The sequence below is a fragment of the Ambystoma mexicanum genome, chromosome 7p (assembly GCF_040938575.1).
Source record: "Ambystoma mexicanum isolate Mex_15411 chromosome 7p, UKY_AmexF1_1, whole genome shotgun sequence".
NCBI lineage: Eukaryota > Metazoa > Chordata > Amphibia > Caudata > Ambystomatidae > Ambystoma > Ambystoma mexicanum.
The window spans coordinates 479,484,021-480,009,917 of record NC_090939.1 but is presented as its reverse complement, the minus strand read 5'-3'; the positions used below and the strand labels follow the sequence as shown (position 1 = coordinate 480,009,917).

Sequence of the window (525,897 nt, the reverse complement as noted above, 5' to 3'; positions counted from 1 at the left end):
CCATTAGGTGAAAAGGGATTCGGTGAAATGCATTGATAAGCTGGTGCTACATACATGATTTGGTTTTCAAATATTGTAAAAATATTTTTACTTTTCATAAAATTTGGAATAGTTTTAATTCCCATTAATCAACATGGAAGTGTATTGGTCTCTGACTAGTCGTTTAACATTATCAAATGCTGCCCTGTAAAAACGTAACATCAGTAGCAATTTAAAAATGTATGCCTTTGGCTCATGATAGTTAAAAATGATTGGTGTGTAAGTGCTAATAAAAGAAATTGAACAATATAAGTTTAACAAGAGCAACGTTACAAATCTTTGCAATTCCTTGCTCTAACACCACAATTTACAAGGCATACAGTAATATGTATAAGACAAAAACATGAAGTGCTTTTAACCACATTCTGTAGTCAAGGTACGCTTCTTTGACCTTCTCACCACAATCAAAACTTGAACCTTCTCCAAACCTGAGAAGGGCAGCAGCTCCTGCACAGTGGAGAATCATTCTTGTAAGTCATACATGTAACACCCACTATAGGGAGTTCAATTGCCAATGTCAGGAGGTTTAAAAAATGATGAGTAATAATTCAATACCACATCATAAGTGGACAGCTTTCATTACCATCTGATCAGACTTTTGATTTCAGTAGAGACCTGGATTTTTCTCTCGAGTGATCTTCATGAGTTGTTGGGGCTCAAGAGTCAGATGATTGCAATGGTGTATTACGTTTCTCTTTACTTTGGTGTTCATGTCTAAAGGGTTCCAGTGTATCTTCTACTGGTTTGGGAGATTGTGCACTCCCTCGATAATTTGGATCTTTGATTGACCTTGATGCATCCATTGCCTCTTGTTCTTGCTGTTCTAAAAATAATTTTAAATCATCTGGCTCTAAATATTCCTCAGTCTTTCTGTCCAGAAAGCCATATTTCAAAGCCAATTATTTCAGCAAACAGTATAAGTTTCAAGATTGTGGAGCATTTTCCCTGGCTCTTATGTTCAACCTGGGCTGAGGTGCTCACCATTCAAACAGCCATCTTGGCAGTTGTTACCTCCCATTCACCACCCACACCCACCAGTCAAGACCTCAATGCTCATGGGATGATTCCTTGTTTTGTTCTAAGAGGAAATTCATTAGGAGTGTTCTAGAAAAGAGGTAGTCTTGTTACGGTTTGATAGCAGCAGTCATTTGGTTGCAGGAGTAGACTACTAGATAACTGGGGCTCTATAACTGTCTGAAACACACAAAAGGTGCACCTTCCACTGATGTATATTAAATATATATTTTTTAAATCTGCATTGACCCTTCTTGTATATTTCCACATGTACCTGTAATATTTCCTTCCTTCCTTCTTTCCTTCCTTCCTTCCTTCCTTCCTTCCTTCCTTCCTTCCTTCCTTCCTTCCTTCCTTCCTTCCTTCCTTCCTTCCTTCCTTCCTTCCTTCCTTCCTTCCTTCCTTCCTTCCTTCCTTCCTTCCTTCCTTCCTTCCCTCCCTCCCTCCCTCCCTTCCTTGCTTTCTTCCTTCCTTCCTTTCTCTCTTCTTTTTCCTTTTTTGTTCTTGTCATTAATATTCTTGTTTTTATTGTCATTTCCCTGTTTTAATCTGTTACTCCCCATCAGCCTCCACAATGAGACCCCCTTAACCCAGTCATTGATGTTTTATTTCTGCCACTGTGTTTAGAGGCCTGCATGTGTGATCAAAGTTGAGTGTGACAGAGAAGAACTCAAATTTGGTTAGGCGTGAGCCCTCTGAAGCCAATGAGCAACTAAGCACAAAGCTATAATAATATGTGGTGGGGCCGGAGGGTGTGTTGGTATGAATATGGCAGCCTTTTAGTTCATGATGCTTCCAATTTGCTGTGGTATCAAGTCCAAGTACTTGTGAGTACAAACATTTAGGACCCTAAAGCCATGCTTTTTACCTGCCTAGAAAAGAGGAATTTCAATCATTTCCTATAACAAACAAATTGTGTTTTTCTGTGTTTTTCAGTTGGGGCATGTTTGTAGTGTTTTGCAGTATGGAAAAAGACACCAGACATAAAAATATAGCGAATACTGAGCTCTCCATGGTTCTTGACTGACACTATTTGGGAAAGACAGTGCGGTTTTGCAGATCTACAACTGCCATGTGAATGTATATTTTACTAATTTGTTTCACTTGCACATCCATGTAGTCCAATGTTTCTAAATTGTAAGCTTGTATCTTCTTGTCTTTATTACTCAAAACTCCATATTTACTAACTCTCTAATGCTGTCATAGACTGGGGCATTTTGCTTAAAATAATATTTTTTTGTAAAACTCTCAATCTATCGGATAGCCATTTTCTTTAGTACAATCTGTTAGTGTTACCCAATTTAAAGGGATCCGTTTTGGCAACACGAGAAAGGTGAAAATTGGCAGGCAGGAACTGTAACCAATGTTTCAATGTTACAAACACATCCCTGATGCAGGCACGCCTCCCACTGAGCCATCGCTCTTGCCTTGGGACCTTTGGCCTACAGGCTGAATTCAGTTCTTTGCTGCTTCTTCCTGAGCTATTTTACAGAGGGATTTGGATCTCTGCAGCAGTTGTATTCAACATCTTAATGTATAATACTTGCATTGGGAATTGGCTGGATTGGAAACCTGTAATTTGCAGAATTGAGTAGGGAATAGTTTAGTCGGGGGGGGGAGAAGACGGGGTTGACATGCAGGGGTATGATTAGTGATGAACTAAAGCAATATCTGCAATCTTAGAGCGAGTTAGTTGCCACCATCCAGGGAATTTATTATGGCTGTCTTATAGCAGTTTGTGGGAGTATTGATAAGTAGAGATATGCATAGTGGCGGGGGACAAAGCAATGTGTGCAATCTGGGAGCGAGTTAGTTGGCTCCATCCAGGGAATTTATTATGGCTGTTTTACAGCAGTTTGTGGTAGTATTGATCAGAAGAGCTATGCATAGTGGGGGCATAAAGCAATGTGCATGATCTGGGAGTGAGTTAGTTGGCTCCATCCAGGGAATTTATTATGGCTGTTTTACAGCAGTTTGTGGTAGTATTGATTAGAAGAGCTATGCATAGTGGGGGCATAAAGCAATGTGCATGATCTGGGAGTGAGTTAGTTGGCTCCCTCCAGGGAATTTATTATGGCTGTCTTATAGCAGTTTGTGGGAGTATTGATAAGTAGAGATATGCATAGTGGCGGGGGACAAAGCAATGTGTGCAATCTGGGAGCGCGTTAGTTGGCTCCATCCAGGGAATTTATTATGGCTGTTTTACAGCAGTTTGTGGTAGTATTGATTAGAAGAGCTATGCATAGTGGGGGCATAAAGCAATGTTCATGATCTGGGAGTGAGTTAGTTGGCACCATCCAGGGAATTGATTATGGCTGTTTTACAGCAGTTTGTGGTGGTATAATCCAGTTCCACCTCGGTGGCGTGGACTCTGGCCCAAATGAATCAAAGAGTTGCAAGTGAGTTCTTGCTAAGTCTGTATAACTTTAGGGGCACCTTCCCTTGGGTAGAAATTACCAAGGGCAGGAGTATCGTTTTTGGAGGTTTTAGTGGTGGTCTCATGCTGGTGTTAATGGAATGGCCAATATGTTAGCTGTTTTCTGAATGTGAGGTGGACTTCTGTGTTAAGGTGTATGGCAAAGTGTAGCAGAATTTGGATGAGAGGAAGAAGAAGGACGTTACTCTGTGCCATTTGCAGTTGAAGCTAGGCACCTTTACAAAGCCATTGTTGCTGAATAAAAACCTTCTCGATGGTTGGTAATGGGTAGTGTAACGTATTTGTTAGTCTTATGTATTTGTTTCTTTTCAGCCACATTTTGGACTCTCTGTTGAGAAGGTGCTGCAGAAGTCCAAATCAGCAGTTGTTGATGTTGTCCAGTCTTGTAAATACAAATGCGATAACTTCAATAACTGTCACAGTGCTTACGTGAAGTTCAAGTAAGGCATGATGCATCAGATAGTATGAAGTTGGAAGAAACATCTTTTTACTATGGCTTTAAACCGTGATTACAGTGTGAGGTTGCTGTCCATATTAATTGTGAGGTTTCTGACAGTTGACATGGGACGGAGGCAAACAACCAATTCATCTTTCCAGGGGATTGGTGTGGGGTTTGGTGGTATAATGCCCCAGATCATAGGCTGTCTCTTTGTAGTCATCCGAGATGTTATGTGTGCAAGTCATGCACTGAGGTCAGGAGTGTTTGTTGTAGAGTAATGTGTCTATTTTTAAGTTATTTGAGTGACATCTAAATATTTGAACCATGTGAGTGTTGAGCTGTTAATAAGTTCCAGAAGCTGAGTCATATAGATGTTGGACAGTAGTGGCAAGAGACAGGACAGGGCAAGAGACAGGATTCCTGGGGTATGTCAATCTGCAGCAAAGTGACATGAAAGATGTGATGTACATTGTTCGGTCCTCTCAGTGAGGAATGATGTGACCCATTACTGGGTGATTTTATTTTCTCCAATGGCATCTCATGGTTTTAGTAGGATCTCGTGGCTCATAGTGTTGAAAGTGGAGAACATACCTCTCAGGATGAGTGCACTGTGTGAGTTGGTAATCACATTGATGTTTTCGGACATAGCATAGAATAGATTCTGTTACTCACTTTGCCCTGAATCCCTATTGTGACTCATGTTGTAGGATGTTGTTTTTGATGGTTTACAGAGGTTTTATTTTATGGAGCTTGGAATTGACACATTGGAGATTGGTCGATAGGATGTAGTGTCATTTGGGTCGGCTGCCTGGATTTTTTAGTAGAAGCTTAACAAAGGTTGTGTTGATGGTGTGAGGGACAACTCATGCTTAATGGTGTTTTTTGGGATGGCCAAAAAGCAGATTCTAGCTGGGACTGCTAGGTTATTTCTTTGGAGAGTTTGCAGGGGGTTGGGTTTTCAGTGAACCTATGGATTTCTAGTCACAAAATCCTGGATGGAGAAGGGAGAGACAGACTGTAAGTGCCAGGGTGTATGGTTGCTCTGGCGCTGTTTCCCTATTTGGCCAAGGTAGAGTTGGTCCTTTCCTAGCCATGTGGTGGTGGATTTGAAGTATTTGTTACACATTTGTATTACAATGGTGCTCGTGTTTTGTTGCAGGCTGATCAATTGTTTTAATGCAATTCATAGTTGATTTTAGAGACTTCGTTCCAGGCGTGTTGTGCAGATTCTATTTGATGTGATTAATGGTCTTATTTTGCCTTGATAGTTTCTGCTCTGTAGAACTGAAGCTGTCCATGAAAGGCCAATTGGTGGAAGGAAAACCTTTTTTCCACATAATTTCTCAGGGTCTTCAGTTTTCTTTTTTGATGATATTGAGTTTGGAAATAAATAATTTTGACAATTGATTAGTCTTTGAGGATTTGAAGGGCCTTTATGATGCGTGATTTGGAATACAAGATGTTGTCTGCTTGTGGTGTTTTAAATGTGATAGCATCTCTATGTACATGTGCAAGTCCTCCTCCAGTCTTGGCCGTTCTGTTGGTAAACCTGAGCTTGTAGCCTATGGGGATATAAAAACTGCTGAATGATACTCTTAGTGGAAGGTTTCAGTGATGACAAGTAAATCTGTTTTATCCTTGCATAGAAGACTATACATTTCAGAAGGATATTTAACAGCAGAGTTGGCATTGATTAGGAGTCAACTGATTCTGAGCTTTTATTTGAGGCTCCTTTGCATGGAAGGAAACATGCCAGGTTGGTGTTAGTTTAGGGGTGACATCTAAAGACTCTTGGTTATTGCATAACTTTTCAAAAATGCTCAAATGCTCTTGAGGTACTTCATGGGGTCAGCTTGGTTGTTCTGGGTCCATCAAGAATTGGTGATGATTGGTGGTGATACACTATTTGGGATGAAAGGTGTAATCAGTGATGACCTTTTTAGTGCAATGCCTCTGGTAGTTAGTCTGTTTAGAGGTGTAGGTCCAGTGGTCAAATATTAGGTCATTTGAAAGTTGATACAGCTTCCTTTGTTTTGTGGTAGTAATCTCTGCGTTGAGGTGGTGGCTTGTGGCAGGATTGCACTGTGCACAACAGTATACCAGACATGTGACAGAACAGCTAATTTTAAGTCCTTGACTGAATGATATCTGGGATGAGAAATACAGGTCCCCTTTGTTTGAGTTGGTGAGGTCATGTTTTTTCAAGAGTCATGGCGAGAGAGGATGAAGTACAGTCGGGGAAACAAAGGGAGGAGAGGTGAAAAAAGGGAGAGGAAGAGAAGAACGTCTGGGCAAGGATTACAAGAGCATTCATGGAAGGACCAAGTGATGCCTGGTGTTTGGAAACCACCTCTTCTTGTAGTATATTATTGTGGAACCTAAACTAGGATTGACCTATATTGTTCCCAGAGGCTGTCATAACCAGCCAATCAGTTGTTATACAGTAGGGATTACCAATCTCTAGTGACCATCCTGGGGTTTAGGGATGCCTGGTCTAGGGAGGGTACAACCCACATGAAGAGAAAGAGAGAGAGAGAGAGAAAGAGAGAGGGAGAGGGAGAGAGAGAGAGAGAGAGAGAGAGAGAGAGAGAGAGAGAGAGAGAGAGAGAGAGAGAGAGAGATACAATAATATAAATACAAATACCTTTGATAGTTGGTGAGTTCTTGAAGCAGTCTTTTTACTTCACACTAGGTAGTCAAGAGTGGACCGCTCAGGTTTGAGTTACACTGTTGTCTTTTGACCTGATTGAAACTGGGCTCACAGTTAAGATCGTGCTTTCTAGAAATCAATGTTTGTGGGTGATTCACCACTTACAAATAAGATTAATTTCTAATTGGGAATTGGGGATGTTTTTCTACGGTTTAAACCAAACTGTGGAAGGGGAGGGGTCTTTTTGTCTCCTCATATAAATAATTCCACACGCTAATTTCGCCATTTCGTGATATAGTTCTGTTGATGCACAAGGAGCTTTAAAATCCTGAGAATGTTTCTCCAATTACCCCATTTGGGTGCCCAATGCAAAAGGAAGTTGTTAGAATTTAGCTCTAACAGCCTGTCTTTGCATTAGGAACCCAAATGGTGTCTTATGTAGTAGTATTATGGCATTAGAATTTCTGGTTGCGTATGCACCAACAAAACAGTTGTGAAGCTGTGTGCAACCCAGACTCCTCTAGTACCAGTGATGTCACTAGGTGCCTTTGGTACCCTGTGTTCCCGCTCTGCACCCCTGCCCTCTGGTCCCTATCCATCTCAGACTGTCCCTGTGTTATCAATGTGTGCACCCATGCCCTCTCTGTCACCCTGTTTTATCGCTGTGTACGCCTCTGATCACTGTGCTATCGCCATAGGCCTAGCAGCCTCTAGTATGCGCGATGTTGCTATGTGTTCCTTTAGTACCCCACTTTCTCACTCTATACCCCCTCCCTCTGGTTCCCTGTGCTGTCACTGTAAACCAAGACCCCTCTAGTGCCCGTAATGTTGCTATGTCACCCTTTGGTACCCGTGTTCTCGCTCTATACCCCTTCCCCCTGGTCCCTATCCCTCTCAGTCTGTCCCTGTGTTACCAATGTGTGCACCCATACCCTCTCTGTCACCTGTTTTGTTGCTTGCTGTGTAACCCTCTGACCACCCGTGCTGCCGCTGTAGATGCAGCGCTGACTCTATTGCCCGTAATGTCGCTATGCACCCTCATGGTACCCCGTATTCTCTCTCTATACCCCTGCCTTCTGATTCCCATAATGTCACTTTATGCCCAGTCCCCCTAGTCCCTGTTATGTCAGTCTGTACCTCTGTTATTAATATGTGTACCCACGCCCTCGCTGGCTCCCATGATGCTGCTGTGTCCATCAGCCCTTTGGCCCCTTGTATTGTCACTGTCTACCAGCTCCCCTCTGACCCCCCATGATGCCACTTTTTACCCCTCTGGTGCCCTGTGCTGTCTCCACATGCCCAGTCCCACTAGTTCCTGTGATTTCACTGCATGCCCTGCGTGCCCCACTTCCACTTCTAGCCAGTCCCCCATGTTGTCACTCCGTACCCACCTACCCTCTGGCTCCCTGTGTCATCTGTGTGTACACCTCCGGTTCCCTGTGCTGTTGCTGTAGGCCCTTCTGCTCCCCTGTGATGTTGCTGTTTACCCCTGCCCTCTAGTCCCCGGTACTGTCACTATATGCCCAGCCCTGGATGATCCTACCCATCCAATTCTCTGTGCGATCGCTGCATACCCGGCTCACTGGTCCCTCGTAATGTCACTTTGCCGCCAGCACCTCATTTTTCCCTTAATGTCGCTGAGTATCCGCAACCCCTCAGGTCCCCATGTTTCGCCTGCACCCAGACCCTCTAGTTCCTGTCTCATCACTGCGCCCTTTCCCCTCTCATATCCCATGCTGTCGTTGTGTGCGCCCTTCCCCCTGGTCAACTTGATGTCACAGTGTACCCAGTCCCCTGGTTCCATGATGTCTCTGCCTGCCACCAGAACCCTCATAGTCCCTCATTGCTTTGGCTTACACCATAACCCCCGGTTCCTGCAATGTTGCTATGAGTCCCAACCCCTCTGGTCCTCGTATACCCTTCCCCACTACATATGTCTTAGCACATGCACAGGCTGGGTGTCGCTAGGCCGAGTGCAGTGGCAACCCTTCACATTCCAGCTGTTCGTGGCCATTAAGAGTGTCTTTGTTTAGTCCCTTTTCCTGTCGCTGATCGCTTTGAAGTGCATCGTGTGTTGGCGCTGCGTGGGTGAACCATCACATATCATATCACTATGCCTACTCTCTACTCTACACCATCACACATTAGAGTACAGCTATACCCCTCGATCAATTCGTCCTAGCTGCTCACATACGAATACTATCCCACGAACACCTCATCATTCTATTAAAACACAGCTATAGCCCGCGAAAAACCAGCCTAGCTGCACACATAAGCGTCCCACAGGCCTAACGCAGCCAGAACCCAGTCTTGGTGTCCACCCGCCAAACTGCACACTTTGAACTGATCCCACTACCACCACACCTAATGCTAGAATGCACCTACCATCTAGCAACTACATCAGCTGCACACTTAACTGGTGCACCCAAGCACCCTTCGACACCCTATTCTTTCTACTGACCTGGCAACGGTCCCGAGGGCGTTCAACCTACCAGTGCTTTGAGGTCATACCAATGATATATAGAGCGCTATATAAATGCAAAATAACATAACATAAGTGTGATTGCACTGAGTATGAGAATCCCATTTTACAGAATGAAGGGGGTAACACCAGGAGTCAGGTCTGACCATGCATCTACCTACTTTATACAACTGCTCCTGCTGGGAGCAAGAGATATGATATGATATGGCATTTATAACACACCTATACACAAGTGTTCCATATGGGTCACTCAGATAGTGTGTCGTGGACCCAAGTGGATATGCATGCTCTCCACCCATCCACCTTGATAATACTGCTTGACTTAAGGCTTAAGCAGTGGCTAACTTTGCCATCTTGGACCTGCATTCCAGCAGTGGCTCGTTCTTTGGCCTCACTTGTCACACAAGCAGAATCATTTGCTTTCACCTAGGTCATGATCGTTGACTAGAAATATCAACCTCATAAGGCCCAACAAAATCCTCTGGGAGTGCTGTTATTTTACAACCACGGAAATGCACAGCGAGCCATCTTCCAACAGTGCACCCATGGCAATTTTTTGTGTTCTCCCTATTGATTAAGAACTGCAAACATGTTCATATTTTAGGTACTCCAGTTGATGCTTTACAACAGCTGGAAACATGTGAGTTAGTGCTCCTGCTGAAGTTCAACCAGCACTAAAGCACATGCAACATTTAGTTGATGCATCTTTAAGGCTTAATTTACATACAGGAGTCAGTGATATATTTTCAAGCTGCATTATCCAGTTCTATAATTCACCTAGATGCAACTGCACTGATGTGCAGTGGTGCATTTTCACATCATACCCCATTAACTGCTTTCCCGAACACTTCCAAAATTGCTGATGTTGAGTCCTACAATTCTATCTGGTGTAGGAGAATTGGCACTCGACATTATTTTTAAACTCTTATACATTTAGCTTTATTTTTATTCAGCACAGAATAAAGACATTGGATTCAGCGGAGGCTTGATGCATTTTCCAGAGGTCTTCACCATTTGAAATACATATTGTGCTTTCTTGCATCCATGACAAAAGATTGCATAATGAATGCAAAGGACGCATTCCCCTGTGGCAATGCATGCTTGGGTATAACACTGTAAAAGTGTAAGAACAATTGTCAGATTTCTGCCGTCAGACAAGATTTAAAAAGTATTACATGTGGCAAGTTTGCAACCATGTGCTATCATGGGACAACAATAGGAGTCAGTAACCTGTGCTCCATTAACTTGATTCTGGATTAGCTCCCTTAACTTGGATTAACTCATTAATGTATGTTTCACCTTTATACTAATTATTCAGATCTGAAGACAATGGTGCAACTTCCAGCCTTGAGTACAGTTTTATTTTTTCCCATGAAACAAAGGGCTGATAACGAGGCTTCTGCAACTGGTTCACATTCTCACCCTCTTATACAAAGAAGAGCCACACCCACAATATTTGGGGATTAGCTCTCCAAGTCTAAAGTCAGTCACTCCACCATGTCTGTCCTTTCCCTTTTCCCTTGTCCAATGCCCAGTCACCTATAAAAGGGTAGGATAGTGATGGATCATGTGTTTCTCCAAAGTAATCTGCACTGGTGAGGGGTTCATCTCCCCCCAAATGATGGTCATCTGGCAATGCAAGCAATATATGCTTGTGCCAGTTGTACTGATGGTGAATGGGTGGGTCTTTCGGTGAAGAGCATGTGAGAACACACTCATTGACTTCCCCACCACAGGAGAGTGTGTGGAAGAGATGTCACTGAAAGCTGACATATGTGTCCCAGGACTAGTCAGACAATACCACTGATTCATGCGCCTAACCCCTACTATACTTGACAAGCACCTGAGCATTATAGTTTATGGCGCAATGGAAATATAGAAATAAGGTTTTCTAAACTATACTTATTCTAAATCTGACCACATTAATCCTGACGTGGAGGGGCGTGGCTTGGGCAGCCATGGAGTAGGACGCGCTTTCCGTGCAGCTCCGGAGGATCCGACAGATGATCCGTGAAAACGACCCTAAAAAATGCGCCACTGGTTCCAGAATTGATCACACATGCATGAGAACGTGTGTTCTGCTCACTGTATAAAGACCGAGAGAATCGTAAGTGGGATTCTGGAGGAATTGCTCGGCGAACGACGGCGGCTGTTCAGTCCATTGTCACACAAGATGGCTGACGACAAAGGAAACAAAACTATAGCACCCGAAGAGGACGAATAGAGGCGGTGGCCACGGGGAAAGAATGACGATGGCAAAGTGGAGATGGAGCGAAACCCCCGTGGTGGTGAGCCTCGGGTCGCAAAGGCTTGGGTGCTGACCTGGACGGCAGGAGCCCAAGGGCAGCGGAGGTGTGAAAAGATAGGCCGCACCACGACAGGCACGAGAAGCGCTCGCTCGGCATTGATGAGCAACAAGCTGCGGCGAGAGGTGGCGGATGGCGCGACTGCTTGAAGATCATCACAACAGCCGAAAAGAGAGGAAAAGACGGTCGGGGGACACGCGGACACTGAATCGCGATAGAGAGGCCCAACGAAGGCCGGAAAATGTCGGCGCAAGGGGCCGTGGGCAAGAATAAGAACAAACAACCCACAATGGATATTTTTGTCACAACACAACAGTCTCCTGCGGCCATCGCACCCAAAGGCCCGATGGCACCAGCTGAGGGCACCACAGCGGCTGATAATCATCAGATTTTAGAGGCCATTACAGAGCTGAAAGACTCTTGGGGGGTTGCGATGTTGGACCTGCGCACTTCCCTGGAGGCTAAAATTGAAGCAGTGGGCATTGAAGTCTCCCTGCTGAGACAAGATGTCAGGGGGCTGGCGGAACATACAAGCAGCCTGGAAGGTGCGGTGAAAACTAACACGGACACCAGCACCAACAATGCAAAGGAGATCCATGTCCTTAAGCAACAGGTGGCTAACTTGGAGACTCGTGCAGAAGAAGCGGAAGGGAGAGCGAGGAGAAACAATATCCGCGTGGTGGGTTTGCCGGAGGGTGAAGAGGGCCAGGACCCGACTAACTACATCGAGAACTTATTCCTACAAGAAATTGGGGCTGCCAAACTCTCGCAGGGATTTGCAGTGGAGCGCGCACACAGAGCCCTTATGAGGAAGCCGAGACCAGGGGCCCCTCCACGAGCGATAATCGACAAAATATTGAACTACAAAGACCGCGAGAAAATACTGGAGTACTTCCGAAAAGGCGGAAAAATCGAAAGGGCCTCGGGCACCATCACGGCGTACCCAGATTATGCTATGTTGGTCCAGAGGCAACGGTACAGCTATGTAAACATCAAAAGGAGGCCGCGGGCGGCTGGGATAAAATATATGCTTCTGTACCCTGCGAAATTGATGGTGGTGCACAAGAGCAAAATTTACTTTTTTGACACTCCGGAGGAAGCAACGACATGGGTGGATCTGCAGGGCTGCCCGGAACAAGACACGGAAGAGACCCAAGATGGACGCGATAAGTGACTGGGATACGGAATGCATACTTTTAAGGCAGCATGTGAACATCCCAGGGGCGCCTAGGCGAAGGCTAAGAACAATGGGTGCGGCTGTAGGAGGCCGATATTCGATAAAATATCACTGATTGTAATGGACTTGATGGACTGAAATATAGTGGCGGGTACATATATTTAAATTGTATAGCAATGTGTAGTTATCCGATGTGCTATAGGAGCGGCGGGGCGAAAGCACCCTACCCCCCGAATTATAGTTGTAGTTATATTAGGTTGGCCACTAGGGTGGCCCACCCTGTGGAGCTTCGAGTACAGGCGAGAGCCAGAAAGAGCTAGATGCGGGGGAGCCTGAGATCCAGGGATGGAGCTGGGCAACAGTTGGGGAGTGTGATGTTGGGGAAGGGACGGGAGGTGGGAGGGGGGACGGAGCGGGAAGTTTGGTGTGTTTTTGGTTGAAGGGAATTTAGAATGGGATGCGAGCCTATACAGATTGGATTGGAAGTCAAACTGCACCCGGGGGAGAGGAAATGGGACTATAACAGGCCATGGGGGACTTTAAAATACTTACATGGAATGTGCGGGGGCTTAATAGCTACTTAAAAAGGAACAAGGTTATGTTGTACCTGCGCAGGCAGAAAATAGATATTGCATTGCTGCAGGAAACCCACCTTACACGAGAGAGGATGGACATGATCGCGGAAAGGTGGAAGGGGGTGTTGGTTGGCTCATCGTACTCTGCCTACGCAAGAGGAGTACTTATATGGGTGGCGCCACATGTCCCGTTTCAGCGATTGCAAGTGGTGGCTGAGACAGACGGGAGGATGGTAATGCTGAGGGGACTGGTGGAGAACAGGGAGATAAGTATTGTTAACACGTATGCCCCGAACCAGAACACAGCGGCGTACATTAGGACATTGAGTGCGAACCTGAGCGCATGTGTAGGAAGCGCGGTGATCTGGGGAGGGGACTTCAACTCCGTATTGAACCCGAGGGTGGACAGATCGGATGGGAAATTGGATAGACCGGCCCCTGCAGCCAGGGCGCTACAGACATTGCTGGATGACTTTGGGTTGGAAGATGCATGGAGAGTGTGGCACCCCCAGGAAAGGCAATACTCACATTATTCTGCCCCACAGCAGTTATCAACGGGGCTGGATTATGTCTTCGCATCACCTGAAATGATAGCGGAGATTGCACACATAGAGTACAGGGCCAGGGTCCTCTTGGACCACTCGCCCCTGATTCTTGTGTGGCAATACTGCCCCCCGAGAGCGAGGATCCAGACATGGCGCCTACGAGCGGAGGCGTTGCGGGACCCCTTCTTTAGAGGGGATTTGAGGGAGGAGATCGTAAATTATTTTGAAACGAATACTGGGAGCGTGGACTCTGCAGGTACACTATGGGAGGCCTTCAAAGTTGTCATGAGGGGTGCGGCCATAGCGAAATCCAAGGGCCTACAAGGTGGGGTTTCGACTGAACTGCGGGAGACGGAAGTAAAGTTAGAAGAGGCCTTAAAGGCCGGAGACGACACAGCGGAGAAGCTAGAATTGATACTTAAGCTACAGCAAAAATGTGGAGAATATTGTCATGATGCATACCCCGGGCATCCAGACCACGTCCATCAGCCCCGGGAGCAGGCATCATGTTGCCTTGAGAAAACCCTGCAACCCCTGCTAGGGGCTGTCTGGGTTCAGTCCTGGCGCCAATGGTGCCAGGCTCATATGGGATATCAGTCCTGGCGCCATAGGCGCCAGGCTCATAAGTGCACACTTACCTTATGCAGACCATGCTGCAAGAAGATCCAAGCCCATGTGAGGCCTGGAAGGGACTACTTTACCTTAGGGACTATTTTGTTACTCGAGTGTGGTCCGGGAGGAATACCTACCTGGGACTACTTTGGAGGCTATTTAAACCATGCCCGAAGAGCAGCACACGCTTCGCGTTATTCTGCATCCAGCAGCGTAACGTTCACCGTGCCAGCAGCAGCATCCAGCCTTCTGCCACGCCCGCCTCGAACCTGGAGAACCTAGAAAGAAGGGAGCAAAGGTTAGAACAAGAGTATTACCTGATTTCCTACCTGATCCCGGATTCATCGCATCTTCAAACCTGAGGAAAGACTTTGTTTTAAACACGTCGCATCGCCAGCAGCAGCGCTGCGCCATACTCACCGTTCCACGCAGCATCTCTTCGATCCCGCGCTGTCTCCATCTTTACATCGCCGAATTCCGGCACCTAAGGGGGACAAGAAACAACAAGGTGAGCAGAGAGAACAGACAGAGACAATCTCTATAGCCGCCATATGCTTACCTGATTTTACCGCCGGAGGTATTATTCATCAGCACGCCACATCTTCTTATGCCGCACCTGTGAGAAAAGGAGAAAGCAGCAAGTTGAACCCTTGGCATTATTTACCGGACAGTGTTGGGTAACACAGACTTTTACCGGAGCGCTTTCAGCTGTCAATCTTCTTATTTGGTCAAAGCTGCAAAATAAAAGCGGAATTGGACAGGAGTGAATTCCAGACATTTTGAACTCTTACGAACTATATACTTACGGCTCTTTGCCAGGACCTTTTGGAGTCAGGATTCGTCTACAACTCTTCCAATATCTTCAGGCCAGTGAAGTAACTGGTCATCAACGCGCCCCTGCGTACTTCGCAGGATGGAGGGCTCATCCTTCAAGAATGTAAGGTGAGATTGCTGAGAGGGCACTTCAGAGGTGATTAGAGGGGAGGACAGTGGGGGTGCTATCAGTTGAATCCACAAGTGGCTAAATCCATCTCTCCACTTGTAGGAGAATATTTCTACGGGTCAAGCAGACAAGAATTGGAGGGCAAATCCACATAGTCATTGCTGCACTACGCATCACGTGGGTGGAGGCCGCAACAGTCCGGGTCCGACCGATGCCCCTGTGGGAACCAGGTGAGCGTAACAAATATTGGGAGAGATTGTGTAACCTTAATTATAAAAAATACATAGAGAGACAGCATGTGGGAGGTGATAAACCGGGGAGACCTTTGGCGTGGTTATATAAGAGTTAGACCCCCAGAGCCACAATCAGAACTATAGAGAGAGAAGACAGTAGCGTAGAGGACACCCAGGAGGGAGTTAATCAAGCGTTTGTGGATTATTATAAAGTATTAAACGGAGAAGATGGGGAAAGTAGCCGTGCTATGCTGGAAGAAACGCTTGAGGATATGGGGTTACCCAAGATAAGCGAGGAGGAAAGAGAGGAATTGGACACCCCGATCACCCTGGAAGAATTGGGGGAGGTGGTGAGGCACCTGTCTACTAGTAAAACCCCAGGGACAGATGGGCTCCCAAGCGAATTTTACAAAGTATACATAGAAGAGGACATCCCCCCGCTGCTAGAGATGATAAACAAAGCGTTCGAGATGGGACGCTTACCGGAGTCACTGAGAGAGGCTGTCATAGTACCTCTCCCCAAACCTAATAAACCTGGGCGCAGCTGTGGTTCCTTTAGACCCGTGTCAATGCCGAATCAAGACAGCAAGATATTAACTGCTGTCCTAGCGAATAGACTGAAGAGGGTCATTAGCAAATTAATACATCCGGATCAAACGGGTTATGTCCCCCATAGAAACATTACCGATAATCATAGGCAACTTAGAGAATCATTGAGTTTGGCAGAGAAAGTGATGAGGAAATGGCAATCGTGTCCTTGGATGTGTTCAAGGCCTTCGACTCCGTCAAGTGGCCATGGCTGCTGGTGGCCCTAAAGCACTACGGGTTAGGGCCTGGATATGTAAGGTGGGCAGAAATTTTATATAGCGAACCGCTGTGATATCAGAGAGGTGGCAGCTCAGCAGGGGTACTAGACAGGGATGCCCGTGGTCTCCTATGCTCTACATACTGGCCCTGGAACCTCTGGCAATATATCTGAGGCAGCAATATGACACCATAGGCATCGAGGTGAAAGGGGAGCGGCATTTGATCTCCCTATATGCAGATGACATGCTGCTGTATGTGCGATTCCCAGAAGAAAACCTCCAGTACATTCTGGAAGTGCTCAGGAGATACGCTGTGCTGTCCGGCATAGCGGTGAACCCCCAGAAGTCTTGCTTGTTCCCATTGGGGATGTACATAGGGATTCCAGCAGAGGGGTTACCAGTATTGCAGGTACCGTGGGTGGTTAGTACATTTCGGTACCTGGGGATAGACATATATCACACCGTGGAGGAAGAGCATAGGTGTAATACAGAAGTAGCCATCAAGAAAATTGAGAAGTGCATGCAGTTTTGGGCAAAGCTGCCTTTGGCGATGATGGGGCGGGGAGCAATGCTAAAGATGGTGGTCCTGCCGAGGCTCCTACACTACTTCGGGAACATACCATACCTGATTCCTAAGAAGTTCTTCACCAAAGTGAATAGCATGTGTAGGGACTTTCTGTGGCATTGCACGCGAAACAGAGTGGCGTTAGGGAAGCTTCAGAACTTCCATGACAAAGGAGGAATAAAGCTGCCCAACTATGAGGCGTACTATGTGGCAAGCCAGTTGCAGTATGTTGCCAACTGGCTCTCTGATGAAGAGACCTCTGAACTTAGGCTGTTTGGGCGTGATTTTGCACCTTTCTATTTGAAAGAGATGATGTGGGTACTCAGGGCGGAAATGGTGGGGCGCCCTAAAATGATGCTACTGGGGTGGAAGGTGTGGCGCAGGGCATGCCAAATGATGGAGGACCCGTCCCCATGCTCACCGCAGATACCATTGGTTGTTTGGTTGTATTGACGGGGGCAGATGCTCAGCTGCGAATGATACTCCCGACCCACTGGGAACCGGCTTGGGTGGCAACGATGGGTCATATTTGGCAGGAGGGCTCAAGTATTAATTTTGAGGGGCTGCGGGAAGAAACTGGGTTGCACGAAGGCCAGTACATCACATATCATAGAGTGGTACAGAGGATTAAGAGAATATGGCCTGAAACTGTGTTGGAGGAAGAATTAGACGCCACCATGGATGTGATATATGACATAGCTGAGGGGGGCCACGAGATTTCCAGACTGTATGAGATGTTGATGTCTAAAGTGGTGAAGGAGGTCACGCAGTTGAGACTAGACTGGGAAATGGAGGTTGAGGCCCCAATGGGAGATGGGATGTGGGAACGGGTGCAAGGGTATCATAAGAAGGTGTCTAAAAACGCGAGGCTGAAACAGATACAGCTGTACATAACACACAGAGCCTATATGATGCCTTGGAGGATATCGAGGTTTGAAAATGCAGGACGGCAAGCATGCCCCAAGTGTGATGAGGAGAACGCGGGCATGGTGCATATGTTCTGGTCATGCCCGATCATAGAGAGATTCTGGAGGGGAGTGAAAGAGAAACTGGGAGACAGAGGGGTCAAGATAGTAGTGGATACGGTGTTGGCACGTCTGCTGGGGGGGTTCCCCAGACCACAGAAGCTCAGGCATGTAAGTAAGCTGAGGGACCTGGCTTATGTGCTCGCAAAAAGAAGGATTGCCATGGTATGGAAGTCATGCCATGTGCCGAAGATAGAGGTGTGGTGGAAAGACTTGCAAAAATGGGTGGAGGCCGAAACCATGGCATGGCAAGAAGCGTGTGGCACTGGGGGGAGGAGGAGAATGAGTCTCTGATGGCCTGGAAATCACTGATAGCCGAACTGTTTGGGTCATTAGCTGACCCGGCTGAGCCTATAGAGGAGGAGACCGAACCACAGGATGTGGAAACTGAAGGTTTAATGCAATAGACTCGCAAGGGGGGTGGGTTAGAGGAAGTAGTGGTTAGAAATTAAGAAAAGTGTAATGAAACTGTTGGAACACATGCACTGTTGTTTGGTTTATATTGTTTGATTGTTTGTAAAATTCAATTAAATATTTTTTTTATAAAAATTTATCCTGACATGGGAGGATCATGACACCTCACCACTGTCACTCTCATTCTTTTATTGACCTTCTTACTCACCACTTCATGGACAATGTCTGTGTACAAGCAAGTCTGTGTAAGCAAGTATTGCCAAAGCAGGTTCTCCCCTGCCCATCCAGAACCATCAAGGACCACACCGACATCCTTGCTGCAGCCTTGGTAGATTTCTGCAATCACTCCTTTGCCACTAGAACCTTCCCCTCCCCCTCAAGCACTCCTTTGTGCACCCCCTTCTTAAGAAGCCCTGTGCCAAGCCTTCCTCTCCAGCTAAATATCACCCGATCTCCATCACTCTTTTCCTGGGCAACCTCCTGGAAAAGCTGGCCTTCTCCCAACTTAATCTACATACTGAATCTGTTGGTTGTCTACAGAAGCAAGGAAACTGCTCTCCTGAACACCCGTGAAGACCTGCTCTCTAATCTTGACTCTAATGTTCCTTCTTTCCTCATTCTCCTTGATCTATCCTCTGCTTTTGATACAGTCAACCATGCCATCCTGCTCAATCACCTCCATGGTATTCTTCCTTTTTTTACTTTCCCCAAGAAACTCACTGGGCCTCATTACGACCTTGGGGGTAGCCATGCCGCTATTGGCGGCATGGCTGCTGCCGAAATCACGTCCGGGTCCGGGTCCTCCCTCCAAGGACCCGGACCCGGTCCTTCCCCATTCCCATTTCAGCCCCCATAGGTTACCATGATTTTGTTTGGCAGTGCACATAACAGCATTGAACCTGAGTGTTCATTGGACTGTGAGATTGTGAAGTGCTGAAAAGGATCTCTATTGGTACATCGGTCCATGAGAACTATGTCGACTGAGATACATAGTCTAAACTAAATTAAGTATTTTCAAATAACCAGCATTCCATATTGGACCCTTTGCTAGAGGCTAGCTGACATCTGTGGAACAAGTGTTAATTTACTAGTTGGTACTGTTATGAAATCACAAATATTCCCATCATCAGATCTTAACTCCATTGAGATGAATTGGCATGTATCGAGACCACTTTATACTCAGAAAATGGGATGCCTTGCACTTTCATTTCCTTAGATCTGATTCTATCTTGCGAAAAGGATATACATAAAAGGACACACCCATCGGATTGATTACACCTTTGGGCCTGATGAAGGTGCATTACCCTGTGGCACATGTTCACCTATTAAATATATGGTAGAATTAAAATTATATAAATTGTAAAATAGGATGTCAAACTTTCCTTGAATAAAAATGGTAGATACTGGGTGATATATGACAGATGAATTGTGATAGAATATCGCACGAAAAACTATATATGTTTGACATAATTTGTATGAGAGTATGAGGGTCTGAATCAAGGTATATATCAGTAAGTGATTATGTGTTCCCCACTTTTGTGAGTGTGTCTGGGGTATGTAAGTTGATCTGTTGCAAATCTGTCTCTTGTTTGTGATAGACGAAGCATTTTCATGTATATTGGTGAATTGCTATAATTTGTGATGTGCATGTTATTTTTATTATTTATAATGAATGCTCAATGTTCTGATATTTTGTTGTTTTATTTAATAGAGGTGCATTAAAGTTTAAATAAAATAAGAGTATCCAAATTGCAACTCTTTTTGTTATTTAAATAATGTTATTAGTACAGAGTGAACTATATAAAGGTACTTGATTTTCCCTCCTTTCCTGTAAGGCTTTTTTGGGGTGGGTTCCCCTCCATCTATGAGATGTCTTGTCCTACTGGCCATCGATGTAAATGCTAGAATGTTGAGAACGAAGAGTGCGTGAGGAGAATGTTGAGGGCCTGGTTTGATTGCGTGAATGCCTTCGCTGCATCTGAGCTGTGCCTTCACCAGGATTGCCACATGGCGTCTCCGTGTGTGCCATCATAGCTAAGTGTAACTGGAGCCAAGAAATGTAACTGTAAGCAAAGAAGAATTATTTTGTACCTATGGCTTGTGCATGATGTCTGTGATGGCCTATATTGTGGTGCAACAGATATCTCATGTGTCACCAAGGTTTGGGCCAGCCTACACCTCACAGGCATGACGCCCAGCAGGGTTGACTCAGCTCTTCATCCATGTGAAATGTTGTAAATTCAGGACATTGAAATTGGGAAGTAATAATACCAGCAATTATCAGCGATTATCAATAGTAGCCATCCACAATAAGGAGCTGTATAACAACATTTTTAATCACTGGGGCCTTTAAGACAGTGGGCCTCATTCCGAGGTTGGCAATAAGGGGTTAACGGTGCTGGTAAGGGTGCTGGTGCTGTTACACCCTTACTGCCGCATTACGAGGTCTTTTAGCGGGTCTCGTTAAGGCCGGCTGGTTTTACCAGGCGACCTTAGTGGGAGCCGCTAAAGGACCAGGGAGCTAATAACGGCTAATAAAGGTCCAGAACGAGGGTTCCATTCTGAGGCTGAGGGGTATGGCATTCCACTGTTTGGCGTCTAACACAGGGAAGCTCACTCCACCAGCTCTTTGTCCCTGTGCCACTGCCTGAAACATCACTTGCTCCTTCCCAGTACTTCCCTCCAGTCTGGGGCACAATCCACAGGAACATTAAGATAATGGAGGTCATTACGAGTTAGGGGGTAACCATGCTGCTATTAGAGGCATGGTTACCCCCTTTCCGGGTACCGGGTCCGGGTTCCTTGAATGAGGAATTACTGTCCCATTCCGACCTTGGAGGGCCCAGTAATTCCTCATGCAAGGAACCCATCCCCATTCCCATTCAAGCCCCCATAGGGCTCAATGGGAATGGGGAGAGTGCTAACAATGGGCCCGTTAATAACAGGCCCGTTGTTAGCACCCTGGTCTGTTCGCGGGACCCGCTAAGGGTACTTGGTAAAACCAGGGGTCCTTAGCGGGTTCCCACAAGCAGACTCGTAATGAGGCGCTAAGGGGTTAACGGCTCGGCACCATTACCGGCGCCGTTAACCCCTTACCGCCTCACTCATAATGACCCCAATATCTCAATGGAATATCATGTGGTGCCGCTTCCTCTAGCAGTGTGAATTTTATTGGTGCAGAAAGTTAGATATGCCACTATCATCAAAGACATTTAATCTAAAAAAACACATATCATCTTCACCCTAAACGAATGCCTTTTTAAGTATTTGGTGGAATATCTCTTTACTGCCGTGGTTCATATTGTTAATACATCACACCACTGTACATCACACCACTGCTGCCTTCCTTTTGTCCCCAGACATCAAAATGACAGACATCAGCTAAACTGTCTAGGCCTCATGGTACCATGCTTTTTCTTTTTCCCAATGCATAAAGCTTCTTTGGCATTCCCTGATTGACTAGCAGTGTATGCCTTGTTGCATAGCTTGCAATTCACAGTGCCTTCTCTCCTTTTGACTGTCTTCTTCTCAGGCAAGCTAGAATAGCCCCAGACCAATTGCGAGGTGGGCAATGTTATGGGTGGGGAAGATGTTGCCTGTGCCTTCTGGAACTTGACAAGAGATGACTATGCATTCCTTGTCCCCTCTGCAAAGGCCAGCACAGGTGCACACATCATGGTCTCTTCCTTCTCATGAACCATCTGCTGGGGAGCTCCTCTGTCTCCTGCATCTGTTGCTCATTTGTCTCCAGCAGCAACACCACCTACACAAACTCCTTGTCCTTCTGTGAGATGTCACTCCTCCAACACTTCAGTTGAACAATGTCCCTGCTCAGTTAGCACCACCTTGTCTGCAGCTACAATGTTAAACCACCCATAAACTTTATTCAAAAGGTCTTGTAGGATATTCGCAGCTGCAATCTCCACCAGCATTGCCATTAGCTGTAGCTAGTCTAACTGTCCAGACACATGATAGCATCTTCAACCACCTCTGTCACAAGTACGTTGGTGGCTCTGCCTCCTTCACTTCCATCTCCGTCTCTTTTGGTGGCAGTGGCAAACCATGATTTGCCAGCCCTTACTCCTCTCCACTTCTTGGGCCCTCCCCAAATGGCTCTACCACCTCAGGCAACACCGGCTGTGGCACTGGGAAAAAAGCACCTTTCCCCGTAAACCCAACAGACACACCTTTCTCTTCCAAGAAATTCAGCAGCCTTGTCCTCCAAGATGTGAACCTCCAATTTCTAGTCCAACTCTACCTCGGCAAACAATGGCTCGTCCTACTTTACAGTGGAGCAAAATGGCAGTGTAACACATGGCAGCAAATCCCACCAGGAAGTTTGCACCTGGGAAGCATAATAGTAAATCTACAGAAGAATGGTGATCAGGTTTGTGAGTGGTGCAAACAATCAACCAACATATATGTGTAATGGAGTAGCAAGGCACAATAAGAGCATACCAAGTCATGAAAGTGATGAAGGTATTTTCTCAACTTTACCTCCAAACTCAAAGTATTGTTGTGTGGTAAAAGTGCAGTACTTCTGTCAACACTATATTTTACCACACTGCCTCGCTCTTAGTGAGGCCCATTGTACGCTGTATGTTTGTAGAAGAGTTCTTCACTAAAGCAGAACTAGAGAAGTTGATATTCAAGAAAGAGGTGTGTTTTGAATGGAACCCCCAAATGTGAGGAGTCTTTTGAAAACACAAAACATTTACATTTGTAACGCACCTTATTTGGATAGAATTGTGACTAAAATTAAGACATATGTAACTGCGAATGCAAGGGGCAGTGGCTTTGGAGAAGGTGCCATCACAAGCGGTTAAGGGTAACAAAAAAATAGCCAGATTTCATTTGCATAGACTCAAGTGAGCGGAATGGAATTACTAAGTGGTAAAGATGGAGAACTTGGCTATACGGTGATATTAATCATTTCACACATTTCAACTGGGGTCTCCTTTGCCTTTTGAGAAACTATCACAACTATCTGACCCTCTTAATGTACAATTCTGAGGAGGTGTCAGATGCTTTATCAAAACTGACCAGCCATTTCAGAGTGCATTGGTCAGAGCTACAGTGACATGCAGAGAATCTTTTGGCCGTGGTGGAATATGCCATTTCAAAAAAGTGTCATTAGAGTTAAATAAAAGAATGAGGTTTTCAAGAGTTAAGGCATTGGATTATTGAATGATGGCTGTAAAAACATGGATTTGATATGGGGAAAGTGATTAGAAGTAGTTGAAGCATGGTAGGAGATATTTTGGGAAATGGCAAGATTGTGTAAGGCACCCCTTAGGGATATAATGGCTTTATTGGCACTTCAGGGACATTAAGAAAACTTTACCAGAAACGGAATATGCCACACTTATTGGTGGCCTCTGAAGGGCAAGTAGTATTACATTATCTACAGCAGTTTTAAACAGTGTTAAAATTAGTTTGTTCACACAATTTATTAGCCAAATTCTCCCATTAGAAAAATCTTAAATTCCAGGCTCTCCACATAGTTATACAAACAACAATCACAGACTGCATGATAAAAATGATAAATATAGTACTCACAATATTACATTCTTACCATACACTTGTAAACTCAGATAGACACATTCCAAATTAAATATACAAAGTGGTTAGTACATCTGCTTGCTGCAGTGGAGACATTAAAAAAACTAAAGGAAAAAGGGAAAGAGTAATTATTATTAACCAAAATGTCACTTTGAATAGCTCTAATGTTCCATTTCACCCAAGTGACTTTGAAATAACTGTCCAGCCTCTAGAGTGAAGTTCAAGAATTCAACTAAAAGAAATTTCACTAAAAATAACGCTATTAACTTTCATCCTGTAAACGGGGCAGTACACAAAATCAGCAATAAAGTACCATGTGACATTACAAGCCATAATTAAACACAGAAGGATAATCGTTAGGTAAGCAACTTGGAATTTTTATTCTAGAATGCTTAGAGGCTGCATAGGAGGCATTGTAACAGAAACATATCTATACCTTTATGCTTTTGTATGTAGACAGTGTAGAGAAACCAGACTCTTGTGAACCTTAGGTAGAATATTTTAAAATAGATGTAACAGGAAAATATTGTTTCAAGAAAAAGTATTAATCGTGGTTTAAAAGATCTTTTTCTGACAACTCTTTCAATAACAGATCATAAGGCAATTTAGTTTCCAACAGAATATCTTCTTGAACAATCTAATAAAAGTTAGGGTCCTGAAACTGCATGAAAGCCTCAGCTAAATAAAGCCATTTGTCCGAGAGGACGATTCCTCCCCCTTTATCTGCTACACAAATAATAATATCAGTATCCTCTTGTAAACTTTTTATAGCTTCATGTTGTTGATATGAAAGGTTAAATTGGTTATGTCGAATCATATGGGTTAACTTTTTCAACTCTTTAATAATCATTTCTTCAAGCACATTAGCATAACTGTTTTGCACATTCGGCAGAATTTAGATTTTAATTTTAAACCAATGTTGGTGCTAGAATCTGTGAATATGCCAAACTTCTCTAGCAATAATTCAAAACTCAAGTTCTCATCTAGTGTGTCCACATGTTCTATATTCTCCTCTAAATGCGCAAGACAAGTCAGTTTAGTGAGGTCTTTAACAGAGAGAGGATTCATTTCTCTGTCATCATGGTCAAGGGTGGTGCAAGATCCACAAGGTTTTGTGGCATATATTTAATCAACCTCAATTTGCAGGTAAACTTGAATAGGTATATCCTAGTTTCTGCAAAATTCATAAGCTTGTGCATGACAAAAAGATCATCCCAATTCCAGAAATGATTTTGCACCTATTTTATATTTTCTACCTAAGATTCACAAGAGTCTGGTTTCTCCACTGGGTAGACCTATTGTGTTTTCCATTAATAGTCTCCTGAAATCGACCTTGAAATGTGTAGATCTCTGTTTACAATCTTTTGTTTGGAGTCTTAATTCATACATTTGAAACACTTCAGATTTCCTGAACAAACTACAGAATCTTAATTGGGAATCCAGCTATTTAGTGGTTTCTCTCTATGTGGTCTCGTTATATACTAACATTAAACAAACATTCGGTTTGGAAGCCTGTAAATATTGTTTAGACTCCCGGTTGATTAGATACAAACAACAAAAGTGGATGCTTCTCACCATGATTACATTTGGCCTTCAAAAATGCAGAACAGCAATGTGTTTGTGCGTGGTACCCTCCTATGCCAACTTATATATGGGCTGGTGGTAACAGACGGTAGCATGGGGTGACTAGTATGACCAATTTTTAGAGAACATTGTAGTGTGTTATTGATTTATTGATGATTTATTTTTAAACTGGAAGGATCTGCTGAATTGCTGCATACTTGTATTGATGGTTTAAATGATAGTCTGGTGAAATAGAAATTAACCATTTGCAGCTGCACTGTGGAACTGATCTTTCTAGAGGTTACATTTAATATCATTGTGATATTTTGGTGTCATTCTTGTATAGCAAACCTCCAGCTTCTAATTCGTTGCTTCATGCAGAAAACCATCTCCCCAGACATTTTATAAATAGCATTCCATATGGTGAATTGTTGCGGGCCAAACGGAATTGCTTGAGAGAACAAGAATATAATGAAAAGGCAAGAAAAATAGGAAGCAGTTTTTTTTTTTAACTAGAGGGGATTCCTATGGATTTGTGAGTACAGCATTTCAAAAGACAAAAAGTAGGAATATAACTCACAATAAAAGTTTAATCACAAGGTTTAATAACCAAAAAAATATTGGCCTATCTTACATAATAATAGTCATTCAAAGGATATTTTTGGGTCCACCCCACAGATTACACTTTCTAAAGCCCCCTCTTTGAAAGTTTTGCTAGCTCCAAGTTCCCCGGGTAGTTATACAGGCAAGAAGAAATGGCTTATGCAAGCACATAAGATCAATGGTTTCTATACATGCAAAAACGTTAAGTTATGCAAACATGCTCTTGTAGGTAATGAATTTGAATTTGATGATAGGAAAGCCTGGAAGCCTGGAAGGTCAGAAAATTACATGTAGCACTAAATTTGTAGTCTATTTTATACGATGTACATGTGGACTCAATTATATGGGTTCCACTAGTGGACCACTGAAGTTGCGCATTTTGCAACATTATAGAGATGTTGCACATTTTAGCAAGAAACTGAGAATAATGTCAAATTCATGAAATTTGCTGCTATCGCACATGTTGAAGAACATTTTAGAATGGGAAACAGATAACTAAAACTGCGTCAACTGGAGTCTAAGTTGATAGTTAAGTTGGAAACTTTGCAATCCACTGGATTAAATGGTGATAAAGAAGTATATGTATTCTTAAATTGACCCAATGAAAGACTGAAGCATGACTTTAACGTTTGGCCACTTGGCCATACTCTCTTAATGAAGATGGTATTAGCTGAATGCATGGCAGCCCCTCTCTATATTTTCACCAACAGACACGTGTGTTATTGTTACTGGATTTTGTTACAAGATGTATTTACATGTACCCAGCATGTTGTGCAGTTTTTTATGCACTTGCAATTTAGCTTTGTCATTTGTAGGTACTGTATTAATATTGATCACTATTTTGCTAATGAATTGCAATTTGCATTCTTTCACAGTATTTTGCACTTAGCTTTGTATGCTTTTTAATTGAAGATCATGCTGCTATAGCCACTCCAATATGGTGGTGGTTGCAATCAAAAACAAATGGAGAATGTATTATAGTTATGTATATATTGAGCCAGTCAGATATTTGGCATCCATGCAGAGCATGCCAACGCAGGTTCGATTACCCGAAGGGCCAAAACCAGCCTTTCATCCTTCCGAGGTCGATAAATGAGCACCACACACTACAAGCAGCGTTGAGATGCCTGAGGGTTTGTAGCACTATATAAATGCACATTATTATTATTATTATTATTATTATTATTATTATTATTATTATTATTATTATTATTGTCACATGACATGGATTGTAAATGGGAAGTGATGTAATCTAACTGCTGATAAAGGAACAAAGCAAATTAGAACATGTCATACTAGCCTGCGGACGTCCAGGATAGGAACGGGACACGTGGCATATTTACACCCTCATGGGTTATTTTCTTGTTCTTTCCCACTATGACTGAACTTAGATGGATTTAGTGAGAATGTTTTTAACCATTTATTAAATAAATAGTGTGTGAATCACACATAGCACTTTCCTAATGCCAGCGAGTGCCTGGGTCATTTCTATGTCTTTAAAAACATAGAATCTTCGAATTGATTGTACATGGTTGCTGGAACTTTGTGTTTGGCGCTATATGTATATTACATGGCCACGCTAGTGGCCATGTAGTTATGGTTAAGTTGCTGTTTCCATAGGAAGAGCACTTTTTGCGCGGCTTATAACTTCGCTTCCCTAGACGAATCCTCACCAAACTTTGCAAAAAAGGTATATGGCCCACTCTGAATTTTTTTGCAAAGTTTGGTGAGGATTTGCCCAGGGGGAGAAAAGTTATAGGGGGGTCCCAAAACTTTTTTTTCCCATAGACTGAATGGGAAAAAAAATTAGCTCGCGCCTACAGCCCAAACCGCTGGACGGATTTTCACCACATTTGGACCAGGAGCAGCGGCTTGGTCCCGAAAGCGTGCTTTTGCAAATTTGGTGGAAATCCGTCCAGTACTTTTTTTTAAAATGACCAAAAAGTAGGTAAAAAAAAAATAGTGATATCTGTGTTCGCTTCGAGGACACACTTCCCTGTTCTCTCCGCGGACAGGACAGGGATTGGGCAAGCGGATTGCGTGATGTCCGCGGACATCTGACATGCTCTCTCATTGGATGCAGTGAAAGCGTGCAGTGCGTCGTGGCTTCAGAGACGCCCACCATCTTTCTTTCTTGCATGAGAGGCTTTAGGCTTTGTCAGGTCAGCAGGAGCGGGATCTGCCGCCTGCACACAAACTCATGTCCGTGTTTTTGTCTGTCTCCCCTTCACCCACACCCCCCGCTCATGCCCCGTGTGTCTCTGCCCTTCCCCCCAACCCCCGCTCATGCCCCGTGTGTCGCTCCCCTTCCCCCATCCCCGCTCATGCCCTGTGTCTCCCTCCTTTCCCCCCACCCACCGCTCATGCCCTGTGTGTCTCTCCCCTTCCCCCACCCCATGCTCATGCCCCGTGTGTCTTTCCCCTTCCCCCACCACCCGCTCATGCTCCGTGTCTCTCTCCGCTTCCCCCTCATGCCCCGTGTGTCTCTCCCCTTCCCCCCACCCCCTGCTCATGCCCCGTGTGTCTCTCCCCTTCCCCCACCCCCTGCTCATGCCCTGTGTGTCTCTCCCCTTCCCCCCACCCCCCGCTCATGCCCCGTGTGTCTCTCCCCTTCCCCCCACCCCCGCTCATGCCCCGTGTGTCTCTCCCCTTCCCCCCACCCCCTGCTCATGCCCCGAGTGTCTCGCCCCTCCCCCCACCCCCCGCTCATGCCCCATGTGTCTCTCCCCTCCCCCAATCCCCACTCATGCCCCGTGTGTCTCTCCCCTCCCCCCCACCCCCGCTCATGCCCCGTGTCTCTCCCCTTCCCCCCCGCTCCCGCTCATGCCCTGTGTCTCTCCCCTTCCCCCCACCCCCCGCTCATGCCCCGTGTGTCTCTCCCCTTTCCCCCCACCCCCGCTCATGCCTGTGTGTCTCTCCCCTTCCCCCCACCCCCACTCATGCCTGTGTGTCTCTCCCCTTCCCCCCACCCCGCTCATGCCCCATGTGTCTCTCCCCTCCCCCCAACCCCCACTCATGCCCCGTGTGTCTCTCCCCCCCACCCCCCGCTCATGCCCCGTGTCTCTCCCCCTCCCCCCTACCCCCGCTCATGCCCCGTGTGTCTCTCCCCTTTCCCCCAACCCCCACTCATGCCCCGTGTGTCTCTCCCCTCTCCCCCAACTCCCACTCATGCCCCGTGTGTCTCTCCCCTCCCCCCACCCCCGCTCATGTCCCGTGTCTCTCCCCCTCCCCCAACCCCCGCTCATGCCCCGTGTGTCTCTCCCCTTTCCCCTCACCCCCGCTCATGCCTGTGTCTCCTCCTTTCCCCCCACCCCCTGCTCATGTCCCGTGTCTCCCTCCTTTCCCACCCCCACCCCCCGCTCATGCCCCGTGTGTGCCCTGTTCCCCCCCACCCCCCTCATGCCCCATGTGTGCCCTGTTTCCCCCCACACTTCCGCTCATGCCCTGTGTCTCCCCTGTGCCCCCCCACCCCCCGCTGATGCTTCGTGTGTTCCTCCCATTCCCCCCACCCCCGCTCATGCCCTGTGTGTGCCCTGTTCCTCCCCCCACCCCCGCTCATGCCCCGTGTGTGCCCTGTTTGCCTCCCACCCCCCGCTCATGCCCCATGTCTCCCATCTTTCCCCCTACCCCCCGCTCATGCCCCGTGTCTCCCTTCTTCCCCCCCAACCCCGCTCATGCCCTGTGTCTCCCTTCTTCCCCCCCACCCCCCGCTCATGCCCCGTGTCTTCCTTCTTCCCCCTCACCCCCGCTCATGCCCCGTGTCTCCCTTCTTCCCCCCCACCCCCTGCTCATGCCCCGTGTCTTCCTTCTCCCCCCCACCCCCGCTCATGCCCTGTGTCTCCCTTCTTTCCCCCCACCCCCCGCTCATGCCCCGTGTCTAACTTCTTCCCCCCAACTCCCCGCTCATGCCCAGTGTCTCCCTTCTTCCACCCCCACCCCCTCACCCCCGTTCATGCCCCGTGTCTCCCTTCTTCCCCCCACCCCCCGCTCATGCCCTGTGTCTCCCTTCTTTCCTCTCCCACCCCCCGCTCATGCCCCGTGTCTCCCTTCTCCCCCCACCCCTTGCTCATGCCCTGTGTCTCCCTTCTTCCCCCACCCCCCCGCTCATGCTCCGTGTCTCCCCTGTTCCTCCAGCCCCCGCTCACGCCATCGGCACACGGTGGCCAGCGGAGGCCTTAGGAGCAGGATCTGCCGCCTGCACACAAACTCATGTCCGTGTTTTTGTCTGTCTCCCTTCTCCCCCAGCCCCCGCTCATGCCCGTGTGTCTCTCCCCTTCCCCCACCCCCCGCTCATGCCCCGTGTGTCTCTCCCCTTCCCCCCGCTCATGCCCCGTGTGTCTCTCCCCTTCCTCCCCACCCCCTGCTCATGCCCGTGTCTCTCCCCTTCCCCCCTCCCCCGCTCATGCCCTGTGTGTCTCTCCCCTCCCACCCACCCCCTGCTCAGGCCCCGTGTGTCTCTCCCCTCCCCCCAACCCCACATATGCCCCGTGTGTCTCTCCCCTCCCCCCACCCCCCGCTCATGGCCCGTGTGTCTCTCCCCTTCCCCCCACCACCCGCTCATGCCCCGTGTGTCTCTCCCCTTCCTCCCCACCCCCTGCTCATGCCCCGTGTGTCTCTCCCCTTCCCCCCTCCCCCCGCTCATGCCCTGTGTGTCTCTCCCCTCCCGCCCACCCCCCGCTCATGCCCCGTGTGTCTCTCCCCTCCCCCCCAACCCCACTCATGCCCCGTGTGTCTCTCCCCTCCCCCCACCCCCCGCTCATGGCCCGTGTGTCTCTCCCCTCCCACCCACCCCCCGCTCATGCCCCGTGTGTCTCTCCCCCTCCCCCACCCCCGTTCATGCCCCGTGTGTCTCTCCCCCTCCCCCCACCCCGCTCATGCCCCGTGTGTCTCTCCCCTTCCCCCCCACCCCCGCTCATGCCCTGTGTCTCCCTCCTTTCCCCCCCACCCCCGCTCATGTCCCATGTCTCCCTCCTTTCCCACCCCCACCCCCGCTCATGGTGTCTAGTCAAAAGAATCGAAAAAAAGGGTCGACAGGACAAAGGATCGACACCAAAGGGTCGACAGGACAAAGGATCTAATTTTTTTTTTTTAATTCTATATTTTTTTTTTAGGTTTTCATTTTGGAAACAAATTGATTTTTAGCAAAAAAAGGGGATTGGGGGGACCCCCCCACAAAAAAAAGTAAAAAAACAAAAAATAAATAAATTCGATCCTTTGTTCTGTCGACCCTTTTTTTTCGACCCTTTGACCTACAACCCCTGCTCATGCCCCGTGTGTACCATCTTCCCCCCACCCCCCCCTCATGCCCTGTGTCTCCCATGTTTCCCCCCACCCCCTGCTGATGCTCCGTGTGTTCCTCCCGTTCCCCCCACCCCCCGCTCATGCCCTGTGTGTGCCCTGTTCTCCCCCACCCCTCGGTCACGCCCCGTGTGTGCCCTGTTCCCTCCCACACCCCGCTCATGCCCCGTGTGGGCCCTGTTCTGTTTCCCCCACCCCGCTCATGCCCGTGTGTCTCTCCCCTTCCCCCCGTCCCCCGCTCATGCCCCGTGTGTCTCTCCCCTTCCCCCCACCCCCCTCATGCCCAATCACATCAAGTGATACATATACACAGGGTAAATAGCAGCTTTGAAACAGAGTAATCATTTATTTGCATGAAAATAATCAGTTAGGTTATGAATTGTTTGTTCTACTACTTGTGCTTTTTTGCTAACTTCACTTTCCCTGTATATACCCATATTGGTATGTGTTCTTGTCTCTTTGTGTTTTGTCTATAGTAATGCAATTATGTAATTTTATTAGCTACTTAATACATATTTCACAGTACACAAAAATCTATTTAGAAAACAATTATCATTTCATTATTCAACATATTAACATTACGAATATTATACCTTCATCTTGTACGCTGCACACAATGCTATGTTTCTGCAGTATACTAGATAGAACCCCATCATAGAATGCTATTTATATCAATGCATCGTTCAATGCACTAATTAGGGTATGATATTTATTGCAATGATCCTTGACACTTTTTTCGCAACATTATAATAAGAATCCCTTGTACACATATTTAATGAAAAGTACATTCACATTTAATGTCATCAGTGATGTCATCAATGACATTTGTGATGTCATCTTTGATGTTGTGGGTGTTAGTCTTAGCAGTGCACGGTGGTGGCGCGAGTTATGGTTGCTTAGCTTACCATAACTGGCGAATTTCAAGGGATTTTCGGTTTTACTTGGAATCATGACGTCCCTTTAACAAAGTTCAATGAATATATATATATATATTTATTTTAATTTTAATTTTATTTATTTTTTTCACTGAAAAGACATTACTAAACACATTTTATGGTTAAGTTGCACTAATAAAAACCTAGGAAATTCGCTGGAAAAACTTTGGTAAAGGGTCATTATGGTTGCAAGGTAAAAAGTATTTCTCCAGTAATGGTAAGCTATGTAACCGTAACTCGCACCATTGCCATGCACTGCAAAGACTAAAAACAAGGACATCGAAGATGACATCACAAATGGCATCATCAATTACAACACTGATGACATCAATTACCTGGTGTGGTTGTTTTTGTTCAGTGACAATAAGAATTTTAAGCAGATGACTTGACCTGGTCATACTACATTGAAAGCACATTACAGATACACATACTCTAATGGTGCTGTATACATAGACCTTAACCGTGTGCTATGTTTTTAAGGTACTTTCGTTAGGGTTTGGCCTCAGCTCATGGTGCACAAACACAGAACAATAAGTAGGCCCCAGACAGACAACACAATTTGTATACATGATGATGAACTCTAATCTTAGTGTCATTCACTAGCCATAGTATTTATTTCCTCCTTATTTGAGTTTCACTGTATGTGGCTCAGATTTGTATGCATTGATGCTCTCCATGTTTTTGTACTAACACATGTGTGTAGTAATTCATATTTTGTTAGCTGTTTATTCCAGGTTTAACATTTGTCAAGATTCTAAAAGTCTTGGACTTATGATTCAACTACCCAAACATACCATATTAAAAATACTCTACTTCTATGGTCCATGCTGCAGCCATTCCCTATGTGTATGTATTATGAGATTGCTGTATTAACAACACAAATTCAGTAGAACCTCTCTGTTTCAATAAGTACATTTTTGTGGTACATGGAGTAATTCATGAGAGACCTCCCGATCACCCTTCATATGACTTTCCATCAGGATTGTTGCAGAGGAGTGGTATTATATTTGTTGTCATTGATGATGCCATTTGTGATGTCCTGGGTGTTAAGCTTACAGTGTATGGTGGTGGGGTGAATTATGGTTGCACAGCTTACCATTACTGGAGAATTTCTTTGATTTTTCGATTTCACCTTGCAACCATAACAACCCTTTAACACAGTGTTTTCAATACATTTCATAGGATTTTAGAAGTGCAATTTATAGCACTAATTTTTGTACCTACAATTTGACACTTTTCAAAATTAAACACAGGACAGATTTGCAAAAGCATGCTTTCAGGTCCTTGCCAATGCTCCACGCAGACATTTCTGCAAATCCAGCGCTTTGGTCTGTTGCTGTGAGCAGAATGTATTTGCCATTCTCGATTTTGGAAATTTGGGGCCCCAACTACAGTTTTCTTGACAAAATCCCTTCAAACCTTGCACAAACATTCAAAGTTGGATCTATAATCTTTAAGCAAACATTTGTGCAAATTCGCCAAACAGCACCAAAGTTATAAGACGTCCAAACATTTTGGGACCCCACCTCTAATTTTGCATCCTGTTGACGAAACAGCACCAAACTGTGCAACATTTAAAGTTGCTGTCTATATTTTTATTGCAAAATTCCATAAAGTTTCATTGGACGACACCAAGTTATAAGTCATCAAATAACTGCTCTTCACCGGTCCTGAAATGCACACATATGCATGGATACCCTTGAATATTTGTCAAGGTTTCAGACATCGGAGAAGAAAAAAAACCTGATTTTTGTCTCAACTCTCCAGAGATAATTTCATTTGTTTGACAAGTGTAATGATGTGTTTTCGAATATGTTTTAACCATGATGTTCACAGACTATGGGCGCAGTTTGTAAATCTAACATGGCGTCCATTTCAAATGTGTTGACGCACCTCACATTTCTCAATTGACCAATCATCGGCCACGTACGATGTCCACAAACATGACACGGCTCCTTGATTGGTCTAGAGCAGTGGTCTCCAACCAGTAGATTGTGAGCTACTGCTAGCTCGCCTGAGGCTTCCCAGTAGCTCTTTGATCAGATGCCAACATGAGCACTGTGTGTTTATTTTGATGTCTGAAGTCCTTGGGACTTTTCCCCTGCCCCCTCCCACTCCTCTTCCTGTAAAGTAAACAGTCAAAAGCTATGTGCACAGTGAGGGGAGGGGCTACAGCTGGGTTTGGAGGGTTTGGGCAGTGTCTCAACATGGGATTAACTATCAGTAACAAAGGTAAATGGGAAATGTGTGTTGTGGCTATTGTTACCAAGAGGTGCAAATGATGGCGGATTAGAAAGGTCCTGGGTGCATAACTCTGCATGCTCTGTAAAACAAAGCTGGGGCTGTGATTGTTTCAGTCTCACTGTGTTTCTTTAGATTTATTTCAGCTAGCATTTGTTTGAATTCTGGTAATTGTAGGCTTTCAATCAGAATGGGGAAAATAAATATACAGCTGTAATCATTCTCAGCACGTGTGTGTGTGTGCATAGAAACATAACAATCTGTGTGAGCCCAGCTTGCTAGAAAAAAGGTACATCTCGTTTTGTGTGTTTATGGTAAAACTGTGAATCATTTTTTATATTTTCAGATATTGAGTTCCCAGTTGCAAAGCTCTAGTACCCATAATTTATTAAAGCTTAGGATGGAATATGGTGTGATATGGAGGAACCCACCTCTATGGATGTCCCAAAACAGGAATTCAAGCGATAACTGCAATTTTACATTTAAGTAAACATGGAAAACTACCAGATGCACTGCATTCTGGTGCTTGCCCACTTACATTTATAAAACTAAATAGGAATGTAAAGTGACATGTCTATCAATACCAGCACTTAAAAAAACATTATGTGAGATGTTTTATGAAACAATAGTTGGAATTAAATTGGAAATGTGAGCAGTGGTTTGCATGTATATATATTTTGAGATGCATAGGATTAATATAGCTTAAACCTAGTTACTAAGTAACAGAACACTGTACAAAATAGGGTGGTGAATCCAGGGAGAGAACATAGAGGCAAGACATGGGATGGCAGAACATTAAACAGGGTTGATCCCCTTTGGCTATGTGCACAAATCGGGAGATCTATAGAGATCTATGGGAAACCTATACACATGTTCACATTCTGGCAAAGCATTTCCAGCCTTTCAATACTGGGCTGAAATGGTGCAATTTATGAGCACTGTTTTTGCAAAACATAATTTACAAGTAATTGTCTAATACATGAACAATTCCAATATGTTGGAGAGTTGCACGTGCAAGCCAAGCATGCCCCATTGGTCATGCACCAGAATAACATGATTCAGGCAGGGACAGGCATTGATCCTGTGAGCTGGTCACTTTGATACTGCCCCCTTCATAAAAGGTCTCCATTCTGAATAATGTGCCCCTCGTTACAACCATAATCTTTGCTCAAATTGTTAATTTAAAGACTCATATGTTGCCTTGTGTGTGCACGCTACAAGTCATTACTATAAAACTGAATGTTATTTAAGCCCTGCCAGTTACACTATTTTTTTGCATATAACCGGATCACATGGTATCCCAAATGTTCTTTTTTTCAAAATTATTGACATAAACACGTTTAATGGAAATCAAAAAAGTATGCTTTGGCTTACTTTCCCTTGGCTGACATCTGTGACCTGGTGAGCAATGTTTATGAATTGAGGATATGCTAAACTGGCAGCGGATTATATTTTTTGACAAAGCAGAATGTGGTATATGCTGGATTTTGTTTTAAAGCCGTTTACCACATTTATTGAAAAACTAGTCAGATTGCCGACTCACCATCCAACAAAAGGCAAAAGATGTACCAATTCCACCCAGAGTGGATTTTTGTTCCAGTGTAAAAAGAAAATGTACATTTTTAATCTACGGTGCCAAAGTTAACATGGGAATAAAATAGTAACATTGATAGGAATTTTGCAGTAATACACACAAATTATGACAATACTTTTCCAAAAGGAATTTGTCTGCGATTTCAAAAAATAGGTAAACTAAATGCTGCAATCCAAAGAGCTGTCCTTCAAAAGGTGCCAATTATTTGATGACAAAAAAATGCTCTTTTACAGATGGTGCAATTGTGAAGGGCACAGTGACTCCCATGGCTGAGTCTGTTCTAAGCAAGTTTAAAAACTGTCCTGAATGTATGTCTACCATGTGGGGTGTGTAATCACTGTCAGCCAATGTGATTGCCTGTCTCTGTGAATCTGCCTTTTTCAGACGAACTTCCTGAAATCAAAACCTTGATCCCGTCTGACTGCATCTGAGTGCTGTTGCTGTTTCAAGCTTTACACCAGATTACTGAGCACTGGTGGATAGCATGCAGGTTAACCCTTCACATTGAATGCCAGGAATAGTTTCCTACTTCTGGTATGCTTAACAATTTTTAGGAAACAGCATCTAATAAAGAATAATACAATAAACAAGTTTTTAAAGCTATTGGGCCTCATTACGAGCATGGCGGTCGGGAACTACGGTACTGGTAAGCATGCCGGTACCGTAGTTCCCAGACTGCCCTACTACGGGCTGAGCTCGCCGGTGCCTGACAGCCTGCTAGGTTTTTCCTTGCGGGCTGACCAGCACCCGCGAGCACAGCATGTTGGATGCACCAGCACAACTCTGCATGTGCCGGTGCATCTGACGTCCCCATTCCCATTCAGCCCTATGGGGCCGAATGGGGGTGGGGAGTCCCATGTTACCGGCACCCGCAAATGGGCAATTACTGGGTCCACCGAGCTCGGCATGACCCGGTTCTTGCCCATTCACGGGTGCCGGAAAAATTGCAAATCCGCCGGCAGCCGTGCTGTTTTTAACGGCATGGCTACCACCAGAGTTGTAATAAGGCCTCACAGTAAATACATATGGTATTCCTTCTTTTAATGAAGAGCAAATAAACTGCCCAAAAACATCTTGATCGAAATTCTCATACTCATGGATCTCACCACCCTAATAGCTCCCGCCTATTGGACATTAACTACAAGTAGCTCTTGCCAATGAAAAGATTGGAGAACCCTGGACTAGAGCATACACGGACACTGAACCAGGAAGTAGGTTCACGGACCCGATGGAGATATCACTATTTTATTTTACCAACTTTTTGGGCATTTTTTAAAAATCTACTAGATGAATTAACACCAAAATCACAAAAGCCTGCTTTCGGGACCATGCTGCCGCTCGTCGTGCAAGTTTGGTGTACATCTGTCCAGCGGTTTGAGCTGGAGCGCTGAGGAAAAAAATTCCATTCATGACTATCTGGATTTCAAATGTTTTGGGACCCATCTATAACTTTTGCCGCTCTTCACGTAACTGCAACAAACTTTGGAAAAAAAATCAGAGTCCAGGCTATATGTTTTTTGCAATCTTTCATGTAAATTTGTCAAACAGTGCTGAAGTTATAAGTCACCCAAAAACTGCTCTTCCCATGGGCAGTGCAACTTAGCCATAACTACAGGTTCGCTACCATAGACCCTGTTATATATATGTTTCTGAGGCTTGTGGAATCTGCTTAGATCACATGCTGTGCATAGGCCAACATCTAGTGGAAGCTGCGTATTACAGTTGTTGTTTTCGGAACTCAAAAAGGGACGTCGACAGGGCGTGCCAGTAATACTATCCCTAGTGTGACGTCCACTGTACCCATGATCCCTCAAATGTCGAGGTTCCTTAGATTGTTTTTTTCTGCTATTCTAGACAGACGTATATAGTGGAGTTCCCCTTTCAGCGTAAAGCCATTGATTTATTTCAATTATAGATAGCTCATTCTTTCTATCCTTTACTTCACCGACCATCGAAACATCACGCCAGAAGACTACCGCGATGGACCGTTCAGCCTTGGAAGGCTGCCCCGGGCCTCAGCCCAGACAGTAGGGAGAGAGGAGGGAGGTTATTTTACAATGAATATGCCACGTTTCCTACATTACTTTCGCCCAGCTGCCATAGTTTGTAGTTATGGACAAGACCCCATTTAAATGTTGTCCCAAGTGCAATCGCAAATTCCCGTTGGTCAACAAGAATTTAGCCTGTAATTTGTGGCTCCCAAAAGATCACGTCGAAATGTCTTGTCGAGCATGTAGGCTCTTCAAGCCGAAGACTTTAAAGGACCGCTCCACAAAATGCTGGGCGCACTATGCCAGGCAACTCGAGGACATGGTGATAGAAGGCACTTTCAGTGATGGCAGCAATGCCGCCATTTCGGACGGTGAGGGCGACGGGTTAGCTCCGGCTACCCAAGCGTAAGCCCCCGACCCCATAGGACAGGCCGGCGGCCATATTGTGGGGACTACACCCGATGGTGGAAGGGCATCAGAATCACACACCATTAAACACATATCCCCTAGTCGAGACTCGACACATGGGTCAAGTGTTCCACAACGCACAGTACCCACGGAGAGGTCCATTGAGTCCCTGTCCTCTAGACGTTCTCGTTCAAGATTGCCACACAACAGGACCCAACTGTCGAAAGACGGCAAGGGTGTTGAACACAAAACTCTCTCCGAAGGCTGGTCGTCCCCAGACGAAGCTTCGGCCCTTCCCACTCACGAAAGTCGACACTCGGTGTCAAGTAAGGTAGTAGGCCCCAAACAGACAAAACAGTCGGATGCACATGGCTCTGGGCGCCAGGGGGGGAAACAGTACATAAAAAGAAGTCCTCAAAGACCACTCATAGGGAAAAAGCTTGTCAGAAAGAGAAGCCTAAGGAAATTAGGCCCATCCACTATAAGGACAAACCTGTAGAGACTATGCCTAAAAACTCTGGGGTTATTCCTCCCACAGATGAAGACTTAGGACTTCCTTCCCAAGTTCGGCAGAATGGTCTTCACAAGACATAGATAGGGTAATGAGGAGAATGTCCTTTATGGCCAGTTTCTATGAGAAAGACCTGCACAGTTCCAGAGTTTCCAATCCACCCCCCCCCCCCACCACAGCTCCCTCTGGGTCTCAAGTCTCTGGAGGAACAGGAGGATAAGGACTTTCTGGAACAGATCCTTGGGGACAAGAAAACAATGGTGCAGTTTAAACCCATGTGCAGAAAAGCTTTTTAAGCATGCACCTTCAGACCCACTGTATATTAGAGGGCATCCGAAGCCAGACTCATTCATTGTAACTACAACTACGAAATGAACGGGAACCCCCCTTGCTTCCTCTGAGGCTCCTCCCGACAAGGAAAGCAAAAAGATTGACACCATGGGTAGGAAAGTCACCTCCTCCATGGCTTACCAAACCAGAATTGCGAACAATGGTACCCTCTTTGGCAGTTATAACTGCCACAAATGGGGGGAAGTGTCGGCTCTACTATCGTCTGCCCCAGAACCACTGAAATCCCAGATAGCACAAGTGGCCGCAGAAGGGAGGGCAGTGTCAAGCTGTTTACTTAAGAACAACCTTGACACAGTGGACAATGCCGGAAGAATCATTGCTCAGGGTACTGTTATCAAATGTCATGCGTGGCTGCGACAATCAGGTTTCAGACCAGAAACGCAGGCAACACTAATTAACATGCCTATTGAACCCAAAGTGCTCTTCGGCAAGGTCGTTGAGGATGCCCTTAAGACAGCCAAAGATGAGTATGACACTCTCAAATCATTGGGGCAACTCACAAACAAGCCACCCGGCCAAAGGGGTAATGGCAATTTTCGCCATTTTTGCGGCCAAGGTTCTCAACGGGGTCCAATTACAGTAAAAACCAAAGCTCCTCCTGGGGTAATAATCAGAGTCAGTCCTTCCAGGGCTATCCTAGAGGACAGCGGAGAGGTCGTGGTCATGGAAGGGGCAACTCTTCTTGAGGTGGTGCCCTACCTCAGAAGCAGTGACATTCTACTTCAGGTGCCCTCCCATGCCTCCCCAGTAGGAGGGCGCATTTCCAACTTCAGCCACACTTGGGAGGGAATCACCTCAGACAGATGGGTGCTGTCCACAGTAGCAGGCAGATACTGTATAGAGCTCCTCCCCTGACAGATGATCTACTCAAGAGGACACTAGCGTATCCTCCTCGAGGAGATAGCCACTCTGCTAATAATGGACGCCATCGAAGTCGCCCCGGCCAACCAGGTAAAACAGGGGTATTTATTCAACTTACTTCCTTGTGCCAAAGAAAGATCTAACAATGTGCCCAGTATTAGATTTGCGCCATTTCAAGCCACAAAAGTTCTGCAGGAGTTCGAGGAGATAGCCACTCTGCTAATAATGGATGCCATCGAAGTCGCCCCGGCCAACCAGGTAAAACAGGGGTATTTATTCAACTTACTTCCTTGTGCCAAAGAAAGATCTAACAATGTGCCCAGTATTAGATTTGCGCCATTTCAAGCCACAAAAGTTCTGCATGACTACGCTACAAGAGGTAATCCCTCTCAAAGAAAAGGGGTTTACATGGCAACACTCGATATGAAAGATGCCTATTTTCATATTTCAATGTTCCCAGCGCACAGAAGATTCTTGCATTTCAAGATAGCGAACCAGCACTACCAATTCAAGGTGTTGCCCTTCGGAATAGCTTCACTTCCTACGAGCTGTCTTAAACATGCAAGAGGGGTTGGTCTTTCCATCAGAGCAAAGAGTCCATAACTTGTTACTGCAAATACCTCATTATCAAGCTGCCGCCAGATAAGAGTGTGGAAAGCTATGCGTTTGCTAGGGATGACAGCATCTTGCATTTACCTGGTTCCTCACGCATGCCTGCGCATGTGACCCATGCAGGAGTGGTTGGCAAAACAATGGTCTCAGGCAAGTGGTCAGTGGGACGATCTAGTGGTCGTTTCACCAACACTTGTACAAAATCTTCGCTGGTGGACAAGGGAAAATCTGCTGAAGGAGAAACCCTTCTATGATCCAGAGGTACAGGAAATTGTCACGACGGACGCCTCTCTATTGGGTTGGGGGGCTCACTACCATCACCACACAGCCCAGGGTCTGTGGTCTTGCATGACAGCCCAAAAGCAGATCAATCTGCTATAGCTTCTGGCAGTATTCAAAGCCCTTCAGGCATTCAAATCCCATTTAAAGAACCAATCTGTGCAAGTCCTGACAGACAGCACTACAGTGATGTTTTATATCAACAAACAGGGGGGCACACATTCTCCAAATCTGTCCAGACTTGCGCAGCAAATTTGGAAATGGGCACTCAAACGGAAATTGTTCCTATCGTCACAACATGTTCCAGGGCCACTCAACCCTCTAGCAGACTCATTGAGCAGAGATCCCCTACCAGAAGAACACAAGTGGCGTCTACACGAAGAAGTCGTAGAACACGTCTTCTCTCTATGGGGTTTCCCCACAATAGACTTATTTGCTAAAAGCGTAAACAGTCAATGCCCAGACTTTGCGCCCAGGTTCCCCCAGCCAGGCTCCAAGGGGAACGCCCTATGGATGAACTGGTGAGCAAAATTTTCCCCCAACACCTCTCATGGGGAAGGTGGTGAACAAGATCCACAAGGAACCAGTGACGCTTATCCTAGTTGCTCCTATGTGGGTAAGACAACCATGGTATCCACATCTGCACAAACTGGTGATGTGCAATCCCATCAAAGTCCTGTGCCTGTACAATCTACTCACTCTGCATGAGGGACTAACAGTGCACCCGCAACCTTACTCAATGAACTTGGCAGCATGACTCCTGAAGTCATAGAGTTTGGACATCTTAACCTGCCACAGAGATGCATGGATATCTTGAAAGAATCAAGAAAACCAAATAATAGACACTGTTACTTTGACAAATGGAGAAGATTCTTAATTTGGTGCCAGTCTAAACAAATCAACCCCCTAGAAAGTACTCCTTCCCACATTCTAACTTATATGCTTCATTTGCTAGATACAGGGTTAGCATTCAACTCCCTAAAGGTCCACCTGGCAGCTTTATCACCCTACACCACTTCCCATAATAGGGTTTCATGTTGGAAAGTACCTGTCATCAAGGCATTCATGGAAGTAGTAAAGAGACTCCACCCACCTATTTCTAATCCACCGCCAGGATGGGATCTTGACGTAGTACTCGCTAAGCTCATGGGACCCCCTTTCGAGCCGATGCACAAGTCCAGTTCGGTGATTCTTCTAAGCAGGTTCCCCTCAGAATTGGAGGTTTCTCAACATAGACCAACATAAGTAGGAACTCTTACCTGCTCTCGTTCCCCTTTGGGTATGACCCAGAAACTTGAATGTTGTACTGAAGAGCGGCATAAGCACATTGGTTTACATTCGTGATCACAGCACTAGAGAAGCCTTCTGCTGAGGGTTACCTAATGATCAAATGCCCTATGGTGCCCTACAACCCTTCAGATATAAACTTGATTGTTGCATGTAAAAATCCTTCAGAACTGTGCCTTCCGATATGTTGTCGCAGCAGCAGCATGTATTTACTTTTTGGGCTAAGTAAAGTTATTGGCGTTGATAGTTCCAATCTTCACGTTTTGATCCTAGGGATTGGTTTAGGGTGCGTAATAATCCTTTTCTTCTTTTGGTAGCATGTCTTTCTTTGATAATGACTATGATAGAGAAGGGCGTCGGAGTCATTGAATATAAAACCTGTTAGCAAAGGAAAAACAAAAACGAGATTGCCGAAACGTTACAACATACCAACCCATTTGCACCCCAAAACATAAATGCAAGTGGAGGACTTTGAATACTTGCACAAATCTTGAGGGGTAAATAAAATGCACATCGCCATAACCTGTATATGGTTTACTGTGTTTAATCAAGAATAAGCTTTATTTGTGGAGAAAATAACCATCTATTGCCAAACAATATATATTTGCTCATTATCAATATGAAATCTGAACTGGCTCAGGGAAAAAAGTCCAGAATTAGCAGAACAACTCACGAATCCTATGTATTGAAGTTTCACTTCTGTAAGCTCTGTTACACTTGCCCAGCTGTGGGCTGCAGGAGAAGCAAAACGGTCCATAATATAACCATCAACCTCTTTTTCCGAGGTTATTGAAACTCAGATTCAAGGAATGAAAGGATATACAACAGTCAGTCATGTAAATCCAGGACCTTACTTCCAAACTCGCCTGGAATGGCACAAACACCCCAACAGTCCCACTCCTTTCTAATCATCAGCAGAGAAATATCCAGAACTAGGGAAATGTGCTCAGAAAGTCTGACCCAAAAAAAACTACAAGAGAAAATCCCATCTCCAACAACAACCAAACAAATCCTTCAAAGGAGAACACGATGGATTTCCGATTAGCTTTCTTCCAGGAGTTCTATATTGATCATGAGCAAGTGCTGGTGTGCCCATGTTCAACATCAGCGAGACTTCAAGGCTGCAGTCCACTGTCTGGTACAACCACCTAGGCCATTAGGTCTTCAGCAGTTAATTGTACGCATTTGCTGCAGCAGTTTCCCTAGGAGTTGCATTCCTCACACTGACATGACAGGATGTAGCGGTAGGTTGCTGTCATCCTCCGCCCCCCAGAGCAGCGCAGTCGCATAGCCTTTAGTTTTGAGGTCTGCGGTCTGCAGCAGTGGCATGTTGATCTGAATGGCTGTTTGAGGACTGTGCTGAAGGAAACCTGCGGGTCCGAACGTGATGTCTGACTGCAGCGCCCCTCGCAGCGAGCGAGCAGGACCATCTAGAGGGGATAAAAGGAAAAGGAATTAGATTCCAGGGATGTGAATATGTCATCTAGAACAATGTACATAGGAATGAGAAATAAAGATAGTTATTATCAAATTAAACATCCTTTTTTGATTTACGCATTTTGAGTTTTGGCTATTAGTTGGTGCTGCAAGTGTTACCTATAAGCAGAACCTAACGCCATGGGAACGGATGGAAGGAGAGAGAAATGGATGTGAGGAGGGACACAGCTTTTGATTGGTTATTCTTGGTTATTTACTCCCCCATTGACTGTGCCTGGCTTTGATAGTCCCATTGGCCGTTCCCGTCGAATGCGTGCCCCTATCCACCTAAAACAGATCCCTCGGGATCTCTATGAGCTATCAAGCAACAACATCAAACTTTTTTCTGTTAATAACTTGTAAGTGTTATTTCAAACCAGTCTTCTGGGGGAGACTGGCAGAACTGCAGCTGTGAATATGCGAATCATGTTTTTAAAGAAATCTTAATCAGGTGTGCATCGGCCGCTTGCTTTATGAGCAATATGTTTGTCCTTGCGTGTGAAGTCCCATTAAAAAGAGTGTTAGCTTGTGTACAGTAATTTGCCAGGTATCGCTATGCTATGTCCAGGAACTCACACCATTTTCCATGTGTTGCCGGCTTATGAGAAAGGAGCAACATTATGGCAGTGCCTATGAATACCTATCCCATGCCGATACAAAATGCACAACTGTTGCCTTGTCAATGTTGTTACATAAGTGGTGGGACAATAGGCCAGCAAAATGGCTGACGTCAAGAAAAGCCATAACATTACATTGCATTACTTTACAAGAAACTTCAAATTGACCCACCAATCAAGTGACCTTAGAAGTGTATAGGAGAAATTATGTGTGCAGCAATGGATTTTGGTGAATTAGGATCTCATTTTGCTAGGTATAGGTCATCATGGAGTATTTATTTTAGCTGTGAACGAGTGGAAAACAAGGGAAGATTGTTTGGTTCAGAAGAGGGTGTTGTTGCTCAGATTGAGTTACTGGAGAGGTTCCTGGACCAGAGAGGGGAAGACAAGAATTGTGCAGCAAATTTGTTTATTTAGTGCAGTTGTTGTCACTGGTAGTTAGAAATGAAGTATTTTTAGCAGTTTACGTGCATATGCTTGGAATAATTTGTCCAGTTAATTTAGACTAAGTGGGAAATAAGTCAGGACAAAGGGGGCCCTGTGTGTGTTTGAGTTTGGGGGTAAGAGACAAAATGTAATGCATGTATGTTTTCTTTCACAAAAGGCCAGTTCAGAAGAGATGTCTCTGGTTGGGGAAACTGATGCAGTGGGAAAACGTTTTGTGTGTAAGGGTCTTGGAGGCAGCTCACAGTTTGTATTTTTTTTCGTATTACGAATGTTTATGTGTTGGTCATAGACCCTCAAAAAGGCCAGGGAGATATTCTTTTATTTCAAAAATTGTGGGGGAGCAGTAAGCCACCAGGGCTGTTGTTGAGGCACATGGTGGGTAAGAAGCATGATGGGGAGAATATTGAGAGGCCTTGAAGCTCAAGTGCATTTGGGGTCTTGGACACGAAGTTGAGAGCTAAGTAGCGAGCTGAATATTTTTCTCATTAGAATTGTAAAGATTAATGCCAACCCATTGACTTTACTTAGTATATGCAAAGTCACACGGCCAACAAAGCTGGAGACCTGTGAATTACCATCCTGAATTGCGTTTTGGATAAATTTGCCTTCTAGATTTGGCTATAAAAAACATATTGGTCAAAGGGGAAGTGTAGACATGGTTGGAAAGAATAAAAAGCAAAGGAAAGAGCAAAAGAAAAATAACAAAAGAAAAAAGAAAAGAATTAACAAAATAGCATATAACATGTGACAAAGAGAGAGGAAGGGTGAAAGAAACAACAAAGAAAGATAAAAATAAAAAGAGATAAACAAAAAAGTAATAACATGCTTACTGACTAAAGATAAAAAGAAAGGAGCTAAAGGAAGAGTGAAAGGAAAGAAGGTGTAAATAAACAGAGCAAAGAATGGCCAAAATAGAGATAGCAAAAGGAAGAGTCAACGGAAGATTGAAAGAAATATTGAAAGGTCAAAAGAAGATAAATTGAAGACAGAGTGCAAGAAAGAAAGAAGAAGACAAGACAACACAATGGGGAAAGAACAAAGAAAAAATAATGTAAGAAAACGTGAATAAAAAAAGCTTAAAAGAAAGAATGAGCAAATGAAAGTTAGAGCAAAAGAAAGAGTGAAAAAGTACAAGAAAGAAAGTGCCAGAGAAAAAGTGCAAAATAAAATAAAAAATAAAAGAATTAAAGAAATATCATAAGGTATGGGACAAAGAGAGATTGAGGTTGAAAGAAACATCTAAAGACAGATACAAATAAAGAGAGATAAACAAAAAAGAACAAAAGCACATACAGACAAAAGAGCAAATGAAAAGAGCTAGAGGAAGAGTGAAATAAAAAAAAAATTGTAAGTAAATAAAGGAACAAATTACTGAAAATAAAGAGCGCAAAAGAAAGAACTAAAAGGAAGCCTGAAAGAAATATTTAAAGGTCAAAAGAAGAAAAAGTGAAGAAAGAGTGTAAGAAAGAAGGGCGGAAATAAAAAAATACACAACGAACAAAAGAACAAACAAAAAGAAAAAAGAATGTAAGAAAAAGTGAATGGTAGAAAGTAAAAGAAAGAGGGAAAGAAAAATCAAGCAAAAAATGAGCAGAAGAAAGAATAAAAAAGTGTAAATGATGGATTGGAAGAGAAGTTGAAAGAAAAAAGATAATAAAGAAAGGATGAAAGAATGTGGAGGTGAAAGATTGAAAGACAAAAGAAACAGCAAAATGAAAAAGAAGGAAGGAGCAAAAGAAGTAAAAGAATTCAAGAGTGAAGGAAACAAAAAGAAAGAGTGAAAGGGTGAAGGAACGTGAAGGAAAGTAAACAGAATGAAAGCAGAGATAAACATGAATAAAAGGACATAATGGGCAGAAAAAAGAGTGAAAGGAGAAGCAAAGGGAAGATCAAAAAGATGTTAAAAATAATAGTTAGTGAAATAAAAAGAGAAGGAAAGAAAATGGTAAAGAAATAGCAATGGAAGAAAGGATGGGAGAGGAGATTTTACTTCACTCAAACATTCACCCAGTGGACTTTTTGTGGCTAATGTAAACAAACGCAATTGCGTTGGATAACATGGTTCTATCCTGGAGTCAATTTAAAAGCATTTTTCAGGGTCAACAAACATCTTCTTTATTTTACATTGGTTGCTGTTCTCTTAGGTGGTACTGGTGAATATAACTTTAAAAAGAATATGACGCACTGGAGTAGCCCTTTAAAAGATAATCACAAAAGCCTAGTAACACCTTGATGCAGTGAATGTGTTTACTCTTGTTATATTAACTTCAGAGGAATTCAAATTCAGCCATCAAACAATTTCTGACAAGTTGTGTAACACCAAAAGTAAGGGTCAGAGTCAACAAACTCTCTTGCAAAGGACTGGTTCAACAGCGACAAACTTAAGGCGAGAGCCCATAAGCACCGTCTTATGTTTGTGATAGTGGTGGTGCCACCACTCATTGAACAAAGTAAATCCCCCCGCAAGCCAAAGAGATTTGAATGTGGTGAAAACGTGGGACAGCTCCTTGGGTTATAAAACAGCTGTTTACTACCAAGATTCACAGGTCTCAAAAGAACAGAATGGACAGTTTGTCGAGCCCTAATGTCACTAGATTAAGTCACCTTGAATACATTATGTGAGGAATACAGAAGCACATAAAAAGCAGGAATAACAATCAAAGATTTACATGTGATCTTAACAAAAGATGCAGAATGGAAAGTCACCTGAACTGACATATTTAAAGTCGAGTACTTCAGGCCTTCTAATTGCAGTCTACAGTCCATCATTTTTAGATTATTTTATCACGTTATTAATGAAGACTTGACTGACACACAGACCACAGCCCTCGCCACCTTTCTACAAGAGATGAGCTTTGCTCAAGCTGTTAACTCCCCGACACACATCAAGGGCCGGGCCCTTGACTGGGTCACGGCCAGGCACTCCTTGATCCAATTCCTCATAGCTTTGGAGCCTTCCAGTACCTGCAAAGACAACATTCTCGTCCCCATAACCTCCAGGAACACTTGCAAACTCACATCGGATTTGCTCAAACCCACCATCTCCTCCTACCTTGCTAATTCATCTGTCTGCAATGACCCCAAAACCATCCTCAATGCCTACAATACCCTGCTACTTCACACACTCGACCACCACGCACCACTCAAAATTACACCCTAAAAGAAATCCTCTGTCTACAATAGGTTCACTGGAGAACTTATCTTCTTACGCAAACACAAATGGGCTTAAGAACACCTCTGACGGAGGAGCCTTTCACTCAATCACAAAGAAGCCTACTTCGCTGCAGCTAGAACTTACAAAGCTGCCATCATATCCACCAAATCTTTTATTTACAATACCACAGTTTGTGAGGCCAGCTCTAACACTAAGGAGATTTTTAAGATCTTTAAGGAACTTGAAGCCCCAGCACTCCCTGGTGCACCACTGTCCAATCAGCACTGACTGACAAAACCACAAAACTGAGAAACAAAACTTAAAAAAACCCTGCTGTCCGCCAAAGACACCTCCCTTGCTCTCCCAGTAGAATTTCCACCCTCAACCAAACCGTTCCACTTCACCCAAGTTTCTCCTTTGGATATCCACACCATCATCCAACACCTTAAACCTTGTAACTACAAGGGCAACCTCTGCCCTTCTCATATCATCAAGATGTGTGCTTAGCCCCTGGCACCCATCATCTCCAAATGTATACATTCCCCCTTTGTACTGTCCCCCGGGACATCAAGGAAGCATGAGTCACCCCTCTACTTGAGAAACCCTCCCTCAACCCCTCACTCCCCACCAACTACCACCCTATCACTACAATACCCTACTTCCTCAAAATTCTAGACCGCACTGCATACACCCAATTCAAAGCTCACTTGAAAAGTAATTGCCTGCTGGGCTCCTGCCGATATGGCTTCAGACCTAGGCATAGCACTGAGGCTCAGAAGCTGCCAATCCCATTCCTGTTCCCTATGGTGTTCCTCAGGGCTCCTGCATGTCACCCACCCATTACAACATTTACAGAAAACCTTCATTTGGCCACCTGGACTATCTTGGGACCCTCTACACAAACCTTGCAGACAACACTCAAATCCTGCTAAAACTCAGTGGTAGCCATGCCAATGACTCCGCCAACGTCAACTGAGTCTACAACATCATTCAGACCTGGATGGCTGAACGCCATCTATGCCTAAATTATGACAAAACTGAGATCCTCATAGTGGGTGCCCCACACTGTCTCAAATGCTTGAAACTGTGTTGCATCCTTCTCCATAAATGGCAACCCTACCAGTTTATGAAGCCATGTGAAAACCCTAGGTCACAAACATAGTAAGGCTCTCACCTCCTCAGGTACTTATGCTGCTAAGCTCATCAACCTCAGCAGGACATTTCTCACCATAGACAATTGACTTACCCTTCCCAGAGCCATCATAGGGAGCAAACTGGATTATTGCAATGCCATTCTTGCAGGCACCTTATCCAAAAACCTTTCAAAACTGCAGTTGATTCAGAACAAGGCACTCCAGGCCATCTGGGGCCTGAAGGTTTTGGACCAATCTCTCATGTCAGACCGTAGGTCCACTGGTTGCCAATTAGAGCTTGCATCGAGTTCAAGATCCTCTCATTAACCCACAAATGCATACTCAATGCTGCACCTACCTTTTTCAACCATTGCATCTCCAAAAAACCAAAACTTCAAAGCGTACGCTCCTCATCCACCCTGCGTCTAGCCGTCCCTAAATTCACCAGGAAAAGAGCGGGGGGGAGCCAGCTTCACGGGCTCTTCGCTCATCCGCCTCCAACTCCCTGAGGGTCAGTCGTTTCTCCAAGGAACAAGTTGGTGGTAGATCTCTCTCTTTGGCAGGGGCCTCCCTCTGGAACAGCCTTCCTGCCTCCGTGCCTCCCTGAAACTTGAGGAGATTCATCTCCGGTTCCGGAAGCACCTCAAAACCTTCCTCTTTGCTTCTGCTTTCTCTCCCCCTCTCCCCTGCTGAATTCCTGACAGAAACTGCACTGTTTACCTGGCCACCCTTTCCGATCTCGGGCCCAGACCCCGCCAAATGCCCACGGGCAATGGCTCCCTGGCAATCCCTGCACCTGGGGACTGTTTTCTGTATCCCTACAGTCCCCCTACCAGTATTTATGTCTGCACTTACCTTGCACTTGCCACCAGCTGGCAGTTTTTATTTATCTTATTTATTCTACTATCCCATGTACTGCACTCTCCCCTCTCCCTTCCCCCACGCACTTCCCCTTTCCCCCTTCCCATGCACTTGTGCGATCTGAATGACACCTGACCTAGTAGGATCGTTGTCTGTCTTCCCTTTGATCCCACTTCCTTGCCTCGTTGCGCCTTGAAACACTTGTGTATAGACGGATTATAAATGCCATATCATATCATATCATATCACGGTCATCGTCTCCACTTTACGGAACTCCCTCCACTCCCATATCCAAGAAGAACCATCCTACTTAATTTAAAACAAAAAACCTGGCTTTTTGACAAATACGACTAATGTCACGTTAAGTGGCCTCCCTGATTTTCAATGAACAGTTAGTTACAGTTTCAGTCTTTATAGAGCAAAACATTGTAGCACGAATGTCTCCTCATGAGCTACAACTGAAAGTATGTGCTGTAATTATACTACTGTGCAATCTTATGCCATGACAGGGACTCTGAAATGGAACGAGGTTGACAATTACACATCTACAAAAGCACATCATAGAGGCCTGTGCTATCGATGTAACTTAGATACTGTTCTTATATTGCGTATACCTCTCATTCCATCTGATATGTTTAGCCTTTTCAATGACCATTAATAAATCACAGGGACATACGCCCCCTTCTTGGAAGCAATCAGTGGTAATTCCGTTATTTAAGAAGGGCGACAGAAGTGACCGTATGAATTACAGACCGATATTGACCTTTAAGATTTGCTAGAACGGAATATGTTACGTCAGGAACAGCTAGTATAGTAATAATTCATGTAAATAATGTTCTTTTTGCAGTCTAGCGATGACAGTACTAATAACCTGTAATGAGGAAATGACATCACCACATTATTAGAACTTTATTACAACCCCACATGCCTGCTTCTAGTAACTGAACAGAGCAGAAATCCTGTGGTAATAGCCACATTTCTGTTTAGTAGATTTATTTCTTGTAAAATAGGTTTATGTAACACTTTCCAGCGGTTCATTGGCAAGGCCAATTGTAAGGTAGTAGGCATATTTTGTTTACTTCGTGAGTTTATCCAAGGAGAGAAATACTTGATCTGGATGTTATCAAATATTTTAAACTGAAAAACTACCATCAAATGCTGTGTATAATGTTTTTTATAAAAACAGCAAGAGCTGAAGGATTGTGTTTTTTCCATCAAGCAGGTTCTACATTTATTTTATGCTTCATCAACCAAAGAAACAGGAAATACATTAATTAGATTATTCTTGGTTCAATGTCCAACCTCAGGATGGCTGCCAGGCAGGCTGATCCTCTTCAATGCTGCCAGGCATCAAGTAAGTCATTCATACTACATCTGTGTTTCTCCTTTGCCATTCACACAAATAATCTCTCTTTTCAGTTGGTACCTTTCTCTGCATGTCGAATTTAGCCTGGTTTATGTTCTTGTGTTTGGGGGACTTTCAACATGGTGCCTCTGAGCCCTAAGCTCCATTTTACTAGAGGTGGTAGGGATGGGGTCAGGCACTTTGGAAGTCAAGGGTACAGGATATGACAGTTCACCTGATACATCCCCCTGTACCACAAATTGTTCATATTACACCCAATGTTGCAATCAAATGTCAAGGATTGGGTTTCAATCTGCTGCTTGTGTTAAGGTCAGCAAAGAGTACAAGATTCCTCCTGCTGGAGGCCGAGCTCCTGGGAGGGGGTAGGAAGATATTGAGTTGAGGAGTGCACACCTATCTCTGGACTGAGGACTTCCTTGAACGAATGTACCATATACTTGACAGAGGATTGAAGGTGCGGGAGAGGTGGTGAGGGAGTAAAGAAAGTCCAATTCCACTTAGCACACCTACAAATGGGCCCAAAGGAGCCGATGTTCAATGCATTAACATGGGGATACTGAGCACCAGAGCTCAGAGGACTATGGGAGCAGTGGAAAATGCAAAATGTGAAGGCTTTGGTGAGGCGGTCACGCATGAGGCATATCATTCTCTCTTCATTCTCTTAACATTTCTCTTTCAACAAGTGTGCTAGGTCATGCAGCGTTTCTGCAAAATATGTTAGCAATGCTTTTGGGACTGCAAAATGTCCTTTGCAAGACTGAAAACGTATAATTGTGAGGAGAACATCCTGGCTTACTCCATTCATTTGTTTTCCTTATCTGGTGACTGTTCCTGTAACTCTGATGATTGCTCCAGTTATTTATATGGTGGTGTCTCTGAATGCACTTGCCACAGAGGCATTATCTTCCCTGCCCAGGTCTCAAGGGAAAGGGCAGTCCCTCTCGCAGTTTTATCAGTGAGCACTCTTCTTTTGTTGATGTCATCTCGAGGTCTACAATGTGCAGCAAGGTCACAAGTCTGATGGTGGCAGGAGTTCCCTATGCTGAACAGCTGCCTGCCGAGGGGGAAGGAGACAGTGGAGGGAACAGGGGTTATGGGGATGTCCCCACATTAGGAGAGGACCAGGAAGGGGATGCTCGGTGGGAATGTTTTCCAGCAGTGCCAATACTGTGACTGAGCAAGTTGTCTTCAGTGAAAAAAGCCTGCAGGGTGAAAAGACGTGGTGAAAATCCTGCAGCACATCCCACCTCGCCCAGCTCACGGAGCTCCCTGCTATACACAGACTAGTGATCACCACTGCCAAGGCCAACTAATACCAAAACACAAAGGCCAACAATGAAAGCAGAGTCTTCTTCAAAGTCAGAAAGCACTGCATCAACCCTCTGCCCAACCCACCCATACCACAGTCCATCAATAAATCCAGTGCCATCAAGTATGTCCTCATCAACAAGATGAGCATGATCCACCAACACATAGACAGCAAACCTACAACTGACAGCACACTACATATCCCTTCTCGCAAAGCCACAACTGCCTGGAAAGCCATCAAGACACTCACTATGGAAGACCTCACTGCCACGCCAGCATCACTCACGGCCACATTGTATGTGGACGATACCCTCCCTGCCAAAATCCTGCGAATGATATAGAAAAAGTTCCAGGAGCCTCGCTACCGAGAACAAACACGGCCAAATAATCTGTTCCATAGGTAGGTTCCCTCTCAGGAGGGTCCACAACCCTGTTTTAGCTCACTGTCCCTTTCACAGAGGATAAACCATTTGCATATCAATCTAGTCCCCCCCACAAGGGCCGTCCTGCACTGAAATGCCAGGAAATTCTCCTCTAAACAAGAGTACCAGCAACAAACCAGACACATGTTTTTGAATTAGTTGGCATGCTTGATAAACACAGTGAGCAGGGGCTCCCCATCTGGATTACCCTGGGTAATTTAGGGTGACCGCCTAGTCCCTAAACATTTACACAAAGCTCCGGGAGCCCTTCTATAGGAAAACAGTATAACAAATTACCTCTTCTATGGACAGGTTCTCACTCAGGAGAGTCTACAACCATGTTTTAGCTCACTGTATCTTTCCCAGGGGTGAAATATCTATTTACATATATATTTGCATATCAGTCTTGCCCCACCCACAAAGGCAGTCCAGCACCAAAATGCTAGGCAATTCTCCTCTGAACAAGTACCAGCAATAACCCCAGCCACATGTTTCTGCTTTGTTGCGCCTCATCAGTGAAGTGAAACTATGCCTCTCTAAACACAGTGAGCAAGGGGTCCACATCTGGATTACCCTGGGTAACGTAGGGTGAAACCCCAAGTCCCTAAGCATTTATGCAAAGGTCTGGGAGCCCCTCTAATGAGAATAAACAATTCCAAATAATCTCCATGGGTGGTTTAAACTCAGGAGGTTCTAAAACCAAGTTTTTATCTCACTGTATCTTTCTCCATGAATATCCAATTGCACATCCGTCTGGTCCAACCCACAATGACAGTCCAGCACCAAAATGCTTGACAGTTGTCCTCTGAACAAAAGTATCAGCAGCAACTGCAGACACATGTTTTTGCATTGTTGGTCCTCATCAGTGAGGTGGACATGTGCCTCTATAAGCACAGTGGGCAAGGGGTACATGTCAGAATGACCCTGTGTAATTAAGGGTGAAACCCCAAGTCCCTAAACATTTATACAAAGGTCTGGGAGCCCCTATACTCAGATCAAACACAGCCAAACAAACTTGTTTATGGGTAGGTTCCAACTCAGGAGAGTCTGAAACCCTGTGTTTAGCTCACTGTACCTTTCACAGGGGAGAAATATGAATGTGCATTTCTTTGAGGTGAAACTGTCTCTCTAAAGCACTCCCCACTTACCTGATAATCATCAACAGCTCCCTAACTAAAAGCACCTTCCTTTCTTCCCTTAAGCCTGGACAAATCCTTCTGCTTCTCAAGAAACCAAAACTGAACCCTGATTACATGAGCAACTACAGCCCCATTACCCAACATCCTTAAGAAAGCAGTAGCCACCTAACTCCTTGAACACATCAAATCCAGCAACCTCCTAAAGGCCTACCAATCTGGCTTCAGACCCAGATGCAGCACAGAAATGGCTACTATCAAGGTGATCAACACTTCCCTTAAAATCCTCAATGATGGGCATCCTTGACTCCTGGATCTCCTTGACCTCCCTGCAGCATTTGATACAGTAGACCACGGACACTCAATGACACTCTACATCGCTGTATGGGGATAAGCAAAATCGTTCTCAGCTGGTTCAAATCATACTATGCTAATTGCCTTCAGATCAGCAACTCTAACCATTACCTGTGGAATCCTGCTAGGATCCATCCTCTCCCCCATGATCTTCAATCTTTACATGGACCCACTTGTAATTCTCCTCGTTCCACACAACATCCACATCCACATGACATGCAGTTCTACCAGAGCATATCCTCCATTGAACACATCTACAGGCTCAAGGCATGATTCGCATTGATCCATTTGTGGATGTCCAGTGCTTAACTAAAGCACAACCCCTGAATTCCTACTCCTGTGCAAAACACTGAACACCGAGACATCCAGACCAGTTCTCTGCTATTCACCATGAGAGATTTACACCCTAGCTGGCCCTGGGTTCGATATCATCAGAAACCTCTTCTTCAAACAATACTTTCCAGGTAGACACAAACTGTTTGGCACAAACTCTCTCTCCCAGAAAACAACAGAAAACAACTTCAAATCTTCTGTCCAAGCCATGGTCCTCTCCCACCTGGATGGTGTCAAAGCCCTTTTGAAAGGCCTTCCAGACACTACTCTAGCCCTCCAGAGATGTGTCCTGCATATTGGAGCATGACTCATCAAAGGACTCTGCAAATTCGAACACATCATCCAACCCTTAGTGAACTTCACTGACTCCCAGTGCAAGAATGCATCACCTTCAAATCCTGCTTCTACAAGGCTGTCACCCTGAAGCCCCAAGCAACCTCACTGCGAAGCTCAGCATCTCTGGAGTCCTATGATCCACCAGAAGTAAGGACATGTGCTTACTTCAACTCCACTGGTGCAGGAAGGAAAGAACCAGAAGACAGGCCTTCTCTGTGTACATCCCAAGGCTCTGGAACCTCCTCCCCTTCAACATTAGACTTGCCTCCTTGCTTCTACAGTTCAGGAAGGAACTCAAGACCCTCCTCTTGAAAGAATGGCTCCCCCCAACATCTAGGTCTACACACCCTCCACTTGCCACCCTACCTGAGACTGGGTGATCTGATCCCCACTGGTTCCTCCCCTGGTTTCTTGTAGACCCGTTGCTGACAAATTGCCACCTTCCTCCTCCCCTGTTGTTAGCGTCCCTTTGACTTGTTCCTCTGCTTCCCTCACCATGTTCTCCCCCTTTGATTGTAAAGTGCTCTGTTGCTTCTTGAAGCTAGGTCCACGCTCAATAAATAACCTAATAAAATGATTATTGTTAATAATAATAATAATAATAATAATAATAATAATAATAATAAAAGGAATGGAAATTCCTGGCCCTTTAAATAAGGTTCTTTGTGCGGGAGAACACAGCTCCACAGCCTGCAATTATGCAGACGCACGAGAAGGAAAGAGAGGAACTGCCAAACTCAGTCTGCAAAGGTGTGTGGATCTCTTTGGGTGCCACAGCCCATGAGCAGGGTCCAGAATCCGTGTTGGCCTACTCACATGCAAGTGTAAGAAAGGCACTCTATCACGCATGTGCTCAAGTAGAAAATCCAATTTGGAAGACAATCCCATTAAAGGCTGAGTCTGCCAAACAGAAAAAGGGATAGAAAACACATTAAACACACCTGATTTCTCATTGCATAACCAATCCACAGTTCAGATAGTTATAAACAAACACATGTGCAGGCCATAGACCATAACCTGGCCCACAATGGAAGGAGGGGGGTCGATACATAACACGAGGTAGTTTTACTGAGTGTGAGTGTTTGGAGCAGACAAGGGGAGACGGATGTGCAGAAGGAGGCGGAAAGAGTGTTTAAGGTACAGGAGGAGGTGCTGAAGTGCAGAAGGGGAGTTAGAGTGCTGAGGGTATGGGAGGAGGAGGAGGTGGAGTTGGAGAGAAAGGAAATGAAGGTGAGAAGATGGGTAAAGGCACAGAGGAGGGAGGGAGAGCGAGAGCAGAAGGAGAAGAGGTTGGACAAGGAGAAGATCAAGCAGGAGGGGAAAGAGCAGTGGTTGAAAGAGAGAACTCAGGAGGAAAGTAGGATACAGTCGTTGGAGCAAAAGAGGGACAAGGAGGGGATGCAAGTGCAGAGTGGGCAGGGTGGGCACCATCATAGAAAGAGGGAACCGCTGGGGGAGCTGCAGGCAAGTGGAGAATTCGACAGTGGGTGGTCCTTGGAGGCATAGGGATCGGCACAAATACACAGGGAGACAACAGCCATCTAACTATTGTCTCTGGAGGGAATGGAGGGTGGAATTAGCTTCTCTTGGAAGAGCAAGAAGGGTAGCTAACAGATCCTCGGGGTCAGTGGCATGGCCTAGAGACAGGTCCACAGGAACGAGTGAGCATCAACATGATGAGGAGGAAAGTACGAATGGACTGGGTGACAGGATGAGATCTTGGGGCAAGAATAAAAGCACCACAGCACCAACCCAGCAAACTGAGTATATACCTCACACCTGGTAGCATGATTAATTCTTTAATTAAAGCAATATTTGCACAATGATTATTTATGGATTACAAGGCACCCTCACACTGCTTTACTTGCATTACAGGAATGCATTTATTTTGTGTTTTATGTAGTGCTACTGGTCTCACAATCACAAGCAGGACTCAACCCAGAACATAGCTTGTTTCAAACAATTGCTAAAGATAAATAGTAATTCTCCATATGTTCATACATATTCGTATACATACAGTAATATATATTCAGTTTAAGTCTTTACTAAATTCAACATCATTAGCAACTTAACTTAGGAGGAGGCTTGCGCTTAAAAGGAACAGACTGGTATAAGAGACAATAATGTCCACGAGTATTAGTAGAACAAGCAGGAAAGAGCTATATGCATAATGCTAGGACACGTACAGGAAAAGGAATCACACTACTAGAAACACAGAATACAACTGCACTTTGATAACTAGCAGATGTAAAGTGCGAGGAAGTTTGCACGCAACAAAGATAGATTTCCGCCATATCAAATGCCACCACTTTCTGGACCTCTAGTTCTAGATGAGCCTACAGACAAGGATTGGTAAGGCCATGCGGAAATCGGGTTTTCATTGAGTTGAGCATGAGCTAAGTTCCCTTACAGCCATTGCTGCAGCAGCACATCCTGCTGCAAGGCAGTGGGTGTTACAGGGGCGTGGATGTCCACATTGTCAATTTATAAGCGGTAAAACCCCTTCTGTTTAAACGTTTGGAAATCAAATGAAACAATTTCAGGTGGCTTAGGAAAATCCAGAAAAGTGTGTCTGGATACTCCAAACTTTCACACTGACCCATGCTGATATTATACTAAAAATGAACCAGCAGGGAAAATTGCGATCACCTCTCAGGTTTGCACAACCGTGGAAAAGATGCCTTTCTTTCCGTCGGTACTGGTCACTGAAAGGCGAGGAAGAGACAGAGAGGAGAGACTATGAAGAGGGTCTCAGCCGCAGCTGCGACTCACAGAGGAGGACAGACTCCAATTTAGGAGACAAAGGGTCAGAAGCAAAGACGGGGAGAATAATCAATAGGAGACCAAGACTGCCGACCTCAAAGAAGATGACATATTTTACAGGCAGACAAATCATCTGTGTGTGTGCGTGTGTGTGTGTGTGCGTGTGTGTGTGTGTGCTGCAAGAAATCAGACTTAGTTAACCATTTTGCAGCGAAAAAGAGAAGAAAGGGACGACATAAGCGGACCAGAAATAACTGGCCTCACAATGTTGTTCATTAATATGGGGAAGGGCTTTCAATGTGACAGACACAATAAAGACATGTAAGTGCCTCTCACATAGCTGGACTACATCACTGAAACGTGTCTGAGGGAAGTGCACGTGGATTACCATCGCGTTTTGGAGGCATTCCACTACAGGTCCACGTTGAAGACCGTTAATATTTAGTGCAGTGTCTGCCAAACATTAACATGTGCTGGAGCGTTAGGAATAGTTCCCTTCCGTTCCACGTTGAAGTGGTTATTTGTTCTTTCGATGCCAGACATATTTTTGAAGTGTGAGAATATGTTATGCCTGTCTGCAAATTGGAGAAAGTGCACTCACACAGGGTTCGTTCATGATAACCCTTCCTGGTTGACACATGCTAATGTTGATGTGATTGTGCAGGTGTGAGCATTCTTGACAAGCCCCAGGAATGGTTTAGTCAATGGCTGGTACTTTATACGTACTCACTCGAACACTCACTCACTCACTCCTGGTTGGTTTCAAACAAAAAAAGGCGTAGGCATAGGCTCAGTGCGGTATTTGCGACATTTTGCTCATAAATATTTGAGCAGTCTCTGCGACCCACCTTTTGGTAACATTCGTAGAAAATAATGCATTTGTTTGTGGGTATTTGACCAGCACTGAGGCAGGGCAGGAAATCTGTGTGGATATATATATATTGTGTCCATCAAAGAGGGTTAAACCTGATCAAAACTGCCAGCTGCAGGGTGCACCACCTCAACCAACTGGTCCCCAGAACTCCCCCACACTAGCCAGTATGGCTGGCCCCTCGGGCATTGCCCCAGTGCCCTATTTGTCAGTGTGAGCTGGTTTTAATTCAAAGGCCAAAGGGCTGCCACTATCGTGTACGCTACAGTCATTAAATAAGCTTTGCATTTTTAAGAATTCTATCCGTTTATTTAGATATGTTAAAGGGAAGAGATCATTTTATGTGTGGGTTCAGATATAGGTTTCTATTAATGAACACATTCATTAAGGTGCGATTGCCAACACGTGTTCAAAGTGAGCAACAATTCTTTCTATATTAAAGAACTTTCATTCGGAATTGGCCGGGTGAGCCCTGCTGTGCAGCATGCTAGATCTGGCATATTATTGTCTAGGCAATGTAACAATATTAGCACACAGAGATCGTTATTGGCCTCAACCTCTCAGAATGTTCAGAGTGCGGTCAATAACTACTGGCATTAACTGCATTCTGAACATTTGGACTTCAAAAGCATACATGGATACAATAGTGCAATTTCCAGGCAAGATGTCCAACATGTCACTTCCTTACTAGGAGTACTTGTTTTTTCACTGCAACAACCTATTTAACATACCAAAGAGAGTTAAAACATGGTAAAATGCTTTGAGTTTCTTATAGTGAAAACGTTTTTTTTTTCCTCACGACTCCTAATGCAGGCTCATGTAACACCCTCTCCAGTTTCATCACGTTTGCAATTGAAATGCTTAATTTATTAATACAACCTTGTTATTTAAATACCATGTTTAATTGTTTAAGTTACTGAGTTTGTCTGATTTACTTTCTCATTGTTATTGAATTATTATTAAACAAATGTTTTTGTAACTTCACCACCAAAACTCCAAAACATGATTTGCTAGTGCCACCATGTGGTAATAGCCTTATAGACCTTGGGGGGGACATTATCGCTTGAGATAATAATCTTTGCCCGAGTTCTGGCCCTGAACCTTGCCTCTGGCCATAACATGGTGGCGACTCATGATGCCGCTTTAATGAGCCCTCCCCTCCCTTAGTCTATAAAACAATATCAATGGTAATCAATGATCTTAACTTTGAATTGGGCATAGCAAGGAGCAATGAGCACCATCTCCTCTAATCTTGCAATTTAAAGGAATGGTTCCAGATCGAACAACTATCCCGTTAGAAAGTAAAAGTTGTAACAGTGAAGTGAGTTAATGTCTTTTAATCTTGTTCCTGCATCCTTTTTATGAAGGAACATGAACTATGCATGAACATTATTTATCTCTTTCTGAAATCTCTTTCTAAGTAAATTCATTCTTTGAGGGTTACTTTTTCTAACAAATACCAAATTAAACTGACATATTATTTTATTTGTAGCCAAATGCACCTAGGGAGAGGGTTTCTTCTGATAACTTGTTTAGATGATATTTCTAATTCCGGAATAAGTGGGAGGTTTGAATCTCTGCTATCATGTACTGGGGAAAAGAGCTAACTCTGCCTCAGATTTCTGATCAGAGCCATGGTTGTCTAAATGAGTTCCTTAAATACCAGCTTTAGTCAAGTTTTTCCCCTTTATCGTCACTTGTGTGATCACCCATAAACCTCTAACGTCATTTTTAGATCATTGAATGTTTAACGTAAAATTTGTATGCAATTCGCAATGCCTCTGATTTTATTATTTCATTGTTGTTGTACATTGAAATTATGAAGTGCCTAATTCTTTTGTTTCCTTTCTTGATATTTGAGTTTTCTGCAGAATGGTAATATGTGTTATTATTTATAGCATGAAGTCGGTTGTCAGTCTTCTCAGTCTTGCAACTTCTTTCTACTGTTAGTGATTATAATTGTTACATTGTAAGAGGAAGCTACGTACTGGAAATATTAGTATACAGCCCTATGCTAGATTAAATAATGCATACAAGGTCCAGTACACATGCTCTTTAATAAAGTTGTCTTGATCTATATTAGATACAAATATTTGTATTGATGATACCCTATTCCTTCACATCGTAAATCTCCAAATGCAAGTATTTCTGGTTGGTGTGCCTTATTTCTTTTGACACCCTGTTACTTCACAAGGTATGGCATAATATGTTGGGAGGCGGATGAATATGTCATGCTTCGTGACTGCCCCGCCACTGTCTCCATACCATAGAGACTAGAGGAGTACCTCATTCATGGCATTAGCCCCTTACTCGCCTACATGCAAGTACAAATGACATTACTCACTAAGACAACCCTACCAAAAGTATCCTGGAACCATCGAAGAAGAGATTAATTTGCAAGCTCAAGGAGACATAAACTTGATGTAACTGAAGATAAGAGCAAATTACCTCATTACCAGACTGATACACATAGATGCACGAGACACAAAGCAGATATGCACTCACCATGAAGATACTCAGACACTAGGTCAAACTCGCATTTAGACATGAAGAATGTTACCTGTATTCAATAGACACTGGAAACGTATCTTAATCAATGCACATGCTGAAATTCAAGACACGTAAGAATACATATAAAGATTGCTTAAACACTTGCTTAAATGTAGAAGTGCAATAGGAATAAGCTGCCATTTGGAAAGAAAATGGATGGTGCTGCTATGTTAGAGTGAATGGAGAATCAAAGGACGCCTCAGAGCTGCAGAGAAATTCAGGTTGCCAAATTGATTAAAGCACAGACCTTCACAGACCAGACAGGGCGTGCGCATCCCCCTTCCAAGATTATTGCAGAAAAGGGTCAGCTAGCCATGAAGTAGAAAAGAAGATCAAAATTCTCAAGCATAGGACATATTTTTCTTAGATAAAGTGAAAGAACAAACAACCTTCAAAGGCCAGAGGTTGGCTAATTAAAAACTTAAAATTGCATGAAAAGCAGCTCGACCAAGTTTCTACAGGCGGAGGAGAGTAATAACACTCATATTAATGGGAGTTAATTTCATGGTAAAGGCTGAGCAGAATAATTCAAAGTGCAGTCTCCTCACATGTAATTCATGATTAGAGAACAGTGTCCATTCATTAGTGCAAGACACAGATATGCACCTGCCTCAATTTCCTAAAAGTTCTCAGAACGAAGACGCCGGAAAAAGCCAAGTTCAAGGTTAGAAGCCCCGACTTGTTGCCTAGGAAATCAGGGATGGTGTCTCAGTTAATTGGAAAAAGCAGCTCCTTGGTGTCTCTCCCCCACCACTATATTTTGCTCATGTGCTGATGATCTCTCAAATGTCCAAGGTTGGTAAAGCCAGTACCAACCAATCATTGCTCTCCGATTATGCTGTCTTGCAACTGTTACAGGAGCCAATTAACTATTATTATGATGATGTATTTCTCACCTTATTATTTTAGGGGTGGTCCGAGGTGGGGCTCAGTTGGTTTGTGGCAAAATGGGCAAGATGTTTTTACCTTCGCCCCAAGAAGGCACAATTTCTAAATCAGTGCTGCACCACATGACAATATATTCACATGCTGCGTATAAAGGGAAAAGGTTACAGAAAAGATTGGCCAAGGGAGTGGATACTCAAACAGCATGAAGGGGAGGGAACAGTCCCCTCGGCTCCTCCAATTCCCAAGAGCATTGATACGCCATATGAAGGGCAGGGATTCTACCCATTGAAAGAATTAAAAGTAGCAGCAGGATATATTAACCCCTTATATGTGCCCCCCATGTACAGTAGTGAAGATGCGATAAGTGGAGCTAAATTGAGTGAATGCAAGCAAGTGTTCATGCGTGATGAGCATAGTGAGCACTGTGAACTGCAAGCTAAGTTGACAGAGGCTGAGGAAGAGATATAGAGACAGAGAGGCAAGCAGAGAAATAAGGAATAGACAGCAATCACTCCAAATGAGTGGGTGGGAGGACAGACATTACTTAAATTGGATGGGAGAAATATGGACAATTGTAAAAGCAAGGAAAGGGTAGTTAAAGAAAGACAGGAGAAAGACAATGAAGAGAAAAGAAAACAGAAGGAACATATACAACAAAGACAGAAGGAGGAAGAGGAAGAGAAACAATGGGACAGACTCATTGGGGAAGAGAAGGAAATGGAGAGGCAACGTGAAGCAGATAGAGAGGAGAGGAAATGGAAAGAGAGGAAGAGATAGGAATTACAAGAAAGAGAAAGAGAGAGAGAAAAGAGAGAGGGAAAGAATGACAAAACAACAGAAGGAGAAGTAGCGAGAGAGAAGAAAGGGAAAAGTGAAGTGGCAAAGGAAGAGATGGAAAGGGTGGAGAAGCAAAGAGAAGAAAGGGAAAGACAAAGGAGAATGGAGGAAGAAAGATGGAAGGAAGTAGAGAGAAACAGCAGAAAGAAGCTGGCAGAATTGTTAGACAATGTGTGCTCCTGGAAAAGGCGAGAAATAAGGAGAAGGAACAAGGAAAGAGACCAGAATTTAGAGAGATGTGATAATAGAAGTGGAGGAGATATTAAGAGACTATACTCCCCCAAATGTAGGTGAAGGAGTGGCACTACAAAGGATTGGTAATTTGCACAGAAGCATGAGGGATACTGGTACAGTCCAAAAGATAAAGAGGGGTGCAGTAGGACCCCCACAGGTAGGAGAAGGGAGCCTACTAGAAAGGACATTGAGACAATGGTACGAAACGAAATACCTAATAAAATTAAACATTGAATGCAGAGGAGGCAAAGGAAGTAAAAGTTGTGATGCAATGTTTTTGAATGAAGAAAGGCATGAAAGTGAAAATGAAGAAGGAGAACTGGCCACACCAGGCCATCCACAAGCTTGAAGCCCGATAAAGAGATAACGCAGTCTGACTAAGAAGAACCAGAAGGGAAAAGACCAGAACCCTTGGCATACCCCAAACGTTCGAAGGGGAGATTGCATAGTTTGGAAGAAACAACCCCATATGTAAACAGTTTGAGAACTTTACCAGGGGGGCAAATGGATGTGAGTATAATGCAGAATTAATACAATTCCCATTGCTAGAAATGGAGGGAGGATGGCTGCAATATATACCATGGCCACAAATGGACAATGATAGTTTGAGATGTAAATTCCCAACTTTAACATTGGGAGTGGGCAAATGGATGTATGATTTAGAGAGACTGACAACAGGGGTAACATTAGCAGTGGGTGAAATAACAAAATTTGCTTGCTTTCACCATTGGGGAGAGAGCAGATGATATTTGGAAACAAGCAGGGTATCCCGGGTGACAGCTCAGAATACGGCTCATGATGGAGCACCATTAAATAACTGTAGAGCAAATGTGTTGGGAGCGCTCAGAGTGCAATACCCAGATACATCAGACATGTGTGCAATTATGATGCTTAAGAAGCGTAATGATAAAGACTGTTGCTTAATTTCAAGCAATTCAAGAATGATGGCATCTTGAGAACAGGGAGCCATAAGACAAGACTGTAGCCATTTCTACCATATATAATGTCAGGGGTTACCCGGGCCCATGCAAAGGCAACTGAAGAAATTGGTGGGAATGGAAGCAAAACCATGGCTAGAGATTCAACTAACTATAGTTCACCATTGTAGATTAATGCAAGAGAATGCATAAAGAAATTTGAGGAAAGAAAATTGGAGGAAGCAAAGTTAGTCCAGAAAAACTATCAAAGTTTTAAGTGTGCCAGCGCTTCTGTTGCGGATCCTTGGATTTATTGACAGTTTAACTACAAGCCCCAGCAGGCTCATCTGCAACAAGGGCTGGGCGGAGCTATATAAGCTCAGGGGCGCGCGCACCGCGCGCGCGCACCCGTGTAAGTCCCATGAAGTCCCGCTTTGCCGCGGACCCTGTTTCCAGCGCTTCTGTTGCGGATCCTTGGATTTATTGACAGTTTAACTATAAGCCCCAGCAGGTGAAAAACAAAGGGAGAACGATCGTCTGTGTGAAGGATCAATTAGCTACAAAGCTAAGAACAAGATTTTAATATACCTTTCTCTTTGTTTAGGCTCATCTGCAACAAGGGCTGGGCGGAGCTATATAAGCTCAGGGGCGCGCGCACCGCGCGCGCGCACCCGTGTAAGTCCCGTGAAGTCCCGCTTTGCCGCTTCGCCGCGGTGCCGCGGTTATCGTGGGAGAGCTAGGTTTTAAGCATTTCATGATTAATTATCAATACTGGTTTTAAAGTTTTTAAAAAGCAAAGCGAGGCATTATTGTGAAGTAAGAAAGTGTCAACTATGTTCACTCTTAAATCTGGTATGCCTTGTGCGGAACGAGTGCGTACCTTATTGGAGTCTACCTCAAGAGATAGTCCAACGTTCACCCCCAAATTGACGCGTCCTTTTGTTAAAAGTGCGCCTCTGGATATGCGAACAAAGAAGAAAAGATCACGACTTGACTTTGTTGCAGGTGATCTGAGAGACTACGGATTTGACGTTGGTCGTTCTACACGTCCTGTGGTTCGAACTGCTGAATGTAATAATTTAAGTGTATCAAGTGTTGAGGCGCACCCTCTCAATAATGAACAAGCGGGTTCCGCTATCCAGCAACCCGCTCTGAGCCCTCGACTGACCCCGGTCATAAATGCTGGTATTGAGATGGGAGAGCAACATTGTAATATTTCTTTATCGGATTCAATGATGTTGTTGAACGCTCGCTCAGGAGTCATTAGTTTAGCACCTCTGTCCACGCAGAAGCAAGAGTGTGTTGCTGTTGAAGACAATGCAATTATAGACTTGGGTTCATCGGACTCTTGTTTTGTGGCCAAAGATGACGAATCCGACCTCTCTAAGTCCCCTGTTTTATTTAAAAATGGAGATATTTCAGAATCAGAAAGCTCAATCTCATTTATTCCACCGACTCCGAGGAGACTAAATAGTAATAGTTCAGCTGCAAGCCCGACTTTGATAATAAAAAAAGCAGCTCCTGTAACATTAGAAGCAATGAATATGGCTTTGATGTCCCTCGCTAAATTATTTGAAATCTTAGACTCAAAGATCAACTCATTACAAAATAATGTTGAAACTATCTTGAGGTCACAGAAGGCTTTTGGTTTATCTTTGGCCCAGAAACAAGAGTATGATGTTGATCAGATAGAATTCTTCTCTAAACAGTTAGGTGAGTTGGTGTCATCATGTAATAATATTGGTGACCAAGTGGACAGGAAATTGAGCTCATCTAGAGTTGAGAAAAATATGCAAAAGTCTATGACTGCGGTGCCTTTTGTGGAGGGTATTATACGAGAAATAATAGCAGAGGACGTAGGGTTGGTATCTGTGGTGTCACAGTCAAGCCCTTATGTGGGAACAGCCAATGTTGTTGGTGAGGACGCAAGGGGTCAAGGGACTGTGAAGCTGACTAAACTGGCACCTATATTTGACCAGGTGGTGTTATGTGAAGAGGAACCTGAGGTCCCTTATGCTATTGCCTCCAAAACAAGAGACGAGCAGCAGTCTAAAGGGGCATATACAATATTTGCTAAAAATGCTAAAGGGCTAGACCATCAACAGAAAAAAAATGTGAAGAAATCAAAAAATCAGAAGTCTAGGACAATACCTTCGAGTGGGAAAACAAAACAATTCTTTAAATCCTTGGCTAAACCGGATAGGGGCGCTTTGATAGCTTCTGATGCAATTTTAAAATAATATCAGAACTTATCTCAAGAACGACAACGAGTGAAGAGTGGGGGTTTGGACCCCCTCAATGTGCTCCCCCCGCATGCTCCCCTCAATGAGCTGGTGCAAATAGCGGAAGATCTAGAGAGCGAATCCATAAATGCGACAGATCGGAATTCAGCTTTAAGGGCCCCGAAGAAAAAGCAATCGAAAGATGATAGAGTATCCAACCCAATTATTAACACTCAAGATCTTAGAAAGGCAGTGGATGAGTATATGGCTCAATTTCATCCAGAGCCATCTCTGACTTACCCACTGTCCAAGGTCCTAAGTCCAGCAGCAAAAAAGCTTGAATTAGAGATTGATGGGAAGATAATTACTGGGAGGGCCTCTGATAATCAACTAATAACATCATCTGGAAATGTTTTGCCAGTAGCAGATCGGACTTTTGATACTCAAGAAAATCTACAAAATAATATCTTAATCACAATTAAAGACTGTCTAGCTGCTCTGACCTCAGAACAATTGACTCTTAAATCATCTCTGAAGGCAATGAACTGTAGTCAGGCTGATCTGGCAAAATTTTCTGATGAAAGATCCACCTCTAAGAAGGTTTCGTTCAAACTTCCAGTTGAAGAGACCAAATATCATCCGCCCATAGAAACATCTAGTATTCAGAGTCGCTCCGGCTCTAAGGGAAGATTCAAGAGCAAAATGCCCCCCCAGCTATTTGCCTTGTTTCTTAGCTGTCGTGAGGGCTCTTTCCCTAAGTACATTATGAATAGACAAAGTATAATGCAAATATTCTCGGATGTGCCGAGTTTAGAGGACATTTCTTCCCGGGATGTAGTACAAGTAGAATTTCCGGATGACAACGATCTAACGGTGTCCTGTTTGTGGTTGGGATCCCGTGTCATTTATAACATTATTTGGTCTGCTAAATCTGATCTTTTTGATCTGGGTTTTAACCTAATTCCAGTCACAAAAGATCCCCTGGTGTCCGAGACTGCTTTCAAATCTACTAGTCAGGTTACTAGTGATGATGGTAATTCAGCTAGGAGTTGTAGCTGTGGGAAAGCATAACTAAGAACAGGTGAATCTGCTGCGCGAACCCAGAAATTTGTAGTTATGAGCTGGAATACCAGGGGCCATAAACACCTGCTAAATAATATGAGTAGCTGTTTGGAAGAATGCGATTTAGTTTTTATGCAGGAAACATGGCTAACTGCCCCTCTATCATGGGACAACCATTATGTTCATTTGGCTCCAGCGATTAAGGGACAAAAAGGTAGACCTATGTCAGGGATGACAATTATCACTAAAACGTCCACGATAAATACAATTTCAGATGGTCCTAACCCAAATCCCTATTTGCAATGTTCCAGAATAATGTTTCATAAACTGACATTTCTTGTTATAAACATATACTGGAACCCAATTGCAATTACAACATCTACCTTTTTTAATTATTTGAATGCATTGATGGAAAATACTATGACCACCACAGAGATTGCGCACGTGATACTAGCAGGGGACCTGAATCTACATCTGTTGGAACCAACTAAGAAAAGAAACATGGATAGGGTCTCCCAATGGTTGGTATTTATTGATACCTGGGACTTAATAATGCTAAATGGAGCAGTTAATTCTGACAATCCACCATCTTATACTTGGACTTGTGGGGGCCAAAATGCTACAATTGATTACATGTATGTTGACCGAAAGCTATTTGAAAAAATATCTGAGTTCAAGGTAATTCCGACTACAGTAAGTGATCATTGGATGCTGAGGGCTGAGTTTTTACTCCAGGTTATGATTGAACCTCGATATTGTCAGTATCAACTGAATGGTCTGGTTATAAATCCTCAACGGAACAGGCTATTATGGACAAGCGAAGGACTAAACGCTTTTGCGGCCAGTGTAACAAATGACCATCATTGTTTGTTGAAAGGTATTGACTCATCCAATTATCATGATAAAATGCACCTCTTTGCCTCCACTCTGTCTGCAGGTTTTGGTAAGGGCAATAAGTGTCATACCCATGTATTTGATCAGGGCATCAGAGAGAGAAAAGCACAGTATCGAAAACAGAAAAGGCAGATAGCCCTTTTACCGGTACACTATCGAGAATCTGCGTTACGCAAATTGAAGACTAATTATAGGAATTGGGTCCGGGGCAACAAGGCAGCTTTGTTCCAAGATGATGGCGAAAAGTGGTTACAGGTGGTTAAAACCAAAAACACATCGCAAATTTGGAAGTTGTTAAATAATGGAGTAGCTGATACTCAACTAGCAACTCAACTTAATGGTGTGTCGGAGAAGAAGTGGGTTACCTATTTCTCTGACATATATGGTCTTCCAAATAACAAAAAAATCTCACAACCAAACTTGGAATTGAGCAATCCATCTTTTCAAATCAAGTTTGATCGAGAAGATGTATTGTTTTATATAAATAAAGCGAGCTCATCTAGAGCTCCCGGGCCAGATGGCCTGTCAAATTTTGTATTAAAACAGAATTCAGAATTATGGGCATCAATTTTATATGATGTTTTTCAAACCGTGCAAATTAAACAAGCAGTTCCTCCATCATGGTGTAAGGCCATCACGGTACCAGTCTATAAGAAGGGAGATCGAGCGAACCCTGCGAGTTACCGTCCGATTTCCCTTCTTGACGCCCCGGGTAAGATCTTTAGTAGAATTATTCTAAGAGAGCTCAACAACTGGGCGTCAGAAGAGAATCGGCGCGACCCATTTCAAACTGGATTTGTGGCAGGTCTTGGCACCAGTATTAACATAACGACTCTGAATGCAATTAAAGAACTGTATGCATCAAGAAATCAACCAATTTATCTTGCTTATGTTGATTTTCGAGTAGCATTTGACTCCGTAGATCGGAGTCTGCTATTGGAGAAATTGTTAAAATTTGGGTGTCCTTCTTCACTTGTACATTTAATATATTTACTCCATTCTAATACTTCAATGAAAGTTAAATTAAATTTAGAAGGACTACTATCTGAAGAGATTCTAACCCAGCGAGGCCTGAAACAAGGATGCATCCTTGCTGCCACACTGTTCAACTTGTTTATTCTAGATTTAGGCAATGAATTCAATATTGTAGTGAATGATGCTCCGAAACTAGGGAACCAGATCATTGCATGGCTTTTGTATGCAGACGATTTAGTCCTCATCTCGAAAACACCGAGTGGCCTACAAAACATGCTTGATAAATTAGATCAATACGCCACCAAGAATAATCTTACTTTGAACTTGGAAAAAACTCAAGTGATGGAATTGGGGAGACAGAAGTCAAGATTAAGGAAACAGTACTGTTGGTTTCTGAATAAACAAAAGTTGACTGTGGTGAATGAATACAAATACCTGGGCGTTTTATTCAGTAACTCTCCCACAAATAAGCCCCAAAGAGATAGTCTAAATGGAAAACTGACCACATTAATATCACAAGCCAGAATATTGCAATACAAGTATGGTAAGTTCTCATGTAAGCATATTCTTACCTTTTATCAGCAAAAGGTACTTCCCATTATTACTTATGGATGTGAGGCTTGGCTACCTATGGAGGCATGCTATTGGAACAAATTCGAGGCAAAATTTTGGAAGAAAGACTTGAATCTCCCAAACTCTAGTCCAACAGCACTGCTCCGCTTTGAGTTGGGAATTCTATCAGTAAATATACATGCTTCATGGAAGAGATGCTGTTTATTCAGAAAATGTGTGTTGGGCCTGGCGAGTAATGGCATACTTAAGATTCTGGCAGACTATCTTCTACGTTCAGTACACTTATTTCCATCAAGTTGGAGAGCGGCAGTTATGTCCGATTTGACGGAAGCCAATATCTCATTAGACACTCTACTAATTAATCCCTCTAAAGCCAAAATTAAATTATACCAACTTGATTGGCATATAACCCAACAAGATTGTCTAAAATTAAAAGATTTTGATAGAGCTCTGTTTGGGCATAAAAAATTCCGCCAAACCGCGGATTACTTACTAAAATGCCCCTCTCACAAACTCAGAAACCAAATACTGAGGTTTCGCCTGAATCTATGGCCGACCAAACAAATTTTGGTAAGAAGGGGCATCATTAAGTTGGATGATTCATTCTGTCGATTTTGTAATGATAAACTAACCAAAGAAAGTTTGAAACATCTTCTAATAGAATGCACGGCTTTAAAAATGCAGAGAAAAGACATTATTGATAAATTAACAAGACATCATTATATAAGACGCTCAAATGATGAATTATGGAATGAGCTATTTGCGACTCCAAAGATCACAGTAAGAATAGCCACTATTCAATTCCTAAATAAGCATCTATGCCCAATTTGTCCAAGTGAGTAATTGATTGCTTTCTTTATTCCGATTATATGATCAATCATGCTAATCACATGTGATATTGTACGATGTTTTATCTGTTGAATTGACATACCTTGCCTTTTATTGTATTGAATTGGCATATTTTGCCTTTTATTGTATGTGTTTTGTATAAAAGTAATTTTGTTTGAAAGGTTAATTTAATTAGCCATCCCAAACTAAATAAAAAAAATAAATAAATAAGTGTGGAAGGAGTGGTTACATGAAATGCATAACACACACAACCAGTGGCTGGAGGGAACTTTGCAGGAAGGGGGAAATATTATTATTGGCCAGCCGGAATGGGTTTGTACCCAGAGAAAGAGGGGGTGGGTTTCAGACTCCACAAAGAGGAGGGTTCAATGGAGGACAACCCAGTCCTATAGGACCACCTCTGCAGTGTTGGACATATGGGAACATGGGACACATCTCCAGAGCATGTAGAAGCAGGGGAGGGATGCAACAGAACTGCCAGGATTAAACTGGGGGGACAGCATATCCTCCACCATACAGTGCAGAACCACCAGAATATTATGCCCAAGATCCCACACAATATCGGACACATGCACCACAAATACAGCAAGCACTGATACAAACACAACAGGCACCAATGCAAACACAGCAAGTTCCCATGCAGATACAACAAACACAGAGGCAATCGCAAGCACAGGCACAACAGAATACCATGGCAGCATGGATGTGAATGCAGGAGTGCACACACTTACACCCATAATAGGGAGTGTGACTATGGTTGTATGAAATCCTTTCACTGGGACAGGAATGGATTTATACCCACAACAGGACAGCCCACAGAGTGATGTGATATGTTCAATCCTATCAGTTACACCAGACCCACAAGAGGAACCATGGGTTTGAGTGACCATATGTGACAAAACATTTTCTTTCAATGAAGATACAGGGCAACCAGATCCTGTGTTAGGCAAGAGAAGTACCTCATGTCATGCATTGCAATGAATGTAAAAGGTTTCTCTGGGGCCACGAGTTTGGTTCCAATTACTGACAATTTACCCGTCACTATAGGAGAACATGACCTTTCCATGCCACTATTATGTTCACACAAGGCACCAGACAATATAATGGGACGGGAAATAATGAGTAAACTCAACATGACCATCTCATTCACTGACCTAGGAATAGTGTGCTCCACTCCAGGGATTCATTACTTGAATGCACAAGAACACATATCAGCATTTTGTTGCCAGAAAGCACAGAGGGGCGTGCCATTAGACCCAGAAGTGTTTCATTCAGGAGTACACCTTTTGACAGCATGGCTACCTGGAATAAGGGGGAAAACACTACGAGTACCACCAGAATTTTGATTCAGGTCAGAGGTACCTATGGATGATGTGGAAGGATGAGTGATTCCTATAGAAATTGAGGAAGCCGTTGTGATAAAAGAGAGGCTGATTCTTCATAGAACCAATGATGAGGAAAAAGCATTGCAAGCAGTGATAGCTCTTGATGAGGGACACAGACCAACTGACTTAACAAATGAGGAACTATTCAGAGATGATGATTCAGATGAAGAGCTAGTGTTCTTTATAAGCCTTACATATTGGATGGAAATTGAGAGCAGGGAAGTCCTGCAGAGAATGGCATTGATAAAAAATACACCATATTTTTTCTGGGCAGACTTAGCACAAGTTCCAAGTATACTGTGGACCAGCAGCCCATATGAAGTTGGACTACTGAAAGGAGTGGATGCAGTCAAAATTAAGCTGAAACCAGGAACAATTCTACCATGACTGAGACAGTATCCAATGTCGAAGGAATCAGATGAGGGCATTTATGTCACAATCTCTGCGTTGGTGTAACAGGAAATACTAGTGCCATCAGCATCCCCATGTAACACTTCAATATACCCAGTGACAAAGTCAATGGGGGGGGGTCATGGAGATTTATTCAGGATTTACACCCCTTGAACAATATTGTTGAAGCAGAGTTCCTATTGGTCCCAAACCCAGCTACAATATTGAGCAATATTCCATCCACAGCCACGTATTTCACAGTGATCGATTTAAAGCATGCGTTCTTCTCAATCCCCCTTCACAAGGTGTCACAAGATTTGACTTTGTACTCGTATAGAAACCAGAAGTGGGAACACGCTTGTTTACCCCAGGGGTATTGCGAGTCTCCCTCAACATTCAACAGGGTCCTTCAGATGGATTTAGGGAATGTACATGTTGACGGTGTAGTAATTCAGTATGTAGATGACACTCCGGTGTGCAGTGAAACAGAAGAATAGTACAGAAAAGTCTCAATAGAACTGGTGACAGTACAAATTGGACAAGGAGAAATTACAATATTGTCAGGAAGAAGTCTTGTACATAGCACAGCTAATATCACAGGAGGGCACAAAGGTGCCCCCTGAGAGAGCAGAAGCAATTATGAAAACAGTCAAACCTAAGACAGTGAGGGAAATGCAACAATTTATGGGCCTTTGCAATTACTGTGGGGCATAGGTCTTTGATTATCGTATGTATGTCAGACCCCTTTTGAAAGGACTCAAAGAAGCTCAGAAAGATGAGAGTGCCATAACTTGGACAGGTGAAATGACCGATGCTTTCGATGTATTAAAAGAAATAATATGCACAGCACTCATTCTAGGGATCCAGTGCAGAATTTGTCTTATTCTTGCACTCAAGTGGAGTTATAATGACAGCAGTGCTCACACAGAGGACTACCTAGGTTCACAAACCACTGGCTTATTATTGCGGAATCTTAGATCCAGTCACCAGAGGACATTATCCCTGCGAACAAGCATTTGCTGCAACGGATTTTGCAATTGAGAAGTCTGTCAGTATTACAAAGGGCTTTTCACCTACATTTTATGTAGAGCATGCACTATTTGCCATTCTTGAGAAACCCAAAAGCACATTGACCAGACAGAGAGCATCCGGGTATGAGGTGATCATCTCGACCCCAGCATTCAAAATTGTCAAATGCACGGTAGTGAATCTGGCAACATTCATAGCAGAACCAGCAGAGGAAGGGGACAACGTGCACGATTGCACCAAATACACTGAACAGTATGATGATTTGCCATTTGTCCGAGAAACTGCCCTAGAGTGGGGAAGTGCTCTTCATTGACAGTTCTTTGACAATCAATCAGAGCATGGGTGAAAGACAAACAGGTACCGCAGTTGTAAAATGAAAGCTGAATGGCAACTTTGAGACAGGGACAAGTGTGAGATTGCTGTTAAATTTTTCAGCACAAGCAGCAGAATTAGTAGAGCTTATTTTGGCAATGAAGCTGCCGATACAGAGGCCAAAAAAGCAGCATATTTTCCTGAAATATCTAAATTTGAAACAGCACCTAATAAATGCATGAGTGTGCAGCATGCTAACGAGAGAAGGCTTCAATACCTTGCCCATGCCACACATATCTGAACTACAGGGACATGCTCTGCCAGAACAGCAGGATTTCTGGAAGCATAGAAGGTTCTCATTGTCCTCCACAGATGGACTGTGGAGGCAGGCAACACTGGCAAGAAAGGCATGCCCCTTCCATTACTAAAAGTAGCATTAGACCAGCTTCACTACCCAGCATACACGACATGAGAGAGTCTTGTGGCCCTGATTTCAGAATAGTGGTTTGTGCCAAATTTGTCTGGACATGTTGCAATATTTATATGTTTGCATGGTCTGTCAAACATTTACAGCAGAGCACACACTGTGAACAGCGAGCAGAGCAATATCACGTTCTACTGGACCCTTTCAGCATTTGCATATTGATTATGTGGATATGATCCAAAATTGTAATGGCTGCAGATATATGCATCTATGTGATCACTACAACCCCTGTAATGCCGAGGGCTGAAAATGCAGACTTCTTTATATCTATACCTCTTGCTCCTCCCACTGGACCATGAACTGACAGCCACAAGACTGCTATTGTACTTGGCTCTGGAATGCATGACTACCTGACAGCTATGACGGCGAGTGTCTCTTCAGTTTCGGGACCAGCAGGGGAGGTCAAAGAAGAATGAGGAATATGATGAACAGTTCAATCCTGAAGACTTGCTCAACCCCCCTACCTTATATCCTGGTCATTCAGTTCTCCAAAGAAAATGTTGTGCACTGCTGGCACAAACCCTTATGTGAAAGACCCTACCTCATTGAGGAGGTCTCACACAATATAGTTCGGGTGCAGGGGAGGCAAGCCTGGATCTACATAGTCAAACAATACAGAGGCTAGACGCCCTGCTGCAATTCCTTTGAATCCGAAGGTGAAGAAGAGGGGACACGGATGCAGACCTGAACAGCCACCAGAAGCAGAGAGCAATCCACAGACTGAGACAGAAATGATAACCTGATTACCCCAACCAACGAAAGAGAAGAAATAAATAAAACACATTCCCTGAAGATTGTACCTGCACAAATAAAAACAACTGCAGATTTTTCAAACAGACATTTAATGTTGCCCTTACACACACTGCTATTTGTAATTTTCTCCTATACAGTCAATTCCTATCCTGCTCTGTGATCCTGAAATGACACTGTTGCCACTCATTTTCGTAATCTGAAGACCTGCTTCATCCTCAAAAGAGTCCTTCTTGCTGTCATTGTGCTGTTTTTCTTCTAGGAGCCAACAAGCATGAACAAAAGGAATCAAATCTGTTGTGCAAAGTCTTTTGCAGGTATTGATATTTCAAAAATGACACATGGAACGTATTGAAAATAAGAAAATGGGTCTCTGTAATTTTGAAAGGCATACGTTTTTGCCCTGCAGATCACTGCATGCACGTGGCCCTGTGCAACATGCGGATGCATTAGCAATTATACTTGTAGCTACATGTTTTCCATTCTGCTTTCTTTACTTTTTTATTCTCTTGGTATTACAAGAATTGGTTCTTTCCAATGTACCCCCGACTATGTACAGTAATGAAACTCCTGTTGCAATAGCAACTGAATTAGAAACTCAAGAATTCTCTGCTGTCACTAAACAGGTGAAAAGATGGAAATGGAGTGCACATGGATGCGTACATCACTGATTCCGCCAAGGTGAATAATAATATGTGGTAGCAGCACATGAGACGGGTGGGTAGAGAGACATCTGATGAGAGTTGCTGTGTTCCCTCGTTCCCTACTCTATGGTCACTTCCAGGGTTTTTATAGCTACACACGTACCCACAAACAAGGCACACTGCTTAACACACCTTGCACTCTGCCTGACCAGAGGACAATTCCAAGGTCTGACTACTTCATTAGTATGGGTAAATAATGCACATTCCCAACGAGAAGATAATTATATACAAGATCTGAAGTCCATAACAAAACCTGAAACAAAGCATAAAGTAATAAGAAATGAGCAACCTAAGATAAATAGAGTAGGGATTACAATAAAGGAAAATAAAATTTGTTGCAGTGTAATGATAAGACAGGAAAGGACATACCCAGGAATTAGGTCAATTACAAATAAAGGGATATAACGTACACTTGAGGGGTGGTAAATGCAAATAAATCATGCATTGACGAGTGGCTTAAAATCACAAAACAATTCACATGTTTTGAAGATGAGGGGGGCCCAGTACAGATAATACCCCTGAGGAATGCAACTGTATACTTCCGAAACAACAGTACAATAAACATGGGAAAAATGGAGGGGTAAATGCATCTTTGATGTACCAGGCATGAAGACAGGGACAGCAGTATTGATTGGACCACTATTGGGCTTGTGGATCTATCGCATACATGAAACTACCCCTGAACTTTGGAGGGTTATGTTCCATAGTGCTAATAAACATGCCCACGTTGGTAGTAGCTGGAAGTGATGTACACATTGCAAATTTCTCTAAAATGAACACGCACATGAGAAGGAAAAGATCCCTCAGCCTCGAACAGGCAAGAAGAAATAGTAACTATATCTCAACCAAAATGGAAGAGGCATTGGATGACATACCATATGAGCATGGGTTGTTTAACAGGACAAAATGTTTTTGCCTCTGTTTCCCGGGGGTGCAAGCCCAGACAAATGCCAAGTGGCTGTGGATAACCTGCAGGGGGCTGCTGCAAACAATTAACACAACAGTAAAAGGCTTCAATATAAAGGAAGAGCTGAGAGCAATAAGTCCCATGACTCTTCAAAACAGGTATGTACTCGATCTAATAGCAGCCATTGAGAGTGGCATGTGCACCTACATTGTCTCATCCTGCTGCACATACAGACCTGCTCACGATGGGGAAAACGTTACCCTCACAGAAGCCTTAACACTGCTAACAGACACCAACATGGTAGAGGAGGTAGAAGAAATAGAGGATGATGGGCCTCATTCCGAGTATGGCGGTAAGGGAGAGCGGCCACCGGTAACGAGACCGGTGGCGGTATTCCCTTACCGCCATACTCCGAGTTCCCTCTGCGCCCTCGCCCTTAACGCCTGCTTTGAGCAGGTGTTAAAGTCGAGGGCGCAAAGGGGCCTCCAAGCCAATAACGGTGACCGTAATGAACGGTCACCGTTATTTGCATCTTCCCCATTCCCATTGAGCCCTATGGGGGCTCATTTGGGAATGGTGAAGAGCCTTGGTGAATGGGGAATTACCGCCCCGCCAACCTTGGAATGGGGCGGTGATTCCGCCATCCACCAAGGCGCTGCCGGTCCGGGTACGGCGTCAACCAAGGCGTTAATAGCGCCATTGGTTAGCGCCGTACTCGGAATGAGGCCCGATGACTTGTTCTCTTACCTATTCTCCTGGATCCCCTGCTGGATGGGTAATGCATTCAAAATACTCATAGCAATACTTGATTTGGTACTGCTGGGATTCTGTACCCTGAGAATAGCCATAAGCTAATGCAAGAGCATGGTTAAAAAGGCAGTTACTAAACCTGGTTACTAAAATTCACGAGTGTACAGAAACTGATGATCTACCTCAAATGGACCTAAGACAAAGTTGTATCAGCCCTCCAGGCTGAAAACTCAGTTATTTTGAGATCCTCATAATTATGTAGTGCGTTGGTTATTCTGCAAACCTGATGGGGAGTGTTGCTTTATGACATTGAGCGTGGATGAGCATATAAATCATTCAGGTGACCTGAGGGGAGTGTCTGAGATATGGACGCCTAAGGTACCTTACTTAGCATAGAGCCCTGAAAGAGATGTGGTCCACGACTCGACCAGAGGGTTGATGATGAGAGGCAGATGAATGCATCATTCTTCATGTCTGTCCCACCCCTGCATCCATACTGTAGAAACAAGAGGAGTACGTCATACATTGCATTATCCCGTTCCCCACCTAAATATTGCAAGCACGAGAGATGTTACTCACTAAGACAACACTACCAACCTTTTCCTGGAACCATCAAAGAAGAGATGAATTTGCAAGCTAAACTTGTTGTAAATGAAGATGACAAGAGCATATTACCTCATTACCAGACTGACACACATAAATGCACGAGACACGAAGCAGATATGCACTCACCATGAAGATACATGGACACTGGGTCAAACTCGCATTTAGACATGAAGAATGTTATCTGCATTCAATAGACACTAGAAACATATCATAATCAATGTATATGCTGAAACGCAAGATGCATAAGAATACATATAAAACTTGCTTAAATGCAGAAGTGCAACAGGAACGAGTGCCCATTTTGGAGAAAATGTACAGTGCTGCTACTTGACAGTGAATGGAGAATGAAAGGATGCCTTGGAGCTGCAGAGAAATTCAGGTTGCTAAATTGGTTCTATGTAATTTTTTCGATTTGTGTCGGTCGCCTAACCAAAAGACCAAATTAATTTTGCCCGACATTAAGCGGCCTACAAAATTGGAAAAAAGGACATTTTGCTGCCATCCACTCCCCACCCTCTGTTTATTTGTTTGTTTATTTATTTGTATTGCGCGCCAGACCCAAGGGTAACCGGGCGCAATGAACAGAATATACGAAGCTTACAATGTTGCATAGAAATTACAGTGTTACAGCAAATTACAATGTACAAAAGTGATACATCTTTGATGGTGCATATATACATTCAAACCTTACATGTTGTTGTCATTGATGTGTTTGATAAGATTTGTTCTAAAGTGAGGGAAAGGTTGGTCTGATCTAAGGTTGTGTGGCAGGGCATTCCACCATTTAGCGGCAAGCACAGGGAAGCTTGTGCTGCCAATTTTGGCAAGTTTGAATCTTGGAATTTCCAAACAGTTGGAGTTGGGAGTTCTTGTAGGTCTGCTAGAGATTTTTCTTCTTATTTTGTCCATCAGGTAAATGGGGGCAGCGTTATTGAGGGCTTTGTGCGTCAAGGAGAGCATTTTTAGGTGAATTTTATTGTCGGTGGAGAAGCATTTGTATTGTTGTCTAGTGGAGGAGCTATGTTCCCTTTTGTTTATGCCTAAGGCGGCTCTAAGGGCGTTGTTTTGTAGGATTTGTAGCCTTTTGGTGATAGTTTTGTTAGCGCCACTGTAAAGGGCATTGCAATAATCGAGTCGTGATAGTATTAAGGCTCTCGCTAGGATCATGCAGCTGTTATTAGATAAGAAAGGTTTACCTGCTCTTATTAATTTGCAGGTATAGGCTGTCGTGGAAGCTAAGGAGTTAACTTGTTTGGCAAAAGACATGGTGGAGTCGAGATAGAAGCCTAGTGCTTTTACTTCACTCGAAACCTTGATGCTATTGCCATCTATGTTGAACGTGGAGTAGTCCTTGCCTAGTTTGTTGATATTAGCCTGCGTGCCCAGAATGATCAGCTCAGTCTTATCATCATTCAGGCAGAGGCCATGTGATGCCATCCATGCCTGAATAATGAGGTACATCCTATTCACCAACTCCCTGTCCTTGCTGTCATCCCCAGAAAGCGGGAGGAGAATCTGTGTATCATCTGCACAGTTAGTGTAGGTGATACCTAGAAGGTCCAGATCATCGAAGAGGGGTTTAGTGAATATGTTGTACAGGGTTGGTGAAACACAGGAGCCTTGAGGGACACCGCACGTGATTGGAAGAGGGTCGGCTGCTGCCGAGGGGAGGAAGACTCTCATTGTTCTCTCACTCAGAAAGGATTCAATCCATTTGGTGGCATGCGTGGAGAAGTGTGCAGCAGTGTCCAAGTGTTTGCAGAGGACCCTGTGATTCACCAGATCGAAAGCAGCTGAGAGATCAAGTAAGAGGAGGAGTGCCTTCTTACCTTAATCTCTCAGTTCGTCTATTTGGGTTTTTAGATCAATGAGTGCAGTTTCAGTACCGTGGAGTGGACGGAAACCAGATTGTCTTGCTCCCAGTAGATTGTTTAGTTCAAGGTGTCTTTGAATTTGTGTATAGGCAACCTTGTCTAGTATCTTCAGTAGGAAAGGTACGATAGTGATGGGCCAATAATTAGTGGGGATGAGGGGGTCAAGAGTCTGCTTCTTGAGGAGTGGGAGCACCCATGATTGTTTTAGGTTCGCCGGGATATTACCTGTGGCGAAGGAGGTGTTGATCAATTTTGAAATGAACGGTGAAAGGTCTCTGGCAGCGTCCTTTATTAGTTGTGCTGGGCTGATGTCACCTTTACAGTTCGACGGTTTGAGGGAGAGGATGATTTTCTCTACCTCTAAGATGGTAGTTTTAGTGCAGGAGAATTTGATGGTTGGGTCATTAATGGTGTTGTTAAGTGGCTGCTTGCTTGTGAGGTTTAGGGAATCTTTTTTTAGTTGGATTTTGTTTTGCAGTGTGGTAATTTTATTTGCTAGGGCTGTTTGGATATCTGTGCACCAGGTCTGGTCTTTGATGCAGGTATCAGGTGTGGCAATGGGGGACTCAAGTTCTTTCAAGATGGAGAAGAGTTCCTTCATACTTGAGTTGGCATTGGCAATGCGAACATTGTAGGAGTTGCGTTTCGCTAGACAGATTTCATTTTTATAATGCCGAGAGATATTAGTTAAGTTAGCTTTATTCTCTTCGGTTGGACATAGTTTCCAGTTGGATTTGCATTTTCTTTTGTTTAGGCGCAAGGCCTTAAGTTCTGGCATGAACCACTTTTTTAAATGTGCCTTGGGTTTGCTTGTTCGCATTTTGAGAGGGGCGTCTTTGTCCATAGTGGTGAGCATGATGTTGTTGAATTCGTTGACCAATGCACTAAGGTCGAGGTTGTCTGGCAGTGCATTTAAGGTTGGAAGGATCATGGGAATAAAATTATCCGCTGTAATATTCTTTTTGTTACTTGTAGGGCATGGTGGAGCTGCCTGTGGGGCAGGGCTGGGTAGTTTGATAGTTAGTAAATTAAAGGACACCAAAGAGTGGTCTGTCCAGGAGAGGGGCCTAATAGAGGATACTGTGGCTGAGCAGTTGGAATCAGCGATCCAGTCAAGTATTCTACCCTTTGCATGTGTGGGGGTGCTAACTTTTTGGGTAAGTCCCAAGGTGTGAAGGGTATTGGCAATAGTGGAAGCATGGGCATCTGCTTGGTCATTGAAGCCAAGGTTGAAGTCCCCTAATATCAGCAATTGGGAAGTCGTTTTGGTATTGTTGGCTAGAAGGCTGTGCAGGTCCTCCTCGAAGGTTCCAAGTGGACCAGGTGGTCTGTAAATTAGATGACTTGAAAGAGTTTGAGTGTTGTTTATGGGAATCTTGGCAGTGAGAGTTTCACAGGATTGCATAGTTGTGGTAGGGACAAGTCGTAGTGATAAGTTTATTTTGGATATAATGGCGATTCCACCTCCGCGGGAGCCTTCTCGGTCCTGCCTAGATATGGTGTAACCGTCAGGAATGGCCAACATGAGCGATGGGCCTGCCGCATTGTGTAGCCAGGTCTCAGTTATAGCAATAAAGTCTAGATTGGCTTCTGTGATTAAATCAGCTAGGTCAATGGCGTATGCCACTAGGGATCTTACATTAAGGAGTGCTCCCTTGAGGGAGTGTCCTTTATGGTCCATTTTGGTTATGGCCAAGTTGGATGAGTTGTTATTTGTCTTAAGCATGTTTATATTCACTGCTGGGGGGGATTGAGGGGGTGCAGTGCATATTCTAATGTGTTGGACTTTCGTTGTGCATTTTATAGTGGGGAGGGATCTTCTAAGAGGTTCATAGAGTTTATTAAGTCTGGCACGTAATTTAAGGTTTCTCTCGTGAGTTGGGGTAGGCTGAGAGGTGTAGACTAGTTGGCCTGGCATGGCCTGGTGCACGGGGCTGATGTAGCCAAGGTAGTTGGGTGACTTGGGTGTGGTGAGTAAGAGAGGAGGCGCGAAAGCTGGCTTGCAAGGGGGAACTTCAGTGTGGCTGTTCTTGGGGGAGGCGTGCAGTGTGGCCATAATCATTAATAAGTAAATGTTGAGTGAGCTAGACATAGTGCGAAGCTATTCCTATTAGCTAGCAATGCCACTTGGTGTGTGTGGACTAGGATAACTGGTCGTCAAGGTACTGAAAATCGGTGACTGTGTCTAAGGCTGTGTGGCTAGATCTGTAAGGTCTAGGCACCATTCACTAGTAGGGGCACAAGTATATGAGGCATGAATGGGCAGTGTCTAGGGTACATAGCATGGGAGGCACCTAAATACGCCTGTTCCAACAGGGCTAGGATATAGAGGCTGAGGGCACCTAGATGTGGCAATCAAACAGTGACTATAATACATAGCATTGTGGGCTAAAATACAGAGACTAAGGGCACCTAGATATGGCAATCAAACAGTGACTATAGTACCTAGCATGGGAGGCAAAAATGCAGAGACTGAGGGCACCTAGATAAGGCAATCAGACAGTGACTATGATGCATAGCGTGTGAGGCTAGGGCATAGCACAGATCAGAGTGGTCTATTAGCGACCATAAGGCACAACACAAATCAAATGTGGTCTATTAGCGACCATCTGGCACAACACAAATCAAATGTGGTCTGTTAGCGACCATAAGGCACAACACAAATCAAATGTGGTCTATTAGCGACCATAGGGCACAACACAAATCAAATGTGGTCTATTAGCGACCATAAGGCACAACACAAATCAAATGTGGTCTATTAGCGACCATAAGGCACAACACAAATCAAATGTGGTCTATTAGCGACCATGAGGCGCAACACAAATCAAATGTGGTCTATTAGCGACCATAAGGCACAACACAAATCAAATGTGGTCTATTAGCGACCATCAGGCACAACACAAATCAAATGTGATCTGTTAGCGACCATAAGGCACAACACAAATCAAATGTGGTCTATTAGCGACCATAAGGCACAACACAAATCAAATGTGGTCTATTAGCGACCATAAGGCACAACACAAATCAAATGTGGTCTATTAGCAACCATGAGGCACAACACAAATCAAATGTGGTCTATTAGTGACCATGAGGCACAACACAGATCAAATGTGGTCTATTAGCGACCATAAGGCGCAACACAAATCAAATGTGGTCTATTAAGTCTATTGGTCAAAGGCATAACACAAATCAGATGTGGTCTATTAAGTCTATTGGTCAAAGGCATAACACAAATCAGATGTGGTCTATTAGCGACCATAAGGCACAACAGAAGAGCATGACATGAGGAGGCAGTATTAGTTGCTATCTTTTGTGGCAAGTGTGGTGATGCAGCCGGGAAAAAGTAAGGGAGAGAGCCTGTGCCATGAGGCGCGTGAAACATAGAGTCCATACAGGAGAAAAGGATTTTTCGGTACTCACAGTTCGAGTGCTATTGACTCAGTAGGAGTCTAGGTTCTGTGTTTGCAGCGGGAGGGTGCGAGTAGCGCTCGTGGTGATTAGGGCACCCGGGCTGCACAGGGATTTAGGGGCAGGGCTCTGGCAGCCTCTGGTCAGGCTCAGGTCAGGAGCCTTAGTGGGAGCCTTCGATGTTGGCCGGCTCATGCCTGCCAGACCCCACGATAGGCTAAGGAGGGTGACTGCCCAATCAGAAGGCAGACTCACGAGCAAGTCAGGAAGTGCTCCTGAATCAGAGACCAAACGATAGGTTAGGAGTCGTATCTTCATTGGCAGGATAGAATTAGTGTCGCGCACCAGTGCGCGTAACAGGCGCAGAACAGGGCCTTTTCATGCCAGGCCTTCTTGTGTGAGGGCCGGCTTCCGCCTGCCGGCGGATGTTGCAGGAAACAAAAGAAAACACTAACCACTAACACTAACCACTAACCATTCTATATGTAGACAACTCCTGCAACAAATCCCACCTTCCTGTAGATTTTTGTAAATACACCCACCCTCTCTTGCCCCTTTTGCTAAATATCAGGGGGTTTCACCACCCAAACCCTCCTCTCTCAGCCCCCATCACACACACAAATACACAAACACGTACACCCAACACACACACACAAACACACAGTTACCCGTTCTCCCTCATGGCCGCCTCTGGGTTCTGGCATGCCTGTCAGCCCCTGTGAACACTTGTGTATGACGCAGGGGAGTGACCGTTCGATTTAGAAAGACTGCTTGGTCACAAAGCGGGCTTTCTAAAATGGTTATTTTTGTTGTTGTTTTTCTAAAAAGGTCATTTCACCTAATACCACTAAATTAACTAAAGCACAGACCTGAACAAACCAGACAGGGGCTACGCAGTGCCTTTCTAAGGTTATTGCAGAAAACAGAGGGTCAGCTAGCTATAAAGTAGAACAGAAGAAAACAATTCTCAAGCGTAGGACACATTTCCCTTAGATTAAGTGAAAGAGCAAACAACCTTCGAATGCCAGGTGCCGGCTAATTAATAGCTTATAGCTTGTAATTGCAAGAGCAGCTCGCCCAAGTCTCTAGAGGCTGAGGAGAGTAATAACGCCCATATTAATAGGAGGTAAATTAATGGTAAAAGTGAAGCAGAATAATTCAAAATGTGGTCTCCTCATTCGTGACTCATGATTAAAGAACAGTGTCCATTCATTAGCACCAGACACAGATATGCGCCTGACTCAACTCCCTAAAAGTTCTCAGAACAAAGACACCAGACAAGGGCAAGTTCAAAGTTAGAAGTCCTGGCTTGTGGCCTTGGAAATCAGGGATGGTGTCTCAGTTAATTGGAAAAAACTGCTCCTTGGTGTATCTACCCCTACCACTATATTTTGCTCATGTGGTGATGACCTGCCCAAGGTTGGTAAAGCCAGGACCAAACAATCATTTCTCTCCAATGATGCTGTCTTGCAACTGTTGCAGGAGCCAATTCATTATTATTACAATGGAGGGGCCACCAAAGTTCTATATCTAATGAAAACACTAACCACTAACACTAACCACTAACCATTCTATATGTAGACAACTCCTGTGAAAAATCCCACCTTCCTGTAGATTTTTGTAAATGCAACGTTAAGTATGAAATATTCTTTGATTTTAAGCTGGTGTTTGAGAGTAAAATCTTTGAGAACATGGAGATATTTGGTGTTTACTGCTGTCTCTGTTTTATGCTGATTGTTAATTAAACAGGCCTTTTTCAATTACATTGACTCTTCTGTTGTTTGGGTGCAGGATTTCCTGGCCCGTCTGTTCCACTTGGGTTGGGATTTTCAGCACCTTCCTTACAAATACAGATAGTTACAATAAGCGTACCTTATACATATGGTAAACGGCAGCATCTGGGTCTTGGTTTACTCTAAAATAATAGTGTTCAGATGGTGTAACAAAGCGTAACAGTGCTGAAGATTCAGTCTGGATTGCACTTTCATGGAAAAAGTGGATGAATAACCTGCCTCTAGGGTGACTCTGTCTTCAATTTCAAACTATAACTCCAACTTCTCCTCAGTTGCAATGAAGGCTTAAGCAGCAGAAAAGGTGGTGAGAGTTTATTTGTAAGCATGAGAATGATGTATTGCTGCAAGTGAAATATGGCAGTATAGCGCATATAATGCCACGATAAGGGCACTTGACAGAAACAGTGAAAAAAAAAAATCAGATCCAAAAAAGCTTTTTGGAGACACTTTTTTTTCTTCCTCATGAATTTCTGAGTACAGCCCTGGCAGTGGACTTGGGGTTCATCTCAATATGATACAGAATAAGAAACAACTCAGCCAGGTGTGTCATTAAGCATCAAGTTTTGGAAGGAAGGTTTTTACAGCCCCAATCCCCAATCCCCCAAATGTCTGGAGGAGATAAGGGTATAACTGCAAATTCTGGAAGTGGATGAAATTAAGGAACTTCAAAATCCTTCAGTGCTTTTCCATCCCTTCTGGTTCAAAACTCTAAAATGTAACCCGTTAGAGAGGAAGGAACAAGAGACACCTGCAGGGCTGTCCGGTTTGCAGTGAGAGGACATTAACCTAGCTTATTCCATTCAATGGTCTTACATTAGAACACTGTGGCAACCGCATGAAAGAAGACTTCTTGCATTGGCAAGATGCAATGAGGTCTCACTGGCAGTAGCATGGAAAGATGGAAAATGTGCAATAACTATTTGTGCAAAGGCTGACCTGGTCGCTTGGAGCACCTGCAGCATTTCCTTTAGCAGGGGTCTTCAACCTTCACCAGTTTATTTTAGACTACTAAACCCAACATCCCTAGCTAGCATAGTCAATGGGAGAAAATCATGGGAGTTGTAGTCCAAAGCATCTGGTGAGTCCACTGTTGCAGACTCCTATAGCTTTGGCCCCATGGATAGCTCCCAGAGAGACAGCATTGCATAGGTCATTACCTGACAAATGCAGGACCAGCCAATTGGTCATATGCAATTAGCGTACCTGCTTGGAAACTGTGATATGGCTGTCTTGAGAATGGTGGTCTCTATTCTGGTTGCTGCTTGAAGAATACCAAGGTGGCAAACACAGATGCCTGCTAGGTGGAATTTTGTCTAGGAGAGCAGAGCTAGATGCAGGCTGAACAACATGGTTATTGTTATCATGCATAGTGATCCCATCCCACAAGGCTGAGAGGAGTATTACTGAAGACTTTTCTTCTTTCCTACTGTGGTTTCAGTTTAGTCAAATGTTGCGGTATTGCATGGCTTTAGTAAAGGATTTGGTACCTTTGACATTTTCAACTTCTTTTAGGGTCAACAAAACCAGACGATGAATGATTTGAAAACAGTATTTTGTACCTCTTGTATATGTATTTGATATTGTATCTATTGGATTATGCTTTTCTGTCCCATCTATCGATCTACCTGGTCTATGTGATATTTCCGCATTTTAAAGGCAGAACACAAAAAAAGATTGTTTTTTTTCAGCAAAATTTGTGAGGTCTTCAAAATGCTGAAATATGACATTCTGAAACCCCCCCCCCTAATACCTGAGTAGGCGATCCAGCCCCCACCCTCTCCCATCTTATTTCTAGAAAATCAGGGGGTTTTACACTCCAACCCCCCCCTTCATCACCCACCAACCCCTTTCCCAGCCCAACACATCCCTCTCCCACACAGTCACGCAAACAAAGATTTACCCCACCCCCTCCCTTCCCTACCACAAACATTCCCCCTCCTCTCTCGCATCAGACACGCACGCACTGACAACAGTGAAAATACACTTAACTCACACCTGCAACTTCCCTCATCTGGCCGTGCCTGTGAGCCCCTGTGCTCATTTGTGTGCGGCAGGGACATGACAGTTTGATTTAGAAAGACCGGTCAGAGCGGTCTCGAAATCGTTTATTTTTAATTATTATCTCTCTACCTATCTCCCTGTCTCTCTCTAGCTCTCTCAATAGATATCTATCTAGTTACCTATCTACCAATACGCATTTGCACTGCCACAAATCTTCAGACATCCAGTCCTTGCTGAGACCTAAGACCTCAAATACATCTGAGAGATTTAAAATCTGCTGTTCATGGCTATTTCAATCATGTCTTATAACTCTTAGGAATTGTGTTTATTCTAATAGTTGGGTGGGGGTTCTGCCATTTCTAAGGCTGCTCAGAAGGTTTTTCCAGGGTTTAGGCACAGCAAGCTACAGGCATTTCCTCCATACACACCTTCCATGGATTTTATTACTTGAATAAAATACTCTATCAAGATGATTGGACGGTTTTCCGAAACAATTGTGGAATTTGCATGTACCCAATTGCTTTACCACTACTGCAAATGGCATTTCCACTAGTGCAAATTAAATTACGCATGCACAAACACATTTTGGGCAGGTACAGCATGCATTTGTGCTCCAAGCTTTTTTTAATATAACATAACGGGGCACAACATAATATAACATAGCATAACATAATATGTGTATTTACAGAGACCCCATAACAAATGTAATGTGCTTTTTAATGGGGCAGGAGGAGCATATTGCAAAAAAAACAATTGTAAAGCTTTAAATTGCTTTTCAAATGCGTCAGATTAAACAACTACATTATGAACACTTTTTGAGTCCAAACCCAGTAGAAATGAACATTTGGAAAATGACTCTGTTGTGTTGCAACATATGAATCTCATCAAAAACAACCATCGTGTGCAAAGTGTCCTCAGTACAACATAAATATTATGAAAACATGAGGTGAAGTTGTTCATCTCGTGCCAAGTGGATGGAAAGCATCTGTTGTGTTAGCACATCTTCTTTCCACTATCTGTATTGGTCAGGCATGCACATCAACTTTATTTTGTTTCCTGGAAGTAATCACTAAGGGATGGTGTTTGAGTGGAGATTGCTGCATTTAAAGCAGTTTTGTAAAGCTGCATTGCCAGGCAGTGTCAGGGTTACGTGTGATTTTAACGAACATAAAAATAACAAACTCTTTTTTATCTAAACATTTTTAACAAAAACATTCTGAAATTATAATTTTTTAATTTGGGGGCCCCCCACAAACTGCCCGTTTGCCTTCATTTAAAATACCACCCCAACCCCCTCCCCACCCGTTTTAACCCCTTACACCACCACATATATATATTTTAAAACATTCTGAATTTTTTTCGTTATAAATGTTTAGATATAAATGTTGTATGTTATTTTCTATTCGTTTAAATCACTGCCTACCCAGTGGTCAGATCTGACAATGACCCATTTTCCTTTTTGAACTTTATTTACTTACTTCCACAATATTGTTGCCCACTGTGTGTACAATTCACATCAATTTCAAGTATCCCATGACCCCATATAATGGGCCTCATTATAAGTATGGCTATAAGGCAACAACAGCGCCGGTAGTGGTACCTGTGCCGTTGCTACCGTACCGCCATACTACGAGTTGTGCTTGTGAGTCTTGCTCTGCCCGCCAGGTCAGACCTCGTGGGCAGTGCGGTACCCACGAGCACAACTCGTGGATGCACCAGCACCGTTATGAACGCTGCCGGTGCACCCGAGCTCCCCATTCCCATTCAGCTCTATGGGGCCGAATGGGGAGTCCCTTATTACCGGCACCCGCGAATGTGCAATTACCGGGTCTGCCAAACTCGGCATGACTCGGTAATTGGCCATTCGCGGGTGCTGGATTTTTTCGCAAGTTTGCAGGTAGCCTGCCTGTTTTACAGGCATAGCTACCTCCAAACTTGTAATGAGGCCCAATGTATCTGTGTGAAGTACAGGCGTTACCTGACATTTTGGAATCCCTGGAAGCTGAAACTCCGTGCTGATGACCTGATGCGAGGATAAAGGATTCGGGGCAACTCGTTAGAGAATGCGCTAAGCCATGGGCAAAGGTGAGCACAGTCGGCAGTTGCCTGTCTGGAGCATGGACGTTACCTGAAACTGTGGAATCCCTGGGAGCTGAAACTCGTTCCCGATGATGTGCCGTGAGGATAAAGTAGGCATGGCAGACAGATAGCGCATGCCGAAGTATGCGCAAAGGTGACCACAGTCAGAAGTTGCTGTGTGGAGCATGGACGTTACCTGACATTGTGGAATCCTGGGAGCTGAAACTCTCTGCTGGTGGCATAATGCAAGGATAAAGGAGGTGGGGCAGCGCATTAGCACTTGTGCAAAGTGTGCATAAAGGTGAGCACAGTTGGCAGTCTGTGGTCGGCTGAAAAGTTGGACGCTCTTCATTTTCTGCCAGAAGTGGTGGGTCTACTTGTGTTTTGCCTCCACACTCACCGTCTATTGGCTCAAATTCAGCGAATCTGCTAAAACTGCTTGAAAGCTACGAAAATCTATGAACAACTATTTTAAGAAAAATGAATTGGATAATGGAACCAATTACAGGGCAAGTCCCATCTTCCGACTCTGCTAACCAGGATGTGAGAGTCCCTAATAAAATTGAAGATGCCTTTGTTGCTACAAATGATTTGGAGATCCTATTTAATGATGCTGTTGGGGGTTCTCCGGTCACCATCTAATCGGTAGATAAAAGTGATAATATGGATTTGCTTATCTTCCGAATTCCAGCTATATTGAAATCTCGTATAGACACCTCCCTGAACATGTATGCTGACACATCCAATCGATTGCTTTCTGAACCCCTTAGTACACCTCCTCCTGTGCAGGGATTATATTTGTTGCCAACACTGGGAGCTGGTGAATTAGACTCCAAGGAAAACGACAATTAGAACATGACGGAACCACAGCAACAGTATTAGAGATTGGGCACCATGCGGGTGAGAATGTAAATCCTTTTTCCAGTGGTGCTAATAGTGCAGTAATAACTCTTCATTCAGGCCTTTGTGGGAAAAACTGATAGCAACTGCTCAGAAAAAAAAATCGAAGTACCAAAGAGCAGCTAAAATGAACAGAAAATCTTCTAGGAAATTCTTGCGTGATCTATAAATCAAGGACAACAATGAGTACAATTTGAACAGTGAACTATTGTTCAAACAAAAATCCAAATAATTAGGGCCTCACAGCTCATTGATTCAACTTCACGAATACTTGACAATTATCATATTAATTGTAAAGAAATTGCTCCCATTCCTCCCGTAGGAGAAAGTAGCCAACAGGTTCCCCAGCCACCTGGCGGGACTCCTCAACCAATTTTCCAGAGGCCGCCTTAAACCTTTTAAAAGATTTCAGGATACAAGCAATGGATGGTCCTGACAGACAATACTATGCAATGAGGGGGCGACTTGGTTGGTAATACAAACTAATTACTCTCTCCCAATAAATATTGGCAATCAAGGTGCTTGGAGCTTGGATAGGTACACCGGAAATGATAACCTGCCAGAAACAAAAATGATACTTGAGTTTGTACTACCAGTAACAAGGCCTTTGCTGCACTGCTCTAATGCCCTAGCACTAATGCATGAAATGCTATCCTTGTGGTTAATATCTACCAAACACAAAATATACGATAGGAAACTGGTTCACCCTCCCTTTAACACTCACACAGTTTGTGCTTGCACCACTTTATGCTTACATTATTATCAGCATGGATCAACAGAGAATTCCCTTATTCAAAATATAAATGTATTCCTTTTTTTATTAACCATGTTTTTTGTTATAGCATCAAAAACATTGTACACAATTTAGCATAATTCATACAACAATCTTTCAGACAATGTAATGACACTCGAAAAAATGGTACCAAGGTGTTACTAAATGGTGACTTTATCAGTTATTGTACGCCTTGTTTACAAAGCAATTTTGACATATTCCATGGGAGTCAACAAGAAAATACCACAGCTAGTATGTGCTTCCACCTAAGGACATTGGGAGATAATTTCACCTATTCAAATTCTTTACATAGGTATTGTTGTGGTACAATGACAGAAGGATTCATATGTCCCTTATGGAAAAAAGACAAGACTAGTCAGTCCATGGTATCTAGTCATGTTCTTGTTGACACGTGTTTAGACCCCTCTACCATGATACGATTTTCCAAATGTTCTGTCAGCTGTATATTGGGCCTTCATCGGGACATAATTGTTTGATATTTGAGTCAATCAAGTACACCCTCAATTGTTCAAAGCAAGCACTTAGTCTTAATCTGTGAGGTGCAGGGCATACTTCCAAATGTATTTCTTCTGTTTGTAAGACTGAAAGTAACTCTGTTCTGATCTTGCCATGGAGAGTGACCTCTCCTGAGGGCTCTGGTGCTTTGATGTTGATTACTTTCTTTTTCTTGGACATTCGTCTCTGCTCGTGTTCTCACAGGCGCGCCACAGTGTCAACAACAAGCACTCCTTAACTGGTGCTGACACTGCACCAGGCCCTAATGGACTTTCTAATTTGGTCCTAGAGGAAATCCCCAAAAATGTGCATAACTTTTAGGGAAAAACCAGACTCCTGGAAACTGTCTTATGTGGTTCCCATCTTTAAAAAGGAGGAACACATGAATCCCTGTAACTATAGACCCATTATGTTTCTAGATGTTGATAGCAAAGATTTTACAGGTCTTATTCTGAAAAAGTTGGAAGTCTGGGCCATCAACAATGGGCACCTCAACAAGTACCCATTTGGATTTAGGAGAAACATATGGACTTCCTTGAACGGGCTCCTCATAAATATCTCACAGATGAACAATGGATTCAGTTTATATGGGGCTGGCTGATTTTACCGCAGCATTTGATACGGTGAACCATAGCAAACTATGGAAGCATCTTTACAAGTGGGGTTTGCCAGTGGGTTTGCTAAACATATGAATCCATCTTCATACTGATACTTCTATCAAGGTGAGATTGGACCTTTCTGGAAACCTCTCAGATACCATACCTACTGAACGACGACTAAAACAGGAGTGTGTATTAGCACCCTGTCTGTTTAGCATTTACATTTCAGACAGGGGCCAATATCTAGAATCAGCCAGATTTGTAACTCCCCATTTGGGAAATGTACTGATTTAATTGTTACCCTGTGCTGACTTTGTGGTCCTTTTGGACCATACAAAGATGGGGCTTCAAAGAGCCTTAAATTCTCTTGGCTCATGTGCAGAAATAAATGACCTCCCAAAAAATAAAACTAAAATGAAAATCATCAGACTATCATCCTCGCGCCACAAGGTAGGCTCTACATGGTACTTGCAGGGTTCGCCCCTAGAGGTTGTAACCCAGTTTACCTATTGTGGTATCCCGCTTGTTGCCAATGGCTGTAAAGCGACACTGGGATATGAGATCCATGCCAGGGTAGCTAGGATGATCCCAAGACTAAACAAGTTGATCTCTAAATGCAGATTTTCTATCCTACCCTCAATCAAATATTATAATGGGAAGATAATTTTATTAATTTATTTTTTTACATTTTTATTTGGTTTATTACAAACCTTTCATAACATTCATCACATCGATTTGTCCACACAAAGGGATACAAAAAAACATAAATTTAATTTGCATGTATGTTTTGGGGATTTTTAAACCAATCAAAAATTTTAAGTGGATTAATCACCATCCTATTCCAATTCCAAAGCTGCTTCCACAAACTATGGCCAACATTGCGGGGATTCTTTCTCCAATTATGAACATGTGCCACCAAATTTCCATGGATAGTGATTTCAAACCTTGCATGACACCATTCATATACATCATTCCTAAATTTGATAATCCTGAACATTACAATATCAACTGTTCAACAATCTCAGGGTCACAGCAAAACCTGCAATACTTATCCTTTTTCTCAATTTGCTTTCTAGTGGCTAAGACTTCTCGTGTAGGTAACGCATGTAGCCTTAGTCTCATTAAGATGTCCCGATAACAAGGAGAAGGGAATTTACTAAGATATGCCAGAAGTTGATTAATTGACCTCAGTTCCCAAAGCATACTCAAGGAGAGTTTGTACGGCAGCCTTCGCTCCTGTGTTCTAATCCAGTCCTTCTCCCGGATCCTCTTCTTAACCTTATCAGGGGTTTCTAAAAGGTTGGACCTAGCTTGGTCAAGAGATACTAGCACTGCCTCACTGTTATTCTTCCAGGTATCTTAAACCCTATCAACCTCTTTGCTTCCTTCATTATTCATGATCTTAAATGGGAGGGGGGTTTCCACTTCGACACATTTCCTAAAAAGCGCTAGGGACCTCCATCCAATAATCGAAGTAATGGAGTGTAATCCCAGTTCCAATCCGATGGCTACAATTGGCAGTATTGGCCCTCTAGAACCTCCCAGAACTGCACAGGTAAATTTATGACAGTCTCTGCCCCATAGGCCAAAATTGGGACCACTTTCTGTTTATAGAATGTGACAGTAGGTATCAATGAACATTTCCCATATCTCCTATGTATCATAAGGGCCTGGGATGCCAACCTTTTGCATTTCATTCTTAGGTTTGTCATCAATTGCATTTCTATAGAACGTAGGATAACAGGGACACCCAAGTAAGTCATTTCCTGAACACATTCTATGGGTGCACTCCCTATCACCCATCTAAATTTGAGAGCTTCCTTTCTTTTCTCCTGAGGTCCAGACCATGATCGTTGGGAAGGGTATCCCTAAGGTTGATAACAGTCTGTAGACATTATTGACACTTAATGTAAATGGTCTAGGAGTGATACAATGCCCCTGTGTTACATTTTGAGTTGGGCTTGTTATTGCTCAGGGCAAGGGTATTGTGGAATTCAATATCCCTATTTAGAAGGGTATTGTGTCCGCCTCAGAAATCATTATATGAGGACCTGAATAAAGCCAACGGAGTCGACAGATTTGTAAAATGGATGAACAAATGTAATGGTATATTGCTGGATATTGGGAGCTCGATGGAAAGATTACTATGTGCCCGCTCACAGTTAACAAACAACTATGGGACTATAACCGGATATTGACTATACAAGAACCGTCTAATTAGAAGCGATATCCTGAGCTGAAGTGAATGCATAAAAAAGGGCAATCTTACCATTGTACCTGTGGAATTCCCCAACTATCAGGGGCTTGAGGGCAAAGACATGCCCACAAAGTCAAGAGGAGAAAACTGAACAAGAGGCAGGAGTGTAAGGAATCCTGCAGATAAGAAACGATAGGCAATAACTACAGACAGGCAACAAAGGCAGTGAACATAAAGGGGCAGGGAGTACAAGTAAGACAAAAATGTTATGTTCCCAATTGAGGTGTACGCATAATTGGGGAAGAGTTTCCCACAAGGTCAGGGGAAACTCGAGCCTTCTGAGTTGGTTAGTATTACAGGGCCCCACTCTGAATGCTCATGGAAAGTAGCAGCGGGAGTGGGTGTCTGTGTCTGGACCCTAAGGCACAAACAAGGAAACAGTACTCACAAGACTAAAGCCTGTAAGGGTCTAGCAGGAAATAAACAGTGACTGCCTCCTGAAACAGGAACCAGCACACTGTTAACAATATAGCGCAAGGGCAGAGATTGCCTGCTGGGAAACCCAGCAACCAAACTCTGAATAAAGGAATTACACAACTACAAGTGAGAACAAGAATCGAAACAGAAATATCCAGTAAAAGAATAGAAAGTCAAAGTGAGCAAGGGTCAGGTCAGACAACCGGAAGAAAGAGGAAAATCAAGAAGACAAGAATCTAAGTGCAAGGGTACAGGAGACTGGAACTGCAGACTAGAAACTAAGGATCGGAATCAAGGAAGAGCGGACTGGGTAATCCCACAAAAAAATTAATGTGAAAATACTGAGGCCAAAAACACCGAATTTAAACAATCAAATGAATGCAGAACAATGCTATGTTTTGTTTGTATTGTCTGCAGAAAGATGTCATACCAATTTCAACAATGCCACGGCAGTTTTGACCCATTAAGATGAAACTCATAATAAGTGATATGCAGAGAGCAGTGGCGGCTGGTGAAGTTTTCTAGTGGAGGGGCGTAAATGTTTCTGGAAAATGTGTTTGATCTACTGGCATAGAGAAGGTGCCCAAAAGAACCCAGGACCAACAGTCGAGGACATCTTTTTAAATAAGCAGTTGGAACAACGTAAATGACAAATATTACTTACCAGTAATTGTCTTTCTGGAGTTCGTATCTGCTTAGAGTTACATGCTTAGCATAGGCCGCCATCTAGAATCTAAAAAAGGGGCATCAACAGGGAAATTGAAAAAGAACTAGTTGAAACTTTAGGTAGAGAAGAATACGATGCAATCTTGTTTGAAATCAACACTAAACTAGAAGGATACAAAACTGAATTGAAACAGAAAAAAGTGAAGAAATTCAAACGACACACCTATGATTATCTAAACTAGGAGGTATACACCTGGATGGACAAATGCAGACCATCACTTCCTAAATAACCACACAAAAATACCTCAGACAATACCTCCAGCTCCGACTGTGAACCTCCTAGAGACCCAAGGGAATCACGCAACAGATCACAGACCAACACAGACACCATTACAGATATAACGATCAAAAAAGCCACCACATCAGCAGCTTTTTTAGGAGCTCATCGAAAAGAACCTGCAGAGGGAGGAGGAAACCAAAGAGAGCAGCCACAGACAAGGCAACAACTAAGGAAAATCTAGATATAAATATTTCCAATAGACCCTTAACATCGGCAGAAGAGGCAATGTTACAAAAAGGCCTAAGCTTTGTACCCACATATGGTACCACTCTTTTCGCCAGCAAAATTGAACTTTACAAATTCATTAGAAAACTGAAATTAAAGGTCTTTTTCGATGAACTAGACACAAGTGGATATAAAGTAACCCAACAAGAGGAACCGGAAAATAAAGAATTCAGAGCAAAAAGCCGATTCATGTCCCCAATAGTGGTGCCATCCATACAGATCTTTCAGAAACAAGTAACCAGAGACCTGGAAAAGATCAGTTACAAACAACCTCAACATAAAAACTTGAAACCCCACGAGATGCGTCTGATCAAAAATCAGATTAGAAACGCAATATTATTTTTCGATTATATATGTTATTTGTCCATTATTAGACAAATTGCATCAACATGCTTCAATCATTGCCCCAATCCAAAATGGCGTCTGGAACGTATGCAACGTCCGATGCAGAACGTCATAGCGTAACACGCATATAAATCAGCAATCCTTTTGAAAACAATGTATTCTCTGTGGAACCCAGGGAAGCCGAAAGAAATTGAAAGCACCAGTCTCAATCGGAAGACTGCTAAGGTGAGACCCCATAGCGTATTGCTCTCTCTTTTTAAATCAAGTCCCACACGTAGCTATTTTAAAAAATCAGATTTACATCTCAATCGAACATTCTTTCTTGATTCCATTCTAGATAATTATGTTGTGCTGAAAACTCAGTAACAGTGAGGAAAACACTGAAAAAATACTGAAATAAAATTTGGATGCTTAACAACCAAGCTCGCACTAAACAAATACGGTGCATTCTACAAGCCAAACCATAAATAGATGGACCTATACAAGAAGATTAAGCCTTCTTGTGTTCTTAAACAAGGTGAAAACCAAAACCTAGGAATTTCGCTATATGTGACTCACGCATGAGTAAACTTATGAGATTACAGCATTATCACTTACCAATTAAATTTTTTAAGTTATTAAGCTACATACAATATATCTTTCTCAATCATAAGCATTTGCAAAGAATATATGAACAAAATGCATTCTACTGCCTTGTTCTCTTCTGTTTTGTGAATTCACTTTTTTCAGTTAAAAAACTGTTTTTCTTGCAAATAGTATGGAATACAATACTTATTTTATGTATTTGTTTTGTAGGAATATATATTAACATATCATATTGAAGGTCTATAATGGAATAAGTCTATCTTTGTGACAACCCTCCTGAAGAACCAATAATTTTGGGGAAACACGTGCCGAGGGAAAAACGAGGGAATAACTTAAATAAACACACTTTTTGATATTTGAATTGAGTCTCACGAATAACAATTCTTCTTGTGATCATAAAACAAAAGTGTGCTAGAATTAAGTGATCAGTAATTCCCATTTGTGATCAAAAATGTGTACAGTACTAAATAAATCACAATACGGCCTGCAGATAAAGGAGGTGCATTAGTAATCTTAAACATCACAGACTATGATGCAGAGTGCATAAGAAAGCTACAGGATCCAAATATATATGCCACCCTCGACACAGACCCCACAATGTCCATAAAACAAAATCTAGAAGTTTTACTTAAAAAGGCAGAGGAGCTGGAATGAATCAACGAACATACCTACAGATTTCTAACCAACCAACATGCCAGAATCCCTAATTTTTACACACTGACCAAAATACATAAAGACCTACATCAGCCACCAGGAAGACCGATAGTTGCAGGGATGAACAGCATTCTTCAGCCTTTCGGAAAATATGTTGATTTTTTTCTGCAACCTCTGATTCAGCGCACTGAGACTTACATATGGGTCACAACACACTTCCTGCTAATTCTTAGATCTACTATGTTTCATCAGGATTACATACTATTCACTATAGATGTGAAGAGTCTCTACACTTCGATGCTCCCTCAAGCACCAGACATTGGAGCACATAAAGAATTCATTCTTGCACTTTTACAATTTGTAGCAGAGAACTCCTATATCCAATACAAAGACCATTTTTTCTCCAAACATCTGGAACATCGATGGGCGCCATCATGACCCCCACTTACGCAAAGTGCTTCATGTATAAATATGAGACCAATCACGTATTGTTAAAACCAGAATGGAAAAAGAACATCCACCTGTGGATACGATATATTGATGACCTTTTTGGAATCTGGTCTGGTTCTGAGGCGGACTTCAACATCTTTTTTTCATATTTAAATAATGTTGATACCAGGATTCAATTCACCAATGAAGTTTGAAAGTCAGAGATACATTTTCTGGGCGTTAAGATCCAAGTCACCAGTGATGGCTACAACACTAATTTCTTTCGAAAAACAACAGATAGAAATAATGTAGTACATTGATTAAGCTTCCATCAACCGAGTCTCATTCGCAATCTTCCTTACAGCCAGTTATTCCGAGTGAAGTGGATAGTCAGCGATCCCACAGACTACATCAGAGAACAGACAGAAATGGGAGAAAAATTCCTGGAATGTGGCTATAAAACTAACACTATAGAAGCAGCTGCACAGAGTATCAATGAGACAGATTGTGAAACATTGTTAAATACACCAGCTAAAGATAAAAAATGAGTAAATTCTCTAGTTTATGTTTCAAAGTTCTCTTTGCAAAGTGGTAAAATTAAAAATGTTATAAAAAAGCATTGGGAAATCTCCAATCTTCGCCTTTCAAAGGAGCCGAAATTTAAGAGATGAACTTGTGAGAATAAGACCCCCCCCTTAAGGAACCAGTAACACAACGCACAGGAACTGTTCCCTGTTTACACTCCGCCAACTGCAGTTTTGTCACGAAAGGGAACACCATTAATCACCCACGCACTGGGAAGAGGATAATACTAAGAACTTTTGGAACATGTGATAGCAGAAACATTATATATGCGATTAAATGTCTGTGTGGACTGCACTATGTAGGGATGTTGACATGTCCTGGCAAAACACGCTGGAATGAACACTGTTCATGCATCCAGAACTCTAACTTGAACTTGGTGGTGGCACGTCCTTGGAAAGACAAAAGACACAACCTGACAGATCAGGTTTCAGACCTTCAAAGTAGTTCTTAAAAACAACCCACATGAAGACATCAATTTAAAGCTTGATAGAAGAGAGACATTCTGGATTGATATATTGGGCACTTTGGCACCTAATGAGGAGATAAACTTTCACTGGTATATCTGATAATCTATGGGGCAGAGCATTCCTCATGAGCGTGCTTCTGGGGGCTAATTTAACTAACATTGACTAGAGATACCTTGTAGAATTGCACACAAAATTGAGCATCTTTATGCTAGCATTGAGCATTACAGGGAGATCAGGATGTAATTATGGTACTACATACAATGGATTTGCGTTCTGCATTACTGTGAACCCGTACCAAGGGGAGTACACATTCATAGTTGCCTTTTTAACAACATATACATTTGAGCTAGTGGGCCATCATGACCGCCTCCTATAGGGAGCTGTCTGGACGCGAGGTGTAGCACAGAGGGGTTTCTCTCTGACGACACCCTACCCACGTTCACAGAACCTTCTGTAGATAGATACATAAATAAATAGAGCACCATTGATTATGTTACAAGTTAGACTAATCTGCATGCATTGCCTGAGGGTGTGCACCGTAAAAAGGTTTGGTCACCATGGAAATTGGGAACTCATGCTGACCTCTAGCTGAGTCATTGTACACTTTACAAGCTAGTTGAACTTCTTGCAAGGCTCCGCCAGTGCGTAAGCCTCACCTTAGCGGCTGGTTACCATAGTAACCGACGTTTGTATCTTTGAACACGAAACACATATTTAGTCAAAATCAACCCACACACAATTTTTCCCACACAGCTAGATGACTTGTATTCATCTAGCTACACATTAACACCAGTTATAGTGATGGTCCCACTAGAACGCCAGTTTACAATCTTAACATGCGCAGGAATTCCATAAAGTAGTTCCGTTACCATAGTAACGTTACTAACAGGAACTCGTGTACGCGTGCGCACACATCACTGAATCCAGTAGCTGCTGCAGGTAAAACTTTAGACATCAACTAATGCGGAGTGGCCAACGCTGTGCTGTCAGCATAATATTCATTTAATTTATCTGTTTCACACTAGCTGCTGAACTGACCTTTTGGCAGATAGCACACCAATTAAAGACACATTGTTGATCTCGCACTAGGCTTTTAACGAAACACACATGGCTCAAAGCTAAGAATGGCGTCCAGTCTAAGAATAGCGAACTGATTAAGAGATCTTAAAACACAAATGTCTAATTCCATAGTGCCATTCAAAACAGTGATGTCCGTGTATCAAACTGAAGACTACATGAAAGTAATAGGAGCATAAGCTCGTTTTTACACACTCACATAGATTAGTCAAATGTATGACCAATTTACTGACTGAATATCTGTTGGTTATCTTATCTCGCCTTTGTTTTGGTGATATCGTTGTGATACATGGAACAATGTTGGTATGTGCTAAAAATGTCTATTCTTTCATTTGCAGTGTATAATTCTTTTTGAACATTACCACTGAATGTATGAATGATAATTATTTGTGAACATCAAGATTCGACCTGATGAAGGAGAATTCTCTCCGAAATGCATTGGCATAGGAACCCATGATTGATTTAAATATGATACGCTGACCTCGGTTCAAATAAGAAGTTATGATTGAACACGTTCAAATACATTTTTGACCACTTGGATGACTCTTATCTGCTCATTTTATATGAACCTAAGCATACTTTAAAACATTTGAATTTTGTTGTTACTGAATGATCAATTGCAGTTAAAAGACTTGTAATACAACACTGTGTAACCCCCAGGGGGACAGTTTGAGAGAGACTGACTAGCTAGGTATTTTTACCCAGCTTTCTGCACCGCTATATTCCAAGCCCAGGTGTCTCTGGACTTTTTTTCAGTCTGCTCCTTTAAGAATTTGAACAAATTGGATTCAGTGTGATTACTGTGTAAAAGCATTTAAAAAAATGGATAAACACAAGTGTGGTGCCCACCTATCTGCAAAGCCATCAACAGGGGCATACCTGTACAACTATCCCTGCCCTACTACAAAATTTGATAAACACCACACAAGTTACAATCCGTTCTGTAGGGTAATGGATGAACAATTCCAATAGATGTCATGTCACCAATAATAAACAGGAACATGTTACACCACATGTTCCTGATGCTTCTGGCCACAATAAATGCCAGAACTATCACTATAAAAAGCATGCATGTGTCGATTGTGCCCAGTTTGCCTCTTTCTCTCTCTCTGCACTCTCCCACGTACACATTCGGGCCCTCTCCTACTTTTTTCATCTATTAGCCTGAGTCACTTTCTGGCTCTCTGAATATGGATTGTCTCTCGCTCTCTTATATCTGAGCATCTATTTGCTCCTTGTCTCTCAGCTTCTATTTGTGATCTCTTTATACGTGTCCATTGTTTTCTAATTTCTATGCATGGTCTCTTTTTCTGTCTCTTGGTCTCACACAAAGTCTCAGCTTTCAGAGGCGACTGGTCAAAGGATCAGCCTGTCACAAATTGTGAACCACATCAAATTGGCACCTGCTGGAATAACATTTGAAGTTGTATTTAATTTAATGCATATATCACCCATTGTGACTTGGTGACACGCACAGTGGCAGTGACAAATAATAGTATCTGACTACCAGCCTATTTAACAAAGAGCTGTATGGACTCTGGTAAAATTATGCATTATCCAAATGCCAATTCTATGAGGACTAGAAGCTGCAAACCTGACAAACATACGATAAATTGTCTTTAAGTAAGCACACAGGGCCACATGGTTGCTTTTGATATGCAGAGCATGCATATAACTGAATTGGTGTTTTGGATTGCAGGCATACTGCTGCAGTACACAAAGGGTCGTTTTTAGTTTGCTGCATTCGTCCGAAATGAAAGGCAATACATGCCATTCTGTGCAACAGACATGCACGTTGGTTCCATTAAATGACACTGGGTTAGAATGAAGGACAGACTTTATTAGGAGTAAAGCAGTAGCTATGCCATTATACAGGTTATAATTATTGTAATGTTTAGTATGCCTCCTATGAGCAACCATGAATGATTTGTTCAAACATAACTGGAAACAGCAGGAATACATGCTTAACTATGTTCACAACCTGTCAGCTGCCACATAAGACAATGTGGGCTTCCAGGGAAAAGGCAGACGAGCAGTGTCTCATCGAGAAGTGAATGTATAAAACACACAGCAGATACATACCCGCACATGCACCTACACTGGCAGACAAGCACATTACACATGCTTACACCCACTTATGCCGAAATGCCTTCACCTCTCTCCTCCAGGCCTGTGCACAAACCATTCCCTCGAATTCTATTTTTTGTAGGTCAAGTGGGAGCATTCTATAATTCTGAGTGTTTCCCACTCCATCCACAGGGCAGTGCGGTTGTAGAATACAGGGACATTCATTATAATTCTCCATTTCCCTTTCCTCACCTGCTCAGGCTGAGGAACAGGATTGTGGATGGAGTATGCACATCCTTTTCATTATTAAATGAAATCGCAACACCGAGACGTGAGCTTATGTACACTCTCCTCACTTCCATCGACTTTACTTCCTGCGGTGCAAAGTGATAACATGCTTATTGGGTCGTACAGTAGCATAACAGTTTTTCACAAAGATGGTTACCATTGTGTTCATCCTAGGCTCGTCCTTGGGGAATGCCGTGGGACAGCATTTTGCATTTCCTGCATTTCTCACCCTTTGCATTGCACAAACGTTCTGCATGTCGCAAGCTCGGGCTAGGCCTGCAAACTTTGCCAGAAGGATGGGTGTGTTTTTCAGAAAAATGCCCGCCCGGGGCTCCCTGGGACTGCCGTTGGACTTGTGGACGGTCGACACCTTTTCTTTTCCGCCCAGGTAGGTGCACCCACACATGTGAAGTACTGTTTTCATCCGGACACCAGTGGGAATGTGGGAAGGTAGGACATGTGTTACTGGCAGTGTGTTTCAGTAGTTTCCAGGTGGGAAATGTCTGAAAATTGACGTTTTTTCCTAAATTTAGGACTTGTGGGTAATAAATTCTGGGGCGATTCGCGCAAGTCAGACCTCTGTGGATTCCCACAGGTGTCTTCTTTTCTGAAACGCATGGGGTTCCCTGTTTTACTTGGTGGCTGTGACACGCCAGGTCCAAATCTGTAGGTTGTCCACAAGAGCAAAATCTGCTCTGCCGAAACAGTTGGGGTTACCAGTGGTTTAGCATTTTCCCTTTGTCCCCAGATACGTGCACCCACACATGTCAGGTACCGTTTTTATCGGGACATCTGTGGAAATACGGGAAGGTAGGACATGTGTTGTTGGCGGCGTGTTTCGGTGGGTGGGCCGAGGGAAATGTCTGAAAATTTTGTTTTTCCATCAAATTTCGAACTTTGGTGGGGATTGTGGGTAATAAATTATGGGGCGATTCGTACAAGTCAGACCTCTGGGGATTCCCACGGATGTCTTCCTTTTGGAAATGCATGGGTTCCCTGTTTTCCTTGATGGCTGCGACACCCCATGCCCAAATCTGTAGATTGTCCACAAGAGCAAATTCCCACAAAATCTGCACTGCCAAAATACTTGGGGTTACAAGTGGTTTAGCCTTTTCCGTTTGCACCCAGGTAGGTCCACCCACACATTTTTGTCAGGACACCTGTGGGAATGCGGGAAGGTAGGACATTTGTTGTGTTTGCTTGGTTTTCATAACATTTTCGTACATTTGCTGCTGTACTTTGCCACACAACACTTTCATTTCGGAAATGTGACCTACATTTAGTCGCTGCTTTAGGCACTATACGCTTTTGTAACCTGCACAGGTCTGCCTGTGCTCTTTCAAAAAATGTATGCATGCCCTTCCTCACCACATTTATTTTTCTCCTTATTTACACATGCTAAGTACGTCTTTTTAGGCCATAAGCATACAAATTCTTTTTACCATGGCTCAGTTTTTGGCTTGTGGTATTGATTGTTTTGTGAAACATTATGAAAAATGTGTGATTTCCTAACTGGAAGAGTACGGGAAATGTAGCAGAGCATTGCTTTTCTCAAGATTCACAGAAGCCATTGCCTTACCGGGCCAACCATGTCCACCACATACCTTCATTTTTCCAATTTTTCCCCAAACTATGGAATATTTCCCTACATAGTTGTTGTCTGACCTGCACAAATCACCCCTTCCTAAACTTGGAATCTTGGCTACTTTTCAGAAATGCATGCCTTTCTGTCTTCCCATTCAGATTTCCTACTCTCCTCTTCCATTACGTCCATGCATGTCCTATTGGAAAGAAAAAGCCAAAATCACCTACCTCTCACAAAACAGCTGGTAACCATATCAAAATATGTTTTCTTGGTTTCCACTCAACCTGTTCTTGAAAGCAAGGAAAATGGAGAATTTGACACAGCAAACCATTTGTTCCTAGCTCTGACAAGGAAACAACCACAGGCTTCTTTGCACATCATTTTATTGACATTTTCTGAAAAAACCCAAAATGTTCTACCTTTTTGGCTATTTTCTCTCACCCCCATACAGAAAACTAGGATTCCTTGGTGGCGCTATGACCACCTATATGTGGGAAGAAAAGGTGCCAAATTTGGCAGAGATATCTCATGTAACAAAAAAGGGATTGAATGGCGACATACCGAAATCATCAAAAAAGGCCTTGGCATGGTGGGGGGGGGGGCCCTTGGCAGTTAAGGGGTTAAACAATGGTGCAAATGAGCACATTTGTAGAAGAAAAAAATCCATTGACAAACAGAACATACAGGGCATTTATAAAGACAAGGGAAAGATTGCTTAAAGCAGCCACGGTTTTATTTTATAACACATTTCTTATTTTAAAACAAATATTTGTGCACAAAACGTTTGGTTCTAGGCAAACAGGTGTGCCCCCACGCTATAGGCGCTTTGTGTAATGTGGTTTTTAATTGCGGACACGTGAAAAAGCGAATAGGTGCGGTGAGCCCTGATTAAAGTAACCACAGTGACAAAATGAAAATAATACATATGCACATAGGGCCTGAACCTGTATGCACACACTTACAAGAAAAAGACATTGACAAACGGAATAGGCAACACCGTTTATGTAGCGTTTATACCAAATATATTCACTGCAAGCGCTTTCACATTTGCTGGAGAGCACAGTTGACCATCAGGGACAGTGAAACCATTTGGACCATCAGAAACACTGCGACCATTTGGACCGTTAGGGACTGGGCAGCCATTTGGACCATTAGGGACAGCTGTGGCGATCCCACTGCTGTCCCTAATGATCCAAATGGCCGCAGTGTCCCTGATGGTCAACTGTGCTCTCCAGCAAATGCAGTAAAAATGCTGTGTTTTAAATACCTGCTATATTTTAAATATCACATGTTTGTGAGTTGATATTGCATGATATATTTAGAGCCTTTGGTACAAGGAAAATAACGCACCGGATGAATAACCCATATTTGCCCAATGCAGTATTCTCTACGTACCCGATGCATACATATCACAAACAAATCCCTACTCATAACTGGTGGCATTTTAAAAATAGGTCTTTAGAATACCACTTGTTTGTACTGTTATAACTCATACAGAGACCCTTGGTGCAAGGTTATTAGGGAATGTGTATATTAAACCACTGCAAAGTTTATGCTGCTAATTAGGAAATAGCAGGTGGTGGTTTTAATCCTCGCCTCCCTCCTGCAGTAGTGGATTGAAACAAAGTTAGCATTCTGGAAAGATGGGGGAAATGGCGATCTTGGATTTGGAAACTGCTCTTCAATGGTCATTTGCTATTTAAGCTATTATTATTATTATTATTATTATTATTATTATTATTATTATTATTATTATTAATCATACATATGTTTATGGCACAAACTTTGCTTGGGATCAGCAGAGTGCTGTAAAGGTCATAGGGCCAAACATCGGTACTGAGAATATAGCAATAGTCAAGTCAACATTAGTAATAATTATCAGAGAACAGTATACGGTTGGGCAGAAGATAGCTGGAATCTAGGTTATCTAGAATGTATTACAACTTCAGCTAAAAAATCTCTATTTTACATTTGGATAATGCTTACTAAACTCTTTCCCAGCTGCCCCGAAGATGTTTGTGGTTTATGTTGTCGCCAGTTTAATTTAACGAGGCATTCTCAGAAAGCAACATTAACTTTAACTGAATGCACATCTGGTCCACGGCGTGGGCTATCTCACCTTCATCGAATTTCAACTGAGGATGAAAGTCTATTACTAAATTAAATAAAGTATACATAGCGGGATGTTGTTGGCTTAATTAAATTCAAATCAGAAAGTATTTCAGAATCAAGAAAGATTAAAAAGATAAAAGCTTAAACACAATCTTTTTCTGGAAATGTCTCTTGGAAATGGCCCTGACAAACTGAAACAAGTCTGCGGAGTACCTCCATCTACTTAAATTAATTCAGGAAAGGTTAAAACAAGGCCAGTTATTATTTTAAATGCCCTCTTTGTATAATCAATTGGTAATCATGTCATCTACATGTGTCAATAGCTACAAATGGAAAATTGTGTGCACAGAAATGCAACGCTTGAGGTCAATAGTTGCACTCAACAAAATAAAATTAAAATTAAAATAAATAAGCTCTTGTTCTCACTTTGTTCAATCTTTAAAATGTCTTGGAGAAAACGTAGAGACCTCCTTTCAAATCGCTACTGCACAGCCTGTAACCCCAACTTTATTTATTGTGCGCGCCAGACCCTGAGGTAGCAGGGCACAGCTTACAGTTTAGTTACAGAAGCTACAATTTTACAGAGCATGGTAAAAACAATTTTCTTAGGCTCAACAGGATGAGTATAAGGCAGTACATGTGCAAACGGTATATAGACAACAGGTCATCAAATAGCTGACGTTACATAATGGCAAGTCAATATCAGGTATATTACATGCAGGTAAACTAAGTAAGTACTTGGGGATAATGTGGGTTACATATCATTCTCAGTAAGCCATTTTATTGTGTTTTATCTGAATTTGTAGAACGTTTGGTCAGATCTAAGTGGGAGAGGTAGGGAGTTCCACAATTGAGCTGCCCTAACTGGGAAGCTGGACCCTCTAATGGTGGACAGTTTAAATCTGGGCACTAGAAGGCAGTTGGGGCTGACTGTTCTTGTTGGTCTAATGGAGTTTTTTCTGGTAAATCGTTCTGTTAGTTAACAAGGGGCTTTATTGATTAAACATTTGTAGATGAGAGAGGCGGATTTAAGGTTAATTTTTTCCTGGGTGGAGAGCCATTTGTGTTTCCGTCTAAATTCAGAAATATGTACTCTTCTGGGAATGCTTAGGGCAGCCCTAAGTGCATTATTTTGGAGCACTTGTCATCATCAGCAACTCTCACTCACCTGCTACAATTGTGCTGATAATGCAAAAAAGTATCTTCAAACTAACGCACATCCCAACTGAAAATCAACCAAATTATCGTCATTGACTCTTATGAACAGACTCTTGGATGATGAATACGCGACTAAAACAAAACCCAATAAAAAACGATATGCAGCACCAAAACAACACTCACCTAACTATTCCTTGGCTGAACAAAATGTGGTCCTGCCCTCAGACAAAATCAGTAGATTTCTCAGGGATGAGTTCATCAGCCAAGAAGTTCAAATTACAACAATGGCAGAAGCTCCTTCTATCATCCAAGATCTATTAATCGCGTCATGTGATACCGGTCATTACCAAACATAACTCTGCATCTCCCTTATACTGTCAAGACTTGACAATGCCAACATCCCTTAATTAGGCCTGCCACATTATCTGCAGAACCATCTACAGAGAGTACAAATCACAGCAGCCAGATTCCTCCTGAGACTGAAAAGATGCTAACACATCATCCTGGCACGTCAGGCTTTACACTGGCTTCAAGTCAAATACAGGATCCATATAGCCCACTGTGTCTTCGTTGGCAGGGGCCCAGACATCACAGGGAAGAAATCCATTCCATACATGCTTGGAAGGATGTTTCAATTCTGTAAGGTGTCTCTACTTATGATATGATATGATATTTTATTTGTATCGCGCTCGTACACAAGTGTTTCAGAGCACGACTAGCCAAGGGAGGGGAACAGGGGAGAACACAACACAACAACAACGAACTTACTAGGCCCAATGACATTGAGAACGCGCAAGTGCATTGGAATGGGAAAAGGGAAAAAGTGCATGGAAGGGGTAGAGTGGAAAGTGCGGAGCAGAGAAGAGCAGGTAAATAATAATAAATAAAAAATAAATAGAAAATGGGGACAATAAACAGTGGTAGTGCAGCCAGAAAGTGGCAAGTGCTGTGTTTAAGGCAGCAGACTGGGTAAGTCTGATAAGTGCAGAAAAAGAAGAAAAATGATGGGGCTGTAAGGGTACAGATACAGTCCCCAGTGCAAGGAGTGGCCGGCAGGCAGTGCAGGAGGGTGGCAGGGTGAGCAGGTACCTGGGCCCAAGGGACAGAGGGTGGCCAGGTGCACAGTGCCAAGAGAGAACATATCAGCAAGGGAGAGGGGGAGCAAAGGTGGAAGCAAAGAGGAAGGTCTTGAGGTTCTTCCGGAACCGGAGATGGTTTTCCTCAAGGTTTAGATTGGCAGGGAGGCTGCTCCAGAGGGAGGCCCCAGCTGAAGATAGAGATCTACCCCCAGCTCGTTTCTTTGAAAAACGATTAACCCGGAGGAAGTTAGAGGTAGAGGAGCGAAGAGCTTGAGAGGGGAGTTATTTGCAGTGGGATAGCTGAAGGTATTTTGGACCCAGGCCCCAGAAAGCCTTGTGGACAATGCAGAGGGTTTTGAATTTAACCTTTGCATCCACTGCGAGCCAATGCAGAGATTTCAGGGCTGGAGAGATACGATCCAGGGCTTGAGGCCAAGGACAAGTCTTGTAGTCCTGTTCTGGATAAGTTGCAGAGGGCGAAGAGTAGAGGCAGGTAGATTTAGAAAGAGGCTGTTACAATAGTCCACCCTAGAGAGAACCAGAGCTTGGGAGACAGTGAGCTTCTGAGGGAAGGAGAGGAAAGGCAGAGTGCCTCTGAGGAGGTGCAGTAGGAAGTTTGACTTTTTAGAGACCTCACAGATATGGGAGGAGAAGGAAAGTGTGGAGTCAAAGATGACCCCGAGGTTCTTAGCCTCGCAGGTAGGGGTAGGAGGAGGGCCAAGGGAGGCCGGCCAGAGGGTGAGGGAGACGGATGGAGATGGTGTGCCGATGAGGAGTATCTCCATCTTGCTGGCATTCAGACAAAGATCATTGGCGGCACACCAATCTTGGATGGCAGTAAGGCAGTCAGAGATGAGAGAGGGAGAGGAGGTGGCCGAGGGCAGCCGAGAAATGAGTTTAGTGTCATCAGCGTAGCACTGGAAATTTAAGCAGAAAATTGCAATGCAATGGCCAAGAGTTGCCAGATATTGGTTGAAGAGCCAGGGTGAGAGGTTAGACCCCTGTGGAGCCCCATAGGTAGAGAGGAAGATAGATGATAGGAAGCACCCCAGTTGGACCTGGGAGGGTCAGTCAGAGAGGAAAGAGGTCAGCCAGGCCAGAGCCTGATCAGTGATTCCCAGACCATCACAGAGACGGTTGAGCAGGATGGTGTGGTTGACCGTGTCGAAGGCAGAAGAGAGATCAAGAAGGATGAGGACAGAGGGAATGTTGGAGTCCAGGTTGGAGAGCAGATCTTCACGGATATCCAGGAGAGCAGTTTCGGTGCTTCTGGCCACTCTGAAGCCAGACTGGTTGTCATGGAGACAACCAACAGAGTCTGAATGAAGGTTAAGCTGAGAGATGGCCAGCTTTATCAGGAGTTTGCCCAGAAAGGGGGTAATGTAAATTGGGCGATAGTTAGGAAGGATCAGCTGTGGATTTCTTGAGAAGAGGATGCACAAGGGAGTGCTTCAGAGAGGAGGGGAAAGATCATGAGGCAAAGGAGTGGTTACAAAAATCAGCAAGGGCTGGAGCGAGGGTGTCAATGTGGTCCTTGATGGTTTTAGAGGAACAGGGATGAACCTGTTTTGACGAGGCTTTCATAGATCGGACTTGTCTAGCGACCTCGTCAAGGGAGAAAATAGGGAAAGGAAGAGAAGGACGGTGGGGGGGAGGTTAAAGGGGGATCTGCAAGCACAGACTGAGAGGGAATGGGGGGCAGGGGAGGAGAGGGTGGACAGAATGTCCTGGGTTTTTGACATAAAGTGCAAGGCAAGGGCATTGCAGAGCGCCTGGGAGGCAAGAGGAGGAGTGGAGACTGCCGCAGGGTTGGCAAGCTCCTTGCAGATTTTAAAGAGTTCAGCGGAGTTGTTAGATGCCGCAGAGACACAGGCTTGAATGTGGGCTTTCTTCTTAGTGCGGAGAGAGAGTTGGTATTGCCTTTGGAGCAGGCGACAGGCCAGTTTGTCAGAGGATGGACAAGAAGCCCTCCATTTCCTCTCAGCCGCCCTACACCTCTGTTTAAGTGTAGCTAGGTAGGAGTCATACCAGGAATTGCACTTGGCTTTGGGCTTCAAGCGGATCCTCATGACAGGGGCAAGAGCATCAAGAGTATCAGAGATAGAAGAGTAGAGAAGGGATAGGGTTGTGTCAGGGTTTGACTCAGCCAGAGGAGGAGGAGGGGGAGCGAAGATGGCAGCGAAAGCCTCAGCTGAAACACGCTTCATAGGTCGGATGTCCGAGAAAGTAAGTGGCAGTGTTGGGGTGGGGTTGGCTTGGGGGGAAGAGAGTGTGAGATGGGAGGAGCGAAGGCAGTGGTCACTCCAGGAGAGAGGAGTGGTCAGAGGGATAGAGAGGGGGAGGCCAGGTGAGATCAAGACATCAGGTGTGTGTTCTGCAGAGTGCGTCAGGCCAGAGGGGAGGATAGAGAGGGAGGGGGAATCACAGAGGTTGCGAAAGAGCGGAGATGAGGGACAGGGAGAATCGAGGTGTATGTTGAGGTCACCAAGGAGGAGGAGTTGAGTGGTTGAGGCCAGGAGGGAGGAGGAGAGGTCAGCCCACTCAGAGAGAAAAGAGGTGATTTGCCAGGGGGGCCGGTAGAGAGTAGCAACAGTAAGGGAGTGGCTGGGAGAGATTGAGAGCCTGCAGACAAGGCATTCAAAAGAGGAGTAAATCTGAATCAGGATGATAGTGGCGGGAATCCACTCAGGAAAGATCAGGGCTTACAGTCTCTCACTTCAACAGGAAAGAGTGGCGGCCCCTTCTAAGCACTAGCACTGAACCTATGGAATGCCATTTGGAGCACCATACCAAGGCTACTCTGCACATTGGATGACCATATTACTTTTTTTTCCGTTTTGTAGTTAAAATAAATTCAACCTTAACAAAGCCATTAAAAAAACAGAAGTTATGAGAAAGAAACACCTAAAAAGAATGAACAGTTCATAATACAATCAATCAGCAATTGCTTGTACTCATTGAAAGGAATATATAAAACTTAATGAACGCAAATTTAAAAATTCATGACATAAAATGAACACATTTTCAACTAAAAATAAGCTTTAACAGGTCTATTCGAAATTAAACCACAAAAGCTAGACTCATTTAAGTTGAAACTGTTCAAGAGATTTACAACTGAAACCACCAGCGATGTTTGAAAGACAAGAATACATTTTCCCCAAAAGGAGCATTGATTTATGCTGTTAGACGTATCAAAAAATCTCTGAAAATGCAAGTACCTCTTAGATCTGAGTGTAAGACATTCTGCTAGTAAATGCTTCATTCAGTCTTTCATCTTTTCCTTCCTGACTGCAAAATCTACATTGGACCTCATTCTCTTTCACCATATTCTGTCTACACAAAACTTCTTTTGTTAGGAATAAATTCCATCAGAACCATAGAAAGTAATTTCTTAACTTATCAATAGGGAATTAATAGGGGACCAGATTCCCTCTGCTGTTATGTTCATTTTGAAGCTGCGTCAAGGAAGCATATCCATGCAGGCTTTCGGTGTTCAAACACCAATCGTAATCAAACAACCTTCATTTCGGCCGCGCTGGGTTATTCACCAGGTCGTCCTTAGTAAATTCAGGGTCTTTCAATATTGTCTCACAACGTTCAGTGTATATACTGAGCGTTGGGACTTGTTGCGAGGTTCATGAACTCAGCAATAGCTTGGTATCATTTTTTTACATGGTTGTAATCATTTCCCATAAAGTGATCCTTTAGCTTTCAGGGAAGTAAGCCGAAGTTCATGTCTGATGGTGGTAGCTGGGACTGATTTTGAAACACCCAGTACCTTAAGCTCAATACCATATAACAATTTTAGGCTTATCTTACCTTCAAAAAATGTAAGTATGGGAACCATCGAAAGCTTGTAGTAGCAATACTTAATGCGTTTCATTTGTGGAATATAATGATCTGCTTTCGTTTTCAAATGATTCCCAAGGAATGCTCTATATCGGGAGCTGGTGAACGGGAATCCAAGATAAATAATGGTGTTGACCCTTTCCAGGGCAACACCATTTAATGAACAATATAATGTGGTCTTTCGTTTTCTCTTTACGAGAAACATAATCTGTTTTGTTTTGGTTGATCTTTAGGTTATTGTCCCTGGCAAAATCTTTGACTGCCGCCAGAAGCCAACGCACCCCCATTTGTGTGCAGTCAATCAAGACAAGTCGTCGGCATAATCCATCCAGCTGATCGCCAAGTTTCCAATTTTAGGGGGAACAAAGGCAAACGCCTCCAGCAATTTACCGACATTTGCCATGTATAAGTTGAAGAGAGAGGGGGGCAATATCCACCACTGTTTCAAACCATTACATGTGGGAATCAGCATGACTCAAACATTAGGAACTTCATGTAATTTTGTGATCAGCTTCAATAATCCTTCAGGGATGCCCCAATTCATTAGTTTCTCCCATAATCTAGTTCTTGAGACTGTGTTGAGGGTGTTAGATAAATCCAGGGCTGCCAAATGGATAACAGGGTATTTTCCTTTGTTGACTAAGGTCTGAAGACAGCCCAGCGTAAATCCATTCAGGTTTGTGCCATGATGTTTATGGAAGCCGGTTTGGAAAGGTGGAATCAAGTCCTTGTTACGTACCCATACTTCCAGGTGTTTCAGGACCAGGACCAGGCTTGCAAATATTTTACTATTCTCGTCCAGAATAGAGACCAGTCGATAGTTTTTGAAGGCCATTCTACTCCCCTTTTTTATAAATCAGAATAATATATGCTGTCTCCCAGATCACAGGGAAATTAGCTGTCTTCAAGTATGTCATCAAAGAGGAGCTTCAAAATCCCTGCCCATTCTAGGGGGGCTCCCTTGAGCAACCTGTTCGAGGTCTTATTAGGTCCCGGAGCTCTTGAAGTGCTGGGTCCCTTAATAGGTTCCAACACATCGTTCAGATCATCAGTCACTGCCCCCGCTAGCCAAGGGTCGACAATCATGCGAGTCCCATTGTTATGTTTGTCTTGTATTGTCACCATATATATATTCCCAAAATGCTTGACCCACTCCCTTTCAGAAACAGCATTGATAGTGCTTTCTCCAAAACCTTTGTTTTGATCGTTCATCAATGTCCAGAAGGAATGCAAGTCTTTCATTTGGAGATGACACAGCATGACCTCTAGTTCTGTGGGAACCATTAACACCTGATGATTTTTAGCCCAGTTTTTTTTTTTTTTTTTTAATTTTCTCCAAACAATCCTGGTCATAACATCGTTCCTTAAGAATTGCCTGAATCGTAGACCTCATTTCCCTCTACTTATTGGCGACGACCTCGTCATATCAATGTGTTTTCTTATAGTTACGTCATTTAACATTACCATTTTTAACTTTACCACCAATAGTACACTCTATTGTCTCATGCATAAAATCACATACGTTTTCATGTTATAATCAGTACAATTTGCTTCCCCTTTAATTTCTTGATTCCCCTTATCTATCTTAATTTGGTTCCAAATGATTCTGTTATGGGCTGTTATGGGCTGGATTAAGCAGAATGTCCTCATCATAATTTGCCCTTTCAGAGTTTGGTAACCAATTAAATATACATCTCAATATACAATGATCACTCCAGTTGTTTCGAATAATTTCACAGTCACTGCATTTGGACATCAGAAAGTTATCAAGAAAAATGTAATCCAAGGCAGATCTACCATGGCCACTTTTCAAAGTGGTCTACTCCCCAATATCCTCTTTAGTGGAAATATTTACAAAGTACAGTCCTAGACTATTTAGGCAGTTTTTCCATTTGGTGCCATTATCCCCTACTTCCTGAGACTTAACAAACACAACCCCATCCCTTAAGGGTGCATTATCGATGTACTAACATACACTTCTAACTCAAAGCATGCTGAGTTAAGGTCCCCTAGGACAATAATGTGAAAATCCCTACGGCACTCCATCCAATCAGTACTGAAATTGGTCAAGACTTCCAGGAAGGAGTCTAGTTGACAAACCCCCTCATGCCAGTAAACATTACAGATTAAGAGTTGCATGGTCAGAGACCCATCATAGCTTTCCCACTCAGTAGCCAGTAATCCTGTTCTGACCTTGTGCTGTTTTATTTGTTTGATACCACAATCCGTTCTACACATTGTAATGAGGCCCCCTTTGGTATGCCCCAAGTGCCTTTGTTGCCAATTGTGAGATCACAATATATCCATCCATTGCAGGTAATTCCTTCAACCATGTCTCTTGGAGACAAGTTAGATCCAGTTTTCTCAACATGTACCCCACACTTGTGAAAGGTGGGCTATGGCCTCTAGTGTGCCAAGTGTCCAAAGTAAGGGCAGGAAACGCTAGAGGCTATGTGAAGATATGTGCAAGTCTTGGGTTGGATTTAAAGTCGAGGCCACCCAGGATCAATCCAGAGGCCTGTCTTCCCCAACCCCTTCTCTTCTGTCTATGGCTGCCTGACTGTCCCGTTTACCCAGATTCCTTGTGCAAGTAATTTGTGAAGGGAGTTTAATATATTGACAATAGTCATCCCATACGTCGGTGTCACTCCTCTACTTAGGGGGGTCCCTAGTTGTATCCATGGTTGTAATAGAAAACCCAATATGCCTCATATTTATTTGTGTTTTGTATTTAGTTTTTTGCAAAGCGCAACCAGGCCCGAAGGCATCCGGGCGCCTAATCTTGCATAACATAGTTATAGTTACAGTACAAGTCAATGGAAGGTAAACTAGCTCCACCTGTTTACAAAATGATACAGAGGTGAGCAACATAAGTTCAGTACAGTACAGTAATATACAGTGAGACAAAGCGACTGTGAAGATTAGGTATAAGGCCCAGTACTTGGTACGTTACATATTCTGTGTGAAGAGCCATGATTTCATTTTACTCTTGAAGGCTTGGAAGGAAGGCTTGGTTCTGATGGAGACAGGAAGGGAGTTTCAAAGCTTCGTGGTCAGGACAGGGAAGCTCACGCCCCATCTTTTTGAACTTTAAATCTGGGCAGGGAGAGGCTGTGTATTTGGGCAGTTCTCATGGGACATGTGGACGTATGGAGAGTGAGACGGTTGGATAGGTAGGAAGGGGCCTTATTGGCCAAGCACTTGAGCTTCAAGGCAAGGGTTTTCAGAGAGATTCTGTGTTTTACTGGGAGCCAGTGTAGATCAGTTCTGATGTCAGAAATATGGTGGTACCTAGGGATGTTGAGTGCCGCTCTGATAGCATTGTTCTGGGTAATTTGCAATTTGTTGAGGTTAGACTGGCTAGTCCCCACATAGAGGGCACTGCAATAGTCAATCTTAGACATGATAAGTGTTCTTGCCAACGTAACACAGTTAGGGGAATTTAAAAAAGACCTGCAGGCCGTAATGAGTTTGCAGGTATAGGCCGCTGGCGACCTTACTGCATTAGTATGTCTGTTCATTGATAGAGTCAAGATAGACACCTAATGTTTTAGTGTCCTTAGAGACCTTAATGACATTGCCATCAATGGTGAAAGACTCAAAGGCATAGTCTAGTTTATTAAGACATTGATTTGAGCCTAGTATTAGGAGCTCAGTCTTGACATCATTGAGGCAAAGTTCATGTTGTGCCATCCAGACCTGAATGACCAGGTAGACGTCATTCAAGGATTTGGTGTCAGCTGTGTAATCACCTGTAATAGGCATGAGTATCTGGGTGTCATCAGCATAATTAGTGTAAGAGACACCGAGATAATCAAGAACATCAAAGAAAGGTTTGGTGAACACATTATAGAGAGTAGGTGACACACAGGAACCTTGAGGAACGCCGCAGTGAATGGGAGCGGGCTCCGCAGAGGCTGTAGGGGAAAAGACCTGCATGGATCTATTGCTTAGAAAGGAGCTGATCCAAGCAGAGTCAGAGAAGTAGGTGGCGGATTTGAGATGCTGGCATAGGATTTGGTGCTTGACCAGATCAAATGCAGCAGAAAGATCGAGAAGTAATAGCAGAGCTAATTTCCCATTATCTTTTAATACTTCAATTTGAGTTTTGAGATCGATCAAGGCTGTTTCGGTCCCATGTCTCGGGCACAAACCTTATTGTCTCAGACCGAGGAGATTGTTGGTTTCAAGATAGGCTTGGATCTGCAGGTAGGCTGCATAGTATGGGCTTCCTTCAATAGTAACTCAAACACGACTTTCGAGGCAAATCAATGCACCACTCTATTAGTATGCCGATGATACACAAATTCCACACTCTCAATATCTCTGGAAGAGATTAGACTCAAATTCACAATTTCTGAGAAAAGGGACAAAACTGCAGTATGGTTCAAAACCAACTCACTGTATTGGTACAGTAGACCTTCCCAAACGAGTTGATGTGGGGTCTGATATTTATGAGGGCTCTGTTTATTGTTTTTATCCTTTTTGGAGGCAAAGATCTTGTTTGACGTGCCATTAATATTCCTATTTCCAATATTGGAATCAAGAGTCTCATCTCTGCCCTTAGCTTCTTTCAATGTTGAGAATGTAATATTCTGGTGATTTCCACAACTGTTACTCTGAGGGATATTCACAGCTTTACATAGCTTTTCATAGATAAAATGGGCCCATTTATGTCCAAGGTTTCATTAGTGGGTCCTTCCTGCTATATTCTCACATTTGTGGTTTCGTACAAGGAGCTACCCCTGTCATGCAAACCTTTGGCACTGTCCTCAGGACAGCTTGATGGGGTACCTGTAATGTAGGAAAATTCCTTCCCTCCACAACACGCTTTGAGAGTGTACCCTCCTTAATCCCACAAAAACCAACCCTACGAACATCTTTATTATGGCAATCACTAAAAATATAAGTTGGAAAATGAGGTGTGGAGGGACCTGATGGAATACTTTTAGTATCCGCATCAATATTAGTCCCCCCACTCTTTATCACCAGAGGCGGCGCATTTGTCATAAACATACTGTTAGTTGTCACACATCTCACCGTAGTTAGAAACCCCTGATTAATAACATACATTGGGGAAGTTCCAATATTTAAGACTCCATTGCATTGGGAAGAAGTTGATTTCATTGTTGGTACTGTCATGAGGGAGGGACCATTGAGTTTTCCCCCAAGGCCATACTGTGGCAGTTAATCACAGGTGACGACCTGCGTTAGGTGAGACACTCCTTTTCCAAAATGTCCTTCTCTTCTGACACGTACAGTTATCAAGCACTTTATCAGCCCATTTTGGTGCACTAGAAGTCGACTTATATGTAGCCAATAGTTTGCAGATGGTTAGATTCTGCATAAGTTTATAAGAGACATTTGTCAATGAGTTTTTCAACCCTTTCCCTTGGTTTGTTTTTCTTTGTTGCTTTCCCTTTTTACCCAGCCCATTCCCAGTAACCTCTTTGTGCCGAGATGGCTGCAACTAGCAGATTCTATAGCAGCCATACTTCCCTTTTCCTTACTGAAATGGGAATGCCCACAGAGGTCTGGTTGATTACAGGGGGGATTTGTTAAGGCTTGACTGCATTGATGGCTCTCAGAAGCTTCTTTTTCAATCAATGCTACAACTTGTGATAGTCCCGACCCCTTAATGGAAAAACTCTGAGACAATGTTTCTGGGGTATTAATCTTCTTGTCCATACAATCTAATTTGATTTGAATAGAGTTCAGCACGGTCGTATGTTGACGTACCTCTGTCTTTGTAGAAGCCTTCTAAGGTAGAAATGACCTGGTAAATTGTAGAGAGTGCTGCCTGCGTGTGTGAGTCATTTATCATTGATTGCCGTAAGGAAGGACAGAAAGAACTTTGTCTAGAGGCCAGCTGTGGAGTAAAGGCATAGGAGGTGCTTGTTTCACCCACTCTTCCATCCTCGTCAGATTCTGTAAAAATGACAGGGATAACTCTCCTCGTTGGTTATTAACTTTCTCTTGCCTCATATCCGCTACCGATTGCTCGTAGTCTGATGACAATTCAGGTCCTGCAATCCCTAAGCCAGAGCATGTTCGAACTAGATTAGCTTTGTGATGCCTAACACTCATGTTACTAGCCTGTTCAGAGGCGACAGCTTTCAGGGGAGTGTGACCCCTAGGTTCCAACCAAGAGGGGCATCTAGTCAATGAACTCACATTATTAAGAGCCTGTCGGCAAGGCTGGTAGTGGCATTTCAGTTGCCATTTCCAGCATCGGTTCATGCAGCGCCTTGTTAGAGTGCTTAGACAGGCTTCGTAAGCCAAACATTTGGACCCACTTTGTTGGGTGACCAGAACAATGAACTGCATGGAGAGAGTACAGGAATAGTTATTTTCAAACGGGTGTTTTTACCTTGTGAGTCTGTACCTTGTGATCTGCAGTGAACCACAGTAAACCACTCGTGCTCCACTCTCCGCACCACGCTCTGCACTAATGTTGGTTTTAGTAGTGGGCTCTCAGTAGCTGGCAAGGTAGCTCTGCCTTCGGTCACAGAGGAAAGAGAAAACAGACTCAAGGTCCACACTGGTAGAGCAGCACCACAATAAACTACTCATTCTCCACTCTCTCTACATTTGACCTTCAAGAAATCCCTAAAATACCCCCCAAGCTGGGAGAAGGAAAGAAGTGTCAATTCTGTCGCTCTGGATTCTGGATTCTAGATCCAATCAGGTCAGTCTCAGCCATCGTTCCTCTACAATGGAAACATGGTACTTTCCTTAGGCACAGATCTAGGTTGGGCCAATGGGAACTAGAAAGTGCCAGAAATATCACACTCCTCTTTCACTACAACAATAAACAATTGCCTTCCTGATTAACCTGTTAACTATCTCTTCTTCTGACCTTACACTACACACACACTGCTACTCAATACCTTCTCGTACCACAAGCACTCCCTAATTAACTCCAGAGGAAGTGTGCAAAATCCACCACACAAACACCTCACAACCCACAGACCCTCCTACTTTCCTAGCAAACCCTGTCAGTAGCCTATTTAACAGGATACGGACAATTAGGGCTTCCCCCTTTTTAAAAACAACCCAAATGCAATCAGCAAGCACCATTTAGAAACATACGAGCACCTAGAATATAGGTTCCTCCGACCTCCACTCATCAATAGTTCCGAATGTGTAGCACTCCCTAATTAACTCCAGAGGAAGTGTGCAAAATCCACCACACAAACACCTCACAACCCACAGACCCTCCTGCTTTCCTAGCAAACCCTGTCAGTAGCCTATTTAACAGGATACGGACAATTAGGGCTTCCCCCTTTTTAAAAACAACCCAAATGCAATCAGCAAGCACCATTTAGAAACATACGAGCACCTAGAATATAGGTTCCTCCGACCTCCACTCATCAATAGTTCCGAATGTGTAGCACTCCTTAATTAACTCCAGAGGAAGTGTGCAAAATCCACCACACAAACACCTCACAACCCACAGACCCTCCTGCTTTCCTAGCAAACCCTGGCGGTAGCCCATTTAACAGGATACGGACAATTAGGGCTTCCCCCTTTTTAAAAACAACCCAAATGCAATCAGCAAGCACCATTTAGAAACATACGAGCACTGAGAATATAGGTTCCTCCAACCTCCACTCATCAATAGTTCCTAATGTGTACCTTACCTCGACCCCTAACCTCCTAATAAACCTCTCCTCCTATCTTCCCTTTCTTTCATAACCATGCGCCAAGAGGTCACCAAAATGGAGAAAAGCACACTTTGTAAGACAATGTTACACTGCATTTCATATTAGTGTATACTACACTCTATGCAGAGCTCTGTGACCAAACATATGAAGAACATTCTCTCCATCTGCCTCCTTCTGCCTCCCCAACGGTTAGTGCACCCTTGAAGGTCTGTTCATTTGGTGCCTTAAATAGTAGATGCAGAAATCACCTTGCCTAAGCAAGACCTTGCTGCCTCCCACATTTCAGGGGATCGTTGCAGGATAAAATAAAGAGAATTACATGTGTGTGCTATCATAAAACAAACATGTAATGATGATATCATACATGCATGACCTAATTATCTTTGTTCCAGATCACAGCTTGCGCTGTGTGGTGTCAACCAAGAGGGCAACCTGAACACAATCACAACAGTATAATGAAAGACTTGTAAATGGTGTAACATAAAATATATTTCTGTGATACTGTAGCCTATTTTGTTATATTTCAGGAAAGTATAAGGGGGGTATAATTAAGCAGAGACGGTTTAATGGCCTGACTATGAAATATTGCACCAATTACAAGTAATCGTGTTGTTCACATTAAATCATACACTGCTATACGAAATAAATCATCGTGTTTTCCTGTAATTGAAATTAACCCCCAGGGAAAGTTAAAAATATGAAATATATTTTATAGACAGTATCAATTTGTGTATTTGTCTCTGCCACTTTTGATGGGGTGAATGGCATATCACACCAAATATTGCATATACGATCCTGCACCAGATACCGAACGTTTTGATGTGTCATAACAAAAGATGCATTGTGAAATACTGATGAGCTTGTGGAAATACATTTAAAGTGGCATACCACTGCATTCCATTGCATTAATGACAACGGCAATAACCAAAAGCTTATTGTCCCTGTACCAGGCTTTGTCGCGCGAGAGTGCAGGCGCCCATCCCTCCATATGATTGTATAAAATCATAAATATTCCCATGTGTAGAACCTGGTGCAGCCTGCGTTTCCAAACTGTGTTTACAAGACCAACGGTCACGCTCGTTAAGGGCTGCACTGCTTGCATCCTTTCCCACGTACATTGCACACAAAAAAAAAAAAGAAAACGAAACTTTAAGCGTTCTACTCTGTTTTTCTGCTATGGGAACTACGTTAAAAAACAACTTTATTTACAGATACTGGCTTCACCACTTAATCCCGGGCAAATAATTATCTTCCACTGTGCCTGATCTACAGAGTTTTAATAAGTCCTGCATTTACTCAGAATAGATTATGATGTATTAATTACCCGGAACAAATTGGTGAAATTGTTTTTAATAATTAACAAACAGGAATGTTTATGTTGAAACAGATACAAATAAATTAGAAAAGGAAATTTGGTGTGTGCATGTATCTCAGGGTTTTTCATTTAGTATTTTTTTATTCTAATTAGTGTGTTTCAGTAAAATACTTTTCAAACAAATACATGTATATTACAAAATACGATTCTACAATAAATAATTAAAAATGTCTGATAATATCCAGTATATCTTATGATCAAGACAAGTGATGATCAGGTAAATTTCATAGTTATTAAATCAGAGTCTATTAGACAGAATTCTACCAATTAAGATGAGGCTGTTATTAATGCCAGCGCAGCTTTCCATACATTCTTGATGGCAATTATCATAGGTATTGTGTTGCCTAGCATGCATTTGCCCCAGTTTAGCTTGCATGGCGCAGGCGAGTGGTGCTTAGTCACCCAGGCCCTCTTTTCTCTCCCCCACACCGGTTTAGACCGTGTGCAGACCCCTTGCCCCCATCCTCCGCCGCCCCTCACCCAAGCCCATTTTGGTGGTTTCCATGGCATAATCCCAGCTCCAAACCTGATTTGTCCATAGCCCCCATAACATTCATCATGCTATGGCAGCCCACTGCCTGTTGCAGCACCTGCAGTGAAGGACCCCAATGCAAAGGACAGCTCCTCTGTAGAGCAGCTCCATATTGTGTCTGCAGGTGTCAGCAGGGGAAGCAGGCAGCCGTCAACCAGCAGTGACAGACAAAGTAGGTCTGGTGGAGACAGGGGGCACAGCAATCACTCTTACCATATCTTCCCCATCACCCATTAGCTTGAGGCCTGCATGATGTACCAATCTCCATTTGGCAACTGTTAACCCCAAATATATTCAATAAGCTGTCAACTGTATTGCTTAGACATCTCTCACATATAGATGAACTGTACCCAACTGTGCTACCCACTCCAGAAGAACTGTGACTATTAGCCTGCGTCACATCTAGACAGGCTTGTGAATATTAGCCTGTGCCAAATGTTGATAGAATTGTGAGTATTAGCTTGCGGGACCTTTAGAAAGGTTGGCGATTATTAACCTGTGCCAAATTTAGATAAAATTGTGGATATTAGCCTACCTCACATCTAGACAGGATTGTTGAATATTAGCCTGTGTCACATTCAGACGGGATGGTGAATATTAGCCTGCATCACATCTAGACAGGATTGTGAATATCTAAACAGGATTGTGAATATTAGCATGGGCCACATTTAGATAAAATTGTGCATATTAGCTTGTGTCACATCTAGACAGAAATGTGGAGTTTATCACGCGCCACATCTAGAAAGAATGTATAAATTAACAGGCACCAGATCAGGAAAGAATTGTGAACATGAGTACGCATCACATCTAGATAACAATGCCACTAAGCAACCCACGAAAAACCTCCTGCTTCTACATACACCACTCAAACTCTACCCAAACACAACCACACCTCCAAACCACACCAAACTGCACATACTTCACTACACCACAACAACAAAACATATCCGCCAGAGTGCCAGGGGACCACTCCTTCGGTGGTGATAGTGCACAGTACAAATGTCCTTTAACATTAACATTGTTATTGCTCAGAAGGAGCTGAAAAGCATTGTGTGGGACATATTTGTGTGTGTGTGCTAGATAATAAAATAAAATTAATGCATACATGCTACTCATATCGAATCATGTTGGCAAACTGTATCTGTTATGATTTATCCCATTTCGCACACAGGCACGAGTGGGGTGGATGCTACTACAGAGATCTCCAGACAATCCAACCCATGTTACCAAACGAAATAGAATTCAAGCTGCTTAATTGTACAGTTTTGGACGCCTTCATTTACAGATATAGATGCAGATATTCTACTGCCCCTGGTTTGTAGTCAGGAGTTCATGAAAGGCTTGGCCTGCATCATATGCACCTGAGTCAAGGGCAGGCATCTCTGTTTGCTGTGCTTTGGCATGTCCGTATGGCAGGTTTGACCCTGGGCAAAGAGAACAGCCTTGCCCCTCAGGTCACAACTTGCCTATGCACTATCTGTAAAACCCAAGACATGGTGAAGGATCCAGTGGGTTTGATTTCAAAACTTACTGTACCTTTGAGGTGCACTTGTACAGTGGATGATTTATGGAATCAACATAGTGGTGCCGCATGCAGCGCGCAGGGTCCGACTCCAGAAGGAAGGCATTGTTTTTTTTATTGTCTGCATCTCCTGACAGTGCCATCAAGGAGAACATTACAATCCAGGCAACTAGAACATGACATCCCATTGTTAATGTCAGATTACAGGATGAGCAGCTGGCGTTTTAAGAAAGAGTAAAGATACAGGGGCCGGCAGGCCCGGATCCTTCAGAGGAGAAATCCAACTCTGCTCTCACACTCCCACTTTTCATTGTCTCTGGTGAGCTGGCTTGCTCTGGCCTTTTTAATCCATCAAAGCACCATCTGCTGTGCTGCAATAAAGACAGGAAACAGAAGATATTAGAATATACAGTTGCAGGGACCAACATCAATAGAATTACAATGAAAAGCAGTTTAAAATGGCACGAGATTTGATCGGTAAGTAAATCCACTAAAATTCAAAACCTAGAGTATAATGGGCTCAAATGGTGGTCTAAAACTGCTTAACATAGATTCAGTATTTTAAAATATCCAGAACTTTGACAATGGTTAACAAAAGCACTGTTTAGTTGTAGTTTTGCCTTCCATTCAATCTGTTGTGATAAACCCAAAGGTCTGAATGTTTTAATGCTGTGCATCAAGAAGTTTGTTTGTTTGTTTGTTTGTTTTATTATTTATAATGCGCGATCATACTCCCAGGTAACAGGGTGCAGCAGTTACATGTATATGCGACGCTTAGTTACACAGCAAGAATATAAACATACATACAATTATAGCAGTATTATATACAAAAATACACGTATGGGTGCACTATATGTGAGAGAAGGCGAACTGGAAAATACAAATCACTAGATACATACCGGTCACTTACTAGCATTGGAAAAAGAGGCACGTAAGAGTTAGATACGGTGAGTGCAGTTAGACAGTGGGGTGGAGGTGCGGTGCTCCTTGCGGTAGGGCCTGGCCACATGTTATGTTGAAGGATCCTACGTTTTCAACCATAAGACAACATTAGTCCAGAAGTTGTAGTAGGGCAGGTCCTTTCTCTTGGTGGGAGGTAGGGAATTCCACAGTTTAGCTGCTTTCACCGGGAAGCTGTTGCCCCCATTGTGGAGCGATTAAAGTTAGGGACAGAGAGGTAATCTTTATATGCTGTTCTTGTGGGTCTCAGGGACGTCTGTCTGTGGAATCTGTCAATCAGGTAGGTGGGAGCAGCGTTATTAAGGGATTTATGAGTGAGTGATAAGGTTTTTAGGAGAATTCTGTCTTTAATAGAGAGCATTTTATTCTGTTGGCTAAATGCAGAAATGTGGTCTCTTCTGGAGATCCCTAATGCGACTCCGAGGGTGTTATTTTGTAAGGTTTGTATTTTACTAGTGATAGCTTTGGTGGACCCTAGATAAAGGGCATTACAATAGTCCAGGCGGGATAAGATGAGGGCTCTGGCAAGGGTCAAGCAACTAGTATCGGAGAGAAAAGGCTTAGCTGCACGGATCAGTTTACACGTGTATGCCGTAGAGGAAGCTAAGGAGTTCACCTGTTTGTTAAATAAGAGGTTTGAGTCCAGGTAAAAACCCAACGTTTTGACCTCTGGTCCCACTTTGATACTGTTGCCATCGATTGTAAATGAGGAGTAGGCAGGGCCTAATTTCTTTAGGCTAGAGGTGGTGCCCAGAATAATGAGTTCCGTTTTATTATCATTCAGGCATAGTCCATGTTTGGCCATCCATGTCTGGATGATGATGTACACTCTATTCACCAAGGCCAAATCCTTTCCATAATCCCCAGAAAGCGGGAGGAGGATTTGGGCATCATCTGCATAATTAGTGTAGGTGATACCGAGATGATCCAGATCATCGAAAAGAGGCTTGGTAAATATGTTGTACAGTGTAGGACGCAGGAGCCCTGAGGCACGCCACAGGTGATAGGTATGGGGTCTGCCGCTGCTGTAGGTGAGAAGACTCTCATAGTTCTGCCATTTAGGAAAGATCTAATCCAGGTGATGGCACCATCGGAGAAGTGGGCAGCTGTATTGAGGTGGGTGCATAGGATGGTGTGGTGGACCAGATCGAAAGCAGCCGAGAGGTCGAGGAGGAGGAGTAAGGCGGCTTTACCATTGTCTCTGAGCTCATCAACTTGGGTTTTAAGGTCAATGTGAGCAGTCTCAGTCCCATGTTGGGGACCGAAGCCTGAGTGTCTAGCTCCTAATAGGTGGTGTATTTCCAAGTGCTTCTGTATTTGTACGTAGGCAACCATATCCAGGATTTTTAGTAGAAAGGGTACAGTCGTAATAGGTCTATAGTTTGTTGGCGTGAATGGATCAAGGGTAGGTTTTTTTAGTAATGGAAGTACCCAGGATTGTTTGAGATTGGTGAGGATAGTGCCAGAAGAGAAGGACGCATTAATTAACTTTGTGATGAAAGGGGAGAGGTCTCGGGCAGCATCCTTGATAAGCTGTGCAGGGCACAGATCACCTTGGCAGTTGGACGGTTTCAGTGACAAAATGATTGTTTCAGCTTTGAGTATGGAGACTTTAGAGAAGTTGAAGCGGGTACATTCAATGTCAGTGGAATTCTCTGTTGGTTTGGATGGAGGGGGTCATTTAAGGAAGCTCTTTTGCAGGAAATTTTGTTTTGTAAGGTGGAGATCTTATTAGCTCGTGCATTTTGGATCTCTGAGCACCAGTTTTTATCTTTAGTGCATGTATCAGGTGGTGCTAAAGGAGTCTCTATTTCTTTGAGGATAGAGAATAATTCCTTCATATTTGATTTAGCTTGGGATATGCGAGAATCGAAAGAGATTTGTTTTGCTAGGTAAATTTCTTTTTTATAGAGGGCTGAGATTTTAGTTAATTTGAGTTTGTTGGCTGCTGATGGAAGTTTTCTCCAGTGGCCTCACGGTTTGTTTTTTGCTGTCTTAGGTTTTTGAGGAATGGTGTAAACCATTTATTCAAATGCGTTTTGGACTTGCTTGGTCTGAGTTTGATGGGGGAAATTAGGTCTAGCGAGGAGGACATGATTTTATTGTATTTTTCAGTCAAGGTCTCAGGATTCGAATTGTCAGGAAGCATGTTGAGGATGGGGAGTAAAGTCGGGATAAGTCTCTCCGCAGTGATACTCTTTTTATTTCTCGTTAGCGTGGGTGGAGCCTTGATGGCTGTAGGGGGTGGAGGCCTGATGGTAGAGAGCATGAATGACACAAGGTAATGGTCAGTCCAAACTAAAGGTGAGATAGCGATGATGTTGGATTGGCAGTTGTAGTTGGCCACCCAATCGAGTATTCTGCCTTTAACGTGAGTGGGTGCAAAACTTCTTTGAGTAAATCCTATTTCTGAGAAGGTGTTGATAGTGGTACTGGCGAGCTGGTCAGATGGGTCAAGTGTTTTGTGTAGATTTTTTGAAGATTCTGTGTTGGACGAATGATAGTGCACTTGCTATGGTTGTATTTTGTATTTATTTAAAAGCGAATCTACATCATTCTTTTGTCTGCATAATTGCAACTGCATTAATCTAAAGTGAGAGGTTCACACATATAAATGCAGCAAAACCCATAATCTGCTCAGCAAATTTCCACTTCGTGACCATGCTATCCTACCTAAAGGGAGAAGGCGGGTGGGACTTCAGGCGGGGGGCTGCAAAAAGAGAATGAGCTAAGCAGTCCCTGCCTTATAACTACTTCCCAGAGCAGAGCCGGATGTTGCTGGTCCGGGGATGCCCCTTCCTCCCATAGAGGCGGCAAGGTGAAAGTACCCTCGGGGTGGCCAGAAAGGTGGCCTCCTATGCAGGCTGTCCCTCTAGTGCTCCCTCCAGGGGCTAGAGACCCCTTAGCTGGGCCATTCCCCATTGCCCACCCCCCTTCTCGGGGTATAAGACATCATGCAATAGTTACATATACCTAAGAATCACAAGGACAAGCGGGGTATATTTGGATTGTTCATCTATTACCATGAATATGGTGCACCTGCGAAATGCAGGTAGTTATCTGTCACTAGCGGAATAGCAACCAACATATGACGTCAATTCTGGCACACATCAGGAACCCTCCCACAATATAAGATGAAAATGTGCGAAAGCCTCTTTTCTAAATACAAACTTTCTGTTACACATGTAGAAAGGGACATGCATATTAGAACCTTAAAACTCTCATTGCAAAATGAAACATATGATAAAAAAAACCTTTTGTCAATATAGGGCCCGATTCACAGAGCATTTTCCAATGGGATTGCCCCATTATAAAACGTTTCTGTGAATTAGGCCCTTAGAGTCTCACATGTGACGTGTTTCAAATGGAGCACCTTAGTATTTTTAGCAAGAAGAAATGGAAAAATTACATAGTGTGTCAATTGAAATATGCTGTTTATTCTGGATATTTTAAACATAAAAGAGAGAAAACTCTGTTAGGTATTCATAAGGAATAGCTTTTGCATTCATATATAGGTAATTACATGATGTTCTGGTGTGGCTTTGGCAATGCTAGTTTCGCTGATACTTCCCGGGAATTTTACAACACGCTTACTTCTTGTTTACCCTACATACATTGTTGAATGGGAGTAGGGCTGAAATTCCAGCAGATTAGATTGCCATCAGGAGAAATCAGACTTATATAATTAAAGCCATCAAGGAAACACATTACATCCCTTAAAACAAAGACCCATCTGTTCAGAACTGTTCAGAAATGCCCTCACCCACATGGGTTCATCTCAAGAAAAGTATACTTAGAAATAAACATATTACATTCCAGAACAGCCAATTGCAATATCCTTTCAAAAGATAAAATCTAAACTGAGGCCATGATATGGGGTTCTGTTTTACAGGCCCTGTGCTTCAACAGTTGAAATGCATTGAAAGATTTTTACCCCCTTGAACTAGACCTCCAATAAAATGTACCATCTGCTGAGCCATGAAATGCTTTGCAAATACAACTGACTGAAGATTTTTCAAGGGGGCTCCGAGAGCAGCTAATATGGTTTCTTGAGTAGACAAACAGAAATCTAATGGCCCATTGAAACTAGCAGTATTTCTGTATTGAAAATGATTTCGGCTATAACTCCACAACCGTATGACTTAGAGTCAAAAAGAAATGTGCTCTGAAATATGAAATTCTCCTCTACATAACAAGTCTTACAAAATATTTGTAGAGTTATTAATTGATATAACTATCAATATTAATAACGTAGTCACATTTCATTACACATACTCATAACAGGTGTTCCTGGATTATCTAGGCTTGTGGCAATCCAGAAATCCCTACTTTAATAGTGTGCTATGTTGCAGTAATGAAATACAGACCATATATGATGTTGAGCTCCACATTATCCAACATGTACAGCAACTAGCCTGTCACATGTATTCCCTGAGAGTGTCAGCCTTTTAACCAAACCAATGTAATGAACCTATGAATCAAAAAGTGCTTTGTCATTGTGACACAGTGTGAGAATATCACATGTTATATAAGTAGAAACATGTAGGGAATGAAAAAAGGAAAATCTCTGGGGTTGTGAAGGCTGCAGAAAAGGAAACACCTGTTTCAAATGGATAATATCTAAAGATGAAAGGGGCCTTGTCTATGAGGAAGCCTGAAGCAGTCTGTATCTGAGGCAGACCTGCTTTCCTAGAGGAGTTAGAAAGAGACCAGGAGGGTCCTAGCTGACTGGAACTACCTCAAACCTCTTGAGGGTTCTTGCTGGCTTGGTGCCTGAAATAATTATTCAAATGTGAGCATGACAATTCCCCAATGTAATTAGACATAGTGCCCCTACAACTATTTCTCTACTGAGCCCCAGGAGTGAGTGGACGGGGGGAGGGGGTTAATTAATGGGGGCTCATGCTAAATACAATGCTTTAATATTTTAGTTGAAATGCAACAGTGCTTTTTCATTACATTTAAACCCAAATGAAATGTGAACTATTGTATAACACATAGCATTTCTCTGTGCATAGCGCGTAGTGGTTGATAAATTATCACCAACAGGATGGGAATCGGATGCTGTAGCTTATTTGTGTGAAATATATCCTGCTTTCATTGTATTCAAAGTTGAGTGAGAATACATTTAAATAAGAACACATCATATTCTGGCTTTCTCTGTGATGTGTGTGCAGTGTAAAACAAACAGCATGTTCCAGTGCCAAGAGTGCAGCATTTTGTAAATGAGAACTAAATAAACTGAACCCAGAGCATTTTTCACAGGTATAGTCAACAACTGGGCCTATTTACCAATGTGTTCAATTCATAGCCCAACAAATAATGTATAAATAAACACCTGTGAAAGTCATAGATACCTGAGAAGGCAGATTGGGATAAAAGTGAGTTTAGCATTTCCATTTTTATAGAAAACACCAATGACTTCATGTTGACGTGAGAGGACCCCCAATTAGACATGCCCATTGCATTAAAGAGCATTGGGGGATAATTTCTGTCATTTCAGAAAATCTTAATCTTAGGTCGATACATACTGTATAAATCAATATTCTGTGCATTCTGAATTGATAACAAAGCCTCACCAAACTGAACATTGTAGATTTTGGTGTCAAAACCAACCCAAATCACCACATCTGCAGATAGGAACAATTTATTTCAAATGTGTTTTACATTCATGTAATGTTTCTATCCAACTATTCTCTGATACCTATGCTTGCTATTGATATTGGAGACAATACAATGTTTTAATTTGCCATTTATCAAGGGAAACAAGTTCTATGTAAATGTTACGTGAAGTAGTTGAATACACTGGCCAATAAACTGCAATGTAATTATGTACTTAGTGCTGTTTAGAAATGAAGCTGTCCTATAGATATATTTAGACATATTATAATCTTATTGAAGAAACAGCTGCATGTGTGCACTATATCTAAGTGTGATTTTCACAGGTAGGCCCATTCTTATTTTTGTAAACCAGTTATCAATGAATATACATTTTAATGTGATGGTCTCACGAGCATAAATCTAGGGGACCATCTTTCAAGTGATTGTATTTGAATTAAATAAAATGAAAGCTTCTTGTCGCAGAATTGTGGGGTGGGATTTTATACCAGTAGGATTTAAATTAGTTGGTGCATTTTAGCAATATTTATAATTGAATCTACAAAAGATCTGACACTTTGAACAGAAACATGCAATGAAAAAAAAAAATGCTAATTTGCTAATTTGCAATGAAAAGAAAAGATCAAACTGTGTGAGAGGAAGAGTTTTTGAAGATTGTGTGTAAGAAGAACGATAGTGAACTTGCTAAAGGAGCATTTTGTATGTATTTAAAAGAGAAAGAACATTGTGCTTTGAACAGATACATGTAACATGATCCCATGGGAGGTGGAGCAGTTCCATAGCTGGGGACTTTACGATAGTGGATTACATGAAGCAATAGATGATACATAAGCCAAATGTTGGATGGGATAGATTAGAGCAGCGAGCGGGTACAGCACAGATTAGCATAGATTATATATGTACAGTAAATAGTACTCCATTTACAATATGTATAGGGAGCTGCACTTGATGGGGATCGAGGTGGGCGGGTGATGTGCTTGTACAGCTCAAGGGTCCCATCAGTAGATGTAAAGCCCAGTTTTAGTGTGACCATGAAATCCATCATCGTGGGGGTGCAATTAAGTTTAGGGTATAAGGTGTTCCATTGGTGGGGTGCCAGTTGCGTGAAGTAGTGGAAGTGTGAGTTTGCACATATAGGCTGATGGGGTGATTGTGTTGAGGTAGGTGTTGGCCTTTACTGATTGAGGAGGGTGTAGTATAACATACGGTCATCTCGTTTGGACGTTAAGCTCATGAACAGATTTAAAGACCACAATAAGGAATTTAAAAAGGGATTGATTTTACATGCAAAGCCACCCTACATGATTACGGTAAACAGGGGTGGATGAGGATTATAGAAGGTTGTAGAATGCACGCGAGGCAAAGTCTATTACTTTATTTAGAGGGGTGAATGAGTAGAGGGAGGAGTTAAGAGCAGTGCTTCATTCTGTTGAAGTCAACATAGTACATGCCATTCATCACTTTTATTGGGAGAATGTCAGCATCAATAATAGAGTAGCAAGGAGATATGTTGGCAATCTCAGCAGAGAGGCCAAAGATGAAATTATATGGAAGGATCTATGTGCAGTTAGGTAACTAGTTTTTGACCTGAATTCAACCTTTTGTTTCTTTGCTGTGCGGACCCCCATTCCTCTTCCCTCTACCCTCTCTCCACCCACCTCCCCACTTCCCTACCCCTACATACACAACACATGCAGGCATATCAGTATCCTATTGTACAAAATACTTTCTTTTGAAAGTCTGCAGTTTGGTCGAACATTTTTGGTAAATTCAATGAGATACATATGCATTGATATTGATATTGATATTTTATTTCTATTGCGCTCATACACAAGTGTTACATATATGCATACACATATGTATCTCGCTGAATGAGCAAACTGCACACTTTCAAAAGAAAGTTTTTTAAACAATGGGATACTGATCTGGGATTCTGAACTCTCCTCCCACAAACATGAAACTGTATGCCCGAAAACTGGTGGGCAGTGTGCAATGTGTAGGGGGAATTCAGGCACACTGCTCTCTTTCAGGCCACTTTCACAACCCCACCTTTGTTTTACATGTGACTGACCTTGTCCAGCTCTATCAGTCTTTTCAAAGTCATTGAAGGTTTGGATTTCTACATATTACTCTTTAGACTATGTGCATGTGAGGTATGCCTTACACATAACTGGTACCTGCCCCTACAGCAGAGCCGTGTACATTGAAATATAGATTGTCTGCCTTGAGTATTACCCAGAGAGGTATAACCTGAATTACACGCACTCGACAGATAACCATGCTAGTGAGAACGTTTTTTTAAGATTATGCTAAATATACGCTTAATTTTCCTGTATACTCAGTGGTTCATACCGGTTGTATCGTATGGTCTTGAAGCTCTTACTATGCCAAACCTTGACTGGCTTGATAGGGTTGCAGGATTTTTTTAGCGGACCGTGTTGTGTATATCGCCATCATGTCCAATTAACTATATAAGAGCTGAATTTGGCTTAACTTCCCTGAGGTCATTGATACAATACCGTAGAGCCCTTCTCGTATTAAAAGCCCGTTGTCATCCTAAGATTGAGATGCTGCATATGATAGTAAAAGATGCAGTCTTATTGGAACCCAGTAAGAAACACTATCATCCTATGCCACCCTTTGTTTATCCTACTATGGCAAGCTGAATTGGTCACTCAAACGATCTGCTTGTGCTAAATATGAGATAGTAAAAAGAGTTTTTAAAAATAAAGCAAAAAGGAAAGACTGGAAAGATAATTTTAGTCTATTTAGTTTGCTACATAACCATCAACACATAGGAGGAACCGCTGCCTATAAGTATCTTGCTTCTCAATCGTACTCGATAAAGTGTCCATGCCCTAGAGTGCGTAGGTTCCATCTTATGTTGCATCTTATTCAATTACCAGTAAGAGCAACACATAGAACAAGGTGAAAAATTGCTCCAGACCAACGTATGTGTCGGATAGGTGAGATAGGATCAAATTTGGAAACGTAAAACACATATTGACCGCATGTCGGAAACTGGAGGCTGTATATCGATCTTTGTACAGTCAATATTATCATCAGTTTTATTTCATTGCCACAAAGCATTTCTGGAATTATTGTTTCAACACCTCCTCACAAGCCATGATAATTGCTCTGTATAAGGTTTGGCAGACTGCGCTACCTCATCTCAACACTGTTGTCCATACTTAGAGTTCACATGGATATTGTATAGAGATGTGGGTATGTGTTATTTTAATATAGTGTTGATGTTTCGTTTCTAGCTTAGTAATTTTATATGAGATAAATGTCATGATGACTTTTGGCCTGTTTTTAATTAAGACACTTATGGTACAAAGAGATGAAAATTCTGTATTCCGATTATTGAACTATGTTTGTATGAATTAGTATGGTAAAAACAAAGAAAGCAATTGATATTTTATTGTAGTATTTTTTGTAAAAGTTATATTAACTGAAAACAACAATAAATAAATAAAAAAATAAAAAAAAATACCCTGAATGATAGCTCTGCTCTTTAAGGTGCTATCGAGACTGTGTGCACCTGATCGAAATGTCTGCTGTCTAAAGCATTCTGCGACCTCTACACCCTGAGAAAAGGCTCTGCTGTCTTTATAATTGGCAAGCACTGTACACAGTGGTAACACTTATCCGACCTCAGTTATGATGCTTGAAAGAATGAACGATTGAGTCAGCCTTCTCAGTGCTCAAACCACTGTTCAAACGTGAAGCATTACAGGCTCCCCACTGATGTTACCAGTATATATGGCAAATATGAATAATGCATGTTGTGTGTAAACCTGATCTCCTTGAGAAAATAACTTGTAAAACGTCATACATATAGCACGTTTGATAAAAAATATTGTTATGGTGAGCTATCTGCCATGGCTTTGCAAATGCATATCTCTGTAAAAAAGGTGGTCTTCTAATTTCCAAATCGAGGTACTAATCTTATTAACCAGGAAGGATTAACAGCAGAGTTGTACGTGTTGCATTGAAACCCTGATCCACAATTTGCACAAATAACTCTACAACAGGACCACTAATTCAATACAATGAGTTCCTAGCTTAACAGATAATGTTACATTGAACTATGTGCAAATCATATTTGCTGTATTTGCCTTTTTATTCTATGCATTGAAACAAGCTCTATTCTAAACCCAAGATGCAAGACTAATTGTGTTTTAATTCTCCAAGAGTGAACAATGCCTACATAAAGAAAGTACCTCAGGATGACTGGACTAGTGCCTGTTCACAAGCAGTGCAGAGCCCCTTCCAGAAGGCATATCACTGCACCTCCAATGTCACTAACATGATTGAGATGCTTAGTATCATTTATAGACTTATTGCCATTACCAATTTGCTCTTCAGCAGAGAGCGTAAGTTCTCTTTGGTCAGATCTAAAAGGTGTAGATAAAATAAAGAGGTTGTAGAGTAAATATGGCTCACATAAAATACAAAAACGTATCACAATGTTTCTAACTACAAGACTGATGGAAGGATGTGGTAATGTATCAGCTAATGTGAATGTGGTTTGCATGTGCCCATTGGAATGCCACAATGTAATGATTGACCAAGAGCTCACAATGTGCGAGGTCAAAATGTGTTTTATATAATTGGTTGATAAAATAATACAATCTAGGTCGACTCTTTACACGTGTGATGGTTATAGTGCACAATTTGCTGGGTACAAATAGAACTGTTAATTGCAGCCACATAAACACATATGGTTCTGCTTTTAGGTTTGACGGTGAAATTGTAATGGTCTGAAAGGTAAGTACTTACTAAGCAGCCATCAGAAACAAGATCCACACCGATCTCAAAATACAGCTGCCTATCAATTGCAGACGTGTGAAAGGTGTACCCCAGCTCCACGTGAATGACACCATGCGACTGACCCTCGCACTCCAGAAACCAGCACAATTTAAACAACCATTAGCCAAACGCCAACATGTTTCTTTCTCCAGTCTCCATGTATGTCATCATTGCAACGTTTACATGCTACAATTATCTGCAGATCATCATAATAAAAATAACAGCATGTTACTAAAAGTCTTTACCTTTTATTTACAAAACAGAACAGTAACTACAACTAATATTTCCCTCTCCTTTACAAAATAAAATAATTACACTTTACTACGTGTTAATATTTCGCGGCCAATGCATCTGAATCAACAACAGTAGATGGTCAAGTGTTGGCCAATGTATTCTGTGAGAAGCACAATCTTTCAGTGAGTGCCCTGAACATTTAACCTGATCATAGTCAAGTCAGTAAATCTGAGTGCAATTGGTGGCAGATTTAGTATCACTTAACAGCTGTGACATGAACCATCAGAAGAAACTACTGAACCACAGGCTAAGTACTTCAATTCTGGGCTCTATGCTAGGACGCTGTATTGCTTATGAATCAAGTGGCCGAAATGCACAATTGATTGATGTATCTTTATTGCACAATGCTCAGTGCCTGTGCAATAGCTACAATTAACCCACTGCGTTTTAGAAAACCTCCTTTGCAGGTAGAAAGGGTCGTTCTAGATCTCTTTATGACAAGGATTAGATAAAAATCGTTTTTGTGCCAAGGGGCATGCAACTCGAGTTGAAATGTGTCCTTTTCTACTTTCAGAAAAAAGTGCCATGTCGACAATTTACACCATTAGCATTTTTACGAAAATGTGGTTAAAGGCACCTTTATGAGGCTAAACTAACAAAAGGTTAATTTATTTCGAATTGTGTAAAAACATAAGCCACAGCTTTTTTAGGGAATCGCTCATTTCAGCCACACCAATTATGAACAATGCGACTATAAAGAAAGGACACTTCATCACATTGATAACACACCTATCACTTCATTCACAATCATATCATCTACTACACAAAGACATCTCTTGCTTGAGATCAAATAAAGGAATAACAATGTGTGCATAGCTAAAGTATCCAATTTTAGGCTTTCAACGAGCTAGCTTTCCTAAAGCGGATTTGCACATTTTCCCGTGGGCTAATATACACCCCCTTTTAATATGTATTATAACCATAACTATTGAAGTATTCATCATAAAGGCTACAGTATCCATAGTCAAAGTTTTACATTTTCGAAGCCAATTGGTCAAAAACATTCCTCTCTCATTGGGTAAATGTGTACAAATTAAAACAAATGTGTGAGAGTGTCTACATCTATCTTACATTAATGCCCTTTCCAAACACCCTTAAGCAGTTGACACTTCTGCAGCCTCCGATTGATTAAACCTGAAGAGCATATCATGGGCCTGATTTACAAGGCATTTTTTGATGTGAGGTTTTGCTATTGAAAAACGCTTTTGTGAATCAGGCCCACCACCTTCTTACTTTCTGATTTCAGAGAGAGCTAAAGTAGAGGCTCATGGCTTTCTTGTTCCAATATTTAACATGGACGGAAACTGATGTTGTTAGACTTCAGCTCCACCCAGTGGCCTTCAACCTCCAGCGAAGCTGAGATATGTCTGGGATTGCTTGTGTTCTCAAGCAGTAGGGCTGTGTCGGAGCAGTAGTGGTTTGCCTATGGAACTGCCGCATCTGTATGGATGTGGCAGGCTGAAAACCATCAGGGTAGATGCTCAGAGCAATTTCAGTGGTTCAGATTCATTCATTAAAAACCTTTCAGCCGGGGGCGCTGTTGCGCGGCATCGAAAATGGCCGCAGCCTGAAAGCACTCTGCTGGAGGCTTTAAATCCTCCTCCCACCGGAGCTGCACACCGCGTCGCTGAAGCCTGGATTTCGTCCCTGTCTGTGGCGGAACACTTGGGGAACGCCTAGGCGCCGGTTCGGGGGCCACGAGCGGCGGATTGCGGAGTTTGCCCCCTGGCCCTTGAGTGGCTTCGGCTGTGTGGAGCTGGTGTGCCCTTCCCCCCTGCCTCGCGGCGCCCTGTGTGCCGAGCGTCCTTGGCGGTTGCCGGCGCCGTTCTCAGCGCTCACTGGAGGTGCTGTGGCCGTGGTGGTGGGGCAGGCAGCGCATGGGACTGGTGTGCACGCCTTGCGGTACCTTTGCGAGCCTCCTCAGGGCCGGGGGCCGGCTTTGCTGTCTGTTCTGCGGCGCTGGTGTACTGGCTTGGTGCCACGGGCCCCCCCTCAGCGGATCGTGGCTGTGCTCCTGCATGTCTTTTCAGTGCTTTGGAGGTGGTGGAGGCGGGGGGTCGCGGCCCCCATTGAGGTGAGTGGATCAGCCCCTTTTTGACTGTGTGGATCAGTACTGCGGGGAACTCCTCTTGGTGACGAGGGATCGTGGGCACCTCTGCCCATTTGGTTGTACCTTCCTGAGGACTGTGGTGGAGGGTGGGGGCATTTGAGACCTGGGGCAAGTGGCATTCGCTTGCGAAACAGTGACACTGTGGAGGACTTGGAGAGGTACCCTCCCCTGGAAGTGTAGTGAAGTGCCCCCCTCTTCGTGGAAAGTTTTTTTTTTTTTCTCTTCTTCCTTGGCGTCAATTTGGCCTTTACGCACCTTGAAACAGCTTCGAGTTTGACTCCTGATGGGTCAGTCTGTGGGTTGGTCGTAGGTACCCTCCCCCACCTGTCCCCGCTAAAATAACGGCCGATTGGGGCACAGCTAGTGTTTGCCCTTGTGGCTGCGGGGGGAGCCTAGATTCTTTGCCCTCATCTTGTGCCTATACGCCACCCAAACCCTGTAAAATCTGGAATGAAAGACTTTCTCCATCCTGTGTCTGGAGTCGGACCGACCTGAGCACAGCCGCCGTTTGTGGCTCCCGGTAAACCCCTGGAATGGGTTACCCAAAGAAACAATCCAAGATGGAGCAATTCGCGAAGGCGGATAGAGCGATGGTCTGCCAGCGAGAGGAGTCCGGGGCTGCTCATATTGACATGTCTGCCTTAAACCAGACCCTACTGGCCCTCAAGGGAAGTATTGACAACTTGGGAGCGAAGATCGATGCTCTCACCTGTAAGGTAGATGTATCGGCGATACAAATTGAGAAACTGTGTGGACGTATGGCAGAGGCGGAGCAGAGGATTGGTGATGGGGAGGACAAGATCTCCGCTCTTCAAAGAGAGGTGTCATCATTACAACAGGCAGTGAAGAAAGTAACGGCAAAGAATGATGATTTGGAAGGGAGATCAAGGAGGAACAATATAAGGATTACCGGTGTGGCTGAGTCCACTCATATTGACAACATGGAACTCTTTGTTGAAAAGTTGCTGAAGGAGGTTTTGGACAATCCGCCAGTAGATATGTTTATGGTCGAAAGGGCCCATCATTCATTGGCGGTTAGACCACCCTCGGGCGCCCCGGAAAGAGCTATCATAGCCCAAATCTTCAGCTATAAGGATCGCGATACCCTGTTGCGAGTGGCCAGGGAAAAGAAAAACCTGCAATGGGGCTCATCAACTATACGCTTATTTCCTGATTTTAGCCAGCAGGTGCAGGATCAGAGGAAAAAGTTTCTAAGCGTCAAGGCCATCTTGCGGAAGAAGGGGATCTGCTATGCAATGATCTATCCTGCTAAACTTAGGGTGGTGCATGATGGTAGGTTGTCCTTCTTCACTAACCCTGAATTGGCCGAGAGGTTTTCCTTTAGCATTCCCGACCTCGGGCTTCCTGCCCCGATGTCCCCATGATCGGGAATGGACTGGCGTGGTCATGGGCCTGTTTAATGATGCACGACGGGGCCGTGTGAGGGCCATGTAAGATGTTAGCTAGCGATGGGACTGTACCGAATAACTCTGTTTTTCTGGTGGGTGATCGAATTGTGATGTGTAACCATGGTATTGAGCCTCCAAGCTTTATGAGCCGCAGATGCCGCCAGCTTCCCCCTGAGCCCAGCGGCCACTTAGCTTGGATTTGTGAAATGTTGGTGGGGTTCAGGGTGGTAGGTGGGATGATGGGGATAGTAGATTGGGGTTTCTGGCGTGGGTGGAGGGAGGGGCCTGGGGTCAGGTTTGTTATTTGGTTGGAATTGTTTGGGTGTTGTTGGGGGGTGGGGAGGGTTCCAGGTTACTGTATGCACAGACGGAGTGTTGCGTAAGATTATACTTGCTGGAATGACTTACCTTGTAAATGACTTTGTCCTGACTTTGCACCTGTTAGGGTTCTCTCCTAATCTTGGGTGTGGTCATCCCAATATAATCGTGCCCATCGGATGGGAGGGATGAGCTTTCTTATTGGTGGAGACAACGCCTTGGGTTAGCCCGGACAGACTGGGTTCCCCCGTGGCGGCGCTCCGGTTGATATTTGGCGACTACAGCTCCTTCATCATATACTCTCAGAGCGGTGCCATGAGTTCTCCCTTGGGGCCAGGTTCTTCTGTCCCTTTGGACATAACTTTGCTCACGTGGAATATTCGGGGACTCACTAACGCAAAAAAGTTGTGACTCATATCTAATTATGCAAGGAATCACCAGGTTAACGTATTATGTTTACAAGAGACGCACCTGGGTAGAGGCTCCAAGCTCCCTGCCCTTTCTGGCTGGGGAATACATAGGTATGGATCTTCTTATTCCACACATTCCCGAGGTATTGCAACTTATATCCATCGCTCCTTAGAATTTAAACTTCACAAGCAGGTGGCGGACAAGGAGGGATGCTTCCTGTTGGTGCCCGGGGAGATTGCGACTCAAACTGTTCTGTTTGTTAACATCTATGGCCCTAATTATGATTCTCCTGATTTCTTTCAAACATGCTCGGAGCAACTACGACTGTTCCCGGGTTATGAGATTGTGTGGGCGAGGGATTTTAATGTAGCCCTTTCTTCTACTTGGGACAGGTCGGCATCGACACAATGATCAATTCCTCACGCAGTGCAAAAATGGCAATCCATTATAGTCGATTACCCCTTGTTTGATGTTTGGCGACGGTGTCATCTTGACGCCCCGGAATTTACGTTTCACTCTAGTGTACACGGGAGTTCGTCCAGAATAGACTACGTGTTTATGTCCCCAGGCTTGACCCGTGGGGTGGTCAGGGCAGATATTCTTTTGCGTACCCTTTCAGACCATTCCCCAGCTCTGGCAAAATGTAAGGGTCCCCCATCTTATCCTAGACAGCTTTGTTGGAGGTTCCGCGCCCGAGCATTAGAAGACTTGGTGTTTCGGGAGGAGCTTCGCCAGGCCATCACAGAATTTTTCTGTTCAACGCGGAGTCGGTTCCCAGTCCAGGGGTGATTTGGGAAACTTTTAAGGTGTTCCTGCGAGGCTGGTGCATGTCGAAGGAAGGGGGGGTACTTAAGAGTATTTGCAGAGTGATTGCGCGTAAGGAAAGGGAAATTAGAGATCTTGAACACCTTCAGGGAAGTGCAGATTCTCCAGATCTGCAAACTACTCTTGCTGCGAGGAGGCAGGAGGTCCGGGCTCTGATGGATGATGAGGAGCGGTTCTTGGGTGACCCAGTGGCTGCAGCGAGATATGGGGAAGGAGATCGTCCAAGTAGGACCCTTGCCTGGGCTATTAGACAGGAGAACCACTTGGAGCCTATCTTGGAGGTGGAATCTCAGAGCGGTGCGCTTGTCAGGGATGTGCTGGGGATAAACGAGGTATTTCGCCAATATTATGAACAGTTGTACACTGTCACTGGTTCAGCTGGGCATGATGATATTGCCAACTTTCTTGATAGGGTCGCCTTGGGTTGGCTTGAACCGGAGGTGGGTGGGCTGCTTAATGAACCCCCCCCGACAGAGGAATTCCGCAGGGCGATTATGTCACTTCCGAACGGGAAACCCCCAGGAATGGACAGCATATCAGCTGAATTATACAAGGCATACCCTGATTTGCTTATTCCCCACCTGGGTAAAATGTTTGAGGAAGCGGCGTCCTTCGGGGTACTCCAGGAGTCCACGCGTACTGCCCTGGTTACAGTATTACTCAAGTCCAACAAAGACCCTAAATGTTGCTCCTCTTAACGCCCCCTTTCATTGATAAACACCGAAAATAAAATCATTGCCAAATTACTTGCGGATCAGCTTCTCCCGCATATGCCAGCACTAATCCTTCCCGACCAGGCGGGTTTCATTCCGGGGCGATCCACTCAGAATAATCTGCGCAGATTATTTACTATGATGCATAATGTGAATCCAGAGGTTCCGATTGTGGTGGTAGCCTTGGACGCGGAAAAGGCGTTTGATTCTGTGGAATGGCCTTTCCTGTTCGAGGTTTTTGCTCCGCTCGGGCATTGGCTCTACGTATCTTGCCTGGATACGCCTTCTATATGCGGCTCCACGGGCGAGGGTGTATACGAATGGGGTCCAATCTGCTCCCATCTTTCCTACTTGGGGCACTAGACAGGGCTGTCCCTTTTCCCCTCTCCTATTTGCCCTGGCTACTGACGGTGGCCTGTGTATTGAGAGAATTCCACTCTCATCGCGGAGTGATAATTCGGTCTTTTGCATCTATCATTTCACTCTATGCAGATGATATTCTTTTATACATAAAACATCCTCGAACAAACCTGCAACCCGTGATGGGGGAGATAGTTGCATTTGGTGCTTTGCCTGGGCTGCAGATAAACTGGGCCAAGTCTGAGGTGCTTTCGCTTACACTGGGAGTAACTCCGCAGGATGTGGGAGAGGCCTTCGCTTGGCGTCCACAGGGAATCCGGTATTTCGGTATTAGGGTGTCCACTACCCCCGCTCTTTTGTATCAGGAAAACTATGTTTCAGCTCTACAGCATTTGGAACATCGGATGGATTCTTGGGTCCGTATCTCTCTCGTTAAAATGATTGTCCTACCAAAACTTTTGTACGTTCCGGTATGGCCCCCGGTATCATTCTGGACTCGTATAGAATCTATGTTGACTAGACTGATCTGGGCGGGGAAGCGATCCCGCATTTCCTTGCGCACTTCCTTTGGGCTGTCCGGGAGTGCCATTTGAAGACAGAGGTTCAGCCATTGGAGGTCACGCTCAGGGCCTGGGATAGTCTGGTGAAGTGGGCAGGGGTGGGCCCGTGGTATTCACCCAGGATGGCCATATATAGGGTCCGTGGGATCCCCCTTACATTTCAACACATTTTCATTCAGCATTTCCAGAGTCTGCACATTCACACCCTGGGCGATGTGGCACCACAGGGGAAATGTATAACTTGGGAAACTCTTAAGATGAGAGGCGACTGCACTCCACTCACCCAATTGTTATATTTCCGCCTCCGCGAGGTACTGAAGTCGGGATGGCCTGACTTTCCCGAAGCCACAGTGACCTCCCCGATTTTAGAGTATATTGTAGCCCCGCCCTCCTCTAGGAAAGTGATCTCTTCCCTGTATTGTCTGACACGGGGGCTTGAGGTTTCTCCTTCTTCTTCCTATAGGGTTAAATGGGAGGTTAGTATGGCTCGCTCTTTACCTGAGGATCAATGGAGGGGCATACTTGCTCAGACTAAATTGATTTCCAGTAATAACAGATTTCGCCTGATCCATTTTAAATGTTTGCATCAATTGTATTACTCCCCTCTGTCTTTACATAAACTGTTTCCCCTCCGGTCACCGGAGTGCAGGAGATGTCATCAATCCCCTGCTGATTTCTACCACGTAGCATGGTCCTGTTCCCATGTCCAGATTTTCTGGGGTGCTGTAGCTGAGGTGATAGAGCGGGTGTTGGAGACCTCGATCCCTTTCACTCCAAAAACATAGGTGCTATTGTCGGTAGATTTGCATATAAGCAACGATAGAAAGCTGTTTGGGATGGCTTCAGTGGTCGCCAAGTCCCTGGTGGCACATGCATGTGGGGCATCTCAGGCACCTTCAATACACCAATGGAAAAAATGCATGTCGATGTATGAGCATAGAGAGTCACAATACAACCAAACGAGTAGACCCGGGGACTTTTGGTACTCTTTCAGGAGCTATATGGCTCGTGAGTCGGACTCTGAGAGCACCCTCTCTCCACAGCACAATGAGGAAAGTACCCCTGGGCGGGGTGGAAGACTATTGACTCTATAATGTGTTCAGTGTCTTCGTTGGCTGTGGGTTTATTATATTATTATTTTTTATTTTTCTTAAGATGGTCAAGGTCAATGTATCCTAGGTGGAGTTCTCGCCATTTGGATGTGTTCTGTTGCATGTACCGATAACCTGGTGAGGGGTTAAGGGTTGGGTGGGGCTGGGTTTTGCTCCAGAGCAGGAAGTTGTTGATTTTCTTTTCTGTCTTCCTGTCTGAATGGTTGTATTGGCATTGTCTTGTCTGATGTGTTAATTGTTATACAACTGGAAAACTAATAAAGAAATGTTAAAAAAAAAACTTTCAGCCATCATTCTTCAGTTTTGGAAAAGCTGTCCCCTCCACCAGAGTCCACCAATCTTTTGAAACCCCCGACAAACACCTGAATTTCCACTCCTTGATGCAGGGACTAAGGAGTATCAGAGATTGTCTCCAGGGCCCTAAAGCCCATGAAACCAAGAATGCAGATTGTTTTTAGTCATCTATTGTGGGGTATATTTATAGGGCAACAATGAATCTAGGGAGTTTGCCCGCTCAAGCAACAGCGCCAGATCAATATTCCTGTTTATCTAATTCAGTCTAGCCCTGTCTATGAACCATGTCATACAATGTAGATCCCTCCAACCTCTGCCGTAGATAAGCCAAGAATCAGGCTGTTGTGTAGAAAGAATATATAATAAATAGGAACATTAATATTTGGTCAAAATCACAAGTCACGCCACCTTATTCCGTGGCCCAAATGCTTTTCTTTCCTAACAATTCACTTTTCACAAACATTGAAAACACCAGTTGGTTTAGGATAACACAAATCACTGACTCTTTAACCCTACTACATGTACAGTTTTTCTTCTTTGGTTGTTTTCACCCTGGTTACATAGAAATACAGGTCTGTAGAAGGCTTCAGATACGTAGGTCACTCACAAAATACTCTTAATGTACAGAATTGTGCATTACCCTGGACATGACAAAACAATTTAACCTCCCAATATACTTTGCATGGGGTTTATTTTAAATAACATGAAGCACCTTGACATGTGACCGGGACATACGCTCGGAAATATACTTTACATGAAGTTTAATTTGGGTTGTCAAAAAGAAATAGGAGTACCCAATTACTTAAAGAGACTATATTTGTATCCACTCTGGAAGCAATGTTGTTGATTTCAAATTTCAACAAAATCACCCTGGGTCAGTTGGCTATAGTGGAATTAATTAAATGATTACTTGGTAACAATACTAAGGACCTACTTGGTCTGCCCACCCTATCAAAAAGGTAAGATATAAAATCAAAGTTCCCCACAAGACTTGGTTTTGTTGGACAGGTTAGTTACATAGAATATCTCTAGGTTTTGTGCTCAGGAAAAGTCATCAAGGCCTCTGGATACTCAGGGGAAACTTAGGGACTTGGTTAGACAGCCTCTCCTGGTTCAATCAAGGGGACCTTCAAAATCCAGCCCTTTATTTGCCTCTCCAGGTTCCCTCCAGATATTAGTCTTCCTCCTGGTCTAATCCACCTCCCAGGCAAGGTTGGTTCTCCAGAAATTTTCAGTAGTTCCACTCAGATCATCTCAGACAGCTCTCCCCTTTTCCCTTTGTGCGTCTCCTTAAACATCTCTAATCACTCCCCAAATTATCTAAATTAGGATGTGCCATCTGATTCACAAACTATTCTGGTTGGACATCTATTGTCCACCCCCTTGCAATGATTTATTTATTTTTTGAGCCTTTGTAGGGCGCTTTATACAATAGAATTGTGTTTCAAAGCGCCACAAGGCTAAATGGGAAGGGAGCATGGGAAATAATAACAATGGCAAAACCGTGATATACAGTTGTGGTCCTAATAGGCCTTGTGGCATTCTGCAGTGCAAGTGCATTGGGGAGAAGTGCAGGGAAGAAGCAGAGGGGTGGACAAGTGCTGGAGGAGGACCTGGGCGGGAAGTGCTAAGGGGTTCCAAGGAGGAGGACCTCAGGCTAAGTGCTAGTACAGGCTGCTCTCAAAGGTGGTATGCAGAGACACCAGGCAGGGGCCTGAAGGGCAGTGCAGTGGATAGGAGGGGTGCTGGTAATGATTGGGAGGAAGGGTCTGGTATCCTGTGAGATTCATGAGGAACAGGAAACCAGTCACGGTGGCAGTGGGATGATTAGCAGGGAATGGAAAGAGGCAGAGAAGAGCAGAGTTGTGAGCAGTTTCCAGAACTTAAGGAGGTCTAGCCCAAGTCTGAGAGGGGCAGGGAGGCTGTTTCAAAGGAAGACCCCAGCTGAGGAGGGAGACCTGCCCCCAACTCTCTGCTTGGAGAAGATTCTGACTGTCAGAGAGTTGGAATTAGAGGACCATAGGGCTCTAGCGGGGAGTATGCAGGCAGGGAAAGTTGGAGAAAGTGTGGTTCCAGATCCCAGAAGGCCTTGTGGATGATGTAGAGGGTCTTGAAGTTGATCCTTGCAGCTACAAGGAACCAGTGGAGAGATTCAAGGACTAGAGAGATGTGGTCCCTGGGCTTGAGGCCAAGGATAAGGCTTGCAACCTTATTCTGGATTAGCTGGAGGTGCGAAGGGAGAAAAGAAGGAGGTTGAGAAAGATGCTGCTGCAGTAGACCAGCCTGCAGAGGACAAGAGCTCTGGAGACACTGAACTTCTGGGGGAAGGTGAGACAAGAAATAATGCCTCTGAGGAGGTGGAGCTGAAAGTGGGACTTCTTGGTAAGATTCATGCTGTGAGGGGTGACGGAGAGAGCGGAGTCGAAGATGTCCCAGGGTTTTTGACCTCACAAGATAGCGGAGCTGGAGGGCCCAAAGAGGGTGGCCATAAAGGAGGGAAGGAGGGCACAGATGTCCTGATGAGGAGGGTCTCTGTCTTACTGGCATCGAGACAGAGATCATTTGCTGCCCACTTTGCCTAAATGGTGGACAGACAGTCAGGGATGAGAGAGGAGGAAGAGGGGGAAGAATAGGGACGGTTGATGGAAAGCTGTGTGCCATTGGCATAACACTGGAAATTATGAGAGAAGGAGGAGATGAGGAGAGCAAGTTGGGCGAGATAGATATTGAAGAGCCATGGCGATAGGACAGAGCCCTGGCGGATGCCATATATAGAGAGGCTGGTGGTGGAGGAAAAATAGCCCATTTGTAGCTGGGAAGGGTGGTTAGTGAGAAATGAGGTCAGCCAATCCAGTGTCCGGCCAGTGATGCCAAGGGTGTCATGGAGTCATTTTATGAAGATGGAATGGTTGGGCATGTCTAAGGCAGAGGAGTGATTGAAGAGAATGAGAACAGCAGGAGAGTTGAAGTCAAGGTCTGAAAGCATGGTTTCAAGGGTGTTCAGAAGAGCAGTTCCCATGCTTCTGGATTCCCAGAATCCAGATTGATGGTCATGAAGGCAACCAACAAGATCAGTGTGGAGGGTCAGTTGGGGGTGGACCAACTTTTCAAAGAGTTTACCCAGGAAGGAAGTAGTAGAGATAGGATGATAGTTAGCTGGCCAGGAGGGGTCAGCAGGTGGCTTTTCTGAGAGAGGGTGCACAAGGGAGTGCTTGAGGAATAGTGGGAAAGGGCCAGTGGCAAAGGAGGGGTTACAGAAGTCAGAAAGAGCTGGGATAAAAGAGGAGATGTTGTCCTTCATGGCTCTGGAGGAGCAGGGGAGCACCTGTTTGGAGGAGACCTTCATAGAGGGGACCACTTTAGGCACTCCTCTTATAAAAGGGGGCAGCCAGAGAGGCAAGTTTTAATTTTGCGTTCAGTTTCTTTTTGTTATAATGGCCTAATAAGGCCCACACATGATTATGATTGGCATGTGTGGAGCAAATGACAGCAATAAGTTACTATATTGTTCACCTTATTTATTTCAGGAAGCAATTATCCTCACAGATTTGTAGCTGAGGGGATATATCTGTGTGCTTGGGTGCTTCAAGTGCTCTGTCTCAGAAGACATTGCAATTTGAAATCTCATGGTGGCCAGAGTTATACTTTCCTCACTACAGTGTCACACTTAGTAATTATTTCAAGAATTTTTAAAAACACGCTTTTTTAATCAAAATGTGCTTTATGTTTTGGGCCAGGTGTTTTAATGTTCTGAATGTGAATTATATCATTATAGCATAAACGTGCCATAATGTCTTTGGCAGCAATACTTTTTTTTGGACGCAATTAGACTCACAGCTTGGAAACAGCAGAGCTTCGAGGGAATACAAGTCTTTGCGTGACATACAGTAGTGGCTTGCTCCTTGCTGTGCTTCATCTTACAGGTGTACAGTATGTTGTGCTGAGGTTTGCATGCTCGACATTGCAAAGTGAGCAGCTTTTTTGAGCTATGCACATTTTTTGTTTTCCCTTCTTTCCCCTTTTTCACTTGCTATTGTAAATCTGACTGGGGTCCCTGACTGATAGGAAATCACGTGCTGACCTCCCACAGAGCAACCGATACTGCCACTGGGCTATTGCAAGGTGTTTATATCATTTCAGGTGGGCAATTTCTGACTACTGGGCCAGTGGCGCCCCCATACATTTTTCATAGGGGTGGCATGATGAGGTCACTGGAAATCTTGGGGTGGCACGCCCGGCACAGGCAAAGATTCATTCATTGACTCTAAGAGACAGGCGGGCTGGAGGGGGGCAGCATTTTTATAAGGGTGGCCGTGGCCCCCCCCTTTGCTATCCCTTTGTGGTGCCTCTATACTACGGATGCACACACCAGTTGGCCCTGCTTTGATGATTTTACTGAACACTGTAAAAATTAAACTTAGACTTAAGCACACCTTTTGCCACCCTCATCATTCTCATGCTACCTTCTTTAAAGGAATAGTTCACTATAAAATGTCATTGGCTAAAAAGATGGCCCATAATCAAAAATATATGTAAAAAATATTTTTAAACAAAGTTCCTATGTACATTTTGATTAAATGAGGCTCAATCTCAAAATCTTCAAGCACTAGGAGGAATCCATGTTGTGAAATGGATGAGCCTCCTGTGCTTGTCTTAAGCTCTGCCCTTGCGGCACTAATGAAGCAAAAGCCAGCCAGCTGTAATAAACAAAAGCTACCACTAGGTGGGTTTTGCTTCATTATTGGAGGAGAGCAGATAATGCAGGTAGGAAGGCTGCATTCCGGTAAGTGCTTTTTAATTTGTTTTCCTTCCTTATGAAATCATGGCAATCATAAATACAACTCTGTTGTATTTATGATTGCCATGGTTTTCTTTCTAAGTTTCCCAGGCTCCTCCGGGCCAGAGGAGCCTAGGAAACTTGAAAAGAAAACCGCAGCAATTATAAATAAATGTGCGTTGTATTTATGACTGCCGCGGCTTTCTCTTTGAGCATCGAGGGAGCCCGGGAGACTCAAAGCAAAAGTACCAGCATTTATAAATACAACTTTATAAATGCCCTGGTTTTCTTTTTAAGTTTCCTGGGCTCCTCCAGCTCAAGGGAGCCCGGGAAACTTAAAAAGAAAACCACAGCATTTATAATTACACCTGTGTTGTATTTATGATTGTGGTGGCTTCTGCTTTGAGTCTCCTGGGCTCCGGCGAGCCCAGGGAGACTCAAAGTTGAAGCCACCGCAAGCATAAATACAACCTGGTTGTATTTATGATTTCCGTGGTTTTCTAACCACAGTAATCAAAAATACAACAAATTATATTTATAATTGCTGTGCCTTTTCTTATTGGCAAATCCAGACAATTATGATACTTCGCCGGTATCCGGCAGAGTATTCATAATTGCTGCGACTTTCTTTTCTAGTTTCCCGCGCACAGGAAACTAGAAAAGAAAGTAGCAGCAATTATGAAGTATTTATAATTGCTCTGCCTTTCATTTTACATTTTCTGTACTTGCCTGGGCTTGTGGAGCACAGAAAAAGTAAAATGAAAGTCAAGGCAGCCTCCTCTCCATGTTAAGCTCTGCTCTGGCTGCAGTAAGCAAAAGCTCCTAGTAGGGGGCTTTTGCTGCTTGATTAGTGCCGACAGAACAGAGCTTAACATGCACAGAGATGGTTGCTTGAAATCACAAAATGGATGCCCCCATGTAAACACTTTGAGCCTCATTTGCTAAAAACTTTACTTAGGAACTTTCTTTAAAAATATGTTTTACATATATTTTTGATTGTTACCCATCTTTTGGGACAATCACATTTTAGAGTGAATTATCCCTTTCAAGCACCATGTTTTGAAGATGACTGTATATATTTCCTCCTTGCATTTATTTATTTATTACATTTGTATAGCGCGCAGGCAGCCCAGAGGCATTGTGGCGCTGTTACTTATCAGGAGACTTAGTTACAATGGGTACAGGTTTTGCCTTGGGTTAACAGTAAGACAGGATTCTGTGTCATGCAATAGGGAGTATCATACAACATCACACACCATACATGGTAGTCATGGGAGCTTGATCAGATGGGGTTGGTTAGGTGAACAGGGTAGTTTTTATGGCTTTGCGGAAGGCAGTCAGTGAAGGTCCAGCTCGCAGTGAGGTGGGAAGGGTGTTTCAATGTAAGGCAGCAAGGTAAGGGAAGCTGGCGCCGCCTGCTCTAGCTCTTTTTACTCTCAGTACGGAGAGCATATTGGCATAGGGTGTCCTGGTGGGTCTTGTGGAGGAGACTGGGTGGATTCTCTGGGATAGGTATGCTGGGGCAGAGAGGTGGACACATTTGTGGGTGATGCTTAGCACTTTGAATATAATTCTTGAATATAATTGGATTTATTGAATATTCATTGCAACTCACGGGTTACTTAATTTGCTTTATTCTCGACTTTTCAGATACTGCACAATGCCTAATCTCTATGGGGCTGTGTTGGGCAACTTGCAGCGATCAGACCTAGAAAATACAACCCACTAGGGAAAAAGGCTAGGTGCACCCTTTTTTCGAGAAAGACAAGAGTTTTATTTTGTATACAAAACAGAAAGCCAACAGGGTATTACGAATCCACGGCCACAGAGCTCTCTGATGTCTTTGATGCAAGATTCAGGTTATAAACACACAAATCATCACTCATGATGCATTTGATATACGGTATTAATTGCCTACCCTATATACATGCTAATGATTACATATGGCCCATCCTCCAATTGGTTCCGCTTTCTTCTTGCTCCTCTTCACCCCACATGTGTAACGTCTTAGTCCATCATAGAATGCATCAAAGCAATTGTTAACATCAGCTGGCACCACCCTACCTTCGATCCTAACCATGCGATATGCACCTGATTATCAATGTGAACTCAATGGGCAACTTAGAGGTCAGCCTGGTCCTTGCCAACAAAGCAGCCTTTTTCTCATCCCAGACACATTGGCGCCATCATGCCCTCCTGACTGTATGGGCATTATTCTTAGTACCCCTTGGCCCAAAACATAGATCATGTCGTTCTCCGCTTTCCCCTTTATCAGTTCCCCTGCCCAAGAGTAAACCTAGCGTTCCACTAATCAATCCAATTCAGAAAGGATGTAAAGCCCATTTCCCTGCTCATCTGGTAGTTCAAATAGAGTGATCGTTGTTTTGGAGGGCGCTAGAATCTTAAATCTTTTTTCGTGTTTTGGCATCTAAGACCTCTGTCTTTGCTCCCAGGAAAATGACGATGGTACTAGGCCGCAGCCCTTCTTTGGCTGCACAAATTCTGACCAAATTAGTTCAAAGGCCTAACTGATGTGCAGGCATATGTGTGTTCTTTGCCATGCCTGGGAATCGGGATGCAATGCTGAGGCGAGGGTTAAGGCCTCGTTCTGTGTTTCTGTGAAAATACGGCATGCAAGGATTGTGACCTACTTATAAACGTGGTGTTAGTTTGTGTTATAACTGTCATCTATATATGTATTCTACATCCTACATAGTTCAATTGCAACACTACTGGATAACTTCCGCCTGCACGATTTCCGACTCCTGCCAATTATCCCCACCCATAATGCCACCCCTCACGCTGCACTGTCCCGTGCTCATTTCCATATTTTAATTTATTTTTCACATTCCAATTATATCAGAGGGGCAGTGGTCTGAACATGCATCCCAAAGGCTGTCAAATGCAAACATACCTTTGTGTGCAGTGTTTGTATGCCTTATGTTCCGTATATTATTGGTGTGTTTTCTTACATACTAAGCTGATATGTGGCATGAATAATGAGAAGCAGGTGTTGCAGGTGAAACAAGTTTAGATTCCACAGACATGCTGTTCACAAATTAAATATCCATTATGCTAGAATGTATCTACAGTTTTGCAAAAGTGGGAACCTGTCTAGAGACCAAAGCTATATTACCTGCTGAAAGTCCATGTCTCGGGGTGTACCTTTAAGAATGACCAGACCCATTGGTAATCTTTAAAGGTATAGTGGACATGGCGGTGTGCAAGTGGTTGCACAAGTGGTCTGTTTGTGTTTGTGCCTTGGACTTTCCAGAGTCTTTTTGCCATTTCCCTGAAGCTGGAGGAGGAGCCTTTAGAACACTCACCTGCACTGCGATAAAACCACATCAAAGGGGCAGATTGGGGAACAATGTGTTAGTGGTTGTACAAGTGGTTTGCTTGTGGTCTGTTTGGGGACTGTTTGTGGACCGAAGTACCAGCATTTGTACAGGTGAAATTTCGAGAGCTACTCAGGTGAGCTCCCACTGAACTATGAATAAGAACGCATCAATACTCAGCTGTAAAACATCACTCTACCCACTCTGATTAGCCCTTGTTAACTTGTGTGCCTGTTTATTTTTATTTTATTTATTTTATTGTTTTTTTATAGCGCACTTAATACCTGAGTCTGGTTTCTAAGTGCAGATCTAGGATTTGAACTTCTGTTGCTCTGCGTGGTCTTGCTTCCCCAAGCAGCACGTTGCCCCTGTGCTATCCTCCGTTCGCCATTGTTGTTATAACAATGCCGGGGAAAGTTACAAGCACGACTATAATATATAATCTGAGAAAGGGGCAGCTGTACGAAAAAGGGAAGGAGAAAAACGGACTCCTGCTACAGCAATTATATCACCTGATTGACCGAATGGGGCAAATGTTTCCAGTGAAAGGAGAGGAAACACTTCTACCCTAGCCCAACTTCCATCGCCTAGCGGTTCTCAATTACGAGGGAAAATAACTAATTTCTTCTCTCCTGTACGGAATCAAATAACACAGGGAAGAGTTAGAAGCAAAACACCTTGGTCGATCAACACGAAAAGGCAGAGCAGTGCGAGAACACAATTAATTCATTTAATTACATTGATAATAATTCCTTGTTAGAGCTGTGTTACTCCTTACACCATTGCTCACAAGAACAACTGAGTCATTTAAGATCCAAAGGGTCATTAACCTCATTGCCACTACCCAATGAATTGCAAAACGAACCTGCTTTAACCACTCAACAGCGCCTATCAAAAAGTCCAAACTTGTGTTACGAATCTGATACACACATTGAAGAGGGCCGCCCCACAGCATTGTCTGCAGGCCGTTTGTCTATTAGTAACATCAGAGACTTAACAAAATCAAGTGTTAAAAAAAGGAGAATTACAATTCGCAGTGATAGAAAATAAAACAGAAGCAATGGCTTGCCCCGATAGCAGTGAAAATGTATAATCTCCTTTATCGTCACCTGTGCCTGTAGCTGAAGATACTCACGACAGAAACAACACAATGCTGAGGAATCTGCAGTTCCCCTTTTCTACTTTGCAATACGTAAGAAAGGCTTATGAAAAAAAAGGCAGCACAGGCAATTTTACACAACAATGGGGGTCATTACAAGTGCGGCAGTAAGGGGTTTACGGCACCGGTAAGGATGCCGGTGCCGTTATCCCCTTACCGCTGCATTACGAGGTCCCTTAGCGGGTCCTGCTAAGTACGGCTGGTTCTACCAGCTGTCCTTAGCGGAAGCCGCTAAGGGACCAGGGAGTTGATAACGGGCCTGTTATTAATAGGCCCGTTATCAGCTCCCTCCCCATTCCCATTGAGCCCTATGGGGGCTCAAATGGGAATGGCGATGGGTATTTTGAATGGGGACTTACTGGGTCCTCCAAGGTTGGAATGACCCGGTATATCCCCATTCAAGGACCCCGGACACGGGTTTGGAGGCAGCCATGGCGCTAATAGCACCATGGCTTCTTCCAAACTCGTAATGACCCCCAATGTCTCAATCTATTAGCCCTTAAATTCTAATATATAAGAAGGCACAGAAGAGGGATTCACGTCGAAAGAGAAGGTCCCTCCAGCCTGCAGGAACACTAACTAGCTGGCTTGTTAAAGACATAGCCAGTGGGAATGTAGTGGTGCTGGAGAGCGAGGGAATCGAGAAAAGGAAAGATTCCTCCTGAGCTCTTCCTATACCACAATTAACGAGTGAGAACCTAAATGGCAACCAAACCACACCATTTGCACAAGACAATCCTCAGGATCTGCCCAAGGAAATGATCGATCCTCCAGCATTGGACTCAAGAGTCTTGACGATTTCTGCAGATTCACCAGACCCTCTTAAAAAGTACAGTAACTCCTAAGAACTATTCAAGTTGTTTTAAAGAATCCCTACATTTAGAATACTGAATCCAAGCAACTTTGATTTTATAGAGCCACTAAACAGCGACAGCAAGAACATTTCACGTGTACATTGCCTCCTACCGAGACAGCAACACTTACACACAAATGTTATACATCCCTAAGTCACCTTGGGTATGCGTTGGACAAAGAAGCCAGTGTTATCACAACAACTCCTTGCTGCCAAAATGGCCAGGGCCAGCAGAATGTTAAGATTACTGAAGGACAAAAGACTTCTCTGCCTAATACCTTCAAATATGACAATGCACGTGGCTGAGAATGGCTGAGAAGTGTATTGCAGGTTCGTGGGGGCCCTGCACATTTAATATTACAGCATACTGGAACATTAGGGGCCATTCACATTTGTTAGCTAAGAATGGTTCCTTAGAAGTATTAATGAAACATGACATTTTTATGCTGTAAGAGACCTGGCTGATGTTTCCCATTCATCTAGATGGTTACCAAGTCCACCAGGTGTGCGCCAATAAGGGTAGCAGAGGACGCCCTTATGGCGGCCTCTTGGTTGGTGTTCAAACGAATTCAGTTACACCCATATTGTGTCAAGTATGGTAATGTAATAGCAGTAGAGGTGGTGAGAAAGTCCTGTGAAGTCAGTGACCGCATGTTGGTCATTAACATTTATAAAGCTCCAGTTGGAATCTGTCCCTGATGATGTTTTTGACTACATAGACATGGTATTAACTCAGTGGTTTAATTCGTCGGAAAACAATGTAGTGTTATTGGGGGAAGACTTAAATGACTTAAATGCTAGATGCCAGGACAAAGATCGGATTGCCATGTATGATAATGTTATGGGTAAGAGTATAATGACCTATTAGTCTTCCAATGCATGAGGAAATCAAATTCAATCCTTGAAAGAGTGGGAGCTGACATTGTTAAACGGGCGCACCAAGAGTGACTGCCCGGGAAAGCACACGTGGCATGGGGGACAAGGTCTACAACACTAGATTATTACTTCAGGAGTAATGCATTGTTGGAACATATTATTGAGTTGCCGAAAACACCTAATACGTATAGTGACCATGCAATTCTCTCCCTTAGTTTTAACACTGGTGACAAGAATGAAAGAACTTTTGATGTCGGAGAAGTTTTACTAAATCACGCAGGCAATCGTCTGTATTAGTCGAACGCCAATATAGAAAAAGCTGACATAGAAGAGACTACCTTGATTAAATTAAATGATCTTACAGCTAATGAAATCGAAGCCTGGCTAAAAATAATTGATCACAGAGAGGGCCAGTGCAAACAATTCTTTGACATTGTAATAAGGGATGCAAAACGGGTAGTGCGTAGGGACATCAGGAGCATTAATAAAATCAGCTGCTCAAGGCTCGAGGCGCTTGACATGACTAGAAAAAGGAAAAATGTATATTACAATTGGTTAAAGAGGCAGAAGACGTCTATTGTATATGTACACTGGCCATGATTGCTAGTGACCGGGTACAGGTCATTTGGTCGAATAAAAAAGGTCGACAGGACAAATGGTCGACGCAATTTGGTCGAAAGACAAATGGTCGAATTTTTTTTTTGTATTTTCACATTTTTTTTTTTTTGGGGGGCTCCCCCAACCCTCTTTTTTTGCTACAAAAACCCTTTTTTTTCCCAAACGAAAACCTGAAAAATATATATAAAAATAAAAAATGCGACCATTTGTCTTTCGACCAAATTGCGTCGACCATTTGTCTGTCGACCAAATGACTGGACAGCCTAGTGACCATTAGGACCTGGAACACTCACTCACTGTGGCAAGTGTTGTCCGTAGTCAAGGAAGACAAATCAGCACAAACAGTAAATCCAATTACTGAAGAAGCATGGCAGAACTATATATGTTCCACGATGTTTCTGCAGGCCCCCTTACTAACACATATTATAAGACATGCAGTGCATTGGCCCCTTGCCATTAGCCTTGTAGTCATCGAAGAGGCAATAGTGAAGCTAAAATGTTCTAGAGCGCCGGCCCCATACGGCTTAGTCAATGCAGTACTTAAAAAAGATCCAGAAAGTTGGGGTAGTGTCCTGCACCTCTTGTTTAAGAGTTTGCAGTGAGTGTGATTTCCCAGAATCATGGCAGCAGTCCATTTTAGATCCGGTGTATACAAAGAGAGATTGTTTGACTCTGGGCAATTATCGACTGCTGTCCATGCTCGACGTCACAGGCAAGCTTTTTGCTTCCTTTGTGATTTACAAGAACTGCAAAGCTGGGTCGAGTCAGGTAACATACTATACCCTTTTCAGACTGGTTTAGCCGCCTGACTTGGCCATGGTGCATATCATCAGTTTGCTAGATTCTTTGATTCACGGAGCTCGACTGAGTAATGGAACTTCTCTATACATCACCTATGTCGAGTTTCGCTCCGCTTTCGACCAGGTAAACCACAAAACCTTGTGGCAAAAAATGAGAAAACTGGGTTGCCCTGAATGGTTGCTGCACATAGTCATTTCCTTACACAAGAACAACACTGCTAGTGTCCGTATAAACAACGGGGGTCTGTCGTCAGCTCCAGTGCTTATAAATAGGGGAGTCAAGCAAGGTTGTGTGCTGACTCTCCTGTTGTTCAATTTATATATAGCTGCCCTTCCATAGCGTTTGGATGATGGGGCAAATTGTCCCCCCAGAATAGACAATACTCGAATAGCTGCAATGTTATATGCAGATGACTTCGTTCTTTTCGATCAGACCTTCATGGGAATGAAGAGAATGATAAAGGAGCTAAGTGATTACGCGGTGGAAAATGATTTGAACATAAACAGTGACAAAACCTGTGTTATGTTGGTTAACAGGGAAAAAAGTAAATCGGGTCACAATGAACACTGTGTTGGGAACTTTGGATTACACAGTGAATTATTTGTACTTGGGCCTCGAAATAAGCAACACGGGTGATTATGCCAAAACAATAGAGATGAAAATCTTGAAAGCCTGCCAACTTACGTACCAGGTGCGTACGTTTGCCAGACAACACACAGGTTATTCCATGGAAGGGATATTAATATTATACAAGCAGACCCTTTTGTCCTCTGATACTTTACGGACTAGAGGCCCTAGCTATGAAGGACTACACATGGCTGAATAAATTAGAGGGCTTCTTTTGGTGTCCAATTTTGACGACTAATGACTTCCACTTCCATTGAGTATCTGTGTCTGGAGTTTGGGCTAACTTCATTGAGGGGCATGGTGTTGCTAAGGATAGGCGAACTGTACATTATATCTAAAGCATCCCCCAAGGGCCCATTAATAACTAAAACAGGAGAATATTGTATTACTGAGAACGTTTTAAGAGGAAAAATCTTTGAACAGCTTAACTTTGAAATGTACAAGGAGATGAACTGAACTCCCAATGTTACCTTGGGTAAAAGTTACGCAGTGTTAAAAGGAGCCTTTAAAAGAAGCTAAGAGAGGGGGATTGGCGCAACAATTATTTACATCTATTCAAGTTGAAGAACTTTTTGCACATATCTACCATCATACATCAATATAATAATAAGAAAATCCAGTTATGTTTTCTACAGTGTCCTGATCCTGTTGTCCACAGACTGATCCTTCTGTTGAGAACTAACCAGTTACCGTTATGAGCAATGCAAGGGGCATAGCTGCAAATTTGTGTCGAAGACAGATATTGTTGAATATGCAAGCAGGTAGACAAGCCTGAAACAGTGAGACATGTTTTCACAGAATTTGTCAAAATGTGTAGTTTCTATATGTGCATATTGGAAAAATGTGTACATCATTAGGACTCAATAAGTACATCAGACTTTTGCAACTACTGCTTAAACTCAGATTCTAGCTCCACGCAGATTGCTTTCTATCGATTATGGAAATTTGTCGAGAAGAGCTTAAATAATGTTAATCAGAAGTGAATGTCGATGAAACACAATTATTGTAATCATGTGTGAAAGGTAGACAAAACAGGAAGAGAAGTTGACAACGGTTCCCTAAGTCTGATTAAATTGACAGATGGTCTGAAACGACATAATTAGAAGGCATTTTTGAGAAAATTGTCCTTTTCAGTAGGATTATGAAATAATTATGTTTTTAAGTGTTCTTAAAATTGAAACAAACAAAAAAACACACTTTTTAAAATATTGTTTATATGAATGTAAAAATTGTGAAAAGTTTTTAAATGAACTAAACACAATAAATACATAATGATAGTGTACACAGCCTTCTCCAAGGAGTACGCTGTCTGTGGGGCACTAGTTTCACATGTGAAAATATTTTATGCCCACGACACCTGAAAAATATTCTGGAAAATGATTCAAAACATTCCTCAGCAGCACGATTCATGGAGACTCTCACGGTTCCTCGGGTAAGGACATCTCCTGAGTCTCTGGACGTGCATTTAACTGAAATGATATGGGCACATCTCAAGGGATATTTGCAGCAGGATCATAACCCAAGAACATGGCTGAGCTAATTGATGGCTTCACGGAATCTTGGTTTACGGTACTTTCAGAAGGTATTGGCTGCAGGACAATAACCTGAACTAAAAAGGTTCTACCAGTGGCTGTTGAACGGCATGCAACAGCGATAAATATGTAATCCTGTATCAGAATATGTCAGCATTAATTTGGACGCACAGATAAACATTTTGGAAGGGACCTATATATATCTACTTAAATACATGTTCAATTAATTTATTTAGTATTTCTAAGTTTGGGACAAATAAATAAAGCTTCTGTATGCACACATGGATAGTCACTTAATCTCCTGCCAGTAATCATTTAACAGTGTGGCCCTGGAAGGAATATGTGCTCCTCTATCATAATACTATATCTGTTTGCCATTGGAGTATTTTTCCATGAAGGGTCTGGCATAGGGATGGGGGATGGGGATTTAGGAATTGTGGCCATATTGTACTCTATGTCATGTGTCAAGAGGGTGCGGCATGTGACAAAGGAGAGATTGCTATATAAGCTGCAGGACTTGATTTTTAAACATACAGTAAGTAGGTGGAATAAATATAATAACAATAAACATAATAATAACCCATAGATCACAAATACAATATACAAAGGTCTGATGCCCAGCACGCGTGCACACACATACACAATACATAATTGTGTTAAGTACCCATGTGGGATGGTCAAATACTGTAGCTCTCAGGTTACTATTCGTCCAGACTCTCAGGAATTGTACACAAAATTAAATTGAGTTTTAAAGTGATACTGGCAATATGACTGATAGTTAAACTAGAACTACTCAAGCACTGACCCAAATTAAAATCATACACTGGGATTATGCAGACAGGCAATACTGGCACAGAAAACTTGTATTTATTTAATTTTATTTATTTATATACAGGAGGAACAATACTTTTTTGATCATAAAAACACGTTGTAATAAATAAATGAGGTGAGTTTGGGGGGAATTCTGACCAGATTGTGGAGGGGAGTACATGCAACAGTCACTGGGGACAACACATAAGTGGACATAAATAGATTAAGGACAACCAACATTGGAACATTTTAAGTGCAGGTAGGCTGCACGCCCAGCTGTGCTCTGGATGTGACCATGATGAGTGAAGTGCTAGAGTGGAGGCAGAGGAAGTGAGAGACAGAGGCAGTTTAGAGGGGAGGGAAAATGGTAGCTAGCAGGTAGATAAGAGGTCTGTTAAGAGGGTAATTCAAGGCGAGGAGGTAGGCTTTTAGTTTTGTTTGGAACAGATCTGTGTGGGCTGTTTTTCGGATGTCCAGGGGAAAAGAATTCCAAACAAGTGGAGCAAGAAGAAAGAAAGACCGGAAGCACAGGGAGGGTGAGGAACCACAAGGGTAGTCGAGGAGGCAGAGCTGAGATTACCATAAGTCTTGTAGAAATGGATAGAGAAGGACAGATACACTGGTGCCTTATCATGGATAGATTTGTGAACCAAGAGAAGATATTTACATCTGGCCCTGTTTTGCGATGTCAGCGATCCAGCCTGGCGACGGTATGAGGAAGTAGACATGAAGTGACGGAGAGTTCAAAGATAGTCCTGGTAGCAAAGTTAATGGGCATCATCATGAGTTTGCTGGTCCAGAAACAAGAGTGCTGGTAAGCTTGCTGGCACCCTTGTTTCTGGACTGGCGAACTACGAGTCTGCCTGCCATTGCCGCTGTGCCCAACAGGTCTGACCCTTCTGAGCACAGCAGCCACAGTAGGCAGACTCTTCATGGGAGCACTGGCACTGTTGCTAACAGTGCCAGTGCTCATGTGGCCCCAATCCCATAGTGTTCCATAACACTCTATGGGAATGGGGATTAACAAATATACTGGCATCTGACTTTCCAGCTGCCAGACTCGTAATGAGCTGGTGGCACCAGGAGGTCAGGCACCGGTAAAGTATTACGGGTCTGTCAGCAACCCACTGGTAGAACCATCAGGGTTAGCTCTGGGCCCGAAATGAGGCCCAATGTTTTGTCGAGAGGTCTGAAAGCATAATTGGGGAGACCAGAGAGGATGCTAGCACAGTTGTCCAGTTTAGAGAAGATAAGCGTGGTTAAGAGATGGTTGGCGATGTTGAAAGGAAGGAGATGTCTGATTTTTCTAATATTTAGGAGGTTGAGGCAAGCTGCTGTTGCAGTTTTGAAGATGAAAGTATAGAAGGTGTGAGTAAGGTCATAGATGACGCTGAGGTTTCTAGCTGAACAAGAGTAAGGGAGAGTATAAAATGGAATTGGATAGGCAGAGGAAGAGGTCAGGGAGAGCCTTTGGCAGGGAAGAAGAGCATCTCTGTTTTTGTAGAAGAGTTGGTACCATAACCCAAAGGAGGACATTAGTGCTCCAAGAGCAGCGGTGTACAGTGTAAGGAGGAGCAGACCCAATACAGAGATGTGTGTAACACCAACATTTAGAGGAGTGTGTTGAGAGGCGTTGTTGCTGAAGGAGACAGAGAATTGGTGAGGTGTAAGATAGGATTCAATACAGGTAAAGGCTTGATTGTGAATACCAAAAAGAAAGACTATTGCGGATGTCAGAGTGATCAACCATGTCAAAGGCAGCAGGCAGTTCAAAGAGAATTAGGATAGAGGATAGGTTGGAGTGATTAGCAGAGGTGATGAAGTAGGACACATACATGATAACAGTTTCCGTGGAGTGACAGGAGTGGAAACCTGCTTGTAGGGGATCTCGAAGGTTGTAGACAAACCTAATGGCATCATACAATCTTTCTTAGCAGACTCTTTAGAATAGGTACTAAAGGAACATATGCCTCAGGTAGTTCATTTGCAATACTGATGCCCTTTCTGGATCATCAGTTCACGTTTTTAATGCTCTATACATGTTCACTGTAATGGGAGCATCAGGTTCATAACTGTGTTGATTGTGTTCCAGCTGCCTCACAGCCGTTCATCAGTGGACAGCCTTATTCTACCTAATGCTTGATTCTTACAAGGCATAAGTCATCTTTCTCACTGCTTCCAATGCTAACCCCCCTCCCATATCATCGATTTCCTTCCCTCTCTACCTTCTCACTCCATCACCAAAGGCTTGCAATCTTGTGATCCTCCTTGACAGAGACCCAAGCCTCCAGCAACAAATCATGACTTCTCTCACTGCTGGCAGGATTCACCTAATTCACACAAGTAAAATCTGCCCCAGATCACCCACCATTCCACCAAAACTCTGATATCTATCCTTGCTCTCAACAAACTGGACTATAGTTCAAGCCTACTAGCTGGTCTCTTCCTCTACTTCTTTCCTCCAAAAAGAGTTCTTATCTACTTTGCTACTCTCACCCTCTAAATCCTACCATCATCCTTGTACACAAAGCTATCCATAGTCTTGCCCCCTCATCCTCGTTGACTGCATCCCTCTCTCTCCCCTCCATCTCGAACACTGCAATCCTTCTTTCTCAACAACCTTACTGGTGCCAACACCCTCTGTGCCTCCAACCTCTTCCACTCCTGCTCTCTACTTGCCATCACCACTGTAATGCCCTCCCTCTGACAAAAAGGAAGCTCAACAGTGAAAATATTTCAGACCAAATTTCAACTCGACACACTAGCCAGTGGAGGGTCATGTCACACCCCCTCACACCAACCCAATAACTGACCATCCAAGTTTGCACCAGCTGATAATGTCACATTTCTTTTTATAATAAGGTATGTACATATTACCATAAAGTTAAGGTTCTAGGGCATCTTATTTACATATGTTCTTTTATCTATGTCCCAGGTCTATGTGTCTCCTCTATACCACCCCTTCATCACCTGCCTTACACACAATCAAACATCCCTCTGAATATGCTAAAGGCCCCGTATCCAGTGACTGCCAATGTTATCTGTAGTGCCTCCTATGTTTATCATTTCTGTTAGAATGCCATCCTGGGTGTTCAATTAATACAATAAAATACAGTATGTCTGTATGAAAACAACATCTTGCCATAACTTTATGCAGGACCCAGAACAAAAGGATTATATTGTCAATGCTGGGAATGGAACTGACATCACCTGACACAAGTTGATTAAGCTTCTCCCCTCAATGCATACTATCCATGATCTATCAGCAGGACAGGACTGATGCCCCTGAACACCTATCTGCTTGAAAGGAAGCTTAGGTGACACCTGCCTTCCCACAGAGTGGATGTCTAAGCAGTTGCATTATGTGTAGTACACTACACGAAGGAGGAGCGTAGGCCCTATAGGTAAGATATTCATTGAAATGGATCCCATGCATATATTCTGTTAGGTTGCCGGAGTTCAATGCACCATACAATAAGCCTGTGTTTAGTTTTTAAAAAAGCATACATTGGTGAATTACCGATTGAAATGACATTATGTGCACAGAACTGGTTAATTGTGCCGACAAAGAAATAGAGGGCATACATGAAAAAGAAAATGTGGTGAGGATCAAACCCTTGTTCCTAGTTTATTGAAAGGGTAATCTAAATGAGCAAGGGATTCACCAGGATCACATCCGTGGTGCTAGTTGACTACGTGGGTTGCCAGGCAAGCTGTCGGATCTCAGGTGCTCCAACCCTACTGGGTGTGCCTGTATATGTTGTGACCAGGTGCGCAGGTGCAGGCACTTTGACATACAGTTCCAGTCCACACGTGGGAGACATTATGACATCCCCTGGATCTAACCTTTTCAAGGGCCCTCTCAGCCACAGGGGCCACCTGGCAATATCCCCAACATTGCCCAGCGTATAAACAAAACCGATTACTAGATAACTAACTACTCAAGGTGGGAGACCAATCAGGTGTGAGGTAATAGTAGATATAGTTAATAGCCAACTCAATTGTGCATGTGTCGTCCAGGTTGGAAGCATAATCGACTCGTCCCCTGCATTTGATTGGTTATTGCCACTGCATGGGGCGCAAAGAGCTGGAAGGTGCATTCATCTACACACAGTGCCATCTATAAGAGGAGATGTGCATGCGGCCATTATAGGCCTCGAAGGGAAATGGCGGGAAATAGGGTGCTGTGTGCAAAAGCAGGAATGGCTAAGAGATTTCGGATTAGTCCAGCATGGCTACATGCATGTGAGCAGCTCTAGATGGCTCTGTTCTGGTTTGCTCATACCCAGAAATGATGGAATCCATAAAAGAAGTCACATATACAATTCTGAGCTTGCACGATTGGCACCCATTGCCCCGGAAGACGGTCAGGGGTGCAGAACCAAGTGCTAACATGGGTGAGGGGTGATAGGAGGTGATCCTGCAAATGGCACACACACGATATACAGCAGTGCCTTCCTTTCCGTCGCTTTTGAATTTGTATTTATTCTATAACACATATGTTAATGGCGAAATAGGAGTTATATAGTCCTGGGTATAACAGTCCCTGTAGCCCCTCCCTAGGAGCAGGAGCTTCCCAGCATCACCGCACACTTCAGGACATCCATCCCCTTGACGCATCATTGCCACGATGAGGAGGTAAGTTGCAGGCATATAATAAGCTGCCTTCAACTCCCTCCACGCTCTGCCGCTACGAGAGCTAATTACCGCTCGAAATAAGCAATCCACGTTTGAATTTGCTTTGATCCACTTTCCCAGCTGACATGCATTGTTTTAATTGGTGCCCACGGCCATTACACGATTGTCTGGGCCATCTTAAGATGGTTGCCGCCAGAAGTGCACCCAGCGCCTGATCCTATCCCCCATGGCTGCCTGACTTCCTTGCCCTTCAACGCTGTGATTGGCTGCCCATTTAAACCAACCACAAGCAACCGGCAGGCGAGAGCTGGCCAGCGAAGTAAGGCAGAGAAAGAAGGCTCCCCTGTTGATGGAGCTGACCGAGCGTGCCGTGCTGCGGGCTGTGCCAGATCCCTAAGCTCTGCCACTTGCCGCCTGTTACACCTACACCCCCACATGGACTACCACAGGTACTACTAACGCTAAACGGCGAGAAATTTTTGACGCTCTGGGCTCTGTTCACGTGTACCTTGTGCTGTTAGCATGGTAATTTTTCTACAACCCTGTGGCCCTGAACCGCCGTATATGCCTTCATTGTTTTGCTAATAGCTTTCATCGGCCAGGCTCTAAAGCCACGCCGCTGGAACCCCCACTGTTGGTATTTCGTGCACTAGCTTACTTGTTATGTCATCTAGCATACTGAGCTGTTAGCTATTGTACTTGCACCTCAATTGACCATAACAAAAATGCATTCTCGTAGTAGTGATGCACTAAATCTTTTGTGATATTTTGTGATATTCCCCTGCTATTGTACAACGCACTCTCCTTAGCTTTGCTCTGTTGCTCTCACCTGCATACTCATTCTGATGATTTTATTCCATCTGTTCTACTTATCTAGCATACCTAGCAGGAAATGCCTGAGTTGTGCCATTGTACACCCTGATTAGCCTATTTTTACAATTGCATTTGTTGCACTCACACCTCAATGTTTAGAATACACTCCTATCTGTATTGTATTGAACTTAGCCGATCTCCTATTCAGCCGACCCCACTTTAAATGAGTGCTTTGCATACTTAGTGTCATACAATACTGCTCGCTGCACTTTATGACTGCAATTGCCTGCAAGCCCTGGTGAATTTTGCCACCATGCACCTGTCTCTAACAGCCCTTCACTCCTTTAAGCCTCTTCTCCAAAAGTTATTTGCACTTGCCCTGGTCATCACACTCTACTTTACCTTCCACCTAGTGCCCACACTCAAACACACTGTGACCTTGTCACCACACTCACGTTACCATTACACTATAACGATGCCTATGTCCACCTATGACACCAATCCATACCTCACCAACCCATCCCTATGGCGCCAACATTTTGCATCCAAACCTACTCCTATCCAACCATGCTCACTTGCTTTGAGAAACGCCAGACTTGGCACCAGACTCACTCACTCCTCCTACCACCATCTCACACCCATCCGCCAAAACAAACACCAACAGCCCATTACTAGAACTGCTTTCTCTCCACACACATCGACCTCCCAACCCATCAATCCCACTGTGAACACTCTCAAATGGGCATTAATTAATGCTATATCCCCCACAGCTCATGCTCTTGAGGTGGCAGACCTCACCCTAACTCATGACCTGGACTTCATGGCCGTCACGGAAACCTGGATTCATGCAGCATCTGCACCTCTACTCTCGCTAGCCATCCCATCAGACTATAATATCATCAGACATGATCGCAATACCAGCCAATCTAAAGGTGGTGGCATTGCTATCATCCACAAAAACTCCCTTAACTTCCGCCTCTCTATTGTTCATCAACTCTCATCTATGGAAGCCCTAACAGCCAAATTCGCCCTCACCCCCAACAACAACATTTCACTTCACATACTCTACAGACCCCCAGGTCCATTATTCACTTTTGCTGAAGACCTCTCAAACATTCTGGCAGACAATACTAAAACTAACTCCCAAATGATTGTACTTGGTGACTTTAACCTGGGCCTTGCCGACCCCAATGACACTGCTGAGCTGACGATTGACAACCTGCTTAGAAACTTAGCCTTCACTCAGCATATCAACACATCCACACATTCCAAGGGTAGAATGCTTGATTGGATAGCTCACCTCAATTGCGGAATCAATGTGGTATCTAACCAACCTTGTGCTTGGACCGACCACCACTTAATCACTTTTAACATCCCCACCAAAACCATCAGCTCCTCTCCAGACGTTGCACCTGCTATTCCTACACGAAATAAGCGTGACATAACTTGTGACAAACTCCTCCCTCTCATCCTACCAGTCCTGAATGAACAAGCGCTATTAAGCACGGACCCTACTGTCCTGGTTGACACATTTAACCTCACTATGCTAAAAGCCCTTGACTTCATTGCCCCATCAAAACTAAGAAAACCTAAATCACAAGCTCATCTCAACTCCTTGTTTACACCCGAACTCAGAATCCTTCGCAAAGAAAAACAAATCACTGAATCACATTGGAGAAGCAACCCTGCAGAAGTTAATAAATCTAGTATCGTCCTAGCTACGTTAAATTATAAGGAAGCTATACTCCAGGAGAAAAAAGACACTTATAACAAACGCATCGAGCAAGCCAAATCCAATACTAAAGAACTCTTCAGAATCTTGAAAGAATTGGAAACCCCTGTCACTGCACCTGACACCACCATCAAAGATAGCACCTGGTGCACTAGTATCCAAAACACTCTCCTTGGTAAGATAGCCACTCTCCAAATCAAGATTAACGATAAACAGACTAATCTACTATCTAACTTGCAACCCAACTCTCTCCCGACTATTAACAACTCTATCCCAGAGTCGTTGACTCCGTTTAGCTTCTCACCCCTAACCATCACTGAAGTGGAAAATATTATTAATAGCCTCAAACCTTCCAACTGCCAAGGGGACCTCTGCCCAGCGCCCATCATCAAGGAAGCGGCCCACGAGCTACCATCTTTTATCACCTCACTCATCAATTCCTCCATCAGCACGGGGATTGCACCAGACAATTTAAAGGATGCATGGGTTATCCTGCTCCTAAAAAAAACAACTTTGGACTCCAACATACCCACGAACTACAGGCCCATCACCACAGTGCCATTCCTACTAAAAATCCTTGACCGAGCTGCATACTTACAGATTCAAGACTATCTCGAATCTAATAAACTCCTGGGTCTTAGGCAATCTGGGTTTCGGCCCCGACACAGAACCGAAACTGCCCTTATCGACCTCAAAACGCAGATCGAAGATTTAAGAGACAAGGGTAAACTAATTTTACTACTTCTTCTCGATCTCTCTGCGGCTTTTGATCTCATCAATCATTAAATATTGTATCGACACCTTAAACTAGCTGCTCATTTTTCTGATAAAGCCACAGCCTGGATCAGTTCATTCCTGGACAACAGATCGATGCGTGTCTTCTCCCTCCTAGCAGCAGCATCACCGGCACCCGTCACCTGCGGGGTACCACAAGGTTCTTGTGTCCTCCCACGTTGTACAACGTGTTCACAAAACCCCTATTTGATATTTTGGACTATCTGGGTGTCACATAAACTAACTATGCTGATGACACCCAGATACTTATCCCAATCTCAGGAGACTACGCCTCTGACTCTCTCTGTGAATGCCATCTACCAAGTCATCCAAGCCTGGATGGCGCAACACGGACTCTGTCTGAATTATGAGAAGACAGAGCTTCTCATCCTCGGCTCTCCTCACAAACTATCCAAACTGGCCCCTGAGTTCAAATCCTTCATCATCGATGGTAACACCATTAATGCCTCTAAGGACACTAAAACGTTAGGGATTTACATTGACTCTACTCTATCCTTAGCCAGACAAACAAATGCAGTATCCTCTTCAGCGGCATACTCCTGTAAGCTCATTACAGCTAGCCGCCCCTTTCCTGTCACCAGCCAACTGTGTCTCACTTGCCATGACTCTCGTGCTGTCAAAAATGGACTATTGTAATGCCCTTTATTTGGGCACCAACAAATGTAACCTAAACAAGTTAAACAAATCATCCAAAATAATGTTATTAGAGCAGCACTCAACATCCCTAAGAACCAACACATCTCAGACACCAGACGTAATTTAAGCTGGCTTACTGCCCCTCATTGAATTACACTGAAAACTCTTGCCCTCACTCACAAATGCCTATCCAACCAAGCACCGTCCTACCTAGCCAACATATTCGCCCTCCACAACACCAACAGACCCCGCAGAACTGCTCAGACTAACTGCCTCTCCATACCACGCTACAACCTTCAAAGATCTGGCGGAGCCAGCTTCCCAGTGATGGCAGCGAAACTTTGGAATTCACTTATTAAGATCTGAACCATCCTTCCCCAGATTCAAAAACATCTTCTACCGGCCAACCACCTCCCATGGGCTAGCCACCTGCCTCATTGCTTGTACATAGGTCATGACTTTCTGCCACCCCAGAAATGCATTATGTATATATGTTTATATCTGTAACTGTAACTGCATTTTAAACTAAATTATAATGCTCCGTCTGTCTTATCTTGCTGTAACTAAAACACGCGCCCGGATGCCCTCGGGCCTGGTGCGCTCTATAAATAAAATAAATACAAATACAAATACAAATAAACATATTCTGAAGGCCCTCCTCTATATTTAGCTAGCTTTTGTTTCATAATGTTCCTGTTTTTTTCTGTCTAGTTTTCATTTGGCATTTTATTCCATTACACAGAGAGTCCTTAGTTCAAGGTGATGTTAGTTGTTCGATCAAAGATGGGAGACAATTGAACTTCAAGACAAGGAGAACATATCCCACTCAACCGGCCTATTTTCAGTGCCTTTGTAGCAATCGTATGTGCAGGGTTGCGGTGGTATGACAGAGCAGAGAAGGGCAGAGTGTGTGGAGGAGCCGAAGACCAGGCAAAGGCAGAGTCGTTCCGTCAGCCCCATCCCAGAAAAATGTGAAGGCATAGCTCTCAACCATTTGTGTCGCAAAGGCGAGTGTAATCACCCGATTTTGTTTTTGGCGGGTGAGAGGCCCATTGGAATGAATGGGCTTGCAGGAGGCTTGGCGGGTGAGTCAGCCCTTCACAAGGCGGGTGACACCCGCCAAAAGCGTGTGAGTTGAGAGCTATGTGAAGGATAATCCAGGGCCAGCAAATGCTGGACTGGTTTGAAGTGAAGGGACTTGTGTATTGGCTACAGTAACACTCCCAATTGAAAAACGCTTTGTGAATCAGGCCCGGTATGGCTAATTCAAAAAGGCCATGGGACACAGGATACAAGCATGGACGTCATTTGAGGGTATCCAGGGGTAGCAGCTGCAACTCCTGGATCCCATTTTGCGACCTCGGGTGTTGGCCTTGCGACACCTCAGACAAACGACCCTTGCAGTCGATGGTCGTCAAAATTAGGTGGCACTAATACACAAGGCCGCAGCTTTCACAGGTTAGAAGTTGCACGGTTGTGTTCACTTTGTCTATGAGTTGGGTGGCACCAGCGATGCAGTGCAGAATGTTCGAAAACTTGCACGATTCGACTATCGTTATATTTATGAACTATTGCAGGTACAGGTATGTAAAGATATATAAACAAGAAACTGCACTTTGAAACAAAAAAAGTTCAATTATCATGAATATGTATCTATTTAATTCTAACACTACAGGCAGAGTTTGCAAACTGGGTACTTGGCAGCTTAGTGGGACACTCATGTTGGTCTGAAGCCGTGGCTGCCCTGGAGATACCTTTTTATGCTTTCGGTAGGTTAGGCAATCTGTTTGAAGAGTGGAGCATTTTGAAAAGACCTGACATGGAGCAGTCTTTTGGAAGCAGGGGAGTTTACAGCAAAGCAAGTGGAGCAGGGTGAGAGATTTGTGAGATGAGGAGTGGGGTCGAGGAGAGGCTAAACATGGTGCTCAGGTATGGTGTGTGTCCCACCCAAATCTGCCTTTCCCTCGTATGTTTACGCTGCCTGCAGGTGACGCAGTACAAGCAGTCTAGGGGCTGCAGTTGGGCATGCAAATATAATGCAATGGACTAACTCATTTATGCTGGCTATTTCTGAACATTGGGAGGGCAAAATAAATAAAATGTGAAGGAGCATACTTATGTACTTGGAAAATAGGTTACACATGGTGCTTGGGGAACTGTAATAATCAGTACCTGTTAAACTGTTGGGTGTCCTGACCCACGTTTGACCTATCATGCTGCAACATTTGGTGCTGTGGGCTTAGAAAATCCAAGATGGCCAAAAAGCCCACATGTGCGCCAGAATCTAGGAGAACCACGCAGTTTGTGCACACTAAAATGCTTGCCTAACTTGCCACCCACCAGTGCGAGCAGGAGGGGCCGGGGTGCCATGAGTGAAATGTGTGACAAAGGAAAAACCGCACTTTAAAATCACCTTTTGTTTCTCTGAATGCCAGCTCAAAATGCCTATTTTCAAACATTGCAACACATCCAAAAATCTCACTGAACACCAGCGGACATCTGGCAGAATGAAGTATGTGTGCATACTAAATCTGGGAAGTTGAAGAGCCCCAAAACAATGTTCATAACAAGACTGGCTGAGCTCTGCAGGTCTGCAGCAGCCTAACTGAAACTGGATTTAAAACTACCAAAAATCGAAAATGTTTAAATTAACTGAGTGACCTACTTTGAGTGTCACATAGTTTGTCACTGTTGAAATGTCATAGTTTTGAACTTAGAATCAGCATTCTAGCTGCATATGTAGAAATTGTCTTGACTTAAACTGGGGAACAAAAAAAATGACATTTTATCTGAAACCTGGCTTAATGAAACTGAATTCTGCTTGACATCTACCTCCACATGAGTTAAAACCTGCTTAGCCACTCTTACCCTTGCCAAAAGGAGTTGTCACCTCTCTGATTAGATTAGGGGTGGAGCAGCTACAGGGAGTTGAACAAAGGCCTGTCCTGGGCCCAGGCAGATGGTTTATTAGGGTGGCCGTAAAATAGCTTCCTCTTGGCAGAAGCTGGGAGGGGCAGGGTCTCTGAGCTTGGCAGAAACTGGATAAACTGGTTTCTACACCATGTGACCTGAAAAGACGCACCCCTGTTGGCCAGAATATGATTCTAAGAAAGATGTATAACTCATGGTGCGGACTTGTCAAAATTATTTAAATGATACCATAATTCTTGTGATTTTTCTGTGCACATTTTAAGACGCGCTGGGAATTTGTGTGATGTTCTGGGGCAAAACCCCGCTATTTATGGATATTACAGACTCTGTGTTTAAGCTAGAGACATGGGAATTTACTGGAGTATGTATGGACAGGCCGTGTATATGTGTATAATTTTTAATGAAGAACCAAGGTTGCATAACCCACTAAAATCGAAAATGTTGCCGTTTCTGAATGCAAGCCCTCAGGAAGAGCAGATTTGGGACAGAGACTACCTCATGTGATAGGTAATATGTACATGCAATGACAAACCACTATGTATTTGAGAAATGTGTATTTTGATCAAATATAGATTTGTGGGCAAACTGACCAGGGGAGGATCCTCTGACCCATAAAACCTACAGCATCACTCTGACTCACAGTTCCTTCCCCAATCATGGGAGAGGGGAGACTTGGGCCAATGACAAGTTGAAAGAGGGGCTGACTAGTGATGCTGCACACACACCCACTTTCAAAAGACATAAAAAGAGCCACTGGAAGCTAGAGAGGACATTCAATTCCATTTACTGCGGAGCATGCTGCCGGACCATACAACATCCCGAGGATACCAAATTCAACACTTAGACTTTAAAACTCCAAAGAACTTGATTCAGAACTCAAGGCAAGGGCCTAAACCCACAAACTGAGAACTCTTCTCAGTAGGCCTCAGCATCCAGCAAACCTAACAGCGGTAGCAGCATCCAGGAGCCGTGCAGATCAGCGCTGGATCCAGAGAAAGCTGTGCAGAAAGATCCAGAACCTGTAGCAGTACCCAGAAAGCAGAGCAGTATCCAGAATCAAGAGAGGCTAGGCCAGCAGAGCAGAGCTGACCCAGATCACTGTGAAGTGCCGAGACCAGAACCGGAGTCCAGTCCAAAACCTGACCAGATCCGTGGCGAGGCCTATTTCTAAATATATTGTGAGTACCTAGCAGAACTGTGCAGAACCAATCACTTAGTTAAAATAATCTAATCCAAACTATTTTAATCTAAGTAGAACTGCCTCCTAACTGTCACCTGTCAATTGCAAAGCTGTCACCTGTCATTTTCTAGCTGCAAGCTGTAACCTGTCGCTTTGAACTTTTAGAATTTCAAATCCGAAAAACTACCTTGGAACCGTTTGGGTTAGGAACTTGGTTTAACTTTCCTCTGAAAGCTTAGAATCTCAGCTTTTCGACAAGCTTAGAACCGACGTGCTACTCCTTATACTTTCGCCGTAATCACGATTCTCGCACTCGCAAATTTTGCCGCGATTTGCGATTTGGTTAAAAATCCAGCCAAGTGTGAAAACAGCAGCTTCCTTGCTTTCCTTTGCCAAAAATGTGTTTAACCTGCTAGTTACTCCTAGATCCTTGCCAGAGTGAGCCTGAACTCATCCCAGGTATATTTCACTCACCCTGAACCTCCTAAAGGGAATAAAACCATTTTGAGCATATTCCTCACTTCATTGCCAGCACATATCAAAGCACTTTTGCCTGTATTTCAAACTCATACCTGTAGTCTAAGCTTGCTGGGTTGAACTGAATTACAGTTGATTGCATTTCTGAGAACTGTGTGCTTTCCTTCCATTTCCTTGCATTGCATAAAGGGGGGGAGTGGATTGCCAGAGAAAAGTGATTACATTGTGTTGTTGAAATCATATTGAGTATTTTCTGTATTGCATTTTCATTCCACATTGCATCCATTTGAAACCATAAAAGTATTGTTGCTATCGTATCCATCCTATAACCACTCATCATTGATTATAAAGAAGTGTGCTAGTGCCGGACTATCCATTATTGATTACTGCTCAGATTAAGTGTGATATTCAATTATTAATTTATTATAAAGTGTGATATATATATATATATTGTTTAAATTATCAAATAAACCTTTTAAACTTGCAAAACAGAACTACTTCTTGGCTCAGTGGGGACAGGGGGATTCCAAGAGAGGGGTGTTATATAGGGGTAGTCATCCAGAACTCATGAACTGGACGTAAAGATATATCAATAAGGGTTTCCATTCAGTATCCCAGACTAGGCATTCACTTAGCTGTAGTGATGAATTGAATCCTCTTACAAAACATTTTGGAACAGTTATCCAGGAATACAAAACAATGCAAAATATATGGCAGCTTTATTTTACAAAGAGACTAAGCTGTACCTTTTTTATCAACAGCTCAAATGCAAACAAATTACGCTTTAAATGATGGCTGTCCAATAGAGTTATGTATCAGATTGGACATTACAGCCCCAGTTAGAAGAGCAGCCAATATTCTAAACATACGTATTTGCAGACGATGCAAGTGTAATGGGCTGTTCCCCAGACCTGCCTACATATGATAACTGTACCTGTCATATAAACTCGTATCTAGTTTAAGATGTCATTACTTCAGCATTTTAGGTTGAGCTTGGCATGATTGCAGCACCTGTGCACGAAAGTCTTTACCTTACCTATGATGAAAATACTTGTATTGCGAGTCTATTATTAGCTTCATAAGGCAATACATGTGCATTGTTGAGCCTGCCTTTGCATTTGATGAGAATGCTTTGATATGCGAGGCTTTGCTTAGCATATGGAGACAATATCTGGCATGTTGAATATGCCCGCAATAAAGTCGCAGCACCAGCATGGGGCTGTACTGATATATGGCGCAATGCCCCTCTACTGTCTGTCTTGGTTGTGTCAAGTATGCCCCTGCATTCCCAGAGTGACCCTGCCTCATTAACGCAACACTCCTAGAATAAATAATTGGTAACTAAAGTAGTCTTAAGTTTGCGTCTGCCTATTTTGTTGTTTAAATAATGTTTTACTTATTGTAATTTCTTTACCTCAGTGATGTCACTTTTTTCTGATGTCACATAGCCTTTCACTCTGGTTACATCACTTCCTATGATATTGTCTGGTTGCGGGTCAAATTCGTATGATGTCTGTCATTGGCTGTGTGATGTAACTTCCGCCACCCCAGACCTTTTGGTGACTTGTGTCCTGGATACAAGGAGCAAAGTGTGCTTTGAATATCTAGGACATGTGCAACTCCTTAATCTCAACGGGGGTTGGGGTAGGGTGGGGAAGGGGCTGTGGGTGCAAAGGCCACACCCTCATCCAAGCTGGGCATACCTACGTGTTGAATGCCTTCCAGACATCTAACTATGCATTGACTGAAAGACCACTCATGGCTAGGAGTTTGCGGTTAGGCCCATACTTGGGCTCAGTGAATGAATATGCAACAATGGGCCTAAAATGGCTGGCCAGTACACGTGTTATTTTTACATTTCCACCTTCAGCTCAGAGATGGAAAACTGGAAGATAAATATTGGGAACACTCATGGCCGGATGATACAGCAGCTGCACAGTGCAGGTTACTTAGAACATACAGTGACAAATCACACTTCCATTTCCTCTCTGGGGTTGTCTTGATGTGCGGAGATAAGGCCCTAAGGTCATGCTTTCTTCTTTCTGCTCTTGTGATACAAAAGGTGCTAATTGGTTCCTAGCTTGGAGTTTATGTCTATTTTTTTTTTCTAAGGTATTACAGTGCTGTTAACTCTACACAGCTGGTTTCACAGCACATTCACAATTGTCCAGAGGGCGCATGCAGCTGTGCTTGCTTCAATAGCGGATTCCAAAGAGTTATTGCTCAGATTTATCTCGGTTCACTCCAAACATAAACACATGTCTCTTCATGCAGCCCTCATGAGGTGGCCTGGAGGGAGAAGGGGTAGAGCCAGCAATGGTCTTCATTATTTTAGACATATTAGGATATCTGCTTCCTAGCGTTGTTCCCTGTCGTGCCGACTTCTCATTGAGGACTGATCCATCTCATGTCAACATCTGCATACACAGAGTGTACAATCCTTCGGCGTTATTACTATATGTCCTTTTGGATCCTATGTGCACTGCAGGTGAAAAGGATAGGGAAAACTGTGATTTAGGGAATTGGGGGGCACAAAACAGAACGCTACGGAAGAAGCGGTGGGGGAGAGAATAAAAGAAACAACGTCAATCCAATGTTGATGCCACAAGTACAACATCAAGTGTCTGCAAGCTGCCCTCTTCAGAAGCTTTCAGCTATGACTCCCATCAGTCCTCATTGAGTATGCTGGCTAGGGCTGATGGGAGTTGTAGTCCAAAACATCTGCGGAGCTGCTGAAAAACACTGTTATTTTGAATCTTGTGGAAAAGCACATGTATAAAAAATCGGATTTCTCTGTTCTTTGGGCGTTAACACGATGTATGGCATATTATATTAGAATTTACTTTTCTTTCTATCCTAGGCGCCGTACCACTTCCAGTACATGTATTGTATTTTCTTTCACGGTGGCAGTAAAGTACTTGCTGCCATAGTGTGGCTTCTAATCTTTTCAACTTCATGCTTTCAGTAGGGCGAATAATATAGACTTATAGACCGAGGAGGAGTCGTTATCGCGGGATAATGAGATACACACCACGTTATGTCCTGAGGGGGAAAGGTCATTATCCCAAGCATAAATGGCTCCTCCCGACGTCTAAAAGGCTATTAAAACATAGTGGTAGTAGCAATACATGTTTTGGAGTTTTAGTGGTGAAGTAAACACGTTATTTTATTAGTGAGGAAAGCAAATAAATAACCTCAGTAAATTAAATGTGGTTTTACTTTGTTTTGTTTGAATAACAAGGTTGTCTTTATAAGTTAAATATTTTAATTTCAAACTTAATTAAACTCTAATGGGTTTAACATTAGCATGCATTATCAATCAATCAATACAACTTCATTTCAGCCAATGTACCATAAAAACGTTAATGTCAAAACATTTATAATATATCACTTAATAAATATACTCAATAAAATAAATAGATTATCCAGTGAAAACATATTCCCATGTTATAGCGTTCTCAGTGGTGTGTTAAATAGGATGTTGCAGAGAAAAAAAGGCCCTCCTCAGAAGGAAGTGTCTTATCAAAATAAACCTTGGTAGAAAATTGCTTTGTGATTTCCCTATCTGCTTCTGAAGTCGGCATGTTCAGAAAGTAGTCATTGCCAGTAATTGACTGTGGTCTGAACATTCTGATTGGTTTAGAGAAGGTCAATAACAATCTCCATGTGTTCATATCAGATTACCTTCCAGAGAAGCTTGTTGCTGTGACCCTTTGTGTTTCCAATTAAAAAATATTTTCCTAACAGAAGTAGGGAATCTTAGAAATGAAGAGTTGTCCGAGTATCTCTCAAATGTGCATGTAGTTGTGATGCAACCTTTATACAATCAAATAAAAACAAATTACTAATTAAGTAACTACTGTACTCTGATTTAAATTAATGTATATGACACACCCGACTTCTAATAAAAGTAAATCTTTTCTTGAGGCAAAAATGGGTGTCTGTGTGGTTTTGTTAAAAATCTTATGCCAATGTATAATAATGATAGACATATTTTATTTTGTAGGAAAGAATAGTGGAAACTTTGAACAAGGATTGAAGCTACCACATGGTGTGGCGCTAAAGTATTCCAATAATTGCTACTCTCAAGGTGTAATCACTGCATAACCACATTGTACATTTCATAACTAATGGTAGCCCCTGTCATTTGTATAAAGGTGATTTACCAGTATGGAAAAAATTAAAAAGAAGATGGTTTTGTGGTAACCTAAACAGGAAAGGTAATTATAACTTTTTTAGAGATACTTATTACATTGGAAATAATTATTGATAATGTAAGCACGTAATACTCTCCTTTTAATATACATTGTCTCCTGCAGATTTCTACAGAAAGGATTTATGTGTGAATCCAGAGTGTGAGGAAAGAAGATGAGCAAGTCTTACATTTAAAAAAAAAGGAAAGACGTACCTACCCATTAGAATACTCCTTTGAATCATATAGTGTATTTACATGTGGTTTGAAATGATTTACACTCCTGATGAAGGTTCTGTAACAAGGGTTATGAACTGAAACACTTTGGGTGCTTTGAATAATGATTTATATCAACAATATACCTTGAAATTAAATACACTGACCTGTTTAAAATTGACATGCAGTCGTTGACAGTAATGCAGTGCTTTAAATATAAATGCTACTGATGTGTTGCTGATGTAGTACTGTAATCCACAGAGGAGTTGAAAAATAAATTTTGTGTAGGGAGTAAAATGTGTAATTTATTTTTTTAGATTGATGTTATACAGTGAATTAAATTAACACGTTTTTTTGTGAAATTAGAATATATATATATCTATATAGATAGATATATATATATATGGCAGAATGAAGCTTTTCGAAAGAAAGGCAACTTGTGGAATGCACTCCAGGGAGCAGCTGCAAGGGGGAAATGTCCCTGCGGCAGTTAAGAGGAAAGAAAACACCTCTGTATTTCCTGGCAACACGATTTTCTTTATTGATGTTTATGCGTCAGGAAAAGGAACCATCTTAGCAAAAGAACGATGTGTTTCGCGGTATGCAAACCGCTTGAATCACGTGGGTGACAGGCAACACAGATGATGGACAGAAATTTAAACCTTGACAACTCTCTGATTGTCCATAGAGAGTGTCTACCTGCTAGTTTCCGCTGTTTTACGTGGTTGAACAGGCGGACATCTTTAAACAGTAAAATAGTGTATAATTCTCATGCGAAGGTGCAGACAGATTCCATTTACACGAAAAGTATACAAGACAATGAAAAAAAAAGGTTTAGAGTAGGTTCACAATGTCAAAAACAATACTGTAAAAACAATATTAATGCCGTTATATGTAAAGCAACTTTTGTAAAGGGCATTTGTTTATTTTAAACTGTCTTGTTGTATGTCTGATGTTTATTAGCCTTGCGTAAAAATGAGAAAAATAAGGTACTGCCCGTGGCTGCTTAATAAAGATAAAAAAAGGGCAGCCTGTACAAGGTGTATACTGCATATATAATCCCTGATTATTGAATGCTGTAACTACATATGTAGTACAGCAGGCATAGGTAAAGCTTAAAAAGCGAGCATGTGGGTAAAGTGACCTATTCAGTCGGGCTGTGCAAATACGCAAGAATAAGAATATAAAGATATGTTCAAAATGCATTATAGCAGCAAAAATGTGCATTTACGTAGCAGCAAAAGATATAAAGTGCGTAGAGCTCTCCGCCCATGCATGTCACTCAACTATAAATATAAGGCTCTGTAGTCGGATGTTAGTATATGGATTGTAGTATCCTCCTTGTTATACAATAAAGAGCATCTCTATTAATTTGTTTCTTTCTCAGAGTCTTCAGTGCATGCATGGGCTACTTGTTCTTAATACTGAGGGGAGGAAAAAGTTTCCTCTTATAAAGTGCAAAGTGCACGCAAATATCGCTTTGTTATAAAGTGCTGTGTGCATCAAATATCAATATTCATAAAAATGCTTATAAGTCATTTATATGATGTTGACCCATATTCATGCATCATTCTTTTTTTTGTATAAAGAAAAGGGTATTACAAATGCAGTTGAAATCCCTATATATTGCACCCATTGTGAATTATCACAAATCTTTACAGATAAGCAGATTAAAACAAGTCCAATAATCTCTGTGTTGAAAGGGCCACTTAAAATAAGTACCAAAACCTGTACAGCTACAAAGTTAAAACAATATTTAAAAACACTCAATCTGAGAGAGAAACAGCCCAAACCTAGATTATGTATGTCGACACCTATTAAATCAAAAATTATGAAGTGAAATATTCATACATAAAGTACACAAATGGAATTGAACATACCATAGCAAAAGGCATAACAGAAAATATATGTAACCCGATCTATAACTCGAAAAGGAATGTCAGCAATAAAACGCAACCAAGTCAGAGAAAAAGTCTATAGAGAACCTCATGTACCCAGGAAGGTGTATAGTTCCTCATCGAGGTTATGACCCATGGGTTTTTTTGTCTCGAGGTCTAGAATACATTTAGTTTCCAATTGTCTTAGTGTTAGTTCACGATTGCCCCCTCTAAGTGGTTTAGGCACTGTATGTATTCCAAAAAAGGAAAAGCCCTCTAGTTTACCACTGTGTTTGTTCTAAAAATGGAGGGCCATTGGGTAAGTCGGATCAGCATTCTTGATTGCCCTAATGCGCTGTAGCACCCTCCATTTCAGTTTTCCTTTGGTGCTTCCAACGTACCACTTGTTACATGGGCAGTTTAACACGTATACCACATATCCAGTTTCACAAGTAATCCTAGATGCAATCTTAATGTTCTCTCCCAAAATAGGATGTAAGTAGCAATTAGTGTTAACAGCATAGGTACATGCTTTGCATTTAGAACATTTTTGGAAGCCCGGTCTTTTGATGTTCATCCAACTGGCCCCTGATTGATCATAACGAGGACTGATGAAGCTGGATACAAGGGTATCTTTAAATGAAGACGATCTACGATATGTGATGTTTGCTTTGGATGCCAGTGTCTTGCCAAGATGTTTGTCTAACTTTAGAACATGCCAGTGTTTCTGTATTACCTGGCGAATAATCTGGGCACCATTACCGTAGGTCAAGATCAGACGTGTATCTGCATTGTCTGAAGTTTTAGCTTTGACAGCATTGGAAACCAGTAGCAGAGAGCGATCGATGTCCCTAGCTTTTAAGAACGCTCTTTCCAGTACTTTGATCGGATAGCCACGTTTTTTGAACCTGTGAGCCATCAAGGCACATTCGCTGTCAAAAGTGTTAATGTTAGAGCAGTTTCTACAAATGCAAATAAATTCCCCATAGGGGATGCTCCACTTCAGGGCTGTGGGATGGCTGCTCTTCGCATGCAGTGGACTATTAGAGCTGGTGGGCTTCCTATATAGGCTGCTAGTAAGTTCGCCATGGGCCACAGAGACTGCAATATCCATAAATACAATGTCCGTCTTACTGTGACTCTCAGTAAATTGTAGGTTAAGCTCATTGGTATTCAATACACTAACGAAGTCTAGCCATTCCTGATCGGTACCGCCCCAGATCACAAACAGATCGTCAATGTAGCGTATATTGAACACGAAAAAGACTGTAATCCAATCTATGGAGCAAGGGCACTCTGGCGTTAGTTGTGTAGAAAAACTTCATCACTTCTTATCAACTCCACACACAGGACACTGTGCAGCTAGGAAGTCCTTTATTCGTAAAAGTATTGTACAAGGAAGGCAGCAGCAGCGTTACACAAGAAAAGAACGTTGCGTTTCACCCTACACAGGCTTCGTCTGGTATATATATATATATATATATATATATATATATATATATATATATATATATATATAAACAGCCGTACGAAGTACGATGCCAGTGCACTCCTCCACCAACATATGGGACAAATCAGCAAAGAGACAGTTCTCGTGGCACAGCTGATTACTTTATTCAAGGATCCCTCAGCAGGGCATGGAAGCCACATAAAAAATGACGCGTTTCACAACAACCTGTTGCTTGCTCACATTCACAATATATATATATTCATTATAGATTTAATGAAATAAAGACTGTTGTGATAAATAAGTGATTCTAGTGCATATGAGAAATCGAAACCTGTGTTGACATATCTATGGTAGGACATATATAAGAGTGAATGTGTTGACAGATACCAATCTATCTGCATTCTTGTCTCTGCAATTGTGTTCAAACAAGGCTTTCCTGTTATAATTGCTTGCTCTTTTGGATGCCTTTTTGATTAGCATAGGAGGGAATCCTCTATTTTTCAATTTGTTTACACACATTTATGGCTTCCACTCTATATGCCTCATGGGTACTGCTGTTTTTTTGTAGATGAAAGAACTGGGCAAAAGCTAAGCTATCTTTGATATGCTTAGTGTGGTGGCTCCCATAGTGCAATACATCATTCTTATCTGTGATTTTTAAATAAGGTTTGACCAAGAGAAATCTATTATAGTGATAGATTGTAATGTCTAGAAATTGGATTTTCATAGAGTGGCTGAACCTCTAGTAGCGATTCTGATTGTTCACCAACTGTACAAATATTAACACCTCTTCCTCAGGTCCCTGCCTGATCAAAGCCCTTGTCCTTCACATACAGATTTCATTGTGATAGGGATCAATTGAGACTTGATCTTTAGTCATATTCTGGAGGTGAGCACTCAGGCTCATTTTGTGATGAAATGCATTTACAGCCATGCACATTTTGTCTTAAGATCGTGATCCTTCAAATGAGCAAGTAGTGCCCCTCCTCCCTTTTGGCTCGTCAGCCACAATTTGTGGGATACATCTCAGGAAGAAATTCTCAATTTGGATTTAAAGAAAAAACTATTGTTTGCTGTTGTATACCCCCTGTGACAAACAATGTTGATAATTGGGAGTTCGGAATGTTGTTCCTTCTTAATTAGAAGTCCCGCATTTATTGTTTCATTTTTACAGAAGATACAGATTGTTACCAGTGGTAATCATTACAATGATAGTAATGTGAAATTATCTTAAGAAGTGACCTTTAGGAACTAATCAGGTACTTCTTGGCTTTTATTAGAAGTGGGGTGTGTCATATACATTAATTTTAATCGGAGTCCAGTAGTGAGTCAATTTTTTTTTGTATTTTGATTTTATAGAGGCTGCAACGCAACTATAAGCACATTTGCGAGAGGTCATAAACCATCAAATGAACCTGTATTCTGTCTATCATGCACAAGAACATGTAATTTAGTGGATAGGATCCATATATACAGAAATATCTTCGGTGCTAGAAGATCACACTGAAGTACATCTATTGTTTTGCATATTATTCAGACCCCTGATGAATGTCCAGCCTTTACAGCAATTAGGACAGTTTCATGTAGGGTTGTGTGCAGAATACATAACATGTTTGTTATGTATGTGTGTGTCTTATAGAATACATGTTTACATGTTTCCAATTCATGCCTAGTTGCACATGTATTGTTGATTTGTGTTTTTTGTATGTTTTGCATGTAGGACAAGTTTAGCGTCTTATGAGTTTACTGTTCTATGTGATATTTAAGCTTTTTGTTGGTCACCTACCAAAAAGACTGATATTTTCGGACATATCACATCCCTTTGCTCCTAACCTCGTTGACAGGATTTATGTGAAATTTGGGGTTTCACCCCTGAACCTCCTCCTCAGCTGTCGGTGCCTCCCTCCCCACCCTAGCATACCCCTACCCCAATAAGCACACAAACACACAACCGACACTCAAACTATTACCTGTTCTCCAGTGACAGCTCTTCCTGGTCCTGGCGTGCCTGTCAGCCCCTGCAGGCCCTCGTGTGCAACAGGTGCATGACAGTTTGATTTAGAAAGAATACAGAGCGGTCTTTGTAATTTTGTCTTTTTTCTATTCAAATAGAAAAAGACATGTTCACTTAATACCAAATTTACAAGCTGTATCATTCTTTTATGTAATTGTTACAGAAAACCTTGTATCCATCACTATTCAGCATTAAAGCTTGTATTGTGATGCATATTCTTTATATTATTTCACTAATGTGTTCTAGCAGTAAAAAACGAACACATTTGTAAATTCATGCTTAAGGGCCCAACTCATGGAATACTTTGCAGGGAAAATAAGGAGACTATGCTGGCTATTTTCCATGCAAACCCCCTGCACCCCTTCGTCGATTCATGGAATCGACTTTGCAGGACTTTTACAGACCTTGCATGGACTCCGTCTTGGAAACAATAGAATCCATTTTTGTTGTCGGTAAGCACATTCAGATTCCAGCCCCTCCCAAATGATTCACATTGTGGAATGAACACTAACATGTGGGGAATGCACACAGGTGGGCATAGGGGGGATCATGTGGGTAGGGATGACTAGTGGAAGACACATTTAATGTATAAGCACATACATATTCAAGCAAAAAGAACCACTTGCTTTGCAGAAGTGTCACGTACAATACATTGCATGCTCATGATATACAGAACATCTGTATTTGACAGTAGGCTTCAATCCGTGCAGGCTGTGTATGAAATACAGAACAATGAGGCCCCTTCTCTTGCTTGACTACCACCTCCTAAACCCCAGGCAAGGCAGGGAACACGCACGTACATACACATACAAATATATCAAGGTACAACTTCCTACAATTAGACAAAAATGCGAGCAGTCAAATGGCAGTAGGGCTGTGACTGATAATGAATGTCATACCCATGGGAGCCAGGGCAGAGGTCCTGAGCTGCCAGAACATGGGGTGAGATATAGGACACCAACGCCCCTCAAGATAATAGACCTCACATTTGAATCACCAGACAGGAATAAAGATCATAAATACATCATGAATCAGATAGATCAGTGGGACATGCTGAAGCCCAAGGAAAACCCCTTTGGCGGGGTACCTGACAAAGGGGGCAAAAGAGAACAACTAGGTCCGTAATTTGTACCAGGGAGAGCAAAGGATAATGCCAACATGAATAAGAATGCTGCGGTGCCTGCGTATCTGGGATGAGAAAATAGTTGCCTTTATTGCAAGGACTAGGCTGACCTCTTGATGGCCAGGTGCACAACACGTGGTTAGACCAAAAGATAGGGTGGAGTAATCGAAAGCCTAACCAGAGTTCACAGAGATAGGAATGAACAGAGACCAATGTCCTGGGAACTGAAGGGTGTGTTGAGATGCACGCAGTAGTAGTCCACAGGCAGCAAAATATCTGCTGGTGCGCCATATATGTGACATGTCCCCATGGCAAATAACAACACTAGGCCAATGATGTGTGCCTGGTGTCTGTGGTGAACATGGCATCCCCCAAATGGCTTGCAATGCTGTGCTGATTGTAGATTTGTTTCGGGACACCACCCCCAGAAGGGTCTGAAGCACCAAGAGTGGACTGCCAGAATGGGTAGACATGACATGAATGGCTGAGTGAACGTGAACCCACACGGCAGGCAACACACATGCAGAAAATGCAAGCAATCACTCACTAGACTTCCATCACCATGTATCCAAACACCCATGCAGCCGGATGGTCCACCCTATTGACAACTCACCAATAAACACCCTACAGTGACAGCCTCCCTCACAACAAGCCCCCTGCAACCAGTTCCCCCTGAATGACATCCACAAACTGCAAGCATGAAACCACCAGCCTACCGTCACCATGTGTGCCCGAACCCATGAAGCCAGACCCGCTCACATAAGTAAAGAAAAACAAAAAATACACCCCACACAGTCCCAGACTCCCTGCCACCAAAAACACCACAACAAGTGCCACCTTGAGTGCCTTTGACTTATCTGCACAAGGTACCCACCTGTCTGGCATACACAGCATCCCACCTGAAACAACATTGTGAACTTGCAAAGACATGCATTGCATCAATGTAAAGACACTGGACAGTCGCGTCAACTCCCGTACAGAATAAAGATATTGGGGGTCATTACGAGGTTGGAGATAAGAAACAGTCCTTACCGGCATGGAGCAAATACTGTGTCCGTGTAGTAAAGAGCCCGCTAATAGTGGGCTATTGCGATTTCGCGTGCACAAGCTTAGCGGCTTGCCGGTAACGCAATTACCGGCATGCCGCTAAAGTCCAAAAAATGGCCCTTGCCAGCATCATGGAAAGAGCAGACAGCACAACCGCCGGCGTCCCCCTCTAAATAACGTGACCGCCATCAATAGATATGGCTTTAGCGGGCACCGCTATCAGTGGTGACTGCTAATAGCAGTGCCCGTTATAAAGCAGAACCTGAAGTAGCGTCATCGTACAGGAACAGGAAAGAGCATGGCAGCCATCTTGAAAAACACAATCCATTGCCATCCTCACCACACACGACCTGGAGCCTATTTCCGACTGCAGATATCAACCTTCACCACCAGCATCATGCCCAAAGCTGTAAAAAAAGGCGCATCCCGGTAGCGCAAAGAGTGCTTCAATGAGGACGAACTGACTATGCTGGCAGAGACACTAGCAGACAATGCAGAGGTTGTTTTTGTAAACAGCCTCAAGAGAGAGGGACAGATTAAGAAGAAAGAGATCTGGCAACTTGTTGCCCAAAAAGTCAGTGCCGTAGGGAACACGCCCCGCACAATCATGGATGTTCGCAAGCGATGGGATGATCTGCGCCTGAGAGTCAGGAACATTCTGTTTGCAAACCGGAGCCACGCCATGGATACTGGTGGTGGTCCTAGCTCACCCATCAAGCTAAGCCGGTGGGGGGAAATCTGGGCCAGCACTATTGGCATAGAGGCTATAGAAGGTGTGGGCGAGATGGAATGTGATGCCACCTCATCGGCGGATGGAGGTAAGTGTCCTAAGAAAACACTGTAATACAAAGTATGATGATAGTCCACCAATTTGTCCGTCCAAAGAGGCAATGCATGGCCCAACACATACACATTGACACATCCCTGCCTAGATGCCGTCCACAGCACAGACAAATGCACATGCATGCAGCATGGCAATGCCATACCTGACACACACCACACAAATATGAAAATGGCATAAGTCACACTGCACGCAGTCCACAACAGAAATGCATGTCACACAGCATACGCCAGCTCCAACATGAGTGACCCTGACGTATGCCTGCATGCTCGACCCATATAGCAAGCAACGTGATCATGAAAACTCCACTGCCTAATCCCCTCTAATGTGTAGAAGAGCAATAATACCAATGTATGCATGATGCTTGTCGAACCATCACTGATGCCATCCCGCTCTTGGTCCCCCACAGGCTCAGATCCTGACAGCGAGGCCCGGACTCACCCCCACAGGTAACAACTCCCCGGAAGAGGACCAGGGAAGAAGGCAACAGGCCTTCCACATCGAAAGGCCTAGCCAAGCCACGACAGGCACAGAAGGGGCAAACAGCACAGGATGCCACGGCATTGGTGCCGCTAAGGGCCATTGCTACAGTCCCCACAACACCTGTGTCACCTGCACAGGAGACAGTGGCCGCTGGGGCCCATTCAGCAGCGAACAGCTCTGTTGGGGAGGTGGCAGCTACGGCACCCCAGACAGAGGATGATGTGCAGGGCCAGGTGTGTGTTTCTGTGGAGGATGACTCCTCGGACTTCCCTGCAACACCCAGTCCCTCACCATCAACCCAGGTCACACCTTTGTACGCCTACCATGACACCACACCGGAGCAGTCTGGAGGTGAAGCAGTTCAAGGGAGCATGAGTTCCACAGAGGAGCCACATGGATTTGGGGATGTTACACATGCACCCTCCACCTCCACTGGTGTACAGGCAGGGGTGCAGCAGATAGAACATACAGTGCAGCGCCAGGAGGAGCTCACAGCCCTAGTGAGGCACTTTGTTTCAGACGGTGCCCAGGCAAGGCAGGAGGGGCGCAAAAACACTGCGTCCCTGAGGCAGGCCATTGAGGCAAGCACTACAAGAATATGCAAGGAGGTGTCTGCTCTGAGGCAGGTCCTCTCCCGCATAGCGGATTCCTTGGAGGCTGAGCGTCCGGCCCCCAGACTGGAGCAAGCGGCCAACCGTTCATCATCCAGCTCCACTCAAACCAACCCCCTTCGCAGGTCAGCACGCACCTTGTGGCGATCAGACATGCCGCCACCAAGTGCAGGAAGTGGACAAATGTAGAAGGGGCAGCCTAATTAAGGCAATAGATGCAGACACATGAATTTGCTTGGACACCATGTGTGGGGGAGTTGTGGGGGGAGAGGGAGGGGGCAGAGGGTGTGTGGGGGAGTTGTGGGGGATGGGGAGGAGAGGGTGTATGGGGAGTTGTGGGGGGAGGGGGAGCAGGGAGAGGTTGTGTGGGGGAGTTGTGGGGGGAGGGGAAGAGGGTCTGTGGGGGAATTGTGGGGGGAGGGGGGAGGTGTGTGGGGGGAGTTGTGGGGGGAGGCAGAGGGGGAGAGGGTGTGTCAGGCAGAGGGTTTGAGCACTTAATACTATTGGACAGTTTAATACACCCGTTGTGTTAAAAAAAAAATCTTGAGTGGACATTCCTTATTGAATATGTGTCATTTATTGCTATACAGTGCATAGTGTCCATGTACTCCCACACCCAGTGCCCTCTGTTCCACTTTCATGTCACCCTCTGCACCCATGTGTCTTAGAAATATTGTCCAATCACAGACTGGCACACAGCACGTCCCTCCTGTGCATCGGCACCGCGATGATGTGCACCCACATCTTCTTCTTCCCCTTCATCATCACCTGGTGGTTGCAGTTCAATGTCAGGGGGCAGGGGCATGTTCCGTTGGATACACATGTTGTGAAGCATGACACATGCCATGATGATCTTGGCCACCTTCTCATGCCTGTAGAGGAGTGCCCCACCCGACCGGTTAAGGCAGTGAAAACGTGCCTTCAACAGGCCAAAGGTCTGCTCAATGACCACATGGGTACGGGTATGGGAACAATTGTAGTACTCCTCATGTCTGTTCTGCGGGTTTCGGACAGGGGGTAGGAGCCACGGCTTCAAGGGATAGCCACTATCACCTGCATGTGAGAACAAAAAGTATGTGTTAGTCGATTCTTGATGGACAGCTGTACTCATCACACATGCCTGCAGATATTTGTTGGTCACATGCACATGTCCCTGGTTGTATGCACTCATTTTTAATTCCCTCAATGTGTGCTGTGCCATGCTCTTATGGTGTGGATTGCATGTTCAAGATGATACATGGTGCACACTGCCTTGATGTTGCTCATGCATAGTAGATGCATACCACTGTGTTTGTGATATATATGTGATGTGTAGTGTTCTGTTTGATTTTCTAAGTGGCAGCGTTGGCAGTAGTCGCTGCATTATTTGGCTTTCAGCACTGATTATTCACATGATGATATGCTGCAATTCTGTGGTGGTGGCCCTTTGACAAGCAGTGGATTCCCTTGGTGGTTTTCTTCAGTGCACTCACATGGATGCTTGTCCTGTGTAGTGATTTGCTGAAGACATTTAGATAGTGAATACTCACAGCATGTTGCTGGATTGTCTTATGGAGGGTGAGGTCTGATGATGGGTGGTGCACATGTTGTGGGATGTGGGGTGGTTTTAAGTTTGGCATGTTGTGATAGGTGTGCAGCTTAATTCATTGCTATGGAAATTGGTTGTCATGTTCTGTTTGGGATGCTTTGGGGCAGTGTTTTGGGATGTGGACATTGTGCTGTCACCACAACAATGACACCATGGTGGTGTGTGCATCTCTCCCCCATTTCACTGCCTTGTACATGTCATGCAACTTACCAAGCAGCCAGGCACGTTGTCCTGCATGTCGCTCCATGTAGCGTGGTAGCGTGGAGTTCCGCAGGACCATAGAGTCATGAGTTGATCAGGGAAATCGGGCACAACAATGTGTGATGGTCTTGCTGGCGTCACATACCATCTGCACATTGGTGGAGTGGTATAGCTTGCGATTGCGGTACACCTACTCCATAGCATGCGGGACCACAAACTCCACGTGGGTGCAGTCGAGGGCACCAATGCAATTTGGCATGCCTGCCAGTGCATGGAAGCCAACTTTTGTATCAAAGATCTCCTGGGTAGTCTGTGGTAGGGATATGTAGTCCTTTGTGTGCTTCTGGAGGGCATCCAGCACTTGGTTCAGCATGCGAGAAAATAAGGGTTGTGTTATGGCATGCATGTGCCCCGCTGTGTGCTGGTAGGTGCCTGTGGCCAGGAACTGGAGCACCGACACTACCTTCAGTAGAGGGGGGATGGCGGTGCGTATTTCTATGAGGCTGACAATGTTGTTGTGTATCATGTCCACAATGGTGGTGATGATGTCCCGGTCCAGACGGTACAGGGTGTGGATTTGCTCAGGGGTTAGGTTGAATGGACTGGCTCTGATGCGAGGGATTGAGGCCTGCCTGCGTGGTACCACTGGCTGCACTGGTGGGGCTTGCTGGGCCTGTCTCACCCACCTTCTCCTCCTGCGTCTCCTCTGTGGTGCCTGCTGTTGTTGTTGCTGGTGTAGCAATGCAAGCATGTCCTCCAGCCCAGTATTGCTACTAGTAGTGGAATCATTTTGGTGTGGGAAGGGGTGTGGTGTGTGGGTGTGCTCCTTTTGTGCTCGCCCAGACTCCATTCCCTCCACCTGTGCTGATTGTGTGCACCTTTGGCAGTTGGGAACACTGCACATTGCTGTTTATGGGTGGTTCGCAATGCCGGTATTGCCGGCATGCCGGTATCCCGTATTAGCACCTTCATGATGCTGCTATTTGCATGTTCACCTGACTTGTGATGTCCTCCTGTTAGTGGCATCCAGGTATTGCCGGCCTGAAGGGCCACGTGCACGCGCCCGTGCCGCTATTGGCGACAATGTTATTACCGGCGCCACTAATAGCGGGTTCTTGGGTTGGAATTGCCCATAGCGGTATGCTGTGCCGGTAATCCTTTACCGGCATTGTTTTTCCATTACCTCCAACTTCGTAATGTATTTATTTATTTATATTTATATAGCGCGCAGACAGCCCAGGGGCATTGTGGTGTTGTTACTTGCAGGAACTTAGTTACAGAGTAAAGACCCCCATAGCCATGGACCATCCAGTGTCAACGCCCGGAACTGCAAAAAACTAAGCGGCCTCAACTATCAACATACAGCAAAACTCACCAACATATGAATCACTGGCAGCAAAGCAAACAGATTACAAGCACAGCATGACATGCACCCTGGAAACAGGTGTCAATCCCCTCCACCCCCCAGGATGTGGCCATAAGTAGAGACATTGTTTGCAGGCATACAAGTCCTGCACACCCACTGTCAGGTGTCACGTGTGCTTTAGGCACACCTATGGATGCAGGGGAGGAAAAGGTCTCCAAGTGAGGAGGTGATGGTCTCAGGCGTGGATGTACAAGTGTGGTAGCTGATGGGAAGGATGACATAATAGAAGTGGAGTGCAGTCAGAGAGATCGATAGTGGAATCATGGTGCAAGGAGGAGACTGACTGGTGGGGGGATGAGGAGAGCCATGTAGGGCATTACAGTTGGTGAGGGCAGAGAGAAGGTGGGCAAGAGAGGAAGACAGACACAGCACATGTTGGGGGTGAGGAAGGATAGAAGTGCGTCATGGAGACCGGCAGACTGGAAAACAAAGGCCACCTGTGAAAGGTCAATCAGCAGCTTCACATCACAGAAATAGAAATGCAGAACCCACCATGCCATGTAAACCAAAAAGAGACCCATGTCTGCAAACCCATGCCAATATGTGCTTCCAACCAGAATCACACCAAAAGACTGAAAAAAAACACATATGGCATATTTGTCCAATTGTTGGCTATATGAAAATCTTGTATAACCTAACATTTCAAACAAATATGCCATATGAAACATTAAAGTGAAGAAGGGCAGCGTCTCCTGCACCCTTCTTCACTGTAATGTCGCAACCCCGACTCAATAAAGTATAAAACATCATTTATTTTTTTAAAGCAGGCCCTGCTGCTCCAGTTCCCATACAGGCAAGTGACGGGAACCGGCATCAGAAAGGGATGTTGGAGACGGCGGCATACAAGGAAGTGTGCTGCCCCCATATAAGCAGGGAGGTGGGGACAAGGGAAAAGTCTATAATGTTCAGGGGTGAGAAGACCGAAAGTTATTTTTGGAAAAATAACTTTCAGTCTTTTCTGTCTCGAAAATTTCAGCCACGGTCTTACAACCCCAATCCACAAGCACAACCCCATACCCTGCGCAGCCCCCCCTGTTGGACATCAATGTAAATGGACATGAGGACAATGCGCCGCTCTGCAATCACACTCCAACAGACCATACACCCTGGACATCACTGTCCCAGTAAGTGTGCATGAATCACAGGGCACACTGACAACAGCTACAGGGACAGCAGATGAACAGAAGGTGGGTAGAGTGGATGATGTACCACATACATGTGGACAAACTCACTTCTGCACTGACTTTTACTGTGACTCAAACATTACACCCCATGAAATCTGTGAGAATGCATGCAAATATCATAGAGACAACTACTACAGATATAACACGAGAGACTGTGCTCATACTTGTCTGCTGACAGAGCAGCCTTGATTTGATTCCCTCATCTCCTAACTGGAAACTGTACCTCCACATTTGTGAAAGGGGGGCCAGTTTCTGGCAGAGGGCATGGGGACAAGGGAGGAGAAAGGGCGCACGGCAGACCTCCCATGGAGTGCAGTCACAGGATGAATCGGGACCACTGCAACAACATACATGGTATGTCACCAGCTATAGTACCAAATCAGGCATACAGCATATATGGGGAAAAGGTCCATCAACCAATTATTACCTGCACAGGTCCATCTTGGATTGGAGAAATAAACAATACTTGCCTCCATCCTGGACAGAGGTATGAAAAAAATAAGATAAATGGGTCCAAAAAAATACAAATCAGACCACACCGGTCAAGTAAATAAAAAGTCAATTCTGGACTGGGGGTTAAAAAATGTCCGTTGTGGAGGTGGCAGCAGGAGGGTGCATGTCAATATCCACATGAGTGGACCACAAACAAAAATATGAAAAATTAAAATAAAAAATCCCTCCATCATTTTATGGGCATCACAGCAACAGTGGTTGAAGAGGCGTGGGTGTGCTGGGTACCCATCCAGAGATTGATCTGCAGGTGGTTGTGGTGGTGGATCCAATCTACGTAGTGCCAAGGCCTGGTCTTCATTGGCGAGGGCCAGCCGTGACACTGAATCATGCACCAGCATCCCCACGGCAGTGAGGTCATGATAGGCTTCCTCACAAATGGCTACAGTGTCTGTATACATGCTCAATTTGTGACCCAATCAAATTGCTGGGACAGTATCTTCCTCAAGGCATCCATCTCCTTATGGAGCTGTGTACTAGTGGCTGTTCATCATGCAGTGCAATCCTCAAGCTCTCCATGTCACGGTGAATCATTCTACGACATGCCAACATCTCACACATCAGTGCCTCTCTATGTGCCCTTGCATCTGCATGCAGGGGTTCCTTCATACACCTACGATCAGCCCTGCAGCAGGTCTGCAACCCTCCATTGGACATCAGTCCCAGATACTGACACCAACTCATGGGAGGGTGGCCTTGCAGCCTTAACCACCGTGGACTTGGGGCCTGCCACTGACTGGCCTTGTGAAGCCAGCTGCACTTCCGCAGAACCTATGGCCCCATCTGACCTGTCTGTTGGGGCACTCACCTTCTCCCTCAGCGAGCACTCCACGTTTAGTACTGCATCTGAATCAGAAGAATCTGTACCACCTCCTCTTCTTCCTCCTCCTCCTCCCCTGAATCTGCTGCTTCATCACCTGCACATGGACAGTGATTGACATTTGGAGTCATGTGTCTCCAGACAAACATGCACATGTGCATCAAAGGACCGTCACACACAAAGTGGCAGGACATACATGCATCGGACATAGTGACTTGGAGCACTGTGAGCTGTTAGCCACAGATACATGGCATTTGCTAACATGCAACACCACCCCATCCCATGTCCAGTCCATGTCGTTAGTGGATACATAGACATACTAGAGTGGCAGACACAATGATGCAACGGATAAGGCATGCCTGTCAGGCATCTAATGATGGTCACATACAGGGCTATCATGTGAGACAGGTATAATTGTTTGAAAATATATGAACACATCTGTAAATCGAACATGCACCTACATGACATGCAATGAGACAGGCACCAAAACTGTGGCAATTAACAAAACATGTGTATGTGGCATTGGCTGGCAAGACACGGAGGTGTGCCCTGTGGGTGATGTGTGCCTGTCAGTGGTGCACTTCATGGGGTATTGCAATTTTCACATGTGTTGGACATTCAAATCCTGCATGCAAGTACTGGCACGGCTATGTGGGCCAGCAGACAGTGATGTGAAAAGTCACACTGACATGTGTCACACATGTGGACCACACAGGTAAATCACTGAACGCAGGCCATTTGACAGAAGTGTACACGTTAGCAAACATGCATTTCCAAGGATAGCTGACAACAGCAGCCAGCTGTACAGCTACACAAATATGGGTAGGCCAACTATGATTGTCCACACATACGGTTCACATAAACACCACTCACCATGGGTCTCCACGCCTCCCACACCTTGAACCTGCTCAATGCTAATGAGTTTACTCATGGCATCTTCTATTATAGTCAGTTCCTCCTTTTCTCCTGGCAACTCCAGTGGAAAGTGCAGAGGCCAGGCTGGTACTGAGCTTCTAGTTGGTCCTCCACGTGAGATCATTCCACTGCTTCTGGACATGTACAGCATTGCACCTCTCCACACCTAAGGCATTGATGAGGTCAATGGCACACCGCCAATGCACCAATCGATGTGCGACTGTAAACATGCTCCCTGCATTCAGGAACATCTCACGATGATGTTCTTCATATAATCCACGAGGATCTGGAGCTCCTTTTCAGTGAAGCGCCTCTTCATCTGTTGACCCATCTCCTGTACCGTGTCTTGGGTTGGAGCCTCTTCTTTCTCTGCGGGGGCGTCCCCTCTTGGCCCTAGTAGCCCTAGGTGGTGCTGCTTCACCTGTCTATCTGCGACCGCGTCGACGTCCAGGTGCTGGTTCACCTGTGGGCTGAGACCCACCACGTCCTCCTGGGGCTGGGGCAGATGTGTCCTCACCATGTTCCGACCACGTCTACTCACTTTCCCTCTTGGGAGCTTTCCACTCATGCTTCAGATGTAAAGGAGAAATGGAAGGCATGCCAAGATATTGTTCTGGGCAATATATGGAAGGAACAGTCTATGTGATGTGCGATGTAGGTGTGTGGTTCAGCAAGACTCTAATGTACCGCAAAAGCCAAAATACGCATATGCAATCTGCAGAGACCCCCCTAAACTAAAAAATTGCATACGCAAGACCCAGAAAGCTTCCGAAAGGTGAAAAAAGCAGTATGTGATATGCAGGGGAAATTTGCGAGATAATGAATCTACTCAGGTAAAAAGCAAAAACAGCGAACAGGTCAGTGGCCCTTCTATGCTGCAAACAGCCACCAGAATAGTCTACCAATAGTCACAAGACAACCGGAGGGTAGCACAAATATGTCATACAATAGCACTGGGTGCACTGCATGAATAATGCAACAAAATAGCAGGTAAACACGGCTAAATCTTGACAAATACGGTAAATAAGGAGTTAACACGATCACAACATTGAATATTACGTTCAATAGTATACACACTGGGTAATATAGAGATTGAGGATTCAATGGTGTTGCCACAAATGGTTATGAAGAAATACTGCAATCAAATGAATTTATGAGATCTGCTTTCTTATGTCTTTTCTTATTTGTTGAATGTTTCTCTGTAATTGTGGGCGCCCTGTATATTTTAAATGGACCAAATGTATCACATCAATTCTTTATGTCAATACGTGACTTTATAATATGATTTCGACGTGCTGGAATCTATGCATTACATCTAAAAACATACATATTGTGCAAATGATTAAGTTAGAGTTTGTAATCCGGCTCTGAAGAAGGATAATGTTCTGAACTGAATTAGCCATAAAGGGTTTCTGTTTGCCTCAGATAGAGCACTAGCCGAATTGGTGAAGCTGAAACTTAAAAACTTGGATACTTGAAACTAAAGAATACATTGTGAAATAACAATAAACATTTCAAAAACAATAATGGAATGAAAATGTATATACAAATATACTGCAATTGTTGAACCCAAAGTGGGTATTAAGGGTGTGCGGCCCACACCGAAGACTTAATAGTCTTGGTCTCTTTTTACCAACACAGGGACAGTCACCAGTGGGACAGCTGGCACCTCAGGACAGTTCTGCCACTGTACCCCCCAATGTGTAACATCCAGACGGTGGGGGTATCTGCGCAGCGTACGCTCAGGCAGGCAGCAGCAGATAAGGAATGCTCACAGCCAATCCTCGAAGGGCCATTCAACATCGAGGATGCAAGTCAGGTGCGATAGTTCGGTCAAACAGCAGGAAGAACGGAGGAGACTCTGTGAAATGGTGTCCGTCAGAATGGAATTCAGAAGGCAGCTGATGGCAGAGAGGCAGCAGGCTAGGGAGGCAAAGATTGATAAGGCCAGGGCAGAGGTGGTGGAGAGACGGACTCTGAGGCAGGCTGTCATCCTGGAGGAGGCTTGCAGGAATGCAGAGGAGGAGAGGAAGATGTTGGGGAGGCTGCAAGCCATCCAGGAAAGAACAGAGGCCTGCCTCCCTGACGAGGATGAGGAATGTGACTCTGCCCATAAGGACGTGCTAAGAAACAATTGAGTTTGCTTCCTGTGTATATAATTATTTGTGTGGATTTTCTTTTTTGACTTTTATTCATTTTTGATACTTGGACATGCCCCCCTTCCACATAGTAGTTTTTTGTAATGTACATTTTTTTAATACATATTTAAGTTTATTGATCACACAGTTGTTGCTGCTACAGCTTCACATGTGTGTTTTTTAAGTCTGGCTATGCACATCATCCATCTCCTTGGCTCACACACTGTCAGACATCCTTTCACATCAGCCAGACACATGCCTGTTCAGCTAGCGTTAGTTGCATGGCTTTAACTGATATGGCCTCCTACCTGACTCCCTTTATTTATTGATTTTTACATGCTACTGTGACCCTGTCTTATCAGTGATATCTTGGTCTTATGTTCTCCTAGGTCATTCACCTACAGCACTTTTAGGCCACTGCAAAGGCACATGGCCACAGTGATACGTCGCATTGCTTTACATTGCTTTACAATGTCACATGTACATGGTGCATTCACAGTGTAGCTGGTGCTACATTCTGCTGTCCTGTTGCTGTGATACTGGTTGAGATGTACCAAGGTGTACTGTGATGAGCTACAGACATGGATTCTGCAGCAGTGTCCCCAATTGTTAAGGCTAGGGGTGGATTTGTGGCTGGTGGTCTTCATGTTGGAGGAAGGCCAGTGGAGTTGAGGTAAGTTGTTGGCCAACATTGAACTGGTAGGGTTGTAATGGGGCAGGGCACAAGTGTGCCCGGGAAGTGTGCGCAAGTGTTTGTTGTGTTTGCCTCACTTTCTCTCTAGATGAGAAGAAAGACGGACGCTCTGCATGGCTGTGCCTAATTGGGACCCTATCACTTTAAGGAATCCATCTTTAAAAGACCACCCCTCCTCGAAGAGGAGTGAAGTGTGTGCAAGTGTTTGGTGTGTTTGCCTCACTTGCTCTCTAGACGAGAAGAAAGACGGACGATCTGCGTGGCTGTGCCTAATTGGGATCCTATCCCTTTAAGGAATCCATCTTTAAAACCCCACCCCCTCCGTGAAGTGTACGCAAGTGTTTGGTGTGTTCCGTAGTGGACGACATCTGTCCACTACCTGTTCGAAGTCAACCTACACTTGCTGTGGACGGTGAGGAGGTAAGCCTGCATTGACTGCTTTCAACCAACTTTCATCACTTAGGAACTCTGAGAGATCTATATCGATTCTACAAGGTTGTAAAGCTTGCCATATTAATCATTTACATGTGGATGATACTACTTCAAGTAAACTGGAACTTTTGACTCTTTTCTGAGCAGCGGTAAGGGAGAGACTGCGCCCTTAGTTTTGGTTTCCGTAGCAAGCACAACATTCATCTCTCAAGATTGAAAGGACTTGACTGTTCAAGCGTACTATTCCTGTTGATTGAATTGTGTTCTGGAGAGTCTGTGGGCTATATGCCTTTGAGCTCCGATGAAATTGCTTAACAATCGTTGATTGTGCTAAAACAAGCATGTGCGAATATACGATACAGGAGAGTCTGTGGGCAGCTAGCCTTTGATCTCCTTGGCGGATGAACCATTGGATATGATGATCGAACCTTTGTTTTGATGATCGAATTATTGACTGGAGTGCCTGCAGGCTATTTGCCTTTGATCTCCAGTGAAAGTATTCATCAAGTGTCTTCTGTGTCTAACTGAACATTCGTACGGGAGAGTCTGCAGGCAATTGGCCTTTGATCTCCCTTCTCCTAACTAGTCTGAGGTGGAAAGGGTCATATTTGTATTGGTGATTCCTTTTCCTGATACTAACGCTTATGTTAGTTCTGAGTCCTTACGAACAACAAACTGTATCTAATTATAACTCTGCAAGCTAAAGCCATTCCTCTAAGCTAATAGGTAATTGCCATTTGCTGCTTAAACTTTAGGTTTTGTTTTTCCACATTGCCCATCACTGGGTCCATTCTTTTCCCTTGCTGATTTTTTAATTTGAGTCTTGAGCACCCGTGAAGGGTTTCAGTTGAATTGGTGGGACCATAATATTAAGAGTGTGCCCAATTATTTCATGGTGGTAAGTCTGAGAAGTGGCAAGTGTCTAATGGAGCTGGCTCCAGTGTCACAACCATTTTTAAAAACGCCTGTCAGACCAGGTCATTCAATTACTGCTGTGCCAAAGACACCATGCAATTCACAGCCTGCCTGAACTCCTTCCTAAGCTATTATTCTATCTAAAGTGGGGTTTATGAAATCTGAAGACATGACTGTTTCCTCTAATATGGGAGGTATCAAGGAGGATATAGCCCCAACATTCCTGCATTCCTAATCAGGCTATGCTCCAAAATGGCTCACATTTGTCAAATTCACACATTTTGAATGGACACTTACTACCAAATTGGGGGATTCTTTGTGATCCTTAACTAGTGCGGACCCCGAGGACCTTCTAAACTGTGGTGATAATAATTTCATTTTGGATGTGTCCATTTTAGCACAAGTGGTATTAACTGATTTGGGTACGCATGTCCAATTATCTCTAGGCCCATCAACTCCACGATCAATGTTACCTCTTGTGGTTGATGAGGTATGTCTATTCAATCATTTTAGTGCCCTGCCATGTGTTCTGAGGGAACTACATCCAATAAGTTGTCTAATTATTGGTCCTACACTGTTTCTCCTGTTAATCATCTTAATCAAGCTACATTGTCATTGCAAAATGAAAGCCCTATTCCTTATGAACGCTTGAATGAAACACAGAGATCTCCTCAATTTGGACAGGATGTTCATGGTTTGAGCCAGAGGGCTCTTCTATCTACACCTCTTAGGACCAAAATCTGCCTACAGAAACCCTCTCCTCTTGACATCTGCTCCTTTCCATTACTAACTAGAATCCTGAAACCATTTGATAAGTGGCATGACACTACACAGTGTGAAATCCAGGAGGTTAAGTCATCTTTAATCGAAATCCTTGCCAAGATGAATATATTCGAAGGGTTCATCCTGGCCTGTGGCTCCAAAATTCTAAATAAAAAGATGGGTTTGCTGAGAAGGGAGGTCACAGAGTTTTGATTGCATGCAAGACACAAAGGACAGGTGGTGATTTCTCAAATCCCTTGCACGAGCTTCAGTTGCTGTTCAGGCCTCCTCAATTACAGATGCAAGAAGCTGTATTGAGTTGAGGCCCAATTTGGAAGGGGATGCTATTCAGGAGTGTGTTTGCCATTATGGACATTTATCGGTAGGACCCTCAGAGAAATAAATTGGGGAGGCTGTTTGAGACATTGCGAACTCTAATGTGTCTAATTTGGCCTTGATGGAGAGGAATATTCAGACTTTGTTCTGCTCAATGTGTAAGGTCACTTCAGAAGAAAGTATGGAAACAAGGGTGTGCTTGAAACCTGGTGAGCTGGACTCTTCTCCACTGAATAGTTCAATGCCATTGGTGGATTTAACAGCACAGAGACAAACAACTTTGGCTCAGGAGCCGGTAAATACCTCCATTCCACAGCCAGAATCTCCACAATCTCCATCATTTACTATTCTTTACTCCCGCAGAACTGGGCCTAAGGAAAACAAAGCTAGAAGAAAAGCTAATAAGAACTCCAATAATTGTAAACACAAACAAAAAAATGAAAGCAGTTAAAATGCATGGCCCTAATTCCTAATTAAAAACTCTACATAGCTTGCCTATGGAGAATGAGATAATTGATCTGAATACTGTGGCCAACATACTAGAAAGAGGAAATAATATTCAGCGTGAGTCAAGGGGGAATCCTCTGAGTCAAGGGTTTGTTGTTCCACTGAACAACAATCTGGGAATGATCAAATGTGTGTTTTTCCACTTTAGACGAAGTGGCTTCGATATACAAGCCTTAGGTCTCGCATGTTGACTCAATGGTCCTGCCATCTCAGTTAATTAACGGGCCAGTTGTGACAAAACAGAGTAAATTGTCAGCGTTCTTTCCATCTATGGGTAAAAAAACAATGGGGAGCAGTGAGGCCAGTAGCAACCAGTGTATCTCCGGAATTGGTTGTCTCAAATGGCACATCTACATCAAGCATTGCATATATGCAGGAGACAACCGCTGTGTATCTGGTGACATCTTCCATGCCCACGTTATCTCCTGCAGCTGACCCCTTTGTCAGACCTCAAATTCAAGCAACACCTGAGATGTATCCCTCAAATATCATGGGATGGGAGAGTGACTCAGAAATGAATGGTACAGGTAAAATAAACAGATTGTGTTTCTTGGATCTTTTCAAACAAATGCCAGCACTAAGATCACTAACTACAGACAACATTGAGTGTGTTGCCCTGCGCCAGAATGACAATAATCGTACGTTCTGTGGGTACCAATCTGTCAGAATTTCTAGGCTTATATGGATCAGTGCCAGGACTTAATTACCTTGGGCTACAAGCTCTCTGTTATGGACTCCTAAGGAATTCATTTCGTAAAATGCCCAATCGCCCATTGCTGTAACTAAACAGCTACAGCTAGGTGAGAATGCATTGGCTACAATGGATTCTGTAGCAGCTCAAATATCAGGACTTACTAAAGCGGGTTAGGATTGCTCTTGGGTAGAACCAGCGTTAAAAAGGTTTATGGCACTCCAATGGGGCTGTTCCAAACCCTAGCCTTCGATCAATCAGTATAATGTCATGGAATGCTTGTGGAATGAACAATTTAAATTCCTGGTTTTACGATCCAGCCTATCAGAATAAATCAATGATTTTGATGATTCAGAAATTCAGGGTTCGCATTTTAAGCTTAATGGTTATGAGACATATACTTGCCCTGCCACTCGAGCTGTTACTGGTTGACCTAGAGGTGGGCTAGGAATAGCAATTGATTGGAACTTCAAAATTAAGACTCAACTAGTCATTCTTCTGACAGGCCTTTTAGCTGTTAATATTGACTTTTTGGAAGAAAATAAATTGTAATTGCTAATAGTGAATGTGTACCGGAACGTGGCAAGATTTAAGTTGGAAGAGTTCCTTCCAAAATTAACATATCTATTGGAGCGTTGGGTCATCATACATCCTAACAGTTCGATCATAATAGAGGGGGATTCAAATTGTGATTGCTCTGAGGGTCTGAAAATCAACAAAGACTCCCTGTTTAAATCAGCAATTTCTAAAAGTGGTCACAAAGGAAGCATATGGGACACATATGTTGCTGAATGGGAGCTCTTGCAATTGGAGTTGTGTGAAGAAACTCCCCTTCCTAACTATACTTGGCATAGAAGTGGTTCTTACTCTAGGATAGATTATATCTATGTGTCATCAACAAACCAAACTGCGTGTATGTGAACATTAGAGATCCTGTCTTTGGTGATCATGTGATATTGCAATTTGGTTATGCAAAGTAAACTCAAGGGACTGAAATAAATCCCTCGCTTGTGCTTCATACTTTTGATCAACCAGGTGTTGTACATTGTACAAAAGGGACAAAGCCCCTTTAAGAAAGGCCGCAGGGAAAGAGCGGGAGGAAAGAGGAAGGGGAGGGGGCTGGAGGGGCAGAAGGCAGAAAGTGTACAGGCGTGAATAAAGAAAGTTCACGGCAGCGCTGGCTCCGTCTCGTTATTGCGTGACCGAATAGAGCCCAACACTGGCGACAAAGCCGATGCGATCCTTCGTGTGCCGCAGCAGTGGTAGGAGGGCGGCAAGCCCAGCAGTCGGAAAGGGCCCGTGTGCCCCGTTGGAGAGCCCGTACGCCCGGGGGAAAAAGTGAGAGGGCCTGTGTGCCCTTCGTCAGCTGCGGCCCGTGCACTCTGCTGGAGGGCCCGTGTGCCCAGAGGAGATCGAGAGGGCCCGTGTGCCCAGAGGAGACAGCAGCGGCCCGTGCGCCCTGCTGGAGGGCCCGTGTGCCCAGAATAGATCAGGAGGGCCCGTGTGCCCAGAGGAGATAGCAGCGGCCCGTGCGCCCTGCTGGAGGGCCCGTGTGCCCAGAAGCGATCGGGAGGGCCTGTGCGCCCAGAGGAGATAGCAGCGGCCCGTGCGCCCTGCTGGAGGGCCCGTGTGCCCAGAAGCGATCGGGAGGGCCTGTGCGCCCAGAGGAGATAGCAGCGGCCCGTGCGCCCTGCTGGAGGGCCCGTGTGCCCAGAGGAGATCGGGAGGGCCCGTGTGCCCAGAGGAGATCGGGAGGGCCCGTGTGCCCGCAAGTGCACCTAGCGGCTACGTTGGAAGACCAGCACATGTCAGCGTGCCATGGCCCGTGTGCCCACCGGAGCCTGAAGAGCCAGCGACGCGGAAGCCCGGAGAGCCGGAAGAGGCCCGTACGTCGTCGCGTAGGACCGAAGAAGACCCGCAGGCCCGCGGCGCCAACTACAAGTAAGGTGCCGGGTGGGATAACTGCAAAGAGGGGAACCCTGTGTCTCCCACACGTGACATTACCATAAACACATTTAAGGGTGAACGAAGTCACGGCAAAAGAGAACCCAGCGTCTCCCCACGTGACATTTATCATATGCCAAGGAAGCCACATTAAAGAGGGAAACCCCGTGTCTCCCACGAGTGACACGCAAAAGAGTAAAGAACACACACCACTGCACAAGGGAATCCCCGCGTCTCCCCATGTGACATTAACGAAATCTAACTGCAAAGAGGGGAACCCCGTGTCTCCCGCACGTGACATTACCATAAACACATTTAAGGGTGAACGAAGGCACGGCAAAAGAGAACCCCGCGTCTCCCCACGTGACATCTATCATATGCCAAGGAAGCCACATTAAAGAGGGAAACCCCGGGTCTCCCACAAGTGACACTCAAAGACCAAGGAGCGCACGCCACGGCACAAAGAATTCCCTGTGTCTCCCCACGTGACATCAACAAAACCACACGTGCACAGGAAGACACAGCGCCAAGAGACAATCGTGATCAACGCCCACGCGCCACCGAACTAACTAGAGCATACCAAGCTGCACCATCATGTCAGCCCAGGATACAGCAGATCCCAATGCCCAACCAACACCACCAGGAGCACCCTCCGCTTATGCAAGCCTAATGAGAAGACCCGCCCCGTTCACATTAAACCCACACCACGACCAGGGCCAACGATGGGAAGAGTGGATAGAGGAATTCGAGGACTTTGTGGGTGCAATTGGCACACAAGAACCTCCCAACATACTAAGCATCTTTGCAAATGTCGCAGGGAGAGAAATCAAAAATATCATCCGTACGATTCCCCTACAGGACCGCACCACATATGCGAAACTCCGACAAGCCATAAATGAAAAGATTGTTATCTCACCCAACCATGACTATGAGAAATACACTTTCAACCAATGTGGTCAATTGCCTCACGAATCAATAGGAGAATTCGTCATTCGCCTTCAAAGGAAAATATCGAAGTGCGATTTCGCCAACTTTAATGACGAAGAAGCCATAAGGCTACGCATCATAGAAGGGTGTGTATCCTCTATGTTCCGGAAACACCTCCTAAAGAAACCCCTATCCCTAAAGGAAGTTTTGGACCTAGCCAGAGTTTATGAGAGAGTGGACATCCAGGCAGCAGCCATTGAGAACCCCAAGAAAGGAGAAGTTATAGCAGCAATGCACCCATACATCCGACACCCAGCTCCACAGACAAGGATAAACCCGAGATATCCGACACAACGAACACCAAGCGACCGCCAATGCTATCGCTGTGGTTTCGAGTATCCGCACAGAGGTCCGTGCCCTGCCATCGGCCAACGCTGCATGAGATGCGGTATGGAAAACCATTTTCAAGTGATGTGCAAGGAACTACTACCAGAAGGGAGTTCGACGGGGCCGCGACCTGCCACTCGCATGACGGAGACACACACGGAACAACTCCGCCAGGCAGACAGAAGTACGACATTCCCCACAAATGCTTATCAATGCCCAAACACCGTAAGAGCCCTTGAGGGGCTTCAGATTGAACCAGATAGGAAAGATCATGAACTATATGACATCCACCAGAGCAACTTCATGCAAAACCTGGAACACGGGACGACCTACAATGCAGAAACCCCAAGCCCTTTCGAACAAGGAAGAGACCCATATCTCGACCCACCACCACAACATCAGCCGGGAGGGAATGAACCAGCCTGATACCTACAAGATGGCTACGACAGAGAGTACGTATGCCTCCTCAGTGCTGAAACTGAAGACACCTCAGCTCCCAGAGTAACAATACAGATGGGAAGTACCAGAAACAGATTTATCGTCGACACAGGAGTGACGGTAAACGTCATGAATGAAGACATCTACAGGGAAATAGCCTCCTCATACCCACTACAAGAATCCAAGACTCACATTTTTCAATGGGGAGCGGCGCAGCCGATGACCTCCAAAGGAAAATTTCAATGTGATTTACGGCACAGGGACATCACGGTAACTGCCACGATACACGTCATAAAGAGCGCATCCGTCGGCCGCTGCCTCCTCAGCTACCGCACGGCGAACGCCCTTGCCTTGATTGACCTACAGTACAACCAGTCAGAAGTAATAGAGGGACTACCAGTACCACACGAATCCGTCAGAGCAATGATTGACAGGCCCCTGGCGAAGGGAGACCTCAAGACCCAATTCCCCAAGTTATTCGAAGGAGTTGGAATGCTAAAAGGATCACGCATCAAACTACACATCGGCAATACCATCAGGCCAGTACCGCAACACCCGCGCAAAGTGGGTTTCCACCTTCAAGAACAAGTATCAAAAGAAATCCAACTTCTCCTTCTCAACGACATTATAGAGAAAGCAGAAGGGCCAACACCATGGGTATCGCCAATAGTAATAGTTCCCAAGGACAATGGTCGTCTCTGCATATGCGTTGACATGCGCATCCCGAACACGGCCATCCAGAGAGAAAGGCACCCAGGCCCGAGCCTGGAGGACATGTTGATTAGGTTAAACCAAGCGAGGTTCTTCTCAAAGCTTGACCTCAACCAGGGCTACCACCAACTGGTCCTGGACCCAGAATCACGACCCATCACCACATTTACAACGCACGACAGCCTTTTTCGATACAAAAGGCTCAACTTTGGCATATCATCTGCCGCAGAGATCTTTCAACAGACCATCAGACGCCTCATAGCATCGGAGATGAAAGCACTAAACTATAGTGACGACATCTTAATATTTGGAAGAGATCAGGAACAACACGACAGAGCCCTAAGAACCATCTGCTCCATCCTACAAGACGCGGGACTGACTCTCAACGAAGACAAGTGTGACATCAACAAGACAAGCCTTAAATTCTTCAGCCACATATTCTCGAGCAAAGTGATAACAGCCGGCCCGGACAAGATTAAGGCCATTACCGATCTCCAAGCACCTACGACAACGGCAGACCTGCGCTCCCTACTGGGCATGGCAGGGTACTGTGCACGTTACCTCCCGAACTACGCCACAACAACTGACCCACTCCGCAACCTCCTAAAGAAGAATACACCATTCGTATGGGATGCACCCTGTCAGGAAGCATTCATAACGATAAAAGAAGGTCTCACCAACAACTGACAACTGGCGTACTTTCGTCCGGACTGGCACACCATCATTACGGTCGATGCAAGTCCAGTAGGACTAGGAGCCATCCTTGCCCAGACCGACACCGCAGACAACACTCATCACGCGATAGTTGCATATGCCAGCCGAGCCCTGTCACACACGGAAAAGGCCTACTCCCAGGCAGAAAGGGAAAACCTGGCTGCAGTATGGGCATGCGAAAAATACCACCACTTTATCATTGGCCAGAGGTTCACCCTAGTAACGGACCACCAAGCCCTAATATCAATCTTCGGGAACCCCAAAACGAAAATGCCACCTCGCATAGAACGGTGGGGGATAAGACTGCAAGAGTACGATTATTGCATCGTCCACAAACCAGGAGGAGACGCCAACCCAGCAGACTATCTATCCAGACAACCCCTACTGGACAAAGACGGCACCCTAGCCCAGGAAGCCACAGAATACATCTCATACCTGTCATCAAATGCCATGCCACCGACCATCTCGACCGCAACGTTCGAAGAAAGGAGCAAAGCCGACCCAAAACTCAGAGCTGCTGTCTTTCTCACTCGGTCCAACAAATGGAGGGAACGTCACACAAAAGGAACCGGAGGGGAGGATGTAGACCAGAAGGAACTGGACCGGCTGGCCAAGATACACGACGAACTCGTAGCCACTGACCAAGGACTCTTGCTACGGGGGAGAAGGCTAGTAGCACCAAAGGACCTAAGGAAGACCCTAGCAACGCTGGCACATGAGGGCCACAGGGGAATAGACAACACAAAATGATTTCTCAGGAACTATGTCTGGTTCCCCTACATGGATGTGATAGTGGAAGACATGCTCAGACACTGCAGGCCATGTCAGCTGGCAGCGAAAGGACCAAACCCAAACCCTCTGCAACTAACCACACTCCCGACAAGACCCTGGCAAAAGGTCGCAATGGACTTCTATGGACCTTTAGAAGAAGGGGTTTATCTATTAGTAGTAATGGATGAATATTCGAGATTCCCCTTTGTTAAGCAAACGCCTTCAACATCCTTCATGGAAACCGCACCCATAGTGGACGAACTATTCAGCGAGTGGGGCATCCCCAACGTCGTCAAGACTGACAACGGTTCTCCATTTCAAGGAAGAGAATTCGCAAACTTCGCAAGCCACCTAGGATTTCACCACCAAAAGATCACACCTCTCTGGCCCCAAGCCAACGGGATGGTGGAGAGGTTTATGGCCACAATCAAGCTAACCAGACAAAAAGCAGTAGCGGAACAGACGCCTCACCCGAAAGCCATCTGCAGCATGCTTAGGTGCTACCGAAATACCCCACACGACGCCACGGGAAAGCCACCAGCTGAGCTCATGGTGAGGTACCAACCCAGGACACGCATTCCCCGATGGGAGGACTACACCCCTGAAGAAGAACTAGCCATCAGGGAATGAGATGCTGAAAAGAAGAGAAGGGCCAAGCAATGGGCCGACACCAAATGGAGAGCGAAAGAACAACAACTAGAGATGGGGCAAATGGTCCTGGTGCAACAAACTCAACGCAAGAAAACGGACACCCGATACAGCCCCGAGCCGCGAATCATCACAGCCATCAGGGACCCATGATCACAGCGACGGGAGAACTGGGAGACATCACTCGCAACTCCTCCTTCTTCAACAAGCTATATCTGGAGGAGCCCGAAACACAAGAGACACCCGACGAGAACTTCAGTGAAGAAGAAGAAGCAGAACCCCCAGTGGAGTCAGCCGGCGAAAGCCGAGAATCCCCAGGGAGACCCCCTAGAACAATAAAGAGACCAGTGAGGCTCATCGAACAGATGTAACTGGGCTCCCATGTTAAGTACGGGGGAGGTGTTGTACATTGTACAAAAGGGACACAGCCCCTTTAAGAAAGGCCGCAGGGAAAGAGCGGGAGGAAAGAGAAAGGGGAGGGGGCTGGAGGGGCGGAAGGCAGAAAGTGTACAGGCGTGAATAAAGAAAGTTCACGGCAGCGCTGGCTCCGTCTCGTTATTGCGTGACCGAATAGAGCCCAACACCAGGAATATCTTTGAAAAGGAATAACAAACTAAGTATTGTGTTCATGAATTTACTAAGATCGGAAGTTTGCTCCTCTGGAGTTTTAAATAATAAAAATGTGTACTATTCAGACAGGGTCGACATCATTTCAGAGATTGTGTTGTATTGCCTGAAGATAACTGTAGGTTTAAACAGGAATAGATCTGCAAAATCCAAATGACATGCCTATGATTAGGAAGTTGCTTTGTCTAAACGCCTTTAAAAACAGAAATATTAGACAATAATATATTGAGATAGTAAATAGTAAGTCAATTTGAGATAGTAGTGCCATTTTATTGTCAAACATTATTCCGAGGCTGTTAGCTTGGTCTGAGAGGTTAGGTGCTGGTCCCATGGGAAGTGGCCATTTGGATGGTAATGAAAGGAGCATACATTAACTGGAGATAAGGGCTGCCTTTGATGCCTTGAAGCAGAGATGAATATCCATGGTCCAATCTTCGAGTCTCTGGGGGAGCTTGGTAATATGCAGGTTGGTGTTTCTAGATTCCAAGTTTGACGTAGAGTTTGGAATGTTTAGTACTAAGATTTATGATGTCAACCTAAGGTTTAACATACACATTATATAACCAACGGGATAAGATGGATACTTGAGGGTCCGTGCACATTTGAGGGAAGTTGAGTTACTTGAAATTTAATGTTTGGACACCTATGTTTGTAAAGATAATCGCAAATCCAATCCAGCACCTTTCCTTTATGCTTGTTTGCATTTGAAAGCTTTACATTGGTCTGTCACGGTTGATAGGTTAATACGCAGTTGTTAAGTTAAAGAGGAGGGATTCTTTTGGTATGTTATTGTCAAACAATTTGAGTTATTTCTTCTTACATGAGCAAGTAGTCTTGTTTCAGTGCTAGTGTTTGGGTGGACTCCTAATTGTTTTTCATGTAATAGCCAATTTTGCTTGCTCTGGTGAGAGTTGAGTGTTTGTTATTTTTTCCACAATTTTAATAATGAGGTTGGAAATGATCTAAAGTTTTCAATAATTATATAGGACAGTGTTTTCTTTTTTTGAAAGGAGTAATATCAACTATTTTAAGGGAGGATGGGGTATTTCTGGCTATAAATGGGGAATTCAACTTTCTTCCTTTACCTAGAGTGACTTTATGAGTCTTGATTTTGACAAAGTCCTCATGTGTGATCAGTTTAAACTCCTGTTATTTTCTCTTTTCAGTAGGTTAATGATGACTATGGGAATTTCTTAACTGCTATCAAGGAGAGACTACAAATGAGAGCTAATATTTCTACCTTTGTCTATGATTGTGGTTTATACATAACTTTGTCTTTGGCCGAATCTTCTATCGTAGCTCCTCCTATATTCACTAATTTGGAGAATTGATTTGGCTTTAGTTCCAATGACTAATATAACTGATTTAATATATAGGGAGATATAATTAAAACTATTGTTAATATCATATCCTGAAACATCACAGGACGGGATTAAAAATGGTTAAGAAGGATTGCCATTCTATTTTCGCACAGCATATCATTACAGGAAACCTGGTCATTAAGTTCTTTTGTCTGTGTGGACCATTCTGTTGCAGATTTGTGACCCATTTGATTATAGCTCTGTCTAACGTTAAGGTTCATCATTCTTGTGGTCTTGGTACCTTAATGTGTGTGACTTTGCCTTTTAAGATTAAACCTGTTTCTTAATACTCTAATGATACCCTAACATGCCAACTGACCATTCCTACTATGAATTTGATCCATTGGATTGATTTTTTTAATATGAGATTACCATTCTAAGAACTGGTCATTTGCTTTATTAATGCAACAAGAGGACTTCTTGGAATTGATAGCATTAGATTCCAATGATACTGCTCCCTTAATTATAATGGGTGATTTTCATTTACAGCTGCACAATGGAGGTTGGCATTTAAGGCTTTCCTAGTTGAGAGAGGTATACGATTGGTAAATGGCTGGACTAGGTTGGACATGCCAGATTACTGTGAATTTATTGAAAAAGATTGACCTACTGGAGAATAGACTGCATTTTGTTTTCTTCCACTTTTTTTAAATAATAATGCGGGGGAAGACTCCCCGTCAACGGCCCCCCCCCACCTCCTCCTACCTTAACCTATTCCCTTACTCCAACCACATCTATATTTAATAAAAGAATAACGAAAATACCTAAAGAATTCGACCAAAACAATTAAGTCAATTCTGAGTAGGTCAATTTAATATTTGATCAATTTGGTTAATACCGGACATGCCTACGGTAGAACATCAATAGATCACATTTTTCAATCTATTCAGTATTGGTTCTCCCAGATTGATATGCTAGTGATCCCTAGGTTTGAAATCAACAACCTTCCACTTCTGCTGACACTACTGCTTGAATTTATAAAGAAAGACCAATCAGAGGGTCTTAGACTGCGAATGATCTACCAATGCCAAAGCATTGAGATTGGATCCCATGAAGCAGGATTTAACAATGGCAAAAGTCATAAAAGTTGCTAATGCTGAAGTCAAAAATGTATCTTCTAGGGTATAGCATTTCGGAATTACAGAAGAAATAGCTCCCGACGTGGCGAGAGGGCATTACTGACAAGTAATTGCCGGGGTCCAAGATACAGGAGCTTAATGAGGGCCAGAAAAATTTCCTGCCAGTAGTGCCCCCACCAAGAGGGTTAGAACACTTAGCACCCCAACATGATTACCAGGGTGTAATTATCTTCTTTACCTTGAGAAACGGCATGCTTGTGATTCACAGGTTAAAAAATACAACAAAATAAAATGTATGCCATGTAAAATGGAGAAGGAAACTATTACTAGTCCTGTCTTCATGTCCATGGTGGCTATTGTAGTTGGGGTGGAAGTGGGAAGGTGAGCAGTCTGCTGGCATGGGAAGAGAAAGAGGTAAGGTGTGCTGGTGGGAGAGCAGAGAGGTGGTAAAGGCTGGGGCATGGAATCAAGAGGTGAGGATCAAGATGGATGGAGGTGAACAATGGTGTTTGGCCATAGCGGGATGATGGTATCCTCCCACTTATTGGGGGACTCGGCTGGTGGACAAAGCTGTGTGATAATGCCTGCTTTCCAAACACCCTGATTTGTTAGGGAGGTCGATTGATGTCACCTCCTGGGTGCTAATTGCTATTATTATACATTAACTGAGAACATTGGCATAATTTTTGTGAAAACAACTAGTTTGAAGTACATAAATCTAAACAAGGGTAGTTTGACAAATCCTGTATTGCGGCTATGCTCCTTCAAACACATTCAAATCTGTCTTGAGAGATCTATCTTTAAGTACTAGTAAGGGAAGAGAATACTGAAGAGCAAGAGTCAAATGTGAACTTGAAGTTAAAGATTGGGAAATGCTACTTATAGTGTCTGAGAAGACTAAAACCAGGACATTTTAGAGGTTGGTTGTGCTCAGGTTGGGGATCCATCTGCTGGTCTTCAGATTGAAACATGTATTCCATAGGAAGAGGTCTTCGCTATTTTTACTGCAGATGTTTGCACTACTGAGGAAGGACCATTTCCTGGCTCTGCTAGGACGGGAGGAGCAGTCAAGTCTATGGGGGTCGTTACGAGTTTGGAGGTAAGTAACTGTCCTTACCGGCATGGAGCAAATACCGTGTCTGTGTAGTAAAGAGCCCGCTAATAGAGGGCTATTACGAGTTCACGGGCACAAGCTCTGTGCCATGCCAGTAACAACATTACTGGCATGACGCAAAGTCCAAAAAAAGGACCTTAGCGGCATCATGGAAAGCGCTGACAGCACTACTGGCATCAATGGATACGGCATTAGTGGCACCGCTATTAGCGGTGACCGTTAAAAGCAGTGACCACTATTAGCGGTGCCCGTAAATAAGCGGAACTGGAAGTAGCATCATCGCACAGGAATGGGAAAGAACACGGCGGCCATCTTTAAAAACACAATCCTTTGCCATCCTCAGTACCCAGGACCTGCAGCATATTGCTGAGTACATAGATCAACCTCCAACAACTATATAATGCCCAAGGCAGTTAAAAAAGGCACCTACCGCCAGCTCAAAGAGCGCTTTAACGAGGATGAGCTCACCATGTTGGCTGAGACCCTGGCTGACAATGCCGATGTCGTATTTGCAAACAGCCTCAAGAGGGAGGAAGTCCTCAAGAAGAAGGAAATTTGGGAACTAGTCACCCAAAGGGTCAGCGGGGTAGGCAACACCCCCGCACCACAAAGGACGTCCGTAAGAAATGGGATGACTTGCGCCTGAGAGTCAGGAACATCCTGTCCGCAAACAGGAGCCAGGCCATGGCTACTGGTGGAGGAGCAAGCTCACCAATAAAGATGAGCCGGTGTGAGGAGATCTGTGCCAGCACGATTGGCATAGAGGCCATCGAAGGCGTAGGCGATATGGAGTGTGGCGCCACGTCATCGGCGGAAGGAGGTCAGTTGCATAAGAAAACACTGTAATGCATAGTCTGTTGACAGTCCACCTTGTATGTCTAAAGAGGCAAGGCATGGCCCAATACATACACATTCCCAGCCTAGTTGTCATCTGCAGCACAGACACATGCACATGCCTGCAGCATGGAAATACCATACCTGACACACACCACACAAATAGGAAAATGGCATAAGTCACACTGCATGCAGGCCACAACAGAAACGCATGTCACATAGCATACGGCCGCCCCAACATGAGTGACCCTGACGGATGCCTGCATGATCCATCCATATAGCAAGCAACTTGATCATCAAAACTCCACTGCCTATTCCCCTCTAATGTGTAGATGAGCAATAATACAAATGTTTGCATGATGCTTGTCAAACCATCACTCATGCTGTCCCTCTCTTCGTCCCCCACAGGCACAGATCCTGACAGCGAGGCCCTGGACTCACCGCCACAGGCGAATACACCCCAGAAGAGGCCCAGGGATGATGGCAACATGCCTTCCACTTCCAAAGCCCCACACAAGCCACGGCAGGCACCAAAGACCAAACCACAGCACTGGTCGACCAAGGCCCATCACCACAGTGCCCACAACACCTATGGCACCTGCAGAGGAGACAGTTGAAGGGCCACAATCTGCAGAGAACAGCCCTGTTGGGGATGCGGCAGCTACAGCACCCCTCACAGATGATGACGTGCAGGGACAGGTGTGTGTGCCTATCGAGGACGACTCCTCCTACCTACCTGCTACACCAAGTCCGGCCCCAATCCCCCCAGCTCACACCTGTCGACTCATACCACGACACCACCCCAGAGCAGTCTGGGGGGGGAGTCCATACAAGGGAGCATGAGTCCCATAGAGGACCCAAATGCAGTTGCCCATGTAACACAAGCACCCTCCACCTCCACTGGTGTACCGGCGGGGGTGCAGCAGGCTGGACACTCTGCACAGCGGCAGGAGGAGCTCACTGCCCTGGTGAGACAGTTTGTCACAGACAATGCCCAAGCAAGGCAGGAGAGGCGCGACAACACTGCCTCCCTGAGTGAGATCATTCTGGAAAGCACAAATAGATTGTGTGAGGAGGTGTCTTCCCTGAGGCAGGTCCTCACCCGCATTGCTGATTCAATATAGGCTGAGCGTCAAGCCCCAAGAATGGAGTAGGCAGCCACCCCATCTTCCTCAAGCTCCACGCAAACCAGCCCCCTATGCAGGTCGGCGCGCACCCTACGCCGCTTGGACATGCCGCCACCTGGTGCAGGGAGTGGCAGGATGTAGACGGGGCAGCCTGATGAAGGCAATAGACAATTGCTTGGACACCATATGTGGGGGAGTTGTGGGGGGAGGGGGAATGGGGTGAGGGTGTGTGGGGGAGTTGTGGGGGTTGGGGGTAGTGGGTGAGGGTGTGTGGGGGAGTTGTGTGGGGGAGTTGTGGGGGGAGGGGGAAGGGGTGAGGGTGTGTGGGGGAGTTGTGGGGTGAGGGGGGTGAGGGTGTGTCAGGGAGTTGTGGGGGGGAGGGGGATGAGGGTGTGTGAGGTGGAGGGTTTCAGCACTTTAATATTTTTCAGACAGTTAAATACACCCGTTGTGTGAAAAAAGAATTCTTGAGTGGGCATTCCTTATTGCATATGTGTCATGTATTGATATACAGTGCATATTGTACATGTATTCCCACACCCAGTGCCCTCTGTCTGACTTTCATGTCAGCCTCTGCACCCATGTGTGTCAGAAATATTGTGCAATCACTGACTGATGCACAGCACGTCCCTCCTGTGCATTGGCACAGCGATGATGCGCACCCACATCTTCTTCATCCCCTTCATCATCACCAGGTGGTTGCAATTCAATGTCAGGGGGCAGGGGCACGTTCCGTCGGATACAATTGTTGTGCAGCATGACACATGCCATGATGATCTTGGCCACCTTCTCATGCCTGTAGTGGAGGGCCCCACCCGACCGGCTAAGGCAGCGAAACCGTGCCTTCAACAGGCCAAAGGTCTGCTTGATGACCACACGGGTACGGGTATGGGAACGATTGTAGTGCTCCTCCTGCCTGTTCTGTGGGTTTCGGACAGGGGTGAGGAGCCACAGCTTCAAGGGATAGCCACTATCACCTGCATGAGAGGCAATAAAAGGTATATGACAGTCGAATAATGATGGACAGCTGTACTAGTCACATATGCCTGCAGATTATCGTTGGTCACATGCACATGTCCCTGGTTGTATGCACACAATTTTAATGCCCTCAATGTATTATGTGCCATGGACTTATGGTGTGGTTTGCATCTCCAAGATGATACACGGTGTACACTGCCTTGATGTTACTCATGCATTGTGGATGCATACCGCTGTGTTTGTGTAAAATTTGTGATGTGTTGTGTTCTGTATGATTTTCTAACTGGCAGCGTTGGGAGTAGGCTCTGCAATATTGTGCATTCAGCCCTGATTATTACGATGGTGACATGCTTCACTTCTGTGGTGGTGGCAGCCTTGTGACAAGCTGTGGATTCCCTTGGTGATTTTGTTCAGTGCACTCCCATGAATGTTTGTCCTGTGTAGTGATTTGCTGCTGACATTTACATAGTGATTATTCACAGCCTGTTGGTGGATTTTGTTATGGAGGGTGAGGTACTATGATGGGTGTTGGATGATTTGTAGCATGTGGGGTGTTTTTAAGTTTGGCATGTTGTGATAGGTGTCCAGCTAACTTCATTGCTATGGGATTTGGTTGTCATGTTCAGTTAGTGATGCTTTGGGGCACAGTGTTTTGTGATGGGCACATTGTGCTGTCACATCAACAATGACACCATGGTGGTGTGTGCATCTCTCCCCCCATTTCACTGCCATGTGCCTGTCATGTAATTTACCAAGCAGCCATGCACGTCGTCCTGCATGTCGCTCCATGTAGCATGGTAGGGTGGAGTTCCGCAGGACCATTGAGTCATGAGTTGATCCGGGATATCGGGCCCAACAATGTGTGATGATCCTGCTGGCGTCACATACCATCTGCACATTGATGGAGTGGCATTGTTTGTGGTTGTGGCACACCGCCTCCATGGCATGCGGGACCATCAACTCCACGTGAGTGCAGTCGAGGGCACCTATTCAATTTAGCATGCCTGCCAGTGCATGGAAGCCAACTTTTGTATCAAATATCTCCTGGGTAGTCCGTGGTAGGGATATGTAGACCCTTGTGTGATTCATGGGGGCATTCAGTACTTGGTTCAGCATGCAAGAAAATAAAGGTTGTGATAAGCCATGCATGTGCCCCACTTTGTGCTGGTAGGCGCCTATGGCAAGGAAGTGGAGCACTGACACTACCTTGAGTAGAGGGGGATGGTGGTGCGTATTTCAATGAGGCTGACAATGTCGTCGTGTATCATGTCCACAATAGTGGTGATGGTGTCCCGGTTCAGATGGTACAGGGTGTGGATCTGCTCAGGGGATAGGTTGAATGCACTGGCTCTGATGAGAGGGATTGGGGGCTGCCTGCGTGGTATCACTGGCTGCACTGCTGGGGCATGCAGGGCCTGTCTTACCCTCCTTCTCCTCCTCCGTCTCCTCTGTGGTGCCTGCTGTTCTTGTTGTTGTTGCTGGTGTAGCAATGCAAGCATGTCCTCCAGCCCCAGTATTGCTACTACTAGTGGAATCATTTTGGTGTGGGAAGGGGTGTGGTGTGTGGGTGTGCTCCTTTTGTGCTGGCCCAGACTCCATTGCCTCCACCTATGCTGATTGTGTGCACCTGTGGCAGTTGGGAACACTGCACATAGCAGTTTATGGTGCTTCACGATGCCGGTATTACCGGCATGCCGGTATCCCCTATTAGCGCCTTCATGATGCCGGTATTTGCATGTCCGCCTGACTTGTGATGTCCTCCTATTAGCGGCATACCGGTATTGACGGCCTGAAAGGCCGTGTGCCCGTGCCCTTGCTGCTATTAGAGGCACCGTTATTAGCGGTGCTTCTAATACCGGGGTCTTAGGTCAGAATAGCCCGGAGCGGTATGCGATGCCTGTAATCCTTTACCGGCATCGTTTTTCCATTACCTCCAACCTCGTAATGACCCCCTATGTCTTTGTCCTTATTCTAGATTCATTCTGCAATAAAACTACAGAGGTGCTGTAAAATCCCAGAATCTGAATTCTTTCAATTGGATTTGTATTTCTGTGACATTGGGCCTCATTACACGGAAGGCGGTAACTATGGCGCTATTAGCGCCATGGTTGCCACCGGTAATTTACCGATCCCGCCATGGTGAATGGCGGAATTACCGCCCCATTCCAAGGTTGGCGGGGCCGTAATTCCCCATTCACCATTGGCCCTTCCCCATTCCCATTTGAGCCCCCATAGGGCTTAATGGAAATGGGGAAGGCGGCAATTACGGTACCGCAAATGGCAGTACCGTAATTGCCTCCAAGGTCCCTTTGTGGGTCCCCTCCTTAACGGCTGGTAAAACAAGCCATTAAGGTAGGGACCAGCAAAGGGTCCTCGTAGTAGGGCAGTAAGGGATTACCGGCACCGGTGCTGGTAATCCCTTACCGCCATCCGTGTAATGAGGCCCATTGAGTTTTAGTCCCCAAAGTTGTTGAATTTTTTAATACAATAGCATTATTTAATAAAGTACTACAATGTTGGAGTACAGCTGTAAAAATGCCTGTATTTAAGAAGGGATGATGTTCTTTACGTAGGTTTTGCATTTAAATAGCTTTTATTAGACTTTTTTGTTGTATGGTCTACAATAGATTGCTGATGTGTGTCAGAGACCATTCCATAATGGCTTACACCCAGTATGGGTATAGAGAAAAAGTGGGGTTCTCGGATCGAACATAAACATTGCTTTTATTAATCTCCAAGTACGTCAAGGTAAATACAATGGGCCGCATTCCGAGTAGGGCGGTAAGGGTTAACGGTCACCGGTAACGAGACCAGTGCCATTAAACCCTTACCGCCCTATTGCGAGTTCCCTTTGCGGGTCCTTCATTAACGCCTGATTTTAGCAGGCGTTAAGGACGGGACCCGCAAATGGACTCCAGGGTCAATAACGGTACCGTCATTTACGTTACCATTATTGCTGCCTTCCCATTGAGCTCTATGGGGGCTCAAATGGGAATGGGGAATGGCCCTGGTGAATGGGGAATTACCGGTCCCTCTGACCTCGGAATGGACCGGTAATTACTCCATTCACCAGGCCGGAGTTTGGACGAGTTCGGATGCAGCTATGCCGCAAATAGCGGCGTGGTTACTTCCGAACTCGGAATGAAGCCCAATGGCCATTAATTGTAGTGCATGGATATTGCTAATCTTTTTGACATGATTAATCATTGAAGACTGTGGACATTTCTGTATCAAATGGGTATCCCTTCCAAACTGCTGGCAGTCCTGCTACAGCACCATGACTCCATGGATGCCATGGTGAGGTTTGATGGGAGGAGGCTGCACTATGGCTTTCAGTATTGAAACAGGATAAGACAAGGTTGAGTGCTGGCCCCCCTCCTGCTCAACCATTATACAAATACACTGCAGTATACATTTGGAGATGATGTTGTGCCATTAGCTGAAACCCAGAGGGTGCTATAACAGTTGTTCAATTAGTATATTGAATTTATGAGATCATATGATATAGTGATTGTTTCTTAATCAGCTGTGATGATGGTCAATAAAGGGAAAAAAAACGTATGGGTGCCTTCAACTCAGCTGGGATACCAGCACCTAGTGTACATAGGTATGCTTTCTTATGAATATGTTGTACAAATCTAATTGTAAATTACATCTCTTAAAACCGAGTTGTGTGGCCCAAGCTATGGGTGAGCTTTTTAGATTTGCTAAGCATAGCAAATCTCATCCTGATAATGTCATGCTGAGGGTTATAGAGCAAAAGTCTTCTCAATGCATTACTAATTGTGGAGAATCTGTTCTGCAAATCCATTCACGGATTGCCCCAGTCTGTGCCAATTTTCTGTACTACGCATCACGTTGGGTATTGGCTGAGGCCAAGTTAGCCTCAGCCAATCTCTTTTGTGGTTAAGATCACTTAGGTCCTGCTGAAATGTATTATGCTTGACCACGTCTGTTTAACATGCCACACATGGCAATAGTTTGATATGATGAAAACAACATAAATACTGGCAATTGGGTGAGAAACCTGATTTAATCCATACAAAAAAGTATGTTGCCATGGGTAGATTGTGAATTGAGCAATACCTCTAATAAAGCACATAACTGATTATAACATTGATGAGACCTGAGTATTTGTCATGGACCCATTCCCTATCACAGAGGTTATAGATCACTAGACTGAGAGTGAATTTACTTCCTACTGAAGCTGTGATGCCGAGGCAGATGATAATCATATAACAAAAGGGTGTTTCTAGCACAATTGAAGAAAAGGTCTGCTTACTGGAGCTTCCTGGAGCTAAATGGAGAAAGTTGACTAAAAATCAAAAACCCTAGCGAAGTAGATTTAGTGCATTGTCTGAAATTGATAGTTGAATCAATCATACACAATGTATTTGTCTATTTGTATTATGAAATGCAATCTATCTGTACATAGACAACAACGTGGAGAGTTAAACATACATAGGGCCTGAATCACAGAGCATTTTTCAATGGGATGATACCATTATGAAACGCTTCTGTGAATCAGGCTCATGGTATACATACAAAAAGCATTAAACCATGTGTATTGACATATCAAGATCAAATGAAACACAGTGTGAGAACATACAGCTCTGTTGTGCCTGGATAAGAAGTGTGTTAAATGACTCACTAACACAAAGTATTCTGTGCTATTTGTCAATCACACAGCTGCAGGCAAAAGAAGCGTTCTGAGGAATCTGTTATATGCAAAAGCTCCCAAATGTCAGCTGAATTAATGTGAGCCTCAGTTGGAAAACAGGGTCAGCGCCTAACTAGGATGGTACATGACTTTTTGTCAAAAGAGGTGGATTACAACTCCTTCATCAGGACCATGCATGATGCAGGACCCTGATGGTAACAACAGGGGGTGTGGGGGAGGGGACACTTGTTCTGTCCTCCTTGACTCGGGAGTACGGCTTTATTAGTGCACCTCTTGATAAACTACCGTTGTGGAAGGAGCAATACCGACAGGCCTTGTCAGAAATTCATAAGTATGTGCAGCAAGGGATGAGTCAGTGTCTAGCAGCGGGGTGCGCAGAAGAGTCTCACAGATGTCAGCCTGCACAAGTGAATGCTAGTGGATGATATGCCCAAGGAGTAATCTGTATGCACAAACTGACCCGGAGACATCAAAATAGCTTTGCATTACTTGATACTCTATAAGACATACACATGGTTCACGGGAAAGTGATCTTACCACTATTGAACAACAGTTGTTTCCAGCAATGAAGGCCTCCATTTTTTATTAGTTACTGATTATTATATGCCCTGGTCTCTTACACATTATCTTAATGTAGCATTGACAGATAGATGAGGAAATATGAATTGCGCAATTATATATGGGATAAAGAAAAGTACAGCTATAAGGAGATTGCAAGTCTCCAGCGAGTTCCGTGACCAAATAGAGGAACAAGGTTGAAGGCCGAGTTCCTTTATAAGGTCATGGAATTCTGAGGTGAATTGCAACTATCCTTTTTACAGACAGTAGGGGCTATTTTATGCCTTATAATATATGGCCACACACACCGCCACCTCGTTAGTACCCTGGCCTCTTGCTTAATCTAATGCAAGAGATCTTCCATTTGCTGTTCCATATAATTAATGTAGAATGTGTTTGGATTTAAAAGAGCTAGTGTGCATCTTGTGATGCGTTGTAGAAAAACAGTTTGTGCAGTTTAATAAAAATTAATAAAAAATATGTTTTCTGATTTAAAATAAGTAAAAGCATGCTGATTCTTGTTCACATGTGTTAAACTCCAAAAGTGAGCAAATTAAACTATCTAACACACAAGTGAGTCGGCACAACCAAATGGCAGTAAGGATTTTGTAAGTCAACAATTTTAAACAAATACATACACTGTATGAGGAGCGCTAAAGTAACCCCAGTGGCGATCTGGGTTGAACAAGCAAATAAAGAGCATTATAACAAGATAGCTATAATACGATGTGCTCACACATTGTCCCGCTCAAGGCGGGGTACCTTAAATATTCCAAAATATTTATAATCAGAAAACACCATGCTTTACAATTATTGCATAGGTAACCATTTGAATGGTTAATCACAGTTAACATATCAATAGCAAAACAGATGAAAACAGAACAAAGAAGGCCAATGCATTTCGGAAACACAGCTATCCTTTATCAGAGCCTGTCTGAAAGAGAGAACTCTGGAAGACAGCAGTGATAATACCATACTTCAATGAGGGGAATAGACTAAATCCCTCAAACTACCATCCTATTCCCCTCCTGGATATTGAGAGTAAAATATTCATGAGGCTTTTGTTAAATGAACTCTCGATATGGGTAGAAAAGAAGGAGGTATTGTCCCAATGCCAAACAGGGTTTGGAAAAGGCCTATCAACAGCCTTGAATGGAATTATGCTAAACCTACTGAGCGAAAAATCAATGGTCAAGGGAGGAACACCATTAATCGGGGTCTGGATATATTTGTCCACAGCTTTTGACAAAATTGATAGACCAAGGCTTTGGCACAAACTGAGAAAAAAGGGGATCCCAGAGACACTCCTGTCAATGTTAATGGAACTCCACAGGGGAACAAGCGTAAGGGAACGCTTGGACAAAAAGGGCCATTTATCAGATTAAGTCTCAGTAGAAAGAGGGGTAAAACAGGGTTGCTTGGGGGCACCTACATTCTTCAACCTATTCCTAGCCGATGCAGGAGAACACTTGAACCCGGCTGCGTTGGCCAGCCCAGAAATTGGTGGTGAAAAAATATTCTGGCTGCCCTATGCGGACGACATCGTCCTGCTCGACAGACCTGCTATCGGCTTACAGCGACTGCTGAACAGCTCGCGCAAGTACGCAAAGGAAAATGGGTTGATAATAAACCCTAAGAAGTCCAGGATACTGGTATTTAAACACCCAAGGAAAAAGACCAACTTCAAGCAATGGGTCCTAGATGGGCAGAAAATCCCACAAGTAGAAGATCTCACGTACCTAGGTTATAAGATCTATGCAAGCCCAGCTAACCACAAAGCAGAACGAGACCTACTCTCCAAAACACTCTCCCTAATTCCCCATTTAATCAAAATTAGAGGGAAATACTGCAAATTCTCAGTGGTCCCAATGATAAAATATGATCTTAAGATAGTGCCAACTCTATTATATGGCCTAGATGCCAAACCTCAATTGTGGGACTTGAACTGGGCTAAAGTGGAGGGCAGAATCTGGAAGAAAGCTCTAAATCTGCCATGGAGTACATCAGGAGGACAATTGAGATTTGAATTGGGATTAAAATCCCTGAACTGCCTAGCAGAATGGAAGTTGTTATCCCTCTACAGGGAAATTGCATATTCAAAAAAGGGTTCCCTGTATGAGGAAATCAAAAAACATCATAACCAACTGAAATCAGGGATCCTACAGGGACTAGAACAGAAAACAAAAAAGGCTCTATCCAAAGTGGGTCAAAGCCTGGAAACACTAGAGTAAAATCCTCTGAAGGTAAAAAAAGAGCTGGAAACATTAGATTGGATAGAGACAATCAGGAAAATAAGATCATCAATCCCAAAGAACACCTTTCAGGTCATCGATAAGAAAATGGGAACCCTCCCTAGGTACTTAGAAAAATTCCTGGAGGAAAAGATCAGGAACAATTTTCTCAGAGCGAGACTAAATCTATTACCCACAGGGGAAATACTGGAAGTGCAAAATCAATCCGAACTGTCAGTACAATATTGTGAGAGATGTGCGATCCCAAGGAACCAGTCCCTGAGACATCTACTGCTTGAATGCAAAGGAACATGGGATCGAAGAGTAAGAATACTAGGAAGATTTGTAGAAAGAACTGATTGGCTATTATCAGAGAATACTTGGCATAGAATAATAGCAGGACATGAAACGCAGCTCACAGCAGCAGTGGTAAGATTTCTCCAATCAATACACTTGCTGCACCACAGCATCTCAACCAAAAGGAAGGATTGAAGAAATAAACATAGACCAGCACTACTGGAAATGTAATGATCAGCCAGACAACTGGTTGGTGCAATAACAAATTAATTACATTTTGATATATTTATTACTTGGAGGGGGAGAGGGACATTCAAATAGAAATGAGTGAAACAGCTGTCTTAGTATGGAGATCTTCATGAATCTTAAAACAAACATTTGCCCCTAATGAACTGTGAAAGAGAAAGGAGGAAGGTTTGGACTCCAGGAGAGCTTTATCTCTACTATTTCTTTTTCCTCTCCTCGTCTTCCTTTTCAGTCTTTTAATCCATTTTACTTTTTCTTTCGCTTTCTGTCTCTTCTCTCTTAACTCATTATTGGAAACGAGCAAGACAAAAGAAAATGATTTGTAAAATTATATTTCAGAAGGTTGAACATCAAATTGCAAAGGTTTTTTTTAATCTGTTGTATGTAGACTGTAAACCAAATACAATTAAATAAAAAAATAAAAAAATAGAGAATGCTCAGTCAGGATATCAAAATAATGAAGGAGTGTCACCCCACACCTTAGCACAAACAAAGCACATGTCATGTCAGTATCAAAGAAACAGATGTAACATTTAAAGGCCCCCTATCAGCAAACCCACCTTAACAATCAAAAGTAGACAAAAGGCAATTCGAGCAGAAATGATGCATAAAGCACAACATGAAAAGCATAACCGAAATACCAAAATAAAGAAGTGTCACCTGACCCCTTAGAACAAACAAAGCACATCATGTCAGTAGTATCAAACAAACGAATTCAACGTTTATACACCACCTATCAGCAAGCCCACCTTTACAATCAGCAATCAGAACCGGGCACTGGCTTGGTTGACCTCTTTCCTTTCAAATCTGCCCTCCCAGGTTCAAATGGGCCCTTTTGTCTCCTCTACTTCACTCTCCACTTGCGGCATCCCTCAGGGTTCTATCCTCTCGCCGTGGCTTTTTAATATTTATCTTGCCCTTCTTGCCTATTTGATCTCCACCTTCTCTCCTCACTTCCAGTGTTATGCTGATGATACTCAGCTCTCCTTTAAGTTTCCCTCCTTTACCACTTCTCCTTCCTCTCTCATTCCCGATTCACTAGTATTCAGGCATGGTGTGCTGCCAACGATGTCTGTCTTAATGCCAGTAAGACCGAGATTCTTCTATTTGAAATCCCCTCTTCCATCCCCCCTATTATCTGGCCACCCTCCTTGGGCCCCCTCTCCTCACCCTCTTGTAAGGCAAAAAACCTGGGTGTTATCTTCGACTCCTCTCTCTCCTTCTCACCTCATATTGCTGACCTTGCCAAGAAGGCCCACTTTCAGCTTCACCTCCTCAGAGGCATTCTCCCTTCCCTCACCTTCCCCCAGAACCTCAATGTCCCCAGAGCTCTGGTTCTCTCCAGGCTGGACTACTGCAACAGCCTCTTCCTCAGCCTGCCTCTTCCCTCACTCCGCCCTCTTCAACTAATCCAGAATAGGACTCCAAGTCTTATGGTTGGCCTCAAGCCCACGGACCGCATCTCTCCAACCCTAAAATCTCTCCACTGGCTTGGTGCCTGCAAGGATCAAATTCAAGACCCTCTGCATCGTCCACAAGGCTTTCTGGGGCCTGGGACCACACTACATCCAACTTTCTCAGCCTATCTTCCTCCCTGCTAGAATCCTTTGGTCCTCTAGATCTAACTCTCTGCAGGTCAGACGTTCCTCCAAGCAGAGAGTGGGGGGTAGTTATCTTTCTTCGGCAGGAGCCCATTTCAGACTTGAGCCGGATCTCCTTAAGTTCCAGAAGCTTCTCAAGACCTTACTTTTCTCCTCGTCCTTCCCTCTCCCCCTTCCTTGCAAATGTTCCATGTTATATGTTTGGCTACCCGGTCCCTATGAGCCCTACAGGGGCCAGGCCCTCCCTTGACAAGTTTGTCTCAGCATTTCCTTACTAGTGCTTGCCTTTGGCAAGCCTTTCCTGACTAGACTATTGAGTCTTGTCACCTTGCCTCCTCGCACTACCTTACCCATATCCCATCCCCCTGCACACCTGCCCTCCAGTGTGCTGGGGAATGGGACTACCCTTAGCACTTACCCAGCCCCTTGGGCTTTCTCCCTCCTACATTCCCTTTCCCCTTACCTTCGCCCTGACCTGCCCCCGCCCCTCTGCACTTCCTGTTGCTGCACTTGCACAATCCGAATGTCACTAGGCCTAGTACGACCTCTGTTGTTGTTAAGCTCCTTTGTTCCCCCCTCACCTCTAGTCTTGTGGCAGCTGGAAACACTTGCTGCTGTATAGGCGCCATGCACACGTTCAACAACGAAATAAATAAAATAAGATCAAGAGTAGAAAAAAGGCAATTTAAGAGCAAATGGAACATAAAGCACAACATGAGAAGCAGAAGCCAAATGATCCATGCTGAAATACCTGATTCTTAACAACGAAATTCGCTGGTGTGTAATAAAATTTAGTCAACCTCTGAAAAAAAAAATGAGTAACAACAGGATCAAGTCATATATAACCGAGAACATGCCTGGAAGCATGAGATGCGTGGCAGTGTTGTGGCAGTGTTGAAATACCTGTACCTAGTCAGTGCAGTGTTTGAACACTGAACACAAAAACAAACCGCAACAAGAAGATTCAGTAGAAGTGAGAAAACTCGGGGAAATGACAAATAGCTAAATAAAACTGTGGTGCCTACCAGCAGAGGTTTGTATTTAATTATCTACCATTAAAAGTTCCTTGTCAATTACTCCATGTAAAGTGTCACAGAAAATGAATGCACAGGCACTGAATTTGAAAAGCTTTTCACGCCTTTAAGTGCAGCAGTGAAAGCTGGAGTTCTGCTCTGTGCTGGCTGAAGCAACAGGCATTGTGATTCACCACTGAAGCCTATCGACTGAGTACAGAGCTGTTGTGATGTTGTTTTCTTATTACACATCAGTTGTGATTTCACAACTAGCCTGTAACAAGAAAATCATTTCCAGACTTGTACATGGATTTTGCAGGCTGCCATGTATTATATGCCTGATGCAACCGTTTAATATAGTATTTTAGTCTAACTCTGAAAATATGGTGATGTTTTACAGATTTACTGTTTGTATTATATGAATTGTACTTTTCTGGCAATCACTGGGAATAAAGATTTAATTGAAGGACTTCAGACATATTTAAGGAAATGTAGCTCAAAGGCCTTTAGTTACACGCGTAGAAACTGCCCTCATCCAAACTGTGATAGACTAATCGGTAGGTGTTTGACTGTCTCTCCTGTCTCCGTAGATCAATAATGTCTATTGTCTCGGGAGGATAGCTCAGGGCAATGCACTTGCCTTGGAAGCAAAACAACACAGAGCAACACAGGTTCGATCCCAGGTCCTCCTTGGAAACCTCTGGGTATTATGCGCGTTATAAATAACTTATCATATTAGGTTTGTTGCTTGAAAAGAAAGGTGTTCATTTTTTTGTACTTGTCTCCATCATCGTATGTCCTTGCCTGTAATGTGTTAATGCTATGTTTTGTACGAATGAGTACAATGCATGCGTGCATTAAAATGAACAATGTGTGGCGTAAGACTGTGTCCATTGAAAAATTATAATGTATTTCTAGCATTATGTTGTTTTATAATGTATTTACTCATATTTTTAACAAATGTATTCTTCTAATATTCTGTGCAGAACGTGTTAAAAAATAATAAATCGTACATTCATCTCAGTATCCAAGAACAGACATCACCCTTTTGCCCAACAAGCATGAAGGCTTAAGGTTCCAACATTCTCAGGGAAAATTCTGCCTCCAGGCTGTCAAGGAGATCCTCCAAAAGTAGCAGTTTGAGGGGCGGGGGCAATGTTGAGATGCAGCTAGTATGAGCAAAAACTCCTCCACTGCTATGGGATAATGGGCCTGATTTACAAAAATGGGAAAGTTGCCTTGAAAGCATGTTTGTAAATCAGGCCCAATGTCTGTGTGATGTGGGCTTCTTCGGGACCTGGTGAATGTGGTCGATAAAATAATGCAGCTGAAATGTACACTCCATGCGTGTGGGTGGCTAGGGGTCTGGTGCCATCAGCAGACTTGAGTCTCTCCAGCCACTAGAGAGTTTGTAGCCACTACATTTGTATGTTTTGAGTGCGTGCCAGATGCCTAGACATGCTGGGAGGTCTGTACATTGCAAGAGCCCATGCGTAACATGCAGGTCCTGTTTGCGAAGCAAGGTCCTGTCTGCTGTGAGGTCTGGGTGTGCACCATCTCATCACAGCTGCGCTTCCATGCCTTTGTAAATAGGGTCCAATGTGTTTGATGCATGTGTAGAATGGTAATGCGCCATCCCTGAACGTGCTGTTATTTTTGGAAAGAGCATCCACATTTCTTTAAATTGGTTGAGCAAGCAGTTGGAGAAATTGTTTCCCAATAGACTGGTACACACTGATGCTATAAATGTGCTTTAGAAATATGTCAAAGGATATTGCTCAATAGAGCAGATGTTTTGCATATCCCCATCTGAGGGACTTCTGTGTGTACTACAACTATTACGGTTCTGAATAGCACGTCCAGTTATGTATGACTTCATGCTGTAAGTCTATGGCCAAGCCAGACATGTTACATAACTACGCATATTTTTAGAAAATTGCTTCAGGAAGAGGAGAATTAGATCACTATTAGGCATGGAGGTGATGAAGGTCAAAATTAGTTCCATTATCTGACTAGGCTACTGAGTGTATTACTGTCACATACGTGTAATCACATGCAGAGCAATACCATCGTGGTGAAACCACATACACATATGCCACCATTGTTTCAATCATAGCATTACTGGCACACCTACTATATTAGAAACCAGGCCCCTTTTCTCACATTGTAGCACAATTTTTGCCTTGTTTTTGATAAACTAAACTATATTACACAGTGGTAGCAGTGTACCGAAAAAAATAGTGGAGCTGTGGTCTCAGCTGGGAAGAGGGTAGGCGGGAGCATAGTGCAACATGTGATAAGGTCTTGCAGCTGGGGCATTGCAGTAGTCTAAGTGACTAGTAACTAAGGCTCCTATTACAACTTTACACTTGCACAGGGACATGAATGGACAAATCCTCAATATCGAATGGTGAATATGGTAGTAAAAAGTCGAGGAATGGTAAACAGGAAAAAAATAAAAGTATTGGCACACCGCTCCCGCCCGTTTCTGCTCACTTCGTTTTCTTATGGCTTGGTATTGCTGCGTAGTGCAGGTGTGATTGTGTTCTGTCAATGCACAAGCGCGATGGATTCTGCTGGTTACGAGGCAAATTAACGAATGTTGCTCTTTGCTCACATCACTTTTTTTGGGCAACTCCCAGGGTTGTCCAAATGTGGATGCGATTTTGGGGGACGGGGGGGGGGGGAGGGGCACAGACATCTGCATCTGGTTTGTAAACTTAACTACGTTCACAGCTGCGGCGTTATTATATTTGCATATGTGCTAACTGCCCAAAATCAAGAACAAAACTGCTGAACAAGCGATTCTTGCGGATGGCTTGCACCTGGCACATGCCATGCAATGTTATATTTTTCCCTTTCTTTCAACAGCAATTTCCTGATGCTCGCCACGTACAACATGGATGTACACAGCATGTGTGTTCATTTAGCCAGCATCGCAGCTCCCTGTCCCACTAGCCAATAGATTTATGTACAACACATTAAGGGCCCGATTCATGGAATTCTTTGCACGGTGCAAAGTGACTTTGCACTGCAGAAAAGTGACTTTGCACTGCCGATACGAACCCTGATTCATGGAAATGTGCAAAGTGTATTTTTGCCGTGCAAAGTCAGTTTGCACTGCACAAATACACCTTGCACCTTGCACTTGCACCAGTGTATTTTTGCCGTGTAAAGTGACTTTGCACGGCAAAAAGACACTTTCAACTGTTCCAGGAATCGGGGTGTTCGTTGCCAGTGCAAAGTCACTTTGCACCAGTGAAAGGTCACTTTGCACCGTGCAAAATATCCCATGAATCAGGCCCTAATTGTCATCACCTGTGATTCGTTTTTTCACTAATCTGATTTTCCTTGATACACTAATTTCTCTTTGCACAGATATGGCTGATGGGTGCTCTAGGCAGTGCCTGCCCCAGTGGATTCTATCACAGTTGACTAAACATTTTTACTTTATTTTATTTGTATAGCGCGGCCATAGACCCGAAGGTGTGAGGGCGCTACAAGACGGAAAACATTACAATTAACATATAAAAAAGCCAAAAGCAAAGGAATCAGATTAAGATGAATAAAAAGTCACTGACAAGGTAAAAACAGATTAATTAAAAAGATAGGTCTTCAGCTTTTTAAAAAAAACCTCAAGCGATTCAGTGATTGTCAGCTCGAAGGGAAGAGCATTCCATACTGTGGGCCCAATGGCGAAGAAGGCTGAGCTGGCCACCTTTACAGTGCAATATTTTGCCACAAATAGAAGGTGCTGAGTATTGGATCTCATGGTTCTTACGTTAGTTCTTCTAGGGAGGAGCTGTTGTAAATAGTCTGGCATTTTACTCTGTAGAGATTTGTTTCTAATCGTCAGGGTTCTAAACAGAATTCTAGCCCAATTCCCTTCTTGCATGTGCCAAACGCAAACGCCAGTAGGTAAAATAGAGACCTTTTAGATAAAGCCATTCACAAAAACTGGTGGGAAAGGGTTTGCACATGAAGGGGACACCTATTACAAGGTTTGAATATGTGGGGCAGTTCCATGGTATGACAGTGCATCTGAGAGTGTGTGCCTTATTCAGAAAGGGATGCAATCTGGTTGGGATGTGCTTCTCCTGTGACATGTTCCATGTCTGGGCAGGCTGGTGCCCAGCACTGCACATGGGAATGTGTACAGCATGAGCACCCACATTCTTCTCTTACATTTCTAGAGGTGCATTTGAGGTGAAGGGGCAAGTGCAGTCCTAGAATACGTGCTGAAAGTGCTGGCTAGTGGGTGAAAAACACCTTTCTCTTTGGCTATGTTAAATAGGTGCAGTGTTTAAGCATGTCACATACCCAGGTGGATATGGAGATCATTTGCATAATTAAGTGTCAAACAAGAGTCAAACACTCAAAATAAAAGTGGGGGCTTGACTGCAAGGCACTAATGATTGAGGCTCAGCCCTCCCTCTACACAGAGGTTTTCTTTGCGATTGCCTGGATTTTCATGCAGGCACCAGTGGCCTCAGAAAGCGATTCGTAGTTTGCTCCTAACAGCTTGTGGCTACCCACTTTTTTTGTGAATCACACCACTTGACTTTCGTGTTACTCCATTTTTGTAAAGACTGCTATTTTAGTATTGTGTGCGTTTTGGGCAGCTTTTGATGCACGGGTGTTAATACAATTGATGAACACAATGGTGCTTTGTCACACTGATGACAAACAACACTGAGGAGTGATGGCTGGAAGGCTTTGACCACCAGCTTTGCTAGACCATTTTGTACCTGCTTGCTATGCCTTTACAGAAGGGGTAGGCCAAATGTTAATGAAAAGGGAAATTCCAGCCTGAACTGGTAGATCACAAAACTTCTGCACGTAAACCACAAGGAACCCCAGACACGTTTCAGCCTCATCGAGAGTCATCATTGAGGTGTATATTGGGTCTTTAGGAAAAGCAGGCTTGTTTCACTCTGCAATGAGATATACAACACTGTCAAGTGATGGCTGGAAGGCTTTGACCACTAGCATTGCTCTGGCCAACCCTCCAGACCATTGTTTACCTGCCTTCTTCTTTGTGTATATTGTATTGTAATTGTATTCGCTCATGATGTTCTTTAGTTTTAACATGTTTTCTGAGAAGTCTTTTTCAAATAACCATTTATGATTTGCCACTTTGCTATACACACTGTAAATGTCGCCATCACAAGTTGTAACTATATTATGTCATATAATTTCACAATAACTAGGACATTCCACATTCCTAGATGATTTTAGTGAGATCAAAAACTTTGTGTAAAAAAATGGCTTTAATTATTACTTTGCAAAACAATGAAAGACTCTTGTAACATTTGAGCAATTCATTTCTTAAATATCCCTGGAATTCAATGTATGGGGATACTAACTGCCAGTGAAAGTATTCACGTATTTGGATCATGAATAACAAGTGTTATTAGGTTTAGTAATCATGTTCTGACTTGAAAACCCCCTGTATATATGGGCATTGTTACAGAATGGGGAGGCCATATGCAAATGAAAAGGGGAAATGTAGCCTGAACTGCTCGATCACAAACCTTCTACACGAAAAACAAGGAATCCCAGACAAGTTTTTAGTCTTGTCATAGAGATGTAGCTTGGGTCTGAGGGAACGGCAGGCTTGCCCCACTCTGCAATGACATATACAACACTGAAGTGCATTGCACTTGGCAACCCTCCAACACTGGTCACACAAGTTTACTATCAATTATACTACTGAAATGTTATGATGAATATGTCAGTGTTATATTTAGATAACCATTGATGTGTGTTTGTCTAGTCTAGTTAATTAGTGTTTTCGTTTAAATGGGAAAATAGATCTAATAGAAATTGTAGATAAAAGTATTATAATGTCACTGCCGTAAGCAATGTATAAGCGATGTAATATAGGGTGATCAAACATCATCTAAGATGGACATTAAGGTACACACCTATTTTGCTCTTTTAAAATACCCTATGAGAAAAGGCAAGGGACAAATAACACCAATGAGGGTTCCAGTGTGCTTTGCATGACATCAAAGAGCATTTGAGTAACATAAGAGTGACCACAGATTGTGTTATAATTGACAAATATATAGTTGAATAAGGGTTGCATACGTTACTCTGGGATTGGTGCTGATTTCATTTTCCACACTCTGGGGTGAAATATAGCCCCTGAATGCCAGAAATAAAGAGGCCAGAGTAATTTGGAAAGTCCCATTGAGGTATAAGGCCAGCACCAAAATGGTGGTGTCTGATATGAGGCCTACTGAACCAAAAGCAGGCCTAAATCTTAAAGGAAGGAAAGTGGGCATAAGTCTCAAAAGCGCAAAGATATGCGCAATGCCTTTCAGCAAGGACAAGAAAGACATGCGGCAGAAAATACTGTTTTACTAAATCCATGAAGAGATGCACTTTTACTTAAAGAGACAGATAGCAGTGTGTACATTATCTTCAATGTCATACCAGATTGTGCTCCAGTATTCTCAAGTGAAACCAAGATTATTGCAATTATAAGAAATAAAATAACGTTCTTTTTCCCTCATCCAAATGGCATTGTGCAGAGAGAAGTGCCTATTAGACTTTCAGAGTATGAACACGGTTTTCTCATATAACTGCCCTATCTATATGGATCATCCAGAAGTGATATTCATGTATGTTGCAACTGTGAGATTAAAGAAGTACATTACACATGGATATAAGGCCCAGGTGGCTTATAAAATGTCATGTTAAATGCATTGTGTGCGAGTTTAAAAGCCATTGCTTGCAGAATTTTACATGCAGCTGGTCATTTCTCCTGAAGATGAAACTTAACCTCCAAGACCTTTCCTCTGCTGGTGCTGAAGAGGGAGGTTTGGTTGTCAACCATCAATCAGAGTCATTGCTTAAACATATAAAACATACGCCGTCTAGATTTAAACCATGGGGGAAACAGATAAGGCCATGCCTCTTCTTAGAGCAGAAGTGACCTTGAGGTCACAATTCCCATAAAATGTCCATTAGAGTTGCAGCCAAGGCCATTACAGGTCATGAAGGGAGAGGCGAATATGAAAAATGAGCCAGTGTCTGGCTGATCACATGCTTAAGGGGAAATGAAACTTAAAGTGAATAAAGAAAAGACTGGAGTTTAGTTAATAGAAAAATACATATTGTTGCATAAAAGGTGTGGCATATATGCCACAACGGTCATTCCAGACTTGTATTGCAGGTGGCAGTAACGCCCTTTGAACCATGCAAAAATCATTTTTGTGTGATAAACATAACTGAAGTTATTAATGATAATTTGATTTCGGCCTTCCCTTGATTCCGAGACATTTGAAAGTTGGTGTGAGGGTGAAGGATAAAATTTACATGGGAACTATGAAGTGGCATATTTTTCACTGTATCTCTGCATAGGAAGGGTGCGCTGACTTCAGATTAGCATCATCTAATTGGCCTTGAAATGTAGTCCTTAAAAATATATCCATACATGTAAAGATTAGAACAATTAGGGTACTAAGTATGTTGATAGATTTTCAGAGTTTTGAACAGGCCAAGCCCACATGTCAGTTTAGAATGACAAAGCTTTCTGCTCCCACAGCTTTCCTAACTCACACCCCTCATCTTCTTGTCCTTTTAGCACACAGGTGGTAAGTGGGTAGTGAAAACCAAGCAATCCCTTTTGCAGGAATCATGACAAGTTTGTGAAATCATTTGCCCTATAAGTAGACCAGTTTTCATTAGAACTGGGCTTTTCCCACTTGTTCTGAGAGGTAATCGTCTGCAGAATTCTTGCGAGAAATACCAAGCAGAGAGGCCCCAAATCTTGCATAGTAGACAGGTACCAGGAGACATAGAAGCTGACTGGGACCTCTTGGAGGAGCCAGAGGGGACTATCCTGGACTGTCCCAGAAGTGCCCTGCTGTTCCCTGATGCCCATGACAATGCCACTCCTGTAAGTAAAACTATCCCAAAGCCATAGATTGTGACAGCCCTGCATTTTTCAAGTATTGCCCTGGTTATTTCCCCATAGCAAAATATCCCGTTTGTGTAGATCCTTAGCATATTTAATTAAAGTAACTCAATTAATTTTGTTAGCATTCGAAACGAACACGCTCTTCCCAGTGTATTTTGGCCGGTATAGACATAAATATTTGCCAAAAGAATTGATCCCAAAACCCTGTTTCCACGTCAGTGTGCAGGGTGCAAAACAAAATTGCCCCTTTCTTCCATTGTGCTCTGACCAAAACCACAGAGCCCTGCCTGTTCTTTTTAGGTGTGGCCAAATTAATTTTGCTATTGCTTTTCCATTCCTCATATTGCATCTGTGGTAATACGTAAAACAACGATTTTGCCCCTTGAAACTACTTTTCCAAAGAGAGCATTTTATCAGAATCCCAAAACGATTTTCCCATTGTGTTCCCACTCTATGCCACTGGCCTTCAATTCAAAGGGGCCACGTCTAATTGATGTTTGGAGCATCGGGTTGCTGGGAGAAAAGTATTATAGCCAAATCAGCAATCACTGTGTGTTTTGAATTGTTATTTGTCTGCATTAGTGAGGGATTTGAAAAGAAAGCTGCAGGAAATTGTGATTGAACATCTCAGTATTATCTCTGTATTGGTCCAATTACAGAATTTATTTTTGTTCTTGTGTTGCCACAACATTGGTGGCTGATGTTAGTCTATTTGTCAAATTTGGTTTAAATAAATTAATACATCTATATTCTTACTACACACCGGACTGGTTCCTAGTCTATTGTGGTGCCGGGTACTTGTTGGGGTTGGGTGCGAGATGGGTTGGAGGCCTTACCAAAGTGAACCTTAACAAACAATAGGGATTTGTTGTGTGCCACCTGGATTGGGGGCAAATGAACTCCCTGATATATATATCTATATATATATATTACATGGACGCAGTAGCGTCCTTGTAGTTATGGTTAAGTTGGTGTTTCCATAGGAAGAGCACTTTTTGGGTGGTTTATAACTTCGCTCCCTCTGGACGAATCATCACCAAACTTTGCAAAAAATGTATATGGCCCAGTCTGAATTTTTTTGCAAAGTCTGGAGAGGTTTGGTCCAGGGGGGGCAAAGTTATAGGGGGGTCCCAAAACTGTTGTTTTTTCCTATAGACATAATGGGAAAAAAATGTGTGCACGGCTACAGCCCAAACCGCTAGATGGATTTACACCAAATTTGCAGCAGGAGCGGTGGCTTGGTCCCGAAAGCGTGCTTTTGCAAATTTGGTGTAAACCCGTCAGTAGTTTTTTAAAAAATGACCAAAATGTAAGGCAAAAAAATTAGTGATAGCTGTGTTCGCTTCGCGGACGGACTTCCCTGTTCGCTCCGCGGACAGCGCCCCGATTGGCCCATGGGCTTGCGTCATGTCCGCGGACATGCAACGTGTTCGCTGATTGGACGGCGTGGGGCGTGGAGCACGTCAGATTTTCTGTGGCGCCCGCCATCTTGTATTCACCGTCGACCGCATACAGCGCGGTGAAACTTGGATTAAAAATTGTATTTAGTGGAGTGTGTTGGTGTGTAAGAGTGTTTGGGGAGGGTGGGGGAGTATGAGATAGGTTCAATGTTTTTTTTTATTTGCTATACGCTTTTGTTGTGTTCGATTTGTCCGCGGAGAACACGGCTGTTCTGACAATTTGTAAATAAACTAAATGGTGGGGTGTTCAGAGGATGGAGTATGTGTCCTTTTTGTTCGCAAGGAAGGTAAAATTGAGCTAAAAACACTCGCGGTGTATTTAAATGTTCGTAAATACACAAACTGGGGGTGTCCTGAGGACGCTGTCCGTATAGTAATCTGTCAAGTGGAATGTGTTCTAAGAACACTCACGGTGTCCTGAAATGGTTGCAATTACACAAAATAGGGGTGTTCTGAGAACGTTGTTTGTATTGTTCGTTGTCAGGTTGAAAGTGTTCTACGAACCCTCCTTTTGTCCGCTGATAGTACAATTTCCTATGGGCCTCACCCGACTTTTTGTCCACTAAAGAAATGATAAATCAGGCTGGTGTGCGCCGACATTATGTGATAATCCTATGACTGGCGCTATTGACCTGGCTGACTTGCTTTTGCGACACTAAATCATATCTCCCGCCCCTAAGCCTGACATTATGAAAGCATTCATATTCCCCGCCTCTCTCCGTGACATTACAGGGTGCGTCATCAAATGCGCCCAGTCGTCTCCAGTCCTACGCGACTTTACACAGAACCCGGAAGACAACACACATTATGTCACAACACAGCGCGCCACAATTCGGAATATGAAACTGTGATTTAAAAGCAAACAGCAAGATTGTAAATTTTGTAAAGTACATTTATTTGACATCAAATGTTTAGAGAATATTCAGCGATTTGCATTTGTCTTTGTTGTCGATCCGCAAAAGTTCATGTTGAGCCACGCGATGTTCCATTGCGGTACAGAGGGTGTTAGATCAGCTTAGAACACAGTGCGCAACAATTCGGAATATGAAACTGTGGTTTAAAAGTAAACAGCAGGATTGTACATTTGGTAAAGTACATTTATTTCACATGAAATGTTTAGTGAATATTCAGCTATTTGCAATTGTCTCTGCTGTCGATCAGCAAAAGTTTATTTTGAGCCACGCGCTGTTCCTTTGCGGTAGATAGGCTGTTGGTTTATGATAAAAGCAGTAAATGGTCGCACTGATAATCGGAAGGTTGCTCCAACAAGGAGGCATTAGACCACCATAATGGTTGGTATGTTGCTTCTAGCCGCTAGTACTGCATAAGGGCATATTGGTCCTTGGCAATTGTCCCATAAAATGGTGAGGGTCATGAAGTTGCTTACATGGAGCTGCACCTGGCAGTTGAAAAATCCATCTGCTGGAGTTTGAAAATCATGACAATGGCAAAATGGGGCAACATACCTGTTTTAAAAAACATAAATTAGTCTCACCAGCCGATCTGTATTAAAAATATTCATTTTATTTATTAGGGCGTGAAACTATTTGCTAGCGAAGATAGTGCAACAGAGTATCTTAATAATAAAATAATAATATCTTCGCATTTATATAGCGCTAAGAACCATCAGGTATCTCAGAGATGCTTATTATTACCCACAGTGTGTGGTGCTCATTTATCGACCACAGAAGGATGAAAGGCTGAGTTTGGCCGTGCCGGGATTCGGACCTGCGTTAGCAAGCTGTGCACGGATGTCAAAGTGAGTGCTCTACTCGCTGTGCCACTTGACCGGCTACAGTGAAATGGCACAGCGAGTAGAGCGCTTGACCGGCTACAGACCGGTTACATTATTTCTATTAACCCACCCTGTGTCGTCTGCCTTTTTCAGAGCCCTCTAAACGACAGGGGATCAATTTGGCGGTGATAGTGCGCGGTAGAAAACAATATGCCACATTGAACGAACAAGTACAACTTGACCGGGCTTTAATGCCACGCTATTGTTATTATATTCCGGTGTAAAATAATCTAAAGGGTTACTTACATTATAATTGCATTTTCCATTGTCCAAGTGTAGTGCAGTCCCAAAATACGACTCTGCGTGTGCCAACGATCTTTCTCAAAGTGATATAATATACAAAAGTGGTTTCGTTTCAGAAATTTCATCTTTATCGTGTCTTACGTTTTTGCTACACTTCTTCAAAAGAAGTCTTTCAGCACAATCTCTGTCTGTCAAGGTAAAAAAAAAATAGAACCTTATACTGGGAGTCGTGGGCCTCTCCGTTCCGTGAGAAAAAAATGGAAGCAGCTGACCTTCACTGTGAACGAGCATAAATGCTTACTTTGCAACATTCTGTGTAAAGCCATCTGTGAGAACTTGCTGTTTACACTACATCTTTGTATATTGTTTGCGTGCTAATAAAAAAAGTTTGTTTAAGGGACGTTATGGTTCCAAGTAAAGCCGAAAAACCCCTGAAATTTGCCAGTTATGGTAAGCTAAGCAACCATAACTCGCGCCACCACCGTGTACTGCTAAGACTAACACCCAGGACATCAAAGATGACATCGCAAATGTCATTGATGACATCACTGATGACATCACATGTGCATTTACTTTTCATGAAATTTGTGTACTAGGGATTTTTATTATAATGTTGTGAAAAAAGTGTCAAGGATCATTGCAATAAATATCATAGCGTAATTAGTGCTTTGAACGATGCATTGATATAAATAGCATTGTATTATGGGGTTCTATCTAGTATACTGAGCTACTAATGGAGAAACTTAGCATTGTGTGCAGCGTACAAGATGAAAGTAAAATATTTGTAATGTTAATATGTTGAATAATGAAATGATAATTGTCCTGAAATGTTCAAAAATAAACAAAATGGGGGTGTTCTGAGGACGTTCTTCGTATTGTGTGACTGCTTAGCTGTATGCAATGAGGGAATGGCACAGAGAGTAAAGTGGAAATGGTAGAAGGGGTGTCAAAGAGTTATGCGGTCCACGGACACCACGGCTGTCCGTGGACAGGGCGTGCTACATCCGGGGTTTTCCAGCAAATCCAACATGGAAAGAAGACTGTACGGATTAGCCAATCAGATGTCGAGGTTGTGGATTTGTGTTGAAAGAGACTGTGTGTGGTGAAGATAGCAGAAGTAGAGAAATTCAGGGTGTTGGTGCTTGGAGATATGTTTGTGCATGGTTTACAACAGTACGCTCGATGCAAGCATGTTGAAAAGTACTTTGATGTGAAAGGAGTGGAGGTGGTGTGGAGCACTGTGTCTGATTGCAATGTACAGGGAATTGTACAAGTTTGTGAGGATATGGCCACGATGAACAGTCCGCATGTGGTAGTTTTGCACTATGGTGCTTTCCATTTGGGCAACGTCAGTGCCCCTACTTTGTTGGCTGATTTGGAACGCTTGGTTCAAGCCGTAATGAAGATCCTTCCAAATGCGAAAGTAATTTTTTCTGGATTACTACCTAGGGCAATATGGGACAATAGTTCAGTTTTTTGTCCTCAGCAAAACATTGCTAGGTGTGTCATCAACCGAGGCATGTGTGCCTTCATGCTTAGAGCTGTTATGTTCTTCTGTAATAATGAGAATATTGATGCCAGTAATACTGTTAATTTTAAAGAAGATGGCATCTCTTTATCTTTTACGGGAAATGCCTTTCTATTTTGGAATGTAAGGGTTGCTTTGGAGAAGGTTATGTGAAGATTTTAGGAGTAAAGTAAGAAAAAAAAACAAGAAAAAAAATACAAAATAACAGGTGTCTGTCAAGCAACTGTAAAAAAACAAAAAAAACGGCTCTTTTCAGAGCCAACTTCAAAGGGGAAATGGGGCACACTATTTAAATTTACATTCACCACGCTCAGATTCTCGATATGTCCGCGGACATGGCGGTAGTGCACGGACATCAAAATCACTACGTGGGGGTTCAGTATGTTCTATGTTACATGTATATGAAGTCAGGGATATTATGGTTAAGCTGTGCTACTAAAAGCCTATGAAATTCAGTGAAAAAACTTTGTTAAAGGGACGTTATGGTTAAGTTGCGCTACGAAAAACCTATGAAATTCAGTGAAAAAACTTTGTTAAAGGGATGTTATGGTTAAGTTGCGCTACTAAAAACCTATGAAATTCAGTGAAAAAACTTTGTTAAAGGGACGTTATGGTTAAGTTGCACTACAAAAAACCTGTGAAATTCAGTAAAAAAACGTTGTTAAAGGGACGTTATGGTTCAATATCTGGCTAATGGTTTTGGTACGCAGGCAAATACTTCCAATTCCTATTAAATAGTGGCAATACATGGCATATTATATATTTTTTGATTTTGAGTATGCTATTATATGATATGGCATTTATGATGCGCCTATACACAAGCGTTTCACAAGTATGTATTGAGTGCGAACCTACGGTTTAAACAGAGCTGTGCAGGGGCTAGATGGATACACTAGATGGTTATGGGAGAGTAAGAGTCATTGAAATGCAGCATTTATTATCAGCATACCATTTAAGTAAGCAAAGAGTAGTTCAAATGTGCAGTTAGTGGCAGAAATGACACAGTACTCTGCGTAGGGAGTGGAACAGATGAGTGGACTGTTAAGGATTTTTAGAAGGATGGGCCCAGTGGAGTGAGAAAAGGGTACCTTTTGAAGAGGAGGGTCCTGATTTGTTTCTGAAAAGCATGAGGGTGGGTATTAGTCTTGTTGAAAGGTGTCAGGTTACACAGTCTGGAAGCATAGAGTGAAAATGCTTGCTTCCTGGATCTTTCTTGTTTGCAGTTCTGGTCCTCTAGTCTGACTAGGTCGTACTTCTGTTTTTTAATTTACTGGCCACCTGAGAAGTTGACCTTGTATGCACAGTAGAAAGGAGCATACATGGTGAGAGCTTTGTACACGATGCAACTGGATTTTTCAGGTGTTAAAGTGCTTGCTTGGGTAACTAATGAAGTTTGAAGATGATGTGATCCTATTTCACAGACCTTTGATGAGGATAGCAAGGGTGGTTTCACAGACAAGCGTGTTGGTGGACTTAGCATTTCAAGAGCTTTTTTCTGAATCTTTTATTTCCAGGTACAGGATAGCAAGGGAGTGGCTGTTGCTTCGCGGAGCTGGTAGGGTGATAGTGATTAGGCAGGCAAGATGGACTTTTACTCCTTGCAGGTGAAAGAGGATTGGTGCCTGTACAGTTGATCTGAAGCTGGTGTCTGATGGGAAGGGCCTGATTTTCAGTAGGGAATATAGTTTGTGACATTTTTTCCTGTTGTTTCACTACATGTGCTTTGATGGAGATGTAACTGTCTAAGTGCAATCCTAGAAACGTGGTCCAATGTGGAAGCTCTCTGTTGAAGACCTTGAGGTTCTTGGTGGACAGCTGGGACTGGTTATGGGGATTGTCAATGTTCTTCACTAAGAGCAGGAATACTCTCTTGGTGAACTTTAGTTTGAGGTAGGGTCTGGGCGATTAAATAGGTGGATAGGTGATAAGTGCATTTTTATTGGGCGCAGTGAGGATTTAGGTCAGGGATATCTTATGTGGACCGGTTTATGTTTTATGGCACCTGTCCAACAAGTATGCAGTCACTAATAAAATGCCCCTTTATGCAGCTTTCCTTGACTTATCTGCCTTCGATCTGGTGTCAGGGAGAGGCTCTGTGTAAAGTCGGCAAGGATGGGAATAAATAGATCTCTACTTGACAATAATAGGGCGTTATACTCTAAGACTTCGGTACAGATTCGGTACAGATCAGGGTTGGCCCACGTGGCCATCTCACATGGAAAATACAAACAAGGAGAGTCCTTTTTTGTCTGTGCATAAATGGCATGCCCAAACATGTAGAAGCAGCTTAAAAAGATGTTGCACGCACTGGCAGGAAGCAGGTACCAATGCTACTGTATGCAGACGACTCCGTTCTTCTCGCCAGAACGGCAAATGCTCTTAGGGACCAACTGAAGGTGATAACTACGTATTGCACTCTAATCTTGAATAAGACCAAGTCCAAAGTGATGGTAATAAATAGTCACTGTAGCAGTAAATCTAACTCCTGCTTTAATCTTGATGGTGAATCCATCGAGGTGGTTGATCGTTTTAAGTACCTGGCCACAGTATCCTTACCTGGAAAGCCCATGTAGTGTCAGATCATAAAAAAACAGCAATTGCAAGGACAGCCATTACAGTGCACAGATAAATGGTTAATTGTGGTCCTGAAATACAAGACGGTTTTCTCAGGGAAATTTGAAGGTTCTTGTAATGAAGAATGCAGATCACACCATCGATGTATTATGTCGGCTTTATTATCTTAGTAATAAGCAAACGTGAGAGACCCCCAGCACAGGCAGTGTCCAGGGTCCAACTGCTCACAGTTGAAGAACAACATTCTGATGCACAGCTAATGACATAGATGAGGTTCCAACCTCGAATGATACCAGCCTAGCGCAAGCCGATGTACTGACATAATACATCTAGTTTCTGCATATAAACACTTCAATAACACAACCTATATACAACACACCTCCCTCCCCTAAAAAAAAAAACTTCTTTTATTACACATTAATGTTTTCAATCTTAACATTTCCAGATCAAACTTATTGGGGAAATTACAACATTTATGTTATGAGCCAAAAAAAAAATTTTCTCTTTAAGATTACATACTCATCTTTTTACCTTCGCAATTCTGGATAAGCTCCAGACTTGTCCACCTTCCACACATACCGCATTCTTGTAAATCTTTGTCACTCTAACAGGTTCTGAATATAAAGGTTCCCCTTTCTTAGAAACCACAGCCCTTCTTACCCGCACAGAATCTCCAGCAACAACCACAGTCTTCCTCTTTGGATATTTCTTATTAACCCTCTTCACCCACCTTTCCTTGTCGGCATCCATCTTTTTCCTCACCTCATTAACCACTGTATTCGTTTCTCTCGCCTTACCCAACCAGGCGGGAGATACACAGGTATTAGCTTTCCGTCCTCTCATCAATTCAAATGCGCTGACTCCTGTCTCAATCCTCGGAGCCATCCTTAACGCATACAATCTATCTCTCACAGCTACCTTCCTGTCAAGTCCACTTACATTCGCTCCCCGAATAGCATCCATAATGGATCTGTTAACCCTCTCAACCATTCCATTCGCTTGTGGGCAATACAAGGGTGTCTTTTTGTGTTCGATACCACATTTACTAAGGTACTCTAAAAACATTTTTCCCACAAATTGTGGGCCATTATCTGTAAGTACACTACTGGGTAAACCCTCTCTTTCAAAAACATCTTCCAGAAATTCTATTATCCGCATACAGGTAACTTCCCTCACAATCCTAAATTCAGTCCATCTAGAAAATGTATCAACAAGTACTATGGCGAACCTTCCTTTACCTGCTCCCATATCTAATGGACCTAAAATATCCATAGCTAAATCCTGCCACACACCCACTGGGGTCCTAGTTTTTTCCATTGGTTGCGACTTAGCACGTAAACTTTTCCCCGACTTGATGCAATCAGCGCAAGCACCTACAACTTTCTCAATTTCATGATCCATCCCTGGCCACCAGTAATCATCTTTAATTACTTCTTTGGTTTTACACATCCCTATGTGACCTTGGTGTGCCCGACTTATTAGTTTACTTCTCAAACATCCCGGAACAACCAATTTGTCCCACCTATATAATAACTCTCCCTTCAATGATAATTCATTTCTCACCTCCCACATTGACCTTTCTTCACTCGATAATAATCTTTTCTCTGGCCATTCACTTTCTACAAAAGCCATAATCCGTCTCCATATCTCACTGGATCTCAACGCTTGAATCCATTCATGTTTCTGTATTATGCCCTCCAATGTAGCAAACACCATCTCATTTTCACCATAAAGATTTTTATCACTGTCAGTCCCAGCATTTTCAACTTTCACTCTTGAGGCATGATCGGCCTTGACATTTTCTTTACCCGCAACCACCTCAATTATGAACTTATGGCACTGTAGTCTTGTCACCCATCCAGCCACTCTCCTTGATACCTTATCCAGTCCCTTATTTTCAAAAATTGATTTGAGAGGTCTATGATCTGTTCTTAGAACAAATTCCTGTCCCCATACAAAATTCTTCATTTTCTCAATTCCCCAGTGACATGCCAGGGCTTCTTTTTCCAACACTGAGTAATTTAATTCTGCACCCTTCAGCATGCGGGATGCATGCATCACCACCATCTCTTTTTCGTCGAAACCTGGTTGTAACATAACTACTCCTATGCCAGTGTCACTGGCATCTACCGATAAAATTGTTTTCTTCCTGGTGTCAAACATCGATAGGGGTTTTGCCATATCTATTTTCTTCTTTACCTCCTCAAATTCCTTCTCACATTCCTTGTGCCATACAAATTCTACGCCTTTCCTTAGCAATGACCTCAAATTTCTTATGCAATCCGTGTAATTCTCTACGAAACGATGATAGAATTCAAGGGTACCTAAAAATGACCTTAATTCACTTTTGTTCTTTGGTGGCAGAGTCCTCATAATCGACTCTACTAAACTCTTTTTCGGCCTGAGACCCTGTTCAGATATTTCATGGCCTAAATACTCGACCACCTGAGTCATGAAAACACATTTCTTGCTCCTCAAAGTTATTCCCCTCGACTTGAATATTCTTAGAACCATATCGAGTCTAAATCTCAGTTCTTCTTCATCTTTACCACAGATCAGGACATCATCTTGAAAACACCATACCCCATTTACTTCCTTTAGTAACTTATCCATCACCTTCTGGAATACTGAGGAAGCCGATACCAATCCAAATGGCATGCGTTTGAATTGATATATGCCCTCATATGTAATAAAAGCAGTTAACTTGCGAGATTCATTATCCAAACCAATTTGATGATAAGCACTCGCCATGTCAAGTTTTGCAAAGCACTTCGCATCCCCAATCCTACTTAAAAGCTCACCCATATTGGGTAATGGGTGGCGGTCTGCCACAACACATCTATTAAGTTCCCTCAAATCAATGCACACCCTCAAATCTCCACTTCCCTTCTTTACGACCACCACCGGGGATATCCACTCTACAGCCTTGGCTGGCTCAATAATTCCTTCCCTCTCAAGCTTTACTAATTCATTCCGTACTGCTTCCCGCATCGACAACGGTAACGGCCTAAGTTTTGATGCAATGGGTTTACTTCCTTCCCTTATGACAATCTTATGAACCATACCCCTAAGACATCCTACCTTTTCCTGAAATACTTCGGGATATTTCATTATCATTTCGCATTTGGCAATTTTATCATTGGACTCAGAAGGGTAGCCCACATTGAAAACTTGTTCCTCACCATTGGGATCTAACTTGATTTTTAACGCTCTTTGTTCCCTCCAACCTAACAATGTTTCTCCTCTCTTTGTGACATATATCCTTCCTTGCGCTACTCTCATTTTCAGAAATATCCGCTTCCTCTGAGGAAAGGCCATCATATTCTTCGACAATGAGTGTTCCTTTACCATCTGTTCCTATTCGATAATTTTTACAACAATTTTCGAAATGACCCCATCTTTTACATATATTGCATTTGGCACGCCTCCCTGGACATATAGGAGATGTTGATAGGTGGCGTGCACTCCCACAACGGAAACATAACCTATCTTCCCTCTTTACATTGGACTGTGAGCTATCCCTCTGGGCATATTTATTTGTCTGTTCAGCTCCCCCACCCTTCATTTGGTTACCATCATAACGCCTATTTGGTCTGATTTTCTGTTTCTTCTTTTCTTTTGGGCAAGTTCCCCTTTTATCATTCACTCTTAACACTTCAGTTCCTACTGTTGACTTATTTTCTTTGGCAGCCAACTTTGCCACACATTGTAGGGTGTGTTCAATTTTCTTCGCAATGCTAATAACTTCATCTAAATTTGGATCATCTTTTAACCAGATTTCTTCACGAATCTTATCATTTGCACAATGTAACATAAACTGATCCCTTATGTGTTCGTCTAAGCCACTCCCAAATTTACAATGCAGAGACAGATGTCTTAAAGCAGTTACGTAATCTTCAACAGATTCTCCCTCATGTTGGCATCTCGTACCAAAATGATATCTTTCCAATACTGTACTAGTCTTAGTTTCAAAATGTTTATCAAGTTTAATCAGAGCAAGATCAAAGTCATTTACACCTTCTTCCACATCCAATTCCGAAACTTCAGGCAAGGTGTCATATATCCTCTGCCCTTCATAGCCCAGAAAATGCAACAACATTGCTACTTTGCGCTCAACAGACATGCCATTTCCGCATGTAGCCTTAACATAGTGAAGAAAACCCTTTTTCCAAGGCACCCATTTAATTCTTGGGGGACCTGGTGAGGGCATGAATACCTGTGGACCCGGAACTCCAGACAATGCCATAATTTCCGTCAATGGCAGAGAACTGTAGGCACACAGATAATGTGTCGATTCTCACCTGTGATCCAAGCCTGATTTGCCTTCCCGCAAGGGCCCAGGGCAAATTTTAAAAACAAACTCTGCTTTTCCCAAAGTGTGGCAACCACGTTAAACTCAAGGGTTGCACTGGGAGATCGCACTTCCTTGTTCCCTGCGTTGAAAACCCCGTGACTCTGAGACGTAGTGAGCTTCGATACTGGGCCAATCAGCAACCTTCTCTCTGAGGGACTTGCATTCACGTTGCGTTACGCCGCTTCCGTGTGATGAACGAAACGTACCTTTTTGGGGTCGACAAATAACTCGCCTCTGTCGTTGCCGGCAAGTTTCGCTGGGCACGCACCTTCGCACCAAAAGCTCGCCTCTGCCGCCGCCGGCGGATTTCGCTGCACACGTACCTTTGCGGAATAGCGATTCGGAAGATCTCCTGTGAGGCGGTTTGGTCCGCGTAGTGCAGGGTTGCTTCCTGGTTCCTTCAGGACTTCCTTCTGCGGAACGGTCAGCGCCGTCGCCCGCCTGTGCTGGTGAGCTGACGCATTTCACTCTTTAGAGACACACCAAAGCCAAATACTCGACAGCCCCTGAACTGCAGCCTCTTAAACAGGCGTTCTCCCTTCCCTTGGTTCCTCTGGTGCTACGGCCAAACTTATGGTCCTGCAGGCTGGGGGTCTCTGTTGCGATAGGTGTCGTTACGTTAGGGAATGTCATCCCATCCTCGTCGCCATTGTAATGAAGAATGCAGATCACACCATCGATGTATTATGTCGGCTTTATTATCTTAGTAATAAGCAAACGTGAGAGACCCCCAGCACAGGCAGTGTCCAGGGTCCAACTGCTCACAGTTGAAGAACAACATTCTGATGCACAGCTAATGACATAGATGAGGTTCCAACCTCGAATGATACCAGCCTAGCGCAAGCCGATGTACTGACATAATACATCTAGTTTCTGCATATAAACACTTCAATAACACAACCTATATACAACAGTTCTGTCACCTATGCCTCTGTGCTATGGGGTCTAGACTAGACTGTTACCCAAGTTGGTATTTGTGAATGGAATTTTTGGAAACAACTTACATTTACCAAAAGCTTTTCTCTCTGCTGTCCTACATGCAGATGTAGGTTTTCAGAAACAACAGAGAAAGGTAATGGTTTCGCCAGATGTGCCGCCCAAATGGCGGTTTCACAGACAAGCGAGTTGGTGGACTTAGCATTGCAAGAGCTTTCTTGTCAATCTTTTATTTCCAGGTACAGGAAACAATTGTCAGCAGACCTTACAGAGCATTTTGGACCATCGGTACCATCCCACGATTTCTTCTGGTTCTTTGCTGCTAAAACTTAAAGAAGCCCAATAAGATAAGATCAAGGAGGTTGGAAGAGGCTGAGCTGGTTATTTTAACTCACATAGGCAGGGCAGATGCATTTGTGGCGGGTGGAGGCCACCCACCATACGTGTCCAGCATTACCAGCCGTCAGATCAGACGCCTCTTTGCCCTCGCCGGGCCTGACATTCTACTCGAGTCCAACATGGAGAGTGTGTGAGGCAGAGGTGGAAAACCTGCCTCGTTTCATTCTTATATGTCCAGTTTACGACCCCTAAAGGTATTATGGTCTTATAGCAGTAAACCCCTTCTAAGGAAAGAGGGTCTTGCAGACAATTCAAGTGCTGCCTTGTCCTTTCTTTTGGGAGATTTTGGGAGAGAGATTACCTAAGCAACTGCAAGATTCAGCTAGGGAGCCTGGCGACAGAGAAGAGTTAGAAACAGCAGCCTCTCAGCACTGGGGGTTTTGGTATGTTCAGCTTTCTGAGGCTGCGAACTAGGCAGCAATAGACTCGGTTTCTTTTTTCCTGCTTTCACCAGTAGCAGTAGTCATTTAGAGGGCGGGTCATGGTTGTCGTCTTTAATTAGTGTTTAATATTGGTAAGTATGTTTGATGTTACACTTTGCATTGTAATATTTGTAAGGTAGTTTGTTGTATTTTTATCAGATTCTCTTTGTGCATGTTTTACTCTTTGCATTTGTTGTCACGCACAGCTTAACAAGCCACACGTTTAAAAACAACACAAAATCTCTCCATTGTAAGCACTGTTTGTTTCTAATAAATAATAATAATAATAATCCTAGCTACGTTTGTGCTATATGAATCACATACATGCAGGCATACATAGATGCATGCATATATACATGATGACATTACTTTACCCTAAATATAAAATACGATTAGGGGCATTGGAGTTTTAAAAAATGGTATATCTAAATTAATGTAATTTGATGTAACAAGGTCTTGTAAAGTACAGTTTCTGCCACTTTTGGCCAGCCTTTAGGATTTAGGTCATGTGAGAAGATGGGTGGGAGGGCTACAGGGATAAAAGTGAACTGTTAGGTGCTTCTGCTTATGTGTTGATGAAACAGATTGGGAGAACCCTGTTTCTGTCTGCTAGTCATTTCCTAGGTATTTTAATTTAGTCTGGGTGAATGTGATCGAATGAACTCCCTCTTGATCCCAATCAGTTACTCCCAATCATTTCTGCATTTTACAAGGATCCAGTGGAGGGAAGACCTCTCCCCTTACTCTGTCAACCGTACTTTCCTACGGTAGCACCCCCCACCATGTGTGATGCGCTACCAGGGACCCAAAGGGCAGCTAGTGCAATGTCGTTTTGGGTTTTCTGGTGAATCCCTGGACTCCCCAGTACGGCAGTAGTCAACCACAAGTTCTTTTTGTGATTGTTGCATTTTACTTATTGGTGCACAAGCCATCTTCCATGGAGTGCTGTGGGGACATATGCTCTTAACTTCTTTTTAAGTAGCAGGTTTGCTACATTTCAGGCATCGCTGAGCAGGCTTGTGGCACTCAATACTTTGTAATATAATGTATGACTGCATCACCCAAGGCTTCTGCTGCAGCCACAATAATGCACTGAAGGGAAACCTATGCTCTATATGGTGCCTCTTACTGTTTTAAACCCTGTTCAAGATGTCCTGTTCTTTGTTAGTCATCCTTCCTCATTTCCAGGGGAGGAAGGCCTCTCTTCCTTTATGCTCTTTGGTGGGCATCTTGCAGAAATCCCTGAAAGGCTCTCCTTGTGTGTGAGCTAACAGGAAGTGGGGAGTGGGCTGTCTGCCCTCAGTCCACATTCCTCCGGAGACCTGGAAGTTGCTGGAGGATTCTGGGAGGCTGGCTGTCCCCAAATGGACAGTCGCCTCCAGGTTTAAATGTTGCAGAGGGTCTTTATTGGAGTGCTGAGGTTACCAGACTTTTCCTCCTTGCAGGTGAAAGAGGATTGGTGCCTTTACCGTTGATCTGAAGCTGGGGTCTCATGGGCAGGGCTTGATGTTCAGTAGGAAATATAGCTTGTAAAACATTTTCCAGATTTTTCCAGACAAGCTGAACACAGGAACCAGGTTGACCACTGCAACTGAAGAGATACAAAGAAGATGATGACCAAGGGACACTGGAAGACTGCTACAAAGACAAGTGCAGGTCCAGTAAGAACCAATGTGATGTTGACCTTCTATTTGACAGGGAAGACCTATCCAAGATGCCTTCCTTCCTAAGACTGGGACCAACCAGTCACCTCCTCTGCTTGAGGTGTGGCACCTGTTTTTTGCTGCTGGAGCCTAGCACCACTGCATTTGCTCTTCAAGGCCCGAAACCAGACAAAAGCCATTGCAAGGACTTCCAAGCTGACCAAATGGCTGGGACACATCATTGGCATCTTCAAGGCTCTGCTGGGATTCTGGAAATCTGCTGTGCTGCCCTCTACCAGGAAACGTGCCTTCGGGATGACCGTAGTTCAACCACATGGATGCCGAGTGCCTCCTGACCCTGTCACAGGATCAATGCAAGAAGTGCATCTGTGAAGATCTCCGTGAGTGTCTCTTCTTCACTGTGAAACCAGGTCTGTGTGTTTTCCTTACAATATGAGGTCTCCAGAGGATTCTAAAGATGACATGGGATTACCAACTCAAACCCTTGCCTTGACCAGTCGACCCTGTGTGGCAACAGCAATAGTGACCCTTGATTCCCTCCGTGATCTTTTGTCACCTGGGAGAGTTCTTAACTTTCTAAGGGATTCCTGGCCTGAGATCCCTTAGATCTCTTGATTTGACCCCTCTGCATAAGGTTTGCATTGGGACCAAAGTCCTGCTTAATTTACCACTATCCGGGGCTGATCCAGGGCAGTGGTATCCAGGTCACTACTTCGGGGCTTCTCCTGAAGAAGTCCCAGGGGTGATAGTTGCTCGTCTTCACATTGGAACTGGACTAATGTCCCTTAAGTCCTCATATTTGCATTGCTGCAATTGGCCTACACTAACTGATCTTTGGTACTGTACATGCAATCATTGGGTAAGCCCTCCTGGCTACTCACACCCATCCTCAGGAACCTTTTGGGACACCTACAAGACTTACAGAGACGAGAGGTACACCAGGGCAGGACTTCCAAATGTACTATATGGTGCTGAGCTTAACTGTGAGTTAACATCACTTACTCCCTACTTTAAAAGATTGCATTTAATGTGTGTGTGTATGCCAAAGTAATTTAAAGTGGAGTGTAACCCCTTGAGGGTGACGTAACCCCTTAAGGGTGAGTTGTATATATGTTCTAAAGTATTTTTACTGACCTTAAATATCTGCATTAGTGTAGTATTGTAATACAAGATTGTTATTTTTATAACGTACCTGTGTAGGTCTTTTCCTTACCTGTTCTGCTAAGTGTTAACTGTACTACACCACAGTGTGTCAATAGTTTAGCCTTGCTACTTGCTCACGACTGCTTAAGTGAGAGGTGTTAGTCAAGTGGGGTTGTGAGAAACCTTGCTGACCCTAGGTTGGCTTTTCCAAGTCCTATCCCACATAGAGACTTTGAAAAACTCAATGCCCCCAGGAGTATCCATTTATGAAACACGTTAACTTAAGTTAGTACTTGCTTCTTGCAATTTCTCATTGGATTGCACACCTATCAAAATATGCAAAGCATAAGACACTGCAAGTAAGAAAGAAAAAAGAAAACAGCATAGCAACAGTAAACAACTCTTGCTATAGTTTGCTACGGACATATTATAAAGACTGAGTGAATGGCTGCCCGCCAGCCATGTACACAGTTACAGTTACACATAAAAAATACAGCAGCCTAAAATGAAGACGTAAAACACGCCAATTGCCGGTATTACATGGACTCATTTACTAAACATAACACCGACTTCATGAAGCAAAATACACCATGACAAAGGCCATAAATTATACCCTGTACCCCTTGACACGTCAAGCGGAAACATATCCCACATGCAGGCAATAGGGTACCACATTGCTGAGGCAAAAAAAAGAGCGCAGTTTAAAATAAGTGCGTGCAATGTCACTTTGGAAAAGCAAGAAAAAGGTGAAAATGTCCAGGTGTTCATGTGGACATCATGGTGAAATATCCAATTGTACGACAGACCTTTCCAGCGTTTGCATTAACACTATATTGTTTGACACCAAGTTGTTTAACTTAACTGCCAGGCTATTATGCAAGTCTACTCTTCCTGGGCGCTTAAGAGGTTTAAACATATCCCATTTTCAGAAGCCCATTTAAATGGATATTTACCCTTTTTAAACTTAATGCTCTGCGCAAAAATTCAATTGAAATATGATTTTATTTGACTGCATAATGAGTGTTTATCGCTTCATTTTTACCTTACAATATTTTTCATGGGATATTTTAGCAAAGAACCATAAGTCACATTCAATTAATGTTAACCATATATTTCTAAATAAGATAGAATTCCCAGTTCTGAAGGGAAAATCGTTTTGTTGCCACCTGTTTGTTCAGTTGTTCTTGCCAGTTCCCGATACACGCCGTACACACCGATGTTTCCTTTTTCTGATTGGCCTTTGCAACAGCTCTATTTCCTTTGGATATAAATGAACGTTCAAGTACAACCAACGAAACCCGCAGATTCTCTGCAACTGTCCTATTGTATGACATAAGAATTCTCTAAGCGACAAATTCCAAAGTATAAACACATTTCTCTAGAAAGACAATTACCCGGAAACAATTTACATGAGAAATGACGTGAGCATGTATTACAGTCCACACCCCCTGGTATTTATATCCTGGGCTTCATCATAGCTTCAGAGATATCTGGTGCAGAAAATCCCATGGTAGAAAATAGTGCTACCATTGTGTGATAAGATCTAAATACTGCATTACCATTGGCACAGTGGTCATTGTAGTATTCTTTCTGGAATACCTCTAATGGTATTCCTGACAATCCACTTGGTATTTATTTGATCCTTTTTGATTCTCATATGTGTGGTTTAGGTATTTAAGTTGTTATTGTTCGCACCACTACGAACATTTTTAATATAAAAAACGGGTCAATTCAGAGTCTTCTATGCATTTCATGGATAAAGGTGGGAAGTTGGTGCGCAGCAGCGATGCCGGCTGTTTCTCCCCTTCCAATGTCCCAATTCTTATCTTCTCTTACCTTACCACTACTTGTAAAGTGCAACATACCCCCTAAGGCAGCTTGGCGCTAACTGAGGCAGGACAATGGAACGAGGAAAAGCTAGAAGAGATAAATCTTTAAAAATTGCCTAAATGATAGATGATCATCCACCATGTGAAGGCACGAGGGAGGGAATTCCACAAGGAAGCAGCAGCTACTGAAAAGGACCGACCGCCAGGTTAGGTGGTATTGCCTGCAGAAAATCATCTGCAGAGACAAATCACAATTACTGGTGCTAATTTGAGTATACTGACCCCATCATAGTATTGCCACTAACCTAATGGTACTGTAGTGCTTGTTATGGAATAACACCAGTGGTATTTCAGTAAATACACTTTACATTTAAAAAAGAAAAAGGAATTCACCATTTTTAACACCAGAACTGGGAATCGGAAGCACTGTCGGAAGTGGCCAGTTGTAGGATGAACTGGTGCAGCTTGATGGTCTTGAAGACTTGACAGTCTGCATATGAGCTCAATTACATTCTAACTTCCTTTCTGCTAACCTGTGGTCGACGGCTGGTTGCTCGCCTCTTAAGACACTGACGGGGACAGGAGCACAGTTATGGTCGGGATTTGAGAGGGCAGCGAGGAGTACCCGAGTCCTGGCGGCTCATGCCTGCCCACCCATCTGCTTGCCTTGGGTGCCGAGGGCTGGCGTTGTTTGCGGTGGAAGGAGCACCGCTTCTGCACTCCACACACAAAGCACGTGGTGCTGGTGCTGGGTTTCACTAGTTAAAGGTGACGTGGTGTGCTTTTACTTGTTTCATATTGGGGCTTCACTTACCACTTGCTTTCAAATTGAGTGAGCAGGATAGTGCTGTTAGAGGTGATGGGTCTAGCTCTTTTTAAAAGAACACTCTCAGCTTTTCTCACTCTAATTCTTGAACCCTCTAAATCGGTGGCACTAGACTGTTGCAGTGACTGCCAGATATTACAGTCGAGACTGACTTCTTTGCAATAGTCAAAACTGCTTAGCAAAGCCTCAGTCATCTTGAGGGACAGTCAACAATGCATGCTCTAAGAAGTAAAGGTGGTTCCAAAGTGGAAACAAATGAGGAGGCTAGTAATGCTCTAGGAATTAATAGCATGGAGATTGTCATGGGTTTTGACCCATGTTGAATCAATAGACTGTGTAGATGTGGGGATGAGCTGTCACCGCTCATTATTCTATCCCAGAACAAACTAAATCAATAGACTGGGTAGATGTGGGGATGAGCTGTCGCCGCCCATTATTCTATCCCAGAACAAACTAAATCAATAGACTGGGTAGATGTGGGGATGAGCTGTCGCCGCCCATTATTCTATTCCAGAACAAACTAAATCAATAGACTGGGTGGATGTGGGGATGAGCTATTGCTGCCCACATTCACGCCAGAATAGGAGAACTGCGCAGTCGGCACGAGACCACTCCAAAGATACAACCTTCTTGTGAGGGGTTCCACATCACCACTCTACTGTGAGGATGCCATCAAAACAATGTTAAGCAAGGGACCTATACTATCAAGCAAAAGACCACTCTATTGAAATGCAGTAGTTCAAGACAACACAATAAAATGCATGCAGTACCCGCTTTGGACTCAAGGCGGCGCTAGCAGTCTAAACTCTGACAGGAGAACTGCTACTTCAGAAGCTAATCAGCCTTCTGTGACAATTGGGACTTCAATGCTTGTTAGATAATGGAAGATCTAACCACCTGCTGTTCCCAGAGACAATCTGATTTGATTAACAGGCCAAAAGGCTGGGAAACCTTCTCACCTCAGAAAGCCCAGGATATCACATGGTCATGCTAACCAAATGCAAAGTGGCCCCCTGGTCTGTTGACCTCAGCTTGCTGGAGCCCACACAAAAGACCTTTTCCCTTGAATAGGAAATGGTGATTTTGACTGTTTCCTGTCAACAAAGATCTGCCAGCCAGGAGAGACATTTGATCACTGTCATCCCCAAACTTTGGGGGCGGACTCAAACACTGCAGTACTTTGAATTGAAAGCAAATATATATTATACAGAAATACTGATAACTCTTGGTAACCAGATGACAGAAATGTGAAATTTGGGGATCCTTAAAATGAAAACTTTGCCCACAATTCAAGCCCAAACTCCAATTTGTGTGATGTTCTGGGGCAAAACCCCACTATTTGTTGATACTACAGACTCTGTGTTTAAGCTAGAGACATGGGAATTTACTGGAGTATGTATGGACAGGTCGTGTATATGTGTATAATTTTTAATGAAAAACCAATGTTGCATAACCCACTAAAATCGAAAATAAGTTGGCATTTCTTTACCCAAGCTCCTAGAAACGCCAGAGTCGGAACAGTGCCTACCTCATGTGATATATGATGTGTGTAGGTGATGTAAAAACAACTGTGTATTTGGGAAAATATGTATTTGGATCAAATATAGATTTGTGTGTAAAGATGACAGGGGAGGGCCCCCTGGCCATAAAATCTACCTCATCACTCTGACTCACAACTCAGTTCCCCCAATCATGGGAGAGGGGAGAATTGGGCCAATGACAAGTAGAGAGGGGCTGGCTTAGTGATGCTGCACACACACCCACTTTCTAAACACATAAAAGCAGACAGTGCAGGACAAGTGGAGATCCCTTTTTCACTTTCCGCGGGACGCTCTGCCGGGAGACTTCAGACTTCAATCCATCAATCTTCAGAGACCAAGACTTTACTTCAGAATTTGTAAAGAACAGGCCTAACCCACGAGCTGAGTTCTCTTCAGCAGGCCTCAAAATCATTCACAGCCGGGCTGAGCTGTTGATTCTGGCCTGAAACCCTGCGCCAGAAAGATCCAGAAGCAGTGCTGTACCCAGAGAAAGCAGAGACACCCAGAAAGGAGACCAGAGATCCAGAGAACCACAGGACGCTATATCCGGGGAGCTGACCCAGGCGCTGCACGCAGAGACCGTCCGTGGCGAGGGAACCACAGCCAATCCTGACCCGATCCGTGGCGAGGTCCAGTCCTTTCAAAGCTAGGAGTGAGTACTTAGATCAGATTGTGACAGAAATAAACTCTTAGTTAAAATAATTTAATCCAACTATTTTAATCTGATTAGAACTGCCTCCTAGAAATCGTGTCACCTGTCATTTTCAAAGCTGTCACCTGTCAATTTGAGTTACTTTAAATCCGAAAAACAACCTTTACAAAATCGTTCATATCTCTGGAACCGTTTGTCCTAGGAACTTGGTTTAACTTTCCCCTGAAAGATAAGAATCTCAGCTTTCCAAAGAACCCAGAACCGACTTGCTTATACTTTTGCCGTAATCGCGATTCACGCACTCGCGAATTTTGCTACGATTTGCGATTTGGCCTGATTTCTTTACCTGTAAAAAGATAGCAGCTTTTGCTTTCCTTTGCTAAAAATTTGTTTGCCTCTTAATAACCATTCCTGATTCATTGCTAAAGTGAGCCTGAGCTCATCCCAAGTATCTCTCACTCACCCTGAACCTCCTAAAGGGAATTAAAAGCATTTTCAGCATATTTCTCACTTCATTGCCACCACATTCAAAGCACTTGGGCCTGTGTTTTAAAACTCATACCTGTTTTCTCTAAGCTTGCTGGGGTGGGAATTGAATTTCGTATTGTATTTGATTGCATTCCTGAGAACTGTGTGTGTTACTTCCATCTCCTTGCATTGCATATAGGGGGGGGTGAATTGCCACCAGGGGAAAAGTGAACATATGATATCTTGTGAAACCATATTAGTTAGTTTCTGTACTGCATTTTCATTCAACATTGCATCCATTTGAAACCATAAAAGTATTTTCGCTGCCTTATCCATCCTACATCAACTCCTCATTGATTATAAAGAAGTGTCCTAGTGTCAGATTACCCATTGTTGATTAACATTATATTTATAAGGGCGATATTGATTATTAATTTATTATAAAAACATGGTATCTATATTTTGTTTTATTTCTCACATAAACCTTTTAAACTTGCAAAACAGAACTACTTCTTGGCTCAGTGGGGTCAGGGGGATTCTAAGAGAGGGGTGTTATATAGGGGTAGTCATCCAGAACTCATGAACTGGACATAAAGATATATCAATAAGGGTTTCCATCAGTATCCCAGACTAGGCATTGACTTAGCTGTAGTGTTGAATTGAATCCTCTTACAAGATGGGCTCTGCTGGGATTTTGAATTCCCCAAAAGTATTGAAGAATAAGGTTAATGACCAGTCTACTAATAAGGGGAAAATTACCACCTTCTTCTCCAAATCTAATCTGATTCAGGATTTTGAGGTTCATGATGAGCCAAAAAGCATGGAGAGATATAACAATGCTTTGACTCTAGCAAAGATCAGAACCTCCCCAGTGAGGAAGACTGAAAGCAATATACCCGGCTCAACTGCCTCATACAACACTGCCATATATTTTTATCGCCTTCTCATATCATCCGACGGCCATCCCTAACCAGTCGTCGCATAATATGTACTATATTGAACAACATGGCGGACTGGGCAAGCTTGCATTCCAGACAAATGGAGACCAATCATGGCTGCCAAAAAGACACCAAGTTTGAAACTGCAGCAAGTACAACTTTATCCTCGGGTACTGTGTTGAGGAAATGTACACCTGCTGCTAAGCGGTTACATCTGGATTTATTCTGGGATATCCGCGTTTACCGATTATTGCGCTCTTCAAAATATGGTCTATGAGACCAGGTGAAAGAAGGGCCCAACCAACTTAGTCATATACGGCACAGACTTGCATTAAATGGACCACAAAGAGAGTAAGACTATTTAACAAAATCTTATGAACTTGGATGATATGCTACCCAAACAACAAAAATCTGATTTATTTTACCCTTGCACCGTTTCAAATTTCCTATCTGAAAACAAAATGACAGAAGTGGGCCTGTCTAATAATATCATGTACAAGTGTTGCTACCTGAAACCTCATGTGTTCGACTAGCAAATTCAGCAGAAACATTGTGAATTCAGGAGATCTCTTAGATTTCTCTTAATCCAATGCCCTAATTCATTCAATGACAAGAAGAAGACATTAATACAAAAGTACAAAAAATGGCTTAAAGGCCATACATGTTTCAATCTCACAAGAACAGTGCAATCATGCTCAAACTGTAAGTAAAAAGAAGCACAAGAGTATTTTTGAACTTTGTTAATGGAAATGTTATTACTCAAGCCCAAATAACCTCTATATGTGTCACACGAATAGAGGATTTTGTGAGGGTCCATTCTTCATTTTAGAGAAATGTGCTCTATGCCAAAAAATGGAGTTGTCTAATGTGCAATGGTCACCTGCAAACTAACAGGATATGTGAGACACTCCTTAAAGAGAGAATTGCCAAGCTCAAGTTAACTCTGAAGAAGGGATGGCTATATTGCCTGCCCTTAGCTCTTTATGCCCTAAGGAATCAGCCTGGCTCAGACCACCACCTCACCCCCCACGAGCTAGTGATGGGGAGGCAACTGAGAAAGGCTCTGACTCCTCCATCGAGGAGCAGAAGTGATGCCCAGAGTACAGCAAAAATGTTAGGAATTTAATTGAATGAATATTTGACATGTATGACTGTTAGTATCTTTGGAATTCCAGATCAACTCAAGCGCCAGGGGGGTCGGTCTCAGAACACAGATGAAAACCATTCAGCAACTGGATTCTCTGAACTTTTATCAGCTCCAAAGCTCTTTGCTGGACATGCTGATCAAAAACTTCACTAGGAAGTGGCATGAGCCAAGCTTTGTTGGACCGTATGTAGTAAAGAACATTACTCCCTCAGCAGTGAAAGTCCAAAGCAGACAAACTTGGGTCCATCTGAACGACGTGAAGCTACACACCGGCTGGGCTGCAACACCCCCAACGATCAATTCAAAAGCAAGAAAAGAATGAGAATTTCAGCATGTGCAGACTCGACCGATGACAAAGAAGAAAGACGATAAAGTTACTTATAAATAAATGCAGATTGCATTTGGACTGTGGCTTGGGCACTCTTTATAGATATTATAGCAGGAGTGCAATTCTTTGCTTGAGCCACAGGAATCTTTGAACATAAACTTTAGAGAGTTATTCATGTATCATGAATATGCCTGAACTGGATTTCGAATTTGGATGTGACAACTGGAAACGTGAGTAGTACCCTGATTCGTTTTTTACTGAACGTTTATTTGACTAAGGCAGCAATGGCATTGAAGTCACTGTCTGTCACTGGGAACCTGATGTGTAGAGGTCTGAGATGTTGTCACTCTGCACCTGCTCCACGTGCTCCAATGTATGTCATTACCCATCTGAGTCATGCCTTCGAAGACTTGTAATCATGAAGTGACTTGGTGAACAGCATGCTCCTGCTGCAAGTCCCCTGTTGCCAGGTGCTATATTGGGATATGAGCCAGTGCACTAGCATAGCAATGTACTATGTGGTTCTCCTAAAGTTCACATATTTATGGTAAATTATACTTTACTACTCTTCAAACTCTATTATGTCTATACTGTCACACTTTCTCTTACAGCCTTGTATGAAAAGCAATTTTAACTGACAGAAATGATTGCCGGTTTGGAATTGAGCAATTGTACTTTAGGATCGTTCTGAGTATATTTATGACTGGACTGAAATGAGTTGCTGAAACTCGGCATGGGTTACTGCTTGCTCGCCCACTGAAACTAAGTGCTAACATGTTTCTAAGATCTTTCTGGGTTGTCAGTATGGGACGCACTTTAATTTATGGCACTTGCAGTTGTGTGCATTAGTTACTTCATATGACCAAAATTAGATGTGGCGCGCCGACCGAGGCAAGGCTTCCCATGGAAAAGAGAATTCTCAAGCAAAAATCGAAGGTGGAGGGATGAAAACTGTCATCAAGTACTAAGAAATCCCACATGGAAAACAGGCACAGCAGCTAACACTGGTGAACGTTGCATTGGTTATGGCTTTGGTCCAGAGATGGTGCTCCCATAGGTTGATGGAATGTTGCATGGGTTACACTTAGAGTTTGGACTCTATGATATGCCACAAAGTGTGCAAAGGATGAGTGCTTTATTATATTTCCCAACCTAGAACGCATTCAGGTGTTGTGCTTAGTCATTTCAGAGTGGGTTTGCTCCTCTCTCCATCTCTGCTTTTATTGTCACTGGTGGTGTAGAGAGTGTCAGAGGTGGTATAAAATACATTTCATTTTACGATGACGAACACATTCAATGTCTTTGTCCGCAGAATCATTATCACCAATGATAATCATCAAAATCAAACGCCACAATGCAAGAAGAGGTGGGAGATATAAATGATGTGCCAGGCAGTGAGTCTTTGTAGTCGTACGAAATTAAAAATAAACACTGACCCGAACATATTGCGAAGAGTCACAACTTGCTTGCTTCCACAGATTTGCTTCCACAGATTCAATGAACATGTACACTGGTCTATTGCAACATGTGCCACTACAGCAGTAAACTGTTCAATCTAAAAGCTTTTTACAATACTTAACATGGAAGCATCATAGGCATTTTCAGCTTATGTTATGGCAGGTGGGATTTCAGCTGGCTGCAGTGAAGTGTCTGATGCCATCAAGCTAGCGACTACATTAAATGTAGTAACCATCACACCATGTATTTGAATGCTCATTGCGCTCATAGCCATGGCTCTTGATTTCTGGCCAAACTGTACATGTACAATGTGTACATCCACAAAGCATGATGCACTGCCATTTTACAGAAACCCTTGGACCATTTTCACACCCTCAACTCCCATATGTGGCAAACTTGGCCATGTGCATTTGGGTATCTTCTTACCTTACACATCACAGTTGCTTACAGCCCTGGAAAAGCAATTTTTCTAAAGGAAGGCTCACAACCTGTCCTACTGAGGCTCCCCTTTACTTCTTTTTTTTACCTAAGAACGTACTCAACTTTGCAACCTGAATACTCTACTACTCTACAATCTTCCTGCTCCTCACTGACCTCCATTCAAACCATAAGTGCGGGCTGACTCTATCTGGTGCTGGGGGCAAGGGGACGGAAAGGCTTGCTTCCTCATAATCTGCCTTAATTCATTAGTTCCCCAAATATACGCTTTGTTAGTGGAGGATGATCACCAACCTATCTTAGAAAACTTCAACATTTTTCGACAATGGAAGATAATGAATGTCTGTGTCCGTTAAATTCTGTGCATATTTCATTGATCATTTATACAAAACATGTATGGTATACAATGGCATTGCATTCATTAGAAAAGGATAAATGTGTATGATAGAAATGAAGGTCAAATATTTTATATTGACTCCAGAGATTGTTCATTTTAATCTTCTTCTTTTTTGATTGTTTATTGTAATTATATTGTTATTAGATGTGTTTTTACTTCGTACATTTGTGAGAAGGTTTAACAATCAAAAATATAATCATGACTAAGACTATCTTTGCTAGTACCCCATGACATTCCACTTCGTTTTGAGTTGGAATTTATATTTTACTTGTGATGTACTCTATCCGAGTCACTACATCTCCCAAGAAGGTGTGTATTAACCCTCAGTTATGCTTCTGTCCCTAGCTCGCGGTGGTGTAGCGCCGATCTAGCAAGGGGATACCAGGAGAGACTCATCCTATTATTTGATTTATCAGCACTAATAGAAGCACCATCAACATGTTTAAAATACAAATTCCAATCTAAGGTGAGTCCCCAAAATGTATTATGACCCAGCTTAGTGCAATTCTTAAAAAAGACCCTTCGCCTATCCTTGAATTCATGTCCAAGATGTGCCTTATGCATCGGAGTGATACTTCTAAAATAGCCCACATGGGCAATATACGTACATTTCCTAGGGGTAAGGCATAATTAATGTACTCCCCTGTGTTGCTAATATTCAAACACATCACTCTCTCCTATGACGTAAACTTCCATCCAATTGAACTCAAGCTTCTCTGTAACAAGTGAACACATTTAGGACAAACGTAAAAAATCACCTGTAACAGGGGACCCAACATCGTGCCTAAAACGCTTAAGTAAACTGCAAAACTGGACAAAATAAAGTTTGGAGTTTCCCTGTCTTTGCTGCCGCTGGCAATCTTTAAATAGATATACGGTAATGGTCTGTGCATTGCTAACTGACGTACACAGAAGCTTACCAGCTTAGGGAGCTTTCCTATGGAGCCTACGCACAAGCCAAACTGTCTGCAAATAACGCTGGGGCTCCAGGAAACATTAACCCTTGATTCTTAACTCCCATTTTGATCAAATTTATTGAATTATGCTGATGCATTTCTGCCTTTCCTTCCTAGCATATATTTACTATTCATAATTCTTCATGAATTTGGTTAGGAACAATATCATGCCTTGGTCAGAATACCTTTCGAAAAATGCAGATTTTTTACAAAGACGTTTTAGTTGACAAAATAGAACCCTAGCGGGGCAAAAATCGGGAGGAGAGATGGGATGCTGTTTGGAAAAAAGATAGACTCACAAGCCAGTTATATATTGAATTGGACCGCTTGCAGTAGAACAAAACAATCATTACTGAATTTGAGCCTCGATAAAGCACCTAGAAATGCGAAACATGTTGGCTGAATGAAAACTGAAATAAGCTCAGGAAAAAAACATAGGCCTTCGATGTAGATGTATCTACAAGAAACTAATCCCAAAACCCATACAGGGAACAGGCAAGCTGGAGATTATCAAGAAGCTCCCATGTTCTCCATTTCACAGTCCGCATAGGTGAGCATAAATCATTCATTGTTCCAAGCCCAATTCTAAGGCAACAATGACATCTTCTCCATCCTAGAAACCCATCCCTGTTTCACCCCAATCCTTCAGCTGCTTAACTCAGTGGTCACATAGTGTATCTGTGCAACACCCATACACTGTGCAGTAATGAGAGCTCTCGAACCCTCACATTGTAAATGATGACGTTGTTGCCAAGGAGCCAATCAAGGTGCACCGCTGCTCAAAATGTATATCATTATGTTTAATCATGAATGAAGTCTTACCTCATAATAGGACTTTATACAGTGAAGTGCCTTTGGCTCTACATACATTTTAGTGCTCTTGCCTAAACAAGAGGATAGGGTGCCTATCATGTGGGAGGTATGAAAGTGGGTTGCATCTAGTCTTGCTTCCTATTAATCTTCTTTGCTTTTGCATGGGAACATGGGCAGCTAGTAATGAGATGAAACAAGGTGAACACAGAGCAATAAACCTTTTAACTTCTAAAATATACCAGTGCCCTCCTCATGTTAACATGGGCATTACCAGAATGTCGCACACAAGGGAATACGTTTGGGGGGGATGTATTTGGCCTAAAGCATTAAGAGATGCAGTCAATGCATTGCGCAACCTCTTAAAGTTGCAATAGCGTTCCCCTGACATTTAAATGATGCTCCAATATGGACTTTCCAGCTGAAAGATATTGGGCGGGAGACCTATTTTGAATGTCCACAGCAGTAACAGTGTCCAACACTCCACACGAAGGTCACTACAGAGCTTTCTAATAGCTGCACCCCAGTATTATATTTACATGAGGCCCCGTGGCTCACAATCAGTACCATCGCCTGAAGAAGTCATGCTCACCACATTACCTGAATGGGGCAGACGGCTTGTTGGCAAAACCCTTCACGCTTTTGGGCAGAATGTAACCCTACTACCGGGGGCTGTTGCTGTCCATCTTTAGTATGTTGACATGATCCTACCAATCTACCATCTCACCTCGATCCTGTTATAGCAGACCTTCCCTTCACTATTCTGGTGCTTATGCTGCCTCATGCATTTGTCAACCAGGATATCCCTCTCCCACAGCAGCCTTCGCATTTGGCTCCGGGCTCACCTATGTTTAGCACTTTTCCCCCTTTTCTTCTTCCTCATTGCTTTTGCATCCTTCATCCTTGGCATTATGATATGATATTTTATGTATATCGTGCTCATACACAAGCTCATACACATCCAGTAAGTTTCTCTCTCTATATGTTGTCCAACCTGCCCGAAGGCTCTTTCTCCCTTGCAGGGATTCTTGAGCAGGTTCAACAAGAGTAGTCCCACTCAGATTCAATGTCAGGCCCGCCCCAGCTGGCGGTTACAGCTTGGCTAACGAGCATATCAGCACCCCATCTCCGAGCCATAACATTCATAATAGCCTCTTGCATCTTCCGAGGTGACCGCTTCCAGGCTACATCAACCGTCACTGACCTGATGGCATTGGTTCATTTGCTGTAGATTAATTTATTTGTGATCATACGGCACTATAAGAAGCTAGGAACTGCAGTTTCAGGGCACAGATTTGATCGTCCACCTGTCATTTGTTGCTAAACCGGGTCTCCAATAGCTGGAGCCCTGGAGAGTGAGAGTGGTCATTCTTCACAGGTGTGTTTTCATAAACCCCTCCACAGGCACATTCTTGCCTTCCTCCTCTGCCGGGATACCCTCGCTTGGGCCTCGGCACTAGCCAAGGAAATCAAGACAGTTAATGAGGTACAGAATGTGAGGGTAGTTGAGCACTCGCTACTGTGCATCTAAACCCAGAATATCGCATTCACTGACGGATTCCTGGTTAGGAATACTGACAGAATTCCTCCTGCCACGGTTCACTTCAAATGACAAAAGCAACCTTGGGAAACGCCTAGTCCTTAGTTGGTTAAATTACGGGAAAGCCACGCAGGTGCTCCGTAAAAAATAAACAGCTATATCGAAGGCAAAAGAGGGTAGTCAAACTTTCGCTAGGCTTCAGAAAGTGATACCACTTCACCCATACCCACCAGTTCTATACATCGGACAAAGAATCCCATTCAAACTCTTCTGCAAGGTCCACTAAAGGTTTACTCTTGACAGGCGCTGCAAACATTTCCCAGGATACACACGAAACAGAGACTTTGGGCCTTACTACACGGACGGCAGTAAGGGTTTACCGGTACCGGTAAGGGTACCAGTGCCGGTAAACCCTTACCGCCTTACTACGAGGTCCTTTTGTAGGACCCTACCTTAACGGCTGGTTTTACCAGCCGTTAAGGACGTGACCCGCAAAGGGACCTAGGAGGTAATTACAGTACCACAATTTGCGCGAACCGTAATTAGCGCCTTCCCCATTCCCATTGAGCCCTATGGGGGCAAAAATGGGAATGGGGAAGTGCCATGGTGAATGGGGAATTACCGCCCCCACACACCGTGGAATAGGGCGGTAATTCCGCCATTCACCATGGCGGACTCGGTAAAATACCAGCGGTTACTGCCGTTCGTGTAATGAGGCCCTTTGGCCCAGATTCAATAATAGATGCATGTGTCGAATATGGGAGAAAAAGAAATGCTGAATGCATTCTATTTTACACATCTGCATCATGTAAATTCCCTGATTCAATAAGGGGACATGCATGCAGGAGGCGGGACTGGCTGTGGACACGGGGGACTCGCACCTGCACTTCCATGCAGGTGTATGTTAATAAAATGGTTTCCTTTAATTCCCTTTTCTTTCCATGTCTCTGGGTAGTATGAGAGGGATCATGCATGATCCTGTGTTTTCTAATATCTACATCAAGCCCCTCTACGTCTTGTTGTCGAAGGAAAGATAATAACTCCACAATCATGCAGACACCACACAGATTATACGTAGGCTCACTGGGCATCCCAGAGACAATCGGAGCCGCATCCAAAGCATCTTTGAGATAATCAACGTTGGATGAAGTGGGCTCAGCTGCAACCAATCAAAAGAAGAGCTTATACTCTCTGAACTTAATTGCCTGTCCACCTTTCAAACGTTATATAATTCCCTCCCAGAAGCAAATGAAATTCTTGGTAGTCAAGTTTGACTCTCTTTTATGAACGTGGGCCCGTGCAAAGGCCTTAATTAGTTCCTAAACATGATTTATTTATTTGTTTATTTCTAACGGCCGGCAGCCCACCGGCATCATGGCGCAGATGCACACAAGGACGACAGTAAGGTAGCGGGACAAGGCCGAGTCTAAATCAAACTACCCCCATCTGCTCCTGCACCAGATTGACCCCTTTCTCCCAGAGGCAAATTGGGTGAAAAGTGCCCAGTGCATTATAGGCGCCACACTTGATTACTGCAATACATTGTTTCTGTGGGTAGATCAGGGTATTGCACAACACCTTCAAGTAATGCAGAATATTGCTACCAGGACTGTGATGAATAATTGCAAACCAGAAAACCTCTTGCCTGTCCTGAAGAGCCTGCAGAGCCTACATTGGTTCCTGGTGAAGGCACTAATCTTGTTTAAGGCCCTCAGATTGGCCCATTAAACACAATATGGGCCAGGGACAGCTACCTTTGAGGAAAAGTCCACTTGTATGGCTCCTGTCAGAGACATTCGCTCCAAGGACAAAGGATTGGTCAACATTCCCTGCTTCAAGTGCCCCAAACTTCTGGACAGCTCCTTCCAGGTCCAAGTGGGAAGGTTGTGGGATCCCCTTCGTACAGATTAAGACAACAGTCAACACTTCTTCACTTTCCAGGAAAGGACAAAAACAATCCTCTTCTCGGTCAACATCTACTCACCAGCACCTGGTCACTCCACAGTATGTGTCTGCAAATCCCGACTTTCACATTTGCATGGCACTCCATTGGAGATTTGGTCAGCTTGCTACCCGCGTGAGTGATGGGGGTATATTGGCTGTAACGTGTCTTAAAGGACCAACGTTGATAATGCATGTTTTTTTTTATATTTCCACTGCTGTGTCAGGGGATGAAAGGTAAAATTATGATCGAAACCATAATGCCTCGCATGAGCGTGTCCATCTGGTGAAGAGAAATGTAGAAATGTGCCTTGAAAGACCCTCGGCCTCATTACGACCCTGGCGGTAGGGGGTTAACAGGGCCGGTAGAGCTGCCGGCCCCGTTAACCCCCTACCGCCTCATTATGAGGTCTGCTTGCGGGACCCGCTAAGGACGCCTGGAAAAACCAGGCATCCTTAGCAGGTCCCGTGAGCAGACCAGGATGCTAACAACGGGCCCGTCATTAACGGGCCCGTTGTTAGCATCTTCCCCATTCCCATTGAGCCCTATGTGGGGCTGAAATGCGAATGGGGATGTACCGGGTCCGGATTCCCTGAAGGGGGAAATACCTGGCCCTCCAAGGTTGGAATGGCCTGGTATTTCCCCATTCAGGAAACCCGGACCCGGTACCCGGAATGGGGGTAGCCATGCTGCGAAAAGCGGCATGGTTACCTTCAGGGTCATAATGAGGCCCCCTGTCTGCTTTGTATTTTACACTGTGCATGGGCTGCAAATGGGCACAAAACACAGGGGAAAACGTCACAGGGACAAGCTCATCCCATGAGGTGTAGTGTATACACTGCGATCATTTGTCAAGTGCTGCAGATTCTGCTGGTTTTTTAAAATGACTGTGCAAGCCTGATTCACAGAACGTTTTCCTATGGGATTGCACCATTATAAAATGTTTCTGTGAATCAGGTGTCAGCAGGCAATTTGGTCACCCTTAGGCCTCAGATTGCCACCTTTTCCCACAGATGATAGTGCAATTAGCACACACAAGTGAGGAAAACGTTATGTTAATCTAACCCGTAAAATCGCCCGTTAGAAACAAAATCATTGCTGGCAAGTTTCAACCTTGCAGCGGTAAAACCCGCCTTTTAATCCCTATCGAAGCAATTGATACACTCAGCACAGAGCTAAGGGCCTCCAACAAGGGGCTCTCAAAACTTCATCTTGTCCTACTAAAAGCGAACTTCTTTTAGCCTGTCTCCTTTGTCGTGATAAAGGGCTGCACATGCTTTCAGACTGCGTTTATTCAGCGCATGAGTACATGAGCTTGGAGAACACATTTGCTAACTATAGCTGGTGATCGCACAACGCCCATGACAAGGGACTCATTTCACACCCATACAACATGACAGAGTGATATGGATATAGTAAATGATGTATCATGTGATTTATACAGTGCCTCGTATTATCCCGTGCCTCGCTTGCTCTTCCCAGTGTGAAGCCTGGGTATCTGCTTGCCACTCTTCTCACTCATACACTGTCTAAATCTAATCTTTAAAAAGCCTCTGGAATTTTCTTTGTGAAGCTGCATCATGACTAAAACTGAAAATATTGAATGCATAACTTTCTGTATACAGTAATGTCATCAGCGAGATCATTTCACCAAAATGCCAGGGATAGCGGAAGTGACATCACACGACCCTTGACCTCTGATGATATCACAGTAAGTGATGTCATTTGACCCGACCCCAAAGGGACATCACCGGAAGTGATGGAACACAACCTTTCACCCCTTGACAAAACAGGAAGTGGCATCACATAGCATTGTACCTAAGTACACTACGAAAAATATGGTTATGATATCACTGTAAAGTGATATACATTTCATACAAGAATGGATTACCAGATGTATTGTTAATATGAGTGTGTATACGTCGATGTTACCAAATTACTGTGAATGCAAGCAGACGTCCAAGGCCAAATGAAGTGTTATTATATAGCACTTACGGTTAAGCGCTTTATATACACAAAATGTACATACAATATCACCCAACCTGTATTGGTCCTCGTTTATCAACCTCAGAAGGATGAAAGGCTGAGTTGACCTTGCCGGGATTCGAACCAACAACCTGCAGATCACACACATACCGCAGCAGTGAGCCCTCAACCCACTGAGCTATCTTACCGGCTAGAGCTATCTTACCGGCTGTAGTAACATGAGAAATTACATGTCTGAATGTTTTCAAAGTCAGAAAGCAAATCACCCTCTGTAGTGGATACCATTAAACAGGTAACTGAGATTTAACAGCAGGCCAGTTCATCTGCAGGTCGGGTGCAAAGTTGGCCACATGTCAAGCCTGCGTGGATCTACTTTTCAGGCTTCAGAGGTTGGCAAAATACATCCCATTGGGAGGGTTCATACCTGTGTATTAAAGAATTTACAGTAGCGCTGGGAAGCAGCACACTCACACGGCATCCCGTACTCTGGGCACTCGTTACCTCATACATGCAAACAAACATCCTGAACAGCATGCTAGGGAGATAGGAAAGATAGACACATTACAACAAAGCATTAATTGTGGGACAATCAATTCAAGGGCCACTTTATGTGCTATGTTAAGGATTTCAATCAGGCGACACACACCTTGGTGTCAGCCTAGGATGTAGCACTCAATTGATATGCCTTTCTCTTTATTCTATGCAAATTCAATTTGAGATGGTACACAACTCGTATCACACCCCCTTTTTCAAATACCCTGGTTCGCAATGGACCATGAACCAGGCCGGTTGGTGAAAATTACAATGTTTATTTATTTTTAAAATTCGAAAGAAATCATACAATTTTTGATATGGGGCAACAATCACCAATGGGGTGATATTTACAATATAAATGGAAGCAATGCACTTGGTTAACCTTCTCCCAGAACATACACAAAGCACACATGAATAGGAGCACTTTTTTGGATGAGGATAGACAGCACCCAAGTTAAGGTTTCCCCTGCAATGTTCCCTCAACCCACAAATAACCAAATTCTGAGTGCACAGAAAGAAGCAGCAGGTAGTCAGGAATAAGAGGAAGAAGACAGAATCAAAATCTGACCTTCCCTCACAAAAAACACTTTGCAAAGGCCTAAAATAACACTCACATTTTAACAAATAATGAATTCATGTATGTTTAAATTATAATATACAGATGTTTTATCACAATAGCATGTATGTTATATCACTGGCAATCACAATGCAATGAATCAGCAAAAGGCATACAATTCGAAAACAAGTGGAAAGTTTAGAGCATGCTGCAGCCAATTGACACAGAAAACTTGCAGTTTACCTAAATCACGTTTAAAATGTCAAAACCGGTTTCTTTGAAAAATGGGTGAAGGATGGTAGTAGCTTAAGATTTGGATGATATTTTTCGGGGTGGAATGGGGTTCAGTTTTACGGAAATAGAGCAGTTAAAAAGAAAACGTTGGTTTTAAAAGAAAGGTAAAGGTTACTTAAAACAAAATTATCTAGACTATATTGTTATAGAGGAACACAGTAATCTCCAAGGTTGATTTGTGAGGTCAACCTTGTCCCCCCAGTGCCCAGCCCCAACAATAAAATATATGGAAATTAGTTTAATTACTCCAAATATAAGTAAGGGTTTATGATTTACACCAGAAAACATTGAAAAGAGATGGTGCTAGCACTTAAACATTAAGGACAGGATACGAGGATAATTCTAACAATTTCAACAAGTTACCAGGGTATACATATGACTACTTAGAGAGTGGGATAAGGACAAAAGGCAAGGCAAGATAGGCCATGTGTTTCTATGGGGTGGGGATTATACACACAGTCCACTTTTTAGTGTTGGGATTTTTGGACAGTCAACAGGGTCTGGTCACCACACAGTGGTGCGCCTGGCAAAAGTCAGCTGGGCAAGGCCTGGTCACCGGGTAGCGAACAGCTGGGCAATTCATGTCACTGGATGGCACAGGTAAAGCTGGATGCAGTCAGTGGGCAAGCAGTTACTGGGCTGCAAGCCGGTCTGATTTCAGGATGCAAAAGGTACCACAGCTCTTCCCCCTTTTTAATGGGAATCTAGTGGATTTTTCTGGATCAATGGCCTTGCAGGGACAGGAATCAGCTATGCTTGAGCTTTGCATTGGGCTCTGGAGTAGGGTCAGCAATGCTTAGGCCTTGTAGTTGGAATCAGCAAGATGAATGGAGCAGATCAGGAATGCAGTGCAGGAACTTCAGGAACAGTGTGTGTGTGTGTGTGTGTGGAGCTCTGTCGTGGACTCTTATTTATAATGCATAGTGAAATCATAGAAGTATATGGCTGGGCAGGCTTAGCCAACCACACCTCTAACCCACTGAATTGGTCAGGGGTACTAGTCCCCACCTCACTCTCAGCTGGTAGGATCTAAAGGGCAGGATGGCAGACTTATGATGTGAGTTTTGCAATGTTCAAAAACCTCCCACAGTTACTTTAGCTAAAATCCGATTTGCCACACATGGTACATTTATACAGTTGAAGTCTCTTAGCAAATTACATACACAGGTTACATATTTTATGCAGACCATTGCAGTCCAACTCTGCAATCTGTGAGACATTGTTTTGTACATTTAATAATCTTTGGTCATTTTCAGGGTGAAATGTTGGGCTTAAAATTCTGTACCTTTACACGTGCGCACATTCCATCATATGGCATATTTCTGTTAATTTTTAACGTTCCATCATATGTCCTTTCCCCATGATTCCCATTCTTCTGGTGTTCGTGTCCCATACATGCTATGGACAGCCAAGACCCCTTATTTGAAAGCCACAAAAATCACATTTAAACCGCTAACTTTTCACATTTTTGCAAAGTCCTGCTGCAAAGATAAAAGTCTTTAAAGTTTATTTATAAAATAGGGCCTCATTACACGGTAGGCGGTCAGGGTTTACCGGTACCGGTATTTTACCGGTACCGGTAAACCCTTACCGCCTTACTACGAGGTCCCTTTGCGGGTTGGAGAATTTAACGCCTGCTTTTTGCAGGCGTTAAAAACCAACCCGCAAAGGGACCAGGGAGCTAATTACGGTACTGCAATTTGCGGTGCCCTAATTAGCACCTTCCCCATTCCCATTATGCCCTATGGGGCAAAAATGGGAATGGGGAAGGGCAATGGGGGAAGGGGGAATTACCACCCCACCAGCCTTGGAATAGGGCGGTAATTCTCTTTTCCACCAAGGCGGTCCCGGTATTTTACCGGCATGGACCAAGGTGCTAATGGTCCACCGCCGTCTGTGTAATGAGGCCCATAGTCTCTGGAACAGATTGGCAGTCCTTTGGCCTGCACTGGACCATTTTCTTCCTCTTCAGCTACCACCAACTGTAATTTCCTCCAGAATAAGGTGGGTGTTTCTCTTGATTGAAGGTTTATTGCCCCTTCTCCACTTCACACTTCTGTGTCCTGGAAATTCCATTGTAGAGGGCTCAGCCCAGACCAGATTCTGTCCGGCCTAGTATTTATCACTGTGGTGTTAGTATCTACTGAGAGGGCCCCTTTTGGTTCGGCCATCCTCCCAGCAGAAACCTGTTTTTGGCTGACATCCCCCCTGCAGCCACTGATGTTTGATTTAATTGTATTTATTTTTGTTCTGAATTGGAAGAAAACCTGCTAAATAGAACATCTCATACATTGTATTTTCACACCACAATCCCCTTTCACATTGCTATGCAAGAAGAAGTTTTTGTTCAACATAGTACTCCCAAACAAGCATTTTTCTTCTTTAGTTTGCAAATCCCATTTTTACACATGTGGTGCAAGCTGCTAGCACTTTGCTTTCAAATTCGGTTTTTGACTTTCCATCTGGATTCCCACACTGTTTTGCAGCCATAGTTATTTTCTTGTAGGCAGTAGTTTGTTTGAACCTCCTATGCACTGAAATTGAAATAGGCCAGAGCTGGAGCTTCTTTGAATTACTGATCATTGACACTTTGTAACTTGAAAAGTGACACTTTTCCCGTGCAGCGGAAAATGAAGTTCCTTTGGTCATTCAGGTTTCCTGCTTAGTTTTGCTGAAGCACAATGGGGATATGAATGGACATGGCAGTGCCTTATTTATAACAGTAGTTTAAGGAAGAACAGATAAAAAATACCATCAGAGCAGCATCACTTTAAGGTAAAAAATGTCAGGATTAGGGGCTGCAGGGACGGAAGAGACGCCAGAAATGGAATAAGTAGTCCAAAACTACACTTCCCATGAACTCCCATGAGATTGGTAGTTCTCCGCCGCACGGGCGTGTGGCCAGCTGAGTTGGATTAGTAACGGCTTATTAAGGCCACACGGCACACAGCAAGGTGTGGCTTATTGTGGGTGTGTGCGGAGCTCCATATCGGAGTGAATTCATGGAACAGCGGAGGCGGCGGCGGCGGACGGAATCCAAGCGGTTCGCGTTACAATCCAGTCAGCCGCTGTGAAGGGCTGTCTCGTCCAGCGTCCGGGAAGGCTTCTGAGCTCCCGGACTTCAGATAAGTGCCTATGTGTATTTTCCACCTCTGAATGCTCTTTTGTCTATTACGCACATGAAACAGTTGGTTGATGATGTGCGGAGGGGCGGCTATGTACTCCGCAGGTCCGCTACTGAGGAGGAATTATTGTTGCATTGTATACGAACATTGTTAAGGACTATTTCCCTGTTATGCAAGGCATTCGCAAGGACATTCTGACACGTCTTTCCTCAACAAGCAAATAGGGTTTCTCTGCTGATAAGAGGAATTAACGCAATAATGGTTACATCCAGCAGAGCGATATGATTACAAGAAGCCTATTCCCAAGTGTATATATGTTTTCCATGTCAGCGTGATCAGTGATGCTATCTGCTAGCCTGCATGGGCCAAGTGTTTTGTCATTCATAGGGGGAGCCTGCCCCATTGTATGTGCCATACTGCTTGCTTTATGTAGTGTTTTATGTCAATGTGAATCTGTGGTACATGTATTAAGATGTGCTAAGATGTTCTCCAGTGATTTAGAAATTATGGGCCTCATTCCGAGTATGGCGGTAAGGGATAGCGGCCACCGGTAACGAGACCGGTGGCGGTAATCCCTTACCGCCATACTCCGAGTTCCCTTTGCGCCCTCGCCCTTAACGCCTGCTTTGAGCAGGTGTTAAAGTCGAGGGCGCAAAGGGGCCTCCAAGCCAATAACGGTGACCGTAATGAACGGTCACCGTTATTTGCATCTTCACCATTCCCATTGAGCCCTATGGGGGCTCATTTGGGAATGGGGAAGAGCCTTGGTGAATGGGGAATTACCGCCCCGCCAACCTTGGAATGGGGCGGTAATTCCGCCATCCACCAAGGCGCTGCCGGTCCGGGTACGGCCTCAACCAAGGCGTTAATAGCGCCATTGGTTAGCGCCGTACTCGGAATGAGGCCCTATGTCATGTTCAGGAACTAGGCAGAGTTAGGAGAATAATAGGAATTCTGTAGTGTAGGGTTTTTTCCTGTTGCTTCCCTCGACCTATCCACACGAGGGTTCCCTTCAACCTCTTTCCGGTTTACCTATAACTCCCCACACTGTCCACAACCTCTTCCTAACCCTCTTCCCCCCACTGGCTGCCACATAGTGTCCTGTTCACTCTATCAGGCACCTGTGCCAACCACGGTGGGAGGGTCGACTTCATTCGGCTTCTGTGGTTCGGGGGAGAGTGTCGACCGCCCTCCCCTTTTGGTTGTGTATCTTGACAAAATACCCCCTTTTGAATGGGGACTTTGGGGCCGGCAGCAAAGCAGCGCTGCTTTTTCACTCTATTACTTATGTATATGTAAGAACACACTGGCAAGCTCCCTCAGTGTGCCCCCTTGTTCCATCCTGCCCAATATGTGCTTGGCAAGATGGTGCAGCCAACTTTTTGTCGCTGCAAAATGCAGTTTTAAAGCCATGGTGCTCACAGGAGCAGCGCAGCCATTTTGCTGGTGACTGCAAATGTGCAGCTTGGTGATGTGGGGAAGTACTGCTGAGTGAGTAAATATATCCCACAGCTATGGTCAAACATTTCTACACTGCACACAAGCTTTTAGGCACAAGGATTTTGTCAAGTAGCCGAGGACACTGAGTCGGAATGTCTTGTGATGATCGTAACAGAGACGTCAGAAAAAAACATGCTATGACTGCAACGGTCCCAAATGGATGCTTATTCTTCTCTAAATGCTTTTTGGACGGTTTCGTCTGCATTGTGAATTTGAGTGACTCACGCCCTGAAGTGTGCCTGAAATAAACCTTTAATGAGTCTAGTAATTATTGTATAGAATTCTAGAAAGACAAATTATTTGTTATTTCTATTCTTTTAAATTTAGGGTCACTGCTCCAAGTGTTCCACTTGTGGAACCCTCCGTTTTTTTAAGAGGCCTGAACAAAAAAGCCAGCCACTTCAGAAAAAACGAGCCACATATTGCTGGCCACAGCCCAGGAGCTTCCATTTTTTTTTCTTAAGCAATATTATTTTTAGGGGTAGTAAGGGAGATCACAGGGGTAGAAAGGGCCCTCAGCCCCAAATGACAGCCTTGACTGTCATTAGAGCACTGGCGTAACAGGGGCCCCCGCAGCCCCCGCGGTGCGGGGGGGCCCGCGGTGTGGGGGGCCCCACCAGCACATGGCTGGGAGGGGGCCCCAGTAAAAAAAAAAAAAAAAAAAAAAAAATTTCTAAAAAAAAAAAAGTTTCTTTTGAAATTCACTCTGCATTCATAAAGAACAGAAATAATTTCTTTATGAAGGCAGAGTGACTACAAAAAGAAACTTTCTTTTTGAAGTCTGAGGGCCCCCGTACCCCATGACATGGAAGACCCTAGGCTGGAGGCCTCCATGTCATGGGGTGGGGGGGGGGAACCCTATGCCTTCAAAAAGAAATTGTTTGTTTTTGAAGCCACTCAGCCATCATAAAGAAATTATTTTGATTATGGTTCGGTCCTTAACTGAAATAATTTCTTAATGAAGTTATAGTGACTTAAAAAAGAAACAATGGGGCTCATTCTGACCATGGCGGTCCGGAAACAGCGGTGCTGGTAAGCTTACAGGCACTGTTTTTTCCGGACCGGCATATTACAGGTCTGCCTGGTGGGGCTGCCGTGCCCGACAGGTCTGACCCTGCCAGGCACAGCAGCCACGGTAGGCAGACCTGTCACGGAAGCACCGGCACCGTTAACAATGGTGCAGGTGCTTCTGTGTCCCCATTCCCGTGGAGTCTGGGGTTTAACGAAATTACCGGCACCTGATTTCCCAGCCGCCGGACTTGAAATAGCACAGTGGCACCGGGAAGTCAGGCCATAGTAATTTTTTATGGGTCTGGCGGCAACCCGCCGGTAGCACCGGCACAGTTACCGCTGGACCCGTAATGAGCCCCAATTTCTTTTTTAAGTAATAGGGCCCCCCCTCAACTCCATGAGGTGTGCGTGTATGAGTCTATGGTGAAAGGGTGCACACTCAAATGTATAGCCGGCTGCCTGTGTGTGTATGGTGAAAGGGTGCACACTTAAATGTATGGGTGGCTGTGGGGGTGTGCCTGCATGGTGAAAGGGTGCACACATAAATGTATAGGTGGCTACCTGTGTGAGTGTATGGTGAAAGGGTGCACACTTAAATGTGTGGATGACTGGGTGTGTATAAGGTGAATGGTGTGTGTGCTTGTGTACAGGGGCACAAGAAAACCTTCATTTCGGGGGGGCTAACCCTACAAATGTTGGGAGAGGCGCTAACTTCACATGCAGTGGGGAGGGGGAAACTTATTTGTGTGGGTGCATCCAAATTATTTACGCATTTTAATGAGACTATTCTAGTGCAGATTCAATGTTACAAGCAGTTAACTCTCTCCTATAAGTCTCCTGTTCCCTCTCTACCCTTCCAATCACTCCCCTGGCATGCAAGTACTAAACCCACATCACGATTTCAATCGCCTAAACAATGTGGAATTTGAATGCAGGTACTAACAGTGAAATGCTTTACGTTGGTAATTGCTGGGTTCTTGTTAACAGCAAAAACCAGGTGCTGTTTAAAATCTGTGTCCTGTTCGGTCTGGCAACTGCTCTAAAGGTTAGCCAAGTTGAGTCAATATAGCCCAAAATGTCAGGGGGGGTAGTGCTGAAGCCCAGTCAACTCAATGGTGTTGCGCTACTACTTGTGTTTAATGCCTTGCTTACTCCTAGCCCTATTCTTCCTCGTCCCAGTACTTATATACGAGGCAGTACGTGTGTTCGAGGCACTCTGCCTCATACAAAAGTACTGGGAAGAGGTAGAGGTACATGGTGGTAATGCCTGATTTAGCTACCTGTAATCTTCATCACTCCTAGTCCCACTGTTCCTCATCTCAGTACTTACCTATGAGGCAAGGAGCCTCATACGAAAGCTCTGGGACAAGGAAGAGGGACGCAGAGGTAATTATGGGCCAAGGAGCTGATTGTGGAGGTTGGGGTGGGGGGTGGGAGGGGCAGGATTGTGTGATAAATCATAATGGTTGTCCATGTCCAGGCTAAGCAGGCATGATATGTGGTATTAGTGGCTAGAGAGGCATTTTGATTTAGCCAGTCTAGTCATTCCTCAGTTTGGTATGACTTTCTTTTAACTGGCCATTTCTGATAAAGTAGTCCTGCTAACTTTAATTACCTGGCTAGATTGGCATTTGGGTGCTGCCAGTCTAGCCATTTCTTACTGCGGCATTGTATATTTTTCTGGGCATCTGTGATAAAATGATATGATGTGATTGAAGTCATTTATAATGCGCCTGTACACAAGTGTACACAAGGGAGGGATGATAGAGGGAGGACAAGACAAACAATCTCACTAGGCCTTGTGTCATTGTGAGAACGAGAAGTGCAAGGGAAAAGGGAGCAGGGAAGTGCAAGTAAGAGGGGAGGGGAAAACAGGGCAGCAATGCTCTCAGTAAGTGCAGCCAGGGCAGAGCAGCTATTGGTTGTGCAAGGAGAAAAATGGACTGCAGGGTTACAGTTACAGCCCCTAAGTGCATGGTAGGCCCGGAGGCAGTGCAAGGGTGACCAATCAAGAAAGAGCCTGGACTCAGAGAGACTCTGAGGGTAGCCAAGCAGCCAGTCAGTACAGCAGACATGTAGGTCAGGTAGGTCAGCAGGGGGGGAGAGAGAGCGAAAGCAGCAGAGAAGAGGAAAGCTTTTAGCTGCTTCCGAAACTTCAGGTTGTCCGCCTCAAGTTTGAGAGGGGCAGGGAGGCCATTCCAGTTGGAGGCACCAGCAGAGGAGAGAGGTCTACCCCCACTCTCTGCCTGGAGAAATGTCTAAGCCTTAGAGAGTTGGAGGTAGCTGAGTGAAGGGTTAGAGAAAGAAGGTTTTTCAGAAGAGAGCATTGGATTTAGTGTTGGCACTGGCCCCAGAAAGCCTTGTGGGCAATGCAAAGGTTCTTGAACTTGATCCTTGCAGCCAGTGGAGAGATTTCAGGGCTGGAGAAATACAATCCCAGGGTTTGAGGCCAAGGCTAAGTCTTGCAGTCCTGTTCTGGATTATTTGCAGATGAAGGAGACTAGAGGAAGACAGATTGAGAAAGTGGCTGTTGCAGTAGTCCAGCTTAGAGAGAGTGAGATTCTGGTGGAGAGTGAGAAAAGGAAGAGTCCCTTTGAGGAGGAGCAGCTGGTAGTGGGACTTCTTGGTGATGTCCGAGATGTTAGGAGAGAAAGAGAGTGTGGCGTTGAAGATGACACCAAGGTTTTTTGCCTCGCAGGAAGGCAAAGGAAGATGGCCCAAGGTGGTCTGCTATAGTGAGAGAGGAAACACAGTGGCAAGGGTCCCAATGAGAAGGATCTCTGTCTTACTGGCATTAAGGCAGAGATTGTTGGAGGCGCACCAATCCTGAATCGTGGATAGACAGTCAGGAATGAGCAAGAGAGGAGAGGAGGATGAGGGGAGCCTGAAGGAAAGCGGAGTCATCCGCACAACACTGAAAGTTAGAGGATAAGGTAGAGATCAGGGAGGCCAAAGTGGCCAAGTAGAGGTTGAAAAACCAGCGTGAGAGGATAGAGCCCTGGGGAATGCCACAGGTAGAGAGAGGTGGCGGAGAGAATGGGACCACGATCGACCTGGGAGCGGAGTGGCGGTCCAAGTGGAAGTAGGTCAGTCACTCTAGGGTCTGATCTGTGATGCCCAGGTTCTCACAGAGTCGATTGATCAGGATGGCGATGTTGACCCTGTCGAAAGCAGAGGAAAGATGAAGGATGAGAATAGAAGGAATGCTGGAATCAAGGTTAGGGAGCAGCACAGGTGTTAAGGAGAGCAGTTTCCATGCCTCTGGCAGCTCTGAAGCCAGACTGATGGTCATGGAGACAACCAACAGATTCAGTGTGGAGAGTAAGCTGGGAGATGGCAAGCTTTTCCAAGAGTTTGCTCAGGAAAGGTGGAGATTGAGCGATAGTTTTCCAGCAGGTAGGATCAGCAGACTGCTTCTTGAGGAGTGGGTGCACAAGGGAGTGCTCAAAGGGAGAGGGGAACATTGCAGTGGCGAAAGAGTGATTACAGAAATCGGCCAAGGCTGGAGCGAGGGTGTCAATATGGGCTTTGATGGTTCTGGAGGAGCAGCGGAGCACCTGTTTGGGCGACACTTTCATAGATCGGACTTGTCTAGAAACCTCGTCAGGTGTTGTCAGAGAGAAAGAGGAAAAAGGAGGAGGAGAGAAGAGATGGCCAAAATGGGCCGAGAGAGGAAGAGGACATAGAGGACAGGATGTCCTGAGATTTAGCAGAGAAATGAGAGGCCAGAGCTGTACAGAGGGCATGGGCGGGAACAGAAGAGGTATAGACCACAACAGGATTGACCAGTTCCTTGCAGATTTTAAAGAGTTTGGCCGTGTTGTTCGAGGCCATGGAGACACATGCTTTATTGTGTGCTCTCTTCTTGATGAGTGTTATTGCTTTGACTGGCATTTTGCTGAAAACAGTCTAGGTATGTCTAAATGTGGCCTGGCATTCTGTACTATAATGTTATTACGTGTTTACACTGGTCTACATTGTGCAGCCAGTTGGAAGCATTAATGTTCCTGTGCACTGTTGGTGACTTGCATGTATTGGATTGTGTTACCCTAGAAAACAATTGCAAACACTCTGGCTTTATAGCTAATTTATCTCAGAAAGTGTGCTGTATATTGCATTAAAACACATATTTATATCTTTTTCCTAGTGCAGTGTGCGGCATACCCCTTCAGCAGCACGTTCATGCGTATTGTGCAAGCGTGACAGTCTAGGCCGGCCCAGAGTGTGGCGCAACCCGTGATTTGTTGCCGAGTTGGGGGGCCCCCTCAGCATGGCTCGCAGTGGGGCCCCCACATTTTGTGTTACGCCACTGCATTAGAGCTACATATAGTTCCCAAGTTGCAAGCGGTCACAGGAATTTTTTGGTTGAGCTGAATTACAGTGCTCCCAATTAAATCCTTTGTCTATCACCTGTGATTCACTCCTCATCTAACCGAAGTAGACCTATAACTGAATATGTTCATGATATGCCAAGATCAGGATAATTGTATCACTTCTATGTGATTGTTTTGCTATTGTCATTGCTAATGCTCATATGTGAGTGACAGCAGTACACTACTGCCGCCATTGTTTATTTCCCCCTTGGTAATCACTTATTGATTCATATATTACCTAATTGTTCCGTATCATATATGAAAAATATATGAAAATAGTTCTTAAATTGTTACATTTTCCCATATATATTTGCAAAAGATGCACAAGAGATGGCAGTAGAAATCCTTTCAGTAGGAGTTTGACTGCTCAGTTCATTCACGTAACATTCCTGCGTGTTTTAGCACATCAATGAATGTATCACACTTATGTAAAATGGAGGCTTCATTCTTTTCCTGTTGAAATTGGTCCATGCTTGCCAATTCACTGGGAACCATCATTTAAGAGTCATTTCTTGTAATCACTCTGTGTTAAATGCCTTGCGTGTATGCAAGTATTTTGTGGCTCCATATTAGTTTATTCACACTTATTGGACAAGAAATGTGATGATGACACCGATCATCCTTCATTGTCTTGCTCATTCAGCTCCTTAAGGATGGCCATCCATTAAATGTCATCTCCAATCAGTTAGAGAAGTGTACCAAAAAAAGTAGTGGAACAGAGACCCAGGCGGAGGGCAGGGTAGGCAGGAGGGCAGGAAGACACATTTTTCAAGGGTTTGCAGATACACCGGTTGACAGCTAATTGAGATGAATATCGCCTTTTGTGAAATAAGTTGCCTCTAATCGCTGATCTTTATTGCGCTAGAACCCAAACTAAGCACCTACCTGAACAGATGCTTCTTCAACAGGCGCCTGACACTAGAACAACTTGAGCTGCCAAGAATAGAGTTGAGTTAATTTATTCTAAAGACTGGGTCCCTCCTTTTACCGCTTCTTGTCAGACATGAGTGTTAGGGGATTAATAGCCTGCGTTTCTCCATTGACCAAGGTTCCATTCCTGGGATACCATGCGATGTCATCCTTCAGGTAGCAACGAACAGCTTTATGGATGCATTTGAAGATGATGCAGAGAATGTTAACCTGAATTCACTACTCTGGTGTAAGCCACATCAGGTTCCTGTGAACAGCTTGGACGATCACTTTTCCTATGTGCAGAAACGACTCCGTTTTGAACAACCTGAAGTCAGCTTATACATATAATTGAAGTAAACCCAGGAGTGCATCACAATAATCCAAGCAAATCATCTCCATGGCTCCTACTACAAATGCACACTTGTCCAAGGACATGAAGGGACAAATGCCAACTGATATTTGATATTAAAATGGCAACCTTTGTAAATATCTGGGCCATAAATAACTGTACTGTCTAAGCTTTTACGTTGAAATAACAATTTTACATATTTTCCAAAAATGGTAGGCAGATGCACTGTCAGAAGAGAATTTATCAGGACCTCCTCTATCATCTCCTTGCGGAGATGAAACCTTTAGAGTCAATTCAGGATAAGGTGTCATCCAGGCTTGTGTGTGACAGTGCAAAGAGATTTCTGTTTAGCTGTAACTGCTATCGTGTGGCAAATGGCAAGGAATGGAGAACTGTGCTTTAAATTCAAAATAACCAGTACGGAATGGTGAAAGTTGTTGCAAAAAAGATGTTGAACTGTTAACAGAAAAAGATGTGGAACTCTACTCCTGACCATTCCTGCTTACTTCAACCGCTGCAGCACAGTTCTACTACACATGTACAGTAACACAACCCAGAGTCAACAGAGTCAACAATGATCTAAAACAGGAAAAAGTTAGAGAATTATGTTTTATAGTACACCAATAAAAGTGTATTTTGCATCACATAACCACTGCAGACATATGACGATCTCTGGGTGTTGATGCTATAGCTTCACCCCATTCAACATTCTGATATTTACATTTTGATGGGGAGGGTAAGAAGTTTTGGTCCTTTTTTGGACCTTTTCTATGGACAACTAGTGCTTATGTCTATGTGTGACACCTAGTAGTATACAACATAGGTTGCTGGTGAATAATGAGTGACAATTTACCTGCACATGACATAGTACTCCTAACCAATTTTCACAAGTCTGTGTGTCCTAGGTTAAGAGCTATATTGGGGCCTATTAAGTGTGGGTATGGTAATGGGTTTGTCCGTTGATCCCAACACCTCTTCTATGGTGATGGCTACACCCTGCTGACAATATTCATTATCTGTGACTGTGTTGATGGGATCTCATTAGCATTAGAGCCCAATGATATTTGTGGAATGTGCAGGCTGCATCATATGGCATTGTAACCATGTCAGTATTCAGGGTGGAACATTTGCACTTTGCCATTTATGGATGAACGCTTATAAAAATCATTAAATGTTCAACTCTATAGCATCCTCCTGCTGGGGAGTGTCTGTGACATGGCGGGTTTGTGGGGGTCCTCTATATGTCCTTTATTTATGGTGCATACTACTCTAACTTTGTGCTTACCTTTAAGGTAAAACCAATAGCTGTTGATTCTTTCCATACCTTCCCTTCTCTCCTCCAATGGGTTATAAGGGTGGGGGTCAGAGCCTCTGACGTTCTCTCAAGACCAGCAGACTGCGAAACCATGCCCACATGCAAACGCTGGTTCTACATAAAGTCTCCTGGCCACCAACTGGGCAGAGGAAGGAGGGAGGTTGGTCTGGGGCAACCCAACAAAACCAGAATGCCCTGTACCTAAATGCCAGCTAACCACAGCCTGCGCTGAGAGACGAATATAGGAACCAAGTATAAAATGTTTGCGCACTTTAAGAGCAAATAGTCAATAGTTAACATATTTCACCAAATCCTCAATCATGGGACAATAAAAAGAGCAAGTCCTAATGTGAAGACCAAAGATTTCTCCCAAAATGTTCAAGAGTATGGTGTACCAGAGTCAAATAATGGGCAGGCTGGATCTGGGATAGAGAAATAAAATACATTTTTTGTTATAAGTGTTTAGCTTCAGAAAAGGATACATCATCCAAACCTCAAACCCCTCAAGTCAACCCTTGAGGAGATGGAGGTACTTCTGAGATCAAAATTGCTGGTAGGACTGAGTGTCATCCACATACTGACACACGGATTCACATAGCTGCAAACATTTTCACTTCTGGATCCAAGCATATAGGAATCAGATCACATGGGGAATATACTCCATACCCTTGCAGTATGAAGACAAAGACAGGAGCATCCATAATCTGCCTAATTAGACCAATTGATGGTAGCTGGTCAGGAATTAAATAACCATACCAATACCTGACTGCAGTTGGTGAAAGATATCAAGGAAAAAATGCCATGATTAATTGATTAGAATACCAACAAGCCTTCAAACAAGATGAGCAAACATTCAGCACTCATCAAGCATACAGTAGCAAACATCCAGATAATGCAAGGTAGAACTCTTATTTTCCAGTCGTGTGGGTCATGCTTCTATTCCGAAATGTTGACAAAAAGGTAGGGTAGTCAAAGGCTAATAATTAGATATGCAACCTTTATCCAAGAAAAGCTTCTTCAACAAGGTTGTCGGGGAAAACCTCTTGAATAAGAGTGTGGTCACATGAAATAAACCAGAAGTTGGAAACCTTTTGGAAATATTCCCACTTTAGGAATCCTGCAAAGGAGTCAAAAGCATAGCTGTTTGGCTTCATCTTTAACATTAATTTAGATGGCTCATTATAATGACAGGAACAATACCCAATAAGAATTAGTGACATTTCAAAAGATGTATCGGCTTCTCTATGTGGCAAGGTATATGATCCATTATGGAAAATATTTTTTCAGGGTAAGTTCTGATGTTCACTGATATATAGATTCAACGAGAGACTCGGAAACTGGAAATTTCTTGATGCAATTTAGAAAAGAAAATCTGTTTAAAGAAAGCAAGAGTCCTTCCTTGCATTTAGACTGATTATGTCACATTAAATGATTTTTGTTAAAAAAGAATCCTAATTGTAAACTTTTTAGCACATATTATGTTACTTAAAATTGTGTCTCAAACCCAGAAACACTATAATGCAAGTACAAAAATATTTTGCACAGTAAATTACATTTCACAAAATGAATGACGTGGCACACAGAGTTTCCTATCTATGTCAGTTGGCAGATGGGGCAATCTTTGACTGAACATTTCTCCTCAATCCTCTCAGAGAAGGGACAGAGGGACCATCCGATTTGAAGCATAAAATGGCACTGGTAGAGTGTGCTTCAAAAACGAAGAACAAAATGAAGTTGTGCAGCACATGGTTGAGAGAGAGGGGAGGGTAAAAATAAAGCCAGGGATCAAGTAGGACAATGCAGGGTTGCAGCCAAAATCCAATGTAGGACTAAAATGGAGTCTAAAGGAGGGAAATTGGTCCCGGGACAAGGTAAAACAGGGTAACAGCCAGGAACAGAAACAAGGAGAAAAAAGGGATTTGGCAATGACGAAGATCAAATAGAGTTAAATAGGAGGAAGGAGGAAATAAGGGGTGCAACAAAAGGCCCAGGACAGTGTGGGAGAAGGACAAGATAAAGGTCTCCAAAAATTATAAGTGGGTTTAAAAATGTAAAATGGTGGTTAAAGGGGGAGACTGAAAGTGTCCTTTCAAAATTGCAAAATTAATTTAATCAAACCAGGGGCCTAATTTCCTTTAATTTAGCCACACTAGAATTGTACTGAGCTAATTAACACTGCCTTTGTATTTAGCCACACTAAAATTGTTTGATTTAGGTAATCACTGCTTCTGAATTTAGCCACACTAGAATTGTACTGTGTTGGTTAATACTGCTTTTGAATTTAGCCTCACTGGAATTGTACTGAGTTGGTTAACGCTGCTATTTGACCGAGCTTGTTAACGCTGTAATTTTACTTAGGCACACTAGAATTGTAATTATTTAGGTAATCGCTGCTTTTGAATTTAGCCAATCTAGAACTGTACTGAGCTGCTTAGAGCTGCTTTTGAATTTAGCCACACTAGAATTGTACTGAACTAGTTAACGCTGCTTTGGAATTTAGCCACACTAGAATTGTAATGATTTACGAAATCGCTACTTAGAGTTTAGCCACACTAGACTTGCAATGATTTAGGTAATCACTGCTTTTGAATTCAGCCACACTAGAATTGCAATGATTTAGGTAACACTGCTTTTGAATTTAGCCACATTGGAATTATAATGAACTAGGTAATTGCTGCTTTTAGATTTAGCCACACCAGAATCAGACTACTTTAGTTAATACTGTCTTTGAATTTAGCCACACTATTAATGCTGCCTTTGAATATAGCCACACTAGAATTGTAATTAATTAGGTAATCGCTGCTTTTGAAGTTCACCACACTAAAATTGTCCCGAGTTGGTTAACGCTGCTTTGAATTTAGCCACATTAGAATTGTACTGAGCTAGTTATCGCTGCCTTTTAATTTAGACACATTAGAACTATACTAAATTGGTTAACACTGCTTTGGAACTCATTCACATTAGAATTGTAAAGAGCTAGTTGACGCTGCTTCCTGATTTTTAGCCAAACTAGAACTGTACTGATTTGGCATCCGCTGTTTCTGAATTTTGCCACATGAGAATTGTAGTGATCTATTTAACACTGCTTTTGAGGTTAGCCACACTAGAATTGTAATGACCTAGTCAATGCTACGTTTGAATCTTGCCACGCAAAAATGTGCACTGAGCTGAGCCAGATATGCTGCCTTTGAACATAGCCACACCAGAACTGTACTAATCCACAATATGCTGCTTTCTGAATTTAGCCGCACTAACATGGTAACGACTCATAGTTAATGCTGCTTCTAACTGTATTTATTTATTTATTTATAAAGTGTTCAAAGCCCAAAGGCAACTAGGCGCTGGTACAAACTTAGAGGATGGTTACAGGTTTGAGGAGCATAGTATCATCATTACATAGTTACAAATGTACACATTACACAGTAATATTAGCAGCATATTTAAGCATTACAGAATATACATTTATATACACAGGTAAAGCCATCATTGATACAGATCTAAGAGGCTAACGGGGTGAATCTGTCTTGAAAAGCAGGGTTTTTAGATTTTTTCTGAATGACCAGAAGGAGGTGGTGTTTCTAAGGTGGGTAGGGAGGGCATTCCACAGTTTAGATGCTATTGTGAGGAAGCTTGAGCCTCTGGTTTTTTGTCTTCTGAATTCAGGGATGATAAGTAGATTGGAATACTGAGAGCGAATAGGACTGTTTGATTGGGCTTTCTGAATGAGGTTGCTGAGGTATAGTGGTGCCCTGTTAGCCAAACATTTGTGAATAAGCGTGAGGATTTTTAAGTTGATTCTGTCTTGGACATGGGGGCCAATGGTGTTGTTTTGCACAACCTGTAATTTTTTAATGTTTCTTGAGCTGATACCTGCAAATAGGGAGTTACAGTAGTCTATCCTAGATCAGATCAAGGCTCTAGCCAGAGTGGTAGTATTGTCGGATGAAGGGAATGGTCTTCTAGCTCTTATCAATTTGGTAGTGTAGGCTGCTGAGGAGACAATAGCATTAACCTGTCTATTTAGAGTGAGGGAGGAGTCGATGAATACCAGTGTTTTTATTTCATTGGCTACTGTAATAGTATTGCCATCAATATTGAATGATTTGTAAGTCCGGGAGAGGTTGCTGAGTTTGGTTTGGTTTCCAATGAGGATTAACTCTGTTTTATTATCGTCAAGGCAAAGTTCATTGAGCGCCATCCAGGCCTGGATTGCTTGATAGATCCTGTTTAGGTTTTTTGAGTCAGTGTTGTGGCAACCGGTAATAGCTATAAGTATTTGCATATCATCCGCATAGTTTGTATACGTGATACCCATATTGTCAAGTTTGCAGAATAGGAGCTTGGCGAAGGCGTTGTAAAGAGTGGGTGACACGCAGGAGCTTTGCGGTATGCCACAGGTCATTGGGACCGGAGGGGCTGCTGATTTGTCTGAAAAGACCCTCATGGTCCGGTTCGAAAGAAATTATTTGATCCATTTGATGGAGTCTAATGAGAATTGGGAGGCAGTCTGAAGGTGTTGACAAAGGATGTCGTGATTGATCAGCTCGAAGGCAGCAGATAGGTCTAAGAGGAGGAGGATTCACAGTTCCCCTTTGTCTTTGTATTGATCCATTTGTGTTTTCCGATCTAGTAGGGAGGTCTCTGTGCCGTGCCCTGGTCTGAAGCCAGATTGTCTTAGGCCAAGGAGGTTGTTGTTTTACAGATGTTTTTGGATCTGCAGGTATGCTGCGTGGTTGAGAATATTTAGTACGAACGGTACCATGGTGGTGGGGCGGAAATTGGTAGGGACATTAGGATCTAGAGTTGTTTTTTTAAGTAGGGGTAGGACCCAGGCAGTTTATGGTCGGTCGGTACTGTATCATAGGCGAATGAGCTGTTGATGAGGCTGGTGATAAAAGGTGCAAATTCTGTTGCACATTATTTTACCAGAGTTGCTGGTCAAATGTCGCCTTTGCATTTGGACGGTTTTAGGCTTTTGATGATATTGACGGTATCGAAGAAGGAGAGTGGCGAGAATGAGAATTTGTTAGTCTCCTTCAGGGGTGGTGGTAATGTCTGAGTTTGGCTGAGGCACAGTTTAGATTGTTTTAGTTCTATTTTAAGCTGAGGTAGGGATATTTTGTCTGCTAAGGCATTTTGAATATTAGAGCACCATTGTTCATCTTTGACTGTGTGATCTGGGGTAGATGTTGGGGATTCTAATTCACGGAGAATGGTGAATAGTTCTCTCATGTTGGATTGAGCATTAACTATTCTCTGGTTCTAGATTTCACTTTTGGCTGAGAGGACTTCTTTTTATAATCATTAGCTATACTCTGAAAAAGGCTCTTATTTGCAGTAGTTGGTGAGTTGGTCCAGTTATTTTCAGCAGATCTTTCTGAGGCATGCATTGTTCTGAGTTGTGGTGTGAACCAAGAGTTGATGTGTGCTGCTCGTTTAGGTTTTTTTATTTTTAGAGGTGTGACTTTTTTCTATGATTTCTGACATGACTTTGTTATATTGACAAATCAGGATTAATGGGTCATTGAGTGGGTGCAGAGAATCTAGGAAGGGAGCTAGGAGAGGTATCATGTTGCCTTTGTTCATATTCCTGAAACTTCTAGAGGGAGCTGGGAGTGCTGGTGGTGGAAGGTTATGATTTTTGGTAGTAATAGTGGAGGTGAAAATGATGGTGTTGTGGTCCGACCAGGGCGTAGGGTTGTTAGATTGTACGATGGTAGCACAGTTATTGTCTGCTAGCTAATCTAAGGTATGCCTTTTTCATGTGTGAGGGCAGTGATCCTTTTTGTGAACCCTTGGGATTCCATGGTTTTAGCTAGGTGGTCCACATGGCTGTCAGAGGAGTCATTCAAAGGAAGATTGAAGTCACCCATGATGATTGCTTTGGAGTGTGGCTTCATGTTGTGTGTCGGGAGGGTCGTAATGTCATCTTCGAAGGTGGAGGTGGCACCAGGAGGTCGGTAGACGACGTGAATGGTGAGTGTGCAGGAGGGTGTCAGGGATATTTTTAAGGTAATGGCTTCACCTGTGCTGAATGGGATGTCAGTGGAGATCCTTATATTTAGGGCATCCTTGGCTAGTACAGCTACTCCGCCTCCTCTTGATGTTACTCAATACTTTCTATAGATGGTGTGCCCCTCTGGGATAGCCACAGAAAGCTGAGGGCCTGAGGCAGTGTGTAGCCAGGTTTCTGTAGCTGCTAAGAAGTCTAAATTGTTCGTTTTGATAATGTCTGCAATATCCAGGGCATGCGCAGTGATGGATCTAGTGTTTATTAGTGCCCCTTTTAGGGTGATTGCGGTCAAAGTGGCAGAGGCCTTGCTAGAGGCTACTTTATAGATTTTGGGAGCGTTAGGTGTAGGAGGGAGCGGTGTGATGGTGTTGGTGGTGGAAGAAATATGGGATTTGGTTGATGGTAAGTGAGAGTGTGAGGATAGTCTATATGTTCGCATCAATCCCATGATGGATCGTGAGTGTGGAGGGGGAAAGGTGGCTTGAGAGTCAGTAGGCACACATTTCCCAGTATGATGGGTAGAGACATCACAGGCATAACTCAGCCCTGTTCTTGCAGAGAGACAGTGAAGTCTTGTGACCTCGTCTGGTGGCAGTGCAATTGGTGGGAGGTCAATGGTGTGGGATTGAGGTTTGGTCATTTCTTTGATGAGAGAACACATGGCGAAGGGAGGTGGGATGAAAGGGAAAGGCGCAGTTTTGTTAAGGAAGGGAGTGGGACATGGGATGAGATGGTGGCGGGTGCAGCATAGGCATGCTAGGCCGTTTCCTAGTTGGACATACGCGCCTTTGGTGCAAGTCAAAGCCATTATGGGAGGAGGTTGTAGGGATTTATCCTTGTGATTATAACCTATTAGTAGCAAAATTGAGAATGCGGGTAGCAGGATGGTGGCGGACATAGCACTCAAAGGGCCTCATTACGAATCAGGCGTTAAGGTAAACAGCGCCGACCCTTAACGCCTGATTCTGAGGTCCCTTTGCGCCATAGTGAGTTTAACGCCTGCTTTTTGCAGGCGTTAAAATCCATGGCGCTAAGGGACCATGGTGCTAATTACGCCACCGTAATTTACGGTGGCATAATTAGCGCCTTCCCCACTCCCATTATGCCCTATGGGGCAAAAATGGGAATGGGGAAGGGTAAAATGGGAAATGGGGATTTACCATGGTGTAAACGTAGTTTACACCATGGTGGTAAGGGTACGACCCAGGCGGTAACTTACCGCCTGGGTCGTATTGAGGCCCAAAGTGTGGTAGCTGCATTTAGAGTAAGTCTAGTAGCACGATGGCTAGAGATGGCTGAGGTCACGCTGGGCTAGTAATACAATAGTTAGCAGTGGCTATTGGTGCTGTGGTCAGATAGTACGTAGTACAGTGGCTAACATTGGATAGTGTGGCGATAGGCTAAGGGCAAGGTGGCCGGCAATGGCATGTAAGACAAAGGGCTGGATGCTAGGATTGGGTAACAAAGCAATAGGCTTGGAGCACTGTGACTAGCAGTGGTGAATGGCACAGTTGACTAGTCGCCAGCATATGGGTGCAGTAATTAGCAAGGCACATATAGCAAAGTTGGCTACAGGCTAGCATTGGGGAGCAAAGCAATAGGCTAGGAGCACAGTGACTAGCAGTGGCATATAGCACAGTTGACTAGTGGCTAGCATTGGGACGCAGCGATTAGCAAGGCATATAACAAAGTTGGCTAGTGGCTAGCATTGGGAACAAAGCAATAGGCTAGGAGCCCGCAGTGGCGTATAGCACAGTTCACTAGTGGTGTGATGGACGATAATTCAATGGGTAGCGCGATGGCTGGCAATGGCTGATGACATTTAACATAGGGGGTTGACATTGGCTGATAGTATCAATAGGCTCTGAGTACAGTCGCAAGTGTAACAAATGGGCTGGTGATGCAGCAGCAGGCAAAGATTGATGTTGCCCTCGGGTAGTAACAAGATAAGAGGATGCGTAGCAATGGGTCACCTGATATCAGGGACTATGCAGTAATGGGCGTTTGAGAGCAATCAGTGTGTCACCAGGGTCGAGTCTTGCTGTTGACAATGATATTGGGGAGTGTGGTGGTGGAATGTTCTTAGCTGCTGGGAGACTAGCTTGAAAAGCTTGCTGGCTCCGATCCTCTGTGTAGCTGGAGGTCACGTGGCGGCTGTTCGGCGGCTGATTGGCACTGGATTGCTGATGATTGGTCCGATGCTGGCGGCATAGAATGTGCAGTGGCAGGGCTTTCCAGGAATAGTGCGTGGCGGCCACTTTGATGAATTCGTTGCGGGAAGTGCGCACAGACAAGATTAGCGAAAGTCAGTGGGCAGAGCGTGAGTAAATCTAAATTTAGATTTTGCAGCCTTTTTAAAACACCAATGCTTGTGCTTTTCCATCACTTACATCTAGCCCACAGAGTGGCCAAAGTAGGTGTTGCTGCCTTGTTATTACATTGCTATTAGTGCAATGCCACTACCTACATATAGCCCCTGGAGTGTCCAAAAAGTAGTTCCTGCAGCCTGCTACCTCACCACTGCATGTGTTTTGACACTACTTTTATCTAACACCCGGAGAGTCACAAAAGTAGATTTTGCTGCCTTGTCAACATGCCACTGTCACAGTTATGAGACGAGTGCCATAGGGAGGCTTCAGGCACAGGGAACCCCAAAATGCTGCACAGCTCAACACCCAAGCATTCAAGACCAGACCACAAATACAACTGTGAGACAACAGCAAGGAGAGAAACAAGCCAACACAATCCCACAGCGAGGCGCACACCTCTGTGTATCACAGCACACTGACTTAACCCCAGACCAGGAAAGCAGTCAACCCAGGACGGCACCAGCCCCTGGAATATATTACAAACCTGAACCCAAGACTGAGATTGGAAAAGCAAGCCATCACAACCCAACAATAACAGCAAGACAGACACCACTTTGTATCGCACGACAGTGACTTAAACCCGAGATCATGAAAGTAATCAACCCAGGAGGATGCCTGCCCCTGGAATATATCACAAACCCGAACCTAAGACCGGGGAGAAAAAGCAAGCCACCACAACCCGACAACTACAGTGCGGCAGACACCATCATGTGGTGAAGCACATTGATCTATCACTGACCCCTGGAAATTGAGCAACCCAGAAAGGCACCCTGCCCTTGGAACATATCACATATCCAAATCCAAGATCCAGGCAAAAAGCAAGACATCACAACCCTACAATCACAGCGAGGTACCCGCCCTTGGAACATATCAGGAACATATCACAAACCCAAATCCAAGACCGAGGTGAAAAAACAAACCACTACAATCCAAGAGCCACAGCGAGGTAGAAGCCACTGTGTGTTGCGGCACATTGATCTATCACCAATCTTAGGGAAGAAAGCAACCCTGGAATATATCACAAATATATCACTATCCTGATCCAATACTGAGACATCAAGAGCTCAAACATGCCTCAACACCAGAAGGACAAAGAAATAGGAATGCAAAACAGAATAAGAAAGAGGAATGAAATCACACCCCCATTGAATGGGAACCACCTACCAGAATTTGCAACACCTCAAATCTCCACCAACCACCACTAAACGAACTAAGCATACAGGCCAAAACAAGAACAAAAACAGCCTACATCTACCGCTATCTCTCCATCTACAATACTACCACACGAAAAACCCACAACTAAGGACCCAAAGAATCCTACAGTTCACCCCACCAGACCATTAAACTATTCACCACAACACACAGAACTCAGCAACTCCAAAGACATTTTTGAGGAAAACCCCAACACAAATCATAGCTAAGCTAGAATCTCTGACCTCCCACATCCCTTACATAACCACAGAATGGAAAAAAGACCACACGGACAACCAAACAGCCAACAACAACAAACCTATCATTCAACTTAATGGAACACCACAACAAAGGGATAGAGACCATAACTACACAACCAGAAAATAACAGCCTCACCCAAGAGAGAAATGAAAACCCGACAGGCATCACCCCGACTGAGACAAGAGAAAGATTTTGAAACAAAGAACAAAGAAAAGTAAACACTCTATGTTGCAGCCTACTCAAAGTAAGATCCTTGGCTAAACACAAAACAGAAATGTACGGCCTTCTAAGCGAGGACGGCACTGATGCTCTCTTCTTCAAAGAAACATGGCTATCAGAAAACTAAAAAACAATCATCCACGAAGCCATAACAGACACCTTCAAACTAAAACACTCAAACAGAAAAAAACGAAGAGAAGGAGGAATCACAAGACCACATCTGTTCCACACCACACCCCTCAACCGACATAGAAGAATGTGACTCACTCATAATCAACATCAAGTTCACCACCAATCCAGCCTACTGTGCCTCCTAAGCTACAGACCGCCATCCTACACCCCGTCTTTACTATGAATCTCACTGCTGCCACTGCCAACCTCACCACTTACCATGACAACATAATTGTTCTGGGGAATTTCAACATCTGGTTCGAAAGAGAAAACAAAACCACAGCAAATGCGCTGAGCACCCTACTGGAAACCCTCCACTTCAAACAAATTGTAAACAGCCCCACCCACAGTGCTGGACACACCCAAGATGCACTTTTCTGCAGAGATGGACTCTCGACTATTGCACCACCAATACCAAGCATATGGAACGATTACCATATGATCCCATTCACCAACAAAATCCCAAACTGCATGATGTCCATAACATAATACTTCCGGTGACTAACAAAAGAAACTGGAAGAGTCTTGACCTGCAAATGCTAAAAGAGCTACTTAAATCAATCAAACCAAACACCTCACTGCTAAATAGACTGATTCTGGACTCAGCCAAAGAAAAACTTGACACCTGGATCACAGGCCCCCTAGAATAATTATCACCTGCAAAACCCTTTAAACCCACTGCAAAGTAAATTGCAGCAAGATGGTTCACAGGAGAACTGAGAGAAATCAAAAAAACAAACAGCAAACTGGAAAAACAATGGAGAATCACTACAACCAATCGGACAAATACTGATGACAAATACAAATTGACAAATCAGCAGTTCTGAAAGCAGAAAAAGCATACTACAGTCCAAGAATCCAATCGGCAACAACCCCACAAAAAGAATTATTCAATAACATCAAGGAAATCAGAAACCCAACCACGTGCAACAAATGCATCGTACCATCACAATCCCTATGTGAAAACATCACAACTCACCTAAGAACAAAAACAGAAGCAAGACAACAGACCATCGTAGCAAGCCACCTTACCAAAACACAACTCCAGAACCACATGAAACCAGAGCACCACAACCCTTAATCGCTTTGAACATACAAGCAAAGAAATGTTAAAAAAAACTAGTAAAAGACACCAACCTCGTCAGATCCCCCAGTGAACCATGTCCACCTGGCATCTTTAAAAAAATCCCCAACCACAGAACACCAGCCTTATAGTTCCAAAAATGTTAAAATAAGCATACATCTAGGCTCTAGAACAGGCTCTAGAACAGGAAATGTGGAAGACGCCCACCAACTACAAGCCTATATCGAATCTACCCTACCTGGCGAAAATCCTTCAGACCCACATCTACAAAGTACTTCTCAACCATGTGGAAAGCAACGGAATACTCAACCACTCTGAAGTTGGCTTCATACCCATGAGAGGAACGCAATCAGCACTTCTATCCATATGGTACAACCTAAAAATAAACGCAGACAACAGCACAATATTGGCCCTCATAATACTAGATATATCAGCCACCTTCTACACAGTCAGACACAGACTAGAGGAATGTAGCATAAAATCTCTGCAGTACAATGGCTGATATCTTTCCTCACCAACCGAACAGAAAGAACACACTTACTGCCATTTACATCCAACACTAAAAACATCACCTGTGGCATACCACAAGGATGAAGTCTCTCGCCACTCATCTTCAACATTTACACGTCCCCCCTAATGTTTTGTTATGTTATGTCATGTCATGTTATGTTATGTTGTGTTATGTTATGTTATCCGTAACGCCAAAAGGCAACTTGGGGCTAAAAGACTTAAGCGCAGCTACATTAGCGTCACAACCGCTCCAATAAAAACAAGGTTTTTAATAGATGACGAAACTGCAAATGCACCAGAGTGGACGCAGTGCAATTGGCAGAGCGTTCCACAGTTTGGCAGTTGCCACCAAAAAGGGGCACCCACCAATTCTAACGTATCGAAATATGGGCACAGAAATAAGAAATCTATCTTCAGAATGGAGAGAGCGACAGGGTACATAGGGACAGGACTTATGCTGCAGATATTCAGGCCCTACAGCATGAAAAGCACGATGAACCAAGCACATGGATTTAAAATGCAACCGTTTGGCCACAGGAAGCCAATGAAGAGCACTGAGAACCAGAGAAATATGATCCCTAAAAGGAGTTTTAGTGGCCAAGCGTGCCGCAGCATTCCGCAGAATCTGCAGGCGTTGAAGCAGAAACAGGGGCTGTGCCAGATACAAGGAGTTACAAGGACCAAAGATGCAACAACTGGGGCACAAAGGTGCTGGGGAATGAACTGCAGCACCTTTTTAAGAATCTTCAACTGAAAATGGCCGGCCTGACAGACTGGCCCAATCTGAGTAGCCATAGACAGGGATGCTGAAAATGTGATGCCTAGGTTACTAACAGCTGCAACAGGAAGAAAAAAAGGTCCAATGGACAATGGCCAAAAGGAGGGAGTCAAGATAGAAGATGGAGGCACAGAGCCAACCAACATGACCTCAGATTTACCTTGATTCAATTTGAGCCAGATTTCATGATCTTCCCAGGTAAACTCTGTTATGGCCCATGTTTCTTGCAAAAAAATCAGCTCATATGATGCTAAAAGATCTGTTACTGCAGAATCATTTAGTAAATGCGCGTGGCCTCTAGAGTTCCAAGAAGCAATAGAGGTTCGAGTGGATGTGCTAAAGAGGTTTTGCCAACGCTTGTAGAGAAGTGATAACATCTCTAAGTGCTAAAGTGAGACCTCTCCACTCTTGCTTTTCAGTACCAAAGCCTTCTGTGTCTTCTACGTGTGTTTTGGGATATAAATTACTAGTATTACTCCCTACATAATTAGATACTATGGGTATTCCTTGTTTGTGAGAGTATGGATAGATATCAAAACCTTTACATTGCAGGGTTTCAGCTTTTTTCAACAATGTATCTCTGACCAGCGGTGACGGAATTACTAACCGCACATAGTCCAATCTTTGTTTGTGTAAAAAATCTATCAGGACTATGTCCTCTGAGGAAACCAGTGTCAAGGAGGGGATCGTGGCAAATAGAGAGAGAATGTAAGGACGATTCAGAGAAATTTGTTTACCTTCAGGAAACAGAGTAGTCATTATTAGGCTAGGTATCTCACACAAGGCTGGATTCTTTAACTCTTGGCTGTTTTTTACCCAGTCAACATTTTCCTCTGCTTTTTGTGTTTGCATTCTAGCCTCACCATGTACTTTGTTTCCAAGAGAGAAGTGTTTGTTATTATTAAGTTGGTCATCTAGAATTTTTTTTACAATCATTGCAATTTCTGCTTGTTTGTCCACACATTCATGCTCCATTTCTTTACAGTTCACATGCGTGCCCTGTGCCGCTTTATCGGACAGGGTATTAAAACCATTTTCAGCATTTGGCACACGATCATAACACAAGCCTTCAGTCTTTTCTGCTTCACAAATAGGACCATCAGATAAGGGTGGGTGAACTTTATTACCCAGTTCATTAGAGGTATGGGAGATATCAGAATTTTTATTATTATCTTTCGATACAAATTGCATAACCTCTTCCTGAAGAGTGTTACCGGGTGGCAAGAGTTGTTTTAATTGCAAGGTAGTTGGATCACCTGGTGTTTTTACCGGGATCAGTTTGGAATTAGAGTTATTTACCTTCTGTTTCTTAGATGTTATTTCCCCAATTTTCATTTGATTTTCGTTACATATGCCTGCAGCATTTGCTTTGAAAATTTCAAATATGTCGACTAGACCAGTTTTTAATGAAGATAATTGTGAAGCAATATCCACAATTTCTAGTTTATTTTTCATGGTCTCTGAGATTGATTTTTCGGCTTCACTGTAGCCGTCTTGAATTGTCGATTTTACTAAAACTCTTCCATTCTCGCATCTAGACTCTTCATTGGGTCTACCTTTCACCATCTCGATATGTGTCTCATTGGTATCCACCAAGTCTTGACATTCTTCATCTATTATGTTTTTAAAGTTGACATATCTTAAATATTTCCGCAATGTTTTGTTTTGATTTTTCTTTTGATTTTGATTTTTCAGTTGCATTTGTTGTTTTTTTTTCTCTTTTTTAGATATTTTTACCTTAGGTGGTAGAGTTATAGGTCTGGGCAATAGGTTTCTTGACTCGTTGTCCAGAGTGGTTTTCACCACTGAATCAGGTTTAGAGACATTACTTTCAGTCTGTGAATCTTCTATGGTGATTGACTCTATAAATGGTGCTTTCGCTGAGTCGACAGTGATGTCTATTTCAATAGTTTCGACTCTAGACTTGTCGTTAACATCATTGTTTGGTGTTAATGATATTTTGCAGGTATCCTTATGTATTAACGTGTTAAGGTTCAAGGGGACCTGGAGTATAGACATATTCATTTGGGTCAATATTTCGGTATGTTTTCTTAGTTCGCTCAACATTAATCTATTGAAAATTCCCATTAGTGTACATGAGTCAGTGTTTTTAGAATTATCCATTGTGATACCCTCAGCAGTCGGATCTTCCCCTTTCTCAGTACCATCAATATTTTCTTGAAGTTCAAATATATCCACATTCGCAGTTTTAAAAATGTTAGGGGTGTCGTCCATTGACTGGTTAGCCAAGTCAGGTTCCAACTGAGTTGTTGATATTTCACCCCAAAAGGCTTTCAAGCTGTCCTTCTGTGGGTAAATTACCACGTCTTCGGCGAAAAGGGATTGTGAGGTTTCAATAGTTTGGCAGACGTTATTTTCAGGTTCTTTGTTTGCCTTGTGCTGATTTGAGCATGCCTGTGCACATAGCAGTAGCTCGCCCTCGTCCTCGCATGGAGGAGGAAGAGGAAGAGCGGCCGCACGCGCAAGGCTGGCCCTCCGGGTTGAGACTGCAGTAAAAAATTCAGCTCGCGGGTCTTTCAACATATTGACAGACTTCATTTTTTTGCATTTCATATTAATATCGCTAATAGTCCTAATCAACTTTTGTATCCCAGTTTAAGTTATATAGGATGTCAAGGTGTCTCAGTAAAAATTCTTACCTCCCTGTGGTATGGATTTTTAGAAGACCAATGCGCTATCAGTGCGGGTGTGTCAGGTACCGCACAACATATAAGTCGCCCGTGTCGCGCACCGTGCACTGTTCACAGTTAAGCAGTTAACAGTAAACAGTGCTTGCTGGTGCTTACTCGGTGCGCGCGCTGGTGCGCTGCAGTATGGGTAATTATAGAGAGAGGGCAGGGGCAGGAAGGGGCGGATCCAATGATGCTTACTGTAAAAGTAAGAACAATGTTTTAGGCATCAACACTTAAAGATGGATAGAAAAAAAAAAAAGTGTCCGTGATATTTAAAGTCTGTGTGAATTACAAAGTCTTACAACAAAGTAAGAATTACAAAGTCTTAGCATGGGAGCGGGTAGGCTTGTGTCTCGAATATTCACCTTCAGGCAACTAGTGTTGCAGTGAAAGACGTCCTCCTGCTAGATTTCGAGAGCGCAGGCTTACAGGTTGCAGCAGCATACGGGGACGTTTCCAAACGGCTCCAGACCACTTGTCAGCATCTGTGCACAGTAAACAGTGCTTGCTGGTGCTTACTCGGTGCGCGCGCTGGTGCGCTGCAGTATGGGTAATTATAGAGAGAGGGCAGGGGCAGGAAGGGGCGGATCCAATGATGCTTACTTCAGGCAACTAGTGTTGCAGTGAAAGACGTCCTCCTGCTCAATTTCGAGAGCGCAGGCTTACAGGTTGCAGCAGCATACGGGGACGTTTCCAAACGGCTCCAGACCACTTGTCAGCATCTGTGCACAGTAACAGTGCTTGCTGGTGCTTACTCGGTGTGGTCGTATATATACCTGGATGACAAACAGCAATCTCAAACTATTCCGACCATAACAGAATTAATTATCACCCCTACAGAAGACAATGCAACACAGACATACCTGAACTGGCCACCATGCATGAGAACCCGACCAGAGACATTTTCAGTGATAAAAACCCTGGGAATCCTCATGGACAACCTCCTGCAGCTAATAAGAGGGATATTCACCTACCTCAACTTCCCACACAGAACCCTCGCAATTATATCCTTGGTACTATTGAGACTGGACTAAGCAAACAGCCTCTACCTTGGAATGCCAAAGCCCTAAGAGGTCTACACTGGCTACCAGTAAAAAAATGCCTTAACTTTAAAGCTGTCTGCTTAGCCCACAAATCACTACATGGACAAGGAGCTGACTTTCTCAAAGCTAACATTAAGTGCTACCAACCATGAAGAAACCAAATATCGAGCAATAACAGCCAAATAGAAATGAATCACTAAGTGAAAAGGACATTCGGAAGAAGCTCTTTCTCATATTTGATATCCAAACTATGGAACTCAGTAGCGAAGGAAATAAGAACAATGAAAGATCACCCAACTTTCAGAAAACGACTGAAAACCTGGTTATTCAACTCAACGATGTAAGCATAAAACGTGCAACCCCACAAATCATACTCTGGATCCAAAGCAAACAACAGACAATACAGATCGAAGAACCAACAATGAGACAACAACGCACGCAGAGCCAAACAGAAACCTGCTGGCCAACCATCCCCCTTATTCTCTTCTCCTCACCCGTATGCCTCCCACGTACTACACATGCCAGAAAGGCCCAGCTAATCTACACACAAAAACACACAAACCACACACCCACCAATAACCATGCCACAAGACCAAACAGTTGCAAACAACCCATAAATTGAAAGCTACTCCTCTGGACACAACAAGCCCAGTGCACACAACAAAGCATACGCAGAAACCTGACATGCACAGATGCCAGTTTCCCCTGGTTCTGCAAGAATCAACGGAAGAGCACAACTACTATCCTATTCCTCGTCCCCCCCCAACCAACTCCACCCGCTGTATTACAGAGCCACATGAGTGGCTGGAGCCCATGCAAATGGTAGTGGTGCGCGTTACAAATCATCATAACATAACATGCATTGGTTCAGCTAGTTTTGATATATTTTCTAACTGTGGCGTGGCCTTTTTGACTGGCAAAGCCAACAGGAGCTTGAACTCATATAGTAATTCTGGCATGTATTGGTGCAGTCGGCATGGATATGTTTTTATGCTGGCATTTATTGTGGGAAAACTCATCATGAAAATGATTTGGAAAATGATCCTGTGCACTGTTGGTGACTTACATCTATTGGAGTTTTTCACTTGCTGCCCTATAAAACCAAATGTAACCTGTCTGGCTTTTGACCCAATTTTTCACATAAGGTATGCTTTAAAATCCACCATTTGAACCCATTATTTTTTAACATTCTCATGAGGGAAACCCCCTCTTGCTTAGGTTTGGAAACCTTGCGACTAGTCGGTCGCACCTTCCTTTTTTCGTGGGAAAGATATACACCCCTCCAGTTAAAATATTCACCAGACGCTACTGTGTAGCACAAGCAGAAAAACCTATACACAGAAAAAATTAGGACTCATAAGTAAAGACAGACACTGCAACTTGACTTGAATTTAGAAAAGTCTGAAAGGTTAGAGGGTAAACATAAGACCGGGGAAAGCCCTTTGAGAAATAAATCAATTGCTTTCATCTACCATCAATGTAATGGCCATCTCAAAGGGATGAACTGATGTTTCAAAATATTCGAGCCAATCACCCGCTTTCAGTTGTAATTTAATGTTATGCCCTCCTTGCACTTCTGCCTCTATCTCTTATTCATTAATCAAAATATAAGTTTGGGTCTTCCTGATATCCAACTATAGGTGGCCAAACATGAGCTTTAGCAAACCGAGAAAGCATAGAGTTACTTGACCTCTTGGTTATGGTTTGCTCTGCAATCCCTTCTAGAAAGTGATGCCTCAACTGGTACTGCCCAATACCCTGGACTACTTACAGAATAGAGCATACCACCACAAAGCCGTGGCTTGTTATAGGAGAGGTAGGTTGGAATACACCTTGGTCTTTCAAGGCACCACTTCTGAATTGGTACTTGCACCAAGTGGCAGGACTAGGAACACCTGACCTGGTGTGAGGTCCTGACATTGTGATGGGCCATTCAGTGGCAGGATCATTGGAGACATGCATGATTTCAGTAACTAATCTACTGCGCATTGTGAAGAAAATGCATCTGCCCTCTTAATGTATGCACTATCCCACTAATAAATGGACTGTGCTTTGGGGGGGGACTAACTGCTTCAAAAAAAGATACACGTTCTAGAGACACAGCAAAAAGGCAGAATGCTAAGATTCTGAGACCAGTGCAAGGATCTCTTAGCCATGGTAAGGGATAAAAAATTTAATGCATGTAAAAAAGGATTTTATACAAGTTCTTTTGGAAAGAAATAATGGGGCACTTCAAGGAGATAACAGGGGTGCAACTACCTGATTCTGCAGCTGTGATCCTGCTTGGGGTGATTGCAGAGGATATATATGCTGCAAATGGGGCCACAGCGACACTTATCACGCATCTCTTGACAGCGGCCCGAATGACGGTGACCCAAGGTTGGAAAATTGAGGAGGGACTGGTTTGGTCTGGTGGTGGGTCAAGATTTGGGGCGTCTTGGAAATGGAGATGTATGCACACTAGCTACTGGGACATACCAGTTTCTAAATGTTTGGTTTCCCTTTCACAAATTTGTCAAAGACAGGGAACAACAATTGCACAAACCAGGTCTGTTTAAAAGCTTCACCATATTGTAAGTGTATGGGAGGAGCACCGTGGGGTGCATGTATGACTATGTTGGATTGACGTGCTCCATGGATCTGATGGAAACGCATACATGTTCTTTTAAGTTGGAGGTTTTGTTATGGGGGATTACCTGTTTCTTAAAAAACAAAACTTCATTGTCACTGAGGAAATGCAAGTTGACAGAGAGCGCTCCATTGCTTACTTCAAATGTTTACTTTGAATTTTACTTTCTGGAAGCTTATGTCAAAAACCCACTGTATCGAATTGCACAAGTGATGATGAACTAATAAAGTTTTTTTTAAAACAAAGTATTTTATAATGTGCAGGGTTTATCGGAGTTCATGATGATGCACGTAAGAATTACTTTGCACAGAGCGAGGATCTACCAGAGAGGAAACATTGAAGGGTAGGAAGTTTATATTTTAGGTAACAAGGCCCATTGTCTGAAATGGAGTGATTGAACAGACATCATGACATCACGAGGTGAGATCTAGAAGCATTGAATTGACTGGTCAGTAAATATAGCAACTATGAATTTAGCATAAAAAGAGAGGAGAGAAAAGCAGAGGTTGATATAATATGATAGGTTATTTATAACGTGCTTAATACCCAGATTTTTCTAAGCACTGACCCGGGGATCGAAACTGTGGTAATTCATGGCATCTTGCTTCCCAAGCGAGCATGTTGCAACTGAGCTATCCTCCCAAGACAAAAATAAAAGAAAAATAAGAACAGCAGTCCCGATGTGCTGAAAACAAGAAAAAGACTGCATGAAATAAGAGAGGAGCAGAGAAAATCGACTGGATGAGTCGGGAGCGGGGCAAAGTGGCCTAGAGTTCATAGCCTTGGAATGGGCATTAGCCAGTCAGTGCAGAAGCTTCATTTGAAAGAGTGTGTTCTAAGGAACACAGCCTACATTGCTGGGGAGAACTGGTAACTTCTGGCAAGCCCTCTAAATGAGAGACACAGCCAAGGACTCCAAAAACACACGGTGGTCAGCCGAGGAACAGAGCAATACACAGATGGAGTCAGTTGCTTTGAAACTGCAGAGGGTCCTTGAAAATAGAACTCCTTATTCTGATAAAATGGCAGCTCTGAGTCGCGTGAGGCGGCCATTCAGTGAAGTCAGATGTTATTAACTTGCATTTAAAAGAGACATTCAACGATCAGAACATTTCAGGCTGTCTGAACAGTGAGCGCAGATTGTGCGATTTTTATACTGTCATTTTAATGTTTTGAGGAACTGGATCTAAAGAAAAAGTTTGGACGATTGCCAAATTAGAAATCACAGATATTGTTGAAATAGGAGTAGGCCCAGAAACGCTAACGGGCAGAGTTCATATGTTTTAACCAGTTGCAAAGTGGATCTATAATCCATCAATAATTTCAAATATGTCTGGCATTGTGAATTAATAAATTCATTTAAACCAGTAAGAACCAACACAAGGTTATCTTTCAATAGAGTTGCCTGGTGTCTATTTTAACCTTTAGAATTACATAATGACATTAGAGAAAGCATTCTGGGGAATTGTAAGATCTTTATTTTTCTGCTGAGAAAACCCCAAAAAATGAAATATGAATTGAATGCAAATCAACCACAAGGGTTTGAACATAAGAACAAACCATTGCATATAACATCCCTACACCAGGCCCATGTACTACCCTGCTTGTCAGGTGACACCTTGCTTTAACACGGGAGGGACTGGCGCTTGACCATTTGGTGCCCCCTCCCCTTATGAATATCTAGCAGCCTAGACGCCTCCATTGTGAGGGACCCTTCCATGCAATTCGAGCAGCAATGTGGCAGTAACCCTCACTACTGTGCAGCCCTTGGCAAACACCTGAGGAGACGGCTTCTGACAGCAGGTAGTATGCAGTTGCCCCAAATATTATCTGTGCAGTTTTGAATAGATGTCAGTCGCAAGTATCAAACTCATTGCACTTGCTCATTGGCTTTGCCACGGGACCATAACTCACGTGTGCAGCTTTATTGTCCACAAAAGAAATAGAAATGGCTCCACGCATGTGTCTACAGATGGAATACTGCCTCTCAGAACCTAGTTCCAGCAATAAGACGTATTATCCAAAATACTATAGCTAAGAGCATTAACACATGGCGCATCTTGCTCTATCCTCTTCTTGCTCATTTATTGTTATAGATTGTGTGCCTTATACTGCAATGCTTAAAGTGATTGGCCCTCATTACGACCCTGGCGGAGAACCATGGTGCAATTTGCACCATGGTCCATGGCGCAAAGCTGCCAACTCCGCCATGGGGGTTGGCGGACTTACCGCCTCATTCCGACCTTGGCGGGGCGGTAAGTCCCCAATCCCCATTTACCCTTCCCCATTCCCATTTTTGCCCCATAGGGTATAATGGGAGTGGGGAAGGCGTTAATTACGCCACCGTAAATTACGGTGGCGTAATTAACGACAAGTCCCGTAGCGCCATGGATTTTTCCGCCTGCAAAAAGCAGGCGTAAAAATCACCATGGCGCTACGGGAACTCGTAGTCGGGCGGAAAGGTACGCCATGGTTTACGCTGGCGTAAACCCCTTTCCGCCAGGGTCGTAATGAGGCCCATTGTGTTGCAGATACGCTAATGTCTTTCCAAGTTAGGTTTCTGACTAAAAGCTGTAGATGGTTATATGTGATTTTACCGACCACAATTACAGAGTGGTACATTTCATTGCGAACAAAATACTGAAAAACACTGATTTTAATTCTTTATTTGGGGGTCCCCTCCCAAACCCCCATTTTGTTCCCCTTATAACGCCACCCCAACCCCATCCCGACTCATTTTAACCCCTTTACCCCACTACCCTTGATTTATTTAATTAATGTTTGCTGTGTTTTTCGGTATTATGGTTCACTCTGAAATGTACCATTCTGAACTGTTTTAATTATATAGACTGAGTACCCTGCGGATATGCCGATCTAATGACTGCAAAGGATCACAGTTCTATCACATAAGAAATACTCACTGTAAGCATGATACAAGAAAACAGTTTGAATTAAAAAAGGAGGCTAAGATACAAAACTATACGTTTAATGATCTAATGCATTGATTTGTGACAATTTAGTTCAGTGAGTTGTGTTATTACTCCAGGCATCTGTTTTCAGCTTGCATACCACAGGTTCAAAACGCAGCATGGAGTGATATCTTCATGGCGTTTAGTCACAAGACCAACATACAAAGGCTGTCAGCCAAAAACCCTGCCTGCAGCATTCCCGTTCCTTCACATGTACAAAGTGAAGCGGGCTGGGCAAATACTGTGAGGGTGGCGAGGTTCATGGCTTTCATGGGGTTGGGCTGTAATCAAACTGTTTCAGGTGTCTTTAATTCCCATCTGGATCTAAACACTAGGCTTATGACATGGATCCTTTCTCACAATCTACTGAACATTAAGCAGGTGAGAACCTCATGAGGACATTGGACTGAAAGGAAGCACAAATATAGGGTTTACAGACGGAAACCTCTTCCATCTCTCTGGATATAAAATCTAAAGTCACACTTTATGCCACCTCCCCCTTTTGAATTCCTATAAGCTCAGACAGTGGCAGAGCACACAGTTATAGCTTTTGATAGCTGAACTGTTCTCTGTCTTGTTAAGAATTTCAATCATATGCCATATATATCAGCTGAACAAGTACTCCTGGGTTGGCAGAGTAACGCTGCTGCGCATGAACACAGAACTATGCAAGGCTTTGGCGTTTTACTTACCAAGATTTGCAGTGCCCACTGGCCATGTTGGCTGGTGCACGGCACACTGAAAAAGCTCAGCTGGCACTCAAGTGAGTTGAGAGTGCACAGGCGGTCAGTCCCTGCAGGTGTGGCTCGCTCTGCAGTAACCATGAAACAGGTAGAAGTGTTTGACTGACACCTCCCCTTGATTCCTGCCTTAAGTATGTCCAGGCAGGACCTACAGAGAAGTAGTGGCATGAATGGGAGCCTGAAGCTGAGCTGACGATCAGTTAACCATCCTTAAAAATGAATATAAACTGTGTGTGTATGCATGTGTCCATGTATTAGAGTGTTGTGTGTTTGTGAATATGCGTGTATGTTTGTGAGTGCGTATTACAGGGACTGCAGTAGCGGCCCTGTAGTTATGGTTACGTTTCTCAACCCATAGGAAGAGCACTTATTGGGCGGCTTATAAATTTGCCCCCCCCCGGATGAATCTTCACCAAACTTTGCAAAAAAAAAGGTATATAGCCGTCTCAGCTTGATTCTGCAAAGTTTGGTGAAGATTTGTCCAGAGGGCGCAAAGTTATAGGGGGTCCCAAAATGTGTGGTTTTCAGAAATAGATGCAATGGAAAAATAATTTTGCTCACACCTACAGCCCAAACCGCTGGACGGATTTTCAACAAATTTGCTGTGGGAGCGGTGGCTTGGTACCGAAAGTGTGCTTCTTTAAATTTAGTGTAAATCTGTCCAGTGTTTATTTTTTAAAATGGCCAAAAAGTAAGTAAACAAAATTAATGATATCTGGGTACAGTCCACGGACTCACTTCCCTGTCCGATCTGTGGGCGGGCAGCCGATTGGTCCAGAAGCTGTTGCGATGGCTGACTGGATGGTGAAAAATGGGAGCTGCGTCAGATATTTTGAAACGGTCGCCATGTTGGGTCCGCGGACAGCCGCTGTTGTCCGCAGACATCGAGGTAAAAATATATTTAAAAAAACACAACATTGCACTTGTCAAACTAATGAAACAATCTCTGGGGACGTGAGGGGTGATGTGTATTGGATGGAATATGCCGATAAAAAGCCCAGAAATTGGTGGTTTTTCATCTCCAAAGGCCGGAAACAGTCTGGATGTTCGGGGTCATCCATGCCTTTTTCTCAATTACAGGGTTGGTGAAAAGTAGTTTTTGGATGTCTTATAACCTTAGCACCGCCCAATGAAACTGCAATAACATTCAACACCTGACCCTAAATGATTCTGCAAAGTTTGTTGCTGTTTTGCCAAGAGGGAGCAAAATTAGAGGGGTGGTTCGAAAATATTAAAAAGGCTTATAAATGTGGTGCCATTTGAAGAATCGGCACACATGTTTGCAAACTGATTTTAAATCCAAGTGTGAATTGTTTTGCAAAGTTTGGTGGGATTCTGACATTAGAGGGGGTGCTCAACTTTTTTAGATGGCTTATAACTTTGTTTCCGTTTGACAAATGTGCACAAAGGTTTTCAGAAAGATTTTAGATGCAACCTTGAATTTTTGTTCAAAGTCTGAATGGATTTTGTCACGGTGGAGCTATGTTATATGACTATTTTATGTGCGTACATTTTGACATTTTGCAAAAAATAAAACATGGACGAATTTGCAGCAAACTCGTGCAAGGAGCATTGGCAAGGCCCTGAAAGCATGGTTTTGCAAATGTGTCTGTGTTTTATTTTTTGAAAAATGTCATAATGTAGGTACAAAAAATATTGATATACCTTTAGTGACTGAGGTATAGCCTGTGGCCATGGGCAGTGGGCAGATTATTCAGGTCTTGGCCTGAGGCCATGACCCGATACAATCTGGCCACTGGCCATGACCACTAGGGACCTGCAATGGGGTTAAAGTGGGCATGGCCACCAGGGACTGGTAATGTGGTAAAGTTTTTTTTCTTCGAAATTGGGGTAGGTTTGAATGGGAAAAGAAAATCTGCTCTTGGCTACATCCTGAAGTGTTGGACAGGATTGCAACAAACATGCGAGGAGCATCTGCAAGGACCTGAATGGATGCTTTTGCAAATCTCTCTGTAAGTATAAAAAATAGTGATATAACTTTGGTTCATGGACAGTGGGCCTGGCCCTCTGCAAGGCCTACTCTGATTTACTTATTGGGGCATGCAACATGGCCAAAGCCCTAGGAAAAAGATTCTGCTTGCGGCTGCAGCCCGAAGTGCCAGACAGAATTGCAGCAAACTTGCACGAGGAGCATCAGAAAGGACCTGAAAAAGTAAGTACAATAAAAAGTGATATAACTTTGCTCCCTGGGCAGTGGGCCTGGCCCTCGGCAAGGACAAATGTCTACTCTGATTTGCCTATTGGGTAATGCGGCATGGCTAAAGCCCATGCCCCATGGATTGTGGAAACTGGGCGTGGTGGCAAGCCATGAGAACTTGCCATTGGTCACATTATGAGGGTATAGTCAGACCCTCCAGCGTATAGCGATTTTGCGATCCAGAAAAATTCTACAAAAACTGCCATTTTGTGTAAGAAAACCCGCAAAAAATGACTGCTTAAAAACAAAAACTTGAAAGGCGCTAACACATCTCATCACTTGCACCAAAAAAAGCGCAGCCGATCCACAAAGGACACATGAATAGGCACATTTTATATGCACGCCCATTCAAGTGGCCCTTTTCACCTCCTTGCGCAAATCAGGGTGTGTTTCTGCCAATTTAAAAGCACATCCCATATTTCCAAGCAAGATGCACTTTGAAATGTGCAGAAATTGTAGGCAACCCTACATGTATGTGGGTTGGTCTTGACCTTGGGCCTCATTACGAGTTGGCCGGTAAAAAATAGAAATTAATGAAATTACTGGCATGCTGGTGCAACCGTGTCCGTGTAGCACTGCGGCCGGAATCAACGGTTGATTCAGAGTCGGCGTACACGCACATACCAGCATGCCGGTAACAGCTGCGCCAGCATGCCAGCAAGGCCCTCCAATCCCCCGATAGCAGCATCATCAATGCCGCAGAGACGGGCACCGGCATAGTAGATGCCGCAATGAACGGTACCGTTGATACCGGTATCATAAATACCGGTACTGGAAGTGCCGGTACAGGAGGCAACATCATTGCGCCGGAACAGGAAATGCACCGGCAGCCATCTTTAAAAACACAATCCATTGCAATCCTCTGCCTGCAGCACCTGGATTGGCAAACTATGGACTGTGTCAGAAAGGAGATGGCCAAGGCAACCCAAAAAGGCACAGTGCGGCTGCGGAAGCCACGTTTTAGTTATGAAGAACTCAACATGCTCGCCGACACACTGGTCGAGCATGCAGATGTCGTGTTCTGCACAGACCTGTGCCATACGACCCCACGCACCATGAAAGACTGCAGGAAGCGCTGGGACTATCTGCGGCTGCGTGTCCGCAACATCCTCTCAGCAAACCGCAGCCAGGCCCAGGCAACAGGAGGCAGAGCATCATCCCCTATAAAGCTGGCACGTTGGGAGGAAACCTGCAGCTCCACCATAGACATGGAGGCCATTGAGGGTGTTGGCCATTCGGAGATGGGAGTCCCATCATCGGACGATGACGGTGAGTGACCCTTAGCATAATACAAAAGTCACCACACACACCCAATATCCCAAGTACAATGGTGGAGTCTAAATGGCAAGTAGATGAGAGCAAATACATGGCCCATCACCACCGACCTAAAGTCAGCCCCTACAAAATCCCCAAATCCCTGCCATGACAACACATAACAAACCCCACTGACATAAACCACATGAGTCCCCAATAGCAGGCACATGCACCATCTGCATGCACACACACACATATACATCACCGTACAGAAGCAGGCCTGACCACTGTGCCATCCCATAGCATGGTGCACACATCACCACTACCGATTGCACACTTAACACACCCACCATGACCATGCACGAAGTGTAAACACTAATGCAACAAAGCACATTGTGCAAGCATGTCTCACCCACATCTAGACACCACATGGTACACAGCCCCTGAGGCATGGCCACAACACACAAGCCACGATACACCTGTCAGCCACCCAACCATGCCCATCGTGGCTTCACCAGAAGGATGCCAAAACACTGCACCCCCCCACCAACTCCTGTAAGCACCATAGCCTCCCCTCCAACATGTACACGAGAATGCACAGGACTCAAAATGAAGTAGCATCGATGTATGTTGGATTTACGTTGACCCATGACTGATGCCCTGCCTTTCTTCCCCGCACAGGCACAGAATCAGACAGCGAGGTGGAACACACCGCAACACCAACAAAGATAGCTGCACGCCTGAGCCAAGGCAACGACAACGCCTCCAGGCCCTCCACATGAAGGGCTGGCCACAAGCAAACCACTGCTCCCTAGCCACAGCCCCCCAGCCAAAAGGGCACACAGGCTGGAGTACCTTGCGAGTACCTACCACCAACACCCCAGAATGAGCACCAGCAAGGACACACTGCTGCCATGAAAGCACCCATGCCAAAAGGCACACCTGCCACAAATCCCCCCACCAAAATAACATCATCCCCACAGGAAACACCTCAGGTGGAAGAGGAGGGATCACCTGCGGCCAGTGACATGGAGGGGCCACAGTTGACAGCCACCAGTGACCTTGGAGAGGCAGCGCAATCTGCGTAACATAGCACAGAGAAGGTGCAGGAGGTGGGGGAAGAAGACACTGCCGTCTGAAGCTTGCTTGAGGACATGTCGGACACCTCAACCATGCTGGACAACCCACAGTTTTCAGCCGAGCCTGGCTCCGGTGGACACACCTCTGCGGATGACATGCCCGTACTAGCACGCAGCCCCGCAACCACGCACACACCACCACCTCCTGTGCAACCACCAGCTGCGTAATCCAGCTGGGACTTGGAGGGGTGGTTGACCCACATGGAGGAGTGCCAGCAGACCATGCATGATATGGTGAAGCAATACATAGCGGAAGGGGAAGCCACACGCCTAGCCATGCAAGAGAACACAAGGACAATAAGCCATGCTGTCTACCGTGTAGCTGGCGTGTGCGTGAGGGCATGGCAGCAATGACACAGGCTGTCACCCAGTTGGTTGCCACCATGGCCCAACATCATGCTGCAGAAGCCGGCCCACAACCCCCACCATCGACCAGCTCACCACCAGCGAGTCCCACCCAGAAAAGCCTGGTGCAGAGGTCACTGCGCAGTCTGCATCGCCCAGACGAACAACCCCCTCCACCTAAAAGGGGGCATCAGTAGCCTGACACACATTGACACGTCAGGAGGGGGTCAAGTTGAACTTGAAGTGGGTGCGGGGTGGGTGTGGGGTTTTGGGGAATGGGGGGTCAGTGGGCGTAGGGGTGTGGGGGTGTTGGGGTTGGTGGTGGGGGGGTGTGGGTGTGTGGGGGTGTTGGGGGGTTGGGGGCCTGGGGGCATGGGTGTGTGGGGGTGTTGGGGGGTGGGATGTGTGGGTGTGTGGGGGGTTGGGGGTAGGGGGTAGTTTGTTGCATATTGAGAGGTGGAAGTTCCTGTTCACTGTACATAGTTTTGATACATTTAATACACATGGTGTGCATAAGAAAAACACATGACTGGACATCGCTTTTTTAGTGTGTGTCAATTTATTTCTAAACAGTGCCCAGTGCTCAGTGTCCCCCACTCCAAGTGCCTTGTGTTACCCAGTCCATCAAAAGTATTTATTGTGCAATCAAAGTTTGGCGTACTACACGTCCTTCATTCACATTATTCCGTGGTCTATATGCAGCTTCTCCACCATCCCCCTTCTCATCTTCTGGTGGAATCTGGTCTGTGTCGGGGGCAGGGGTACGTTGCAGCGGATGCACATGTTGTGCCACCTTCTCGTGTATATGAGGGCCCCACCCGACCTGCTGAGGCAGCGAAAGTCTGCTCTATCGTGACATGAGTGTGTGCATGTGCACGGTTGTAGTCCTCTTTGTGCCTGTTGACTGGTTGCCTGATGGGGGTCAGGAGCCACGGCTTCAGGGGATACCCGGCATCACCTGCACGGGAGCAATGGAAAGTTTATTTGTGAACATTGTTGTCATTCCTTGTGTGCAATGCCTTTACAGTGTTCATGCCAACATGCCACAGATTCATCATGTCTGCACTTGGCATTTCCTCATAGTAAGACCCAGGTAACTGTACTTAGGGATGATCCATGCTTGGGGGTATGTGTGCCGTTCACATCTTAGGGACCTTTCCATCAGATACCGCACGCACACAAATTAGTTGATAATGACCATGATCTGCTGACATCTAATGGGTGTGTTTCATTTGTTATTTGAACTATACATGTGGAGTGAATCATGACATATATGCCTGATGCGCTTCATGATACACAGTGGTTTGATAATCATGTTTACAACTACTTGATGTCACCAAGTACTTGTCCATCACTGCCCTTCCCCATGTGACCAAGGCCCAATGGCAATGGTGGTATAGACCACCAGTGACGGCAAACATTTCTGTGACGGGGCTGGGTGTGTACTGGCATGGTGGAGCAGAGGTACTGTGCATGAGTCCTGCACCACTCTCTCATATGGTAGTGGTGGTAACTGATCAATGATTACATTAGTTCCCTTGCTTACACATTGCAATTGTAAGTGTCCCTTGAGGTGCCTGGGCCAGTATACTGATCTGTGGTGTACCTGTGGGGTGGGTGCAGTGACAGGGATTTCCATGTGTGGCAGTTGGATTTGCCTCAGGCATGGCTGCATGTCCTGTGATGGACTTTGCTCCACTCATGTATTACAGGCATTGTGCTTGCAGAGTAGTGCATCGTGGTACCCATGGTTCATGTCTGATGGAGTTCAAGGTGCATGTGCTGGGGTGGGTGTTGTGTATGTTGCTTACATTAACGCACAGCTGTGTAGGCATGCCACATTGGCTGTATCGAACATTCTGTCAAGGTGATTGGGGTCACAGATTTGCCACCCAGGTCGCTGTGTCCCCCCGCACCCGAACAACACCCCTCATACCCCAGCCAGCAGACAGGTTGCCTATGCTTGCGTCCCCCCCAGGCAACACGCCTAATTACCATGTTGTTGGACTTACCCAGCAGCCAGGTACTTTGTGCAGCACATCGTGCCATGTAGCAGGGAAGTATGGAGTCACGCAGCACCATGGCATCATGTATGGATCCCGGGAATCTTGCACAGCAATGCGTAATTAATTGGCTTGCATCGCACACCATCTGGACATTCCGGGAATGGTAGAGCTTCCTGTTCCAGTACACTACCTACTCGCCATGCCCGACTACCAGCTCCACATGGGTGCAGTCAATGGCCCAATTACATTTGGCATGCCTGCCAGTGCATAGAATGCTATTTTGGATGCATTCACCTCCTCCGCAGTCCGTGGTAAATATATGTGGTCCCCTCCATGTTTCAGGACGGCATCTAGCACCTGGTTGAGCACATGGGAGAAACATGGTTGTGAGATGCCATGTAGCTGCCCAACTGTGTGCTGGTAGGTGCCTGTGGCAAGGAAGTGCAGCACAGACATTACCTTCAGCAAGGGGGGGATGCCTGTCCGGCATGTGCAGGCATGTCCTCCAGCTCCAGTATTGCAGCTGCTAATGGTAACATTGTGGGTTTGGAGGGTGTGTGGTGTGTGGGTGTGCTCCTTTTGTGCTGTGCCAAACTCCATTGCCTCCACCTGTCCTGATTATGTGCACCTGTGGCAGGCTTGGACACATCAGATTGCTATTTACGGCTGCCCTGTGATGCCGGTGTTAACGGCATCGTGGTACCCGTTCTTACCGGCATCTGGATGCCGTTAATTGCATGTCTGTGAACCTCGTAATGTGCACTTCCTTATGGCATTCCAGTCTTACTGGCATGGCTGCCACGTGCAGGGGCCCATTCCGGGAAGGTGCTACCCGTCACAACGGGTCCCTGCAGATGCAGGGTAGCACCGGCATCTCGGGTTGTAATGCACTGGTCCGGTAAACGATGCTGGTTTTCCCTTACCAGTATCGTTATTACCGGATCGGCAACCTTGTAATGAGGCCCCTTGTCATGCATTTTCATTTTAAGGTATGAACTGCTGATGTGTCACTTGCATTTCAGTTCCTCAAAAAGGATAGAAATGCATTTTTTTGGGTCACATTTTACAGGGGTAGGCCATTGAATGGCATGTCATGTTGAAATGCGCTGAGAGCTTGCAGAACATTGTTGGGAAATGCACGGGTCACCTCTGAGAATCAGGTGACCTGCTCATTTCCAAAAATGGGTTATCATAACCAAAGCGGTCATTGCCTCAAGAGAGAAAATGAGTGGTACATCAATGCAATGTCGATTCTGTAAGAACTCTAGTATAATTAAAACCCTATGACATCTTTTTGTTGGTTGTCCGACCTCGTCTAAACTAAGAAAAGATAGCTTTTACAATTCTTTTAAAGGATTTAGAGTGTTGTCGAGGGAAGAAATATGGATACAAATATTTAATGCTGAACAAATATCTCTAAATTTAGCATCCATTTGTTTTCTGGAGACGTTGGCATTGTGTTAGTTTGATTACATAAACTCTCAAAAGAAAAAGTTTTTAACAGTATGGTGTATTTCTATTCTTATTTTTCTGTTGTTTTGTTTTTTATGTTTAGTTTAAATAGGCTTTAAAGGTTTTATACATTCCTTCATGCACTGAAAGAAATATTTTATACATTGTCTAATGCACTGAAGGAAATGTTTGATTTTGTAATGAGACTTAAATGTTTTTAACTGAGTTTTAGGATTTGTAAATTGAAAGGGTTGAAATATTTTAAGCAGAACAAATGAACAATTATCGATGATCAAAATGGGTTATCTGAAATTAGCATATCCTCGGCTCTATTTTTAAATGCTCCATTTTTTGAGGATCTGGGTCAAAATCTAAAAAAAAAATGTTATTCTAAAATGGTCACACTATGAAAGGGAAAGGAGAGAGAGGGGGAGTCAAGGGTGAGATATGAAGTGATAGGCAAGAAAGCAGAGGGAAAGCAGTGGGTCAGATGTGGAGGCGGTGCACAAGAGAGAAGAGGAACCAGTGGGGCGGTGGCCCAGAAATCTGAGAGCGAGTGGAGGTACAGAAAGTAGAGGGAGCGTGTGCTCAGAGGGAGCACTGGGCCAGAAAACAGAGAGAAAGCGGTTGGCCGGAAAGAGGCAGTTTGCTGCAGATTGGGAAAAAGGGTATGGGAAGAGTGTGATAGAATGGGAGAAAGGATAAAAGATGCAGAAGCAGCACAAAAGAATGAAGGACTGTATACTGCGGGAGTAATTGGAGAGCGTAAGGTGTGAGTTGGGAGTATGATTTGGAGTGTGGCGTGGCTGAGGAGTGCAAATTGTGACTTGGCAATGTGAAATACCAAGTGAGTATGTGTATGACAAAGTGAGAGGTACAGGAATGCAAGTTGTGATGGGGAGTTGGTGAGATGTGTGATGTGTGTTGGTGTGAGAGGTGTGTGGGTGTTTGGGGAATTGGAGAACATAGAAGGGGAATATGTTCAGCATTACAACTGATAATGATCAATTCAGTTAATTCTATTAAATAGGCATGCACATTAAACCAAAAATGTAGGCAAAACAAACACTGTTCCGCCAAACCAGAGACATCTGGGATGCTTCCTATTAAATTAATACAAAAGATATATAATCACACCCTGGCTCTCTTGTAGCCTTGCACTCTGCCTCTTTCCTGTAATGTGGCAATCTTACACCCTCCAGTAATACAAAATGTCCTGCAAAAATGCTGCAATAAATAATGGTTTGTGTTGCAATAGTTGCCATTTCATGCCACAAAATATGCCATTTCATGCCGCAATATCCTGGAGGGTCTGTATAGTGGACACTTAACTAGGATGCAGGGTAGGCACAGTGGATAACGGGGGTGGTTTGGTGGGGCTAGGGTCATGGTTGAGCCTTATGCCCTAGGCAATTAAACCATGACTTGCATCCCCGGCATGCGCTGCTGATAACAACACACATCAGTATGTGTTACAAAAAATATGTTTGTTAAAGGAGGTTTACAGTTCTTTCATATTTGTTAATAGAGGAATTATTAATACCTTATATACAGTGATGTAACATCATGAAACATTTTCACTCATAAAAACCTATGGAATTCACAGACAAATGTTGTTAAAGGGACATTATGGTTAAGTTGCACTAATAAAAGCCTATAAAATTCAGTAAAAAAACGTTGTTAAAGGGACGTTATAGTTACAAGTAAAACCAAAAAAAAGATGAAATTCGCATGTTATGGTAATCTAAGCAACCATAACTCATGCCACCACCGTGCACTGCTAAGACTAACATCTGTCAAAGATGACATCGCAAATGTCATTGTTGACATCACTGATGACATCACATATGAAATTAATTTTGAGTAAAAGGGGTTGTGTTTATGATGTTGGTAACAAGATGTGAGGGGTGATCGAGAGAGCTGTCATGAACTACTTAATATTTTAAAGAATGTACTCATCTAAACAAAACATTATATTACAGTGTAAATGTTAATACAGGAACCTAATCAAACATTCACAATGGCTGCAGCATGCATCATAGAACTACAATATTTTTTATCGGGTCATTTTGGATAGTAAAATAATGAATGCTACCTTATCAGAGTTTGGAGTAATGTTAAACATGGAATAAATAACTAATAATTCAAGATTTACTACATCCTTGTGTTAGTACAAACAATACATGCAAAGACCCACAATGCACACAAAACAGAGGTACATACAGTGAAACTAAAATAAGGAAGAAAGAAACAACATCAGCAGAAAATGTCAAAACATTAAAGTTCATCATCAGATATACAAATTAATTGCGTGTTTGAGGCCTGCTTATTGTCCCTTATATGTGCACCATGAGCTGAGACCAAACCCTAAGGAAAGTACTTTAAGAACATACACGAAAGTTAACATCTAGATATATACCACCTTTTCAATGTTTATATTGTGATTATCAGTGAACAAAACTGCCTGGCTTAGATATGTCAGTGAATAAAAACAAGTGGCTCAGATATGTGATGTCATCAATGACATTTGTGATGTCATCTTTGATGTCCTGGGTGTTAATCTTTGCAGTGCACGGTGGTGGTGTGAGTTATGGTTGCTTAGCTTACCAGAAATAGCGAATTTCTGAGGGGTTTTGGTTTTACTTGTACCCATAATGTCCCTTTAACAAGGTTTTTTCACTAAATGTATAGATGCATGAGGGACTACGCAGGCCAGGTGAGCTGGGCCTGGCGGATAAGAAAATCAATTAATGCTTTTGAATGTGCCAGTGAATAAATATGGATGATTGGTGAATGTGCGAGTGAATGATTGCTGGACAATTTGCAAGTGAATGAATGCTGCTGAATGTGAGAGTATATAAAAGTGGGAGCTATCAATGAAAGTTCCTACGTGGGGCAGAATTTGTCCGCCGCCAAAGACAGGTTTTCTTTCTGTAGCATGGCATTTTATATTTGTGTTAAGGGCAAAGGCGACATGATGAGTATTCTTACATTGGGGAGTGGGGGCATTTGTGCAGCCATCAAAGACATATTTTCTTACTTTGGAATGGCATATTACACTAACATTATGGGTAAAACCAACATGATGAGTCTTCTTTTTTGGGGGATAGGCGGTGCATTTTTGTAGCCACTAACAACATATTTTCTTAATGTGGTATGGAATTTCATACTGGTGTATGAAAATCTACATCCTGAGTGTTCTTAAATGGGTGTGCATTAGAGCAGCCAGCAAATACATGTTTTGGCTTGGCACTTTTCTTGTCTTTAAGGGCATAGCCATCTTCATGAGTGTCTAAATGGCAATTGTAGTCTGCATTGATGCAGCCAGTATGGACAGGTTTACTTACTGTGGCATGGCATTTTTTTGTGGCATCATGGATAAATGTCAGGAAGAAATGCCATGCCACAGTTGTGGTTTTTACGTGTGGGGGGGCATTTGTGCAGCCAGCAAAGACATGTTTTCTTACAGCAGCTTGGCATTTTTTCCTGATGTTTATGGTAAAGCCAACATGATTGTTCTTACATGGCTATACTGGAGAAACCCCCAAACCCAGTTGCTAGGTTTGCGCTTCATCACTACTCTTGGTCACTCCTGCATATTCATGACAAATGTGTATGCCCCATACATTTTTTTAAAATCACTAGTTGTCACTCTGAGAATTCCCCTGGGAGCCCAAGCTCTATGTGTCAAGTCATTTACACATGCAGTTTTCTTTTTCTAAATTGGCCCTCGTGCAAAATGTGTGCTTTTTCGTCACTTCTGAATGTACTTGGTGAATGTGCCTGGGCAGGCATATGCACATTGGCTCATTCAACCAAAGTTCCATCGAGTTGAAGGTGGCGGTACAAGCCTCCCTACTGTGGCAGCTAGACAATGGAACTCTCTTCCTCCCAGCCTGAGAGCTGAACAATCCTATTGGGCTTTCAGAAAAGCCTTAAAAACCTGTTTGACTAAAGCCTCTGAGAGCCGGCTTCCCTGCCACCTCATACCTGAGAGTATAAATGCAATCTGAAAAGTGTTTTGAGAATTGTCCCATTCTCTAAATCCTGAAATAGCATTCCCTGCCATATTCTCCATAAGGTACTCTTTCCAAATGTGGGCAGTGAAAGACAATGGTGTGCAGACAATGATTCTATAAAGGGGCTAACTGGAGAAGATATAACTTATACTTAGATGTCGGGGTAACAGCCAGGGCTTTAAATGGGCTGGCACCCGGCCCCACAGTGTGTGAAATTTGGCCCTGAAACAAGGCCCTACCAATGTCCCTTCCATCGGCAGAAAGTCCCTTCCTCTCCTAATGCTCTGCCTACTCTAAAGCAACACTGATCTTTCATAAAGACACATTCTAGTTGAACTATTAACTCCTGCCACTGACCACTGCAGAGTAATGGTAGAAGAAAAACCTTATTTTATGAAAACATGCATTCCACCTTATTTTATTTGGGTTGAAAATGTTTCAGTTGATTTGATGTGAAATACATTGGAGTCTAGATTTCTGAGTTTTGGGGACTAGTGAGCATAGGACCAAATGTTGTCTGTTGCTTTTGGGGAGGCAGCATTGTCCTGTATTTTACACAAAGTCTTATTAACCCCTTGATTTATCTTACTTGGATGGGAGTTTTTGAGCAAAAACCTTATCTTGGCCTATTTTACATAGATTGAAGACTACATTTACCTTTTTTGATTTCCTTTTGTCTACATTTATTTGTATATTATGCACTACTGATTAATTACACTACATTTAAAACAACTTGTTTTAGTAGATTGTGTCCCCTTAAGTGCATGTATATTTATAAAAGACAGCAGACTCAACCATATCTGTTAGGCCATTCCTTCAGTCACATACCAATGCACTATTTCTACTCAGGAAATAGTTACAATAATCTGTATTAATACCTGTTGGTGACACTTAAACACATCACAATTTTCATTCTACAACAGTGTCATAAGGCATGTATGTAACAGGACCAATATGCTTTTTCAAATACTTTGCACCCTGTTGCCTTACCACCACCCTCTCCCCTACCAACCTCAATTTCTCTCTCTTCCTCCAAAGCTTCTTTTTCAAAGATTGGACATGGAAACCCTGACCCTCACACAAGCCTAGGGGCTCTGATACCATCACAGTGTTGAGGTGGTGCACTATAAACATGAACTTCATTCAGGGGTCGCCATGGGTCGCAACTTCGACCCCTGTGGTCTTCCTTGCCACCCCTAAAAAAACATTTTTTTATTTTAATTGAGGCTCGTGGGCTGTGGCCAGCAGCATGTTGCTCTTTGTTTCTGAAGTGGCTGGTTTTCTGATAGAGATAGACGGTAAGATAGCTCAGTGGGTTGAGCGCTGGCTACTGCAATGTGTGTGTGTTCTGCAGGTTGTAGGTACGACTCACGCCAAGGTCAACTTAGCCTTTCATCCTGCTGAGGTTGATAAATGAGTACCAGCAAAGGTTGGGTCATATTGTATGAATAGTTATTCTATATGAAACGCTTAGGCGTAAGTGCTATATAACAACACATCATATTGTTTGGCCTTGGACGTCTGCTTGCAGTCACAGTAATTTGGTAATATGGGCCTATACGCAGTGATATTAATGATACATATGGTGATCCATTCTTGTATGAAATGTATTTCACTTTACAGTGATATCGTAACCATATTTTTCGTAATGTACTTAGAACCAATGCTATGTGATGGCCACTTCCTGTTCTGTCAACGGGTGAAAGGTCATGTTCCATCACTTTGCGTGATTTCACTTCAGGGTGTGGTCAAATGACATCACTTCTCGTGATGTCATCAGAGGTCAAAGGTCGCGTGATGTCACTTCCACTACCCCTGGCATGTTGGTGAAATGACGTCCCCCTAACGATAAAAGCTGTATAACACCGCACAAACCACACAGTTTACAAAGGTTCCTTATCTTGTTAGGCCATGTCCCAAATATACATCGTTTCATGGTGTCAGATCCTCTGCCACCCGCAGAATCTGACTGAGCTGTGGGCTTTGCCAAAGTAGTGCATGCACAGACAGCGCGTGGCTTACTGCCCCTGCCTTTATTGTTCTGCTAAATTAGAGGGGGGTGGGCATGAGAGGCATTCCCAACATACCGTCTGTTTACAGAAACATTTTAATATGTCCCACACTCTCACACATAAAAAGGAAATAACAGCTGATCGGAGCAAGAGCAGACGGGCCTCTTTTTTCCAACCATGGGCTCGCGCATCTGTGGAAAATCAAGGCGGGCCGGTCACCCAGAGGCGGGATAATTCCGACTACAGCAGGGCTTTTATCAGGGGATTAGCGGGCGGTGCGCGGCACATGGAAAGTAAACGGCATCTAACGCCGGCACGGCCAATTATCCTTTGATGAGGCCCCGTCCGGGGATTGTCGGTGGCATGGTGTGGTGCCAGGCCGCGCGTTTACAGAAGTAAAACAAAAAGGCAAAGGTGCATTACTAACAACGGCGAAGCGCGTGTCTGCACAGTTGCCTCCTCACGAGCTCTAGTCAGTGACGTAAAGAGGCGCACAAAACGGATGACCGCGGTGAACATGACAAATGATTCACCACACACAAAGCAAAGCATACCATAGCGTGTTTTGCAAACTTACATAAAAACGGAATTTAAGCAAATGTCTTTCATACTCGAGACACAAGTATATATTAAGTATCACCTTGAGAATCACAAAAAAACGGTGTTGGAAGTAAAATAGTTTCATCGTGTACACTTTTTTCAACAAGGTTCATATTTGCTTAATTATTTTTCATTTGTGAATATTGATTTTAACCGTCACACACGGTAGAGATGTTATTAATGATTGCGTTTTGGTACGTTTAAGGCGAGGAGCTGTCGTGAAGGGATGGGAGACAGAAACGTACATTCACCGTGAAGAAGGATGTGACCGAGTGCTCGTTACTAAATCAATCAAATGTAAGCCTCCATCTTGCCAATCATATTCGGAAATAGAATATGAATTAGAGAAATGCAAACGCCCAAACTCTTCAAGTGCCGTTGGAGAGACTGTAATTCCATCCATCCCATGTGATGTTTCCTGTGTGCCGGGCGTGGCCCCCTCTATGGGAAGATGTGAACGTTTGCTGCGACTTCAATCGGTGCTTTTGAAAGTACGCGGGTTGAAGGACACCAGCCCCTCATTTCTAGCGAAGTTCCCATGGCTAACGTGTCCACACGAGAAACGTGGACCCTTGTACTCACAATAAATGTTAGCATTCCGGGCATGGAAATAACACTGTGAGCATATCGCGTAACGTCCTCCTTAAAATGTCCATACAGATCACATATCAGTTTAGGGAGGGTTGCAACTGTCAGATTCAACTTCACGGCTCTCTCACTGTATCTACCAAGAGGTTCCCGGTTAAAGTTCCTTCACATAGCGGCCTGTCTTCTTGTTCAATAGTGTTTGCATGGATGGATGGCTAGATGGGTAGATAGATAGATAGATAGATAGATAGATAGATAGATAGATAGATAGATAGATAGATAGGTTGTTAGACAGGCACGTCGATAGATGCATAGAAAGATAAGACGCATAGGTAGGTAGAGAGATAGGGCCTCATTACACGGAAGGCGGTAAGGGTTAACGGTCACCGGTAATGGTACCGGTGACCGTTAACCCTTACCGCCTTACTACGAGGTCCCTTTGCGGGTTGGTACTTTAACGCCTGCTTTTTAGCAGGCATTAAAAACCAACCCGCAAAGGGACCAGGGTGCTAATTACAGTACCGCAATTTGCGGTACCGTAATTAGCACCTTCCCCATTCCCATTACGCCCTATGGGGCAAAAATGGGAATGGGGATGGGCAATGGGGGAAGGGGGAATTACCGCCCCGCCAACCTTGGAATAGGGCGGTAATTACCCTTTCCTCCAAGGCGGTTCCGGTATTTTACCGGCATGGACCAAGGTGCTAATAGCACCTTGGACCACTGCCTACCGTGTAATGAGGCCCATAGACAGGTAGTTTGTAATATCAATAGATAGATACTCCCAGGGCTTTAAGTGGGGTAAGAAATCGAGGGGGGCCCTCATTTGGGGGCGTGGCTTGTGGTTGGGGCATGGCCTAAAAAGTACGCAACTAGTAGGGTATACACACAAATATATATAAATGTTATATATTTGTGTGCGTACCTTACTATGGTACTTTGCAAGCCATCTTTTATAAACGTAGAAATATGTTACATATTTCTACGTTTATAAAAGATGGCTTGCAAAGTACACAAACCATAGTAAGGTACGCACACAAATATATAACATTTATATATATTTGTGTGCATACCCTACGGTTTGCCTAGTTTTCAGGCCATCTTTTTTAAACTTTTCAGGTTTATAAAAGATGGCTTTGAAAGTACACAATTCAAGCCATCTTTTATAAAGCTTTGACTACCGTCGCCAAAGCTTTATAAAAGATGGCTTGAAATGTGTACTTTCAAAGCCATCTTTTATAAACCTCGAAATATGTCGAGGAATCCCCAGGTTCGCCGAGGGTTAAAGACGCCTCGTTGACCTGGGGAGACAAAGAGGTCACCAGAGGCAGTTACTATGACTGACGGAAGTGGCAGCCAGTCACAGCGACGCTGTGGCTGGCTGCCACTTCTGTCAGCTTGCCTGACTTCATTGCAGGCGCATCTCCCATGACGGCAATGCATCCCACCAATGTTGCGGTAGGACGGGGGCCCCGGCAGGGCCCCGGCTCAGTCGCACTTTTTGGAGACTGCCGGGGACCGGCCCCGGCAGGCCCCGGCCCACTTTAAGCACTGGATACTCCCCATTCCCACCTGGCAGCGGACTCCACCTCACCCGAATTAATGCTCCTGTTTCTTAAGTTTATACAACACAGCCCTGTTGTATCTTGTGCCCCCCTTAACTATATTTCGATTAACCCACAGGTGCACAGCGCCCCACTGCTTCTTGAAGATAGGTTTGTATTTAATAAATGGGCAACATAAAAAATAAAAATAAAACCTAAGGACAAAATGGCCGGTAAATGGGTAGCTAGATACATACTAAGGGACAGACAGGCAGGCAGATAGATAGACATGTGTATCGATTGCTAGGAAGGACGGGGGTTGAACATCTAGCGAAGCTAAACCAAAGCGCAAATCCTCCAATCAGGAAACCTGCTAGAGTTACTGCAAGTCCGTTTGACTGCTTTCTGCCCCCATCTCAGGGCTGACGCTGGGAAACCACCTCAACTGCAAGGTAACACAGCTCAGAAGCAATCACAACCGTGACTCCACTTTCAACCAGAGAAATTGCAGTAATGCGGCTCAGCCTCGTATCCAACAACCCCAATGACAGATCAAAACTGTCAGCAAGATAAAGAACGGGACAGGACAGGCAGCTTGCTAGATAGATAAGGCAGATAGAGGTACAATTAGTGAGGTAGCTAGCTAGATACAAAGAGCGGGAGAGAGATGGGCTGGAGGATAGCTCAGGGGCAATGCATTTGTCTTGGAAGCAAGACAACACAGGCTCTGTTCCAGTGCTTAAAGACTAGTTAGTGTTATAAACAATTAATAGATGGATACACATTATCATGTCATACCCTGTGCCCAAACACACTACACTCAGGCTAACTTAACCACTTGTACAAACATTGATATGATGAAATGATAGCACGGACCCCGGGATCGAACCTGTGATGCTCCATTTAGTCTTGTTCCCAAAGCGAGCACGTTGCTCCTGAACTATCGTCCCAAGACAAGACATTGTAACAACTCATCCAACTCACTTCAAACAACAGGGCACTACACTGTTGCTACTATCAACTGGCGTGCCGCAGCCCAGGCAGACGCGTTCTGACACTATGGGCACAGGAGTGTTCCTTTCTAGAAACAAACTCCTATGCCCGTGCCTGACACAGAACTCCCGGAAACTCCCCCGCAAGTAGGGCTCAGCGAATTCCCGATACGAATTGATCAACTCCAGCAGCAAAGCGATCTTGTATTTTCCCTCTCCTCTATGACCGAACCCGCACCATTCTCGTTTAGATTCGCCAGAGCGCCTAGAGTCAATGAAAATCGCAGTGGTGGGCTGTATGAATTAAATAAACAATAGCATAACATACCACTGAGATAAGTCGATAGATGGACAGACAGATGGATGCAGATAGATGCAATTCGGCAGTCTTTATGGAACGAAAATGAGGTGTGGGGGGGGCTGCTTGCGACCTAGTTTTACATAATGCAATCACCTCGCTTCAATGTTGAATTTAGGATTATCACGCACATCCGATCATATAATAATTGCCAAAATGTTTCAGCTGTCACTCTTACCTGGACTCCTGCTGACAGATACACGGAAGTTATCCCTCTTCCTCGCAGGGTTATCTGCGCCTCTCGATCCAATGGTCCAATTCCACATACAACGTGTAACAGAACCTTGCCATTCCGCCCTCTTTCGCCCCACAGAATGCCGGGAAAGGTGGCCAGGGGCAGTCAGTTCACGCCGACGTACTGTAGCAAGGGCTGCGGCACTTGAGGAGGTAAAGCGCGTGAGTGCGCTCCCCCCACACCCCCCAGCCAGGGGCAGCCTCGGGTCACGCGGGTCCAGACTGCGAGCAGCGCCTCTGGGCTGGGCATGCTCAGCACTGAGATGCTGTCTGCGCGCATCCCAGATGCAGATTTTTTTTTTGTATGGAAGGGGCTAAGCTGACTACTAAATATACTCCTCTGTGGTGCAGCCAAGACAAACAATGCGGGTTTCCTCACAGCTTGCAGCCAATCAAAGCCAGACATGAAAGCCAGCTTAATCCATAACCAGCACCCCACAATCCGGGACAAAGCTTCGCTGGGCTGCGACAAATACTAGTGCGCAAATTAATGCGTAGCGCCGCATAGCATGACACGAAACGCCAGAAATAAGTGTTGCCTGTTGTTTCAAGTCATTCGAGGCACCCTAGCAAGCGCGCGCCTGGAGACGCGCAGCCACAGTAAAAAGCCCAGCCTGGCATGGTGCGCCCAAAAGCGCTGGGACCCACAAACAGACTTCCAGCTAAGCAGGCGTCAAAACAGCGGGGGCACGTCATACCCTTGCTAACAACTGCGTGAGAGAATAATGGTGCGGTACAATGCAGTCCGGGTGAAACCAGAGGTGCGGGGCAGCGGAAAAAGAAACTTGCGATTGATTTAATGTACATGCAAGGAGTCACTATCGCGCTTACCTTTGAAAAAAAAACACGCTGGCCTCGCACTCTCCGCACGGTTCAAAGAGTTACCGCAACTTCCAAATGCACAGATTGTTTCCTCCGTCTGTCACGTGGGTCCCTTTCATATTTCTAACACATGCACACGCGGGAGCTGCTGTTTATGCGGGGGAGTGGGGTCGAGAGAATGTCGAATGGAAAAGGGCCATCGAAGTCATATATCAATCAGGCGCGCGGCAAATGGGAATTCCAAAGAAATGTGACGCTCTTGTTATCTGGGAAAACACTAACCCCACAACGAGGTTCCCCCACCAGGGACCTATCATACGAGAGAGAGGTGCACTGGAATTAGGAGCGCGTTTCCACCTAAAACCCCTGGAGTGAATTCCGGTTTGTTTGTAAAATACATCCACACATTACATAATTAATTTCTTTAAAAAAGGCCTTTTGTTATTTTTTTTTTAATTTTCTTTGTAATTGTATTGCAAGAAGAAAACAGAATGCCCCTTCGGATAAAACCAGTCATCTTAAAGCAGCTCAGAGTATGTGCTTCATTAAGATGCCAATTTTTGGAAATGCAGAGGTCATCTTATCCACAAAGGTGACCTGCACATTTCCAGGGCGTTGTGCTGCAGTGCAAATGATGCACTGGCCAGCCCTTATGCATGCATTACCACTAGGAGTGCCCCCCCTCCCTAATGCTATTGTATAACAGGCTCCGGGCACTCATATGGGTTCTAGGAGTGTATGTTCTATACCTCGTCCCTAGTTCATGTTTGCAACATCTGGTCTTCAAGTCACATCACCCTACCCCATTGAAAAGGACCCACATCCTTTGTTCTGTTATCAATGGTAAATTCTGTAAGCGTGTGTGAACCAAAAGTGCATTGCTTTTCCTATGATTTTATTAATAATAAATACAATGACGCCTGTCATTGTGAAATGCTAAAAATAAAAATGTTCTTGTTGAAGGCAGAGAAATGCAAAAGAGAAAGGAATGTTTCTTCAACAAATGCGTTACTACTCAGAAAAGTGAAGCATTGTCATGCATTGTGCTTCCCCTTGCCTGTTCCAAATAGGTACAAGGGAATGTGTTTCCTGCACATTTGTAAGCCCATCTTCTTTGTTAGATTGAGATGCACCTTAAAATGCACAGAAAATGGTCATTGGTAAAAACCTAAATGGTGACTCAGATTTGGTGCATTTACGGGCCGATTCATGGAATTTATAGCGCAGAAAATAGTCTATTTGAGCCCAATCTGCATGCTCAAATCTGTCGATTCATGGAATCGAATGCTTGTCACTTCACCTGGACTTGTGTGTATTTCACGATGGCCTGTGTTAAGGATTCTAATCAGGTGTCACACACCAGACCAGGACTCTTGCCACTAGCCTAGGATGCAGCACACAATTAAAACACTTTTATTTAATTTCCTAGAACTCGTATTGAGCTGGCACCCAACCCGTCTCACACACCTTTTTTACAAATACACTAGGTCACAATGGACCATGAACCAGGCCGGTGGGTGGTAATATTTATTTATTTAATTTAAATTCAAAGAAAATCACACAAATGTAATTTTGGGCAGCAATCACCAATGGGGTGATCATTACAAGGTACATTGATGAAATACACTTAGTTTGACCTTCTACTGTAACATATCCCAAGCACAAATGAATGGGAGCAATTTTACTGTTCTGGTAGATAGCTCTTGAGTTAATATTTCCCCCTGCAATGCTCCCACGAACCCCTATTAATCACATTTTTAGTGGATAGAAATTAGCAGCAAGGAGTCAGCAGCAAGAAGTCAGGTATACTATGCAGTAAACAGAATTAAAATCCAACCTTACCCCACGAAATGGGAGGTAAAATCGGATTTTAAAACCTTTGCAATTGCATAAAATAGCACTCAGAATGACTAAATATTTAATTTAAATGTGCAGTTCAATGAATGAGGTAAATATTAGTTACAACAGTATCAGGGATGTAAGAACACTAGCAACTACAAGGCAAGGTACCAACAACGGGCATACAGTTCAAAATTCAACTTTGAAGTGACAACACAGTGCAGCCAAATCACACACATAGAAATTGCATTTGCTAATTTACACAGGTTTAAATGTCAAAACGGTTTGAAAAATGGGTGAAATAGACAGAATCGGAATGCGTTTTTTATGCTGAATGACAGATGCACATCACAGGGATAATATGCGAGTGAAAGAGTGACTCTAAATTAATGACAGGATGAGATTCTCAATGGGAAAGGAAATTCAGTTTTAAAAATAAAAGCAGTTGACAGAGAAAATTGCTTTAAAAAGGAAAGGACAAGTTCTACAGAAACTATATTTTAGTGGCTATAAAAGAGAGACGCCGTCCACGACACAGGCTACTTTGCAAGTGTAACCCCTTTGCGCCATGTTGTTCTTTATGTGGGAATTAATTAGTTTAATCAAAATAGTACTAAGGACTTACACAAGACAGAAATGAGTGGAAGAATGGCACTAACACTTGTAGATCAAGGACAGGATACACAGAGAACTCTGATGTTTTAAGATTTCTGCTAATGCAGTTATGGGATTTCTATGAGGTGCAACCTAATGCAAGGTACAGAGCAAGGGAAGCAGTTTGTGGGTGTTAGGGAAGGAAAATACTCACAACAAGAACTTGAATTGGGTATTTGGATAGCACCACAGATTTCTGGACAGCAAGGCAATATCTGGTCACTGGTCCATTGGCGAGCTCTCCCAGAAGAAGACAGCTGGGCAAAGGACTGGTCACGGCACAGCAGCACCTCAGCTGGATGGGTCGGGTAGCAGGGCAAATGGGCAGCACTGAATAATCCTAATAAGGGTTCAGCCACCTTTCCCCTTTCTCCCTGAATCTCTTTGGATTTTTGTGGGGTTTTTCTGAATCAATGGTCCTCCCTGGATAGGGCCAGCTATGCTCTGGCCTGGCAGTGGAGTCTGGAATCTTGCAGAGTGAAGATGGAATATCTGGATACGCAGGAGCTGGAAAATTCAGAAGAGAATGTCCTTTGTCTCTCTGAGTCTCCCCCTTTTATAAGATGGGTGACATCACAGAATTTACTATGGGGGCAGGCCTTTGGCTGCTTGAAATGCCTCTAACACCTGGATTGGTCAGGGGTTACTGTTACCGCCTTCATGTTACCCAGTTGGGCTTCAAGGACATGACATCAGTTTTATGGTGTGAGCTTAAATTGCCCATGCCCTCCCACAGTTTTTTTTGCCAAAAATCAGTTATGACTTAAATTGCACATTTTTACAATTGTGGCATTTTTGAAAATCAGATAGGCAAATGACACATTTGATACAGAGCATGGCATTCCGACTCCCAAGTCTGTACTTTGTTATTTCGCCCTCCTAATAATCTTTCTCACTTTTCAGTGGGAACTATTTCACCTAAAATTCTACAATTTTATATATGTGTACCTATTATCACAGAGCATGTTTGCATTACATTTTAAAGTTATACCAAGTATACTTTTACCACGATTTACATTTTTCTGACATTTGCGTCTCGAACATGCTAGGGTAAGCCACAATATCTTGTTTTAATGCCGCAAAAATTACATTTAAACAGTTAAACTTTTGCATTCCTGTGTTCTCCGGTTGCAGAAAGAACGTCTTAAAGTTTATTAATTCAGAACAGTCTTTTGCCCCAAATGGCCATCATTGTCTTCCAAATATGGGCATACTTCCCAATGTTGCTCTGGAGTTGCAGTTGAAGCTCCCCAGTTTAAGTTGAGGGGAGGTGCTGCTTAAAAAGTCACACCTATGTGTCCCAGAAATCCATTGTACACTGCCACAGAGTCAGATGACTGCATGAGATGCTTCACCCCTGTCTATCCATATGCCCCAGATGCTGGTACACTTGGGGGAGGTAGATCCTGTAGTCAGTCCTTTGTAGCCAGGGCCTAAAAACCCATCCTGCTGGTTTCACAGTAACTTTATTTATTATTTATTTTTCTTTCCTGAACCAGAAAGCAAGACTGTTGGGTGAAACATCCTATATATGTTTTAAAACAACCCCCATCACATTTCTATACAAGGACAGGGACTTAAATCAACATTTCACTTTTAAACAGATATTTTCTTGTTTGTAAAAAAAAACAGCCTACACGTGGTTCATTTTCCCTGGCTGTTACTTTACAATGCAGATTTTCCTGGTATCTTTATTCTGAGCATTCCCATGGCCATAGTCAATTTCTACTACACAGGAATCTGTTCAAAACAAGGGTCAAATGAACTGACATGAGCCAAGAGAGAGAAAGCTTCTTATGAAGGGTTTATCTGTCTCATTTTGTAGCAAAAAGGAAAGCGTTTTGCGTACAGCTTGAAGTGGAGTCCTTTGTTATTTCACAGATCTCGACTGACACAGCCTGTCATTCCATGAGAAATGCCACCTTTCTGCCGGAGCACAATCTGAATATGGAGGGACCTAGCTGGGTCTCACTGGATCAGAACTGTGTACTGTTGAACAGATAAAAAAGAGCATCAGGGCACAGTCATTTTAAAAAGCAGAATATTTTCTTTCTCAGTAAAAAAGTTTTGAGCTAGCAGCATAGCAGTGCTGGCTTTGCAATTTTTTCTTTGGTGCAATTGAAGAAATGCTGGCAGCAATTCCCGGGGTGTTCTGTGTTTCATCTTGCCCCGTGTGTGGCTGGTAAGAAAGTGCAGCTATCATTTTGGAGACTGCAAATCGCAGTTTTAATGCAAGGCGATAGTGCTGAACAGAGACAGTGCAACCATTCTGCTGGTGACTGCTGAGTGGTAGTTTGGTGAGGTAGGGGAGTTCTGCTGGGCTTGTCAATGTACCCCACAGATCCCCCCCTTCTTCCCAGAGACTTCTTCTTGAGGGAAAGTAGGGCAAAGTGGGGTTCATTGGGCAGAGTTATTTTTTTTCTATCAGGGAGCGGTACGTCGCAATCCTCCTTTTGCCTTTCATTGGAGTGGGGAGGCACACCCCCTTTTCGAGTCCCTTTGTCTTCCGTTGGAGTGTGGAGCGACACCCCCTTCTCAGGTCCCCGGGGAAGTCCTTCTTTGTCTATGAAGGACGGAATTGGTACTAACTAGTGGATAGATAAAGACAGATTACAACACTTTCGCATTGACTGTCTTCCCGGAAGGATGACATCAGTGGGACAAACATACGTTACATTCATTAAAGTACTTAAACACATCAACAAATAATTCCCTAACAAGGCAAAGATGACTATCCACATTCAAACAATGTTTTGTGATCCCTTTTTTTAATGGTAGTGAAGAAAAGTACTACCTGTTAGATAGTTATACCTATGTACCTACCTATCGCCTTCTGCTTTTCCTTCTCTGGCTTCTTATTCTCCAGGGGTCTCCTCTATTTTACCTTCCTTGGGCTCCTCAATCAGCTGCAAAGTATGCCTAGGGTAACAACTCTTAAACTGATTAATGTGGACCCATTTCTCTTCTGACAGCTCTCCTTTGGGGATGCAGATTCTGTAGGCGACAGGTGAAATTGTATGTACAATTTCAAAAGGACCGCGCAAGGAAGGGAGAAATTTCTGCTCCTTAGTCGGGTTCCTTTGGAAATTGTACAAGTAGATCCGGTCTCCTACTTGGTATTCTTTTTTGGTTGTTTTTAAGTCATATTAAGTCTTCATTCCCTCTGCTGATTTTTCCAGATTCCGCTGAGCATACGCAAAAGCATGATGTAGGTGTTTCTTAGATTCTCAACATACTCATGTGTTGTGGAGGCATTTGTCAGTGTCTGTTCTTGTGTTCTATAGAGCAGATGATCCTTTGTCCAGTCATTAGCTCAAATGGCGACATCTTGGTCACAGAAGATGGTGTAGATTTGATGGCCTTCAGGACAAGCGGTAATCGTATGTCCCAATTTAGCCCAGAATCTGCCACAAACATTTTTAGAATACTCACAATTGTTTTATTGTACCTCTCAACTCCCCCAGTGGTATGCAATATGAATTTTCCTTTTTACCCCAATTATCTCCCACATCTTTGTCATCACTTTGCTGGTGAAGTGACTTCCTCGGTCTGACTCAATCCTTTAGGGTAGGCCAAAACGCGAGAAGATGTGGTTGATCATGAGGGCAGCTGCTGTTTCTCCCTTGCAATTTGGGACCTGGAGACATTCCACCCATTTGGTAAACAAGCATGTTACTGTTAACATGTACTTGTTCCGTCTAGAGGAGCGAATCACAGGCCCGATGAAATCTGTTTGTAAATCTGACCAAGGCAGTGCCATCCCCCTCTTCTTGAGGGGAAATCGGTGTGTGAGTGAACTTGGCTGAAATTGTGCACACACAAGAAACCCCTTCAAATATTAGTCAAGGTCCTGCCCCATGTGTGGCCAGAATGCAACCTCCCACAAGATTTCTAGAGTAGTATGAATCCCCCAATGACTGGCTGTGGCTGCGTCATGGGGATGACTTAGGATCATGCTCCAGAATGAGGTAGGTACCACCCACTGGTCACAACCAGAGATGGATCTCCTTACCAACAAACCGTCTTGGATTCAGAAAATTTTGGGACACTTCATCAATACCCTGAGGTCCTCTTTCCCAATGTAATCTGTATCCGTCAGAGGAAAGTTCTCAGGGTCCTCAATGTGTTGATAAAATTTCCCAATAATTGGATCCCCTTTTTGTGCTGTGATTAAATCAGCATCTGGGGGCCTCCTTAGTCCACCAGGCAGTTGAGAGGCCATTGTGAGCATTTATCTGGGACCTAGTGACAGAAGTGACCTGGATTTCCCCTAACATGGACTCGATCTCAAGGAGATCCCCCTGGATGGCTCTGATTTTGGCCAGCTGATCAGATAGGTAGTTTCCAGTTTTGTCTGGGCCCTCTATTCTGGAATGACCCTTAATATTTTTCCAATAGATGCTCATCCCATTAGAGGTGACCAGATCATCAATATGTTGTATTAGCTTGCCATGTTTAAGTGGTTTGTTATTAGCATACAGCATGCCTCATATTTTCCAATTTACACAGTGCTCCACGAACCCGTTCCGGAGATAATCTGAATCAGTGATTATGACCAGTTCGTGGAGTTGGTGTTGGATGGCAGTGAGTATGGCCTGATGAACTGCCATCAACTCCGCTACCTGACTACTGCGGGGACCGATTTTGTACCCAGCGGAGGGATCCGGGGCATCATTCACCCAGGCATTCCTAAGGCCAGCCACCAGTTCCTTTTCCTCATTGTTGTCAACATGGTAGGTGCACCCATCCACTTTAACTATGGGCATTCCCTGGCACGTGTCTTCTTCATAGACTTTGTGCAGGTAATTCAGGGAAGCCTCAATGTTGTCCTGGGTTTTGAGACTTTCGTCCTCTAAACAGTTTTCTCTGGCACAATCATGCAAGTTAGCCAGACCTTGCACGAGGGGACTGTTCTTGTTTTGGCCATATCTGACCTTCACAGGAAAGCCTTGCATCAACAGAATCCAGCAAGTAATTCTGGAATTACTCACATTTCCTGCCCGGATTCTGTCACTTTGGAGATATTGCAAAGGCTAGTGTGGAGTCTCCACTATGATGTGCTCCGCCTGGATAAACGGGCAGTCATTTTTCAATGCCCACACCGTTGCTAGGAGTGCCTTCTCGCAATCTTTGAATTTATTTTTCCTCCACAGAGGATAAAGTCTTGCTTGCATAGAAGATGACTTCATTGACCTTGTCATGCTTTTGATATAATACTGCTGTCAAGCATGTATTCGAGAAAGCTGTCTCCAAGAAGAACTCCTTGTTTCTGACAGGGAAAGCTAGACAAGGCGCTTGTGAGAGACTTCTTTTGAGTTGTTTTACTGCCTTGGCTTGTTTTGGACCCCATTCCCACTTGACCCCCCCTTCAACAGATGGATCAGGGGTCTTGTGACCTCTGCATAATCCTCAATGAACTTCCTACTGTAATTAGTCAGTCCAAGGAGGCTTCTTAGCTCATGCAGAGTTGTGGGGTCTTTCAGTTTTAGTAGTGCTTCCACTTTCTTCTCCTGCGGACAGAGACCCTCAGGAGTTATTTCATGTCCCAAGATGTTGACACAGGTCCTGCACCACTGTGCCTCCTGGAAGGACAGTTTTGCTCCGGCAACCCTCAAATGGGTCAGAACATAACGGATCTCCGCTACATGTTCCTCCACAGTTGAGCTTTTGATCAGGACCTCATCCACATAGGCCAGGTTACCCCTTTCACCCAAGTCGGGCATGGCCTTATGTAATAAGATGTTGAATTAATTGCCTGAGTTTATGTATCCGGAGGGAGTCCGGGTCCACATGTACTGTTGCCCCCCGAAGGTAAAGGCCAGCTTGTATTGGTCCTCCCTACTGGTGGGCACGTTCCAGTATCCATTTGTCAGGTCAATAGCGGTGTATACCTTTGACCCCTGCATCTGGGCCAGCCCTTGGTCAATGTAGGGGAGAGGCCATCGGGACATGTGGACCCATTTGTTAAGCTCCCTCAGGTCTGCGCAAAGTCTCCATTGGCCATTTGGTTTTAAAATCCCCAGCACCGGATTATTAAAGGTGCTGTGGACTGAACAAATTATCCCACAGGACTTTAGATTTTTTAATTATTATCAGGGACTCCATAGATGTGAGAGGCAAGCGATATACTTCACAAACACAGGAGTAATTCCAGGGTCCATGGGAATTGCGGTAGTATGTATCTCGGTGCGACAACGGTCATATGAGTCCACTGCAAAGATATCTTGGAAATCTAAGAACACCTGTTTCAACTTTTGCTTTTGCTCCTCAGTCTCACAGGCATCAGTGAGGCATCATTATGCTCTGTGCTTTTGTCACCTATAGACATTTTGAGCATACACCTGCTAGGCAGGAGATGTTTGGATTTGGGAGTTTCCAGGACCATTTCCCACTTTTCAATACATTTAAATGAGGGAATGGCTGGATCTTTTGTTGCTGTAGCATTAGATAGCCCCGGGTGCTGTAGTTAGTCAACACCATGAAAAACAACAACACTTGAAAACACCATGAAACACTTGTGTATGAGCGCGATAGAAATAAAATATCAATTTGATTCAATTCAACAAAGATAAAAGAGAGAAACAAAAAAAACCATAGCATTAGCCACCTGGGCGTGGGGGCTGAACTTCGGCGGTGTGAATGATTGAAGGATTATCTCCAGATCCCCTGATGGCAGATCCCCTTTGCTCACAAAGCCTTGGTTACTAAAACCATGTGTTCATGTTAATGATTTCTTTTTTTTTCTAGTAGACTGCATGAATACATATTCAAAAACTATATGCAATTATACCTGTTTTGGGTGGCTGGATCATCTGTTTTTGGCCAGGGGCTCAAGTTATAGGCCCAACAAAGTTATGGCATTAACACTGGGCCCCCTGCCATTACTTGACAATCCAGCCCACCACTATGGGTGTTATTTGTATTGGTACTCTGTGTTTAATGCCTGCGATCCTAATTATGTGTAAACATTTGAAAAACATCCACTGCAAGCTTCATCGTGGAAATGGAAGATGTGCCTCGGAGCGTAGACCCTCTTGCTTTGCTATGGCAAGGGATGGTGTAGCCGACGTGGATGCAAAGAACCAGTAGAAGATTAATGTCACTGGAGCTGGAGTGGTGGGACAGCAATGGTCTGGAGGAGAGATGTAAAGAGGAATGCTGGACAGCAAGCGCACATGGGGGAGGCAGTGGAGCCGGCAACAAGGCAGAGAACATTGTGGATGTGTGCAAGCAGTGCTCAGCATTCTCGGAACGCAGACTTGGAGCAATAGTTTCAGCTCCCATTTGGACCAAACTCACTGGTCCATGCATCCGCCTCAGCAGCTAATAACATTTGACATCATAACCGAAATACAATTAACCATGTGAATGGGAGGAAAGGTCTCTAGGACCCCCCCCACATTCCTCACCAATGTGGGGCTTATGACTCGCCGGCAGCCATCTATGCGCCTAGGCCCGGGATGCGGGATGGCTGCGGGACGAAGCATGGGACCGCACAGCTCACCCTGCAGCATGATACAGACTCCATTTTGTGATACATCTACACTCCATTTTGAACACAACAATCTTAGCCTCAAGTGGCACAAGCGGCCTGCAGTGCTGCAGCTCTCCTCACCCGACCGCGCACAGCGAGCCAGCCCTCCCCTCACCCTCCTCCACATGGTGGCTCAGCTGAAGGCCTGTTCTCATGGGAGATTAAGCGCGAACAAGCTACATAACAAACACTGTATCTTTCACCTTCCCACCGTACATCATTGACCTGACGATGACCAGCCAAAAACTGGGGTCTGAGAAAAACAAAGCTGCCTCTATAAAACATGTCCTGTCTCCTCGTAAACCCCTGCATCCATAATATATGTTGTGAATAACCCCATCCCTGTTCCCCGTTTGAAGTGCCAGACATGTATGTTAAGCCCGTGTGCCACCCAGCTTTTCCCATGCTGCTAAGCCATTTGTAAGAACGATGAAATAGCCTCAAGTCCATAAGGCTGATTGGTCATATTAAAATGGGACGACCTTTGCCCATCTCAGAACACCCACACATTAAGTTATCAAATATATGTATATTCAAACTTGCCATTACTAATCAAGGGTTATTGTTGCTGCACAATATTTAAAAGCATTGTGTGATATCCCTATGTACAATATGATTTTCCATAAATACACAAGTTCATAAGTAGACAATTAAGTGTTGCAGTTCGTACAGGTCTTTTAAGGTAATAAGTACCGCCCTTGTTAATGAAATGTCGTTTGAAGTAGTTGTTTAACCTTTAAGTATGTTATATAAGTCTGATTATAAGTAGAATGTTGCAGACTCTTGCCTATGCTAATGTATACGCCAACCTGGTTCTACCGCATGTTTTAATGCTAGCTTTTTCCATGTGTCCCGCACTCAGATGTAAAACCTTAGCTCAGTGAATGATGTGATGCTAACAAAACCTTTATTGATTCTGTAAACATGGTACCCATGAAATACGAAAAGGTGTAATACATATAGTGTTCATAAACTCGTATGATCAGCGATATACATATATGTATATATATATATATATATTACACGGCCACGGTAGTGGCCTTGTAGTTATGGTTAAGTTGCTGTTTCCATAGGAAGAGCACTTTTTGGGCGGCTTATAACTCTGCTACCCCTGGACGAATCTACACCAAACTTTGCAAATAAAGTGTATGGGCCACTGTGACATTTTTTACAAATTTTGATGATGTTTGGTCCGGGGAGGGGAAAGTTATAGGAGGGGTCTCAAAACGTCTTTTTTTCCCATAGACTGAATGGGGGAAAAACTTTGCGCACGTCTACAGCCCAAACGGCTGGACGGATTTCCACCAAATTTGCGGCAGGGGCTTGGTCCCGAAAGCGTGCTTTTGTAAATTTGGTGCCAATCCGTCCAGTAGTTTTTTTTAAAACGACCAAAAAGTACATCTGAAAAAGTTAGTGATATCTATGTCCGCTCTGCGGACACACTTCCCTGTTCGCTCCGCGGACAAGATACCGATTGGCTAATCCGTAGTGTCATGTTCGCAGACATATGGCGCGTTCACTGATTGGATGTTGAACGGCGTGAAGTGCGTCAGATTCTGTCGCTGCGCCCGCCATCTTTCATTCGTGTTTTGGTGTACGCAGACATCGCCGCTAACACATATAAAACAACACACCATTGCACTTGTTAACCGAGGCAGGCACCTGCACTGTTTGATGGAAACAGCGGTTCTGCAAGTGTATGGGAGTAGCAGTTCTCATGCATGCATTCAGATATGTTGTTTCAAAGTCAGAATGTATTTTCATTCTGAGTGAAGGTTACTTGGTTTGCTTTTTTGGTTGTGAGCTCAGTATGCCCACGCATCCGACTGAACCCATAAGGGTCAATGGTTTTTTGACCTTCAGCGAAAGGGAAAATTCAGTAAGAATGCAGGGAGTGCAAGTTTGGAAAAAATACCATGTAATTTCAGTTGAAGAAGATTCTTTGCTGCAAGTACATCGCTGTCTGGGTTTAACGAAGACGATGGAGATGGTAAATATCAGGTACGTTTACTTTTGACGACTCTACACCGGAACGAGTTTTAATTTTTTATTACCAGAACAATAATTTTAGCATTATAACTGAGGTACTATCTTTCTGTGTAGTTGTCTTTTTTTTAAACTTAAGGAGAGTGCAGATTCTCGCCGTTTGTAGGCTATCATTAGGTTCACCCATGTTCAACACTATTATTTCTTTAAAATGTCATGTATGACCACATCGATTTGTGTATCAGTTTCCACGTTCTTTTTGTCTTTTTTTAAATTGTTTGGTAAAGGTTGGGTATTGATACAGATTTTTTGTTACATTTTCCGAACAGCTACATTCTGCCGTACTGTGATTGCCATGGATTCCAGATGCCAAGTGATGGATTCTTGGCACGCCAGATGCACGTACTCGTAACCGGCTGCCTAACTGTCACTGTATTGTGGGACGACCGGCCCTGCTCCATTTGTCCATACGCTGGAGTGGCCATTAGGAGTAACATAACACCTTTTATGGTGGTGTAGGCCAAAGTTCATGCCGACGTCTTGGAAATCAATGTGCGACCGATGCGGTTGCTTTATCAAAAGTGAACACTTTGTGTATGCAAAAAGATCAATGTGTGCCTCACGATTAACATTTTCGATGATGACCGAACAAAGGGCCTCATTACACGGATGGCGGTAAGGATTTACCGGTACCGGTAAAATACCGGTACCGGTAAATCCTTACCGCCTTACTACGAGGTCCCTTTGCGGGTTGGGGGATTTAACGCCTGCTTTTTGCAGGCGTTAAAAACCAACCCGCAAAGGGACCCAGGGAGCTAATTACGGTACTGCAATTTGCGGTACCGTAATTAGCGCCTTCCCCATTCCCATTGAGCCCTATGGGGCAAAAATGGGAATGGGGAAGGGCAATGGTGGAAGGGGAAATTACCGCCCCGCCAACCTTGGAATGGGGCGGTAATTCCCCTTTCCTCCAAGGCGGTGCCGGTATTTTACCGGCATGAACCATGGCACTAATAGAGCCATGGTTCTCCGCCATCCGTGTAATGAGGCCCAATGTTACTATTTGATTGAAAATGGGAATAGTCCGATGGTCTCGGACAGTTTATTGTGAAATTAAAGTACTTTACAAATTCTAAAATTGTTAATGTTTTCCTTTAAGAAACAGTTTATTATTTCAAAATGTACCGTGCTACGTTGTATGTCGCTGTGTGTTCATTTGCAGGTTCTGCGTCATGGCACGTAGGTGCTTATGGGCGCAATTGGCTATGCTGGAGAGGAACGTCATCCAAAAAAGTGTACAATATCATTAGGGTTGGTTATGTGATGAGATGTGGGAGTGTTTTCGTATTACACAAGTTTCGTAATGTAGTTAAAAAACGTAGGGGTATACGTTTATTGACTGAGGGGTAGGCTGCAGCAATGGGTAGTGGGCAGAATGTCGGAGTCATGGTATAAGGTCATGATCCGCACAATGTGGCTACTGGCCATGACCAGAAGGGAGAAAAGATAGGATTACAGTGGCCATGTCCACCTGGGACTGGCTTTGTGGTAAAGTTGTTCGACATTACGATACATTTGAAAGGGAGGAAAAAAGTGTTTTGTGGTAATATGTTAACAGTGTTTCCTTTTTGCTTTTTGCACGCTGCCATGGAAAGCGAAGAGGGGCGATGTATGGAACAACTGCCTTCCCTTTCTATGGTGGCCATCTTGTAAAAGGATTTTGTTTTTTAATCCGGGACGCCACAGGCATCCCGTGTTAGAACGACAAATCCTCTTTTTCAGTAGCACACGTTACTGCTTTGCAAATCTAGATTGTTAATGGCAAATGTTATTGCGTCTATGTCCTTTACTGAGAAATATAAAGTAGATGGAGTGTATGTGATTTAAAAAAAATATATTTTTAAACTGTGATAGGTGGTTCTTAAAGGAACATTTACTTTGTTTACGGAGCAGCTTCTTTTTGGGAAGGACAGCTAAGAAAGGAAAGTTGCAGTTGTAAATTAGCAAAGAGGCACCAAACAGTAATATGGGGGGTAGGTAGATGGGGAAAATGTTGTGTGTGTGTTATTTGTAAGGTAGGGGCAGTGTTTCTCATGCTCCTTCGTTACAGCAGTGGTGCTGTTTCTTGGGGAGGAGGGATGGCCTTAGCTCATGTTGTTTTCAGATAACTAGTACTTTTGCTAAAAGTATGTACTGTGTACTACATTGTTAATGGCTGACTATGATTAAGTGTTCGAGCTGTGCAAGAGAAATGTTGAAGGTGGAAGTTCCTATATCAGTAAAAAATGTATTTCCACACTGTCCACGAGGCATACATCTTATTGTTAAGTGTGTACGGATTCTCAGACACGTCCTCGTGCTGTGCGCCAGCATATAGTCATGTGGCATTCTCCGCAAGGTGTGCACTGAAGTCAGATGTTACTTTACATTATGGCTACATGCTACTACTACAAACCGATCAACTTTAGCAAAAAAACTTTGTTAAAGGGATGTTATGATTAAGTTGTGCTACTAAAAAACGATGAAATTCAGTAAAAAAACGTTGTTAAAGGGACGTTATGGTTAAGTTGCCCTACTAAAAACCTGTGAAATTCAGTAAAAAAAACTTTGTTAAAGGGACGTTATGGTTAAGTTGCGCTACTAAAAACCTATGAAATTCACTTAACAAAACTTTGTTAATGGGACGTTATGGTTCGAAGTAAAATTGAAAAACCCTTGAAATTCACCAGTTATGGTAAGCTAAGCAACCATAACTCGCGCCACCACAGTGCACTGCTAACACTAACACCCAGGACATCAAAGATGACATCAGAAATGTAATTGATGACATCACTGATGACATCACATGTACATTTACTTTGAATGAAAACTCTGTGGAAGGTATTCTTATTATAATGTTGACCAAAAAGTGTCAAGGATCATTGGAATAAATATCAAGTGGTAATTAGTGCAATAAGCAACGCATTGATATACGTAGCATTCTATTTTGAAGTTCTATGCAGTATACTAAGGTACTCATGTAGAAACATAGGCATTGTGTGCAGCATACATGATGGAGGTGCAATATTCATAAGCTTGCCATGTTGAACAGTGAAATGATAACTGTTTTCTTATTAGAGTTTTGGGTACTGTGAAGCATGTGATAAGTAGGTAATGAAAACCACTTACTACATAATGGCATTATTATAGACAAATCACAAAGAGACAACATCACATACAAATATGAGTATATACACGAAAATTGAAGTAAGGAAAAAAACAGCGGTAGTAGCAGTAAGTGTTCATAACCTAACTGATTATCTTTATGCAGAGAAATTATTGCTCTGTTTCAAAGGTGCTACTTACCCTATGCATATGTATCACATGATTTGACTGGACCCTAAGGGAATTACTGTAAGAACATACTTGAAGGATAAATCTACAAATATAGTACCTTTTATATTTTTAATTCCTGACTGTTACTAAAGAAAACCATGTGGCCTAGATATGTCAGTAAAGGAAAAAAGGGGGAGCCAGACATGTGATGTCATCAGTGATGTCATCAATGACATTTCTGATGTCATCTTTGATGTCCTGGATGTTAGTGTTAGCAGTGCACAGTGGTGGCGCTAGTTATGGTTGCTTAGTTTACCATAACTGGCGAATTTCAAGGGTTTTTCGGTTTTACTTTGAACCATAGCGTTCCGTTAACAACGTTTTTTTCAGTGAATTTCATAGGTTTTTAGTAGCACAACTTAACCATAACGTCCCTTTAACAATGTTTTTTTTTACTGAATAGATATATATATATATATACAATTATAGTGGCATAATTCAGTTTTTCATTCATAATGATGTGCATACAACCCTGTAACGCAGACGCGGGAGAAGCCACAAGGCCATCTCTCCCTTCCCCTGCAGAGCCGTATACTCAGCCCCCACCTTCCTCCCTCCAAGGCTGAGCAAACAATTGAAGGCCCTTAGTTTATTGATGTTAGAATAACACAGATACACCTCCTCGCCTTCCTGCTAAACCCGCACAAGGTATTTGCCCTCACTCATGCCCCCTGACACACGAAGCCACCATAAAACCACTGTGTACCTCCATGCTCTGGTTAAAAGAATTATGGGCAGCAAGGCCCCACATCCCATCGCCTTTTGATGTACCAGCTATGTGCCCCCTGACCCAATGGTATTCTAGTTCACCCCAACCTCGACTGACCATGGTGGCAGTTTATTCACTCTTGTACTAACATACTATAAAGATGTCTCTTACTACATCTAACAAAGTAGAATGATAAAGGTACCCTGACCCATGCCGACTGATAAGACCTGGACTCATGAAGCTGCCCTTTTTTAAACAATGATTTTTATGATGATGTATTGAGAGTTATATGCTATTTCTCTTATGATGTTAGATTAACAACTTATAGGATTTATATAACAGTTTGAAGCAGAAGTTAACCATGAATGTATATGTGTGGCCACAAGTGCACAATGTTAGTGCAGCCAAGATGTATCAACTCGAACAGCTCCTGACCTGATACTCCACCCCGATGAGCCCAGCTGACCCACGAGCATCATCACAACATCATGCAAAGTCTCACCAATCAGGAACACCAACCCTAAACATTATATAATGTATATTTCCTTCTGCCGAATCTTATCGATTCATGTAATCCCTAGCCTCCTCGTCATAGGTGACGTGGATTTGTAACAAAATGTAGTTTTTTGCGAAAGTTTGCCAGAGCGCTCTCGGAGTTTGCAGAGTTTTCTGCTTGACCTATATTAGTTTGGATAAAACGTTTACCTTCACCCGCACTTGGTCCTGGTCTCATTCCTTGCTGGGGTGTGTCCACCATTGACTCTCATTGGGGAGATTTAAATGTCTTTCTGGGGGACGCTCACTTTCAGATGTTAGAAACGTTGATACTATGGTATTTTTTTCTTTTGCTTCTTTCTTAGGAAATGGGCTTGCTGTGTTTGAATCCATGCGTCTGGTATTTGAATTTAATATGTATGCATTTGTTTCTGTTATTTTATATATAGCCAAAAATGTTGCCCTTTAGCAGTGCACATAATATTGTTTCACTGATGCTTATAAGTTGGTTTAGTGAGACCATATGTGCGCAAACAAATGCAGATGGGGCTATGCAGTCTTTCACTGGTTTTACCACATTGATGTTTTAATAACATTGCACAAAAAGTGAAAGTTTCCTACTCAGTTGCACTGCTCCATGTCTTCTGTAAACCTGATTCATTGTGTTAATTCCTTCAAGATAATATCTGCAATTCTTCATGCACCGGTTTCCAAAAATGACTTTGCCCAACTTCCAGATGCTGTTTTCCAACGGGAAGCAGATGTGAAACGAAATCTAATACAAGATTAATTGATTGAAATCTGAAGTACAGCAAAATGTGTCCATTAACACGCATTGCATTCTAATCTGTCATAAACAGTTAATTAAAATATATGCTTTGCAAGCTAAACTGCATAGTTTCATTCTGAAATACTAACTGCTTCCCTTTATGTGAATTAATAGGCCCAGAGGTGGTTGCTGAATTTTTAAAGTGGTGGGGATTATATATTTTTTCCAAAATTAACCCGAGCAAGCACAGCGAGAAGAGCCCAAACCATCCCTGAGAGATTTGTGGGTGGGGGGTCATTGCATTTTATTTGTAATGTATTGTTGTTTTATAAAGTGAGACAAATGTAATAGACCAAAAGATGTATTACCCCTCTCTTTGTCCATTTGTTGTTTCTTTTGGTCAGTGCACCTATACCACCTTTCTTCAGGTAAGGTAAACACACGATGGCCCTCATTATAACTCTGGCGGTAGCCGTGCCGGTAAAACTGGCACGGCTGCTACCAGAGTCATTTTTTTACTGGCACCCGGCAATGGGGAATTACCGGGACATTACAGCCCCGGCAGACGTGGTAATTCCCCATTGCTGGGTGCCGGTAAAAATTGCACCCCATTCCCTTTGAGTCCGGTAGGACTCAATGGGAATGGGGAGGACGGATGCACCGGAACCATTCATGAATGGTGCCGGTGCATCCGTCAAGGTCTGCGAGCGGGTGCCGCTTCGTCCACCAGGTCAGACCTGGCAGGCTCACAGGCACCCGCTCGCAGACTTGTAGTTTGCCGGTCTGGTAACAACGATGCTGGTAGCTTACCAGCACCATTGTTACAGGACCGGCAAACTTGTAATGAGGCCCAATGTCTCCACAAGCGCCTACTTAAGAAAAAATGTATTCATTTATTATTCACAAAATCAAGATAAAACCAATTGATATGATATCACAGTAAAACGTTCATTCGAAAGTAGGGTTAGTATGTGACTTGAGTCCTTATGTAACAGATCTATTTTTGGAACAGTCATATCGAACAATGATGAGACAACAGAAAGAAATCTTATTATTGTCCACTGTTAAATTTGTCTTTTAGAAATCAAAAGAGACAAAAAGTCGCCATATATAAGTCACAAGTAGTTGTTAACCATCAGTAAGTTCTCCAGGATACTGAGGCTGAATAATGGCCCCTCATAGATGGTCTACATATGTTTTGGCCTTTTTATTAAATGGGGCACTATCCCCAGTGCCGTTTTCGATGTTTATGCCCTTCTTCAGAATGCTGAGATTTCTTTTATAATGATTCAATCACATAACCCCCTTGGGTGTTCTAGTGGTTCCCCCACTAAAATATACACACAACATAAAAAATCAGTTAAAACCTAAAGGTGTGAGGGCTTGTATAATCACACCCCTTGTGAACACTGACCTGGTAAACAGGAAAAAGCAGACTTGAGCTTCTCGGCCAGGCAGGATTACTGCTGTCTTGACTTTGCAGATACTTTGTGTCTGCCTACAAAGGAGAAGTTTGTTTACTGTCCAAATTTGTCATAATTGGATTTTAACAGTATTTTCCTCTATCAATTTATTTCAATTTACTAACCTGGTATTGCAGGGCCACGTATTAACACCGTTTAGTCGTGTCTCTCTTTAGTCATGGTTCCTTCATATGCTGAGCAGTTCTTTATTGTACCTGCAGAGATATTTTGGGGGTATTTGTCACGACATGTTGCAGGAGGTAGAGCATGGTCAGACTGGCTGTATCCGTGTCTCTAACACAGTTTATCTTACTCCAGTTGGAAACCTTTTCGTATATCTAGTCTATGTCATTCATACTGGTAATTGCCATTCTTATTTTGTACTCAATATTATATATCGTTTTCCGAAGGCAATAGCAGCTGTATTTATGAAATGTACTGACCTGATTTTTCAGGGTCTCATTAGCATCAATTATATGTGTTGCTCATTGAGGTGTGGTCCCCTCATATGTCAGTCATAGTTTTTTCTGCAAAAAAATAGAAACGTTTTTCACTGCATGTTATCATTTTATGTTTTTAATACTTTGACCCATATGTAACCTTTCATGGTGTATCATACTTTCTTATTATTCAAAGGTTTTATTTAATGGATCAAAAATGTCCCGTTTCTCTTCATCTTTGTATTTAAATCGCCATTAGTTGACCACAGTTCTATCTATGAGTGATTTTGAGAGGAGCTCTTATCTCATCCCAAAAATGCAAGCATACGTGTTATGCTATTGGAAAAGGGGTGTGCACAACAGCCGTTTATGCATGAAACTCCCTGGCATGTGTATCGCTACGCCTGACATTATAAATATGCTTACCGTCTATTTCAAGGTTTTCTTGCTTGATCCTACTCGTTCGCCGTATATGTGGACAATCCTATTACCCACGGTTTGATTTCCGCATATTTAAATAGTTCTACAATGGTCACGTGATCGCGGTGTCTAATCTCACATGATCTGTTGTTAAAAGGGGCCATGGTGCGGCTATTTCTGTTCTTTTTTGGAAACACCATATAAAGTGCAGGATGCTGCTTTCTTTAAATAACTTACATACAATTAAGTTTCTGTAGATGTCAAAGATTCAAAAAAATTCACGGGCATGCGTTCTAAAAGTCACATTTTGGAAATGCTGATGATTATGTTATTAAATGGTTTACATTACCTCACCATCCAGTTCCGTATTATTACATTAGTACATTAATTGCTTAGGTATACAAGTGATTTTGTATAACACTCCTAGGTACTAATTAAAGCCTTATATAGTAGTAGTACCTTCTTCTATATTTCAGGTGCCACATGGAAGGTAATCATTTCTGCATGATCACACAGAGTGTTGCTCTTAGAATATTCTATCTCTTAATGGTAGTACAGCGTGTTGGAGTTGTTACTCTAACTGCATTTCTTAGTTGGTCATGACTACACTGATGTCATACTCCCCTGTAATGTTTAGCATTGGTGAAATACAGGTTTGATTTTTTGTTTATTCACACTGCAAGCAGGGGAATATGTCATTAGAGCAGCATCTTGTCAATTGTGTGGTATCTACTTCCGGGTTTATCATCCTCACATGAAGAGATTCCACTCCACTGACACATTCAGATCGTTTTTAACAGTGTCCAAATTGTAAATCCATTGTTGCTCACATTTTTTCAAAACCAGGTCCTGATTACCACCTCTAGCTGATTTCTTCATCACTTGAAGCACAAACCAAAAGATGTCTGTATGTTTGTGCTGACATCTATATTTAGTGAGCATCTAAAGGGGAAAGAAGTGAGACTCAACAGTTTCACGAATTGCATGACACAGTGGGCCGTGTACATCATAAAATGTCCATGTGACCTTATCTATATTGGTAAGACCAAACACCAAGTACGCCAGTGAATCTGTGGACACAGATCATGTATTAAGTACAAAGTGGAAAACAAACTGCTAGTTGCTTTTGACCAACCGTAATGTGTGTGAAATAAAAGGACTTCATTAGATGAGCTAACCTACATATCTGTCATTGTACAACATGTTTACAATAGGCCAATAAAAGTGCATAACAAATGGATCATGTATATTGTTATTCACACCAGCCAATCACGGAGAAGAAATTGTACAAATCTATTCCGTTTCACTTTCTGTAAATCTCAATATAGGCATGTACTCACACCACTATGATTTGAATGCCTGGGCAGTTTGCAATACATTTTTTATTTTTCTTGTACCTGTGCATTGCATATTTTGGCTTTTGTAGTGCCTTTATTGGCAGAAGAAGGGGCCTGTCATGCAAACTCTTCTAAGCATTTAGCCATTTAGCAAAGTGAATGACTAATGGGTGTGTGCATTCCTGCTTCAAAAAAAGGTGACTTCTGGTCAAGCAAACCTTTCATTAGTCAAACCGGGTTCACACTAGGTTGACAATCTCAAAGTTACATGTAAAAAGGACATTCTCTCTTGTAATGTGTTCTAATGTAGTCTAATAAAGTATAGGCCTATCAACAGATTTAACTTGATGTATCAGGTGATTTGTATTAAACATTCTGTCTTTCATTGCCTTGTTGAATACTAAAATCCAAGTTGCACAACTGTGACAAATTGACTTCTACCTTGCAGGAGTACCAGGATGAATAGAGGCTAGAGCTCCTACTCAGCCCTCACACTCCTACAAACCAAGAACAAACACAGTCATAAAGGTAAAACAGGCACAGTTACGAGATATGCCTTGTTCACCTTTTGTGGTGAAGTGGGCAGAGGGAAGGTTATACTCTCAAGACAGGTGTGAATGTGGTTCAGTAGCAACCCAAACAGTCCAAAATAATGGATTGTCTAATCAAGGTTCTCTACAAATATAAATACTTTAATTAAACACACCACATGTACAGTAATAACTAACTTCAAAACACTGTAAAAATCCATCCCAGTAGAAAGAATACAGAATATTCAAGATAGCAAGATGCAGCACTCTCGGTAACGAGAAAGGGGGAGAAAAGGCAATAAAAACCATAATGCTCAGAGGATATGTTCTTGAGTTGCAAAATGGGATTAATGTGACCTAGCCACTCTCTAGGGCCCAGAATGTATTAGGGGGGCACATATCAGTCAATATTACCCAGGGGCGTGGCCAGGGTCGATGCCGCGAGGAAGTGTTCAGTGGGAACTCCTGACTTGATCCTGATTCTACATCCTTTTAAGATGGCAAATTGTTGACTTTTCTGACGTGAACCGCACCACCTTGGTGTGGAAACATTGGCGCTGCCTGCAGTGACTTTTATTCATGCAGGGAGGATGTTTGGGGGACTACGCAAGGATCAGATCCTGAGTGAGATGACGATCAAGATGGCGGCCGCTTCAGAGTGCTAGGGGTCCTCCGCAGGACCATAGTGGCTGTGGAGCCGACTCACCCAGATGAGAGAGAGAGGCATGCTGGTGGGGGGCGCGGCACTCCAGCACCCCGACGACCGTATGTGTGCTGATTATTGACTGGCATGGACTAAGGAGAGCAGACCGGAGGCTCTCCGGGGGAGGAGTGAGAAGTGGCACGGGCCCAACAATGTATGACTTTAGGCTGACGGAGAAATGGAAATAGAAAAGGTGTGTTGAGCGCACACTTTGTGGATATGCGGGCTCTGAATGAGGGCCTGCAGCGAAGGAACCAGTGTGTACAGATTATCCTACGGCAGAAAAGACGAAAGCAGAGCAAAGCGAAGAGGTTGATTTGAGGAGGAGGCCACAATAAACCCCAGAGCAAATGCCGTGAGTCTCACCCAGACAGACTGTATTGCTGGGTGCTGCCAACCTCCTGGAGAGCTGGAAGGGCAGTGACCTGGGTTTCCTGGGCCCAGATAGACTAATGCCTGTGAGGCCCCCAATCTGCCTGGCAACCTGCCTTTTTGGTGCTCCCCTCACATGGGCAGCGTAAGACCCAGGAATTGAACAGTCCCTTGCGGGATCACTAGCACCACTACCACTCAGATTGGTAGCTAGAAGCTGGGAGGTTGTTGAGGTGGGTGTCCCTCCCTAGTCATTTGAATGGCTGTAACAATATGAAACATATTGCTAGAAGAGCCATCCCCCAACCTACGCAGAATGCAACTACTGCAGCTGGGCAGATTGCCCGCTGGCCCTCCACTTTGCACTCCTTGTGGGCAGCCTGGCCGCCCGACCACGACATAGTTGCCACTGAGGAGAGAGGGATCTGCAACAGTGTTGTGCGTGCTGCAGGTAGGGGGAAAGATGGAATTTAAAGGACCGTGAGCACCTGTGGAGGGCCTGGGCATTCTGGCCTGCCCAGTGAGATTGGACAACACGGCAGAGGGGTGGTCCCAAGCCCCTGCAACATGCCTTCCACCAAGCTGAAGGGTAACAGCAAGTCCACCATTATGGATTCCTTCACAGACCAGGGAAGGCGCTCGGACCTTACAGGGACTAGGGTAATCAACCCCTCCAGGCGCAGATGACCCAGTCGGAACCCCAAGACAACAAAATACTAGAGGACATTGCAGCCCTGCGATCCTCCCTGGAATTCAGATACAGGTTGAACGAGTAACCACAACAGAGTGTCTACTACAGGAAACTGCCTCCATGTATGAAAGCCTTCGAAGCTAAAAATGTCTTATTGGAAAGCAGGGCGGAAGATGCAGAGGGGCACTCGCACTAAAACAACATCAGAGTGCTTGGAATACCAGAGGGGAGTGAAGGTACTGACCCCACAGCATATATTGAAAACATGATACTACAGGAGGTGGGCTCTGGGAAGTTGTCCCAGGAATTCACAATTGAAGGGGCACATTGATCCCTGCAGAAGAGGACCCCCACCAGGATCCAACACACGACCGATCATAGTGAGGGTACTTTACTTTAGAGACCGGGAAGTTTTATTGCAACATTCAAGGGAAGGGACTGCCATACAGAGGGGGAGTATCAAAATTGCTATATATCCGAACTACACTCTGCTGGTCCAGAGGAAACACAACACGTTCATGCCTACGAAAGACTGTCTCCATCGGCAAGGCCTACAATACATGCTCATATATACGGCCAGACTAAAGGTATTATACAATGGTAAAACACACATTTTTGATACCCCCCGAAACCATAAATATGTGGATGGACCACAACGAAATGCAAGAAAAGAACATGGATACGCCACTGGATGGCAGGGGATAAGTGCAAAGCCCTTACAAGGCATCCTTAAATGTGACTATACATAGCTCATATATGTTGATATAAGTGAATGCCTGCGAAAGCTGCTCTAAGGCAGGAGTGCAACGCCACTGCCTAGGGTGTGGACTATCTGACTGCCCCAAGTTGGTGTTTACCACTAGTACTGGTGGCGGTACAAATTCCTATGCCCTAGTGGCCTTGTGTTATGCCGAGTATGGGCACGCCGAAATGGCTGAAAGCTGTTGGGTATTGTTATTGTCTCAGGTTCTGGGACGTGCTGTTAAGTTTACAGTTTGCTTTGTTAGCACGGTTTGACACGAGCTATGCACTTGGGGATTTAGGAGGGTGGGAGGGATGGGGAGAGTGCTCCCTCTTTGTGACCCTTGGCAAGTGGAGTGGGGAGAAGATAACAAATACTGATGGTATTGGTTAAAATTGTGACATGGAATATCAGTGGGTTGAGGAACATAGTGAGGTCCTTTCCGCGAAAGAAAAAGATTATTACAGGATACACACCTTCTCCCACCTGATCAAGATTTGCTGATAGCTAGGTGGTGAGGAGAGGGCTACAGCTTCACCTACTGCAAGAGGAGTCTTGGTGTGGATTGACCCACAAATCCCCTTCCGACATATAAGTACTGATGTGGATAGGGAGGGTAGGTTTGTGATAGTGCATGGACACATAGGCCACCAGGAGGTATGTATAGTGATCTTTTACTGCCCTAACCATGCAATACCTGCTTTCCTCTGACCTTTGAAACCCAACACTTGATAAATAGGACTCATTGCAGCCCAGGTTGCTGTTGACGTCTGAGGCTTTGAATGGGGTAATTGCTGACATTGAGTTGGCAGACATCTGGAGGGAACATAATCAGGATGGGAGGGGGTACTCCTACTACTCAGCTCTGTACACACTTTATACCCGCATAGATTATAAACTGACTGGTGTTCAGCACCTGGCTGATTTCACATATGCCACATACATAGGACGCATCATCTCCAACCACTCCCCGCTGTTGGTGAACTGGGTCATCCGAGGCCCCTGGCCTTCAATTCCATCATGGCACCTGTCGGTAGAGATGCTCCAGGATGGAATATTCAGGGACCAGATGGGAATTTCCTAGTAAACTTCCTGGAGACAAATGTGGGTAGCCAGACAGTTGGAGCATAATATGGGAAACCCTGAAGGTGGTTACTAGGGAGGAGGTAATGGCCAGGGCTAGGGTGATCAGGAAAACATTGAAGTAGGATTTGGGATGTATCAAGGGTAAAATCTGTGTTACAGATGCAAAAGAGCCCAAGACATTGAAAGATAAGAGGGATCTGTATGCCTTATGCAGCCAATGTGAAGAAATGTGGGAGAGACTCAGACAGTTTGACTATTCAACCTATATAGCACGTATACACGTGGAAGGGGATAAGTCATGAAGACTGTTATCATGGCTGTGTAAAGCAGAAACCCCTGGAAGCCGATGACACAGATCAGAGATGAGTGCTTGGAACTCTGGAGGTCACAGGGTGAAATAAATAGCACCTTTAGTACATTCTACAGGACCCTGTATGAACACGTAACACCAGTGGGCCCTGAGGAGCTGCGGGAGGCCTTCTCCCAGATTAAGCTCTCAAAACTCACCGTGGAGCAGGCTGCTTCCCTGGGGTCACCAATAACAGAGGAGGAACTCAGTGAGGTGATTAGGTCCCTCCCCACGGGGAAGACACCGGGTTCAGCCGGGCACCCGGTGGAATTTTAAAAAAGCTCAGTAACGACCCTCACACCGGTGCTGCTGAAAGTATACGAGGAAGCCTACGATGGAGGCAAGCTCCCTGCCAGCATGAGGGAGGGAGTGGTAGTACCCATACCCAAACCAGGGAAACCGGACAAACTGCGTGATTCAAAATGCCCTTTAGCAATGTTGAACCAGGACTTCAAGATTCTAACTGCACTGCTAGCTGGCAGGCTTAGGAATGTGACCACCTCCCGCACAACAGAACACGATAGCTACCAACCGAAAAACACACCTAAACTCAGCAAACAGTGCTAACCGAAATGATGTTGCCAACAGCACATCACTGCTCTCTTGCACTTTTCCCGCTCGGTCCCACTAACTTACCCCACTCCCTTTCGTTTTCAGATCCACCATAGCGCCAGGGGACCACTCTGGTGGTGATAGTGCACGGTACAAATATCCTTTAACATTAACATTAACTAATCCACAGGGACCAGACAGGGTTTGTCCCTGGGCGCAATACATTCGCAAATCTGCGTCTGCTCCTACATATTATTGATCAGACCCACTCAAGTGTGGCCACCAAAGCATTTGACTCCATCTACTGGGAGTGGATGGTGGCTGCGATGCAAAACTTTGGGTTCGTAACAGGTTTTATCAATTGGGTCCAAGTGCTTTACACAATGCCTGTGGCCAGAGTATGAACAGGGAAATGTGTTTCTGAGGCATGGGATGTACAACGGTGAACCAGGCAAGGGTGCCTGTTATCACCATGCTTTATATATTGGCTATCAAGCCCTTGGCGGTGTACCTAAGGCAGGAATCTTTTGAGGTGGAAGTAATGGTGGGCAAGTCGGCCCATCTTGTTTTGATGTATGTTGATGATGTTTCTTTGTATAAGAAACCAGAACACAATCTGCCCATTTTTTTGGAGGTGCTAGACAACTTTTCTGAACTGTCAGGTATGTCCTTCAATAGACGCAAATCGTCCTTATTTTTAACTGGCAGGATTGAGACACTATGATCCCGAGACTTACCAGAACTAGGGTTGTGCTGGGAACACAACACTTTTCGTTATCTGGGGAGAAAGATAGCACACTCTCCTGAGGTCATGCATACAAAGAACAAAGAGAGAACACTGGAGGAGGTATAACGATCCATGACGTTCTGGGGGAAGCTGCCACTGTTCCTAATACATAGGATTGCTCTGGTTAAAACGATTGTGTTACCGAGGCTGCATTATCCATTTGCTAATGTGTATTACTATATACCTGTGGGGTTCTTCCACCATCTGGATTCACTGCTTAGGGGATTCTTGTGGGGCCGAGGCAGACAGAGAATAACCCTGGAGATGCTTTGTATGCATCTTGCGGATGGGGGTGCACAGTTGGCATGCTTTGAATTATACTTGTTGGCTGCACAGCTACAGGATGTGACGCACTGGCTGTCAGAGGAAGTCACAGCGGAGGCAGAGCTATTGCAGGCACTGACCAGTCCGATTGTACTTAAAGAAGTCCTATGGGTGGGTGGAGGCCTAGAGGATAACCAGGTGCTTCTTTCAACAGTAGGGAGACGGGTGTGGAAGAGAGAGATGAAAATAATGAAGGCACAAAAAAACATACTCCCCACAGGCCCCTATGGCACCAGACACCTGCTCGGGTTAGAGTAGCTGGCTGTGGCTAGGAGATGGGAGGTGTTTGGGCTTAGTACATGGGGTGACATGTACAAGGAAGGGTGGTATAGAGAGCTCACAGACCTGTTCCAAACTGATGGCCTATCCAAGGGCCAGTTTGTGTGCTGTTGTAGGCTGACAGCAATAGCAAAAAGGAAATGGCCAATCTGGCTAGGGGAATCAGTACTGTGCCCACTGTTATATCTGTTGTATGAATTAGAGGATGGCTGGTGACTTGTATATAGGATGCACAGTTGTATGCAGAAAATGACCAGTGTACGAAATGTGGGACTGAGGGAGAAATAGGAACAAGACCTGAGTGACGCCCAATGGAATAATGTGCTGATCTTTACAAAGAAGTGTTCCCGCAATCCGTGGTTTCATCTCTTGCAAATGAATGTATGACACAGATCGTACATGTCCCCACCTCACATAGCTGTATTTGATCCAGCTAGGTCATCAGATTACCCATGCTGTGGTATGAATGGTGGCGACACATGCATATGGTTTGGCACTCTATTCATGCACAATCCTTCTGGTGTCAGATTAAAACTGCATGCATCAAAGCAGTGATAACACGCTTCAATTGGATGCTGCTTGGGTGTCTGCTGGGACATAGCCCAGACCTGAGAAATGTAGACATACTATTACATTCATGGATCTAGTGTGTGTACTGGCCAAAAGGTGCATAACCTTGTCCTGGAAAACCAATAAGGGGCCGCAATACGGCGCATGGTAAAAGGTGTTTTTGAGATGGAGTACAGCTGAAACCACGGCTTGGCTCAAGACCCTGAGAGCGAGTGCCATGGGACCTACGGAGAACATCATGGCATGGAATTCTCTCATAGAGGCAAGGTTTCATGCCTGAGATGATAAGCCCCGTGGCACTAAGTATGATTAATGGAGGTGTCTCTAATTATCTGCACTGATAGAACTCTTACGAATGTCAAGATGAGCTGCTGTCTCACCCTGGGGTTTGTGGACATGTCCTCAACCCCTGTGAAGAACTGTGTGCTGCAATAAATGTAAGAATTTGAGGGAGGGGGGGCCTCTACTATTAATGCAAACATCTGACCCCTGATGGCTTGCTCTGTTGTTCTGTTTTGTTGGTTTGTTCGTAATGTTTGATTTGAATTGGTTGTCCTTGGCTGTATCTTTCAGAATAATTTGAATTATGCAATGCACACTGGACTGTGCCATGACTTTAATATACAGGTTATTGGATATGCCTTTAACATGTACACTAAAACAGATTTCAAAATAAAATAAATAAATCAGTCAATATTGCCTTTGCAGTGTCTTGGCAGTTCAACAACGGTGAACTAGGCTCCTCGGTGCTGTACAGCAGTTTGATGCGGTTTGAATTGTATCAGTCGTTGAGGTCCAACAGCAAGAAGATGTCGAAGTGGGGTCGAACTGACGTAAGCTGCAGTTTGAAATGTTACTCAAGTGCTGCAGATCATGGAGGTCAACAGGTTTAGTTCATTAGTCGAGGTTTGACGGTAGATGGGCTGATGATAGGATACGTAGGCAAGTCAATTCATTGCAGAAGCTCGAAGGATGCAGTTTGTAATGAACACCAGGATTGTTCTGATCAGTGACTCATTCAACCAATGCAGATGCAGTGGTACTTCGTTTGAGCTAAGGCAATTACTCACTTACAGATGGCACAGTATGGTGACAGCAAACAGGTTTGAACGTGCAGGACAGCTCTGGGAAGTCCTGGTGGTTTGATCTGGGTTGGATATGCTCAAATTACAGTTTGCAATGGTTCAACAGCAAAATGGCAGGAAGACAAGAGGAGTCATTTCTCAGGGTCCCAAACATGGGGGAGATGGGCATACACCTTCAGGGGTCCTTCAACACAGCGAGGTCCTGGGCAACACTGTGGATGCAGGTCTTGTTCCAGCAGCAGTTCACCCATTATGGTCACTGGGGATGGTTAGAAGACGGGGCTTGCCTCTGCCTTGGAACACCCACCTTCATCTCACAACTGGTGGACTTTGGAAATGACTACTCTCTCAAAAGGGTCCAACAAAATCTTCTTGAAAATTTGCAGTTCAGAGATGATTCAAAGAAGTTGTGGGAGACTAATTATTTTAAAGGCAAAATCCCCAAGGTGACTGGACTGAAGCTACCCTTCTCTAGGGGGTCCAATCCCTGTTCTTGGAACAAGTGGACTTTGCCTTCTGAGAAACAAGATGGTGGAATCTTCCTTCAGCTGTAACGAGTTCCCTCTGTCCACACTAAGCCCATCCATTCCCTTCTCAATAGAATCAAAGACCTTTGGAGTGAGGCTTCTCCTTTTGAGGATGGGTGTGCCCTTTGACTCTTGTTCCTCTGACAACCTTCTGTGGAGTGCTCTCTCTGCGGAGCGTGTTAGCTGCCCTCATAAAGGAAGAACTGTTCTAAAGTACACAACACAGTACTTCAAGCACGCTTTGATTGATTGTTCATAAAGCCCCCAGCCAACCGATCTCCTCAACTCCCTTTTCAAACAGACTCTCAAGGAATCCCTTGGATCTCATCCCCAGCATCACACCATTCCAGATTCCACCCATCGTACACTGCACAGACATTTCAGCCACACAGATATATAACACATCTCCATTCCTTATTCTCCAGATACACTACCCATAACTTGGCATCTTCACCCTTGCCATGTCATGCACTCACACCATTCAACCTATCATACCCTTCACAGACATCACAACCACACAGATACATAACAAGAACTAGAGTCATCCCCCAAGGCAACAGTCTTTCTAGTAACAGCAAAGGCAGCCTGTCTGGGGAGAACAACCAACGCCCTTCCACAGCTGAGCTGGGCTCACATTTTTTTATCGGACTCTATGGGAACGGTGACCACGGAAGCACCAGCACCATTGATAACGGTGCCGGTGCTTCAGTGAAAACTCTACAGGCAGGTGCCCTTCCTCCACGCAGGTCTGACCTGCTGGGCAGGACGGCACCCGCCTGCAAAGTTGTAATATGCCAGTCCAGAAACAACAGTGCAGGTAAGCTTACCAGCACCATTGTTTTCGGACCGGCATAGTTGTAATGAGGCCCAATGCCTTTTTTGGGGATTTTGGTTTTCTTTCTTTGCAAGTAAAAATACATTTGCCTCTCACTTAAAATGTCTGGCTGCATACAAAAATGTGTCTTGTTACAAAATGATGCTTTATTTATTATTTAATATGCAAGTAAAGATTGTAAGGGTCCATAATTCTTGCAACAATAGAGTTCAAATCATAGTGTCTCTTTGTTAAAGAGTATCCCTCTGCTCTAATTGGTCAAGTCTAAATTGGTATAACTATGTGTTATATATCTATTCACATAAAAAACATTGTTAAAGGGATCACATAAAAAACTTGGTTAAAGGGACGTTATGGTTAAGTTACACTAATAAAACTATGAAATTCACTGAAAAAATCCTTGTTAAGGGGACATTATGGTTAATTTGCAATAATAAAAACCTATGAAATTCAATGATAAACGGTGGTGAATGGACGTTATGGTTACAAGTAAAAACGAAAAACATAAGAAATTTGCCAGTTATGGTAAGCTAAGCAACCATAACTTGTTCCACCACCCTTCACTGCTAAGACTAGCACCCAGGACATCAAAGATGACATCACAAATGACACAATGGAAAATAATGTTTGCTTGCCCAAACCGCTGGACTGATTTTCCAGCGGCAACTTGGTCCCAAAAGCGTGCTTTTGTAAATTAGGTGTAAATCTATCCAGCAATTTCTTTAAAAATGGCCAAAAGGTAGGTACAAAAAAACATTATGATATTTGGGTGTGGTCCGCAGACTCATTTCCTGATTCGTAGTCCACAGACATGTCTGGAACAATCAGGTGGTGGCTGGTGTCTGCGAACACCAAAAATGCACACTGATTGGTTGTTCGAAAACATGAGCTGCGTCAGATTTTTTTAAACAGTCTCTATGTTGGATCCGCGGCAGCGACCATCGACTGTGGACAGCATGATGAGGAAAAAGTCTGGAAAACACATTTAGGTTATTTGGTGGCCAAAAGAGGACCTGGAAAGGGTGGGGGAGTGGAATACAGTTGATATAGAGCTGATTGTACAGGTTAAAAAAAGGTGTGCAGGTTTTGCCGAGTCCATGGTCATTTCTTCTGTCCACAGGCAGCACAGTGGGAAAAAAGTTCATGAAAACATATTTAGCGTTATTTGGTGGCCGAAATAGAGTGCCTGGAAAGAGTGGGGAATGGAATAAAGTTGATACAGAGCTGTTTTTAAAGGTGAGAAAAAGGTGTGCAGGTGCCGTTGTGTCCACGGTCACTTTTAGTGTCTGCGAACATCATTTCCTACACGTGAATTGGCAGTGTGGGTCCTCCCAGGTGTTCCCTCTACACCCTCCACAGCCCCTGCAGGCAGCCCACACCACAGGGGACTACCCTGCACCCCTGGTCATGTCCCGCAGGCAGCCCATCCACCATGGGCATGCCCTCCAGCCAAGCCACATGTCAGCTTGCACTACTGATCACCAACGCATGACCCCCTGCACCCCCACCGCCCAGCAGTGCAGGGCACCTGACAGCAGGCCCCCACTCATGTCCCACTCAGGTCCCCCTGCACTCCACCCCCCAGCAGTGCAGGGCACCTGCCAACAGGCCCCCACTCATGTCCCACTCATGTCCCCCTGCCCCCAGGTCATGACGATCCTCAATCATGGCCCTTATGGCCAGCCTCCCCAGCCCAAAGATCCAACCAAGTATTGCATCCACCCACATAGAAAAGGCAATTACATGATACAACCCCAATGGCAAGTATGTAAATGAACACATGTCTGTAATACACACACAATGGGTGCAAGTGAATGTGAAAACCCATATCATATGACATGCATGAAACCAATGAGACAATACCACACATCGAAGTGTGAAGAAAATAATGTATTAAACACAACATGAATGTAATCTAAATCCAACACACAACAATGGGAATAATAAAATAAAAGCTGCATGTCCGTAAAAGAATAAAAAACAAGAAATCATAATCCAAAGAAATCCAAAAGAAATGGTGTCCAAAGTCACAGTCCAACAAAGCAAATCCAAGGGAAAAAAGAAAGTGAAAACCATTGCTCCAGAACAATCCAATGGTGAACCATGTACAGATGAACAATCCAGGGTCCATGAGCCCAACTGATGAAATGAAACCTATCAAAAATACTACCTAATAAAAAACTATATACAAAAACGTGGTGCATTGTCCAAGCGCAACCAAAATAAAGAAAAAACAAAAGGAAACCTAACACTATCTAACTATATACAATGGCGGCAGGCAAGTCCAGCGGCTCACTCTGTGGTGTCCCGGGCCAGGGCATCATCGAACTCCATGTCTATTTGCCGGAGGCGGGCCTCTGTCCTGGCACCGAGGTCTCGCAGGGAGGCACTCATGGCCTGTTCCAACTCCCTGCGAGTTGCCTTGAAGCACTCTGCCCGCCTCAAAGCCCGACGCATGGAGAACTCCACCCTGACCATGGTGAGCCGCGCCTCTTCCGCCCGCCGTCGCTCCGCACCTATCTGCTGGCCCAACTGGTGCCACACGGAAGATACTCCCATTCCTGGGTCCTCCTGCCCTCTGGCTGATGCCTGCCCCTCCGATGTTGATGGCCCCGAGCCATCATTGCTCCCACCTAGAGCCTGCTCCTGCTGCTGCTGTCCATGTGCCGTGTCTTATGGTGCCTGCACATCCTCCATCAGCTGGTCTCCAGTTGTGATGTCCACCCCTGCTGGGCCGCCGACTCCCGACTGTGGCAGGGATGTGAGCTCCACCAACCTGGCTGTGTTGGTCGGGCCAGGTCCACAGGGTTCCCTGGTGGAATCTGGGCCGGAAGACGGTGTGGAGAACGACTGGCGCATAGTCTCCACAGAGGAGGAGAGGTCCGCCAGAGTGCGCGACACATGTAGGAACCCACCAACCAGGACGGAGCCCATACGTTCGTGGGACCCCTCGTCCACAGGTAGTGGAGAGGCAGATGACATGGCACTCTCCCCTACCTGCGGAGGGGCCTTGGTCGGGGCCTCCCTGCTGGTGCATGATGGTGCAGTCACAGGGTCAGGGACAGCGACATGCACAGGCCCCTCCGCGGTGACCTGTGTTGCCTCCTGACCCTGGCTCTGGTCTGCACCACTTGCACCAGTGGTACTACCCCCACCAGGCCCCATGTGCGGCTCAGTAGCGAGCTCCTCCTCCTCTGTGGCGACCACCAACCTGGATGTCTCCACACCGTCTTCTGCCATTGGAAGCCCCTGTGGGGGCTCACCCGGCCCTTCTGCCACAGCCGTTGTGGCAGACGCAGCACCAGCCCCCTCGCTCCCGGATGATGGTAATTCCTCGGAGGGTGGCTGGGCCTTGCGTCGCCGCCCAGTGGAGGCATCCCCGCTGCTTGGCTCCACAGCGCCGTCTCCGCCCTCTTCTTCACTTGACGCTGCATAGAGGGAGACATAGAACACAAGCATAAGGGTACAGTACAAAATACCCTAGACAGGAAGCAATAACACATGAGTGGCACTGTCAAATGTCACTTCCATCCTGTCATTCCACAACACATGGGTGAATGCATACAAAACGCATGCAGAAACAGTCCTGACGCCTGCAATCAACATCAACATCCATGTAGAAGGGCCCCTGTAAACCAAGATGTTGCCTTCAAAGTCACATGCATCCATGGCGTTTCAAAGTCACACACACACTTCTCAGGCACACACAGACACACATGTGCACCATACATGTACATGACATCAGCACCCATTCCTCACCCCCCCTTCATGTCCAGGAACAGAGACAGCATGCTTTCATGTGTGCATTCTGCATAGAGCTCCCCAAGTTGCATTAAAACACATTCACCAACCATGTGGTTCACACATAACTGGTCTCACATGCATGACCATGATGTCCCTGCACACACACATCCATACATGGCCTATGTCACACATACAGGCAAGCATCAGACTACCAGCACACTGCAACATGCCCTGTCTCACACAGCAATGCTTGGCCACTTACCGCTCAACTCCAGACGGGTCTGCCTCTGAAGGATCTGGGCGTGGAGCGCTGGGCCTACGCGTTCCAGGACCCTGATCTGGATGTCACTCATGCTGACGCGGCCCCCCTCCGCGAGGCGCCGGGCCTTGTAGAGGGTCCTGGACCTCAAGTCCTCCCAGCGCTTCTTGACGTGCTTGATGTCGCGGGTTGCCACCCCCTCTGCGTTTATGTCAACCACTACGTCGTCCCAGATCCTCTCCCATCCTTCCTTGTTGGCACGTGATGTTCCAAAGAGGGCATCATAATGCCCCAGGACATGCTCCACCAGGACACCAACTTCGGTGGCAGTGAAGCTGTTGGCCCTCTGCCTCTCTGGCTGGGGGTTGCCAGTGGCACCAGATGGAGATGTGCCCGACATGGCAACCCCAGAGGCAGGAGTGGGTGGGAAACTGGTTCCTGGGGCTGGGCTGCCGAGCAATGGTATCCCAGTCGGGAGTCTTCTGTTCCAGCATGGGTGGACACAGCAACTGGACCCCTGCAGATGGCTGATATGCAGGCACCAAATAGCAGGGCACGTGGGCAGCAGACAGTCAGGCAGCAGCAGATGGCAGGTGGGAGCGTGCTCGGGGCTCTGGGGGGCAGGAAAATGGCCTTCAGGGCAAGAGCGAGGTCTTCCGTGTGTGTATGCATGGCCAGCTTGATACAGAGTGATTTGGCACGTGAAAAAATTGCACGTCAGCGTGTAATTTGAGGAAAGGCCCTTAGCGCATAAGCGGGTCAGCACACGTACGCGATTTCATTGGACCCAAGGCCCTTAGCACGTAAGCGCGTCTGTGACGTATCACGCACGGGTGTTGCCCTTTCGCGTGTAAAACTTCACGCAAACCCCAGGAATACACGTACCCCACTTGCACAGGGCCCTTTCGCGTGTAAAACTTCACGCGAACCCCAGGAATGCACATACCCCACTCGCACAGGCCCTTTCGCGTGTGAAACTTCCCGCGAACCCCGTAATACACATACCCTGCGCAGACATTCGCACGTGCACACTGTGCGCCAGCCGCGTGCGCCACTTGTGCGCGAAATTCTATGAATTACCCCGAAAGTGTTTTCCTTCAAACAGTTCTTCGTAGTCGGTTTTTAGGACTTCTTGCATTCTGAGATGAATTAAAGCCAACATGAGGTTAGAAACCATGCTTCCTTTATTCCTTAGGAGCACTTTCATTTGTTTCAGAATTCTGCATACTTCATTGACAGCTTCTGCTGGTAATGATAATTTGTAGTATTTTATTTTGTTTTGGTGTTCTACTGGGAGGAGCAGTAGCCGGTATAAAGTTACACCTCCTATGTTGTAGGCAGCTAAACCTGTTGGGGCTGTTACAACAGCCAAAGGTTGTTGTTTGTTAAGTTTTGTAGAAATGTGCTGATTATTTTATTTAAACATGTTTTACCATTGCATTGTAACCATTGATGTACTTGAATGCCTGGTCTCTTTTAATGTTGTATGTGTTTTTAGGAGATATGCCTTTTTACACTGTGTCTAAAAGAAGACATCAAGCTATTTACTTGTCCTTTTTTGCAAACTGGTCTAGGAAAGCCAAAGCGACATTTGGTGTAGTATTTTATATCTACGTCAGCAGTATTTGCCATACTTATGCTTTTGAAAGCGTGCGATTTGTGTACCTAGGTCACTATGAGCAGTTTCTGAAGGGATGTCGCAGGTAATGTAATTTTCAATAAACTATAAAACAGTGGCATCATTGTCATGGCCTAATAGGGGAGCATTTTTAATCCACAAAAGCATGTGGATGTGTGGTGCTCCTCTGGATCCTCTGGATTGATATTGATTTCTCCAAAATAAGTGTTTGACTTCTCAAAGTAGAGGTTTTTTTTTATTGCAGATGAAGTGCAGCATGGCAATGAAGCAATGGTGAAAGCAATGGTGAAAGTACCATGATACATTGACAGGTCAAGGGACCAGAGTTCTCCTGGTGTTTTCATATATATTCCCTCTTTATTTTGGTTTGCAATTCGTAAGAAGTTGTGCAAGTCATCCCATGCGTATTCTGCACAACTTAAAGTAGCACAACATGTGGGTGGGCATAGGTTCCTTAGCATACAAAGCACAACAGCGTGATGTCGGAAACAGTTTTGTTCTGTACCACACATGTATGACACGAGATTTGTGATATTTGACTGCAAAACTTAATCTTTGTGTTTTACCTTTTGAAGCAGTTGGTCGGCAGACATGTTTAAAAAATGAGATCCTGTTTTCAATGTGTGTGCAACTCCACAACATAGAGTTGGTAGTTCAATTTTGAACAGGGGGTGGAAAATGTATTATACATTTTGTCTGAATCTGGGGTCTTCGGAATACATTCATAAAAAATGTTTTACCATTGCATTGTAACCATTGATGTACTTGAATGATTTGTCCATTTTAATGTTGTATATGTTTTCTTTTATTTTATAATTTTTTTAATTTGGTTTGGCTGACAAAATCAACCTTTGAGATGTAATATAAACATACAGAGACATAAACAGCATCAATTACATGTATCATTTTCCTATATAAAAATTTGAATGATATCATAGTAATTGAATAAAATGCAAAGCATAATTATTTCATCACAGGTTATGCTTCCATGTGTTGACTCTATAGGCAAATCATATAGTGATTACAACAAGTCTATTGCAGATTCTATGCAAATGTTCATCTGGTTTATTATTCCTGTCACCATTTGGGGTCAATGTTAACCGATGATAAAATGACATCTAGATATTGTGTAATGGTGATTCTAATTGCCAATTTTTTACTAGTAAATATTCTACGCCATATTTCATCCTCATTCATCGGAACATACAAATGTAGCAAGTTAGTAAAATAGATTTTCTTGTCTTAATTAATGCTGCACAAATCACTACCAGATGTCGCAATGTTTCTCAACAGTTCATATCAAGACAAAAACGACACTGGTTTGACCCTTTAGATAAAAGGCCTCTCCTCACTAAAATTTCTCCTGTTGGCAAAAGATTGAGTCTGAATCACAGGTACTGTTGTCTGACATAGGGTGATGGAAACTTCATCAAGTAGTCCGACATGATTCGATTTTTTTTGTTGCCCCAAACAGATGTTCATTAAAGTCTTTATAAGTGCAACATTTAGCTCTATTGCAAATCCAATCATATTGGAATAATTTTGTCTTGGCATGATGAGGGTTTGATAATGAGGTTTCTATGGATATTGAAGCATCCTCTAGCACATCTAGTACACAACTTCTCCATTTGTATGAGAAAGATTGTGCTGAACTGACAAGATGGTATGCCCCTGCGCTTAGGATGTTGTTATTCGCAAAGCCTAATAAGCACTTCCGAAATAGGCTGCACATCTTCCATGTTAGCTGCACAGAAAGCAAAATCAAACCCAGTTTGAAACGGATCATGGGAAGTGGGGTGCATTTCGGTAATTTTAGCACAGACTTCCAAAACCGTGCTTCGCATAGATCCCAGAAGTTGGACATCATCGGTAGTTTGGTTTCAACTCCATACAAAAAGATGGGCACCACTTTAGCTTGATAAAACATCATTATGTGATTGTACGAAAATTTGCCATATTTGTCAACCAATATATTTGCCTGTGACTTCAGAGTTTGTAATTTGTGGTTCAATGTTGTGAGGTATGTGGTTTCAGACAGGTGTTGTAGATTATCAAACCTATATATTTATACTCTGAAACATTCATTAACTCCACATTTTTGCAAATGCCACCTATATTTTCTCTGAAACGTGTTTTTATTTTTTTGACAGACAACTACCTGTGTCTTTTCTAGATTGATAATCAAATTGTTTTCATTGAATATGCAGATAATTTGTTCAATAGATTTTGGAGCCCACTAGGGATTTGTGATAAGAGAACAAGATCATCCGCATATAACATCCAGGGTGTAGATTGAATGCCCAATTTTGGCGCATCACTTAGAACACTTGAAAATGATTTGCCAAGATCGAGGATAAAGAGGTTGAATAGAAAAGATGCCAGTATACAGCCCTGTTTGAGGCCTCGCTCTGTGGAAATAAATTCAGAAAGTTGACCATCTATTGTGAATCAGACTTGCAGAGATGTATTGGTATGCAGTTGTTTTATGACTATTTTTTTGTAAATCAATTCACGATCAACAGAATCAAAGGCCACCCGGAAATCAACAAATGCGAGATACAGAAGCTGATTCCGGGTGGCACATTGAGATCTTAACATGTTCAGAGTAATGATGTTTGGTGAGGTCCCTAGCCCAGACACAAAACCTGCTTGTAATGGGTCCCTTTTTTTGAAATTAGTCGCCCAAATATTCAGATCCCTAAGAACAATGCGATTGAAACATTTTCCTGGGGCGTCCAAGAGGGCGATGGGCCTGTAGCTCACCGGGTTGGATCTGTCACCCTTTTTGTAGACTGGAAGGATGATGGAATGTTTCCATGACTGAGGCAATGTTTGTGTCTGAATGATGTTAGAAGGCATATTGTATAGAATATCACACCACAATTCCGGATGTTGTTTCAAGGTATAATTAGAAAGGCCATCGGGCCATGGGGCTCTCGATTGACTTGCTTTGTTTACATAATAAAGAATGTCCTCCTTATCAAAAGTTAAATGAAACTTGTTAGAGATCTGTGTTGTATTTGGGCAACATGAATTTACTGGTTGCAAGTAAAGATTCAAATAGTGTGTAACCCAAGCCTGTTCAGTTACATTATTTGATTGATAAGACATTTGGTGTCCTGCAGGCGATTGATTAATGATGGCACATATTTGTGATGTATTCTTCCCTACTAATGCACTCAGCATTCTCGACCCATCATGTTGATACAGAACAGCCTTATGGTTACGTGACCAATTCTTATGCGTTGTTTTCAATTGGGTTAAAACCACTCCTCTGATGTGTAATGGGAGTTTCGAAGCTTGCCGTTTCTTTGACCGATATCTAATTTTTACTAATTCCATTTCTTTATTATATGTGTGAGTATGTAGTGTTCTAACTTTGGTTGGTATTCGTTTGGTGGTCTTGCGTTGATACAATTGCATTACGTCGTGATATACAATTTCCTGACATTGGGCCAGATTTACTTTGTGCAGTTCTAACGCATAGCATTGATTGAAGCTTTCCAAAGATGTTTTAGTCCAATGCAATCTATTACATCCAGCATTAACTGTTATGAGATTTGTCGGACACACAACTCTATTGACATTCATAACTTCCATTGCATTCCAATTCAGGAATAGGCTATTATGATCACTCAAAGTTGTGACATTGATACAAAATTTGCTAACATCTGCAATAAGTGCCTGACTCACATAAATGTAATCAATAGTAGCTGAAGTGTTACCTCTGTGCCATGTTGGTTGTGGGGGTATGGCATCTATAAAGGTACCATTCAGCATTTGTAAGGTATGTGACTCAACAAAGTGATTCCATAGTGTGAGTCTGCTACTGGTCTTAGACAACTCCAAACAATGTTAATTTAAATCCCCGGCTACAATTATATGAGTTATAGTTTTTTCAATGTACATTTTGTCCAATAAGCTAGTCAAGTCTCTCATGAAGGTTCGTTCAGAAATACCAGAGTGGTTCCAGTAGACGTTTATCAAAGCATATGATATACACCCAATACAAAGTATTATCATCTGCAGAAATGGATTGGGAGATATCCAATTTTCTGATTTAATTGAAGAATTTTGTCTAACGGCTATAAGTAGTCCAGAAGCTGGTCTACCATGTTTAGATTTTTGAGCCAGATTTAAATAGATATCATATTTATCCCAGGTTGGAGTTGTAGTAAGCCACGTCTCTTGAAACATGGCTATATCAATGTTTTCAATATTATGAATGTAATTGTTAAGGAGATGACGGAACTCTCTTGTATTCCAACTAATGAGAGAGATTAGAGTTTGCCTGGTGGACTTATCTAGTTAATGCATGTTTTGAGTAGGATGACAGTTGCAGGGTATTTTAGTTGGTACTCTCGAGCTTGAAACAACATTGTTTGAAGTAACCCTCTCTTGATTGTATGTGTTTTTAGGGGATTTGCCTTTCACACTGTGTCTAAAAGAAGACAACACGCTATTTAATTGTCCTTTAATTGTCCTTTTTAAAAACTGGTCTAGGAAAGCCAAAGCAACATTTGGTAAAGTATTTATCCTTGTTTTTATATCTACGTCAGCAGTATTTTCCACACTTATGTTTTTGGAAGCGTACGATTTGTGTACGTAGTTCACTATGCGTGGTTTCTGAAGGGATGTCACAGGTGATGTATTTTTCAATAAATCATAACACAGTGGCATCATTGTCATGGCCAGATTTGGGAGCATTGTTTAGCCACAAAAGCATGTGGATGTGTGGTGTTCCTCTGGATTGACATCATTTTCTCCAAAAGAAGTGTTTGACTTCTCCGAGTGGAGGGGACGAGGGGTAGTTTTATTGCAGATGAAGTGCAGCATGTCAACGAAGCAATGGTGAAAGTACCTTGATACATTGTTAGGGTCAAGAGACCAGAGTTCTCCTGGTGTTTTTATATGTATTACCTGTTTATTTTGGTTTGCAATGTGTGAGAAGTTGTGCATGTCATCCGATGTGTAATCTGCACAACTTTACGTAGCACACCATGTAGGTGGGTATAGGTTCCTTAGCATACAACGCACATCAGCGTGAAATCGGAATCAGTATTCTTCTATACCACGCATGTTTGCCAAGAGATTTGTGATATTTGTCTGCAAAACTTCATCTTTGTATTTTATCTTTTAAAGAAGTTGGGCAGCGGACATGTTTAAAAAATGAGAGCCTGTTTTCAATGTGTGTGCAACTCCACAAAATGGAGTTGCTAGTACAATTTTGAGCAGGAGGTGGAAAATGTATTCTACATTTTGTCTGAATCTGGAGTCTTCAGAATACATTCATAAAGAGCGAAACACTGATGCAGTTATTTCTATGGATCTTTCATCATATCTTCCTCCTTTTCCTGTGGAAAGAGTAGAGGAAAATAATGTGCTTCTACACGTTTCTCCCATATGCTCATTGGGGATCCTTTGATTTGACACATTTGATATGTTTCTAATGCATCTGCTATAGTGTCTTTGGAGTGTAGTGGGTGAACGGTATACTGGCCTAAAATGTTGGCAACAGTAACAGGATCTACACATTCAAATTGGCCACTTGGTGTTGAATCTTGAATTATTTGGGTGGTTTCTCTTACGTTTTCCTCTATGTTTATACCTTCATAGTATTCATTGTTTTCTTTGGGATATTGTAGGGATTATCTAAATTTGTTTAAATCAACTCGTTGTTGCCAATTTCATTTGTCTTTTGGTGGTACACCATTAACAAGTACAAACAACAATTGATCTATTGGCCGTTGTCCAGTTAAAGTACCTAATACCAAAGGATCGAATGCCAAAGGGTCGACTCAATTTGACCTAAAACCAAAGGGTCGAATATATATTTTTTGGGGTTTCGTTTTTGAAAAAAAAGTGGTTGTACCACAAAAAAGGTGGTTTGGGGGCAGGCCCCACAAAAAAAAAAAATCAACCCTTTGGTTTTAGGTCCTTTTGATTCAACCCTTTTGGCATTCGATCCTATGCATTCGCAACTATTACCTATAACCCTCCTAGAGCAGTGATTGTAGCCTCGCCAGTTGCTCTGGGCCATGGTGTGGCGGCCTAGAAGGAGGTGCTGAAAAGAAGCAGTATAGCCAGGACAGATTCCTGGACTATATGAGAATGTTGGCCAATGATCCTGTTGTTGTTCCAGTTGGCTTATTTTTGTAGATACAAGATATAAGTCTTTTGCCACCATGTAAATCATTTTTTTGCAAATGTCCTTACTTATTATAGCAGTGTCATTGTTAGAACCCTGTCATCTTCAAATACTTTGCCCAGCTGACAAATGTATTAATGAGCAAAATACTTGAACCATGTGTGTGTCCTGGTGAAAATGGTCATGTTCTGTTCCTTTGTACAGCTAGCAGAAGCATAATGGACAAATATGCAGCATGCATTCCCAACTTTCCTTTATTAAATAATTTTCATGTACTGCTTTTTGTACAAGTGAGGTTTGTGTTTGATGCCACACGCATTAGATTTATCAGAAATATTACGTTTAGTGTCACCTATATTTATTATTACATTGGGGGTCATTACAAGTTTGACGGTTTGGAATCAATGTCCCAGTGTTAATGTTTACTAGCACGTTTCCGGACCGGCAAACTACAAGTTTGCCAGTGGGGTGGCCTGATTTACCTCCAGCCAAGCGCCAAGAGCTTATGGCCATATCAAAAAGAAACCTGGGCTGTATTGGGTATTATCGTCCCGGGGCCCTTGTTAAAGGGGCTCGCAGCATAGGCCGTGGGCCGTTACAACCCAAAATGGCCTTGGTTCTTCATTATTGTTGCCATATTACATGCCAAACGAATTCTTAGGACGTAATATAAAAAAGCCCACTGAAGTGATCTGTAAAGCCTACCATGCAATGCCCTGTATTACTCAATCAATATTTATTTAATCGTATTTCTCAGGTATTTTAGCAACATTTAAAAACATTTATCATATCTCATCAAATTCACAAAGAACAAGCCAAAAACAATAAAGGAGCTTTAATATATTCAAAGAAGCTCTATAAAAAAAACAGATAATTACAATTAATTATATAAAACATAGCTTCCATACATCTCCACGCTTGGGCAAAACAGAGAAACAATGACAAATCTTCATAGACTCCCATTTTGCAGGCACACTTTATGCTTCCTCCTTCACACCTTCTTCATTTATTGAGGGATGATTAAATCTAAACATACCATTAGCATCAACCTCCTGCATTCTGGGGATCTTTTTTCACAGATTGTGTGTCCTCTCTTATATGTGTATGTAAGTCTACATATAAAGCTAAAGAGGGCAATTTATGTATATTCTGGTCATCTGCATACCCCCCCCACTGGACAGGCTCTTGCTTTAAGAGCTATTTTGAGTTGACTTAATGTGCCAAATTTACTTATATCCCAGCCCCTATCACAATGGACAGTGCCTTACAACCCCCATACCACAAGTATTTTTCTTTACCAGGGGAGGCTGCAATTGTGCTTACAGTGAAATTCACTTTATGGTTAGTTGAAAATTCCAGATATGCTTTTTAAAAAAATATGTAAAAAATCGTAACTGGGCTGACACCTTCAAAGTGAACACCCCAATTCAGCTCATAAAGCGCTACCATGTGTGCCGGGCGGGAGACCTGCTATTTAGCACAGGAATTTATTTAGCAACCCCTCCAGGGCATGACAGTTTGAACTGTACTAACCCAACTGTACTAACTCCACCCCTTAAAGCCACATGAGAGGGCATCAAGATATTGTTACTTTGAGCCCACTCCTACAGTCTGAGCAACAAACCTTTGGAAAATAACTTACTGGCAATGTCCAGAAATGCAATTAGACTATAACCGTGGGGGACTGGTGGTCCAATGACTACTTGTTGTATTTTGTCTTTTAGCAATTTGTATATCCCCTTTTGAAACTATAAATCTGGCCAGCCATTTACCCACCACTCAATCATGGTCCAATTTTCTTTTTGAGATTCTACATTCGGCATTGAATCATGAGGCATCGCTTTCTATAACCTGGACCTTTTGAATTAGAGGAATGCTATTTGCCAATAACTCTGTCCCGGATAGTTTCAACCAACGATTGAAACATTCTGATATTTTCCATTGTGGCCTCTGAACGGTTTAACAGTTCTATGGGAATATCTTAATTTATTGTGAATTAGTAATTCTTTCCAATACCTTCTTGACAAATTTAAGCATCGCCAACAGCCCTTTGGCTGTCAGACATCTTCTGTGTGATGTCTTGTGTGGTGCCTACCACTGGCCATTCGTAAAAATATTTTGCTCAAAAACCTGAAGCCTCTGCTAATGTTTATTTAGTCCTACTATATTTTTGAACAACTTGACTGGCTCTATACGTCCGAAAATGTCGCTACGGACCACTCAATTTCCTCAGCATTTCCTGTAAACAACCACTCAACGTCAAATGAAGATATAGGCATTGCAAATGTTCTTTAATAGAATTGCACATTGTCTAGAAAACTGTTAAGTACTGCAAATTAAAATGCTCTATTAGCAGTCTTAAAGTTTATTACATTTTCAATTTGTGTTGCATCATTATTCTGCCAACTGAGCGCCAGTATGTTTCGCCGAAGAAGGGGTGTTTTGCTCACCATTTCATTTGATATGAACATTTTGCTCATTGCACATAAAAGGTTGGGTTACCCTTTCCGAAAGTTTCTTCATTTTCTTTAAGAGCTAATGGTATATATACTACTTTGCCAGGAATGCTTTTTAGTAACTCAGCTGGAGGCAATTTGGCTGTTTTCGGTTGAAGGTATATTATAGCTTGAAATGGGTGTACTGTTGGCAAGTGATGGCATTTGGTTATTGTCAAGCTTTGTATTGCATAAGTGCAAACTATTGAGGGGTCAGTTATTTTATATTTATTTTCTGTTGTTAGATATAAAGCTAATTGGAAACATTGGGATTCCTCATTGTCCTCTATTTTGAAGGCCATATCTAGTATTTTTGTGCACCTTTAATAAAAAGTTCTGCAACAACAGACACATACTTGGTCTGGTATTTCAGCATATGTGTTTTGAAACTTAGCTATTTGTACACTAGACTGTTTGTTGGACGAACAGGAACATTTGGTTTAAAGTTTGTTGGGGGCATTCTTTCTATAAGGGTGTCTCCTATCATTTCATACCCTCGACCAATACTGTCTACAACAATTGTGTTTTTTTGTTCTTGTTTATAAGCCTCTTCATTGAAATATGGTTCTGTGCTTCTTGTGTGAATCCATTCACCTTCACCTTCACAGAAGTTTGAAAAGGTAACATATTGATATTGCACAAGTTTAGAAGTACTTTTTGTAATTTTTTTATTCATTTAGTTAGTGGTTTCACTCTGTTTAAAATCAATATAAAGAACTTTCTCTTTAGTAGAAATGCGCTGTCAATCAGAGCTTCGTGGATTAGTCTTCTGCGGTAGCTTTTATGGGTAGATCATCACTTTTTAGCTGTCTTTATAAGATTGTGAAGAACTCTACAGTGGAACGTTTTTTGTAAAATAACTTTTGGGAATGCTCTACTGTAGCTATGTTAACATTGGTAGATATAGTGTTAGGTTCATTATTAGGTCTGCTTTTGTTTGTACATCTTTGTTTACTTTTAGTTTTTGCAAGAGAGGCCTTGCTTTCTTTAGTGGTGGCTGGTTTAGTTTTGTTGAGTGAGGTTACTAGCTGTTTTGTTTCAATGTTTTCTATACATTGTTTTAGAGGCAGATGCCTATAAGGCTTGCTTTTATTCTTATCTGCACTATGTTTTCTTTGCGGAGGCGTTGGGGAATGGTTGCAGACCTCCCAGGGATTAGGTCGCCCTCGTCTGGCTTCTCCCTCTGCACTTATGCGGTGAACTGCGGCAATAGGTAGCACTGCACAGGACTTCTCCTGTGAGAATATAAGGGGTCGTGAGTATGCCAGTCTGTGACCCATGTCCCCTTCCAGGCCCTTCCTCCCAGGACGTGATTCCCAGAGGTTGCGCAGCCCCTAGAAGGCTCACCTGATGATTATTATTGATGAGCTCTCCGTCCTGCTACTTCTGGCAGGGGCGCTTGTATGACTGGGACTGTGTTCCTTCACTGGTCTCTACACATGATGGTCCAGTCCTGCTGCGACTAATCCACTTCTCTCCAGGTGAGTGTTTCTGTTTGTTTTTGTCTTTCCTCGCCTGTTTGCTTTCAGCCTGCTTTCGTTGATCGTTTGTTTGCTTTCAGCCTGCCTTCTCTGTATTTGTATAGTTCGTTCCTGTATTGTTGTCCGCTCCTTCTATAATGTCGTTCTTTTGCTCTCTCCCCGTGTAGGTGGTATTGCGGGCCCTGCAGCAATTGCAGAGCTAGAGATGGTAGCCTGAGTGAATGAGGAATGAACCCACAATGGTCTGGTAACAGGTAAGTGGTCTTCTAGTGATGCACGCGTGGTTCGAATGTGGCGCGACCCTAGACTGATGGGTGATAGCTGTCTAAACGTGTCTTTCGTCTTCTTCACAGGAATCGTCTTAGTGGATGAGCAGCGGCATCGGAATCAAGTTTGCTGGGTTCCAGAGGATGAGTATGCAGATGAGATCATGAACACCGGATTCCAGGAGGTGAGTATGCAGGATAAACGCTGGGCTCCAAATGGTAAGTAAGCTGGTCCTAGCGGCGGTGAGCGTCATGTTGCATGAGAATGCAAAGTAACACGAAGCGCTGGCATTGGGAATGGAACAGCTTATATAGCTGAGCTTCTGGGGCCACGCCCACTAGTCCTGCCTGCCACACCCTGCAACTCCTAGAGTCTGCAGGTGCAGCCTGGGCCTGGGGAGCTACAACACAACAGTATGTTCGTGGAAATGTTCCCGAAATAAAAGCAAGTGGAAAGGTTCTTGTAAATGAAACGCTCTTGCACAAAAATAAATTGATCCTGCTTACAACCTTGCATGAGCCTGGCACAAAAGGCATCAGGGCAGAGTCCAGACGGGCTCCCTGTGTGTATGCGCCCTGTGACCTATTACCCCCATCACTTGATGGTGTGGTGTCTGTGTTCTTGGGCCAGTGATCATGACACTTTCTACAGAGTTCGTTTTTAGCAGGCATTCTGTTCTGTCTGTTGGGAAAAAGAAAGTTTGGGTTGGAAAGTTGTGGAACTTATATGGATGCATTGTGCATGGGAGTGTGGGTGTGATTGTAGTGATACAAAGAGTGCTATGTGATTGTGTAGTGGGATGATAGGTGTGGTTGGGAAGGTTGTAAGAGTAAGAGTCTGTACAGTTGTCTGGGATTGAGTTAGTAAGGAAGTGGTGGAGTGATTGAATACGTAGGGATAGTAAGATGTTTTGAGGAAAACAGTGGTTGTTATAATGGTGGTATTTAATGCATATGTATGAGGGTTGAGTGGGTCTAATGGAAAATGGGCGAGGAAGTGTGTGTATGTGTTATAATGTGTGATAGTGATTTGGGAAAATTAGTTAATAACGTTGTGTTCTGGGTGGTGTAGTAAAGTATGTTAATTATGTTGTTAGAACAATTGGAGTATTAGTGGTGATGTTTGGGACATTACAAGGAACAGGGCAAATGTGGGTATGAAAAAAGATGCATATCTAGGCTATTTTTGTGCTGGTGATTTTAATGAAAGAAGTTTTTGTGTTGCAATATATTTGCAAAGTGTTGCAGTGTTTTTAAAGAATATGGAAACTGTGGCCTAGTGGTAATGCAAGGGCAGCTTGTTGTTGCAGCAGTGTTTGGTGTCTTGTACTAGAGTTTGGGAAAGATAAGTTCTTTATATGTAAGGTGAAGTGTTTTATAAAGATACTTTGGCAATATACACATATGTGTGAGAAGGTGGAGAATGGTGGAAGTATAAGGGATACAGTGAGAGAGGGTTGAAAGTGTGACATTTATATTGATTGAAAAATGAAAAATGCTGAGTGTTTAAAGAATGTTCTTTTAGGAGCACTTTGATGAAAGTAAAAAAATGCATATAGGCATTTATAGCAGCACTGCTTGGACCTTTTCTCTAAAAGAAAGGGACAGCAGATGGAAAAGATTTGCAGCACATTTTTAAGTGGCACTTTGTGTGGAAGTTTAATATTTTGCCAGTACATGCATACTTGCCAACATGATCCATTCCAATCTGTAGGTGCTTATCAAGTATTTTTTTTCTTTGCATTCTGGGACTTGTAGTTCCACTTTTCCCATTATAAAACTTGGACTACAGTAGTTTTTGATGCAGATGGCTGAGAGTTCACGAGTACATCTGAAGTGTTGAACTGGGATGACAGGATTGCATGTAGAGCGTTTTGATGTGATTGGTAGATGTGTGTGTGACTGTTTGAAAGCAGCCATTAAGGGAGTGTTACACACATAAAAGTGAAAAGGGTTGAAGGGCTGCCCTCATGTACCATCCGGGTCCTTTAAGGGTGCCAGGCATGGAAAGGGGACTGTGGAGGCCACGGACAGGCGTGATGTCCGCGGACATGAGGGGATCAGCCAATCAGGTTTCGTGGGTGTGGTGTACAGGAAGATTGGGTAGCAAGAGTTATCTTTGTTGTGTGTAGTGAAATGGCTATGGCTTTGAGGAAGCAGAGTGTCTGGATTGTGGGAAATTCTTGGGCCCATTGGCTAAGGGTATATTCTGAGAAGTGTGGAATGTCTTAGAATCTTGGATTAGAAGAAGTTGAAGTTTCATGGTATGTCCGAGGTATTAAGTGGGTGGAATTGCTCCCATTCTGTGAGAATATGGTTACTTTCAAGCATCCAGACATCATTGTTGTTTCTATGTGGAGGCAACAGTTTGGGCTATGTCACTGGAATTTTCTTACAGTTTTCCATGAAGGATGCATTTGCAAAATTGATAGAACTATTCCCACATTCCAATATAATTATTTCTTGGATAGCTCTAAGACAAATGTGGAAACATTCTAATTTATTTTGTCCACAAATCTAGAAAGCATGGAGCAATGTGAACAAAGCTGTAGATGCGTTTATGCAGGATTTTGGAATTACACCTTTTCATAATGAAAATATCAAGTATAATATTGTGGTGGGGCGTGTCCAGCAGGAGAGCTATGAGGACGTGAGTCCCTAAGAGCTTCCGCAGCCGCCGACATTATCCTGAAATTAAATCCTGATATCCGTGGCAGAATAAAGTAGAAACTCGTCAGAGGATAGCTGTGTACACAGGGAGTCGCTGGGTGAAGCAGGACTCCTTAATCTTCGATCCTGCCTGAGAAATCCCAATCCGAATCCAACGGCGATGAGAAGCGGGAGTGTGGGACAAAATGGCCACGGGCAGTGAACTGTGCTTGTAGGAACAACCCCGCTGCAGGGTCTGAAACAGCTGAGGACCGAGCTCTCACACCTGCTACAAGCGCCACCAACCTGCATAACTGGACAGCAAAGCCGGACATCCAGTGCAACGCACACCGGCCAGCCGGGTCTGAACAGCACCCTACCTCAACTACCACGACTGTCGGTGACACGCAACGGACCGGGGAACAACCTGCGCTGCCGCTGCTCCGGCTCCAATCTGCAGACACACAAGCACCCAGCTGTCCAGTAACAGGACATCGCCTACCCCGGCTAGCAAGACTGCCGGTGACCGGGGAGCTACGACTACGGCTCCAATTTAGACACTCAGTGGACCTGGGACCGCATCATACGCAGATCGGGGCAAAACCGTGGCTGCGCGGCAGTGCCCTTGAATGTGTCAGAAAACACTGATACACGGGTCCGGCGGGCCCCACAGCCGACCTGGGCCGGTCGCTGTGTAGAACACACGGATGCATACATCTACACCCCCTCGGAGAGCTTGACTCGTAGCCTAAACACACGGCTTCCCCAGTGATTATGCGCCTGGCCACCAATGTTGGGCGAGGACCCCCACCAGAACATGTGAGACCACAGCTGCAGGGATCTGGGGCCTGAAATTGGACTGGATACCACGCTCAGCCTCAGGAGAACAGCCTGAACTGCGTGGAAAGGGCTCCGATACTAGGAGCAGCCGTTGCCATGAAAGGGAATGCCCCGCAGTGGAGAAGAGCCACACACAAAGCACAACCTTGTGGGCCCAGTGCTAAGGCCCCAGAGACCCGCTGCAGAGGCACAGGTCAGTGCTTCATGGGAGTGACCCATTGAATCCAACGAGGCCCCCCTCCAAGAGGACCGTGATCTCCCGAAACCCCCTGGGATGGGCTCCTGCCCATGCGACAGACGGGGCTGCTTAGTTGCTGACCCGCAGTCGAGGGGAGGTGGTGGACTGGACCCACAGCAATGCAGGTCAACAAAGGACCCCTGGTAGCCACACTACTTACCCCCCCCCACACCACTGGAACACTGATCGGAACACTGGTGAGCGGAGTATAGAACTGAATAGCGGGGGTGGGCTGCACAACAGGGCCCCAATGAGACACAAACTGGCTCACCTGGTCCCTCCTTAAATGCTGCAAAGCTGACTGCATAGTGGAATGTAGGAACACACTCTGTGCCCATAACTAGCCCGGGCTGCAGTGCATGCAAAACACACCCATCGGCTCTGTACGGCAAGTACACAGCATACAATATTGGATGTGGACATGAGGCTGGGCCTCCCAGAATAACTACTTGCCGGGATACCAACCGCTGCTATGTTGCCGCACCATTAATAGTGCACATGCAGAATTCTGATCATTGTTAGTATGGATTCATAACCGCACCCTCGTCAGGACTACACAGTACTGCAACAGGACTAAACACAGGCCGGTACCACATCCAATAGCACCCTCTGGTCAAAACTTCAAAGAGGAGAGTTGGACTTGAGGGAACAGAACGGCTCAGGTGGAGGCTTGGGGAGAGTGGCTGGAGGGACATACTCTTTGCCTGGATATCACCCGAGACACCGGAGTGGGGGAATCTTCCCCATTGGAATCTTGTGGGCAGTAGAAAAGACAAGAAAGGGCTCTGGGAAGCATAAAGCCCCCAAGGGCTTGGTCTATCCGAGCACTACTGCAAACCCTGTAGAGCGCAACATGTCCGTGGTCTGAACCGCGTCACCCCAGGCGCACTGCACCTGACTTTGTTCCTGGAGATGCTGATTGCCCCCCTACAGCTGGAAACACACATCCCTAAATGATCCGAAAGTACGGCCTGCAGAAACATAAACCCATGGAGTCGGCTACTATTTCCAAAGAATTGCCCCGCTGACGGTTTGCTCAGCTAGACCCGTGCTGCCCGGGACTGCCACAAAGCCAAAACTATCAAAACTGCACTATGGGTAGAGACAAACCCAAGACGTCCACCACACAGAGCAAGATGGACCAATACGCCACAAATATCGCGACTACACCAGTGGAACACATGCCGCAGTCAAGCACCTCGACCGTGGAGGAGCCCTTCTCTCTGAAGGACGTGATGGCCGCTATAGCCAATTCTCGCTCCTCAATGAAGAAGAAGATGGACAGCATCACGACGGAAGTCTCCTTTCTTCGGCACAACCTCCAGAAGCTGTACTCCTGCACAGGGGAAGCAGAAACAACGAATCTCTGGAACAGAAGATGGCCTCAGGGGAGTCTTTCAACAGCTTTCACGAACACTAGCCCACCTGAAGACCCTAGAAGCCCGGGTCGACGAGGGGGAGGGCAGGTTGCGCCATAACAATGTGCACATCCTGGGGCTACCCGAGAAAACGGAAGGGCCCAGCATGGAACTATTCTTGGAGCAATGGCTGGCGGACATCTTTGCACCAAAATCCTTCTCGAAATTCTCCTCCGTAGAGAGAGCCCACCAGATGCCGTCTGGAAGGCCTACTCCAGATGCACCACCAAGAACGGCCATTGCTAAACTACTAAACTTTAGGGACCGGGATGCGATTCTCCAAATGTCCCGCAGCGATCACATACAATGGTTCCCGGATCGCCTTCTTCCTGGACAACACCCGCGAGGTGCAACAGGCTAGGCTGTCATTCGAACTGAAGAGAAGACTTAACATCATGAACATGAAATACGGATTATTATTTCCCGTTCAACTGAAGAGCTACCATGACGGCACCACGGTGCACTTTACGGACCCACGTGAGGCCTGGCAGTGGGCAGATAGACACATCGAGGGAGACTGGGGGAAGGTAGGGAGTGACCCGAACAGGGGACCCCGCCTCCACCTCGACCACGCCCTGCCAAAGGACACCCAGCACCGTGTGAGCAGAACACCCCCAGGTGGGCAGATTACTCCTGAAGACGACTACCAGAGAGTAGAGGATTCATAGGAAATGACAGGAATGCGAAGATACATACCAGGGAACTGTCCATCTTGACCTACGTAATCCGCTGCCGATCGAGCCACGGATCTGACAGGGGGCGGCCCACACAGCTGACCCCGGCTAGCCTTATTATTCCCCCTCCCTTTTCCCCCTCCCCATTTTCCCCTTTTTGCCCCTTTGGCTCCACCTTCATTAGACTGTCGTATTGACGATTGTTGCTATTCTACTGCCCACAACCCCTTGACAGGTCCCTGGGCTGAGTTTGGATGGGCTAGGTTTTTTGGGAATTGCCGCCATCGGCTTCTTTTGATTGGCAGAGGTTGTTCAGGTGACAGATGCTTTGGGTTGGGGCAGAGCATGGGCTGGGGGGAGGGGGTGCTGTTTTTTTCGTATTCAACGGGATCCTCAGGGTCTGGTTACTATTTATTGTTTACATGGTTGGGTCACATGAAAGCAGCGAAATCAGAGTCTACTGGTTGCGACAAAAGAAAAGGAAACAAAGAGATGGTGGGCCTTCGGCAGGGCCCACGAGACATGTAACCCACCCAGGGCTGCACAATATACTACAAGACTATACATTACACGTGACGGGGAGATGTCTCTACTGAAGTGGAACGTTAATGGGCTGAGTTTGAGCTTCAAAAGGAGATGAATCCTTCAGTCCCTAAATCATTATCCCCACAACTTTGCCCTCCTCACCGAGACTCACCTGCTTGGCACCGACTCCCATTTCTTTAAAAGGTCCAATTACTCACAGACATACCACACCGGGTCCCCACAGTGAGCTAGGGGTAGCATGATTCTCGTACATAAAGGAGTCCCATTCGGTCTAAAGAAGGTGCACACTGACACACAGGGCAGATTTGTTATGGTTCTCGGGACATATGGCGGAATAGCTGGGGGATCGTAGTGGACTATGCCCCCCCTCCACTCAGTAGGGAACTCCTGAATGACCTCCAGCTAGTAATACTTGCTGGAGGGGCAGACAACTGGGTCCTACGGGGAGATTATAATGAAGTCATGGAAGTAGACAAGGATAGATCGCATGGGGGCAACAGGAATAGAGACACCCCAACCAAATTACATTCCTTCGCGGACGCATTGGGGTTGATAGACACATGGAAAGCACTACATAGCACGGAGTCTGGGTGCTTGTTTTACTCCAAGACACACATGTCACTTTCTAGGATCCATTACCTCTTTGTCCCGCGAGACATGGGTCAGACTGCTGTCTGTGAACTTCCTAGCGAGAGGCATATCGAATCACTCCCCATTAATTATAACACTGAAAAACGGGCAAGCCAAACCCGAGAAAACCTGTCGTCTAAACGCATACCATCTGGGAATACCCGAAATTATGGAGGGCCTCTCCCACAAGACCACCGATTATTTTGAACTAAACAAGGGATCGGTGGAATCCCCAGTAACGATATGCAAAGCATATAACACGGTTCTCTGAGGGGAGGCCATCTTCCTGATATCGGCCAACCACCGACAACGTGCCCAGGAGATCATGGAAGTGGAGGAATGCATGATCAGGGCGGAAGAACTACTATTGGTGTCGAGGTCCCGAGTCTTGCAAGAGGCGCTATTGACAGCACAGGAGGTGTTAGGCAACCTCACTTTAGATAACGCATGCACTGGCCACTGGTCAGTTTGTAGCCACATCTACGAGACTGGAGACAAAGCAGGTAAGACCCTGGCTTGGCTGGAAAGACGTTATTGTAACATGGGACAGGTGCGCGCCATACTAGCAGAGGAAGGGGTGCTGCTAATTGCAGATTCCGATATCGTCGAGGCATTTGCTGCCTTTAATGAGAAACTCTACTCCCCCCCGGGAAGGTGCCCAAGACTAGCAGCCCGAGCTTTCTGGACTCGATTGAACTCTCCCACCTCTCGGAAACCACAGATTGTGGCTCTCGAGTCTGAGATCAAAGAGGAGGAAATAATAACTGCACTGTCACAACTCCAATCTGGGAACGAATTCCCGATAGAAACCTGAAAGAGGCTTGTGAGCGCAGTAAGTGGACACATACACCACATGTTCCCACGAAGTAGAGACCAGGGATGCCTCCCTCAGGACCTCAGGCAAACATGCATAATAGTTATCCCCAAACCCAAAGCTTTCTGCATCATACCAACCCATATCATTAATAAACCGAGAAGCTAAGATATTCACACGGGTACTTGCCAACAGACTACTGGGAGTGATAGAATCCCTGGTCCACCTGGACCAGTGCGGATTCATGCCCGATAGATCCACTAGGATGAACTTGCGTAGGGTACACCTTGTCATAGAACAGGCCCCCACCCTCTTCAACCCACTAGAACTTCTGGCTGTGGTCTTCGAGGAAGCGTTCGATTCTGTGGGGTGGGATGCCATATGGTACATCACGGGCGGATGGGTTTTGGGCCGGGATTCATGTCCTGGTTGAAATTGCTTTATGATTCTCCAGAAGCAGTCGTGAGGGTGAACAACAAATCCTCCAGGATATTTACACTGGGGCGTGGACCAGGCAGGGCTGCCCCTTCTCCCCACTACTATTTCTCCTTACTATAGAGCTGCTGGCAATATGACTCAGAACAGATATGTGCTGGACTGGATTCTCCTGGTCCTAGGGGAGAGAAGACCGAATCGCATGGCTACAACCTCATATATCTCAGTAAACCCACAGAGTTGATCCCGGTGGTGATGCACACTCTCTCTGAATACCAATCATTTGGAGGACTCCAAGTCAACAAACAAAAAACAATCTTCTTCCCGCTCCGAAGGGGAGACGCCGCAATCCCCGAACAATGCCCTTACAAGATCTCGATTCGAGGCTTCACCTATCTTGGCATACACATTAGCGCGGTTCTGGAGGATTTTCTCCAACTGAATATACAACCTGTGGTGAATAGATTCACAACAGATGTGTCCCACTGGCAAACCCTCCCCATGATGTTAATGGGCAAAGTGGCCTTGTACAAGATGTTAGCACTCCAACGCTTCCTGTATATCCTTCAGAGTGCCCCATTCCACATCCCCCAGACCACCTTTGCGGCTATAGATGGCATCCTCCGGAGGCTACTATGGGGCGACAGGCAACCCTGCATCACCCTTAAGACCTTGCAGAGCTCATTGTGGGAGGGAGGGATAGGCTTACTGTGCCTCCGCACCTACTACAGGGCACACAAGTGGGGGTGGTGAATGACTGGATAGATGGAGACCCCACACTCCCACACATCGGGGCAGAGATGGGAAAACTGGGCCTGCTCACCCCTACTTAGATACTATATGGCGTAAATAAAAGCATGTTGGGGATGTCCAGAATTACATTACACATCCGCCAGGGCTGGGAAGAGGCTCACCAACACATTGGGTGGAAAAATAAACCTACACTCGCCCAACCACTGTGGCATAATAGACACCTCCCGAGATACAGGAAATGGGGCACTTTATGACCCGGGAAAGACAGGGCATCCACACACTTGCAGATGTGGTAAGGGACGGACACCTTCTAGGATTCGAGGCTCTATGAGGGGAATTTGCGATCCAATCGGGAGACTACTTCAGACATATGCAATTAACACATGCCATAAACACCCAATTCCCCACTCTGAACGATATCCCCCAATGCTCGAGCGCATCGCGACCAAAGTCCCCTCCACGCTATATCAGGTCCTCAATTCCTTTGGAACACAGGAACTGCTTGGGTTAAGAGAGAAATGGGAAAGGGACCTGGGCCTGCTGGAAACTGAGGAATAAGTGGAGGCACTAACGTTCCCACGGGGGATTGGTATTGACGCTAAACTGAGACTGATCCAACTTAAAATACTACACCGAGTGTACTATCCTCGCACTGCGATGCTATGCTGGGGGTGGGTGGACAACAGGGAATGCCTGCGTTGCAAAAGAGCCGAAGGCACTTTCTTACACATGGTGTGGGGTTGTGCCACGATCCAAAGTTTTTGGCAGAAAAGTATCAACAAAGTCTCAAATTTTTTTTTAGAGTCACTGGTTCTACGTGACCCAAAATTGATACTGCTTGGGATATGGGGCGAGACAATCGTTCCTAGCCATGAGAAAACCTTTTTTACAGTGGCGCTGGGCGTGGAGAAGAGACAAACCACTGCTACTTGGGGCTCACCGGATAGACTGAGTATGAACAGATGGGTTAACGAAGTAGATAGATGTGCATCCCTTGAGAACCGCATCTATAAGGCTAGGGGATGCCCTGGGAAGTTCTGGAAGGTCTAGGTGAAATGGGAGGATCATTGCTGATGGCTGATAGCATGTAACAAAACAGGCCCTGGTAACTCCAGGGTACCACCCTAGATGCACAAACCGACCCGGACCCCGGGAGAGGGGCCCACAGCCCCCCACCCCGACTATATTCCTTGCCCAGCCGAAGAGCAACACATGTTTTTAAATAATGTATCCAAATATGTCATGTGACTGTAAGGTTATTTTGTATTGTTTGTTTTTGTTCTTTGACGCAATAAAAAGATTTCTAAAAAAAAAGTTTAAAATTGAGTGCATTTGACTGATGACGGAAATCAGATTTTTCTTTTGAATATCCAAAATGCACTGAAACAATTTGAGCAAAAATATGTTCAGAAGTATTTTTTTAGTAGTTGCAGTAAATAAAAAACAAAAACAGAAAATAAATTAGGAACAGTTTTTGTGAAAGTTAGTTCAGTATATAAAAGCCCACAAACATTTAAAAAGGTTCTCTTTAAGAGCCACCATTTTGTTACGAAAAACAAGTTAATTTATTTTAACTCCCCCACCGCACACCTGGAATTTTCCGGGTGTCTGCGGACATTTGTACTGTCCAGGGCCTATGCAGACTGCAAAAGTTCCGGTGATTTTTAGTCTTAGTTCTATTTTTTAACTGTGGAAGGTGGCTCCTGAAGGAACCTTTTTTGTATTTTTGTATTGTTTTGATTTTTACAGGTGAGGCAAGGAAAGGTGAGGGAGCGAAGAGAGGTAAGGGGCACCAACCACAGATACAGAGGGACAGGTGGACAGGAGAAGATGTTGGGCAGGCCTTACATTTAAGGTAGGTCACAGTGTTTCTCGTGCTCCTTGACCGCAGCCTCAAAAGCACTTTGAAATTGCTACCCCCTGCAGATCAGTGTTTCGCAGTACAAACAGAGTACTATGACCGTCGAAAGGTAACGGTCAACAGTGTCCTGTATTGCCTGCGAGGCAGCCAACTGGATCCTCTGCCCCACAAGAGTAGCCTGTGTGGTGCCATGATTGGCTGAGGAAGATGGGGTAGAGGTTGTCAACCTGCTTCCCTCTGAGAAAGCAACAACTTTTATCAGAGCCCCCGGGTGGTTGGATCTGGTGTGGCAGCACATGGGGGTCGTATCATAGGAGTAAAGCCCAGGTTTTCTGCTACTGAGTATGACGTTGGTACTCCCATGACTCACTCCAGGCGCTGGAAGAAGGCACTTACTCTATCTCATCCTGCTCTTCTTTGTCATCTTCTTCTGCATCTACGTGCCTCTTTTCCTGTCCGAGCCCTTCAGGTGGTTGTGGTGGTGGTGCTGGTGGCCCCTGGGAAGAAGGAGGGATGGCCATAGCAGATGCCATTGCTCCAAATGAATCAAACTGTGCACAGTGACGAACACTGTCCATTGACACACCCTCACACCATCACGCTACATGGGTGCTGTCACATGATGACATCCAGGGACCATCCATGGCGCTGACGGGTGTCCATGTACTTTAGGTATATAAAAATAGAACTTAAAAGGACAGGTCATAAGTGTAGCATTTTAACAATCAATAGTTTTAATAATTTAAGACATTCATAAAACAAGTATTAAATCATTAGGCATCAATTAAAAAAACATGTGTCATTAAAAGGAATTCTTGAGACATCTAGCCATTAGAGGGCTAACCTTCAATTGGAGCATAGAAAAAAGGCAAGAAGTGCTAAATCATTCTTTACAATCATTGGTATCTTAACAATTGATGTTGATGTTATAGCTATGTTGTTATAAAGAGACATCTAGTCTCGACATGTTTCAGTTCCAAAACGTCATCTATACAGAACTTTCATCAGGAAGAAATAATATGCGTCAAATTCCTATTCTGCATCCAGCTTGAGTGAAGGTGAACAAACAAACACGACCTGTCCAGGTTAAAAAGAGAGAGTTTCTGTAAGCTATTAATGCTGTAGTCAGTCTCTATTAGTTCATTAATTGAACTGGGAACCTCAAACTCAGGATAATCAAATTACTTCAGGAAGGTTCTTGTGGGGGCGTACAATCCTTCTGTTGAATAGTAGTAGGAACTAGTAGGATTCCTACTGTGTGGCTGTAAAGGTATGGTTAGCCATACGCTCACAGAGCGCGTGGCTCTATTGAGTCAAACATGGTAAGATAGGAACACTAGTTTTTGTATACAAAAATTGAAAGGCACCCACCTGTAGTGGGAACTTTCTGGCCTCGCTGTGTTGGAGAGAGATTTAGCAAATGAGTAGAGAGTAGAGATGCACACCTCTTATAATAAATGTATCCAATAACTCTGCCGACAAGTTTCCGGTAATGCTTCAATGACCACTTAAGGTGCTCCCAGAAAGTAAAGTGCTACCTCTACTGAAAACTATAGTACCTGGGAAGATTCACTGCACAATCACGGTGAATAAACTGGGGCACAGCAACTTGCAAATAAATTGCACTGTTTCCTTTCCTTCAATAATTCAAATTATACAAACGTTCAATTATTCTGTTTATGTAAATCATATCTGTGTATTATTCAACATCATACACTAAATAAGTTAGTTGAACATTAAATCTAATCTCATAGACACAAATTATTTCTTTCCAAAGAATAAGAATACACTTATATGTACATATCACTTTCAATAGTAATGCAAACTTAAAGAAAATTCATCAATGATTCCCAATATTTGAGTTGACACAAATTGTTCGATGTTAAGGTAACAGTGGTCTCCTCTTCTTAACTACGCGTTTCGGGCGTTTTACGCCCTTCTTCAGGTTTTAAATATTGGGTGACTGTTCTTTATTTATCTCCTGCAATAATTATAGAAAAAAACTCAATAAGCATTTCCAAAATTGATATACATAAGTTCATATGCTAAGTCACTTTTAGGTGCTGTATAATACTAGCCTTCGTGCTGGACTTGGAGTGTGGTCCGAATATTTATATTCAGATGAATTCAGTGGTCACTGAAAGATATATATATATCAATGTCAAACGAGTATAATGCCAGGTGTGGCTCAGGGGGAGCAGGCGCCATATCATAGCGCTGGGTCCCCCTGTCATCACACAAAATTAAGTCTTTCTTATTCCTTGTTAAAGGAAGCAAACATAATGCTTACCTATGACCATTAGCAGTAATAAAACTGTCTAAGTCAGTAGTGGATCACATGTAGGTTCCCGACTTCCTGGGGAGTTATGAAGATGCTGTCCTGCAAAAATATGTAGGACGTTTATTTACGAGATGGCTCAGCTATTTATTTACTAAGATATGTGTAATTTAAGGTGTAACTGCCTACCTGTCTGCAGGTCAGCGCTCCCCATTCATTATATCCAGATATGGCTGATTGTTTTATAAGCTCGCTCGATCCACTCGCTGGTAAGCGTATTTGCTGTGGAGTCTTTGTTGGCAGTGAATAAGCAGAGTATCAGGTTTTCCGCCATTCTTAATACATTGGAACTACACTGTAAGTGTGTAGCCCGTAATATAAATTTACCTCAGTGTTCTTTTTCGATCGCAGCGGGACTTAGTGGACACCTCGTTCATCTGCTCTTCTCTGTCATCTCGGGTATGAGTACTACGTTACCGCGAGACTACTATACTCGAGTTAGTCTTCTATTGTGTTTATGGCGTCTCGAGCATGGGCACCATCTTTGAATAGCTCTAAAAGCTATTGAATGCGTTCGATGATACACGCTGTCATGTTTCCTGCCGGTAACTCGAAATTAGATACTCCATCTAAGTGTATATTCTATATGGCTGTCAATATAAGGAAAGCATTGGATCACATAATGCATATTGTATATCAATTGAACAAATAATGCGTTATACAATATATACATATATGTAACGTACAGGGGATCGCCATACTTAGCTAGGCGATTATATTCGTAACATGAAGAGTATTACTCTTATATGATGAATATAGATCAAATACACACAAAACATAAATGCAAGACAGAAAAATAAAACACATAAATAATGCCATCTCAAACTGTTCACTTGTTAGTTACATAACACCCAAGTGTCATAAACCTGAACTGACTCATGGTTACCACATTGTGTCATAAATTCAAATCTTATAGAAAACAAATCAGATCCCAATCGATATCCATTCCACAAGGATACATCGTGTCCAGTTTTTTGATCCAAAAGATCTCCCTCTGTTGTAACAATTTCATCAAATTACCCCCCCCTTCTGGGAAGCTTCACAGATTCAAGAATGACAAATTTAATTTGTGCAATCGTGTGTCTCTCTGCAATAAAGTGTTGTGAAACAGGTGATTTTGTGGAATGATTCCTTATGTTAGACTTATGTTCCCCCGTCTTACTTTGGCTTTCCTACTGGTAAATCCCACGTAATACATGCCACAGGGGCATTTTATGGCATATATTAAGTTTTTTTGTATCACATGTCAATGTGTGCATTAGTGCGATTTTTCTACCATTGGGTGGATGGCAAACGGAATCTCCTTTCAATACATTATTGCAGCAATTGCAGTTGTTACACGTCAATGTGCCCTTGTATTGCTTTTTCAATTTGGTTTTTCGTGTGAAGTCTGATTTGATTAAATGGTCTTTCAAAGACCTGCTCTTACTGTACGCAAATAGTGGAGGATTCGGGAATAATTTCTCTAATGCAGGATCCAATGCTAGTACATCCCAATTCTTTTTGATAATAGTTTTGATTTTTCCACTCTGTTGTGAGTAAGTAGTAACATACACCATGTCGTCCTCTTTCGGTTTTACTTGGAGAGAGATTTAGCCAACCAGTATGCCAAAAAATCCTACAGTTGGTCTGCATGGCTTCAGAGCGCGGTGTGCATTAGTACTGTTTAGCACTAGGGTCATCTACAATAGAAAACACAGAGGTGTGGAAATTATATGGGCTATCTGAATACACTAAATGCACCCGCAATGGAGCAATTGACCTCTGCCTCCATCTAGATGCTACGATCGGCACAACATAAAAAGTGGAGATCTCTAAGTACAAAAATGTAAATGTATATGCCAGCACCACATAGACAAGTACCTTTGGTCTCGTCTCATGCGAGATTGCAGAAATTGTCAAGAAACCCCTGTGCGGAGCATCTTGTCTGTAGAGAAAGAGCTGCAGGCCCCCCTGTTAAGGAAAAACATTGAATGGTTCTGTCAGAAGGCATGATGCTGGGGCCCTTCCTCTCTGACATCTTCTTCTCCACCTGTGGTGTCCCCCAGGGATCTAATCTCTCTCCCTGGCTGTTCAACCAGTATCTGGCACTCCTTGCCCACCACATCGCCACTCTCTGCCACAACTTTCAGTGCTATGCGGATGATACCCAGCTCATTTTCAGGCTACCCTCGGCCTCCTCCTCTCCTTCCCTCATCTCCGACTGTCTGTCTGCTATCCAGGAATGGTGTGCCGCCAATGACCTCTGCCTTAATGCCAGTAAGACTGAGATTCTACTCATCGGCACACCCACTTCCTCCTTCCCTGCAGCGCTCTGGCCAGCCTCTCTTGGCCCGCTTCCTGCTCCTACTTGCAAGGCAAAAAACCTCGGGGTCATCTTCGACTCCACACTCTCCTTCTCTCCTCATATTACTGACGTCTCTAAGAAGTCTCACTACCAGCTGCACCTCCTCAGAGGTATTCTTCCTTTCCTCTCCTTCCCCCAGAAGCTCACGGTCTCCAGAGCCCTGGTTCTCTCTAAGCTGGACTACTGTAACAGCCTCTATCTTAATCTGCCTGCCTCTACTCTCCGCCCTCTGCAACTCATCCAGAACAGGACTGCGAGACTTGTCCTTGGCCTCAAGCCCAGGGACCGTATCTCTCCAGGACTGAAATCTCTACACTGGCTCCCTGTGGCTGCGAGGATTAAGTTCAAAACCCTCTGCATTGTCCACAAGGCCTTCTGGGGCCTGGGGCCTAAATACCTTCAACTCTCTCTTCCTAAATATCTTCCTTCCCGAGCCCTTCGCTCATCTGTCTCCCACTCCCTCAGGGTCAGCCGCTTCTCGAAGCAACGAGCTGGGGGTAGATCTCTCTCTGCGGCAGGGGCCTCCCTCTGGAACAGCCTTCCTGCCTCCCTGAAACTTGAGGAGAAGCATCTTCGGTTCCGGAAGCACCTCAAAACCTTCCTCTTTGCTTCTGCTTTCTCTCTCCCTCTCCCCTGCTAATTCTTCACTGAAACTGCACCTGGGCCACTCTCACCGACCTCGGTCCTTGGCCCAGCCACTCTCCACTTGCACTGCCTCCCTGGCAACCCCAGCACTGCGGGACTGTCTCTGCATCCCTTACAGCCCCCCCCCCTCCCAGCACTTGTCTGCACCTACCTTGCACTTGCCACCAGCTGGCCCTATTTATTATTTATTTTTTATTCTACTTACCCTGTTCAGCACTTCCCCCTCTCCCCTTCCACTTTTCCCTTCCCCCTACCCCTGCACTTGCGCGATCTGAATGACACCTGGCCTAGTAGGATCGTTGTCTGTCTTCCCCCCTGTTCCCCCCTCCCTGCCTCGTCGCACCTTGAAACACTTGTGTATAGGCGCGTTACAAATGCCATATCATATCATATCATGCCATCAGTACCGTGGACAAAACCCTAAAGAATCAGGAAGTAGCGTATGGGAATTCCATCAATACGTATTCCCAGGGGCTGGATGTTGAGGATGAGATCCGCTTACCTAAAAGCCGTCTGCGGGGAGAGGCTATGAATAACCTCTATTTCCACTGCTCTAACCCTCTGGAGTTTTTAGACTCCACTGCGGTGGTCCGTAGATTATTAGAAGAAGTGCCGCGGAGTAAGCTTGCGAGCAACTATGGTAACCAGCAAGTCCTTTCTCTTTGTTGGGCAGGAAACAGGAGCCTCTCCTGGAAGGCGACATCCTGGCCGCCATATTGGAATAGAGCCTACTAACCAGTCCAATTGAAATCAAGCTACCTCTGCGGTAGGAAGCTATGCAAATAACGGCTAAGTGCCATAAAACATGTGGTAATAGATGAAAGTCTTGTTGTGACCAGTGTACCCAACGTTTTTACACATTATAATGTTACAAAAAATAATAAATGTACCGGAATTATACAAATAAAAATTTTGGCAGGTTATTCAGCCTGAGTTGTCTTCTGCCTCGTAGCAGCGTATATCTACACACTCTCAAATCAGGTGTAACGAAGATGACAACAGAAATATATTGAAAAATATTGTTATCAACAATAGCCCTATTGGACGCCCAATTCGGCTAGCCTCAAAACGGGAGTGTCTGGGCAGTGTGACAAGCCGCAGTCAAATTTATATGGGGATTAGGGAGGGACAGGCTCAGGTTTGCGCAGGGGAAAAAAAAGGCCCCGGTGGTACCCTCTCTTGCCCTGTTTATACCTGTGGGTCCAGTGGATGGGTGGCTAAATGGCTCACCAGGGCGAAAATGTGTGTTCTCGAGTTCTGGTCCCACAGGCAACACTCAAGACCCCTAAGATAGGGAGAATCAGTTTTTTATCTTGTTCCATTTTATTGACTCATTCAAACCGTTTAGGTCACTTCTCATTCTGAAGATCATCTCCTGTTCCAATTTAAATCGTTTAGGGTCAACCATTGTGCTTGGGCCTTTTAGTGTCTGGAGAATAGTCCATGTGAAATCCTCGTGCCCATGTTTCATAGAGCTAAAATGTTGTACCATTGGTGCGTTCTCCGTTCTGTTCTTCAAACAAATTCTATGTTCCATTATTCTGGTTTTTACTTTTCTGGTCATTTTACCTATGTACGGTAGACCACATTTACAGCGAATGAGGTACACCACATGGTCTGTGTTACAATTCGTCATGGTTTTTTGTTTCCATGGTCTGCCAGTGCCGATATCGACCTCTGTTGTCTTCGAGGTGAGTTTGCATAGCCCACAAGAAGCGCAGGGGTAATGGCCCACAATTGGATTCATCCACCACAGAGAGGTGATGCTGGGCTGTTGGGTCCGGTTTCAGTCTGCTGTTGCTCACCCTGTTGCCAATCGAAGTGCTCTTTTTAAAGGGGAAAATGGGTTGTGGCATGGGTGCATCCTTGGTTTCAAAAATTCTCCAGTTTTTCTGTATGATAGCTTTGATCCTCATACTGAGGTTGGTAAAAGTATTGAGACACACCATCCTGCCATTTTGTTCTTTTACTGGTTGCTCTTCGAGGGGTGCTTCCCTGTTGTTATTAAATGCCCGCTTGGCGGCTTTCTTCACCAGTCTCTTCGGGTACCCTCGTTGACGTAGTTTTTTGGTCAAGACTTCTGCCTCTGTTTCGTATATTTCATTATTTTAGCTGTTTATTTTGAGGCGCAAAAATTGCCCGAATGGGAAATTATCCCTGAGATGTTTCACATGGTGGCTGGAGTATTCCATGAGGGAATTCCAGTCTGTTGGTTTGTGAAATGTTTTCACCTTCAATACTCCTTGGTTATGGAAAATAGTGAGATCTAGAAAGTTGGTGGTGTATTGGTCACTGGTCATAGTGAATTGTAGATGTCGGTTGAGGCTATTGAGCCAGTTAAAGAAGGCGTGGGCGGAATCTAGAGTGCCAGTCCAGATGACCAAAATGTCATCGATGTAGCGTGTCCATTTGGTGATATGCTGTTTATAGGGGTTGGTTTCACTGTAGATATGTGATTTCTTGAAGATTTCCACATAGAGGTGCACCAGGCTGGGTGCCACGGTTGCCCCCATGGTGGTCCCTTCTATTTGCTGGTAAAATCTACCATTGAATTCAAAATAATTCTTGGTCCAAGCTAGTTCGACAAACCACATCAAAAAGGATGTTGGGACAGGGTCCGTGTCTTCTCTGGTGAGGAGAATCTCTTTGATGGTTTCTAGGGTCGCCTGTTGAGAAATATTGGTATAGAGTGAGATCACGCCCAGACCGAGTAGTAAAGATGTTACTGGGTTGAATGATGTATTCTCAAAATGGTTAATTGCGTCCCTGGTGTCCTTAAGATAGGGCTGCATGTTTTCACATATCCCTTCAAGTAATAGTATGCATATTTAGACAGCGGTTCAACGACTGAATTGATCCCTGCCACAATTGATTGCCCCAGTGGGTCCACCATGGTCTTGTGGATTTTGGGGAGGCAGTAAAAAGTGGGAGTGGTAGGTTTGGTATTGATGAGGAAATCAGCTTCCTGTTTGGATATCCATCCCCGTTCTTCTGCTTTTGAGACTTTATTTGCAATTTGTTGTTGTAGATATTTGGTCAGATCTTCATCAAGTTGCATATAATGACGGGTATCAGCCAACTGTCTCTTGCATTCCTTGATATAATCATCCTTGTTGAACATCACAATAGCAAAGCCCTTGGGCCTCATTACGACCCAGGCGTTAAGGGGTTAACAGCGCTGTAAAAGGTTGCGGCGCCGTTAACCCCTTAACGCCTTACTACGAGGTCCCTTTGTGGCTCCAGACCTTAACGGCTGGTCTATACCAGCCGTTAAGGTAGGGAGCCGCAAAGGGACCTTGAAGGTAATTACGGTACTGCAATTTGCGGTAACGTAATTACCGCCTTCCCCATTCCCATTGAGCCCTATCGGGCAAAAATGGGAATGGGGAAGGGCCAATGGTAAATGGGGAATTACCGCCCCGCCAACCTTGGAATGGGGTGGTAATTCCCCATTTCACCATGGCGGATTCGGTAAGTTACCGGCATTAACCATGGCGCTAATAGCGCCATTGGTTAATGCCAGGGTCGTAATGAGGCCCCTTGTCTGCCTTTTTGATCACTATTTGTTAATTGGAAGCCAGGGATTGGATAGCCTCTCGTTCGGATCTGCTGAGGTTCTGGAAAGGTTTGTGTTGCATTTTTTCAAGTTTTCCAATGTCAGTCAACACTTTTCTTTCAAAAACCTGGGATTCAGGTGTATGGCTGTAGCTCGGGGGGCAAAAGGAGGAAGGATTGCGCAAAACCAGTAGCATTCTTGATCTTATCTGGTGCTCCAAACTCCTCTGACTCAAAGAATTCTTTAAGGTGAATTTTTCTAAGGAATTTATTAAAATCTGTACGGAACTCGAAAGGGTCATGTTGTTATTTTTTGGCATACTGGTTGGCCAAATTTCTCTGCAACACAGCGAGGACAGCAAGTTCCCACTGCAGGTGGGTGCCTTTCAATTTTTGTATACAAAAAATAGCGTGCCTACCTTACCATGTTTGACTCAATAGAGCCACGTGTCTATACAGCCACACAGTAGGAATCCTACTGGTTCCTACTACAATTCAACAGAAGGATTGTACGCCCCCACAAGAACCTTCCCAAGGTAATTTGATTATCCTGAGTTTGAGGTTCCCAGTTCAATTAATGAACTCATAGAGACTGACTATAGCAGTAATAGCTTACAGAAACCCTCTCTTTTGAACCTGGACAGGTCGTGTTTGTTTGTTCACCTTCACTTAAGCTGAATGCAGAATTGGAATTTGATGCATATTATTTCCTCCTGATGAAAGTTCTGTATAGATGACATTTTGGAACTGAAACATGTTGAGACTAGATGTCTCTGTATAACAACAGAGCTATAACATCAACATCAATTGTTAAGATACCAATGATTGTAAAGAATGATTTACCACTTCTTGCCTTTTTTCTATGCTCCAATTGAAGGTTAGCCCTGTAATGGATAGATGTTTCAAGAATTCCTTTTGATGACACATGTTTTTTGAGTTGTTGCCTAATGATTTAATACTTGTTTTATGAGTGTCTTAAATTATTAAAACTATTGATTGTTAAAATGCTACACTTATGACCTGTCCTTTTAAGTTCTATTTTTCTATACCTTAAATCTAATCCGGCCCAGAGCAGATTGAACTGACACTATTAGCAGGTGCTAACACATTGTCGACTGGGTTTCTTCCTATATCTCTACAGGTGGTCCACGGACACCATCGAGTAGGAGAAACTGGGTGCATGCACATGGATGTCCGCAACAGGCACGCTGTCCGTGGACTAATTAAAAGTGCGTCATGCTAGACCGGACATGTCTGGACACAGCGCAATGTCCGCAGACACCTTATTGCGTAAATGGAAAGCCCAAACAGTCTTATAGTATGTAGACTATTAAATGGCGATTCCAATTTGTTTTTCAATTATGACAGAATAATATACAAGATATTTATAGTATGAAAAATACATTTATTTATCAAAGGGATGGGGTATAGGAATGGGAAACAACATAAATGGGAGAATTATGAATTTCTATACAATGATTATCAGAGTAGTGAGGGAGAGATGTTTCATCAAATAGTTTCATTTATATTTTGGGAATTTGAATGGGATGATTGCTGTGGGGAAGAGGAACAGATACAAGAAGGGCAGTGATAATCAACATTTCTAATAACATGATTTTTGCCATAATTTAAAAGTTCCTTAACGTCATTGTGAATGGAGGATAGCACAGGGGCAATGCGCTGGTCTGGAAGCAAGACCACGTCGAGCAACAGAGTTTTGAAATCTGGATCCGCGCTTAGAGACCAAACTCAGGTACGGTATTAGGCACCTTATAGCTACTAACCCACTAACCCAACAATCAATTCTCTGCATACTCAACCCACACAAACCTCACACAGCCATTTCTCTCCCAGAAATCCGCACACACTATACCACACTACATCAACAACACATAAACAGCACCTACAGCACACAAGGTCTCGCCCAATCTGATACTTGCACCAAAGCCCAGCACTTGGTGTATACCGAGCTGAAGCTGCCAACAGAACACCACCTCTCCTACTCTCCTACTTCCCTCCTCCCGACTAACCCTACCCGCCCTGCTTCCTGTTTACAGATCCACCAGAGCGCCTGGGGACCAATTCTGTTGGTAACGGTGATCTATATAAGTACCTTTAACATAAAAGAATTATTAAATAAATGACTAAGTTCATCCAAGATCATGATTTTATTATGTACAGTTGGGGATAGCGATTGTCTTTGTGATTCTTGGGATTCTCCATAATTAAATTGAGGTGTTGTTTCTTCATGTAAAGTATGTACTATAAGAAAAGAAGAAATATTATTGCAATGCACCCTGTATAAATTACCTTTTTTGTTTATATTGAAATATTTATGGTTTACCATTAGAGATGTCATCATCGCTCATTTCTTCTTTTGGAAACTTTTCTTCCTACCACTCAAGTGTGTTTGCCTTTTCTGTCAAAATCAAAAATAGTGATATTTCTTATAAGAAATCTTTATATGATGAATGGTAATAATAGAGAAGGTCTATTTGGTAAGAGGTTGTTTTGGAATGAGCTACTGGTGTATCAGAGTCTGTATGAAGAGTTGTACTGAAGTGATAACATGAGGTGTACAATTATGGTTTGTGCTTGGTGCATTCCATTATATTGTGTGCTAAATGAAAACATTATTTCTACATTTTGAAATGATGAATTATAAAAAAAAAGGTATATTTGGGTCTAGTGAATAGAATGCATGTTGTTTTATGTATATATTTTTGCTGGTTGAAGGGTACAACATTTTCTGCTGTCCCCGTGCTTCTGGGTTTTGTTGATGCTGCCTGATGTCCACAGACATTCACACTGTCTGCAGACTCTGAAGCAGCTACACTCCTGGTAAGTGTGATTTTTAGGTGCAATCATTAAAAATAGGTATAAGGAACTTGTATAAGGAACTTGTAGCAAATTAAGGGGGGTCTGGTAAAACCCTATGAAATTCAGCTAAAAAACTTGGTTAAAGGGACGTTATGGTTACAAGTAAAACTGAAAAACCCTTGAAATTCACCAATTATGGTAAGCTAAGCAACTATAACGCACGCAACACAATGCACTGCTAAGACTGACACCCAAGACATAAAAATTGACATCACAAATGTCATTGGTGACATCACTGATGACATCACATATCTGGGTCACTTGTTTTTGTTCACTGACATATGTAGGCCAGTTCTTTGTTTTAACTGACAGCCCTAGTTTTGAATGGGAAAACATATTCTGCTTGCTGCTACAGCCTGAGGTGCTAGTCTGGATTACAACAAACCTACAACTAGAGAGTGCAGCAGGGTCTGGCAATTCAAGGGAATATTGGAGAGCCATCCTGTCGGAAATCTTGTGCAACATCATACAGATCTAGAGGGCGAAGATGAGTGGATTAACATTTCTCATCATTATATAGTAGCTCTCGTGGTATTGGTATTAAGAGCAACCCAGACTCAGGTAATCGGAATACATTTGCCCACAATACTGTTCAAGCAATTACTCCTAGCCCAGCAATATTGATGATTGAAGTTGCTAAGGTACTTGCAGGGATGGCTTATGGGAAATCGGCTGGACCAGATTCAATCCCAATCGAGTTCTTTAAAGATGAGCGGAGGGTTTGGGTGCCAGTATTTACTTTGATCTTTAACACAATGTTGTAACTGAAGGTCATACCGGACTCTTGGAGAGAGGCAATTATCGTGCCGATTTTTAAAAAAAGGTGTTCAAAGTGATCCAGCATGTTAAAGCGCAAATCTCCTTAATTGACAACTCAGCTAAATTGTTTGGCCAAGTGTTGTATGGTAGGATTTTGGATTGGGCCAAAGAAAATTCTCTCTGAGTAACATTATGGTTTTCGTGAGGGAGTTGGCACGAACGATCAGATACTGCATCTGAGTTTGATCTTGGACAAGTATGTCCGTGGCTATAAGGGAAACACCTACCTGGGCTTCATAGATCGTTTCACTTCTTTTGACTTCGTAATTCACGATAAATTATGGAAAGTTCTCTGTGTCCTAGGCATTCCAGTGGACACGCAGTAATTGTTACTCCAGTTGCGCTCAAATTTTTCTGCAAGAGTCTGAGTGGGGACTAGGGGTCAAACAACCCAGGTGTTCCACGTAACTAAAGGAGTGAGGCAGGGATGTGTAATAGCCCTGCTTCTCTTTAATCTTTACATAAATTCACTCCCAAGTGTACTGGCCGGCCTGAGAAGTGATCATCCCAAGATAGATGGCCAGAAGATGTCCAGACTTTTGTGCGTGGATGACACAGTCTTAATGGCTAAAACCAGGTTAGCCACGCAGACGTTGGTGAATGGGTTCAACAATTACATGGGGCAGAAAGATCTGAAAATAAATATAGTGAAATCAAAGGTTATGTGCAAAGCAAACTATGAGGAAGTACAATATTTGTAGAGGGAAAAAAGCTGGAATTGGTTTCTTCGTTCCACTCTCTGGGTATCGCAATCAAACGTGGCATGAGGTGGTCCACACACATTAGGGATCAAACGCTGAAGGCCTAACAAATCAATCATTCAATCCTGAGGCTTGGCTCAAAAATGGGTGGGCTGCCATTGGACTATATTTCCCTATCTATTTGGCTAAAACAGTGCTATTACTGACTTACATCGCTGCCGTTTGCGGCCACCAGCACACGAAGGCAGCCAGGTTTGTGAAAGACAATTCCTCAGGAAAATCATGGGTGTCCCACAGGGATTCGTGGGGTTTTTGCTGCATGAAGAACTTAATTTAGTCCATTTACAGGACCTTATTTGTCTCGAACCATTAATGTATTCGTTACACCTATGGTGAAATCCGATTTTAACCCTAATTCGAACTGTGGAGAGAGGTAATGGTCTCAAATGCCATTGGCCTTTCACCCTAGTTAAACTACATCAAGACTTCCTTTCGCGAACTTGGTTGCACGCACTTTTTGACTGAGGAAATAGTGGTAGGTAAGACTGAAGAAATGGAGTTTGTGCGCAGTTACATCTCTTGCCAAGCAACTGCTAGAAGGGAAATTGATCTGCAAAAACAAAGCGTGCAATTTTATTATAAGTATGCTATCCTCATAGTTCTCAGTGAAAGTTATGCCCATTGGTTTACAAACCCTAGGAAAAGGGGAATCATTCTGCTTCTCTGAAAAATCTGCTTCTTGTGAATGAACTGGCACTTCGGCCACAGAATAATGGCATTGTTGACCAGAAATGTATATGCTCCTGGCGTAATGTGCATGATTTACAGCATTTCTTATTCTTTTGTCCCACATTTGTGATTCAAAGAAAGAGATTTCTTCTTCCATTGTTGAGGGCGTGGGGAGTGAGGCATGTTCAAGCTGCCTTGAGGCTTCTCCTCTCAGCCCCAGGCTTGCTTGTGGTGCAGTGTACTTACTCTTATGTAGAGAATGCGCTTTTATTACACAGTTAAATATTTTAAATCTCATCTTTCCAAGTTATTACACAGCTAATTCTTAAATGCTTGCAATTGTATGGATTTTATTATTGTTTTAGTCTATCTAAGGAATGATGATTTTAATGCTGTGAGTTTGATGGATACACTTATATAAACCTGAACAAACCTGCACGAGGAGTATCAGCAAGGACCTGAAAGCATGCTTTCTCAAATCTGTTTTATGTTGTATTTTTCCAAAGTGTCAAAATGTAAGTACAAAAATAGTAACATAACTTTGGTCAGTGGGCCTGGCCGTCAGCAAGGACGAATGCCTACTCTGATTTACTTATTGGGGCATGCGGCATAGCCGAAGCCCTAGGTTTAAATGGGAAAGAAAATTATGTTGTAGGCTGCATCCTGAAGTGCTGGACAGAATTGCAGCAAACCTGCGCGAGGAGCATCTGCAAGGACCTGAAAGCCTGCTTTTGCGAATCTGTCCAGTGTTTTACTTTTTTGAAAGTGTCAAAAAGTAAGTACATAAAATTGTGATATAACTTTGCTGCCTGGGCAGTGGGTTCTGGCCCTCGGCAAGGATAAATGTCTACTCTGATTTGCCTATTGGGGAATGCGGCATGGATCGTGGAGACTGGCCATGGCTTCAAGCCATGAGCACTGGCCATTGGTCACATTATCAGGGTATAGTGGAAATTGAACTAGGATGCAGGGTAGGTGCAGTGAATAACAGGGGTCATTTGTTTGGACTGGGGTCAGGGTCGAGCCTCATTCCCTAGGCAGTTCAACCATGCGCTGCTGATAACGACACACATCAGTATGCATTGCAAAAAATATGTTTTTTAAAGGATGTTTACAGTTCTTTCATATATGTTAAAAGAGGAATTACTAATAATGTATATACAGTGATGTAACATCCTGAAATATTTTACTCATATAAACCCTTGAAATTAACAGAAAAAAAACTTTGTTAAAGGGACGTTATGGTTATGGTTAATTTGCACTAGTAAAAACCTATAAAATTAATTGAAAAAACTTTGTTAAAGTACCATAAATGTATTTCTGAAACCAATAAATTGGTTTCGTTTGCTAGCTAAGTAACCAGGATGTAACAAAAAACACATTTTGTAAGTCACCTCACCTCTCTTAGAAATAGCAGTTGTTCATCAGAAGTTTCATTTTCTTCCCCTGTTTTCTTAACATGCTCTGTCGGCTCAGCCCTAGAGTTCAACAGCAGGCAGCGAAACAGGTTGTGGCTCTATGTGTGAGGGTAAATGGAGCTCCTCAAGGTCAGCGGCCATGCACTTCTCACTTTTTCCCCTGGAGAAGGAGAGCTTATCTTGGACCTCTCTAGAGATTCCAGCTACCACCACCTCCTATCCAAACGGGGCTTCTGGAACCTACTTTATTTCCAAAGATTGTTGCTATTTCTGGCCGCGCAATCTTTGACATACGCCATATACATTGTATTTCTTCTTTTTCTTTACTGGAAAATTCCATCACAGACCCTGAAGTGAAATTTAGCATGCCCGATGGCTTGCACACGTTGGGCTCGATCTCACTACACGTTTCACGTTTGACATGAATCGCAAACACTCTTGACTGAAAAATTCTAACTTAACTAGCTACCCTACATTTCCATTGAGTGCAGAAGGGTTACTTCTGTCTCCTTTTCCTAAAACGTGCATTTCTTTGTACTGTGAGTTTATGGCACATCTTGTAACAGTCGTGGTCATAATCATATCTTATTTTGACACTTTCTATCATTACTTAGAAGTGGGAATGTGGCTTGGTCATGGTTTGTTTGCATGTAGGTTATGCATGTGGCGTGTACAAAAGTGAACGGCCAGAATAAACATTTTGTATAGCTAGTGTTCTTTCGACGAATTGTCTAGGTTATTTAGACGCATCTACTTTGGCCCCTGGGCTACTATGAACAGTAATAGCCTGGTTCTGCAATCTGACGGGAAATAATCCAATTAGAAGAGACATTTGGGCTATTCCCAAGTCTTTCTCCTCTGTACCTTTTTCTGCTGATTTTAAATTAAACGTGGTGATTCTTTGAAGGCATAGGGAATGTGGGCATGGTTTGGAGATAAAATGGCTAATTCTGCTGTTACACTGGCTCTCCACAGTATGTGCACACCACTCCTAAATGCACATGACCTGAGAAATGGTCATTCCTATGTGTTAAGCAGGTGTGGGGTGATGCACAAGATGCATGGGCCAAGAGTATATATCTGGCAACTCAATTCTCAGTAGAATCACCAGGTATCTGCAGTATGTAGATCTACATGCAGTGATCTGGCAACACTATGGTACCACTGAATGCAGACCCAACACACTTTACTTTACTTTAATTATTTGTGTAGCGCAACCTTGAACCCGGTAGGCATGAGGGCGCTGACAAACAAACAACAAAGCCCAAAGAAGGACAATTCAAGCAAGTGACAAGTGGGAAAAGCAGAAGAAGGCAAGACCAGAATAGAGGTTAGGCAACAGCCATGTGTTTAACCTTCTCTTAAATGGTTCATGCTTGTCTTGGAATCGGAGGTCAGGCGGTAAGTCATTCCATGCATTAGGTGCGGCGAAGCAGAACGCTCCTTTTTCTGTCTTCCTAGTTCTGCATCTTGGGATCATTAGTCATTTTTGATTATTGGATCTGAGAGATCTATATGCAGTCTTTTCCTGAATAAAGACCTGCACGTAACTGGACATAATGCCAAGAATGCATTTGAAAGTGATCACGAGGAGGCAAAAACATATTCTGGCCTCCACCATGGGCCAATGAAGAGCTCTTCTCACCACCGAAACATGATCACGTCTGGAGAGGCCCATGACCACCCTCACAGCGCCATTTTGAATTATTTGTAGTCTTCTTGTTTCTGATTTACTAAGCCAAGCTAGTAGGCTACAACAATAATCCACTTTGGAACCAATTATATCTCTTTCTATAGTCTCTGCATTGTTATCAATGGTCTTAAATGAGTGAGAAGTTTGATATAATTTGCGGCCTCATAGACCAGACTCCCTACATGGGCTTTCATCGAGAGGCACTGGTCGAAAGTGACACCCAATATTTTTTACTTTCTTGAGGGGTGTTATCTTAACATCCCCCAATAAGAAGGCATCATAAATCGAGTCCATTCTAGTTAACATAGGCTGCAACCCGACAATCAGTAACTCTGTCTTTGACAAATTCAGCGCCAGGTCATTCCATAACATCCATTTCTCAATAAGAGCATAGACCCTGTTCAGTTCCTCTTCATCTTGTTCATGAGATCCCACTGACGGGATGACACACTGCGTAACGTCCGTGTAGTTGGTGAATAAGATCCCTTCCTGATCCAGCAGTGCGAAAAACAGCACCATGAAAATGTTATACAGACAGGGAGATTTACAAGCCCCATGTGGTACACCATATTCCACTGGAGTTGAAGCTGACTCTGCCACCTCTGAGCAGACTCTGTTTTCTGTATTATTGAGAAATGAAGAGACCCAGCGCATAGCAGCTAGAGAAAAATTGTCCCCTTCCTCTAACCTTGAGACTAGTGTTACATGGTCTACCAGGACGAACGTGGCCGACAAGTCCAAAAGCATGAGCATAGATACCAGCCCCTTGTCCATTTTATCCATTATATCTGGATTTCAACTCTAATAACGCAGTCTCCATGCCGTAGCCTGCTCTAAAACCAGATTGTCAACAGTTCAGAATGGGGTATTTATTTAAGTGTTGGGCAATTTGCCCATTTCCAGCCAAGTCGAGGATTTTCAGTAGAAAAGGAGTATTGGTGATGGGCCTATAGTTTAATGTTTCATCCACCAGTAGACCTGGTTTGTTGAGAATTGAGGTGACCCCAATGAGTGTTTAATATCAATTGGAACATGACCCTCAACCAGTGATGTCTTCACAAATTTGCAAATCGCTGCAAGTAAGGAAGGGGGGCAGGTTTCTATGATCAAGCCCAAGCAAGGGTCACTTTTGCACCTGGTGGTTTTGAGATATGTTACTACCTCGGACAGTTCCTCAACAGTGATTGGAGAAAAAATAAACTGTGGGATGGAAGGATATCTGTTAAAGTACTCTGTGCAAGGCTAGCTCTGGTCTGATGAGGAGGGAACTTTCATTTGGGAAATGTCTGCCTTAATGCCCTTCAATTTATTAACCATGGCATCTTGGATGCTCTGACACCATGCCTCGTCCTTCAAGACAGCCCGACGTTGGGCGAGATGGTAGGTTCTTTGACCTTAGATTTAGCATTAACAATCCTTTCATTAAAGAAGTTTTTCTTAGCATCAAGGATGGCCAGTATGTACACTCTGGCTGCACTTTTATATGCCATCAGAGATCCTGGTGCCGGGTTGGTTTTCCAATAATAAAACAGTTCCCTCATATTAGATTTTAGGTTTTGCAAGTCCTGAGAGAACCATGGTCTCTTATTTATCTCCTTTCGGATTTGTTTGTGTATTTTTTGGGGATAGTGTATGAGTAATCTTCTCTAAATTGGAGATTAACATTTTTGACATCTCCCCCACTGACTCCTTGGGAGAGAAATTGATGGAAGGGCTCAGTAATGGTTCAATTCTAGCCCCCGTAATTAGTCTTAAGTTTTGACCAGTAAAGTCCACAATACCCACGAGGTTTATTGGGGAAATCAGCCTGGATAGCAAAGTGGACGAACGAATGATCACACCAGGGACAAGGCAATACCTGTAGATCTTTCGTAACAACATTGATGGAAAAGACCCAATCTAGTGTACGTCCAAGGATGTGGGTAGGCATCCGATTTCTCTGATCGAAACCTAGGTTTGCCAAAGTCATCTCCAACTCTAAATCCAAAGGGTTAGTATAATTAGAAAATGCAGAAAGCTATTTTATATGATTTGCACATTTATCCACCAAGCTGAGAAAGATGGGCCGCAATAGACAACCTTACAGTGATGTATATCTAATACTGGGCTATCTAAACTTTGGATTAACATGGGTATAAATAGCAGCTCAGAGGTTGACCTACATCTCTTTCAAAGGTTTGACGTTGGTAACTGAGAAAATCACAGAGCACAAACCCGACATACACAGAAGAGATAAACCTATTGGATGCAAATCTTTACTAAAACAATGAGCAATGTATGGCCTAACTAACTAAAGAGTTTTCTTCCAAATATCTGACTCAAACCACACACAACATGTTAGAAAATGGGAAATAAGGAATTGCAGTGCTTAATTTGTATAAATAAAAGTGCCAAGGTGCAAATATTTTCTAGCACTCCAGTGACGCTGCGGGTGGGCAGTTCCCACCACTGCTGCCTCCATCCACGGATGCTCCCCCAGTGTTGACATATTTGGGGTTACACTACAGCTCACAATTGCTCATTGTGGTTGATGGATGCACAGGCTGTTACAACTTCATAATTAAAGCGAATCTGAGACAACAAGTGCCGGAGCTCAGCATCCCCACACATTAAGCATTGACATATTGTAAGATAAACACTTTAATGAACGGGAATAATACAATGATTATTTGATTATTTGGCTATTCATAGAGAGGGTAGACTAAATCAATACATGTGTGTAGTAAATCAATCGGTATCCCACTTGATCTCTATGCTGAATGTGTTACTCTTAACCACCCATCTCTCCTCCTGACTCTCTCTCAGCTCAGCTTCAAAGGGGACCTTTAATCACCCATCTCTCCTCCTGACTCTCTCTCACCTCAGCTTCAAAGGGCACCTTCCAAGCCTGGATTCCCTCGTGCCTAGCTGGTTGCTTCTTTTCTATAACCTGGAATGGTGCATCTTTCTCAACCATCCCTCTGCCAATTAGTGTACCAGTTATTTTACCTCAGAGGTTTATCCTTGGCCTGCTCCTTTTCACTTTCAAGAATTCATTTTGACATACTCATCTCCTACTTTGCCTTCTTGTAGCCTCTCTTTGCCGAATGCACAGAAAACGTCTTCACCTACTGCCTGGTCACCATGCACCACTGTAAGGTGCTACGTTGCCTGAGGCTGCATTCTTGCAAAAAGGAGGTGCTCTACTTTTCAGCTTCTAATGCCTCGCCATGTTGTCTCTATATCCTTTGCCAGAACACCCTCTCTGCATGCCCATAGCTCACAAACATTTTTTACCGTTATCTGAAACTACAAGATCTCATTACCTCCAGCAGCCATGTTAAACCTTCTGAAATTCCATAGAAATCGAGCCTATCCCAACTTTCACCCCATTGAGGTTCTCATCTCCATCCTTTCATCAGCAGGTCAATGATATGCAACTGATTCAGTCTCCCCTTGGGGCATCCTCTCGCAAAACTTTTTTCAGTGGGATTTCCCCATGAAAAACACTTTGTGAATCAGGCCCATTATCTTCGTTGTAACTCTTTAAGACTTGACACTACATTTACAAAACCCACTGGCCATTTTTTAGCTCCATGTTAAATTGCATTCTGGTATACACGGACTACCATTCAAGGGAGGGTTGTGATATCGCTAGCATATTATTCTTTTTTGCTTACCATTTGTTGTTTTATGTTATCAAATGTTCATACTACACCCATCACCATCATAGTGGTCTGAAGGCACTTGACCTTGTGCAGCAGGTGTTGTATTGTGACCCTTCCAGGGTTTCTCCAGACCTTAGTCTGAAGAAAGGAAAGTGGAGGGTCCAGGAGAGAATGGGAGAGAAGAGGGATTAGATAATAAGATAAACAAGTTTGGTGGGGAAAACATAATTGGGATGAGGGGATGGGAAATGTAGGTGTGATAGTAGGGATGCTGTATCTTAACAGTGATTAGTGAATGATAAGCATGAGAGAGTGACTCACAAATGTACAGATCTGTTAAAATCAGGGTTTTACAGGAATTGCAATATCTCACCAAGACGGCGAATGGTGCCTCATGCAAATAGTGAGTATTTGCACGATGGAAGAGAGGTGGCCAAGCAGGCTCTAGTCAAGTGTAGGCTTTCACCAGATTAGTTTGTAAGAAACAATCCCTGTATCAGGGGAGAACGCTGGGTCTGCCAAGCCAGCTGACAGATGCATTAGCGCCAAGACGTGGGCGTGTATGGAAGTGTTTCTGGGGGAACATGGTGTAAGTGGTGGTGGGAGGGAGACAAGATGACTTTTATCCAATATTATTAGCTGGCTCTATGAGCTAAGTAAAGTTCTCCATAATATGTTGTCCATTGCAAGATACTGCCACGCACACCAGACATCGTCATCATCTGTGAGTCAGAGCCCCGCTTATGAAAGGACTGTTATCCTGTCAACATACATTCTGGGACATCCTACAGACCCTCTGTAGGCCACTGAAGAGTGATGCCTCATGTGCCCATTAATTTCCCTCTGTGTGATGCAGAGCCACCTGTTAGGCAGAATTATATGCAGTACCCTTTGGGAACACTACACACAATTAAGACTACAAGTGACAGTACAATTTCACCTTTGGTACAAGCCTGTACTACACAGTTATAGAGGTAGCAGTAGCGGAGCAGCCAGACTTATCTCAAGGGTAAGTGAGCAGTACAAATAGTTACACAAAGGACAGCAATTACTATGATTCAGGCAAACACTGACTCAAGCTTTCTAAGTAAAAGAATATCTATTTGTTTTCTCAACAGTTGTATACCATTCCACTATTCCATGCAAGATCAAAATCACAATCATAAATACACCACACCACTTCCCTTAAATTCCAGACAAATTAAGCTCACAAACTGAAGTGGGAGCAAAAGGGCACTCGAACAATTTAAAAGGGAGGGAAAGACAAAGTTATTAGAAATTAGGCAAAACCAACAGGTAAGTACTCTGGGCAATTGAACAAGAGAGGCTACAGTGAGGAGATCAGCTAGAAAAGGCTTAGGGCCAAAGTCAATGGGTCAAAATTCGTTTGCTCAAGATCACACAGTTCAGGGTAGTTTGCGGCAAAGTTCGTGGCACAGATTCCGGATGAGGTTGGTTGGTAGAAAAGTTAGTTCAAAGAAAAGAGAAGGATAAGCCCTCAAATTGGAGAAAGATTTCAAACACTTTCACAGTGGCAGAGCGAAATGCACAACCGGATTTGCACAGTACCTTAAAACGGAGAGGGGGCTGTAGCTGAGGCAGACGTTCCTGGTAGTTCCTCCAGGCTCACGGTTCCTGAAGCGACTGTCGGACTAATCAGAAGTATAAAGACTGGAGGGTCCTGCACTACCCAGGGAAGAAACCAGCAGCAGCACCAAACAACGAATAAAAGGTGTGCTCCTTAAAACCCAAGCAGGGTCCGACCTTCCTGGCTATCGGGCCCACTGTAACTCTGTACAGTGAATTCAACCAGAGGAGGGGTCCTGGCTTGTAGTTTGGGTGAACTGGTTGGTCCCACCAGCTCAAGGGAAAAAGTTTCCTGGAGGATCTTCTCTGTCGTCAGATTTGGAGATTCTGACCTGCAGCAGGGCTTCACCGGGTGGTTCAGTCGTTTTAGGGGTCCTCTTCTTCCAGTTTCTCATTGGTTCTTTCGTTCCATTGGTGACTCTGCTCTTCCAGTCCCAGAGACCTGATTTTTATGCAGTTTTCCCCCATTCATACAGCCTGGCTGTCAATCACACAGCAGGGTGGCTGGCCTGGCAAGGCCAGTCCCCTTAGCCAATCAGACAAGAGTGTGACTTGGTTTACCAAGGGAACCCATGCAGGGTTCCGAAGATCCCTCCCTCACATCCTGACTACCTAGACTATCAGGCGCCTTAATGAGGGCTTCTGTGCAGAAGCCCACGAAAAGACAGCAAACAAATGAGTCATCCCTGGTTTGGTGCGCAGAGAAAAACACGAGAAAGACTTTAACAAAAAGAAATGGTGACTAAACCCAGCCGGAACCAAAATAAAATGTATTTGGTCAAGCGGGTTTATGTTTGAGGCTAATATAATAGCCTAAAACATCACCACGTTTATATAAGATAATCGCGGTAGAAAAGTTAGGGTAGATACCACTGCCACCAGCCAAGTGTTAATGTTAAGGGAGCGAAACAAGGCTCCAAGAGGTACAGACAAAAAGGGATACGAGTTAACCCTTTCGAATACTCCATGTAAGATGGGGTGTACTGGGCCTGTGGTTTAAAGTGACTATATAAAGTTAATGGCAACTTTACCTGTTTCTGGGGGACAGTAGTCAGCCCCAGAAAAATGGAGTCAGGGGGAAGTCTCAAAGACAACCCTGTGTCACTGCACTGGAGGTGCTGTGTAACACACACAACAAGTGGTGCACATGGAGTAGGTGAGGCTCCAGTGCCCAAGATCACACAGAAAGTAGAAATACACATAGAAAAACACATGTAAGAGTGGCAAAAAAAGGCTCACACTCTTAACAGGTGAAAAAGATAAATCCTAGAAATCCAGCAAAGCTGCTGGGGGCTCAGTAGGTAAGGGAAATTAACCATTTATGAGAATTCTCCCTAACACTCGCCCTCCCAGGGACAGGAGGATCTAATCCCCACCAGGATGGATCTCCTGTTGCAAGTTGGTTAAATGGCCTGCTGAGTACACAAGCAACCTTTTGTAACCCTTGCTAGAAAAAAATGTCCCAATGTTTTTCATTTGTAGACTATGTGACATACAAACCTGTTGTGGTACATCTCCCTTTTTAACTGTATAGGGGATCTGTTCTAAAAGTCCCTCAGAAGTTGTAACAACCCCTGAACCTACAATAGGCTTTTTCAAGGGGTTATTGGAAAGGAATCCCTTAGATCTAGAGGGGCCTCCATGGTTCCTCACCACCTCTCTCACCAGAGCAGGTTGGGTCTCAGGTATTTTGGTTGGAGAGGCTGTGGTCAAGTGTGAGAGGGTTACCCTTGGGTCTCGGGGTATGGACATGGACAGGACAGGGCACTCTAGCCAAGGACACCAGCAAGAAGACACAGACACAACGGTGTCTGTAGCAAATACTACAAGTCCCATAATGCCTTGCAATAAAACACAGCCATCCGGCCAAAATCTAAAAATGACAACTACAAGTCCCATAATGCATTGCCCACCAGCACAGCCATCCGGCCAAAACCTAAAAAGTCCTAAATCCCCATCAGTTAAAGGACATCGCAGGAGACACTTACCCTACCACAGGGGTCGGGGGACATCTGTAACAGAAAAGGGGCGGCGGGATGAACAACAGAAGGAACAGGGTGGACGGGGTGAGGAAGAGAAAACGCTAGGAACCGATGTCAGGAGGAGGGGTTAACAAGTTAAAACCAACCTGTGGGGAATCAAGGTCTCTCGTTGTTTTTCCATCCAGGGACGGAATACGAGCAGTGAGGAGTGGCAGGAAGGCGTGTCAGGCTACAAATGGGCCTATTAGGTCGGAGAAAACCTGACATTCAGCAACCCCTTAGGCCAGACCCAAGGCGCTGAAGCACGGGAGGTGGTGAGAAGGGGTTAAAAGACTGAAAGGAATGCTGGCTCAGGTCCAAACCACCTGAAGCAGTCTGAACGAAGTGGTGTTTTAAAAAGCTGCTGAGCAGACATTTGGAAGCAAGGCATTGCTGAACCAACGTGTGTGTGTGTTTTTTTTTTTGTTGGTTTGTTTGAACCCTGCGAGCAAAACCTCAGCAGGAGGAGGGCTGGTGGCCAAAATCACAGCAGAGAGGCCACAGAAGGAAGGTGAACTCTTGTTTTTTTTTTATTTGAATGCAGAAGCAGAAGTTTACGTTATTTAGAAGCCCCATGTGAAGGCAGAGAGGAACAACCTTGTTTTGATTCCTTGTGTGTGCATCTGAGAAAGACCTATTGATGTATTTTGTTTTTTTGCTTTCTTTTGAACCGGAATAAAGAACATTTGCCTATATATACCTACTGTCTCCCGCCCACTGGTTAACATCAAGCAAGGTACATGCTGCCACTTCCTCTGAGATCTGACCTTACCTATTTTAGAAGTTTCCCTCCTAACATTAGCATTTTCAGTGGGGCCTTCAGTAGAAGTTCCACAAGTCTTAAGGTGTTTAGCCTTAGACCTATTTTTCCTGGTTTTCCATCAGTTTTGAGAATTACCAGTTCTCCTAGGCCTAGAGAGGGGTCCAATTTGTCTATCCACCTCTTCCTCAGAAGCAGGAGGCGTCAAAGACTTTACAATTGGATGGGCAATGATGGAGCTTGGTTGAGGCTCCCATTTCCCTACTATACTAGCCTCAGATGTGCCTGGGTTAGAGGTCAACTTACTAACACCAGTGCTTGTAGTGGGGTTCTCAGTAGAGGTTCCCACAGGCTCAGAGTGGTTCTTTAAGGTTGCCTCTCTAGCCAATTTGGTTTGGTTCTGTTTCCTCTCGCTGGGAGGCCTGGGGGTACTGGATACTATTCCTAGAGTTTTTAGATCATTCCCAAACAGGACTCTCCCAGGCACCTCATTCTGGACACTGACAGGGATCCTCACTGTCATATTATTACACTGAATGAGAGCTGGAGGCCCTGGAACCAACTGGACAGGGCCTCTAGAAAATTTAGTGGGACCTTTGGGTGCCTTAGCAACATCCTCAGGCTTGAAAAAGTTTTCATCCACTAAAAAAGTTTTCTGCTGGCCCCAGTGTCTCTCCTGGCAGGAGTATCGTGGCTGTTGACAAGAACACTGTCCATATAATATTCTCTAGAGTTTTCTGGAACTTCTGTTTCTTACCCAGACCCATGGACTCTAAGGATACAGTTGCCTGAAGACTCAAGTGTGCTTCAGCAAATAGTTCAAAGTGAGCACTAGCCATTTGTCCCTCTTCCTCTGGGGAGAAGGCTAAGGAGGCAGTGCTGATCCCTGCAGGTTTACCCATGCACCTGGGATCTCATTTGATATGGTCAGTTGTCCCACAGACATAGCATTTACCAAATGCTCTCTGGAATGGGGGTTTCTGCTCACCTCCCTCTGGTTGAGCACCAGAGGATTCACTAGCCCTATTTGGTTTCCCATGAGTTTACACAAAAGAAGGAAATCTACAGACTACAATTTTTACAAAAGAAACAGATAGAAATAGTCTCTTACACGCAAAAAGTGTCCATCCAAAAAATACTTTCTCAAGCATTCCACTCAGTCAGTTTCTAAGATATCGAAGGATCATCTCTGATGGCACTGACAACATTAATAAAACCCAAGACCTAGCCGAGAAATTTAAACAAAGAGGATACGACCGCTTGACAGTCGAACAATGTGCAACTAAAGCTACACAGATCCAAAGACAAGAAGCTCTGTGTCCCAAAGAAAAGAAAAAAACAGAAAATCTTGTGTATGTGACAACTTACTCCAATCAGAGCAACAAAACAAAGAGGATTGTTAGGAAACATTGGAAAATCTTAACACTGGACCCAACTCTGGCAAAATTATTTCCAACCCCACCATTATTTGCATACACCAAGAGCAGATCCATACAAGATAATTTGATCAAAGCAGACTTTTCAGCAAAAAGAACAACAAATCAGATACACAAGTGGACTCTCCCATGTAATAACTGCAACAACTGCAACAATTTGATCAAGGGGGAATACATCAATCACCCTCACAGGGGATACAAGATCAATTTACGACATACCTCAACCTGTGCTACTAAAAATATAATTTATGGGATCAAATGTCCCTTTGGGATTTTTTACGTAGGGATGACAACAAGAAGAGCAAAAATGTGCTGGTCTGAACACAAGTCAAATATTAGGATAAAGATTGACCTTTCACCAGTAGATCAACTTTTTTTGAGGGAATCTCATTCAGTCGCCCAAATCAAATTTATCATCTTGGAACATGTAACACTGTCAAGAAGAGGAGGAAATATGTCAAAATTACTTTTACAACGGGAATTATTCTGTATTGATCAGTTGAATTCCAAGGACCCTAAAGGAATGAACGTCGATTGGGATATGAGTGTCATCTGTAAATGTCTACAAGGTATACTCTCTGAAGACTGGTGACCCCCTTTCACTAATATTCTGTTTCTGCTTATCAACATTTTGGAACAAAAATTCACAAACAGACTATGAAACGATAAATTAACATACTCAGTGCATTTGCTAAAGGCATAATATGACAAACACCAGACCGTACCTTCCCCTGGGGGAAATTACGTTGTGTAACTGACCTTCAATTTGACAACAATATTAGATCTCAAATTGCAGATCTACAATATCCATAGTGAAATAATGAAACGAAAAAGAATTAAACAGATCTATTAACCACTGCGTTCGGAAAACAAAGGAAAGACTACATTTAACGGATTAGTACAATCAATCTCGGCTACATTCCAAGATGGTGCCCCGTGTAGACAGGAAATACTATGAAGGTAGAATTACCCATCAGCCTTAAACGTTGCCTAGACAACGACATTGTTAATGGCAATACGAATGGAGAACACTTGCAGCTTAATTTCATGACACGCGAAAGTTATTACCACGGAATTTGGAAACCAGGAACAATCGCTGTGGCAGCTGAAATACTAGCAGCCACTGGAGGATCAGCACGCCTTGCTCCAGCACGGGCGAAGGAAGATTTATAGCTCCAGTCCTACACCACGCACTTAGTGCAGAAAGTAAGTCAGCCCAGTAACTATTGCCCATCGTACCTCAGCGTTTTAAAAAAAGATGCAGTTATTCAATCATCTAACATACATATTACAAATCACAGATTGTAAACCCATTGGAGGCAGAAAGCAGAAACTACAGAAACCGTGCGTGTGTAACGAAAAACACACATTAAGCCCACAACTACCGTGAAGACGGTGAGTAGCCAGAATTGTATACTTTGGAAATACAGATGAGATTACCATGTAGAGGGACCCAGCGCTTTCTTTGAGCGACTGTGTCCCACACACCGTTTTGAAAAATTGTTTTTTGTTAAAGATGCATTTCTCTACTAGGTGGTAGCCCAACACATTTTTGAGCCTCAGATAATACAAGAGTGAACTACACTCTACAGAACTTTTCCCAGTTACAAGTGGACATTAAAAGGACACAGGTCAGTTCTTTGTTTTCATATGACGATTAGTCATATATTTAATAACAATGAAATTTGATTCAAGTCTTATACCGATTTACTTTGTTTACTTTTAGGGAATTAAAGTTGAACATTGTAACTGATGAAGGGCTAGTTTGGAAACGCGTCGTACAACTTGTTCTTCCAAACTGAATGACACTTTTTGAAAATGAAAATAAAATGAATTTTCAGTTATTTATAAAATGATGATTGAATGTTGAAATTGTCCACATTTAATGTATTTAATGAATTTCGTTTGCTTTAAAGACATTGGGCCTCATTACACGGTAGGAGGTAACCATGCCGCTATTAGCAGCATGGCTACTCTCTTACCGCATACCGGATCTGGGTAGGCGGTATGGGGACTTACCGGGTCATTCTGACCCTGGAGGACCCGGTAAGTCCCCATTACAAATGCCATTCCCCATTCCCATTTGAGCTCCCATAGGGCTCAATGGGAATGGGGAAGGAGCTAATAACAGTATCGCAATTTGCGGTACCGTTATTAGCTCTGAAGTTTCTCAGCGGGTCCCGTCCTTAACGCCTGATCAAACCAAGCCTTAAGGACGGGACCCGCTGAGGGACCTCGTAATAGTGCGCTAAGGGATTACTGGCACTGGTGACCTTACCGGTGCCGGTAATCCCTTAGCGCCTACCGTGTAATGAGGCCCATTCTGTTCTAATTAAAATGTGCAATTTTAGAAATGTATACATCTGAATTATATCAGTGTGGCATTTTTATGTAAACTAATAATGGATTGGTCCCATCAAGAATTTCTTTACTGTTATTACTGACTACAGTCAGACAAAAGTGTGCCCTGTGTTTGCCCACCAGTTCCAAGGTGGACCTTCCTCTTTTTCATTTGTCATATAGGTCTTGTAGCCGAGACCCACACAGGAGCACCTAAATTACATCATTAAATTAAGTAATTTACTACAGAAAGTATGAATCAGTAACCCTAGAAAGTAAGGGAGTGCACATCTAAGCCGTATGTTCATCATCTCTGTTTCAGGCTATCCCAACTTTAGAGGTTGCACCAATTAATTAACGATCACAGGAATGTCATTTTCAAAAATTGAATTGCAAACTAATAAGAGAGCTGAAACATTAGGTTTCTCTGATGAAGAAGGAAGCCTTGAGAATTCTAAACTTAATCAAATCAACTGACCGTGACCTTGGTACTATCAACAAACTAGAAGAACTAGTGACACAACTGGAACGGTTAATCAGAAGGGAAATAAGCCAAAAACTGCATGCTACCACTCTATCCCAATATTCTAGAGCTCACTGATTCCAAGAGGGTTACGAATTGATTTAGAACCTACACTTTGCAAAGATAACCCGGAATTTGTCAAGAAATGGAGAAAGATTCTTAACAAATGTTCACTAGATTTGATCATCCTTACGATAGAAGAGCTCTCCAAATCCCGAGAATCTATTGACGGCCAGCTGGAAATGATCAAAACACAGTTGACATCTTTCATCAATAAGGAAGAACTAACTCAGTTACTGGAAGAGGCTAATTCTAAATTGGACACACAAAAAGAGAATTAGAATCCAAAAAAATGTGTACGTTCAGGCGAGATACACTCGACTACAAGTTGGACATTGTGTACAGCTGGAAAGAATATTACCATCAGAGATACCAATCTAAAACAGGAGGTCCCTCATATCCAAGAAATAAAAGAACTCCAAATCCAGAAAACATGTCATCCGACACCTCGAGTGGAGAAACCGTCACTCGGGCACCTCAACAAACAAGGAATCTCGTAATAGATTCCCAAGTGGCAACATCATCAAGTGCAATTCCACCAATTCCGGCGTCTTTTTTAGAATGGGCGCGACTAGAAGAGGCAAAAAGAAAAATCTACCCAGGAAAGAGACACTTCGTCCAAAGAAAACTTAGTGATCAATATCTCAAACCATACTTTGACTAGATTTGAGAAATTGACATTGCAAAAAGATGTGTCATTTGTACCTCAATACAATAGTTCCCTCCTAAAAGAGAAAATTAGTTTTTCAAACTAGCACAGAAAATGAAGTTGAAAGTATTTTTCACATCTGATCAAATGGGAAAAATACAGAACGTTGAATCAGAATATTTAGAAATGAGACCAACACGTACTTTCACACCTCAAATACAAAACACCATCCTAGATTAATTCCAGAAACAAGTACTGAATGATTTATCTAAAATCAACTTTCGGATAAAATCTCAAATTAATTTTTTAACAGAGAACAACAAGTACTAGACCGGCTTTGGAGCAATCCAGAACTGACGATACAGCCGATAAAGGCGGAAAACTGGTCCTGATGGACACAGCAAAATATTAGATGGAGATTGAGAACCAATTATGTGACCAAGACACATATTTAGAGGTCTTCACAGACCCAACAGAAGCAGTACGAGGTATTGTATCGGTTCTAGAAGAAGCAGAAACGGAAGGCCTCATCAATCATCGGACAAAACAATTTCTTACAAATCAACCTCCACTGATGCCAGTAATCTATATATTGCCCAAGATACACAAGAACCCACTAGATCGACCTGGGAGACTGATCAAAGCTGCAACTAACAGCTTGCTAGAACCTCTAGCACAATACATTGATAGAGCTGTGCAACCATTAACACGGAAATTCACAATATATATCAAAGACACTAATGAATTTCTAATGAAATTACACAATATCCAATTCAATGAAGAAACCAACTACCTATTTACCATGGATGTAACAAGTCTCTATACGAACATCACACACCAAGGAGGCCTTGAAGCTATGGAATGGCTGTTACATAACACACAAGAAGCATGTCCAGCAGACTGTCTCTTCATTCTGAAATTACTAAAGATTGTGTTCAATAATAATTTCTTTATGTTTGAGAAAAGATACTTCGTTCAAATTTCCGGCACCTCAATGGGGGCCTCAATGGCCCCGACCTACGCAAACACATATGGCATATTTGGAGGAACGAAATGTGATTAATAACACCAAATGGAATGAACACCTAAAATTATTCGTAAGGTACATTGATGATCTGTTCCGCATTTGAGACGGCACCCTCGAAGAACTCAACAAATTCTTTACTTTCATGGACACGATGGCCCCTAGGATCAAATTTACTTCAAAAGTGAGCAAGATATCAGTTGACTTTCTAGATGTAAGAGTTTACACAAAAGAAGGAAATCTACAGACTACAATTTTTACAAAGGATACAGATAGAAATAGTCTCTTACACGCAAAAAGTTTCCATCCAAAAAATACTTTTTCAAGCATTCTACTCAGTCAGTTTCTAATATATCGGAGGATCATCTCTGATGACACTGACTACATTAATAAAACCCAAGACCAATGAGTGGAAGGAGGGGGTAATTTGAAACCACAAAATCCACACTGTATATTCTGCCTTCTGTCTTAATCCACTGATTCAAATACAGCCCAGAGCAGGGGCCAGAGCAAAAGCTATCTGTCTCTATAAACCTGCCCCACACCCCAGAGCCCCTGGCCATAAAAACATAATCCCCATGCCCCTTTGGACAAAGTCAACAGTTAAGAAGACCCATGAGCCTATGTGTCTATTTATGCTGTAAGCATGGACAGAGTCAACGTGACTTTTATGCCATATCGTATAAATCCAATGGTGGGGTAATGAATCCATGAATGTATCATATAATTCCATATACGTGTGTAGTGAGAAGTCCCCATGTTAATCTGCCACGATGAAAGCATAATGCATGTTAATCTCTGTACAAAGATGTTCATAGCAGGAGTCTGTAACAGCATAACATGTAACTAAATGTAAAACTGTACACACCCGCACCACGCTGCCTAAATGTAATACATGTATAGTGTTGTATAAAACATAACATGAAAGGTAATCACTCCCAGTTAAAGGTGTACCCATAAGCCCCGAATTATAAGTTACTTCTTACAGGTATGTGAATCTCGAGATAAGGATATGTTTTATTTCCTAATGAACTAGTCCCTTTCCTTTCCACTATGATGAGGACACACAGTTAAATGAACAATATAGTATGCTCTAAACCAGTATGATTGAAGTGCAACATAGCCAGCCACGTGTAAAATGCCTGCATGTAAGAATTGTGTTCTAAAGACCCTAATCTATCATGTAACGAAGAACTAAATCACAAAGGAGTCTTGAGTCTCCCATGCCTATCTGAGTGTCAATAGAGAGTTAGTACTGTTTGGGCATTTAATCACTGAACCCCATAATTAAACTTATGTCTACAATGATCTGTACCTTTTGTGACCTAGACATTTCAGCCATCTATTCTAAATCCCCTTTGTTGTTATCAAATGGACACTTCTGACCAAGCAACAACCCCTGGAACTCTACCCCATAGTCAGCATAGTTAGAGTTATTTAAATAAGGTGAGCATTGGGCTTGGTGGGAGACGTCTAATTCATAACCAGTAATACATAACTTGTCTTTGAACCATGTTTTCACAACTGTTTTAGATACAAGCCTCAGAGTTTCCACCGGACAAACAGATCAGGATACTGAATGAATGGAAGTGTGTGGCCACAAGGGCAAATGTTACACAGATAGGGTGTCAAGACAACACAAGTATCCTTTCAGCATGCCAACCCGATGAGCCCAGCTGACCGATTGACCCCGGCACACCAAGTCATCGCATCACGTGTCCTCAACCCAACCGGTAGCCTCCACCCCTATGGCATCTGTAGGTGCCAATACCAATTTTTCTTGTGCCCTCTAGGCTTTCTGAAGTGAAATAATACATTCGCCACACATAAATATACTACTGATAACGTTTTTTGTGCATAAAAGTAACTTGTAACAAGTTTTCTGCAGAGTGCTCTCGGCATGAGCAGTGTAGTTTCTGCTGGCCCTAATTTTAGATAAAAGCTTGATATCACTCATACTTGGTCTTGGTCTCATTCCCTCCTGGGATGTACTTTTACTGACTCTGTTGGGTGAATTACTAGCATTTACTGTGGGTCTCTCACCTTCATTGGTGACCCCGACGCGATAGCGTTCTTTCTCGTCCTTCTGGCACATGATGTCCCCCTGCTTTGACCCAGAGCGCGCTCCCTCAAGAGCTACCCGGCAACGGCAACCGGTACACCTAGATGTGCGCACGCAGTAGGGGGATAGGGTACGGGATCCCCCTTATCAAAACCCATCATACCACTCACCGGAGCCGGGCGTGGTCTTTGACTGATCAGGTCCAGAGGGTCTCAGATCAAGGCAGACACGTGAGTATCAGGGTTGAGTGATATGGAAAGCCCGGGTGGGAGTCAGATTATCAGGTCTTGAGGGGATCAGTATGATTTGGGTGAAGAGAGGTGTTGTATAAAGGGAAAGAGGTCTTGGGAGCCTGGAAGTTTTTCTTTATCTATATTCCGTTCTGTTCTCATTCTATCGCATATGGCCATTAGGACAGAGACAAAGTGAGGAATCGTGGTAAAATGATAACGTAGGGATGCCAAGGGGAGACCCAGGAAAATATTTACAAACACTTTTTTTCCAACTTTATCTTATCTATCCCTTTCCTCTCCCAGTGGGTGGACTAGAATAAGAAGAAGGGAGAGAACAAGTCCAGGGAGGGACGGGTGATAAGACAGCAGAATGAGGGGTATCATGGGCAGTGAAATATAATTTATGGTGTTTATGTTTTTGTTTGTCATTGCTTATGTGAAATGTTAAATGTCTGTTTCTTTGTAGGATTCTTTTATGTGCAAACAGTAATGAATGAATTGGACAAGGTATAAAAAGAGTTGCATGCATGTGAACACATTTCAGAATATTGTAAACTAAGTGAATATTCATTGTGTCTGAGGAGGAGTGCAAAGCATATTTGAAGTGGTTATACGAGAAGGGCACAAGTGTAAATTAAAGGTGATAGTTGAGGAATACTGCCAGAAAAATACAATGGGCACAGAGACGCCCCTCGCCCATATTTGTAAAACCATAGCAGGGTATGCAGACATAATCAAGAAGTACCATGACCAATGGATTGTGGAGTTGAAGGGGGAAGGATTACCTCAGGTGTGGCCAGAGGGTGGGTCCTTTGACAAAGCGGTATTAGATATGGTCGCCACCTGCCTGTCTATAAAATATAAAGGGAAACAGTTACAAAATAGGAGAGAAATATTAGACTTGTGGCGCCTGTTTGAGGAGGTGCCACCGGATAAGGGTAGCGACCACAATGCGTCTCCCCTGACAACAATTGGCAGTAGGGAGCCAACCACACAGGATGAGAAAGCAATAGAGATCACACGTGTCTATCCTTTACTATCGAAGCCAGTACCTGCAGAAGTGTATAGTGTCCCTGTATATGTATCACAACCCACAGCACCGCCCGTACATAAGCCATCTGTCACAGCACCACCCCCGTATGAGAGCCAGGCTGTAACAAGACCACTAGATACCTCTAAAATTGATATTGGAAAACTTGCACAAGATCTAGATTCACAACTAACAATGGCTCGAACTGAGTTGTCACGCATAAGGGCCATGGGAGAAGGAGGGGGATATCCACCCCCTGGACCTAATGTGATGAGACACCCCCGCCAAGTATAGGGACAGGGGAAGATGGGAAGATGGGTGGAAAAAGGGAGAGATCCTATTTAGAATTAATGATGTTAAAAGCTTGCTGGTATCCGCAGTGGGAGATCAGGCTAACAGGGTCTGGGCAAAGGCGGGGTTCCCAGGAAAAACGTTAGATTGTGACCGCCATGATGGGGCCTCATTCAAAACAGTGCGAGTCCCTGTTTTACTTCATTATAAAAAGGGGGCTTCCAAAGGAGGTGCAGAAGGCCCTTGATAAGATAGCTGGGATAGAAGCCAAGGGTTGGCCTGAAATTCAAAGCATCATAGTGCACCACTGCAAGTGGATCAAAGAGAAGGAAAAGGAGATAGCTCAGCGGCGGTTGGCAGACAAAGCTAAATTAGTGCAAAGTAAACTACTGACGGTCAGTGCAGTAGCAGCTACCAGCGCGGCAGGAAGGGAACGGGAGGAAGAAGACAGACAGATGGGGACACCAATGCAGATGGCGGCAAACTGGACAGGTAAGAGCCAGGACCAATGGACAGGGGAAAACCAATATCAGGGACCACAGTGGCCATCGAGAGGGGGGCGAGGCAATAGAGGAGGTTTCAGGGGAGCATGAGGAGGGGGTGCAGGGTATGGAGGGCCAAGAGGTGGAATGCAAGGACAATGCTGGCATTGTGGGAGGTGGGGCCATTCCATGAGAGAGTGTCGAAGCAGGCCCAACCATGCATAACCAAATGAACATCAAATCGGACACCTCCATCCAGGAAGCCCTTAAAGGCTGCCAATGGGCAGGACCAGACGAGATAGTCAACCTGACCCAAGATACATGAGCGAGCGCCCAATGCTCCCTCAAGACACGTCCACACATCCCCAGTGTCACAATCATGCCGCCCCCATGCCCAACAACACTTATGCTACCACAGCAAATGGGGCACCAACGACACCGTGCAGGGGGACAACAATGGTGACAGGGAATGTGTTTGATGTTGATGAACTCCCGGGGCATTCAGCATAGGACAGCCCACAGAGAGCACTTGCGTGTCCAATACTGTCGACGACCCTTAACGCAGCAGAGGAACCACTGGTAGGGGCGGCGATAGGAAATAAAGAGTTTATCTTCATGGTGGATTCGGGAGCGGAAAAATCATGCCTCAAAGAAGGCAGGTTCCTGCTTTCTAATCGGACCTTGGAAACGCAGGGGTTCTCTGGGGCGGTTGTCGAGGTTCCGTACACAAAAGGGCTAGACATAACAGTGGGGGGGAAACCGTGCGTGCGCCCCTACTGTACTATGAGGAGTCACCTATCAACTTGCTGGGAAGGGACCTTCTCAGCAAGCTCAACATCACAATCTCCTTTACTGACAGAGGAATAGTGTGCTCCACACCAGGCATATGTGCGATCAATCGATCCATTGCACGGACGCGTTGACAGCTTTTCAAACAGGCAGCAAAGAGATTTACATGACACTAGCCCCCGGCGTGCTTGCCGCCTTATGACTAGTGCGAGCACATGTGCACCAGAAAATGTAATATTCAAGACGATGGGAACGTTCGAACTTTGGAATTGAACTGCAATGTTACATTGGAAATTGGAGCTTAAAATTCAACCATCTGCAATGCAGGATTGTTAATCAGAAAATTGCCAATTTGCATGCCAGTGTTTTCTGTTCCGCACAAAACTTATACAACGGATTGATTCCTGTTACAGTTGCCAAGACAACTACACCTTATCTCCTGATGAAGACGTACCAAACCATTGTGTACACGTCAAAACCGGTTGAGATAAACCTAGGATAAGGCCACTTGCAAAGTCCTTTTTCGGCCTATCCAGATTGCTGACCACCTCTTCTAAAATCTACAGTGGCCATGCATTGTGTGTTGTTGTTGCTGACCACTTAAAAAACCTATTGTGGCCTTGCACTATGTGTTGTTTTGCACAAAAACTTTTTGTATAACTATGAAATTGTGGATGAATTGTTATATTTGTTATATGTTTTTATTCTGTACTTATTGATGAGTTGTATGAGTAATTGGATGGATGTTGTATGGATGTGAATAAATGCATTAATGATTTAATAGGATGATTTTTTATCAAATTTTGATGTTTTTATAATATTCCTGCTATGTGAAATTAAAAATTGTTAGAGTGCAGATTAATGCGTGATTAAATTCACAGAGAAAAATGTATTAGGTTTAATAAAATCCTTAATACGCTTTTTTGCAAATTGTTTCCTCTGGATTTCCTTTGAGATGTATATGTGCGATCCGTGCCATGTTAGTGATACACACCCAGGCAGATTTTCCACAAACACGTGGCATACCTGTAAACCCAGACATGTTCACACAAGGGTTGAGAATACTAGCAAGGGTAGTGCCAGAATTGAAAAATAAAAAATTGAGGGTGCCATCAGAGTTCATTTTCGTCCAATTACAGACCTAGAAATAGTACCAGGATCCATAGTGTCCCTGGACATGCATGCAGTACAGGTGTCAACACAAAGAATAGCAGTAATAGCAATGGACATGCAGGGATGCCAGTGGAGAACAGTGCTATGCGCTGACACCAGTAAGGCCCTATGAGACCTGACAGATGAGGAGCTCTTTTGTGCACAGACGATGATGGGGGAAATAGTGATGGAAATTGCAATCCCTTGTGATGTTATGATCCAGAGAAGAGAGGTACCACTCCCCCTCGTAGCGGTGATCAGAGCCCCACCAACATACTTTGAGGAGGACATGTCCCACGTGCCACAGCAGTTGTGGACCACAGGCCCACACAATGTAGGGTTACTACACAAAGTGACACCAGTAAAGATCAAACTCAAACCCGGGGCTATCTTACCCCGGGTGAAGCAATATCCCATATCTAGGGAAGCTGAGAAGGGAATAAAAGACACAATCTATGCACTAATAGTACAGGGCATAATAGTTCCATCTAGCCGCCCTGCAACACCTGCATTTACCCAATCAAGAAAGCAAAGGGAGGGACGTGGAGGATGATCCAAGACCTACGCCCCCTCAATGACGTAGTACAGAAGGAGTTCCCTCTTGTCCCAAATCCTGCCTCAATCTTATGCAGTACCCCAACAGAAGCCACCCAGTTCACGTTAGTGGACCTAAAAAACACTTTCTTCTCAATCACACTTGATCAAAGTTCATGGTACCTAGCAGCATTTACGCTGGGTGGAAAAGATACCAGCACTGCAGACTGCCCCAAGGGTACTGTGAAAGCCTCAGCATTTTCAACAGAATCTTGCACGAAGACCTTCGAAACATACACACAGTGAGTCCCATAATTCAGTATGTAGATGATTTGTTGGTCTGCGGGAGGGACGAGAAGGAATGCAGTGAGGACTCCAAGAATCATACCTGACAGAGCAACGGCAATAAGAGCAGTGAAAGAGCCCAACACTGTTAAGGAGATGCAAAAGTTCCTCGGCATGTGTAACTACTGCCGAGCTTGGATATTGGACTATGCTTCATACACCAAACCCCTGCTACAGGCACTCAAGAAAGCACAGCGGGAGAAAACTAAGTTGCAATGGACACAGGAAATGCACACAGCTTTTGACACACTCAAAGAACTGATATCCACTGCCCCAGTTCTCGCGACCCCCAATAATGAGCAGGACTTCTATCTTTTCTCACACTGCAATGGCACACTCATGACAGCTGTGTTGACACAAAAGACATCCTTGGGCCAAAATTCCATGGCCTTTTACAGTGGAACACTTGATGCAGTAATGCAGGGACATTTCGCATGCGAACAGGCTCTCGCAGCATCTGTGTTTGAAATAGAAAAAAGTTCTATGATCATGATGGGATGCTCTGTCACGTTGTACGTTGAACACTCCCTGTTTGCCATCCTTGAAAGATCAAAAAGCACATTAACTACTGAAAGGGCTACAGCATACGAGTTGATTATCTCAAGTGCAAACATTCACATCATGCGGTGTAAAAATGTGAACCCAGCAACGTTTATCACAGAAGCATTCACAGTGGAAGACATGCAACAACATGACTGCGCTACATACACAGGAGATGATGATGACACACCCAAAGCACATGAAAATGCACTACGAGAACGAGAAATTTACTTTGTGGACGGGTCAGCCTCCATAGATTGTGAAATGGGAGAAAAACATGTAGGAGCAGCAGTAGTCCGGGTGGAGGACGGGGAATTTGAAATAATTGTGCAAAAGAGATTGCCACCACACTTCTCGGCACAGACAGCAGAGCTAGTGGCTTTCATAGAAGTGCTCCACAGGGCCAAGGGGTGTATAGTGACGATTTACACAGACTCTGCCTATATGGCAACAACAGTATATTGAGGACTAGCAAGGTGGGCGAGGAGGGGATTTCGAAGGGCAGACGGGTCCCCAGTACAGCACACAGCATTACTAGGAGAGTTGAGTGATGCATTAAAAGAACCTACGCTTGTAGCGTTCATGAAGTGCCAGGCCCATACACGAGGTGATGACGTCATCTCATTGGGAATTGCAGCAGCGGACACTGCCGCGAATTAAGCCTCTTACCTTTCAAAACCCCCAACAGGTGAGTACATACTTCAGAAGACAGTTGAGGAAATACAACCAGACAGCTTTAATTCACTGCCGGTCGGCCAGATAATAGAGCTCCAACACGATGCGTCCAGGGAGGAGAAGGAAACATGGGTAAAACGGGGGTGCAGCCAATCATCCACTGACTTACTGTGGAGACAAAATAACACTGGCACGGTAGTGATGGCAGTAAAATTGCTGGAGGTAGCATTCAAATAGTTGCACTACCCAACTCACAACGTGAAACAACAAATCATTGCAGACAGACAGGAAAATTGGTTTGCCCCCGGGATACAAGAACATGTCACAAAGCTAATAATAGAATGCATCACCTGCCAAACCTTCAACTCTGGCATGACATTACGAACCCTCAGAGGGACATTACCAAAACCAGAAGGTCCCTTCAGAAAACTGCATATAGATTATGCAGACATGGGTGAGCGGTACAACAGAGCTACATATTTGATCGTGGTCGTGTGCCCCTTCTCCCGGTAGGTGGAAGCAGGCCCCTGCGCCCACCCAGAGGCACAGTGTGCTGCCAAATTTCTAGTCAGGGAGGTGTTTCCCTGCTAGGGCATCTGTGACGTCATACGTTCCGACAACGGTATGCACTTTGTGAATGACATGTTTAAGCATATCACTGCGATGTTGGGCACAACCCGCAAACTTTGCACAATTTATCATCCGCAATCGAACGGATTTGTGGAAACAATGAATGGATTGCTTAAGAGTAGATTATCGAAACTGTGCCACACCCTCAAAAAGACCTGGGTGTATTGCTTACCCCTGGCGCTTTATGAAATGAGAAACCAACCCAGCAAGGACCACCACCTGTCATCGCATGAGATAGTGACAGGTAGGAGGATGCATACAGCCCACTCACCCATGTGTAGGCAGTCAGATGCACACCAAAGCACCACTATGTTAGGGGAGGAGTTCCACGAGTATCTCAGAAATTTGACAAGAGTGGCACGAGACATAGCTAAGCAAATAGCACCCCCATTCACACAAGACAGTTCTACTGACACAGTAACACCAATCACAGAGAGCCCAGACTGCCAGTTGATGACAGGTGACATGGTGTACATGAGAGGTTTTGTGCAGCGATGGAATGGGCCAAGATTTCATGTCCATATAAAGTGGTCTATTTCACTCCCATGGCAGTGAAGGTACAGGGTTTAAGGTACTGGGTACACTTGATAGATGTGCGTAGAGCCCATGGGAGCGTAAATAGGACAGACCCCGAAGAAGATGAGAACGAGGGTAACACACAAACGTAGAAAATAAAAGGTATACGGGGACAGGCACAATATGAAACATGAGAAAAACTTCAACGTTGAGAAACAGTGTAAATATTTGTATAATATGATAATGTTTTGAGGTATGTATGACAGAAGGGAGATAAAAGATGCACTGTTACTCTCTCTCTCTCTCTCGCTCTCTCTCTCTCTCTCTCTCTCTCTCCCTCCCCATTTATCCCTTCAGTCTTAATGTATGATCAAATAATGTGCACGAAAATAATATTTTTTCCTTCCTCAGCACTGGATTGTATGGAAAGCATTTTGCCTCCCTCGGTTGCCCTCTCCCAGACCTGAGGTGTGGGGGTGGGAAACGGAAGGACGCAGAGAAACAAAGAACATATGCACATGCACAAAAATGATAAATGAAGGTTTGAATAAGACAATTTAAGAGAAATGGCCATGACCCAGGAAAAGAGAATTTAAAACGTATAAAATAATGATTGCAGAAATATACACGAGAATAATGTGCATGATTAACAAATGCTTATGTTTCATTCATTAGGCGTATCAATGGCCATGGACGAGGCCCCAGCAGCAACAAGTGATAGTGTAGATAGGAATAGATGGACGAGAGAGGCATATCCTAGCTATTCATATGAATGTATGTTGTTTGTGTGTGCAGTAGTATTCTTTTCAACATTGTTTGGCCTGTTTCTATATTGGATCCTTGTATATATATATCAATTGATGTTGGCCAAGGGGGTGTGGGCCTTAAAACAATTAAAGAGGGGACCCACCTAATTTGGGATGGTGCTAAGTTAATATGGGGCTACGGGACTCCAGAGGATGAGCCTAATGGTACCAAGAGTAATACACATATCACCACAATGCCAACAACCCAAAAGACCCCGCCTTCTAATAACTCACGTTTCACTGTGTACGATGAATGACAGAACCCCGTCAGAACTAACGTGGGTGCAAAATCATCCGTACCCGACAACAGGGCCAGCTCCAGACTTGGCAACATCTAATAGCCCAACCACTAAAGAAGGGGGTAATAGCAGCGAGTACATGGTAAGCACATACTACAATTTATACACTCAATGGGATAGCAAAACGGGTAATAGGCAAAGACCAGGGACTGAGGGAGGCCCTAGAAGAAAGAAGAGGGAAACGTCACGAGAAAGTTGGGAGGAGCATTATAACTTCGGCTTAGACACAGTGGATGATCCCCAGCACCCCCACCAAACAAATAAATGGTATGCAGACATGAGCAACACAGCAAAACAGACAACTAACGAGAGCTGCTATGTCTGCTCACTCATACCCCATGCCTCAGGTACTCCAAAGGTACTACTGCCACAAGAAATTCCATTTGCAGAGGCCCAAAGTCTCCTACATCTCGCGCTATGCAGGATCAAAAATACTTTTCAGGCACACACAGTTTAATTCGAACTTTTGCAAAACGAGCAGACATGATACTCCCGGCCACAAGGAGTGATTTGCTTTAAAAAGCCTTTTTTGGTAATAAAGGGAACATTGCACACGGACAATAAATGGCATAGGGAAGAGATTTTGTGTGAAAGCAGAAGCGCTGCAAGGATTGTCTGAAGAAAAACTCTCATGGGTACAGAGCACATGCGCTCCCATATGGACTGAACACATAAGCAAACTCACGTGGGTCACTGCCATCGAGAAACCCTACAAGCTGAAGAATTCTTTTTCGTATGAACTTTGCTTCCATGGAGAAGGGAAAAGGGACGGGGGAAACATCAAAAACTGCTGCAAAACTCTCATAATACCTGACATGATGAAAAAGGGAAAGGCGGCAATAATGGACACATATTGGGTCTGTGGCAACATGGCATACCTGCATCTCCCGCAATCATGGAGAGGCACGTGCTCCCTGGCGATGCTGCATTCTACGTTAATGGTGATCCCTGAGAACCACATCCATGAAGGAAGCAAATATGCGGCAATCCAAGAGGAACCATACCCGGCGCCACCAGAAGCAGCTCCTGTGTATGCCATAGACAAGGAAGGTGTACAGCATCCACTCCACAGGAAGAAATGATCCTCAAACTACATTTCAGCTAAGTCGTCAGAACTTTGGGCCCAAATACCGGATCGTTTTCGATTATTCAGCTCTGTGGAGGAATTCTTTATTTTTTGCGTCCCTTGTCCCCAGCATCCAAGCAAGGGTTAATGCCAAATGGCTTTTATGCCATATCGTAAAAATCCAATGGTGGGGTAATGAATCCATGAATATATCATATAATTCCATATACGTGTGTAGTGAGAAGTCCCCATGTTAATCTGCCACGGTGAAAGCATAATGCATGTTAACCTCTGTACAAAGATGTTCATAGCAGGAGTCTGTAACAGCATAACATGTAACTAAATGTAAAACTGTACACACCTGCACCACGCTACCTCACTTCTTAGGAGCCTAAATATAATACATGTATAATGTTGTATAAACATAACATGAAAGATAATCACTCCCAGTTAAAGGTGTACCCATAAACCCCAAATTATCAGTTACTTCTTACAGATAAGTGAATTTCGAGATAGGGATATGTTTTATTTCCTGATGAACTCGTTCCTTTCCTTTCCACTATGATGAGGACACACAGTTAAATGGACAATATAGTATGCTCTAAACCAGTATGATTTAACTGCAACATGGCCAGTCATGTGCAAAATGCCTGCATGTAAGAATTGTGTTCTAAAGACCCTAATCTATCATGTAACGAAGAACTAAATCACAAAGGAGTCTTGAGTCTCCCAAGCTTATCTGAGTGTCAATAGAGAGTTAGTACTCTTTGGGCATTTAATCACTGAACCCCATAATGAAACTTAAGCCTACAATGATCTGTACCTTTTGTCACCTAGCCATTTCAGCCATCTATTCTAAATCCCATTTGTTGTTATCAAATGGACACTTCTGACCACGCAACAACCCCTTGAACTCTACCCCTTAGTCAGTATATTTAGAGTTATTTAAATAAGGTGAACACTGGGCCTCATTACACAGACGGCGGTGGACCAAGGTGTATTAGCACCTTGGTCCATGCCGGTAAAATAGCGGCACCGCCTTGGAGGAAAGGGGAATTACCGCCCTATTCCAAGGTTGGTGGGGCGGTAATTCCCCCTTCCCCCATTGCCCTTCCCCATTCCCATTTTTGCCCCATAGGGCATAATGGGAATGAGGAAGGTGCTAATTACGGCACCGCAAATTGCGGTACGGTAATTAGCTCCCTGGTCCCTTTGCGGGTTGGTTTTTAACGCCTGCAAAAAGCAGGCGTTAAAGTCTCCAACCCGCAAAGGGACCTCGTAGTAAGGCGGTAAGGGTTAATGGTCACCGGTACCATTAACGGTGTGTCAAGGGTTTTGACCCATGTTGAATCCTTAGATTGGGTAGAGGTGGGGATGAGCTGTCGCCGCCCATTATTCTCTCCCAGAACAAACTAAATCAATAGACTGGGTGGATGTGGGGATGAGCTGTCGCCGCCCACATTCACGTCAGAATCTAGGAGAACTGCGCAGTTGGCACAAGACCACTCCAAAGATACAACCTTCTTGTGGGGGGTTCCACATCACTACTCTACTGTACGGATGCCATCAAAACAATGTTAAGCAAGGGTCCTATACTATCAAGCAAAAGACCACTCTATTGAAATGCAGTAATTCAAGACAGATCCCAAAAATGGATGCAATACCGGTACTCACCACTATCAGAAAGCCGGCGTTTTAAAACCACCAGACTTTTGTGTAAAACTGAACAGAGGAACCCAAACCAGGCGAAGGAAATACTTGCTAAGAGGTGGATACAATGTAAAACTATATTCTGAAATGACTTGAAGGAAGTAATTATTTAATATATATGTAAAAATTGTAAGTTTGATTTAAACTGGGAACTAAAGTGACATTTAGCTGAATTCTGCCTGACAACTACCCCCGACAGGAGAAACCTGCTCAGCCACTCTTCCCAGGCCTAGCTGCATCCTGCTTCCCCACCAAAAGGAGTTGACACCTCTCTGATTAGATTAGGGGAGGGACACCTGCAGGAGGTTGAACAAAGCCTTGTCCTGGACTCAGGCAAATGTTATATTGGGGGGGCCGTAAAGTGGCTTCCTCTTGGTAGAAGTGGTAGGAGAAGTGCCTCTGGGAGCCACCCGAGCTGGAGGCGGGGGCAGACAGAAGCTTCCCCCATGTGTTTTGGAACCTAAACCACACACATCTGGGCCAGAGCATAATTTTAAAAAAGATGGATAATTCATAGTACGGACTTGTCAGAATTATATAAGTAATATCATTATTCTTGTGATTTTTCTGTGCACGTTTTAAGAGGTGTTAGGACCCTGTGGTGTATGCTGGGGGGTTGCTAGCGGAAAATAGGGTCTTACTCCAAATGTCTGCATGTTAAAAATCTGACACTTCATCAAGTAATGCCCATACTCCTTGCGCACATGTGTATAATTTTTGGTAAATGTCCGATATTGGTAAACCAGTCAAAAAGCGCAAAATGTTGTCATTTTTTAATGCAATCCCCCAGGAAGATCAGAGGCAGACAAGCATGGACCATAAGGAATATATAATGTGTACATGTAATTTCAACAAATTGTGTATCTGGGAAATATGTATTTGAATCAAGTATAGATTTGTGGGCAAATTGACCAGGGGAGGATCCTCTGACCCATAAACAGACCTCATCATGATGACAATCCATTTCCTTCCCCCAATCATGGGAGAGGGGAGAATTGGGCCAGTGACAAGTAGAGAGGGGCAGGCTCAGTTATGCCACGCACACACCCACTTCCAAAATACATAAAAAGAGACTGCTGGGACAGGTAGAGACATTCATATTCCATTTGCGGCGGAGCGTGGTGACCGACGACTTCACATCCAGAGATCCAATACTTAGACTTCCAAGCTAAACAGAGACTACAGAACTTTGAACCAAGAAGGCCCACTGCAAGCAAAAGTATTTGTCAGCAGGCCTCAAAATCTTTTGCAAACTATTCCACAGCCGGGCGAGCTGTCTGAATTCTTTGCCAAGAACATTTGCCAGTACCCAGACAGCAGTGTTACATCCAGAATCCACTTGATCCGGACCGGAAAGCAGAGCAGTATCCAGAACCAGAGGCCGCTGTATCCAGAGAGGCTAGACCAGCAGAGCAGAGCTGACCCAGACGCTGTGAGCAGAACCGCCCGAAGTCCAGTTCAGTTGACCAGATCCGTGACGAGGCCCATTCATTTCAAAATTAGGAGTGAGTATCCGCCAGAACTGTGCAGAACCCAATCTCTTAGTTTAAAATAATCTAATCCAAACTATTTTAGCCTATTAGAACTGCCTCCTAGAATCGTGTCATTCTGTCATCTTTAAAACTGAAAACTGTCATCTGTCATTCTGAGCTTTAAAATTTCAAATCCGAAAAACTACTTTCACTAAATCGTCCGTATCTCCGGAACCGTTTGTGTTAGGAACGAGATTTAACTTTCTTCTGAAAGCTTAGAATCTAAGCTTTCCAACAAACCTAGCCCTTATAGTGCCTCCATAATTACGCTCCACACGCGTGAGTAAATTTGCCGCGATTTGACATTTTGCACAATTTCAGCCATGTGTAAAAATCAGCAGCTTTTTGCTTTCCTTTGCTAAAATTCGTTTTAACCTGCTGGTTACACATAGAGCATTGCTAAAGTGAGCCTGAACTAATATGAACTAGATATCACCCACCCTGAACCTCTAGAGGGAATTAAAAGCATTTTTAGCACATTTCTCACTTCATTGTCATCACATTCAAAGCATTTTGGGCCTGTGTTTCAAACCTCTACCTTTTTTCCTCTAAGCTTGCTGGGGGGGAAATGCATTTCGTATCGCATTTTGTTGGGATTCTTGAAGACTGTGTGCTCTCCTTCCATTTCTTACATTGCGTAGGGGTGGGGGGGTGTGAATTGTCAAGGAAAAGTGATTACATTGGCCCTCATTAGGACCCTGGCGGATTTTTTCCGCCATCGACGGACTTTCCGGCCATGGCGTAAAGTCCGTTTACGCCATGGCGGATGGTGGACTTACCGCCCCATTCCGAGGTCGGCGGGGCGGTAAGTCCCCATTGACCCATTTACCCTTCCCCATTCCCATTTCGGCCCCATAGGGTATAATGGGAGTGGGGAAGGAGTTAATTACGCCACCGTAAATTACGGTGGCGTAATTAACACCAAGGTCCCATAGCGCCATGGATTTTTACGCCCGCAAAAAGCGGGCGGAAAAATGACCATGGCGCTCTGGGAACTCGGAATTGGCGGTAAGGGGTCGGCGCAGCTAACGCTAGCGTAAACCCCTTACCGCCAGGGTCCTAATGAGGGCCATTGTCTTTTGTTGAAGCCATATCAAGTTATTTTCTGTACTGCATTTCATTCATCATTGCATTTCCTTGAACCATATAAAGCATTCTTTCCCACCTTATTCTTCTGTTCCTATTCATAAGTTACCTCTTGCTGATTATTGCTCATATTCACAAGTGTAATGTCCATTATCAATTTATTTATAGAAGTGTGATATATATATATATTGTTTAAATTTTCAAATAAACCTTTTAATTTGCAAAACAAACCTACTTTTTGGCTCAGTGGGGTCAGCGGGATTCTAAGAGGGGGGTGTTATATAAGGGTTGTCCTCCAGAGTACTGAACTGGACATAAAAATACATCAATAAGGGTTTTCCTCAGCATCCCAGACTAGGCATTGACTTAGCTGTAGTGTTGATTGAATATCACTTACAGGTGACCGTTAACCCTTACTGCCGTCCGTGTAATGAGGCCCACTGTGTTTGATGGGAGACGTCTAATTCATGACCAGTAATACATAACCTGTCTTTGAACCATGTTTCACAACTGTTTTAGATACAGGCCTCAGAGTTTCCACCGGACAAACAGATCAGGATACTGAATGAATGGGAGTGTGTGGCCACAAGCGCAAATGTTACACGGATAGGGTGTCAAGACAACACGAGTATCCTTTCAGCATGCCAATCCGACGAGCCCAGTTGACCGATTGACCCCGGGACACCACGTCACCTCATTACGTGTCTTCAACCCAACCGGGAGCCTCCGACCCTATGGCATCTATAGGTTTCCACCCTTAATGCCCAATCCCAATTGTTCTTGTGCCCTCTAGGCCTTCCCACTACTGATGACGTTTTTTGTACATAAAAGTAACTTGTAACATGTTTTCTGCAGAGTGCCCTAATTTTAGATAAAAGCTTTGATATCACTCAAGCTTGGTCTTGGTCTCATTCCCTCCTGGGATGTACTTTTACTGACTCTGTTGGGTGAATTACCAGCATTTACTGGTACTCTCACCCTCACCTAGACGAGAAATTTAAACAAAGAGGATACGACCGCTTGACAGTCGAACAATGATATGATATGATATGATATGGCATTTGTAACGCACCTATACACAAGTGTTTCAAGGTGCGACGAGGCAGGGAGGGGGGAACACAGGGAGACAGACAACAATCCTACTAGGCCAGGTGTCATTCAGATTGCGCAAGTGCAAGGGAGGAGGGGAAGGGAAAAGTGCAAGGGGGAAGGGAGGGGGGAAAGTGCATTACAGGGTTGGTAGAATACATGAAAAATAATAAGGGCCCACTGGTGGCAAGTGCAAGGTAAGTGCAGACAAGTGCTGGGAATGGGGTATGTACGGATACAGAGACAGTCCCGCAGTGCAGGGGTTGCCAGGGAGGCAGTGCAGGGGAGAGTGGCTGGGCCAAGGACAGAGAACAGTGGGTAGCCCAGTTGCAGATTCGGTGCAGTTTCAGTAATTAGCAGGGGAGAGGGGGAGAGAAAGCAGAAGCAAAGAGGAAGGTTTTGAGGTGCTTCCCGAACCAGAGATGGTTCTCCTCAAGTTTCAGGGAGGCAGGAAGGCTGTTCCAGAGCCTCCCTGCAACTAAAGCTACACAGATCCAAGGACAAGAAGCTTTGGGTCCCAAAGAAAAGAAAAAAACAGAACATCTTGTGTGTGTGATAGCTTACTCCAATCAGAGCAACAAAATGAAGAGGATTGTTAGGAAACATTGGAAAATCTTAACACTGGACCCAACTCTGGCAAAATTATTTCCAGCTCCGCCATTATTTGCATACAACAAGAGCAGATCCATACAAGATAATTTTATCAAAGCAGACTTTTCATCAAAAAGAACAACAAATCAGATACACAAAGGGACTCTCCCATGTAATAACTGCAACAGCTGCAACAATTTGATAAAGGGGGAATACACCAATCACCCTCACAGGGGATACAAGAACAAATTACGGCATACGTCAACCTGTGATACTAAAAATATCATTTATGGGATCAAATGTCCCTGTGGGATTTTTTACGTAGGGATGACAACAAGAAAAGCAAAAATTTGCTAGTCTGAACACAAGTCAAATATTAGGCTAAAGAATGACCGTTCACCAGTAGCTCAACATTTTTTGAGGGAATCTCATTCAATAGCCCAAATCAAATTTATTATCTTGGAACATGTAACACTGTCAAGAAGAGGAGGAAATATGGCAAAAATAACTTTTACAACAGGAATTATTCTGGATTGATCGATTGAATTCCATGTAAAAGGAATGAACGTTGATTGGGATATGAGCTGTCATCTGTAAATGTCTACAAGGTATGCTCTCTGATGACTGGTGACCCCCTTTCACTAGTATTCTGTTTCTGCTTATCAACATTTTAGAACTAAAATTCACGAACAGACTATGGAACGATGAATTAACATACTACGTTTGCTAAAGGCATAATGTGACAAACACCAGACCGTACCTTCCCCTGGGGGCAATGACGTTGTGTAACGGACCTTCAATTTCACCAAAATATAAGATCTCAAATTGCGGATCTACACTATCCATAGTGAAATAATGAAACAAAAAGGAATTAAACAGATCTATTAACCACCGCAGTCGGAAAACAAAGGAAAGACTAGATTTAACGGATTAGTACAATCAATCTCGGCTACATTCCAAGATGGCGCCTCGTATAGACAGGAAATACTATGAAGGTAGAATTACCCATCAGCCTTAATCGTTGCCTAGACAACGGCATTGTTAATGGCAATACGAACGGAGAACACTTGCGGCTTCATTTCATGACACGCTGAAGTTATTACCACGGAATTTGGAAACCAGGCACAATCGCTGTGTCTGCTGGAAATATTAGCAGCCACTGGAGGATCAGCACGCCTTACTCCAGCACGGGCGAAGGAAGATTTATAGCTCCAGCCGTACACCACGCACTTAGTGCAGAAAGTTAAGTCAGCCCAGTAACTATTCCCCGTCGCACCGCAGCGTTTTAAAACAAGATGCAGTTATTCAAGCATCTAACATACATATTACAAATCACAGATTGTAAACCCATTTGAGGTAGAAAGCAGAAACTACAGAAACCAGAACCAAGAAGACAGAGCCCCAGATAATAAACTGCGTGTGTAACGAAAAACACAACATTAAGCCCGCAACCACTGTGAAAACGGTGAGTAGCCACAATTGTATACTTTGGAAATACAGATGAGATTACTGAGTAGTGGGACCCAGCGCTTTCTTTGAGCGACTGTGTCCCACACACGGTTTTGAAAAATTGGATTCATGATAAGTTTTTGTTAAAGATGCATTTCTCTACTAGGTGGTAGCCCAACACATTGTTGAGCCTCACGAAATACAAAAGTGAACTACACTCTACAGAACTTTTCCCAGTCACAAGTGGACATTCAAAGGACACAGGTCAGTTCTTTGTTTTCAAATGACGATTAGTCATACATTTAATAACATTGAAATTTGATTCAAGTCTTACACCGATTTACTTTGTTTACTTTTAGGGAATTAGAGTTGAACATTGTACCTGATGAAGGGCTAGTCCTGAAACACGTCATACAACTTGTTCTTCCAAACTGAATGATACTTTTTGAAAATGAAAATTAAATGAATTTTCAGTTCTTTATAAAATGATGATTGAATTTTGAAATTCTCCACATTTAATATATTTAATGAATTTTGTTTGCTTTACAGACATTCTGTTCTAATTAAAATGTGCAATTTTGTAAATGTATACATCTGAATTATATCAGTGTGGCATTTTGTATCTAAACTAATAATAGATTGGTCCCATCATGAATTTCTTTACTGTTATTACTGACTACGGTCAGACAAAAGTGTGCCCTGTGTTTGCCCACCAGTTCCAAGGTGGACCTTCCTCTTTTTCATTTGTCGTATAGGTCTTGTAGCCGAGACCCACACAGGAGCACCTAAATTACATCATTAAATTAAGTAATTTACTGGGGAAAATATGAATACGTAACCCTGGAAAGTAAGGGAGTGGACCTGTACACTGTATGTTTATCTTCCCATGTGGCTTACCCTGGTTATGTTTGGGGGCCTCTTCTGGATGGAAAGTATTTGAATTCTCTTTTGTTGTCTTTCTTTGGTAGTTTCCTGTCATCCATTTTCTGAGTAGCCCCAGAATCCTTGTGAGTAGCCCTGTTGGCAACCCACAAGTCAGTAGCCTTAGCTAACATCTTTGGATCTATCTCCTTAGACTCCGCCAAGTGCTGTCTGAGCTCAGGAGAGCAGACATCAAAAATAGACTCCAATTTAACAAAATTTCTCATTCCTTCATAAGTGTTTACCCTGTAACCCCTAATCCAACCATCTAAGTTTTTCAAACATTCACATATCCAGGTAGCCCAAGGGGTATCATCAGTTTTTTTGAGGGTCCTAAACCTCTTAAGGTACTGGGAAGGGGTCTTCCCAAATCTAGCAATTAAAGCTAGCTTCACACACTCATAATCTATGCTATCCACCTCCCCCAACTCCATCACAACATCAGATGCAACAGTGGGTAGCCTAGAGAAGAGCCAGGGAAGCAATTGATTCCCTGTGAGACCTTGAATACCATGGTTATATTCAAACATTGCCAACCAATCTAAAATATCAAGCTTAACCTCATACATACCCACAATTTCTTTAGGCATACAGGGTCTCTTAGGACTGCTAGACCTAGAAGAATCTGGGAGAGAAGCATTTTCAAGAGACAATCTTTTCATTTCAAGTGAATGATTCAAATCCCTTTCTCTGAGCTTAAGTTCTTGGTGTTTTTGTTCAGTTTGAGCATTTAAACGTTTGAATTCCAGTTCAAGCCTCATTTTCTCTACAGCAATGAATTCAGGACTGAGTGCAGGACCTGTGGGGGTCCCCGTGAACAAGGATTGAGGATGCTGATCAGGCAAGGGGCCAGGGAGCCCTATATTAATAGACACAACTTCCTCTTCCAACTCATCATTAATAGACATAGGGCCTCATTACAGGGTAGGCGGAAGACCAAGGTGCTATTAGCACCTTGGTCCATGCCGGTAAAATACTGGCACAGCCTTGGTGGAAAGGGGAATTACCACCCTATTCCAAGGTTGGCTGGGTGGTAATTCCCCCTTCCCCTATTGCCCTTCCCCATTCCCATTTTTGTCCCATAGGGCTCTATGGGAATGGGGAAGGCGCTAATTACGGTGCCGCAAATTGCGGTACCGTAATTAGCACACTGGTCCCTTTGCGGGTTGGTTTTAAACGCCTGCTAAACAGCAGGCGTTAAAGTACCTACCCGCAAAGGGACCTCATAGTAAGGCAGTAAGGGTTAACGGTCACCGGTACCATTACCAGTGACCGTTAACCCTTACCGCCTTCCGTGTAATGAGGCCCATAGTATCATCCTCAATACTTTCCACATTTGCTAGAGATTCTGGTATTTCAGACCCACTCCCTATACTTTGGTCCTTTAACAACTTTTAAACTAATTCAATCTTTTTGCCTTTGGCAGAGAGTTTCCTTTCTTTACACATGTTTCTTAAATAATCAGCAGTATAACTCAGGACGGTCTCCTGACTGTGGCTTTCCTTATCAGACATGATTAATATTGCTTTTTAGTGATGTTAGCCTTGTGGTTAGTTGATCCACGGTAATAGCCGCACTCTACTTTGATCCTCACCGCTGTACACCAGTGTTAGGCAGAACGATATGCAGTACCCTTTGGGAACACTACACACAATTAATACTACAAGTGACAGTACAATTCACCTTTGGTACAGCCTGTACTACACAGTTATAGTGGTAGCAGTAGCGGAGCAGCCAGACTTATCTCAAGAGTAAGTGAGCAGTACAAATAGTTACACAAAGGACAGCAATTACTATGATTCAGGCAAACACTGACTCAAGGTTTCTAAGTAAAAGAATATATATTTATTTACTCAACAGTTGTATAATAATTCACTATTCTAAGCAAGATTAAAATCAAATAAATACACCACACCACGTCCCATGAATTCCAAACACGTTAAGCTCACAAAATGAAGTGGGAGCAAAATGGCACTCCAGCAATTTAAAAGGTAAGGAAAGACAAAGTTATTAGAAATTAGGCAAAACCAACAGGTAAGTACTCTGGACAATTGAACAAGAGAGACTACAGTGAGGAGATCAGCTAGAAAAGGCTTAGGGCCAAAGTCAATGGGTCAAAAGTCTTTTGCTCAAGATCAGACAGTTCAGGGTAGTTTGCGGTAAAGGTCATGGCAAAGATTCCAGACGAGGTTGGTTGGTAGAAAATTAGTCCAATGAGAAGAGAAGGACAAGCCCTCGGATTGGAGAAAGATTTCAAACACTTTCACCGCGGCTGGGTAAAACGCACAACCGGATTTGCACAGTACCTTAAAACGGAGAGGGGGCTGTAGCTGAGGCAGACGTTCCTGGTAGTTCCAACAGGCTCATGGTTCCTGAAGCGACTGTTGGACTGATCAGAAGTTGGAAGACTGGAGGGTCCTGCACTACCCAGGGAAGAAACCAGCAGCAGCTCGAAACAATGAATAAAAGGTGCGCTCCTTAAAACCCAAGCAGGGTCCGACCTTCCTGACTATCTGGCCCACTGTAGCTCTGTACAGCGAATTCGACCAGAGGGGGGGGTCCTGGCTTGTAGTTTGGGCGAACTGGTTGGTCCCACCAGCTCAAGGGAAGAAGTTTCCTGGAGGATCTTCTCTGTCGTCGGATTTGGAGATTCGGATCTGGAGCAGGGCTTCACCGGGCGGTTCAGTCATTGTAGGGGTCCTCTTCTTCCAGTTCCTCGTTGGTTCTTTCGTTCCAGTGGTGACTCTGCTCTTCCAGTCCCAGAGACCTGCTTTTTATGCAGTTTTCCCCCAATCATACAGCCTGGCTGCCAATCACACAGCAGGGTGGCTGGCCTGGCAAGGCCAGTCCCCATAGCCAATCAGACAAGAGTGCGACTTGGGTTACCAAGGGAAACCATGGCAGGGGTCCGAAGATCCCTCCCTCACATCCTGCCTACCTAGACTATCAGGCGCCTTAAGGAGGGCTTCTGTGCAAAAGCCGGGAAAAGACAGCGAACAAAGGAGTCATCCCCGGTTTGGCGCGCAGAGAAAAACACGAGAAAGACTTTAACAAAAAGAAATGGTGACTAAACCCAGCCGGAACCAAAATAAAATGTATTTGGTCAAGCGGGTTTATGTTCGAGGCTGATATAATAGCCTAAAACATTACCACGTTTATATAAGATAATCGCGGTAGAAAAGTTAGGGTAGATACCACTGCCACCAGCCAAGTGTTAATGTTAAGGGAGTGAAACAAGGCTCCAAGAGGCACAGACAAAAAGGGGTAAGATTTAACCCTTTCCAATACTCCATGCACGATGTGGTGTACTGGGTCTGTGGTTTAAAGTGACTATATAAAGTTAATGGCAACTTTACCTGTTTCTGGGGGACAGTAGTCAGCCCCAGAAAAATGGAGTCAGGGGGAAGTCTCAAAGACAACCCTGTGTTACTGCACTGAAGGTGCTGTGTAACACACACAAAAAGTGGTGCACATGGAGTAGGTGAGGCTCCAGTGCCCAAGATCACATAGAAAGTAGAAATACACATAGCAAAACACATGAGTGGGAAAAAAGGCTCACACTCTTACCAGGTGAAAAAAATAAATCCTAGAAATCCAGCAAAGCTTCTGGGGGACTCAGTAGGTAAGGGCAATTAACCATTTATGAGAATTCTCCCTAACACCTCCCATAGGCCCATACAACATTGTATGGCCAGCTACTGCCCCAGAAGAAAAGGCACCACCTTTCAAGCTAAAATGACTTGCATCGTATTCTATGCTCATTCTCATGTGCTGCAGTGAGTGCTGCTATCATGTTCCGAGCGAAGACTCAGGTGCGTAGATATTGCCTCAGATATTGCAGCTATGGTGTTATTTTAGAGCAGAGAGAAAGAACGTATAGAGCAGATCGATGATTTCTCGAGAATTAGACAGTAATTTAGTGTCTAGTAGTCAGCACATATATTAAAGTCTGGCCTTGGTAAGTTGAGGCTGATTATGTCTAATATTATGGTGAATATAGAACGTTTGTTTCAGCGCAAATCAATATACATTATAGAAGACAAGTCATTTGATACCAACAGAGGGTGCAAAGGGCACTCCTGCGGCCACTTACTCAAAGATTCATAATATATGACGTGGTATGTATTTATTTATCTATCGATCACATTCAGAGGTTTTATATAGCACGTCATTGGGGCATTTGGTGGTATATGGCATATCATGAAGATTGTGGCTGCACACAAGAGGCTTATACCTTAGCATAAAATGACTATATCAGGTCTATAGTAGCATTATTGGGGCATTAAGGGTGCATTTGAGATATGTGAAGAGAGCTGGCCCTGATTATAGGCAATCTTTGCCATCAACCTGTAGGAGCTATTTATAGGGCAACAATGAATGGAGGCAGATTACGCTGCACCAATATATCTGTTCATACAATTCAATATAGACCTGTCTGTGAACCATATTATACCACTTCTGTCCCTCACCCTTTAGCAGTAGGTAAGCCACAAATCAGGCCGGTGTGTAGAAAGAATATATATTTATTAATACATTGGAAAAGTCAATATTACACAAAATCCCATGCCACCCTACTCCGTGGCACAAAAAAACAAAGCTTCAATACAAACAGTTGGACACAATTTGCTTTTATGTGTTAACAAAAAACCACAGAACCGCTTGCACAACAAAATATACAATTTTCATTTCAGGTCTCATGTCAAGAAAAACACAGTTCAAATAAATATTTCAAATACTTTTTTTACTCGCTCACAAAAATCCCCTAATGTAAAGAATTTTGTAGCACCTTGAAACATGGCAGGACCATATGCTCGGCAATATAATTGCAGGTGTTTTGATTTAACTAACATGCAACACTTTTGTAAAAAGAAATTTAACATACGCAGTGCTTTTTATTATGATCTCCTAACGCACTTTGAAATGCTAGCATGCTTCTAGCACAACAGACTTTTAAGAACAATTACACTTTTTTAAAGTATGGAAACATTTTTTCTTCACCACTATGTAATGAAAAATCTCTCTTCTATTAGTAGTCTCTTTTTCACTCTCTGTAGGGTGTGCTTTTAAATCGGTGACTTCAATCTGTTTAACTTGAGAAGACACATTTGGCCCAAGCACAACCCCAGATATCCAGTTTACCATTTGACACCCCTCTGCTTTAAGACAGGGTTTGGCAAATGGTGAATAGTATGGAATTTCGTGTTTAAATGCAACCGCCCCAGTAAAGGAATTTTTAGGTTGGTAAAAGGATATACGTAGTCCCAAAAGTACTTCATAGGACTGCACTGTTATTCACACTGGGAGAGATGTTGTAGATTTCGAACTTCCACTAAATCACCCAGTGTCATTTGGCTATATGGGAATTAATTAAATTATTACTTGATAAGAACATTCTAGAGATCCGTATGATTCCGTATGCCACTTAATAATTAGTGGATGTTATTAATTCACACAGATGCCCACAATACTTAGTTCTGTTGTACCAGTTTGCTTACATAGAACATCTGGGGGTTTTATGCCCAGGAAAATACATCAAGCCTCCTGGATCATATCATGGTAAAGGCCAGGGACCTGGTCAGACTCCAACATCAGTCATGCGCAGCCTCCAGCATCAATCCCTCTATTTGCCTGTCCTTGTTATGGATCCCCACCTTCTGTCTCTTTTCCTAGTTTCCTCCACCTCCTTCTCCCAGACAAGGTTGGTTCTCAGGCAATATTTTAGCAATTCCGACTCAGATAATTTCAGACAGCTCTCTCCTTTTCCCATTGTGCATCTCCCTATAAACCCATAACAACACCCCAACATATCTAAATTATCAGCTGCCAGCTTATTGGCTCATAATTTGGATTAGATATCTATTGGTCCTCCCCCTTAAACTAAGCCTTGCCTTTTCTCACGGACTGGTCCCTTTTATTTGCTAGGCTCCATTTCTGGGAAGTCTAACTCCACCCACTTGCATTAGCATTTGTGAACACTTCAGTTAAGAACTTAAAAAATCTACAACATGACAACATTTTCCAATTTACAAAGAAAAGTCAGAAAGTATATATGTTTGAATTGTTCTTATCATGCCCGACGTGATGCACTGTGTCTTATGTCGGCATGTGATTGCAGGTGTGAATTGCCGATTTTTGTGATTTCTTCAAAAAGTATATCAATTATCATCACAAGATTTTATATACAGGTATCTAATTTAATAAACTACCACCTCCCCAAATCTCTGCTTTGTGACATTTTTTCAGGGAAGCTATCATCACATTTCAGCTTATAGCTTTAGTCCCCTAGTTTGAATTGTTATCAAAATTGTCTCATCAGATAGCTCTACTCATAAGCTTTCAATGATATTTTGAATAATTTTTGTGCAAATTATGGTTCCCAAGATAGTCAGCGTGTATGATAGCACCTATGATAAGTCATATGCATACTTTTTACTTCAATGACACATCACATTTCTTTTCGCCAAACGTGGCCTAGGCCATCTGCTTCTTTGTTGACCTTACCCTCTTTAAAGGCATTTTCATTCTTTCTCCCAGGGCTAATGGACGTTCTGTGCTCTTATCTTTGAGAGCAGAGAGGATATGTCCACCTTCTGACTCATGTGACCTCCTCTGGTACATGTCAACTGTCATTACCTCAGGGATAGAGACCACAAATTGAATTTAATTCTTGAGGATTATTCAAAGTTCACAACTATTAGCTGGGTCTTTGCTTGCTCAGTGTTGTTTTCCATCACCCGAATAAACTTTGGTCAGGCACAAGCTCTGCCCATTTCCAGACTGGCAACATCTTCAAAGAGATTTTCTAGATAGAGGGAGAATGCAGGGCTTGGTAAATGTAGGGGGAAGGTGAACAGTTCTTGGTCTTCATATCTCATGGGGAAAGGTCTTTTGAGCTAAGCAAAGCTTTTCTTCATGCACAGCATACTAGTATTTTTGAATGTTGCAATTCCTTTACACATGAGGCAAGCTTTAATATTTGACCTCAGATCATATGCAGTTTTCTCCTGCACCATGCCATCAGTGTCCAACCTTACATTACTGTATATATTTGCATTACTCAATTGGCAATCATGTGTCATTTTTAAATGTTCATCGTTTTCTCCGCTGCAAAAGGCACAGACTTCTCCATGGTAACTGTTTCCGTTTTTCCAAAGTTACACTTTAGGCATCAATCAGATGTAATGGAAAGTAGTTTCAGGACTTTGGCCTAGTCACTCGAATACAGGAACCATTTAATTTTGTTCTTCCTTTTTCTGACAACACTGTTGGGGTATTTAGCAGTGTTTAAATGTACATTCTGACCTTTCGGTCTGCCAGCCCACAGTGTGCTTTAAATATCATTCCACCTTTGTGCTTAGCATAGTCATGAACCGTTCATTAAGTCATGGGGCTGAATTTACCCCACTGAATGTCACATTGACCTTACATAATATATGACGCATGCTGTGGTCAAACAATGAAAAACAACCGGGTTACCTTTACACTCATTGGGCCTGACTCATCTGATGGTCTACCATTCAGATGTAGGAGGGAACCGGGGTCTAAGTTATACATCTACATTGAAGGTAATGACTGTAGATGGTAATGACTGTCCTTCTGGGAGCTGTGGTGCTCCCTCTGCTCAGCTATCTTGATGTCTTACAGTGGTTTAGATACATGCACCTTTGTGCTGCATTGCACCTGTTACAGATAATGTATTATCCACCAGGAGTTAAATACGCTGTATTCGTTCTGTGCCAACATGAAATGCTTAAAACGCAAATGCACTCTGATTAAGTGGCTTTTATATTTTTAAGTGGGGCTGGAGATGGTACCTTCGGGCTTTCTCACTTGTTTCGATCGAGAAGCTGCACTGTATTTCCTTCATGTGAGGTGTCTCTTTCTCTCGTTCTACTTCAAGTTGAGATGATGGTGTCCTCTCAACGTGCACTCGGTAGCAGCCATGAGCAAACTTGCTTTGAAAACCTCCAAATCAGAGTATGGCTTCTTGATATTTCTTGAAGGCTGATTAAAATTAATTTACCTGCGTAGCCAATGCTAAAATAAAGCAATACTACAAACATATGATAGCGTCACAGAAACCCGAGAGTCCTTTCTGATAAACTAATACCGATGTCGAATAGCGTAGTGTGTAGAGCAAGCACCACTCAAAGTACATGTACCAATATATAACAGGTGAAATCATTTATCTACGGACAGCGTACAGTAATTGTAAAACTGAGAGACCGGTCGTCAACTAGGGCTGATTAGTCAAAACTCAAGTGTGCACACTGTATGCTAGACAGTCCTTTAAGTGGCCTGCCAAATTGAGTTGGGCTCTTCAGGGGGTGTGACTGAAAAGGGGGAGGCCTGACAGGGGGTCAGCGCCACATCTAAAAGGCAACACTTGGCTCAGCTGAATGCCTCTTGTTGGGCCACAACCCCTGTAAGCGCCCTGGCTTGATTTTGTAAAAGGGCCGTGGACTAACGGGAGGCATTCAAATCAGGTAAGTGTTGCCATGCTAATTGGTGCACCGACCCCCGGGTCAGGCACCACTTTACATCGAACATTAACCTCTTACTTGGGGCGCAATGATCATGATCCCTGCATATCTAATGAAAGTGGTGCCTCAATGAAAAGGCGGACAATGCTTTTTTTCTAAAGCCTGAAGCTCTTGTGTATACGTGAGAGCTTTAGGCTTTAGAAAAGAAGCCTTGGTTTCTAGTGGGCTAGGATTAGCATGGGTCATTCAGGGGCCCTGTCATGGCTCTGTCACAGAAACAGTCTCCCGCCCACTTAAAGTCCTGATGCTAGACACACCAGTGATTCCTTCTGTGTCTTCCCGAAGGTCGCTATTACCAGTGCCTTTGTTCGCTCGAAACTTGTGCAACCCATCCTATAATTCTGGGGTCAGAGAAAACAAAATTGGAAATGTATATACCATATAAAATAAGAAAATGAAAATAAAATAAAACTGTGCTGACATGTTATATGCAACGTATGATGCTCGTTCAGGTATGGGGATTTCCTGCATTTTGGCACGCAAGGGATGGCTCAGTGCCCTTTTTTTATTGTTTCGACTCAGGTGCAAGCATTTGGCCGCATTTGTGGCCTTGAGAGGGGAGTGTGTGTGAAATGGAGTGCGGAGGTACCACCTGTTCTTTGATGGGGCTGGTCTAGCTTATAAAGGAAGGAGGGGTCAATCACGTCTTCCTTCCTCGTGTGATTGTTATTGGTTTTATGATTTAAGTATTCTGGTAGACTGCAGCTACCAGAGGGTTAATGTTTCGCCTTTTTCTGTTGTTCGTGGGAGTAATGCATACCATCCTATATGCTATTGTTGAGATTAAATGATTCTGTGCAGCAGCTGACGGTTAGCCATTACAATTCTGTGTCATTGTTGAGTACATATTTACATATTGCTAGTTTACATATTGCAGAGTTTCGAGCTGAGTTTCCAGTCTGCTCCAGTCCTCACAGCTCTCTGGACGTGCTTCGTGCCCTCTCTGCTGCTCCTGTCGGCTCCTGCCTCTGGGATCATTGTTCAGCGGTATACGCCTTTAAGGAAGTGCAACCCCAACCAGCTTTAAAAACTCTTTTCCGCGCGGAGCGCGCGCAGAGTTTCGAGCTGAGTTTCCAGTCTGCTCCAGTCCTCACAGTGCTCTGGACGTGCTTCGTGCCCTTTCTGCTGCTCCTGTCGGCTCCTGCCTCTGGGATCATTGTTCTCCGTATACGCCTTTAAGGAAGTGCAACCACAACCAGCTTTAAAAACTCTTTTCCGCGTGGTGCGCGCGCAGAGTTTCCAACTGAGTTTGCAGTCTTCTCCAGTCCTCACAGTGCTCTGGACGTGCTTCGTGCACTCTCTGCTGCTCCTGTCGGCTCCTGCCTCTGGGATCATTGTTCAGCGGTATACGCCTTTAAGGAAGTGCAACCCCAACCAGCTTTAAAAACTCTTTTCCGCGCGGAGCGCGCACGGAGTTTCGAGCTGAGTTTCCAGTCTGCTCCAGTCCGCGTCGGGACCCGGAGAGCCGGAGAGCGGACCAACGCGCCTATAACATTTCCAGGCTTTAAGGACGCTGAGGTAGGCGCTTATTGACATGTGTGCTCTCCGCTTTTGTCCCATCGCGGCCTTCACAGCCACTCATCTGTGTCCATACTGAACTCCACATTCTACTTGCACTCCTCCGTGGGTCGTTTCTGAACCTCGCTACCTAGCTACTACTAAGTCCACTCCCTCCCCTTTCCTGCCCTTCCCCCCCTCCGTTCCCCCCTCCCTATCCTTCTCAATCCTTACCCCCCCCCATGGAGGACCAACGACTCCTAAGGAGCCGTGTGAAAAAGGATCTACTTATTTCATCTTTTTTTGTCACCGCTAACTCCACATGCTCAGCTGCGGCGGTGAACTTCACACAGTCCCCAGCGGACGTGGCCTCCCCTCGAGGCGCATTGTTGCTTCTTCAAAACCCTGACAATAAAGTCCAGCCGTCAGGGATTTCACCACCGCTGGCCCTAGACACTACGGTCCTAGCGTCTTCACACGCCTTGGCCGGAGATTTGATGATTTCTGCACCTCTCAAGGAAAATAGAGGTGGCACCCTTGAACTTGCTCCAGACTCTTGGCTGGCTGCAGCACCTGATGCTATCCGTCCCCTTACCGCTTCCGCGAGCAGCCCGTCCTGTGCGGGGACCGGAGGGTTCCCGTCAGGGGGCCTGAGGGAGGTTGCGTCGGCGATCACAGCAATACCGGCGTTTCTCAATTCTACTCAACTGACATCATGTATGACCCTCGGTCTATTCCTGTACTGCCTACCTCTCAAATTGGAATAGCTACACCTGCACTGGCTCAGCTTCCTGTGGAGGCAATGTCTTCGGGTCAGTCCATTGCGAAACCAACCGTGCCTGAACATTACCCTAACTCTCAGGAGAGTCTGGCCCACAAGACCACCACGGCCATGATTCATTCCGTCTCGGAGGACAGACTGATCAATCCCGATACGGTAGGCATTGTGTTCACACAGAACCCAGCTGCAACACCCCCTGTCCCTGGGGAGACCTTCAACGACTCTACACTTGGAACAGCCTCTCTAAATCTGGTGGCAGATATTGTATCGACCTCTTTACTCTCAAACCCAGCTGCGGAAGACAATCTGTCTCCTGCCTCAACTTCAGAGCCTCAAAACCAAGTTCAAAGTAAAACCCAAGAACAACTTTTGAAACCTCTTTTGGAGACGATATGTGACTCAGACTCTGACGACTGCTCTAAATCGTTGGATAACTGCCGCCACAAATCAAGTTTGTCCCAAAATGAAAAAAGACCACTCTACAAAAAAAAAGCCAACTCCGTACCGAAAATCACGGCCTCACAACCCACGAATAACAAATTACTTACTACAACAAGAAAACAGCAAAACCCTCCGGTCTCTTCATTAAAAAGCAATAGACAGACCAAAAACGCTGCCCCGCACCATGGCTCAAAAAAGAGGGGATATGCTAAACTCCCTCTACCCACCCCCCTCTTGTCAACTGCCCTGCTGAACTTTTTCAAGACTCAAGGGAAAAGAAAGCTATCTATCGATTCTGAACTTTCAGATGCAGAAATCCTGGAAGCCCTTGACGAAACCCCACCAGCCCCTAAATCCACGAAAACTTCTACTATCCAAGATCCTCAATTACCTCTAGCCAGTCAAGTTCCTGCCCAAGTCGCTCCTTGCGACAGAAACCCTCCAGACATCCCGGCCCTGGCCATCCTGGATCCTGACCGCGCACATAGCACTGTTTCAATTGCCCTAGCAGATGGGCAGGCGAAGAATACATTGCTACCTACTCCAAGTCCGGAGGTCAGTCCAACACCTCCGTCAATTACCAGCGATCGACCGGCCCACCAGGGCCTCTCGGACATTATGGATTTACTACAGCCTAAAGCTCATCCGCGCCACAGAGAAATGTTTTTCCCAACCTTGGACCAAGTCGCACCTCCCCACCTTTACCCCCCTTGCAAAGCTCCAAGACCCCCTAAGCTACACTCCCCTCTTGGAAGATCCCGAGCTCCGTGCGCGCCCGGCAACAGCAAGACAGTCTAACCCACTAGAAATTGGAGGAACTAGCTCGAGGCACAGGCATTCATTGGCGAACCCCACATCTCTAGAACCCAGAGACATACCATTGAACACTGGAAGATTCACGGATCTCGCTTCACCTGCCCACAAAGAGTTACCAAGTAACAGAAAAGACATGACCACAATTATGTCTGCAATAACCATCGCAATGGCTCCTTTCTGTAAACTTTATGAAACATTAGGTGACGCTTCAAGAGATAACACGGCTATTCTAGCTACTATTCAGTCCAAGCTAACCTTTTTGGAAGGCTATATAACCGCCATCGACCTGAAGTATGACATTCCACACATATCAAAAGAGGTGCCACTTCCTGTGCCGGACGCCCTCCAACCCTCTTCCATTCCTAAAAAAAGCCCTCCACCAAAGATCTTGGCTGACAAGTCAACCCAGACCCTTCAGCTCAAGCTACCCAATGAAATCGCTCCAATATTCGCAAATAAAGCGAAGCTGCCGCCAACTGTCAGTACGACCACCCCTATTCTCAACTTAACCCCTGCAACCAATTCTAGTCTGAACCAACGGCGGGCCCAAGGGAAAAAGGTATTAAAACTAGCAACGAATGATCAACTGTCAACCTCGACCCTGCAACCTTCCAAATGCACGCCAAAAACGGACGCAGCAATCCCTAAGCAGCATACATCGCTCGGTAGTGCAGACCCTGTTGGGACCCGAGCATGTTCCGTGACGGACTTGACCCAGTCCCCGAAATCACCAGCAGATTTTTTGAACTCAAGCCTCTTATCCACGGTGTCTGTGCACGACGACCCGGACGTGTCCGAGAAAGGCTCTACTTCCCGTGACTCTCAATCAACATCTCCCCCGCTCTGTAAGCCCCAAGTTTCGTCTGACACCCCATCACTTTCATCGGGGGGTACAGCTCCTCAAAGCGCAACTCGGACGCGGTACGCTAACTCCCCTTTAAGTGCTTCACCTGACTTACAGAGCAGAACCAGACATAGAACTCATTCAGATAGATCTCTGTCATCGAGGCCCATCGCCTCCCGCAATCTAACAGGAAAGCATGAGGCTTACTGTAAAAAGGACAGCCCCACTCGCCTTTTCAAAATTGAGCAGATCTCTAATAAAGACAAGTACATCATTCTGAATAGAAGAACCGTGTTAAAAATAACATCGTCCACAGTCACCCTAAATAAACTGAAATCGGAAGATTTTAAGTGGATTGAGCCATACCAGAGGGACAATAAGGCCAAGGCCTACCTGCATGTCTACAGCTCTGCAATCCAGGATATATGCAAACAAGCAGGTGAAGAACTAAAATCACGAGGCCTTCTTCTGTCTGAATTAAAACCCCTCAACCAAAAAACCCCCACCCGGGAAGCTTATTCTAAAAACAGAATAAACAATGACCATAGCCCATCTCAACGACATGTCGACCGAAGAGATGAACTGAGGTCCCATTTCACTGACGCACCAAGGAAACCGAAGACTCGCCATGAAGCACCTGACCGCCGCCCTCACACCCCACGGGGCCACCCTGACCAGCTCAGGACTCCATCTAAAGCTGCCCGGGCCGACGTGCCAGCTCAGCCGGACCCTCGCTCCACCCAAGGTAGACATGAAATATTCACGCGCCGCCCGGCACACCATCAACAGGACAGATTTCGCTCGGACAGAAGAAAGCAAAGCTGGAGAGACCAGTCTCCTCGAAGAGAGTTTTATATCCATAGACCTCGTAATCAGGCCACACCTCCGTCATCGCCCGTGCTCAAAAAGTCCACAGCATCGGGTGGGCCAGGGGACTGGATAAAAGGAGCTCTATCTTCAAACCGAGCTAAATAGCAACTACCAGAGGAAGCCGACATTCATCTACAACCAAAACTCTTGACGTTGGCCTCCTGGAATACAAGAGGACACGCCCACTTAACCAACGAAAATAGTTTGGACCTGGGACAGTTCGACATTTTCTGCCTGCAAGAAACATGGCTCCAGGACAAACCCTCGATGGACGGATATGACATTGTGATCTCGCCCGCTGTCAAAGGCCTGTTAGGCCGACAATCGGCAGGACTTCTAATCGCGGTGCGGTCAGGCCAAAATCTAAAAATCGTCAAGACCACGGCCAACTCTTATGGGGTCCTGGCGGTGCTAATCGAATGGAACCACTCGGCTGAAAATTCTAATTCACGTCTGAAATGCCGCCCAACGCCCCCATTCGCTTTGATTACTACTTACTGGAATCCCCAAAGGACCTCGACACCACTCTTCTGCCAAATGATGGCTGAAACTATTGATTCCATCCTCATCGAATGGGACACCCCGTGGGTACTAATCTGCGGAGATCTCAACGCAAAGTGCAGCCAACCCACAGATGAACTTACGCAGCATACTGAGCCGACAAAAGCGGAACTAAGAGGTGAAGCCTGGAAGACTCTTATGTCCTCCAGGAACTTACACAACGCCGCCTGGATACGGGAAGGGCAGCCCCACATACCAACATGGAAGAGAGGACAGTGGTCGGCTACCCTGGACTACATCTGCGCCTCAAAAGCGCTGTGTGTAGAAATCCAAGGTTTTCAAGTGGTTGAAACCACAGCGAGCGACCACAACATGCTAACTCTGACATGGTCTTCCATGGCTCGAAAGACAAACTACTACCTGCCTTCAGTGGAGTCTAACCCACAACATTCCCGGCTGCGCCTGACATCTGCCAACATAAGGTCAATTACTCATCAATATGTTGCAAAAACGGCAGCGGAACTGCCCTCCGTCCCATTCCCTAGACCGAACTACCTTCCTATGCTACTCAACTACAAGCAACATCCGTCGTCTAGTGTGTTCCAGCCAAAGACCTACAACCACCAGTACGACAAGCAAATAGCACTTAAAAAAAATGCATTAAGGAAGTTCAAACGCAACGCCAAGGCAGACAACACCATTGCTGCATGGGATCTGTGGAAAAACGAAAACCGAATCTATAAATCATGGATCAGAACGCGCCGGGCAGCTTTATACCATCATGACGCAGAATCAATGCTCAGAGCCCTTACAACAAAAAAAACAGCCGATTTCTGGTCCCTGATAAACAACTCTCAAGGGGCCACAGCTACAAATATGATCAATTCAGTATCGGAGCAAGTCTGGGTCGCTTTTTTCAGCGACCTCTTTGCCAGTCCGACTCCACTTACAAAACTTTGTTCGGACACCACAGATGCCCCGTGGATAAATCTGTCAGCAGTATCAGACATAACTGTGGCCATCAAAAGGTTAAAAATGTCAAGAGCCCCGGGCCCGGACGGCCTGACTAACATAGACTTAAAGAAACACCTCAATGAATGGTCCACCTTCATTAGCATCCTGTTCGACCATTGCAGAACAAGCAGGAAGATCCCACTATCGTGGTGTAAAGCTATTATTATCCCTTTTTTCAAACATGGAAGCAGGGAACTTCCCGGAAACTATCGCCCTATAGCCCTACTGGACATCATGGGCAAGCTCTTTGCTTCTCTCCTTTTAGACCACTTCCATCGATGGGCAAAAACGGCTTCCTGCAGCGACCCTCCTCAATCAGGCTTCAAGAAGAACGGCAGTACCACACTGAACATTCTTATACTTACCATCTTAAAGGCTAAAATAAAACAAGGCTCCCAGACAGTGTACGCTGCATTTATCGACCTCTCTCAGGCCTTCGATAAAGTCGACAGAACGAGACTATGGGCTAAATTGAAAAACTGGAACTGTCCATAATCTGTCCTAAATCCAATGATAGCTCTCCACGCCAGCACCACACTTAACGTCCGGCTGAACAGGCAAGGTGCCCTCTCCAAGGAAATCCAAGCTAATAGAGGAGTCAAGCAAGGCTGCCCGTTGGCTCCCGCGCTGTTTGTCGCGTTTCTGGGGGACTACAAAGACTCCGAAGTCTTGGTCCACAGCTTTCCCCCGAAGTTCGGAAACACCACCCTGTCCCAACTCCTCTATGCCGATGACATGATCCTGTTTGACCAAACCCCCATCGGCTTACAACGGCAGCTGGACAACCTTGCAGTCTATATGTCCAACAACAACCTGCAAATAAATCAGGCCAAATCCAAAATCATGATCTTTGCGAAAACCCGCCATCCCCGGAAAAAAATTATGTCTTGGTCAGTGAACAAAATCGGAATTGAAGTGGTCCCCCACTTTAAATACTTGGGTGTGTTTATTGATGGGTCAACTCAAGAATTGAAAATGAAAGACCACCTCTGGTAGAAAACCAAACTACTGACCTCCCAAATGAGAGCGATTGACAGGAAGTTTGGCAAATTTTCGCTAACCCCGGCTATTAACTTCTACAAGGGAAAAATGGTCCCGGCCATAATTTATGGCATGGATGCAATGTTCACCATCCCAACAGAACTCTGGCGGAAATTAGAGGGGTACATCTGGAAAACCCTCCTTGGCCTACCTAACGCTATTCCCAACGAAGCGGTTAGAAGAGAGCTAGGCCTGCTCTCGTTAAGCGCTACTGTCAGTGTGGCCTCTCTCGCCCTGTTCAGGAAGACCCTAATCAAAGACGGCCTCCCGATTTTTAACATCATCGGGCAGGAGCTGGCCACCACGAACTGTAAGGCCGTCCTAGTCTGGATACGCCGCCAAGAAAGCAAACTTAAAGAACTGCAATGTTCAAAAATCGACATGATCACGAATCCTCAAAGAGTCAGTGAAAAACTGAAAATCCAAGACTGTATCAATACCATCGATAAAGCTGCTGCAATCAAGTTCTTAAAGCATCTCCCTTCCACGTACAACTTGAAATCTCCCATGGCGTCTAAAATTTCCGGACAAAAAAATGCGATCGACATTTCTAAGAGCCCGATTTAACCTGCTCCATACTAGAGAAATTCTAGGGATAAGAAGCGTATCCACTAATACCATCTGCAGACTATGCAATACCCCAAATTCCATCGAGACAATTCGCCACCTCCTGCTAAATTGCCCCTCTTTGAATCAAGCACGCTCAGCTTTTTTAACCCCATTATGGCACGCCTCGATCCTGATTGAAAAAAACACATGGTGGTGCTGTTTGATTTCTGGGGAAAAATAGCGGTCGCCACGGCTAAAATAATCAAAGAGGCCTTTGCCAAAATCAATGCCGTGGGACTTAAACCCTCACTTGAACCTCACGACCCTTGATAGGCTCGAGCTACTCTAGGCTCTCTTCTTCCAGCTCATGAGTTTCCATGGAAACTCGGTCTAGCAAGGCTGTTCTTCCTACTGGCTGATCACGAGCCACTCTTCGCGCCATACAGGACTCGACTCTATCTTTGGAATGAAAATGATCCTGCCTTGGAAAGAAAATGGATGAAACGAACTTTGATTTATTTTAAGCGACATCTTCTTGTAAAAATCATTTCTCTTTTTTTTTGATTATGTACAAGTATAATAAAAAAATTTAAATGTCATATTGCTACATTCCATGTTTCATGTAATATCCACATGATATTTATATATCATGATGTCCTCGTGTGTACGTGCGCTTACATAAATGTGCATAACATAACATAACATTTATTATTCATACAGGTGTTTTGCACGATCCTACCAATTGGTCAGTGGTGTATATCCTGCAGAACCGGAAATCAACTAAGGGTATGTTATGTAATAAGCACTTGCTCTGTTATGGGACACATTGATGAATGTAATCGAAATCTATTCCTATAAATGATATCCTTGAACAGGGTTTTGCAATTCTTGGTGTATAGAGATTTTTAGTACCCATTGTGTGTGGCCTGAAAATGAGCACAATATATCTCGTCCCAAATACAGGGAGGTCGAACCTTCTTTGCACCTTTCATCATAGTGACCGAGCACCGCGCCCAGTACAGAAAAGGTGTTGCCAGCAACGGCACTCTGCCATAGCTAGGAGCCTGGATAGTGGCACTGGTATCCAAGGCATAAAGGCAGAACCTACCTGTTGAAGATGTATAGCCACACTCAGGGTTTAGGGTGGTGAGCAATCTTACTCTTCCCCCGTAAATGTATTCGAGCAGGTGCTCATTAAGATGTGTACGTGTCTTCTGGCAGGTATTAGCCATCAGGGGCAGTACACCTTACACTTAGAGACATGGCGCCATAATGCATCAGACAAAGTGCCTGAAGCAACAGCGGTTCCGAATCATCAAAATCATACATCTGAATATTAAAATTCACACCTGAACATACCATAGGAGCATACAAGTCCTGACCATCTCCCTAATAAGGAGGTGTAAATGTAAATAAATGGATGATTCTATTTAAGCCTGGATCTTGAAGGATTGTCTTTCCTTGTTTCAGGAGAGCTCAAGCAGCACCACTTGCCTGGCAGTCAGCTGCGTTCAGTTGTATGTCTCAAGGGAATTCATATTTGTGTCCAAGAATTTTAGTATGATGTTTGCAATTCTCAATTCACCTCTACAAAAGAGAGTATTGTTGAAAGGTAAACATGGGGGTGAGGAGGGGAAAGGAGGAGAGGGCACATGGTTCACAATGATTTACTATGCCCAGGGATGCGGGAAGAGAGGTTGCTGGCATAGAGACTCGGGAGGCTGTTTCCCGGCTCTCAAGCTTTTGTGGCTTTTGTGTAGGAATGTGACAGGTAGTTGCCAAACAATGCCATATTGATACTAACTGGCCATAAAATGGCAACAGTTAGAAAATGGTGTGAGTACCTGGGCATATGAAGTAAGTGTCTGGAAAATGCCCATGTCACATCTATTCACAAATCAAAAGTGTTGGCTCTGCTAATGCTTGTTTTTAACAGGATTTCGGTGCACTACAGATGCAAGATCACATATAATTATCATTAAAGTGGCTGAAGGTACACTTTGCTAAGCAATCTTATTACTGGAGGAGCAGTAATTAAGCCATTAACTCACAGAAGAGTGCCTCAAAAGGACATTGACAGGCCCTACAAAGTACAGCTTGATGTTACTGTTTGATAAAACTAGTTCAAAAAAGATCCCAGGATATTGGGCCTCATTACGACCCTGGCGTTAAGGGTTTAACGGCGCCGTAAAAGGTGTCGGCGCCGTTAAACCCTTAACGCCTGATTACAAGGTCCCTTTGCTGGACCCGACCTTAACGGCTGGTTTTACCAGCCGTTAAAGTAGGGTGCCGCAAAGGGACCTCGGTGCTAGTTACAGTACCGCAATTTGCGGTACTGTACTTAGTGCCTTCCCCAGTCCCATTGAGCCCTATGGGGCGAAAATGGGAATGGGGAAGGGCCATGGTGAAATGGGGAAATACCGCCCCGCCAACCTTGGAATGGGGCGGTATTTCCCCATTCCACCATGGCGGACTCGTTACAAAACCGGCACCAACCATGGTGCTAATAGCGCTAAGGTTTAGCGCCGGGGTTGTAATGAGGGACATGGGCCCTCATTAGGACCCAGGCGTTAAGGGGTTTACGGCGCCGTAAACGGCGCCGACCCTTAACGCCTGATTCCAAGGTCCCTTTGCGGGATGTTGATTTTAAAACCCATGCCGCAAAGGGACCTTGGTGCTAATTACGCCACCGTAATTTACGGTGGCGTAATTAGCACCTTTCCCCATTCCCATTATGCCCTATGGGGCAAAAATGGGAATGGGGAAGGGTAAAATGGGAAATGGGGATTTACCGCCCCACTCACCTTGGAATGGGACGGTAAATCCGCCATCCACCATGGTGTAAATGTAGTTTACACCATGGTGGTAAGGGTACGACCCAGGCGGTAACTTACCGCCTGGGTCGTAATGAGGCCCATTGTGTTTTGTGGCAGAATTGGACAGGTAGTGCACAAAGGCCAAAGGGATTAGCATGGTCATGGGCAGTTAGCAGGTGGTTAAAAACACACAGAAGCTGTGCGTCCCTTCCCATATCCCACCTCCCTCCTATACATACTGTAATTACATTTTTTGGCTTTTAGGTGCTTCTTAGACACCACCAAATAACCAAATCTAATAATGGAATACTCACTGATGGATAAGCATGCGTATAAGAAAGACATGCTGGTTCAGTGTTCTGCATAAACATATGAAACACCTTTAGAGAGCATTTTCATGTGGCTAATGGACCATCTCTACTATTTTCAAGACTGTAGTAACGTCGGTAGGCTTTCAATTTATCAACTCCCATTTCAGCTGGGATTACCACAAGTGCTGAGGTCATTTATGCGGAAACGTCTGTGACGTTTACTGCTAGAAGCACATTGTGAACCACGATCCAAGAAAAGGTTCCTGAAATCATTGCAAATAGATAAAACGTCTGCTAAGAGATGACACTCATTTGGCAAATGTAGAAGCAACACAGAGGAAGTTGTGGTGATACTGGCGGGAGCAGGAGAAAGGCTATCAAAGTGCAAGCAACACAAATCAAAGTATGCTGAGGAGCAAAACAGCGCCCTGCTGCAATAAGAGTGAACACAACATCACAGGGATACCTTTTGCTTTGAACGAAGTCATCTTCGTATCGTTTTGCTGTGGATCTGGAAGGGCCTGAACATAAATTAAAAGAAAAACGTATTGAACGCAGGACCGCATATATTAAAAGAGACATATTAAAAGAAAAAGGAGACGTTTATCATCGATTTGTAAGACGCCAATCTTTCATAGCACCACAGGGGCTGAGGCTGTTCAGACTTTGAGCTTACAAAACGAGGAACAAGAACGCACATTTCTATGAGGAACACAGCAGGAGAACATTGGAAGAGTGTCAGCAGCAGAAAAACGAAAGCACCTTACACAATTCACTCAATCGACCTCATTCCGAGGTGGGCGTTAAGGGATACCGGGCACCGGTAAGGAGACCGGTGCCGGTAATCCCTTACCGCCCTACTACAAGGTCCCTTAGCAGGTCTCTCCAGTAATGCCTGGTCTGACCTGGCGTTATGGACGGGACCCGTTAAGGGACCAGGGCGCAAATAACGGGCTTGACATACGCGAGCCCGTTATTTGCGCCCTCCCCATTCCCATTGAGCCCAATGGGGGCTCAAATGGGAATGGGGAATGGTTTGGTAAATGGGGACTTACCGGTCCCGCAAAGGTCGGACTACACCAGTAAGTCCCCATTGAACCAAACCGGAGTCGGAACCGGTATGGGAGGAAGTCATGGCGCAAATAGCCCCATGACTACCACCATACTCGGAATGACCCAATGTCTGCAAACGACTCACCAAAAGGGCCGAAGGTGCCCGACCATTTCTTTCATGATGGCTTCAAAAATCCTACAGGAAACCTGCTTTTCGGACATTGTTTGCATAGCCACAGTGCCACAAAGGTGCGAGCAATCACTTCTGTGAAGCACTGTTCCGTCGTTTCCGGGGCCCCATAAACAACCTCATGAAATCTCAGTTGTCCAATCCTGGGGAAGCAAAACCTAGGCTTCATATTATGCATTTGCTTCTTTATCTATGCAGGGGGTGTGAGGGGAGGACGGAGACTGCCAACTCGGCAGTACCACAATAGTGACATGCGACACACCCACCATCCATTCCCTGAGAAACCAAGGAGAGTGCAGCACAAGGTTTTCAAGCGGTTGACAGTGAATGCAGCTGTCATCTTGAAAAGGAATGTTTGTGACTCACTGCTACCAGTCAGTTAATAAAGAAACCGAAATGTTTATAATGCACACAAAAATCTTTGGAGATGTTAACACGTTACAATTTGGAAACATTTTATCGGATACATATTCGATTCGGAAAAGTAACATATTTTCAAAATATGTGCAAATGGTTTCATAATACATAATACAAAATTAACATCATTATTTTTAAGCCCTACATTTCAAAACAAATGACTTGGTTTTGGTGAACCAAGCATTTTCCTCACAAGCTAACAATTAGTGCATCTCCAATATGACCGCCAGCACGGAAGAGCTCAGACCTCGAAGAGTCCCCATGCAGGGAATCTGTTGGTGGGGGGGAAGGCAGGAGGGGGTGGGATTTGCCATAGGGATTAGCAAGGCAATGGGCAAGGAATGGGTGGGGCTTACAACCAAACAACAGTCTATGGGCCTCATCACGAGTCTGGCGGTAACCCTTAAATGCAGCGTTAGCGCTATTACCACCGCATTTAAGGGTCCGCCAGATCATGGCCTTGGCAGATTTCCCCCCATCTTTGAGCTGGGGTGAAATCTGTGGCAAAATTGCTGATTTTCGGTGCCATTACCGCTGGCGGGAAATCCGCCGGCGGTAATAGCGGGAATTTTCCCCATTGGGTCCAATGGGGAATGAGGAATTTCCAAATGGGCCCAATGGGGAATGGGCAATAACCCTTCCGTCAAACCCGTGATCCGGCGCTAATAGCGCCAGGGGGTTTGGCGGTAGGGCTATTAGCGCCGGCGCTAATAGCGCCTGCTCTACCGCCCAACTCGTGATGAGGACCTATGCCTCCACAATGTCATTTATGTGTGCCCCTCTTTAAAAGCCCTTCTCCAAAGACCTTCTCGCAATGTATAAATGAATCAGGATTTCAATACAATAGTTTGGTCTACTAGAGATTTCGCAAGCAACACCTAATAGCCCAAACTAAAACGCACCACTTAAGATATTGACCCATTTATAATATTAACAGTGATCCTTCTTATACTCAACATGACAAGGTTTGGGTCACATCCACAAAAGAGTTTTTCAATGGGAATTGTAAAAAGTCATTGAGGCATAGAAAGGGAAGGCAGAAAATGTCACTGTGCCTTTTCGGTTCTTTTATTTCATTATTTAATGTGATGAAATGTGATGTATTGCTTGTAATGTAGCAATGTAATGCGGATTCACTGATGCAAGCTTTGGGGGACGTGGAGCTGATGGACTGGCATCATTTATCACTTTGCAAACTTAATTTCACAACCATAGGCCAAATGCCCAAAACGTTTCCCAAACGGCAGAAATCTATTGCCCATGTAAGAGGGTCTTGAATTCTCCTGGGTGGTGCCTGAAGACCTGTTTCTGCTTGTATTCTGTGCTGCTGATGTTTGGCCATTCTGCATACCCCTTTGACTGGACGGTGTCCCATTCTGTTGAGTGTATGTCGTGTGCTGACTTCTGCTGATAACATCTCCCACTGGATCTGGGAAAACTTACAGGGAGCACTGACGTTTACAGGGAGCACTGACGTAGCGGGGGCCAACCGCAGCCCCTGTGTTGCGGGTTGCCCCGCTGCCACATGTTCTGGGAGGGGGTCCCCTCACACTTCAAAAAGAAAGAGGGACTAATTCATGGAACTTTTAGCGTGGTGCAAAGTGACCTTGCACTGCTTGAACCGACCCTGATTCACAGAGTGGTGCAAACTGTATTTTTACGGTGCAAAGTGACTTTGCAACACAAAAGTACTCTTTGCACCGTGCTAAATGTGCCTGATTAACAGTGCAAAGTGTACCTTTGCAGTGCAAAGTCTCTTTGCACCACAGTAAAAGTTCCATGAATAACACCCAGAGTTTCTTTATGAAGTCACTCTGCCTTTATAAAGAAATGATTTCTGTTACAGAACCGTAATGGAAATAATTTCTTTATGAAGGCAGAGTGACTTCAAAAAGAAACTCTTCGTTTTGAAGTCATAGGGCTCCTCCCCACCCCTTGAGACAGAGGCCTCCAGATCCTCTGCAAATGATGGGAACCCAAATTCCTGGCTGCTGCAGGGAGTTTAAGGCCTTATTCTCTCGACCAGTGTATGTGTTTGCGTGCAAGCAAGTGTGGGTGTAAATGTACATAATGCAATGTGTGTGAATGCATGATCTTCACATCTTCTCTTCTTTGCTACACGGAGCTTGGCTGACTTGCCTCTGCTGCCCACGACCTGTCATCACCTTATCTGCTTGAGCGCTTTTGTAAGTAACTCCTGGATATTGAGCGTGCTCCCTGCATCTTGCACAGAGTATGTCATCCGTGCTTTTAAAACTGCAGCTGTTTATGGCAACCAGCGGATTCATCCTGATAGCAATCCTATCTCTGATGTTCACCCATTTCTTGGGATTTTTGTTTTTATTCTATAATTGTAACTGGAACCTCAGCCCTTCCAAGATGGCTGCCCCTCATCTCTACAAGCAGCTGCCTTGCCTGACCCCCTCTCCCATTGGTTGGCCAATGACCGCAACCGGGAGGCGGCAGCCGGCACAACAACAAAGACCCACGACGAGGCCTGCCTGCATTCACATCTTCTCTTCTTTGCTACACAGAGCTTTGCTGATTTGCCTCAGCTGCCCACGACCTGTCATCACCTCATCTGCCTGAGTGCTCACGTTTGTAGGTAAGCCCTGCATATTGCGGCGTGCTCCCCGCATGGTGCGCAGAGTATGTTATCCGTGCTTGTAACATCCTGATAGCAATCCTATCTCTGATTTTACCCATTTCTTGGGATTTTCATTTTCATTCTATAATTGTAACTGGAACCTTTGGAATCTGTAGTAGCAGCAGTAGAAGCAGAAAGCAACTGGTGGGATAGGGAGCCTGCTCACACAGTACGAATAGTAGAAAGGAGTTGCTGAAGAGAGAGCAAACCTTCAGCAGAAGCATCCTGTCAAACTGTGTATAAAAGATTCTGAAGAAGTTGAAAGCAGAGTAGTGGATGTAGACAGAAACAGTATTGTTGTCTTCAACTTTACCATTTCATTCCTGCAAGAAGGACATCCAGGAACCCCCATTGGTGCTGTTATTTTCTTTTTGAAATTAGGAAGGAGACTCTTTTTCATCAAGCAAAGAAGGAACAGTTACCAGTGGGATTTTTACTTGTGTGAACTTTGTTTCTTTAGAACTTTTCAAGACTTTAAGACTTTCTTTTCTTTGGAGGAAATGGACTTTGGGACATTCTTGGGGGTGCAAGACCAATAGAAGTCATCCAAGACACTGGTTGTTTGGTAACCTTTTTAATTTTGAGGGTTAGCTTTGTGAATGTTAGGAGGTTTCCCTTAGATCCTAGACCAGGTAGGGAACTCCCTGGTAGAGTAGGTTTGTCAAATTTTGAAAAAACTGAACACAGTTGTGAGTCTCAAATTACTGACCCCTCACATCTTCCACAATCCCCTTGTGAAAGCCTGGCCTCATATAGGTAGAGGGGGTCAGGTGTTCCCTCACATTCCCAAGTATTGTGATGAAAAACCAGCACCTAATGATTCAAAGAGATTTCAATTACTGTTTTAAAGGAGAAAACTAAACCACTACCAAATCTTTCAGCTCCTACATGGCCCACTTTCACCTCAAACAAATAGTCCATGAAGCAGAACATTTATCTGGCCACAGAGTCGAAGACATTGGGCCTCATTGCGACAATGCCGTCCGGGAAACAATGGTGCCGGTAAGCTTATCGGCACTGTTGTATCCGGACCGACATATTACAATTATGCGGGCGGGTACCATCCAGCCCGGCAGGTCAGACCTGCCGGTATCAGTTCTGTCTTCTCAAACAAGGATCTATACTGGGGAATAAACAAATATATTAAGCAACATCATGAATAGGAAACTTAAAAAAGCATTCAAATACAACTTACCTCCTGAGGATCCATGTATAGTGGTGAAACATGTGTAGAGGTTCTCTCGCAAACTTTGATCAATCTATGGAATTTATGTTGAGCAGTGTACACTCAAAGAAATGTATTCCAAAGATCTACTTACAACCTATAGTATCACTGTTGGGCAAACACAACAGTGTATCTTTGGTCCAAGCGAAAAGGAAACCTATAATTAATCATCAGAAAACTTGCCAAGAAACAGAGTGATTGTTTGCGAAAAATGTCAACAATGAGGACAACATTACCTAGCCTAGGAGGAAGAACTTTAGCTCCAGCACTAAGATGTCGCCACTGGCTACCAGTTAAAAAAAAAGAATCCAATTCAAGACACCCTGCATCGCACACAGGGCTCTGTTCTTCAGGGGTGTGGAGCAGAATGCATCCAGTCAAAGATTGCTCAATACTACTCAAGAAGGATTTAAATCCGATGACAATGTATGTGTAGAGACCACAGCCACACCAGAGAGAGACACAGAGGATCAGGTGTTTCCACCAAGGTAGCCAAACCATGAAACACTCTACTAAAGGAAATCTGTGCAATCGAGGACCACATCAGATTTAGGGTAATGCTAAAGACCTAGCTTTTCAATGCCTAAGCAATAAATAAACTGTCCAGATTAAGGAAGCCAACTGGCTTTCTGTGACATACTACAAAAGGAATCATGAGCTAGATAGCTATCCAACTTGGACCCTTGACCATTTTTTCAAAGAGGGTCACTATGCCACCCCCACTATTCCCTATACTTAAGGAAATGCTATACTGACTCCCCCAACACCAACTCAGTGATAATGGGACATATGTTCCTGGTTGCACAATTCATACAAAACTTTAACCAGATGTCAACCATTCTCTGCCATAGCACACACAACAGACTCACATAAATCCACATGATATACCATTTCAGTCCAGAATTTGGCTTGGGAAACCACAAATTCTGGGCAAAGAAACTAAATCTACTCTTATGTGTTCTATTCCAGTCACTATTAACCCTACTGATTAATGACTCTAATGTCCATGCTTAGGCTTGACACGCACACAAATCAACTAAGCTATTCACACACATCTCATTAATATGACCTTTACAAGAGAGTAAACAACAGAGTATTGCACTTCTCCAACCAATTTACATATCACAACCCCCAAGCAACGCACCAGAGCACATCCTGGACAAATTCTGAATACAAACTCATCAATGCCCTAACACAAAACTACTAGAAGCTCACACAAATTCAGAGCTCAGGGTGCAACCTGCCTTCATGCATCAACACAAGAGCACAGCAATCTTGCATTTTCACTGTTATTTGACTAAGCAAATATCCCCTTATCCAATTCTTTTTTCAGAGCCTCAAGAGTTCTTGGAGAAAATGCAAAGGCCAGCAGTGCAAATCCTGACAACATATCATAAAATCAGACTTGCACAAAACTACTGTGAGGCAGCACAAGATGTCCACAAATGGTATGCTAAAGCAGTAACATTTTAAAGTCTGTGAGTTTAACTAACCCTGTTCACTGACAGAACATTTTGAATAGCAAAGTCAGCCTTATTGTTAGACAAAAAGGTCAGACCAGGGATCACTGTATGTTCTATTCAGAGTTTATGCAGGGATTACAAAGCCTTAAATAAAAGGAAGAAAAAAGATAACAGATTCTTAAAGGCACATTATCAGCATGAAATCAACACTGTTGTTTTGGATATGGTTCTGGATAAGTTTGGCTGATAACGTTCCAGTTGAAGAGTTCTGGAAGAAATTGTAGAGTTATAGCCAAATAACAGTCAACAACTTTATATGGAAGAAATGAGTAATTGCTTAAACTTTTGAAAGGTAGAGTGGGCACCCGGTCCTAATAAAATGCACCTAGATTTATTTTAAACACACGGATGAGAAACTTTATACCTCATTGTATTATAAAGAAACCAATATTATATAATTCTCTCAACTGAGAGAGTACTGCAGGCTTTCAAATCTGCATACATAAAACCACTCCTCAAGGATACTACGGGCGATGTGGAAGACCTCTCCAACCACAGACCAATAACAAACATTCCCTGTCCGGCAAAGCTGCTAGAGATCTATGTCTAGGAACAGACACTGGAACACGTAGAAAACTGCCAACTATTGGACAAGGCACCAAGACACCAAGTCAACTTCAGACCCATGAGAGGGACAGAGACGGCAATTGTCTCCATCTGGGATGACCGAAAGACCAACGCAGATTCCAACACAAACTCAACACAGATAGTACTAGACCTCTCTGCCGCATTCAGCACAGTCCACCACAGTATTCTCATCAAGAGACTGGAAGAAATAGGGATCACCAACACAGCGCCGCTCGGGATTAAATCTTTCCTATCTGAAAGAACAGAAACAGTATGGATCAAACCATTCAATACTGTGCCACGGGACACTACCTGTGGAGTACCAAAAGGACCCTCCCTATCCCACTGTAATGTACGTTAATAAAGATGCTCATGATGCCCCCTTTGCCCACACTTTTTGCTCAACATAAGTGGCCCTGATCTGCAGAAATAATGGCCTTAATCGCCATGGGGAATCTGGGGCACATTCATCTTCCTGGACATGAGACATGTGGGTTACTATGTTTCTGGTGAATACATTACAAACACAAGATCACGACCTCGGCGGTAACGCTAACGCTGTTAGCGCGGGGGCTATTAGCGTGACCGCCATAGACCCCGGCGCTAATAGCGCGGGATCATGAGTTGGGCAGACTTGGAAGTCCCCATTCCCCATTGAGCCCATTCGGGAATGCCCCATTCCCCATTGGGCTCAATGGGGAAAATGTGCGCTCTTACCGCCGGCGGATTTCCCACCGGTGGTAATATCGCACATTTTTGGCGGATTTCCCCCCAGCCAAGAGCTGGGGCGAAATCCGCCAAAGCCCTGATTCGGCGGACCCTTAAATCCGGCAGTAATAGCGCTACCGCCGGATTTAAGGGTTACCGCCGAGGTCGTGATCAGGCCAAGTGACCTATGATATTACAGGAATAGATCATATAACTTTGTACAGGAGTAGTTTCATGTAATCTAAAATGACACATCTGACTGGAGTCCTTTCAAGTTGGGGCCAGGTATGCCTGTCTCGATACAGGTGTCGTCCAAGCTTTTCCGATGCATTCACGTTGCTTACGTACTGCTATACCTGGTAATATACTGACTCTGTTCTGACAGACAGTAGTAAGCACACATTGAGTAATTTCCTGACCCTCTGGGGTACATTGCAGTACGTGGGTTGTATTTTGAAGTTGGAACCATAGGTGCAAGATGGATAGCCTCAGCAACACTAGTTTAGATATGTGCAGGTTATTTAATGAATACGGTTTTGTATACTGTTTCAGAAGGAGAAGTGCCCTTCACCTAATATGAGGGATACCTAGCAAGCCTAGATACACCAAATCAGATGTATATCAGTGAGGCAAAACTATGGTGTATGTGTCGAATTTCGGTAGGCACACGTTGCGACCTGCTAATGGCACCATTATTTTTTCTTTTTGTGCTAACATGAAATGAAGAGCCAGTCCAACTGAGATGTGTATTTCCTTCTCACCATGGCTGGGTTTCTGAGAGCAAGACAATGTGAGCCCACGGGCCCATACTAACTAATGCCAATTATGTTAAATTCGAAATGTCTCCATTGGGAGTAACAGGTTTGTGTAGTTTATCTTACCACCTATAGTCCACAAATTAGCATTTGGAATAAATAATTAGAAGTAGTTTTTCTGATTTTAGAACTGACACACACAGTCTTATGTTTTGTAGATAATATTCACTATATTGCATCAGACACAATAAACCACACCCTGAAGAAGGCTGGGCCAGGCAATGAATTATGCCCCATTAGCCAAAACTGGAATTGGTAACAGAGAGACCACATGACGAGTGGCGTGTATTATGTTGTGATTTAGGTGCATTGATGCAGAGACACTAGAGACTCTCCCTCCGTGCCAAAAAAAGAATCCACATTCAGGCACGAGTGTCCAATGCATCCAACAACACGGCTGAACTCTTCAAAATCTGCAGGGAACTTGCCAACACTTCTGCAGTATCATCTCCCCCTACTCCTTCCCAGGCCCTCTGCAAAGCACTCGCCTCTCAACTTCACTTCCTAAACCCAGGACATACTGAATAGCCTTGTCATGCAATCGCCTATCCCAACCCCCCCCCCCTTCAGCACCCTCCTACCATTCACACTCTGCCATCCTACTTCCCTTCCTTCACTCCTGTCTCCCCTGAAGAAGTCACCAGAGTTGTCAACTTCATGAAAGTCTCATCCAAACAGGTTGCTCTTTGCTCCTCCAGAACCATCAAGGAAAATATTGCCTCTCTCGCCCCTGCTCTGACTTATCTCTGCAACCATTCCTTTGCTACTGGTTCTTTTCCATCATCCCTTAGGCACTTCCTTGTGTGCCACCTCCTTAAAAAACCCTCTGCAGTCCCTTCCTTCTCAGCCAACTACTGCCTCATTTCCATCACCCCTTTGCGGGGAACCTGCTTGAGAAGCTGGCCCTCCCCCAACTCAACTCCCATGCCGAACTTGTTGGTGGTCTACATGACGACCAGTCTGGATTCCGAGCATCCAGAGGCACGGAAACTGTTCTTCTGCACACCTGTGAAAAACTGCTTGCATCTCTTGACTCCAATTCCCCTGCTGTCCTCCTCGTTCTAGATTTCTCTTCTGCATTGGACACAATGAATCAAACCATCCTCATAAAAAGGCTCCATGATACCCTTGGCATCTCGGAGCAGGCACTGGACTGGCTTACCTCCTTCCTAACTGACCGCTCCTCCAAAACCATTTTCTGCCCTTTCTCCTCTCATTCTTCTTCGGCTACCTGTAGTGTCCCCCATGGCTCTATTCTTTTGTCCTGGCTCTTTAACATATACTTTTCTCTACTGGCACGACACATTTCCTCCTTCTCCCCCAACTTCCAGTGCTACGCTGATGATACACAACTTTTCTTCAAACCTCCCACTGATGCCCTCGCACCCTCCTTCATATCTGACTGCCTCTCTGCCATCCAGGCCTGGTGCACTGCCAAAGGTCTCTGCCTCAATGCCAGCAAAACAGAGATTCTCCCCATTGGGTCCCCTGCACCTTACTTCTTCAGAGCACTCTGGCTTCCTCCATAGGCCCCCTGCGTCCCCCTCCACTGCAGCTAGGAACCTCAGATTCATCTTCGACTCCTCCCTTTCCTTCATCCCTCATACTCAGGACATTGTTAAGAAGTCCCACTTTCAGCTCTTCCTTCTCAAAGGGACTCTACCCTGGCTGGCCTTTCCCCAGAGACTCATTGTTAACAGTGCTCTGGTTCTCTCCAGGATAGACTACTGCAATAGCCTCCTCCTTAATCTTCCTTCCTCCACCCTGTGAACCTGCAGCCCAGAGACCGCATCTCTCATGCCCTACTAAGTCTGCACTGGCTCCCGGTCTCAGCACAGATCATATTCAAACCCTCTCCATCATATACAAGGCTTTATGGGGCCGGGACCACTCCATCTTCAATGCCTCCTGACCAAATACTCTCCTTTCAGACTCCTCCGTTCCTCCGGCACCAACTCCCTGCATGTCAAGAGCTTTGCCAAACAGAGAGCTGGTGGGCAATCACTTTGCTTTGCTGGCGCCCTCCTGTGGAACAGCCTCCCTCTCCCGCTGCGTCTTGAGCAAGACCACTGTAAGTTCCCAAAAAAGCCCCAAGACCTTTCCCTTTACCTGATCATTCTCCTCCTGTCATCCCTGCTAATGTTACAGCAGTGTGGCTGATGTGCAGGGCCGTTATGTGTCCTCGGGGCCTTGACCCCCCCACATCTCTCATCCAGCCACTGCCTTTCTCTATACAGCACTTACTTGTCACCCATTCTTTATGATAGCACTTAAGTTCCTCTCCTCTCAGCACTTACCCTGAGCACTTCTTTATGAGCACCAAAGCACCTTAACCCTCCCCACCCCCTTCTGCCCTTGCACATTCTGAACACTCACAAAGCATAGTAGGTTTGTCTCCCCTCCCTCTATTCTCAATAATTGTTTGTACTATTACTGCAATTGAGTTATCCTTGCTGTAATTCATTGTTTACCTTCCCCTGTCCCCACCCTGTTTTCCCTGTGAGCACTTTGAAACAGTTTTGCTAATTGTATAAGCACCTAATAAGTGACCAATAAATAAATAAATAAATGGCACTTTCTCAATGCTATAAACTTAGAGAGACATTAGAAAGAAAAGGCTGTTGGGATTACCTTATGATGTAACAATTTTGTGTATTGGATGCATGCTTTTGTACAATCATTCTGTATGTGTAGCTATGTCTTTCACATTTCAATCTATGTTAGTATAGACAATTTGGTTGTCTGGTTAGTACACGTATTTGGACAGTCAAACTGGTCACAAATGTGGCACTGATTTTCAGGTGTACGTTGAGGTTCTGCCCAAGGAATTTCTGGGATCTTTAGTGTGAAATGGTTTATTCGGAAGCATAAAAGACCACTATTACTGTTCCTCAATCATAGATTCCTGTATTTTGGATGTTGTTTTCTTCAGGTTATTTTGCATTTCCAGTCAAACAGAGAGTGATTACTATCCTCTTGAATTCATTTTCAAATGGCCTGGGGTAGGTGCTGACAAGATTTCCAACATCCAGATGGACTGGTTGACGATGCCGAAGTTCGACAAGGAGGTATTGAAAAGAATTACTTATTCTCAAGTAATTAAACAATATTGTCTTAAAACTGTAACACAGTACAGAGGCCCCAAAAGAAAGTGTCACCTTCTTTGAGTCTCTGGTTGAAACTATCCAGGAAAGAGATATTGACAAATGGCAGCCCCAGATCAGGATGTCCAGGTTATAGAAAGCTAAGTCCCATTTTTCCATGCAGAATCTCGAAAAGAAAATTGAAGCATGGCTTAATGAGTGGTGTCTGGACAGCTGGCCAGTTTTACAGATCCACAAGGGCATATACAAATTGATAAAAAACAATAAAAATAATTTATTGAGAAACAATGGGAGATTGTAGAGGGCGCTGTGATTTCGAATGACACCAAATATTTTTGGAAATTCACTTGGTTCTCGTATATTGGGAAACCTGTTTAATGCAGTTGACCAGACAGACATTATGCCACCTTCATGGAAAATAGTCTGATTGTGCCTACATTTGAAAAGTGTTCCATCTCTGGCCCCCAATGTTATAGGCCAATTTCATTTCTGGACATTGCCAGTATGATATTCTCCAAATGATTGAGGCTAAGACTGGAGGAGTGGGTTCAATGTAACAATATCTTGAAGACCTCCCAAGTGGGTATCAGGAGAGGGCCTAATACAGTGGACCAGTGCTTCACTCTCACCACCATCATGGAGAAATACTGTAAGGCTAAGAGACTGAGAGTATTTGTAGCATTTTTGGGATTTGGGATGTTACCATTGGAATTGTTCATGTATCCAGATCTCAAAAATAGAGGCCAAACACAGGTCTCAAATGCACAGGACCTTTTATCTCAAAGGAGTAAAAATCTCCTTGCATCCACATCTAGAACCAGGAAAAAACCCATAATTGTCCTGTAAGTAGCGCTCTAATGTGGGTATCAGGCAGAAAAAGCTGTTCTAAAACCACCCAAAAATGACTGTAGGGATTTTTAAATGAACTCACCCTAGGCTCGCTTCATCTAGGTGATGAGTGATCATACAGTTGTTTACGTGGTATGTTTTGGCCAAAAATGGCCGCTTTAAATATGCACGTATGCTTCCAACGCAATGACGTCACTGCGTAATCGCTTACTGACATCATTGCGTAATTGTGTACTGACGTCATCGCGCAATCGCGTATAATGCGGCAAATTTGCAAATGTGCAAACCTCGGGAGCAATTGGGAATTGTAGTTCCATGAAAAAATTATTTTAATATATTTAATATTATGCTTGCTATCGGAGGCAAAGGTAATAGGAATGTTGTCAGGTACTATCAGCCTCCATCAGCTCTTATTAGTGAAAAACATTTTTGTATATATTCACCCCAATTTTCACTCGGCCATCATGGACCAATCTGAAAGATCCTCTATTTTGCCCACATCTTGATCATAATTTAGGTTCACAATTTTGAAGCGAAGTTGTTTGACAGAGTGGCTCACTAGTGTAGACACCATACCTGCTTGATCGTGTTGTACACCTGGGTTCTCCAAATCACAATTTTGATAATTAGGGTCACAGTTTTAATAATAATTTAGTATTTATATAGCGCTACAAACCCTCAAGTATCTGAGCGCTGCTTATTACCCACAGTGTGTGGTCTTCATTTATCAACCTCAGAAGGATGAAAGGCTGAGTTTGGCCCTGCTAGGATTTGAACCTGCATCAGCAGGCTCTGCACAGATGTCAAAGCGAGCGCTCTACTCGCTGTGCTATCGGACCGGCATTTTGCATCCAATATTGTTATACTAACAAAAACACCATACATATTAGATCATACTGTGGATATGGATTCTACAAATCACATCTCTAATAGTTAGGATATAATTTGGATACAATATAGTTAAACACCCAATATCAAAGACAGACACGGAATGCATAATTCAACGTGAAACAATATTGCTCTATATAGAGTGGTTCACAGGGATTCATTATTTCTTCTATCTTCATGTCCTCAAGGGTTGGCCAAGATGATGTCTAACATTAACTTTATTACATGCCAATATTTCTTGGTCAATGTGACAAATCAATGTCACTAACGAGTAGATTGAGCGCACAAAACATACCCCATCTAGGCTTTATGTCATTCGATGTTTTCATTAAGGAAATGAATATGACTTTTAGTCAGAAAATTTAATTTCTGTTCCAGACTCAATAACTACTTGTTAATTTGATCCTGTGTTTTTCCTTGTACATGCTTCAAAATAGTCCAATTAAAGTCATTGGCCCTCATTAGGACCCTGGCGTTAAGGGGTTAACAGCGCCGTAAAAGGTGTTGGCGCCGTTAAACCCTCAACGCCTTACTATGAGGTCCCTTTGCGGGACCCGACCTTAAAGTAGGGGCCCGCAAAGGGACTCTCGAGGTAAGTACGGTACCGCAATTTGCAGTACCGTACTTACCGCCTTCCCCATTCCCATTATGCCCCATGGGGCAAAAATGGGAATGGGCAAGGGCCATGGTGGCATGGGGAATTACCGCCCCGCCAAACCTTGGAATGGGGTGGTAATTCCCCATTCAGCCATGGCGGACTCCGGCATCTACCCTGGTGCTAATAGCGTCCTAGTGAGGACCCTTGCATTTGTTTCTGATGCAGTTTTTGCGCTCAGTGATTCTCATTTTACATCTTCTGTTAGTCTTACCAATGTAGATATACTGACATGGGCATCTTATTAAATAAATCACATTTTCAGTATTACAGTTTGGAGGTCATTACGACCCAGGCGGTAAGTACACCAACTTTACCACGGATTTACCGCCCCATTCCAAGGTGAGTGGGGCGGTAAATCCCCATTTCCCATTTACCCTTCCCCATTCCCATTTTTGCCCCATAGGGCATAATGGGAGTGGGGAAGGCGCTAATTACGGCACCGTAAATTACGGTGCCGTAATTAGCACCAAGGCGGTTTAGCGCCATGGATTTTAACGCCTGCTAAAAGCAGCCGTTAAAATTGGAATCAGGCGTTAAGGGTTAACGACGGCGTTAACCCTTAACGCCTGGGTCGTAATGACCTCCTTTGTATGTTCTGTAAGATTCCATTCCTTTTCCAAGCCGAAATCCACTGTTACAGTTCTCTTAGTCTGTACACACATTATGCAACTACCACACGGATGGTGTCCTAACACTGGTGGTAGACCCCATAACCTTGTCTGATGGGGTTATTTCTTTTTTCTGCAATTTATGTCATTGCTCATCACTAGATTCCGTATCATGTTTTTTTTTTTTTTTTTAATGCTACTAAAGGTTTGTCGCAGTCTTTTGTCATGATTTTGTTCCGGTTTCTATTGATGATGCCTTTAATTTTGTAAGACAAATTGCTAAAGGTATTGACAAATACCAAAGGTGTCTCTTTCTTGTCTTTAATTCTATGTAATTGTTGATCTAAGAGAGCCTCTCTGTTGTTGTTAAATGCTCTCTGATGGAGGCTGATAGTACCTGACAACATTACGATTATCTTTTGCCTCCTATAGCAAGCATTATATTAAATATGTACAAAATATTTTTTCATGGAACTACAATTCCCAATTGCTCCTGAGGTTTGCACATTTGCAAATTTATAACAGCTTTTTCTGCCTGATACCCACATTAGAGCGCTACTTAGAGGAAAATTATGATGTGTACGTTACGGCATATCAAAAGTGTGGATAAACATTCTCCATAATTCCTATAGGTAAGAGGTTTTCTAAATAGGATGGAGTAGTACTTATGGGTTGAAACACAACAGATTCAATATAGTGTTTTTTCTCTGTTCATTGTAGAATAGAAGAAAGGTTTAGGGTGATATTCCCTACGAAAAGAAAATCTCCTTTACAACCATTTGTGGTGTAAACTAGACTGTGGTTATCTTTCTCCCAGCCTACAAGGTATGTAAGAGTATAATATATCTAGTCCCTTATGAGGATCAGGGATTTCTATTGAGGTCTATTTATAAGATCTAAAGTGCAAATAGGTAAATTCTAAAAGAGTGTCTTTAACCTACAGGGTCTACATTATTGGATACGTGTGGCAGATAAGAAGTGATAATAGAGAAGATTTATCACCAGTATTAACACAAGAAACACTACACCCCCGATGAATGGCCTACATGTGTCCGTGTTTAGGGACAGAAACTTGTGCAAGTTTGGTCTTTGAAAACAACAACAACTCTCTAAAATAAGACAAACAATTCCACTGTGAAGTACCACATGGAGCTTTGATATAGAGATTAGGAAAATCAACCCACATTTCTGTATTCCTTGTGCTTTGTGACACATATGATTTATATATTTTTTATCTAGTTTTATGTAATATGTTCATTTTATGAGTGTTAAAATTCTATATGTTTAATAAAAATTGTAGTTTTCATGTATGAAATGTGATGATTGGATATACTATCTGTCATTTACCCTTGGGTTCAGATACTTTTTAGTACATCTTCTTTTTGTTGAAAATATATGTTTTTTATTACCCATTACATTAGGACTTATCTCCATTGCTTGCTGGCGTTTTAATATGCACATTGTGAACAGCCGTGAATCTATTCCATTCGTTTTTTTTGTTTTTTGGTTTATGTTTCCCATTTCTTTAGGGCTTATCATCTGTTGTTTCCTGATGCTCTAATATCCGTGTTGTGGATAGTAGCGAATATATTGCATTGGTCCCAGTGTACGCGAGGAAACCATTCTCTCTATCATACCCCGTTTGCGTTTATCTAGAAGACAAAAGAGGTTTGTTGCATGTTCCATACAGTGTCTCGGCGTGTATTAACTCTTTGTCCAAGCACGCGATACAAAGCTGCGCATGCATTCACCTTTTGCATTAGTAACAATTTGGTTGTGTTGGATATAGTATTTCTGTATCTGTACATTACTCCCTTGCCTAAGCTTATGGTGTGTTTTCATGCTCACATTCCCCAGCAGAATATGACACGCTTACCTATAGCATCAGGTCCATGATTCCTACGCGTTGGCTCTCGTGTTTCCCCCGAGCAGCCAACGCCATCTCTATAATGTTTAGATGTGCTTCCATGGCAACGCCGAGTACTCGTGCCATTGTCTCTTTCCAATAGCACAGCGTATTCCTACAGTAAAGCATGGTAGATGCCCGACTTCCTGTCATACTTTAATAATAAACATTCAAAATGCTCATATATTATTCTATAACACTCACAAGTTACATAAACTGGGTTTGAATTAATGTATTGGTGTATTTAATTTGTATCTAATCAGTGGTCTATGTGATAAATTCATGCATACTTTAGTATGCTATTTTTGGTGAGCATTTTTGGATTTTAGAGTAGGATTAGACCAATATATCTATTTCGCTAGATCAGTGCATATTTAATTATAATTCAGAAATTTTGAAGTATCCATTCACTCTCATATCTGTATACACAGCTGGTAATCTAACTCGTTGGTGTGGCATATGTTCATATATTGTTTCAATATAATGCAGAATCTCAAAACTTCAAAAATCTCAATTCAACAAACTATCATAGGACCTTGTATTTACCATAATTTTGGTTCCTTAATCACAAGGTTTGTAAAGTGCTTTTTTTGTTTGTTTTTAGCTAATAATCCTAATCCTCAAATGTTGCTCAATGGTAACTGAATGAAAGTTAGTTTTTATTTTTGACTAAAAATTCTATTGTAGCTGAATGGTCATATCTTTGATGTCTCCTATTTATAGGGTTCATCCCAAAAATGAAACCATTTCATTACCTGTGTTAAGGCCAATTTTTGTAGCTTTGAACTTACATTTAAGTCTGGCTTCAGCTTGTATAAGCATTTTTTTCTTTGCTCCCGCCTCTCCTACTAAGCTTCACTTTCTGTAAGCCTATGTATCTTATGTCTGTTTTACTGTCCATCTGATGTTCTTTCTGCCAATGCTGGACCATAGGGAATCTCGGATCCTGGCTACCTATTGCTGCTAGGTGCTCCCTTATTCTTGTCCTCAACACTATGATCATACTCCCTATGTACATTTTGTTACATTTACAAATTATGCTGTATACATAATTTTTAGCTCGACAATTTATACCACCCCTGATCTTGATTTCTGTCCCATTCATATCTGTAAAAGTCTGTGTACTGTCATGGGCATATTTACACACTGTGCACGTTCCACCTTTCCTAAATCCATCTTTATCCAGCTGCAGCCATGTTCTGAACAGAGTTTCTTTTTCTTCGGATAGTAGTGATAGGATAAATCTGTTCTTCAAGATACTCGCTCTTTTGTAGATAATGTGTGGCTTCTCCTCCACATGTTCACGTACATGTTGATCCAATCTGAGTAGGTACCAATGTTTTTTCAAGATTCTATTTATCACATAATGGTTGCTGCAGTACTTGGTTACAAATCTGACCTTGTCGTATTTGTTATTTTGACATGTGTCCTTCTGAATCACTGTCTGCTCCTGTGAAAGTTCACATACTTTCTCATATGCTTTGTTGATGCTCTTGTCTGTGTACCCTCTCTGTTGAAAGAGTTCAGTCAATAGTTTGAATTCCCTATCAAAAACGTGTTGGCTCTGACAATTCCGGTGTGCCCTTATAAATTTCCCTGTCGGGATATTTCGTATCGTAGGCTCAAAATGGCAGCTGGTCACATAAAGCGCAGAGTTGACCAGCATTTCCTTTCTGTATGTGTGAGTTTCTAGGTGATCACCAGCTGCATTTATTGTCAGAGCCAGAAAATTGACATTGCTCCCACCACAGGTTCCTGTGAATTGTATTCCAAAGTCATTTCTACTGATCCTCTGTGTGAAATCTACAAATTGCTGTGCTGTTCCTTTCCATATTAAGAAAACATCATTAATGTAACGTGTCCATAGCGCCACTTTCTCCAAGAATGCCTCATCCGTGTATACCACTAGGTCTTCGAAGAAGTCCATAAATAAGTTGGCTATGGGTGGTGCATACTTTGTACCCATCGCTACCCTCTTTGTCTCTTGGAAATATGTGTTGCTGAAAATAAATATGTTATAATCAAGTGTAACTTGTAACATTTCCTTGATCATTTCCACTTGTTGGTAATTTGATGCTGACTCTTCTTTAAGCGTATAATCTATGGTCTTTAGTGTCATTCTTCCATTGAACCGTCCTTAAGATCTTGATCACATTAGTAGTGTCCTTTAAATACGATTTTAAATTACTTGTTCTTGGTCGCAGGATTTTGTCTAGATATTCCAATATTCTTTCTGTAGCGCAACCTATCCCACTTAGGATGGGGCGAGCTTCGGGAATTCTTTCAAACTGTTTGTGCACCTTTGGGAGGAAATACAATGGGGGTATAGTGGGTTCCTTAATCGACATGTATATCTTCTCGTCGTCAGATATTAAACCTTCCCTGTGCCATCCCAAGATATATTCTTCTAAACTTTTGATAATATCTATTTTGGGATTCCCCGGTAAGGTCTTATAGCATTGTGATGTTTGCAGATGATTGTTTCCAACTCCATATAATCTTGCCTGTTCATTACTATGATATTTCCTCCCTTATCTGCCTCTTTGATCACTATTGTTCTGTCATTTGTCAGGTCCTTAAGTGCTTTTAATTAATCTTGTGTCAAGTTATTCTTGCCACTCCAGTGTTTCCACTTCAATCATTTTTCAGCTGTTTTATAGATGTCTTCCGTTACCCCTTTATAAAAGGAATCTATCATGTTATCCGGAGGTAACTATGGGACAAATTTTGACTTCGTTTTAAGTTCTTCCATCTCTATGTTATCCGGTTCAACATGCAGTTCTTGCAGCACATTTCTGATGTCGTATGTTTTCCTCTAATGATCTGATTAGATACGCGTTCTCAATATTTTGAATTGAAAGCAAACTTTTATTTACTTGAGTTTTCACTGTAGTTATCCGTGGTGCTTGTGTTGCAAACATTTTTTTTACATTCTAGCTTCCAAAAAAATATAAAAAGGTCTGTTTGGACTTCTACATTGTCATAGCATTTTGTCAGTGCAAAGGAAAGCCCTTTGTTCAAGACCATTTTTTCTTCTTCCGTTAATTGTCTGCTTGACAGGTTCATTACTAAATAATTCATTTATTTCTTTTTGCCACCTCTTTTGTCCTTGCTCTTGTCAGTCTCCTGTTCAAGTTCTCTAATGCATCTGGATTTCCCATGTATTCTACCCCCCCTCCTTCCTCTCCTACTGCTGTTATCTGTGTCAAGCCCATACTGGTTGGTAGTTAAAAACTGACCTTTTTCTGAGTTGTATTCCTCTCTTATACCTTCTGATTTGATTCATGAAGCCCAAGCTGCTTCTATCTTTATCTTTACTTGACCTCTCCAAGGAGGCACCTTCCGCATCTTATTCAATGCCAGAACTTCTTGATGGCGTGCTTGGGGTGCTCCCTCTTGATGTTGGTTTCGAGTGTTGATGATATTTATCCTGAAATGTATAAACCCAGTCATCACGGTAGTCCCTCTCGTCCCTATAGAATTTACGTATCTTTCTCAGTTTGATCAAATCCTGATATTCTTTCAGAATGTCATACACCTTCTGGAAATTTCTTTCTTTCGTAGCTTCTAAAGAAAAGCCTTTTAAAGTCTGAATTGCATTCTTTTGACTTTATAGGTTTTTATGAAAAGGTTATATTGACATATGCCATTCATTCTGTTTGACTTCTGTTTTTCTCCACCTTATCTTTCTTTAACATGCACATGTGCTTATGAGGTGGCACTTTATCTAAAATAAGGTAACAGGCTTGAATCAATGTGCTTATATGGTGAATGAAGGTGTGCGCTTGAAATGAGTTCCATGAGGTAACACCAACTAACCCGCATTCACATTCTCAATCATATTTTCCGTTGTAGCAACCACAGAAAGGGTGTGCACTTAGACACATGTTGAGATGTCTACCAAGGTTCTAACTAACAACCCTGTGCTACCTTGTTGTATTAGTAGGATGCTAGGGCTTTCCTGTAGGCTAATACTCAGGACTGTGGTCACTCTCCATAAAGTTCATAATTTCCTAACTGCCTGGGTAATTTCAAGGGACTGCTCTCTCTATTTTTCAGCCCTTTCTCGCTCTTTATTTCCTGCTTCTGGATCCTCTCCAGCGTAAAGTCAGAGTCCTTCTTTACTGTTGTTGATTTAATCTTTATGCCTCCTTGGGGCCAACTCTTCTCAGTGGTATGTTAAGTCAACCTGTTTTTACTCTGCCAGTTTCTTTGGCTCTTCTTCATCTGCGTTATATTTATTTGTCAATCAACGACAGAAAATACATTACCATAACAGTCAGGGATTTCTGACAGGGACTTGGTCCCAAGGGAAAAGGGGATAGTGAGTTCCTTCATGGAGCGGAGTCCTTATCCCCATGATGGGAGTCTCTCAATATGAGGTACCGGTTCCTACCACCCCTATGGGGACTATTGGGTAGCAGCCTCACCTTCATAGCCTCACACGGAAGGGTAACCCCTTGGGGAGAAGGGACAGGATCCCATGAATTATCACATACCCTTACCCTAATGGAGTTTGCTCCCCCATCTTCACCTAGAGGAAATCTGGAAAGAAAATCCAAATTCCTCTTTTCCTTTTCCTTCCTTTGTTCAATGAAGAAGCAAAAGGGGTGGAGATCTAAAAACAAATGCATTATGCAGGGATTGGTATCTTAGGCTTAGCCAGGTTAGCGGAGAATAGTTAGTAACTAGTCAAAACTTACAACTAGTTAAATATTACCTTAAATATACTATAGCCCACTTGATGTAAGGGCCTTTCACTTGATAGGGGCATCATTTTTCTCGCGAGGAAATAACTTTCTACAAACGTATAGTACAGGATGTTACACCCCATTATATTCTTTGGAAAGGACTGCTCCAAGACCGACCTTAGACACATCTGTCAGTAGTATGAATTCCTTGTTTATTTATTGATCATTTGTTAGGCACTTATACAATTAGCAACAACTGTTTCATAGCGTCCACAGGGCCACTGGGTGAGGATAGGGGAGGTTAGACAATCAATTACAACAAAGATAAATAATTGAATTAATAGTACAAACAAATAATGAGAATATCAGGGAGGGGAGACAAACCTACTATCCCTTGTGAGTGTTCAGAACGTGCAATTGCCGAGGGGAGAGGGTAAGGGATAGGTGCTGTGGTGCTCATGGAGAAGTGCTCGGGGTGAAGTGCTAATAAGAGAAGAATGTAAGTGCAACTTCCCATGGGGAGGGTGTGCCTAAGTAAGTGCAGTAAATAGACAGCGGCTGGGATGAGAAATGTGGGGGGTCAGGTCCCCGAGGATACGTAAGGGCCCTGCACATCAGTCACAGTACTGTATGATTAGCAGGGAAGAGAGGAGGAGAAGGAAGAGGTAAAGAGAAAGGTCTTGAGGCTTTAACTGAACTTAAGGAGGTTCTTCTCAAGAAGCTGAGGGAGTGGGAGGGCATTCCACAGTAGGGATCCCGCCGAGGAAAGTGATCAACCACCAGCTCTCTGTTTAGAAAACCACGTCATATGCAGGGAGTTGGTGCCAGAGGAATGCAGAAGTCTAGAAGGGGAGTATTTGGTCAGGAAACATTGAAGATAGAGTGGTCCCTGGCCCCAGATAGCCGTGTGGATGATACAGAGGGATTTGATTTCGATCCATGCTGAGAAGGGGAGCCAGTGAAGGCTTTATAGGGCAGGGGGGATGCAGTCCCTCAGCTTGAGGCCAAGGATAAGTCTTGCTGCCCTATTTTGGGTTAGCTGGAGGGGATCCAGGGTGGACAAAGGAAGATTAAGGAGGAGGCTATTGATATAGTCTGGCCTGGAGAGAACCAGAACATGGATAACATTGAGTCGCTGGGGGAAGGTGAGGAAGGGTAGAGTTCCTTTGAGAAGGAAGAGCTGAAAGTGGGACTTGTTGAAATTAGGCACCTTAAATACTGGCTTGCTTCAGAGTATGTGCTTCAGTGGTCTTACCTTGTTTTTCCCATCATAACTTTTCCAGTTCTGCATTCTCTAAGTTATCCATTGGACATGTTTTCATGGAATATCGAGGAATAAATCTATGATTATACCCTGTGACACCCAGAAATGTGCAAAGATCTTTCTTCATTTTAGGGGGACCGGTGTCTTGAACAGCTATTCATGTTTCTATCTGTGGCTACACCAACCCATTTCCAACAAAAACACAAGATATTTCATGGCTGCCTGAACCAGATGGCATTTCCTAAGATTAATTGTCAGTCCTGCCTTTCTCAGGGCCCTCACAACTTTATATAAATGGAAAAAGTGTTCTTCCCAAGTTTGACTCTGGATCAGGAGGTCACCTAGGTATGCGCCGCATAAATGGGAAAAGAGTTGTAATACCTCATCCATCAACATCTGAAATGAAAGGGAGGACCTTCAAGTGAAACAATCCCCAGGGAGTGGAGAAAGCAGTCTTTTCCTTGTCAGGGGAATTTAATGGGACTCGCCAATAGCCCTTTGTCAGATCAATCATGGAGATATAAGCCGTTGTTCCTAATTCATCAATTAGCAGATCAATCCTAGGCATAGGATATTGTCAAATTGGGAGGTGGAGTTAAGCTTTCTGAAGTAGATGCAGAATCTCCATGTCTGGAGTTGTTTTTGCTACTCGGAATATTGGCGAGGACCAAGGACTTTCAGACGGCTCTGTAATGTCCACCTCCAACATTTTCTGCACCTCCTGAAGGATTGCTTCCTTCCTGACTTCTGGAATACGATAGGGCTTCAGGATTACCACCTTTCCTGGGAGGGTCCGAATGTGGTGCATTCAAGATTTGACCCTTCCTGGTTCACTATTAAAGACATCAGGAAACTGTGATAACAGGTATTGGATGTCTCATTGTTGCTGAGATGTTAAGTCAAGGGAGACTACGTTAGTGTCTGGTACTCCCTCAGAAGTGTAGCCTTGTTCACCAAAGTGGTTTCCACAGGATCCACGTTCCATTCTTTCTGGAGATTTATATGGTCAACCTGAGTTTTGGTTTTTCGATCAGATTGGGTTACAAGATAGTTATAAAGCACTTTTTTCTCCAAGATCTCATACATAAGCCCCATACTATTTTGAAGCAGTTTTTGGTCTGAACTGGGATAACAAGTACTTTTTGTCCTATAGAAAAAGAGCAGTAGATAGAATGTTGATTATATTGAGCCTTCTGTTTTCCTGTGCTTTTTCTAGATATTTATTGAATCCCCCATTACTAAACTTATGTTTCCTTTCAAACACTGGGCAGTTTGGGAAATAGGAAGGGCTGCCTCCTCTGTCTCCTCCCAGGTCTCCCGTAGCACATCTAATACATCCCATGGGTCACTCCCATAAAGAAATTCAAAAAGGAGAGAAACTAAAGGAATCCTGTGGGGACTTCTGTATAACAAAAAGTGCCCAGGGAATAATTGCATCCCAGTTGTGCACATCAGCTCCAACTAGCTTCTTATAGAATGTTTTTCAGAGTCTTGTTAAAGCTCTCCACTAATTCATCCATTTGTGGATGATAAACGGATGTGCGCAATGTTTTTATCTGGAGTATCGCCTTAACTTCGGCCATCAATTTTGAAATGTACATGCTGCCATGGTCTGTTAGAATCCTGTGAGGGAATTCCACCCTGGACAGGAAGGGAATCAGATGCTTTGGGATCTGTTGAGAGGTGTTGGTTTTAAGGGGAAAAGCTTCCGGGTAACGGGTAGCATTGTCTAAAATAACTAACATGTATTAATTCACTACTTTGGTCCTACTATGTCCATTCCGACCCTTGAGAATGGTACCTCATTAACTGGGAGATGTTGCAAGGGAGCTTGTGGCAATGTTTGTGTATCTGTCTTTTGCCATAAGACACAGGAAGTGACAACATTCTTCATGTCCGCGTTGACACATGACCAATAAAATCAGCGAATTACCTATCGTGCGTTTTTGTAATTCCCAAATGCCCAAATGTCAGATGTGAAAGACGGTGTCATATTCCCTCGACACAAAAGCCCATGCTTAATGAAAAAGAAATGTCCCACATGTGAATTACCCTAGCCTCTGCAATGACCTTCAAAAAGGCTTCTGCTAAAATCAAATCATTGTGTTGTGCAAAGGCTAAATCAGAAATACCCTCTGCTTCTTCAACTATGGGTCTTAATGTCTCAGGTGGATCTTTGTCATCCTCCCCAAAACCCTTTTTACTTCTCTCAGTAAACTCTTGCTCCTGTACTTCAATGGGTATGGGAAACACAGCATTTTCCAAGATTTTCTCTGTGATGTTCTCGTCAACATTTACATGATAGGCCTGTTTTCCATTATTGTGGATTAGTATTTTAATGTCAACTTGGTAGCCGGGGTCTATCACACTGGCCATGACATCCAGGCCATGCTTCCAAGTCAATCAGGATTTAGAAACCAATCTTATGTGAGTGCCTTTTGGGTAAGATAAAAATAGGCCAGTGGAAACTAATTGACGTTCACCTACAGCTATGGTAACATCACTGCTACTGTGAAGATCAAAACCGATAGACTCACCAGTAGCAACAGTTGCATTGGAGGCTTTGGGAGTAAGCTGGCTGAACTTAAGGTAACCCCAATTTATATCAGTTGAGCAAGATCCCACTGCTGATATCATATGTGGTGAAACGGGGTAAGGAGCCGGACCAAGGGGTGGCACGTTTCAAAAAGTTTTATATTTAGAAATAAAGAAAAGATCCTTCCTCTCCCTATCTCTAAGGGGTTATCCATACCTAAACAAATATCAGCTCGGGTTCTCATAGACAGGATGTTTGTCCGACTGAAAAGTGTCTGTCCTCTGTCCAAAAACCTACTCTAACACAACCACTAGTTTACAAAAGGGTTCAGCGTCCAAATGAAAATAGTACCAAGAGAATGACTCCTTTCTCCTGGTGAACTGACTCAGTCTTTATCTCTTTTCCACAACTCCTTTCAACTAGCTTCTGATTCAAAAAAGAGAGTAAGATCAGGAGACTGACTCCCTTCTCCTGGCCCACTTTGCATAGCCTTGGGGCTTTCTTGGGATATTCTTTATCAATAATTCTGAAAGGTCTCTTCACTTATTTCAAAGAAATTCTTCCCTGTCCTCTGATGTTATGAAGATTATCTCCTGATCACTCTTGTTGTCTAGTGTCCCTTTAATCTTACTTAGATTACTGCTTTAATGAGGGAGGTTCCTCCCAATGCACTCTTGACTCTTGATTCTCTGGATATCACTACTGTGATAAGGGAGATTACTCACAAGGCTTTCTTGACTCTTAGTTCTCTGGTATCATTACTGTGACGAGGGAGATTACTCCCAAGGCTTTCGAGATATGACTCTTAGTCTTTGGAGTGTCACTACTGTGACAAGGGAGATCACTCCCGAGACTCTCTTGACTCTGGAGCTGCCGCAGCCTCTACTCTGTCTCCCGCTACTCCTGTTACTTGTTATGTGTTGGGACTGCGTCACGGTTCTTCCTGGGGTTATGTGCTGACTCGTGTTGCTTCATCGCTTAGTGCTTTCTTCACTCTACTCACCGCTCCTCCCTCGTGACTCTGCAGAGACTTGGGATACATGCTCCAGTGTAGTTGGAGGACCACACTATCCATATCCCTAAGGTCATGCCATTGCTGGTTTCTCTTCCCTTCTTCCATTGATCAGAAGCTTGGCTTCAACCGCAGTACCCCGACGACCATTCCTGGATGTCTCTGCCACTGGGATCAGCATTCTTGCAGCTTCGTGTTCCCGAGTTTGAACTTCCCAGGCAGGGCCGGCTTTACGCCAGCTGCTCTCTCTATTTGCCAGTGCTTTCTCACTCTCTATTTCCTTTAGCTGGTCCTCCCCATCTTAAAGTCAGAGACCTTCTTCACTGATTTAATCTTTATGCCTCCTTGGGGCCAACTCTTCTCAGTGGTATGGTGAGGCAACCTGTTATTACTCTGCTAGTTTCTTTGTCTCTTCTTCATCTGGGTTATATTAATTTGTGAATCAAAGACAGAAGGGACATTGCTATAACATCAGTAGTTTTGTCAGGGACTTCTGACAGGAACTTTGTGCCAATGGAAAAGGGGTTAGGGAGTTCCTTCACGGAGCAGGAGTCCTTATCCCTAGGAGGGGAGGCTGTCCCTGTGTGGTCCCGCTTCCCCCATCCCTCGGGGCACTATTGGGTAGTGACCTCACCTCGCTAGTCTCACAGGGAGGGCTCTCCCCAGTGAATGGTAAGCCTTTGTCGCTGTGCTGAATTCCCAGAGACTTTGGGGGCTGTGTGTATTAGGAGTCTCAAGAAGCATTCATCATTGATTAGTCTGCAAAATGCATGGTGGCAGCAAGCTCGAATGGGAATACATGCATCTGAGAAGGTGAGGTGGCTTTCAGGAGTGGGTAGTTCAGGATATGCTATTAAGATGTAAAGATAGCAGGTTGGCATCTAATTACAAGGAACCACATTTTTTAAAGGTTTTGAAAAATACCTTGATTTAATGGAGTCTTTCACGAGCAAAACCATGTACATTAAATTTAGGTTAGGCATTTCACTGACTAAACACAGCTGAAGAAACGCTAAATGAGACAAACGTGGCTTCTGTTTAGGCAAGAAGAGGAACCCTTTTGCACTTCCTGTTCATTTGCCCATTTGAGTCTAGACTTAGGAGGTAGCAATAGATTATAACTGGGTTCTTCAGGGAGTCCACTTACCAATAAACATGGATGTTTTGTCCCTCACCAGCTGAACTCCATGTAATGGGTGCTATGCAAATTACCCGAGAGTTGCTTGAGCTATACAAAGATGTTAATTTAGAAATTCTTTGGCCTATGCTTCTCTAGTATTTATAACCAAAATATGATGTTTATAAAATAAACAGACTTTGAAGATGAATATGAGGTAATAATAGTTCCTGAATCTGAAGCCGGTTGTGCGTTACTGACAGTTAAATGGAATTGTATAAAAATGAGGTGGACTTATTTGTCCGCACGCGCAATATAATCACGGGTTCTGTGTGTATTTGACGCATTGGTCTATTTTTATTAATGTTAACATTGCTTCTGTGCCTCAGATTCATGGGGCATATTTATTGAAATGGATGATTTTATTTAAAATAAATCTATTCTTTGGCTGACTGATATTCAGGTTATATGCAACAAAGCCGATAAGTGTTGCCCGGTCTTCCTATTGTGAAATATGGGAATGTGCTTGAGGCAACCCTTGTTTGCTCCGTTTCTTATTATGCACTACAGCAAACAATACACAATTACATGTCTTCGTTTTTGCCCCAGTGAAAACAACTTTCAAAGATGGATGTGTTCAAAGTATGACTGTTTCATTCGCTATTGTGCAAACTGCAAAACTGGGGGAAATGTGCACCAGTGGAACATTTAAGTAACATTCTCCAAAAGGTATTAGAAAATGGTATTTACAAAACAATCCTAGGAAATATATGTGTTATATTCCCCTCCTGAAAATGCCAACAAAGCAACATATAGCTGCACAATTACTGCAACCATGTGCGGCATATCTGTCCAGTTCCTATACATGACAATCCATAATTTACATGCCATGGCCAGATTTATATCGCACTTAATCTCCTGACCTTTAAAGAGCTTCCAATTCACAGTTCTGCGAAGTGAGGCACAGCAGAGCGGGGTGTGCTGTGTCTGACACCGGCTTCTTCATGGGGAAGCAGAAAACGTCAGCACAATAGCATTAGACGCAGTTTGAGGCTAAACATAGCCTAAGAACGAAGGTATCCATCAATCATTATGCAGAAAATAATAATGGCCTGTGGCACTGAAAGAGCGCGCTGACGGCATGCCACACCCTTTCAGTGTTTCCACAGCCAGCACAGACTGAGGGAGACGACGATTGACGACACACGCTGAGAAACTGCACACTGTAAAGGTTGAACACCTCACAAATTAAAGACCTTTCCAGGAAGCTTTTGAATTGATTCCATGTGAAAAGAAATCAACGTTTCGCTATACTGTTTCAACTTTAGGCATCAAGTATACGTGTTTATGTGACAAATTGATTTCTGCCTGGCAAGGGTACAAGGATGAGGTGAGGCTTAAGTGCCTACTCAGCCCTCACACTTCTTCAAATCAAAAGCCAACACAATCATGAAGGTAAAACAGGCAAAGTTAAGGGTTATACCTCCTTCACCTTTTGTGGTAATGTGGACCACGGGAAGGATTTACTCTCAAGAGGGTGTGAATGTGGTTCAGTAGCAAACCAAACAGTTAAGTATAACAGTTCAAAATAAAGGAATGTTCAAGCAAGGTTATATAAATTATAGGGCCTGCGATAGCGGCCCTGTAGTTATGGTTAAGTAGCTGAACTCATAGAAAGAGCACTTTTTGGGTTGTTTATAACTTTGTCTCCCCTGGACGAATCCTCACCAAACTTTGCAAAACATGGTTTATGGCCACCTCGGAATGATTCTGCTTGGTGTGGTTTGGTGTGGTTTTGTCCAGGGGGGGGGGCAAAGTTATACGAGGATTGCAACATTTTTGAAATCCTCATAGACAAAATGGACAATTTTATTTACTTGTGCCTACAGCCCAAACCTCTGGGCAGATTTTCGCCAAACGTGTTCCAGGAGCGGTGGCTTGGTCCCGAAAGCGTGCTTTTGTAAATTTGGTGTAAATCTGTCCAGTAGTTTTTCAAAATGACTAAAAAGTAGGTAAAAAGCAATGTGTGATATCTGTTTCTGGTCCGTGGACTCCTTTCCTGATTCGGAGTCTGTGGACACCTCTGGTCCAATCAGAGAGCAGCATGACGTTCGTGGACATCATACAAGCCCACTGATTGGTCATTTAAAAATGTGAGGTGTGTCAGATTTTTTTAAACGGTAACCATGTTGGATCCCTGGACCATCGCCGTTGTTCTCGAACAGCACAGTGAGGAGAAAGTCTGAAAAACACATTTGGGGTTATTTGGTGGCTTGAAGAAGGCCTGGAAATGGTGTGGGAGTGAAAAAAAGTTGATACAGAGTTGTTTTTATAGGTGAATAAAAGTGTTTCCGGTGCCACCGAGTCTGTGGACACTGCGGTGGTCTGGTAACCTGTTCATGCAAAACCGGGTCTTTTAAGGATGTCTGCCATGGAAAGAGGATATTGGGGTACTAGTCAATCAGATTTTGTGGGTTTGGAAGAGGAGTTGAAGTGTACAGGAGTACAGGGTAGGAAGTGTTTTCTTCCTTGTGTGTTGAGAAGATGGCCATGGTTATGAAGAAGCAAAGTGTGTGGATGGTGGGAGATTGTTGGATCCATTCATTAAAGGTTTATACTGACTGAATGTCGTGACATCTCTGCTACTATTGGATTGGGCGAATTGGAAGTTTTGTGGTATGCAGATTGTGGCTTAAACTGGGTTACTTTAATACCATTCTGTGAGAGTGTGGTTAACTTCAAACCTCCAGATAGTGTCATTGTGCACTGAAGAGGCAACAGTTTGGGCTATGTAACTGCAGGACATTTGCAGTTTACCTCAAAGGATATCTTCAGAAGCTTAATTGAAATGTTTCCATCTGCAAAGATTTTTTTCTGAAATCAATCAAAGATAAATATGGAGACGCTCAAACTTTTTTTCTCCTCAAATGGAAGAAGCTAGGCAGCAGGTTGATAAAGGTGTATGTGTTTTTTTTTAAATGCTTTAGGAATGGCATCTTTTCACAATGAAAACATCAAGTTGGATGGCATAAACATTTTTTTCGATTGACTGATGTCGGAAATCTGATTTTTCTTTTGAATATCCGAAATGCACGGAATTTTTTTTGTGAACTCTTGAAATATGTTGTGAAGTATTTTCTTAGTAGTTGCAGTAAATAAACAACAAAAAAAGAAAATGATTAGAAGCAGTTTTTGTGAAAGTTACAAAAAATAATTAAGTTTAGTAGAACATTTGTTAGTTCAGTATATAAAGGCCCCAAAAAAATACAAAAAAAGCTTCTTTTTAGGCGTGCCATTTTTAAACTAAAATAAGTTAATTGGTTTTCATTCCCCCACCCCATGCCTGGAATATTCCAGGTCTCCGCAGACTATCATACTGTCCGCGGACTAAGCAGACTGCAAAAGGTTGTGTGATTTTTATTTTTTGTTCTAATTTTCAACTGTGAAAGTGGGTCCTAAAGGAAGCTTTTTTTGTTGTCTTTCTGGCTTTTATTTTTTGGGGGACTATGTCTGGGTGCTCGAGGTAGGACCTTCCTCTTCCTCATCTTCCTGTTCCTCATCATCCTCCTCCCCCCCATATTCGCGTCTGTTCCCCTGTCCATGCCCTCCATGTTGGTGGTGTTGGTGGTGGCCCCTGGGAAGGTGGGATGGCAATGGCAGATGCCATTCTTAAACACTGTAAGTTTCCTGGAAGTAGGTGTGAAAAGATGCTCTCTCCTGGGGTTCACAATTGAGAATAAATAAAAGTAATGGGTGGGTCCCTTCACGTGATGGAAATAGGCCTTGTAAAGTTGTAATAAGTTGACAGATGGACAAAGAATGGGTCTAGGAGTTCTGGAAGGGTAAACTCTGAACTTGAAGTTTAAGAATTCTTGGCTAGGTCGGTCAGGTCTAACATGGCGACATTTTAGTTTCACTTCAAATTATATAAAAGAGACAAATGTTTGCTTTCCAAGGTTTTTCTGTAAGGTCGCGTCTCAGACGGTTAGTGGTAAACCACTCAAAAAGTCTTCAAGAAAAGGAAAAAAGACCGAGAATGAGACTGCGCACAGTTTTAAGTAAATAATATTTAATGGGTTGAGGTGCCCTTTGTGATGACATGTGTTTCGGTCCCTTAATAGACCTTTCTCAAATCAGGGCTGATTATAGTGAATATACAGTAATTAAGTGCCAGAAATAACAAAAATACATTATGTTAGATCACATATTGTACATTAGCAAAAGAATGAATATAGAACAAAGAAACAAGTCACATATCCAATTCATATGGATGATAAATCAAAAAGCAAAACAATAATGCAAAAATAAGATGACAGACACAAATAGGTGGGGGATTGGGAGGGACAGGAAGGGTCAAAAGAAAGGCATAAAAGGCTCAGTTAGTTAATGCTTTGTCCATTGTCTCATAATACCTTCTTACAGTGTATGGTGAGTAATAGTTGTATTACCTCTTATTCTTTGAACTGACCCTATTATTTTAGCTTTTGCAGAGAATATCCGCTTCCATTAACTGGTTAGATCCCTTTGAAGAAATGACATAAATTACAATTAACTAAAGCATTCTGCAGATGCAGCTCGGCATTGTTACTCTAATGTAATAGGCAAAATTTCACCCAAGGTAATGCGCATCTTAATCCAGTTTCCTAGTTCCCAGTTAGTATACATAATTAGGTTTCCATAAGGATTAGTAGATGTTGCCAGTGGCTTTTTTTTAAATCCCATGTTTATTAGTCGTGTGATCACAATATTATTTCAGTTATATAGATTAAATCTATAGTATTCCGCCAGACTTGAGCCAGCGTGCTATTTAAAGATGCAGCACACAAGGTGCTCGCGGTCTTTCATTATATTGAAATCATAAAGGGAGAAAGAGAAAAAAAACGCTGCATTTCTTGACAGTCTCTCACCTGAAACTGCATGAATCGCATATAATTGCGCGCCGAGTGTCCGAAGGGGGCGTCCGAAGGCGCCCCCTTCTTTGTTGAACTAAGAGTGAGTCGCCATGATGACGTACTCCAAGAGTAGTCCGTTCTCCAATTTTGAGGCCATTGTTGTTATAGTATCGAAAGCGGCGGCCATTACTAAATGGAAGAAGTTATATGCTTAATGTATTACTCGACCTAGTCCATTTAAAGAACCAGGTCATTTAGGTGCTTGTTAGAGAGTGCTAATTGTTTAGATTCAAATCATCTCAAAATCCACCGATCATTTACTTGTTTATAAAAACGATCTGTATATTGTAGTTAGTCAAATTTAATTCCTTGTTCAAATACAGTCTGTGATAGTTGCTTGGCTGATTGCTGCCTACTGCAAGAAAAAGTTAATTACATGCATTTAGGTAACATTATCTCAAAATATAGTTAGTTGCCATTAGTGCTACCAGGCCAAAAGTCTCGAGCATATTTTTAGGTGACATAAGTGTGTACAGAGGTTATATCCTAAATCTTAAACAATTAAAAAAAAAAAACAACTATCAAAAAAGATTGCAAGCATGATGACGTAGTGTCAGGTTGATACATTAGTAGTACCAAATTCTCAATCTTAGCCAATCTAGAAGTTATTACATATTTGGTGATATTTAAAGTAATCAGGATGATTGTATCTGGTTCCTTTTAAAGAAAGGAGACCATTTCATTGTCTGTATTAAGGCTGAGAACTGTGGAATTAAGTTTACATATTATTCTTGCTTCCGCTTGTCTCAACTTGTTCTCCTTATTGCCACCTCTTTTTCCTAAGGAGACTTTCTGGAGATCAATAAACTTGATGTTCGCCTTGTTGTCCATTTGGTGTCGCTCTTGCGAATGGGTGGCTAATGGTAACCTTGGGTCTTGGCTCCCAATTTTGGCCAAGTGTTCTCTAATCCGAAACCTTAGTTCCCTGATAGTGCTGCCGATATAGACCTGGTTACATACACATATGATCCCATTTACCACGTATTTTGACCTACAGTTGATGGGTTGCAAGATCTTCAACGTTCTGTTGTTAGTGCCGATGAACGAGTCAGTTTTTTTGTGTGCATATTTGCACATTGTGCATGATCCACACTTAATGAATCCATTAGTTTGTGCTTGTAACCAGGTCAAAGGTTCCTCCCTATGTAAGTCTGGAAGGTTCGAAGGACTCAGTTTATTTTTGAGAGTCTGTGCCTTCTTAAAGACAATCCTTGGTTTTTCATCTACATTTTTGGCAATGTTCTCGTCCAACTTGAGAAGATACCAGTGTTTGGCTAGGATTTTGTAAAGCATTCTGTAATCTGTACTGTATTTAGTACTTTTGTTCTTTGGTGTGAGAGTTTCTTCATGAGTTATTGCTAGACTTTTATCTAGAGCTTTCTTCACACATTTCTCTGTGTACCCTCTTGCCAGGAATCGAGATGTTAATAATGTACATTCTTTGTCAAAGTGATCCATTGTCTGACAGTTTCTTCGGGCCCTTAGGAATTCTCCTGTGGGTATATTCACAATGGTGGGTCTGTGGTGGCAGCTCGCTGCATGTAGAATCGAGTTTATTTCCATAGGTTTTCTATATGTACGGGTTTTGATTTGATTCTGTTCAATGTATATTGTAAGATCCAAGAAATCAATGCTCTCCTCATGGCATGTGCCTGTGAACTGTATGTCCATTTCATTCTGGTTTATCCTCCATTGGATTCATTACTAAATACAGTACAGATCACAGAATGCTTTACAAAATCCTAGCCAAACACTGGTATCTTCTCAAGTTTGACGAGAACATTGCCAAACATGTAGATAAAAAACCAAGGATTGTCTTTAAGAAGGCACAGACTCTCAAAAATAAACTGAGTCCTTCAAACCTTCCAGACTTAAATAGGGAGGAACCTTTGACCTGGTTACAAGCACAAACTAATGGATTCATGAAGTGTGGATCATGCACAATGTGCAAATATGCACACAAAAAAAGGACTCGTTCACCGGCACTAACAACAGAATGTTGAAGATCTTGCAACCCAGCAACTGTAGGTCAAAATACGTGGTCTATGGGATCATATGTGTATGTAACCAGGTCTATATCGGCAGCACTATCAGGGAACTAAGGTTTCGAATTAGAGAACACTTGGCCAAAATTGGGAGCCAAGACCCAAGGTTACCATTAGCCACCCATTGACAAGAGCAACACCAAATGGACAACAAGGCGAACATCAAGTTTATTGGTCTCCAGAAAGTCTCCTTGGGAAAAAGAGGTGGCAATAAGGAGAAAAAGTTGAGACAAGCGGAAGCAAGAATAATATGTAAACTTAATTTCACAGTTCTCGGCCTTAACACAGACAATGAAATGGTCTCATTTTTTTTAGAAGGAACCAGATACAATCATCCTGATTACTTTAAACATCACCAAATATGTAATAACTTCTAGATTGGCTAAGATTGAGAATTTGGTACCATACTAATGTATCACCCTGACACTACGTCATCATGCTTGCAATCTTTTTTGATAATTGTTTTTTTTTTTTTTTATAATTGTTTAAGATTCAGGATATAACCTCTGTACACACTTATGTCACCTAAAAACATGCTCGAGACTTTTGGCCTGGTAGCACTAATGGCAACTAACTATATTTTGAGATAATGTTACCTAAATGCATATAATTCACTTTTTCTTGCAGTAGGCAGCCATCACCCAAGCAACTATCACAGACTGTATTTGAACAAGGAATTAAATTTGACTTACTACAATATACAGATCGTTATTATAAACAAGTAAATGATCGGTGGATTTTGAGATGATTTGAATCTAAACAATTAGCACTCTCTAACAAGCACCTAAATGACCTAGTTCTTTAAATGGACTAGGTCGAGTAATACATGAAGCATATAACTTCTTCCATTTAGTAATGGCCGCCGCTTTCGATACTATAACAACAATGGCCTCAAAATTAGAGAACGGACTACTCTTGGAGTACGTCGTCATTGCGACTCACTCTTAGTTTAACAAGTCTGGCGGAATACTATAAATTTAATCTATATAACTGAAATAATATTGTGATCACACGACTAATAAACACGGGATTTTTAAAAAAGCCACTGGCAACATCTACTAATCGTTACGGAAACCTAATTATGTTTACTAACTGGGAACTCGGAAACTGGATTAAGATGAGCATTACCTTGGATGAAATTTTGCCTATTACATTAGACTAACAATGCCGAGCGGCATCTGCAGAATGCTTTAGTTAATTGTAATTTATGTCATTTCTTCAAAGGGATCTAACCCGTTAATGGAAGCGGATGTTCTCTGCAAAAGCTAAAATAATAGGGGCAGTTCAAAGAATAAGAGGTAATACAACTATTACTCACCATGCACTGTAAGAAGGTGTCACGCCACTTACCTGGAGACCGGGATCCTCCACGCCAGTCCGCTCCGCTCCCTCTTGGCGGCTCTATCCGCGCTTTCGCACCTGGGGGTCTGCTGCCGGGAGAGCATCGGGGGTCCGAGCTGGTGTGTCTTTGCGCATGCGCGGACGACCATGCTCCCGGCTCCGAGCATGCGCAGTAGACTGGGCCCTCGCTACTGCTGCAGCTTGCGTTCCAGGCCTCGTTTTGGGCTCGTCAGTACCAGGCAATGAGACGGCTTGCGCCTCAAGCCTCTCGGTTGCTGACGGCCCATAAGAAGAGTCGAGAGCGAGGGTTAGTTGCGTCTCAACGCGGTTTGTTTATCGCGTTGCTCGCTCGACTCCCGAGCGTCCTGCTCAGTTTCCTGTTCCTTGCCTTGTTCTTGCTTGGGTTCTGGTTGTTGTCCTGGTTGTCTCCCTTGCTGCTTCCTTGTGGGGTTCCTGGTCTCCCTCTTTGGCCTTCCCCCCGGGGTTCCCCTTCCTCAGTTCCCTTTGGGTCTCGCTCTTGGGCTCTCCTAGGGGTCTCCTCTACTGTGAGGTTCCCCTCCTGCCGCTTCCCCCTCCTCCTGTGTCAGTTCCTCGCCATCTTGCTTGTCAGCCTGTACCCCTTGGAATCTCCTCAGGCTGCCTTCCTTGGCCTGACCTTACCTCTTCAGCTACGTTGCCTTGGTCTTCGTTGGAACTACGACCATTCCCAGCATCAGTTCCATTGTTTCCTGGACTTGCTCTGCTGAATATCCCACTCCGGCAATCAACCTCATCGGACATTCAACTACACTGAACATCTGCCTCTCCTGTCAGTGCTTGCACTGTCCTGACGTCACGCTAATCAGGAGAGAGCACCCCGTGACGTTGGGAGTCGGTCCATCTTTCACCCAGTACCATTTTGGGTGGTGGAAGGGTCGGTTCCTCGCGTCATACGTCCGTCTGGAGACAGTTGTCAGTCTGGCTGCCACATCAAGATCTACAACCAAATCGACAGGTACTCGAGTTTCTCGTGATAAACACCATAACAGAAGGTATTATGAGACAATGGACAAACCATAACTAACTGAGCCTTTTATGCCTTTCTCTTGACCCTTCCTATCCCTTCCAATCCCCCACCTATTTTTGTCTGTCATCTTATTTTTGCATTATTGTTTTGCTTTTTGATTTATCATCCACATGAATTGGATATGTGACTTGTTTCTTTGTTCTATATTCATTCTTTTGCTAATGTACAATATGTGATCTAACATAATGTCTTTTTGTTATTTTTGGCACTTAATTACTGTATATTCACTATAATCAGCCTTGAATGGAGAAAGGTCTATTAAGGGACCGAAACACGTGTCATCACAAAGGGCACCTCAACGCATTAAATATTACTTTCTTAAAACTGGGCGCAGTCTCATTCTCGGTCTTTTTTCCTTTTCTTGTAAACGTTGAACTTGACACACCTTAGATTGGCTGAAAATGCAGTTTTAAACTGTCTGCAGTGATGGACACCTTCTGCGTACATGCCGTCATGCCACATGTCAGTCACATGATGACATCTCGGGAATCTGCGGTGGTGGCAGGTGTCTGTGGACCTTGTTCAGCAAGAGACGGATGGCACATGAGCATGGATGTCCACAAACGGGTGTGTTGTCTACGCAGTAATTAACAGTGTGTCATACGAAACTGGACACGTCCGGACAGGGCGCAATGTCTGCGAATGCCCCATTCCACAGACTATTAATTAGGGTTTTAAAGAAAAAAAATAAGAATTTACTACGCAATAATAAAAAAAAGTTATAGTACAAAACATAAATGTATTCATGAATGTGATGGGGTATTAGAAAATGAAACATAAATGGGAGGGTTTGGAATTTCAATAAAGTCATCATCTTGGGAGGGAGGGAGAGAAGTTTCATTAAAGCATCTTTGTTGTATGTTTTGTGAATTTGATTGGGGTGATTTTTGGGGGAAGGGGGACAGGTACAAGTAAGAGAGTGATAATCACCATTTCTAATAACAGACTAATGACTTTGAGAAGAGGCGCATGCTGATTGGATGTTTGAAAAGGTGAGGTGCATCATAATTTTAGAAACTATCACCATATTGGATGGGTGGATCATGGCCTTTGTCTGCAGACAGCACAGTGAGGAAAAGAAGTCTGAAAAATATATTTGGAGTTATTTTGTGGATGAAGGAGGACTTGGAAAGGATGGGGACTGGGAAAAGTTATTGTAGAGTTATTTGCATAGGTGAAAAAAAGCTGTGCAGGTGCTGCTGTGTGTGTTGTTAATTTTTCTGTCCGTGGACGTTTTTGGATTAGTGTGGGGGAGTCTGGTTGAGTCTTGTTATTTGAAGGTGTATTGTACATACTTATTATATGGTCTCATTTTATTGTGGTGGTTGTGGCTCGTGGCGAGATTCATAGCGGCATGGCCATAGGCCATGCCCTCAAGAAACTGGCCACTGGCCACATACATCATAATAATATGTGTATAGTTATTATAGGTTCTATAGGGGAGTATACCATCTTTGTAATATGGTGGAATGATATAATTGAAGTGTATACAGTATTTATGATTGTAGGACAATTGAGGCTAATGCTCCTCGATCCATCCTCCGCCTTTGACAGGGTCGACCATTCTATCCTTATTAAACAGCTTCATGGTACCTTTGGCATCATGGATAGGGCCCTAGACTGGCTGCCCTGTTTCTTCACTAAATGCCCCTTTCAGTTGCAACGGAGCAGTTTCTCCTCCACCGCCTCACTCTCTACCTACAGTGTCCCCCAGCGTTCTATCCTATTGCTGTAGCTCTTAAATATCCATCTCCTCCCTCTGGCTCATCTGATCTTCTCCTTCTCTCCTCATTTCCAGTGTTATGCTGATGACACACAGCTTTCCTTGAAAGCTCACTGTACTCCTTTCTGCCTCCCGTCTTTTTCCCTGATTGTCTGGCCACCATATAGGCATTGTGTGCGGCTAATAATCTCTGTTTCAAAGTCAGTAAGATGGAGATCCTTCTTATTGGGACACCTGTGCTCTGTTCCCCTCCTACCCTCTAGCCACCCTTCTAGAGCCATCTACCCTCATCATCCTGTGAGGCCAAAAACCTTGGGGTCATCTTTGACTCCTCTTTCTCCTTCACTCCTTACATCTTGGACCTTGCCAAGTCCCACTTTAAACTTCACCTCCTTACAGGCATTCTACCTTATCTCACCTTCCGTCAGAAGCTGAATGTCTGGACAGCCCTGGTCCTGTGTAGGCTGGACTACGGCAATAGTATTTTCTTCAACCACCCCCTTTGTTCCCGACACTCCTGTTCAGATGGATTTCTGAACTCTGACCAGGTGGGCAGAGGTTCAGAAGGCCAGCCTAGTTTCTTGGAACAGGGTAACCTTCCGGACAAGCCAGACCAATCAAGGTAGCTTGGCGGCGGTCAAGACTAAATCTCAGGAGGGGTGAGGGTGACTGAAAGATCTCAATGAGCACACAGAGTAAAGGACACTTACAAATCACTCCCACTCAGGTGTAGATATATTAAAAATACAAATACATTTATTTCAAGGCCTTTGAGTTTCAACACACAAATCAACTCACAGTAATACTTATTAAGCCAACACAATTCTATCTAAATACATATATACAAGACCAATGGGGTCTAAAGGGTTAATTCACAAAATGGATCCACAACCTAAAATGTGGAGAAAACAGGCAGTGCAAATAGTCTTTAGCTCCTTCTACATCCAACACACTCCTAACTAAGAAGAGTGCAGACTAATGCTCAAATGTACATGCAATGCTAGCGCACGCGGTAGTTTAAATGGGCAAAACGGGGTCTCTTCAAGGGTTTGTAGCAGCTCAGGAAGGTAGGTGAGGTGATGAAGAATAGGTTCCCAATATTCGAGGAGGGTCTCCACTTGGGGGCAAAGCTGATTGCAAGAGTTGGGAATAGTTTGCTAGTTCGTACTAGCAGTGGAACGGGGAGGGGCCCCCAGGGGCCACGTGTGCGTAAAAATGGATGGAGACGCTACACCGGTTAGGGTTACGATTACTCACCAACCCCTGGCACACTCTGAACCAAACTTCGGCAATCAAGTCCACTTCGTTGCAGGTTCAAGTGTGGAAATTTGACGGCTTTGCGGCTTTCAGCGGCAAAGATACAGTGATGATTCCCAAATGGAACAGTGGTGATCAGGCCAGTTTCACTGCAGCAGGCTTCAGGGGCAAGAGGTGCACAAATGCAGCGCACCTGCAAAGTTTGTCACCACGGCTGGGTGGCACGGTAACCGCGTATACTCCGGTTCTGAGGCCCTCCCTTCACTTCAGACCTGGGAGCTCCAAGTGTACGAAATTCGGTGTGAGGGTGCCGTGAACACAGAGCTAGTGATGTAACACGTTTTGGGGGCCTCCTCGAAACAGCCCACTGGTTGGCCCAGGGACACTTCCGAGAAGGCTTACTTGCAGGGTTTGATGAAGGTGCAGAGAATAATTGGTCCCACTATTCCAATGGGTCAAAGTGTCTTCGCAGACCTTCTAGGACGGGCAGATGCAGAGGGGTCCCACGGGCCGACAGTGGGCTCAGGGTGCCAAACCTTCCAGCAGTTCACCAGCGGTTCCTCGACTCGGCTTCTTAGTTTTAAGATACTTGGATCCTATCCTTCGTTCAGTGAGAACTCCAGAGATCGACAAGGTATGGGTGTTTGGGGCCTTCTCTTATCCAGAATCTCCTTTGTGCCTAAATGAAGAAGACCCAATGGGAGATCTGCTCACATACAGGCATTCACAGCACTCCAGACTCTCTGCCACCCAGGATGTGTATTGGGAAAAAAACATCCCAGCCCACATCCTGGAGGCACACTCACAAGGCATGCAGAAGCCTGCAAAAGCTTGGTGTTTCGTGGGAGAATGCATGCCCAAATAAGGACTGACCCAGGTCGGCTCGACCAGGGGAAGGTGTAGGGGCAAGATGGCCAAAGGGCAGGACAAAGAACCTTGTGGCATGGCCATTTTGGAGCCAGGCCACCTATTCGTGCCAAACGCGGTAATCACGGTTTACCTGGCAGGCAAAGGTTAAAAATATGTGAAATGATAAGCTGCCACCAGCCCTGTCCAAGGCATATCTGCATTTCTGCTAAAATATCCTTTGAGAGTATCTAGGGCCTTTGGAAATGACTAATAGACCCAAGTGCACCCTACTGGAAGGTACATTGTACACTTGTTAAATGTTGCAGCAAAGTTGCAACATTGGAAAGGACTAAGGGAAACAAAGTCTCCCAGTGCTGACTGTTTTAAGAGCATGTCAGTTCCCTATTAAAAATGAGCGAAAAGCCCAGAGGAGTGCAACAGAACGCTGGGCTCCTCTGGTAAAGTCAGACTATGGTGTTAAAAATCAGCAAAAAGTTGGGGGTACACAACTGGAGGGAAAATTACACATGAAATGGAAGTCTTTCCAAACAACCTACTTCAGGTAATCCAGAATAGGGCTGCAAAACTTATCCTTGGACTCAAGCCATGGGATCCTATCTCTGGAGCCCTAATATCTCTACACCGCCTCCTGGTGGTCACAAGGATGAAATTGAAGACCCAATGTATTATCGACAAGGATTTCCCGGGCCTGGGACCATGCTATCTCCAAATTTCTCTCCCTACATACTCCCCTGGTAGAGCCCTCTGCTCCATTAACTCCAATTCTCTGACTGTGAAATAGTTCTCCAAATAGAGAGCGGGAGGCAGGTTGCTCTCTTCGGCTAGTGCTCCTCTTTGGAACAGTCTTCCTGCTCCTCTCAGATTTGAGCTGGACTTCCTTAAATTCCAGAAAATGTAACAAAACTCTTCCTCTTTCCCTCTGTCCCTTGCCTGCGAACTCAAATCACTTGCCTGGTCCCTCATGCACCTCACCCTTGGGACTCCTGGGACCCAGCACTTAACCAGTGGCCTCACACTTTGGCATCCCCTGACACTTCCCGACTGGGCTCCCATCATCACCTGTGTATCCCTGCTCCCCCTTCCATTCATGCACTTCTCTCACTGCACAATACATATGTGCATTCATAGCAGCACTGTGTCCCTTTTTTATTGGATAAGAAAGGGAAATGCAGATACAAAAGATTTCTAGAATATTGTTAAGTGGCAGTTGATGTTTGGAAGTTTAATAAGTTGATAGGGTTACATGTAGAGTTTTTGTAAGTGATTGGTGGATGGATGTGTGACTGTTTGAAAGTAGGCAATGAGGGAGTGATACAAACATAAAATTAAAAAGGGTAGGAGGGCTCTCCTTTGCGATGGTGTGCATGTGCTATCTGGGTTTTATTAATGATGCCTCTCCTGGAAAGGGGACTACAGAGACAGTGGATAGTCATGAAGGTCCATGGATTATGGTCCTTATTGTATGCTAGACAAAGGTATTTCTGACAGAAAGTTGTTTCTGAACTTTTTTGTGTTTCTTTAGTATAAAAATATCCATTACTTTCATTAAAATAGTACAAAAGGCTAATGGAAATGTTGGAGAATCTTATTGAGTCTAACTATGTTATTGAGAAATGTAAAGTAGATGGAATCTATAAGATACATTTTCTAGTTCTATTTTTTAACTGTGAAAGGTTGCTCCAAAAGGAACCTTTTTGGAGTTTCTTTCCTCAGTATTTTTTATGGAGGAGAGGCAATTAAATAAGATTGGGGAGGGAAATGAGTGAAGGGGCAGCAAGCACAGATATGGAAGGGCAGGTGGACTGGGGAAGATGTTGGGGGAAGATGTTGGGCGTGCTGTAAATCCAAGGTAGGGGGCATTGTATCTCATGCTCTTTGATTACCACATCAAAAGCACTTAAAAACTGCTCCCCCTGCAGAGTGGTGTATTGCAGGTCTGATGTCTTGGAAAGATATGGATCAATAGCCTCTTTTGTAGCTTGCAAGGTACCTGGTAGGATCTTCTGCCTCACAGGAGTAGCCTGTGTGGTGGCCGTAGCGGTTGAGGTAGATGAGGTAGAGGAACACAGCCTTTTACTTCTTGAGAAAGGAACAGCCTTTCTCAGAGTACCTCAGTGGAATGAGCGGGTGTGGCGGTGCATGGATGTGGCACCAAAAGAGTACTGCCAGTGCTTTCCATGACTGAGTATGATTCCCCACTCAATGCATTCAACATCAGTTACCCGAGCCTTTGGTGTCCCTTGTACGGTCTTAAAGAATCACCACACCCATAATTCTATATGTGGGCTGGAGGTAGGCATTTCCTCTATCTCCTCTTCCTGTCCTCTTGATCCTCCTCTGCATCATTGCACCTGTTCCCTTGTCCAGGCCCTTCAGCTATTGGTGGTGGTGGTGTTGGTGGTGGTGGCTCCTGGGGAGGAGGCATGGCCATGACTGATGCCACTTTTGAAATTAAATAGTAGATGTGCTAATACTCTTCCAAGCAGGTGCTTTCACCTGGATTGCAGATGAAAAATGGGTAAGAACAGGTCTAGGAGCTGTGCAAGGGTAAACTTTCTGCTTGAAACTTCCTAGATCAGTTAAAAATGCACTTTCGAAATGTCTGTAAAGTGAGGACCTGTTCGTGAAGTGTGGACCAGTCCGCGAACACATCATCACGACGCGTGCATACGATCACGTGACACTGTCCCGAAAGTCCACGGTGACGTCAGACATTCACAGACGTTGCGATCAAAAAATGGTGTAAAACATTGTAGAACGTTGATAGATGTGTTAAGAATGTTGCTAGAAGGTGGGGAACGGCACGGCTTTCACTTGAAACTTCCTAGATTGGCTGAAAATGCTGCTATATTGGGAGTGAGAATAATATTAGGAAGTTGTATCAAATTAGGGTGCATTGGTAAAAACCTATGAAATTCTGTGAAAAATCTTTGTTAAAGGGATTTTATCGCTACAAGTTAAACTGAAAAAATCCAGAATTCGCAAGTTATGATAAGCTAAGTAACCATAACTCCCGCTACCACTGTGCACTGCTAAGACTAACACCCAGGACATCAAAGATGACATCACATATGAAATACAATTTGATGAAAAGTCCCCACAAGGTGTTGTGTTTACAATGTTGGTAACAAGATGTCAGGGGTGATCGGGAGACCTCTCATGAACTTCTTAATGAAAATGTACTCATTTAAACAAAACATTATATTACAGTGTTATTGTTAATACAGGAACCTAATAATATATACACATAGGCAATGGCTACAGCATTCACCATAGAAGTACAGCATTTTTAATCTGGTACTATTGGCCAGTAAAATAATAACTGCAACCCTATTAGAATTTGGACTAATCTTAATTATGGAATAAAGAGCTAACAATTCAAGACTTACTACACACTTGTGTTAGTACAAACAACACATTTGCAGAGTCACAATGCATAGAAATCTGATTCACATAAAAGGAAACTCCAGTAGGGAGGAAAGAATCAACATCACCAGAAAATGACAATAACATTAGAGTTCATCATCATGTATGCAAATCAATAATGTGTTTAAGGGGTGCTTATTTCCCCATGTATGTGTACCATGAGCTGTGGCCAAACCCTAATGAAAGTACCTTAAAGACATGGGACAAGATTAGCGTCTAAACATATAGCACCTTTTGAATTTTTGAATTATCACTGTTAGTGAACACAAACAACTGGCCTACACATCTCAGTGAACTAGAATAAGTGGCCCAGATATGTTATGTTATGTTATGTTATGTTATTTTGCATTTATATAGCGCCTTATATACCATTGGTATGGTCTGAAGGCGCTGGTAGGTTGAACGCCCTTGGGAACCGAAGTTCAGGTCAGTAGAGAGAGTAGGGGGAGTCAAAAAGTGCATGTGCGCACCATGTATGTGTGCAGCTGGTGCGAAAACAAGTGGTAGCTGCTTCTTAGCTGTAGGTGTGGTGGTTGAGAGATCAGGAGTATGTGTTCGCTCTGGTCGGCTTTATCCGGAACGAGTGTGGCTGCGTTAGGCCTGATAGGAACGCCTGGCTGGGTGGTGAGAAACCAGCGATGTTTACTTAGAGTGATGTGGAGTAAGCGGGAGATGTAGATATGAGAACAGTTATACCGAATGGTGTCATAGTATCTCTGTGTTCTTGATGAGTGGTGGTGTAAGGGAGAGAGTAAGCGTGGGGTGTGGCGTGATGTATGTTTTCAAGAGTTTCCTTCATTCCAAGGCATGTTAAGTATCGTCCGTTGCACATAATCGTCCGTTCCTCATACTCGACCGCTCCACACATTCGTCCAGTCCGCACCCTACGTTTGGTTCGCACCCTCGTCCAGACCGCACCCTCGTCCAGACCGCACACTTCGTCAGGTCTAGACACTTGTCGAGACTATATGCTCGTGTAGTTTATCCACTCGTCCAGTCTACATACTGGTCGAGGTAGGACACTCGTTCAGTCCATAAACAGTCATGCGCTCCCCACACTCATGCACTCCCCACACTCATGCGTTCCCCACACTCATTCGCTCTCAAAATCATCCGCTCTCAAAGTCATCCGCTCACCACTCTCGTCCGCTCTCCACTCTCGTCCGCTCTCCACTCTCAAACCGCTCTCCGCACACTCACCCGATCTCCACTCTCACATGATCTCCACTCTCACCCGATCTCCGCTCCCACCCGATCTCCGCTCTCACCCGATCTCCATACTTATCCGCTCTCCATAGTCCTCCGCACTCCACAGTCCTGCGCTCTCTAGCGTTTTCCGCTCTCCACATTCCTCCGCTCTCGACAGTCCTCCGCTCTCCACAGTCCTCCGCTCTCCATGTAAGAGCATCAGGCCGCTGAGAAAGAACAGGTAAGGAGATATTGGGGCGGCTATGGTGGAATCAGGGGAGGAAGAGGTGAGGGTGGAGAGAGGGAGATCCTGGGGTGGTGAAGGCAAAGTTGTGGGTAGTGGGAGGGTGTAGAAGGGTATGGGGGGCAGAGCTCCCAGTTAAGGCAAAAAAGGTGCAGAAGGAGCCAAATGGGTTAAACCAATTCAGAGGGCAAGGGGAAACAGAAAGAGTTGGGGGCGAGATTCAGGATTTGGGCTTGGATTTGCCAAATTGCACTTGGACGCGAATACACATATCCGACATACTGATGTCTCATATTCCATGCATGTAGGGCGGGTACCAAATGCACCAAGAAAGAAATCATAGCAACGGTTAGTCAGGGATTATTGAAGACAATATTTGAGCACTTATTGCAGGTCAAGAAAATATCATATCAAGTAATAATCTTCATCTTTTTAAGAAATATCATATGTCAACAGTGATGTCCTCAATGACATTTGTGAGGTCATCTTTGATGTTCTGGGTGATAGTCTTAGCAGTGCATGATGGTGGCACAACTTATGATTGCTTAGCTTACCATAACTGGTGAATTTCAGGGGGTTTCTGGTTTTACTTGTAACCGTAAGGTCCCTTTAACAACATTTTTTCACTGAATATGTACATACACTTTAATCAAGCACACCATGTAAAGTACTAAATAACAATACAAAAATCCCACCTCGGTGGAAAAAACACAGATTATGCAAAGATAGTAATCTGGGTAATGAGACAGGCGATGGAAAGGCATTTAAAGACTGCAATGTTCAAAAAGGATATGTGCTTGGGTCCAAACGGATTAAAAGTGATCAGTCTCTAGGGCCCAAAAATGGACCAAGGGGCACAGTTAGCAGTCAATGGTGCCTGTTGGCGGTTCTTGGTGGTCCGTCAGCGCTGATTCAAACTTCTTGGTGCTGTGCGAGTAATTCAAAGATTGGAAGAGTGCAAAAGGCAGCACCGGATGGTCCAGGTGGTTCAAATGTGTCGAAAGGTTCTTGAAACAGAGCACCAAGCAGTTCAACGGAAAAACAACACTAGAGTCCTGGCTGCCTTTTCTCTCAGGGTGCTGCGAGTCCCAACCCAGGGACTCAAGAACAAGATAAGTCCTTTTCTCATGCTGCCAAACACTGGGGAGGCTGGCACACAGCTTCAGGCGTCCTTCAACACAGTGAGGTCCTGGGTACCACTGTGACTGGCAGACTGGCAGGTCTTGTTCCAGCAGTAGGTTCACCCACAATAGTCCCTGGGGATGGTTTATTTATATATATTCCACCGAAGCCCGCAGGCATGATGGGGGCAGACATTTACACAAGGGGACACCATAATAGAGAAAGGACAGCTAGATGCTTCAATACTTTATTCTTAGGAAAGCTGTGGTATCTATTTAAACAAGGCTGTCTTCAGGGCTTCCAGAAAGCCAGGTAGTTACCCTCTGATCTGATGGTATTGGGTAATCTATTCCATGCTTGGGCTGCAATTACTGGGAACGATCACCCTAACCCATTTGTGCATTTGAACGCTGGCCAGACAATCTGTCTCCTAGATTCTGATCTCAATGATCGACCCGGTATATACGGGAGGATCATATCTTTTAAATAGGCCAGAGATTGTCCATGGATACTTCAGTGGACCAAGGACATGGCTTTGAATGTGATCTGTTCCTTAATTGTCAGCCAATGTAGGGCTCTTCTGTCTGCTGTTATATGCTCCCTTCTAGTTTTTTTCCTAATGATTCTCACTGCGCTGTTCTAGATAATCTGACATCTCGCGATGCAACCCTTATTTGCTCCAAGCATTAACACATTTCCATAATCAAGTCTGGATAGAATAATGGCCCTAGCAATCGTGGCTCTGTTTTGTTCATTGACTACTGATCTGATGTGACTGAGCAGACGCAAATAATATTGGCAACTTTTGTTTAAGTTGTGGACATGAGACTCTGCATTGAGTGATGCTTCCAGAGTAATGCCCAAGGTCTTCACCTTTTCTTGAACCTTGACAGTGGACTCCCTTATCTGAAAGATTTTGTATTAATGGCCTAATTTGGCTCATGGCTGCTGTGAGCCAAAGATCAGCAACTCTGTTTTGTTCCCATTGAAACATATCCAATTGGATGTCATTCATGCCTTTATGGTGTTATACACTGCCTTAAGGTTTTGAGCATCTATCTTATAGTTACCACTCAGTTCCATCACCAGCTGAGTATCATCATCGTAGTTCGTGAAGAACATTCCTGTGCCCTCGAGGATTGTACAAAGAAGCCTAAAATAGAGATTGAAAAGTAGCGGGGACAAACTGGCCCCATGTGGAACTCCACAATCAATAGATGCCAAGACCGAGAAGGCATTGCCCCAGTGAATATTAAATCTTCGATTGGCAAGAAAAGATAATACCCATCTGGTTGCCTTTGTAGAGAAACCACCTACATGCTCCAAGGACCAGAGAAGTTGTTCATGGTCTAACAAATCAAAGGCCGTGGACAGGTCCAAAAGCACCAACATGCCCGACTTGCCCTTGTCCATGATACTGTGCGCATGGGTCTGGAGATCGACCATAGCTGTTTCAGTGCCATGGGCTGGCCTGAAGCCAGATTGTTAATTATGCTTCCACATGTCTTTGCAACTGTAGTGTAGTGGCTTTATCTAGGATCTCCAATAGAAAGTTGCAATTGGTAATTGGTTGCAAGTTACTGGGGTCCTTGTGGTCCAAGCCTGGCATTTTGACTAACAGAGTAACTGTAACAATTTTAATAGATTCTGGTATGTGGCCATCACGAAAGAAAGCATTGGCCAGCCGTGTAAGAAAGGGTATGAAAATGTCTCTGTGTTCTAATATAATCCTAGGGGGTAGGATATTCTCGGCACATTACGTGGGTCTCATGGTGGGTAAAAGGGACCTAATTTCCCTTGTTGTTATATTAGAGAATTCAAATCTTTCTGCTCCCCCCCGCTCTTGTTGGTTAATGCAGGGATTTTCTCGTGAGTGTACCCGGACACATGTGGTCTCTTGCCTTCAAGATCTTATCAGTGAAGGCCTCTTCTACTTTTAGGCAGTCACCCTGGAAGGTTGAATCGGGGGTGATAATGCTTTGGGTTTTTCAAAAGATCTCAGAATTTTAAATAGCTTGCCAGTAGAGTTTGATGCTCTAGCTATTTACTTGTTGTAAAAAAATGTTCTTAGATTCTGTGATGTTTTGTTTGTACTGTAATTCTGCTTCCTTCCACTTGTTCTTGTTCTCGATGGTTGACTGTTTTACCCATCTTAATTCTAACTTTCTCTTCCTTTTTTAGGCTAGTCAGCAGAGGGTGAACCATTTCTGATGATTTGTATTTGCCCTGACTAGTTTCCACCTCGCAGGAGCTGCCTGCTAAACTACTTCTTGAACTGATGTGTTGTATGCCGAGACCAGAATTTTGCAGATGTCGGCATCAGTAGTTTGTGTCATCATGTCATTCACGCACTGAGCTAACTCTACAACTAGGATCTTGTTGACATTTCTATTCAGGATCCTTTTGTGCTCATTCCTGGCTTTGGGCGTTTTCCCCTGTGGTGTTATTGAGAAATCCACCCTGTGATGATCTGACCAAATACATGGTATGGTCCCATCAATTTTGACTTCCAGATTGCCTGACATTACCCAGTCCAACGGTTTATCCTTAGCTGTCGTTGGATCACTATTGAATACCCTAAAGTTTATATCATTGAGTGTGTTTTCTAATTCCAAAGCCTCTTTATCAGCGGGGTTACCCCTCCAATGATTTAAGTCTTCCACAAATAGAGTAGCCGTGTTAGTTCTGTTAAGGCAACGCAACAGCTGAATTATTTCTTTGTTGAAATGTGCCATAAGTGATGGTGGTCTGTATATCACTATACGGTTTATACAGCTGTTTTTTGAAGCTGTAAACTTCAAATGAAGAATTCCACATCCCTGACAGCAACAGGGGGCTGGAAAAATGTTAAACTCATTTATGGCTATAACAGCCACTCCACCTCCCAGCCCTTGTATCTGTTTTTTCAGAAAATTGAGTAGCCCTCTGGCACTGACATTTCTATTGTGGGGCCACTGGAATCACGTATCCATGTTTCCGAGAGGCAGAGTATATCCAGGTGATTGTCAGTAATCAGGTAATTAATGTTTCTGGTGTGCTTATTAAGGGATCTAGTACTTAGTAAGCACAATTTTATTTCCTTAAGAAGGCTTGGAGCCTGTGGAGCCGTACTAGGTGCCCTCATTTGTGTGATGCTTTCTGTTTCCAGTAGCCCAGTCTATTGGAATTGATTATTTCCATTTTCTGGAGGGCTTCTGGGTTGTGGCTTATCTCTCGTTTCTGTGCGGTTCCAAAAGTCATAGCTTCCTCGAGGCACGGGCCTCCTGATTCTATAGTGGTTGTAACTAACTCTGTGTATAATTTTGGTTCAGACAGCTTGGGGTTTGCAGTGCCTTATATGCCCTTCTCATACTTATTGACTGTTTCCATGCGCTGCCCACACTGTAATCCTAATAACAGTTTCATATCTTTCATATACCCCATGGCTCACCTCAGGTGGAAGGTATTATTTGAGTTTAAAGCAATAGGTGGTAGGTCAAAGACTTCTGTGGCTCCTGCCGTCGCTGATAGTGAGGACCGGTGAGGACCGGTGAGGACCGGCGAAGACCGGCTTGTCCCTGAAGCGCTGGCGCTGAAGCGCCTGACATTTCAGGATGTAGCCGTGCGGGAAGCCTGGGAGTTGTAGTTCCCAAATACAACACACACTACTCGTGGCCAAGTCACACGTAAGTATCAATCTAATGCGAGTGCTTTGTCTCGCTGCTTGTATGAATGCAAATTAAGGTATGGACGGCACCCGATTCAAAAATAAAAGCGGATAGAGTTAGCAGACAGAGCTTGCCTCAGCCTTGGAACACCTGCCTTCATCTCACAACTGGAGGACTCTAGAAAGGACTGAGTCCAAGATGATTCAAAGAAGTGGTACGAAACCCCTACTTTAAAGGTAAAAGCCCACAGGTGAATGGACTAATACTAGCCTGCCTTAGTGGTCCAATCCCTGTTTTTAAAAGAAGTGGGCTTTGCCCTTCTGATATCACACCCATGGTGCTTTGCTCTAGAGGAGGTGGAGGGGACAGGAAGGAGATAGAGAGGCAGATAGAAACAAAATGGGGGAAGTATTCTTCCCTCTCTTCTCACTAGAATAACATGCCTATGCAGCACGCTGGTGGATTAGCCCAGTTTTGGCGATCTACAGTTTTTCTGAATGCATTTTTGCCAACATGTTCCCCCATTCTTTTGATGCACAATGGAGATGGCAAGTTGGGGGAAGGTGTATATGTGGTGGGGATTTGAGGTAATAAGGGGGTTGCGGGTAGTATCCCTCTGCATTTTGTGGAAACGCTGGTAAAAAGAATTCAGCAAAACTGTAGGTCCGCAAAGAATCTTAGGCAATTCTTCATAGAAGAACCTTAGTGTGCGGCTAATCCCTTTGAATGGGTGTGCTCCTTTGATATCTGGCCTCAGGAAAGCTGCCTGTTGTGCTGCTGTCTCCAGAGGAGGGTGTTACCTACTCTCACAAAGAGATCAAAGAGGAGGCTTGGCCATTCAAGTTCTTGATCTGTCAATTTGGCAGGATCAGCCTGTCTTGCCAGAATACAGATCACCTTCCACAGCTAAGATGACTCACTTGTGATATCAAATTGGATGTGGCTGTAATGACTTTAAGTAGGGCTATGCACCATACCTTAACCCATACATGGCTTATTTCAGAGTTTATCCTACACCCAGCATGGGCTACTTATCATCATCATAGTTGTGGTACAAGGGTGCATATCACAAATGCAGCCCATGCGCTGCCGAGACCTGGCTGTCACTGCAGTTGTCAAATGGACCCCTGTGGCTTCTGAACCTGATCTCTTCCATTGGTAGAGCAGGCACTCCAGATCAGGATACTAGTGATACAGAGCACAAGTACACACCCTGCTTTTTAGTATGGAGTTTATGTAAGGGGAACCTGATCAGCAGATTACCCTTTCAGAGATGGAATTACCTGCATAATTCTATTAAGAAACACAAATAAAAAAAGCCGGGGCTTTCACACCCTTGCCAGATGGCAATTCATCACAATATATTCTTTATATGTATCCTACTTTCACATTTCAGGTGCGCCATTTTTTTAAGCCTTTTAAAAACTCACCATAACTTTATTGGGGTTTTGTATACATGCCCCAAAGCATGGTTGTCAAGGCTTTACTGCACTGTTGATCCTTAATAAGGGTAAAACCAGGTAAATTGTGTTCCTGACATCCTTGCAAAATGTCTGACTTGGGTTGATTAAGCTATTTTTAAAGTAGCACTGCTCTCTAAGACAAAGACAATTTCCTGAAGAAAAGGGCTTGCATTTGGGCTAATTTGAATACCCAGAATGTGTTACTGATGTGGCTCAGAACTTGAGGTGAACATCCAACAATGGCTAATAAGTGGTGTTGTGGAATGTGTGACTTAGCTCAATGGATTTCTCTACGAAATGATGAAGTATACACACAAATTTGATGGCAGCCAGGCCAGGCCACTCAGTGATGAGACTGTAGCATAGCTGCCAAGTGTCCAAGTTACATGCATGACGGCTCGAGCCAGCCCTGTTTCTTTCCCACTGCATGCTGGGACTTGAGGGCCCATCCTTACAATGCAAAATATGAGTTCCAGAATGCAATTAGAAAATAATCATCACTGGCTCGAGGTATCACTCACAGAATTGGGATGCTTGGCAGCCATGCTGTTGTGTTATGCCCACCTCCACTTTCAGTACACGTGTGCAAAAGGTATCCAGGGATGACATCGTAGGAACAAATACCATTCCTGAGATTATATTTATTTCTAATTGCTCCCTGGGCATATTCTAGCACTTTGTCCAAACAAATATTTTGCCACTGGAGTTACATTGGTAAATTAACCCAATCCTAGAATATGTGTGAAGTGCTTTTTGGCATTTATATTGTTTCAATAATTTGATTTGATTTGACTAATTTATATTGCACTAAATCTGGCAGACTTTATGGCATCTGGGCGCAGATTGTATGAATAGCTTACATTTCCTGATACTGTCATTCCACTCTAATCTCAAAGAGAATAAGCAAAAAGGTCTATGTTAGTACCTAAATTAAAGGTGTTCACGTTTTGTGAAATCAAAGTATTTCTGTGCTATTTCGAAGTTCCTATGGAAGAGTGTTCCAGAGTCTAGGGCCATAAACCGGGAAGCACTGGTCCCCGCTCGAAACCCATTGAGAGGGTGGAATCACAAGCTGAAGTTTATCTGCAGACCTAAGCATTTGAGTTGGGTGGCACCATTTTAGCTTCTGGGCTAAATATGGTGGTGTAAAACCATGAAGGCATTTAAAAATCAAGCAAATAGTTTTAATCTTGATTCTATCCTTCACCGGGAGCCAGTGCAGAGACTTAGGGAATGGTGAAATAGTGGCAGATTTAAGTACTTTAAAGATGAACCTATCTGCTGCGTTCTGTGTTTTCTGCAGCCTCGTCATTTGTCTCTCTAGACAGCCTGCCAAAAGGATATTTCTGTAGTCCAGACAAGAGTTAACTAATGCTCCCACTACCATAGCATGATCATTTTGAGATATAAAAGGAAGGGTGAGGCTCAATAGTTGGAGAGAATGGAAAACAGACAGTACGACCTGGATTTCGCTACCCAAATTTGCTTGCCTTATACAACGTTTTTTAATTTGGGGCCTAGTTACATATTTATCCCAGAAAATCAAGGAGAAAATCAAGGAGGGGGAACATTTCAGTGTGTCTGTTTTAATGGTATTTAGCTGCAGACACTTTTGGTATATCCACAGGCTAAGTTCATCAAGGCCTTGACCTACTCTCTGAATCAACTCCTCAAGATTACTGACTTTCAGAAAAATCAGTGTATCGTCTGACTATAGGTGGAAATGTAGCTTGAAATTTTGAAGATGTTCATTAATGGTTTCATTTAGAAATTGAAAAGAAGTGGCGAGAGGGCAGAGACCTAAGGGACACCACATCTAACTGGGAGTGTGTCTGTTAGAAACCATGCATGATTTACTTGTTCATGATGATTAGTCAAAAAGGAATTGAACCTTAGAAGGGTCATGTCTGAAACCGCACCTACTTCTTTTAAGCTTGCTAGTAAAATGCTGTGGTCCACTGTACTGAAAGCTGCCACCAAGTCCAGCGTCACTAAGAGAGCAAGTTCACCATTGTCAGACTCAGCTAAAATATCATCCCAGACTGTAATCAACACAGTTTCCATTGTATGGATTGGGCGGAACCCAGATTGAAAGGTATCCAGGAGAGCATATTTCTCAATGTGTTCCTGTAGCTGTGAAGTCACTATTGGCAAGGATCGCCACTAGACAAGGGAGGCCTGCAACGGGGCAGCAATTTTGAAGATCATTTAGATCAAGGTTAGATTTTTTCAAGAGAGGAGATACAGTGGACAGTTTCAATTCAGATGCAAATACTCCTTGCGATAATGAATTGTTAATGAAAGGAGACATTAAATGTGTACGTTCAACTGCATGTGTCTGAGCTGCACAGGCAGGGAAAGTAAAATATAAATCATTTGTGGGAACTGTTTTTATTGCAGTGATATTATTACTGATAAATTAAACTGCTAACAAATATTATCTTTGTATATAAAATTGTCACTTGTCATGCATTACTTCAAAACTATATCTTTATTTCACACACTGTAATCAACTTCGTTTCCAATTATCATATTTAATTTAAAAGCAATTGCATGTTTTCAGAAATGGTCATTCGTTTCTCTGCATAGGTTACTTCACAACAGTTACATCAAAAAATCTGATTTTTACTGAACTTCATTTTACTTGATTAACAAGCAAATATACTTTGGCAGGCAGTAATCCCTGAGGGATCAGAGAGTTCTGGGTGGTAATGGCCTAAACCCAATGTTACAGGCTCGCGTGTAGCAGGTGCCTTTAACGCAGGCTTCTGGCCACTATCACCAGGTACAGCACCAAACTGAGAGGAGTATCTCTAGCATCTGCGGAAACAATAAGAAGGCCCCATGGGTGCATTTTCAATTGGGAAAACATGCTCAAGAGTTTACGCGCTTTCCTGAAAGCAAGGAAGCCCAATCCAAAATGACCATCCTAAGAAATAGAAATAGAATTTAAAATGAGAGCACCCTTTCCATTTCTGTGGAGACCAATGATCTGTGGAGCGGACAAGGAAGGAATAGGAAAGTCACATCTGACGAAGTAAAAAAAGAAAAAGGGGGATGACTTTGAGCAGCAAAAAGAAAGAGTGGACCAGGGTTAGGGCAAGAGTAGCCAACAATTTCCAGCGAACATGATCTTATAACATTAGGTAAAGCTTGCTATCCGAGCCACCTGATTGACTGATTAGACCACCGTGGACGCTAATGATTTGAAATGTATTCCATTTGACTTACCTGCCTCACATCTCTGGTTTCCTACATCATGAGGATGAGTTAATTTATGCTGGGGAGGGTGTAGCTATCTGATATGACCTCCAATTTAAGGCTGCAAAGGTCTATGCACACCCTCAAGTCTTGTGAGTTTTGCTTCTTGATGAGGATGATGGGGCTCAACCACTGTGAGGCTTCGATCTCCTCAATGGTGCCCTCCTTCACCATTTTGTTGAGCTTGGTTCTTAGTATGTCCCTGGCTGTCGCTGGGATGGCCCTTACTTTATGCTCTATGGGGACATTATTTGCCTCAAGCAATATCTTGTGTACGAAGTTTTTGATTTTTCCTGGCCCTTCCGAAAACAGTTTTGGAAAGTCTTCTTTAACTACTGGCACTCCTCCTGTATTGACAGTTAACACCTGGTCTTCTGTACTGGGATCAAATTTGATCTTGAGCTTGATTGTCCCATCATAGGACTGCTGTGGATTCTTGTGTGAAGTATATTCTCGTGGTGGTTTCTCTCCCTTTGAACTCCACCTTCCCTTTGATATAGACTAAAAGGTCTACTGACGCACCTCTGAATACTGTGGGTTTGTGGCATGTGCTGAGAACTTCAACTGTTTCGGTGCCCATCATTTCTTTGTATGTGTGTAGGGGTACTGTGGTCAAGTCAGAGCCTGAGTCCGCCATGACTCTTGCTCCATGCCATTAACTCTGATGGCACATGGAGCTTTTCCTCCTGGTTCGTGAACTGTTTACCATTAGCTCTGTGTGTCTCCCTTCTTCTTTAGATGATAATGATTCACCTTCTGCGTTGTGTCCCACGTTAATGTTCGTAAACTTTCTATTGCAATACCTGCATTCCACTGAAAAGTGTCCAATTCCCTTGCACACTGAGCATTCTTTGTCTCTTGCTGGACACTCTCTGTTGTTGGCTAATTGTTTGGTGCTAGTGCACCTGTGACACTTCAGCAGTTCCTTTCTCCCCCACTTCCCTTCTCTTGCATCTTTCACTTGCTTCTCTTTCTATACCTGAAACTTCCTGCATACTCTTTCTGTCACCCTGCGGTTTCTTCGACTGCTCTCGCAATCTCGACGCCCTTCTCCAGTTGGAGTTGTGTTTCCAAAATAAATTTGTCCTGCACTTTTCTGCTGTTGGTGTGGACTTTCAGCATGTCGCAGATTAATCCTTCTGCATTATTTCCAAAGTTACACAGTGCAGCCAGTTTTCGCAGCTTGGTCATGTAGTCATCTACAGGTTCTGACGCTTCTTGTTTGCGATTGTGGAACGTATCCTGTGCAGCATGGTATTTTCTTTGCTGGCAAAGGGCTTAATTATTCTTCTAACAGCTTCTTCATCTGCGTCATGATTTTCATCGACCCCTGCTTCGGGTCTAAGGACAGCAAGCACTCTCTGACCTTCAATCCCCAGCACGTTTAGTAACATAGCTCTGCACCTTGCTCCAGTGTACCCCGCACCACCTAGTACTTTCAGATAGGTTGTGAACAGTGGATGCCATTGTGGCCATTTGCAGGCCTACCTGGCATTTGTAGAATAGGCAGGAGCGATGTTGCATGTTGATGTGCAGGTTCCAATCCCATCCTCGTCGCCAATTATGTTGTATAAATGATGATGAGAAAATCAGTAGGCTTATACAACTTTATTGCTGTGACAGCATACATCAATTGCAACTCAATAAGGTTCTGTCAAAGTCCAGAACTAGGGCTTTCTAGAAATGCAGAACAGGTAATAAAGTCCATTAAGTGTCTTTGGACTCTTCCATGAGGAGGAGCACCGGGAGCACGGCTTGCTCTGTAGCTTGGCACCTACTGAATGTCTATCTGCACACTCTGCCGGCTCTCGCCGGGTCGCGCGGGAAATCTTGCCAGACTACGCCGTAGCGGGTCTCGCAAGTCCCCAACAGATTGTACACTTTTCTGCCCATCAAACTCTATCCATCTTCCTTCATCTGCTCTATCACCTACCTCTGCACACATGGCCTATATATCAACCTCTCTCTGAGCCTCTGAAATGCCCAATCCCTCTTCAGTAAAGTCTTTTTAATGTATTAGTATTTATCGATTTTTTTTTAAAGAACAGGGTGTCATTTCATACAGAAATTGCTCACAAAGCTGGCAATAACAGTGAGCAGATGAAGTCCTAGGAAAAGGTTTCTTGTACATAAGAGCATTGTTTGATTGAGTGATGTATATCAAATGGTCAAAGGGTAAGAGTGGAAATATATGCCAAGGACTGGGACTGGAGTACATACAAGTATTTGTGTAATTTTTACAGTGTGAGGCCAGTATGTATGAATTTACAAATGAAAACAAGTTGTCCCGAGGGCTGAATGGATGATGGGGAATATTAACATTGTATCTTGTGACATCTATATTTGATTCTCCATTACGGCAACTCTAGCACTGAACGCTGGATTACGATGTTGTTTGCTGAATTTAAACTGTATGCAGAACGAACTGCTGGTGACCATTGTCCTCTGTTTACTGGGTTTTTTTTGTATTTACATATTTATTAAGAGTTTAAAAGATTGCAGTCAGTATTACATTACATTTTACATAACATATATTAATTCCCACCCACCCCCTTCACAGTAGCGGTATAAACAATAGCACAATAGTAACATTACTCCAGCTATATCATTGTACTCTGAAATAGAATAAAGTTGTTGAGGCATAAATGTACAATTCAAAGAATTTTTCCCAAATGTGTTCATATAGGTTTCTTTTCTTATTAATGTACATGATCACCCTCTATATTTTTCAAATTTGCTGTAAATCTATTAACCAAGCTGAGACAGAAGGCACTGGCTCACTCTTCCAATTCCGCAGTATAATTATTTTTTGCGGAAAGCGATGCTCTGAAGAACCAACCTTGTTGCGGAAAGGACAGATCCGCTATCAAATCCTCCTACCCCAGGATAATACTTGTAAAATCATATTCTACATCAATCATCAATACTTTATTCATTGTCAATGTGACTTCTTTCCAAAATTCCCTCAAATTGCTTCACTCCCACATTATATGCTCACATGATCCCACTCTGTGTGTGCACTTCCGACAAGCCTCTCACTCTAACAGGCCCCTTTCATACAGTTTCTGTGGTGTCTAGTACATCCTGTTCAAGATCTTGATCCATCTAGCGTTTTCTTCTAGATTTAATGATGTCAATGTCACATTCCTGCATATATTATTCCACCTGCTCACACTCATTTCTCAGTCTATGATTTCTGACCATTTGTCCAGTAATTTCCCATTAGTTACCTTATATTGTGGCAGGTGTTTATAGATCTTTGAGGCAAAGTGTCCATCCATCTTGAATTCTCGCAACCATTCCATCCAGTCTTTGCACTCTTCAGGAATTCCATCCCACACAGCTCTCTTCAGTCTTCCATATTCCCTGAATGTGCAATCTTTTAGAGCCTTTTTCATAATCAATCTGTTAAAAGTGATATATTTGTCATCTTCAAAAAGATCACCCAGCCATTGGGTACCGCTGAAAAGCCAGTTAGGCCAAAACAAGGTTTTCCCTTCCAACGTAATCTCTGGGTTTAACCACAACGATGAATTACTAGAGCAAGCAACTTCTTTATTGCTTTTCGTCAAAAGGCCTTTCAACATTCCTTCAAGAATTTCATTGGCTCATACAATTTACATCCATTGTATCTTCTGATGTCAGTATTTCCCTGGGTGCCAGTGGTGTGCACCTGTAAGTTTCTGCCTGTGTCCAAACATCTGATTAATTCTCAATGAATGGAAGCAAATGTCTTGCACCGAAGGCGAGGTGGTAGTTTGCAAAATCCGGGACTGCCAATCCATCATTCTCAGTTGATATTTTTAATTTCCATAACTTCAGGCGAGGTTGTTTCCGATCCCACAAGAATTACTGTATCAAGCTTTCTATCTTTTTCATTACCTTCTTTATGGCCACCATAGGAATCATACTTAGGATATAACTAATACGTGGAGCTGAAGTCATCTTAATTGCATTCACTCTCCCCCATAGGTTCAACCTCAATTCGTTCCATCTACACAAGTCATTTTTCAGGTTTTCCATAAAGTGATGCAAATTAACATCCATCATACGATCCACTTCTTTTGTCAACCAAATGACCATGTATCACATCTTCTCCAGACACCAACTGAAGCCATAATTACTTAGCCGTTGACTGGTAAAAGCACTGATTGAGCATTTCCCGCAGCCCCTGTTGTGTGTCTTCACTGAACTATGCTTAAGGGAGGGAAAACTACATTTCCCATCTGCCCAAGCATATTTAGGCCAAATCCAGTGCCGGTCTTTGCCGGTCCTCAACAATCCTCAGCGTCTCCGGCACTACCTGCTCTATCTATCAGGTAACCCTTGGTGCAGCAATCTCTCTCTTCTTGTGGGCACACTTACAGGGATCTTGTTTACCCACTACTATTCTCAAATCCTGCGTACTTCATGGCATTCTAGTCCCCTACCTAATCCATCCATTGGTTTTGGAACCACGGCAGGGCAGAGTACTTAAATCACAACTGCCACTGACTGGGTGTCATGGGTCTTCCAGACAAAGTTAATTTGCTGCTGGCTGCTCGACGCCACAAGCAACCTCTCCCTGGAAATCCTCACTGCCCTTACCTGAACTCTATCTCAACCACACTGCACGCTCTTATTCCGATTCCTTCGGAACAGAACTTTCTCCTGCATGATGATTCCACAACTGTTTACTTAGCACTGGAAGATATTCATGATTTTTTAGTGGACAGAAACTTAGATATAATGTGGCTCACTGAAACATGGATCACGGATGCTAGAAGCCCTATGATAGATTTGGCTGTTCCGGAAGGGTATTCCATCTTCTGTAAGAACAGGGAAACCAGCCACAGAGGAGGGTTAGCATTTATCGCCAACAACAAATTTGAATTTTTTACTTCGCCATGCTTTGGTCAAGATTGTGAGATCCTGCACATTAAAATAACCCAGACTAACCAAAACTGTCTCAACTTCATCTTGAGCTATCACCCGCCGTCAGTGATGCCAGGCTTCAACAATGAAATTGTTCAGTTACTGACCAAATTCACTGGTCCAAACTGTGCCACACTCTTCTTAGGGTACTTGAACTGGGGGAAACCCCCCAGACAAAGAGGCCATAGAACTTGAATTGGCTCTGAACAATATCAATTACCAAGTTCATAACAACGAGCCCACTACCCAAATAATAATACTCTTGACTGGGTTGCTACAAGACATCTCATGACATACAGCGACTGTACCGCCCCGTGTATATGGCTGGACCACAATACTATAAAATTCTAAATCCAGCTGCAGGGTCCTCATCCAAAAATTCAAAAGAACACCAAAAATGTCATTAGCCGGAATGTTTACAAGGTGCTCACCTCAGACATCCAAGCTTGCGTGGAATCACTCATGGCATGCACAGCATCCACAGATTCATTTAGAGTCTCTGGTGACCACCTTTTCCAGTAGTGTTGTGGCGATGCTAGATAGAACAGCTCCCCTCTGACCAAGGTTGGTCAGGGCTAATACTGGGCACCAATAATGGTTTACGCCACAGCTCAGTGCACAAAAAAGAGAAAAGCGTAAACTTGAAACCCGGTGGCTAACATGTCAATCCGAGGATAACAGAAATGCCTGGAAAGCATTTGAAAAATCATATAAGCTTAACATAGTGGACACTGAAAAGTAACTCTTTAACACCCAGATCAATGAGACCGCAAAAAGTACTGGAAATCATTTTGAGATCCTAAAATCACTGTAAAAACCTACAGCACACTCAATATCCCTTCTGCCCACAGACCAGGACTGCATAGTAGCTCAGGCCACCTTCGAAGCAAAAGTAACAAAGTCTACAGATAAGAGCAAAAACATTGTGATAACCTCCACCTTCACTGGGGATCCATTGGTTCCTAATACTGTAGTCAGTGAACATCCTGATTTTACATTATCCTCGATATCATTTCTTGACATGAGGAGCATGCTATCCTCTATGCAACCCACATCCTTTTCTGAAAATATCATCCCGCCCAAATAAATTTTGGAGCACATTTCTTACCAGGCTGCTGAACTCATCTTTTAGGGAGAGTTATGCTCCTGACTCAATCATGGTGGTCACAGTCACTCCTCTTCTCAAGAAGCCCGGACTGGACCCCAAACACCCGAGCAACCTTAGGCCTATCACAAACTGTAATTTTTTCATAGAAATTCTCTATAACTTCGCTACGTCCCAACTTTAAACATCGGTGGAACTGAATGGCATCCTTCACAACAGGCAATAGGGATTTAGACCAGAATGCAGCACGGAGACAGCACTTGTCAATCTCCAGTCCAATATGTTAAAAATCATGGACAGTGGAAAAGCCGGGATTCTAGTCTTACACGATTTGTTGCCAGCTTTTGATCTAATTGACCATGACCACCGTCTTTCTGGGTCATATGGGAAACTGCTCTAGGGAAGCTATTGGGTGGTTCCATTTCTTGCTTTCCAACTGGGTGTCCAGAATTCATTGTAGAGATGCTTTCTCTCCTGCGGCGTCCATCCAGTGTACTGTACCCAGGTAGCCTGCCTGTCCCCTGTACTGTTTAACCTGTACCTAAGACCACGCTGCTCACTCCTTGAGGACTCAGGCGTATTCTTTACAAACTATGCTGATGACATACAGCTAGTTCTCAAAGTCAGCGGTGACTATGCCTTAGAGTATGCCAACCTCCTCGGCACTTACGATCTAATTGAGTCCTGGATGTCCAGAAATTGGCTGTTCCTAAATGGTAGCAAAATAGAGTTTCTCATCTTTGGTTCACGGCAGGCCCTCTCTAAATTAAACCCAGACTACAAAAGTTTTAAAATCTAGAAGTGCATCATCCAAGTGCAGAGTAAAGTAAGAACCCTGGGCATCCTTTTGAAAGCCTCTATGAATACAGACGCCAGTGTTAACCTAGTTGCCAGAACTGTAACTACTATCTCCGCCGGCTCAAGAACAACCAGCCTTTGCTAACTGAAAAGAATTGTGCCATTTTCTCGAGCCACTATATTCTCATGGTTGGATTACTGTAATGCCTTGCAAACTGGTGTCTCCAACTCCTGTTTGAAAAAATGTCAAACCATACAGAATGATGCTGTGTGCATCATCAGGAGAATCCAGAAAAGAGGCCATGTTTGTTTGTTTGTTTGTTTATTTATAGACGATCATATCTAAGATCATATCTCAGATCACAGGAGTGACCTCCATTGGCTGACCGGTACAGAAACGCAATAACTTTAAAGTTAGCACCCTTGTGCTTTGTTGCCTCTTTGGAATGGCTCCACCGTACTTAAAGTTCTTAGTCTCCCGCTACTCTCTCACCAGATCACTATGCTCCCCTAAACTTGGGGCAGGTAAACTGCCCTGGATACAAATGATCGAACTGATTAGGTAGATCGTTTTCAGTAATTGCTGCCATGTTTTGGAGTATCCTGACACTAGCGCTTAGGCTGGAAGAGAATACAAGGGCTTTTCGCAGAGCGATAAAAACATTCCTATTTAAGTATGATGTCTGCGGGCCTTTGGCACACTATAAAAAACTAATAAATACAATTGCTGACCACAAGAGTAGAGCACATTTTTTTGTTGAATGGTGCATGAGGTATGGGTGGAATGTTCTAATGTTGAGGAGGGAGGTTGAGTCTGGATGTGGTTTTAGTGGCAGAGATGAACTGGAAGAGTTTCAGGTCACTTTCAAAGAGAAACCCAAGGTTGTGAGTGATGAATAAGGGGATCATGAGGTCAGTGGCTAAAGAAATGGGGGATTTGATATTTGGGGGAAGGGAGAACGATATCCTCTATCGTTAAGGAGTTGAGCATTAGACACATAGAGCCATCCAGTGGCAGAGAGTGGATAGGCAGTTCATTATCCATTCAGAGATTGCAGGGGTGAAGGAGGGGAATTAGAAAAGATGTGAGTGTCATCAGCAAAGAGGTGATAATTAAAGTCAAATGAGAAACTTGATTTTAGGAGGGGTGAGATGTATAAAATGAAGAGAAATAGGTCTAGGGCTGATCCTTGAAAAGCACTCACCGAAATGGGTGTTGGGGAGGAGGTGCTGGAGTCCCATGACATGGGGAAGAAACAGTCAGAGTGATAGGAGACACCAGTCAAGTACAGTGTTTATGGAACTAAGGAGGGGAAGAGCTTGAAAAAGGCTGGGATGATCCCCAGTGTTTAATGCAGTGGACACGTCTATAAGGATGAGAATGGAGGGCAAGTGAGAGTGGTGGGAAATGGTAATAGTAATGGTGACACAGATGCACGCAGTCTTGGTTGGGTGTTTGGTCTGGAATCACAATTGGAGGGGGTCAGCAAGTGTGTTTATCACAAGATAGTTCACAATGCAGTTGAAGACCGCCCTCTTGAACATTTTAGAGTGGTAGGGAAGGGGAGAGAAAGGTCTGTTGAATGAGGAGCAGTTGTGGTCGGCACTTGGTTGCTTTAGGAGATGCATTTCTCTGGCTGTTTTGTAACAGACTGGGAAGATGCCAGTTGAGAGAGAGAAGCTGAAAAGGCAGAGAAGTGATGGGAGGTGGCGACTGCAAGTTAGTTTGAAATGTGTGGTGCAAAGGTGTCAATTGGAGAACAGGATGGGCTGGTGGAGTGAAGGGTGGGTCGACTTTCTGTTGAGGATAAGCACTCACTCCTTCTCCATCGCATGGAACTCTAAAACCTTCTTGCACACACCACATCCAGTGGGAATCCCCCATGTATTGGTCCTTGGACCACTCCTGTTCACTCTCGACTACTGCCCCACCCCCACCCTCCTGGTCTGGACAAACTCGTCTCATCCTTTGGCATTCATTGCCACCTCTTTCTGATAACACAAAGATCTATTTCTCTTTTCCCTGTTTTCCCTGTTATCTCTGAATACATCAATGGCTGTCTTGCACCTATCCACCACTGGATTGCTCTACTGTGCCTAGTACTGAACTCCTCCAAGGCAAGGTCTTATTTCCCCTGCCTCCTTTGCTAACCCCAGTCTCTCAAGTCATTACTCTTTGCCTCTTGACCTTCTCACTCTTTCACCTAATGCTTCCATCCTGAGGTCCTTTTTGACAGAGATATTACACTTCAGCAGTTCATCAACAACTGCTGTCACTGCTTCCAGGATTAACCTTCTCAATGTTAAGAAAATATGCCCCACTAAGCTCGCCAGTCAGCCAAACCTCAACCCTAGTGCTCAGCAAACGTGTCCACTGCTCATGCCTACTCCTTGGTTTTCCCTATTCTCCATATCACCCCTAAACAAAGTGCTCAACTTCTCTACACTCGTTCTCTACAAACTACCAAATCTCACCTATATCTGCACATGGACACCTTACTGGATGGCTCTCAATTCAAAATCCCTCTCTTTTCAAGTTCCTACTCCATGTCTGCAAATCATTTGATGGTAAGGATTTTCTCTACTTTACTGTCTGCATGTTTCTCTTCTCTCCCTTGCAAGATGGGATACTCTTTTCTTGTCAACCTTTCTGCCCCCCTGTCCTCTTTGTACCTCCCAATTCTGCTTTTTCTCGCTGCTCACCCCGTTCACTGGAATGCCCTTCCTCAGACATTAAAGCTGTTGTTCTATGTGTTTTCCACACCATTATTTTTAAATGTGCCCCAATTTTCATGTCAAATGCATCATCCAAGCTTAATTGCAGGTTTTTTTTTTACTTCCTTAGTTTGCTTGTATTTTCCCAATCCATCATGTTCACTTTTCTAGCTGGTGTACTCCCTTGCCACAGCCAGTGGTGGACTGGCCTATTGGCAACTCTGGAGATTTCCCGGTAGACATCTGCACCCTGGGCCTCTTTTGTGTTTTATTTCCGAATTTTCTAATTAGAAAAGGGGTGGGTTTGCTGAAAATTTGTAATATGAGGCCACTTTGAACATTATTTCCGGGGCCTCTTTTGGTTCCAAGTCCACCCCTTACCACAGCTAACCCTCCCCCATTACCTCCCTCCGTTCTTACCTCTCTGCTGAACACTGGCTTGACCCATCCCTGCTACCACCTCACCCCCACCCCTCTTCAGGTCATTGGCACCAATGCCCTTGCTTTCAAACGTTCTAGAAATATAATTTCTGATCGGACAGCCATTCGTCAGCTCTCAGACTCCAACAGTTCATTACTAATCGTCATTTACATTCCATTGGAAGTTTGTATTTCCCTTTGCCTTTTCCTTGGGATAACACATCTCGTTTGGTGATCTGAGTGTCCTGCCACAAATCCTCCTTGTTTGTCAACTTCATGGCATGCAGTAGCTGGTATCCATTAATTCAGAGACTGATCTACTGGAATAATTCCTGGCAATCCCATTATAGCAGTAACTAATAGTCTTCTTGATCGTTATATAAATATTATTCTGTAATCATTAATACAGACAACTGTAACTTATGAAAAAGGTAATGGAGACTTGGTTTTTATGTTGCATATTTCATTCAGCTCACAGACTGATTGGTTATTAACAATGGATGTGACAAGTCTTTCTACATCCTTCCTGCTGCATCAGGCAGGTTTAGATGCAATGATTAGGGCTAATAAGATCTTTTAATTGCCCTTTAAAGTTAATCAGGAACAACAGGTTTGACATCAAGATTGGTTCTGTTTAAAAAATATCTGGTACCTTAATGGGAGCCAGAATGGCTCCTGGCTATTCTAATGTGTGTGTGTTTTACTTCGAGACAAGATCTAATCTAGAAAATCAGACATGGAAATATCATTTTACGGCCTACAAATATTATGTGCAGGACATCTTAGGTGTATGGATGGGTAAAGAGAATGTAGTTCACATTACTCTGAATGTGAAACCAACTGATTGTAATAGCACATTAAATGTTCAAAATGTTCATTCCCTAGTTACTAGTATTTATAATTGGATTTTCATAACACACTTAATACCCAATAGGGTGCAGATCCAGGATTCAAACCTGTATCGTTTTGTATCATCTTGCTTCCAAGAAGAGGGTGTTGCCACTGAGCTATATTTACATATAGTCAGATGCTACAACTCAAAAGCATTATTCCAGAATCTCGATAATTGGAACGACAACAGTGTATACTGTTAGAGAAATGCAGAAATTGTGCTCATAAAGTACATACAATACAATCATCTGTAAATAGGTCACAGTTACAAGATCAAATACAACTTTAGTATTCAAAAACTGTTAAGAAATCACCTGATTTTGAATATTTTATGACTTATGCAAGCTGTTGTGAACATGAAGAAGGAGTCGGACTAAGATGTGATATATTCAAGGGTGTTTATTTAAATAATAGGAAAAACACCTGGAGGGAAATTCCCAACCTATCAAACTAAACTAATGGTGTTCATAAAGTGTCAGCAGAAATAGTTCTTAGTCTTAAATCCTTCATTATTTAGACTGATTAGTGGGACCTGCAGAAAACCCAGGCCTGCCCCTTGGGAGGAGTAGCTGATAAGGAGTGAGCAGAAGACAACAAAGTCTGTGATTTGTACTGGAGAGAGCAAAGGATGATGCCAACTGTTGTAAGATCTTGACAGGGAGGCATCGGGGGTGCCTGCGTGTCTGGGATGAGAAAAGTGATGCTTTATTCGCAAGGACCAGACTGACCTCAAAGTCATCCACTGAGTTTATGTTGCAGGCCAGGTGCACATCACGTGATTAGGTCTCAGGCCAGTGCAGTATTTTCAGACACTTAACCAATCATTTTACATTGATCAAAGGTGAAGAGATTGTTACCCACATGTGAAGACGGTGGAGTCAGAGAAGATGCAACCAAAAAACCAGGGGTCTATATGTGATTATTAGCATGTAAATAGATGGTAGCCAATCAGGGTGGGGATGAGCACTGTATATTGTATATAACATGGATGACGATTTGTGTAGTTATAACGTGCTGTTTGATGTGAAGAAGAGAGAGAGTTCTACAACCTATAACACCCTGTCCCTTTTCCTTTTGTATACAAAATAAAGCTCTTGTACTTCTCACAATAGGGTGCACCAAGCCTTTTTCCCTAGAGGGTTGTTTTCGTTCGGTCTGGTTGTCAAGCGGGTTACTCTACAAATGGGTGACCCTGACCTGATCCCAGAGACTCCCCTGAGAGGACAGAGGATTCTTGGTTGCACATGCGGAGGGGACGCACCCACCTGCAGCAACCAGTCACCTTGTGCGCACCTTGAAGAGGTTTACAGGAGTCATGTTACCAGAATTCCTGTCAGTTCTTTGGAGCGTGGCGCTGTCCCTGAATTGTGCAGGCCATTGATGGGACCCCATGACAGAGGATTTCAGGAGAGCACGTTGATGTAAGTGCACCTTTTGCAGAGAAAAAAAAGTGGGATTCGGGAGGGGAGAGTGAGTGTTTGAGGGTGTGAGGAATGGTGAGAGCTCAGTGAGTGAGGAATGAACGTAAGGCATGGAAGACAACATGCTATTGTATATAGGTTGGTTTGATTATAATATAGAGGATTGTGGTGTAACAGGACCCTTTCCTATTTTTACTAGGGAAAAAGATAGTGCTGCATAACAAGGAAAAAAAGGAGATGGATAGAGGCTCTGTATATTTAGTGGGTCTGGGATCCCTCTGCCCAGGGTAAGGGGTGTGAGGACGAGAAGTAGTTGTGGTAGATGCCCTTTCTGGACCTGGGATCTCCTCACCCGATGTATAGGCAGTATTGGAACAAAAAAGGATCTTTTTATTGTTATTGATGTGAGTTTATTGTCTGTTTTATTTTGGCGAGGAGTGGCCGAGGGAGAGCATGATTTTGTTGTGTGCGAGGAGTTTGTGGGAGGTGTCACAATGTGTATAAGAGTAGTGCGGGTGGGTGTGAGTGAGGGGAAGGGTGGGGCATTAGTAGCAGAAGAAGGGATAAATAGGGCAAGCGGTGAGAACAGTTCTTCTGGTTAGGGCGTGGCCAACAGACGCATTGTATAACGGTGATAGAAGGGCAGCTACAATGGAGTTGGTAACCCTGTTGGAGTATATGTGCAAATCTCTTCCTTTGTATCCAGGGACACCATTTGGAGCTGCTACTCCTGAGGTCACTTTGTTACCCCCTAAAAAAATAAATAATAATAACAGAAAATATTGCTCCTGGGCCGTGGCCAGCGCCATGTGGCTCTTTGTTTCTGGAGTGGCTGGCTTTCTTGTTGTTTGGGTGATAGTTTATGCATATTTGTTCTATATAAAGCGCTTAATTCTAAGTGCTACATAATAACACATCAATATCATTTGGCCTTGGACGGCTGCTTGCAGTCACAGAAATTTGGTAATATGGGCCTATACACACTGATATTAATGATGCATAGTGATATCATTACCATGTTCTTCGTAGTGAGCTTAGGAACAATGCTACTTCCTGTTTTGTCAAAGGGTGAAAAGACATGCTACATTGCTTCCCATAATGTCACTTCAGGTGGGGATTAAGTGACATCACTTCCTGTGATGTCATCAGAGGTCAAGTGTTGTGTGATGTCACTTCCGTTACCCCTGGCCTTTTGGTGAAATGATGTCCCTGTTTGTTTCGAGAAATATACTTAAATACCACAAAGAGTGGCTAGCAGAGACGAAAGGAGGGATGCATAAACCATGGGTGTAGCAGTGAACAAATAACAAGGATATTTTAAGTCACACGTATACCCTTATGCAGCTAGAAACAGAGGGAAAAGTTGAAAAACAGGAAGGAAGCATTGGTGGAAAATAGTGGAAAATTTGGATGATGTCCTTATCGATCCCCTTAAAATGGTTAATGAGCTGCCCACCACTTGTGTTCCGATCACCACGACACCTACCTCCCCAAATGCTCAAGCACCCCATGCCCCAGTATTTTCTGCAGGAACAGACCAGTCTCTTTCCCTGCTAGGGTGTTAGCCCACCACACTGCGTCGAGCTAGACTAATCCTACTTATGTCCCTTTCCCCGCTACTGCACCCCCACCACCCACGCCGTCCCAGTATCATAACCTTCCGAACCTATAGTGACTGCGGCTGCAATAGCTAAAGCGCAGAAAGAAATAGATAGGAAACCACAGAAGGAGTTGGAAGAAGCTTTGAGAAAGGCAAAAGAAGAACTAGCCAGGTTGAGGTTACATGGAAGAGATAGGCAACGAGCACCCGTAGGGACTAATGAATGGAGGGCGTGAGATATTTTGTTTCGAATAGATAGCACGGCAATCAAAGACGTGCATAGAGAAAAGGAGAAGGCAGGCACATAGTTTGGATTATGGGTTGGTACGATCTGATGACAAGTATGACCGCACACAAGCAAGGCCGGAGGAGTGGGATACTGTGGAAGAGGAGAAGCAGCCACCCATGTTCTCTCTGCAGGTTGAGAGTTTGTGGGGACCTAAGTTAGGGAATTGGTTTGGGCATATGGCAGTGGCAAAAAGATCGCTGGTGGATAAGAGGAAAGCTACTAAGACGGTGGGGGCACAGTTCCCATAATGGCATAAGCGGTCGGGGAGGGCCCAGTATGTACCATGGGCCCATATGGACACAAATAATGTAATAAAAGCACTCCCATCTCTCACCGCTGGAGCAGGCAAGTGGACATATGCCTTTAAAAAGCAGATTGCCAGTACGACTCTGGCTGTAGGGGATCTGAAAAGTTTGTTTTGTTCAATATTTGGGGATCAGGCTGATGACATTTGGGTTAAACCTGGGTATCCGGGAGTGAAGATAGAGGATGATAGCCATGATGGAGCTCTATTTAATGATATTAAGCCCCAAGTGAGGGTGGCTCTGCGGTGTACATATCCAGACACACCTGACCTTTAGTCAATAATGCAGTGAACGATGCGGAATGATGAGGATCCCGCACAGTACATCTTGCAAATACAGAAAATGTGGAGAGCAGAGATGGGATATTCAGGGGACTGGGCATTCCTGTTCTTTTATTGAAATGGGGACTTCCGAAGGAAGTGCAAAAGACATTTGATAGGGTAGTGGGGATCAGAGCTAAAGGTTCAGCAGAAATACAGTCCATTATAGAACATCATTGTAAACAGTTGAAAGAAAAAGAGAAGGAAATGGCTCAGAGAGCACAGATAGAGGAAGTGAAACTGGTGCAGAAAAAGTTAGATAAATTTGCATTGGAAGGGGCAGGGATGGTGGTACAGACCGAGGACAGGTTGAGCCCAGAATGGTCCAGGCAGATGTAGAGTGATGCCAGGTTGTTGAGGTGAATACAGTCGAAATGGTGGGTATTAGCCTCAGTATCAAGGGGGGTTTCCAGGAGGGTATCACTGAGGAAGAGGGGGATTTTTGGGGGCACGAGGAGGACGGGGTGGTTTTGGAGGCATGGGTCCACGAGGAGGAGCACGACAGTTTTGGACATATGGACGAATGTGTCATTGTTCCAGTGAGTGCAGGGGCAGACAAGTGTTGTGTACCCGCAGCACAGCCCTACCCATATTTGCAGGGAGGTCTGGCCCCATACCGCCAGCCTTAAATGCAAGCAACCCCAGCAGTTACTTATGGTGCACCACTGTCTACAACCATACCTGCTGCCCCAGCATAATTTCCACAGCTGTCAGCCCCAGGCTCTGGTGGGGCACCAACATATGCGGTACACCAGGGGCATCAGCAGGGCCCCCAAGTGTAGAATAGCAACACAGCACCCAATGACACATTGACGCATTACCAAGGAGCCACTGTTGTTGGAGGGAACCCATTTGGTTTTTCCAGGAACAAACACATACTCAGATAGGACAGCCTATAGAGAGCTTAAGCATGCCCAGTTCTATCAGTGCCTGCAAACCCAGAAGAGGAACCCTTGGTGGGCGTGAGAGATAGGCAATACACAATTCATAGTAGATACAGGTGCAACGAAATCATGCATTACTGAGAGATGATTGCCTTTGTCAGGTGAAGCAATGGACATGCATGGCTTCTCTGTGTCAGTACAATCAGTTCCTTTTACAAAAGAATGACCCATTAAAATAGGTGACAGAGTGATATGGGTCCCACTGTTGTTCTCCGCTCCGACCCCCATTAATCTGTTGGGTAAAGACAATGATCATTTTGTTCACTGAGAGGGGTGTGGTGTGCTTGACCAGAGTATCTGTTAAGTGAGGGTCATGTTGATCATCCATGCTTTTGGGAATGAAGCAGTTGCAAGAGGGATACCAGTGGCCCCAGACTTGTTTATTTATGGGATTACAGTACTTCTAAGTGCAGTACCGCAGGTGTCCAATCATTATTGGCAGGTACCTTCTGAATTTTTGCTCAGACCTCCTCAGCCCCAAGAACTTGTTGCAGGGACTATCATTATACTCGACATAGAAGGAGTGTTGGCATCGAAGGAAAGGATTGTATTGATCACCACAGACGCAGACATGGGAGAGTGGTGTACACTTTTTGTATTGACACAACCCAGTCCCTGAGAGATATAACTGATGAGTACCTTTTTGAGAATAAACATAGTGATATGGAGATAATATTGGAAGTGTGTGTCCCGTGTGAATTAATGATAAAGTATCGACATGCCCCATGTCGGATGTTATTGATAGGGAGTGCCCCTTCATTTGCCCAAGAGTCCTGCAGAGTATTGCACTAATTTGCATTACATTGAAGCCAAGAGCAGTGTTACCCAGAGTGAAACAGTACCCTCTATCTAAGGCAGCTGAAGAGGGAATGTATTACACTATCATGGCCCTTTTACGCCAGGGCATCATAGTTTTATTGAATTCCCTGTGCAACACATTGATTTATCCCATGATGGAATTGAAAGGGGCAAGTTTATTTATTTTATTTATTTTTGGGTTATTTATAAAGCACCTGTACATCAAATGGTGTTGCAAGGCAACACAAGACATAGGAAGGGGGCAGAGGGGAGAAAACAACAATAATGATCCTAGTAGGCCTTGTGACATTTGGATTGTGCAAGTGCAGTAGCAAGAAGTGCAGAGGGAAGAGGAGTTGGGAGGGGGGAAGTGCCGGTCAGGGTGCAGGGGAGAATGCTAGGGTGCGATGGAAGTCAAGTGCCAGGGTATGCAGGGAGTGCAGGGAGTGAGAACCACATGCTGAGTGTGAGGACAGGGGTGGGCCATGCCCAGTATGGATGCATCCTCTGCCAGACTTAACAGAGGAAGGGGGGCTGGAAGGGCAATTGCAGTTTGGGGAGGGGGTCAGGGAGCTCAGGTGGTTGGGGTAGACTGAGGGAAGAGGGCCTGGTCCCCTGTATGACTCTGAAGGACTCTGAAGATACCAGGCAGCCAATCAATGCCACAGAGGAGGGCATTAGCAGGGGAGGGGGAGAGGGAAGGAAGAAGAGAAAAGGAGGGTCTTGAGAATCTTATGGAATTTAAGGAGATCCAGTTAAATCCTGAGAGGGGCAAGGAAATTCAAATCTATCCCGCACCTTACAATTGCACTCAACAAAGGACTGAAATTTTGTCCCACAAACAGTTATGACTGCTTCTTGACCACGGTCAATTTATTCCACTTCTGTAGAAAACTCAGACTAAAACAATTATTCGTACAAACAGATGTGCAGAAAGCCACTACTGTCCATAGTATACCATCAGATCTATCAGTGGAACATGTTGAACAAACAGTGAACTTACTCAACATCCTGGATCCAGGTGATCAATATACTTTGGAATCTTTTGTGTCAGAACAGGACATCAGTATGGGACTCTCAGTTACAACCTCTCTCAAACCAAAATTGCAACCAATGCTTGAACCTGACAATGTAATAGATACATTTTTCAAAGTTATCCAGCAGGATCTAAGAGGAACCTATCTACAATGCACAAAACACAAAATCCATCATAACTTAACTCTGCCTCAAATTAAGGCACTCAAAGAACTACAAGATAACTCTGACATCACAGTCAGAATTGCTGACAAAGGAGGGAGCATTGTGTTGTTAAATACGGAGGACTATATAAAGATGGCAATGCAACACCTTGAGGACAAAAACTGTTATGAAAAATTAACCATCAACCCATTCCCCCAACTCCAAGAAGAATGGAAAACAATGAGCCAAAATTGGCGGGATAAAGACCTGCTCACAGATGAAGAATATCTAAATATGAGCACACCCTTCCCTATAATCTCCACAGTGTACTTTGTGCCAGAAATTCATAAACCGTACATAGATTTACCCTCAACTCATTATCAACAGCATTGGCTCTTTTATGGAACACATATCAGAATACATAGACCACCAGCAACTGCAACCTTTGGTCGCCTCACTATCCTCATACATTAGAGACACCAAACACATCATCCAACAGTTAGAAACCTTACACTGGGAACCCAACTACTGGCTTGTCACAATGGAGATTTCAGCACTAAATCGCCCCTCCATATGCCAATTTACACATGGGGCATTACGAACTTGAGCACGCATGGCAGCACCCTTCATTTACCAAACACAACAATGTGAATTTTTGGGCAGGATATTTTGATGACATTATCATGATTTGGAATTGAAGCAAACAGCAACTTCAAAACTATTTTAACTACCTAAATGAAAATACCTACAAATTGAAACTTACGACTCAATGCAGCCAAACATCAATTAACTTTCTGGATATCAACCTCTACATACATGACAATATGATTTATACCACCCTTTATATTAAGCCCACTGCAGTCGACAGCACCCTTTATGTGACCAGTAACCACCCTAACACATGTGGTCGAAAACATCCCATTTGGAGAAATGCTAAGAATTAAACGCAATTGTACCACGCAAGAAGAGTTTGAGAAACACGTACTATAAACCATGCACAGTTTCAAACAAAGAGGATACAGTCAGCCCCTATCAACAAAATAAACCACACAACGCATGGTAGAACTAGAGATCAACTTCTACAATACAAAAGACCTCAACCAACAAGAAAACATCAACAAAAAACAAGATTTATTACCACATACAGCACAAACAGCCATATCATTAAAAAAAATGTGAACAAAAAATTGGGACATTTTGAAAGTAGATCAAGATCTGCACAAAATCCTGGATGATAATCCAATTATCACCTTCCGCAAAGCAAAAAGTCTCAGAGACAAACCCAGTGCATCACATTTCCAATACAAAAGACAAGAAACAACATCGCCAGAACCAATGTGGTTGAAAGCACCACTAAAAGGCAACTACAAATGCAGCCAATGCCAGATATGTAAATATTCAGACAACGCTAAGAAAAGAATCCAGATGCCCAACGGGACAAACACAGACATCAAGCAACTAATTAATTACAACAGCACCAATGAAATATATGGAATTAAATGTGTATGCAATCTAACATACATCAGCAGCAGAATTAGACAATTAAAAAAGAGGATCGGAGATCACATCAGAGGCATCATAAATCAAGACATAAGATCACCACTAGCAGCGCACTTCCAATCTGAACACACTGAGGAACAATTAAGTGAACTAAGATACTTTGGAATTGAAAAAATTGGTCCACCGCCTAGAGGAGGCAATATGTAACAAATGCTGCGTAAACGGGAGGAAAAATGGATTTGTAATATGGACACATGCCACTGTGGCTTGAATTCAGATCAGGAACTATATCATGTCTTATAATGGTGCCTCCAATTTAGATATAAAGTAGCTATAATGACACCTGTATAGATCTGACTGTTTACCCTCGTGTCATTTTAGCTGAGTGATCAATGTTTGCTTTTATATTACACAATTTTCTTTACCTCATATCAAAGTTCAGCTTCTAATCCGGTTTTATTATATATCTAAATACCTAATATTACATAACAGCCTATATTACCACAGACACACCATGAGTTTTTTTGGGGCCATTCCATAATGCATACCAATTTTCACATCAATACAGCAAGTATATCTTGCTGCACATAATTGGTATATCTGTAATCAGGCATATCATCCCGTTTAAAAATGGCGTACGTGTGCACGATGACATCATTGCGTCACATAAATAACAGCCATTTCAGATAGCGAACAATGACAACCGCACCATTCCTACATCTTGCAGATCTACAGCACCTATCCTTACAGGTAAGGGCAATAAGGGGGCAGAAAAGGCACATTATGACTAAATTCCTTTGTCCTTATTTTGAGCAATAAGCATCATGAAGCACACTTCATCATTTTTCTTAAGGCACACCACATGTGGTCTATTGTAGGAGAAGAAAACGCATGGCTAAACAACCCCAGTATTTCTTATTGTGCAACCCATATCATCTTATTTAGAATTTACAAGCAACATTTGTAACTATTACCCCGCCTTATCCAATTATTTTTCTTTCATCATACTATTATATGGCCCCACAACATTGTTTTGTTTTCACTTATAGGTTCACCTTTTACACATCTTCGAGAAAGGAATAAACACACAAAAACGAGGATTGTACCTACTTATCATGTGAAAGAATCATGAATGCTCATATCCTTCACTGCCCCTCCTGAAGAACCACCTGCTACTAAGGCGGGGAAACACGAATCGAGGTTCAGGCACTCTGATTGAATTGGAACCTATAGGGCTTTACAGTGAATTCAACTGAATTTTATTTTTTGATTTCCTTGACTCCAAGAGGTTCAGGCACTCTGATTGAATTGGAACCTATAAGGTTTGACAGTGAACTCAACTGAATTTCATTCCTTGGTTTTCTTGACCCTAAAGTCCAGGCACCTCAACTGGATTGTTCATGTTTGATTTTTTTAACTCTAGTATATAACGTCTAAACAATAAAATAAAAAAATGAACTAACAATTGAATACATCATATCTTTTTTGGTAAAAGTGCAACTTAGGACTTGTTTTCCACTTTTAGAGAGTTGGAGCTAGAAGAGCGAAGGGCTCCAGCAGGGAGGTATTTAGGCAGAGGGAGTTTGATGTAGTGGCGTTCCGGGCCCCAGAAGACCTTGTGGATGATGCAGAGGGTCTTGAACTTGATCCTCACAGCCACTGGGAGCTAGTGGAGAGATTTTAGAGCTGGAGAGATGCAGCCTCTGGGCTTGAGACCAAGGAAAAGTCTTGCAGTTCTATTCTGGATTCGATGAAGTGGCGAAGGGAGGATAAAGGTATATTGAGGAAGAGGTTGTTGCGGTAGTCCAGGTTAGAGAGGACCAGAGCTCTGGAGACATTACATTTCTGGGGGAAGGTGAGGAAAGAGAGAAAGCCTCTGTAACAGAGGAG

General features: G+C 43.7%; 1 protein-coding gene across 2 annotated transcripts; it reads right to left on the bottom strand.

Annotated features, from left to right (window-relative positions):
* Nucleotides 1-42,886: 42,886 nt before the first annotated feature.
* Nucleotides 42,887-320,889, bottom strand: NDP (norrin cystine knot growth factor NDP). Of its 2 annotated transcripts, none has more exons than XM_069636502.1 (3): nt 320,181-320,889; nt 123,491-123,847; nt 42,887-43,788 (listed from the first exon to the last, which is right to left on the bottom strand). In XM_069636502.1, the coding sequence occupies exons 2-3, from the start codon at nt 123,662-123,664 to the stop codon at nt 43,561-43,563; spliced, it is 402 nt and encodes a 133-aa protein (XP_069492603.1). In that variant the 5' UTR covers nt 123,665-123,847; nt 320,181-320,889; the 3' UTR covers nt 42,887-43,560. The 2 variants fall into 2 exon arrangements, with proteins under 2 accessions (XP_069492603.1, XP_069492604.1); XM_069636503.1 differs by lacking the exon at nt 320,181-320,889 and adding an exon at nt 197,948-198,020.
* Nucleotides 320,890-525,897: the final 205,008 nt, after the last annotated feature.

Coding starts and splice junctions, on each gene's coding strand:
- NDP (XM_069636502.1), bottom strand. CDS start 123,664: ATGGGATGTCATGTTCTAGTTGCCTGGATTGTAATGTTCTCCTTGATG. Junction 43,789..123,490: donor TGTACAAGTGCACCTCAAAG/GTACAGTAAGTT, acceptor TATCCCCTCTAG/ATGGTCCTGCTCGCTCGCTG.